This window comes from Cuculus canorus, chromosome 5 (genome assembly GCF_017976375.1).
Source record: "Cuculus canorus isolate bCucCan1 chromosome 5, bCucCan1.pri, whole genome shotgun sequence".
In the NCBI taxonomy this organism is placed as follows: Eukaryota; Metazoa; Chordata; class Aves; order Cuculiformes; family Cuculidae; genus Cuculus; species Cuculus canorus.
In genome coordinates, this window is record NC_071405.1 from 11,026,463 (window position 1) to 11,517,709 (window position 491,247).

Here is a 491,247-nt window from a genome sequence, read left to right on the forward strand (position 1 = left end):
AGACTCCAAACATCTCTGACTGCAGGAGGGGCCAAGGAAGCCGAGGGAAAGGATTGGGTAAATCTCTCCTGATATACTCTCTAATCCTTCCATAAAAGAAAGCATAAAGAGAGGAGAAAGTCAAAGTCTCTCTATTCAATTTCAAAGCCAGCCTATGCAATTGGATTGCACAGGGAGTGACTAACTGCCCACGCCTGAGTGAAGTGGATGCACGTGTGAAAGCCCGTGGCCAAAGCCCTTCCAACACCAGCTGGTTCTCTTGCACGCTGTACCACACACAACCTTCTGCAGATCACCATGGTCTGCAGAACCCTACTATGCCAGCAAACCAGATGGAGATAGGCATGGGGATGAGCTCTAGAACTCATAAACCTACCTTCTAGCATCCCTTCTTGTGTCTTCCCCAGATGTGCCAGGGCACATTTGGAGGGACAGCAAGAGCCAGAAGCTACTTCTGATTGGTGGTATGGTCGGGACTTCTGTTTTAGCATGCAGGAGCAAACTGCACTCTGCCATTTTGTCTTAGCATCCCCAAATGTCCTCTTTTCCCATTGAATGTAGGTGCTGTTTCAGTGACGGAGTGGGAAGGGCATCACTGCTGATTTCAAGAGTGAGCTTGTGATAAGAGCAAACATCTTCTCATGTTCAGTCTGTGCAGCTAGGGGGAAGGTATGCGTTTGTGGATCAACTGCAGGAAAATGTCAAATGGTTTGATTTTTCAATAAAATTTGTTTTATGAGCAAATTCCTTGCCATTTCTTTTCAGTGTTGTGTGCACTGATGCTAAATCTGCCATCAAAGCACACAGGTTTCTGTTGCTCCTGAACCAAGCAGTCATAGCACATGGATCAGACTTCTGAAATTGTATTTTTCTTATGTAATAGTCCACCAGACCTTACCTTTGTGACTGTCTCTGTACAAATTCACTGAAATTAAAATATCTTGGTTAGCTGCATAAATGATTTGGTACAAATCAGATGCTTTTTTTAGTGAGATGAGGTGGGCAGCACGTGCACAGTGGCCACTTACAGATACCTGTATCACAAAAGACTTAGAGAGTGATGTTTTAAACTGTGTTCATTCCAGAGAAGCTAACTCATAAGAAGAAGCATATGTGGATAAAAAAAAAGAAAAGAAAGGCATGAATATACCAAACATCATTCACCCCACACTTTACTTCTCAGAGGCAAAGCTCTTCGCAATCCTTTCGTGTTCAGATCTCACCTCAATACTTGTCTTAGATAAATTTCTCCTGCTAGTTGTCTATCTTACATTGTTTAAATGTACAAATATTTTTGACTCAGCTCAGAGCAACACCATGAAATCTGCCCAGCACGTCTTTATCTGGTTTTTAACCATGGCAGAGTTTCATTACTGGGAATGACATTTTCCCTGCTGAAGACTGCATCAAGCTGATTTGTTTGTGTGTGAAAGAAATGCAGGATAACCTGTGGAGTAAAGCTAGTGGGAAATACTTTGTTCTGTTGCTTTATTTTTGTTCTAAGAAAACTTGTTTCACATATAGCGTCTTCATGCTTGAGAACAAGAATTCAAATATTGGCTAAGTCTTATTTGGGTGAAGTAAGCAGGTCTGTTAGCCTGATGTTGGCGATGTGCTTTTAGCCACCCTTATGCAAATCTGCTGAAACTTGGCCAACTTGTAAATCCCAGGGGGAAGGAAAAATCTGTTTGCTGGCACTCAGCAACATGTGTGAACAGTGGCGAAGTTCTCCGCAGTGCCTGTCAGTGCTGGGCAGGAGGGGCCAGGGATGGGCTCTCCCCAGGTTGCCCCTTCTGGCTGATGGGCAATACCCCACTGAAACGCTCCATCTTCTGCGCTTCTGTTGTAGGTTCAGAATGAAAGAGTTGCGGCCACCTTTTATGTATTTTGTATTGCACTTCCCACAGCAGTTTCTGAACCTGGTGAAAGGCTGTGGGTTGCTATGCAACAATAATAATACCAATAATATTAATTATTTTTATTATTCTTATACAACTAATATATTAATTATAGCACACTATCATAATTATTATCTACGTATATTAACTATAATATGGTATAATTTCTGTGATTAATTGACAATTATTATTATGAATTATTAATTACTATTATTATTATTTTGACCTAGGCTTTGACAGTATGACAGTGAAACCATGGTCTGGAGACCATGGGTATCATAAGCCTGTGGTAAATGTGTAGTACAAGTTTCTGCCTAAGCCACTTCGACTTGCTACAGGCAGAAGGAGTTTTGGATTTTCAGCTTTCGTCCTCTAATTGTCCATAAGAAAATATCCTAAATTTTTGTTTCTTTCTGGCCGCTTACCGTGCAGGTGATTTTTGTAAGGTAGTTGACTATGTCAATGGATGTTTTTCACAGAAAAGAGCAGTTTAAGGTATATTGCCTTCACTATAATTTTTGACTGGGATTAATTTTTTTTAATAGACCTGAGCAATTAAAGTCCAAATTCATCACCAATAACTAAATATTGCACTAATATCTTCATCACCAATAACTAAATATTGCACTAATATCTTATTTATATGTACTGCCAATGTGAAAAATCAATACTGGGATGACTTCAAAGGAGCAAGCCTCACTATTAAAAAGTCTGAAAATCACTGAATAGAAGAGATATATACTATTCTTTTGTTTTCCGTCACTAATAGCTAATGCAATTTGCAGGAGTTCGCAGTTACAGGGATGTGCAGTTTGCAAGACAGGTGAATATTACAAGGCTTCTAATTGACTTGAAAAGCGTCACCACAAATGTTCTGTATATTTTACATATGAATAGTGTATATTACTGCACCACTTCAGGGAAGGAAAATTAGAAAGTGAGTACCAGAAACGGACTGGAATAATGGCACTCATTCTGTAATACGATGAAATAATACAGAGTATTTAATGTAAATATAATCATATATACAATATTAAATATAAATAAAGTCTGACTAGATTTTTCACCTGCATAGTAAGAGAGGGAGAGCCAAGAGCAAATTCTGGACCCAAGATCCAGCCTCCTGATTAAGCCTGAGATAAAGCACTGCCATCCCAGTTACCGGTAAATAGCGTTTTTCTTTCATGGACATAATAAAGTGCACTGAAGAGGCTCAGAGAGCATAACTCCAAGTTAAACGAGGCAGGCTGATATTTTGGGAGGGACATTGAGTTTTACAGTTCTAGCTATGATGTTGCTTACATGCAGAGGTGACCAGTCCAGCCTTCTGTCATGTCCCTTGCAGTAGCATTTCCACTGGGACCAACTGCAACTGGTGCTCAGTTGGGTGTAATCTCCCCGTGCTGCCATTATCCCTTCTACAACACGGATGAGAACAATCCTTGCCTGCTGTCACCTCCTTGTCTCTATCTGTACCAGCCCTCACCGTAGGATCCCAAGCCTGCTGAGCTTCGCAGCAATTCCGTAACACAAATAAACATAGATGCAGCCTTCATTTACTAAAGATGACAGGGGCACAGCTACCTCGCAGACATTTTAAATCCTCTTAATATTTGCATTTGTTTTTTTTTAATCCTCGGTGCCATAGAGTTCATGACATGGATGTGGAATGTAAAAGAAGGGGAGTTGCAGTTCTTTCAACTGAATTGGAGAAATCCAGAAAACCAATTTGATGCTTAATTTGTAAACACTTCTCCATTGCTGTAGAATTGCAAAGCATATATGTTCTCTCTTAAATCAAGGCTACTATTTGTTTGCTCAGCTGTTTGTCAACATGGAGAAATCTAGAGGTTTTCTGCTGCTTTAATGTATCCTCTTGCCATCCTCTCAATTTGAGAAATGGCAAAAAGGGAGCTGAGTGGGATAAAAGAATTTTGCGATCTGTCCTTTCCATATTGAATGGTCATTGCTGTCAGCATTGGGAGTTTTCTGTTTGTTTCAGCTGATCCTGGAAACTCTAGGGTTTTTCTGAGTGATTTACTTTCAGGCTTCTCTGCCGAAAAGCAACAGTTTCTTTTTATTTTCAGTTTCTCAATTATTTAGAGTGAGTCCTGTCAAAAGGAGGTATTGCCTTTTTTTCTATGTAAAATATAGAATATGAAACAAACCTAAACTGGTATCTTGGATGAATGGATAACTGCAAAGTACCTGGAAGTGTGAAGATTCCCAAACCCCAAGGAATTGTTGCTATTATGCTATTTCTTATCTGGGGCTACATCCTGCCTTCCTCATTAATTGAACACAACTGCTAAAACATCCTTTACAATAAGCACTTCTTCATACCAGACATATTTCCTGGATCTATAAAACAGCTTTTAGAAAGGGAGAACTGTATTTAAGGAAGACATTAATATAGTTCCACAAAATGATGCTTGCTGACATATGGAGCACTTTTTGAATAATTCACTTCGAAATTAACACTATAATACCATTTACCTTTTAAGTCTTATTTACTGGAGCTGCAAAGAATTGTTCTCTGGAGATGAGGATAACGGCAAACACCAGACTTTCAGACCTTCTTTAGTTTAACAAAAACAGTCAGATGATTTCATGCAAAGAAAACCACTAAGCAATGAAAATGATAAAAATTAGAGAGGATGAGTGACAGCCGCTCCGTCATCAGGCATGCCTGTCCCGGTTGCTGTTCTCAGTGGCAGAGGAGGCTTGCAGAGGTCCTGCCCTCAGATGCTCCCGTGCCAGAGTTTGTTTCCCCCCTTGGCTGCAGCGACAGGACTACGCAGGGGACTGAGCCATAAACCGGCTCACTGGAGTGATCTGGGTTAAGTTTAATCCTTAGGAAAACAGGGATTATTTCAAATGCAGACAAGTTGCATGCTGTGATGTGCAGAGCTGCCCCACAGCCAGCCAGCCAAGCCCTGCTGCAGCTTGGAGGTGGCCACCAGGTGCCCTGGACCTTGCGTGGCTCAGCAGGCATCTACTGTTCCTACCATGAATACCATGGTGAGGAACACCCTGGACTTTCAAACATACTTACTATAAAAGTTCAGTTTTCTCTTTTGTTTCTCTCTTTTCCTTCCACCTTTCTGCCATGACTGGAGTTGGCAACATGGATGGTTTAGGCAGAGGGAAAGAATGGACTGCTGGAACTTCTGCCCAGTAAAACTGATTGCAAATTTCTTAGTCAAAAGTACGCAGAAATATGTGCTCATAACTTCATAGCTACAAACTGATGTTTATGCCATTCATTAATTACTTGCTCTGGAGTCAATTTCAGGTGTAAATAATGAACGAAAAAATGGGATCTTGAAGTGCTTTTCTACCGATTAAAAAATTACCTTTAATATTAGTTTGTCTTCATGTTGAGAGAATTGTTTCTCTCATCAATTAGTGTGGATGTCGACTTTTGGAGGTAGAGTGTTAAATTTTTATTCATTCAACACCTGTTTAGCACTACTAGTAAAACTGGTTTCAGCACAGTCATTTGATGTTCTTTGGCTCAGATGACTCGGGCAGTGAGGATCGCCTAAGCTGCAGCTAATTTTTTTTGCTGAGATAACAGTACAGAGCAGAAACGTACGCCCGTTTGCCATTGCGCTTCATGCCGACATTTTTTATTTCCCATTTTGTTCAGCTTTAGTATTGCCAACCTCAAACATTCAAAATATTGTGAGTCAGCTTACAAAAAGATTGAGGTGGGTTTCACTTTATGTACCAGAGGGGTTTATTTTCTTTAGTAAGCCATAAGACACAACAGTATAAAGTGTAAAAGTTATTCAGAGATGTGTAAGCTAAGCCACTTATGTACTCAGAAGATTGCAGAAATTGGGCCCTTACCACTCCCTGCCACTGTCATCCGAGGCTGCTGACAGTCTGGGAAAGCTGGCATCTCTGCCATGCTCAGCCTGGAACAACCTGAACAGATAAACCCACTTATCTGTGCTCCTTTTCAGGTATACCAGTCACAGCATACCTTGGCAAGAGTGAAAACGTGTCTGGCTCAGACAACTAATGGGCTTTCTTTTAGAAAGTCTGATTTCAGTGGGAATCACAAATTCTGAATCCCTATCTGAGTGGAGAAATGGATAATAACATCTAGATTTGTCTGAATTCTACATATCCCAGAGGGATCAAGTTTGATTCCCTCCCTTATTTACACTGATACAAGGAAAGCATTTCAATTCTCCAAATGCTCCCTCATGTGGCTTCTTAGTACTAATACTGAAACATTTATGTGTTCTCGGAGATTACAACTCTATGCCAGGAAATAGGCTGAGACAACATAAGAGGTATTTCATGTGACCTTTGACATTAGAAAATGATGGTTCCGGATCCTACATGTAAAATGTTTTGCTTTTATGTTGTTAAATTAGCTGGAACACAGTTATATGTGCTTGTGCTCCTGTGTTGGGGGGAAGGGAAAAACCTGTTCTTTGACTGGGTTTGCCCACCAGATTATCTCATCGGATGTCATGGTGATAGTTAAGAGATAAAAATCTGAAAATAATTGTACTACCTTGGCATAAAAGTAGTAGAAGACTGGTGTACACATCATCCAAGGAGAAGTGTATTTGCTTAATGCACAGCTCAATTCCACAACATTTGCCAGAAAATAAATAAAGAATGTGAAGAGAGAAAAGGAAATGGAGAGAGGCAAATTTGCTGTTGCTCTGAAATTATAGTGGAAAGAAAGTTGTCTTTCTCCTTCACCATGGTTTGGGAGATGCTCCTTTGAGCTCTGACGCTTTCTGTTTTGTTAGAACTTGGGAAGTCACTGCCAAACCTTGGTAAGCAGGTGGCCTGGTCATCTAATGACCTGGGACAGCTTGGCTTCTTTTCATTTCTTTAATGGTAGCTCTCTGTCAGTGCTATTCCTGACTCTGCCGTTTCTGGTGCTACTGCTGATATTGAGTAACAAGCAGGGATTCCATCCGGGCATCATGGTGGAAATGGACACGGGCACCAGGTTGCAGATGCCATGTGGGATGGTGGCTTCTCCCCTGCACTGTTATTCCCATGCTGAACTATAACTTTAATAAGCAAGGAGTGGCTAAGGCTTGGCATTCTGAAAATCTCTGGGATAAGCAGCTAATTTTTCCCCTTATCCTTGAACGCTGGAGAGATATGACAATGTATCTTCTAAATTTAATCAGAGAATAGATCGTCCAAGGTTCGAGGTTCACCAAGACTGGGCCAAAGAGTAGATGAGCATAGAAAAAAACGTTTTGGTATCCATCTTCGGAGCTCTCACATGACCCCAAAGCATTTGCATGGTATGTAAAGGCACATATGCAGGTGTTCTGGTGTGTATTTTTGCCTGAGGTAAAGAAAAATAATTTTACTTCTAGGTCACTTTGACAATCTGGGAACACTTTCTTTACATCTTCTCTGCCTCATACATCCTCTTGGAAAAGACAAGTTCTACATTGAGGAGGTTGATTCTGGAGTTGCTGTCTCCCTAGAAAAAAAAAAAAAAAAGATTAAAAATCTAAGGACCGCAAAGTTAATGTGTTTCATACTGGACAAAGTATTTCTCTCAACAAGAAACTTTTCATTTTATTTCAAGCTTTTTAAAGCTTCTACAAATAAAATTCTCTGACCCAGGAATGGTTTCTTTTGAACTTGGAAGAAAAATCTGGCAAAAGTGAGAGTCAGCTGTGAGCGTTCCGGGAACACAGCTCTGCAGTTTTCACTGATAGAAGTTTTAACCAGAAATATCACCCAGCCTTTCTCAGGAGGGTGTGGTAGGTGGCCATGTAGCCCGTATCCAGATGCTGAAATTGAAAATGTTGCAGAAAGATATAGTGTTGAAACCTCCCCAGCAAAACTCATTGCAAGATGATGCTGTGCATGTAGGCACCCAGAAAAAAAAATGTGTTCAACGCGCACTCACACTGTTTGGTATCACTTCTAGCTCTTTGGGAAAGTAATGCCAAAAGAAATGCAACTGTTTGGGGATAGAAGAAAGTTTTATATCATGGAGTGGGGGTAATAATCAGTTACTAACTAAATCTCTATGTTGTTTAAAATACTGTTTATCAAAATTTGGGTTTGATCAAAACAAGAGAATATCACAGGATCATTTGTTCAGCAAATCTTAACATCTTCATTTCCATCCATTTTTCTGATCTGCTCCGCGGGTAACTAAAGTTTTGAACTTTTTGTTGAAGCAGATATCCAGCATACTTTGGGGACTCTATAAATAAACACAGAAGACTGTTTTCCTTCACAGGAGGACGTTAGACTTCAGGACTTATTCTTGAACATAGAGAATGGAACCTTTCAGAAAGGACTAAGTATGAAGTTGTTGCATCTTCGTTTGCAGATATGTTGTACTCATTGTGACAAAATTTTTGGAATATTTTGAAGCTCAGAGAAAGTGTTGAGGCTGCTCCACCTCATGGGAAATAGCAGGAAAAGACCATGCAGACTCCTAAAACAACAGAACAAAAGGTTTCAGGCCCCACCTCACCTCCTATGCTACTTCTCAGTTTTGGACTGTAAAATATAAAGACTTCAGTGATTCAAAACTGAGATTGGCCTTTACCAGAGGCAGTGTCAGATTGATTTATTATGGCAACTACTGGTCTTTTCTTGGTGAAAAGACAGTAATGTGGATGAGGGGTCCAGAAAAAAAGGCACAAGTCAGTCTGACAGACATTTCAGACAACTGCCAAACAAAATGTGTAGAGAATGGAAGTTGAACACTAAAAATCAGTAAACTCTTCTGCTTGTGCTAATTAACAGTGATCTCTAATTTGAATTCAGTGTTAAGTATACCTGCATATGCATGTACACAATGTTTTTGTTCCTCCTCCTTTCTTGCCTACTCAAATATCATACCTCCAGTAACATTATGAGGTTTTCTTGCTATATCACTTTGAAACCTGCAATTATTGTTAAATACAGCATAGTTACTTTCAAGCCACAAACACCAGGGATCTTAATTAGGACATCATTCAGTCACAGCAGAATTAGAAGCAAAGCCACACCACAGCCTTCTCTCAGGTGTATGGACAGTTTGGTGCGTTGACAGTTTAGCAAGGTAAGGGCGTGTAAGGACTATACACTAAATACATTGAGATTTACATTATTCACCTCTTCAGTCAGTCATTTCACTTATGACTTTATCTGCTTCAGAGGTTGCAATGGTCGCTGCTCGCAGGTACGGTGTTGCAGTGGAGCAGGAGACAGGTCAGCCTTGTTGCCATTTCTTTGGCAATACTGAATTTTGCCCTTTTTAAACAAATGGTCTCTTCCTTCTGCTTTTCAGAGCTGCAGCAATATGGCAGTGCTAAAATGCAAATGGCAGGGACTAGCTCGTGAGAACACGCATCTGACTGAAACTCGCTGGGAGCTCCTGGTAAACAAAATGCAAATGAAATATTCAAACTCAAAGTTCTTTTGCAAAACAGCTAAAGCTTTCTACTTTACTTTTTTGTTTAATTGGTCTTACAAGCCAGTATAGCACCCTCATAAATTCACTGCACTCCATGACCTGAATTCATACCACTTGCATGTGAAGTACCCAGAAATTATATGATTCACTGTTTTGTGTTTATTTGGGTATTATTCACATAAGATCCTTAAAGCAATGTGAAAAAAGAATTACGTTGCAAGAATATTAAAAATAGGCAACGGGGATTCTAACACTGGGAATTAAGAGGGCTCAGGGACTCCTAATAAAGACACCAAGTACAATAGAAATTTCAATTACTAAAAAGGCATATGTAATTCTCCATTTCTGTAATCTCACATCCAGAGATGCCAGCATGCATATACATGATTTAGACTACTTAGGCACCAATCCAAAGAAGAAAATACCACCAAATCTACCATTATTCACTGACCTACTCATGTTTTGTGTGCCACTTACACACAGAAGAAAACAATGTAATTTAAAAAAAAAAAAAAAAAAAAAAAACAGCAAAAGAAAACTACTTTTGAATTATATCTATTGTCAAAATTTCCAAAGACTGTGCCTTTTGGAAAGCTTTCACTTGAATGTTTATTCATAGTAACACTCATTTCGTGTCTTTTGCAAAGTAAAGGGGCTTCACAATAGCCATAATTTCTATTTACAGCTACCAGAAGACCTCTGGATATGGCTGGAGGTGTATAAAAGGATGTCAGTTTAAAAGACAACTAAGACTCAAAGAACCCTGACTGATACACAGGGATGACTTAATCAGTGAACAATAGCAACGTCTCAGGCAGAGGTCTATGCTGCCCTTCTTCCCACCCGTGCTAGGGTGGTGTCCCATCTCTCCATGTGGTTGGTACTGACAGTCTGGAGTTTACATTTAAGCAAACCAGCGCCACGTACAGGTTTCTTTACACTGAATTGCAAACTGGCAGCTATGTTTTGAATGGCTGAGGCATCTCTGCGGAGAGGTGCTTGAAGGACAACTGGAGGCAGCAGCCACAAAAGCCATCACAAGAAAAATACTTCCTTCCCTCTTGTCATTTAGACCCCTAAGCATATTTTAGGGAATATTTGTTGCGTAGACAAACAGGGCCAAAAATACATTACTGTGCTTTGAGTACTAACCCAAACATGTGAAAAGGGTTTTAGTTACATAAGGCCATTAACATGGGTAGAAATTACGTGGCTGAAATCCTGCGTATAGAAAAACTTTAAAAAGCAGCAACCACAGCCTGCTACCTTGTGCTTTTTTTTTCTTTTCTTTTTACCCTCATGCTGGATGGTCATCACCAAAAAGCCAGTGATATGTTGCACGATTTACTCTAATATCATCAGGACACGGTAAAACTATTTCAACATAAATATCTATGGAAAAAGCCGGACAAATGAAATTAGAGAGCATTCAAATATTATAATGGCCGTTTGGATTGATCTGAAGCCATCACTAGTCAGATAAAGAGTATTTATTTAAATCCTAGCTTTTGTAAAGTGTTGGGAGTGTGAAGCTAGTAGCAGTGTAACAGTCATGTTTCAATTCAATTTAGTTCATCAGTAATGGTTAGTTTTGAGTACCTGCATAGAGGTCTCAATCAAAAGAATTCTGTCACCGTGCTCAAGCTCCATAATAAAAGGAACTCCTACCCACAGTAACTTGTGGTCACATTCCCCCAGGAGGGTGATCAGCTGGCAGTTTTGCTGAAGTCAGCAAGTTTAAGCGAAGGAGCACAAGCAGAGATTCCTCTTCCTAAGAAAGTAAATAAAACAGGGTTTGTGGAGGTGGAGCCTTGGCCAGAACGCTAACTGGTCTCTGGGAGTCAGTGGAGTGCCTTGCCAGCAAGCTATCCGAACATTTGGTTTTCTTTTTTTTCTTTTGTGGAGGAATCTCAAATGGAACTGGAACCACAACCTAGGGATCTCAGCTCATCATTCCTTGCTGTAATCATTAGACGACTCCTTCTAAAGTTGAAGTGCTGTGGTGGGAGCAGTCCTGTACACGTTGTGCAGGCAGAACAATGAAGACTTATTTAATTTGAGACACATCAAGCTGGGTATTTTCCGCTCTGTTGGGTTTAATTTCAAAATAAACAAAAAACTGCGGATGTGCTTTGAGTTCCCTTTTGGAGTGTGATGCTCTGTGACTCCTGAACTGGCTGAGCTGCAGTGCCATCAGAAGGTTCTGCCTCTCACTTGGTCACTGATCTGCAAAACTGGGACAGTCAGAAACTGCTGGCTCTAAAGCTGCTGCTGTTCAGCTCACTTTTATATTTGCTATGGCCCTTATTTTCTCCTTGCATTTTATGGGTCTGTGGAAGGAAAAGCTAACCCTCAGGTTAGAGGCCATTGTGTAGGCCAGACACATGGTTTTTGTTAGGGGCACTATAGTACACGCAAATAACAGTATAATCAATGGCACAGACATCATTCTGGGACTTCGAGTCCAGATTTTCCTCTGTTACTGTGCTGTAAATCTGGAATAATTGAGAACTTCTTGGTACCTCTGAATATTTGATCTTCTGCTGAACTTTAGGACAGTACGTTAAACATGAGAGAAATCAGGTCCCCAGAACAGGTAAAGAAAAGAGGTGCTGAAATAGTAGTTTAAAGGTGAAATAGGAATAGGAAACCTAGATTCTTTATCTAACTTGGACAAAAAATACTGAGTGAGCTTGAAGAAAAAATGCTTATCTTTAACACTGCAGTTATTCTGCTGATTGGGTGGAGCAGAGATAGGGATAGAGAATAGATAAGTAGAGAGAAGAGGTAATTTCAAAGGTAACCTATCGCTGCAGACTGAGTTGGGTTTTTCAAAAGAACATGCTATAGGGGGAAAAAGAGTTGTTACATGGACGGTGCAAAGAGAAATTATGCTGTAACCCCACCACTGGCTACAAAAGCAGAGGGTGGGTGGCTGAGGTCAGTTTGTGAGAGAATTTGAATCAAGAAAGAAACTAATTTGCTCTTAAGGAAAGAACAGCAGATGAGTGATGGAAGAAAGTGCTGTGCTTGTTAAAAACATCTCTTTCTGGAAAGGGTGAACTTGTGCTGCAAAAATCCGTTCTGAGTATGGACCCTCAAGAAAGTGATGCTACCTGAAGTTCACTGGCAGCTTCTGATTGCTCCTACCTGGAGCTGCAGCTGACATGGTAACATGGAGATGAAAGAGTCTGCATTTTATGACCAGCCTTCTGAACTGCCTGCAATGTATATTTGTAGGAGTTAATTGAAATATAGCCAATCTGGAAGAGATTTTTTAGTTTGAGCCTCCTCTGAAGTTCATTCCTGAAACCCGTTAGTCACCAAGAGAGAAAGAAAGAGGGAGGGGGAGACAGTGACTGAGACAAGTCTGAGGAAGGAGAACTTACGACAGAGAAGAAAAAAAGGAGGACAATATTTTCAAGATGGAAAAGCTAACAGCTTTCAGTAAGAGAATTATTTTCTTTTATAAGATTCTATGTGATTTCCAGTTGCAAAAAAAGTGTAAGTCAGCGTGTGCATATGTGGGTGTGTACAGTGATGATAACAATGTGCTCTTAAAACTCCTGAATTATTTGTGGTTCCCGCTTGCTCCATTCATAAGCCTGGATTCCTATAGATCCCGGCCTCTGTCTTTAATCAGTGACTCACTTTCCAACCAGAAGACAGATATGTATAACTTTATGAGATTTATAGTCTATGCATTTCATATTAACTTAATAGGCAGGCACGTTTTTCTTGGATTTGCCTGGTAAGTGCCATACCTAACACAGCTTGTAGTCATATCAGCAACCAGCTTCCACTGAGCTCAACTATCAATTGTTCTCAATACTAACTACAGAGACTGATATTATTTTTCATCATCGTTCTCTTACAAAGTCATTTATAAGGAATGTTCTCATACACAGCAGTATTGTGGAAATCACCTTCCCAAGGCTTCCCACGATCTGAGTTAAGCATGCTCCAGTTTATACCACACTTCACATATCTGCACTGATTGGGGAAAGAGATTAAAGTGATCTTTTATGTGCCTGTCAGTCTCTTCTGTCTGGAGACGTTTGTTTTTAAGCAGGATAAATAGAAACACATTAAAACTTGAACATGGGTCTCTATATGCAAGGCTAGAAACTTTACCAGGTAAAAATTCATGGTGATAAAACTGCTGATGTTTGTTGCAGAACATAATTTGGAATAAGAGCATATAAATATATGAATACATAAATATATATCTAAACAAATCTGTCCTATTATGCAAAATACAAGCTACACAAAATAACTAGGAAAAAAGTATTACCAAAACATGAGAAGGGCTTTTTCTGGGTTTTAATATGTTGTATTAACCACTATATTAACATACCTTATCTTTTCCATAATGACACAAGGTTAGAGAGGCAAACAAACCAGTAGCCCAAACAAGAATACAAATGTGTAATTACTATGTCCGGCTGTATATGTTTTTTTAAACCAAAAAAAGTGGTTTCATTTATTATCTTGTTATTCTAGACCAAACGAGCCCAGCCACTACATTTTGTACCAGAGAAAGTGTGACAAGACCAGATTCTGAGAGGTACATGGGTGAGTAAAGGTACAATAAATTCCGTTACACTCTCTGTTAGATCATAAAAAGCCTGGAGTAATTCACCACTATAATGACTTTGGTTCAAATCCTTTCAGGTATAGAGATAACGTACATTTTTAAAGTTATGCTTAAAACTCTATTAGATATTATCATTTTCAAATATGATAATTATTTATTTTGTTAAATAGGTTATAAAATACGGCTTTTATTCTGAAGAACTATTTCATTGTGTTCGTATGATGTTTTATAGGTAACTTTGATATGTATGTTTGGTATCTCTTAAACAGCGTTCTATCAACTTTTATTTTAAAAATATTTGAATTTTTTAAGCGGTTTCTTCCATCAAAGCTAGTAAACCTTTGTTGTGTATTTTACTATCAGCATATCAAAATCATTACACTCTACCTTCAAAGAAACAAAGCTCCTTCTCCATATTAGGATTTTGACTTTTTTTTTTAGTACAGTTCATGGTATTTCATTTCTTCAGCAGCAAGTTTCCTTAAGTCACATAACCTGAAGCTTTGAGGCCCCCCCTATACATACCAAAACCACCAGGCAGAGGGGTCATTCATCAAACATCAGTAGTAGCCAGTGATAAACGGAAAAGCAGCAAACCCAAGATCTGCCTCTTCTTCCTCATATAAAATCAGATAAGGATCCTGGAGGCTGATGAGATGGCAATGTTGCTTGACCACAAATGCAAAAGCTTTTAAATAAAAGCAAATTACATCTATTTTACCTCTCAAAATACACGTGTGTTAGTTGCAGCCACAGCCTGACTGCTATCATCCATCAGCACCAGGATTAATTAGAAAATCCTTGGAAAAAAACATCAGACGAGGAGCAAAAATACTGTACCAAGAATGTTTCCCTAGCAAAGAAATGTGCTGCTGAACACCACAATCTGTTTCAGTTTTGACAGAGAGATGTTTCTTGAGAGTTTGCATCTGTAGAATGAAAAAAAAATGTTTTATAGCTATTTTTATAACAGTCTTTTTATGTATTTCCTTTACAGTTTAATAATATATTTGTAGGTCTCCATATTTTCCAACTGCTGTGTGAAGATTTCCGGTGATATGCAGCATGGGGATGTGTGGGAGGGGGAAATTCCTGGTTTGATTTTCGTTTTCCCTCGATTCTTAAAAGAGAAGGGAGGCCTGAAAACTTTTCAGAAAGGATATTTGTAAGGGTGTATTCAACATTTGGCATTCAGGTTGTCTAGCCACTTTTTTATTTTCCTGGAAGACTCAATGGATCACTAGAGAGCTATTGAGCTTATGACATCAAAGGTGCCATGGAAACAAAACCTGATTAAGAGTGATTTTGGTTAGACCGTTTTAAGCTATTTTTTTTTATGCTAACTCAAATGTTTGAGTGAACATCTGGAAGAAAAAAAAAACAACTTACAAGGGTTTCCTCCTCTTGATACGGATTCAGTTCCGTTTGTCTTCCTTGTCAAAGTCTGTAAGTTCCATCGCTCTACATCTTACGTGGATCGAGCTTTCCCAGTATTTCTCAAATGAAGGAGAACAAGCACACAAAACAGGGCCATTGCTCTGGCCCAAAACTGGCTCTTTTTTTCTGGTTCATCCATAGGGAAGGCCAGTTTTGTTCTCTCTGACTCCCTCGAATGGATGGGCTAAATTAGCTCTAGGAAGAGATTTCCTGTTCATCACTCCCTGACATGAAACCCAAGTCCTGCTTCTTATGTGGTGTCTCAATCTAAGATAAATAGCCTGCACACCGACTCCACTGAAATCAGAGAGTTATCTGCAACTACCTTGGGGAAAATACAGATTTAACTTGTAATGAAGTCTTCTTTTGCCTTCATATAGCTTTTGATTTCCTAAACAATTTTCTATTTTTCTGCATTATGCATATTCAATGAAAGGATTTCTTATTATTTTTGGTGTGAAAACCAGCATCAAGCTTAAGTGATATTTGATTGTGGCTTGGTACAGCTATTCTTCCTTCCTCACGCCATAATTTCAGCCACTTTCTGGCTTTGCCCAAGCCCTCCTTATGGAGTCATTACAACCACATCTCTCCTCAAATCAGAGATCTGTTTTCCACATACCTGAAACTAATTTCTCTCTAAGCTTCAGGTGGTTCATAGCTCCCTCCTTCCATTGTGATTATCCTTGTTTGTATTCTCTCTTGTCCTTTGGAATGTTCTATATTACTCTGACACCAGTTTCAGCTCTCTCTCATGCCCTTCCTCTTGAATAAAGCACCAAATTGGTTAAATTCCAGTTTGTAGCTCAAATATTTACTTTAGGCCTGCACTCACCAAATACAGTTCCTCATACTTGTGCTGTGCTAGTGTCCTACAGCCTCTCAATAATGATCCTCCAGGCCGTTTAAATGGGTGGTTGAGTATTTGCACTTTTGCATGCATTTCTGAATTGCATGACATGAGACAGGCACATTGGAAAGGCTCTGTTGCATGTTCCCATTCTGAAAGACTCAATGCTCTTCAAAGCCTTGCCCGAAGCACTTACCAAAGCGAGCGAGCAGTACTGAAGATGCAGTCCCAGTTCAGGTTTCACCATCACTAAGGGTGTAAGTCAGGAGTGGTCACACTGAGATGAGAAGAGTTATATCTGTACAAATGCCACATTAGTCAGTATTTCACTCCATTGTCCTGCTGGGGACAGAGGGACTCACTCCATACCCCAAGAGCAGCTCTGGAAATGCTCCACCCAATAAAGAGCCACCAAAAATCTGGCCAGAGAAATGTGCAATATAAAAACTGAAAACTTGGACAAATCTGTTCTCCTGTGAAAGTACCTTAAAACATTGCCTCATCCTACCATTACAGTAGCTACATTTGAGACTATTTGCTCTTAAACTCCTGAGAAAATTTTGCTTCATTAGTTTTGTCAGTTTATCCACGCTCCTCCACAAGCTTTTTGTTCATCTACCACTGCATCTCCTGTAGCATCTAGGAAAGAGCAGACAGGTTTATTTGTACTCATTTTTTCAATCAATTTTCCTCTCCCCCCTCTCAGCAAAAACCATTGTGTTTAATTATGTATTTATTTTTGCGATGAATAGAAGGGGTTCTGTGATTCCAACCCGGTTAGCAACTATCAGGCTGTAGCCTAGAGCGAGCAGCTGACCCTATAGAGGTGGAAACAAGAGTGAGATGATGGAGTTAATGTGCTACTCATTCTCTTCCTATGCTGCTAGATGGGCACGGGCTAGTTGGAGTGACATCTGAAGCATAACAGGTGATGTGCTGAGGACACAAGGACTACTAGGTATGGCTCATAGGGCCAGATGATCTCTAATGTACTTGACAACTGGAGAAGTGTGTGACTATGACCACCAGCTTTACAGGAAACAGGTGCAAGTGCTTACCAGGAAAAGGCTCGAGTGTGTGCTGTTGACAAGACTAAATGAGTGCTGGTGGTGGGAGCATTCATGGTATAAGCAGATGGAGCCAGAGCCTGTGAGGACTGCTCTTTTCCACGGGAGATGAACCTTCGGGCTCTAAACATTGCTATCAGCAGGTATGTTGAGTGTTTCCCTACCTCCTCATCTTTGTCAGTATCAGACTTCCTTTCTTGAGTATTGGTGTAAGCAACGAGCCAGAACCGCAGCCTTTCTTTCACTGCTGGGAGCCTTTTGCCTTGACTTCACTCTGGTTTATGTCTCTAGGATTATTTTGTTTCTTTTAATATCACTTCAGTTTCCTCTGCATTTCTGTGTTCAGCTGTTGCTTGCGTGTGCTTCCCTCAGTTTAGCACTGCAAACCAGTCCTGGCGTTTTTGAAAGCTGTCACTTCTGAAATGGCAGCAGCAGTGTGAGCTGAGTGGTTGGACTAGCCTGCATGGAGGAAGGATGAAAGGATATTTTTCTCTATAAATTTCATTCAAGCCAATCTTTCCTCTACCCATATTGATTACTCTAACAAAGTCGCACTGTCCTATCTTTTCTATTGCTTTTTTTTTTTTTGAGGTTTAAGCTCTTAAGTAGTGCTTTGACTAGAAGGGAAAAAACAAATAGGTCCACCCTTTTCTGTGTCTAGTGCCTCTTCGTTGAGTAAAATGAAAAATGAAGGTGTTACCTGTCTTCCACGTACTTTTCCTTTCACGGATCTGAAGTACATATTGGTTATGATCCTAGTCTGCAGGATCCCTACAGGATTGCAAAAGAAAGGAGGCAGAAAAGGGAAGATTCTGAGTCCTATTGCTTGGCTTTCATCACTCTGGTCCCTGAAGAAAATTAATGTAGGGGAAAGTGCAAAGTGGCTGAGGCAGTATGTGCTAAATTGGTGGCTTAACTCTGAGGAGTTTAAAGACATGGCATCTATAATGACAACTTCTGCTTGTGCGATTGGTTTTGTGAAATCCCTTTACCTTTTGCTATGCACTCCTTTGATGGCCTTTACAAAACGCAAGGTATCATGAAGCTGTACTGTTGCTTGTTCCTAAAAAATGTCTCCCTGGGACTAGGCTGTCAAAGGATACCAGCAGAAACGGGAAGGAGAAGTAACAGTTACAGAATTAAGTTCAGCTCTCAAACGCAGGTAGCTTAAGTCTAGCGCTGCTCGAGGCTCAAAGGCGTAGAGGCTGCTTTTCTTGACTCTGCTGTTTCAGCTTTAGTTAAGAAGGCTTCCTGTGACGTTAGAGATGTGGCCAGACTCCTTCTTGTATGAACTGCTTGCGTAATCCACGCGCAAAGCTTGTGTGAGGCTTTCTTGGGTAAAGCAGGAGTTGCTTTAAATGGCACTTAAACCCATCTGTTTCACTGGAAGGGCCTTTCTTTTATAGGGTACAAGATACATACGTACATCTGTTTCCACTACCTCTATCTATTTTTTTCCCCTCACTTCTTTAAGAAGCAGAGAAGACCTCTGCTCTCTGGTGCCCTTCTGCCCATGTCTTCCTCCCTGCACAGAGCTATCTAAGCTCCAACACTCCTGGAGGGTTTGGCTGATAGCGAGCAATCCTAATGCTTGGTGTGCCTGGGTTGCTCTTGTGATGCCAGACAGGTTATAGGTGGCAGAAAGGCTTTGCCTGCGTTTGCATCTCGAACATATGTACTGGGGTTTGCCTTAATTTTGACCACATGCACGCAAATGCTTGGGTGAGCTGCGTGCCAGCAGAGCCCTTCCCACACTAGCCAGCATTGGAGGAGGAGCTCTTGCAGACATGTAGCGCGGCTGAGATATTTGGCTTCGTGATTTGTGGTGGGAGAAAGAGCCTCAGCACAGTCGCCTACTCATTTGGAGGCTCTAAAAACTGCCAGTTCTGATGCCCAAAAAGCGTCTGCCCCCACACCCTCTGCTGCTGGTGTGACTCTCTATTTTCTGCTGGGGGGACAAACAGCCCACTCCAGGGAGTCGCATATCAAGGCAGGGGGCAAAAAAGAAAGCCATCTCGGTGACCATCACAAACACAGAAGTAATATAGCAAAAAAAAAAAATAGGGGGACTGGGTAGCTGTTGAGTCCAGGTCTTGGTCTGAGTTTCCAAGGCACCGGGCCTCTTCCAGCTGGAAGCTTTCAGCTTGAGCCCAAGCCTGGATATAGACCTGAGCCAGTAATTCAAGCCTGAATTAACCCTACTTAGCATATCTAAACCAGGAGAGCCTTTCCTCTAAGGAGCTGTAGAGGAGTTATACTGTCTCATCTACAGGGCATTCAGGCCGTCTTGGTTTGGTTCATCCCTGCAGGTTCCTACCTTTCTCTACTGGCCAAAAGAAGCTGGAGCCAATTAAATAAAATTAACCAGTATCTCGGTCTTTTTATGCAACGAGGATGCCAATATTTCTTTGCTGTGAGTCTGTGAGCTGTTTGGGCCATTGCCGTCCCTCACTATGTGCTTGTGGGGGTCTATCATGACTCAGCCACTAGCAAGCCAGAGAGCATCAGTGCCGTAGCAGCAGAACTATGGCCACTTGCCCTGAGCTTCCAGGAAAACTCCTGTAGGATCAAAATTAGTAAACATAATGGACTTTTTTGGCTTAGGGAAATGTAAAACAAAGTAAATAGAGAAAAAGAAAAACAGGTTAGTTTTTCTAGGCATAGGGAAAGGGACCCCTTCCAGGGTTCCCAGACCTGGGGGAGGTAAGAAGACTCAGCCTTGTCCCAGCTCTTCATCATGGGAGCAAAGAGATGCTGCTGACCACGCAGGCTCAGGGCTTGCTGCCATTCATGCATACCAGTTGATTTGGGTTCGTCTGATCACACTGTCATAAGGTGCTCTGTCTGCTCTTTGCTGTGTGTATACTTCAAACAAAAAAACCCCACCACCATCTTTTTTAATTTTTTTATTGGGATACAATAATTTTTCATGAAGCAAGCGACTCTTCTGTCTGCACTGATGGATTTTTTTATTTTTTTTATTTTTCCACAAGGCCAAAATCCTTCCTAGCAAAATTGTCTCATAGGTCCCTGGGACCCACCATCCAGTCATCCCTGAGAGTGCGCTGTGCTGCTCTCCAAGGCAGGCTGCAAAAGCACCAGAGCTGTGCAGGACCTTATCTGTCAGGGTTGCCACCCCTTTTAGACCTCCCAAAAGATGTGGCAATGTTTCACCTTTTTCCCACTCTCTGTAAGCTGGAGGTAATTGATTTTGCATGACTGTTCAAAACTTCTCCTGAAGCCTGCTTCCCAAAGCCCCGGAGAAAGGGGCAGGGGTAAGAGGAATTAAAAGGCATATATATTTCTTTGGGATTTCTTGACATCAATCATACAGTTTCTGAATGAAAACTGCTGTACGGTGACATTTATGGCATCAGCATTATGTGTCTGACATCCTACGGAGTAGCAATTCCCTTAGAAAAGGCTTGTGTGTCTGGAAAGCATTTCCTCCCCTTAAACTCTTTTAATAGGCAGTGTTTGTTTGACACTTGGGCACACACATTGAATCCTTTAAGTTGTCATTCACTAGGGAACTCTCAGAAGTACCAAATAACTGAGTGGTGCCTCCTAAGCTACTGGCACGCTGGGTCTCATGTGCCTTCCCACTAAAAAGAGATTAGTGAAGCCCAAGCAGGGCTGGTTCTTACTCCTCCTCCAAAAAAAAAAAAAAAAAGGGGGGGTTTTGGAGCAGGGAAACCAAATCTTTCTGAATCCATGAGTCTTGAGGGATTGAAGAGGGAACTGCGACTCCGAGCAGTCTCTCTTCCCTGCAGAAACACCTTCTCGCGCAGCACCCCTTCTTTCATCATGTAATGCTGGTAGACTAGTCTAGATGTGACTCCTCTCTGGCAGAATTTGTCTTAGCTCTAGTAATACAGGGTGAAAGGATAGCAGCAGACTCAGTTTTAATTAGTGAATCCTTAGCTTCATTCCCTCTAAAAAGACTCCAGGAGGAATCTGGCCCTTTTTTTTTTGGAGGGGGTGGAGAGAGAAATCAGAATTTCTAGAGGACTGTCAAGCATAATTAGAAATTGGCATATATTTGCAGACATCAAATGGATGTTGAGACAGCTTGCAAGCAGTGTCCTGAGCCTGATTGCAGTGAGGGTGAGGACTGGGAGGAGCAGAGCTTCTCACCAGGAGTCTGTGTTTACCAGCTCTTGGGAGTCTTGTCTGTGTTTAAATGATCCCTCTCAGGATATACGAGCTGTGAGGACTACAAACAGTGAAAATTTTAATGATAAGAGATTTCTTGCTGAAAAATGTTGGTGTCAAAAAAGCCAAAATATCTGATTTATAGGGATTTTGCTGCCTGGGTCAGTTTATGGGGTTGTGAACTACGGGGGAGGGGGGGGTGTGGAAAACCAAATATCTACATGTTTCATTCTGACAATACAAAATAACTGCCTGGTTTATTTTAAAATAAATACATCATTTTTTCTTTTGTACTTTTTTCCTGATACATTCACATCTTACCCAGCTGAAGTTTTTATTATGGAACTAAAATACGTAATGTATGTCCGTTTTAAAACTGATTACGTGAAACTAACCTGATCAGCATCCCATATCTTGGGTCAGTCCTAGATAAAGAAAGAATTTGAGTCTCATGCTGATTAAGCAAATGTGTGAAATTCGAAACAGGAGTGCTGACAGCTATTGTACCGATTGGGGAACAGTGAAACACATGGGCTCTGAAAATAACAATATAACGCCTTTCTGCACTTGTTTAGGTGGAGGCTGCCAATTGACAGCCTGTAGCCCAGACACAGCCTGTTCCTGAATGTTTTTCTGCTATTATATTGTAGTATAACATTTTTTTCTCCATTAAAGTAGTTGGTAAGCTGGGCATCCTGGCTTGGTTGGTTAAAATAAACCCAAAATTCTGTATACTGCTTAGTATGTAATACAGCTTCTGTAAGTATTGGAATACGTCAACATTTTCTGGCAAATAGTGTTTTCAAATCGCAGTTATTCTTGTAGCTGCAGTAAAATCTCTTAACACAAAAGAAAACTTTGACAACATAAAAGATTTTTATAATATTGTGCATTAAGTTTTTTTTTTCTTACAAAGGAAGACCCAAGAAACCTGGGAAAAAAACAGGAAAGTAAAGGAATTAAAGGAGTGCAAATAAGAGGTGTGCCACACCTCTGTGCATAGTAAGACCTTGCTTCAAGCAGGGTTGCTGATCACCTGCACCTCCGGGAGCAGAGGTCCTCATCACACATAATGCACTTGGTTACGTGCACTGACACCGCCTCTGTCCCCGTCTTGTGCTGCTGCCCACCTGACTGTTTCTGATCCTTTCTTAACTCTTGTTAAGAAAGATCCAACAGATAGAAAGGGCTAATGTGTAAAATCTGTCACTGCATCCTCTCTTCTCCCAGAGAAAATGTGGTCTCAGCCCGGGCCCCTCCCTGACATTGCCCTGGCACACCCGGGTGGCAGGAAGGGTAGTAGCAGCTGCCTTTTCCTTGGCTAATGTATTTTCTGGATGCTGATAGCTCCCAGTACTCCTAGAACAGATATTATCTGGTGTTTTGCACAGGGTAAAAGCCCAAGAAGGCAGCTGTATTTTACTGGCTGTATTTACTCCTGGTACAATGCACCTGGAGCTGTAAAATTGATTCCCAAGACCAGCCTCTCCAAATGCTTTTTTGGGTAAGATGCTTAAATTTTAGAGGTGTCCCAGCCCGAGTGCTCTGCTGGGCAGCTCACTTAGCCTTCGCAGCAGGTCACAGAGCACGCAGACTGTGTAAATGTCAATAAGCTGAGTAGATCCCCGTTGGGGTGAGTTTGCAATGCCATAGGGCTCAGGACACAATCTGTGCTGTCAGGGTCTGGATCCCGGATGGGTTGTGCCGGGACCCCAAAGGGTGTTTGCAGCACCCAGCCCCTGCAAGTCATCTCCCCGGCAGGCAACCCGCGGAGGGAGTGGCATGGCCGGGCAGGCACTGCTTCTCCTCCCTGGAAGGGTGCAGCCTCATGCTTCTGCCTGGGAACCCTTTCTTACCCCAAGATCAGGGACACAGCCTGATGCACTCCCTTGAGCCTGGGAAGAAATGCCAGGATGCTGCTCAGGAGTCAGTTGAGCTCACCCAGTGAGAGGCATAAAAACCTTAAATGTGGGACTTTTCAACCTTCAGTCTGCCTTAAGTGTGGGGAGGAAGATCAAACAAGGAATTGTTTGGGTGTTTTTGCAGTTTTTTAGTATAAAATATACCTATGTCTAGAATTGCACTTTTAAGACATTAAAAAGTGATACTGTCAAATCCCATCACTTTCCTTTGAGACAAATGAGCAGTACATCTTCCTACCTGAGAATTACTATTTTTTGCTTTTACTACTGACCTTTAAGCCACCTTGTTTGTAAATTGCACCCTGTGTTTTCTGGCATACTGTTTCCCTTCCTCACCAGCCAGCTAATCCCTCATCCCTTGCCTGTGTTCCAGCTTTGGCGGGTACCCTGTGTGAGGTGCCCAGCTCCTGCTCTCCCACCCTTCTGTCCTGCTCAAGAAGGACAAGACCCCACTTCAGCTCCAGAGAGGGGAACCTTTGGGAAATATGGTCTCACTGAATTAAAACACTTTGTGAGCAAAACTTCCTTTAACAAGGAGTTCAATTTGTGTAAATCTAAGATTCTTCTGATAAGTGAAAAATCCCATTAGAGTGTCTTACGTATTAAAACTGGTACAGAACTTGAAGGAATTAAGCGTTTTGGCTTCTCAGATAGTGCTGGACAGCTGAGCTGCACTGACACGGCTGAAGTTAAACTGCTTTCCACCAGCTGAAGGTTTGGACAGTTTCTGTGCAGGAGTGCAGTGGCCTCACCCAGAGCCCCATGCAGAGAGGCACTCCTCTTCAGTAGCAGTGGGAAGGGGAGCCACAGCCACAAACAGCCTTTCCCTCCTGAAAGGCTGCCTTGTACCCTTAATTACAAGAAATTGGAGCTCATACTACAAAGTTGTTAGAAGCAAACTTTGTAAATGTGCATTGTCATGGAGACAGTACAGATCAGCTGAAGGAGCATATGGTTCTTTACTCCTTCGAGCTATCACTGGAAGGAGTAGACTGAGGAATATATTTAGTGTTTTCTTTTCAACAGATGACTAAAGATAAGGAAATAAAATTAGTTTGAGAAAATCCTCCTCCTTTTCTACGGGAAGTTGGCTGCTTTTCATTCTGCATTAGAAAAATATTACTGAGATCTCTTGTTTTATAGCTGATCATTGACGGGCATTTTGGAAAGACTTTATCTGAGAGCCTCTCTTCAAAAGCATGCGAAGAAAAAACATGAGTACTTTTTTCTTTAAAATTATATTAATTTGCTTCTTTTAAAAGAAGAGTCTGTGTGTGAGTCTTCAGATAGAAGACGATTCTTACCTGAAGAGGAGACTCTCTTGATCATAACTACATGCTCACATCCACTTCAAGATCACTTCGTGGCCTCAAGACCAAAGAGAGTCTGGCTCAGAAGTCCTTCAGCTGCATCCTCAACCACAGAGAAGCTAACGCTGACATTGGTGGGACGCGTAGCTCCCTGCAGCCCTGTGGACTTGCCTCTTCCCTGGCCTGGTAAAGCCCTTGGCTGCCCCTATCGAGAATGATGGTTGCTTCGATAGTGAGGTTTGGAAAGCGATGTATTGGAGCCAGAGTGGAAATAAGACAACCCTTTGTCTCACAGGATTGGACAGAGATGCACTTAGCTAAAAAAAGGCAGTGAAATTGTTGGTGATCTCACTGTTTCTCAAGAAAAGCTTTGTTTTAAGGGAAAAAAAGACACTTTTGTTCAAGAAACAAACAAAAGCATCGTGCAAAAATATTTGACCAGCTTTATGGAGCCCATTCACTAGCAACTGGACCACTGTAGTTCATATGAGTGGGAAAACAACTGTGAATAACTAATTGCACTTCGTCAGCAGCCAGTCTTTAGACAGAACAGCATTAGTATAATTCCTTAATTAACAGACCAAGAGAACAGTAGATCGTTCTATGCCTTTATGATCTTTGTGCTCAGATATGGCGGCCTGACTGCAGTGTCCCAGCTGGAACTACTTGAGGGAAAATATTCCCCTTGCCAGGCTGTACCTCATATCTCCTCCCAAAGTGCAGGTGGAAGAGGAAGATAGGAAATTCTTTCCACCTGGTTGTGGTCTGCTCAAGAGCAGTTATAATCTTCTCCATAATGTATTAGTTAGCATGGTATCTTAGGAATTTTGAGGTTGATGCTATTGGGTGTCTCTGAGGCAAGAGCACAAGTGAAGATGAAAGGGACATCAGCTGGGTTAGCAGCACGGTGGGAACATGGGAGATATCACATTGCTGAAGCCCCTTGATCCCCTCCTGCCATGGCCAAAGATGCACTGTCTGAAAACGTTTGGTTCTTGGGTGACAGAATTTCCTTTTGACTCTTCCATATTACTTAGGTTCAGCAAGGTGTCTCCTGAAGGGAGCAGTGTCAGTCATGCGGCAGCAGCAGATCGCATGAATGTTTGAGAATTTAATCAGCAGCTGGGCCACACAGTGTAAACAGAAAGGGGGTCATGCAAGAAGGAATGAGGTTTGACTGCAGCTTTTCAGCCATTGAGAGGCTTTGTTTCTTGATGTTTCTGCTGTTTCAGTGGCAGGTACGTGACTAGGGATCCAGAACCAAAACACAGTTGCTCAGACCTGCTTTCTGCTCCCTTCCTCTGGGCCCGTGGTCCCAAATAAGCTCTTTTGTAAGTTGAAATCTTATTTTCCTGTCTGAGTGGGGAGGGCAAGAGGCAGGAGGAAAGACACACCAGAAAAAAAAAAAAGGCCAAGATTGAACACGTGCAAGTCTAACTTCACTGGTACTAAATGTCTGGGAGAATTGTGACCTTCCTGTACCTTCTGCCTCAAAACTCTACCAGTGTTGCACTCGGAAGGGATTGTTTTTAACACAAAACAATCTATTTTGGTTTCAATTGTGCTATGGAATGCTAAACCAGAATGCTAAATAGGACATTCATAAGCCTGCAAAGTTGAGCAACCAAAAGAGGGGAGGAGGTGCATGTATGTTGACAGCCAAACTGTTGAAGTTTGGCAAAATCTCCAGCGTCTGAAAACCAGTGTTTTTAATGGGATGTACTGACCCGCTTCATAACATGGGGATACTATACACCAACAAAAATGTACATATTATTTGACGTATAATGTAACTTTACAGTTTTAACCATGTGCATAATTAGTGATATTGACTCGGTAACACCGAGAACAACACTTTGCTGGTGCTTCATCCCATTAAATTGAATCTTTCCCAAGGAGGAAAATCTAGGAGGCACTAGTCAGTCACTGACTCACTATCAGCTGCCTCCTTGCTAAAGCCTGAATGTATTCCATAGTAAGTTATTTGTCACAGTGACTCAGCATTGTAGGCTCCTTTTTAATTTCTCTCTCTCACCACAGAGCCAAGAAAATCTCCCACCTCCCCATGCCGTATGCTACTGAGATAGCAGTTTGTATCATCGGCCAAAGGATAACACATTTAAATGTGTGCAAGGAGCCTTATAAGGGCATTAACACTTGCCTCCAGGTTGGACGTCACGACGGCGAGCCAAGGAGAGGTGCCAATAATAGATTCCTTGTGTTTGTACATGCCACGGTGACTATTTGTGCCGTTCGTGGGAAACTGAGTGATATGCCAGACGGCGAAGTGTTTCATTTATCCAGAGTCACGGGGGTTGATCCTGAGTGAGTCTTCACTCAGACATGCATCCCTGTTCCTGGAAAGGTCAGCAAGCAGATCCTGCCAGTCCGGGGGACGGCTGTGGGAGGGCAACAGAGGATCAACCTCATAGTCTCTCCCTTTGGTGGGTAGCTACCCTTCAGCCCAGAAAAATCAAGACTAAATGATAGTAACTCAAAGCTGTGGCAATATGCATGCCTTGACTTGCACATCTAAACCTTGGTTTCCCCTGTGTAGTTCAGGGATGATGAGATGTACAATCCTCTGTCAACTGCTGTGTATTCTCTACACCAAGATGCTGGTCCTGTTAACTGCAGGTGTTCCCTAGATGGTGGGGAGAAAGCTGTCCAGCCCAAATTCCTACTCCGATTACATCATTTCCTAAACCACTGCTTCACCCATAGGGAATGGGGGAGGACAGTTTGCATGATGAGAGAAATAGCTGGTGGTGCCCGCCTTGATGAAGAAACGGAGAAAAACAGAATAATGCTGCTGTTTCTCTCTGCCACCTGGTGAGCCAAATGCTTCCTCATGGCATCATCTTGTGTTTATTCAAATAATGACCTGCTTTCATATTGCTTTATCCCTCAGGCTCTATTGGCCACAGGTGTAACCTGTGGAGGATTTGTAATTCAGGCAAAGAAGCCACACACTTTTGTACTGACTAAGGAATGCTATTTTGCTACTAATTAGTCTATGTTTACCCAGTGTGAGCAGTGTGGGAACTACACCAAGTAAAGAGCTGTAGGGGGAAAAGGCAGGTCTTGTCTGTCAAGCTCCTCAAACAAACTGATGCAGAATGCATTGCATAGATCACTTTTATTTTAGTCTAAACTAATATATAGCACTTGAAGCTCAGTCAAAGGATATTTCAGTGAAATTTGAATCAAATCCATCTGGCTTCTTGGTGTAAAAGCGTGATTTTCAATTAAAAATTAACGCTGCTAAGATCCAAAGAAAGGCAGACAAAAAAAACATTTCCACTTTGCACCCTACGTGATGGGTGACAGTCGAAAGGAGAAAAAAATAAAAAAGATTAATTGGATTACAATAGTATTTGAATGCCTACAAATGGAAGCCTAAACAACACTGACCTCATTTCTAAGCTGTTCTATTAAATCAATCATTCTTGCAGGTAGGAATGCACTGTAGTCCCACAGCCAAATAATACAGCCCTAAGAAGCAGCATCTCCCCCTCTGACCGGTTTGCTGCCAGGTAGGAAAAGCCCTGTGCACCAGGAGTTTGGGAGCCCCTGTATACGGATGTACTTGTCAATACAAATAGGAGTGCCACACAGTAATCCAGGCACTGGCTGCTACTTCATGGCCAAGAGTTTTGCACAAACAAAATGATTGTGACTTATGCTCATCATTTGGGCTCCTGCGCTGGCCAAGTGGGTGGGTGGATGGCTGTGTTCCTCTCCCTGATGGATGGCAGGGCTTCAGCTGCTGGAATTTTAAGGACCTGTTTCTGTGCTGGCAACTACAGACAGAGCTCTTGCGAATGACATGCCATCCATCACAGAACCTCCCCAATCACCTTTGTATCAGGATGTAGTGACCAGACAGCTCAATTGAGTTTTACGTATGCTATTTTCCCCCTGAATCCTTCCCTCTCCTCCTTCCTCATTATTCAAGCATGCATTTACGAAGTTTTTTGCAGTGGGGCCAAAGGTCAAGCATAATACCCTAGGGGTTAAAAGCTGATGTTTACTTAACATCAGCAGGGAAGAGAGGTGAGCTGGAGGCTGCCTGAAGAGACTCCTGGTGGGTGAGTTCCCCAGACTGAGCCTCGTCAGAGCAGGGCAGGTTATGAGCTCCAGTGAAAACCTTCCAAGGCTGGGAGAAGAGTAAATAACGTGTCAGGCCTGGAAAATCCAGGCTGTGTGTGCTTACCTGAACATCAATATGTGTGTGTGTATATAGCTATAGACGTGTGTCACTACAGCATTTTTTCCATTGCATATGCAGCACTCTTTTGGTGCCTGTCCATGACACTGCATATTGCAAGTGTCTGGCTATGCTGTACTGTCTTTGAGGTTAAGAAGCGAAGAAAAACATCTGAGGCATGTTACTGAAATACTAACTAAAACAATGTCTGGCTCCTAGGTCATTAAAATGTTAGAAATGGTGTTAACGAAGGATCTTGGAATCTGTTGTTTTCGAAAGCTGCTTACTCGTCCCCTTCTGGAGAGCAGGGAAATAAGTGAAAATTCAGAGTTTCTACAGAATTAAAGTGGTAAGCTGATAGACTATTTGGAGCATCACAGCCCACAGCACTGTCCACTTCTTTGAGTCTTTGCAAAACTCTCCTCAAGCCATCAGGCACTACCTTGACACTATCAATTGTTTTCTCTTTCAAACTCTCTGTCACCTTTTCCTGGGAACCATTGCTGTCACTGAGAGTCTTCTGTAATCAAAAATCCTAACTGAGGTGACATTTTCTAACTTGTCCATGTTTTCTGATCTTTCAGCTGGAAACACATAGAGCTTAGAAACTAGCTGCGTAAACAGTCATCTTGCACACACAGAGGCAACACTGCAGGAAATCTTTTTCCAAAGAATATGATAGAATGATACTTCACATTACTGTAGGAACTTCAAAGATACTGTTGCCTTGTTATTTTTGCTTTCTACTAATTTCTAAGCATTTTTAATACTCTTCTATTTTACCTAAAATAGTTCTGATGGTTTTTCTCTGTTAACTGACTCTAGCCACAGTAATGATTTAGAAGATAGTTCTCTCTTTCATCAGTGACAGGAAAAAATCCCATCCTTGGGATAACATCCTCAGAAGTAACACCCAATCTTGCTTGCATGGTGAGTAAAGCGACCCATTGCAGAAGTGAAAGTAGAAGTAACATTCTGCCAACACCTTAAGCTCCGGTAATGCTCGTGTCTGGGACTCCTCTTTGTGAGGATGCTTCCACACAGAAACCTCGATGGTGGTTCTGGCTGCCTCTGATGCTGCCTCTCCAAAAGATTAAAGCTCAAGATAAAATAGCGATACTTCCTAGTGAAGTGGTAAAAGTACATCATCAGGACTAAACAAAATCTCAACTGCGTAAACAGTCCCTCAGAAGTCTCTCCTCCCCACCCCAAATGCTACATTTCTGATCGCCCTTGAAAGCAAATGGAGACTAGTAGGAAAGTGTTATTTACAAATGACCCTAAAGCTTTGAGCTGGTTGCCCTTTCTTGCAAGGAGGCACGCTTGTTGCTTGATCTCCTGCTGATTAACAATAGCCCTGTCAATTATCACTGAGAAGTGGCAGCCTCCATCAGCTCCAGGAGCAGTGACCCTCTTCTTCCCAAGCGTTCCTCAAAGACAGCAACGCAGATGCTGCAGTAGCATAATGGGCTTCACATAGGATTTCACATCCTCTCCTCTGAAGAAAAGCATCTTGGTGTCGCCTTTGCAGCACTAGGTGACCTTTATCCTGTATCGGAACTAAGCTCCACAGACAGCATCTCTAAATTAAATGTGTTTTTCATATGGTTTGCAATGACAAAATGGGCATTGGCTTGTGAACGCAACCTTGCTTTTAACTTTGCTTTCTATAAAGAACTGCAGGACATGCAGTTGGAAAGCAAGTATTTGATCTCTTCTTCCCCCCCTCCTTCCCCCTTTGATTATTTGTGCTGTTTTCACGGCTACTGAAAACGGAAATCAAGCAGACAAATCAACCAGCCCTAAACTACCCTGATGGGACACTGTAATGGCCACCCCAGCAGCTATGTGGCTCAGTCCTCGCAGCAGGTATGGGCTGACACATCTTGATTAATCAAATGCTTGTGGGCTGGAAAGGCTTGCTGCTTTGAGTGATTCAAATATGACTGGAAAAGGGGCACAATTCCCATAGAAATGTCTTTGAGGCTAGAAGGCAGGTATTGCCTTTGCTGGAGTGTTTGGGTATGGGAGTGGCTCTGCATAAGGGTCTCTTGCACCTTCTCATCAGGCAGCCGCAGGGCAGGTCCCTCCTCTAAAATAAAGTGCATTTCTTGGATTTTACAGAAGGTTGTGTGGTAGGTGATATAAAAACACATGGTTCTCTTTTAGTTCTTCCGCTTTATTTCTGGGTGTAAGCAGGCCACAGCTGCTGCCCATATTAGCACTCCACACTTCTAAGTCCCCACCCAGCTGAAAGCCTCAAATCCCCTTTTTGTCAATACTCCAGAGAGGCAGTTTTTCCATTTCGGGGATGGAGAAACCAAGTCACGCAGATAAGGAAACTGTTCACCTGCACTTGTGAGTGTTGTAAGGGATGATAGAGACCAAGTCTCTTCACTTCTAGTTATCTGCCCCAGCTGCAAATTCTGAAAGGAAATTTCATTTTTCTATGACCTGCAGGGATTGGTGCTTTCAGACAAGACCCGGCTGTCTGTGGTAGAGGAGAAGTGTGGCTATGGAAGGAGCGCTGGTCTGTTACGTAAAACATGAGGCGGACACTGAACTGTTCATCTAAAATAGCAGAGCGGGTGTAAAAAAGGTCTCTGTGAAGATTGAAAAGTGAAATGCAGCTGCTACACATGGATACCAGAGGGGCTGGGGGATGCTCCGTAGCTAATCAACGCTTACAAGGTATTGGCACTAAACTCTACACTTCTTCATGTCTGTGATAAAATGGGCAGCCCAAGACTCCAAAAGGCAAGATTACCTTAGCTAGAGATGAGCTTACAGATGTATCCCTCGGCCATCAAAAAGCTTTCATTTCTGATTGATTTTTCGGGGGGAGGGGAAGCAGGGTTGCTCTCTCACATGGCTGTTTTCTTCTGGGGGGTGGGTGGTTGCTCAACCCTTCACCATTAATGCTGTTACTTTCTAACAAAAGCGTTGATTTGTAGATTTGGGTTGGAATACCTGGGACAGCTGTCACTCTGCCCCAAAGTCATAAATCCTTATGGTCGTCCTCATCTGCCAGTCCTCCGTGATTAAAGCAAGAGCTCCTTGGAGCAATGAATCACCAAGACTCATAGGTATTCGCTTGGCGTGTTACTGCTGCAGCCCACTCTGTGTGTTGTCCAGGCACTGTTTGCCTGACATAAACAATAGATAAGATGTCAAACATGCAGAATTGCTCTGGAAGGAAACAGCAATGATCTCCAGAGCTCCAGGTTTCTTGTTTCCTTTTAAGCTTGGAAATTAAATGTGGAGGTTCTCTAAAGCTAACACAAATACTGGGGTGGTTGGCAGTCTCCTTTATTTGTGCATATAAAATATGTTTCATTGCAGCAGGGAGAGAGATGTCATTAATACCTAATACCAAGCACGCAAATTACTACTGGATTTTGTGTAAGTAATTTAGATCCCCTTGGTTTTTTTCCACAGTATTCTGTTCTATTTATCAATTTCTTCCCTGTATCTCCCGGTTTGCCTGCGTCTTCATTCATCATTCATTCAAAAAGCCATTCAGAGCATCAGAAACCAATTTCCTCTCTGAGCCTGGTCCTGTAACAAAACAAAGCTACCCTGCATGGAAGTGATGTTATGAAGATGTGCACTGTTTTGAACAGGGGAGTGTGTAGCAGGAGGTGGATTAAGACCAAAAAGAAGCCAAATCTGGGTTTCATGAACTACATCTTGTCTTCAACTCAGCATCCCTCCACAACATAAGAATAGATGCTTTCTGGTTTATTCTCTTGCATAGGTCTGTAAATTGTCATGAAATTACACATTAAGCTAACAGACACTGAAGTTTGACTTGCACTTTTGTTCTCACTCCAGAATCCTTGATTACTTTCTCCAATCAGACAGATTAATTAGCCGAAGCCCACCCAAGAAGTAGTTGGCTAGCGGCTAACCATCTCGCACGTGCTGCTCTGCCTCTGAATCACTGCCTTGACTGAGATCCAAGGGCTTCGCTTTACTCTGCCTCCGAGGTGTCCGTGTATGAGCATGCAAGCATGCCGCAGGCAACCCGTGTTTCATCCCTATCTGCAGATAGCAAATGTAAATCACCAGGACTGTTACACAACTGCTGCCTTACATCTGTACAAATTTGTTGGTCTCTTCATTCACTTAAGCATTTGCTCGGGTGCCTCTGCCCAGTGAATCCCCACAGTGGCAGGACCTGCATGCCCTGTGGACAGAGAATTGCATCCTCCTAACATCTCCGGGAGGTAAGGAGCTCGTGCGGCTCTTTGTGTCTTTGCACAGGTGGTGGGTGGGCTGGTCCAGGAGAGCATGGGGAACTGTGAAATAGGTTTGGTTTAGAGCAGAATTTTCAAGGGGTGTCCAGGCTTGCATTGTGCACTTCTGCCTATCTCACCGGCACCTGTGTCCTCCACAGACCATGAAAGTGTAGGAAGCAAAGGTGAAGGAGTCTGAGATTTGTACAGCTATGATGCCTTTTACACCCTGTACTGCTCTAAGTCTATTGGGAGAAGCATTGTAATTTCTTAGTACTTAGGCGTTGGACTGCATATTGTCCGTGACAGCGGTTAAGCAAGAATGTTTTTGCCAATCTAGCCATAAGTTATACACGGGAAATAACAAATACATATTAGAATTATTTCTGTCAGCTTCAGGAAAAATAGTGCCCATGCATTTCGGATCCTGCTCTCAAAATCACACTCACTCTTGTAAACCGAGGAGAGCCTTGCACGTGAAAGGGTCATATCTGTAGGAGAATATGGCACAGATATGAAGTCCTCCTTACTTTTTTGACCCTATCTCATACAAATAATCTTCCCAGCCATGTTCTCACTGTGGCACTCCTAATGGTACCTGTCCTCCAGTGTACCCCCAGGGAAAAGGCTTCAGATAGCTCATTCCAACTTACAGGTCCTCAGGAGCTGAGGAAAACCATTTCTTGTGCTGTTGCTTTTTGTCGTTCTCTAAGCTCTAGTTCTTTATCCTATAAACTGACATATTTCCATGCTTGTCACCAGTCACTCTTCGTGTGCATGTAAATGCAGACAGGTGCATGCAGATATATTACTTGTAAATGTGTACGTGTACGGAAAGGTTGGGACACAGTAGGCCAGTATGGTGCCCAGCCTTTCACTCTGCGACATGACACTCCCGATTTACATAGCCATAGTCCTTCAGATCAATAAAAGCCTCTTCACTTGCCAGAGCTTTGCCACTCTGCCCATCCTCTCCTCTGCTTGGCATCCCTGGCACCGATGGGGATGCGCAGTGGTGAAGGGTGGCTGTGCTCTGCCTTATCCCCTCCAAGGATAGGTGGAGGACTCACCAGAGCACAGTGTGCGACCACCAGCTGTGTCTCCATAAGATAAACTTGGAAAGGCTTGTCTGAACCCCAACCTTGACTGCTTTGGGAGGAGAAGCAGGTTGCAAGGGCTGAGAGCCAAATGAGAGGCTCCGATTTTAATCTCTTCCTAAGAATTTTGGTCTGCGCTGGAGGCAACATCTGAAGATGCCTCCTCTTGCCTGCAATCCAGATGCAGCTGAGATACCAGGGCTCCGGTGCCCTTGTAGCACCAATATCTCCCCAAGTGCTGCTGTACTGGACTGGCATGGCACTTCTTGCCGGGGTCTTCTTGCTGTCATCTCACCCCAGGCCCTGTTACTGCTCTCTCTACTGCTAAATGCCAGGAAACTTGTCCACACCTATTAGCAATCCCTTTCTTCTAGCTAGAAACCCATAGAGTGGGTGTCACCTGCATCTAAACCCTCCTGCCTTCATGTGCTCCTCCAACCCTGCCCCGTTTCCTCTGCAGAAGCTGCTAGAGAAAGCCCATGCACTCCCACTGGCTCCTCTGTCTGGCACAGGAAAAGCAAGTTTTCTACCTTCTTTCATTAATATAGCACCATCTCCCAGGGCTTAGTGTGCACCCTGACACCAGGGCACAATTATTTCAGATGCTTCTTGCTTTCGATGGTGCCTACGTAGCTGCAATGGGAAGAATCACTTTAGGTGTCAGGTGTATAAAATGGAGTGCGTAAGGATGGAGAAAGTCAGTAAGAGAGGTCAGAATATCACAGCTATTTACTGCACATGACTATTAAGCGTAAACACCTCTGTACTGCTGGATTTCAGAGCCAGTAGGTTATTCAGCAGCATTGTTTTGCTATTTATATTGGTAAACATAAATGATAGGGAATAAGTGCTACTAATGAGTTTGTACCAAAAAAAAAGCTTTTATCATAATAAAGAAATAAGGCGAGGGGGAAAAGTTTTTAAATTAGCTTCATACAGTTATCAATAGAGACAAGCAATTGTTAGAGTGATTTGAACAGTTTTTGTTTGATTTTCTTTACTGCTTCTGTAAGAGGCCTGAGGCATGGGAGACAGATCCTTGCCCGATGTAAGGTGCTTCAGCTCCACAAAACCATGGAACTATGGCAATTTAAGCAGCTAAGAATCCAGCCAGCACTTTTTAAATCACATTCAAGGAGTTTAGGTCTAAGCTTTATATTCTTAATTAACTATATAACACTTCTTTCGGTGGTGTCATCTTACCACTGCTTTTGCTTGTGTTGCTCTACTGTCTGGAACACTCTTTAGGCCAACATCCAAAATACATTTTTTATTTTATTATTTAGTCATATGGGAAGGTGTCATGTTAAGATATGGTAATTTATATGCTGCTGATTAAGTGTAAATAATTGGGAAGTACTGGTATTCTATGACTTTCTTCTTACCTAGTTACTTGCAATTAATCAGTTGGCTTTCTGTCTACGGTCTTCCTTCTAGATTTTACTCCCAGATTTTTTGCCTTCAGAATACTGCCACGCATTTTAGATTTAGTGGGGATTATTCCTGAGCAAGAAATGTTGAAAGATTTATGAGAAACCTGAGAATAAGATAAATGTGAGATTATGAGAGACAGCATCTTCATAGCGACTGCGTCTTTAAGCCAACAATCAAACGCAATGAAAGGCAAGGAAACCTTAGGCCAAGTTTCATTTCAGTCTCATGTAACTGCACAGACCTCAAAGACTGAAATTATTAATAATGATAGTTATCTTGAGTTTTCCTGACAAATAGTTTAGAATTATCTTTATTTTAGTTATCTGAATCTTCACACCTTCCTTCCCCGGCAGCATCTGGGTTGCCTTCTCCTCCTCATGGAAAACAGGCCGCACAAAAAATGAGTCACCAATAAAAGATCAGAAAACATTGGCAGGCCCGTGTTTTTGTCCCAAGTGCTGATTGATTAAAAGCCTGATTAAAGAGGGAAGGCTGGCGGCACCCCATGGGATGGCTGCTGCGGCACGGAGGGCCCCCGGCATCACGGGTGTGCAGGTGAGGATCACCGCCAGCACCTGCCCAGACACGCATGCTTCCAGCCACCCCGGCACGGCGCACCCTGGCACAGGGGGGACTTGGGGGACAAGCCGCACGCTCCTTCTGCTACTCTGTTCCTCTAGCTCTGAGGCAAGGTAGGGCTCAGAGGGCTACCCACCATGAATGGAGAGCAGGTACCGTGTGAGGAGTGCAACCACTGTAGGCTCACAAATAGTGACATCCCCTGCCTCCACGGCTGGGTGCTCTCAAAGCGTTTAACTAACCTGATCTCTTTCTATGACAAGATGACCCACTTAGTGGATGAGGGAAAGGCTGGAGATGTTGTTTACCTAGACTTTAGTAAAGTCTTTGACACTTTCCCACAGCTTTTTCCTGGAGAAACTGGCTGCTCATGGCTTGGATGGGTATATTCTTAACTAGGTAAAAAACTGGCTGGATGGCCAGGCCCAAGAGTTATGGTGAATGGAGTTAAAGCCACCTGGTAGGTGGTCATAAGTGGTGTTCCCCAGAGCTTAGTGTTGGGGCTGGTTCTGTTTAATTTCTTTATCAATGATCTGGATGAGGGGATTGAGTGTACTCTCAGTAAGTCTGCAGACATCGGTGAATTGGGCAGGAGGTTAGAAGAGCTCTACAGAGGGATCTGGACAGGCTGGATCAACAGGCCAAGGCCAACTGCATGGTGTTCAACAAGGCCAAGTGCTGGATCTTGCACTTGGGTCACAACAACGCTATGCGACGCTACAGGCTTGGGGACGAATGGCTGGAACGCTGCTTGGTGAAAAAGGATGTGGGGGTGTTAGTTGACAGCCAGCTGAATATGAGCCAGCAGCGTGCCCGTGTAGCCATGAAGGCCAAGAGCATCCTCGCTTGTATCAGAAGTAGTGTCCAGCAGGACTGGGGAAGTAATCATCCACCTCTACTCAGTACTGGTGAGGCTGCACCTCAAATACTGTGTTCAGTTTTGGGCCTCTCACTAAAAGAAAGACATTGAGGTGCTGGACCATGTCCAAAGAAGGGCAACAAAGCAGGTGAAAGGTTTGGAACACCAGTCTTATGAGGAGCAGCGGAGGGAACTCGGGTTGTTCACCCTGGAGAAGAGGAGGCTGAGGAGAGACCTTATCACTTTCTACAATTACCTAAAGGAAGTTGTAGTGAGGTGGATGTTGGTCTCTTCTCCCAATTAACAAGTGACAGGATGAGAGGGAATGGCCTCAGGTTGCACCAGGGGAGGTTTAGACTGGATATTAGGAAAAATTTCCTCACTGAAACTGTTGTGAAGCATTGGAACAGGCTGCTCAGGGAAGTGGTTGAGTCACCATCCCTGGAGGTATTTAGAAGATGTGTAGACATAGCACTTAGGGACATGGATTAGTGGTGGATTTGGCTGTGTTAGGTTTATGGTTGGACTCAATGATCTTTAGGATCTTTTCCAACCTAAATGATTCTGTAATTTCATAGCTCTTCCATAAAAATCTCTTCCAGATTCACCGCCCCAGGGTGCAGGCCACAGAGTAACTGCCCAAGAAACAAGTTGTGACCCACAGGTGAACATTAACCTTTAGGGGTAGCTGGTGCAAGTCAAGAAGCCTTACGAGCTGGAAAATCTAACTGCTGTTGTATCACCTTTTGCCCAAGTCTTCTACTTTTTCTTCTGATTTATATACAAGTTGAATAATTAAAGTTGTTTTACCCCCAAATTAATAATTCCTCCTTACCAGTGTTTTGCCATCAGGTGATATGAATGAGTGCATATCCTTGATATTATGATGCAAATATTTTTACATGGATCTTTTCCCAGTGTCAAAGTAATATACCCAGAGGGCACAGGAGAAGAGTCATTATACACTTCTTAGAAAAATGTGTTGGGACTGCCAAATCTTGACCGGCATTATTATTGTGGGCAAACAGCTTAGGGAACGAGCTGCAATATCAGAGTCATTTACTGGCAGTTTAAATGTTCTCTGCCTCAGTTTTTCTTTTTGTAAAATGGACACAAAAATGTCCCTCAAAGCTGTAAAGATTAATTCAGGTTTCTGAAAGATTTGAGATCTTTACCTGAAAGAAAATAATTGAATTTGATGTTTCTACCGATGTAGAGTATACAGACCTAGAGATAAATTATTTCCATGGTTTTGTGGAATTAGGTTTAGTGGTATTATCACCCACCAGTAATCAGACTGCTAAACTAAAATAGGACATGATCTAACCCATACCGAGACAGACTCATTAAATCAAGAAGATATGTTTCATGTCTTTCCCATATCTCTGAATTTATATAATTTTCATTGAAAAAATATCAATTTGCAGTTGTGCTTCAAAATATATATTCTCAACTACAGAATCTGTACTGTTCTGAATTTTGTCTCTCCAAGAAAGCTGGTATATGGTGGTTTGTGACATTTCCATTGTGAAAGATCCTTAACATTAAACAGTTATTTAGAACCAACAGCCCTTGCTCCAAGATACATATGTTTGCACTTAAGCTGAAGTCACCACTTTATGTTAGAAAATATTGGTTTCATCATAAAAGGTAAGTGTTCCCAGAAGTGTACTAAAACTCTCAGAGATACAAAAGAGAAATATTGGAATTCAATCTTGGGTACCAATGTAAAAATATTTAAATACGCCATAAATTGAGCAGATCCAACATTTTTCACTGAAGAATCTTTCAGGTTATTAAAATCCTTTCTGTTCAATGAGAGACACTAAAAGTAATCACACAGTTTGTGTGCTGTTCAGTGTTAGAAACACTTCTAGATATACTTATTCAATAAAGTTCCCTGAGTCACAAACAAAAGTTGCTTTAGCTCCTATGAGGAGCAATTAGAATAGAAGAGTGCATCAGAAGAGAAAGTGGAAGGGAAAATGCATAGATTAAATTTAGTTTAACTCCAGTAGAGGTGATGAAAGGCAGAAAGGACTTAAGTGGCTGAAGTGGATTAATTCACAATGACTTCTTCACACCTAAAGACTTTGTATATATGTTGCATGTGAGGAAGGTATTGACTCATACAGTCCATGCAGAAGAACATCTTTAAAGTAGGCAGGATTACAGGGGACACTAAATGCAAATAATGGCCTTTCTTTGCCACTCTTATTCCAAGGCTTGGGAAAACAAAAGCCAGTTTTGTCTTCTCTGCTGGAACAGAAGACTTGCTAATTGCTGCTCAGCGGAGGTTTTGCTAATGGCCCACCTTTTTGACAGGTTATCAGGTAGAGCAAAAGGAAGGAGGCTGCAGCAGTATGTGGGCTGCAAATGGAACAAACCCAACTTCAAATCTATGATGCAAATTGAAAGTAGGAGTAACAATAATATTTTTACCAAGAACCTCTTAACACTGCTGAGTTTGATGTGTTTACAATAAAATCCTAAATAAGCCTCCACAAAATCTTCCTACAGACTCTCCCCTGTCTTTGGGCAGTTTGATTTTGGAAAGGGAACTCAACTCTGCTGCTTCAGATAGTATAAAAACAGATCTAAAACACCTCAATAAACAGTGCATCTAAAGAGATCTATTTTGTTAAGTGTGTAACTGCTCTAATTAATAGCAATAATGACTTTATCAAAAAGTTAAGCAGGAGTAATAGCACCACCTGAAGCAGAAAACATCACGCAAATCATCATAAGACAATGCATGTAGTTAAAGCTGTATGTGTGCCAACATCCCTTAGATTAAACACAACTCCACAAAATTATGTATTTTTTTTCTATGGTAATTCATCTGTGCTACAACTGAAGGGTCTATCAGTGCAATCCAGGATCTTCCTATCTGGCATCAAAAGTCATGCCCCGAGTACCACTCTTTTCTTCAGCAGCATGCTTATAAAGCACTCAGACTCCCTTGCCAAATCAGAGTACTGAGACCATAGTGTCTAGCAGGTTGGTTTTCCCCCAGGGTTTCATATGCATTTCGCAGTAAATGTTTTCAAAGCACCTTTTGTTAAAGGATCCTTGCAGGAATTCTTACGCAGGAGAAACTTTATTTATTTAGGTCAACATTAGCACTGTTTCCTGGCTGTTGCGAATACCATCTCAGGGGAGAATTTGTTTGTCATTTTAGTCAGAAAATGACAGGATAAAAATATACTGGACGGTTGCAAACATAACTGGTCTGGGGTTTTTTTCAGTTAACTTGATACAAGAGACTGGATGGAGGCTGTTATTTTACTAAATACCCTTAGTTCGATGGTAGCCTCATAAAAGTTCCTCCATATTCCTACTTTCCTTCAATGTTTTTCTCTTACATTACTATTTCAATGTCCCCCTCTTCTTCTGTAGTCATCTCACCTTCTTCCTTTTTTACACAGAGGATAAAAGAGAACACAGTTACATTTGAAAGAGTTCATCATATAAATGCCAAAATTAAGTCAAGAGTCACTCCTAGTCAGAGCTCGCCAGCATCCCTTAATAATCCCTACATGATATGCACCCAGTTCCTCTTGCTCTCTGCTAACTTAATGTATAATTTCTCCAACAGATATTTTGTTCTTAACAATAACACGTTTCCATCATGCTCAATGAAGTTCAAATACTCAGCTGTTAGTGAGAACTCCGATGGAAGCTGATAGGGAGTGTCGAGAAGTAGATAAATGTGGTTTGGGAGATAGTTTCCTTTTAAACATTAACTTAGAAAGAAACTGAAGTATGTGTTTACTTTTCACTCATAAGTACAATTAAGGCTAATCCCCTTTAGTTTTATAAGGGTATTTCTGCACTAGAAGTGCTGGAGTTCTTCACTAACTCGGGACTAACTCAGCAATTAAAAATGTAGTGAGGTGGTGGTGTAGCTTATTTTGTTCACAGGCATGTTGTACGTTTGCTCCTTTTAAAGAGAAATTGAAGAAAGCATCCATTTTAAAAGTAGCCATATCTGCAAATACTTTCCCTGCGGTTAAATGAAGCAAGAGGTATTCTTCATTGCAAAAAGAAAGGGTCTCCTGCCATGTCAACGAATCCCGTAATCAGGTTGCAATAGTAACAGATTACAGCTGTCATGTTTCTTTTTTCTCCAGGTTCTGATTTCTCTCCCTATCTCTGGTTTTATTCTAGTAAGAGATACCCAGTGGCTCATTTTGCCCAGGTCATCCAGGAGAACTCACATGGGCCAATAGTTTCCATTACATTTATCTCATCTCCTGTCTTTTGCAGCTAACCTAAATGAGTGCCACACAAGTAGATAAGATACAATCTGAACTACATTTGTATCAGTGGCAGTTCGAGAAAAGGAAAACCTTAATTCTAGAAGTTTTCCTTAAACACACCTTTTCCATAAATAACCAAAAAATAGCTTAAGCAAAACTTTTAACAGTCTATGCTGAATAAATACTTACTGCAAAACTCTCAGACTGGTTCTTAAACCCTTCCTACAGCCCTGGTATGCTGTGAGAGCAATGCAGGGGGACCTAGAGCCAGCTGAAAACACAGAGCAAAGGATTTCCCCCGCATGAGCAAATCAGTGGCTCAGACAACGCTGGCAGGCAAACTCTTACCTCTGCCATGTTTCCTCCCACTCTAGCCAATACTATTGTCTCCACAGCACAGGAACACTGACCGAGGTGTCCATCTCAAGGTGTTTGCTCTAAACACTTTGGGTGATGGAAATCCTGCTGTTATTCTGACTTAGACTAGGTCAGGGTTTCCTTGGGGCGTACCAAGCTTGAGCTGCCATTAGGTCTCTCTCCTGGTTTTACCAGGTATGAACATCAGCTTGGCGCAACCTGTGGTCTTAAAAGGAGTCAGCGTGCAAAATGCTTCCTGTTGATGCCGACACTGAAGCCCATTTCCTGGGTTGCTGAGCTGAGGCAGGTAGGAGCCAGAACTCTGCACTGGCTATGGACCCACCATCCCACCTTCAGGGTCTTGCCCTCTCTTCTCTCTAAACGTGGGAGGCAAGTCCCTGCCAAACCATTCCCCGAGGTACAAACACAGCAAACACACTTGCTGCTGCCTGCCTACTCCAGAGGATTTCCTGGTGCTTTCAGGAGAATGAAAGCAAGCTGAAATGTTCTAGCACTTTAAAGGAGGACTAGGCATTGGTGGGAGGCTTGTTTAGTATCTGAGTGGGATCATGACTACGATGTTCATCTGCATGTTACCAGCATGGAATATACGCAGTTGGGAGCTGTTTTAAGATGAGTAGGCTCAGAAAGAAAGGAAAACTCTTCCAGAGAGGGAGGAGGCAGAGTGAAAGACTGCTAATGCTTGCAGCACAAAGATCGGGGGAAAAGATGGAAACGTCGGATGGGGATAATCTCCAGGAGTAGGAGATCAGGCACAGAAAAAATCAACATTTTATGGGAGGTTACCCTAAATATGTACCGGGAGGATGGTATTTACCCTTTGGGCAGTAGCAGGGCAGGTGCCAAGAAGAAGAAGCAGGAGGTTACCAGCCAAACTAGCACACCATGACCCCAGGGGACCTTTCTTTCAAACACACTATTAGATTGCTGGCATGGAGAGAAGTTGGCAGCCCCATTTCACACCAGCAATGACGTAATATAGCTCTTATTTCAGAAGCGTCTCTATAAAGTTGACAGCGACTGTTATCATCTGATTCTGCTCAGATTGCTAACATTGGTGTTGGAGGCAAGTTTTCCGTGATCTCTGAAGGGGCAGCCCGTGTATAAGGGATGCAAGGTGTCTTTTAGCATGTGCTTAGCAGTGATTTTGGTAGCCTTTCAAGTATGTGAAAAAGCCAACCAGTAATAGCTCGTTGTTTTCAAAGATGTTTTAAGGCAGGGACTGAATGTTTAGGGCTCACTTTGGATTTTGGAGTGTTTTGCAGGTTGGTTCAAGGCACCGTGGCTTTCTAGCAATGCTCCTGCAGTATTCTTCACATTCTTTTGTCTACGAGAGGAAAAAATGTATGACTGATTCCCATTTAATTAGGCCTCATCTGCTAAACAGTTTTGTCACTATTTACATACGAGTAGTCCCACTGAAGTCAGGTCCTACAGCTGTATACTTCATCTGGTAACAATGTAAATCCAAGATAAACAGACTTGGAACAAGAGATGTACATTGCCTTATATGTATGAACTACCTGAATATAGCAAATGCTGTGCTGTGTCGTTCTGGCAAAAGCTAACAGCTATCCTGTTTCAACACCCTGTAAATGGATCACCTGATTATTAGTTTTAAAGGGTAGATCAAACTCTACCCACTAGTCTGGACTTTACTAAAGTGTTTGAGTTGTCAAATTATTAACTTTGAATCAATTCTGCCCCTCTACCATAATAAGGAAAAATAATCCTCCACACCTACTTACATTGAGTGATTTTTCATGGCTGGGTCTCCCACAGCCAAGGGATCAACCCTTCCAGAGATAAAAACCATAGTCAGAAACAAAACATAGGGAAAGGAAATGCCTGGAAACCCAACAGACATCTGGGTTTAATTCTACTCCACCCCCTTTCTAATGCCTTTCTTACAGGAATCTCTCTCAGCTGTCAGTCCATCATTTTTGTGCATTGACTGATGTCCCATCTCCAACTTTGGTCCATCAGAACATGGGTTGTTCTCTCACCAGTGAACGGCACTACAAGGAAAGGACTGTGGCTGCTTTACACTACCTTCTCCTCTTCTGCCAGACAATTCCCATGTTCTGTAGCACCCTACCAATGACCACTTGTTCTTCCATGCATTTTGGTATCATCTTCTTGAATACTGTGCCTATTTTATTAATTAATTACTTCAGACTGATGTGATTGAAGCAATGTAAAGCAAACAATCCCCTCAGCAAACACATGCTTAATTTGGTCTAATGAGCATGGGATAGGTTTTCGGTTGTTGCCCATTCCCAGTGAAGTGGGTGGAGCTGTGTTATCTTAAGCAGAAGTTCTAGGTAGTTCTTCAGAGGAGTATGTTTGCCTGTGGCTCTGTCAGCACGACCTTCCCTTAGTACTACTGGCAAACCCCATCAATTTGCTCTGGAAAATGTGGCTGGACAGGACTGAAATGACAGCATGTCCACTTCCTGCTGTGGATCTCCTGGGAAGCTTTCATGGAAGTCTTTTTGTAAGTTTAATGATACTACATCCATACAAAACTGTGTCTCAGGGCAAAGGATTCTTCCAGACATCTCAAATGACTGAGACCCTCATCAGAAAATTAGAATATCTACAAGTTAATAAGATGAGAAGTAGGGGAGAAACAGTGCTGTAGATAAAATACTTTCTTACAAGTGACGCAGCTGGAATTAATTTCTCAATGAAACACTATGTTCCTTGAGCTTTGAAATAAGTATGTAAGAAATTTTTTTTTTGTTAACTGATACTGCATCTTTATAAAGTTCAGTCTATCTATAAACCACTGAGGACTCAACAGAGTCAGAAACTTTTAATACTTAGGGAGGTATTTTTGTAATCAAAGTATGAATTGTGTGATTTACCACCCAAAGCAGATACAAGCATATTTATTCCACTCCCCTGAGGGAGAGGCAGGAGCTATTTGCTTAGAAGACTTGGAGAAAGCAGAACTGACTGCAAGTCCACTTGTTGAAACACTTGTGCTTTTTTTCCTTCAATGTAGTTTAAAAAGTTATATTCCCCACTAACACTAACTAGGAAGAAAATGTGAGTTTCCTGACTGAAGACCAAGACTTAAGGATGGGGCTCAGGTGACAACTGACAGGGTGATCTGTTGGGCGCAGCCTTACACCAGCACCAGCCTTTCTAAAGGTCTCTGCCTGTTACATGTCACGCAGCAACTTCGCAATGTCGGTGAAGGGATTCAGCAGTTCTCTTCAGGGCAGCTTTGCCAGAGACCACTTGACTTATCTTCTAACACCTTGCCCCCAGGACAGCCGAGGCAGGAAAGTACCAGCTGTACCAGTCTTAGGGCAGCATCTGCTGGTTATTGCATGGATCAACATAAATGGTTGTCATGGAAGAGGCTGCTTTGCTTTGGCTCCCAGGCACGAGTACCTGGGACTCGAGGGGTGCGGGAGGCAGGGGCGCTCTGGAGAGGAACGACCTGTAAATGCAATTATAATAGACAAACGACAAAGAGTAGGAGCAGGCTTCTGGGTCTTGGTCTTGCTTTTTCCCGTTCTCAGAAGGAGCACCCAGAAAGTTTGGAGAGTTCAGGTGCAGTTGGCTGCACAGGCAAAGCATCCCGCACCACCATCACTCCCTCCTCGCCCCACGCACACTCCTAGCGCTGGCGATAAAGAAATTGGAGACATGAGGACAAAAGGGGAAGGCGAGGACTGTGCGAGACTGGGCAGGAATAATAACACCGGGGCTCCACCAAAACTCTCTCGGGGAAGGAGACCGCAGTTTGCGCCCAGCCAGGTGGTTTTACATCTCCAGCGGGGCGATGCAGGCGAAGGAGAGGGGTTGGCGGCGGGGTCGGGGCGAGAAGGGGGAGGCAGGTCCTTGGGATGCTCTCCCCGTCCCTCCTCCTCCTCCTCCCCGGCTCGGTGCGGGGCTGGCAGCGCTCCCGGCGAGGGCAGAGCGAGGAGGGGGAGGAAAAGCGTGCCGGGAAGTTGCGGCTCGGGAAAAAAGCAGGAGTTTCCGAGGGAGCTCGTCTTGGCAACTGTGCCCTATTCCTCTTGTGGCAGGCGCTAGTATGCAACAAGTCCCTGGAGCGCTTCCCGTGTGAGCGAGAGTGAACGTGACATTTAAAAAAGCCAAATGTTTACTTACCTGTCACCAATGCAAATCTCCAGAGCCAGCTCGTCTTGCACGGCCCCAGGTGCGAGCCGGGAGGTGGAAGGAAAGCGGCCGGGAGTCAGGGCTCAGTGAAGGACTTTCCTCCGGAACTTTCTGTCCCTCTCCGGTTTCCTGGGAGGCGGCTGCGATCACGTTTTATACCGTGTTAGCTTGTAACCCCTCTCATTCATTAAGATCACGTAAGAACTCAAAGGGAAACGTGACTCTGAGCTAAGGCGTTTGCGTAAATCTATAGGTTTTTAAAACTCCCTGCCAGTTGCTTTCTGTCTTCCGTAGGCACCAAGGTGGTGGAGAGTTTAAGCTTGCGGATATTGCAAAGGGTTATTAGATTCATAAGTCACACCAAGTGGTGGGCGATCCACTGAGCAAAGCAGAAGTTCTCACATGATGACTTCAAACAAGACACATTACCTTCCAGCATCTGTTGGAGAGACTGGATTTTAAGACACTTCTGTCTCCAGGACAGCAAAGAAACAATGGTGAGTACCAATAAAAATAGCTTGTTTTTATAACTGGAAAGAAAAAAAAAAACCAAAACAAAACAAAAGCCCGGAAAAAAAAAAAAAAAAAAAGCTTGGGATGTTGCTTAACGACAGTATCTAATATCATGGTCTCGGCTTTCTAGTATTTAATATACCAAAGCGTGTAACCCGCGGAGGCCGGAGGAATTGTGCTTTAGACAGTGTAACTTTAATTGCAACGCTCTTTGATTTAAGGCTGCGATGGAAACACCGCGTTTGAGAAACTTGGAGCTGCCGGTGACTTGGCTGCAGCCGGGCGCTCCCGGCTCTCCCTAAGCGGGCTCGGAAGGCGGGATATACACACACAGACAGACAGACACACACGCTCCCCTCCGCGCCCCGCCGCGGAGCGAGGGCCGGGCATCGTCCCGGCGGCGGCAGGGGGGTTGCGGAGCGGCGCGGCACGTGACAGCGCGGGGGGGAACGAAGCGGCCCGGGCGCGCAGCGGGGCGCGCAGCGGGGCGCAGCGGCGGCGGCAGCACCTTGGACAGAGGCGCGGGGGGGGCGGTGGGGGGTGGCCCCGCTCCGCACCCCGCTCCGCACCCCTGCGCGCTCGGGGAGCCGCTGGCGCTCCGTACCGACAACCCGACCCCCCTTTCCTCCACCAACCCCCCTCAGTCCTTCCCCTCCCCTCCCCGCCCGCCGCCCTCTCGCCCCGCTGGAGCGAACTTGAATTCCTAGCGGTGCGGGCTGGAATAGGAAAAAGGAGGAAAGAAAGAGGGAAAAAAAAAAAAAAGAGGGAGAGAGTGTTGCAAGCTCCGGGGGCTGGTTTGACGGTGTCAACTTTGGGAAATGCCAGTGTTTATCTCCGCGATCTAGCCACTGCTCGTGGTGTTAGCTGTGACTAAGGTAAGCGGAGGGGTGGACCCCCCGGCCCCTTTGGCTTCTGCCTCTCTCTCTGTGGCGCGGGGATGAGTGCCTGCTCTTTGCCCAGTTTTGTTACCTTGCTGGCTGCTCGGCGTGTGGAGGCTAGAAAAGGTAGGAGAAGCTCCATGAGATTACACTACGAGTTGAGTTAAGTTGTGCCTGATTTAATCTGGGAATCTCTATGTGCGTGTGCATGCTTTGGGCAGAGATGCAACCGATCTTTACCTAGATAAGCAGATGCGACGGATTTCTTTTTCTTTTTCTTTTTTTTTTTTTCCCCTAGCTAAGGATGCAAGTTGATTTTGCATAGCTAAGGAGATGCAGCTAAGCTCTAGCTGGCACTGTGCACAACTGATCTTGTATAGATAAAGAGACGCAGCCGATCTTTACCTACATGGAGATGAGCTGGTCCCCAGCTTGAGGGATCACTGATGGCCTCTCTGTGTATTCAACCTACGACTGAACGGGAGAGCGGTGCATGTATTGCTGATGATCCAATATCCGCATCTACTTTGCTATAATTAAAGGGGGGGGGGGGGGGGGGGGGGGGGGGGGAAGGGAGGGAGGTGTTTGACAAGCCTGAAACTCAAACGCAGCCCCCCCACCTGGAGATCATTCGGATAAGCTTTCTGCTCATCTCCCTCTCTCTAGTGCCTCCCCCCACCCCTCCCCTCCTTCCGATTCTTCCTACGTAGAAATGTAGCTAATAATATTTAGTCTCCGGGCTAAAAATAAGCTCTGGAAAGTCAGCAGTTTGGCGGAGCAGCGGCGGTAGCAGCAGTGCTCGCAGGTAGTGAAGCTCTGGGGGTCTCCGGCTCCGCACGGAAACCGAGCATCGAACCCCACCACCGCCACCCCCCGGGGAGGGACGCGCTCCCGCGGAGGAGGGTCTGCACCGCCGCCCCGCCCGGGGGGATCCCTTCCCGCCGGGATCCTCCCCTCCTCGGGAGAGCCGAGGGGCGCTCAGCCCAGCCTGGGGCGGCTCCGCGTCCCCCCACCCCGCTAACAGCGGCGGGCGCTCCCTGCGGCAGAGCCGGGCAGGGAGCGGGCGAGGGAGGGAGGGAGGGAGGAAAAAGAGGGAGGAAAGGAGGATCCCGCCGCCCCCGCCGGGCTCCGGCTCGCACGTAGCGCCGCCGAGGAGGGGAAACCCCCCGGCAGGCGGGGGGGACTGGCAGAGCCGCGGGGATGGGGGCGGCATCCCCAGTGCGGCTGGTACCCATCGCCCCATCCCCGCCGCGGTTGCTACGGCGACCGCCTCCCCCCCCCCCGGGGGGCACCGTCCTGCGGAGATGGAGGGGGAGGTGGGCAGGGATGCCGCTCCTCTCCCGCCCCTTCCATCCTCCCCTCTCCTCCATCCTCGCCTCCCCCGGCCTTACACCCCCCCCCCCCTCCTCCCCCCGACAGTGCCAAAATGGAGATGCTGCAGGACGGCACCGGGAGGGAGCCGCGGAGCTCCCACCAAAGTCGGTCACCTGGCGTCTCCTCCTGTTGGAGGTGGGGGGGAGGTTATCATTAAAGAAAAACAATCATCCTCCTCTCCTTGAGATGCGTGAAGCCTGGCCTGGGCTCTGTGCCGGCCCCCCCGCCCCCGGGTGGGAGCCCGGGGAAGGAGCTGGGCTGGATCCCTCCGTGTATTTTTCCATTTCCACTTGGAGAACTTGCGTTTGCTGGGGATGCTTGTCAGGGTGCGATGAGAGGCATTTCTTGGGAGCTCTAAGAAAAGGAGAAACTAGACGTAATGAGCGTCGGAAGCATCCGTCATCGGCAGGCTGGATAAAACTCAAACGCGCCTAGTTTGCAGTGTCGGTTTCATTACATTCATAATGAAGCATCCTCTGGCCTTTTTTTCATGTAGCTTTACCACCTGACTTCTTCCTAAAATTTGAATACATCTACTGCGATCGAGTGGTGATAAGTCCTAGTAAAACCCATCCACTTCCCAAAATAAATGTTTCTGTTATATAGGAGGTTGCCAAGGAGCTTCTATTTATATAAATTTTCCACTCCACGGATAATTTTGTATATTTTCATATATTTTAGTTTTACACCAATTACTTTCTCACTAGCTCTTAAAAACTCTTGGTTCTGATATTTCCCTTTCTGCTTCTGTTGCCGTGTTTCCGTTGAATTCTAATTGTTCTCTGCAGAGACGCATGGGACAGACGGCTGCTAACAAATGACACTGGGCCATATTTGGTCACATTTGCTCATGGTGACTCACACTTTAATCTGCAAGTAGCTTTATTGATTTTAGTACCTACTATTTCTCCAAGAGCTGTCACCGCTTTGGTGGTGGTTTGTCACCACCTTTCATCTCTTATGGTTATGATACTGTAAAATGTCCAATCTCCTTCAAATATCTCTTCATCCTGCAAAGTTTTGATGTGACGGTCTGTCTTGCTCCCTTTTTTTATGGTTTTCCTTGTCTTCCACTTCATACCACAAGTGTTGTCTTGAGTGGTTTGGTGGCTGTCAGGTGTCTGTGTCCAGCATGAGATGATTTTTTAATGTGGTATTTGACGTAGGCATGGTCTCTCTCCAAGTTTGTCAGTGTCAGCACCTGTCCATTTGGATAACTGCTTGATTTTCAGCATTGTTCAATAATTTCCTATTTCAAATGGTCTGATAGTTCTCACTGTTTATTTTAGTGGCCACCATTCACAGGAATGTATGCTAGAGGATTGTGTCTAGTATTTCATTAATCTGAGGTGGCTGAACGCACACATTTACCTTTGTAGAGCAAGTCCTTTATTTTGTTTCTTTGACGCACCAATATTGTCAAGCTCTCAGAAATGCCCAAAGAAAATGCGGACTGGCTGCCATATAGTAACCACACGTTGCTTCCTCAATACAGTGGCATACAATTGCCCTGCCATGAGAAATTCTGGAAAGGTAGATGAATCCCAAGGGACGAATTTTCCTCAGAGCTGTAAGTCTAACCATGAATCACTGTAGCAAATCACCACTGAGCACTCAACGATGTAGCTGCTAGAAATTTTTAATCAGACACACAAACAAAGAGAGCATCCGTAAGATTTTTGGGAGATCTAGTTCATTCCTCTAGCAAAAAATAGTCATGTCAAGTGCTGTAAACAGCATCTGCAAGAAATAGTACCTCTCAAAGTTGTTAAAAATCGGTAGGTTCCCTAGACCCAGGAAAGAGACAGGTAGAACAAGGTAAAATACATACGGATAGACACTTTCACAGCTCCCTCCCCTTTGAGCTAACATTAGATTGGGGCTAAGAAACTGGGGCTAGCAAAAGCAAGCTTGTCACAGTGGTCCTTAAAATGGAGATGATGGCTTTTGGGGCATGAAGAACTAGAAAGAGAGAACTGAGAAACACAGGACTGGTTTTGTAACCCTTGTCGCTATTCATGGTTGGTGAGCCCAGATAGTAATATGGACCACAGAATATGGGAAGCTGACATGTAAAAAATTGTAATACTTCTATGCCTGGACGTAAGAATTTGAAACAAGTGAGAGTATCCCATGTTTCCCTTGTGTTTGGGTTTCCAAACGTTTTTACACCTCCTTCCTGCATCTCTCCCACCACATTGTTAGGACTATGAAAATGCCCTGGCAGGGAAATGTCAGGGGATGTCCCACAGCACCAAGGGCACATGATGAGCAGTTTTGCGTACAAAGCGCTCGCCAGCTTCAGTGACTCCCTACACCCACATACCAGTAAGGTGCAGGGCAGGGCACCGATTTCACCCATTAACTGAAAATATCTCTGAGAGACACTTTTGCAAAATTATAGCCAGGAAAACATACCAACTGACATGGAGTTCATATAACAACTGCCCACCCATTTCATTATTTCACAAATGTGTGATTCGTGCTTGTGAGCTGTCACCGTTAACATTTCCATCTGTCTCAATATTGCTTCTATTCTTAGTTGCTATGTGATAGATGTAGGTGTATGAAAAGGATTTTTCCCCCCTCCCTGTGTCATGAAACAAAATAAATGAAAGCCACATATACGTATCCATGCATTTCATGCAAGAAATGCAGGCAACTTCGTGGCGTTCCCTTTACTGGAAGTAGAGGTGGAGTAAGAAGCGTGTGCCTGTGGCCTCTCGGTGCTGCTAGAACATGTACTCAATGGGGCAAACCATAAATAAGTCAAAATCTAACCACAAAAGAACAATATTGCTTTCATCTTCTTTTGAACATACAGTTTGAGAGACCTATTTTCCTAATCATGTAAGTATGGGAGTAATTTTATTTATCACGTAATCCTAATTGATCTTTTCCTGAGGCAGTCACAAAGGGTAAAATAGCTGTGACATGCTTTGGTGTTCAAAGGATCGAGTCCTCAGCTGTGTAGATATTTCCAAATCCGGAGCTTTCAAGGTACGCATCACTTGGATAAACAGAAAACTCTTTGCATAGCATAGGCAAAACCTGCATTTCTCAGTACCTGGATGCCAAAACTGGATTCGGTGGGATACCTGTAGAAGTGAACAGACATTTCACAACAGCCTCCAGCAAAAGTGAAATCTGGCTCCAGTGACTTCATTCCTGTTGTCATTTGAACTTCATGGCAGAGCACAAATTCATAGTTTCCCGATGAAAAATGTCTTTTGAAGTTGCTAATGGATGTGACTGATTTCCACCCCTGGCATCGCTCAATGCATCCCAGGGAGGCAGGGATTAGCCAGGTCTGGTCTGTGGCGTAAGCTGGGCTGCAGGGGGTTGGCCTCTGCTCCTCCTTGACTATCAGAAAGCCTCAGGGCTGGGACATTTGCCATAGAGCCAGTTCTGCTGTCGGTAAGTGGTTTCCCCATAGTCCCAGGCTGTTGTATGGTCTCCCGTGGGGAATATTAGCGGTGGGACTGTAATGGACCAAGGTCTTGCCATAAGTGGCCAAGTGTATATTTTCTCTTCCCCCTACCTTTTTGTGGTCCAGTCTGTCTGTCTTTTTTTTTTTTTTTTTTACCTTCCCAAAATAGCACACAAAACCCCAATTTAACAAGCGTAAACCGTACACTCTGCCCTCCAATTTATTTTGACATTTGGCAAGAATGATTATGCAACGTGTTCATTAAGTCATAACATTTTCACTGCTTTCCCATTTCAGATCCTTATTGACTGTAGCACATGCGAAAATAATGAACTTATTTAGCCTCCAAATGGGCAGTAGACCCCAAACTTCTCAAGAAAATGCATTGTTTATGGATGCAATATATGCAGAGACTTTTAAAGCCCTAGGTTTCACCTGACTGTAAGAAAAAAATAATGGCTTATTTCTGAAAGGGCTGAGGAGGGGGTTATCATCAACTAAAATGTTTATAGGGTTGTGCAGCTAAGAAGGTCACATCAGGAAAGTTGTTTCCTTGTTCTCAAACAGGCTCCCTTCCTCTCGATAAGCCTTTGTGCAACTTGGGAATAATACAGTAAACAGTCATGGTAATAGATAATTAGATGGACCAGCTAAAAGCAATATGAAAGGAGGCTGGTAGCACAAGGATTACAGAAGGTGTGTGGGCATTTTGACATCCAGAAAACATTATAGATCTGGTCTCAGCTACCTCAGTCTCATGATGATAATTAAGAAATGTGGGTGTAGAAAATCTCTTTGCATGGTTTTGTTGGATTATTGCTGCAGTTCAAAACGCAATTGGCGCAGACACCCACATTGGACATGATTGCCCTTTGATGAGGCAGATACTGACTTTTTAAAGCTGACATAGTTAAAATTATGTCTAAAGTTTATGGGGCCACAAGCTTCTGACTAGACTCCATTATTATAACAAATGGTAAAATACAAGCTGAAGCAGTTTAGAAAAAAGTTGAGGCTTGTTGAGGAGGAAGGAACCCTTGTAATGGGAAGGCTTCAGGATTAACCCTTCTCTCACGTGTTTAGCAAGAGCAGAGAACACGGGGTCTGCTTTGAACACATTGTCGTATATCCGCTTTAAAGTCAGAGTGGCGGAAAGACCAGTAATGCTGGTTTCTTGGCTACTTCCGTTAATAACCCACAGCATAAAGTCTAGTTCCTACACAGCTTGTATGGCAGATCTTCCCAGTTCTTCTGCCTCTGTCTGTTCTTCAGTAATACAGAGGTGTTACCAAAGTACCCCCGGGCACTAAATAAGATGAAAAATACCATTTTTTTTTCCAAGTTCAAGCTTCTTCGTAAATAGAATTTTTATAAGAAACTCTTGTCAGTGGTAAGAGAATGATGGAAGTTGTCTAGATGAGGATTGCTCATGACTAAGGTAAGGCATAACAGTAGAGCTTAACATACTCTTGCAATGTGTTATCCTAACAGTAGCACCACTAAACCTGTATAGCTATGAAAATGTCAAAATATTGACTTCAGGCCTGATCCTGTATTCAGGTTTATTTATTCTTCTACATGTTTCAGTCCTTAAAACAACAGCAGTGGAAGAAGGTTGTATGGTGGCCCAATGGTCATTCTATATTTATCACAGCTCCTGTTCAGGTTTTCCCTGAGGAAGCAGAAAAGGCCACATGTTGACAATGTAGACAGACTTGCAAAGTATTTGACATTTCAAAAATATCTTTTTTCCAATATTTTCAACACAAACTCAATTCTGTATTGTTTTACAGAGCATTCAAAGAGGCTTTCAGCGTTTCCCTCTAAAGCTGTCACCAAAAGTCTGACAATGACATTTGATAAAATATTCAGATTCAAAACAAAATATATCATCAAAAGACAATGAATTTCAGAGAAACAGGTGGTTACCAAGAGGGGGGAAAAAAAAAAAGCTAGCTGATTTCTGACAGCAAATACCTTTTGAAACCTGACCAACTCTACTGAGAATGGGATGCAGTGAGACTCATGAGCAGGGGTCAAGAGACTGGAGCTGCTTAGCGTTTAATTGGGTTTGTCAAATACGTGTTTCACATCTGCTGAAAGTTTCTAAAACCATCTGAGAGGATATTTGGCTGGACTTTGTAAACAGTTATCTGATAAAATAGTATTAGACAAAACCCAAAAAGTTCCTGGCAGTTTTTAAGCGAGGCTAAATTCTGGGTTTGGAATTTTGCACTGGACAATAATGCAGCTAAAATTTCTTTTCTTCTGTACGTGTCACTTGCTGTAGCCTAACGTGTGATACCCTTTATTCTATTGCTGAAAATTAATTGCATCAGAGAAAGAAAAAAAGAGTAATGTATCTATCAGTTATAGAAAAAAGTGATTTACACAAGGAGTGAATCTCACAGTACTTCCCATATGAATCTCTTTGTGTCCCAAATTTGGTTTATTGACTAAGTTATTCTTCATCCGTATACCACACTCATTATTCATCATGGTGTTTGAACACCTTTCTAAGTGACATGACTAATATCTGTCACGTGTTTTGCTCTCATCCTGTTCCAAGGATGCACTTGAAGTCTGAGTTTTTTTCCTTAGTATTTGTGTGTGTGTGTGTGTGTGTGTGTGTGTGTGAATAAGTCTTTCACAAAGGCCTTGGTGGCGCGAGAAGTAAAAGTTTAATCATAGATTCACCTGATTCTTCTCTTTCTCTGTGGTATTAGCTTCTACATCATCAGTCAGTCACTCTATCCACCACCTATTCCCCAGGCAGATCTGGTTCTCATGCTTTTTTCCGCCCACCACCTGTTGTTTTCCTCTTCCCAAATCCTTCACCTAGACTCAGTCATCAGCTGCCCAACCATGGTCATAGCCCAGGATATCCACTGTTTTTCTTACTTCTTTTTTTGAGCTCTTTCAAAGACCCAAACATATCTGACTTCAGAGGGGCTTTTAATCCACAGTCTACCACCTTTGGCATCAAATAGTTCTTTTTATCATCTACTTTCCCATGAAAGATTTCCCTAAAGCATTCCTCAAAGAAAACTCTGCTGGCTCCCAAATTTTAAGGTAACCAAAATACCTGACAAGAAGGCTAAGCCCTATTTAAGGCAAAGGTGGAAAGTTAATTTGAAATGGCCACATTTTCATATTCATTTTAACTCCAGCTGGAGGTCAGTTACAAGCGGGGTTCCCCAGGGTTCGGTACTGGGTCCAGCCCTGTTCAATGTCTTTATCAATGACCTGGATGAAGGCATTGAGTGCACCCTCAGCAAGTTTGCAGATGACACTAAGATGGGTGGAAGTGTGGATCTGCTGGAGGGTAGGGAGGCTCTGCAAAGGGATCTGAACAGGCTGGACTGCTGGGCCGAGACCAATGGGATGAGGTTTAACAAGGCCAAATGCCGGGTCCTGCACTTGGGGCATAACAACCCTGTACAGTGCTACAGACTGGGGGAAGAATGGCTGGAGAGCTGCCTAGAGGAGAAGGACCTGGGGGTGCTGGTTGACAGCCGACTGAACATGAGCCAGCAGTGTGCCCAGGTGGCCAAGAAGGCCAATGGCATCTTGGCTTGTATCAGAAACAGTGTGACCAGCAGGTCCAGGGAAGTTATTCTCCCTCTATACTCAGCACTGGTGAGACCGCACCTTGAGTACTGTGTTCAGTTCTGGGCCCCTCACCACAAGAAGGACATTGAGGCTCTGGAGTGAGTCCAGAGGAGAAAGAGCAACGAAGCTGGTGAGGGGCTGGAGAACAAGTCTTATGAGGAGCGGCTGAGAGAGCTGGGGTTGTTTAGCCTGGAGAAGAGGAGGCTGAGGGGAGACCTTCTTGCTCTCTACAACTCACTGAAAGGAGGTTGTGGAGAGGAGGGAGCTGGCCTCTTCTCCCAAGTGACAGGGGACAGGAGAAGCGGGGATGGCCTGAAGCTCCTCCAGGGGAGGTTCAGGCTTGACATGAGGAAAAAATTTTTCATGGAAAGGGTCATTGGGCACTGGAATAGGCTGCCCAGGGAGGTGGTTGAGTCAGCTTCCCTGGAGGTGTTTAAGGGACAGGTGGACGAGGTGCTGAGGGGCATAGATTAGGGAGTGTTAGGAATGGTTGGACTCGATGACCCAGTGGGTCCCTTTCAACCTACTGATTCTATGATTTATCTGTAGGTGTTTTCCAGACAAAGCAGAGAGGAAATTCAGATTGCATACAGAGGCAGACTACGTTCAGAGGCATACACTTTGAGGCTGAAGGAAAGCCAAAGATTATAGACCTTTCAAAATTGTTTTCTTTTGGGTCTGTACCATCCCCTGGCAAGTCAGCACATCCAAAAGCAGTGGGGCAAGGCCAAGGCAATGTACTGACTTACCTCCTTGACCACCAGAGGCCATTTCACCAGCTGCTGTTTATATGTGACAGCTGCCTGGGGCTCTGATTAGCAGCAGAACTTTGCATCTTGCCTCTGCCAGGGCTGTTAACATGACGATGATGTGCATTATGCCAGTTCCCTCTCAGAAATGGAGAGCTGGGCAGACTTCAGTGTGTGCTCCCCCAGGATGTACTGGGGACAATGCAGTCACAGAGACAAGTGTCATTTGGATCAGTTTGTCTTTTTATCTCTCAGTTTGGCTTTCTGATGTGACTTGCAAGCTGAGGTAACCCCCAAAACTGTCCCCACAAAGCCAAGAATTACTTTCAGCTTATGGAGCTAATTGCAGGTTGCCATTTATACTTCCCTGCATAGCAACATCCTCCCACTCGCCCTCACTGCCCTTCCTGCAGACCTGTCTGTGGTAATGAGCCACGCGCTGACCCCACTGCCAGAGAAATGGAAATAAGAGGGATGGGAGACTGTGCAAGAAGGTGGTTCAGAGGGTGCAGAGCCTCTGATACAAGCAACCACGGGAAAGTAGGGGGAGGACACGGAGAACTCCTGGAAGAGGAAGCAGGTTGTGTGATATGAAGGAGGGAGCCTTGTGGAGAGGCAGATGCCTGGTGTGCTCCGGGTACTCAGCCTGAACACTCACCATCACTGCGAGTTTTGTCAGCCTCTTCTCAAGACTTGGCCAACTTCGCCTTTGACTCCTCCTAGGAAGAGGTGATGTAGTCTTTCCAACACAGGCACTCAGAGACTTTGGGCCAGGATGCCACACCGCTGTTGTGGGATGAGGCTGTGGCCACGAGCCCTCCCTTTGCCGCCAAATACTGGTTCCACAGTGACAGCCCAGCTGTCATCTTTTGGAGGAGGCATCTGGGCTATGGCTGAGTTAATTCCCTTTGTCCATTCTCATAGGCATTGTCCCCGCTCAGCAAGGCAGAGAGTACGTGGAGTTGGAGTAACATAGATAGGCAAGTGATAGGGAAGGAAGAATAAAGGGTTGTATGATCAAGCACAGGTATGTTGTGCTCTAGGTACCTGAGAATACTCCCAAAGCCCTATTTATTAGACTAATACAAAAAAAAAAAAAAAAGTGTAATGAAAGGTTTGTTAGCATTTATCTGAAGACTATACCAGGTCATCTTTACAGATTAATTTTAACATACTTCTTTCTGGGAAATGGAGAGAGAAAGCACAGGCACTTCAAACCAGCATAAACAGCCATCCCTGTCCCTGCTGGGTAAGCCCTGGCCTGGAGCAGGTCCCTGGGCTGACCAGTTTTGTGGCCAGAGGTGGTCCCATTGGTCTCCCAGGGGCCACCATAGATCCTCTGCCAGCGAGAAGGTGTGGGCGAGCAGCAGTGATGGATGGGGCTGGAGCCCCAGGCTGCCCTACGCTGAGGGAGTAAACAAATAGCGATGCATCTCGCCCACCACAGGGAAACATGGGATGAAAGGTCCATCTTCCTGGCAAGCCAGTTTAGCAGTCCCTCAGCCGTCTGTGAGCATGTCCTGCCTTCCTGTACCTGAAACTTTGATGGGGGAAAGTGTCCTCCGCCTTTTGAGTCCGTGCTTTTTATCAGGTTAGTAAAGATGAATGACTAGCTAAAAATCAATCGACTAAATTCAGGCTGAGGTCTGTGACCAGTTTGTCAAGCGGACAGCGAGACTGTGCTTTTCCTATGCTTGTCTTTTGTTTGCGTTAGTACTCAGGCTCAGCTCTTTTTCCTGAGCTTCCTTAAGCCCATCAGGACATGGAATTAACACAGTGTTAATTTACTGTGAGGGCAAGGGCCTGAGAAAAGCACAGCAAACCCCAAACTGCAAAATAAACTATGTCATCAGTTATGCTTCCCCACCTCTGGTAACTGGTGCAATTTCCTAGCAGTTAGTAGGGTCTAAATTTAGAAATTTATCAGAAATAACCCTCTAAATTATACCAGTGCTTATTTGCTTTCTTTTATCTTGATACAACTTCTTAAAAGAATATTTTTAACAGATCTTTTAAATATTTCTAGTAAGAGGCAATAGACAAAATGTCATAATTTCCATATGAAGGAGTTTCTCTCCGCGCGATTCCTCTCTAAAAAGGCATTTACCCTGATATGGTCCCAGAGTCTAAGTAACATATTCTGTCGCAATGACTTTTGCATCAAAACAATTTCTCTGTTTCATATCCAAGAAAAAATGTTGAATATTTAAATTCCATATCCTTTTTGATCTTAATTCCCTTCACAGAAGAGCTCTTTAGGCCTCACCAGTGTGCTCTAGGTGCAATATCAGAGTATATTTTTCATATTATGGGATCTAACCCAAATTAAGAAACCAAAGGGGAAGAAGCTATACATGCCTAGAAGGAAAAGGGATTCTGCCTAGAGCATGTAGCAGGGTAAAGCATCAAACAAAAACGTAACAGAAGTCTAAAATAATGGTTTAAATGCCTTGCCACAGAGTTCTTGCTGAAAATCTAGCACTTGTCTCTCTTCTGACTTAAATACTTTGCATTCCTGTTGACTTCAGTTGTGTTTATATTCAAATAAGTATAGGTACTATAAGGTCGTACAGTACAACTGTGGGTTCTAATAAATTATACTAGAATAAAAAGGCTAGCTAATGAAATACAAAGAGGTGTTTAAAGCCACCACTGCTTTGTAAGCATTTATGTTTCAGCTGTATAAACTACATGAAAAATAATCAGTGTCCAGGAAATAAACGTAGATAACGTTGTTTACGAATATATACTCCAATGGCGCGAGTCCTGAACCACTAAGAAAAAGCCCCACCGAATGTCTCACCAAAGCCTGGAGTGGATTTTAGTTGAGTAGTATTTGAGTTGCATCCAGCCCTAAAAATAGAGGGGCTTTGGGCACATTGAGTAGAAGGAAAAGATAGGAGACCAGCCAGCACCAGGGCCCCACAGGTCAGCCTATTTGTGAGATGTTGGGTGGTGAGAGTGAGCTGCTGCACTCCGGAAACATGTATCGGATGTGTGCAATCGCTTTCCTCCTGCTTGCTGTTCTGGTTGCCTGAGTTTTGTCCCCACTGGTGGATGCTCATGCCCCACTGCCACCCTTCAGAGCCACCTTGTCCTTGTACAGGGTGGCTTCTTCGTGGGACAGAGAAATCAATACATTTTCCTATTTGAGAATCTTGAGAAAAGTTATTTTTAAAATATCTTAAAATTTGTATTGATTTTCTGAATCAATATTTCAGAATTTTTTCTTTCCAGAGTAGCCATACATCCACCCCATGTTTCATTCCCATCCCTCTGCATCTATAAATGATGGTCCAAGCATGTCACGTACTGGACTTGTGAGGAGGAAAATAATATTTCAGTAGGAGTACCACAAATACAACTGTACCGTACTAACTACTATTTAAAGCAATTCTGCAACGCAAGTCAATTAAATAATTTCATCAGGTCAATGCAGAGAAATAAAGGCTCCTGTGCACATGCTACTCCCCAGGGCTGGGCTAGGTGTTAGGGCAGAAGGAGAGGGGGAGCAGAGACAAACCTCTCTTTATTGGCATCTTTTGCTGTGCATTAAGGCACCCCAGGGACTGGGTGAGCACGCAAGCTGACGGTGGCCCAGATCTTGGCTCCTTTGCTGCTATTAGTGCTCGCACGCTGCCCAGGCGCTCCTCTGCCACGGATAAACAGACAATCTCTTTTATCCAGACAAGTGAAAACTGCTGGACTGACACACAGCTGCTTATTAATCTCCAAAGTGGAATGTAGTAACGTTTATATACAACGTGGTTCCAGTCATTAAATTAGTGGAAGATTAACAATCCCAAGTGTTCAATAAACAGAAAAGGCAGCAGACAAATGAAACGTGTTAGTCAAGGGAAATTTGGCTTTAATGCAACTAATCCAGTACTTGTTTCTTGAGCCACAACTAACAGTAACTGGAGTAGCAGAATATAACGTGGGTCTGGGTTTCATTTTGGCCACTCTCTTTAATTTTTATTGGCGCTCTGATAATTTTACTTCACAATTAACAGAAATATCTACTGTTCCTCAGATAATTCTCTCTTTAGCGCTTTAGGTGGTTAACACAGAAAATATTTTGAACTCTAGATTTGCTTCTTAGGTAAAATAGCTTGATACTCTATTTAAAAAATATATCTTTAATTAATCTTTAAACACATCAGCTTCTTAAAAGTATAGACACAGGTGTGCTTTAAAGCAGGACAGAACCAAAGCACCTTAACCTCTTTGGGAAGATGAAGACAGCTATCTAAGTGCAGTGTAAGACACCTTAATATGAAAGTAGAGCAGAGCAGGAGGGCTAGAAGAACTGTTTAATGTTTACACATGCTTTTCATTCCCAAGGATCTGCACGTACCCAGGGAGGATCCCTCCTGCCAGCTCTGGGCCAGAGTGGGGCCCCGCAGGTGGTGGGCACCCCAGCACAGCTACTGGCCCCTGGCGCTGAGCACTCATCCTCTATCTCCCCTCCCTGACTGTTTGCTTTAGATCTCTTATCGCCCATCATCCTACAGGCAGTATCACTGAGCAGCCCGCACCTGGCAAAACAAGTGCTTGAGCTTGATATCAGAGGAGATTTTAGTTGCTTAAATAGAAATAAAGTACAAAGGAGCATTCATGGAGCTGCAAACCTGTTGGTTTTTTGGGGGGAGGGGCGTTGCTTGTTTGTAGGACATACCGAAAATACGTTCTCCACAGTTATGCACTGAGAAGGATTTGTTAAGGCACATATCTACCTTCAGCTTGGACAAGATGTCTGGCTGCGTTTATTAAACCCCTGGAATCTGATCCCTTTAAATATTAAAAATAATCCGCTGTATTGCATCTAATTGAAACCCACTGAATACTTAGAGGAAAGGAGAGATGAGTCAATCCCGACACCTTTCACCTACAAGAGCACCAATAGCTTTCTGATCTTCTTTAATCATAAAGCTCCAATGGCCGGATTCGTCACAGGAGTGCATCTCCAGCCATCTAATCTCTCCACACTCGGCTCAGGTTTCCCCCGTCCCAAGGAATCACACACAACCTCTTTGGGGGAAGAGGGGATTTTCCTTTCCCTTCCCACATCTGCGACTCGCTCGGAGCCTGCTTTTTTTTGTTGTTATTTCATGCCCTCTTCTCTGTCCGACACAACGGAGCTGTAGCCAGGTTGTTAGCTGGGAGGTCAGGGGCAAGTGGGGAAGGGCTCAGGCACACGCCAGACATCTGGTATACTGGATACACTCAGGCAAAACCCAGATACTTCGTTCTTTGCTCAGGTTCCGGGGGGTTTAGTGCCTCCAAATCAACGACAGTAAGGCAGAGACGCTTGTGAGCTGGATTCTCAGGTTTAGTGCGTGTCGGAGCATCAGGGAACAATAAACCAAACTTTCAATTTTGTTGCTAGGTCAGACTCATTCTCTCCTTTCTTTCTTCTTGTTCTCACCTTTTCAGCCATGCTGTCATCCTTGATAACCGCCTTCCACCCCGCAGTGCAGGGCTGGCCTGGCACAGTTCTGCACTGGCTGCAGGACTTTGCATCAGGATAAAGGGCAAATTATCCTCCCAGTTACCCCCAGCCCTTCTGCACAGGGAAGACCGATTTTGTGCCTGGTTTAGGGGTCCCACTGTCTGAGCAGCATGTGAGGTTCTTGTAAAACCTCAAAAGGGAAGCCTAGGAATCTGGGGAGGCAGCCCGGAGAGGCTGTCAAACTCTGCCTTGCACCAGCCGGGGCCAAATCCCATAATTCTGTACTGCATCCAGCTCTGAAGTTCTCAACACAAGAAAGGCATGGACCTTTTGGAATGGGTCCAGAGGAGAACTGCAAAAATGATCAGAGACATGGAATACATCTCCTCTGAGGAAAGGCTGAGAGAGTTGGGTTTGTTCAACCTGGAGAAGTAAAGTCTCCGAGGAGACCTTATAGCAGCCTTTCAGTACTTAAAGGGCACCTACAAGAAAGACAGGGACATACATTTAGCTGGGCCCTTTGCGGTAGTTCAAGGAGCAATGGTTTTAATCTAAAAGAGAGTACATTCAGACTAATATAAGGAAGAAATTTTTTATGATGAGGATGGTGAAATACTGGAACAGGTAGCCCAGAAATGTGGTGGATGCCCCATCCCTGGTAACATTCAAGGTCAGGTTGGATGGGGCTTTGAGCAACCTGATCTGATTGAAGATGTCCCTGCTCACTGCAGGGGAGAGTGGACTACATAACTTTTAAAGGTCCCTTCCAAACCAAACCATTCTATGATTATGATTCCCTTCCTGCAGTTACCAAGAGGGTTTGGTCCCTTTGCAGCAGCCCTCGCAGGGCTCGCATGTGTGTCCCAGCACTGGTTGCAGCCACCTTGTGCCTGTACCTGACTCTGTGCTTATCAGTCACGTCCTCCACTGGTGTGTGCGTGGTGTTGGTTAGCTGTCACATAAGGTGGCATTGCCTTCGTAAGTGCACACATGCATTTGGATAGAGAGGAATATGTGTGTGTGTGTGTGTGTGTGTGTATCACTCAATATGTGTGGTAATTGTCACGTATGACTCATATTCCATTTCTATGACAGTTGATGCCAGTAGAGAAAACTACATGAGCAGTGGCAAGGAACAAACACAGAAGGGCTGTGCTCCCCAAACAAGTACATTCATGAGCAGCTTAATAAATTTATATATAATAGACACATGCATTTCCTCATTTGCAAAAGACTACTCTGCACCTACCACAGAGCTCTGTTATAGAAGCACATAAATTTCTTGCACATAAATTGTGCTGAAATCCCTCACTAGAAGGCATGGGATAAGATCCAGCGTACAGATCTCCTCATGTGACAGAAAGCTGGCGTACCTCTAGCAGAGATGAGAAGAGACCAATTATTTTAATTGTTTGTTGGAGTTCTAAATTAACTTTTGCCGTAGCTGCAGGGTGACAGTTCTGAGCTATTAGGTGATATTCTCTTCGGCAAAAATGTTGTGGTTTCGGTGCCTATGATTGTGAGAGTAGGTTTCATCACTGTATCCTCTACATATGCAGCCTGAAAACTATGTCTAATGATATATCTTTGGGGTTGTATTCCTGTCTTTGCTCTTCCACATAATACTTTCCCTGCTAAAATGAGGCCAAAAGGCCTCTCAGCAGACATTGTTCACTGAAGGCGAAATTATGCTCAACATTAAGAGCGAGTACCCTGTGCACAGGGTATAGTCTGGCCACCAAGCAAGCTGCTTGCAGGCCAGAACCACAGCAAGTCACAAGGTTGGACACAAGGTAAACCTTGAGGCTGCGAGATCCAGGTGGCACCAGCCCCAGGGTGTTAATATGTGATGCAGGGACCTAGAAGGGACCATGGACATAGTTTGGCCAACCACTGGGTGCAAGGGGTGGGCTGGGCAAGTGCTCGCCACCCTCCTCCTCTCTTCATCTTGCATAGTCACAGCCTAGCTACAAAGACTTTACATAGTTGAGCAGAATTTGGTTTCAGTCCTCACAGATGCTATGGGTTTTCTGGTCCCGCTGATGTTAGTGTGGAGCATCAGTGGTTCTGCTGTGTGTGTTGCGATCGCTGAATCATCGGAGAGTGGCGTCACAGCCCAGTCATCTTCTTAGAAATGCAACATGCCTCCAACCTCCATTTGTATTTAGAACCCATTGCAATTTTTAGCATTACTTGAGTTGGAAAAGTTTATTTCCATTAACTTTCCAGCCCTCTAATGTGAAAAAAATAGCAAAGATAGGTAACTAGGAAACATGAATAAACATAATTAAACATAAAATGCTTGTAGTGATATAAGAACTGACCTCAGCCAATTAAAATTATTAATAGAAAAAATACTCTAGTGTCAAAACCCGAGTACATCAACAGCATTCTCGTTTGTGTAATTGGGATTAGTTTACATTTCCTGACAACCAAGTGAGAGGCAGTCCAAAGTGTGGCTTCTTGACCTTTTTCTCATCTAAATCCAGGTCAAGATACTATGTGAAGAATTGGGCAGTGTAAAGACACATTCATGGGAGGAGACTGAATCGCCAGTTATGTATTGACTAGCTGTGGGCCTCTTAAGAATGTTATTCTTTTCAAATATTGACTTTTTTATTGCTTCTGTTGCAATTGTAATAGGGGAATTTAAGAGCCCCACAAACTACTTTATCATATAATTAGTTTATCAGTAAATTTGGACCTCGTATATCAATCACTGTAATGCCTAACCTCCACCGAGACAGAAACCAGATGTGTGTGCTTCTGCTTTCTTCTTTGTACTATCTACAGCATCAGTAGTGCCTATACTACAGTTTAAATTTAATTCAGCAAAAAGCAATGGTCTTACCCCCCTGTGAGCAATCTGATATTGCTGCAAGGATAAATCAACATTATGTTGATTGACAACTCATACTTTTTCTTATTCCTTCCCTATTGCTGTATGGAAAAGGATGAAGTGTAATTTGTGTATGCAAAAAAAAAATAATTTTAGCTAGCTAGGTATAGGAGAAAGATACTCCATTTCAAGGTAAAGGCTGTAAGGTGGGCATTCCGAGACAATTATACCTAGAGGATCAATGCGCTGAATTAACCAAACCAAAATCACCAGAAAAGGACATACCTGCCCGTTTCCTTCTGATGCAGCCTGCAGTGTAGCTTTCCTTTTGAGTGCCACTGAGTTCTAACACCAGTGCAACCCAAATGGGGACAGCTTATCTGCGCCTGAGGTTGGGAGCTGTCATTTTTCAGACACCACAAGAGAGAACTCTTTCTGGGGACACCTGGGAATTGGTGGGAAGCATCAGGATGTCTGATGCTGACATCCTATGTATCCCACAGATTTCAAAAGTGAGGGTTTAAGTATGCTTCTAAGCTTACAGTACGTCTTGCAGACAGCGGAGTGGAGCTTTGGCCAGGGCAGTATCTCCATAAAGTGATTATGGATTGCTTCACAAACTTATACTTTGTGGGCCCAGTCTTTTGGGGCCTCATTCATACAAAATTCTCCTTGAAGTCAGGCTCTGATTGAAAAATAAGGAGCCCAGCTTGTATATGCATTAAAAATCCAAACAGGTCATTACTTACACTACTTTTTCATTTTCCCAGTAATCAAGCACTGCTTGGTAATAATCCCCAAAGGGCTGATTATACCAGCAAGATACAGCAGCTCTCTGACCCCACCTCTTCCTCAGGAAAATATCTACACCGAGGCAAAAGGCAATGTGCCTCTGGCAGGGCAAAATGGGAATTTCAGTGCATGGTTGCCTGGAATTGATGGCTCTCACGTTCTTAGTGGAGCCGAGCTGAAATCGCGTACCAGAGCGAAGATTTGTCAAGCGGTCTGTAACATGATTCCTTTCCAAAATTTAAAAAAAAAAAAAAACCACAACTTATTCTGATTGCAAGGATACTTTTTTCAGAATATATGCCTTCTCCTTCACTCCTGAGAACAAGCCAGCAGATGGTCTGGTGTCTCCAAAGCATGATACTTGCTGCTGCTCATCTGCATGTTGAGTGTACCAGAAGAGTCGTCCTTCCTCCAGGAATAACGTGTGTAAAGTATTACATTACAGCTAATTAAAGTAGCCTCTGCTGCTGCTGTTAAACTTGGCTTGTAGATCATCCAAATATTTGCAGGCATCGTCTTATGAGTACAGAATATTCAAACCGTCCTGTCATCACTTATGCAAAAAGGCTGCTGAAAACATGCTGCCCTGGTGAAAACAGGCACCCACACCAACACGGTTGTACCTGGAAAGCTGAGCGGTATTGTGGAAAGAAGTCCAAAATGATAAAATAAAATGCAAGTTAACTTAGCAAGTTCCAGGTATAACCCCTGTGTTTGAAATGGCACACAAACATCTACCTGGCAGTATTGCTGTGAGATGTAAGGAGATACAAGTATATTAGGAAAAAGAAAATACATATATAAGGAAAAAATTCTTTACTATGAGAGTGCTGACAGGTTGCCCATGGAATTTGTGGAAGTGTTCTAGGCCACGTTGGATTGGGCTTTGAGCAATGAGGTCTAGTGGGAGGTGTCCTTGCCCACAGCTGGGGGATTCGAATTGGATGATCTTTAAGGTCTCTTCCGACTCAAACCATTCTGTGATGCTACAATTAGAGTGGGAAAAGAAACAGCTAATGTATTCCTAATGGCAGAATTTGAATGTTACTGGAATAGCCAAACAGACTTGGCCTGAAGAGCTGCCTTTATTAGTGACTATCTATCAGACAGGAAGAGTTGGGTGCAACTCCTCAGGCCTGGGCTGTTAGTGGGGACTTTGAAAAACTGTCTCCTTCCTTGTAAATTGATTAGATTTAGACTGGAAATCAGAGGGACAAAAGAGGTGAAACTGGCTTGTCAGCTCAGTGACACTCATTTTCAAACACCTGAAACCAAACCCCCAACTGCAAGATGGTAAAATGGTACTTGAACACGATTTTAAGAGAGATTCTTAAAGCTGCAAAGGATATTAACCACCAGGATTGTTTCCCTTAATATATATTAAAAACAGTTTTATATGGAAAGCCTTAGGTATACTCAAATTTCAAATGCCTGGGCTATTTTATTACTTTCCTGATCTAATAAACGCAGGTGTTTCATAGCAAAAGCACACAGGCAATCAGACTGTCTGAAGGCAGCAATGAGTTGCACACATTTCTCCTAGGATAAATGAATGGCCACGAGCGCACCGGAGCGGGTGGGTCTTTGGTGTTAATTGCAATTAGACAGCAGTCAGGTTTTAAAGTGGATAAAGATACTTGTTTTAAGAAATTCATAAAAGAGGTGGGATATCTGTCTATATATATGGGATATATCTACCTGGAGAGGGACTGTGCATAAAGGTTTTTGGTCGTAGGACAAGAGGGAATGGGTATAAACTGGAGAGGGGCAGATTTAGGCTTGATATAAGGAAGAATTTCTTTGCCATGAGAGTGGTTAGACACTGGAACAGGTTTACAAGGGCATGGAGTGATAGGACCGTGGGAAATGGCTTTAAATTGGAAGGGGGAAGATTTAGATTAGACATTAGGAAGAAATTGTTCATGATGAAGAGGCGAGGCACTGGCACGGGTTGCCCAGGGAAGTTGTGGCTGCCCCATCCCTGGAGGTGTTCAAGGCCAGGTAGGATGGGGCCTTGGGCAGCCTGAGCCAGTGGGAGTCATCCCTGCCCGTGGCAGGGGGGTTGGAAATGGATGATCTTTAAGGTCCCTTCCAACCCAAACTATTCTATGATTCTATGATCTTCTTCCAGCGAGAGGACAGGGGAGGGTGGAGGGAAGGCCACGTGGAGGCAAAGCGGGTGCCTCTCCCATGCTTGGCTGTCGTTGTGGGACATGGCACAAGGTGTATGCCATGCCGGCACATGCACGCGTTCCCACTGCCCGCATTCCCACTCCCCACAGCCAGCCTGACCGGGGCGCGTGCCATCTCCCTGTCTTTACCAAGATCGAATGGAGCTACTCAATCAGGGGATGCCATTATTGCCTGCGCCACGCAATTTCCACTATCAATAATTTACCGTATTAGCCGCGCAGGCGGAAGGGGGAAACGGCAAAGACAGATTCTTTTGGACAGGAGGGAAGCCGAAAGCACCCCGCGGGCAGCCAGGCAGAGCCGGGAGCAGCGATCCACCGGGATCCACCGGGATCCGCGGTGCCCGTCGGGCAGAGCCGCCTGGATCGAGCCCCAAGTCAAGGGTGTAACGTTACCCTGGGGCTCTCATTAATAAGCAATGCCTGTTATTATCTTGATTGCATTCTTAACAGGCAAACGACGGAGAGGTCAGCGCGGGAGCGATATTTAAATGAATCGCGCTCGCTCCATCCCCGCCGGAGTAAACCAATATCCCGCAGCGGGCGCTCCGACACCCCCGTCCCGGCCCCTCCCGCCCTGCCCGCGGCTCGGGGGGCGCCGGGGAGCGGGGGCCGGGCTGGGAGGGGCCGCGGGAGGCGGAGGCTTTAAGCGGGGCAGCGGGTCGGTGCGTGCGGGCTGCCCGGCCGGGGGCGAAGCCGCGCCGGGACCGAACCCCTCCCGCTGGGCGGCGGGGATCCGGCTCCGCTGCCCTCCCGCCTCTCATAAAGCTTTGATGAGACACTTGAGCCGCCGCCTGTGTTGCCGGGGCGGCGGGAGGCGGCCGGCGGTGGGACTGGGCGCCCGGGAGAGGATGTGACTTCCCGGAGGGGGGACCCAGACAGGCTTTGTGTGGACGACGAGGTACGCGGCGCCCCGCGGGGAAACTTGATGGGCTGGGACCGGCGAGGAGGGAGGCGGGACGGTGCGGGGCAGCACGGGGGGCAGCCCCGGTCCTCTTTGTTCCCGCACCTGTCGGGCTGTGCGGGCGGAGGCAGAGTCTTCCTTCTGCCCTTGGGTGTGAGCGAGCGCGGGGCTGGGATTCGACGGGGCGGCCCCGCATCCCCGTCCTCGGAGAAGCCCCTCATCCCCCTCCTCGGGGCGGCTCCGCATTTTCCCCCCTTCCCCCCCTTCCTCGGGGCGGCTCCGCGTTTTCCCCCTCCTCGGGGCGGCCCCGCATCTCCCCCTCCTCGGAGCGACTCCGCATCTCCCCCTCCTCGGGGCAGACCCGCATCCCCGACGGCGGTTGCGGGACCGGGACGCGCTGCCCGCGGGGTGCGGAGGCTGCGGGGATGCGGGGAGGGGCGCCCCCTGGTGGGCAGAGCCCGGCCGGGGCGGCGGCTCCGGTCCCCGGGGGAGGGCGAGGTGCCGTCAGGGAAGGGAGGGATGAGCTTGTTGAAAAGCAGCCGTCGGTGGAATGTGAAGCACGCCGGGCGATCTCCGCGGGATTGAGAGCCCAGAGGAGGGCTGTGAAGATGATCCGAGGGCTGGAGCAACGCTGCTGTGAGAACAGGTTGAGAGAGTTGGCGTTGTTCAGCCCGGAGAAGGCTCCGGGGAGACCTCAGAGCCTTCCAGTACCTGAAGGGGCTACAGGAAAGCTCGGGAGGGACTGTTTACAAGGGCATGGAGTGATAGGACTGGGGGGGATGGCCTTAAATTGGAAGGGGGAACATTTCGATTGGACATTAAGAAGAAATTCCTCATGATGAGGGGGTGAGGCACTGGCACGGGCTGCCCAGGGAAATTATGGCTGCCCCGTCCCTGGAGGTGTCCAAGGCCAGGTTGGATGGGGCCCTGAGCAGCCGGGTCTGGTGGGAGTCATCCCTGCCCGTGGCACGGGGGGGTTGGAAGTAGATGATCCTTTAAGGTCCCTTCCAACCCAAGCCATTCTATGATCCTGTGATTCCAGTACTGAAGGGGGCTACAAGAAAGCTGGGGAGGGACTTTTTACAAGGGCATGTAGTGATAGGATGAGGGGGAATGGTTTTAAATTGGAGGGGGGATTATTTAGAGGAGATTCTTCATGATGAGGCACTGGAATAGGTTGCCCAGGGAAGTTGCAGATACAACCTCCCGGGAAGTGCTCAAGACCAAGTTGGATGGGGCCATGAGCAGCCTGGTCTGGTGAGAAGTGTCTCTGCCCGTGGCAGGGGGGGTGTAATTGGATGATATTTAAGGTCCTTTCCAATCCAAACCATTCTGTGGTTCCAGTGCCATGGGAGCTTCGTCCTCTGCTTGTCCCACTGGGCATGGCCAGGAGGCCGCAGAGAGGGAACTGCGGGTCTGCACTCCTCGGTGCGTGGGCAGGAGGAGAGGGGAGCGGCTCGGTCCTTCCCGCTGGGTCTGGTGTCACATTGGCGTGGAAGACTCTGGCCTCCAGCCCAAGAGGCATAGATGTTAGACGGTAAATTCGGCTGGCACAAATTTAATTAATATGTTGGAAGCCGTGCACTGTCCCACTTAAGCGTTTTGTTCTTTCATACGATTAAAAGTCTAAGGTGTTACAGCCACGCTTGCTTTGCTTGTTTATTTTTAAGAGGTGCTGTTGGTGTCTTGGTTTGAACGTTAGGGTTAAAAGATGTACTTTTCCTTTCAGTTTATTGTAGTGCGCTGTTCTGAGGTTAGGACTATTGAGAGATCAATAGTCATTACTTATTTATGTTTCTAGTAACACAGTTCTAATGAATGCAAGGAATCTATCCTGGCGATACATTTTTCTTCAGCAAGTATTTCTGTAATCTTTAATTCATGGTGTGATAAGTACATAAAACGAATTTCCTTGGTTGTCTTTAGATACGAGCAAAGGGCTGGGCAATGAGCTGTCTGCTTGTGGGCAGGAACAGCTTTTGCGTCACTAATTTTGAGTGGCTGTTGAGTAGCAGAAGTGAAGGATTCACTCGGTTTGCGTGCGGTTGGCTGTCCAAAGTGAGAAGGTAGTCACATCATCATGATCGTTTGTGTCAGGTACTGCCTTGGCTCTGTGGCTTTGCTGGCAGAGCAGGAGTGCTGCCTCTGAGGGCTTGGGTAAAAACTTGACCTCAGTGATGAAGCAGAGTTAGTCGAGGTATGGAAGAACGTAAGTGGAAGGGGACACTCTTGGCTGTCTCTGGACTGTGAATCCCACTGTTTAGCGTGTGAGAGGAGGTGGCAGCTGTCGGGGAATGCTGCAGTTCCCTGCATGCAGAGCAGCAGGGCACTGGCTGTGTAAACAAACCCAGGGCAAGGAAAAGAAGACAAACTGTGACCTCCTTCCCACTCCAGGAGCAGTGGGATGGAGTGCCATCCCTCACCTGGTGTCGGAGCAAAACAACGGTACTATTTCAACTCCAAAATACCTTAAAGGAGTTGGTAGTCATTGCGGTTATTTGCTAGATACAGGAGCTTTTCTACAGGGCTCTGTAAGTCACAACTATTTTCTGCTGTAGTACTATCATTTAATGTTCAGCTTCACTGAACCTCAGCTGGGAAAACCCATTTGTAAGTAGCATGCCTTCTGTTCACGTTGCCAGTGCTTTGTGCTTTCCGGAGCTGAAGGATAGATCCTGTTGTTCTATGTCTGTGAAATCAGGGTAAACCAGGTCAGAAGGATCAAGAACACTTTATCTGAATAATCCAGATATAAAGTGGAGGAAAATGGGAAAGGGCTTTTATCTTGGAGGGAGTAAGGCTAAAATGAAAAAAAGTTTAATTTCAAGCAGCATGCTTTTAAACACGAAGGCATGATGTTGTAGTGTAGTGCTACGGGAATACTACAATATGCTGGAGTACTACAAAACATAGTGCACAGATGCAAAGGATTTTAAAGACTCATTAAAATGTGAAAGAATATAGTGGATCCGTGCCTTTGCTTAAAAGCTTGGCACCTAGTGACAGTGCTGTGCTAAAACTAGCTGCAGATAGAAGTCCTTGTAGTACCTGTAGCGCTTTCTGCAACTGTTACTCTGCTGTTAAAGTGAGGAAAACACAAGAAGCTGCATGTCTAGCTCAGCAGTGGTTCTCTGCAGGAGTGCAGGTATAAAAGCAGGTCACAAGAAACTGGTGAGTAGGAGACCCTCTCATCCCTTCCATTGGTAAGCCTGGATGAAGATGAGAAAGAATTCAGAACCTGAGAGTGAATTGTGTAATAAGTGTGCTCCAATTAAAAAAAAAAAAAAAAGTTTTTCCCATATCTGCCTTCCTGGTTTGTATAAGAGGCTGAGATGTTGTTCTAAGAATGTGTCCTGTGCCTACGCTAGAAATCTCACGTTAGGCATTGTGTGAAGTGGTGGAGGCTACACTAGAATAGGATATGTGCTTTTAATAGGTTAATTACTAACTTGTCTTGACCCGTTTTCAAGCATATGTTGTGAGCACTCGGTTCCTCCTAAATAGTTAAAACACTTCTTAATTAGGAAACTTTCAATCATTTTTTAGATCAGTTCATACACTGGCATTCTTGGTAATGCTTAACTATGAACAAACACCTTTTAAAAGGCAGCTTTTAAAAGCACTGAAGCCAAGCTATTTTTGTGTATTGCCTAAACGAAGTGGTAGCTCAATAGCCTACTGTCTTAAGTTCCAGCTAGGAAAGTGCTGTGCTTAACAACTCTTTTGTTCCCTGCAGTACACCATTGGGAAGCTGTACAGGTGTGTACTGAGGAAAGTGCCTGTTGTACAAGCTGGGCTGGGGATGGTAGGCTGTGCCCACAGGCTGTCAGCTCACAAATCTGTTTCCCTTCCATATCCATATCTATTGTTCACTCCTATCTTGGACTGTAAGTTCAGAGATCATATTGCCTGTCTTCTGTTCTTGGTACCTGACAAGGACTTCTCAGTGCTCTTGTAACACAAACAGATTTTGCTATGCAGTGTATACTGGCAACTCTGCTGTGGTGCCCTAAACTTAACATGTTATCGATGTATATCCTTGTGCTACTTGATTGGAAACAGTAGAATACACAGTTACAGAAAAATAAAATGCTTCAATTTTGGAGATACATGCGTGAGTTAATAGGGTAGCCTGTATACTACGGCCTCTGATATAATCTTATGTTGGCCATGTAGCTTACAATTCCAGGCTCTGAGCAATCCAATGGCATGCACTGTTTGCGGGAGTTGTCCATGCAGAACAGGACAAAGTCATATGCATGAAGTATAGCTGACCTGTAGGGTCAGGCTTATCTTTTTCTCCTTTTCAACATTCAGGATCTAATTATTGGGCGGCTATAGACTGGTGGAGTTCAACTGCTACACTCCAAAGTAACAATGAACGTGGAACAGTCTGAAATATTAAAGATGCTATGAACTTGACTGAATAGGCAACTGTCTTGCCAAAATAAAGCCAGCCTCATCTTGGGCACAATTTCTACCCTTTACAAATTGTGAACAGAGAGTTAGCTGGGATGATGTTGATTTAACGTGATTGTAATCCTTCAGCAACACTGATACTGGTGGTAGCAGAATGTCCCATTACGGCATAATTTAGGCATCGCAAATGGCTACAGCTGTTTGAAGATGAGTACCAGGGACAACCAGAGGAAGCAAAAGGAAACTTCATTTACTGAATTTTCATGCCCCAGTGACAGCTGCCATAAGGCTGTAGCAGTTGTATACTTTCCTCGGTAAGAATATTGTATCTTTCAGAGAAGACATTTCTTGAAACCAGTTAATTAGGACAGTTATTTCTGGCCATGGCATTTGTACAGAACAGAAGGCATGATTGTTCTTATGTTTGTTTCTCTGAGTCCTTTGATCGACTAGAAGCTCTCAATGCTTTACGCTAGAAATTACCTCAATAGTTTGGCAGTTCATTTCTTTTCTTGTGTACTTGGTTAGGAAAATGCAGAAATTCTTGTGACTCAGCTTCAGACTACTATAAATTATGAAGAAATGGGGGAGGGGGTCACATTTCAAATTAGGAAAGGCAATTCTAGGAGGATGGGAGGAATACTGTTTGCTAAAATTGAGATAAGCATCTCTTGATATCTCAAAATCTGAGCAGCTACCGCCACCTAGAGATGCACGAACCAAATTCGCTGGCTCTTGGAAGAGGCTGGACAACTGAAATGAGTGAGGCTGCTAATCCCAATCGTTCTCTGTAGCAGTAAGTTTAGTGTATACATGCAGGCTTTTTTTAACCCTGTAACTGAGGTGGAACCTGCAAATCCTCTTCTAGCGATGCAGGTAACTAATCTTTATACAGTCTTCCTTGTGTGGCTCAAATAGGTAAACAAGAAGGATCGCTTTCAGTAAATCATTCGACTGAACTTTAGACTACACCTGAAGAAGTATTTGCAAGTCAAATTTATACTGTCTTGTTACAGCTGTCAGCGAGACTTGATATCGTGTCCGAAGGTTGAACCAAAAAAACTACAATGTAGAACTAGTCCCTTAAGGATTTGAGTTGGGGGCGGCGTTTGTGTCTTCCCCCATCCCATCATTGAGGTCTACTTGGTAGGGGGCTGTTCTTTAGTAGGTATTGGATGGAATGGAAAAAAAAAATCTTAATGTATCAACTCAGCAGCATGTAGCTTGGTTTCACAACATCCAGGATTTTCCCAAATTCAAAATTAAGTATTGAAGTCAAACTAGGTAAGTGGGTATTTGTTGCCACATCAAATCTAACAACATGGAATTACTTTTTGTATCACATTTGGTTCTTAGGATATCATTTCCCATTTTATTTTGAGCTCAAAGAAGAAACTCCTGATTTGTATGGTTTGTTCATCAATCTTGGTCTGTAGCAGGTTCTTCCTCTGCATTTAGGAAAGGAGAGTGAGTGCTCTTCCCTATTTAATTTGTGAGGAACCCCTTATAAAGAGAAACAATGTTCCTGTTTTACCCACTGAACATGTAATTTTATGCGCAATTATTTCTGTTTGACTCTTAGAGACATAGTACATTTTGGGGGCTTTTATAATAACTGCTAGCTTATGGCTATCAAATGCCCAGTGGAATAAGAAACCAAACACAACTAAACCTCAGTGGGAGCTGAGATGTTCCATCTTGCAGAACCTTGAAAATGCGAGCCACTAGTTGATTGCATGTACTGCATATCTTTCTAGGTTATAGTTTTGATAGTTACTTAAAATACTTTAATTCAGTGTAAAGTCAGTGTAAAGTATATCAGGATAAGTGCTTAATGTATAATTTCTGAGGGAACAGAATTTTCCTATGGGAAACTGCAAAGCTGTTATACAAGGATATTTGCCACTCAAGTCAGAAGGCAACTGCAAAACATTTACACTATATGAGAGAGCTGTTCTACCAAACTAGTGTTTGAAAACCTACCCTTGGCTTACCTGGAGTCCCATATTCAACCTCTGCCTTTCCAGTAGGCACATTGGGCTACAGGTAGGCTTGGAGTCCTTTGCATGCAGGAAGCATAGCAGGACGGACATGGAAAAGGATTGAACTAGGCGAAGTCTTGAGCAAAATGCTGTTATATGCTCTTTATTAACTCAGCATGCAAAGGACTTGGAGCATGTTGCCACAGTTAAGGTGGTAACAATAAGAATGGGATTAAGTCCTTTTTTTAATTATTATTTCCTCCTTTTAGAATCCCGTAGTATGTATCTTATAAAAGAGTTTATCTCAATCTTGTGCCAGTTCTAGTGCACATTTGCCATATCTAACATGATCAAAACACTGCTTTCTTTAAACATAACAGCTCCTGGAGAAATGCAGTTTTTTTCTAGATCAAGGAATTAAAGTTCATGATCTCTGAATTCCTTAGTCCGTCATGGCATTTACTTTCTAAGCTTGGTGCAACGTTTAGTATCCATATGGTTTAGTTTACTGGTCTTTACACTGGCCATGGTGCTCTCGGTGAGTATTTAGTACCTGACATACTGAGTTGAAAAGAAATGAGATCTAAACTTTATTCAAGGGTTGGATTAGTAAGTAAACTAACCTCCTCTTTGTCGTAGCACCGTAGAAGTGTATGGGCATTGTTGGGATGAATGACAGGACTTGTTTTGCGGTATTTCTAGATAATTGTGCCTGCTGGCTGCCTGCATTAAGACTTGGATCTTCACTTGCTATTTACATTCCTTTTGAGTTGATAATCCAGTTTGACTGAGCCGTAAATGCCAAGAGAGAAATGCTATTTGATAGAATTTGTACTGAAAGCCAGTGTGAGTCCAAGGGGGAAGCAAAGCCACTAACAAGTTCAAGCTGGCAAGGGTAACTTAACCAGAACCCGTGCCAGGAAACTGTGGTGAAGTATGAATTTTCTGCTGAATATCATGACCGCCCTTTATCTTTATAATGAGTTGAACCAAAACTAGAAATAAACACATCTGAAGTTCTCCATTTTTGCTTTTCCAGATATAAACATTGCAGTTTATGTCAATGTCATGATTATTTTTTTGTTGGCAGCTAATGTCCTGCACACTGGTGGAGATGGATTTTTTTTCATTTTATGGGAGGCAAAGAACTATGTTTCACATCTCATTACAACAGCAGGGTACTTACTGGTATGGCGTCAGTAAGTTGCTGTCAATATGGACTCGACGATCCTTTTGGGTCCCTTCCAACTCAGGATATTGCATAATGCAATGAAACGGTACAGTGAGAGGATAAGCAGGTGCTTTGCCACATCTTCACAGAATCAAAGAATGGTTTGGGCTGGAAGGAACCTTAAAGATCATCTAGTTCCACCTCACCCCCCTGCCATGGGCAGGGATGCTTTCCACTAGATCAGGTTGCTCAGAGCCGAGTCCAGCCTGGCCTTGAACACTTCCCTTGTTGGGCCATCCACAGCTTCTCTGGGCAACTTGTTCTGTGCCTCACCACCCACAAGGTGAAGAATGTCTTAGAATCATAGAATAGTTAGGGTTGGAAGGGACCTTAAAGATCATACAGTTCCAACCCCCCTGCCATGGGCAGGGACGTCCCACTGGATCAGGCTGCCCCAAGACCCCATCCAACCTGGCCTTGAACACCTCCAGGGATGGGGCAGCCACAGCCTCCCTGGGCAACCTGTGCCAAGGCCTCACCACTCTCATGGTGATGAAATTCTTCCTAATGTCCAGTCTAAATCTGCCCCTCTCCAGTTTGTACCCATTCCCCCCGTTCCTGTTCCCACAAGCCTTTATGAATAGCCCCTCTCCAGCTTTCCTGTAGGCACCCTTCAGGTACTGGTCTTCCTTCTATCTCTTTCTACCTAATCTAAATCTACCTTCTTTCAACTTAAGGCCGCTATCCCTTTTCCTGTCACTACCTGCCCTTGCAAAAGTTCCTCTCCAGCTGTCTTTTAGGTTCACTTTAAGTACTGGAAGGCTGCAGTGAGGTCTGCCTGGAGCCTTTTCTGCTCTGCGTTGAGCAGCCCCAACTCTCTCAGCCTGTCTCCATAGGATAGGTGTTCCAGCCCTCTGATCATCTTCATGGTCCTCGTCTGGACTCGCTCCAACTGGTCTGTGAACTTCTCATGTAGAAACACGAATTTTGTGTAATGACTAGTAAAAGAATTTATAAAAATGAGGTTTTTTCCCTTAAATATGAGTGCCTAAATTTAAAACAAAGAACAAAGCTGCCTTCTTTGGAAGATTCACTTGTAAGTCCTTTTTTCTTTCTGTTTTGCACTGATGAAAAGTTAGGAGCTTTAATAATGAGCAAGGGTGTTGCAAAAGTATAAGTGACTCAGTAACAAATGCCTCCATTAAAACAAAAAAAAAGGGGCAGAAATAAGATTTAAGAAGAAACTACTTAGGGGTCTAAGCCTCCAAAGTAGTCTACCTCTAAGTCTGACAAACCTAGATGCAACATCTTGAATTCTACAATCCTCAAGCATGAAGTCATATCACCTGGTTCATAATCTGTTTCGTTCAGCCTATATATTTTATATTTTTCCCTGCTGATTCTTGCAACTGTTAAGAAAATTATAGAAGCTGATGCTTGGAAATACCAGAAATCATTTTCCCTGCCCCTAGCTAATGACAGGAGAAGTATGCAATGAGAGCTAGAAAACACAATAAATAACTTCCATGTCTAATCTAAGATAAACACTTTGGAGCAAGTCTTCAGTTGCAAAGCACCACCAGACCTGTAAGTATTCCAGTTGTACTCTCTAGAAAATAACTGCAAGGGAACTGCCAATAGTCTGCATATCTTGTAATTAGTCATGTTGAGGCATACTTCAAAATGTGTCCTGTAGTAATGCCGAGGACAGTCCTGAGCCACTCGTATTTTAAATAAAAAGATGTGTCTGTGATGATTTATTGGGGAAAGAAATACGAGCAAACTCGGTCATCTTTTTTCCTTTCATTGTTTTGATGGAGATGGTGCTGCTTATACTGGCTTCATCCCTGCAAGGGCTGAGCATCCATCCACTTTAAGAGTAGGCATAGCCTTGCTCTTCTCCGTTTTGTACAAATTAAGGCTGACCTTTGGTCCCTGGCAAGCTGCCTGGTTTGTGTTTATAAGGCTGGTAAATACCTACTTGTGCAGTAGTAGTTCTCCATGGGAATAGGTCTTTCCTGAATTTCATAGCAAATCTGCAGTGGGTAAAAGCAGCCTCTGGATGAGGCAGGAAGTTGTGTTGCATGTCAAATCAAACCTCTTGGAGGTTTTCATGGTGAAGAATATTTCTATTTTAACACTAGTTCTGCTTTTCTTGTTGTTCTTTGTTATATAATGGTTGAGCCCACAAATTAGAAGCATGAAGCTAAAAGCTGAAGAATGAAGGAAGAAACGAAAAGCCATATGGCAATAGCAGGAGGTCCTGCCACCCCACCTTAGGCTCGTGACAACATGCCCTACATTTAACCTACAGTCAGGAACTAATTAACAACACAGATGGAAGTGAGCTAGCGTATGTATTCAAAATAATACCCCTAAGGTTTTAATCAGCTGCCCTGCCTCTTTCTGGGTTAGACATCTAAGTTACCCTAGAGAGATTTGTAAAATATGTGAATGATACACATGGTTAAGGCAGCTTTGTGCAGTGGTTGAAGGGAGGGATTGGGAGCAGGGCCTTCTCTGTTCTCCTCTGGTTCAACAGCGACTGGCTGTGCAATCTGGGATCAGTTGTTTAAACCTCTTTATGGGCTTCAGCCTACCCAGAAGGAAAATAGGATTTCTGATGTGGTTCCTCCTCACCTAAGTATGCTGAGATCCAGTGTTTGCAAAGCACTTCGGCAGCTTTAATAGTGTATTCTGCAAGAAAGGGTTGTACAAGTAGGGAGTCACAGCAGCCTAAGTACCAGGTCTCTCTGCTCTTGCAACTTAGAAGTGTGTTTTCCCTCTCTAGAACTATTGATTATCTCTGATAAGACAGCTCTGATTTTGAATAGAGCGGTGACTTCTGGATAATACATCCTGTTGCGTAGAGATTTGGGAAAGGGAGAGCACTTAGCCATTTTCAACAGACTAATTGGGTAATTTAATGTTTCTTGCTTTAACTTTCTCTTTCTTCCCCCCACTCCCAGCCATCTGAATAGAGGCTCTCCCTCCCTGCAGGGCAGTAGAATCTGCTTATGTGAAGGCACAGGTATTGAAGTTTTTTCTTGAGAAGTGTTTAGTTAATGACTAAAATCCCATATACAAACCTACCCATTGGAGCTTAAGAGCTCTTACAGTAAGAACAGTACACTGCCAGCAAAGCCACTTTCTTCGGTGGGGGGTGTGTGTGCGCATGAAACAAGACACCCAAAGTTCAGTGGTGTTGGGCTGGATTTTGCATACTTCTGTTTATAGGCATGTCTGGGCTATTTATGTGCTTATATTGGTGGGGGAAGGGAGGAGGTAGTCTGCACACCTAGAAAACTTTTTTCCCTTCCCCTTTAAAGTGCAATTATTGCCAAATATGCGTTTGTTTACCTCTCGGGAGTCTGGAGTGTGAGGAAGCTGTTTTGCTGAAACCTGTCACATTTTGTCCTGATACAGCTGTCACCTATAGTTTAGTGTTGGCCCCATCTGATTTTATGACCACGTAAGTACTGGGCCATCTTCACAGCTGGTGTAAACATATAAACAGAGCGCTGTGGATTTATACCAGGCAGTGACTGCATCCATCAGAATTGGGTCTGCTGGAATGTACTGCTTCAATGAACCTCAACAGTTTTTGTGGAAATACTAGTGTAATTTCCCATGAAATCACAAACTACTGCTACATGGGGTGACAAGTATGAAAGGTCATGAGCCAGGTAAACTTAATTGGGGAGGGGTGGGACCCGATGTTCATGTGATTCATTAGAATCACAATGTAATACTCTTCCGTGAAAGAAATTCACTATTATACAGCTGGAGGAAGTCAGGAGCTTGATAAATTAGATTTTCTTGTAAGGCTTTGGGTTTTTCATTTCTTTATGTTCCTTTAAATATTTGTACCCTGAGCAGTACAACTAATGAAACTTGCTTGCAGACACTTGCATCTTTGCCAGTTGTACCTCCTCACCCCTTCTAGTAATTCCAAACCCTTTTAGTCCCTGGAGCTTGTGAAATTAAAGCAACAATAGTGTTGCAAGTCTGTAAGTGGGTAAGCCCATACCTTGCTTTTTGCCTGACTAAGGGTATGGAGGGAAGCTTATTTGGGTGGGTCTCAGCTACTCGCATGCCAGTTTCAACATGTGACCATGGAAATAGCCTTGTCTGTAATACTTGCATGCCGAAATTTAATCTGTTTGAAGTTGGCTCCCAAATTTTTAAGATAGAGTAGGGATAGAGAACCAGGCAGAGTGATTGCAAAAGCCTTGTTTCAACATGAAGCCACATAGAAGGTGGAAAGAAAGCTGGAAACTATAACGCTTTGAAATCTGTGGTGTGCTGCATTGTCATAGTAAAATATCAGTGGAGAAAAAGCACTTCTTGCCAAAAGTGTTTTTAATACAGTTATATTAACATATTAACATAATTTTGCCACAGCACTATCTCCAAAGATAAAGCCGTTATCACAGCAGGATACATGCAGGGCTAGCTGCCTGGTGGGGTGGGTTAGATTCCTAATGAGTGCATCCTTGTTAAATACAAATTCCTCATTAGTCCATTAATGTAAGTGGCTTTCCAAACTTACAAACTTCTGCTCCTGGTGTGCTTGTTCCCATGTAACTTTGGGCTTGAACAGTCCCAGAAGCTGCTCTGGTACCTCAGTGTAAGCTTTTATCCCATGCCCCACGCATGGAAAGGATTTCCATGGAGACACCATGCTAACAACTGGACTGAGCATGTGTTGAGAGAAATCTGCACACGAGGGCGGGCAGCCAAAAGATGACTGATAACACAACTGGCAAATGCAGGCAGATTGTTAATACCTGTCAGGGTTCTGACAACAGGCATTTCCAGTTTCTGGTTCATGCACATCACAACGTACTGATCTGCTCCATTTCAGGGACTGACTATGGCTAAAAGCAAGGTGTTCTCTTACTGCAATGCCACACACAGTCAGGGTCTCAGCAAAGGTAAGAGTCTTCCAACAAATGGGTATAGCCCTTGCTCTCTTCTCCCTTACTCTAGAGAAAGCACTGCCTGCCCAAACCATGGGTAACTGCTCCATCTGATTCTTATGCTTTTTAACCATTGATTTTCCTTGGCTAAGCTTCACTTAGGTTCCTGTTGAGTGCATAGTGTCCTATAGGTCCTAGGAAGCTTGCCACTTGCAGCAGAACCAATGGGTGCGTGGGATGCTTTATGTGCTGTTCAATAGTTTATAGGCACTCGCAAGATCCAAGCTCAACCAGTACAGCAGCTTCTGAGTTGTTCCAGGGCTGCTGGACACATGTCACAGTACAAGGGATCCAACTCATGCTAGTTTGCACGCAACGTGCTCCATTCTGTTCCTCCTCCCGGGTGCCAATTATCCTTGACTTCAGTGGGAGCTTCATGTGTGTACTTGGCAGAATAGCTTAGTCCTGTGACTGTTCAGCACAGTATTTCATACGAAAGAATCCTAGTGAAATGGAAGACAAACAGCAGTTGCTTCTGAAAGGTTTGAGGTTCTGCCCTAAAGTTCTCCCACGCACAGGTTGAATTAGCATTATTTAAAGCTCTAGTGGCTATCGAAGCCAATGATTTTGGAGAACTGTAATTATCTGCTCCCATGGAAGAACCAGATAGTGTCTTGGCATGGAGTAATCACTTCATCGAATGGGTTTGTGGTGGTTTTTCTTGTTCTGTGGTGGTTTTTAGGTAGCCTCCTTCTATAGGTGAACTTCCCTTTCACAGAGGTTGCATAATCCTACTTCTGAATGAACACAGTAATGGCATGAATGTATCTTAAATACAACAGAACAATGCATTTTTCTGAACATGAAGTAATTTTTTTAAATTGGAATCTGCCAGTGCTTAGGTCTTAGGCTTGAAAGTCATGTCCCTACTGTTCAGTGTATCTGGCAATACGAGTATGGCATGTTACCCCACCTGTGATAATCCTGATGAGCAAAAATAAGCCTGCTGGTAGCACTTTTATTTGAGGGCAACTTTCACTGTATACTTTGGTATTTCACAAGGAAATTTTGGAAAAAAATATTTCAGTAAAGCATATTGTAAAGCAAAGTGTTTGGTATGTATAGTGGCATGCACACAAGTACCCTTTCAAAGCCGAGTTTCTCTGTTTACAGTAGGGATTGCAAACCCCTGTGCAGTGTGAGTGCTCTGTGTATGGGATGCTGTGCAAACAGCTGGAAAGGCAGTGTGTGTGCCGCTGGCTCAACAATCAGTTCCCATTGTAAAAGCAGAAAAATAATGCACATCTGTTCACTTCTATGAGTGTTTTCTCTCTGAGTGCTCAGATACCATCTGTGAGTCTGGCCTGATATTCCTTCACTTACGCATACTGCCAAAACTCATCCTGCCTGTTTCCTGGTATGGGCAAAATGGGTCTGAGAGCCATCCGACAAATCCTGCTGGGAACTCCTTGTAGTTCTGCACTTGGCCAATTTAAGTAGAAGCATACTTGTAATGAGGAGACTGTCTGCTCTGTGCCCATTAGAGCAGCTAAATTCTTTCTCAGAGCTGAAGCAAGTCTGCCCTTTGAGTGTCCAGAAAGGCATCATGAAAGTTTGTAGGAAGCTCTGATACATAACTCTGTCAAAGATCAGAAGTGCAATGTCATGACATTATTATTTCGCTATTATTTTCTTTGAGTTCTTTCCCACCTCTGGTTGACATTAGAAGTTGTGTTTTTTCTATATGTTGGGGAGAGTCCGATAAAACCTTGGAATCCCAGAAAAAAAAAACAACTTGTAGTGCTTTAAACAGATGCGTACTTCTCCAGAGACGGTGTAGGCATTGCTAGAGTTTCTTTGCTCTCAGAAGCTGTACCATAGGCAATATTGAGCAACATAAGATGAAAGCAAATTTCCCGTGTTAAAAGTTGTCGTTTACAAACTACCTGTAAATTTCCCTGCTATTTATCTTAGTCTTCAAAATGTTTCTTAGTCTCTGCCATCTCTGGCATTATAGCTAAGTAGGTTTTATTACCCGAGGGAAAACCAACGTGAGAATAAAAATAAAATGGGTTTCTTCTTCCTGACGTGAAGAACCAACTTACATGAATACAAATTGGGTGTGGGTGTGCATGTGTATGTATTGGGGGGGAGAGCGCTTTATTTTGAGTAATAAAAAGTAATTATATAGTTTGCTGCATAAATAGCCGCAAGGATAACCAGAGTGCGTCAGACATCCAGTTATGCATGTGTTAAAGGTTAATACTATTTGTTCTCAGTACATTTAGTCTTCGCAAATCATGTGCTGACATGCATCCCATTTTGGTATCTGCTCACACACTCCGGTAATGATGCGTAGAGCAGGAACTCATGCCTGTGCCATTCAGTAGTATTTAGTAAATTGAACTTTCATATAAAGGTCTTAGAAAATGGCAAGGCAAAAAATGAATGTCGTCTTGCTGCTAATTTTATCTTCCACCGCACACTACTTTCTGGAGATTAAAGCATTATGAATCTATTCACTACTGAAAGTTATTTCAACTTTCATAGCACATATCAGGATGCAGAAAAGCAAGTACATGTTCACAGCTGTTCCTCAGGTCTCTCTGCTGGAAATACAACCCGTTAAGCTGCTAGATTTCTGCTTAAAAGAACTTAAAATAATGAAATAAAAAAATTAACTGGTGAATCCTCATTAAATACAAATACTGAAATAAATACTACAGCTAGGTAATTGACTCCGTATGTAAACTAGCTGTAGATAATTGACATGACCTTCATTTAACGAGCCTCCTTCCCATTAGTGGAGACAACTGCCACAATTATGTGCCCTTATTCTAGCTGTAATTGTATGGACTTTATTGAAGAACAAACTAGGTCACGTCTTCCTGAGATCTGGTCCATGGTGGGTGACCTGTTTTCATCGCTTCAGCTCTGCTATGCTGTGTGAGAGAAGGAAGGATGCTCTTGCAGCCATGAGAGTGGATGTTGTTCAGGAAACTGTCTCAGATGGAATTTCTGACAGACATCTTTTGTGACCTGAGAGAGTAGCATAAGGCTACGTTTCTAGAAGGCTTGCATACATATATTATAGCATCTATCTATTTTATACGAGTTAGTAGGCGTATACAGCAATCTAGGGGATGGCAGTTGAACCAAGAGAGCTGCAGCCTTTAGTCATTGTCCCTAGAACGTGGGGAGTAGAGACCTGGACCTCCTGCAGCTGTGAGAAGGGAGAGGATGGATGCATGATAGGACTACAGATTGAGGCTGTATCATTAATGATTTCATTTTGCATTTCATTCTAGCTGTATGTCTGTCTAAAAGTGGCCATGGCTACTCTGTTTTGTCTGGCATTTAGCTGTATGAGTGCCCTCAGAAGACACAGAGCCAAGTTGCTTCAGTTAAGAAATAGTCAGCACTGATGAGCCTGTGTTGGAAATTGTTGTTCGGTCTACCAGGATTGCATCAGGCATGGGAGTACACAGAAGGACTGGGGCACCTCTGTAGTGGTGGATGAGCCCAGCACGGACAGGGATACCTAGCTCAGTAGTAGCAGCATATTGGGAAAACAAGAAAATACATATTTCTCCCACATTCCCACCCTGCTTCCATTTCCACGCAGTATGTCTTGGTGACTGCTTTGTAATTAGACGGGTGTAAAAAAGTCTGTTAGTGTTTGGAGTTTGCAAGGCACTTATTGTAAAAGGACAGGCAGTATCTTCAACCTTTGCAATACAATGAAGGTTTCCTAGTTGGGGAGCAGAGGAGAAGAACTGGAAGCTGCCATTCAAAGTGTTTCCAATGACCTTTTTGGTGTTGCATTGAGATGTTAGTCCTGCCTCACTAAGCAAGAGATGAACCGTGCATCCATGAGTCAGTTCAACAGTAGCTGAATGGTTGTGTTTCTACCTATGGAGTGAGATTTAAATCTTATTCTGCTGTAGCATATTAAAGTAGTAGATTTCAAGCAGCTGCTACTAGAAATTGTTATGGCTTCTAAAATGGAGAGATTTCTAGGTATTAAAATATTCCTTCCTCATATTAAATCACTTGATATCATTTTGCTGCTAAAGACAAGGACTGCGTATATTGTTCAAGTCACTGTCAAGACAGAGAGAGGAATCTTTTCACATCATGCTTGCACAGTTCAACCTAGTCCAGGACTCGTGTACAAAGATGTTTGCTCTTATTTGCTCACTAGCAATATTCCATGTGTTTGTGCTGCTAAAGTTTGGTTCAACATACTCTCCTGCTGTTGTAAATGGGAGTAAGATCGGTGGCTTTTAGAGGGACACATTTTCTTGTGTATAATCACTATGTTATATGGATAATGACTGTCTTAAGGTTGTTGGTTTTCAGAGCCTGGTTGTACACTCTTTCTTGCTACCCCAGATAATAGCGGCAGTTGTATGTTATCGGATAGGATGTAAATTGATCAAGCTTGACAGCAGTTTCCTTCCTAAGTGGAAGACAAAATTGATTATGAAGGATTAATTTAACATGAGATATAAAGTACTGTTAGATCTGGTGACAAACCAGCCGTTGGCAGAGAATGCTGAGAGCTTACGGAAGTCAAGTGGTGAGGTTTCTCTGCACTTCTGTCTTCCTTGTGAGAAAAATGTCTGTGCAAATAAAGTTGTACAGACACTATTCAATTTATTTCACATCCCTCCATGTTTATTGCAGCTATGAGAGGTAAACGGCCCAGTGATGCTGGTGAGGAATGTGGGCTGGTCCAGGAGTCCTTCTCTTGTTTGTTCACCTACCTAACTTGAAAACAAATGTTCAGCCTCCCGCTGGTGCACTTCGCTGATGGGTGCAAGCTCCTCTCTCTGTGGTGCAAGTTGTGTTGCATCCTCTCTCTTTTACGTGGGAGGGCTTTTGGGGGGACTATGTGCTCAGACAGAGTCAATCCTCCAGAGCCGAGATGTTGGCTGGGACCTCTGGGCACTACTCTAATAAAAATAACAGGAACTTGATTAGGAGCCAGAAGATCTGTGTTCTGTTCACTGCTCTGGTGGTCACAAAGTATGATGTGGGTGTTTGGTGTTTTTTTTTTCTTTTAAGTTTTATATAAAACACTCCTTAGAAGAGGGAGTGTACGAATATTATTATTTCTGTTGCCTGTTCCACTAGCTCTGCGTTTGTATGCGAGCAGAAACACCTCTTCTCCCCCTTGTCTTGTCTCTCCTTGTTTGATAAAGGAAGACTGATAACCTTCCTTGTGTTGTACATCATATCTGTAGTGTCTCTCTTCTTCCCTTTTGAAGAAGAAATCTGATATTACTCTCTGTAGAATGTTTTAAAAATCTTAGAATGAAAAAAATCTGCAAAATATTAATGTTCTGCATGGTTAGAGGAAACACTATGTTCCTGTGAGTCACAGATGTCAGGTTTGTTTAATCCTAATAAATCTATGCCACATTAACACTTCTAAACAGGAAGAGAGATGGAGGGATGAAGGAAGAGTTATGCTGGAGCAGAGAGGATCCTTAGCCAAAATCTTGTTTAGTGGCGGGCTGGGGGTGAGGAGGGCATAGACACAAACCCAAACACTTCCCACTCTCCCCCCTCATTAAGTAAACTTTAAGACCTACATTTTGGGCACTGCCTTTCTAGTACATATTTCATTTTCTTTGTATGTTTTATGATAGATTGTCTTTCCATGTTTGAGTCTTAAGAGTACTAGTTTCCCACAGCATATTTGGAGGAGATGAAGTAAGGCTTTTTTACATAGCACCCTGTTGGCAAACAGAAATAGCATTTACTCCAATGAGCACTGCCAAGTATGAGGTACTTCCGAATGAACTTCAAAAGCTCTGAAACAAGCATTATCTGCTTCTTCAAAAATGTGAACAATGCCATTGCTTTCTAGCAAGCAGAACTAGTGAGAGCAGGGATCAGAAGGAGGAGAAATAACAACTGGATGTGATGGATGTTGTAGTAGCACTTGGGATCAGACAGAAAGTATAGTGCTCTGTCACTGCAGGATTTGGGGGGGTTATTGTTGTAATAGTACCTGAAATGTGTACTCTGCACTTGACGAGGAAATAATTTCTACCCTGAGGGACGTACAATCTACAGAGACTTGGCAAAACACTTGGGAAGGAGCATTCAAACAAGGCCAGGCTGTTGGGACTGCTGGTAGGAGTGAGTCATGCTGATTCCAAGGCTGGTGAAGAGTTTTCTTACCAGCACTCCTTTCTGGTGTGACCCCTCCACGTTCAACAAAGACAGAGCCAAGCATACATATAAGCCTCAAAAATTGTCCATAACATGTGCTGCCAGAACTTGAGGCAGAATGAGAGAAACAGGCAAACTGCTCTGTGTTTCAGTATGGTAGTAGGGCTGGTTGTGCTTCTGGTTTTCATGTTTGGAAACATGAAAAACAGAGTTTTTCAAACTCTGAGCTTTAACTGCATTTAAATAGATGCTTTTCCTGCTTGAGAACAGACAGTATAGGGCTCTGGGAAAGTACCCTATAGTGGTTCCCCTACTGTCACTTCAGTATAGCTCGTATCAGCTCTGTAATCCAGCAGGTCCTTCAATGACATTCACATGACATAAGTGATCTGTCCAGCTCAAATTTAGCATGGCAGCAAGCATTCTGTCCTGGACCATTTTCTTGTTCTATATTTATGCATACGTACCTTCTACTTTTAGAGGAGGAGTTGACCTGCTGAGACCTCAGAATTGTATGGCCTCTTCCTGTGTTTTGAAGGTTGTTTTCAAAATACAAATGCAATTTATCCTGGTGTTATGCTTTTTTTTGGTGGATAGAACAATGAAATACCTTTGGAGTAGGGAGACCTTAAAAATCAAATATTTGTATTTGCACTTGAAATGGAAGTCTTGCATTTCACACTTGCAGAGCTGCCTTTTATGGCTGAAATGTTACATTGCTAAATAGCAGTTCTGCTTTTGCTGTTACTTGAAATAGGTGTAGTCAGTCAATAAATAAGGAGTTCACGTAGTATCTAATCTAATGCTTACTACAGAAAGACTTTAACACATCTGAACTCTGAGCTGCTGGTATCAATGTTGCCTAAGCTTCAGCTTATGCTTTATCTGAAACTCTAAATCAAAGAACACCCTTGTACAAGAGTATGGTTTATCACTGGTAATGAGTTGCTGCTGCATGCAGCAGGTCTCTGCAGAAAATGCGTAATGTCTCATGACAACTCAGGTGAATCCTTATTACTCCATCCCTTTAAATTTAATCTTTTTCTTGTTCTTGTCCTTAACAGTTCCACCAAGTGAGAAGAGTGATGACCATCCTTTTCCTTACTATGGTTATCTCATACTTCAGTTGCATGAAAGCTGCCCCGATGAAAGAAGCTAGTGTAAGAGGACAAGGCAGCTTGGCTTACCCAGGTCTTCGGACCCACGGGACTCTGGAGAGCCTAAATGGGCCCAATGCTGGTTCAAGAGGACTGACATCGCTGGCGGACACTTTTGAACACGTCATAGAGGAGCTTCTAGATGAGGACCAGGACATCCAGCCCAGTGAGGAAAACAAGGATGCAGACTTGTATACATCCCGAGTCATGTTAAGCAGTCAAGTGCCTTTGGAGCCCCCACTGCTCTTTCTGCTGGAGGAGTACAAAAACTACTTGGATGCTGCAAACATGTCCATGAGGGTCCGGCGCCACTCTGACCCAGCTCGCCGCGGGGAACTGAGTGTATGTGACAGCACAAGCGAGTGGGTGACGGCGGCAGAGAAAAAGACTGCAGTGGACATGTCTGGAGCGACTGTCACAGTCCTGGAAAAAGTCCCAGTACCCAAAGGCCAACTGAAGCAATACTTCTATGAGACCAAATGCAACCCCAAGGGGTACACAAAGGAGGGCTGCAGGGGCATAGACAAGAGGCACTGGAACTCCCAGTGCCGAACTACCCAGTCTTACGTGAGAGCTCTCACCATGGATAATAAAAAGAGAGTTGGCTGGCGCTTCATAAGGATAGACACTTCCTGTGTATGTACATTAACCATTAAAAGGGGAAGATAGTGGATTTGTGTTGTATAGATTATATTGAGACAAAATTATCTATTTGTATATATACATAACAGGGTAAATTATTCAGTAAAAAAATAATTTTATGGACTGCATGTATAACAAGTTTATACAGTACCGTGGTTCCACAATCTATTTATTGAACATATCCATGACCTGAAGGGGAACAAAAGTCATTTGCGCACAAGTTTAAAAAAAAAAAAAAAAAGAAAACAACAAAAAAAAAAAGAAAAACAAGCAAACAAAAGAAGTCTGCATTACATTCCTCGATAACATTGTGGTTTGTCGCCGTTGCCAAGAATTGAAAATATAAAAAGTTTAAAAAAAAAAAAGAATAAAATTGCATGCTGCTTCAATTGTGAATTGATGATAAACTGTCCTCTTTCAGAAAAATAAATTGAACCAAAACATTCCGTTTACATTTTAGACGGTAGGTATCTTTATTCCTGTTAGTATTATATCTGTTTACTGCTTTTAACTTCTGATAGCGTTGGAATTAAAACAATGTCAAGGTGCTGTTGTCATAGTTTTACTGTTTCTCTTACTTTTGAACTCCCATCAGATTGAAAAAGAAAAAAAAATCATTACCTTATTCTGGATTAAGAACAAATTTGTTTTTTGTATGTTGTGAAGGTGTTTGCAATAGCAATCCAACTACTGACAAAAAAAATAATAAAAAAAAAAGAGGCAACTGAAAAAGAATGGTGATGTTCCACTTCACATTGTTGAACTTCAGGCTTAAAGACAGCACTTATTTAACTGTATGGCAACATGCTTTTTTGGGTTATTTTCTTTTTTTTATTATTATTTTTTTAACTTTTGTTTGCTGTCTTTTGAGACCTGCATTTGCTTATACCATGTTTGTTTGTGTTTGGGTTCCCCTCCTCCCCCTTTTCTCCCTTTGGAAGGATGTCGGTTGTGCTATTTAAAGTGTTTCGCTTACCATGCAAATGAGGTTTTAATATAGAAAATATTCTATAGAGTGAGAGCAATGATTTTCATGTAATAAAAGACTCTGTGCTTGGATCAAATGTCTTGGTGAAGCACAACGAGAATGTTACTAGAAAAGGCTCTAGAAAGATGATAGTGAATGTGAAATCAGGTTGGTCATGGGACTGAATAGCTCAGCCGGGTCAGGGACGAAGTGGTGGTTTGGGTTGACTGAGGCTATCCAAGTCACAATCAGTACTGAATGTGGTGGTCCTGTGCATCCTGTGAGGGTTGCCTTGTCCATCGATGCAGGTGGGACAACCTCATTCCCCCCTCGGAGCATGTCCAGCAGCCATGATGGGTGAGCTTCAGCGGCATCCCTGCCTGAAGGAGCCCTGGGAAATAGCTGGGGAAGGAGGCAGAAAGAGGCCCTGCCTCTATCTGAAAGCCATTAACATTTATGTTTGTGTGGCTCTACCTCTGCTGTCAGCCTTATTTACGAAACAAATGTCAGCATAAAAAATACTCTTGAAGTAGGTGAAGAGCAAGTGCTGGAGGATTTGGCTTAACGTTGTTCAGGTTCTGATAGATGGATTTAGCCCTGCACTACTCCTCTCTCTTGGCAGAAGTATTTCCAAAAAGGCAGGTTGTAAGCTGAAGAGCGGTGCATAGCACTCGCACTGACTACAGTGGGCAGAGAGGCAGAAATAGCTCATTAGTGAGCTCACTGAAGGCAGATGCTATATTTGTAATTCTTGTAGATGAAGAAATGTGGCTGACGAAGAGGAAGATACTGTACAACATAACTACTTCTGAATGCTACAGAATCTGCATTAGTCTGCCCTGCTGTTGAAATTAGTTAAAAGCCTGGACTGTGCAAAGCTTATTTGGAATAAGATTCCCCCACAAAAATTCTCTTTGAAGAGTATATTTCACACTGAGTTCGTCAGTGCTAGTAGAAACTCATAGTGGAAGCTAACAGAGATGCCTTCAAAGTCTTCTGCTCAGGGGAGAAGGGCTTCCACTTCCCTAGGATAACTGATGGTCAAAGGAGAACCATCCCAGCTGTAAAATGAAAACCTTTAGCGTTGGCCACATGCTCAGTGGACTGTGAATGGGAAGAGGGTTTTGTGACCCACCTGAACTTCAGACTTCAGCCTTCCTAATCAACTGTAGATATTCACTCTCCCACACAGAAATCAGAAATGAAAAAAACAACTTACTGAAATGTCTCAGATCTTCAGCTGAAGTATTCCTCCTGCAAATTAAAAAGTTAGTATAATGGAGAATTTTATTCCACTGTGGCCAGTACCTGTATGTCTATTATAATTCTTTGCATTCAAAAGCAGCTCAGCACCTATTTTCAGCAATATTTCTAAGCTTCGGCAGAGATGTTGTAATGGTGGCTCCCCTCAAAACCAGGGCTGGTTGCTTAGGAAGGGGAAAGGGTGATGCTAATGAGTGAATAACAAAAGAGATCATTCATCTAGACTGGAAAAAGAAATGATAGCTGGGACATGACAGTAATCTAATTCAGATACAGGAATAAAATAATTCCCAGTTCAAATAAATTGGATTTCTGAAAGAGAAGTGTTAACGCATAAATCATGCTAGAAATAAAGTTCCTCATTTCCCAGAGCTTATTACGGCAATATCCTTAAGCCAGAAGTCCTCATCTGGCATAGGCAAGGATGGTGCTGGTCTAGCAGAATTAAAGCGGTGGGATGGTAGGTTCAGAGGGGTGAGTGGCAGCCCATGCGGATGGGGGACAAGGGATGGAGCTGAGAACCTAAAGAACTGTATCCTGTAGCTACATCTAAAGTGATGTTCCCTATAGCATGCCAGCTGATACGATGTGAAATGGCAATTCAACTGCAGTCCCGTGGCTCTCACTTGCCTGACCTAATACATCCATGAGCACAGGCTTGGCAGTTTTAGTTAAAACAGAGACTGGGGGGGTGTGGGGGTGGTTTTCTTTCATGTCACTTAATTAAACTCTTGCTGTGGTCTGTTTGTGACAAAGGTATATCATGCATGTCAGCAGGCCTAGTGCTGTGTTAAAGTAAAGACTCTTGCAACTGTAAGTTAATGTCTGTGGCCTTGTTCTCTATTATTCACCTTGTGTAACATAAATATTTATTGTATATTTATATAATTTTATGGTTTTTGGGAAAAACTGAAATTGGCATTAAAATTTAAAAGCAACTGCGTCATATTGTAAATACAATTAAGCTATATTTAAGTGTACTGATTAACATAATATATGTTTAACTATAGAGTTTTTTATGTTTTTAAATATATTTTCAAAAAATATATATAAAAAACTTGGGGTTTTTTGGGGGACCATGTGACTCTTTTCTCTAATTGTAAAACAAACTTGAGTTTTACTATAAAGATGTGTGTTCTTTGTTTTAAAACAATTTTTACTTTATTTTAGCAATAAAATCTCAGTCGGAGGGCAGGTAGCCCCCTGTTTCATAGCTGGACAGTTAGCATTGGGAGGGGAAGGGTGGCAAGAATTTGCTTTCCATAAAAGTTGGCAATACTCACAGAATAATGTATTTTCATTTAACCGTAGCACATAAATCTCCATGAGACCAAAAACCCGTAAATGACACATATGCATGATTTTATTTAGCCATAAAATAATGAGCATAGTGGAAGTGAGGGGGAGGGGTTACTAACGGTAGAAACTGAGTGATAAGTGAGACATAAACTCAATAGCTATAGTCCAGTCATGTACCTGATTTTTAAATGGTGTCATGTATATTTATATCCCCTGTGCTGAACTTATTCATGACCCCACCGAGTAGCAGGAGTGGAATTCCTTGGATTTAACACATTGTTAGCATTTCTAAAAAAATATTCTCTACTACAACTGCCAAGCCTTTGTATATTTAATTATCCCATAGCCTTAGAACAATCAATAAATCTTCATGATAAATAGAAAACTTTCATCTAACGCAAGGAGGGGGCGAAAAGCAACTCAGGCTCTTAAAAAAATTCCATTGCTGTGGATTTCCCAAGAGCCTAGTGCCAGCAATGTCTCCACAAGAACCAAGGAAATGGTGCTTCTGCAGATTATCATTTATATTACATACACATGCATGCACATTGCTTGCTTTATTGTTGTCTTAAAACAAGCTAATGGAAGCAGTAACAGATACTCAGACTTGGTTTATGGAAGAATGAGGCTGCGTTATTGCTGTGCTATGTGCCTGCGCCTGCTCCTGGCTGCGGGAACTGGCTCCATTCGGACCCTGCCACCACCCTTACATACGACAGAGATGGATGCGGTCGGTGTAGCTTATTTTGCTGTTAAATAAATGACATAGGTATCTAGGGAATGAAATGGGCAATCTCAAAATACATATTTGAACTACAGAGGAAGCTATGGGACCTGACCATCCACCCATACGCTCCACTGAATCCTGGCTCTGTAGGGGAAAAAGATATTTCCATAGCTTTTATCACTTGGAGCAGAAATAAAAGCATATAGCTAGACTTTTAAATTACTCAGCCAGAAAACACAAGCTAGCAGTAAAAAAAAGATTCCCGAAGAGAATATCAAGGCTATATTGAAGGGCAATGAAAGGGGGAGGACATTTATTTCCATTTGTCCCAGGTGGATCCAATACACTGCTTCCACAGGCTACTTCTCCTAATTAAGATCTCATTGAGAAGACACCTTCTGGCAGGGCAATTAAAATGAAAAAGGAATGGATACACTTGTGTGGAGTAAATAGAAAGAACACCAAGGCCTCATCTTAGGAGGCAATTTTAAAGTCAGGAAGGTTCTGTAGGGAGGTGTTTTGGAAGAGGAGAATAATTTTCTGATTTTTTTTTTTTTTTTTTTTCCCCCTAAGCTGCTAATTTTTTTTTTTCTAACCTTTTTAACCACTTGCTACCATTCTGGGTAGACAAAGACTGTGGTGGTAATAGAAATCAATGGAGTTAAACTGTTGACTTTTTTTCATGCCTGTGGGAGAAGAAGACCTAGAGATGGTATGAGTGGGTCCAACCTTTCCAGGCGAGATTTGGATTCACCTGTGGAATTTGAGATTCTCCGGGAACTGAAGTCTTTTAAATTTCATCCTGTTAGATGGTGGCAGAAAGCACTGTAAGGTAAGCTGCTCTTTGCTACACCAACACTCTGCGGAGGGAAATAACACATAGCTGCTGCTTTTGCATTGCTGTGCAAGGCTGAGGCTCTAAAACCTGCCAGTAACCTGCTCAGTTCTCTTGGGATCCATTCTGAAGTCAGTAAGGAATGTGTATTAATCTAAGTGTCACATAGCTACTGGTAGTGCTGGCTCATCTGTGCTAATCAGGCTGGTGCTGTGTTGTTATCTCCATACAAGATTGCTGCCACTCCTCCTGCTGCTGCAGGTCCCTGCTCTGTGGGAATAACTTGCAGAGGGAACCAAAGGGTGGCAATTCCTGGTGATTCCCAGTGCTCAGGAGAGCCACTCGTGCAGCGAGGGCTTCCCTGCTGCCGGAAGCCCTCAGCCACCTCAGTTTGCAGCAGACACCGCTGATCTCATCAGTGCAAATGTTGCCGGTTTGCTCACGCAGGGATTTTAGGAGATGAGGAGGAGGATTTGGCACAGAGCTGCAAGACTTTTTATCTAAAACTCTCCTTTCTGCCTTTACCGGCTGCGCAAAGCAACCATGTGGCAGTGGGAAGAGGCAGCAAACTGCCTTTGATGCTCAGCGGGGCAAAGGATGCTGTAGTGGGCTGTCCTGTGGGCCACCCTGGGACTGCCACCACTGCCCAGCTGCAGGAAGCTGTGGCTGGGCTTGGAGGCTCTCTGAATAAGGGCAGGTGGGTAGCTAAAATGGGCTCAGAAAGCTAAAATCTTCGGAGAAGAACGCTGTGCGTATGTACTGACACCAGTGAGCAGAAACTCGAGTTCTCAGTGTAGGTGTTGCTTCTATCCATTGGCACAAGGTGAAATAATTCTCTTCCTTATCTTCCTCTGAACCTGAATAAACTCCCTTCATATCACAGTGAAGATTGCCAGAGCAAGAACTCTGAAAGCACTTGATTTGTTTAATAGGAGTAATCTCTCAGGTGATATGCAAACGGATGGATTACTAGGAGGGAAATATCCTGTGAGGAGTGCAGAGTTTTGCACTTTCAGAATGGCATCTCATCCATCTGGCCTCTAGAAACGTTTCCCCTTGCTAAAATAATCCTTTCCTTATACCATCCCCTCCTCCCTTTTATTAAAAAAAGACCCCGAGCAAACAATCTGGTGTAGCTTAAGTCTATAAAGTACAGGAATTTCCAAGTTAAAGCTGCAGTTCATGTACATAAACCAAGCTGTCTTCTCCTACTGCATTATGTTTGTTGTATCACCCTTTAAGCTACTCAGACTTTAAGAGTATAGGTACTTACTGCACTAAATATTCCTTCAACTGGCATCTACGCTGCGGATTTTGAATTATCCTAATAAGGTTTCCAATTATATTTTTTTATGACCTTTAACTAAAGATCACTCTGCTAGGAGACTCATTTTTGCTCTAACCCTAGCATGGTCCTTCGTTGAAGTTTCACTATATTTGGACTCCAATCTTGGGAATCTGTTATTTAAAGATAAAATAAAGTATGGCTGTGTTTTTGTAACAAAAATAGTTAGCGCTGCCAACTTCATCATTTACATCCAGGAAACAGCCCAGTGAGGCAATTTCACTCCCTGTTCTATATTCTGCTCTTACTTGGCTGCATGCAATACGTGCACGGATTGGTACAGCTGTAGAATTGAATGGAAGGGTGTACGCAAAAGGGCTTTGAGAAACATAAAAAGAACAAATCTAGTGAGCTTTGAAAGTCAGATACAGATACAGGACTGTTGCATCTTAGCTGTCGCTGCTGCTGCTCCTCATTTTTACAGCAGGATGGACATCCTCATCTTTGCCAGTTAACTCTCATGGAGCAGGAATAAGCAACAAGAAAGTAATGTTTAGACAAAAGAAGTAAATTCACTTGAACAAACAGCACACACACAACTTTTCTTGTTCAAACCATGCAGCATTTCTTTTTTTTTTTTTTTTTTGGTTTGGTTTTTGTCCCTCTGGCCTGCTTTATTCTTGGGACAAATAAAACCACCACCACTGACATCCCTGTGTGGTACAGCCCACCTGGAGAGAAACTCTTGTCTCAACAACAACAGGAGTATGTTTATTTAATAAATAAATAAATAAAATCACTACATCACCTTGTAAATTAATATCCTTTCTGCCTTGTCAGAGCTACCACTCCAGAGGATACGGTTAAACGCACACACTCCTGGTGTAGGTGCAGATCCCTCTGCCTACAGAAGGTGCCTGCCAGTGCTGGGATGCAGCAACAAGGTGACTTGTGCTCGCTCCATCTAATGTCAGATCACCTCCCATCTGGTTACATTTTTTTTTTTCTTGGCTGCTATTCCCTTGGATTTGATTGATGTAATAGTCTTAGAGATGCCGTAGTCCAGCTGTTTAATTCTGAAGGCTGCACAAGAAAGTCTCACTCGGCTTCAGCTGAACAATTAATAACGGTTAATATTATCTTACACTTTTCTTTAAACTCTCTCCTCCCTGCTGCCAGCTGTGCTGGTGTGGAGTACTCGCCTCCCCATTTCAAGGGATATAAGTTCAGACACGCTCATCCAGCCTGGCTTCTAGCTGCTGGTACGTACCTCTGAGCACTGCAGCTCTCTGCCAAAGAGCTGTCAAGTCAGGAGAGGGGCCATGGGGATGCGGCTTTGGAAACTGAAGGGGACCCTCTGCTTGGGAAAGCAGGGCTCTCCTTTCCTTGCTAGGTGATGTTTGAATCTGGATGTAGTTGGTATGTAATAAGAGTCCTTGTTAGCTCACAGCAAAGCATGACACTGGGTAAGTGACCATGTGCTTAAATGCTGGTAACCGCTCGTCTCCGCTTAGCGCTTCAGGAGGAATAGGCCACCCTTGTGTTCTCAGAAGTCTTTTTGTGAACGAGCTGTCTAGTGAAATGGAAATTCATCACCTGAAGTGCTAAACAGCAGCTTTGTTTTCCAAGGGGAAACTAGGACAAACACTCAGAAGGAGCTATTGGAGGGAAAGCTTAGGTGTGCATATTCCCTTAAATTATGCGTTACCTTCAGCTTCCCAAAAAGCTAAAAATCTTCATATAACTGTATGAATTGAGGCCTTGATAGTCAGATATTTTATTCTTGGAAGCCTAGTGAGCACAGGGACTGCAGGACCCTATTTGCTAGCTGTTAAAATCAGCTTGCGCAGCGTGGGACACTGAGGAAAGGCAGATGAGCGCATGAAACCCCTTCATAAATCTGTCAGGTAGGCATCCACGGTTAGCAGTAGCAGTGCTCTTCTTGTCTGTGCCTCCTCTAAATTAAACCAGAGATTCCAGGCATAACTCTGCATGTCCTTACGGCTTTATAATTGTTGCCTGCATGGCAAGTCAGAGAAATAATGAGGATAAAGTACTGCAAACAATAGCTACACAGCTAATTAGCCCTGCCTGTCACAGAAAATAATACAGTGGATGGGCTGACGATCTAAAGCCTTGCTTGAACTTTCAAGGCAGGAAGTTAGTATGAGGAGATCATGAAATAAAGCGTTACTGTAGCCTGAGATGGTTTTAGGAGTCTGCAATCCATTACGTACTCAATGGTCACATCATAAATTCCCCTTTAGAACCACAATACTCATTATGTGCCTCATAACACAATAGATATCTACGGTTTCTAAGAATTGGTGCAACATCTCTAATAAAGCATGTGTCAGGTATTACACACCGCTAACTACTGTATAATTTACAGTTTGGTGCCTGACTACTGAAATGACCACCTACACGTTGATGTGTTGGAGCGTTTCAGAACAATGCTGCAAGCCCAGAAACCTCTGCAAATCTTTCTTGGAGCTCTCATTTTTCTCTCCTTTAAATAGGACAATTTCTCCTTAATCACAGAACCTAATTCTGCCTTTGAAAAGGACAGTGTCTACTGAATTTAGTGGGAGGATTGAAGAGCAACTCCATAAATCAACAGAGAATAAACCTAACAGAAGTCATTCTGCACAGAATAAGTTTTAGCTCGGATGTCCTTGGGATGAAGACTGGTGGAAGGGTTTTCTGGGGGGGCAAGTGCTATGAAATTGCCCCATTTCTATTCCTATCCCTATCCCAGGCATTGGCTGTTGGCCGCCACTGGAGGTCGAGTATGAGGGCGTCCTGACCAGTGGTCTTATTTGGTGTGGGCTTTCTCAGAAATGCAGTGTAATGTGAAAAAAGCCATTGTGGCAGACAGTGCCGGCGGGAGGACCGGGACCCCACCACGGTGTGTGCCTGCCTGGCTTTCGGCCCTGGTGACCACTCTGGATGAGGAGTGAAAGGAGCCTTGCTTGGCCCGAGAGGCTGCTCTGAGGGCACGGCAGGCAGAGCCTTCTCCCGGGGGCCTGAAAACAACCACGTGTGTAACTTCTTCCTGCTACTCTGGTCTTTATGCTCCTAAATTGTGTGAGTTCAGCTTTCTGGTAAATTAAAGTCAGGCTAGTGGTCTGTTTCAGATTTACATACATGTATTTGAGATACAGATAGCCTAGGGAATCAAGCGAAGATCAGAAACCTGCTGTGTCTCAGCGGTGCCACAGACTTGACACATGGCCTCAGGCACACTCGAATTCTCCAGCTCTGCTTTCCCATTGAGTTTTGTCTTTTTTTTTTTGTTGTCGTTATTGCTCTGAATGTTGCTGATTATTTTTTTTAGCAGGTTGCTAGCCGCAGAGCCCCTGCGCCTGGCGTGGGCAGATGTCCCACAGCTGTGCGGCTAGCCAGAAATTCCCCTTTTTCCTTTGAAGCAAATGAGCTTGTTCCACCCAGGGCTTTTTATCCCCCACCAGACAGAGCACAGACCCTCTGCTCTGGTTCAGGGCTGTGGCTGCCACCTACTCCTTCCTATTCGTGTGCCATAGGTTATACCCAGACATTTCAGTCGTTACCCAGAAGGGGATTTTACTGTGTCTGCCCCTAAGCGTTGTTGGGGCTCAGTTAGGAGGCATTCAAGGGTTTGCCTTCAGGGCCCTTTTCCCCTCAGAGCCCACACTGCTCAATGGCCAGTGGAGATCTGCCTTTATGCAGAGAGATTTTTTTAATACTGACTTTTTTTAAATCTCATACCATCAAACCCAGAGGAGCCCTCCTGAGCCCAGAAAGCGTGCATGGGAAGTTCCTGTGAGCCATATGAGTGCAGAGCTCTGCTGGCATCACACAATAGGGTGATGAGGAGGCAGTGCCACTCGTCAGGCTGCTGTGGGTGTCCCACGGAACTTGCCAAGCCTCATCCTAGCTTATATGTCATGCCCGGAGATATCAATCCCACTGTGGGTTTTGAACTTTGTCTCTAATCCCACATCTGTGCACAGAGAGGCAGCTGCCCCAAACCACTGCATCCTCAGCAGAGCAGCAGACCCCGTGCTTCAGGATGGGGTAGCTGCTGCACATTTGACTTTGTAGGCGTATTTCTTTGAGTGCACTCATCCTTACGCTCAGCTTTTGGGACCGCAAGTGCACAGCGAGCAGACTAGTGTGGTGCCAGGGCCCTCAAGGAGGTAACGAGGCACACACCAGGCAGGAGGGTGGTGTGGAAGAGGGTGTTCTGGCACCTGCAAGACAAATGACTATGGGAAAGGTTTGGTATCCGATCCAAAATGCTAGGCACTAATTGCAGCTCAAAGGGTGAGGACTGAAAATTAGCATCTCAGAGGCACTGAGAGCAGCTGGGGGAAGTAAGATTTCCCACAAAGTACTGCATAAACTGGCGAATCTCTGTCATCAGGGAAATTTTAATTGTCCGTCCTTCTGAAGTCTCAGGGGAAAAAAATCAGAATGATACTTTGGAGAATGTTTTCTTTTCTAGTGCCTACCAAATTTTTCCACGCCACTTGCTGCTTGGCTCCCCTACAGGGAGAGACTTCTACAAGTTGAGGTAACTGGTGCTGCAGTGTCTGCCCGTGTAGATGGGACAGAACGCTGTCAAATATGTACATTATAAAACAAAAAAAGCCAAAAAACTCCAAAAAAAACCCAAAAAAAAGAGACAAGACTTTCTGCCAAGGCTGAGATCACTGTGAGTAGTAACTAGAGAGCTGCAAGGACTTGTATCCAAAATACATCGAGCTCCAGAGATAAAACTCTGCCTCGTCCCTCACACAGGGGGCACGTTCATCCCTCTTCATGGCCAGCTTTGTTTATGGGGGAGCAAATCTAGTGTTATTCCTTAATTCTAGGCATAATGAGTGTACCTGGGAGAAGAACTTGGGGCAGTAACACCATCTGGGTTAAGAAGTATAACAGGATTTGACTAAACATTAATGTGAATACGAAAAGCGGTTTTTTTCAGCTACTACCACTGTACTCCTGACCTACAGTTTTCTTTCTTTTGAGATGAGCAATACATGATGTCAAAAACCCTTCTTAGTTTCGAAAACCAGATTTACGAAGACTTGAGCGCAAAACTCTATCCTTTCTATAAATACATATTGCAAGATATCTGTTCATTGATGCTAAAATATCTACAAGATAAATATTTTGCAATATAATTATAACTCTACACTAAATAACTAAACAAAACTCATGACAGGCTGTGTGAGTCACTAGTGCAGATATATGTTGTATTGATTGCCAATGCAAAGGTCCACTTTGTAGGCTGATTTTATTTATCAGAATACACGCAATGCTCCAAAACTGGAAATACTCCTACCCACAGAGTATTTAAAGGACGTTCAAAATAAAATCCCCCTCTGCAACTGTAAAACTCTGTCAAAGACTTCAGACTCCTCAAGTATACTTCAGGCTCCAAATGGTGGAAAATATGGGCTCCAGACTTTTTTTTTTTTTTCCCTGGCCTGGCAAACAAATGTTGTGATATCTCCTCGTGACATCTGGCCCTCCCCTGCATGGAGCTGGACACGCACTGCAAAACTGTTCTTGCACTTGGCATCTGGATGGGTCCACCTCAGCTGGGATCCAGCACTTTCTGTGCTTCCTTCCTGCAGATACTTGGCTCTAATTTGAAGTCAGATGTATTGACAGCAGCCACTTGAGATGGGTGCGTGTGAGGGTCTGAGCGTTTGATTCTTGTGAGTCTAGGTAATCAGGGGCTTGGAAAATACCAGGACCTGCTATTACCCAGGATTACCGCTGTGGATAATTACCTAGCATTGCTTTATGGTCACGCTGCCATTGGTCTCATCCCCTTGGCCCTGCTTCCTTCCTGTTGTTTCCTCACCTGGAGGAGAGCTCGGGGAATGGACAGGCTTCCTCCATGGCCAGGGCCACTGTACAAGCCTGGCCCCAGGCGTGGTCTATCTCAGGGCAAAGCCATTCTTTTTCCATGAAAGACCACTGGAGACCTTTCACAACTTAATGGGGGACTACAGGGAAGCTGGGAAGGGGCTCCTTATTGGGGAGTGCAGGGATAAAACAAGAGATAACAGTTTTAAGCTGAAAGAGATGAGATTTAGATTAGACACTGGGAAAAATTTTTTTTTGTGAGAGTGGTGAGGCACTGGCACAGGTTGCCCAGAGAAGTTGTGGCTGCTCCATCCCTGGAGGTGTTCAAGGCCAGGTTGGATGAGGCTTTAAGCAACCTGATCCAGTGGGAGGTGTCCCTGCCCATGGCAGGGGGGTTGGAACTGGATGGTCTTTAATGTCTTCCCAACACAAACCATTCCATGAGTGACTGTGGGACAGCTCGCAGGGTATTTGGCAAGGGGCAGCTGTGTGCGTCTGCGTCTCACTAAGAGGGTTATACCCGTTAACAGCTTCCCAGAAACCAAAAAATGGGAAAAAGCCATTTCTGGCAGAGGAGATAGGATTTTCCCCAGGAAGGAGCAGCTTGGGAAGTGGATGGGGAACTGTTTTGTGGTTTCTTATGGCCTTGGAGAAAAGAGGCTGAGTTGTGTCATGTGGAGGTGACCAGATGGAGCAACTGGAAAGAAAAGTCAGAGAAACTAAACCCAGGGGAAAACATCAGTAGTTGCGTGAATGTTTGCAGGAAGGAGAAAAAGAAATGCAGGCAATGCATGTGGCTGGGGAAAAAAAACTTGAAGTACCACATGGAGCTTCAGGTCAGGGGATGCTGCTGAACACAGCAGGTTAGTGAGGAGCTCGAGGTGCCGGGGGGAGGCGGGGGGGGGGGGTGTGCCAGGGCAGCTGAACGCAGAGGCCATGAGCTCAATGTGGGGATTTCAGTATGAGCAGCCTCCATTCAGGGCTTGTTCGTGCTTGTGTACTTTCGGTATCTGAAACGGAGCAGCTTCAGTAATGAGCAGATGTTTTCTCTGTGTGGCTGTTACAACATCCTTTAGGGTTCCTGTGCTAGAGATGTGTAACCAGTCCCTCCCCACCCAGCTTCAGCTCTGAATGCAAGCTGTAATACACCCTTGTGTAACAGCATTCGCTTCACACTGCTCCTGACAGTCCAAAGTATGTACAGAAACTGGAGATTTAAAAACAAAAACTATCCTGTTACCGCTATAAATGACTCAAGAATTCTGATTTTTAGACAGTCTGCCTTACCCAGAAACCTGAATTTGGGGGTCCAAATGTGTCTGCTTTGCAGTTTCTTTCTGCTTATTTGGATCACCCTAGTCCATATCTGAATTGAGTACAGGACGCACAGGGTACGAGAGCTGTGGTCCCACCCATCTCCTCCAAACTGCCCGGCCACTCAGCATCACATATAATTGTAGTTTGGGTTGGAAGGGACCTTAAAGATCATCCAGTTCCAACCCCCCTGCCATGGGCAGGGACACCTCCCACTGGATCAGTCTGCCCAAGGCCCCATCCAACCTGGCCTTGAACACCTCCAGGGATGGGGCAGCCACAGCTTCCCTGGGCAACCTGTGCCAGTGCCTCACCACTCTCATGGTGAAGAAATTCCTCCTTATGTCAAGTCTAAATCCGCCCCTCTCCAGTTTATACCCACAGCAGTCACCAGCAGACCCGCACCCCCTCACAGCAGCCAGCTCAGCTGTGGGGATGCTAAGGGTATAAAAAACAGTTGGGGTAGTGTAGAGTAACAACTGAAATGTCACTCATGCAAGTAACAAGCGCTTGCTGCTTTCATGAGCACTATAATAGGGTATCAAAAACTTTTCAGAGAAAACCCTTGGCCATCTGCATGCACCTAATCAATGCAGCAATCAATGAAAACCACTGGCAGAGACAGTGTACAAAGGATGCTGTTTATGCCACATCCAGCTGTAAAGCAAAAAAACAACCCTGTGTATTTTAGGTAGGGCATACTGCAATCGATGGCTTAATTATAGCCTACCTGAGGCATAAGGCTGACCTCTTCCGTTTTTCTGGAAAAGTCTAATTCAATTTCTCATTTATCACCTGAGAATTAATGTCTCACACGGACACCACAGAAAGTGGAAGAGTAAGTATCACTTCCACGCTAAAAAACATTTTCATGAGAATGGAACAAATCATAATAAGTGCTTGTTTGTTTTTTCCTAATGGATTAGCTGGCCTTTTAAAAGAATTTACTTTTCTTTACTAATCTTATCTTATTTAAATATGCAGTTGTGTGCTTCTCATCTTTTGCTCTGAGTTTGAATTTCTGAACCTCCTTAATTGCTGCCGTTATTTGTGCCGGAGCAGGGTGAGGAGTAAAACTCTGCTTTGATTTAAGCAGATGTGTTTGCATATCACCTTGGTTACCATTTGCATGGAAGGGAAAAAAATTGTAGCCACGGTATCCTCTTTCTTTCCTGGCTGAACCATGGCCTGTGGAAAATGCTAAATGCTGAAGAAATCATCAATAAACCATAATGCTCTTCTCTGTTTGAGCAGTTTATTCTGGAGAATCTTAAATTGCAGTTATTTTCAGAATACCACCGTGAAGTGCACGGGTGTTTTATGGTCGCGCAGAGTGTTTAAGAAATTCGCTCAAGGTCTTGCAGCAAAATAATGGCAAATTCACCACATTCCCTTTCTTTTCCAAACTGGCCCATCATCTTTTATTTGAAAGAAAATGAGAAAACCCTCATGTTCTCCCTTCTCTGTGTTGCAATAAGGAAACATAATATTTTCAAGAGAAAGGCCGGTTTTGGATGCAGAGGCACTTGGTTTTATGATCAGGAGAAGGTGAAGACAGTGCTGGCAACTTGGCCAAGGTGGGCTGAGCCTGAGCCCTCTGTGGCCACCACCATACGATGCAGGGCAAGGATGACACTTCCTGGGGACTTGTTGGAACCCCAAGGATCACCACTAGCCATCCACCTTCCTTGCTTTTCCTCCCATTGTCTTCATCCCCTTTGAAGTTCCCATGGCCATTGATGGGGGAGCAAGCGGCCTTGGGGCGTAACAGGCAGCGGAAGAGACCAGCAGGTATCAGCAGAGCCGACACTGGGGTGGCTCTGCTCTATTGTCTAACTTCTACAAGATGCAGGACCATGTGTTTGTAACTCAGGCTGAGAGTATGATGTGCTCGCACGTTATGAGCACACTCTGCTGCCTGTGATACTTTTGTAGTCATCTTTCTACTGGTGCCAAATTAAGGTTCCCATGCAAAATGCTCAACAAAGATTATCTTTTATGCAAAGAAACGCTACCTTATTTGCAAAGCCGTGATTGCTGTTGACATTGTCTTTCAAGCAGCTACGTTCAAATGAGAAACAAACTGTCTTGGGAACGGAGTAGGGAAGGACCTGGGCTCCGTGAGGCAGTGATGAACAGCGATGAGGAGGGAAGCCAGCATCTTCTAGCAAGGTTAGAGCCTTGCCTGAAATGGGATTAAAAGGCTATCAGATACATAAATAAGACTGTTGCAGTTAAATTAAACCTAGCTCAATAAAGTTGACTCTCTTCCAGAATATTAAATGGTGTTAAAGCCTAGCTATGTAATGATACCTGGAGACTGGTGTCCCAAAGGGTGACTGCTCAGCTAAAGGAGAGATGACTAAACGCTTTTCCTCCACTGCATGCGTAGTAGTGTGCTTTCCACACAGTTACACCATCTGTAGCACTTGTGGCTATAGATATCCAAGTGTAGGGCTGAAGCTCTATTCTTATTTTTTTCTTTACAGTAGGTTCTTAGGTACCTCACATTTGTTTTAGGAGCCTCTGGAATTGAAGTTTTCTCTCTAGATATCAGGGCTGGGAATCTTTATTCCCCTAATAAAAGCTGAGATTTTTACATAATAACATGATTCTTGTAACTACAGCTTTAAGAAAAAGGTCAGATAATGGGACACTTGCAATAAAAGCTCAAGATTTGACAAAGCCGTATTTAGTGTAGTTCCCAGCTGCATGGGGAATTGCCATTATGGGTTCAGTTTAGAGTACACTCACATTTATTCCAGGAAAGCTCTAATGCAACCTTTTCCTATTAGCTAAATAAAAGATTAAGTTAATGCTGCCACTTCTTTTAAAATTTACTGAGAATATCAGGAGGGGAAGCAAAGGCTTTTGTAGATGAGTCGCTGTAGAACTAGATAATGTTGGTAAAACTTTGCTCAGTGTCATTTATTAATATTCAAAATAGATTTCACTAATTACAGTATGAAGCAATTGTTCCTTATTTTCTTTTTTTCTATTTTGGTAATTTAATAAAATTTCTGTTTTCTTTTCATTAGTCAGAGTGCATGAGTCTCTCTTCTTAAAAGCAGACACAGGAGAAATAGTTTTAGGACACGTACAGCTCAGAGGCAGCGAAGAGGGCGAGGGGTTTGAATAGTGATATTTGCAAGCAGGTGCTCTTCGGTCTTTGTCCTACTGGGGGTTTGATATCAAGAAAGGACTCTCATGGCAATTAAGTGTCCTCCCTCCTTTCACATAGAACAATTGTTCTATGTGAGACACCTGGCATCAGTTTATTCTCCTAGTACTTCCAGCATGAGTATGTTAAAAGCATGACTACAAATAACAGGAATACAAATTTGGGCAAGGAGCTTACCTTTTCTTTCCAACATGGTACAGCTCAAATTAGAACAAAAATTTTTCCACGTTTTCTAATGGCTGGCAGGCTTTTGTGTCCACAGCACAGACAGTTGAGGGGACACATGAGTTAAAATGGCTGAAAAAGAATCTTTTCTTTTTTAGCTAAACGATGTCCTTTGCCCCAAAAGACTTTGCAAGGATACCTGTGACTTTCTTTAGTGAAAAAGATTCCACCACACTTTTTTTTTTTTTTGAGAAAAGCAGAGAAATATGTCTAAAGTCATCAAAAAAAATCTGTGCAAAGAACATTCAATATTGTGAATGGGAATACAAAACTATGTGGTCAAATTTGTATGTTTATATTCATAAAGATCCTTCCAGAAAGGATGTTTTATTCCATTTTTCCTTATTTCATTACTGTGCAACAAGATTTTATTGCTTCTCATATACCCATGCTTGCTTTTTACCAGCACTGCTCATGTATAATGTGATTTCACGTATTTTTTTTTGTTCCGGTTTACCAAAACATCTTTAAATTATTAAATCCAGTCCTGTATTAGCCTTTCACCGTGAGCTTCATTGGGTAGGCATTGCACAGGATTTGTTTCGTAGCCCTGCTCCTTCCTTTTTGCTTCTTAATTAATCAGTTTCATACCATTGATCAAATTTTGATGGCTAAAGACTGTTTTCCTGTATTCTGGAAATACACAAAGGAGCATTGCTGTAAAGGTCTGGTGTTCAGGGAAGGAGTGTTTACTGGCTCTAGCGAGCATCTAGAGTAGAGTAGCATCTACTGGAAATTAAATGAAATGACAGCTCAGAAATGAAAAGTAGAATAAAACCTTGGCAATACAGTGGAGGTGGCTGCTGCTTCTCCTCGGATGAAAACTTTCCACAGCCCATGGGGCAGTGTTATTAACAGGATAAATCCACATAGCCAGGCTGATCGGCATATTTCTCAGTTAGATTTCATTGAGGCTCTTAAACAGAGGAGAAGCCCTCACGGAGGACAAGTCAGTGCCTGGTCCCTGCTGCATGCCTGTCCTTTCCTCTCTCTGTAGGTTTGCAGGGACCAGTGTCCCAAAAGCATCCATGGAAGGGGGGAAGGAAGCTGGGGCACAACCCCTCTGCTCCGCTACTTCTTCTGGCCAGTTCCTACATCGTACTCCACCTGGGCCTGGCATCCTCCTCTCCCAGAGCAAGGCTTTGACTGAAGATCCTCAGCAGGAAAAGAAGATTGCCAGAGTTGAAAGTGAAATCCTTCAGGATTTTTGCCCGAGATTTCTCTGTAGGGTTTACCACCACCCCAGGATGTAAGGCAAAGCTCGCTTCTCTGTTAGCATGGCTTCGCGTAGGTATCCTGAGCCATGCATCTGGAGCAAAAGAGGGAAGGTACTTTCACTAAGTGGGCTGCCATTGATTTTCATATGTTCATAGGTATTAGAGAGGAAAAAGACCTATTAAATCATCTAGTCAGTATAATCAGTGCAGAACTATTCCCTGCTGGACATTTACTGGTGGTTTGTCAACTCTAGTTCAGGAAATTGAGTTGTAGTGTTCAATATAATGGATTCTAAATTTGCATTTAATATCAGTTTTCTTTGGTTTCTGCTTTTACATTAATGCATTGATGTGCTTTATATTGATTGACTTTTCTTAGTGTAATGAGAACAAAATGCCACTTATCATTTAAGTCATTTAACTCAAACTAGCAAGCTATCAAACTAGCTCCTCCCAGGAGAAAATCATAATGGCTATAGCAGAGAGCCATGTCAATACAGAAGTGTTGGTAAGATAGATAATTCTACACATGTTTTAATTTATTTCAAAACAGTGGTAGAGAGTTATACAGCTGAACGTATCATCAAAAACTGCTCAAACAATGATTTAAATCCTCAGCACTAATCTTGCTAGTCCTACGTGTCTCCCAGCTTCCTAGTAGTTTCATACAACTTATGTGCTCATCTGCAAAACTAGAGGAAACTCTTTGTGTGAAACAAAGCAAACGTAGCATTTAACCTTCGATCCAAATCCTGAGTCTGTTGTGACTGCAATGCCAGGGAGAAGTTCTTGAGCAGGGCTGAAAGAATAAGAGTAGACCCATGGCTGTCCTTCCCCTCAACTAATAAAACACGATGCTGCTAATAGTGAATTATTCATAGATTTCAACGTAGCAGCAGACCTAGCGTGAGACTAGGTGACAGAAGGAGGTTTTGATCCTTATAAATAGGTTGATGAAAAGACACCATGATTACTGCCATATATATCATTACTCAATATGAAAAATAATATACCTCTCTAGTACCAGCCTCTTATAAACATGTGCTGAGTTCTAACACCCCAACTGCTTCGCAGATGCTGCCAAACTGTTAGCTGCTGAAAGAGAGCTCTGGGTTTAAACATCTGTAGAGCGCAGATGCAGTGCAGTGTGAAGTGCAATCTAAAACTGCTGGAAAGCAATTAAAATCTCACCATCCTTAGTAACACATCGCTGGAATTGTCTGTAGTGTTAATTTTGAATATTCAGTAACAGCCTAACCTGTAAGCTAGATAAGAAAGGAGCAAACTGAAGATGTTGGACTCCTGTGACAGGTTCCTTGCACCAGATTTTTATGAACTTTTTATAAATGTGGGGAAAAGACATAAGGCACATGACACAACATTTCCTCTTTGCAGAACGATGCGGTCGTTTTTAATTATGAATTCATGAGAAGGTATGAGGAGAAAAAAAAATCCCAAGCCTTTTTTTTCTTGTGTTGTCTACCACCATATTTACTTTATTTGTGGTGGGCTACATCTTGCCTAGAGCATCCAATTATTGGCAGGAGCTCAGTTCTTACCCAGTATTTCTCTGAGGTGTTCCCATCCAGCTTGAAAATATAAAAGCCTTATGACCACTTCTGAATGTCAACATATCTGTTCTCATTCCCTGCCAAAAAAAAAAAAAAAAAGTTAATTACAAATAAACTATTTCAAGAGAAACTGAAGTGCACTTAGACCAAGCAGACTGCTGTCAGTGATTTTCTGCAGAAGGTGAAGAATCGGAAAATTTCCCATGACTTCAGGCTGTTTCCCTGGAAAGGTGTCAAAGACTGAGCTGAGGAGAAGGTGGCTGGGAGCACAGCTAAGTCACACTCCTCATTTCCAGAACTAATTATGCTGTTTACGTATGGCTGCTCTCCAAGGAAAACAAATCTATCTATGCTTTCCCCATCCATCTTGCTTCATTCCAGAAGCTACTTTTGATTCATCCTCGACTCTCTCATAAACAAAGTCGGAAGGGAACATAAGGGCAGCCAGACTGAAGGTCCCTGCGTGCCCAGTAGCCATGGCATGAGCAGGCTACAGAGAAATAAGAACAGAGCAAGTAAACATCATCATTCCCCTAACAGTTTCCTTTTATGCAGATCCGTGGGGCCAACAGGAGGCTCAGCAGGTATCAGGTCAAGAAGTTCCCGCATCTGCACAGGTACAATATTTAAATACAGACGAAGTAACAGCATTTAGTAATCAACCTTTAAACGATACAAAATTTCAGACCCATACAAGAGCTTGAACTAAACTAATCAAGCCCCTTGGCTCCTTTGTGTCATGTGGGCCTAGAAGTCTTTCCCGAAGCATCTAGTTTCACTTGTTGCTATGGTGGTGAACCCTCCAGCTGTGGTTGTTGTGGTTGTGGTATGGATTTGATCAGAGTTACTCCACCTGTCCTATTTATTTCCATCAGTGGACCCTACCGTGTGACATTATTAGATGAGCAACGCACTAGCTCTGATACAGACAATCACTCATTTATCTATACTATCTTCTGGTGAGGTTGTCTTAGGGGAATGAGGATGCATGATGGAAAACTTAATTGAAAAAAAACATATTTCTGTTTTGTTCTAGCAACCAATCTTTTCCTCTTCAGATACAGATTCTCCTGTTTGACTTATCTTATATCATAACCACATATATAATGTCTCAGTAATGTTTCTTACTCTGCCAAAACTTCTTAATGTGTTGCTTTTAGTCAGGCTGGAATGTTGAATGCAGCTCTGGATTTTGTTCTGCTAGCTGGTCAAATCCTTAGAAAGTGTGTCTGCAGTCATGAAAGTGCTCATAATGTCTGTGCAGTTTGTATTTGGCTATCTAAATATATATATGTTTCTGAGGCTTCTTCCTTATAGATATGTGAAGTACTGGTTTTCTAATGGCAGTAACATTGCTTTCAGCTACGGTGATCTTATCAAAAGGTGATATTATACTTTTTACATCCATGACCAAAATCCAAAGTTTGCTCCTCTGAATATATTTACCCAAAATTTGCTTCGCTGTGGCTTAGGTGCTACTGCTGTTCTTCCAGTAGTCCATGGGGAAAGTAAATTCTACCTCTGACCAGAGATGGTCAGAGGGCATCAGGAGAAGGGCCTTGTCAGTTAATTTAATAGAAAATAATTAACTTATTATGGAGATTTGTGTCATGTAAGAAATAGTTAGCATTTCCTGTCATCTGTGGTTTGCTGCCTTAAGTTCACATTCACTACACCAAGGAAGCTTTGTGCTGCGTTCTTGTCCCTTGAGGTAAGCCCTTCACCACCACCATCTACTCCGCTACCTCAGTGCTTCCTCCAGGCCAGCTGATTTCCTACAAAGACAATGATTCCCACACGTGTGGGACCTGTGGGGCTGGAGCAAGCGTGCTGTGACCCGTGCCTGTGCTTGTGGAGGTACTTTGCTTGTGGAACCATTTTCATAGATGAGTCTTCCTTTTCTAGCCACTAGCATGGCATGTTCGGTACGGGAAGTAGTTTGTTGCTTCTGATGGCTGCTTGGTTAAACGGCATTTGTTATACTGCATTGATGCTCTCTGTGAAGCAGCTTCTGATGTGCAAATCCTACAGCTGTGACTTGCATAAAATACAGGTGAAGCCCTTGACTGGTGGAACATAACAGGAAAAATAAACGGAGTCAACTTCCAAGCTAAAAACCTTAACCACCTCAGAAAAATCCAATAAGTGTTTATGCTCTCTCCTTTTAAGCAATTCAATCCGCTTATTTTAAACCCAGAGTTAGTACGGACGTGTCCTGTAGGGCCATAAATCAGAGCAGTCTGTCTCTTTGCCAGTACAAGATGGATGCCTGCTTCGTGTTAACGACTATTCAAACCGTATTCAGGCTCAGAAAAGCAGTATTGAAGCGCAGGGCTGTCAAGGCACGGTACTGGAGGTGTATCATCTGGTTCTCTTCATCCCATGGAACAGGAATATACCAGCAGCTGCCTTGGCCGTCTGGCCCCGGAGAGGCTCCTGGGCTGCTCTGGCACAACTCCATAGCTTTTTTAGTGCCTCTCGTAGAGCATCTGCTAGTTAGTCTCCCACTAACTATTCCTTAGTGCTTTCCCTCCAATTATCTTGATTTCCTGAATCCTGTATGATTGCTCTCATAAATGTTACTTTCCTTACGTGCACAGCCTGGGCAATTTCTGCAGCTCCCCCCTGTATCTGGTACGCCCTTCTCCACAAGGAAACACTTTGGGTGGGATTTTATAGCTACGAAGCTGGTGCACGGCTGCTGGAGGACAGCGAGAGCCTGGGCAAACAGAGCGCAGGAGCGCAACCAAGTTTTCCCAAAACTGTGCCTTTACTGAAATGCCAGATATGAGACCTAAAGCTTTCCTGGGGCTGTGAGAGTTCCCCGATGAGCTCCAGCCTGAAGCCCTGGATAACAATGTGCGGCAGGCTCGTTCCTCACCTCACGAAAGGAAATTAGTGGAGGTTTCACAATATATAAAATAACAGAGAAAATATGCCAGTGGGTGGCAGGGAATGATGCTTAGTCACTGGATATTAAGCAATGCAATACAGAGAAACAAGGATTACAGACTCTTTGGGGATGCCACGTCAAGTAACCATTTGGAGGCAAGTGGTTCCCAGCACGGGAACCCTCGCCTGACACATGCAGGCACAGACAACTCTCATTGCAGTCGTGCTCTGGCCCAGGGCAGGGAGGCAAGAAAAGAGAGCTCCCCAAAGCCAAAATGGCCAAATGCACCTCAGCAGTTTCTTATTACTCACCTAAGGAAGGTAACAGGAAAAGACTAGAAGAGTTTATCTTACAGCAGAACTAGAAATGCTGTTGGCTGTTCCAACAAATCCTGATTTTTATTTTAATTTTTACTGTACTTTCTTAAATAAAGACGTTTTGTACTGGGTAAAACTTATTATTACTCTGTTTTTGATCAATGTGGAAATTATTTGGGTTTTTTTAAACCTGATAATGGATAATTTATTGCTAAATTTCAGCTCAGGTATTTAAACATGATCTTTAGGATACATTCAGCTGTGTATTTTAATTTTCATATTCCCTCTAAAATACTAATATATTCAAGTATGAAGAAAGGAAGTCCTCAGATGTCCTTATGAAAAAAATGTTAAACACTAAAGGTATGTAGAAATTAAGTTGTGCTTAGAGAAATTCCTATGAAACTGTTGCATAAATGCAAAATTACAGCAGCGAGAATTACTTCAGAGTTTATTCCGTTACATAAATATGCATCACTAGATCCTGACTTTGTACTCCTGTGGACAAAAATAGTCGGGGTTTTAGCTAATATTTCTTACCTGTGGCTTCAGAATAGCATAACACTATAGATGCTAGAAAGAAGCGTCCTTAGCTGCCACAGAAGCCATGTAGCAAAGAGGGCTTGGAGGGGAAGAAAGGCGTATTCTGAGAAAATGTAAGTGTCAGACTTGCTAACTGGCAGGCTTGTGTGGAGAAAAGCACTGAGAAGGCTTCTGAAAATAAGTTAGAGATAATTTTAGCACAGATTTCTTCAACTTCACACAGCCATGCTCCAGGCTGAGTAAGAAACTGCACCTGGCTGTGCTCTGTGCGAAATGGCATGTGCAGAAAAAACAGCCCTGACACGTCCTTCAGAATACACAAAGGTTTACTGAGGCATCCAAGGGACTTTAGCTGTTGCTCTACATTTAAATGCAATTGGATTGCGAAAACCTCTGAAAACAAAATATAGCTTATCGACATCAGGGTACAGCAGCATTTCCAGCCCTTTAAAATATTATGAGTCAAGTTAAAAGGTGCCCTTGCTTTGCAGCTCTAGATTTTTGGGCGCCCTGCTCCTGGGGAGCACCCATGTGTGAGATGGCATTGTGCCTCACCTGAACCAGTGAGCACCTCCACTCCACAGCTTTTAAAGACCTGGGAAAGCATGCCCTTAAAGAAACTTTGACAGAAAAACAGAATACAATTGTGCTGCTGCCCCACAAACACATTCCTTCGTAAAGAGCAACAAGGGTGATGCCAAAATAACCAGAAGGTCACCACCTAAGCACCTAGTGTGCGGCAGGAGGGAAAAGAGCTCTTTTTGCTGAGCTTTCTCAGCAAGCTCAGCACACTACTCCTTCCTTATCTGTAAAAAAAAATCACTTTTTTAAAGTCCACAGCAATGAACACCTGATGCTTTCTTAGAATGGCATTGCCACAATTTAACCTATCATCTTTTCATCAGTACCCCATACACAGCTCAATTTCTTTCTCTGCTTCTGCCTATCTGTTCTGGTCTTGTACCTTCACACACAGTTGGTCTATTTGAACTCACTGGCTTACTGAATTTAATTTTCCTTCAACAGAGAAACAGTTTGGAAGACACTTTGGTAGGCATGCCTCTCGGGTCTAGCCAGAAATGGCAGATCAAGCTTTTCATGTAAATAAGAAAAGAATAAGTGTGTTATTGACCAAATCTAGAGTAGGGTCCGCAGAAATATGTTTACCACTGAGTAAATTACTGAGCTCCAACAAGAATTCCTAGTCAAAATAAGAGGTAGGAGAAAGAGGGGAAATGATGGATCAGTTCCAGAACAGGCAATATGCTTGTGATTTCTTTATTAACACAGAAAGAGGCAGCTTAGGATCCTAATTTGGAACCAGAACTCGGTGGAGGGTATATTATTACTGTATACTTACCTCTTTCTTTGAATTGAGCTATTATATTTTGCAAACATATGTCAACATACATGGCACCAAAAACTGCAAATTACTCTGTTATTTTTACAAAAAAAAAAAAAAAAAAAAAAAGAAGAAAATCTGTGATTCTTGTAAGTTGTTTTGATCTGCACTGCAACAAAAGCAAGCATTTAAAGGGGTAGGGAGAAATTACCAAAAGGCAATGAGTGGTAGGAAAACCTTTGAAAATACACTAGCCTTGTGGCTAGTGTGTTGACCTCAGATGCGGTGCACATGACTTTGACTCCCTGATTTGTACTCATATCTGGGATTCTAGGGAGCTTCCTAGCCACAAAATTGCTGGATATTCTGCAGCCTGTCTCTCTCATCCTGGCTTATCATTAAGAAAATAAAACATCTTGGTTGCATCTTGAGGCAAATGAAACAAAGTGCCAAGCCTGTTTGTTTATTTGTTTGATTATATTTAAATTAAATACCATTTTTTCTGACCAAGCCTGCTCCTTTACATTCGCTTCTAAATGGATCAGGCTGCAGTGCCACAGACCAGGTCTGGTTTTTCTGGTTTTTCCTCTTCTAGAAATTCCCTTACACTTGAAGAACCACTATACTTTTAATCCTTCCCTTGATGTTTGACATGTCTTATGTAATCTTTAATAAAAGTATGGCTATAGAAATCTGCGTAAAACTGCCGGACTTGTAGGTGGTAGTTTGGACTAGGACTTCTCATGGTTGTTGGGTACCAGCACATTTTACAAGTAAGGAAAAGTAGCTCAGACTTCGGGCTCTGGTAGGGTGTTCTTCACAGTTTTCTGAGCAGAAGGGATTTGCCCCAGTTGCTTTGGGAACAAAAGGACACAAAACAAGATAAAGTCTATCACTGAGTATTTTGGAGCTCATTCAGGCTTCACACTGCCTTATCACATGCCAGAGGGCAGGTAAATCCAGCCACTGATGGACACTCATCGATCATCCATCCCATAATTAACCTGAGTGGTTGAAGCATATGAATATTCTTTCATGCCAAGGACATCACTGAATAATGTATGGTAACCTATTTAGGATGATGATTTTGAGGATCCTTATGCCTGAAGACCATTCTGAAAGTTTTAACGTGATGAGTTATAACAACAATAGTATGCACTCACTTTTAAAAGTGTAGATTATCACTATGAGAATGAATATAAAACAACAAATCTCACCGTTATCATCATGCTTAATATTAAATTGTCACTTTCTGACAAGCATAACATAAATAGGAAGCAAGCTTTTGTCTTTATGAGATTACTACCTGGAAAGCAGAGGAAAACACCATGGATAAATGTGTCTGAATTCAAACACTCTTGCCAATTTGGCAAGATGGCTCATTGGTCAGGTCGTGACTAGGCTGTATTATAAGACAAAAAAAACTGAATGACTCTAGATAGATATTGCCTCCAGCTGAATGCAGCCCTTTAGAAATCCCTTGTGCTCCAAAATCTATGCTGTCCTTTAATAGCATTCATTATCCTTAATGATGGACTTCTTTTAACTGTGGAGGAATACTAGTGGCAATTGGACGAGCTTAGCTGGCCTCTGTTTATTCTCTATTAGTATTCTCTGTTTTTCTTGTGTGGCTCAGTACAAAATCCTTTTTCATTTCCTGCTAAACAGAAATGGCAGGGTGTGGAGAAGAGGCGGTGTGTTTGCACTCTAGAGGACAGGAGCTGGCTGTACTCCTTTTGAACCAGCATAAATTACTAGGAGCACAGGAAAGGAATGAAAGCTACTGACAGTCCTCTCTGAATAGTTGAGAGATGGTTTTGTTGTATTTTTCTTTTTTTTTTAATTTTTATTTATTATTAGGGGCCCCAGATTTGTCATCACAAAACTCACAGCACCTGAGTACAGGGGATAAAGCCCAGATCTCATCAGGGTTTTTATGTGTAGTTGCTAACACAACTTTAGTGATGTCTTCATGTCCATGATGCAGCCAGAATTCCGGATCACTTAATCTGCTGACTTTTTTGCATTTTTGTTTTCCTTTGTGTTTTAAAGGCTTCCGACTTTGAAGTGCATTTACTCAGTATACAAAGACTTTTTAGAGATTTTCATAAGTTTACTTTCTAACTGTGCGAGCCAAAACCAGACAACATGACAAGTCTGAAAGATAAAACCACATAGATCATTCTGAAGAATAAAATATATTAATTTCAATGTGCTCTTATTGTTCAAGATCATCCCAAAAATAAGTGTGATGAAAGACTATTTTAAAAAGGGTACACATATCAGGGGGCCTATAAGAAAGCGGGGAGGGGCTCTTTATCAGGCAGTGCAGGGATAGGACAAGAGATAACGGTTTCAAGCTGAAAGAGGGGAAATTTAGATTAGATATTAGGAAGAATTTTTTTACTGTTAGGTTGGTGAGGCACAGCACAGGTTGCTCAGAGAAGTCATGGATGCCATGTCCCTGGGGGTGTTCAAGACAGAGTTGGATGAGTCTTTGAGCAACCTGATCCAGTGGAAGATGGCCTTGTCCATGGCAGGGGAGTTGGAACTGGATGATCTTTAACGTCCCTTCCAATCCAAGCCATTCTATGATTTGATATTGGCTTATATTGATGAGACTACATGGAGGAATAAGAATTGTCAGACCATTTAAATAGTCATATAATAGCATGTTACAGCTACAATTAGGTAAATGTACAACAAGCAGAATGTAAATTCTTTCCTATTGGATGAAAAGGAGAAGACTGCATGACCTTGCATCCATTGCAGACACCTCTGCCTTGATTGGTGTTGCCATTCCTGTTCTGCCTTATTTTTTAATGTAGTAAAGCTGAACTACTTGCAGATTAAGGTAGTCCTTCATTGTCAGGAAGCTGCTAGAATAGCTTCTAGAAGGAAGTGATGGGAACTTGCTTGAGGACACTGGAACTGCGTGTTGTAAAATCATAAAAAGTAGGGTTAAAATGCAGACACCAGTCTCAGAATCATTGAATGGTTTGGGTAGGAAGGGATATTAAAGATCATCCAGTTACAACCTCCCTGCCATAAGCTGGGACACCTCTCACTAGATCAGGTTGCTCAAAGCCTCATCCAGCCTTGCCTTGAACACTTCCAGGGACGGGGCATCCACGGATTCTCTGGGCAACCTGTTCCAGTGCCTCGCTGCCCTTACAAGTAAACCCTCACAGTCCTGAGGATCTTCCTGCTGGAGGTTTATGTAGCTTAAAAAGCAGATGTGCTCAATTGAAAACAAAACAGCACAAGGCAGAATGTGGACTTAGGTCTTCTGAAGAGAACAACTATTTTATCTACTGTCCTGCAATGAGAAAGGGAAACTATTACAATAAGTAAAGCTGGTGTTTATGACCCTTGGAAGTATTAGCTCCAAGGCTTCTTGTCAGGAAGGTAAGATCCCAAAGGGCTAGCTTGCAACAAGCATTCTTTCCAAAGTTTAATGGGGCTAAGGAAAGTGCTTACGCTAAGCTGCAAGCACGCCCCTGCTTTGCTGTGGGAGAGGTTTGTCTCTCAAGTCAAGTCTAACACCTGGAGGAGATGCGTACAAAATAACTAATCCTACAGAGAAATAGTGTGTTAAGCCAAATCTGGTTTGCCAGAACTGAGCTTAAGAAGAAGGCAGGACAGTATGTGATTTGCCGTTACTGATGCTTTCTGCTCTGCAGACAGACAGGGGAAGGTCTGTCACTTGCTAGGACAGTGGGATTGCTGCTTCCGAGAGCCCAGCTGTCCTACTGTGCTACGTGCAGGGGCTAAAGAGAGGCAAAAAAAAGGATGCAGAATTCAGCTGCTGTAAAAAGGTATGGCAGTCTTGCACCTGGGCTTGGAAATCCACTTTCTCGGTGTTTCAGAACCATGTCATAACCCCCTACAAAAATTAACTTATCTTTCTTCTAAAGGCACGTTCTGAGGTTTTTGCCTGTTTCAGTGCAAAGCTTCTTCAGAATCGGGTTTCATTAATGGCTGGCAGCTTGTTGATAATTCCTACCTTTACTACTGGCTAACCTATGTCTGTCTGTTGTCATCTGCCTCTGCTGTCCTCCCTCAATCCCCAGCACATATTCCCCAGCATACTCAAAGAGGTAACCCTCTCCTCTTCTCACCCTTCCTTGTACATTAGGCTCTCACCTCATCTAATCACCTGAGCAGCCTTTCTTCCCATCTGTTATAAATCAGTGATTTTAACATGTTTGACAGCAGGAAGAGATACTGAAGGTCTATTTTTTAAAAAGGCTGGAGGAATCTATTTTTCTTATTGTTACATGAACTCATGTCTCACATTCTGGTATTAGAATCTGATTTTGAAGATTTTTCATGCTGGGACTCTTCAAATGGGCGTTCCACTGCAGGCCAGGAACATCATCCAGAAATATTCTTGCATTACTGCAAGGCTAAAACCTATGAGGCGTGCATCACTGGAACTACAGAACAAACAAGACCTAGAGAACAGAGTCCCACTCTGTAAACACTAAAGCACTGCTCTGATTAAAATATTTATGTTAAGAAGTGCAGAAACTCATACTAAAATGTTTCAGAAGTGCCTAAGTTGCCAAATCTCACTGTCTTGCAGCTGGACCTAAGTTCTTCCATCACTTATTTGCTTTTGGTATTACCCAGAGTTCTAAATTTCATTAATTTACAAGCTGCTGTGGAAATTCACTTTGTCATAGGCTGAAAACAAGTAGCAGTTGCATGTACTCATAAACCGCTTTTATTGCCTTCCTACACAAATTTAATTTCAGTCCTTTGGCTGAAATGTAAAACACAAGGAAGCACGCTTTAAGAAAACTCAAACCCCATGTCTCTAAAATGTGAAAATGCAAACAAAGGAATGTGTTTCAAACTTCATTCTGTACTGATCACTAAAATATAGCTTGACAAATCATATTACCAATTGAATTGCTGCTTCTGTTTTTTAGAAAAACAAAAGTAAAATGTCAAACCAGTTGCAATTCTTCATTCTTTGAGCACAGAGAACACTTTTATCACGAAACTACCAAATATTTTCCCATGTGCATCACACTCCCCATATGTGTAACTACAAAACAGATCAGTAGGAAACAGGAAAAGATAAAATCAGACAAATAAGACCTATTTCTCCCTTCAAAATATAATCCTAAAAGCAGAATCAGGAATAACTAGCAGCCTTTTACACTCAGAAACAATTTTAATATAAATTATATTATAACCTGGGGCCCAAGCCTACAAACATTAAAGAATATGAGGTTACTTTATGCATGTGAGTAATTCCTCTTGAGAATATTTGCAAGATTAGAAACCAGAGTAATGTGATAAAATAGCATGGAAGGAGATTGTATTACATTTGTACAAGCTGTACCAGTTAGATGCCACTTACACAGCCTATTTAATATTAGTCAAACTCACTGGCTTCGTAAAGATGACAAGATTAGATATTTTACCAAAATGAAATTAATCTATCTCTAGCACTATCAGGTTGTCACCTTTGATGAGGAAAGTCGAGCTAAAGACTCCATTTTGGCAAACAATCATTATATAATCTCCAATTTATAGAAAGTAAGCTCTGAAAATCCTTATTGATGTGGAGAAAATACATTAATGGTATACATTGCACCATATACAGAAAGAGGTAGCATACCTACTTGTTCCTATTCAGAGTGGTCCAGCTCTACTGCTATTGCAATTAACAGAAAAACTTCTGAGACTGTAGGAACCAAACCCTGCCTATATTATCACTGCAGCTATGAGACACCCGTAAGCCAGCAGGATTGTGTGCCTCTGCATCAGCAAGCGATGTGGCCCTATGCACGTCTGCAGGTAGATAATGTTAAATCTTTATTATTCAAATATTTTAAAAGGAAATTTTACATATATACTTCAAATGCTTTTCCCTGCGTTTTAAATGTGCAGTGATGTGCAACAGAAGACTTCCGGAGCTCTTTAAACTTCAGTGATATCACTAAAAACACAGTCAATGTCTTTGAAACTTACATTGCTTTCTGTACGAGAGGACCTCATTATGTGGAGATGGAGAATCTGTTGGGGACCCTAAACAGCAGATGCATTTTCATAAGTATAAACAGTTCGACAGTAACTTCACTTTAATGTTACATTAGCAGTTTGTATCCATCTTGTTACAATCAGACCTTTGAGAAATGGTATTTACAAATCATTTTTGGCCAAAAACACTGGTGGAAAAAAGGTCTTTACAAAGCCAGAAATGTGTTACCCATCATACAGCCAAGCCCATCTGTTCTTCAGTCCTAAATCTGAACTACATATCTTAATTGCATTCAAATTTTCTCACTTACACCAGAAGGGAGCAAGAACCGCCTTACTGAACTTGAATGGTCTTCCGGGACTTAATCGAACTCCCACTTAGGTCAATGGCATTGACCTAATACATTTAATGACTTAAGCAGAGCTTAAACAGAACAATTTCAGATTTTAGGAGTCAAATCAGTGCTTTCTTGAGACTTTTCTGATCCCAGTGAGATTTCTTCTAGAATAGTTCATCTGAAGGTACACAGAGAAATGGTTTATTGCAGAAGGGCTAGCCAAGGAACACTGGAGTCAGTGAAAGACTCCGATGCAGTCTGAGACAGCAGAGAAATTACCACAGTGCAGGAAAAAAATCCAAAAGGTGAAATTAAATTCCAGTCCAAACACTCACAAGGTCCTGAATAGCACAGGTGCTTATTCTGTACCGTGACTCTTGCTGATCATTACAGTTCATCGGCTCAGGGTAGCAATTCTCAAAAGATGTGGAACAGCAAACTTTGTATTGCCTCATGAAGACACACAATGTTATATAACCCTGATGAATTCTGTTTCCTGCTCAGTTGTTCTCTTCTTTAAAGAGGAAAATGTCTCGTACGTACTACAGAAAGTCTGACTAACTTGATGTCTACTCTGTGTTATAAAACACTGAAATCATTACATAGAGCCACTGATTTTCTAATACGTAGTAAAATTATTTTCCTATGACTATTTTTGTAAGCATGACTTTTTGTATGTGGTAAGTGAGATCCAGAAAGTTACATCCCTTTCTGAAAGGCTTTGTGGATATTTGTATTATACTTTTGGGGGGGGAATTCTCTCCTTACGAACCACTCCCTTACACTGCAGTCTAAATTCAATAAAAGCTGTTCTTTGGAATTCACTGGTAACTCACGCCTGTATTTGTGCAGGACATGCACTGAATTTGCAGCTTCCACTGCTTTCCTACTCAGAAAACCCTGCCAAGTTAAAGTAAGAAGAGCAGCAGTTTCTTCTTTTGACCACCCCTCCCAGGGGCTGAGGCCACACATTGCTTCCAATGATGAAAGCGGTACATTTATATACTTCTATTAAAAAACTGTTTCACCAAATATATTTTGGGTAGCTTTAGTTCAACACCATTTTTTTTTTAAGTAAACTCAAATCTTTAATGGTTCAATTAATGTCTCTTAAAGTAAAATGAGATTTTTTTTTAATGTTGTCACTCTTTTGCCCACCACATTGTTTTGTAAGCTATTTTAACAGGACATTAAGAAAAGCACTTGAAAGACAGGCAAATGTTGCTAATACAATCTTAACTTATCTCTGTGACTGTACAGAAAATCAAAACTTAATAGCAGTCTTTTAAAAAACCTTCCTGTCCCATTCAAGGTAAAATTAAATATCCTGCATTTCTTCTGAAATTCACCAGTTAACACAAGTTCATTTCCTGAATGATTTCAATTGTGTACCAAGGAAAATGTGCTTATAGGTAAGAACTATTCCACCTTAATTACTGGATTATGACCACATGCATATACTGGAAGGGGCAAATTCTGTAAAATTAGTGTTGGAAAGGAGCTTTTGGTTCCATATAGGATACTATACCATATACTAATATTACTAATATAGAATAATATATTAATATAATACTACTATTGATATATAGTAATACTATTCTCTTTCGTAAACAGAAGTTTGCTGTCATTCAAAATTGAATGGTGAAGGGGCTCCCACAGAGCTGTACTATGGAGTGTGTGTTTACTACATCATACAGTAAGGTGAGTCCTTTTCATCTGTATAAGGCCTTTCATAGATATTGTACATTTTACAAAAAGGGAGCATTTGCACAATCAAGTACTTTCATCTGAAAAAAAAAAAAGCAGGTGCATTTAATTATTTTTTAGTACTAACTGTAATTAGCATTTAGATGGATGTTTCCAGTCTGATTTTGCTTCCTCTGTCAGCCTTGTCATCAGAAAAGAGCACTTTCATCTCTGAAAAAGGCTGAGGAAGGATGGTAATGATAAAACTTGCAAAAAAAATGCATGACAGGCAGAGCTTTCTATATGTCTGCCACGTGCTTGCACACATTCGCCAGGAGTGACTAAAATATTTCAGAGGCAACTCACCTAGTCAAATTTTATGTGGAAAAAATAATTGGCAAGGAGGTGACACACACTGAAACGCTGGACACTTTCCACATGTTAGTCAACCAGTGTGAGGGAGATTAATCAAATGCATATTCTGTACAATGCAATAATCTCTGTCATACAAAGGCATAAAAAATTGCTAGACCAAAAAAGTAGCAAGTTCTTCAATAGGTGTAAAAACTGGACTTTGACAAGGACAACAGCAACTAATCAGAGTGTGTGGCAGACCATGAAACTCACTGTGGACTAGGCCAATGAATCAAAGTACTGCTGAAATTGCAAATACTAATGCATCTGTCAAAGATTTAAAGTGATTAAATTCAGCTGTATTAAAGCAATAAAATTCTACCAGCATGGTAGGTAGTCCTGAGGCAAAGGGATGTCTTAATAACCTAAAAATTGAATTTGCACTCTCTTCTCTGCCCCGAATCATAAATAAAAGTCCTATCATGGTTAATTTGGCCTTTCAGGTTTCTGAGGCAGACATTGTTCTTTGAGGACAACAGAGATTCCTCTGCAATTTTTATGTTTATATTGTGTCCTGATACCCTTTTCTAGTCATTTTATTTTCTCCACATTGGTGCGTTGTGTTACGATTGCCATTTCCCCCTTAAAAGTAACTGGATTCCTACATACCTTCTACAGCAATCAGCTAGGTAATAATTTAAGTAAAATTCCTTTCATTTTGGACTTAACAATTGCTTAATAACGTTAAAAGCACTTTGAGATCATTCTTGACCATATACATGTGAAAACACATACATAAATGCAAGAGGAAATAGAGACTGATTTCCATTTTCTCTTGCAGTGGTAATGCAACTATTTTCCAATAAAGACACAGCAGACACAATAAAGACACATTGCTGCTCATCCTTCAACAATAAGTCTAGAGTGTCACCACACAAAGAAAAACCTGCAGGATGTCCTTGCTCCCAGAAGTCCTACTGACATATACTACAGCACACAGCAGCAATGCTTCATGTGGCATTAAAGTGCAGCTGGTAATATCTTGGCTAATTCATCAGTGAAGATATAAGTAAAGTAACTCTGATAAAAATGTCACAAGCTTGAGTGACAGATACAAATGAGTCTAAACTAATAATTTCATTATAGTTAACAAAAGACATCAATTGAAGTTTAATGCTTAGATTTTTCACGCTTCCCAGCCACTACCATGCAAATACATTTACCCAGTCACTTAGGAGAGGCATACCTCACTCTTTGGGAACGGCTTCTGGGATCTGTTTTTCCTCCAAACGCTTACTAGGACAGGGGTTTCCTGACTAGGATAGCACAACCAGTTTGTCACTTAATACTGACAAACTGTCAGTATCAACCTATGCTTTGAATTTTTGTTGAGAAAAATAAATCATGCTATAGACTCAGCAGTTCATTCCTTTCTTTCGGGACACGGTTAGACTTCTGAATTATACACAGTGGCTATTCCTTTAATTCAAATGAATTTTCTTATTTTTGAAGACAAAAAGTGCACTAAGATGCCTCTTCCATAGCAACGCCTAACTTTGTAACTTAAGACAGTACTGCAAAAGTCTGGCAGTCCAGCAATAATACCACAATGTACTTAAATGCAGTACCTCAGAAAGGAAAAAGCAGGTAGATATTCATACTTTTTCTATATAATCTGTAGCCTCATCTTCCTTCCTTCTGTTGTGGTCCTGCACTAACATACCAGTTCTTCCATTGGAATATCAAACCTGTCATTCAATGGTTCTCCTGGAAGACACAGGAAAGGTGTACATGCCAGCTTCTAGCTTTTTTTATTTAAACGGACAGTAATGTCAAATTTTATACTAAAGGTTTCTTTTTCTCAGGTATTTTTCAGTTGGTTGAGTTCCAGAAGTGTTACAAAAAAAAAAGTAAACACCAAACAGAATAAGCACTTCAACTGTTCCCTTTCCATTCTTTAGTAAGATTATAACTCCACTAGTTTTCCTGCTATCCACAGAACTTGTGGTGTAAAAAGACCTAGCTTTATCAAGTAAAAGATAAAAATCAGACAAAGCAAGTTCTCCTTTGGAAACAAACAAAACCAAGTAACTATTATATTATCAATATTCTTCACAGATTGCAATTTAGAACCAGAACTTTATTGTGGGTTTTTTTTTCCGCTGATATAAATCAGCACAAATTCCTGCAGCCCTATGGTTTAAGCTGGACAGTGCTATGAAGTAGATAGTGTGGAAGCACTGTATAAAATATGCTTTTCATATTTTCTTGTTCTCATAATTTTATTGTTCCTGGGTCTACAGGAAAATGAAAGCAGCTGCTTTAACTTCTGAACCTGTAGTCTTTACTGAAGTCAGAATAACGCTACTTTAAAGGTATGTTTAAACATGTATTGTTATCACGCATCTTTTAGATTTTAGATTTATGAAATATTGTTGAACAGTCATTTTTCTCCGTAAGCTCATCTGTCCAAAGTCAGAGCAGCCCATTGAAAATTTCAGTCATTTGTAACAGAATGGTGGTTCCTGCACCACTGTAACAGAAACATCTGGATTTTATTCCACAAACATTTTATGTCTCCAGCTGCTAAAAGTCTTTTTTCTCGCTGGAAACTAGTCTGTGAGCATTTAATTTTGTTCACCTGCAAAATTCCATTCATATGACCTTTTCATTTAAATGCACAGGCAGCATCCTTCAAACTGCAAGGAACTGGCACTGAAATTAATCACAGAACGGAGAAAGTACATCACTGTCACATTAGCTGACACTTGGGACCTGTTGAGAACTCTTCACTGTTGAAGCCAAAAGTGCAAAATGCAGACAAAATCAAAGGTGAACATGAAGAGTTCATAGAATCATAGAATGCTTTGGATTGCAAGGGACCTCAAAACTCATCCAGCTCCAACCCCATGATATAGGCAGGGACACCTCCCACTGGCTCAGGCTGCCCAAGGCCCCGTCCAACCTGGCCTTAAACACCTCCAGGGATGGGGCATCCACAACTTCCCTGGGAAACCTGTGCCAGTACTTCACCACCTTCATCGTGAACAATTTCTTCCTAATGTCTAATCTAAATCTTCCCCCTTCCACTTTACAGCCATTCCCCTCACCCTGTCACTCCATGCTCTTGTAAAAAGTCCCTCCCTCCCTTTCTTGTAGCCCCGTCAGGTACAAGGGCAGTTAAAGAGGCTACAAGAAAGCTGGTGAGGGACTTTTTATAAAGGCATGGAGTGATAGGGCAAGGGGAAATGGCTTTAAAGTGGAAGGGGGAACAATACAATATGTGGAATATTTCAAAGTGGAATATTTTGATTTAAGCTAAAGTACAGTTATGTTTCGTCTAAACAGTTGTGGTTTTCTGAAAGTTAGACAGAATGTCCCTCTGCTAGCATGTTTGCCACACAACAGTGTTTTCTAGACATTGTTTGTTCCTTGAAAATGATAACATATTGTGTGAAGAACGCTATGTACTAAAGAGATGTCTCTTCTTCTGTAATCACCTCTGTTTAGAGTCCTTACTAATCTGAAAGGCAAGGTGGAGTAGAGAGCTGGAGCCAGCTCCAGATTAGCAAGAGCTTTGACTGTTGCAAAGTTTCAGCACATTAAAATTAGACCTTGGAAAGTAATAGAATATGCATAAGATTTCACAGAATCACAGAATCACAAGGTTGGAAAGGACCCATTGGATCATCGAGTCCAACCGTTCCTAACACTCCCTAAACCATGTCCCTAAGTACTTCATCCACCTGTTCCTTAAACACCTCCAGGGAAGGCGACTCGACCACCTCCCTGGGCAGCCTGTTCCAGTACCCAATGACTCTTACTGTGAAGAATTTTTTTCTGATATCCAACCTGAACCTCCCCTGACGGAGCTTCAGGCCATTCCCTCTAGTCCTGTCCCCTGTCACTTGGGAGAAGAGGCCAGCTCCCTCCTCTCCACAACCTCCTTTCAGGTAGTTGTAGAGAGTAATAAGGTCTCCCCTCAGCCTCCTCTTCTCCAGGCTAAACAACCCCAGCTCTCTCAGCCGCTCCTCATAAGACTTGTTCTCCAGCCCCCTCACCAGCTTCGTTGCTCTTCTCTGGACACGCTCCAGAGCCTCAACATCCTTCTTGTGGTGAGGGGCCCAGAACTGAACACAGTATTCGAGGTGCGGTCTCACCAGTGCCGAGTACAGAGGGAGAATAACCTCCCTGGACCTGCTGGTGACCCCATTTCTGATACAAGCCAAGATGCCATTGGCCTTCTTGGCCACCTGGGCACACTGCTGGCTCATGTTCAGTCGGCTGTCAACCAGCACCCCCAGGTCCTTCTCTTCCGTGCAGCTCTCCAGCCATTCTTCCCCGAGTCTGTAGCGCTGCATAGGGTTGTTGTGCCCCAAGTGCAGGACCCGGCATTTGGTCTTGTTAAACCTCATCCCATTGGTCTCGGCCCAGCAGTCCAGCCTGTTCAGATCCCTTTGCAGAGCCTCCCTACCCTCCAGCAGGTCGACACTTCCTCCCAGCTTAGTGTCATCTGCAAACTTGCTGAGGGTGCACTCAATGCCTTCATCCAGGTCATTGATAAAGACATTGAACAGAGCTGGACCCAGTACTGAGCCCTGAGGAACTCCACTTGTGACTGGCCTCCAGCTGGAGTTAACTCCATTGACCACCACTCTCTGGGCCCGGCCATCCAACCAGTTTTCAACCCAGGAGAGTGTGCGCCTGTCCAGGCCAGAGGCTGACAGTTTCTGCAGCAGAATGCTGTGAGAAACTGTGTCAAAGGCTTTACTGAAGTCCAAGAAGACTACATCCACAGCCTTTCCCCCATCCAGTAGTTGAGTGATTTTGTCATAGAAGGTGATCAGGTTAGTTTGGCAAGATCTGCCTTTTGTAAACCCATGTTGACTGGGCCTGATCACCCGGTTCTCTTGCGTGTGCTTTATGATAGCACTCAAGATTACCTGTTCCATGACTTTCCCTGGCACTGAGGTGAGACTGACAGGCCTGTAGTTCCCCGGATCCTCTCTGCAACCCTTCTTGTATATGGGCACAACATCAGCCAGCCTCCAGTCTAGTGGAACTTCCCCAGTCAGCCAGGACCTCTGGAAGATGATGGATAGGGGTTTGGAAAGGACATCCGCCAGTTCCTTCAATACTCTTGGGTGGATCCCATCCGGCCCCATAGACTTGTGGACGTCTAGCTGGGCAAGCAAGTCTCTAACCGCCTCCTCTTGGATCACGGGAGCCTCAATCTGCCCCTCTAACTCTTGGATTTGTAAACAGAAGGAACAACTTTCTTTGCTATTAAAGACTGAGGCGAAGAAGGCATTAAGTACCTCAGCCTTGTCCTTATCCCCTGTCACTGTTATTCCTTCTGCATCCACTAGAGACTGGATATTCTCCCTCGTCCTCCTTTTCCTGTTAATGTACTTGTAGAAAGACTTTTTGTTGTCTTTCACAGACTTAGCGAGTTTCTGGCAAGATTTATACATATGCATGTAAGTGGGAAATATATTCTGTAACCATTTTTTGTCTCATTTCATATGATTGATGGAGATCATTCCTGCATGTTGCCCAGGCCTGATAAGGGCTACTTGCATTCTACAACTCCAAAACAAGTCTTAGAGAGTTTTATTTGCCAACATTTTTGGTATCAAGAAGATTTAAATTAAACATTAGGAAGGTGAGGGTGGTGAGGCAGTGGCACAGGTTGCTCAGAGAAGCTGTGGATGCCCCCTCTTTGCATGGTTTTTTGTCAGTGTTTTTCCAGATACTCTTTGGGGATGGTAACGTCTTGTGTTCAGTACTCAAGGGATGCGGTTTAGTGGCAGATAGGAATGGTTGGACTTGATTACCTGAGAGGTCTTTTCCAACTTAGTGATTCTGCTCTACAAAGATGATCGAAGGGCTGGAGCACTACCATGCGAGGACAGGCTGAGAGAGCTGGGCTTGTTCAGCCTGGAGAAGGCTCAAGAAAGATGTTGTAGGCACCTTCCAGTACCTGAAGGGGCTACAGGAAAGCTGGAGAGGGGCTATTCCTAAAGGCTTGTGGGGATAGGACGAGGGGGAACGGGTATAAACTGGACAGGGGCAGATTTAGGCTTGATATAAGGAAAAATTTCTTCATGAGAGTGGTGAGACACTGGCACAGGTTGCCCAGGGACGCTGTGGCTGCCCCACCCCTGGAGGTGTTCAAGGGCAGGCTGGATGGGGCCTTGGGCAGCCTGAGCCAGTGGGGCGGAACCGGATGTGCTTTCACCCCCCCCCTTCCAACCCAAACCACGCTATACCCTCAAGCAGCCCTATCATGTGCCCTTCCTACTTCCGGCAGCTCTGCGTCACTTCCGGCGCGGGGCGCAGCGAGGAGAAGATGGCGGCGCTGGGTGAGCCGGTGCGGCTGGAGCGAGGTGAGCGCTGCTGCGGCCCCTTCCCCATCCCCGGAGGCCTCGGGAAGCGGCGCTGAGCGGGTAGCGATGGCGCCGGCAGCGAGCGGCTCCTCTCCCCATAGGCACCAATTGCTTTGCCCGCCTGTGCCCCCTCCGTTTCTGCCCCCCTCCCCGGTTCTGCTGGTGGGACCCGCCCTCACGGCTTTTCTTCACGCAGCCCCCACGATGTTAAAATAAGTAATTGCCATTACAAAATGTGGAGTATTTTCATTTAAGCTAAACTAGTGTTAAGTTTCATCTAGGTAGTTGTATTTTTTTTTTCAAATGCTTTTTTTCCCAGACACTGTTAGTTTTCTTGAGGTGGTGACTGTTGGGACGGGTCCAGAGGAGGGCTGCGAAGATGATCCAAAGATTGGAGCGCCTCCGGTATGAGGACAGGCTGAGAGAGTTTGGGTTGTTTAGCCTGGAGAATAGAACGCTTTGGGGACACCTTAGAGCAGCCTTCTAGTGCCTGTAGGGGTCCTACAGGAAAGCTGGGGAGGGACTTTTTACAAGGGCGTGTAGTGATAGGACAAGGGAAGAATGAATGGCTTTACATTGGAAAGGGAATGATTTAGATTAGACATTAGGAAAAAGATTTTCCCATGAGGTTGGTGAGACACTGGCACAGGTTGCCTAGGGAAGTTGTGGATGCCCCATCCCTGAAGGTGTTCAAGGCCAGGTTGAATGGGGTTTTGAGCAGCCTGATCTCGTCGGAGGTGTCCCTGCTCATGGCAGGAGAGTGGGCGGAACAGGATGATCATTAAGGTCCCTTTCAACCCAAACCATTCTATGATTCTATAAAATCTTGTGTGAAGTATGATCTCTGCTGATCAGATGCGTCTTCTACAATCACTTGTTTGTCAGCTTTCCCTATCTCAAATGCAAGGTCAGACAGAGCTGACTCCAAAGCTCCAAATCAGCAAGAGGTTTGACTGTTGTGAAGTTTATAATAACATTTAAATTAGTCCTTGGAAACTAATAGAATATGCCTAAGATTTGTGGCAAAATTTTAACATATAAGTGGGAAATATATTCTGTCTCCAGCTCTTGTCTCGCAGTTTATGGAGATCACTCTCTTGTGTTGCCCAGGCCTGATAAAGGGTGCTTACTTTCTAAAACTTCAAAACAAGTCTTAGTTTATTTGCTAGTGTTTTCGGTATCAATGTTTGTGGCTCTTTAGTTTGTGGCTGGGTTTCCATGGGTATGCGGGTCCCAGAGCTTCTGTAGAGGTGGCTGCTGCACCTTCCCTTCCGCCAAAGCTTCTGCCAAGGCTTCTGCCAGCTCTTCATTCAGCGTGCTAACTCCTCATTCCTGTTTCCATCCTGGGAAAATTTTTCTTGAGCATAGCTGAATTCTTAACTTGAAGTTCAATCCATTAGGCTGTACCTTGGCAATAATAATTTGTTTTTATAGCAGGCAACTTACACATGCAGATGGCCTTTGTTCATGGTTCTGCTCAACTCTATTATCACCACACATTTATGTTTTCATCCCAGTTTTCCACTCTGTAGCCTTAATTTGTGTTGTTAATACTGTGCAGTGTGTAACTAGAATTAGTAGGGAAACCGATAAAATACAGCACCTAGTTGGGTACTTTTTCTTTAGTATTTTTGTGTCTTTTCCAGGAATTGTAAGAAATCAAATTCCTTCAGGGTGGTTCTTCAGAACTGTGCAAGGTCCACAGTAGCTCAGTGAACACGTGCTTGTATAACAGTATATACAATTGGTTTATTAGTGCGTATTTAGGAACAATGTGATGGAAAATAGAATTTAAGTGGGAAAAAGTACTCAAAATGAGAAATCCCATTCTTGGAAACAGAAAACAATTAAGTGGCGTGTAGGGGACTGGATGAACTGACTGTTTTCCACTGCCTTTCTCACAGTGCTAGATGCCTTTCTGCTTATGAATAGTACACTGGATGTGCCCGTTTTATTGTGTTTGGTACTGTCATGTGTGGTCTACCTCAGAGTTCAGTTTTCTGTTTACCTAACTCTCCTTCCCATTCTACAAGTGAAGCACTTGTAATGTGTGAGAGAAGGGCTGTAAATAGTGACTTATGTAAGGACTTTGCTTCCCACTCTGCAGTTCATCTACCCTCTGTACTCCAAAGCTTGTTAATTAGGGCAGCTGCTTTGGCAGTGGATTAGTTTCTCTGGGTAGGTCTGCGGAGTTAAACCTCAGGCAGCATCCTCCTCCGCCTCATTACCCTGCCACTATGCTCTAGCCATGAAAACAAACAAATCTGCAGAGTTACTTAGGCATCAGTGGAACAAAGGAGCTATTTAGTCTTCTGGCATATTGGTCTTTTTCAGAAAAGAAGAAAAAGGGAGCACAGTATAATGGGCCTACAAGAGCAAGAGCTTTTTTTACAGAGATAAATAACCTCTGTTAATTGTATGGGCTTGACTGCAGATAACCTGATAATGAATCAGCTGCAGCTCAAAAGTGAATATCACTGATGATGTTGGCATATAGCATAAGAAAAGAGAGATTAGTGTAGAAAATGAGGTGATTCATGTTTACCGTATGCTTACCACCAGGGCAACTGGAAATTCTCCCCTCCGAGCTGCATGCAAACACCACCACCCGGATTCACTGAACGGCAGAGTGGAAACAACCTTTAACATTTCAAAGTTACTCTGATATTTTGGTGGTGATCTGTGATAGCTCTGCCTAAACTTTAGGAATCCAGACTATTTAAACATAAGTAGGGAGGTAGTTAATCAGGAGTATTTATGAGTATGTTGCGTTTTTCCTCTTTCTGTGTTTTGTTCCCACTTATTCTTGGAATGGTGGCATCTTGATGGCATTTTTTTTCACATTCTTTTAGTTTAAATGTTTGTTTTTTCAGAACTTGAATCTAGTATCCTGAGATCACAAAAATTATTTGTGACAAACCAGCAACTGATAAAAAAAAAGATGGAAAGGTTGAAAGAAAATCCATTTTTAGCCATGCGTGGATTCCGTTTTACAGTGAGTTTTATGGGGTTTTTTTTAATCATCTATCTCTGCAGTTATTTCTGCGTCAATCCTTGTTCAAATCTGTCACTGAAACAGTTCTGTGCTGTTCGTTTCAGTCTCTGGTGCTGAACAGCTGGCTAAACTGTAGCGTTAATATTGTGAAGAAGGCAGCTTTCTGCTGATCATGTCCCAAGCAGTAGTTCAGGAGGAAGCAGGCTACATCAGCAGGGCAGTCAATAGCCTTTTCTTGAAAATTAGAGAAGGTGTGTTTTGCCACTTGTTCCTCACCAAAGTAGTTCCTTTCTGGAGCAGTATTGCTGGGAGAGATTGAGTCTTGGCCTTTTAACTAATAGCTGCATGGTGCTGTTCAGTAGGAGAAAGTTATACTCCTTTCACTTTCAGACTGTTGTTATCACTTCCTGTAAACAGCGTAAAACAAAACAACTATTGGGGGAAGAAGTGTCCTGCTAATAGGATCCATTGCCTGCATTTAACTGAGCAAGAGTTGCAGCCAATAGGAAGATCTGTAGAGTGCTAAGGACTCAAGTTTCATGCTGTGCTTGTTGGCTTTGAGTTTTTACTTCACAGCACCATCTTCGTCCTTTGACCTGAAAAACCTTTTTTATTAAACTGTATCTTCTGCTTTAGCTTAATCTAAAAGGAATTCTGTTCAGCATATCCCAGTCACTTTTTGACAAGCTGATTCCATGCTCTTAGTCTATACTTTATGAAAGACAGCTGGTACCCAAACGAGCCAATTTTACCTTAGGATATAAAATGGTATGTAGCTAAACTTTTCATCTGATAGGAGATCATGGTAGGAAATATAATTTATTGATGAAACATGGAGGTCAGAGAAACAGGATAGCTTAACAAATGGAGTTCTGGAGTCTTGATTCCTGCAGCTACTCTTTGGATCAGTAAATTGCTGTCACCTTTTAAAATTCCTTGCAGCATCCTAATCAGACTGTTAGATAACAAGTGCATGCACCTTACAGCTTAAGGTGGTTTCTTGACCACAGGCTTGGAAGCAGCTGCCCAGAATTTTACTCTTCATGTGCATGAAATACTCATTTGTCTGCAAACATCTGCAATTATTTAAATGATAGCTGTATTGTAATTTACATACTTACTAGACTTTTCATGAATATATGGAGTGTTACAGGATTGGAAGTGCTGCTGTTGCCGTTTGTTGATCATACTACTTCAAGTGGTTCAGTGCAAGGCTTCATGAAATGAAGATAATTTGGAGACTGAAGTTCTGAAAAAGATGCATTTCAACTAAAAGAATGTGGGGGGAAAATGCCATCAAAATGCTGTAACACTCCAAGCACATGTGTGAACAAAACACAGAAAGAGGGGAAAATGTAGCATCCTCATAGATGCTCCTGATTAACTACCTCCACTGCTTATGTTCAAATAGCCTGGATTCCTAGAGCTATACAGGATACAGAGCTATTGCATGTCACCACACAGGGGTTACTAAGGTTGTTGGTGATTTTGCATCGTAAAAGGATTGAAATATCAATAAGCAGTCACATTTATAATCTCTTTGATTTCACTGTTCTGTAAGTTAAATAAAATAGAAAATGTGTGTTAGGAAATTAAAAGCTTTAGAAGCTTTTTTTTTCGTTTTGTAATTGTACAAATCAGAAATATGCGTGCTTGTATGAAAGAGTCCTCTGTAACCTTGGGATTAGTAGTAGCTAAAATTTTGATATTTCTTTGCCTTAGATAACCAATGTTTATAAAGCTTGGAAATGTCTGCTAAAAAGTGCCAGGTTCTCACAGCAGATAGAAACCTTAACTCTCATCTGAAATAATTTGTATCTCGTAGCTACAGCGGTAATACTTGCGTGTTCTTCCATGAAAGATTTGTTTCCAGTCTGTGGATAACCAGTCTGTGAGGTTGTTGCGGCTGCACTACCTGATCTCAGTGTATAGTTGGTAGGATGTGTCTGATGATTCACAGAAGCAGACAGAGCATCGCTGTTGGCTGTCTCTTGCCGGTGTGCTTCACTTTAATTTCTGAACATAGGCCCTGCTGTCTTGTCGTCCTGTTATGTATATTCTATCTTCTTACAGTTGGCCTTTAGCAGGAGTTTGTGGCTATTGTATGTCCTCTATGCTGACGCGATGCCATTGAGTAGAGACACATTCACAAGAAAATGATTGCCTAAAGGTTAATTACAGAAAAAAAGGAAGTAATGCATTTGGGAAATAGCAGTGTCTCAGACTTCATCCTTTTCTAAAATAATCTGTGCAGCGTTTTTATGTAGTAGATTAATCACTGCTGCTTTGTCTTTGTGATAATGAAAGTAATCCTTTCTGTCTGCTCTTCTGAGAGACTGTTCCACTTCTGTGAAGAACTTGCGTGATTGAGAATCATCACTAATGTAACACTTTGGAAGTACAAGTGAGGGATGTGAATGTGTTCTGCTCCTGTAGAGCTGCCAGGAGCGTGTCACATAGTGTTATGTGCCCATCTTGAGTCATACTGGACTGGAATCAAATCTTTCACAGCGAGTTCAGTTTCACAAAGCAGCCTGTGCGTTTATGAGAATATGGACAACAAATTCTTAGGAACAAATTTCTATGAACTCAACAAAGAGGTTTGGGGTTGAGGATTCCAGGTGACAGAGAGACTCTCTCTAAACTGAGAGTTTGGTTGGATTTCCAAGCACTTTGAGGGGGGCGGGAAATAGGACATAGTTTTCAGCCCTGTTGTATGGAAAGTATTGAGCGTACTCTTGTCAAACTCATTTTTTTAATACAAAAGCAATCTTAGGCAGCATATTTGACAATATTCTGACTGGTTTTAACAAAATCTTCTCCATGCAGTAGATAAATTATGAACTATGCCTATGAAATGTTGATATGGTATGTATCAATGAAATAGTTCAGTCTCATATAAGGAAGAGTCAGATTGTCTTTGCAATAGGGATACCTCCAGGTATTTTTACAGGGTTGGATTGCTGTGATTGGCCTAAATATTCTGAAAGTACAGTGTTTTATTGTAACATGTTGTTGATACGTGGTTTTATGGGAGAAATTAAACTGGTATATTTAAGGTGCATGCAAGTGTACCTGCATGCACGCACACACACATACTACTACTCCATTCATTTTAAAAAAAACACACCCTCAAACCTTGAATGTCCTCAGGTATTCCTCATTAATAGTGCTTTATTTTTCTGTAGACATCTGCAGAGCAATTGAGTTGCTGGAAAAATTGCAGAGAAGTGGAGAAGTGCCACCACAGAAGCTGCAGGCATTGCAAAGGGTCCTTCAAAGTGAATTCTGTAATGCTGTAAGGGAGGTAAGTCAACCTCACGTGAGCAGTTGCCTTGAGTTAAAAAACAGTATGTTTTAGCTTTTCCGTTTTGCGTTCAGTGCAATAATCCGATATTATTCTTTCTAAAAGCTGAATTTGATTTACAGAGCTTAATGCAACAAGACTTATTTTGATTTTTAAAGGTTTGAAACAAAATAATTTGGGATAGCATGGGTGTATTAAATAAAAGCTCAGGAGCAAATAACTTTTAAAGGTTGTTTTGAGAGTCTGTCCTTACTGGCAGCTCGCAGGCTGTTATCCTCGGAACATAAGAATGGACAAAGCACTGATTGCCTGTTTCTTTTAAGCCAAATCCACATCACCCTGCACGCCACTTTGAGGTGTAGCCTTCATTCCAGATACTTCTGGAGATTTTTAAGTGATTGAATATGCCTTGCTATTGGTGTTGGTGCTACTACCGATGATAACACCTGGAATAATTTCAAAGATCTCTTTGCAGACATGGATCTTATGTTAAGGTTTCCATCCTATGGAGAACAAAGTGCTTCTTGCTTAGCAAGTCCAATTGACTGGCAGGTAGATGTGAGGATGGTGGATTAGTCCTCAGTGTGAACACCTCCCATATCATTAGTATTCTTATTGCCTCTGTGTTTTCAGTACTGTCTTTTTTTTAAGATATTCAATTAGCTGCAACAGTTCAAGGAAAATTTAGAGTTTTGTAGGGAGGGGATGGATTGTCAGGAAAGCTTTTGAGAGTTATCTGTAAGTGATTTTGTAGCATCCTTATTGGAGAGTTTCGTCCTGTTCCCTATGAGGACAGGCTGAGAGAGTTTGGCCTGTTCAGCCTGGAGACGAGAAGGTTCAGAGGAGATCTTATAGCGACCTTCCAGTACCTGAAGGGGGCCTACAGGAAAGCTGGAGAGGGGCTGTTCATAAAGGCTTGTGGGGGTAGGACCGGGGGGAACAGATATAAACTGAGAGGGGCAGATTTATGTTAGACGTTAGGAAGAATTTCTTCACCATGAGAGTGGTGAGACATTGGCACAGGTTGCCCAGGGAAGTGGTGGCTGCCCCATCCCTGGAGGTGTTCAAGGCTGGATTGGATGGGGTCTTGGGGCAGCCTGATCTAGTAGGATGTCCCTGCCCATGGCAGGGAGGTTGGAACTGGATGATCTTTAAGGTCCCTTCCAACCCTGACTATACTATGATACTATGGTCTTGAATCGAACAGGGGAAGATAGTCATCCATGTCTCCAGTCAGGTGTGTTAGATAAGCCATAAGCATTTCTAAATTCATGGTGATGTTTGAATGCTGTGGAAAGAGGAAAGATTTGGATTGAGACCTAGCTTGCATGGATTGACTGAACAATAAAGATGCCAAGAGAGTTGTTGAGCAATAAAAATGCCAAGATAGTATGGTAGATTGTCACTTGACATCACCTTCTGTTGAATCAGAGATTAAGTTCTTGTTAGAGGTGTGTGGTTTTTAATTTACACATTTTTGCGTTGTATCTGGTACTTTTTATATTATCCAAGCAGAAAAATACCTGTTTTCGCTATACTTAAACTGTTTTGTCTTTAAAGGTGTATGAACACGTATATGAAACTGTGGATATCAGCAGTAGCCCAGAAGTTAGAGCTAATGCAACAGCAAAGGTAAAAGCTGGACTGTAACTTGTGTAAAATACAGTATTTTGTTACTTTAGAAGCAGGAGAAGATTATTTAAAATTCAGAAGGGTATTATCTAGATGTCTGATAAAATTGATAAGCTTAATGGGTGTAACAAAAGACTTGTTATTTTTAAGTTTCTTCCGTTTTAATTTTATTCTTCGAGCTCTAAATATTTCATGCTAGTGGTGGTATCTAAGGAATTTATCTCATTTGTCTTAATATTTAAGTACTTTGAGATAAAATTACTTTTTCAGACTGCTCGCTGTGTCTAGCTAAGGGGTCTATATTTAATTTCTTATAAATAGGAAAATCTTGGTTCTTACAGGCCACTGTAGCTGCGTTCGCTGCTAGTGAAGGTCATTCCCATCCCAGAGTGGTTGAACTACCCAAAACCGAAGAAGGCCTTGGATTCAACATCATGGGAGGCAAAGAACAAAATTCTCCAATCTATATCTCTCGAATTATCCCTGGTGGTATTGCTGATAGACATGGAGGCCTGAAACGTGGAGACCAGCTACTTTCTGTAAACGGAGTGGTAGGAATTACTTTTCCTTTTCTTGTGCAGCAGTAACTACTTGTTTCCACTTGGGGGCGTACAGAGAATATTCATGACACAAGCTCGATGTCATCTTTCAATCTTGTCAAAATTTGTCCTTGCAAGAACAACTTGCTTAAGTTTCTGTAGAGTTGTGTGCACTGAGAGTTCTAGGATTATGCTTTGCTTATCTATCTCAACTGGGAACTGTTATTTATGTCAGTATTTCAGATTCTGAGGAGTTGTGTCAATTTAGTCCAAGTATTGTTTTGTGAAATAGTAACTGCCATTACGGCTTCCTCTTTCATCCAAGTTCCATGATGCAGATTTTAATTACTTTGGTTTTCTGCACCTTCTGAGGTAAGTAGTAAATTATGCTGTGTTGTGTTTCACTGACCAGATTCTCATTATCCCAATAAAAATGCTTCTGCGTAAAGAAAGCTGCAATAAGATGGAACTACGAGGTGATGTTATCTTCAGTTGTGTGATATTTTTTTTCCTTACATTTAAGTGTACTAAGCTTCAAAACCAGAGGCTTTCTAGCATATTTTTTAAATATGCTAGAGTATATGTCTAAAGTGCTGTTGTGGATATTTATTTTTAATAATCCTCTTCTGAAGAGTTACAATACAAAAAGCAAAACACAGGGTGACTGGAAAGAAGAGACTATAGACAGGCTTTGACTTAAGGCAGTTGCTAGTCAATGCATGTAAATAGCTCTCAAACCCTTGCTTTTATTTACAGAAAAGCTGTATGCTAGCCTAAAAATAATGGTGTCATTACATCTGCAAACCAGATTTTATTTTAAGACTAAGGATCAAAGTAAATCGTGTGCTTTTTATCCCAAGTGGGATTTTTTGACACATGAAAAGAATAGGGACTTACTGGGTACCTGTACTCTGACTCACTTGGCCCTTGACTATTACTTGGGAGTCCAGCTGCCCTTTTCAGGAGAAATACGAGAAATCATGGCTGTAGTGATGCATCTATCCTTGGCCTAGCCTTCCTGTTATGTTTAAGCATTGAGGGACAGGTGTAGAACCCTCTTCAGGTGAGATGTTCCTCACGCACAGACCCTCTTAAAGAAAAAAAACCCACCACTCAGCCCCAAACTGAACTGGATCATCAGACAGGTGGTGCAGCTAAAAATGACTGCATGTGTGTGCGCATATAAATGTATATAGCCATTGTACGAACACAGTGAGTGCATCAAATACTGTTGAGAATGCTAATGTGCTCTGCAGAAGAATCTTCTAATGTTTACAGGTGGAATCCAGTAATCTCCATACATATGACAGGCATTTTCTTATAATTGTATTTTCTAACTTAAAACTTTAAAAAAAAAATCCCACTGGCAAGACTGCAGTGAATGTGCCTTAAAAGAAGTTTGGTTTTTTTTTCCAGCTGGGAGATTTTGATTATACTGCAGAATTTTAGGTGCTTTAATATAATTAAACATAGAACTTAACAAATCTTTTGTTACCAGTTTTAAACAGAACAGCCTACACATCCACTTGAATAACAAAAATGAAAACATTCAAATGTGTGTCTTGTCTAAGTCTGACAGAAGAGAAATAACTTGGGTTTTTTTAACTGTTGTCTTTCTTTCTGTAAGTAACTTTATAGTAACGGGGAAACCCTCCAATCAACAGGTACATCACCTGCCTTCTAGCTTCTAATAGCACCAGTGGGAGGTAGGCTTGGGGTAGTCCCATCATTGTGTTTAATAAGTTTCGGAGAAATAAGTTTTGCTGATAAAATGTGTGCTGTCCAGGAATGTTTATTTGGATGCAGTTGTTCAGAATTGTTGATTAGTATTTTTAATTAGATGAATCTACTATAACCTGAATAAATTCTGAGAGTTGTTGTAGGAAAGTATTTTTAGCCTGTTCTTGCTGAGCTGAGTTAGGCTGTTCTCGATCACCTCAGAGGCAATTAACTTGAATACCTTGCTTTTACTGAGAGACATGTGGAGCACTAAGATAAGCAACACGCGGCATGTTAGCTGCTCTATTGCAGGTGCCCAGTATTACACTGTTTTGCCTTGTCATAAGGCAGGATATTCTCAAGGAAGGCAACTATCTTACAATTGTCTGGCAAATTATTAGACAAATTGAGGGTGATTACTAATTTTAAAATGCATGCCAAAAGAAGAGAAACAGTCTTGAATTTTAAATAAGTGTCCTCCTGAAATTGTTGAATTTTGTGTAATTTATAATTGCCTAACTTTATCATTATTTCACTTAACTGTATGTAAATACAGAATTTAATCGTTCAAAGTAAAGCTAGCCAAAAGTATTATGCTACTCTTTTGTAATACTAATTAGTATATTTATCATCACCTCTTATTGATTTGCAGAAGAATAAATCCTGAACTTGGGTGATGTTGTACTTGCGCAGTCTTCAAACTAGAATACTTCGATATTTGATTATAAAGAAAGTGTACAAAAAAATGAAAAATTTTTTTTTTCATTTTATGTCTTTACTAATATTGCATTTATCGGTTTATGCTTTGCAGAGTGTTGAAGGTGAACACCATGAAAAAGCGGTAGAACTGCTGAAGGCAGCTCAAGGAAAGGTTAAATTAGTTGTGCGATACACGCCAAAGGTCCTGGAAGAAATGGAGTCAAGATTTGAAAAAATGAGATCAGCAAAACGCAGGCAGCAAAATTAACATTGTATGCAATAACTTAAAGAGAAAATACATCCCATTTACGTTATGTAGTTTGCTTTCTGACTCAGTTGATCCAGCGTCTGGGCGACAAAAGACACTGTCGTTTTCGTGGAATCACAGAATAATTGTGGTTGGAGGGACTCCTGGAGATCACTTTGTCTAACCTCCCTGGTTCAGAAGAGGGTTGGCTAGAGCAGGTTGCTCAGGACTGTGACAGGCTGGGTTTTTGAGCATCTCCAAAGACGGAGACTCCAGAAGATCTCTGGGCAATCTGTTCTAGTGTTTTGATCTCCCTCACACTACAGAAGTCTATTCTTATATTTTAAATGGAGTTTCCTGTATTTCCATTTGTGCCCGTTGCTTCTTGTTCAGTCACTGGATGCTACTGAGAGGAGTCTGGTTCTCCTTTTTACTCCTCCCTATCAGGCATTTACACACACTGGTAAAACATCCCTGACCCTTCTCCAGGCTAGACAATCCCAGTTCTCTTAGCTTCTCCTTGTCTGCCAGACGCTCTATCGCTTAATCACCTTGTGGCCCTTTATTGGACTCGCATTTGCATGCCCATGTCTGTATAGAACTAGGAAGCCTGAAACTCAGCCAAGCACCGGAGTTGTGTCTCACCGGGGCTGAGCAGAGAGGAAGAATCACCTCCCTCACCTTGCCAGCCACGCTTTTCCTGATGTAGACCAACAGACTGCAAAGTTGCTTTGCAGCTGCTCAGCCCCCGCAGCCTGTGCTGGTGCATGGGCTTATTCCTCCCCAAGTGTTAGGACTTTGCACTTTCCTTTAATTAACTTCCGGAGATCCTTGTTTGCCCACTTCTCCAGCCTGCCAAGGTCCCTTTGAATGGCTCGCTGAGAGCGCGCTCTGTCCTGTCACCCGTGTTGTTAATGAAAATTTCAAACAGTGTGGACCCCAGTACAGACCCCTCGGGTGCATCAGTAGTGACTGACATCCAGCGGGACTTTGTGCCACTGATTGCAACAACGCTTGGCAGTTCAGCCATTTTTAGAATGTTTTCAGTCTCCATGCGTTTCCCAGTTTGAGGAATGTGTACTTTTAAAATGTTCTGAAAAAAGCATATATACTGATGTTTCTATTGATTTATTTTTTTTAGCGAGTCTCTTTTATGTTGGACCTTTAAATATGAAAGTGAATTTACAGATTTTTCAAAGGCATTTAAGAAGACTTATTTCTGTAATTGGTATCCTTTTTTTCCTGTTTTCTTTTGGCATTACTTAACATAGAATCTGCAGGGGTTATTTTGCTGAATGATTTTGGGGAAAAAACAATTCTTATGTAGCAGTATTTTGGCACTTTTCTTAAGAATATGTTGTACATCAACTACAAAACCTAATCATGATCTGCTGTAGCTGATAACGATACCAGATTTTGTAATGTTTTGGTGACTACGTTATTTTTACACTTCTGCTAAATCGTAATTGGTTATTCTGGAAATTGTATTACCTCACCTGTAAATAATTTACAGTTGGTGTTCTCATATAATGATTTTGTAATAGCTGACTTTTACAAATTTGCAACAATCATTCCTGTGACTTATATTATTTTGTACTAATTCTAAAACAGTAAGGGGAAAACTGTAACTGTGTGTGCGGTTCTGGATTGACACTCTAGATGTATTTTTTATATCCAGAAACGGAAGATGCATTAATGCAGTGCAAAAGAATTCCAGATGTTTCCCTGATTTTCTGCTGTTTGCAAGAGGTATTCATCTTAATTGTCATACCTCTCTCGTGGTTTTTAGTATGTGCTATTGTAGTCTTATCTACAGACTGGCTGTATTGGTCTTGGAATAGTTAGTACCTGTATTACTGATTATTACATTTACAAGACTAAAACGTTCTGAGTCTTATATGCCAGATTACCCTGACGTGTGAGCTTGTCCAGGGTTTTATTACTGACTGCTTCTGACTTGGAGATTCTTGTTTGTACTACAGAAGTTATTAACATCACCACTGCTATAAAACTTGATGTGGAATGGTGCTGTGCCGGTTATAAGGAAATCTCCAACTCTAAGTGATTGTCTTGTTTCAAGCGTGGTTGATGGTGGCACAGTTTTTGTGTGCCATTCTGAAGAAGATTTCTGGGCAGAGGTCCACTTCTTGGAATCTACCAGGTTTGAGGCTGTACTTGTGTAGTTTAGGGTTTGGGTTTGGGTTTAAAACTTCACCTTTTGGTATATGTCTAGAATTAACTTGATTGCCTACTGGGGCCTGTTGACTTGTATGGCAGCTAGGAGTGCATCCTCATTGATTAGTAATTGGATTCTTAGCAGCTTAGACTGAAAAGTGCAGTTCTTATGATGTGACTAATCCCTAGTCTTTTCACATGGAGCAGTATAGTCCATTGTGAAATAATTCACTATGGGAAAGGAACGAAAAGGTTAGCATTCTAAAAATGACAGCATGAAATTCGTGCTTTGTCAGTTGATCTACTGGAAGAGAAAAAAAATGTGATTGCTATGGGCAAGTGAGAAATGTGGTTGCTTTCTGCATGTTTGTAAGCATGATAAGCCTGCAAAGAGAAATTTGGATTTTAAAGATACTGATAGTTTGAAAAGGCAGTATAAATATTTATCAGTTAGATGACATTGAGCACTGATTTGCATGGTTGATATCTGCCATAGGCCTCTTTCAAAAGGTCTCACGGTACCAATACAACCATGTTGTTGAATTGTATATTTTTATGGAAAAGCTAATGTTTAAAGTATTGAGACCAAAATCACTAGTTAGACCAATTGTGGATGTGTTTTAATTTAATTGTAAAATAGTAGAGATTTGTTTTAGATATATATATAAATATATATATATGAAAGAACAGTATGGATACAGGACAGAAATGTGTTTTAAATCCTATATCCCTTGTCTTACTGAACAAAGAGGTGTGTTTTGTTACTGGAGGAAAATAGTTACTCTAGTGCAGCTGAAGCTGCTAAATGAGTAGCATTTTCATTCTGAATTGTAGCATTTGGATACAGTTTGTCAACTACAGCGATGTGGGGAGGTGGATCTGGACATATAAATTGTGCACGTGGAGGTCAATGAAAAGTTTTAAAATAGCAACAATAAAAACAATCCAATAAACGAACAACTTGTTAACAGTCATCTTTAATACTCTGAAAACCCTGCAATATTAAGGAAAGGATGGATTGAAATATGCCAAGAAACTTGATCTGTTTCTACTGAGCAGTGCCTGTACTGTTAAAATGCAGTCCCTACACGCTTGGCATACTTGGGTATGCAAACAGATCAAGAAGAGGTATGATTTCTGCAGATAACTTCTGCATCTATTGCTGCTGTGAGGGATCTTTGGGGCTTATCAACAGAAAAATAAAAGCTAAATTCCATGTGCATTGTGTTTGTGCATTTTTCTTCTGACTTTCCATTTTGAGTACTGTTTTCAGACTGCTGTGATTGTGTGTTTATAATCACTAGGGTATAACATAAACACCCTGCCTGTGTGGGGGCATCTGAAGAGAAAAACTTTAAATCTCTTATTAGTTTGTTCTCCTGATTGCTTATGGATCTTCCCTTTGTGACTCCAATGTCTTGTGATTTGTTGGAGAAGATAATTAGAGTGCTATAAATCATCTAAAATACCTTGGAGCTCCTGCATTTTTGAGACCTCCTTAGTCTCGTCTGCATAAACTTACATCATGCATAATGTTCTGAGTCAGTTATTATCTCTTAATTGTTTGACGCAAGTGTCTCAAATAATGAGTTGTTGAATTTCTGTAATTCCCTGTTTAAAGACCTCATAAGGTTGTCAGCTTCTCAGGAAAATGTGCCTGGAGTTATGAACTGGGATAAAGGTAGGAGAAAGTGATTCAATGGTGATGGTAAAAAGACGTTTTAAGAATGTATGTAGGCTGCAGTACAAATACAAAATGTATGCCAAAAGGACTAATAACACATGAACCAGAAATAAAAACACATTTTCAATTTTATTTTAAAATCCAATCATTTCCATGATCTGGCTTGCGCAGTGGCCATCTCTGTTCTTCTAAATATGTGGTTCACACTCTGAAACTGAATTTCAATGTAAGGGTTATAACAGTGAAACAAAGACTGATGGAAGTTAATTTAATTTCATAATGTAAAAACCCAGTAGTTTATTTACCTTATTGCAATTACAGGCTTAACTGATTTTAAAACAATTTAAAAAGTTGGTGGAACATACTTCATTCCTGATTTCAACTGTGATCTAGTTGAATATCCAACTAGATATCCAAATAAGCTGGAAAAGTATTTTGTCCAAGCTAGTATCCTACCTTAGACATGCATGGATTGAGAGAATCAAACCTACTCTTAAATAAAATATACTGACTCAGTGTTTCTCCGCCAAATTGTTTTCCTTTCTTCTAATCATTTCTTCTGGAGGCTGAGGGTGGATGCAAAAAAAATTTGTCATCTTCATTTAAACCCAGAAATGCCAATTTGGAAAACAGATCGCCTAGAAAGGTGGAAGACACCGCATCCCTGGAAACGTTCAAGGTAAGGTTGGATGAGGCTCTGAGCAAACCGATCCAGTTGAAGATGTCCTTGTTTACTGCGGGAGGGGGACTGGATGACCTTCATGCAATTCAAACTATTCTCTGAAAAGCAAAACTTGTGTGTATCGGAGGCTGCCTACATATTGGCATAAACAGATGAAACATGGCACTCTTGTCCCATTCCTGTCCTCAGTTAGGAGTCCTTGCTGTGTTCTGGCATTCACTGGGTTTTGACCTTGTACGGAGCCATTTCGGTTCAGTAAGCTCGCAGAAACCAAAGAATTGTGTGTCACTTTGTTTCAGTTTCCATTGCCTTAAGTGAACTCTAAAGCAAAGTGTGTGGTCAAAGGAATTGTGTTGATGCATGGAAAGGGTGAGACAAGGGTTATGTCGACAAACTGACTGGGATTGTGTGGTAGCCCGAGATATGGAGCAGTCTGGGTTTCTGTGATTCTTTGTCTCATAAAATCCTGATGAGAAGCTGGGTTTTGAGAAAAGCCTGAGTTGCAGTGCTTGCTTTTATAGGGAAATTGCCCTTGGCCTGGAGGGTCTGAGTTGAAGGCAACACATTCAACAAGACATCTGAAATTCAGCATGTGCCTCAGGGTCAAATTGGCAGCTAGTTCTAATTGCAAAAAAAAACACTATAAACCAAGGAAACTGCAATAAAAGTTCCAGAGAAACCTTTTAAAATTGACATTGAATATGAAGTTTTGATGTGCTGTGATTTCTTGTGGTTTTGGAGACCCATCTTGGGTCTAGAGTGGCAAAATCATGAGAAGGAAAACTCTGCATCCCTCACCTTTGTTTGCTGGGATTTTGTTGGAGTTTCTGTTTGGGTTTGTTGTCTTTTTTTTTTTTTTTTTTTTTTTAAGTAACTTGAGTATTTCATTGGTAACAAAGGCTTAAAAGGTTTCAAATAAAATCTTCTGCTCAGATTTTATTTTTATCTTCTGCTCAGTGTGCTAATTATTTCTTCCATATTCCTCATGAAGGAGCCTCGTCACACATTGCCAGGCTCAGGAGACTGGATCTATTAATTCCAAACTGAACAGTGCTCAGACCTCTGTATGTTTAATTGTATAGATTTGCGTGGATAGATTTTGCCTATATAGAAAGGCTTCTATTAGTATAAAAGCTGGAGTAAGACAGATGCATTCCAACATCGCTGGACATTCGTGTTTAGTCTTATAAAACCCTTATATTGAAATAATGTGTCCTGTTGAGAAATGGTGATATTTAAACAGTCATTTTCCCTATCTAAAATAATTCCGCCCCTCCCCTTTTCACCATTTTTTTTTAAATAGTGTGTTTTCCTGGCTGGCTGATCTGATTTGATAGTATAGAAGGCAGACATGGCTATCTAAGAGCTACCCAGGGTATTGTATGAAGTTACTGGGGTTTTTTTTCCATTGTATCATCTGGTTTAGGTACTCGGACGTAAGTGGTTCCATGTTTGTTTCTGATTTCTCCTTGGCTATCGGGAAAACAGATCTGTAGAAGGGAAAAAAATAACCCAAACACCCCACCACCAAGAAGTCATCTTCCCCGAACAGTGCAAGGCTTGAGTTGTATACCTCCAAAGGTAAATAAAACCACCCGCACCTGGTTCTTATCTAATCGCAGCTCAGCTTCTCTGCCTGAGCAGTACAGGAGCATTGTCTGAATAAAATCTAATCTGTGTTGGAGACTGGATGGCTGACAGCAGGGAAATAAGTCACCAGGCCTTTCACTTACCTCAAATGGCTGTAAGCAGAAGGCATACGTTGGTGATTTATGATGTTAGTGGCATTGCAGTAGCGCCTAGATGTCCCGGGTTTGAATTAGGATCCTATTGTATTTTGCCGTGTACAAACACAGAACAAATAGTTTGGCTCCAGAAAGCCTCCGTCTGTTGCTCAGAAATTGTAGGGTTTGTGGCTGCTCTTGTAAGTTAGGTGTTTCTGAGAACTGGGAAAAAAAATACTATAGAAAAATAAGATATTTTGCAGTTTCTTTTGCGATTTCATTTGGAGCAAGTATGTTGTTTGTTTTCCTTTCAAGGAGTACGAAAGAGAGCCGCCCCGCAGTGTGAGCTTGAGGTGCAACCACACACTCTGTTCTGTGTATTTAAACTTTATTTTTTATTTTGGCAGGCTCCTGGCTGTAATTTTACTGAAGTCGAGAGCCTGCAGTAGCCATTCGCAGTCATCTCCACGGTAAATGTGGAGTCCCCAAGAAATTGTATTCGTGTCACTGTTTTGTGAAAGTTTAAATGTGCGAAAGGTGTCTGCCTGAGCTGCTGCCGGCGTTGGGTGTGGGTCACACTGCGATTTAACCATGTACAGCAACAGCTTTAGGTGAATGTGAGGGCATATTCACATGAAATAGCGAGAGTAAATCTAATAAGACAAGTGGAATGCAGCTAGTTAAGTAAGAAATGGATCATGATGATAAAGGGTTGCAGTTACGCAGGAAAAATGATGATTGTGTCTTTGAAGTCTTGGTCACCTATTAAGCATTGCCAAAGCTGTTTGTCACCTGGTCCTGGGGAAGGGGCTGGAGAACAAGTCTTATGAGGAGTGGCTGAGGGAACTGGGGGTGTTTAGCCTGGAGAAGAGGAGGCTGAGGGGAGACCTTATTGCTCTCTACAACTACCTGAAAGGAGGTTGTAGAGAGGAGGGAGCTGGCCTCTTCTCCCAAGTGACAGGGGACAGGACAAGGGGCAATGGCCTCAAGCTCCGTCAGAGGAGGATATCGGGAAAAAATCCATCACAGAAAGGGTCATCGGGCACCAGCAGAGGCTGCCCAGGGAGGTGGTTGAGTCCCCATCCCTGGAGATATTTAAAAGATGGGTAGACAAGGTGCTCAGGGCCATGGTTTAATGGCAGATGGGAATGGTTGGACTTGATGACCTAAAACGTCTTTTCCAACCTGGTGATTCTGTGATTCTATGATTCTAAGTGTATCCCTAAATGTTCTCATTAATTTCTGTGTCCTGCCTGGCATGCTAGGCATTAATATAGCAGAGTTACGTCATTCTTGGAGTGGGCATGGATTAAGAGTAGCCCTGAAGAAAAGGACTTGGGGGTGTTGGTGATTTTCCCCCTCTACTCCATTCTCATGAGACCTCACCTGAGTACTATGCTCAGTTCTGGAGCCCTCAGCATAGGAAGGACGTGGACCTGTTAGGGCAGGTCCAGAGGAGGGCAACAAAGATGATTCAAGTGCTGGAGCACCTCCCATACAAGGTCAGGCTGAGAGAGTTGGGCTTGTTCGGTTGGGAGAAGAGAAAGCTCCAGGGAGACCTCATAACAGCTTCCCAGTACCTAAAGGGGGCTACATGAAAGCTGGGAAGGGCTTCTTTATCAGCGAGTGCAGGACGAGGGGTAACAGGTTTAAGCTGAAAAAATTTAACTTGGGTATTAGGAAGAGTTTTTCACTGTGAGGGTGGTGAGGCACTGGCACAGGTTGCCCAGGGAAGTCATGGCTGCCCCATCCCTGGAGGTGTTCAAGGCTGGCTTGGATGGGGCTTTGACCAACCTCATCCAGTGGAAGGTGTCCCTGCCCATGGTAGGGGGGTTGGAACTGGATGATCTTTAAGGTCCCTTCCAGCCCAAACCATTCTATGATTCTATATACGTCCCAAGCAGTGATTAATCAGCTGCTGGAATGTTTGCTCTGCTCCACAAAAACTCTCTGTCTCCAGGCTCCTTGGAGAGCATCTTGGAGATAACTTGTGTCAGTTTTTCAGCTGGCACCAGACCCTCTGCAGTGGAAATACATACGGTCACCTTTAGTCCTGGCTGTGATTCCAAAATCTGAACAATTTGTTTCAGGCTTTATATACACATTTCAATATCTAATGACAGAGAAGACATCATGAAAATATTTCCAAACAAATAAGTTAGCTGCCTCCATACGAGCTGATCCCCGAGATGGAGAAATGCTCACAGTTTCTAAAAGATTTATTTATCTGGATTTTGTTTTGTGGCACAAACCCCATCTCTGGTGAGTTAAGAGCAGGACTGGTTTCTGGGCAAACAATAGCACTTTTTTTGCAGGTGCAGTTATTTTTTTACATTAGCCGTGTGCTACAGAACAAAACTTAAACCTCTGCGTTGTGAGCCAGGCAGAAAATGCGGGAAATTACTTAGGAGGAAGCAAAAAGGACAAGGATGAAAGATCGGCAGAGAGGATAAAATAAAATTAAATTGATCCAAAATATCTAATGCATGTTTATGCCCCAAATTCTGAAGATAGCTTAGTATGCGATAGCTCAGTTTTGTGATAAATCTTAATTTCTTAGCAGTTTGCTTCCCTTCCTCCCCACAATAAACAAACCACTTAAAATCAGGCTGGGATTCCCCAGTTACTCTGGTAAGAAGGACTGCTGGAGCCTGTTGAGTCAGTTGTCTTGTAACTGTAAGAGCTTTTCAAAAGGACAATCTGCATTTAATCCTACAGAAACTAAGGCACCCACAGATTAATAATGTTTTTACTGCTTCAAAACATGAATAAAAACAATCTTTATGTTTCACTGCAGCCTCTGAACGAGAAATAAAAGGAAAACACAGATTCTGGAGGAGGGTTAGATAGCAATGAGAAACTGTATAGTGTAATGAAACTAAAATAATGATTTTGTTGATCTTCAAGGCTGCAGGTAAAAGAAGAAATCAGTCTCACACAGTGATCTAGTCATTCCAGGGAATGCACCAAAAAGGTATCTGGCATGGGTGATTCTATGATTTAAATCATAGAATAATAGAATCCTAGAATCCAATCCATACATTGTGTCCAGTAATGTTACTGGGTTAATTTATATTAACAGGAAATTCAACTAAAAACCTGTGGGGAGTGTATCCTGTCACTCTTCATCAGGGATATTCTGATACCTAGAAAAATAAATCACTTGTTAGCACTGCACAGAAAATCATTCATTACCAAAAGGTCACTTGTTCCCTTTTGCAATCCTATATATTTCTTTATATGCATTTTCTTCCAGAACATTACAGTTATTCCATGGTGATGACAGGTAATGTATTAAATTGAGTTTTCTTTGATAAACAACTTCAACAAAAGAATCTGAGTCCCCACCCTTGGAGGTATTTAAAAGACAGGTAGACAAGGTGCTCAAGGACATGGTTTAGTGGCAGATAGGAATGGTTGGACTCGATGATCCAAGAGGTCTTTTCCAATTCTATGATTCTATGAACACAAGTTTTAATAATATTTTGCTAAATTTATCATTGAAATTAAGTTTACATTACTTAGACTACACTATAATTCTTCCCAGCAGGGTTTAAGTAGGATTTAAAGCTACATCATCCTTAAGCTGCACCTCTGCAAAGTCAGATTTCAACCTTCTAGCGTTTTTTTTATTATTATTGGGGGTTTTTTATTATTATTATTTCTAGTATAATGTCTTGCTGTAAGTTGTATTCTGGTCAGCGCTGCAGTGCCTTAGACACTAGAATCCTCGTTGTTTTCTAGGGATGCTCTGGGGAAAGGCTCGCCCCCGCTAGGTGCTGCCGGAGAGCCACTGCTGGGGACCCTGCCTCCTCCTGGCCCCTCCACCTGCCTTCCTTCTCACCTGAACTGCTCTCCCCTTTACTTCTCAGCTGGCCCCATATCGCGAAATATGCCAAAATCTTTCAAATACCTATGGACGTTGCCTTTTTAGGAATTGAATGAGCAAATATGCCTTGCTTTGTCCTGTTAGGCTTTGTTCTCGCAGGTTCTTTCGCTATTCAGCTCTTAATATCGGTATTTCTGTCTTCACTGAACTACGCGTGCGCTCGCAGCTCACTGTGCCCTGGGCTGCATCCAAAGCGGCGTGGGCAGCAGGGCAAGGGAGGGGATTCTGCCCCTCTATTCCTCTCTTGTGAGACCTCATCTGGAGTACTGTGTTCAGTGCTGGAATCCCCAACATAAGAAGCATATGGAGCTGTTGGGATGAGTCCAGAGGAGGGCTACAAAGATGATTGGAGGGCTGGAGCATCTTCCATACAAGGAGAGGCTGAGAGAGTTGGGCTTGTTCAGCCTGGAGAAGAGAAGGCTCTGAGGAGATCTTATAGCTACATTCCAGTACCCGAAAGGGGCTACAAGAAAGCTGGAGAAGAACTATTCATAAAGGTTTGTGGTGATTGTGGAAATGGGTATAAACTGGAGAGGGGCAGATTTAGGCTTGATGTAAGGAAGAATTCCTTCACCATGAGAGTGGTGAGGCACTGGCACAGGTTGCCCAGGGAAGTTGTGGCCGCCCCATCCCTGGGGGCGTTCAAGGCCAGGTTGGATGGACCTTGGGCAGCCTGAGCCAGTGGGAGGTGTCCCTGCCTATGTCAGGGGCGTTAGAACTAGATGATCCTCAAGGTTCCTTCCAACCCAAACTGTTCTATGACTCTACACATGCTCACAATCATAGAACAATTTGGGTTGGAAGATCTCCAACATCATCCAGTTCCAACTCCTTGCCGGTGGCCAGGGATACCCTCCACTGAACCAAGTTGCTCAAAGTCCCATCCAGCTTGGTGCTGAACACCTCCACGGGTGGGGCATCCATGACTTTTCTGGGCAACCTGTTCCAGTGCCTCACCACCCTTTGTAACCCCCTCCCTGTGAAGTATTTTTTTGTCATATATAATGATCTGGCCATGAGCTGATTTCACTTTGTTTATCATTTGATTTCTTTTAACATTAAAAGTATTTCATGCTAGAATGTCTGTAGAAAATCTTGATCACCTTGTGCTTACAATGACCATTTTATAGAAAATAAAACTAGGACCACGTGCATTTTAGCCCAAATCATTCCCGTTTCATTAAAATGAGTAAGGGTCCATTAGCTCAGTGTAACTAAGAAACCTCTTGAATTACCACCAAGTGCACTCAAATCTAAGTGATGTTCAAATCTCAACCAGCGTATCCAGAAGGAGGCAAGTGGTCAGACAAAGAGAATATTCAATGTTTAAGTTGTGTATTTCTTTCCTTTATTCTCCCTGTGCTGTTTTAAAACGATGGATCTCACTGTGCTTGTTTTTCTCCATTAGTTTTTCTTGTGTTACAGAACTGTATGGTAGGTATTGACAAAGTCATTTTCTGGGCAGATTTTTAGCCCTACCAAATTAATTTTCGATTTCTTTTCAGTCCAATCATTTTTCTGCAGTCTTAAATTGTTTCTGTGTTTCTGCTATACCAGGGTTTGGATCCTTACCTTCATTTTCTTGACAAAACTCTCAACTCAGTTTAGCCTCTCTCTTTCAGCTGGCATGTATTCCTGAAGCAATTTTCAGTTCTACTTCAATTGAATAAAAGTTTCATCCTCCTTTCTGGGAAGGAGTATGCTTTAATTTTTAAGAGAACTTGCTTTGTCAGTGCAGATATTACATATTTTGTTCTTTTTCTACTCAGAGCAGCTCTATGTGATGTTCCTTGGCTTACTAGTAATTTCCTTTAAACTGCAATCCAGGTGTTGATTGAATTCCATAGTAGTATAGGACTCAAAGAGCAGCAGCAGCTTTTGCTGATGATGCTTTGCTACTGTAGGCTTTGGAGAAATCCTTCAGATCCATCTCTAGCCTACTAGAGTGCAAACCTTATTATTATCACTACTTAGAGATGATATTTAAAGCTATTATAAATGGCATACATCGGTGTGTTTACATACACACGCTATACTGGGTCTGAGGAACCCTCTGGTAGGGGGAGAGCATTTGGCCTCTGTGAAACCAGTGGTGATCCTGAGGATGGAGCAACTCACAATGCAGGACCAACATATTTGACAGCAGTTGACCTCAATGTACAAATAGAAACCTCCATGGAAATATCAATGGTTGGGTCTTCAAGTTAGATTTGACAGTCACTATCGATGTGGAGGGTGAGAAAGCTGGTGCTGATTTTGCCTATCTCAAATCATGGATAGGATCATTTATCCCAAGGGCCAGTGTTGGTCCTCACCTCCTGCTGCAGGACCTCTCACCCCCTTCAGAGCAATATTAGCATTAATGATTTGCACAATTCCATCTTAAATTAGTGCTGCTTTAATGGGATAAATTGGGAAAAACATTATTGGGTAAGAAAAATTTGGGGACGTTGCTGGTACAGTATTGGTGGGCTGCCTGTTTTATAAAGTCTAATCATGTCTGAAAGCAAAACAGAGTTTTTATAGTGACTATGAGTTTTATGTTCTTGATCACCTGCCATTCTCTCATGGCACAGCCATGAGGAGTTCTGCTGCTTCAGTCAAACTTCAATTTGTACTTATTTTTGTGTCTGTGCTTTGGGTCTTAATCTCCACGCTCTTTCACATCGAACTCCCACCAAATCTGAATGAATTCGTGTCTTTGAAATGTTGCTAGATAGTTTTGTGGCAACAGCAGAAAAAATCCTCTGCCCAGATTTTTGCAGATTACACTTTTTAACAATGATGATTTCAAAGTCTAAGGGTACCATTTGTAGTTAAATAAGTCATTTAATAAAATGTACCCGTTATTTTTTCAGCTTAAAAAATACCTTAACGTGTAGATCTTTATAACCTAAATAAGCCAGATTTGCAATAAACATTAAGAGTTTCCTTATAAAGGAAAATAAAATCAGTATGTGGCTGCATAAGAAAGAGAGAGAATTCTGGGATGCTGATGGAGAGAAGAGAGCAGTGTTCCAACAGAGATAGTAAAGGAGAGGCAGTGGTTGCAAAAATAAGGAAATGATTGAAGTTAGTGTGCCAGAATGAGTTATGGATTAACTGGAAGAAGCAAACCAATATTGTCTGAATGGAAAGGACAAGTGAATTGCTCCTAGGAGAGGAGTTTGGAAGATGAAGACTTGAGATAGCTCCATTAATGAAAAAACACCTGAAGCAATGCTTGAAAAAGAAAACAAAAGAACTGAAACCAGGCAAGGATAGAGAGGAAAAGCTATTCCAGTGTTTCAAGGGATGAAAAAAAAAAAAAAAAAAAAAAAAAAAGTGGTTTGTTTTTCTGCTTTTGCTAGAAATCCAGAAGATTTCTTTTTCCCAATCCTCTTTTTTCCAGAAGAGAAGTTCTGTGGGCATTGCAAGGCACCAGGACTGCAGTACAAAGTATGCTCCACGTTACTATTCATCTTCCAAGCACCATGCAGTCACTGAAGGCTGCTTCCACTCCCATTATTTTTGGTTAGTGAAGTGAGAATATTTGCCAGGTAAGTATAACCACTTCGCTGTTTTGCTTTGCCAGCTGAGGGGAAAAAAGGTCACTCTTTCTTATCTGGACTGGTTCAGGTTTGTTTTGTAAAAGCAGGTCCAGAAAACAATTCCTTTTAATTTTTTTTTTTTTTCCCTGGCTATTCTGGTTTTCCTACTCCTCCATTGTTGTCCCTGAGTGCAGGTGCAGAAAGAGGGACACAAATGTGCAGTCTCTTTGGCCCTGGCAGTTGTTAGAATGACATGGTTTTAACTTGATGTGGTCACCCTGTGAAGATCAACCAGGGAGAAGGACAGGAGTCAACCATGTGTGTCTACATACCTATGGCAAAGCTTTATAATACATTGGTAAATTTGAATTTAGTGAGACCTCTGTACTGCTCACAAAGTGTAGGACAAGCGCACGGCGAATTACTAAAATGACTTTATTTTTCCAGTGATGAATCACGATGTTCATAAAAAAATCAGTGCATCAGGAACAGGATTCCCAGTGCGGAAAAGAATAATAGTTTTGGCAACTAGGTAAAATAGTCAGCATTTTTTGAAAGGAATTAACAGTTGAAAAAACGAAGAGAAATGCAGGAGGTGGAGGCAGAGGCTGGCAGATCTATATTTCTAGGGATTTCTGTGTGTACTCTACCTCCTCAAGCATAGATGATTTTAAGTCCTCAGGTCTCCACTATTTACATGCGTGATTCTTAATTGTCACCAAATGATGGCTTTTAGGCTGACAGTTTTCCCTCACCTCCGTCAGCACAAGGAAGGAGTGACTAGCCCAGACTTCCACTCAGTGTGAAGAGTGTCATCTGCCACTTCTGTGTCGGTAAAGGCGGCTCTTGGTTGGGTAAAGTGGAAGGTATGGACCCCTCGACTCCTGACACCCCTTGCACATGCATCAGGCACCTGCTGACCCCCCTGCACGTGCATCAGAGCTCCCGTGCCAAGCCAGGGCTGCTGCAAATGCTGCCTCTTCGCTGTGTTTGCTGGGAGCAAGCGTGCGTATGTGGGTACTTAGGATTTTTTGGACACAACTGCAGCGCTTGAAGGAAGTGCTGCCACGTCGTGTGAAATCCTTTGCACGGCTGCTCTGCTTTGGACTCGGGGTTCCATCACCACTGCAAATCTGCTCCTGGCTTTGGGAAAATGAGCAGATGTGGTCCATCCCACCTCCCTGCTACAGCAGAAGCAGGTTGGCGGTCACTTACTTGTTTCTGTGTTCCTCCATCATCCATCTACAAAATGACCAGAACAAAACGTACCTATGTAGCGCAGAAGGACTTAGGAAAGCTCTCATCTCTGGTGGGTTCTCTGGGTATCTGTGCTGTTTACGTTGGACCCCACAGCCGCTCGCCTGGGTGTGATCCACGCCGCACCTTGGGGCTGTGCCGGTGGCAGAGCCGGGCAGGCAACTCCCCAAGTAGGTTCAGAGCATCCAAACAAGCCATGTAAAGTAGATAGTGTGAGTGTTTGCCACCAGGCAGGCTCGGGCGCCTTCGCAGCGCTCGCTTTAGCCAAGTCCACCTGCTCAGAGCCCGTTACTGGGTTTGGGCCAGAGGGAGTCAAGAGGGAGAGGTCCCGACTGGTGTTACCAGAGTGGTGCTGCGACATCCCCAGTAAGAGATGGTGACAGCAGGGTTTGTGGGTGAGCTGAAGGTGTTGCAGATTTGTTCGTGGTGGTGGCTGCAGGTCAGAAGCATTCAAAAAAAGCAGTTTAAAAAAAAGCAACACCCAAAAAAAGGGATTAAAGTAAAAAGCGGTGCACATATGGTGATGGAGGGTCCTAACCACAAGGACAGATGGGTTTTCAATTTCGTTTATTGGGTTGGTTTTTTAAGTAACTAAGGAGAAGAGGACACAGACTGGCTGCCAGCACAAGTTTGGGAACAATGTTTGGGTTTTCCAAGATCCAGATGCAATCCATGGTGTTTTGTGTGTCAGGGAACCTGCTCTGAAAGCAAAACGGTTTTGAGAGGTGTTTGTGGTGCAGTTGCTCCTGCTTTAGCAACAGGAGTGTGGAATGCTGAAGGTCTGTGAGGAAGAATCATAAAATCCTAGAACAGTTTGGGTTGGAAGAGACCTTAAAGATCATCCAGTTCCAATCCCCTGCCATGGGCAGGGACACCTCCCACTGGATCAGGTTGTTTAAAGCCCCATCCAACCTGGCCTTGAACGCCTCCAGGGATGGGGCAGCCACAGCTTCCCTGGGCAACCTGTGCCAGTGTCTCACCACTCTCATAGTGAAGAAATTCCTCCTTGTGTCCAGTCTAAATCTGCCCCTCTGCAGTCTGTACCCATTGCCCCTCGTCCTATCACTACAAGCTTTTGTAAACAGCCCCTCCACAGCTTTCCTGCAGCCCCTTCAGCTGCTGGAAGGACCCCCTTCAGGCACTGATCATCCCTCCAAGACGATGGATGTGCAATGCCAGTTGGAATTGGGAGAAGGAGCCGGATCCTGCCTTTGTCACTTCTCACTGTGGGTTCATGCCGGGTGGGATGCAGGTCTGGGACCGTTAGCGGGTCCCCCCTTGGCAAAGGGGCTGGAAAAGATGCCCAGGGATGCCAGGGCGCTGCCCTCCCCCGCAGTCCCCTCACCCCACGCCTCCTTTGGCCACCCCACCACGTTCCCGGAGAGCACCAGGACCGCGGACTCCCCGGCGGGGGGCGCTGCGGGGAGGTGCCGGCAGGGGGCGCCGCGGCGCCGCTCCGCCCGCCGCACCCATTGGCCGCCGTCGAGCTCTGCTTTGCATATGGCCCCTCTCCGCGCCAATGGGAGCGCGGGGGCGGGGCCTCATTAGCATGTGGCCCGCGGCGCCGGGCGCAGGGCAGCGAGCGAGGGCCGGGCGCGCAGGGCAGCGCAGCCGCCGCCGCTTCGGGTCGCAGCCCCCGCCGAGCCGGCCATGGCCGCCCCCGCGCTCCCCGCGGGGCTGAGATGAGCGGCTGCGGGCGTTGGATGGGGCGGGCGGGCGGGCGGCGGAGGGCTGGTTTCCCGGCTGCGCCGCTGAGGCACCCCCGGCTGCAGGCGCCTTGATTTTATTTTTGTTGCTCTTACTGCTTTTTTGCATCTATTTTTTTTTTCCTCCCCACCAACCGGTGGCAGCGGGGGTCGGTGCACGGAGAGCAGCAGGCCGAGCCGTGCGGAGCCGAGCCGAGCCGTGCGGAGCGGAGCCGAGCCGTGCGGAGCCGAGCCCAGCCGAGCTGAGCCGGGGGCCGGCGATGCGGTGCCTCGCTCTGCTCGGCCTCGTCGCCTGGGCCCTGGGGAGCTGGGCCGGGCGCAGCAGCGGGGCTTCCCCCCCGCCCTGCCCGGCCTCCTGCAGCTGCGACGGCGACCGCGGCGTGGATTGCGCCGGGCGGGGGCTGGCGGCCGTGCCCGCGGGACTCAGCGCCTTCACGCACGCCCTGTGAGTGGGGACGGGGCTGGGGCTGGGGCTGGCAGGTACCGCGGGGCGGCCGCTTTGTCCGCTGACACTTGAGAACCGACCTTTCCGTTTTTCCCCTCCAATAATCGCGTGTAAATGCATTTGTTGTCCTTTGCTGGGACAGCGCAGGTACCCACAGGGGTGGCTGCTTCGTCCCGTAGCATTTAAAAACCAACTCCCCTTCCAATAATTGCGTGTTTATGCGTTTGTTGTCCTTGTTAGGACAGCGCAGGTGCCCACGGGGGTGGCTGCTTTGTCCCCTGACACTTAAGAACCAACCTATCCATTCCTCCCCTCCAGTAACTGCGTGTCGATGCAGTTATTGTCGCTGCTGCGGGGCGGGCAGGTTCGCACGGGGGGGGGGGGGGGGGGGGTTTGGGGTTGTCCCCTAGCACTTAAGACCCCCCCCGCCAATAATTGCGTGTTTATGCGTTTGTTGTCGCTGCTGCGGGGCCCGCAGGTGCCCGTGGGGGGGTGGGGGCTTTGTCCCTTTGCGTTTAAGAAAGAAAGAAAAGAGCAGTAGCTGAGTGTGTGTGCGTTTGCGGCCGCTGCGCTCCTCGCATTCGGGGGGAGCGGAGCCTTCCGAGACCCCGCAGGGTTTGACCTCGGGGATTTAAAAGGTGGGGAGGAGCTGCTGGGGTCCTGTGGGGGCGAGGGGGGTGGTGGAATGGGTTGTGAGTCAATCCCGGTGCCGTCCCGAGGTGAGGAATCGCTGCCTGCCCCTCCGTGTCTGTACGCGATGTCCTTCATCTGGAGCGCCTTTCTCCAGAAATCACTTCCCGGGATACACATCTTCTCCCAAAAGTCAGGGCATTCTCAGCCCGCAGCATTCATATATCCAGTGAAACAGGAATGCCTTCACTCTTCCCCAATCTCCCAGTATGGGATTGCACAGCTGAACCTTGAAGAACCAGCATAAAAACCGCTTGGGAGCTTTGTCAAGCTCTGCTCGTGAATGGAGAAAAATATACACTTATAAACCAGTTTCTCCGGTGTCCTGTGGTACTGAACTGGGCACAAACTGGTGGACCTTGCGTTGAGTTTTGTTAACTTTAATAATAAAACTTTAATTGAGGCATGAACGCCGTCTTTCATAGAGAACGTGTCCGAAGAGGAATATGCAGCTTTCAGTGTGGCTGTTTTGCTAATCCACAAACCTGTTAAGTTTCACAGTAAAACCTGTCAGTCTTGCCTCGCTTCTCAGCAAAGATTTCATGGGCTGGAGCAAGGTCTTGCATGGGCCAGTGGTCAGGTCTGCTCTTACTAAAGCTTCGCTGCATTTACAACATGCAGCACAGAGCGTGTTACAGCAAATTGCGGAGTATGGTTTCGGGTCGGTACCGAACTGTTGCGACGTCCAAATGCAATAGTACCTTCTGCCTTTGAAAATGTCATTTGTTTTTCTTCTTTGTTTGACTACACCTACTTAATATGCAGAGGGAGCCTGATTCTTAGTTACTGAAGGTTTTGTTTACTGAGCAGGTTTCCGATTTCTCCTACCTGTTTGGACTTTATTTTTCCTTTTAATTCTTCAAGCTGGGTGGAGAAAGATTACGAGGCCTTTCGCTTGTGTAGTGCTTGATGAATGGCGAAAGTTACAGGTCTTGGTTGTTACGTGTGCTTAAACATTTTGTTCCTTTTTGTGCTCGGTGGGAGCTGCCTTGGGTGTTTTTTCTGTGGCAGAAATGGTGTTCTGTGAGTGTTTGAAGTAGGGAGTCGGGAGCTGCTCTTGTGAAGTGTTGGATTTGCTGGTAAACTCTGTTCTTTTTCCTCCACAGATTAAAAAATCAGGATGCTACCCTATTTCATAAAGTTCTTGAAGCCTGTCTGGTAAAAGCTGTGTTTAAGTGCGAGGTTTTATGGCTCCTGTGTTGTCTGGCTGCCTTGTAAAATGGGCTCGGTACGTCCCTGTATGTCTGCAACGCAGCTTTCGTTGTCTAATTGAGTACAAGTTGTCATAGCCAACACCCATTAGAGATAAGGTTGCCAAAGAGTTTCAGTTTATAAGTCCTCCTCACTCTGCAGGTAAATTTCCAGAAGCCGAATTAACGCTTACAGCAAAAGTGAGAGGAGACCTGCCTGCACTTCAGTGTGTTTTGGGATGAGTTTGTGTCGCTCCTGGTTTTGGGTTCTTGAAAATCTAGCAGAAACTTTTAGTTATCTCGTTCTGTGGCAGTGTAGGATACTCCTGATCTGCATTTATGTTTAGCTCCTGTTTCCTTATTTACAGAAGGAAAAAAATCGGTGACTTCTGGCACATCTGTGCGTGAATAGTCTGCGTTGCAGTGAAGCCACTGGAAGTTTATGGTATATAGAAAGCAGTTTTGTAGGCAGCAGGAAACTCATTTCTGACCTGCTTGGGCTGGATAGTGTGTAGTTCTGCCAGAGGAGTTGGATCGCGTGGAGGGAAAAAGAAGAAAATAAAATCACACTCCCAAGCTGACATGGCAAAGAGTCCCTTTGGCAAAGAGTCCACATGTCCCAAAAAGAAAGTTGTGCCTGCTTTTTTTCTTTAGCCAGGAGAGGTCAACTGAAGAGAAGTTGCTCACAATTAACCCAAGTTGGCAAGGAATGAGTTTCAAAGCAGTTGAGAACCGTAGAAGGGGTTCAGTATTTAATTTTTACTACTGTTTTCCTGAAGTCTTAATTTGTGTTAATTTTAATAATTTAGTGTAACTTCCAAGGTGCATTTTTACAGTACAGCCCTGTTTCCTTGATTGCCACAAATGCTCAGGCAGTGCTTTTCTGTAGAGTCTCAAAAGCATGTCCTTTTGGATTCCCCTTCTCTTCCTTATTTCTCTTTCTTCAGCTCTTGACTGATCTGCTGCATATTCCTTGCTTACAGTGATGGTTGGAAAGCTTCAAACACAACGGATGGTTTCTTTGTGCATTGAACAGCCACTCCACTGCATTTGTACCTGGCTAAACACATTATAACCCTAATGCTGGGGTGCAGCGGGAGAAGAACTGGAGTCGCAGCAGAAGGGCTGTATGGTTATGGGGTTTCCGAAGCACAGTGTGGTCACGTGAAGGTGGTTGCGTTAGACTGAGCAGGTTGGAAGGACAGAACGTCTGCTTATTACTTTTGAATCATCAATGTACTTTAAGAGATGAAATTTGAATAAGGAGAGTTGAGTACGTCATCCCAACCACAGTGATCTAGATAAAGGGATTTTTGGGAGATGGACAAGTGCTGGAAAAAGAAGGAGGTGGCAGTGCTAGATACAAAGCTGCTGAAGGGCTAGAGGGGAGAGGGTGGGATGGATGGGAAGGAAGGCAGAGGGAGTCAGGAGGACACGACCAGGGATAATTACTTAATACTTGTACTGTAGGCAGCCATTTGTTCTGTGTAATTTAGGTGGGTGTTTATGTAACTCTTAATTACCAGCTGCCTGTTTTTCTGTTTATGAGGGTTGTGATTTTGCTTTGTTGCAAAGTAACTGTTGTCTAGCAAGTTGAGATACCTATGCAAGAATGTGAAGACGTTGGTTGTTTGGGTTTTTAAATCAATGCAGTACTCACCTGATCTTCACTGTTTTTTCATCTGCCGTGTGCTAGAAAACATCTATGTTGGTAGAAGGAAGTTATAGTAGGGCAAACTTATACTTGTGTCTCTCATGGGTGGCAATCTGAGAAGTGGAATTCCAGTTTTGGGGATTTAATACTTGTGTGAGTCTTGTGCAGGAGATGAAAAGTGGATAGTTCTAGGTAATGACTTCGGAGGCATCTTACATGGGCCTGGCTTTTTCAGGGGCTTGCCTGACAGCCTTGAAGAGTGTTATCTCTTCTCAGTGCCTGCTGTTGTATTTTGGACACTTGAAATATAAAAACAGTACAGAAAATTTTCCTTCCGGTGCTTATTGCTTGTATTTTCAGGGAGGGTCCTATGCTTTTAATTTTACTTGCTTTGAGTTGCGAAGGGAGGGCTTCCAAGCTCCAGCTGCCTTAGAGGATAGACCTTCAGGATGAAATGGTCCTCTTGGCCTGCTGGGTTTTATTACTCTGTTAATCTAATACTGTCTGTCTTTGTGGGCTGTGTTATGCGCTAGCTTTAGAAGATCAAGATGTGGCAGTTGAGAAGGGTCCTTTTTTTCACTTGTTTCATACCACAGGTTGCTTCCGCAATTGCAGAGAGTTGATTATCTTCTCCTTGCTATGCAGACTTTCTGGAAGTACCTACAGTGTGTCATGTTTAAGTTAATTTCCTACTCCACTTATGTATTACTGGCAAAATGATATGGTTTTGTTTGGATTCAGCAGAGCTTGCAGGTTTGGGTTTTTTGTCTTTTCATCTGGTATTTTTGGGTTTTATTGTAGAATGGTGATGAAATGCAGTAGGTAGATGTGAGATGTCTTCTTCTAATACGTCTGGTACTGACACCCAGATATTTACCATCCTGCTATGGTCAGATAAGCACAGTAAGGACGTGGCTGAGGTTTTGTGAATGCTGCCTAGCAGAGTTATTATGTTGAAAAGTAAAGATGTCCAGATGTGACCTTGAGTCTGGAAAATGTATCATAATTGTGGTCCTCCTGCAATAGAAAAGCCTTATCCAATTAGGGGTTTGAAGGTTTTACAGTTACACTGTTTAGTTTTTCACTTGCCTGTGCCATTTGCCGGTGATGTGATGGCAAGTAATGGAAGACTGATTCTCTTTTTAAAACATGCTCGCCATACTTATTTTGGAAAGACGTGATCATGTCATTTTGATGTGAATATTCCCATTAGTTGGCAGAAATGTTACATTTGTACAGGCCTTGTGAAATCCCATGGACAGGAGGGGGACTTGGGTTTGCTGGTGCAGCATCCAGCACTTGGCAACTGGACGAGAGCCCGATGGCTCCAGTGGCAGTCTCTCCAGTGGATTTCACCCAGCGGTTGGAGTCTTCATGATTCATTTTAAACTGGCTGATTTGTCGGTTGGTATTGTAAAAGAAGCAGACACTCCTAGTTAGTGCACAGAAAACGGAAGTTGTTGTTGTTTCAAAGTTTGTTAAATGTTTTTTTTTTACTCTTTTTATATTTTCTATTGGCAACAAATTCTGTGTCCTCCTCTTTTCTTTTTATTCCTCCCCCCCTCAGACCTCAGTGCCCTGCCATGGCACGTCTTTTCTCCAGTATTTGGCATTTGTTTTGTAGGTTGAGCTCATTTGTATCAGTAATATGTAATTCCTTGTTTGATGCTAACTGGCAGAGGCTTGTAAGTGTGACTTTGGGGAACAAATACTAAGATAAGTCTACAGTGTGGAAAAAAATTAGACTTTAGTGTAAGCAAGTTTATGCTAGTAAATAATTACCTTTTCAGTTCTTGAGAGGAGTTTACTAGTAACTATCTACTTGAGATGGAAAATATGGAAACTGTAATATAAGGACTGAAAAACAAAACAAAACCCAAAGAAACCTCCTCCGCAAGGATCTTTATTTGTTTTGTATTCTACATCTAAGCCAGCAATTTTTGCAGAACACAAGCTCTTATTTACCAGGGAAAATTACTGGCCTAGATTTCAGAAAGGCTGAGCACCCATATCTCATTTTAGAGAACATGGGAGCTGCTGGGCTCCAGGAGCATCTCGGAATGCCAGAAAGCCTCTTCTCCTTTCCCTCTTCTCAGCCACTATTGAGTTTTTCCTAAAAGCTTGTTCATAAAGGTGGCCTTCTTTTTGGGAATGGGCAGGAGCTGATGTTGTGTTCATGTTCTGAAGGATTTGCCAATAACTCAGGTTTGCCTGCTTCTTGTTTTGCAAATAAGTCAGGGAGTGAAGTGGATGCGTCTGGTTGGCTTCAGCACGGCCGCGTGGGACTCCACGGCCAGCAGTTGTTCTGTTAAGGGATGGATGTGTTCCAGGCGGCAACTCTGTGCTGCCAAGTTGTGGTTTTGGGGTTCTTTACGGAAGAAGCAGAAAGTAAAAAATAGCTTGAGGAAGAATAAGAGAATTCTGTATGATCCTAGGAATGGGAGGCGGAGGTGGGAGGGGGTACGTAAGAGAGGGTAAGAAGAGAAGAAGCTGTCTGTATTTATGAAGAAGTCTGTAAACTGAGGCAAGAGCAGTTTAAGTGTTACAAGACCTTTGTTAACAGAGGTATCAAGAGCATTTCATGGCTTTGAGGTCCCTAACTATGCTTTCCACCTGGCAAACTTGCAACAGTGACCTAGGGTTTTGCTGCAGGGAAATACTCTTCCGCTGTTTTTTCTACCTGGCTTTCAGGTACTGCTTTTTGATAAGACGTTCTCAAACTTCGGTCTGAAAAGAGATTTCTGGTCATGTGATGTTGGTTCTTAATGCTTTCCCACCACCGGGTTGCCCTGCACAACCCTTCTGGAAACGTGAAGGTAGCTGTTGCTATTTCCTTTGCTGATAGACAGACAGTGACTCGGTTGCTGTAGAATTGCACGTGGGGATGATGTCACGGTAGCTTACACGGAGGAGAGGAAGATCTTGACGTTGCTGTATAAATACTGTCCTCACTACAAATATCTTTGAAAGCCTTTGTTTCAAAATCGGGCTCAGATTTATTCAGTTTGTGATCCAAACAGAAAACGTTGAGCTTAGATGTATGGGTGCCTAGAAAGCGTAATTAAATCGTGCAGGAATGGCATGTGATCTACCTGGCAAAACAGTTGACCTTTTAGCTTTTTTTTTTTCCTAAGTGCTGAGTTACTGCAGCTGTCAGTGAGTTTCTCTGAAGTTGAATGTTTCCAATATTTTCAAATTCTTTTAAAATACATAGCTGAAATAGCAGAATGCATTTTATTTTACTGTTGAATGATTTAGCTGTTACAGGATTGTGGCGAGGTCGGAACTTTCCACTTCCCAGAAACATACTACTGTCACTGAAAAATTAGAGGCCAAAGAAATCTGTATTTCAGCTTTACCTTGAACTTGACAGTACATTCTGCATACAGCAAATCAACCTACATTATTGATGATGTTTGTCTTTGACAAGGCAATAGAAAGGACTACAGTGATCTCAGAAATAACCCTTTAAAGTAGGTTGAAAAACTACTTTAAAACTTTCTAAAACAGAAAACTGTTGTTGAATTTTAATGTACAACAGCCAATGGATGGCATTGTACGTAATGCCAGTCAATATGACAACATGTTTTAAAAAGGGCAGGTAACTATTTTTGAACAGGCTATATTGATATATATTCCCAGTGGACTGGGCCAGGTCATCTGTGAGGGATGTGTTTTGGCTTTGAGAATTAAGAATATAAATCACTTTATGAATTTGTCAGCCTCATTTTTTTTATTTTCGGTATTTCTATTTTCTGTTTGTACTTACTGAGTTATAGGGAAGTCATATTTTTCTTAGGTGGCCTCTTTCAGTCATACGGTGAGTTTTGGAGTTAGGAAAACTTTGTTGGCTAAGCATTGGACATGTTTTTTTTTAAACTTATTAAAAAGCATATTATTCAATGTATCTAGTTTAATATCTTCTCATAGGAAGAATGCTCTTCATAGTATGGCAGAAATAAAAATTAATTCCTTAGGCTTCTCTTATGTGCTTTTTGTATTTTTATTTGGTGAATACAATTCAGTAAGGAAACGTGTAAAGTGATGAGGGAGAGATAAGAGCAATACACTTCTCACTACTGAAAGAAGTTTCTCCTATTTCCTGAGTGATAGTAGTTTTAAATGTAGCCAAGTGTTTGCTGGTATAACAGACTCTGAAACATGTAAGGTATATTGCTGAAATTTGTTGCTCAGTATGCATCAGGGCTGAGTTTTTCATGATGTTCTTCACATCTAATATTGATAAATACATGTGTCATTAAAACACTTGTTTTAGAATTTTTTCCCCGTTGGTTATTCAGACAATGGTTGGTGATTTTTGACAACCCACCCCCAGGATTATGGCACAGTGAAGATACAATTGAAGTAATAGTCGAGTCTGGATTTTTTTTTTGTATTTTTTGATCTGAAGTTAAGAAAATGCTAAAGGTAATTCTTTTCTTCAGGGGAAGGAAAACTGTTGCAAATCTTAGGATCTCTTAACTTTTTTTAAAAAATATAGTAACTAATTCCTATAAGCTTTGCCTTAGAAATGCAGGAGAACTCTCAGACCATCAATATGGTCTGGAAGAAGGAACAGAAGTTACAGAGAAGGTGCTGTCTTCGAGGAAGAAAAAAAAAAATATTTTTTCTCTGCAAGACAGCAAGTGCAGATTCTTCTTCTTCTTGAGAAACAGATCAGAAAAATGCAAACACAGGTGAAGTTGTTGAGCGTGCTCTGAAGAGCACCCTGAGAAGCCAGGCCCTCAGAGAGTAAACAGCTGTCTTTGCAGCTCTCAGTTGAGCATTTTCTTAGTAAAATATAAAGACTTTTTTTTTCAAGCGGTGTACCGCCTCTTTTTCTCCCTCCAGCCAATCCCAGAGGAATGCTAGTTCTTGCAAGGACTTTTTTCACCCTAAAATTTTTGAGCAAATGTGTTTATACTTCTAAATGGTGCACAATTAGAAATGAATTATAAATTGATGTGCAGTTTCAGCGATGTGCAGGGGAAGCCTGCACCTGCTAATTTAACCTAATAATGCAGCGAATGCAGTTGTGTATTTTATAACCTTGTTCTGTGAAAATGTGTTTTTGTTTGGGAGTTTTCCCATTACCTTCTTGACATCTGCATGGTTACAGATGAATAGCCTGACCCAGTGCCCCAGCGGGGCTTTCAATAGGCATGTCACTGACAAAGGAAACATATGGAATATTTCATTCCCGTCTTTGCAAGCGGTGTTTGAGGCTGTAAGGCCAGAGGGCTGGGGGCTTCGAACTTCGTAGTACATCAGTAAGCTAGCCACAAGGTTTGCCGTGAGCCGGCAGGATGCTCTTGCTGAAGGTGTCACCGCATAGCTCTGTGTTTAGCCATGAGGCCAGACCCCATAATGTAGAGCAAAACCATTTTGGCATTGCAACATTAATAACGTGACCATGCAGTAGAGTTCACTGTGGTTGCTGATATGCATGGTGCTAACAATTTTTTTCCTCAACCATTTGGGCGCTGTGTGTCTTTCTGTGTGGAGACCTGCCAGGTGTTCCTTTTTGAGAAGAAGAGGTAGATTTGGCCTTTGCTCAATTCTTGCTTGTAAAAGCTGTGAAGGAGCCATCGTTTTTTGGTGCTGTGGTTGAAAGCCTTGGAAATGTGTTGGGTTTTTAACTAGGAGACACCTTGCCCACACTGTGAAACATGCCTGTAGCTCTCACAGCAGTTCTGTGAGCTGCCTCTGCAAATTAGGGGCCCTTGAACCTACTGAAGAGACTTCCGTGCTGTTTGGAAGATTGATGCTTTTAGGCCAAAACTTACAGGTTCTTTTTACACGAAATTTTGCAAAGCTGCCTCCAGCAGCAGTCTACAAAGTCCTCGTTCATCTCTGCTAGCTGCAGTTTTACTCAAGTGGCTGCCTTCCTGAGGCACCAAATGCCCACCCTGCTGTGTTTCCTCTGGATGTCTCCTGGGGGTCTTGGTGGTCTTCATGGAATTGGGGGAGGAGAGCTGAGCTGGGAAGGGAACAGGGGATGATGCTGTGTAAGGGCTCCTACACTGCAAATGATTGCTAGTGGTTTGGACGTGAACAGACGTTTGCCTTTTTGCTACTTTTTTTACTGCTATACTGCTATTGGTTTTAACAGTTGGGCTTAAAACAAAAAAAAAAAGGGGGACCGGAATGTATGTGCTAATATTGACCAAACTGTTAATATTTTACAGAACTAGTGTGAGTCTTGCTAGGTGTAGAAAATCCATGTCTTTTCCAAGGGCAAATCTGCTGGCTCTGTGCTAAGTGTTTAGTGGAGGTATTAAACCTCTTCAATATCCAGGTCAATTAATAATTTATTTAGAATTGATTTCCTGTCTCTTGACATCTCATTTTCAAAAATTTCAGCTAGTTTGTTTACATGGTGTTTTTTTTAACGTGTTTCCTGCAGAGGCAGGTCTCTAGTTTCCAAACCAAAAATGTGCAGTACCTTTCTGTTCCGGAGTTTTAAGCAGGTTCTTGATTTGTTTTGAGGATAATAAATGGCAGTCCTTTATTACTCGGCAGAAGCCTCTGCGATTGTGCATCAAAGCCAGTTTTTCCTCTTTAAAAAAAAAATCTTTTTCAACTCTCCTAAGTAATTGTGCCGGTAAAATAAATCTACAATGTGTTCAAAAGAGAAGGCTATTGTGTAAACAATAATATATCAGAAAGTCTGCATAAGAGTAGGATGCTTGCACTGTCCTTGTCTATTCTCTCACATTTTTCTGTAACATAGCATCAGATTGATGCACATTCCAGCTACCCTGGATGTTTGTCTTGCCAAATGAATTCCCCGTTTCCTTCAGGCAAATTGTATCACCACCTGGTCTCAAGTGATTCGGTGCCACCAGCAACAGAGACTAGTAAGGTAAAAATTAAAATAATATTCATTCTTAATGCCATTTTTCAGTGACTTGAGCTCAGCAAGTTTACTATAAATCTCAGGTTGGTATGGTAGGCTAGTTTGCTGTGCAAATTGCTCCGCCCATCAGTTTGTCCTTTGGCATCTTCAGAGGGATTAAACAGCTTCTGTTTCAGCTCTGTCCTGCGAGCGCCTGGCAGGAAACTCAGCTCAGGTCTTGCTCCTCGCCCACAGTTTTTTATGGACTGCTGAGACCTGTTGAGCTTTTGTTAAAAGGGTGTTTGGGAGGGCTGGGGGAGCTTTGTACAGTGTGATCCCTGACTACTTGCTGTCTTAATGCCTGTGCCAGACCAGTAATGTTTTTGCCCCTATAAGCTTTGTTACCATAATAAATAGAATAGAAACCATTGCTTCAAACTGTAAGGAATGTACTGTGAAAGTCATCACCAAGTTGAGAAATTCTGCCATACCATGGCAATATGAAATCTTCCTCTGTGAGCTTCAGTTGTGCCAGCAGAGAATATGTCCCACTGATGTCCCACAGAATGGAAGGTCAGTGTTTATTTCACATGCTTTGTTTCCTGGTGACTGTGAGACATATACTTGACCACTTTGGACTTGGACATCACGCCTGTACTGTCCAACAGTCTGCTTGATCTGAATACACATAGTAGAATAGCTTCCCAGTGCCCTTCTGATTTGGGACTCTTATAGAATACCATGCAATTTGGCAAACATTTGTGGGTGTTTCTGTCTTGCCATTGCTGATAAAACCATGTTACCCTCATTAGAGTGTTGTTCCTTGTTGAGAGTACAGCTGGACTTAGTTTTTTCTACCATCTTGAAGTAGTAAATATCAATCATGGCAGAAACTGGTATGGAGTCACCTATGTAGAACTGGATCTGTAGGATGGCCAAACGAGCAACAGGTGCTATTCTGCATGTTAGGTGGCTTTTTGGAATAAGAGCTTCTGCCTTTTTCTTCCTGCCCTGTTTGTATATTGCAGCATTCAGGACTGAGAGCATCACTGGGGAGTTATCCTACTTCTCTTCAATAGGCATTGGTTGAATGTGGGAGTTTCACCGATAGCTCCCGTGTGAGCAGTGTCTACTTGTTTTTTCCCACTTTAGAGGTACTGGGAAAACTGAGGATTCTGTGTGGTGTTTATAATCCTAGGATGGTTTGGTTTGGAAGGGTCTTTGTAGATCATCCAGTTCCAAGCTTCCTGTCATGGGCAGGGACACCTCCCACTGGATCAGGCTGCTCAAAGCCTCATCCAGCCTGGCCTTGAACACCTCCAGGGATGGGGCAGCCACCACTTCTCTGGGAAACCTGTGCCAGTGCCTCACCACTATCAGAGTAAAAAATTTCTTCCTAATATATAAATCTCCCCTCTTTCAGCTTAAAACTGTTACCCCTTGTCCTATCACTGCACTCCTTGATAAAGAGCTCCTCCCCAGCTTTCCTGTAGGCCCCGTTCAGGTACTTGAAGGCTGCTGTAAGGTCTCCCTGGAGCCTTCTCTCTAGGCTGAACAAACCCAACTCTCTCTGCCTGCCCTCATATGGGAGGTGCTCCAGCCCTCTGATCATTGTGACCCTCCTCTGGACTCACTCCAACAAATCCATGTCCTTTAGGTGCCGAGGACTCCAGAACGGAAGATAATATATGTATATTTTTTTAAAAAACCCCACTTCTTTCAATAGATGATGCATTAGGTGAATTGTGCTGTAACACACAAAAAGGACAAGTATGCAGTGCCTACAATCACTCATCCCATGTGCTAAGTAAGTTTTAATTGTTGCTGCCATTCTTAAACCACGTCAAATTGAGAAGTAACTTCTGATTTTAAGAGAACACGTGAATCACAGTGTGAATCAACAGTGAAAATGCAGACATATTTTTATGTATGACAATTTTCAGGATTCTAAAAGTCCCTCTGATTTAAAGGAAGACGTGGAATGGGAGCACCTGGCTTCAGGGTTTGAGCCCTGCCTATATGTTTGCATTGCAGTGCAAGCTGTCTGTATGACAGTGGTGACGGTCCTTGCCTAGATGCAGGTCTGTTTAGCTCTGTACATTGTTGGAAATTCGTTGGGATTTAGAGAGGCTCAGCTTTGAAAGTTAATCAATGGGCTTTGCTAACAGAATTAAGAAACAAGCTATACAGTTTTAAAGTTTAGTAAAGGAGGCAGAAGGGTTCTCACAGCAGAACAGTGCTGGCAGACGCTGCTTTTGAGGCTGGTTACAGATCTGTTAACAATGCCTATCTGAAAAATTATTAGGAAAGCCTTAAGGTCTGGCTTTGTTACACATTTTGCTTCTCTCCTTTTGGAGCTCATACGCACAAGCATGACCTTAAATGGGATTGCTTCTTAACCTGACATTCTGAAATAGTGTCTTTTTGGTTTACATCTCCCTGAAGCACATAGGATGTTAGAAATTGCTTTGTATCTTAAAAGCAGTTAGAGTGTAGTTTATTTTTAGAGAATATACGCAGATCGTCCAAGAAGCTTTAGCAAATAACAACCAACAGTGTGTCCTATTAAAAATGCTAACAACCCAGATTCCACTGCTATCTTGTCAGCAGTGACAGTGCTTTGCTGATGTCTTGGAAAGGCTCTTTGCCCCAGCTGCGCAACTTGAAGGAGGAAATTCTCTTGCAGCTTTTCTTCACCAGTTTTTCAAGGTTGTGCAAATGACTTTCATTAAGTTTTCACACAATAGCCCAAGGCTTGTGAGGAAGGACTAGACTAGAAACTCACCACACTCATTCCTCTATGTTGCGTTCATTCAGATAGGGCAGTTGCCAAAACACCGTGGCGGCCGAAGCACAAGAGGCATCTTAAACTTTGAAAATCTTGGTCATATTTTAAGAATTAACTGTTAAAAAGATATTATCTGTGGAGAGATTAACGAGCAATAGGTAAACTGTGTTGGATCCAGGCTTGCAGAATGCAGTTTAACTGCTTTAGGCTTCAGCACACTCATTTAATTACTGGGTTACTGAACGTTTTCTCTGTTGTGGGGGTGTATGTAGGGGAAACCTGTACGTTTATACAAAGAACCGTGAATGAAGGTTGGGAATACTGCCTTCATGTTGCCTAAACAATCCCACTTTAGATTACCCTGTCTTAATTTCCTTTCAGGATTGTAGGTAGGTCTTGCTATCTCCTGCACTTGATTACCTCAGTGTTCACTTCCCCTATGTGATTTAACATGCACAATCTTAATTCTTCTTTTCTGTCCTAGGGAGAGATTTCCTTCCAATAATTAGCTTCACTGCCCTTTACCCTCCTGCACATTAGTTTGTTTGGAGAAATGTAGTTGCTCAGTAAGCAGCTCCAAACAAGGCAGTGCCTGGAGCTGACTTGGAAGAGTAATTTATACCTTTTGCATACCATGTTAAGCTTCAGTTTGCTGAAATCCAACTACTAGATGTACTGAATTAGCAAGCTTGGAACATTTCTTCCTTAAGAAAGGACAGTATGAGTTCAGCAGAAAAGCATCATTTTACACTGCACTTCGATACTCTAGTGGGGCGATACAGGTAAAAAGGAAAGGACATGAAAGTTAGAAAATATCATCCATTAATTCAGCCATTTCTTTTTACTAGCAGCTGTTGTTTAGTCATACACTATTTAAATGTCAAAAGAAAATGACTTCTTATGAGATGAATGTGATGCAATGCTCCCAGACTGATTGCTCCTGTGATAGCACAGAAATACATATTTCATCTTGAGGAAATTTCTCAGGATTATATCCTTCTCATTGCTCCTCTTGCTCTCCTTCCTAATGCATAGTGTGGAGGGGGGGGAAAAAAAACCAAAACGGATAGTAAAGACCAGCTGGAATAAAGCACACAAATTCTTTGTTGAAACATTTTTCATTCGAGTTGGTGATAGTTTGAGGAGGTATGACGTATAACTTCTTGAAATGGGTGGCACAGAATTGTTTCTGAAAGCTTTGTCTTCTGCAACTTATATTAATCTGTGTTATACAAAATACAGTCCGATACGTCAAAGGGACGGGGATCCTTCTTCTCTACCATGTTTACTGTAAACAGTCCTTACATTATTATAACTATTTTGTGGTAAATATAATGAAAAGTAGAAAAAGGTGCCATTTGTCTCAGACCTCTGAACGTGCTCTTATTAAGATGAAATAATTACTTTACCATGAATTACACAGTAGGAAAATATATTTGTAAAATGGACTGTTTTCAGCTATGTGGAAAATTTGAGCTGTTTTGAGCATGACAAAACTATGTGTGCTTTTACACTACACTGCCGTCTTCATTATATTCTGATATTTATTTCAAAATTGACAAAGAGATATCGTGTTCTGAATATTTCCTCAACTTCTGTTCCAAGATGCTCTCTTAAAGCTCTAATCTCTGATCCAATGCATGATTACTTGTCCCTCAACTAAAAGTTATATTATTACACCTGCTTTATACTGTTCAGATTTGGTAGCCAGTATAAGATGTAGTGGTATTTATTATGGGATCTGACACTGTAGTTGCAGAGCACTACTTCATTTCTGGTGGCTTAAGTATTGATGTCAATAGATGAATTGTTATTAAAGTGAAAAGAGGATACGATTTTCCAATTTCAATAAAAACCTTTCCACCCTCTCAGCTTTCAGGTGAATTTTTTGAGTAGTATCTTCATGATTTTGCTGGTGACGCATTGGAAAAAGTGGTGTGCTGATGGTGGTGGTGAATGGTGAGAACAGAACTGTCAGTAGCAGTAAGGTGTCCATATCAGGGGCAGGTTTTGAGCTGCATGGCAAGTTTTACTGGCCCCAGTTTACTGATTCAGTAAACCCCATAGCCTTTCAAGGCAGAAGAAACTGGACTTCTTTGAAACAAGTGAGAACAAGAAAAACCAGATCTTTTTCTTTATGGAGCTTAGGATGGTTATTCTTTGTCCACCATGCATCTATTATAGTTGTCTTCACTGCAACGTGGATTTATGCATCAAAAAGGAATGACTGGTTGACTGGTGGCCTTTACATGAAGGGTGAAGTGTATTTCCTCACCTGTAGGATAACTATGATGAAATGAAAGTATATTCATGTTTGTTGTGTGGAGGTAGATGGCCAAGGGGACAGGGGTTCACAAGCATAGTTTTCTTCTTGGACTTCATACGTAAAACATTGGTGAAAAGCTGCGTGTGCTCTGGCTGTCTACAAGCAGGCTAGAAATGCAGGGTGGATTACTTGATTGCCTTTTGTGGGTCTCTTGCTTTTCCATCACACATGCTTTGGATATGTTTGTATAAAAAATTGATCCCTATGTACATGATTAAACTTGACAAGCCTTAATCTCTGTTCTAAGAGTGTGGGCTGGGTAGTTAATGTGGTAGGTCTTTGTTTTTCATGTAAATACTTGTAATGTTTGCATTAGGTATACCCCTTTTTTCTCAACAGTTTAGTGATTAAAATCTACTCAGTTTTAAATAGGTGTAGTCATGCAAATACTGAGAACAGAGTTAAACTGAAGAGAGAACTTAACCTTTTCAAGAAAATTACTAGTAATAAATGCTTCTTTGACCTCTTTTATTTATAACGACAAGCAATGGCTATCGGAGTTTTTTTGGCGGAGGGTTTCTGTGAAAGATTTCATGTTCTTGTATATGTTTTCCTTGAAAATTAGAAAATATGCCGTTTTTTATTGGTTTATGTTTTTGGGTTGGCAGTGGTAATTATTATTATTTGTATTCATGTTAGGGCAGAATCCAGAAGTCCAGAGCTCTGCTACTTGATTTGGTTAGCACAACTATCCAGTTTGGGATGCAGTTCCTAACCAACAAAGTCATGTTTGCGACCACCTCTGTGAACAGTTTTTTGATGGGCTGGGTGGTTGTTTTGTGTGTGGTTTTTTTTGAAGGCCATAGCAGTTTAAGTACTGAGGTCCCTCTCTCCTGGATGCTAAGCCACACAACTAGTGAGAGGCAAGCCTTACCCTTTGTGTGTTCTCCTTGGGACTTTCGGGGGCATGGGAGGGGTTTTATCTTGTTTTGCTTTTTTACTTCGTATCCCTGGGGCGTATTTTCACATTATATTGCAGTTTTATCAGATACTCTTGTGAGATTTTTATCAGCACAGTATGAATTTGGGTTGTAGCTGATGTATTGGTTGCACTTAGGATGACATTTCATGCTCATTTTTAGAATTTAAATTACTTTCCTTGCTCTCTGCTGCTGGAGAGGAGTCCATCTTGAACTACTGTGGTAAATAATCACAGAAATTGTCACTAATATCTAACAGAACTTGAAAGCAAACTCCTGGTTGATCAATGCTGAAGCTCTGCCAAGGTTAGCGATACGACGTGTTCTGATAAAGGCTTGTGAACAGGCTTTCCAAAGGTGTGTGACCGGAGTCAGACCCTTAAAACAGAATCCTACAGATGTTGTCTTTTTTCTTTTTCTTACCTTTTAGTACAGTTACATTGTGTTTTCTTGTAATAGGAACAAGCCATAACACCATGTAGGACAGGTAACAGTCATGTATTGTTTGTTGAGGCCATCATTCAGCGGTCTGAGGTACGACTAGGAAAGATTTTGGTGTATAATACTTAAATAGGCAGCCTGATTTTGGAAAAGCAAAATCACTGAGCATTTCTGCTAGATTATCATTACTGAAAGGCAGGTTACTTCCTCGACTGTGTGAGTACAGGTACAAGCAGCTCTTTGGTATATATAGAAATAAATAAATAAATAAATAAATGCCTAAGCTGATTAATACCCAGTTGCGTTTTGCCTGGATGTATGCAGTCTTTATAACAAGTGGTGCTTGTTAAAGAGTGCCTGTTGAACACATAGGTAGAAGGGAGTATTTTGAACCATTGCTTTTTATGTTAGCTCAGATTGGTGTCTTAATAAAAATGTCTTCGTTTCATTCCTTCCTCATGTGTGGCGTTGCTGTCCATCATCAAAAGGCTATTCCCCTTCTCTTATAGGGGAGGGAGCATTTTGGAGATTGCCACAGCCTCAGCCTGTGGTTCTTTGATGTGAAAAAATACCCTCTACTAATGATTTTTGGTAGTTTTTAGCAGCACCTTCTATGGCTGGGCTGGTCTCCTGCAAGGAAGCCACCCATGTGCCACTTCTCACAAGACAAGGACATTGCCAGCCAGCCGGGAGATGGCAGCGGGTCGATGGCTTTGCTGGAGGAGCTCCACCTGATGCTCCCTGCTTCACCCCACACACGGGTGCCTACAAAAACCTCCAGCCACAGTTGTGCTCGGCTGGGTTGAAGGGAGAGCGGGAGGGATGTGTAGGTATCCCCAAGCTAGCCTGCACCTATGGAGATGGTATTTCAGTGGTGTTTTCTTAAAAAACTGTTTAGTTTCCTATTTGTGGCCGGGGGAGAAATCCTTCAAGAAAAGAGCTGCTGTAGTTCTCTCTAATATTGCAGCTTTCTATAGCGTTTCTGCTAAGCAGAGACTGCCTACACTGCTGAAAAGCAGAGGTAGACCTCAGATGTCCTGTTTAAGACACAAACATTTGTATTACGTCACTTCGGTCGTAAATAATGGAGTACAGATTACCTTCACATGTATTAAATGCAAGCAGATATTTGATTGTCTGCGAGGCCACTAAACCCAGCAGGGTATGTCCCTTCGCCTTCACAACCTCTGATTTCCAGACAATACCAGTGCGTCATGTGCAGTCTCAACAAATTAGTTCCCTGTGCTACCCGGCCCTTTCTCAGCTGTCTGCTTCTGGATGCCCAGGGATGTTTCATCAACACGCCTTATTCCACTTGCCTTGCTTTTGGGAGCTGCTGGCTTGCCATGGATTCGGGCAACCTATTGCGGTTGAGGCAGATTTCTGACCACCTGTGCTTCTGTTTTTCTTGTAGCAAGGGATGCACAGCAAAGGGTGGGCACAGAAAGCTTCTACTGCTTTTTATTGATGATAATATTTAAAAGCAAAAATGTAACAGTATTTCAGTTGTGAATACATGGAAATTGTGTGTACTTCTTAATGTGTTTCAGAAATCCCTGTTACTTTTCTTCCTTAAATACAAGAAAACAGCCGTGTAATGCCTCATTGAAAGAAGCCTGTAGGGGTGCTTTGTGAGGGTCTTAATTAAGGGCTTTGAAAGACTAAACAAAAGGAAAAAGAAAATGCTACAGGGTTATTGTTATTCCAGCCCATTGGCTCAGCGAGCTGACCATCCATTGGTGCCTTCTGTCCATTTGGGAGCTGAATGACACTTTTGTTCGTGGTTAACAGAGGTGAAAGAAGCCAATTATTGGCTGTCTTTTCCACAGGGCAGCTGCAGACGGATTTCACTGCGGGCAAATATGGACTTTTCTGCCACAAGGATGGTTGTGATGACAGTTATTTTTGTGGAATTGTATGAAAGAAAACAGATTCCCCTCCCTCCCCCCCTCCAGTGACTTGTGTAGATGTTTATTGAAAACTGCTGTGAATATGCTGGTGTGGAATGGGAATGTGTAAAGGGCTGGATTCCCCACGCTAACAGTGTACTTGGCTTTTTCTCTGGGTGTGTGAGAGAGTGAGGTTTTTTGGGTTTCTTTTTCTCCTCTTGCTTTTTTTTTTTTTTTGGTTTTTTTTTTCTTTTCTTCCTTTGGAATTGCAGTTAATTTTAACTATAGGGTTTTTCTAATTGGTGTGCAGTGTCCATTAACCCTCTTACAGCTGCCAGCTCAGGCTGTGCTGGCTGCTTTGTGTGCTGTAGTGACAACCTCTGCAGGTTAGTGGGAAGTCCTAGAACAGCAAAATACATACCTGAATGTATGTCCTAGAACAGCAAAATACATCCCCCCCTTCTTCGATATCTCTATCGGTTGGCACAGTACATTATAAGATCTTTTCCCACAACTCCTGCTTTTATAACTTAAAATTTATTCCTTCCTTCCTTCCTTCCTTCCCCGCCCCCCTGTATTTTCTTGTTATAGTTTAAATGTGTGAAAAGACTTGGTTGATGAAAAACCAGGTCACCAGCTGTTTTGATTCTGGAGAAATCTGCAGTTTGGAGCAAATTTTGGGCAAGGACACATGTTCCAGTTGGAGTTGATCCATCTTAGTTTGTTGGGCTCAGAGACTTCCCAGCATGTTGGCTGCTCAGGAGGGCTGCCAGTGGTTGTGGCAGGTTGCTTGTGGTGCCCTCTTTGCAAAGCTATCTAAAATCGACATTCAGGAGTAGTTCATAATAGTAGTACATAAAAGAAGGGGAAAAAGGTGATATTCCTCATCTTGCGGCTTTCTGATGCAGGTGAAAGGAGAATCTCCTTTTGTCTTCTGACTTTTGGAGATAGAAGTGCTATGAGGATGTTCCTTCTTCATCTCTTGGTGCATACAGAGGAGTTCCTGTGCTTTCAGTTATTTTTTCTTCATCCAGATTGATTGTTTTCCTCTACTGATTTTGTTTTTTACTGGCTGGCTTGTTACCTCCAGATGTGACTGGTCCTGCCAGTTCCCACTATATTGCCAGTCCACATTGTTTGGAGTTAATTTTGCCTCACCTTGGGCTTAGCGTGGTATGGGCAGCCTTGCTTTTGAGGCTCTTGAACCATCTGAGGATGTGGCTGTGCGGGCACAGTCATCTGTTGGCCAGTGTCAGTGGTAGGGCTCTACTTCTGCCAGCTTCTGGAGAACATACAATGGGCATACGTGCTAGGTGATGTGGAGTTGCCTGCACAATGCTGATGGTGATGGCTATATATGTGAAGGTATTAGCAACAACAAGGGCAACTGTCTCCTGGGCATGGAGGCCTGTCTCACCTGTCAGAGGGAGCGAGCAGCCAGGTCTTGGGAAAGCAATGTCTTGCAATCTGATAGTCCAGCAAAGACCCTGCTTTGTCTAATGGGAGGCTGGGAGAGAAGGCTTTATCTGAGGGTTGCTTGTAAAAGTAGAACTAGGCTGTCTTCTCAGGGAGAGGACCAGTTGGTGGCCAGATTGGGAAAGCAGTAGAGTAATGACTTGTCGCTTTTATTTGTTCTTCCCCAAATGCCCGTAACAGTAGCTAGTTATTGCTGCAGACTTTGGGGGAGAAAACCTGCTGTTCTATACAGGCACACTATAGGTGCTGCTGTCTCCGAACATTGATGCTTATCATGTAGCTTTATGATGGCAGGAAATGCAGGTTGGGGGTGTGTGGAAATAAAGGCTACACAACTTTGACCACTGAGCAAAGAGTTGTGTTTTTTTCACAAGGCAAAGCATAGATGAAGCTTTCCTTCTTGAAATAATTAGCTCTGTGGTAAGTCATATAAGAATGAAATAATTCCTGACACTCTTGTTATACAAGAAAAAATGAAATTGAATTAATATACTTACTTAACATCATAGAATCATAGAATAGTTAGGGTTGGAAGGGACCTTAAAGATCATCTAGTTGCAATGCCCAAGAATGTCCCTTACGTCCTGTACTGTTATGTATGTGCATGAACACTGCCACACAGGAAACTATAGAAGACTTCAAGCAGACGTCAACCTTCAAATACTGTAAAGTGGAAATCAGTCTTCTGTTGAGGTACTGTGCTGTAACGGATGATCAAGAGTTTCTAAAACCTAAGTTTTACACCTTATCAAAACTGCTTGTGCTTCGTCAGCTACTTTAAGATGCCTTGAAAGTTGCTATGTAAAAGCTTGTTCAGTTCTATAAAGGCCATTCCAGGTGCTGCCCTGAAATCTATTTTGACGCTAGAAAGTTGTACTGTGTGCTTTTAGTTTTCCCGCAGTGTACAGGTAATTATAGTGCTGTATTGCAGAAAAAGATTCTTTTTTCCAGTAGTAATTTTTAGTTATATCCGAGTTACTGTTGTAAATAACTGAAAAATTCTTAAATGCTCAAACTCTGTTGTATGTAGGTTTGGATTAATTGAAATGTTTTCATTTTGTCTTCTGGCTTCATCGTATCGGTGGGTGTGTTCATACACCAGTTTTGTTTTGCTTTTTTTTTGCTTTTAACCTCCAAAAAAATGTAGGGCTTACCCAGGCTTTTGAGGCTCCGGTTGCTTTCTAAACATTGGGTGGAGCAGACTGGGAGACCAAAATAAACCAGAAGAAAATGAATAAAATTCAAAGTACTTACAGTTACTAAAGTTGACATTTGTATGAAGTTAGATTTGTAGCTGTTTGTGTTCTCTTTTTGCAAGTGTAAAACCACAGTGAAAATTTAACAGAAGATTTCTTATATGAATACGCGCGTATAATGATAGCACTGCTATTCTATCAATGCAAACAGGTATGTGTGGGGCAGCTCAGGCACATCAGCAGCTTTATCTTCCTCCTTCCTCTCAGATGCAGAAAAGATTATTCTCCTTTGAACCTGGGGTTTGGGAAGGGGAAGCACCCCTGTCCAAACCCACAGAATGAGTCCATGCTAGGGCAAGGAGCTGAACCTCATGGGTCTGCATCTGGAGTTGTAGTGGGGAGCTTTTGGTGTGAAATGTTTGTTGTAGTAAATACTGTGTTGCTAGGTGGAGTGGGATGTGGTGTCCTTGGAGTCCAAAGGGTGAGTGTGGCTCCCTACGCTCCTGTTGAGGCAGTTTAAGTTTTATGGAATTGCCCTTGAAGCTGTTAAATGGAACAAAACATGCCTAGTAGGTGTGCAGCAAGGACCTGAGACCGGGGTGGAGGGGAACCCAGATGTCATTAAACTGGTTTGATTACATAGCATGGTGATGTTCCTGGTGTTACAGTAATGGTTGTTCACAGAAGTTTTTGATAAGGAAAAAATGCTTGAGAACTTCCTCAATAGTAATGAACAACACCTTGGCTTCATCATGCGTGAGGCATTTGTGTCGGGTTTAGCAATATTTGCTTTAAGTTAAAACTCGGATATGTCTCTAACCTGGGGCTGACTTAACTCATTAAAGAAAATTCAAAGCTCCCATAATCAAGTTAAAATAGGGAGTTATGGAACGGGTCCAGAGAAGGGCTACAAAGGTGTTTGGAGGGCTGGAGCACCTTCTCGAGGAGGACAGGCTGAGAGAGTAGGGGTTGTTCAGCCTGGAGAAGAGAAGGCTCTGAGGAGATCTTATAGCAACCTTCCAGTACTTGAAAAGGCTACAGGAAAGCTGGAGAGGAGCTATTCATAAAGGCTTTTGGGGATAGGACCAGGGGGAATGGGAGAGGGGCAGATTTAAACTGGACATTAGGAAGAATTTCTTCACCATGAGAGTGGTGAGACACTGGCACAGGTTGCCCAGGGAGGTTGTGGCTGTCCCATCCCTGGAGGTGTTCAAGGCCAGGTTGGATGGGGCCTTGGGCAGCCTGAGCCAGTGGGAGGTGTCCCTGCCCATGGCAGAGGGGGTGGAACTGGATGATCTTTACGGTTCCTTCTAACCCTTACTATACTACTATGATACTACTACTATGAAAAACATAGTAATAAACTTTATTTACTTAAAGCAGGAGAAATAGCTTTCTGTAAAACCCCGTGAGGGATTCTGGTGTTGATTTCATTTTAGGCATAGCTGCATGCTTTATTTTCTTGTGGTGTGAGATACCCATTGTCCCCTTCAGTACCTTTTCTCCTTCCTGCTACACTGCAGTTTGCTGCCCCATAGTCATGCTGATACAGCTTACTACGAGGGTGTGTTACATAAACGACAGCTAATCCCATTTGATTTTTCGTTTTTAAAGTAAAACAATTTGTTTAAATTCAGATTATTATAGTGATCCGATTACAGCAGGCTGCCCATAACCAGTTAAATTGTGGAGGTGGAAAGCAATGAGAGTAGAAGCCAATTCCTTTTGTCAGAAAGAGATAACACATGGTGCAAGGTACATTGTGGTGGGTGTAGTAGGTTGAAGCCTCAAGTGTGTAATCAATTGCTGTGTTCTCTTTTTCCCTTTCTGTGTGGAGACCTATGGATTAAAAAAAATATCCTTCTGTTTTCCTTTACTGGCCTTTACCAATAATCTCAAGTCTTGCTCACAATGATGACTGTAACGAATGGTTTAGACACATGTTTGGGCTAAGGTGATCCCAGGTTCAATCCTCTTACCTCGAGAATTGTTATTCCAGCCAGTTCACTGGGACTGCTGTTAAAGGAGAGGAAGGTATTAAAGTATTCCTCAAAGCTTCCCATTTCTGGAAGATGTCAGTGAAATACAGAAGTATCGCTGATAGGAGGACAGCATTTTTAATGCTTTGCACCCAAAGGTTCCAGTGCCAGGTTTATAACTTGCCTTAGTTTCGCATGTAGCCCCAAGCCGTGCTGTCTGGAGACGGGAAATCAGCTGGATAAAGTGCAGAAGACATGCAATTGGCATAAAATAATTACATTGCTTAGATTTGATCCCCCTCAACCAGACATTTGCAGAGCCTGCCTGGCAAAGATGCTTTGCAGTGGTCCTTTGAAAACTGTTGGTCCTTACACATTTTAGCTGCTCTGCTGTTCTCCTGAAGCCCTCCTGTAGTCTGTGTTACCTCAAGCAGCTGTGGATCTGAGGGAGTTTATCACCAAATATTTGTAATGAGATTTTGATGTTTTGGTCTGGAGTTACTCTTGGAGACTGGGAAAACCATGTTACTTGTCAGAGAGTAGCTGTGGTGTAATCACTGAGAGCTTCCCTACCAGGGGTTTGGGTGCTAGCAGGACTTGTGAGTTTGGTTACAGGTCAGGGATGTGGATGATCTTAGTTCCCACTCAGTTTGTCCATGGACTTCCTCATGGTTTTGCAGGTTAGTTTCTTTGCCTTTTGTGTTCGATACCCACAGGCGTAGGAGTTTCTTGCACAGGTTTGTCCTCACTCTGCTTGACTAACACTCATGGCTTGATTTTTTTTGTACTCAGTTCCCCTGCCTTACTGTATTCCGGAGAGGGAATAATTATAAAACCATGAATAATGCATAATTTTGCTCTCTGTAAATAATCTCTGACTGTGTAAGGGAAATGTTCTTACACTGAAAGACATTTTGTTTCCTCCTTCAATTTACAATAAGCCCTTCCTTCAGCCTGTAACCCGCACCAAATGTGTGGCTCTTAAAAATTAACCGAAGAGCATGTTAACTTGCGCTATATTCCCATTCCAGGATACACTCTCTTTCATAATAATGCAGTGGAATTTTTTTCTGGGTTAATTCCCCACCATGTGTCAACATAGGCCATTAACCGTATGTGTGATTGCTTAATGGCTGGCCTGCAGTGACTCAAATACCAGTTCAAAATAAGTCTTTGCATACAAGTATTGTTCTCTCCAAGATCTTGATGATGGCTTGATTGGCACATGAATAGGGTACATTAGAGCTAGTTACTGTGTCTGAAAGAAAGCTAAGACATCGTGTTGGAAGAAAAAAAAACCCAGCCCATAGGTTGATGTGACATGGGAAGGAGGAGGCAGGAGAAATAATTTACAAATATGGTGGGGGAAGAGGGGGATGTTGCATCTCTTGCAGGAACAGACCTGTCTGAAATTTTTTAGCCTTTCTGTGCCTGTCAGTGAAAATGTTGTAGATCCTGCTTCAGCAAAATGCTAAAGGATTACTGGAATCAACAAGATTTATGTTTTTCTTAAAGTGTTTCTACTGGAAAGGGGCTTCCTGTACCTCATTTCTAATGGCTTCTCAGTATCTCGGTCCCCTCCAAGGGTCAGGGCTGGTGGATAGTCTGAATTTTGGTTGCTTGTGTGGAAAACCAGGTTAAGCGGTCGCACAAATGTTCCAGTTAGTCTGAGGCACAGAGAAGTGGGTGGAAACATTGCATATAAACTCCCTGCATAGCTATTAGAGCCTAATTTCTTTCTGTCACTGCCAAATGGTGCGAACCTACACAAAGGAGTAACCGTTGGAGCAATCCCGTGTCCTGTTTCCTTGCAAAAAAAAAAAAAAGGAAAAATAGAGGTAATTAATTTATTTGGTAAAGATGTGGTGGGTAGTAGGTGGGCATAGCACATGAGAACAGGAGTGTGCAAACAGAGGCGGCTGCAGGCTCTGCTGGTGACTTTGGGCAGGTTACTGCATCTTTGCTTGCCTGCTCTCCCTCCCATGCTGTTAGTCTTGTCCAGTTAAGCCTCAGACTCTTCTAGGTGAGGAGTGTCTCCAACTGTGTGTTTGTACAGCACCAATCACGTTGACACGTTGAACTAAGGCCCTTAGCTTCTTGTTGCAGTGCAAACAGCAGATGATAAGATGTTGTGCTCATTGGAGAGATAGCATAAGTACTTAGGAAATGGCAAGTGTATTTGCTGGGTGGGAATGCAACCTGTGTCTTGTTTAGCCAGTCACAGCAGATGTTGACTAAGGCTTTAAGTATTTGGTTATTTCCTTTCTTACAAGAGTGTTTCCTTGAAGAAGTGGAAAAGAAAACATGCTCATAAATGAAAAAATGGCATGGCTGATAGGCTTTTTTGTGTCTGCAGAATGGACTGTGAATACAGAACAGGTTTCTGTGCTTTTTAGATGTTGGAGGTCAACGTGATCATGTCAGAGGCAGTAGGACTGTCTTTAAGGTTGTTGGGGAGAGACAGAATCACAAGCAGAAAAATCTACAATAATGTACAAATTGGTTTCAATTCTTCTATTTCATTTTATCTTTAACAGTTTTGTCAGTGTTAAACTTCAAAGGAGCAATAGATGAAGATTGGAAGGAGGAACATGTGTTGGGTCTTGGCAGTAAGGATGGGAGGTTATGGAATAGTTGATGCTGCAGAATCTGGCTGTCGGCATACCCAGAGGTACCTTTGAGCAGGGTCCTTCCCACTGGGCGATGGGCACAGGTGGTTGTGCAGACCATGTCAGAAATTGGGAGAACATACATTTTAAATGCAATACCAGTCTTAACGTATTATTACCACATACGTATTAGCTACTGGAGTTGGCTAAGGTGGCCAAGTCTTTCAGTGATAAATGAAGGTAGTATGTAAGTAAGAAGTAAAAAAAGTAATTGCTCAGCATATTACTTAAATGTTTTTTAGAACTCCGAACACTTTATAAGTGTAGGCTCCTCTATAAACATCATCTTTCCTTTGCCTGATACTTGTTTTCCTTCTGTTCATGATTTGTAGCTGTTGTGATTGGCATGTCCGCATGTAACATATATCCTTGAATTCTAGCTGCATTCATTGCATTCAGAGTGCAGGCAGTTATGGTTTCAAAGCAGTAGTTGTGAAGTGGTGCTTCTGGAATAGAATTGTTCACATCTTGTTATCAGGAAGATACAGTAAAACAAAAAAACCCAAACTTTTTTCTATTTAATTGAATTAATTTAATTAGAGCTTCCTTGCTGACCCTCTGGGCTTTCTATGCTTTCATTATGTACTGAATACGATTAGGACACGGGACAGTATGAATGCAAATTCATTGACCCCGTCCCTTCAGTGGTTTTATGTTCATCCTGGAGGAACAAGCTATAAAGTAGGGATGTGATTCAGCCTCTGGTCTCCACTGGGACTGCCTGCCGAGGTGTGTGATTTAGTTGCAAATTACATTGGTTTTCATCATGTGAGAGTTTTCCTACAAGTTCAGCACCAAATTTGTTTCAAGACCGTAACACCACAGTACAACTTGAATTGGTCTAACCTGAGTTTCTCTGATTTCTCAGCTCCCCCCTGCCCACCCTCTGCTCCAACTCCTCTGCCTCTCCCTGCTGCCGCACACCAGGCAATTCTCCTGGTTAATGCAGATGTGACATGCACCGAACTCTTAAGTGCTGACCATCATCATGCAGCTGCATATACATCTGTCCCTTTTTTCTTGATGATAGGCAAAGAGTTGTTGATAATAAGAAAAATATCTGTTGCTTTGTCTTCTTGATCTTCACTGATGTTAATGTAATTGGGATGTTATCCACATATCAGTGGTCCCAGTGGGAATGGATGGCTCATTGTGGCTGTATGTTTTCTAGCCTCATTTTGACTTGCACTTGCAAGTCTGGCTTTTTAAATGCAGTTTCTAAAAAATATTAACAGCTCCAGCTTTTCCTAGTACTACTGAAGCTAGATGAGAGTTACTACCTGGGAAATTTTACATAGGATTGAGACCTTTTACCTAATAGTTTTGTAGAAGTAGGTAGGAGGGCTTTATTCAAATATAGATAGCTCAGCCTAAATCATTTTGTAAGTGTTATAATTAAATAACTCTGTGGCAGAGGGCCCAGACCTTGGAAAAGACTGAATGGAGCCTACAGTATTACATGCTATTATCTATCAGCAAACAGGTTAAGCTTGCTCAGAGGGAGTATTTTATAGGATTTTAAAGGTGCCTTGTTGAAACATGATCTTCTTTCCTTCAACAAACACTCCTCTCTCTCTCTCTCCCCTCCCCCTTTCCCTTCTAAACTTCACAAAAGATAGAGATTAGGTGGACAGCCAAGAAGTTACCTATTAATGAAGTGATGAGGAACACAAGAGAGTAATTTGATTTTATTTTTTAAGCAGCCAATCTCAATTGGATTTGACCAAGATGTAATTTTCCTTTTCTGTAGCTAGATATTTCATGTCTTTCTGGCTTAAGGACTGTTTTACAAAGCAGAGTATTTCAGGTTGCTAGCATATGCGGAACATAAATATGGTGGGAAGGTGCATATGCCCCCAGTTCAGTGCAGATCCAAGTGTTCATAGCAGAGATTGCTATGCAGGATAGAAAGCCTAGCAGCAGCATCTCCTGTGAGTTTTGGAAGACATGCCAGCACACCAGAGCTGGGTAGTGAGGAAGGTTTCTTTGCCTAAAATGTGCACACCTTTTGACTGGGGTGCATGGTAGGTATTGTCCAAAAAAAAAAACCAACAAGGCTGTTGCATCTAAATGCCCTCATGCCAGAGAAAGACCAACTTCATTTTCCTTCTCAATGCCCTTCAGATATTGTGGGTCTGTTGGCTTTCGTTCTCTGCCTGTATCTTGGGTTACTTTATGCATCATTTTTGCCTGTCCTTTCCATATCCCTCTACAGGAAGTCTGCGTTTCCCGTTTTGTGGTCCCTCTTTGTTGTTGCAGCTTTTCTTCTCGTGCAGGAATTATTGTCCTCTTCCTCTGTTTCCATAGTCTCTAGTCAGCTTCTCTGTCTAATCAGAATCCCGCTCTGGCAATTGGTAAGAAGGATGTTGAGAATAAATCTAACAAGAGTCAGGCTACTTCTATGGTAGAGCCAGAACTTGAAAACAAGAGAGAAAGCCATCTGAGTCCTGCAGGAGATGCTGTGAGGTGCGCTGTGTTTTATTGAATTCTCTTGTGTGTGATACCACTGATGTAAGGTGTGACTGAAGCTGTCTTCTAAAGATAAGTAAGAGTTTCTTTTTTGAAATACTGAGACAATTAGTAAATTGCCGTTCAAGATATGAACTATTTCTGGTCATCCTGAAGCCTGGAGAAGCTTGACTTTGGTTGGTGCTTTGGTTAGTCCTTAAAATAACTCTCAACAAACAAACAACTGAAACTTTCCATCAGGAACTGGAATTCTTGCACAGGAGGAGTATAATAAAAAAGTCTGAAGTGCATTGTATTGCCTAGTTCAGATTTCTGAAATCTCTACTGCTGGTTGCTTTGTTGCTCTCAGGGTAGTTTAAATCTCTTGCTTTATGCAGAAAGGAGATGAGGTGCTGTGTGTTTTTACTCTATCCAGCAAAAGTGCTTTCTTCTCCCAAGTTATTTTATCTCATTTGATGCCTCTTTTCAACAGAGGGAGGTTTTCATAGTTCTTGGTGTCCTTGCTAGTTAGTATATGTATAATATATGTATAATTTTTTTTTGGACTTGTGCTTCTGTGTTAATGAAGCTAAAATGGGCTCTTGCTAAACTAAGCTGGCAATGAAGAGTAAAGTTGTGGTCAGAATAACCTGAAAGGATCTACTGAAGCAGACTGAAGACAGCAAATAACTGTTGGAGTACTGTGGCTTGATTTTTCATCTTTGGCCTGTAAGAAGTAGTCCCTGAAGTACCTGGGATGGTGGAGTAACACTTTCAGTAGGTTTCTTCAAGCTGCTTGTTTCAGTTGTTTTGGTTTTTTTTTTCTTTTTCTGTGGTACCTTCCTGGGAGAAGGACAAAACTTCAGACCGAGCGTGTGAGCCTTATCTGTTGTTCAAAACTGCAGGCACGGCAGCAACAGCACTGTAGGAGGGAGCATGGTTGTGTTTATATTCTGGCGTTGCATCTCTCCTACCTGAAATGGCGAAACTAATTGTGACTAAAAGGCTGTGATTCATGTTATCCCTGAGATGCAGCCTCTTCTTGCTAAAGAGGTTACCACCTTCGGCTGCTCATCATTTTAGTTTCGATGCCAGCACCTTGCCTGATCACGCCCTGACCTGCCTTGGTTTAAGTTGGTTAGCAAGTGAAGATTCAGCCTGGCTGCTTAACAGAGATAAGCCGGGTTAATGGCTCACTGCTGGAAAGTTTAGGTCTACTTGGCTTCTCCTTCGTTTTCCTGATGAATCTACAGTGTAAAAAAAAAAGCCAAAAAAAAAAAAAAGCCCCAAACAACCAGGGCATTCCTGTCCTCACCATTTCCCTCTTAAAGCTGTTATGTCCAGCTTGCACTTCCCAGGGATAACATCCCAGATGTAAACATGGGGCTGAGTTTAACGTCCAGATAGAATTGTAGGTTGCCGGGGCTAACAGATCATACTGCAAAGTGGTGAAAGAACAAGAAATTTAAGATAAGCCTTTCAGATGGAGTCTGAACTTCAGTGTATCAGTAATTTTTAGGCCGTGTGTTTGGGTTCTTTAGGGTTTTGTTTTGATTGTTGTGTTCTGAGGGTCTTTTTGGTAGTGATCGAAAGGTTTGGCAATATTGTGCTGTTTTTAGGGGACTTATGTCATAAGATATGATATCACTGTCCAGAATGGGTCCTTCAGCGTAGTCCTGCTGAAATTAGACAACTGCTGATGTGATCCTTCTGTCGTGTGATAGCATCGTTCCCATGGACGCTACTAGAAGTTGGGGAAATACTCTTGGGTATTTGTTTTGTTCATTCTTAGAACTTTCTTTTCTATGTTAGGACCTTAGATGAGCTCTCCACTCACAGGCCTGAGGTCTTTCTGGCAGAGGCGGAGGAACACATGGAGTACGGCTCCTTCTTGGTGGAGATTTCTTTGACGTATCCAAGTGTACTAATATTTTGTCTTTATTGCATGAACAGCCTTCTTGATTGTTCATAGAATGATTTGGTTTTTGAAATACTGTGAATAATAAAATAAATATTATCTGGAATAAAAGCAGTAGAAACTTGGCAAGGGCTGTTTTTTGGGGGGCAGTGCTTTTTGGGGGGGAAATCTTTGCTGTTATTTTGTCATAATATATGGTGCTGGTCCATTTTTTGTTGTAGTTCTTCTATACAGCATGGGTTACTAAAGGAATCTTCCAAATTAACTAGGCAAACATTTTAGAGAGTGGCTAGAGCATCTAACATTAGTGGTATGGGTGTTTGCTAATAGTTTTTATAAATTCTCACATTGACGCTTGTGAACTACGTAATATTTTGTTACCAGCAAATAATATCCTCCTTGACTGAGGATATTCTGAAGAAGGTATTGCAATACATCTTTGTGCCTTTTTTTGCTATAAATGCAGTTTCGCTGAAAATTAATCTGGAGTAGAATTTGTGGATATTGATAATACTTCTCAAATCTTCATTATTAAGGTGTTCTGATTTGTGCTTACCTCCAAGAAGTCGACTCCCTTTACTAAAATTGTAGATGCTGAGTCTTGGAGCTACAGGCAAAAAACATTCTTTGCTAATTTCAGATCCCAGAGAAAGCAGAAATCACGCAGAATTTGAATGTGAGCCATGCTATATGTCTACGTGGTTTCCACTGAGTTTGTTTATGGTTTGCATGAGACACTTCTGAAAATCAGGCGTTTATAGTTCTGGAAACTTCAAGACTATGGCTTTGTGTCCTAAAGAGCTGTCACAGAGTGTGAGAAAGGTGGTTGAAGTCAAAAGCAATGTCATAAAGTATCTTTTGATTATATGTACTATTGACTTATTTTTACTACCACCATTTAATATGGTATACATAACAATAGGGCTTTGTATCATCTGGACAGCCTTTTGAGAGAGTGGTGCTTTTTCTTGCTTAGCTTACTACTTCTTAGGATTTGTGTAGGGTCTCCACCCGCTTCTGCCTGGTTCATAATTGCTTCCAAGTCAATATTAGAAGGGGACCTTTAGTCCTCTGATAAGGAAGGGAGTAGCATGGATGTGTGAAGCGTGTGTATTCATGACAATTTGAAAAATGTATATAGGGGAGTAGAGAGAATAGAAGTTGCAGTCTCCTGCTGACGATTCGTGTATTTGAGACTTTATTTGCTTTCCTGCAGAAGAAGGAAAATCCCTCCTGCAGCAACTGCAGCATCTCACGGTACCCAAGCTGCACACAAAGCCTCTCTTAAAGTGCGTGGGCTGTAGAGTTCAGCAATAAATCATCTCCAGTTCAGCTCCTTCTGGAGCTTAGTGAAGGAGGCTGTTGTGCCCATAGTGGATTTTATTGGTCTTCTCTTGGTCTCTGAAAATTTGGTTTGTTTTTCATGCACTGAACCTTATTTTGGTCCCCATTGCTCTTAAGTTACATTAGTATACTCCCAACAGGTGCTGAGGAGTAACTCTTTTTGGTTTACACTGAGGTATGAGAACTGGAATTCTGGCCTGCTATTTAAGAAACTTTTAATTTAAAAGAAACATTTAATTTAAAGAAACAGTTGCATCTAGATTTAATGCAAGAGTGCAGTGTTCACATTGGTGGTGGTTGGTTACTCGTGCTGCTCAGTCGGGAGCAGCAGACCAGTTGCCAGGTGCTTGTCAATCTCAACATAAATTCACTGACATCAGTTGACAATGTCAACTGCAGTAACTGTGGGGTTTTATATATAGTGCATCCTGTTGTCACTGTAAATAAGGAAACTTTTTTTAATGAGCTGTTTTAGGCGTTATGGTCTGGCAACTGGAGGAATAATGTGGACGCTCTTTGCAGGAAGTGGTTTAATTAGGTGCTACAACTTTATTGGTTGGTTGTACGGTACTGATGTGGCATTTGGTTTGTCACAGCATGGAAGAAGGCACAAATGTCCTGAGACACCGTTTCCTCAGAAGCAGCACCAACCCCTCTGTGTGCTCCTTGCCACCCTTCGGGGCCTGACTCTGACCCTCCTAGGGTCAGCACGCCGTCATGTCATGGGTGGGAGCTGTAGCAGATAACATGCATGTAGAACTCTAGTTTCTCAAGAGGACTGGTTTTGCTACTACAATATAGTTCTGTGGGGATTTGTGCCATTCTGATACAGCGGAGAGAGTCTACGTTAACCTTTCTCTGCCTCAGCAGAAGTAGTGATAATTCCGGTTGAGGCAAATGTTTGAATGGCAGTGGTTGCTGTGGATGGGCTAAGAATGTCTGTTCCAGGAGTAGATTAATCTTCTTAGGTGGCAAAAAAAGTCTGCTGTCCTGCTTGCAGCCATCAGCCCTTCAGATCTTCAGGCAGCAGTGGTGCTCGTTGACTATCAATGAAATGGAAAGAATGGTTTGGTTTTGATTGTTTGCTTTTTACCCAAAATACATGGGAAGGAGGCACATACATGGTTAGACAACAACGTGTGGAAGACAGCGAGCAGAAGGAAGCTGGGAGGGCTGTGCTAACAAGTCTCACTGATTTGCTCCTTAAATTACATATATATATATGTGTGTGTTTGTGTATGTGTATACATATATATATATATATATATGAAAAGAAAGCAGTAACCAAGTGGAAAGTAAGAACTTGGGTTATAATCATGAATTGTTAGGCAGTTATTAGTTTAATTATCAAACTGAATTGGTTTTATGCTACTTTTACTCACATTGAGTAATAACTTGCTTTAGAACTGGATTATATGTGATGGTTATGTAGGTGTGAACTGAGGTGATGGCACCAAGTTTGCCACTTACTGCTCCTTCAGAAAGAAAAAAGCCGAACAGGTCTGCATACCTATCATGTACGCACTTGCTGCCGGCCTGTCTCTGCTCATGGATTGAGAATGAAATCTGTTTAAAACTATTACCTCGAGGACTTCTATAGGTTTTGTAGAAAAAAAATTACTGTGGTGGAGCTGGGACATGTTTCTGCTATTCTTGTCAGTTATTCCAGAAGCCACGTTTGCCAGAAGCTCTTTATTAAGTCCCAATGCATGTATTCTTCTTTTTTTAAAGACATTGTGGGATGAAAATTTGCGTAGTGGGTGGTCACAAGTCTTTTTTTTATTATTATTTTTTGATATGCTGTGGTTTTAGAGCTGCCTTAATGATCTCTGTTAAAGTTGTGTGCATGTGTAAGTTGGTAAAAATTACTACTGGGTATAACAGGACTGTAGAGCATCTTCCATACATGCATACCCTGTATTTTCACAGCATTTTTTTTTTGTTTACAGTCATCAGAAAACCTTTTTATATCAGCTTTCTGTTGTGTAGGTCTTTGCTGTGACTGGATTATCAAATTACTGTGCTTTGAAAGTTTAGCGTGCAAATTTCTTTCTAGAAAGAGATATTTCTGTGTGAGGCTAAAATATTTTTTCCTGTTATCATACCATCTGATTAGGCTTTCTTTTTTTACCTCCTTTTCCTAGAGTGCAAAAATCGCTTGCTGTTTATTGATAAATCTGTGTTTTTTCTTCTGCAGAGATATCAGCATGAATAACATCACAAGGCTACCAGAGGATGCATTCAGGAACTTTCCCTACTTGGAAGAGCTGTAAGTATTCCACACGTTAAAGTTTTGCTACAGCATCAGATGCCTGCGTGAAGATGAAGGTGTGTGGGGAAATAGTGTTGAGTTGATCTGCAAACAGAGAAAGCAATTACACTTTTTTAGAAAGAATCCTGTGTTTGGAAACCGGAACACTAAATGCTACTTACAAGGTACTTTTTATGGTAATTATTTTAATCATGACTAGAGTGATGACACATACTAATTACAGTGTTATCCACAGATAACCTAAGAGGTGTGTAATTACCATTGTTTCTGAAGGAGCTATGGTATAGCTGTTGCATAAATTCCGTAAAGTATATATTGTTTCATTCACTGAGCAGCTTGCTCCTATTTCCCTTCACAAACCCATCCTGATCTGCCTCTGAAATTCAAGTTCTGTGGTACAGGGTTTCTTGTCCTTAGTTTCTCTGGCAGAAATTCTTTCTTCAGTTGCCATCTCCCTCTCGCCCCACTCTCTTTTTAGCTTTTCTTTAGGTATTACGTAGGTGGACTTGGACTTATGAATCCTCAAGCTGCACTAAGGGTCATGTGTCCCATGTTTTGCTGAACCTGAAGTCTCAGCTTTGCAACGTTGAAGCACCCTTTTATAGCATAGCCCCGGATTACATTGAGTTTCAGAGTCAATAAACGGGGAGTAGGATTTGCCTTCCAGTTACTGCTTTAGTAAGTACTGTTATGTGACAAGCGATTTCGCTGTGCCTTAGTTTCCTTTTCTGTGAAGAGAGGGTAATGGTTCAACCTTTACCAGAGAGCATTGAGAACTTCCAGTAAGCAGCAGATAGGACAAAACCACTGCAGTTTGCTTTGCTTCTCTTGCATTTTCAGTGGCAAAGTAGTATTTCTCATATCAAAGAGCATTTAGAATGCAAAATAAGGCTGTCTGTATTTGTGACAATGGCTACACTGGAACTATGAATCCTGTGCTGAGAGATTTTTCAATGAATGCACCTTAGGGAAAGAAAAAGTTTATTTCCCCAGAGAGAAAACCTCATAAAGTAGGGAAGCATTCTTCTGACATCACAGATGAGGAAACTGAAGCAAAGAATTAAAGCCATTTGTAGAGGGCAACAGGATAAATTAACCCCATAGCAAGACTGCAGATAAAGCCCAGAACCTTTGACTCTGGTTATCTGCTACAACCAGTGCAACCACTGCACCTTACTGGAACAAAGATACTGAGAAATTGATAAGAGGTGGATCACTTGCTCCTGAAGGCTTGTGTTCCCGAAAGCTTCCCGGTTTTCCTTCTTTGCACCTCAGCCATGCTGGTTAGTCTAATAAGGTTTTCTCCTCTCCTTACAGTTTTGATCTCTCTCATATCCTAGTAATGTAGCAGCTACCATTACTAATACAGTCAAATAACTCCATTTTCTCTGGTTCTTAAGCAGTTTTGACTCTGGTCAGTACAGTTGTAAAGTGCAGTTGGGCTTATTTATGTTAGATGAATTATATGTCATATCTTATTTCATGCTTAACAGGTTCTGGTTTGTTCCCTCTGATTTTAGGTAGTGCTTAAATTTGCAACATAGTTGAGAATACCTCAAGAAGGTAAAGAGATTTGCCAGAATTTCAGATGGTGCATGTGTGTAATTGGTGCAATTTACTGAAATCTCTATGGCACAAGTAGTGAATTTAAAAAGAAATAAAATTAGAAGCCTGGGAAGGCATGCTTGTTTCAGAACATACAGTAGTCAACAGTCCCCTGTGTCCTTTATAGTATGCACTGCTATATGTCTATATGTTTTGTAAGATATTTGTAGTCCATTTTTTTTTCCAAATTCTTTTCATATTTCACATCTTTTCATTTTTCATATGGAATTTCAGTCGTATTTCACACACGAAGTTGAAAACCCCAAACAATTCTGTTTTTTCCAACTTTAAAATTACTGTGGGAGACTTCATTTTTTCCTTATAAATAATTAAGCAATAAAACCTAACTGGTGGGTGTGCATATTGTGTAACTTCCATAAACCTCAGGGTGTGTCAGGAGGTAAAGAGAAAAGGCAGAGCCTTCAGCCATCATCTATTGTGCTTTGGTTGCCTAAGAGCCATTTGCTACGTGTACCTCATTGTCCCTCTAAATTCCATCATTTCAATTTGCAAAAATATAGGCTAGCATTAAGCTCAGAATTATATGTGAACACCCAGAAGCTTTAAATCATTCCTAGCGTGCTTGCTTGATATATTGAAGCAACTTCTGGGAAAAAAAAACCAGCAACCCCAAAACCAAAAAAATCCAAACAAAAGCACAGCCAAAACCCAACAACTTTTCATTAAAAATGCTACTTGCCAAATGTTTGGATATATTTGAATCAATCAATTAGTACAATAGAAAAAAATACACTTCTCATTTCATGTTTGTTACCTCTTCCAACTGCATGTGTATAGGTAGGAGAATCTCCAGAAAGATGAAAAAGAAACTCCCAACAGCTATCAGGGGGGCAGAAAGACAGGAAGAGTTGAGAGTAGACCCGTAAGTAGACAGTACTTCTCAGTTGAAGACCATTAACTGAGACTTGTGAGTTATTAGTAATGTTTTGCAGCAGTAGCCTGCTTTGAAGTTGAAAGCCTGCTTGCTGAGGCTCTGGCCGTGTCCCGTCAGCACTGAAATGAGGAAATTTCTTCCTTTTCTTTGAAGACCTGGTTATAGTCATCCATGCATAAGTCAACTCCAAGTTCCCTTGCTTCAGTTCACATTCTTCATAGAGGGGATATAATAGATTCAAATAAAAGCAGCTTCCCTCCTTAATAGAAATGACCAGCACCAGACATGACCCGTTCTTTCGTCATTCTGCCCATTCCTTTTTCTCTATGGGACAGGGTACAGAAATCTTTGAGTCTTTATTTTTGCTGTTTCTGGACAGAAAAAACCCAAACTGTTGTACTTCCCACTGTACAACCACAATTTTCGCTCTCCACTCTGCGGTGATTTTCAGACTTTCTTCCTGCTTTTATTTATAGTTGAACAGATCCAAATTCTGACTGCCAGGCACTAGCAAAGTTGCTTTTTCTGCACAGAAACCTGGGTGTGGGTCTCCAAGCCAAAGAAAGAGACAAAGTTAAAGGAAAGGGATGTTGAAGTCTAAGTTAGAAGTGACTTTTCCATCTAAAACTTTTCCCAAGAGTTACACGCCTAAAGCAAATGCAGTTCCCACAAACTTAATGGGAATGTGGTGAGTACCCACACCACCGCGGAATCAAGTAGCTCTTCATTCAAGAGACAGCCCCAGACACTTCTCTCTTCATACTATGCTTTACCTCTGCCATTTGTCAAATGCTCCAGGCCATTAGCCCCTGACAGACTTAGTTAATTAATATTGCAAAATAGTATCATGGAATTTAATTGAGTGTAAATGGGAGGCAATTAGATGTATTATGTAGACAACTGCGTCTTACACAGTGCATTTATGGAGAGGATGCAGAAAGAGTCATTTAAAATGGAGGTTGTAATTTCCTTAATGCAGTGAATTATTTGGTAGTCTGGAGAGACATCAGAGGACCATTTTCTGGATCCTAAAATGAACGCTAGTGAATAAAATTGGAAGAATCAGCGTACCAGACTTCAAAAAAGCTATCTGCTTGATTAAAAGTGCCTTCTACGTCACTGGATGGGGAGCAGCTTCGGTTCTTCGACGTGTGCATCCCGTGCTGTTTTTAGATGTGCTGGGTTATCCGAGACACCCGCATAAGACTGACAGGTCTGATGCAGATGGGAGATGGATGGCAGTTGGGGCCAAGTGGAAGAGAGCATCTGCAATGACACTAAATGGCTGCGTTCAGGGAACTGACTCCCTTGCAAGTACCAAATCTGCAGGTACTATCTTTGAGATAGTGTCCTACCTGAGTAGTATTTGCAGGTAAAATCAAGGGGAGTCCAGCTTGTCTGTGGGCGGAATCTGCCCATTGTGTTCTGTCCTCCACGTGCTCCTCTTCAGCCTTGTCATGCGTGTCACTGCATAGCATGCTTATCATATGTCTGTAGGATTCTTGCACTATTTATAAATGTTATAAAAATTCTCCATCTCTGTGTAACCGATACCCATCTGGAAGTAATTTGCAAATGATTGAAACAGCAATGGTCAGAGTCAGCAAGGAGCAGACCACCAAGGGTGTTGCCGCAGCAGTTAATGAAGTGTATTCTCCAGAAAATGTTAATGTAAATATGCTGCAACCCTGAACTTGATATGGAAACTAAAAATCCTTGAAGAACTTGGCCACAGTTTTCTAACCACACCTTGAAGTATTTATAGAAAGCTAGAAGAGGAAAATGCAGTTAGATAATGGAGTGTTTTTAGAAAGCAGAAGCCATTTTCCAGTGTGAATTTTTAACTAGAAGAGCCAGGTTGTGTTATGTTTTGGTACTTTTTTAAATGGTTGCAGTTTGTTTTAGTATTTTAAGTTAGCTGAAATAGTCTGAAGGATTTTAGCTGTGTGATTTCTATTCACTACATTTGTGAATGATTTGCTGGATTAATCAAAAAGATACTGTCTCATCAAGAAAGGCAAATGAAAATTATTTTTATTCTTGACTGATTTTCCAGTCTGCCTTCGGGAACTCAAACCACTCAAATAAAGCAAAAATCTCCTCAATTTCATGACCTTTTAACTGTGCTTTTGACTTCTACTCTTAACCCTTTAAAATGTTGTCTGTTTACCCTGCCTTGATGGGTAAGGTTTTGATGGTAATATTTTAGCTATCTGGCTTCTGGTCCACATTCGAGCTGGTGGGGAAGGCAGAGGGCAGCAAGCTGTGACACGAGCACGTGTTGTCTCAAACGAAGCGCTGGTCCTGTCTCAGCCAATCAACTGCAGACCAGGACTCTGACCTTCTCCAACAAGGCTTAGGAAGGGTGCTCACTGACTGTTGGGGTTTTATAGACCATATCAGTAATACTGCAAGGAAAAGAACCACTCTTGAAGGAAACAAGAGACCGCAGTGCTCAATTATCTTCCCGTTGTATGCTGATGCCAGTCTGTTATGTTTCTGGGTTATGTTCAGTCTCTCTTCACTTGACACTGCCCTCAGATATATATATTTTTTTTCATGAGTCAAGGCCGAACTTTTTATTAAGGTTTTTGTTTGCTAGCTGATGAAAATGGCTAGGGAAATGAAGTGATAAAAGGAAGGTTTAGATTACTGAAAGTTTTTTCTGAAAGACAATGCTAATCTGCTTTTTGAGAGATGAATAAACAGCAAACAAGAGACAGCACGTGTGCAGCTGCAGTTTTTCAGGAAAAGAAATAGTACAACTGAGAATTTGCTTGACTAATTATATTCAAGCTGATTACAGCATTAAGAGATCTACTTAAACATCTTAAACCCCTCTCCCCCTGTCAGCCAGAGTCTCTGATCATGGCTTTTAATTGACAAAGTATGCTTTAAGAACATAAGGATTAATTAAAATGCATACTGGCCGTGTAAATGAGGTGGTTTTGCCATAAGGTTGTAATCAGGAAGTATCTGCAAGGGAAATGTCTAGAGTTATTTTTCCTCTTGACTGCAGCTGAAGATGACCACCTGGCTGAAATGTCACAGCTGCTTGCTTTTGTAGTATCTATTTCAGTGTGTAATTTAGATGGTCCCCTTCCTTCTAATTTCTGCATCAGCACCGAGTTGTATTATCCTTGGGGAGGGAGGGGGAGTGTCTGTCTTTTTTTATTACTTTGGTTTTATGAATAAAGCATGTCTTGGAGTTCTGCCAAGGCCACCAAGGCTGAGTTGTTAGTTTGGGATGCAGGGTTTTTCCTCACCTGGCTTCGAAGCATTCGGTGGAAGGAGGGTTTATGTCCTTCACTGCTAGGGCTTTTAAAAGAGTATTTTCAAGGTAGAATACGAACATTGATGAGATGGTACAATTCCTCTCCCTTTCATAAGCATGAGTAGTCCTAGGATTTGTAGAAGGAAGATGGAGATCAAAGGGCTTGTTTTAAGTAGAAAAGGTAAGGATGAATCTTTTTGAGAAGTGGTCCTTATGCCCTGTGTTAGCTGACATGGTAACTGAGGCTGTGGTTAAATATCCTCTTGTGAAACTAGCTAGTAAGATTGGAAACATTACTGCCCTCTATCTGTCCATTCAGCCCCACCAGCAGAGCCTGAGAAACAAGCCAAAAGCTCTCTTCAGCTGCTCTGTTAATAAGGCAGCCTCTGTAGACGTCTTCTGTTGGTATTTCAAAAATAGCCAGCTGACGTTGGGTTGGAAGCCGATGAGCACTCTTCCTCCATCTGCCAGTTTTGAATATTTGAACAGCTGGAGGAGGTAATTTCCTCAGTCGCTCCAGCCTGAATTCCAAGAGGTAAAGTTCCAGTGAAGAAAATGCAAGGTGTAGGTTTCACGTGTGGTAGCAAGTTAAGAGCCTAAGCTTCAACTTGACCAGCTAGCATACATTAGAAACATTTGCTGCCTTGTGTGCGCTGAAGCTTTAGAAAGTGCATCAACATGTTGTAACTTGCACCTTCAAATTCTAGTCAAGACAAACCTTTAGGCAAAGACTCCCAAGTAGAATTAACCACAGTCAGCTAAGATATTTTTAAACATCACCTACTGCACTAGATGCTAAATGATGTTTAAAAACATGTTGGCCAACTTGTGTTTAATTAATGTTTTCTTATCTATGTGACTCCTAAAACAGTTTGATTCTGGATGGGTTGCAATCTTGCTGATACAAGAATATTTCTGTAGCTTAGAAGGTTCTCGCTGTGCTTCACCATTGCATATTTTTCCTGTTTGTGGGGACAGATGCTGGTAGGTTGAGTAAATTCCATTATTTTTGGAAGATGAGGAAGTTTCTTTCCAGTTTCTGTTTCTACATGTTCATTTCAAAATTTGATATGGTTGTGTATAAGGATCCCAAGACTGATTATTCTGCTGCAAGTACTTTTAGATGGAAACAAAACTTTTTCCTTAGCTGTTGTCTTTGAGTTTCAGCGTTCAGCCTTATTTTCGCATGTGTATGCACCCATAAGCTGGTTTAGGTAAATGCCCTGGAGGCTGAACTTTGTGGTATTACGCTTCAAGACCTGTCTTACGAGCCTGAATTTGTTATGCTGCCTGAGCTGCCAGGTTGAGGCTGTCTGAACATATAAACCAGATAAGAAACTTCTGGAGGCTGAGCAGTAGCCTCAGAAACTCTCAGGCTCGATCTCTCCAGGTAGGGTAACCCAAACAGTGCTTGTACCCTGCAGTCAACCTCCTCTTTTTTATTTCAGGAATTGGAATACTATCCTGGCACAGCAGTAGTAACCAGTACTCATGTAAAGTTCTTTTCCTGCCCTTCCTATAGAAAACAAAATTCTAGATATTTTTGATAATATATCTGCTTGCTTTTTCCAGCTGGCAGAAAGTTAACAGTTGACCGAATGTGAAACAAAGATCAAAGTTCTGGGCCCCTCGCTACAAGAAGGATGTTGAGGCTCTGGAGCGTGTCCAGAGAAGAGCAACGAAGCTGGTGAAGGGGCTGGAGAACAAGTCTTACGAGGAGCGGCTGAGGGAACTGGGGTTGTTTAGCCTGGAGAAGAGGAGGCTGAGGGGAGACCTTATTGCTCTCTACAACTACCTGAAAGGAGGTTGTGGAGAGGAGGGAGCTGGGCTCTTCTCCCAAGTGACAGTGGACAAGGCAAGGGGGAATGGCCTGAAGCTCCACCAGGGGAGGTCCAGAAAAAAACTTTTCACAGAAAGGGTCATTGTGCACTGGAACAGGCTGCTCAGGGAGGTGGTTGAGTCACCGTCCCTGGAGGGGGGTGGATGAGATGCTCAGGGGCATGGTTTTGTGGTTGATAAGAATGGTTGGAATTGATGATCCTGGAGGTCTTTTCCAACCTTGTGATTCTGTGATTCTGTGATGTTGAAAATTACTCTCATTTCTCTGAGGTGATTCATTTTGAAGGTCTGCAAAACCTGGGTCTTATACTAACACAGTACGTATCTGAAGTGGTTAGAAAACTGGTAACCGAGATTTAATTGTCAAGTATATGTAGATTTATTCCTCTTCCATGTATTGCAGTGTCACTTGTTATATGCATGGTCATTCATAAGATCCTGTGCCTGGAAAGCCAATAAATACCAGAGCAAGAGACAGCCTGTACGAACAGATTGAAGCATATTTGAGGATTTACTATCTCAACAGTCAGTTTTTCACCCTTTCATGTCTAAACATCAACATATTTCATGGACTTGGAAGCCTTCTGAGCATCCAAGTAGCATTATCTGCTAAAAGCATAAATCTGTAGTCAATTCAGTTGTTGCATCCCAGTTGATCTAAATGGAGGTTGGTTACTTTCATCTTTGTGTCTCTGCATTACAGACTTGGTAAGTGAAATGCATTTAGCGCTGGGAAGGACAGTGGTGATGCTGACAGAGCTGTCAGTTCAGTGTAGTGTACCATCTGCTGATCTGCAGGGGCAGCAGAGATCCTGTCTGTCTCGCATGTTGCTCTGTTTCTGGGCTGTGATGAAGATCATATCAAATCCACAGAGCCCTCTTGGGGTGTTGGAAACCTCTGAACTGGAGCTGTCAACCACAAATCCCCTCCCCTGCTTTTTCAGCAGCTGGCCCATCACTTCAGAAGTTGTTCCCAGAGCACAGCTAAGTGTTCCTGATCTCCCAGCATCCACAGTGAGAAGGAGAAGTTTTAATATTAGACGTGGCTTTCTCAGGGGTTAGGAAGAAGAAATAAAGTCCCGAAAACCACCCAGCTCCCTGCTACTCTGCCACAGAAGTATTTAAGTTTGGGCATTACGATGAGGAAGATGGAATATTTGTCTTAGGTAGCTCCTTCTTGAGTAAACACGGTGGGGTGTGCAGTGCTTGCTATTTTGTGCAGTGAGAAGTTGGAGGGAAATAGAAATCCAGAGCAGCAGAACCTGGATCAACATATGCAGGCTCGCCTGGATGCCTTGAGATAGCTGTTAAGGGAAAGGTCCACCTCGCCTATGGCAGAGCTGAGGAAAGTTATCGTGACACAGTGCAAGGTGTTGCAAAGGCAGTTGGGGAGATGAAGGTGTGTTTTATAAAATGTATTCTGCTTTTCGCTTGGGAGGTAGGAGGGATCAAAGCTGCTTACTGCAGCAACTTGTCATTACTGCTGTAGAATAGTTGTTCCCAATTTTCAAGACAATCAGTTTAGTTTACCTGGACATTTTAGAAATTAGACTAGGAGTGCAATTTGAGAACAAGCTATTACCTTGAAGTTCAGTTTAACTTTGAGAAAGCTGTAAATGCTAGAAAGGGGAGTCTGGGGATGAGAATTTTCTACTCAGCCGTATGGAGTTAGTGCAATTTCAGTGCTGGTTGTAGTTACAGACTTGCTTTTTCAGTCCTGATGTGTTTGGCTTGCTCTCGATTTTATACATAGTGGTTGAGATTGTATAATACTGAAAGTCCTGCAAGAAGAGGAGGAGGGCACAAATGCGATTTCCATTAGCAGCAGCAGAATAAAGTATCCATTTAGTTATGCTAAATTGGCGTGGAAGAATTGCGAGTAAGTAATCTGTAGGTTATTGATTGGCTTCACAGCCGGGCAGCAGGCTGCAGCTGACAGAAGTCCCAGAGGGGCTGTTCGCTAATCACAGATAAGCAAAGCTAAGTTTAGTCTGGTGATACAGCTTCTATTTACCAGCCCGTCCTCTTCTGCAGCTGCCCAGCTTGGTTAGGAGCTGGCTGTACATATAACAAATAAATGGTAGCACGTAATTATGCGTCATTGGTTAAGAAAACTGAATTCTGTTCTGCAGTGGCTACTTTTTTTGAATAGGTGGAACCTGAAGCTCTTCTCTTAAATTTTTTCAAATCTAATCCATGATGCCCAGCAAATGTGTCTATAAGGCGTTTTCAAAGGTTATTGTCCCTGCCCATGGCAGGGTGGTGGTTGGAAATAGTTGATCTTTAAGGTCCTGTCCAACTCAAAGCATTCTATGATTCTGTTGGGGGATACCATGAAACAAAATTTCAAGTTGGTGTGCAAAGCACAAAGAACCCTGAAAAAGTTGATATTAAGGCATGTAAGGGTGACAGAATAGTTTGATGAACGGCAACAAAAAGTAAAGAAATTGCAAAAGTGCATATGGGGAAGCAATGGAGTATTTTCCAGAAGAATGAAAATGGATAAAAGATGGAGATTTACAAGGAGGTGTTGGGTGGACACAGAGGGACTGTGGAAGGTTTAGCCGTGACTAGATCTTAAATTGGGAGTCTTCAGTCTTACTAGAAAGCAGCTAATGTAGAAATAAAAATAATAAATCAGCTGATTTATTATGATGCATCAGGATTGCAGTCTGCTAGTATTTGAATTTTCAGTGAGGAAGTAGTATTAAGGTTGATCCATGGAGAAAGTAGCCAATGTATTATTAGCACAGATGAGAGGGATAGCTGGGGTTAGGAGGATCCCACAATACCACCAAGGGAAAAAGAAAACCACAGGAAAAGCACCCTCTGCCCATGTCTGTGTATGCACGCACACGATCTTCAGAATCACAGGAGACCTAATTCCTTGCTCAAGTAACCTGAGGTTCACCAGCATCTGGGATGCAAGACAAGCAGAGGCGTTTCCAAGAGGTTTGTATTCCATCCTGTCAAAATGAGAGGGATGGTTTTAATTGTTACAGACAAAAATGTATCCCTGGGACATCCTCCCTGATTCTGGAGCGACACCAGTGATTAACTTGGCTTGGTTAGCATGCAGCTAGGTTGCCAGACTCGTAATTGCAGAAGTTTTAATTTCCCAAAAGGGAGAAAACAGTCTTTGCTGCTTTCAGAAGAGTTTCAGTGCAAGAAGCTATGCTTGCTGTGTACTCTAGGAATGAGATACCATGGAAGATTTATTCCCCAGCCAGATTGTATCCCGATTTCTGTAATGCCAACAATGTGTCCTCTACATCTGGAGATCATTTACTGTGTCATTTGAAATAATGATTAGAAGGTATTGCTCACCTACCATATATGGATGAATAGCAGAGGTATTTTGTCCTCTGTTTGTCCTGCTGTATTGTTTTGCTCTGCTGAAATTTCTGTAGTTTCTTTGAATTTGTCCAGATTTGCAGAAATGTCCAATTGAAACACTCAATTTTAAATTTTTATTTTTTTAAGTAAAAATAGACAACTACAATTTTCAATACTAAGCAGTTACTGGAGGATTGCGATCCTAGAAGAAGGGACCTAATGTGGTCACACATTACTACTGGGATTCTAGTGCAGAAACCTCCAAGTTGTAACTTGGGTGCACCGATTCAGGATACCTGCAGTCCTGGGCAGAGTTTCCAAACAAGGGAAGTAAGAAAGAGACAGCAAATTAGGTTTCTGGGGCCTATTAGATAGCAGGGCACTTTACAATAGTCTATTAAATTGAGTCTTCACTGTCTTCGTGGAAGAATGCCTTTTGGAGGAAGAGCTCTTTCCTAATGGTGATACACCTTGACTCGGTAGCAGTAGATGGAATTCCAGGTGAGGTCTCTGAGGCTGTATCCTCTCAAGAAGGAGGGAAGAATGTAGTGTTAGCTTTCAATAGGGTAAATGTACAGCCACCTTCAGGTGCCACTTAGTAGCAGTGTGGAGTTGTTCCTCCGTGGGCTGGTCCCAAGCGGGTTACTGGGTCTTGTACAAGGAGGTAAAGGTTGCATCCTTTCTGTTGTGCTAGAGTTAGAAGCCTGGTAAAGCTGTGATTTTTCTTTAGCCCATTTACTTTGTGTGTGTGTATATGAGAGAGAGAAACAGAGGTGCTTTTTAAATGTTTCGTTGTTTTAAATATTATATTTGAAAATCTGAATGTGACTATTCAGATAGGAGATAATGTGGAAAACCTAACTACGCGATTTCAGTGGCATATTATTTTATATGCTGTACGTGCGCTACTTTATATGTTATGAACATTTCATTTCTCTCTTTAAAACAAACTTGGTTATGTAAAGAGAAATCTTAACCATCTTTCCAGCTGCTGCATGCTGTAACAGAGGGAAGTGTATTAAAAGCAGCGTGTGATACAGTGGTCTTTGCCTGCTGGAGAGCTGTAGCTGAAACTTCCTAATGAGCAACCGTGCTCCCCAAGGCTAGGACGTGAATGATAAATGTATATTTGGCAAACTGATTAGTAAAGCCTTTGCACACTTGGCTAGTTGTATCCTGTTTCCTGGAAGGGTGCCAGATGGAGGAGGAACGGAAATGTAATGGATTGCAGGTTGTTCTTTTTCTGTTGGTTGGTTGGTTGCAAAAAGGCTGAATAAACAGGAGTTGCCTTAAGGTAGGCGAAGTCTTGCTGTTTGAAGTCACGCAAGCCTTGCTGTGGCTCAGCTGTATTTTGTTTCCAGTGCTCTGTAGGTTGCATTAGTGACATTCAGTGGTGAGGCTATTCCATTGGATTTGGCTTCTTAAAACCAAGTCATAATCCTCAGCCGCTTCAGGGGAAAGGATAAGTACAGCAGATAGGAACCTCGTGAAGTTCAGCTGGCCAAGTGCAAGGTCCTGCACCTCGGGCAGGGCAATCCCGAGCACAAATACAGGCTGGATGGAGAATGGGTTGAGAGAAGCCCTGAGGAGGAGAAGGACTTGTGAGTGCTGGTGGATCAGAAGCTCCACAGGGGCTGGCAATGTGCCCTCGCAGCCCAGAGGGCCAACCGTATCCTGGGCTGCATCAAAAGAAGCGTGGCCAGCAGGGCGAGGGAGGGGATTCTGCCCCTCTACTCAGCTCTGCTGAGAGCCTCACCTGGAGAACTGCCTTCAGCTCTGGGCTCCCAACATAAGAAGGACATGGATCTGATGCATTGAGTCCAGAGGAGGATCATGAAGATAATCAGAGGAATGGAGCACCTCTGCTATAAAGACAGGCTGAGAGAGTTGGGGTTATTCAGCCTGGGGAAAAGAAGGTTCTGAGGTGTCCTTATGGCCACTTTCCAGTATCTAAAGGGGGGGCCTACAGCAAAGCTGGAGGGGGACTTTTTACAGGGGCATGTAGTGATAGCACAAGGGATGTAATGGCTTTGAACTGAAAGAGGGGAGATTTAGATTAGATTCTTTACTATATTGGTTGCAAGGCACTGGAAGGGGTGCCCAGAGAAGCTGTGCCTTGGGCACAGAGAAGCCTCAGTGCCCGAGGCCAGGCTGAATGGGGCTTTGAGCAACTTGGTCTGGTGGAAGGTGTCCCTGCCCATGATAGGGGGTTTGGGACCCGAACCGTTCTGTGATTTTATGCCTGACGAACTGCACAGCAGCCCATTTAGTGGGGAACCTTAGCAGTGCTTTCAGCCAGAGCTCCCTGATAAGTGGTTTAACGGGGCTGCCGCTTTTTGATGCGTGTGGTAGGGATCAACATCAACTAGCGTTTGAGTGTCAAAATAGTTCAGAGCTATAGCCTCAGTTAAATTTATCTTGATTTAAGGATTTCTATTTTGATGCTTTGAACACTTTTTAAGATAAATGTGTTTTGCAGATCCCTGGCTCTCTGGTGTAGAGACTGAGCACGTTTCATCAATATTTCTTTCCATTTACGGTGAACTTTTTAGGAAACTATTAAAAAGAAAGCCATGAAATATTGCAAACCTCCTTCCATGTCCAGCTAGATAAAGTTAATAGCATTGATTTGGGCAGCTACTGACATCAAAATGAATCTTAGGGGAGTGTTTAGCTGCCATCTGAAATTTTTTCGTTCGTGTTAAAAATTCAAAGTATTTGAGAACTCACGGCAGCTCCAAAATCCTGAGGTTGTTTGCAAACAGGAGATTTCAAGAATTAAGTATACATTGCTTCTCTAATTTTCTTCTGGTTTTAGAGTTGTTTGGTTATACACAAGCTGTGCAGACAAATGTTTCTCAGCAGTAAGAAGTTGTGTTATTGTTTAAAAAAACAAAACAATAAAACAAACCAGAAGATGATGAGATTTAAACACACTTGAGATGATAGCTATAGAAATTGGAGTGTGCCTGCGAATTAAAGGGCCAAATACCAAGGTCTATTTTAGCAAATGATAGTGGCATAGTTCCCTAAAATTGAGTAGTATCTGCTGCTGTCACCTTCCTGTTCATGAGAAACAGCCCTTTTCTGCCTTTTTGTTTTTTAAATAAAACCATTACCTTTGAAAAATGGATTTGATAAACATAACTAGTGTGCTCGCTGTCAGACAGAATTTTATCAAGTCATTAATTCTGCTGCAAGCAGATTATGTAGGCATCAAATGTTTTGGGTAATCTCTCTTTTGTAGTTAGAGACTAAGATAAAAATGTCATAATGTTGCTATGTGTTGGCAAGATGATAGTTCGGATGATGCTCTTATTTCCTTCATTTGCCTCTTTGAAATAATATTTTCCCCTTGGTGTATCTGGCTTGCTTCACAGTGCCCTGTAACAGCAGAGGGGAGTTTTGAAAGTCTGTAAGCTTTGTTAAAGCACATGGAGTGTTTTTTTTTTTCTAATTATTAACACTGTGTTGTTGTACATAGTATTTCCGCCAGATGATTTCATTGTGTGTACAACTTTCTCCAACATTGCTTTGACTTAGCTTGGGTATGAAACCAAGAGTGAAAGCAAATACTTTGTCTGAAACGATGACATCCTTTGGCAGCTATGGGTTACCAAGTGTTATGCATTATTGTCACGACTTAATAAAATACCTCATGTCACAACGATTAGCAGCTCAGCAAAGGTTGGACCACACAGGGTCTGCTGGTCATGACAGAGGTAAAAAGATTGAAGGAAAAAAAGGAATAGGGGAAGAGGGAATGAATTATTTGAAAGCAGCTGTTTGGGCTGCTGTTTCTGCTTTCCTGCCTTGTCTTCTGTAGCATCTCCTGTATTTATTGCTTTTAATATCATGGTGATTTCCACAATTTGCTTTGTGTTAGTGTATAGCAGTCCAAGTCTGAAACTGGCCACTACTTGAGAGTGAGAGTACAGCTGAGGATCCTGCTTCCTATCTTCCTCCCGCAAAACAGTTTTCTTTCCTGGAAAGTTTGTCCAAATAGCTGACCAAAAAGATGAAAGATGACCAAGATTGGATCTTGGTAATGTCAGCAGGCATCCTGTCAATTGTCAGCACTGTGAACATACCGCCTGCTTCTGAAAATCATCTTCACATTTGGGATTCTTATAGAAACTTTTCCCTGCCTAGTGCTAGCATCCAGCTATTTTTACTTAACTGTGTACTTTCAATCTGTGTAGATTAAAAACACACGGGAAACAGAGTATGGTTTTCAGGAGAGCAATGCTGAAAGCCAGGGGATCACATTAATAGTTGATAAATGTGCTTTGCAAACTTAGTACCATAATAACATTCTTCATTATTCTGGAGTGTGTTTTTTTTTTTAGCTTGTTTGCAGAAGTATATCCAAGAGGCTGAGTACCGTGTTCTCATCGTTAAAAATGTGCAGTGATTGAAGTAACTGATGCAAACTTGGAAGATCATGAATAAGGCATAATCGGATGCAAAATGCATAATTGCCTGCGAGATTTGAGATATTGCGGATTTTCTTTGTTAGATGATTGTACAAGTACTGTATTTTGTGACTGAAATTATTATTGCAATTTTTTTCCAGGCGACTGGCTGGCAATGACCTTTCTTTTATCCATCCGAAGGCCTTGTCTGGGTTGAAAGAACTCAAAGTTCTGTAAGTAATAGGGTTTTAGAGCTTCATAGCTAGCTGTATGCTTTCTTAGTGCACTGCCAGCCTGTTCACCGGTAGGCTGGATGAAAATTTTTCCCCTTTCTCTGCTGCTCACTGCCCCCCAAATGATAGCTCTCCTTTTTTTTTTTTTTTTTTTTGTAAAGCATACTGTAAGTGGTGATGATAAACAGTAGTGAACTTGACTAAATGGTAATTGTGTTTAATTAGAACGCTTATTTGCTTCTGAAGTATATTGTGTAGCAGCAGAAGAAAAGAAACCTATAAAGCTTTTTTCATTTTCTCCACCCACTCAGCTTACTCAGTCAGGTGCCCTGACACTATCAGGTATTATTAGTATTTAAAGAGATGTAAAAAGCTCTTTGACCTTTGAATCATCTCCTACTGGTGATAGAAATAATTTCTGTAGTTTGCTTCTTTAAGTGAAAATGGCTTGCTATTAGAAAAACAACTTTAATTTTAAAAAGTTAGAATTGTGTGCCTTGTTTCCCATGTCCCATTTTCATTTCTGAGATAAGAATATTAATTGCAACTGTTTTTCTGTAGCTAAGGATAAAAAGAGCTTTCTGTTTGGGGATTTGAAAACCTGTATCCAGAAATTGTAGCATTTATGCTAATGTAAATATTTCTGATTGCTCGTAGGGTAATAGGTAGTTAATTGAACAAATATTTCTAAAATGTGGTGGAAAAGGCCCCCGTGATTGTGAAGAAAGAAGCATAAACAGATAGTGTATGCAGGGTACAGATTAGGAAGCAGCCCATCGGCAATACTGTACGTGATCAGATTTTGTAGATTGAGTGGAAACTGTCACCGCTCTCAAAGGTGCCTGAAATTCTAGCAGTTCTTCAAAAATTTGGGGCTTGTATACTAATTAACAATTAACTTACTTCTCCAACTGTATTTTACCCTCATATGAACTAAAATCTAGTAATATTTTGTAATGTTTGAGTTCTCAGTTATTTATATTCTCTTTATAAGAGAACTCGTCATGCGATAACATGTTGTCCTGTAAGAGAAATTCTTAAAAAAGCCCAAACCCCAGTATAACTTAATTCAGCTTGGCTCTAGTTTCATTCTTTGTCTTTTTAATGTTGTGCCCAGAGGTGCTTTGTTGTGAACACACTTTGTAAATTAAATTGTTAATGCATTGTGTATTGATGCGGCTTTAAGAAAAAATTAGAGGCTTGTGTATTTTGTAGCATGGATAGGTTGATTTCACAAGAAAACAATAAAATATTATTCATTATAGCAAATTTGTGCTAGTGTGAAGTTGTTCAGCCTCTTCAGTGAGTTCCCAGGGGAATTTCAGCACGTTGTGTCAGAGGCTTGTTCTCTGCAAATTAATGCAGCTAATTATTGAGTTGTAAAGAAAGCTGAAACAGACCATTTTCTTGTTTAATCACTGCCTTTGGGTATCTGGTCTTGATAATTGTACATACTTATATGTACACTAGAAATAAGTGAAGCTATAGCAGGGCCGTGAGCTCTTCTGTCACCTCTTTTGTTGATAAAGATTATTGTCAAATTCCACTTTGCTAACACAGTGGATTTTTCCAGAACCTTACAGAACAATCAGCTGAAGACTGTACCTAATGAGGCCATCAGAGGATTAAGCGGTTTACAGTCCCTGTAAGTTTTCTTATTTTGCTTTTATTCTTTTACTCTCCAAGTTCCACTTTTGGTCACTTGGGACACTTTTGCTTCATTCTGTAGAGTTCTGAAAAATAATCATATATGTATAATAGCATACCTGGGCTTTCTGATCTTGCAATTCCAACTGGAGCAAAGTTTCCCAAGTTCATAAGGAATTCTATTTGTCATCTTTGGTGGGGTGACCCAAATGCAAACTCTTTCAAAACGTAAATGCATGTACAAGATCGCTGTATAAATGCAGCGGTGGTGGAGTTAAAACATTTATCATCCTTCTTGCATGTCCTAAGGTGTTTAAGCAATTTTAAAATGTTGTGCAAAAATGAATCATGCCCAAGTCTTTTGTATCCGCAGGAGGAAAAGGGATTTCTGGGAAGGAGTATTGCTTGAGACATGCAGAGTATTGGTTTTACTGGAAGGTGTTGAAATCACAGACAGTTATGAACACCTCAGCCATTATTGCTGGTTGCTCATAAGATATTTCATATGTGTTTATACTATTTCATGGTTTATTATGTTCTATAAAGCATCTTAATCAGACCTTAATAGTTAGTTGCAGCTCTCTAGGTGGTAGATGCTTATCACTGTGCTGAGGAGGTGGAGGGGAGAAGGGCTTCCAAATTTTCCATCTCCTCTGCTTATTTGCAGGGAGAGAGGGTGCAGATTATTTATTCCCTCTGTGCTAAAATTCAGGTTTCTGGCCTCAGATCCAGTTTCTTTCATTGTTGCATCTGATTATGGAATAGTTTTGCAAATATAGAAAATTAGTTTTGCAAAAGAGCTTTGCAAACTCTTACGCAACTTTGCAGAAGTGCTTTCTGCATTCCCTGAACTTGGATCTTGGCCACTACCTTCTCATAGTTGCTTGAATATTCCTGCCTTTTCCATCTGAAGAAAGCACAACAAGCAGCATGGGGGCAGAATGAGGTTGGCTGTCGATGGTCCCGCTGGGGAGGGGGTGTCTGCGCAGCGCAGGGATGTGCCACCTTCCAGGGCAGCCACGAATCTGCTGCTGCTGGGCTGCTTCCCAGCAAGGCTCTCCCACACGATGGTGGGAGCTGTGGGAAGCACACAGCTCCTAGCAGGGAAGAGCAGTGAGTTTTGATGCTGCAAGCCGGCATGAATTTATCCAAGTTTTTGGATCCAAGAGTAGGGCAGATGCAGGTTTCCATTTGCAAATCCAATGTCCACGTTTCCTGCTTGGTGTAGTGTACATGTAAGAAGAGGGAATACTTTGGTCTGAGGGCCACGTTCTGCTTTGTTCGAATACTATGCTTTGTAATAAAAATCTTTCAAATTACATGATGTGAATAACCCTTTAGCAATTATTTAAAAAAACAAACCAAAATTCCTTCCTGGCTTAGAGCAGTTCTGTGATGCCAAAAAAGAAACTAGTGAATACTTTTATTGTCTACAAATGATCCGTTTCATTTTCAATGAACGTGGTTTTTTTTTTCCTCTACTTATTTACAGTAGTGTTTGTTAATTAAAGTTTAAAATATTAAATCCCCAGTTGCTGGTTTGAGAATTTTATGTGCAAAAAGAAAGGGACAAAAATAAGTGAAAAATAATGAATGTATAAATTAAGCCAGCATCTCTCTCTTTTTAAATATGTATATTTTTGTTATGATTGGAAGGATGATGATGATGTTAGAACCATTTAAAAAACCCAGATATTTTAGTTGTTGAAAAATCATGTAATCATTTTGTAATATTGTGTAACGTAACGCGGATAATTGCTAGACATAACATTGCAATTAAAATATACTAGTCAAAATTTAAAGTATGGTGAGGTTTCCTTGTTATGGAGCTTCACTGTTTATAGGCAAATGATAAAAATGTATCAATTTTAGGAAGGTAAAAAGGAGGAAATTGGGTTAATAAGTAGCAAACTACTTGCTACTTCCTTTTTTTTTGTGGAACAGGAGATTTGAGTTATCAAAATATCTGATAGAAATACAATTGGCAAATCCACTCTGGAAGCCATCAGTGCCAGAAGCTCAGAAGGATTTTTCTTTCTGTTGGTGTGGATCATGCTTTAGGTTGTCCTGCTCTCTGCTCCTGAAAGAGGTATCTGTCTGTGTTGCAAGATTGCCATAATTGGTCAGAATTGGCAGCAATTTGAAAGTAAATTGGATTTTGAGGCAAGTGTAGTGAGAAATGTAAAGCATTTCTCCTGTGCAATTTGTTTGCTTCACCTGAATGCGTTTCTGTCATTTTGACAAATTTCAGGAACGCTTTCAATTTATTGCATCACTCGTAAAATTACAGTGTAATTATGCGTAGCCCCTGATAATGTGGGGAGCACCTTCTGTCTGGCAAAGGAATGCAGGACTGATTCTCTGAATTTTGTGCGTGAAGTGAAAGTGCCAGCGTGCTGCTTTATTAATTTAAAACGGCGGGGAGGAGATGAGGAAAAAAGTGATTCCTCCTCCCCCCAAAGGAATTTATGTCAAAAATGGATTTAAAGCTCCTGAGCTTCTGTGACCTTCTAAACCAAATACCTCTTTGCAGAATATATGCTAGAAAACCTGCTTCTACCTTTATAATATATAGTCTCCATCCAAAACCTGCAAGTTTAAACATAGCTTATTTGACTCTTTTGGCAGTTTCCCAGTTTGTTCTGAAATAGGCTTTAGGGGCATTTTTTCTCGTTGAAGACACAAATTACTTGCTCATAAAACTTTTTAGTATATTGATTTGCAGCTCCTGTAGAATGATCCAGTTTCTCTCTTAATGTGTCCCAGTTTCTAGCTGCGTAGGATGACGGTTGCCACGCTGTATGTATTAATGAGCCCAGTAAACATACCTAGGTGGAAATAAAGAAGATGGTTACAGGAGCCTCCTGATCTCTAATGTTTATATTCTAGTTGGCCAGTAGCCAGCCTGGTTCAGAATACTAAATAACAGCTCTTTATTTTCTGTTTACATTGGATATTCTCCCAGCTCTGGCCTCTGAAAGAGAGTTAGAATACAGCCCTTATTTGTGGAGGTGAAATTTAGCAAAATGAAAGTTTTAGTGAGTGGAAACTCGCACTGTCTGGCACCCCAGAAAAGATTATCTGTCAGGATGTGTCCTCCCATTGCAGGATGCCGTGCTGTCTGGGACTGTGGGACAGCACTGTGGGACAGAAGGCACTAGGATGGCCACCTTGTGCCTGTAGCTTTTGGTAGCAGAAAAACCTGACAAATAAGGAGCTTCACATACCTAAACAACACTCTTGGTGCATTTTAATTACTGCGAAGTATCAACAGTGTGTTTTTGTTTATTACAAGGTAATGAAGTGGTATACTTGAGAGCTGGAAATGGTGTTGGTGAAGTTTATTGATGATCCAAGGGTCATGGAGAGAGCCAGAGGTGTGCTGCTTCAGCAGTGTATGTGGAGCTGGAGAGGACCATGGAGCTGTTTCAGAGGGTCACTTCTTTAGGTGCCTCGGCATGAAAAGCGTATTTGACTGCCTGACTTTTTGTTTGTAACACTGCTTATTCTGAGCTTTGACTCGGAACCCAAGGGTTTGTTCAATGGTTCTACAAAGTCCAGCAACTTCTAGCATTGCTCTAATTCACCCCAGAAACCCAGCTACATGTGAATTTTAAGTCATAACACAGAATGTTCTAGTACAATTTTGACTGTGTGACAAATACTGGAGCTATGTTATTTAGACAAAGACTTTCACATGCTGTGCAGAGGAGAACTGTGTTCCATTTAAACTCAGAAAACCTAATTGCTTCTAATTTTAGTAGGCATTTGCCATCAAATCCACAAGTCAGTTGTGAAACCTTGTCAATAGCTACTGAGGTATTGGAGACAATTTATTGTAAGTGTAATTCAGGCATTGCGGAGGTACTGTCCCTGCACATGTGCAAACATGCGCGCACACAGGGAATATTAGACCGTTCAGCAGCTACACTATCATGCCAGATTCCCAAATTGTGGGCATTGGGACTGTGCCAGCGTGGTACTCAACTGTGATACTCCCTCCTTTCTCTTTGTGTGGGCGTTCACCTGAGCTGCAGGGTAAATGTCTCCATGCCTGTGGTCAGCAGTAATGTTCTGCGGTACCCGGTTGCAGTTCTGGCTCCCAAACCTGGTCTGCTTGCAGCCTCCGCGGCAGGATTGTAACCAGTTTTGCAGTCTGCCTTCCTATCTTGGAAGGCTGGAGCAGGCTTGAGGCAGGATGAGGCAGGAGGTGTGAATGTGCTGAACTGGAATGTGATTATATTTTCTGGGAGGAGGAATTGACTTGGCCCAGGCAAGAAAGACTGGGGTCCTAGCGTGGGATTTAGAGAAAGAGAGTAGGATCCTGCTTTGTAGAGGGAAAATACCTGGAAGATAGGGTGGGAACACATGATGGAGGTGTATTTCAGTCAGTCAGGACACAGTTTAAATGTGCAATAGCTCATATCTGCTGTAGCCTTGCATTTCTAGGTTTTTTTTTCTTATTTTAAGAAGGATTATTTATGCAGATCAAGTTACACTGTATTTATTAAAAAAACCCAAACCCCAAATACAATTAGAAATATTCTGCTGGTGCCATAACGAAACCGCACAGTTTTAAGTGGTAGTTCATGTTGGTGACAACAGTTTTCATAACATAAACCATAAGCATATTGAAAGGTAGGGAAAATCCCTGAATTTGGAGAAGATCATGCAAGCGTGCTCTTATATCAAACCCTCCGTAGTTCTGTTTTGATTCTGCTATTTTATTCATGATGTGTGTTTTTTGGCTTCTGTTGATCATATTATGATTTCTAGATTATAAAGTTTTTAAGGAAGGGGTTATCTCTATGGATAATCTTGTCTGGGAGACTGTGGGAAGATGTTCATTAACAGCAATGACAGATGAAGTTAAGAAGCATTATCTAGTCTTATGTATAGTATGCACCTTCAACAGCTGGCAGATGGTTTCTCTGCTAAAGAACTGCTAATGGGTCATCTCCAGAGATTTTTTTTTAGTTCCCTACTTCAGTGTTATTGGAGGGTTAAAGGAGACCAGCCCTCAAGTGAGCCTGCCTTAAGCTGTATGATTAAACTATGAGAAAGGGAGAAATTCACACACATTTTCTTTGTAACCTCCAGAAATAATACAAACTTAAATAAGCTGAATGTGATTTTCTCCTTGTAATTTTTTAGAGTAAAGAATATACAAGAGCATGTTTGATTTGTGCTGAAGAATCTTTAAATATGAGCTGTTTAAATACACTGCTTAATGAAGTTTACATGCTTGCTGAATGACAAGAATCTCATTTTTCTATGGCCTGTTCACCTTTGGAAGCTGTTCTGGTTTTCTTGAAAGTGAGATTTGGGTATTTCTTGTGCGTTTCAGGAATCTCTAGGGTTTTTTGAACCATATTTTTTTAACTGTCGCGGCTTGCTTAAGGAATTGCTAATGTTTAAGTAGAAATGAGGAGATTACTTAGAACCTGAATGATCAGCAGCTGAAGGGGAATGGTGGAAGTTAACACGTAGGTAAGGATCAGTTCAATCCTTTGTAGGTAACTTGCAGCAAATATTGTGTGATCCCATCTTAAATTTTTAAATGGAAGCAATGCGTGTGGTGGCACATCCATGTTGGTGGTTGAAATAGCTTCGGGACGTATCATTAGTTTCTGAGAGCTGCTATAAACTTGTCTTTGAATAAAGCAAATCCTTGTATTGATGTTCTTGACACATAAGGTACAGGGAGCTGCCGCTTGGTGCAGTGAGCAAACGTGCTGAGTATTTTAAAGTACCTCTGTTAACATGGTGGGTTTATTGCCTTGCCTTGTTGCAGACTTTCTAGGGTACCAGGCTTATCAGTACTCAACTTCAAAACCTAAAAATCTACTCCAGTGTTATTTGAGTGATTTCTTTGTGGTTTTTGAAGGAGCACTTTAAAGAGCAAAGGTCTTTAACAATTGCCATTGAGCAGAAGTGGTTTAACACAAGAGTCAGGAGCGATTTTATTAACATCAGTGTTAAACTCCTGTTAGTACAGGGCTGTTAAAATGTCTCAGTCACTGAAGCTTGGAAGGCTGGGTGTGGTCACAGAGGAGATCTGGTGAGGCTGGGATAGTAGCTGCAAACAAGGCTGCAACAGCCTCCTCTTCCCAGGCAAACGATGTTAACTAAATGTACGATAGTGTGTTCATAATAAATATTATTACTAAGATAGTGTTTATGAGATCTATCGTGCATCCACAACACCCAGGTTACCTTTGCAGCACGGAGCGTGGCTGGCTCCGCAGGGAACATGTACAGTGACGGCCGCTGGCACGCTATCAGTGGTTTGTCCCAGGAGGGCAAGAGTAATCTGTCAAATACCGATAGAAGAGCTGCTGAATATATAGTTTTTTGTCATCCTCCTGCACTTTTCTTCTTGTGGAGTTGGAGTTTGTGTGAGGAGGGAGCCTGACAGGCAATAAAAGTGAAGATGACAGCTCTGCAAGTGAACTCTGAATTTATAGACCGTAGGTCTCTCACAAGCCAATGCCTATGGGGAAGCTGGAATTGGAGTAGCTTCTGAAAGATTAAGGAATTTAAGTACATGCTGCAAGCTCTGATTTTAAAGAACATAATCTTATCTTTAACGCTTTAATGTAAAAGGACAGTCTTAGTAAATGTTCAGTCCAGGGAAAGAATATTACTTGTACTTTGGGTACGTAACAGAGATAGTGAATATTGCCGTATCCCATCTTAAAGAAAAGGTGTGGTCCTTAGTTGCAATATTTTGTGGATGTTGTCTAATATTTCAGGCTTGCTTTTCAGTTGTTTCACAAAGTACTCCGTTATGTGCACTTCACATTAAGTAAAAGCATTTCAGCTGTGTTTTGTGTTTTAAACATAATATGGATAAGTTTGACTGGAAAAGAAAGATAAGAAAAAATAAACTGACACATCAGGCTTACACTAAAAGACATGAAGGAACACAAAAAACATGGATGAGACAGAAATGGCCAAATTAGTTAAAAATAAAGTCTTGTGGCATGACAACTAGTAACAGTAATCCAACACCAATAAATATTTTTTGTGTAATCATAATACCTACTTGCATTCTTCTGATGCTGTGCTTGTTCCTATAACATTTGTAAATCATGAGTTTTCCCTTTACAACTGTAAATGCAGTTTTAGTGAAAACGCTGGGCAAACCGTCCTTTTTCAGCTATTTTATTTATATATCCTTTTGCCTCTGGGAAAGCCTTGGGTTAGCACAGGGCTCTTCAGAACTGGAGGTTGTGAAGTTGCTATGTAAATGGGAAGTGAGGAGACAATCACAGCAAGTTGTCCTATCTTTCTGCTTGACTTTGGCTTTATGATTTGATGTCACTAATTTCAGTTCTATTCATACATTACAGTTGTGAAGATGATTCCAAATGTTAGCTGGGTAATGTTTGTGCTGGAGGCTGGAGGTCTTGGCAAAGAAAGCTAGGATTGAGGTGTCCATCGTCTCCATGAACCTCTGCTCTCCCTGGCTGAGAGTTCAGCTCGCTCGTGCATGCGTACATCCTTTCTCTGGTCATCTTCTGCTTTTACTGTGGGAGAGGAGGAGCAGGGCTTGTGACTTCCGTGTGTGTTTTTGTTTTCCAAAGTCTGCTGGAGTAAATGGAATTTAGCAAAGAGCACAGTGAAAGTACAAACACAGGTATAGACAAGTAGTCCCAAGGACTGAAGGCCGCCTCTCGAGTATGCTGCTTCTCTTGGAGGGGAAAAAAGAAAAGGCAGGGAAAAATCAGTTGAAGAGGAGACTCAGGTATGTTTATTCCACTGGAAAATAATTCTTTTGATCTTCAGGGAGATGTGTGAATTTAGGAGAGAGAAGAAAGGTAATTTCTGGTTTTGTTTTTTTTTTTCTCTGAAGCAGAGCCGCAGGCTTTTTTCCTCCCGTTCTCCCTCTCCCCTTATTTTTTTTCACTTTATTATCATCAGATATTTTGTTTCTCTGAAATGTTCCAGTCTGAGTGCAGCCTGAAAGCATTCAAACAAAACAGCCTACACACCTGTCAGACCATGGGGCAAATGATAAGGGGATGCCAGTATATGAACCATAGGAATTAGCTCTTTGATGTATAGCATTAGAGCTAATGGCACCTGCCTTTTCTTAGGAGAGAGCCTTTGATTGCAGGCAGTTTTGTAAGTTCCCACTTGAACTGTGTATTTGTCACTTAATTTGATGTATTTTTTGACTTTTTATTACAGGCAAGTTCAGCTGCTGACTCTTTCCTAATAATTTGAAGTATTTAAACCACGTACATCACAACAGCAAAACTGTCTTTCACAGACATGGATTAAGTGCATTAATTTTTGATCAAGCTTTTCATCTTCTTTAGAATTCAGCATGTCCTTTCAATGCTGGGCTCCAGATCTCTTTTACTACTATTTAAGCTGTCGTGACTGTGCTTGGGGACAAATGTAGTGCTGTCACTTGGTTCACTCTGCTGGCATAGAGAGGGACAGGATGAATGGCTGGAGGCAATGACTTCTTGAACTAACCCAGCCAGACTTTCAAGACTGGATCTGATTATGGCTTTAGAAAAATGGTGAATATTTAATATAAGTCAAAACCTCGTCTATCATAATGAACACTGATGCTAATGGAGATGCTTATAGGTGTTTTGTCGCCCCAGACAGCAGCAGCATACCTACCACGGCTGTTCACCAGTCGTCTCAAAGCAGTTATGCAAGGTGTTTTCTTCCATGTTTGCAGCAAAATCACCATGGTTCAACTGTATGTTGACCTAGGGAAGACAGCCTCTAGGTCAGAGGACAGTCAAACATTGCTTTTTGCTCTCAGTCCTAGGCTGGCTTGGATCTGTTCCAAGTCCATTTTTAACTTCTATGGGGCTATCACTGCTGACCTTTCCTCTCATCGCCTTATGAAGAATAGCACTTCATTAATACTTTTACTGCTTCTTGGATAATCCCTTGCCGCTGTCTGTTCCTGAGGCTTCCATCTGTGTAAATCCAAGCTTAAGCTTTTAGTATGGGTGGGTTTCCACTTCTGGCCCCAATGCGTCTGTTCCATGGTACAGCGTAGACAAACTTGAACTGGTCCCTGTCTGTGTCTCTTGCCTGCCCTCATTGCTGGTGTAACTATCCAAATAACCACACTGCAAGTGTTAAAAGATGGGAGAAACAAGTTGGTTCAGAGAATATTGTATGAGGAAGAAATACATGTCATTTTTTACAAGCTTTTCTGCTGTTGCTGCCTAAGAAACAGGACAAGGAGTTGCAGTATCGGATTTGTCAGTTGTCATTGATAAGGATTCTGGGCGAGACTCTGACAGTACCACCTGTGCCTCTCATTGTCAGGGCTTCACGTCTGGAGTTGAGGCTGAGGATGTGTGTTGCAGCCTCCTAGGTTTCCAAGTGCAGAGTTCTTTTTTTCTGGTGTTTTGCAATGTGAAGAAGTGATGAAACCCTATAGCATAGGTTACTTGGTAACTGTAGTAGAACTAATTGTCACGAGTGGTTCGCCGTTCTTTGTGAAGGATACCTATATCGCTGTCCACGCTCACTACTGCTGCTAATATTAGTAATTGGAGTTCATCGGGGGAGGAACTGTGATGTAAATATTCTATTTTGCATTTATTTTGTGGAGCGTGTTAGAAAGGATCTAGTGTAAGTGTGAAGGGTGTTTCTCAGTTTTAATTGATGACAATGTTTTACTTGCCAGGATAATTCCTAACTCTGACTGTTGGAGAATGGTTTTTAATCACCCTGTTCTCTAAAGTTGTCTCTCAAGGTGTGTAGTAGTACCACAAACCAAAACAAAACAGTATACAATGCTATCAGTGATGTAGCTATAAGGGTAAGCAGTTCAAATGAGGAAATGCCTGTGGTGCAATATCAAGATACCATTTTAAGGACTTATTCCAGTTTTAGTAGCTGAAGGATTTGTAGGGGAGAGGTGTCTATCTAGTTACCAATTCGCTCTAAGCTGATTATAAGCATATGAATTTATTGATGCTTTATTTAAAAAGGTCTGAGAAGAAATTTTTTTGTGAAGCTTTCTTTTATGGGCTCTTAATTTGCCTTGAAAAGGTGTTCATGCATCATTAAGTAAACGTTCAAACTTTCTGATATCAAATTATTTGAGTAAATCATATTTAAGCTTAAAAAATATTCAGAAATAATAGGACTGTAATTGATAATTTTACTTATCTGTGAATTCTTTCTGTTTTACTGTAGGCGTTTAGATGCTAATCATATTACTGCCATCCCAGAAGACAGTTTTGAAGGTCTGGTGCAGTTGCGTCACCTTTGGTTGGATGACAACAGTTTGACAGAGGTTCCCATCCTCCCGCTCAGCAATCTCCCCTCACTGCAAGCGTTAACGCTGGCTCTCAACAAAATAACGCACATTCCTGACTATGCATTTACAAATCTTTCAAGTCTTGTTGTTCTGTGAGTAGTTGTAACTATATTTCATGAGTCACTTTGATTCTTTACTCAGTTATAGTTTGATTAATCTAGGATGGAGCTGAAGGTGATTTTTTGCTATGTTTTAGCTCAGTTATATAGGAACAGCCAAGGCTGCCAATACGAGGTGATACCATGTATGTTATACAACCTGCTGAAGGTTTGCTACAGACTTTCTCCTAAACAGAAAGTCAAGTGACTACAGGTAGTGAGACTGCTATGTATTCTCCCGACATCTCATTTTAGTAATGAATATTTCAGACCAGTGGTTGTCAGAGAAAGCTTTCAGAGATACTTAAAGAAGAAAATACCTCCTAGACCTGCTTCTGTGTAGTTTTAAATATCTCTGAGGATTAATATGAAAAAAAAATCTTGATTTATAAGTTTAAATTGTATTTTTATGACACTTCTGGATAGAGAGTAAAGGTTTAAAATAAGTTGTCTTGACTGTGGGCGATCTGTTCTGTTCCCATGTGAGGATGAAATGTTTCTGTCTGGAAGTGAAAGACCACTTTTTGCATCATCCACCCCATGCAATGTTTTTTCTAAACCATTTAACTGACCTAATTTCATAGAAATATCTACTGATTTGTTAACTTATATGAGATCATTCACATATTTTCATACTTGTTTTGTCTTCTAGACATCTCCATAATAATAAAATAAGAACTATAGGAAAACACTGTTTTGACGGATTAGACAACCTTGAAACTTTGTAAGTATGCTTCTTAAAGTAATTTTTGTTCAGTATTTGTCTCATTCCTGCTTAATCAAGGTTACTTTACTGATACAGTGAATATTTTGCATATAAGGCATGTGAGAACTGCTCAACATGTAGCACTGACTGTTAGGTCACGTTTTGGAACTGAAAGCTCCACCAAAAGTAATTAACTGTGTTGAGAAGCAGGTAAATATTAGCTTGGGTGAAGTGTCATACTGGATGATGTGACTATAATGTTCCTAGCCCTGATTTAGCTGGTGTGTCTTTGCATTGCACTCTGCTGAGTCAGGTGGATATATCAGAAGTGTTTGAGTGGCCCTGTTGATGTGGAAAAGGGACAAATATTTGTTTCTCAGATTTACTGTAGGATTAAGCGTATTTAGAATACACTGCTAAAACTGTTGTGTGACAACAGGAGGTTTGTCGGAAGGACACAGTGAGCTGATTGTTCACCACTCCTACATCAGTGGCTTGGCACCACAGCCTGCCAAGGAGGCTGTTGTTCATGCGTCCCCGCAACTCCTAAACCGCTCCTCTGTAGGCTGGTAGAAAACAGCCCAGTTTGTGGTTCCCAGCCTCTCGTTTCACCTGAGTTCACTTCAAATAATGGCAAATATTAAAATGATGGAGTGGTTTAGCTGAAACAGTAAGCTTTATGTTCGTTTGGACAGAAATGGGATAGGGGCAGGAATCATCACCTTCCCTTCGCCCCATGTCTGTTGTTCCCGCTTACAACTCATACTCTGCTGAGAACCGGGTGCACGTGGTGGGCAAATTGTAGCTCCACGGTGTTCCTCAGCCTATAGAGTTGCCTTCTTGGCAATGACTGGCCTTCAGCCACTTGGGTGACGTTCCTCATCTCCCTTCAGCGAATGTGTAATAAGCGTTCTTTCCTTTAGCGGTACATTTTGTTACGCTTAGGAGAATGCTAAATAAATAACACAAATTAAGGAGGGCGAGGGCAAACCAGTGACAACCTCTGTTAACGTGAGGAGTTTGGATGAATCCAGGAATGCTGCTTACTACAGCTGTCTTGTCATGCTCTTAGAACCTCAATTAAGTCTTAATCAGATGCTATGTAAATACGCACAGCAGATGTAAGACTCTCAAAATGTTTTACCCTCTCATAAGGGATTGGTTTTGCTGAAGAAGGCTGTAGCAGGTCCTGATACTACTGGTAGCAGGGTGACGCGTTCACTGAGTGATTTCAACAGATCCCTGTCACCAAAGTGCGATCACTCAGTGTGTTGAGATTTCCCCGTTTCTGTTCAGTATTCATAATTGTGTTTGCCACAAGGTCTCCTATTACCTAATGGCTTACTTACTGCTTACTTTATAAAACCTGAAAGAAAAGTTTTTTGAGTAAGTTAGTGAAGACTAGTCATTTATACGTAATTTTTAAAAGAAAAAAAACCAAACCTGTGAAATCTTAGTTTATTTCCATGTAAATGCTGCAGAAGAAAAATCTGTGAGGTGTTGAAAAATACTAAGCTTCGCTGTAAGGAAATGTCGTTAGAGTTAATATGAATAATCCTCTGGATAATAATTTCTTACCTAAGTTATTAGCTGGTTATGAGGCATGTAAAACATCAGAAGAGTAAATCTAACTTAAAAATCAAGATATTCTATGGTCTAGTTAAAGTTGCTCTGAGAACTTTTTACTTTCATTGAATTGTGTTAAACAAAAAATCATTTTAACGATTCATGATCTGTATTAAGAATTTTATAATTCTCCTTTGTTTCTTCTAGGGATTTAAATTATAATAACATGGTAGAGTTCCCTGAAGCTATAAAAGCACTCCCAAATCTAAAGGAGTTGTGAGTATTATTGACTGTATTACTTATTATACTTTTTCACCAGTTGTCTTTCTCTTTTCCATAAATAGAGAAAAGACATTCCCAGATTTTAGAATGCTTGTCTCATTATGCAGCAGATTAAGCTATGCTAAGTAATGCTGTAATTAAAGGAAAATATAGTCATCAGCTAGAGAGGGAATCTATCGAAAATAATTTTGGGGTTATATAAGCAAGCAATTTATTCAGGAGAACCATTAGCATAGATCTTAATCACGAGCTGGTTTTGGCCTCCAGTAGCAGAATTAACTATTTGCCGATCGCACATTTTCCTTTTCCCCTCCTTAAAAGGAGAGGAAGAAGAGAGAAAGCACAGGACCGTGTTTTGGACAGAAGAGTCCCTTTCTAATGAAATATTTCCACTTTAGCTGATGTGCAGTAGACAGAAATACCTTCAAAGTTATTCCTACAGTTTGACTTACTCATTACTTAGTTACAATCCCATTTTTGGCGGGGTTGGAAATGGAGTAGGTGTGAATAAAACGACTGTTGGTTGAATCTACTGGCAGTATATCTTTTAAATGTTGCTTTTCTTCTTGGCCAATATCTTTAGGGGATTTCACAGTAACTACATTTCCATAATTCCTGATGGTGCATTTGCAGGAAACCCCCTTTTAAGAACGATGTAAGTAATTTTTGTGCATCTGTTTTGAGTCTTTAGCAGACAGGGACTATAAGAACAGCGATTGAAACATGTTTTTCATTTCCCAGACATTTGTATGATAATCCTTTGTCTTTTGTGGGGAACTCAGCATTTCAGAATCTTTCGGATCTGCATTCCCTGTAAGTATCCTCTCAACTATGTAGTACAGTAAATGGATATGAAATGCTGGGGCTAAGAACTCAAAATAACTCAGTTTTTTGTCTGCCTCTCGCCTTGTAATTTTTTTGCAGTAAGCTTTAATAAACCTTGTTATTGTTGGGAATATCCAGTTTCTTTCCAGCTCTAGTAAATATGCTCTACAACCTTTTCTTTAGAATCTTCATTACCTTGCATAAGAAACATAACCTCAGGCCAAATGCTCAGGTTCTTACTTAAACAAACTACAGTATGTCCGTGGTGGTTCTTGAACAGGGACACGCATTGTGAGAATGTTTGGCAGGTTGGTGCATGCATGCTCTCAAAAGAGATCAGTTCTGGGGGTAACGAGGAAGCAAAATGCAGTGAGACTTCAAACTGAACTACAAACTACCTAAGAGTTTGTACTCTTTTCATATGTGTATTGATACATCTCCTTCCAGCTTGAAGAATTCTTGTTGTTTGCTAATAGAGGAGTAATTTATTATGCAAATTACTGGTATTGAAAGCAGTGAAAAGACTGTCTTCCGTGTAAAAAAATCTAAACAAAAGCAGTAAGGGTGTTTAGAGCATCTTCTTAGTGAAAATATCTAAAAAGGATTGAATGTCACAATTCTTTGCATAATAGAGCTAATTTTTATGGGTTTTTTTTTTTTAGGGTCATTCGGGGTGCTAGCATGGTGCAGTGGTTCCCTAATTTGACAGGAACTGTTAATCTGGAGAGTTTGTAAGTATCTTCTACAGAACTGATTTCCAATTAGTTCTTGGTTTTGCCTCATGTGAAGTGATTAAAATATTAGTAGATTTGGAGAACAACCGGATGTATGTTCTCTTCCTGTCAATAAATGTAATTCTATAGTTCTCCTTATGTGATACGTGGGTGCCCCTTAATGTTTTTTTAAAAGGGGGAGCTGACAACAACCTGTGAAAAAGCCATTGATACTAACTTCACACTCGCAGACCTGTAAAACAGCAAAGCTGTCCTTTTCCAAAAAGTTGAACAACAGAAAAATGTTGGGTGAATCTGACACTCCGATAGCTGAGACACCATCCTCCTCCTGCTCTTACATATCCTTGTTATGCCATGTATCATCAAAAATGAGAACATTTACGTATTTTATTTTTTTTCCACAGAACTCTAACAGGGACCAAGATAAGCAGTATTCCTGTTAATTTATGCCAAGAGCAAAAGGTTCTACGGACTTTGTAAGTACACACATTGGACTTCTACTTTCACCTGCATCAAAATGTTTCAAAAGAAACTTAAAGCTGATTTAAAGAAAAAATATTGCTTAGACTTGCTTATCCTAGTGGCTTTATCGAAGCTGGAGAACTCATTCTGGCTTCTTCCTTCTTCAAATCAAGACTCATGGCAGAGTTCATGTAATGCCTTATTCCTGAAACAAGAAAGGGTCCTCTTTATGCACTGTTTCTTTTGTACGTTATAAGAGATATGTAAGGTGGTACTGCTGAACAGTCTTTCATCTTCAAATTCACTCTGCTGCCATTCATTAACACAACAGTAAACGTCTACATTCAGACATTAAGGGAAGAGTTTAGTTATAGAGCTTTTGACTTCCTGTGTTTGGGAACACAGGAGAGAGATCATTAGGAACTGAGAGAAATGGAGATGAAGATTAGGAAGAGGACAGTAATACGAAAAAGCAGAATGGAAAAATCAGCAAGGATGTATTAAAATAAATGCAAAAAAAAAAAAGCAAACTGGAAAATTAAACCATTAGGAGGAGAGGCAAAGCCATGCGTACAAAAGATACACACAGGAAAATTTGGAACAAAAGCAAGTGCTGAAAAATGAAGAAGAAAAGTATCTTCTGTTTTATAGAAGAAAAACTAGGAGAAGAAAATGACATGGTAGGATTTATTTTCAAATGTCAGTTTATCTTTTGAACAGAAATTTGAAGATTGTTTGCAAGCTTCTGATCTGCTTATCTCCTAAATAAAATTGTTCACCAAATTTGGAGACAAAAACGGGGAGAGATACAGAAATGCGGTTTTTAAAAGGGTTACGTGAATCGAGTGAAAATTGCCATTTTGCAGAGTTGTGTAGACAGCCTTGTGTCTGCTATTTGCTGACAGTTGCAAGCTTGATACTACAGTTTTGTCTTTCTATGTCATTAGGTGTGTATGTTTGTATAATCAAATGCATAGTGGGGCCAGTTAGGATGGCTGTGGAGAGATCACGCTTGCCTTGTGATTTTCTCTAACCCACCCTTAGTTTTTCCACAGAATGTTACTAACAGGAAGATTTTTTTCTGCCAATCCATTTAATAGTTAACAAGTGATGAAATGTTTTAAGCAGAAGAGAGTTGAACTAAGCACTTGTCTCTCATTTTCTATTTGAAGGGACTTGTCTTACAACAATATAAAGGACCTCCCAAGTCTTAAGGGCTGCCAGTCCTTGGAAGAAGTGTAAGTAGAAATACATGTTGTTTATTACCTCCTTAGTATGCTGAGTCCAAGTTTCTAGAAACTTCTTTGCTTCACGTTTGGTCCTAAGTACAGTTGGTAAGAGTAAGGCTAGAGAGAGGTAATATGACCAACTCACATGGAGTGTACTGAACAGAGGATTAACTCCCTTTGTTTTCCTCAGTTAGCTAAAGTTTAATTGTTCCTGTGACACAAAAAAATAACAAAGGACACCTTAATCCTGCATTTCATAGTGGCATTGCTATACGCAGAAATGGAATGAGCATTTATGCATTCTTCCTGTCTCTTACCTCTTCCGTTCTTCTTCAGTTCGCCTCAAGCTATGCTTGTGTTAAATGTTTTTTTCTCTAGTACATGTAAGACACATTCAAAACCCATCTTTGCTTTTCCTTACCTCATTGCTTTAGAGCTTCTTAAGCTGAATTTCCAGACCCTACACAACTTTTCTGCCTGCATGCGTTTCTCCTCCTCCTTCTATCTCTGCTGCACTCAGTCTTCTTTCCCTTTAACCAGAGTGGGGCAACTAATAGACTTCTCACTCCTTTGCTACTATACCCTTGACATCTTTAGGCTTGTTGTAAAGGGAGCTTATGAATTGAAAGGATAGTTTGCCCATTAGCTCTGAAAGCGTTTCTCAACTCTCGCCTTTCATAAATTCGTTTTTCAAGAAATGAAAGTGCACCCAGGGTTAGAATGTGCCTAAAGATTCTCTGCAGTATTCAGTAGATTTGTTTCAAATCTCAGTATGACTCTTCAGAGTTCACAAAGTGTTACTTTAAACATGGACAGCATTCTACCTTCACTTAACAGTCTCTTCTAAACTAAAATCAGTTGTGATTTGGGATTGGGCAGAGGTGCCACGAAAGCTCCATGGTTGTATTAACATGGCTAATGTGAAGTGCAGAGCAGATACCTAAACTGTTAGCCTAGAAGGAGAAACAAGAAAAATCTGGCCGTTGATAAGGCTAAATCTATGTATTAGCAGGCACTGAGCCATCCCTTCATGTGAAGTCAGCCCAGTTTGCCAATAAAGTTCTGTTTCTGTCTCTTCACTTTGCAGTTCCTTACAGCATAATCAAATCCATGAAATCACAGAGGATACCTTTCAAGGACTGTCCTCCCTTCGTATCCTGTAAGTGTACATTATTGCTTTTTATGTAAGAGTTAAACAAGATAATTTGTCTAATTCCCATGTAAACTGATGTCAGAGTGTGGTGTAACAAATCTGATTGACAGCAAAAGGCCAGGCATGCTGGATCCTAAGGTGAAGCAAACCATACACAAGACATACTAGCAGCAACCAGTTTCAGTCTCATTCTTTCTGTTTGCCATTTTGGGTTTTTATTTGGTAGTCTACTATTTTGCATTATATTATTACTACATTATTCCATTATATAGTATTTATTGGAGAGATCCTGTCTGTTTTCTGCAAGAGGAGCAGACCAGTAAACAAAATTATCCCCTTCCCTTCCCTTTCCAGCTGTATAAAGATTATATAGGACCGCTGGATTTTTTTCTGATAATTTCACAAATTAACAGGTGTTTTAAAAGGAATCTCATAACATAAGTCATTGTCTTCCCCCTACCCCTGCTGCTGTGCCCTGCCGCAGGTGTGGTTGTCCCTGAAGGAATCGTCCTGGCATTGTCAGCCTGGGAATAAGTGGTGCCAGAACCTCCTCTGCCTTTGGAGTGTGAGCTGAGCTGCTAGTACAAGGAAGGGGAAAGGGGACAGGAGGTGGATGCTGCTTTGGGGATGAGGGGAAGCAGGATACAGCTATTGCACCTCGATGACTGCATAGAGAGGGGAAATTGGAAGGTTGTTTGGTTTTTCTGTCAAAGGCATCGTGTATTTATCACCTTAGCTTTTTTTCTCAGTACAGTGGCAGTTACAAAGTTTTGACAAAACTGCTAAAATAACCTTATTTGGCATTCATTGCAGCGACCTCAGTAGAAATCATATCCGTCAGATCCACAAGGAAGCTTTCACTACTGTTGGAGCTATAGTTAACCTGTAAGTAGGCTATTTGGTGCAGCCACCTGCTCTCTCTGTCATTAAACTGCTGAGACAGTAATTTTTTTTAGCTTATAACTGGTGTTTGCCTATTGAATATTTTATCTCTGTGGATCACAGTGAGCTGAATGCATGCAGGGCAGACTTCTTGAAACTGCATGCATTTGCCAGACCTCAGTGTGAGCCTTCAAAAAGCCTTCCTACTCCAATGACGGGTACGCTGTAGGAGCGTCAAACTTACCTAGTTGTAATGCTGTCTTAATATTCACATTTCAGAGACCTAAGTTTCAATGAACTCACTTCTGTTCCAACTGAAGGACTGAGTGGACTGAGCCAGCTTAAACTTGCAGGCAATTCTGAGTTGAAAGAAGCTTTGGCAGCAAAGAACTTTGCAAAGCTCCGGTATGTTGGTAAATAATGTTGCAGAGCATTTTGCTTACTTTGACAGTAACAAGGAACATGTCAGTACATGAAGCCAGCTTAGATAATACTCATGACCAATAGTCAGTCCTGTAGGGCCTTAATGGTGGCATGTCTGAAAGGGCATCTAACTATTCTGGTATAGAAGCCATTTGCAGACAATTTTCTTGGAACCTTTTATGTTTTTCCTCCACTACTTCTTGGGCAGAGATCATCTGACTTTGGAGTAGTGGTTTGGGTGGATTACATTTGTTATTGAACTGAGCACATCTGTCATTCGAGGTGGGGAAGACAGGAACAGGTGTCTGATTCCATAATCACCAGGCTTTACACATGTGCTCTTTCTTCTTGGAGGCAAATTATAAGAGCAACAGTAAGCATTTAAATAGAAACCTGGTACTGATTTCAATGGGAAGTGGATCAGACGGCAATTAACTGCTTTGCATTTTCAAAGATCTTTCTGCATATGACTGTTTGAGTCCTCAAGAAGAAGTTTGAAATTGCTTCCTATATTGTCTGATGGAAAAAATGAAAAGGAAGATAGTATTAATTTGTCTAAGGCGAGCAAAGGAATCTGTGTCAAACAGACCTCAGCAGTCCTGTGGAAACAGCAGATCATAGAATCACTAGGTTGGAAAAGGCCACTAGGATCATTGAGTCCAACCATTTCTATCAACCACTAAACCATATCTCTGAGCGCCTCATCTCAAGACGGGCAGACGAGGTGCTCAGGGACATGGTTTAGTGGCAGATAGGAATGGTTGGACTTGATGATCCTAGAGGTCTTTTCCAACCTAGTGATTCTGTGATCTACCTGTCTTTTAAATACCTCCAGGGATGGTGACTCAACCACCTCCCTGGGCAGCCTCTGCCAGTGCACAATCACCCTTTCTGTGAAAAATTTTCTGATATCCAGCCCGAACCTCCCCTGGCGGAGCTTGAGGCCATTCCCCTTGTCCTGTCCCCTGACACTTGGGAGAAGAGCCCAGCTCCCTCCTCTCCACAACCTCCTTTCAGGTAGTTGTAGAGAGCAATAAGGTCTCCCCTCAGCCTCCTCTTCTCCAGGCTAAACACCCCCAGTTCCCTCATAAGACTTGTTCTCCAGCCCCTTCCCCAGCTTCGTGCTCCAGAGCCTCAACATCCTTCTTGTGGTGAGGGGTCCAGAACTGAACACAGGATTCGAGGTGCGGTCTCACCAGTGCCGAGTACAGAGGGAGAATAACCTCCCTGGACCTGCTGGTCACACCATATCTGATACAAGCCAAGATGCCATTGGCCTTCTTGGCCACCTGGGCACACTACTGGCTCATGTTCAGTTGGCTGTCAATCAACACCCCCAGGTCCTTCTCTTCCGTGCAGCTCTCCAGCCATTCTTCCCCCAGTCTGTAGCACTGTATAGGGTTGTTGTGCCCCAAGTGCAGGACCCGGCATTTGGCCTTGTTAAACCTCATGCCACTGGTCTCAGCCCAGCGATCCAGCCTGTTCAGGTCCCTTCGCAGAGCCTCCCGACCCTCCTGCAGATCGACACTCCCAGAGGTCAACCGGCAGATTGGGGTTTGGATTTTGATCTGTGTTTGAGAACTAATACATTGTGGAATCTGTTCCTCCTGAATACTTCGAAGAACAGAAATCAAGAACAACACTGCACATAGATGATGTTGTAGCCTTGAGTCAGAAAAATTAGCTTCTGTTCTGCTCTTATCTCATTGTTTACATCGATTTTTAGAACTCTGTATGCATCTGTACTACTTCTGTACCAGGATTAATAGTATGTACTATTGCTGTCAAACACACACAAAAAATATTAAAAACGAAATCGTATTTGGGGGCCACAAAATGAAGTAAGAGAACAAAAGATGTATCTTTTACATTGTGTTCACCTGGGAATTAATTTTCTTACAAAACATTTACTCTTTAATTAACTTAATTAGTTTTCAGTTTCATTTGTACAGCAATGCCCCAAACACTGATCAGAATTAGTTTTGTATCTGGAGTAGAGAGTAGTAAAGAAAGCTAAACGTCACAGAAGTGTCTTTGTCCAGCAGACAAGACTTGGATGCATCCCTTGTCCTTTATCTCAGTGCAAAAGTTCATCAGAAATCGTTGCAACTGATCCAATTTGAAACAGATTTTTATTAGTGACTGTGGAAAAAAGAGGCTTCAGTTTCAGTACTGAAGTGTGCCACTTAAGATTACTATCTACTAAAAATATTTAACTCAGGTTACAAAGGGTAACACTCTCTTTGTTGTTCCACCTGTATTTCAGGTCACTCTCTGTACCATATGCTTACCAGTGCTGTGCATTTTGGGGTTGTGATTCTTATTTAAACTCTAATGCTGAGGATTCCAGTCACCAAGATCAAAGTGCCTTGATGGATCGTGAGAAAGGTAAGTGTTTCATTGTACTAACCCAGCAGTATTAGTTTGAGCCAGACTAGACCGAATAATAGTGTATGGTTGTCTTTGAGTAAGGAAGTTTAGAAAATGTAAATCTTTATAGGGATATAAAAGCTGTCTCTGAAAGTGCTTAGCAGCTGCCTACAGACAAGCAGTGCCGTGTTCTTTCTAAATGTATACGATTTGCCTGTTTAAGAAAAAAAAAAATCAGTTTTTAAATAATTGTAAACTATCGGTGTTGGTTCTGTTGTTTTCTGCCAGAATGAGAATGTTTTATGGCTCTCAGTATTTTGACCTTCCTGTGAAGAAAGAGTTTGTCCTTCCAATGTCTACTTCAAGGCCCATAGATCTTTCTCTGGTGATGAAAGATATTGTTGCTTTGTTATAAAGCATTGTGAGTGGCTGGGCTGGGCAGTAGTAACTCAAATTTTTCTGCACTGAGTGTTTGACCTTACATGGCAAACCAGAATAGCTTTACTTATTAAAGACTTGAATGTTGGTGGAGAGTTAGGTCTTTGATCTTTCAAATCCTAGGCAGCTTCACTGAATTTTGCTTTATCTCTTCCTACAACTAACCTGTTTTTAATTTTCACTTGGACACAGCTGATGCAGATGTTCTAAAAAATGAGGAAAATGAGGAACTGGGACAGACTATTATTCACTGTACACCAGCAACAGGTAAATCTTATAATGTGCTTTAGCCACATTGTGAACTTCAGGCATAGTGTTATGCAAACAGCTGTCTGCAGAATGACACGTTTCATTCCTCGTAGTCATTCTGTACAGAAGATTAAATTCTACAATGCTTGGGTGAAACTTCATTTGATGTCAGTGTTGTTTTGGATGAGCAATCACAAAGATTTGGCTCAGCTTTAGACACATAGCACTATATTGGAGAACCATGCTAGGAAAAAACCCTGAAGTTTGTTGCCATAAGCAGAATACTAATTAGAAGACTAATACGTTTATTTGGCACTTATTGCGTTTAATGCACTGTCCCCTAATTCTGTGTACTTTTGCCAAAGAGATGTCTGTGGAGCAGACTGTATGGATGCTTATCTGTGTCAGTGAGGACTTAGCCTGTGCTTTGAAAGCGTAACTCGAACTGCTGTCATTGATTGTTTTAATGAAGCCTGATGTCTTTGTGGGGGAGAGGATGAGGAATGCTCACGTGATCTCTTCCCCAGACCTGCTATAGCAGCATTACTTGACAGCAGAGGGCTGTTACAGGTAGCTGGAGCAGGCAATAACACCTTAAACTACTACAGATACACGTGCAGTGAGTAGTCTTATTGGTATACCAGAGCTACTCCAATTCAGGCTCGAACAGTCCAGGAGTGTTGAAAGTCTTTGATCTTCCAAACAAATATTTTCATTATAGGCAGCTTCCTTGCTGTCCTTCTGCTTATCTTCCTCGAACTGCAAATTTCCACACATGATTCCGCTTAGCTCCTAAAACACTTTCTGTGATGCCTCCTACTACTTTGCCTTTGCCGTGGGCTCTCCAGAGGAGTCCTTCTATACATCTTGTACCCTCTTGTTTCATGAACAGGGCTACATAGATGCGGGGAACAGTGTGCTGCCACTGAAGTTATGTATGGATGAGCAGAGGTTTTCCAATTCTTGTTTCATTCTCTTCTCCTAAATTGGTATTTTACATCCATTAGGGAAATCTGTTTGCTCTCCCATCTTTTGGGTTAGCTCCAGCTTTAGTATACAGACTATCACAAAGATTTCTTGATCACAGCCAAAAATAGTTGTGGCCAGAAAGTCAAATATATTATTAATGGAGCTGTATGTGATCTGAGAATTAATTTGACCAATGCTACTTTGGGTTTGATCTCCTGTTCACAGAATGAAAATTCAGATGGTGTTACATGGGTTAAATCGTTAAAGCATTTAGCTCTCTCTTTTTGCCCATGCCAGGGAAGCTGTAGGTCTAAAAGGAATGAAGAGCTTGTTTTACAAGTTCACAATTTGCCTTACTTTTCACCAGTCCCTCCCATACTAACAACTTGTTTTCTATGCCATGCTGTCGTCTGGTCATAAGTAGGACACTCCACCCGCTGTGTAAGTTGTGAATCATCTCTCATCCTGTAGATCCACTTTTTGCTTTCCCTGATGGCAAGAATAGATTGCTGAACAGTGGCACTCAAGTAGTATAGCACTGAAAGTCGTGAAACTCATCCTTCTGACCATGGCTTAACCTCCAGAGGGCTGGAATATTAGCGGGAGAGGAGGGTAGCTTTTAACTCTAAGGATATTTAGACCTTGGGAGAAAGACGGCAAAGTGTGGTGGGTTTTGCTTCTCTAAAGATACCTCACTGTGCAGCTACTAGAAAACAGACTTCAAATTGATTTTTGGAAGCACAGCATCAACATTTTAAAACTTCTAAAGTAGGAAGATGTTTTTATTTTTAAGCAGATTCAGCTTAACAGGTATTGTTGTGTGATGTCAGTGTACCGTAAAAATAATTATTCTGGTGAGGATGTATTACCCAGGAATACCTGCAAAAAAAGCAGTTTTACTGCTGATTTAAGTGGTCTGATAACCCAGTTAGCACCACTGTTTGTTGCCCAGAATTGGAGCTTGCTCATTTAAACTAACAAAGTGATGATTCTTTGACTTGTCAGTTCAGTAACTTCTGGAAGTTGCTTTAGGCCTTGGGAGATTTTTGCCCCTGCATTTAATCATTCTCTGCAGTTGCTCCAGCCCGCATTAGGGATGGGCCGTACTTACCTTTCACCCACCTAAAGCGAGGGCAGGAGCTGCGCACAGCCAGAAGTCACGAGCTGAATCCGGCTCAGAAGCTCCAGCCCGAGGAAGCAACACACTCTGGCATTTTACTGCTGTGCCTTCAGCTCCCCAAGTGCCCGACTGCAGGGAGAGATCTCCAGCTATTGTGCTTCGGACAATTAGCAGTGCTAAATGGGGATGTAGGAGAGGTTAAACTCTTCTAATTGTTACTTAAAATCAGTAGCATTTCCCCATGGAATAAATAGCAATTAGAAGGATTAGAAGGGTAAGCAGAAGTAGTGACCTTTTTTCCTTGTCTTGCCTCATAATTAGTTTGCTTGTTGGACTATTTTTATTTAAGTTGTTTTAAGTGGCAAAAGAAGAAATATAATCTTTTTCCCTATATGACTTTCCAAGCTCACAGTGCCTTTCAGTGATGAGAGTGGGGGATAGAACTTGCTGTGAATTCCTGTCCCTATTAAAACTGATAAACTGAATTTGTTGGCTCTTCTACAAATGTTCCCTTGTGACCAAAAGTTACTCCGGAAGGCATGTTTGTGAATCAGTTTTTGAGAGAACACATTACTTGTAAAAAAATCCTTTCCCCTTGTAAGTTGGTTGTGAACATTTGCTTTTATTTTTTTTACCAACTTTTAAAATGAAGTATAAAATATAAAGAAAATGAAGAAGTATTTAGGTGGCACTAATAAAAGCTATTTTGAGTCGCTAAAAAGTAATTAAGTTTGTTTAGCTACCTTGTTTATGCAATGTATTCTCAAGTGACAATTCATCGCAGTAATTATTATTTCAGGCATAATTAATTAGTAAATAGCTTCAGCAGAATAGTTTACTTTCAACTGACCTATTTAGCAGTCCAGCTGTGTACTCTATTCATGGATTAATGAGGAGTGCTTTTGTAATACCTTTTGAAAATCTTGCTTGTTAAGAGCCAATGTTTTCCCTAAACTGGTTGTCCTTCTGTTTTTTTTTTTTCCTTCTAGGTGCTTTTAAGCCTTGTGAATATTTATTGGGCAGCTGGATGATTCGACTTACTGTCTGGTTTATTTTTTTGGTTGCTTTGTTCTTCAACCTGCTGGTCATATTAACAATATTTGCATCCTGTACTCCGTTGCCATCACCCAAACTATTTATAGGCCTGATTTCTGTCTCTAACTTATTTATGGGAGTCTATACTGGTATTTTAACTTTCTTGGATGCTGTCTCTTGGGGAAGATTTGCTGAATTTGGCATATGGTGGGAGACTGGCAGTGGTTGCAGAGTTGCTGGGTTTCTTGCAGTCTTTTCGTCAGAAAGTGCCATTTTTTTCCTGATGTTGGCAGCTGTTGAACGGAGCTTCTCTGCGAAGGAGATCATTAAAAAAGGGAAAAGCAATCACCAAAAACAGTTCCAGATTGCAGCAGTTTTTGCTTTCCTGTGTGCTGTGGTAGCAGGATGCCTACCACTTTTTTATAAAGCGGAGTACTCAGCATCGCCCCTTTGCTTGCCCTTCCCCACTGGAGAAACACCTTCATTAGGCTTCACAGTAACTTTAGTGCTCCTGAATTCATTAGCATTTTTGCTAATGGCTGTTATCTACACTAAACTGTATTGCAACTTGGAGAAAGAGGACCTCTCTGAAAACTCACAGTCCAGCATGATTAAGCATGTCGCTTGGCTGATCTTCACAAACTGCATCTTCTTCTGCCCCGTTGCGTTTTTCTCATTTGCGCCCTTGATCACTGCGATTTCTATCAGCCCTGAAATCATGAAGTCCGTTACTTTGATATTTTTCCCGTTACCGGCTTGCCTGAATCCAGTTCTGTATGTGTTCTTCAACCCAAAGTTCAAGGAAGACTGGAAGCTGCTCAGGCGCCATTTGACCAGGAAGAACGGAGCGGTAGCAATTGCCGTCAACACTCAAGGGGGCTGTGTGACGCAGGACTTTTATTACGACTGTGGCATCTACACACATTTGCAGGGTAACATCGCTGTGTGTGAATGTTGCGAATCGCTCCTTTTGTCCAAGCCCGTGCCCTGTAAACATTTAATAAAATCACACAGCTGCCCGGCGCTGGCAGTGGTGCCTTGCCAAAGGCCGGATGGCTACTGGTCGGACTGTGGCACCCAGTCAGCCCATTCTGACTATGCGGATGAGGATGACTCTTTTGTGTCGGACAGCTCAGACCAAGTGCAGGCCTGCGGGCGTGCATGTTTCTACCAAAGCCGAGGATTCCCTTTGGTTCGTTATGCCTACAATATACCAAGAATTAAAGACTGAAAGGCTTTTAGCCATCAGCTGTTCTAATAGAGGTATAATGCTTCATAGACTGTTGCCTGTTTTGACCTTTCAAGCAGGAAGCACTTTTGTAGTTGTCGTTTAATGTCATTTGTAAAGAAGGGAAGTGGGCAGTAACTTCTTGAGCCATACATGTGAAAATAACTAAAGAAATAAATCAATCGCCCTGACTGTAAATAATTGGTAAATCAGTTTTGTTACCCAGTATTTTTATTCTTTCCACGCAGTAGTGGTTTCTTTTATACAGTTTTTTACATGCTAATGGTGTGTTTCCACGTTGTACTCCAGTTGTACTTTGCTTCTGCTGTTGGCGAGGTAAGTTGATTCTGCCAAAGCAAAATATAAAGGACAACTGTTAAATAGTAAAGAAATTATTTTTAAATGTGACTTTTCTATAATTAAGCAAAAGAACTCTCATGCTAGCTTTGTATAGTGTATTCAACATTGAATCTCAGGATGAATTTTACTGCAGGGCCAAAAAAGGGATTAATTCTCCCATACGTAACTGTGACAGCAATATAGGAATACCATGTTTGGTTTGTATTTTAAGCCAGCGTTCAGTTTTAAAAAAGACTTTGTAACAATAAAACTCTTGTAATCCACAGTATCTGTAGACTATGAAATAAGTGTATTAACAGCTGTCAGGAATAATAGGGTTGAAGACATTTTCCCAGAGAGATGACACATTACTTCAGGTGAACCACAGCAGCTTTCTTCATTGTTATGCAGTTGGGTCACACTGTGAGAAGGAATATTCATGCATCAGGGGGTGTTAGCAGTGCTGTCGATGTAAACAGCTCATGTCTTAGTAGAAAGACTGGCTAATACTGTGCAGCCTGCTGAATGTTACAGCAACTCAGTAATATCTATGAATACACCGAGATTTAGCAAGTAGAAGGAAAACAGAAAGTGATTTTGCAATAAAACAAAAGGATTTTTACAAATTATTTTACTGAGAGTGAAGTACACTGTGCAAAGGCACTGATTTTCATGTAAATCAGTGTAAATATTTTTAAAGTATTCAAGTCCTGAGACTGAAATGATTTAACTACAATCAGTGATCCATTTTATCGATTTAGTTTGAAAATATGATTGATATAAAGTTATGAATGCATGATTAAGTAATTATGTATGCTTCTTGAACAATACGCTAAATCAAGAGCAAATCCACTGCCATCCCAGTTACTCCAGAGACATTCTTGTTAAGATTTAAATCTAGATTGCTGTTTTAAGAATTAAACTGTATATACTGTTCATACAATGAATTTTTATCTTTGTATTGTAAATTATTTGATAGAACACATGATGGGAAATGTGGCTTCAGTTCAATTTGTTAATTAAAGCTACCTCCTAAACAATAGTGGCTGCCAGTAGCAGAATGTTTAAAAAGTGGTTTATATACTTTTTGCATTGTAAATAGACCTGGTTGTATATTGTCACTGTAATAAAAACAGAATCCTTGTATATCAAAATCATGTAGTTTGTACAAAGTATGGGAGGATTATTTACTGTATGCTGTTAATTTTGTAAGCCAAAATATTCACATGTAAAAACAAAGGAGAAGAACACCAACCCAGAGTTGTTAATTCTTATACTTACACTCATGAATATTACATCTGCAATTAGCATGGAATGTTACACTGAAAGCAAATAAAGGGTACATGAATATTGATTGTTATTTATCTCGATTTGTCAAAGTGGAGGCTGAAGAAAATGGTGCTCATGTAAAATTATTGAGCATAAATAATGTCATCTGCTCTCCATTACACATGGTGAGAGTTTGGGAAACAACTGCCAGAAAAATAAGAAAGTTGCCAATTTACAAATGAATTTATGAGCTCCTGACTAATGCCGACTCTTGGCGTGCAAAAGGTTAAAACCTTCAGAGAAGTGTTTGCCCTTTTAAAAAGCAATCTTTTTATTAAAGATATTATTACGTACTGCGTTTGAGTTGAAATGTTTTTACTATGACTTGGGGAGTCGTAGAGATGATTATTTTGGTTTTGATACTATTTCTGTGCTGAGAGTTGCAGGGCGGAGTTTCAGGCCCTGGTTTTGTTTGAGTCCCAGTCTGTTCCACACTCCCTCGATGGCCACCCCATCACAGGTAATGGAAATACTTTAACAAGAATACTTCTCAAAAAGGACAATAAATGTCATACATGGTAGAGAAGGAAATCCAGCCATCGAGCTTCCAGAAAGCCCATTGTATTTTCAAACAATGTTGAATATGGATTTATTTCTTCTTCTGTTTTACAAATGAGTCTTCATTGAAATGCTGTTAAAACAGTCAGATGTGATTGGATTGCAGTTCTAATATTTCATTGTATATTAATATGTTTTTTGGAGTTAAGAGTTATGCTTATGGTTAACTTTTAATGTCGTCAGCCCAGTTCTTTTCCAACAAACGTAGGTGTTATGTGCTGGTAGAGGTGAAAGAGGACAGGCACTAACTACTAAAATCAACTCGTCAAGAAGTAGTGCTGCAAAACTTGCCTGTCTCAACATCACCACGTCTGACACCGCTGGATGATCACATAAGGAGAACCCAGAGAAATCCAGCCACCAGGTATTTAGTGCCTCCTTTGTTGTGTCTTTGCTGTACAAGTTGGTCACAGTAACAGGGCATAATGTAATGTTTGAATGTTCACAGCCACAATAGGAAAAGAATTGCTGAGAACTTGTTCCCACTTCGGAAGTGGTGTCGAGTACATGGAGGCAACTTGCCTCGAAGTTGTGCTGTGAGAGGAAAGTGGAGGGGTTTTCCAGTTACCTTTGTACAAGTGGCTTTCAGAGCTGTCACCCAGGCAGGCAAAGCTTCCTAATTTCAGGTTTGAGACTCAAACATCTGAAACCTCACACGTTACACCTTTGTAAGGGTCCCTGACAAATAAGTCCTTGATTCTCTAGAGTCTAAAGCTAGCTGAAACTGTTTTTACAGTGACAATGCCACAAGCCTTGCTTCTAAACCCTTCTAAACAACTATTGTACTTACTTCCAACACTGAATTTAGCCAACAAAGATATTTGCTGTTGACTTTAAATAAAGGAAAGCTTACAACAAGGAGAGCATTCTTTTGTTGTTGCTTTGTTTCCTTGTCCTCTGCTGTTGTGAGGAAGCAGCTTTCTGCAGGAGGGCAGGGTTACAAACAAAATTGCCAAAGTTGTTGCTACGGTATTCCCTACTTTTCCCCTGTTAAGAGTAATTTCTTACAGACAGCCGTTTCCCTGCTCTATGGCAGCGTGCTGGTGAGATCTCTTAATTTGAAATGGAGCCTTTTTATCCTCTTACAAAAATAATGCATCTACTTAGCAACTTTTTGGCCTGGATCCCTTTTGCCTTTTTTTCATTTCTTTCCAGTAGGCCTTCCTGTATTTAATCATAAATTTACTCAGAAATTTCAAAGTTATACAAAGATACTTTTCTCCGATAATTCTTTTCACCTTGATTACTATTTTTAAGCCTTCAGTTTTAATTTACAGGGTAATATATTTAATTAAAAGCACGATGCAGAGTTTATTTCATATGTACTTTCAATTTAATAATTTTTAATTATATAGATGCTTTTGATCTTATACTGGTAGAGTAATAAGTTTATTTTTAGCAAGAGATGTTTTTAATATTACTTTTCACGCATCATACAGTAGAATCTGACTGATTTAGCACTAGAGTTCAGTTGAAGATGATTCAGTAAATAAGGAAGTAAAATCTGATATGGAGTAATGCCTCACAAATCGCTGTTTTCTTCACTGTTGTAAACTCAATGTGGAGGGTGAATGCACACATTTCATATGTTGCATTCATGGCACTATACCACTGTAAAATATCCTCATTTAGGTTTTACCTAAGAAATACTATTTAATAGTCACTATGGCATTTACTATAGGGAAATTATTTAGAATTTAGGTTAACAAAATATGAAGTGTCTCGATGGTTTCCTGTGACAAAAGCATAACCTGTAAGTCTGTTGATAATTTCAGCCCCCAAAATAAGCAAGTAAATCAATTACCTGACAATTTAAAAGATAGACACTTTGTGCAGAAGCATGAACTGGCTAAAGAAGTGAAGACTGCTCGAAAGCAGGAGGGCTGTGATCTCCAACCGACATAAAACAGCTGAGTTGAGTCAGAATCCTGCTATTGATTCAAACAGATGAGATTTTAATATAAATGCGTTTCAGAGTTCTTGCATATTGCTCTAAACAAGAGAGAAATTCTCATCTCAAGGCCGCACTTCTTGAAAGCAGATGGCCCCACATCTGGAATCTGGACTGGGATTAGCAGTGGGTGCAGTGTGTTGCACTGTGCTGTGAAGGGAAACCGAAGCAATCCAAGACCTCTCAGATTTCACAGCCTCTCTAATCAAGCAGAAATACTCATGCAGGCACAAAAATAGCCAGTAGACAAGTACAGGCAGTGCTCTGACACAGACCGTGGAGACAAGTAGTTTTCTGCCGTGCTCTCGTGCCTGCCACACCGTTTTTCCCCGCACTGGAAAATCTGAAGACTCAGGAAAAACTTCAACTATATTTGGTTCAAATTTTCAAATTTTTTTCCAGGTTGCTAGTAAAATTAAGATATTCTTTATTTTCTTCAAGCTTAAGGCTTGCTGTCTAAGCCACAGTAAGTTTTTATTTTTCTGTAGGATTATTCTTAGGCTTTTTCTGTGTTCCTGAATGTGAGTGGGGAGCTTGACATTTCATCCAAAAGCAATTTTACGTGATTTTTTTCATTAAATCTGGCTAGTATTAAGTTGATCTAAGAGGTTTCTTTCTGATGGCTTTTACATTTTTGGAGTCTGAGCTGATGCAGATTACAGTTGAAATGCTAAAATTCAAGTCCTTTGTAAAGAAGAGTTGGCAAATTCAAATGTTTCATAGAGTTGTCAAATCAGGGTAGTTTGTGGTTCAGGGTAGTTGATGTATGCCTAGAATTTAATTCCTTTCTACGTTTGTTACCTGTAAAATTGCTGTCTTGACATAATTTTCTATGTGCAATGTTTTTTCAAATACTGTCAATGGCAATTAGGGACTACTCGTGAGCAATTTGCCAGGAGCATTTGGATGTTCAGTCATGCTGATTGGCGTGACTAAACAGACAGAGCACAGGGCTGTGACTATATTGCTCTGTGTTTACTCTGAATTTAACTCCCTGTTGCTAGATGGTTACTTATTCCGTAGTCTGTGATGGTGTTAGCACTTCAGTTAGCGCTGAAAGACTGAATATAGCTTTCGTCATTTCTTTGCTGAGAAATTGGGCTGATTTTTCACAATGGTAACAACAACAGGTGAAGGGGTATATGTGTGTGTATATATATATTTATTCACTGCACTCAGTTGTTTGCAGCAACTTGGTGCTTCATCATGTCAGTTTGATTTTGCCCATAGGCTTAAGCAGTGTTAGTGCTTAATTCCTGCCAAGGCAGATGCTTTTTAGACACAGTTTTTCCTACTAGGGCACAACGTTCACAGAATTAAGGCTTTGCTATGAATCATGTCCTTGTAACATGCCATTTGTCTGCTTGTCAGTCCTCTGTGGCCATGGGAATTGTGTACCTGAAACTGCAGGATTGTTGTTTCAATCCTAAGTGTTTTACACAATGACATTGTTTGGGCTCTTACCCTGCCTGTATTAACTAGGGCACAGTGGCTGTGGAGCTGGCTTGACAAGTTGGGCAGAACATTAAGAAGATGAATAACAACAATGCTATTTCATACTTCCACTTCTCTCCAAAGTTGGATGCTTCTGCCATTCCAGTAACAATGCTTTCATTTCCCGAAAGGTGAACTGGCTTTTGCCACCCTCTGTATAGGCCATATCAATGCATAAATGCTGGTGCATTTGCCCAATTCCTGTTCTTGAATCTCCAAGGAATTACCGTATTCTGTATAACAACCTAGGGAGAGAAGAGAAAGACTGAAATGTTTGCATCGTTGGCAAGGTTGCAGCTGGCTGCTGCCTTGCTTTGAAATACTCATTTCATAGTTTCTGGCCATCCCAGATGAGCAGCTGTGGGGCTTCACTGGATGCAAGAGATGCCCAAGGGCAGTGAGCTCCAGAATTTCTCAGTTCAATGAGATAGGACTTTTTTTTTTTCTTTTTTAGTATTGATTTAAGACTGTTGCCAGTCTTCCTGATAAGATGGACTTTGAGGTTTTCAAGCCTTCCTAAGGTGTTTTAAAATTATGTTGGTCTGCAGCTTATTTAAATACTTGACCTTTTGATGCCCACCATGATGTGGAACTGCTCACTATGCTTGTTTAGTCACAAACAACTTTTATACTTATTTTATTTCCTAGCTGCATGCAGCACGTACACAGAAGTTAATGTAAAACCAGAGGTGGTTTGGATTTACCAAAGCTGAGGCATTGCATTGTGCAACTTGTTTCCTCAGAATGCAGTCTGATTTGAAATTTTCTTGTAACTTTTCTTGCCAGGAAACTCAGGTTCTAGTGAAATTCTATTGCCTGCAATACTTGAATCATCAGGTTAAATTATTTTAATGGGTGTAATTTGTTCTGTTATACACTGTAGCTGATAATACTTGACTTTTTATTTGATGATGATCAGCTCAACAATCTACCACAAATAGCTAGAGTTATTTTAATGTCACCAATATCAATTTGCTGCGTAGTAGTATAGTCAATATTATAGGAATGTTTAGATCAGAGGTGCATTCGGACTTTTTTTGTATTTTTCAGTGGAAAACTGTTCCAGATGATCGGTTGGTTATGAGCACATACTACCAGCAACAGGATAACAGTTGTTTTTCCTTACAGGAACTATAATAGTATTTCTCCAAGCTGCCAAGACTGCATTTTCTCATGAGATGGGAAGACAAATTAAGATGATCCACCACTGAAAGGGGAAAATCATTTAAACCTCACTTCTGCCCCTCCACTCCTTACGTTTTGTGTCTGGGCACTCCTGGTATTTGTTGTGTTGTGGCCTCAGTGCTTGTCAGATATCTCCATAAGCTTTAACTTGCTCAGACCACAAGTTACTTGGCCAAAGAGCTGGATAGTTTTCTACTTTGTTAGTAAGGTAATGTGGCCCGGTGATGGATCCAGTGAGCAAGGAGAGAGAAATGCATGCTCCTGAGAGACATGAGAGATGCAACCCTCTCAGCAAAGAAATTACAGTCTCAGGTGTCTATGAATCTACAGCCCAGGTGCCAAAAAGCCCATCGCAAAATTCCTAAGTATTGTCACATGGGCAATCTTTATGACTGAGTTAACGTTAAGAGTTGAAATATCTCCCACCTAACGTCCAATCTTAACTTCCCCCAGCACAGTTTGATGCCATTCCCTCTCATCCTATCACCTATCACTTGGGTAAAGAGACCAACATCCACCTCTCTGCAACCTCCTTTCAGGTAGTTCTAGACATGAATAAGGTCTCCCCTCAGCCTCCTCTTCTCTAGGCTAAACAACTGCGGTTGTCTGGGCTGCCTCCCATAATGCTTGTTCTCCAGGCCCTTCACAAGCTTCATTGCCCTTCTCTGGACACGCCCTACTGCCTCAATGTCCTTGTAGTGAGGGGCCCAAAACTGAACACGATATTTGAGGTGCAGCCGCACCAGTGCTGAGTACACGGAAAGGATGACTTCCCTGGTCCCACTGACTACACCATTTCTGATACAGGCCAGGAAGCCATTGGCCACCTGGGCACACTGCTGGCTCCTATTCAGTTGTCTGTCAGCTAACATGCCCAGGTCCTTCTCTGCCAGGCAGCTTTCCAGCCACTGTTCCCCAAGACTGTAACAACACAGAGTTGTTGAGCCCCAAGTGCAAGACTCTGCACTTGGCCTTATTGAACCTCATCCTATTGGCATCAGTGCATCGATCCAGCCTGTTCAGATCCCTCTGCAGAGCCTCCCTTACCCTCAAGCAGATGGACACTGACACTTCCTCCCAGCTCAGTGTCATCCATGAATTTACTAAGGGTACACTCTATCTTTTCATCCAGGTCATTGATAAAGACACTGAACAGGGCTGGACTCAGCACTGAGCCCTGGGGAACCCCACTTGTAACTGGCCTCCAGCTGGAGTTAACTCCATTTACCACCACTCTCTGGGCCCGGCCATCCAACCAGTTTTTAACCCAGCAGAGCGTGCGCCTGTCCAGGCCGGTGTGGTACTCAGTTTCTCAAGCAGAATGCTATGAAAACGGTGTCAAAGGCTTTACTGAAGTCCAAGAACAGGACATCCACAGCCTTCATCCACCAAGCCGGTCACCTTGTCAGAGAAGGCGATCAGGTGAGTTCCTTTCATAAACCCACGCTGCCTGGTCCTCCATCACCTGGCTGTCCTGTGGCAGCGCCTGCTCGGAGGACTTTACGGGCAACACAATACCTTTCACGGCCGATTCTCACCCCGCGCGCTCGCGCTCCTCCTCCCCAGGGGCGCGCGCTCCGCCCTCAGACGGGGCGGGGGCGGCGGGAGGCGGGGCGCACTGCGGGCTGCCGATGCGATTGGCTGAGGGGGCGGGGCGCCGCGGGGGCTGCCGGGAGCGCGCGGCGGCCCCGGAAGTGGCCGTTAACCTCCGCCTGAGGTGCCGCTCGCCGCCATGAGCAGTGGCGCTGGGGGGAGCAGGAGGAGGAGGGTTGCCCGCCTTAGCCCTCTGTCTTCTGACAGCTCTGAGGGCGAGGAGCCCCTCAGTTCCTCCGTCTGCTCCCCGCTCTCTCCCGCGTTCCGCCTCAGCTCCCCCAGCGGCGAGGAGGAGGAGGAGGAGGAGGAGCGGGCGGCGGCCTGCCTGAGCCGGTGAGGCCATAGGTAACCCCTGCGGCTGGGCCCAGGGCCGAGCAGGGAGCCCCGTGCCGCCCCCACCTCTCGTACCCACCGCCCTCCCCTCCAGCCCTTGGGGATTAGAGATTATTTCACGTAACTAGGGATTTGTTTGCAGAGATAAGCGCTTTAGGTGCCTTGTTTCCTTTTTACCTTGTGGTTTTCTCTTTTTACTGCTTCTTGGGAAGCTGCAGGTCGCTGCAGTCTTTCTGTGGGTAGTTGAGTATTTGGGAGGGTTTGTAACATTGGCCTGAGCCTCAGAGCCTTTGCAAGTTAAAAAGGCACAGCTACTCCTGTCATCCTTTTAAATATCCTTCCAGACTATTTTGCCTAGCGTATATAACTATAACCAGAGTCAGTTTTGTGTGTATACGTTGCAGGTCTTGTTCCTGAGGCTTATTTTCATTCCCTTTTAATTATACACCAACTTACTAGGTCTTCTTTCCCTCGGGATCTCCTCTGCATGACAGGATAATAAATAATCCTTATTCCTCCCTGTAAAACAGAAAGGGGAAGAGCAGGGTGTGCCTGTCTCGTTCTGAAATATGACCTTTGCAGTGGAAGCTATGCAGATCTGACCAGTAACTGGTGGTGGATGTAACCAGCCAGACTGAACTGAGCTAAAAGTGCCACTGGGGTAAGGGAAGGACAGCTAAGCTTCATGAGAGTGCAAGATTCTAGAGTACACTTCAAACTCCCATGGAGAGCGACGCATGGCTCCCACGTGGAGTGAAGGAATGTGGGCCACGCTGAATTTTTCTTACAAGGATTTCTTGTAAAGGTGTTAAACATCCAGGAAAAGTGTTTAAGTATAGTCAGAACCTTCAGGGTGAGAAGGGTATTAGCCTGTTTACGGTCCCTTCTGTTTCGGGTTTTTCTATTGACTCTCCTTTTACTCCTTCCCAGTAAGCAATTTTGTTCACGTGCCTTGAAGATCTGTAGCACTTGGTTCAAACTACTGTATCACTTTGCAGTTTGAGATGCTGCTTGAAGCAGTTCTCTCTTTGGGCTTGTTGCTGTAGTATTCCCTGGCAGCGGCAAGATGCAACTGAAGACAACCTCTGTTAGGGCCTGAGCTGGAACAGTCTCATAAAACTCTGTGGGCACAATATACACTTCACTCATGCAGATGTTGCATCTGAATAATACTGGTGCTGTGTTGTAATAAGTGTCTACCGAGTGTTCATGTAGCAGCTTCCGTGTATAACTGCCAAGATCTCAAAGGTGTAATAATAAAAAACACTTCTTACACAGCCACTACCCCCCCACGCGTATGCACACAGTCTCTCAAAGAGTCTTTTTGTTGTTCTCTTAAAAACTATGCAAAAATTAGCCGGAGGCAGACGTTTAACGTGGGAAATAGAGTATTTGCAGAAGAGAAAAGCTGAAAACAAGGCCTTGTGAAATGGTGTTAGGCGTTTTCATGCTTTCATTATGGATCAGCGTTGTATTTGATGGCATGGCTTAAGTGAGTCTATGGTAAATGATAATCACAGTATTTTCTATTAATCAGACTTCAGTTCTAATGCCAAATGTACCTAATTCAATTTAAGATGCTTATTTAAATATAAATGAATGTTTGAGAATGCAGTACTGTTAGGAAGTCTGTTATTTTAATTATTCTGAGGAACATGCTAACATTTCAGAAAATGGTCGCATGAAATTCAAGGTCTGTGTAGCTCAAAATACGTCAGGGAGAGCATGACCAGTGTCTGGTATGCACACTGAGAAGGCCTGGGTTCCAGTCAGGGCTCTGGTGCAATCAGAGGGATTTAGGCATAGTACCACTGAAGAGGATAAATGCTTCTCGTAACAATTCTTCATGTCAAACTTGTGTTTTCTTCTGATTAGACTTCTTTTTCTGTTATTTCTTACTTGTATACGATAAGTTTTTAGTTTATTACTGTGAATTTTTGTTTTGAGAAATTAGCAGCTTGAACTTTATAAGTACTGCTACAGGAGAACTCATAGTAAATATTCTTTTTTTTTAATTCATTCCTTCTGCTAGTCCTTTTTCTCCTAGTACAAGGTGCCATAATGCAAATCGTGCACAGCAAAAGAATGTATTGAGGAAGTATCCCTGCCCAAAATGTCAAGTCTGGACAAAGTTATGTTGATTTCCTGAATTTGAATGCATAATACTTTTATCCTTATCTTTAATAAAGTTTTCAGAGAGTTGTTTTCTAACAAAATGTGTTATTATGCATTCTTAAGTCACATCCCTTATTTTAGGTACCTGTTTGAAAACAGACTCTTAAATTTTTGGTCTTTTTACGCTGTAGCGTAAAAACCCTTGAGTGCAGCAGAACGTGTTGAACAAGGACAGGCTTGGGAGTGCTTGGCCTCTGCTTTTCTATCTGAGAGTTGGCTGTGTCAGCGTGTCCTATCAGTTTCGTTGTGCTGCCACGTCTTTGTGGAGGCACAGTATAAAGAGGGTTGGGGGTGATTCTGTGTGGGGAAAACAACCCTTTTGCACATTAGTTTCAGTGTCAAGCAGTTCCCCTGGATGTGTCACAGCGTGGCTGGTGAGCAGTCATGTTAGCACACGCACATGTGTGTAATAGTGAAAAAATGCTTAGTACTGTCATTGTCCCCAAATGCTTTGTATCGCAGGAATGTATTCTAAAGATTACTAGGACATTTCCCATGAATATGTCATACTGTTTATTAAAAAAAAAAAAAAAAAGCAGATATCTTATGCTTTGGTATCTAAGAGCTCTAGCTTCTAGCACTTATGCGTGTACTAAAAGTACATGGCAGGAAGTAATTTGAGGGCTGCTGACTTTACTGTGCAGTAAAAGCACCCAATACATGGTAAAAAAACCTTCGCCAAACACGGTTATATACTCCATTTTGACTCTGAGGAATTGACTGCTCTGAGCATCTCTCTATGTCCCATGCACACAAACGTGCACACCTCCCCCCCATTACTGCCCTGTTACTTTGCGATTTCTATCTGTTCATGTAATTGCTCTCTAACTCGCTTCTTTCAAAACTATATAGGCTTGAAGAGACCTCTGCAAGCTAAAGGATGTAAACTAAGCTGGGCAGTTTCAGATTATTTGGGCTGGTTTGGTTGCCTCTTCTGCAGCTTGAATTGAGCAAACAATTACTCATTGTAGTGAAGTAGGTAGATAGGTATTTCCAGAGCCCATATATGTGTTTGACATCCTAAAGTGAAGTCTAGTTTCACTGTTTTGTTGTTATGAAAAAAAATTCTGTACTAGACAGAGGAAGTTCTGTAAAGGAATCTATTGGCATGTTTTCATTTTTTGTTGGCTCAGAGCCTTATATACTATCTTAGTTATGATATAGTACAGGTATAGAATATTATAAAAGATATTTCTGGCCTGGGGCTAGGATTGCTGCATTATTCATGAGTAAAGAAGCTATGAGTGAGTTATGCAAGATATCCTATTAAAAGTCTAATAGAACCTTGTATAATATCATCAAGTACTGTATGCAAGCCATATTTCTTAAGTATGTTTTCTGTGAAATCTTCTTAGGATGTAAAATTTTACCTATTAGAGTGAATGGATTTTTAATCCTGAGGTCGCTTGGTGCCATGAATCCAGTTCTATAGGATTTGAAAGAAGAAACAATATTCTTGATCATAATTTCCTCATACTAAAGGCCCCTTGATACATGGAGCCTCTGTGACCAAGGTCAGGATATTAATGTTAAATGTATAATTTTCCTTGTTTTCTATATATGAGAATGAAGGTGACATTTTGATGTTTCTGGTTTTCATTTTTGTTTAGTTCACAAAAGGTAATGCTTGAATCTGTTCCACGCTTTGGAACACTAACAAGCTGGAATTTAGTAAGTAGAATGTAAGGGAGCTGCTCAGAGGTACATTAGAAATGCCATTTATCCATTCCAGCTATTACTAAGCAAGTAGAAATGTCATTGTCGCAATATACCATAAATGCCATTTTTCAAGGTAATAGTATTGCTTAACTTTTTAATTAAATATATTGCAGATAATATTCTTCCACATTTATTGTTTTTAATTCAGGAAGGTTGAAGACTCTGAGGTAGTAGGGGAAAAAGAAGAGTCGCCTTTGAAAGATAATCTTTCACCATGGGAAAAATGGTTCATTGGCAAAGAAAAGGAGCTACGTGCCCGCTTACAAGCTAGAGCTGTAGAGGTGAATACTTCCAGTTGTCTTACTGTTAAGTCTAGTAGAAATTAGCAAGTACCAAATACAGGATTTTTTTTTTCTTTTGCAGAAACACAATTAGTTTTGTCCACTATTTTTTAGTATCTTGGGCCTTCGTAGTTTTTGTATGTGACAGTGCTAACACAATTCATGCTACGTGCATTCTCTTCTGCTAAACGTTATGCTTCACTGAAGTGGTTCTGTATAATATTTTTCTTTTCCAACTGTCAAGTAATGGTTCAAGTTTAATATGTATTTATATAATTGGTACCGTGATTTTCATCATGGGTACATACGCCTGCATGTAGGTAACAGAACATGGCAGGGCGTATGCTGGGTGTAAGCATGCCAAGCTACTTGGTTAGATATGAGGTATGGTGTTGTTACCCATTTAGTGTGTAATTATACAGCCGATTGGTGTCCTTTCCCAGGACCTGTCTGAGCATTTTTTTCCCCCTCCTTCCACCTTTTACCCCCTTGCAGATAAACGGTTCTTGAATAATGAAGCTGGGGCAGAATTGATTGAGAGTGCTGTGTCTTTTCTTGAGTAATATGTTTGTAGTTGCAGTTATTTAAAGCCAAACTGGAAATACAGTCGTTAGAACAGTCATGTAAAAGTTGACCTTGAGCAATGTCCTAACCTTTCTGTGATTCACTTTCTGTAAAGTGAATATAACATAACTGTTTTATGTGGCCTGCTTCATGCTGTTTATAAATAAACACTCACAGCTGGAAGGTTCTGGATCAGTCTTTTAGAGGTCAGTATAACATCAAAATTGTTTGTTAAACTTGAGGAATATGTTCTGATCCATTAGTGTTCACCTCACTTTTCATGACTTTCCTTTTGGGTTACAGTTTGGTAATTGTATCTTCCTGGTTTGATTTTTAAGTATAAAAAATGAGCTAAAGTAATTTCTGGTGTCATAGTTTGCATATGGACTTCTCATGTGGTCTTGATGAGGAACCAAAGCAATTTATTCTTATGTATCACACAACAGCATTTATACAGTACTAAATGTAATCTGGAAGAAGTCTCTCAAATATAAATTAGGAGCAGTCCTAGGACAAGCACTACTGAAAGCCATGTAGAAATTGTTGGAATAGGTAAAAGTTTTAATTTGTAACATTTTGAAACCATTAGAAGTTAAACTGCAATATAGGCCACTCAAATAGCTTATATTGGGGGAAAATATATAATCAACATTTTTGCAAGATGCCAGAGTAGAATCATAGAATCGTAGAATGGTTTGGGTTGGAAGGGACCTTAAAGATCATCCAGATCCATCCCCCCTGCCATGGGCAGGGACACTTTCCACTGGATCAGGCTGCCCAATGCCCCATCCAACCTGGCCTTGAACACTTCCAGGGAGGGGTCATCTACAACTTCCCTGAGCAGCCTGTTCCAGTGTCTCACCACACTCATTGTGAAGAATTTCTTCCTAATATCTACACTAAATCTTACCCCCTTCCAATTTATATCCATTCCCCATCATCCTATCACTCCATGCTCTTGTAAAAATCCCCTCTGCAGCTTTCTTGTATTCCCCAAGAAATGAAGAATGAAGTATGTGGTTGTGATACAAAAATATATTACTTTATTTGCATATAAAAAATATTCCAAACTGGTAGTCTGAGAAACAACTGTGAAGTTCCAGATCTTTGGCTGACAGCAGCGCCAACTCTGCCCTGAAGGTCAGAAATATGAGTAAATGCTTGAAGTGGATAGTGGATGGGGTCTTCTAAGATACTTACAGTGTTGTCACCTTTTGTGGAAACCAGGATCCCTGCAATACAGATGTCTCAGAACTCAAATGAGGCGTTGGTTGCTGTAACTTTGCCTCAATACAGCAAGAGTTCTGTTTTCAAACTCTGTCTGTGTTGTGTTTGCTTTGAGCTCTCTGTAGGCTCCTATTTTTTCTTGATGTCTTACGAAATTAAAATTCAGTGTCATAAGAGAGTTCTTTCTGAACCTGACTGCAGTGTAGGGACCATAAAATCAGTTTCATGGAAGTAATTGTATCTATGTTTGAAGGCATGAAGCCTCATTGAAAAATAGCACTTCTGTGCTAATGCTGCAAGTAGAGGAGCTAGACACCTCAAATGGTCGTTTTAGTCATGTTTTTATTTTATTGATTCATTTTCTTGGAGAAAGAAACTCCTGTTTCTTTCTGTATGTCCTGTAAAGATAAAATACTTGAGAATTTCTTCTCTGATTCTCCAAATAAAGCTCTTGTTTCAAACTTTGTAAAATCTGCAATAATTTTGGCTTTAATAAGCTTTGGGTTTAACCCTAAGGTTCCTCTAGTTCTGGACATCACAAGTGATTAATATTAAACTTAGCTTTTGATGCCTTTTTGATGGCCAGTAAACCATGTAAATTTTAAATATTGTAGAAAAGTACTGCTGCAAATTAAATTTCTACTGACTGAAAGGGCATTTAAATATGCTAAGTGATTTGTTATGTTGAATCGTTTCCAAAGCCTAATTAAAATGTGTATTTTCAATGCATGTTCTAAAAATTGTACATTTTCATTGATTATATTTATGTTCTGTGTTGACTGTCATCCATCTTTTCCAAAATCTTCATGAAGGAAAAATTTAAAAATCTAATGCTTACGTTGTTTTAACTGCAGCACTATTTCCAGTATTGAGTATACTGGTGCACATGGTCACCACAGATTTAAGCTGTGTACTTTTTCTTTAATTAGGAAATGAATATACAGCTTGAAAAGATGAAGCAAAAGCAAGAATGTGAAAAGAGGAAAAGAATAGCTGAAGAGAAGCACAAGGAATGGGTCCAAAAAAAAAGAGAAGAGGTAAATGTTGCGTTAAATGCAAATGTTCTAGCACATACCACGTTAAGTAAACTTGTGTGGAATTTACTTAGGCTGTTTGGACAACCCTGGTTTTGGTTTGCTGTTTTAATTGAAAATTATAAAACCACACCAACACAGTTAAACATTTTTCCAAGACTGAATTATTTTCTTTTTTTACAAAAGGTATAATGATATTTGTTTTCTGATTAGTCAGATAACTGACAGTTCAGCTACGTCTTGTGCCGTTTTGCTAATTATAGTTGGGGTTTTGGTCTTCAGTGTACCCTACTCTTTCTGACTTCCTAGCGTCCAATGCCCAAGCGTTTTGGGTAAAGTGTACATCTTAACTGTCTGCAAGGCCTTGTACACCAAGTAAAGCCAGAAGAAGGATTTAGTTAAGTACCCTTGTGGACAGGCAAATAGCGTGGTAGAGTTTAGAGGGATAATTGAGGTGTGAGGCCTGATTCAGGAAATTCTCAGTAGACCACAGTTAGCAATTTTTTCATCCAAAAAGTCATTTCTGAGTGGGATCAAAAATTTTTTTGAGCTCTCTTGAGAGGGATGCCTAAGTCTGGGGTCAAAAGCAGACGGAATCCTGACCTCAGTGAGGCACTGTTGTGTGTGTACTGGGTGACAAAAATGGGAAAGTTTAGGAGGTCTGGGATTGTTCAGCCCTCAGTAGTTTGTGGACATATACATTCATTGTCTTATAGTCTGTAGGAATACCAGTTGCTTACAGTTCTGTAATTCTGGTTCTGAATAAAATCAAATAACAGTTGATTAAAAATACCATAATGGCACCTCTCCCCTATCTCCCCATCTTCAGCTTCTGCAAACTTCTACCGTCTGGGTCTTCCAAAGTCCTTTGTCTTTGTGGATTTACTGATTAACTACTTCTATTGTCAGTAGTAGCAGGAAGTCTTTTTTATGGTAATCACATCAGTCTAGAAGACAGGGTAAAAAAACATATCTGTTTCTGCACTTTGTAATGTTATGTTTTGGAAGGATAAGGTCATCCTTAGGCCATGTCCCAAGCTTTTACCAAAAGTAATCTGATTTTCATTTAAATCAGATGATTCATTGGCTAGTCTTTTCTGTAAACCAGGCTCAAATCAAGAACAAACTGAACTTAAAAGCTTAGCTGTCTTTAAGATATTAACATTTGTGCTGCATAGATCTTACCACTTCAAGTTTCCACAAGATTATATGTGGATTTGGACACAGACTGAAGGATAAATATGTTAATTCAGTGATTAAGATGGTGTTTAAAATTGTGTGAAGATTTCACATGAAGTTTAAGGTTAGATTCATAGGTGCTGACAGTTGCTATAGTTGTCTTGGGGAGAGTATATACCTCTTTCAGTTGGGAGAGCTCACTTAATTTCCTCATAGAAATATCGAATGGTACTCCTTGAGGCAAAATTCACAGTATTCCTCACTGAAATATGTGTTAACCGCTCACATTTTTCATATCCAGTTACTGATTCTGAGCCCCTTTGTGTAGACTGCAGAAGCTGCTTTACTTGACAGGAGGCAGTACTTTCGTGATCTCCTTCCCCATTGCCGAATACTGTACTGACATGGGAAGTAATGGATGGTTGAGTACATGATGCTTTTTCCTTCATCTTGAGCATCCAGCACCAGGAGACACTGCTGGAAAAATCTTTATACTGTGAATGTGAGATACGTTTGTGGCAGAAGGAGGATGTTTGTATGTCCGTGAAAAAAAATACTGCTGGTTTTCTGTGTGCTAAACCGGTGTTCTTGCGTTTTGTTGCATGGCAATGTCAATTGTGCTGCTCTGACTCTTAGTTCTTTAGGGTGGGGCTAGAAAGCAAAGCTTGAGCACTATTTTTGTTCACTGGCAGTTTCATTTTTTATTGTTAATATATATTTAAAACTATATGCTGTGAAAAATAAAAGAATCATAACCATTTATTAATATTCTATGTAAATAGCTTTTGTCATTTTAAAGGCTATAAATGAAGTAATATATTGAAATATGAGCTATCAAAGAACATTCTGAGCTCTGAATGTATTTATGCAAATATGGGGAAATTTTGCAGCTCATTAGGCATTAAAAGCTTAATAAAATCAACTGTCAGGTGCTGTACTGGTTCTATTAATGCCTTTATAATTTTCAGTAACGTACTAGATCTCTGCCGGACAAAAATAGTCCTACTTCTCTCTCTCTCCTAAGGTTGAGTTGTTTGTAAGCAAACAGTAAATTTTCTGTTGTTTTGTTGTAGGTGTAAGAGCTCCGTTTTTTACAAGTTACAGGAATATTAATCAAACTATTTTAGCTCTAAAAATGTCTCCAAGCATGTTTTTGATAGCAGGATAAAATTTACTTGAACCCAATGTGATTTTGTATATAGCTAAAACTTACATTTCTGTGCTGTTAGATTTATTTGTAAAAATGAGGACAGCATGATTGTGAATGCTGAGAAGGCAAAATTGTCAGTGTTCAGTGTCATGTTTTCGTTATTAAAGCAGTCTTGATTTGAGTGTCATGCAGAACTGAACATAGATCAGCGAAGCCATTAGAATCTGCCTTAATCCTTCTGGTGTGTTAAAATGTTTGCTTGATTGCCAATTGCTCTGTTTAGACTCCAGTTTGGTAAGGAGCTCTGTGTAGGCAGCTCACGGCTGAACTGTGAAGCTTAAAAAGAAGGGAATTGATGTCCTCGATCCCCATCTCATCATAGAACTAAAATTTAAGTAGGTATTGAAAAACTATTTTTTTTAATTTTTATTTTTATTTTGAAAAATACCTAAGCTGCTGTCTGAAGCCAGTTTGGTTTTTTTTCCCTCATTTATTCTTAAGTTAATTAATTGAAGATGTACATAGCCTTCTTTCTGGAAGAAGATTTTAGCCTAACAGCCTCATCTCCCAGGAATGAGGTGCAATATGAAGAACTCCTTGTTAAAGTTTGGTTAATAAAACCTTAGTCTTTCCAGACTCCCTCTCTTCTGTGACCTCTTATTGGTATTTCTCTAAAGAACTGAGGATGGGTTTGGCTGTGGACCTTCATGTAGTCTCATATGAAATGTTTTCTTCATGTAAGCCCCTTCCTTTATAGTGTGTAAGCATAATTTGGGTTCAAGACTTGCCCACCTATCAAGAGTGCTATCTTTACAAGACTGTATCTGAAAAACCCCAGCTACATGTGACTGACTTCCTAATGTTTTGCCCTGCAATAGAAAGCTCGTTGACAGTAGCAAGTTTCTTTTTCTTCTCTCGTTTTACATGACCTTTTGATCCTGGGATATGGAGTCTCTTTTATTCCTATCAGTAACTATGGGATTGAACACTTAAGTAAGATATGTGTAATTGCTGTATTCCTGATTAATTGCCTTCAAATCAAAGTACCAAAGGCTTTGAGAAATGCATTGTGGATGCATAAGCTGGGAATTGTCTGTAAACTGATGTGACTTTAATTCTTCAGAACATTGTTGTAACAGTCAGAACCTTTTATGAACTCATACTGAATAAAATATTAGGATTAAAGATCAGGCCTAATGACAATAGCTTTTTGATTAAATATATAAAAAAAAATAACAGTGATGCAGTGCCCTCCACCCTCTATGTTCTATTTACTATTATATCTTCCAGTCATATTTAATCCATCTTTATTGGCACTTCAAAACTACTTTGTTCTTAGAATGCCAATAGAATATGAACTTACAAATACCTAGAGTATTCAATTCATGTATATGCATATGTGTACATGTAAATATATTATATATTGTTGTGGATTAGCCCTGGTAGGCAGCTAAGCCTCACACAGTGGCTCATTCACAACCCCGCAGTGGGGTGGGGAAGAGAATCAAAATGGTAGAAGTGAGAAAACTCCTGAGCTGGGATAAGGACAGTTTAATAGGTAAAGCAAAAGCTGTGCACACAAGTGAAGCAAGTAAACAATTAATTCACTACTTCCCTATGGGCAGGCAAGTGTTTAGCCTTTGCCAGGAAAGCAGGGCTTCATGTTCCATGACAGTTACATGGGAAGACAAACACAAACAGTAAGTCCTGTACGTCCTGACATCCTCTCTCTTTCTTCAGCTTTTATTGCTGAGCAGTGTGTTATATGGCATAGGATATCCCTTTGGTCAGTTGGGATCTGCTGTCCCCAGCTTCTTATGCACCCCCAGCCTGCTTGCTGTTGGGGCAGAGTGAGAAACAGAAAAGGCCTTGAAGCTGTGTAACTGCGGCTCAGCAATAACTAAACCACTGCTGTGTTTTGGACTCTGTTCTGATCACAAATCCAGTACACAGCACCACAGGAGCTACTATGAAGAAAATTAACTCCCTCCCAGAACAGTGTATATATCTGAAATATCAAAAGCAGAATGCTTGCATCCTTCAACTTGCGTGTAGTACTTTATGCTATATTAATGTGGTATCTGACAAAGTTGCAAGTGATGTTACACACTTGACATTGAAAAAAAACTAATTATTCTAATACCAATGTGGATTTGATTAGTGTTTCAACTGCTTTCTGCATTATTGCATAGAGAATAATGCACCACTTTTTATGCTTTCTTAAAAGTAAATACGAGCAAGGCAGGCATTAATCATAGAACTTTGATGTTCAACTTTTTTTGTTGTTAATTTTTTTCTTCCATGAATCCACATTACTTACTTAATGGAAAACAGGTATAGGATGGGGACATTCTATTCTGATATTTTCGCACTGGAAATTTGTTCTTATAGTTTACTTTGCTGATGGCTGATAGTCTTTGTAAGAAGCAAAAAGCAGTAAGAAGTACAAAAGCCTAGACTAAAACAATGTCTAAATAATGAATAACGATGTTCTTGGAGCAGACTTTCTTTCTTGGTGTGCTGCATAATTCCTCACAGGAGAGAGACGTAGATTCTAACTCTTACTCCAAAGGCATCTTGTTTAACATGTATTTTATCTCATCTTTGTTAGTATAGAGCACAGATTGTTCAGCAGCTTGAGCATGACTTTCAAGTTAGAGTCATGTGCTCACTCATGCTAAATTGTTAATTATTTGATGAGCATCAGTACTGCTTCAACATAAGTGGTGGAGAATCCTGTCATCCCAGCTTGCATCCTGGTAGATTAAGTCTTTTCCCCACAGTGGGACATGTTAGTTTGTATCCCCTCAGGCAGAGAGGTAATGAAATCTGGATCTTTCCTGATCCTAGATTAATATACTAACAGCTGAACTCTTGCTCTGAGTTAAAGCAGTGGTTGCTGCTACATTTTATGTAGAGCCTGATGTGCTGTGATTTTTACCAACAGTTTAGACTTGAAAGAGATGCTGAGATCTTCACCTTTTTCAAGACTGAAGCCTTTGAAGAAATGTATTTGTGAAGAAAGCTTAAATATCTAGCATAAATTCTTTCCAATCTTGAGAACCAACTGCATTTCAGAATTAAAATTTTCTTTTTATATGCCCAAGTCTCTCTTTACATATCTAACCTTTTTTTTGTGACTCTGTGCTTAATTTCTTAAGGGTTATTTTTCTGCATATTGTGTTTTTTCCAGCATCCAGATCTGGAGTACTTTACAAAACAGACTTTTTTTTTTCTTTTTTTTTCTTTCTTTTTTTTAGCAAAGTGTTGATGTGTCTTTATGCATAAACTTTTCTGTGAGGTAATGCATAAACTTTTCTGTGAGGTAATGCATGGCCAATGCCATGGTTATAATTTTTGGGTTGCACCTGAATCATAATTGTATTCAGACTTTTAGAATGAAGTAACTTCTGGTGCTTAGTATTAGAATGAGTTTTAGATTGACTTACGGAGGAGGGATTCAGGGTGGCAGATGATAAAAATATGAGTGCTCATGTATTTCAGCAGCAATCTTCTGAAAATCCCAAGAGTGTTCAGGGACCAAGTACACTAAGACTTTCTGCTTGTTGCACACATTGAGTACCCACTTAAAAGGAACGTAGTTTGTTAGAAAGATCCATGTATATATCTACTTCTCCAGTTACTAGACTACAGTGGGGTCTGCATTGAATTTGTGTGAGCGTGAGCAGTAAATCATTGTAAACCTGCCTGTCAGTAGACAACTGCAGCTCAGTGTTCTTTCACTGACCTCCTTTCTATCCTCTTGTTCTTTTCACATGCCAGTTCTAGAGAGATTAAAGAAGTATTTCTGTGGGCTAGGCTTGGTGACTGAGCTGTGTAATAGGGCGGAATCGAAAAGATAATAACAGTTGGCTGAACAACCCAGATTTCTGAGGCTGCTAAATATGATTGACATTCAGGATTAGTATGAGAATAAATAAGGAAATTGAGATGTATGTTCTGATGTTGGCAGTGTGGATTTTTCCAATATTTTGCCATCAGTCAGCATAAAGTGATGCTAGAATTTGGTAGCTAAGATCTCAAACAGCTGTGAAATAGAACCATCGGTCTAGGGGAGAAAAAATGTCTGCAGCGTTCTGCAGACCAGAAAATGGGAGAAGATTGCTGTGAGAAGTATCTTAAAAATATAAACCACAATATTAATTTCTGGAAATATTTCTGTTCGGTGACATTCTACATAGAAAATGCAGAACAGAAAACAGCTCTGCACTTTACCATTTCCAGCCTCTTATTTAATCAGTGCTATGAAAATACAGAAATACATATTTTATTGGTTTGCTTCCAGTTAGATGTAGTGTCTCAGTTTTGATGGGTGGTTTTTGTTTTTTTTGATGGAAAATTATTTAGTATGTCAACCTTCTGTAAGGAAGAAAGTGGGATACTTCTTCAGATTTTAAATTCCTTTGACAATTCTCCATGTCTGATTTTTCTGGAAAAGTTAGTAGTTCTACTGATGAGCCATTGGTTTAGTACTGACTCAGTGAGACACATGCTGCTTACTGAGTCACCATCACTCGTCCATGGGACAGCTGGATTTGTTTTGAGTGGGGGATTTCCAAGTACTGACCTAGCCCAGGTTTTATTACGTTCTGATGCTTGATAGGATCATAGCCCAGAGCGGTGAACCCGCAGGGCAGATTTGTATCCTTTTGCCGTAATAATGTGCTTGGGTGGGATGGTGGGAGAACGAGCCTTTCTTGCAATGAATAATTGAATGTTTTACAATCAATACCTTAATTTACGTAATACCTGTAATCATATTTTAAAGTACACGTAGATTTGCTAGTGGTTTAGTGAATAGATCACGTCTGTTTTGAACACAAGATCAAAGAGAATTTTTAAAACCCAATCTGACAACACCAAGTATTGGGTATAAACAAATTATATAATTTCTCTCCCCCTGTATATATGTGGAAGGAGAGTGAAAAGACGATTGAAGGACATGTACATTAATATGTGCATTCTTAGCATTTTTAATAGGCTTGTATACGGGAAAGTAACGGAGATTGGGGAAGCTGAGAAGGCCAGGGTGACAGGAGCTTGATATGAAACAGGTTATTAAAGCAGCTGGGAATGTGGTGTGCACTAACTTTATGAACGAAAAATTGTTCTGTGCGTGAGAGAAAGAGGAAGCATTTCTGATTTGTCTGCGGAATAATTTGTAGGCAGCTGCAAAGTCTGCAGTTCTGCAGGAAGTCTCCCCATCTTAAGGATGTCTCACTGAAAGTAAAATTTAGCAACAGTTGTGGTTTTCATGGTAGCGTGCATATCATTGTTTGTGTAGGACCTAATGAAATTTAGGTTGACCTAGGTAGCTAAACTCATCTGAAGTATTGTGATCAAAGATACGTAACTCAAGGAGCTTCTCTGCCTTTTAATTACAGTCTATAGAAAGGTTTTTAGTATATTTTCTGCTTAGACTTGTCCATTATTGAACAATTACCCTAGATATGGAAGGGGCCCATTTTTTCTGTTTTCTCCTTTATTTATTTTCATACTTTTTATATGACAAGACCCTTAGATAAAGACTGTAGCTTTGCAAGAGCCTTAGTTTTGTAACTTACTTTAATGTACAATAGAGATAAGCCATCAAACAACAAGGTTTGAAATGTTTGTAAGCCTTCTTCACCAATGGTTTTAACCCATTGATTTAGTATGTATCTCTTATATACATTAATGCTTTTTATGTGTTCCAGACTACCATTGTGCTGAAAGAGGAGTTGTTGAGACATGCATGCAGGGAATGTTTGGTAATGAAGGGACAGAGGAACAGCACTGAATAAATGAGAGTAAGATGAATTTTAGATGAAGAAGGAGGAAAAGCTTAGACAGCTGCTTATTTGTTTTTCAGGCAGCTGATACTTATGATGTGCACAATTTGCCAAACGTAGATTATTTTTCCTTTTTAACTTATTTAAACGTGGAACGGTTTGTTTCATAACAAGAAAGATCATTTCCATTCTTCACTGGTACAAAAATGTTTCAGAATCTCACCTTTTTTGTTCTAGAATGAATTTTTTTTTCCTTTGTCTTAGTTGTAAATAATAATTTTATCATGTGTACAGGCCTTGCAAACAGTCATGTTAGTAAGATTTCCATTATTTTGTGGTCATATGGAGTTTTACATTCCAGAATGTGCATTGAAATTGGAGTATACTCATATCTGACCATTTTCTCTACACTGCAGAACAGATTCAGCTGACGTTAGCTATTATGTATTAGAAGTGAAATGAAAAAAAAAAAAAGGAGAAAATGTAGTTAATAACTAATTGTTTTGTGAAACTGTGTGCACTGTGTACACAAATAACTCTGTTTTGACAAAAGTATACCAAAACAGTGGTACTGAAAGTATCATCATGGTTCAGGAGAAGCAGCATCCACCTTGGAGATTATGGTAAATACAGTTAATAAGGCATAGCTTGTAAAAGGTGGAGAAAAAAACACAGTTAATACGTCATTTAGCTGCCAGTCTTAAAATAGTAATTCTTCTGGTGTTGGCAAACGCAGGATGGGCACACTACCTCAAGCAGTTCTGTAAATGGACTTCTTCTGGTAAGAAGTTTGCACTTTAGCTTTATAACATGCTCAGAAAAAAATGAGTGCCAAGAGTAAGCTAAGATTATGCTTAGAATTATTTCTTTAGTCTGCCAGTTTCGTGTAGTGTGGATAAGGATTCAAACATAAATGCATTTATTATCCAGTACTGTGTCTTACAAAAACTGGCAAATGTTTTAACCTGAAAGCAATGCAATTTCTCTTTATTGGCTCTGTTTTTGCATCATCATCTCATCCAATAAATGGCAGAAATGAGTTAGTATTTTGCAGGGCAATATAGACTAAAGTTTTTATTCTATGTGGTGCAACTTTATGAGATTACTTGTAAGTTTTGGTGCAGAGCACGAGGACTGAATCAGCATATATCCATTGAGACCAGACTGAGAGAATAGTGCTGGCCCCTAGTTCCAGTATTATGGTTCCTGCTTCATAATGCCTAATTGGATTTTCCAGAAGTGCAATAAATCTGGAAAAAAGAAGTGGGAGGGGACCATGGGGTGAGCAGGGCAGAGCTCTAGCTTTCTGCCTTTTTGTAAATCTAAGAGGTAAAATGGGAAAGTAAGTCTATTCCTACTCTTCTTGTGAATGTGTTTTTCATCTTTTCCATTTATTTATTGTAGTTTGCAGTTGTAGTTCTAGACATTTGACATCAATGCTGCCAACAACAATAATTCTAAGTCAGTGTAAGTTCCTGCTAGACTACACGTCCCTTTTCTTCAAGAGGAGTATACAGGGGAGCATACGAGAAAAAGACTTCTTATGAGAAACCAATGATTTTATTCGACAGCTCTTTTCTATAAAGTAGAAACTTCGATCTCAAGCCTTCTGCCTCTCCTCCGAGTCATGTGCACAGCTTGTCTAGTAAAGATTTTTGCCTCTGTGTATATGCAGGTTCTTCAGAGCTGAGCAAGCTAAGCAGAAGTAGTACTGATTCAGTAGAATCCCAGACATTTTGTAAAGGTTACAGGGAAGGGAAATGAGAGCTCTTGTTAGTCTTCAAATGAAAATACCTCCTTCTCCATATCAAGAAAAGAACATTGATGTGTGCTTGTTTGCTTAGAAAATGTTCCCCAAAATGTTGTGTACCATTAGATACAGACACACGGAAAAGATGTAGAAGTGAATGACAATGTCTGTATATTATACCTTCCAAATTATACAGGTAGCATTTTCACCTCTCTGTCAGTTACACTAGAATGTGTTTTCTCTTTTTCCCTTTCATTTTTTGAAGAGGAGAAATGTGTAGATTGATTCATAGAGGCCTGTATGCTTATTCACTTATTAAAAATGTAGAGAATACTGCCCAACGTGAACTGGATTTTCATGTGAATCTTTTATTTACATACCAGTTTGTGCTTAAATATGCTGAACAATCTGCATATCTCATTGACTCTGAGCAGGGGCAGTTTGTCTGACTTCCATTTGGAACTGTACTGGCTCTGGATTCACTGAAAAGTGCAACTAACATACCACTGTTAAGAGTTGCAGCATATAGTTTCCAGAAATACTGAAAGTGTTAAAGTGTTTTAAAAAACGTCTGAATAAATAAAAGAGTAGTAAATATAATAACACAAGGAGTCCTGAAAGTAAATTATTTTATTGTTTTGTGGCAAATTTGTGTTTAAAACTATTATATCTGGAACCTAGTGATAAATAGGTTCTGTCTTCAGAGAGCTTACAATATGACTTATTTTCAGGGTTATGATAATTTCATTTGTAAATACGTAATACAATTAACTGTGTTCTTCAAAAGTATTGCCCACTCAAATATACTGAAAAGTTTCTATTCTCTTACTTTGATCTGTGTCATGTAGGAAAGAAGGGAAAAGGAACGAAAGTTGAGCAAAGAAATGGCAGAAAAGGCCACAAGGGAACTAGAAAAAATGCAGTTACAGGAAAAGGCTGAAGTAAAGTATAAAGAATGGTTAAAGAAGAAGAGAGTTGAAGAGGCAGAAAAGAAGAAGAAAGAGAAGGTATTAATCAACTAATCATTTATTTGGATGAGGATACCTAATGTTTAACTTTTATTAAATATATTATTTGATTAAATTGATTACAACGTATCAAGTGGCAGTGTTCTACTTGAGAAGAACTTTGAGAAGTTGTTGTGTTGGTACATGGAAGATGTTGAGGTATGATCAGCACAGCAAAATGCATATTAATGTATTTTTGTTAATAGTCTTTGCATACCCACTGCAGTTGTGATGTGATAAGGGAAAGAGAAATACGAACTGCACAGTGTACCTTTATTACTCAGTCCATTACAGGTGACACAGGCAAAAAATAGGTGGCATTGTGGTTTTTTTTGTCCTGGCACCACTGTTACATTATTATTATGCTTCCACATATTTCTAATTAGAAGCATTTTATATCTGTCTGTACCAATCTGATGCTATGAATTCTAATTTTAACGTTATTTCTTTATGTTATTGGTTAATCATGTATTAATCTGTATATTATTATAGTGAGTTTCAGAAGATCTCTTATTGTAAAACTCCTAAAGTACACGCTTTGAGATCTTCTAGTTGTCTCTAATGAGGATGTGCTGGTGGGAATCGCCTAGAATTCCTCTGAAATACCACATATTGGTAATGATTATGCCTCAAAAACTATGAAATGTGTGACCAAATATTCTGTCTGTGAAGATTGTATTTTAATTTAATGAACATTTCAGTATAATTTTTTTCTATAATATATATATTATAGGAGTACTACACTACTGTTGTAGCCAAGTGTGGGGTAAGATTATGCTGACAAGAATTTACCTATATTCCTCCTGTAATTACAGCAGTTGTTCTTGAAGTGCAGAACACATTTCTAAGTAATTCACAATGACGTATAAAAATTTCTTTGGATTAACTTTAAACTACCGTAAACTGTTTCAGTTTTCAGGCCTTAATAACGACCTTAATTTTGCAGTCTTTCAAAATTTCCCATATAATTAAAACATCTATAAATACTCTATACTGGTAGTGTTTATTTCCATCTTACTGATCTGCTGTCTCTGCTGAGCCACTAAATGCACAGCACAGGAGCCTTGAGACCCAAAAAATGAAAATGGACTTAACCCACGTACATTCTTTTAGTCACGTCTTCATTATGTAGGTCCTTATCAATTAAACTTCTGATTCATGGCTCCCCAAGCCTGCGCCAGGCTTGTAGGTGACCCAGTCATGGCTGATAGAGGGCTGTAAGAATATGGGTGAATGAGAAGAGCGGATGGCTGTCCCTGATGCAGTAGCCTCTTTAGGTTAACTGCAGCACAGCAGGCCCTGGTCATTTGCCCGTTATGTTCAGTATAGCTTCTACACGGAGTCTTCAAAAAGGTTTCTGAGAGGTTTCTTTCAGAGAAACACTGGATTAATTTGGAGGTTGGGTCTTTTTAATTCAGATTTAAAGGAAAAAAAATGCAACTTTTACATTGTTGAGAAAATATATTGGTATTGAAAAACATATTTGAAATATATTCAGCAGTCTGGGAATCTGCAAAAGATTCAGTTACCATTTTGTGTAAGTTGTATAGTGGTTTGTGTATGAGTAACTTAGATTTTTTTATTCTTAGGAAAAAGAAAAAGAAAGGGAAGCTGAACTGCAGGAGAAGAAAGAGAGATCAGAGAAGATCTTTAAGGAATGGCTACAGAATGCTAGAAATAAGCCATGTCCTGTTTTAAATGGTTATGGCTTCCCACGTGGGAAGTCTACAGGTTTGTACTCCTACTACACATATGTAGTGACGTAGGTTTATGGTTCCTTCCCTCTAATCTTGTAATGTAAAATGAAGCCTGATGAAGATTTTTATTCAGTATTTAATTTGATACATGGAAATGAATAAGGTATAAGTTGGAGTAGCTTTTACTCTGAGACTCTTTGTGAATTTTTCAGAGCCCATCATGGTTTCTAGGAGGAAAAGGATACTATTTGAGAGAATAGTCTAGCATACCAAATTATAATGGATTTTTATGTCATCTTCCTTGTCAGACATAGGAACCACTAGAGCAAATCACTAGTATCTGTGAAGTGCATCAGTTATCTGGGCATTCTTGTAAGTTAGTGTTTATGTTACAGTAGCTGTGGGTCAGCTTATCGCACCTGAATCTCCCTTAGAAAAGAGGTATTTTTGTGTGATGCAAAGGTTAATAAGCTGAGAGAAGTCCTATCTGAAAAAGAAGATATGGAAATCAACCTGTATTCTGAGCTCTGGTTTCCTTTCAATTTAGCTTTGTTAAAAGCAATGCTGTTGATAGTGTGGTGTTGGTAAGTCTTACGTTATTTTTGTATTTCTTGTCATCCTACATGGTACAAATTCAGAAAAGCAGTAAGAAATAGTACTGCATTTTACACTTGAGTGCTTACTTAAATTTTCTTTAAAGATATATCTATACTTTTGTTTGGGTTTTTTTCATAGAATTAAAATCATTGTTACTTGAATTCATAACAGAAAATATTTTAGCACCTAAATTCCAGGCTCTTTATATTTAAGAAAATGTATAAAGCAGGTGAACAACCTTTGCTCTTTTGCTTACATGTGTTTATAGAAGGTGATACACTTTGCCTTTGTGTTTTGTTTTGGACCTTCATTACTTCCTGACAACTGCAATCACTTCTTCAAGTGATTTTTTTTTTAAATTTCTATATTCAGACGTGTTTATGCAATAAAATTTATTATAGACTTTGTTTTACCCTACCACATGATATATGCACTGAAATTTCACTACAGACTAATGACTGATAGGGCAACATATTCTTTCTGTTGCATTCTAGGTTTTCTGATATTGCTTTATGGGCCTGAAGTTATTAGCTGCAGATTGTTAATGTATATGTGGATAATTAGTGTATTTTTCTCTTCAATAAAATGAAGAATAACAGTTAAGCAAAGATGGAAAAATACGTGAGCTTAGCATATATGGTGACAGGAAGTTATGTTTATACATGCTTTGGAATAATGCAAAGTAGCGAATTTGTAGAAATTTACAGCTTTCAAGTATACAAAGGGCTGAGCATTCTGACTGTTACACAATATTTGACCACTTATTTTTTTAAATGGAGATGAAGAATATGCCAGTTATTGGTAAAAAAAGAAAAAGATGGTAGATCTATTGCTTTGAATCACTTAAATTGTGATGGGCCTATGCTGTCTTCCTCTGAGCATGCTGTTGTGTCTGTCTTAGTGTAGATGATTGTTATAACTGCTTGCATTGTAAAGCTTGTAGTATAAATATTCCTTTTTAGTTATGTGTATTTTCTAAACATTTTAGGCTGTGCTGATGGAAATTGGTACCCAGTTCCAGCATATTGTAACCCCATTCCTTGGAAACCTGTACATACGCCTCCTCCAAAAGAAGACAATATTCGTACTAGGAAGAAGAGTAAGAGACCTGCATCTTGTCAGTCACGTGTGTCTTTGCCTATTGTAATTAATAAACCCAAGAACAACCTTTGTGTTGGATCCTTGTGCAGAAAGCAATTATAGTGCAGAAAGTAGAACTGTTTTTATTATCTTGAGTGAACTGGGCCATAAATATGAAGTTGCGTGTAGTTATATGTCCAAAACAGGCTGCTTTTTTTAAAAAAAAAACAATTTTGTGAACAGGTTTTGTATTTATGGCAAACTGACCAATCAGTTTTTCTTTTAATGCTTTTTTAATATGTTGCATTTTAGTAAAAAAAAAGAAAAAAGTCATATTTAGCCAATTGTAATGGAACTGTACTTCAATACCAATAAAACGCACAGGATCGTTTCTTCCTTTCCTCCTCTTGTTGTTGAAGGAGTCCTTTTGTGTATGTGATTATTCTTTTGGGTGACATTATTACTGGGTTATTTTAAAGGTGCTAATTATAACAGACTTCAAAACAATTCTTGGCTTAATGTGGAAGGAATTCAAGGCATGCATGCAATTGCAGGGCTATGATGTCATTGGGATCTCAGCGATGCGGTGGGATAGTTTACATCGCTGGAGTGCAGTGGATGAATATAAGCTCTTTAGGAAGCACAGCCGGGGATGGTGACGAGGGAAGAGAGCTGGAGGAACACATGAAGTTTTGCCTGAGGACGGATGATAAGCTATCCGAGACCTCATGAGTTAAGATTAAAGAAGGGAGGTCAAGGTGGCCAGTGTTGCAGACCACCTGATCATGAAGAAGTGTGTGATGTTCTTCAGGCAGCTGGAAGAAGCTTTATGCTTGCACACCCTGTCTCACAGGGAGACTTGAACCATCCTGAAGTCTGCTGGAAGGGCAACACAGCCGGGTGCAAGCAGTCAAGGGAATTTCTGGAAAACTTTGGTAACTTCTGGAACTTCCTAACACAGCTGGTAAAGGAGCTGACAAAGGGGAGGGTCTTTGCTTGACTGGGTATGTGCAAACAAGGTAGAGGTGGTCAAGGATGGAAAGATTGTGGGCAGCTTTGCCTGCAAGGACTGTGGGATGGTAGAGTTCAGGATTCTGACAGAAGGGAACAAATAGCAGGATCACAACCCCGACCTTTGGAAGAGCAGATTTTGTCCTGTTCAGGAACTTGCTTGGAAAAATCCCATAGAATATGGTGTCATCAGGTAGAAAGAGGAGTCTAGGAGTGCCGGTGATTTTCAGGAACTGCTTCCTCCAAGCTCAAGGATTGTCCATCCCAATGACAGAAAACCCAGCAGGCGTGGCAGAAAGCCTGCATAGAAGAACAAGGAATCTCTGACTAAAAGTAAATATAAAAATGAAGCATATAAAAAGGAGAAGCGGGAACAGGTGACTCTGGTGAAATATAAAAATACCGTCCACGTGCCTGGATGGAGTTAGGAAAGCCAAAGCCTTCTGGAGTGGAAGCTAGCAAGGGATAGGATGGGCAACAAGAACAACTTCTTCTGTAGATCTATCTTCAGCAAAAGTAAAATTGGGATAAATGTGGGCCCACTGCCACATGGGGCAGGGGCTTGGTAACAATAGATATAGAATAGGCCACAGTGCTTAATGCCACTTATTCAGTATTCACAGGTCCCAGTGCCTAGGGGGAAAATCTGGAGGAAGGAGGACAGTGCTGCTGGAGGAGTATCAGCTTAGAGAATATCTAAACAAATTGGATATATGCGAGCCTATGGGATCTGGTAGTGTGTACCTGTGGAGGTGGCAGACATCATTGTAAGGGCACTCTCAATTATCTTTGAGAGGTTGTGGTGATCAGGAGAGGTTCCAGAAGACTAGAAGAAAGCAGATGCCAGTCTTGCCTTCAAGAAGAGCAAGAAGGAGGATCTGAAGAACTACAGGACAGTCAGCCTCACCTCAGTCACTGAGGAAGGTGATGGATGCGGTAAAGGTGTCCAGCAGCTTCTTGGGCTGCATTAGACAAAGAGTTGGCCAGCGAGCTGAGGGAAGCGATCCTTCCCTTGTACTCAGCACTGGTGAAAATTAATGAACTATCTTGTATGAAGTTTGTACTTAAGACATGACTTGTACCCTTACTTTGAGTGGATCAGTTTATACATCAAGTCTATGACTGCTCTTTCTAGGTAAAGCCAAATGCTAACAAGACTGCAACAGCTTACAGTAGTTCATGTTAACAGATTATTTGGTTTGGTTTTGTCAGTAACTTATGAAGTGGTGTCAAATCTCATATTTAGACTTTCACAAAGGACCTCACGTTCACCTGTTGTTAAAACAGTGCAGAACACATTATGCAATTGAGTTTAATTTTTCATTTTACAGAGTCAAGTTCTAAACGTGAAACTATTCTTCATCAAAAGGAAAAGAAAGGAAAAAATGCTTTAAAGAGCAGCATATGAATATTCCTTTATTTTAGTAATGAGTAAAAATAACTCAAATTGGGATTCCTGTCCACTACAGATGTAAATAGAAGTGGAAACCCATTTTACTACTTGACGGTGCATCATTTAAGCTGACAAACTAGGCGAAAACTAGTATGAGTATACAAGTATGTTCATCAGTTTATGACATAAGGTAAGTGCGCAGGCTGATAGGATGCATTTCACTTCTACCGTCACTAAGATATCTAGGCTCCACAGTATCTGTCGTGAATCTGTTCTTGTTACTATGGTAACAGTGTGTAAATGAAGTGCCAAACATTTATGAATATGATATATACAGCAAGGCTTATTGCTATATTAATTAATTGGTGTCTGCTAAGAATACCTGACTTTCTGCAGCCTAGTATCTGTCAGGGCATACAGAGTAAAAATTGTTATTTTTTATTTAACAGGTTTTTTTCCTATTTATTCTAATAGGTAAATAAAGCAAAGACATCTAGCACAGCTCTTCTATGAAAGATTATAAAAACTGCTAGCAAGACCTCTGCCGTGACTTACTAGAATGTTCTTCTAATGTTTTTAGGTTATTTCCATATTCTAAAGTATGTAATTCTTTTGGTTAACTGCAGGTTGGTATTATTTAAAGGCAGAAAATAATTTCAGTGCTTTATGCACTATACTGCGTATTTGTTTGATATTAATTTGACTGTATACTCTTAGGAGAAGTCTGGACTCCATAAAATCTGTGGAGTGTCAAACTGTGTTCTTCACAGAAGAAGTCTGCACTTTATGTTCAGGATGCAGAATTCTGTGCCCAGCTTCTTCTGAAAGGACCTCTGCGATGGATTGGTATGAAACTAGTAGATTAATGGATTAGTTATTAATCTCTCCAGTTGACCTTGTCATGTGGAGATGTTTTATGAAAGTCAGATGTTGGACAATCGTGTAAGCTACCAGAAGGTTGTTAGTGTGTAGATGAAGGGACAGCATTTTACTGTGATATAAATGGTTAATTTTGTATTATCTTACAGCGTTTTCTTGGGACACTGATATAGTTGAAGAGCCATATCCTGTTGGTGTTTTCTCTAATATTTTCTCAGAAATAGCATGTGTCCACCAGTAAGGTGTATTGATGTAATTACCTGAGTGTATATTTACTTTAGTGTCTATTTGCTTGTAGTGATGTAAAGTGGCCTATCGTATGAATCATAGAATCATAGAATGGTTTGGGTTGGAAGAGACCTGAAAGACCATCTAGTTCCAACCATCCTGCCATGGGCAGAGGCTCCTACTAGACCAGAAGACAGACTTTGATACCATTTATATTAACAGAGTATGAAAGAATCTATGGTTTGTGCTGAAACGCATCCTTGGCAAGTTTGCTGTTGGCTTGAACAGTGACAAATGGCATTTTAACAGGAGTTCCTATGCTAACTCAAATAGAGTTGTCCTTCAGGTTTGCATGTCTGCACCCAGGGTAAAGGGCTCAATAAATCTTCAATGTGTGTTTGGTTCAGGAATCAGAATATATCAGTCAGTGTTGAGGTCTAGAGGTTTTCTTTCAGATTTCTTAATCAGAATAATTGGGCTGAGTACTTATCGGAATTCTGGTCTAGGGATTTTAGGAAATATTAATAAATATCTAAAGCCATTACTCTTTTTTTCTCTCAACCTAAGATAGTCTTGTTTTTCCTTCACCAAATTTTCTTGGGAAAGCTTTATCCTGTCTTCAGAATAAGAACAACTTTTCATTTGGGACACCCAGCTTTAAGTGGACTTACAGCCCTAAAATAGCAGCTTTAAGAGGCGCTGTCTGTAGCATTGTAAATGCAGTTCTGTCGTAACTAAATTACAAGTAAGGTTAAGGTGAAAGAGCTCATGAGTGTTTGTATTGGCTTCGATTCAACCGACATAATGGTTTTGCTGAGCAAAGAGGAGAAATCGTTTGGATTTTTTCTACCAGGATATCAATGACACAATAAAATGCTCTGACCTTGTAGCATAGTTTAAGGTTGTATGCTACAGAAAGCTATAATTTCATGCTATACCGACAATTAATTTAAACCAATCTTTATCAGATGTTAGAAAGATAAAATCTTAACAGTTTGTTGTAGCTTAAACAGCATTCTGTACTCTCTCCTGGATTTTTCTACTCATAAAATTTCACAGTAGATCAAGTTGCAGAATCTAGAATTACTCACTCGAAACAAACCGAGACCTTGCATCTTGATGTCTGTGCTGCTAAATAATCATGGAATCAACCTTAGCTTATTTTCATCCCCTTGTTTTTGCAGAACTTCTGGTTGTAAGAATTCACAGACCGCTTCAAAATCCTGGCTGCTGCATCCTTCTAGGATCCACAGCCTTTCCTCCTCTCCATCTGTCAGTCATGGAGCGCCACATTCAGCTTCACTGTGAAGGATCACATCTCCTGTGAGCTTTTACTGGTTTTGAAAATTACTGTGTAGGTGCTTCCTAAAGTAGTGTGACTTCCCAGCAATTGACAGCAGTTCTCCGCACAGATGTTTCAGGCTTGAAAGTCTACAAGCAGTAAAGTGCATCAAAAGAAGTCGCAGAGGATCATGTGGTGAGTAATTGTTCAGCATTATTGTAAGCAGCCTTGCATTCTGAGGAAGAAGTCCTCTTAGTGTAATAGATGAGGTCCAACACAAAAAAACCCCAGGACTACGCCTGTAATTTTTTTTATGTAATAAATTAAGAAAACCAACTGTGATTGCCTTCGAGATAGTTCCCTTCTGAGTTGACACACAGCTGCACATAATGCTGCCAACGTTCAAAGTAATTCCACATACCTTTTTCTGAAAGGCTGTTGAGTATCTCTGTCAGTTTTGCTTTCACTTCTACGGACAAAAGAAGGGTTCCTCTGAGCACTGACTTGATCTTTGGGTAGAGGAGGGAATCACAGGGAGCCAGGTCTGGCAAATGTGGGGGGTACTAAAGCACAGTGATGTTGATATTAGCTAAAAACTGCTTCACAGACGAACTGTTGTGGACTGCACACACTGACATTTTCCGACTGAGGGCAAGAAAATGTGTATGTTTGAATGTATGCCCAATTGTACTGAGCAAAGTGATTGAGTTGAGCCTTGTCTCACTGTGACAGGTTAGGACACGTTCTATAACCATCTCTTTGTCTCTCCCCTCCCACTCTTGGTTCCTGAGCTGTAGGGTTAGTCTTGGTTTTTTTTGTGTCAGACCTTGTAGTGCAACTTCACCATTGAAAGTTTTGTTACTGGTTCTGATGTGGAGCAAAAGTTTCACCTGAACGCAATAATCGCGTTAGATTCTAATAATGTCCTTGCAGTATAATGTTTAATTGCAAAATTAATTACTTGATTTGTCATTTTGAAAAGCAAATAGAAAAGTGTTCTGATATAATTTTCACTGGGCGTTTTTTGTGATTTGTGAGTAAACATGGAAGATTTCACACTCTGTTGCTGTGGTCAGAAGGTGAGTGTTCCAGCCTGCTGTCCCCCTGGGCAACATTATGAGCTGTGTTTAAACTCAGTAATGAAAAGGAAATCTGAGCACCCTGATCTAGTAAAGCGTATAAACACTTGATTAACTTTAAATGTGTTACAGAGATCATTGATAAAGCAGGGCTAAAGCGGTCATGCTTTCCTGGATTTTAGGTCTAGGGCCTAAAGCCCGTTCAGTTAGCATAGCCTCCAGTTCATACATAATGTTATGTCCATGTTTTCACACGTGTAACTCGGTTCATAATGACAAATTAGACAGTTCTCTAAAAGAGTACTTAGCTAAGAGTGAATTTTTGCAAAAAGTGAAGACTTTTTTCTTAATATCTGAACTTAAATGCTTGTTTGGTCTGACTTAGTAACTCAAAGAAGCATTTAAGATACTTAATTCACAGGCAAGTTTGAATTACAGAAAACTGGCAGGGAGGGTTATTTGAAAAATGAGGTACTTGAAACTTTCAGGGACAAAATCTGTTGAACTGTGCTGTGGCCAGGTGTAAGGGTGGATTCAGTTATGTTAATAGAAATGATATTGTTAGAAAGGATTTAGACTTTGGTTTCTTTTACTGAACTCACAACTGAAACGATTTAGGAATTATTGGCACCAAGCAGTAAAAAGTTGTTAACCAGGCTAGAAAATATCGTAAGAGATGCTTTTATGTATAGCTCCGTGGAAGATGGGTCTTTGACTTTCACAAGTAATTCATTTAAACAGTGCAAGATTGTGTGTTTTGGGATTAAGGCAACGAGTTGTTAATAAGTAACTCAGCAATGCCAAAATGGTGATAGATGGTAGAATGTTTTCGCCATGACTTGAGGCTGGCTCCCTTTTCCACTGTGTTGTTGCTGCTAACTGAGGCAGAGTGTTCTCTGTACGTTGTTGTAACAATTCCAACCCTCACTACTCCTATAAGAGATGACAAGAAGGACAACTTAATGTGGCATCCTTTCTGTAAGTTTGGGGAGCCGTCACGTTCAAATGAATGGGCTAGTAGGGAAGGTAATTAACCTTGGCCTTGTTGGAGAGACTTGGACATACATATATGACCTGTGGGTTCCATGTGCAGATTGGAAAGAGGACATTTTGCTTGAGTGGGGTTGCCTGTATTTTTATAGATGTTCCTGGTTTGTTTGACTCTATTGACCGATGCACTCAGTGTTAAGATTAGTATGGCACAATAATATTATCCTAACACTAAAAAACCCCTACAACTTTTATTATTCCATGCCACTATATTTGATAGTACAGGTATGAAAGCCATAATGTATAGATCCTGTTTGTTTAGATGATGATCAGAGTAAGGAGAAAGCTCTTTGATTTCCCCCTTTACATTGACACGTGTGCATCCACCTTTAAATAACGGTTAGTGAAAGCTATGTAGAATATTAATTGGTACCTGGGAAGACAGTGAGATGACTTTGGTGTGCCTGAGTTCAAAGAGCTCTTCAAAGATGCCGATATAAATCCACACTTCAGCCTTTGCTAACGAAACTGTGATCCCAGTTACTGAGGATGGGTCCCAGGAATTCCTGTGTTGTTCTTGCTGGTGAGTGCACTAGTTTATAGTACTAACACCGAGGTCTTTTATTTCCACTGTTCAGAAGTAATTTCTCTCTCTGTTAGAATGTCTACTCCAGTTTGGCATAGCTCACAGAGGTTTGAATTAGGCAGTGACAAATGTGTAAAAGGACACGTGAAGTTTGCAAAAACAATTTTCATAATAGATGGAACTGCCAGGGATGCAGGAAACAGAGATGAAAGGCAGATGGCGACTGAGGCTGCAGCTGTGAATGGGCAGGATATGGTACCTATGTTGCATTATTTATTTCACATGGCATAGAAATGTACACAGTGTTGAACTGGAACAAGCAGATTGTTGGGCTTATCCAGCACCTGTTTTTTTTTGTCAGAGATGTATCAAAATTATCCCAAGCCAAGTGTGCATAGCAACAGCTTGTAGTATCCTCATCAGTATAATCTAGACAGTCTGATATTTGTTAAGCTAAGTGCTAAAGCTGCTGCATTAGTTGAACATTAAAGCTTTTGGCTGGCACTTGTTTATAATGTTCAGCTGTTGCAGCTGACTGGAATTGTATGAAAATTCCTTGTTTCCTTATGTGTACTTCAAATGCCTTTCCAGAACTTGGTACTGTTTCATATCCAAATTCTTGTTCTCCTCAGGAAGGAAAATGAGAGGGTAAGTCTGTGTAACTGTACTAGGATTCTTGGTGTAGGAGAAGTGGGTAATATGACCCCAATGAATTTAGCAAGGAAAGTATTCTCAAAGTGGTTTAATCTACTAGTAGTACAAAAAGTTATAGGAACTATAATTTGAAGAAACTCTAGGATCCAGGTGCTGCTGATGTTTTTTCTCATCACTTTTTCCTTTTTTTTTTTTTTTCCTTGTTTTCCAGACCAAAGTCTTGAAAATACTGAGTTATTTGTAAAGTCCATGCTTAAATGCTGACCACGGAACTATTTTCACTTCCATATTGATTAAGCTGGACAGCTTTGAAAATCGTTAAGATTTTATGTAATCTCCTGATTACAGTGGATGTGCTGGTCGTGTTTCACGAGATTTCAATACAAATAAATCTTTGAAAAAAAAAAAAAACGCCCTACTTTTCTGTTATTTCAGGTGGTCTTGGGTGTGTTGCTCATACATAAAATTGTTAGGATTCTTCTAAGACTGCTTCGGAGGTATAATATTTCAGGATTAAAATGCTTAAACGGGAGTAAGGCAACTAAGCTTCAACATTGTGCCTTTTAAAACTAGTGAAAAGTGGCATTGCAACTTCCAATTTACCCCTAAGCCTTTGATACTTTTAAAGCATAATCTTCTTGTAAAGCAGTTCAAGTTTGGTAAAGTCACTTAAAATATTCATTCATGTACTTCATGCATAGTTCAGTGTTTTGAATGGTCACTTATTGTTAATTTACTGTCCTTGCCAATAAATTTACAGAATTTCACCTCTCTCAGACATTGTTGTTTAAACTGTTGTGTTTTGTATAGAATAATTTACAAGTAATAAGAGTTCCAGAGCTACTGGCCTAGAAAATAAAGTATATGAGTTTCAGTGTAATTCATGAACTTTGTGAAATATAATACTTCCAAAAGAAGGGATGAAACATCCAGGTAATATGTTCTTGTTTGGCCATTGAATCACTCACCTGAATACCCATGGGAGAAATGAATGGAAATCACTGGTAAGTGTTGACTACTGGGAAATGAAGTGTTCTGATTTTTTCCATAAGGTTTGTGAAAAATTTCGTAATAATCTTATATTTTATTTACTGTGAAGAATAAAAATTGTTGTATGTCAAAGTTTGATGTTGAATGAACAATATTTTAGGCTTTTGATCTTGATAAGGGCAGTTTTAGCTTAGGTTGAGATGCATTTTGAATGATATTTTGGGGAAAGGATTGAGGTGGGAAAACATAGCTCCTCTACTGATGCTAAAACCCTTATTATTTTTACAGTTCTGTCTCCTAGCATCTAAGTTACAGTTAAGGTTTTGCTGCACACACCTAATTGGCAATATTTGAGTGCATGGATAGTGACTCCCATTTGTACACTGCAACTTGAGTTTTCCTGTGTAGTCAGCAGATAGGCTTACTAGGAAGAGAAACAAGATTAATTAGCATTATGAATTTATTTGTAATACATTTATTTGCTATACTGTGCTACTCTTTCCTTTTAATTTTGCACATATTCAGTTTTAAATTACATTTAAGTGCTATATAAAAAGCTTTTACAATCTAGACTTTCTAGACCAAATCACTGGTAAACAAAAGACACACCTCAGAAGTTAATGATATGATCTACAAAGCGTATCCAGGGGTCTGTTTGTTTTCTTCTTCCTCCTAATACTATGAAGCATTTTCATTCTGTTTTATCTTGGGGCTTGACTTCAAGAGTAGAAACATGTATGAAATTATGTTTTTATTTGCATAAAGATTTCAAATGTACTTCTCTTGGAGTCTTAATATATATGTGTATTTTTATATATATGAAAAACATCTGGCTAAGTGTTAGTGCTGCTTCTGTTTCTTAACACAAAAGGGAAGTAAAATGAATAATCATAAGCTTTTGAATCACGATCTTAAAAAATAATTCTTGTCTAGCTGTGTGTAGTTTGTAGAATTACACTGTACACTCTTTAATTAACATTGAGACAATATATAGTGGGTAAAGAATGCTGTCTTGTGATGAAATCAAAGACCTTGATTTAAAACTCCCAAGTTATAGATCTGACTCTGCCTCTCTCTTAGATCTAGGACAAGGTAAATAACTTCTCTCTGACGAAGTTAGAGCATGTCTGAAAGCTACTGTCTTTCATAAATTAGCACTTTTGATTGCCAAGTGAAAACACAAATATGAAACAGGGTGTGGGAGGCTCGGTTACACTGAATAGCTGGGTGATAAGGGATGCTTTCAATTATCCGGCTTTTTTGTAATGGCTAGCACATACAGTATTACTTTAACTACAATGCTGATCCATTGCTGTAAGAGGCACTGTCTCAAACAAATGCAATTAAGTATTATCTAGGAACCAGATCACTACATGTTTTCCAATACTTGTTTTAATTTTGTTTTTATCTTTGCTGCCACGTTGTTGTTCTTGAATATCAGTTAAAGGCATGCTCTGCTAGGCAACTAAACACACTTTGGCACCATGAACTTTTTAAAGAGCTAAAAAATAGAATAAAAGCATACTGGTAGAGCATAAACCGAGCTCAAAGAATGTCTGGAATTAACGTTATAAGCCAAAAGTGCTTTCTCTCTAAAAAAAACCCAAAACTTTGGCAATAGAAAAAAATTATAGCCAACAGTAATGTCCAATACTGCACAAATATGTTCTATGTACAGAGCAGTTATTACATAGCAAAAGTTTTCCTCTCTTTTACCAGTAAATGGTTACCATGGTGACTTTTCTACACTTTAAATCCACTCCAAATCCCTTTGGTAGTTTTTTAAGGGAAGAAAAACCAAAAACCACATGGCAAAAAAGAAACAACCGCTCAACCAGTCCCATATGAAACCTTGACTCACTGCACCCTGAAGCATAGTTTAGAATCCAGCTTTTTGGAAAGACGAGTTCTTCCTGTTGCTAGAGAAGGGAGGGTCGGGATGAAAGTCTGTGTCATGAATTTCAAATGCAACCTGATTTGCAAAATCAAGAATTGGTTGCAGTGCTGTGTACTTTCAAGAGTGGTTTTAAGTGCTATTTTTTCCTTAGGTGATCAACTTTTGAGATACCTCAAAATGGGTGAATTTTGAGAAATTGCTCATCAGTTTAAATCAGATAAACCTTTCATAAAATTTATCTTTAGACACCTACCTTATAAACTGTTCCCACTATGTTCTTTTATATCACTAAATACATATTAGCATGCTCAGGGTGCAGCAATGATCCTTGAGAAAGGCAAATTGAACTCTACAAGTCTGTGTTTCTTTCCTTTTTATGTAACAACTATCTTAGAGGGTATCTACGGTTCAGGCCTCTGCTGCTTGGTCAGGTTTATCCTGTCTGTGCCAGTGCAGTTCACAGCATTTGTAGTATTAGCTGTGTCTTGAGATAATCTGTGTCTATTACTGTTGTCACTGTCACAATTTTATTCTCAGTCTTGTGTTTGTTATTTTTTCATTAGAAACCTGGATTGAATAATAATCTCAGTTTCATTTATATAAAAAAAAACAACCCGAAACACCATCTCAAAATGCTGTGAGAACAGAGAAAGCTTCGTGTTGTGATTTATACTAATCACTTACTGAGAATCAACTCGTGCTTTTTGCACGTTTGGTGAGCAACACTACTGGTCAATCCAAAATAAATATCTGTTTGTTTGGATTCCAGTTCCGTCCAGACATAAGTTGCACCTGCCTATCAGATTTTGTCTGTTTCTGTGTCTCATAGCTAGTTTCATTTGCGCTCTCAGATGGAGAAAACGATGAAGGAGGTCTTAGTAGTATAAATGCATTAATTTTCCTGTGTCCTTGTGTAGGTTTCTGATAGGACAGAAGAGTTGGTAGCAGCCTGTACATCCTCAGTCCTCACGGAGTTTACAGCACTGCTTTGGGCAGGACACAAACATATCACAAATAAATGAAAAGTATGAATTGTGCTTCTGGTGCTTAGCGGCATTATATGTCGCAAGATAAGCGACATAGCAAAGAAAAGCGAAAAATAATGCTTCTACTTACTCAATGAAGTTGGACATCCTGCAAATTATCTGGAAGATTGTATCTGGGAAGAAACACACGTGAGATTTCTGAAGCTTGTGTGGTTTTTGCAACGACAGGCTAATTAGGTGAGGATAAGCATAAATTCTCAGCATAGAGTTTAGTAATGATATTGAAGTATTGAAAATTGTGATATGTGAAAAACATCAGGGGTTTTATGAGACCTGATTAATCTACTTGATAAAAAATTCTTTGGCGGCAGCAGTAAAATATCCAGAACATAACCCTTAATTTTGTGTTCACTGCTTCTCGGACTGTTACCAGTCCTTCTAGATTACCTAACTATGCATTTCCTAGTGCTTTCCAGCAGCTCAGAGAATGGCTGTAAAAATCCAGACACACTGCAACTAGTGAAATGCTTGGAAATTTCTGAGAAGCTCTGTTTTAGGAACCTCTGGATGAATTATGATACAAGAGATTTGTCAAAAGTAATTTGATATGTAACCGTAACTAATCATTGAATCTCAACCAATGTGAAGGAGAAACTCTCACAGATAAGTGAAGTCAGTGTGAACTCAAGATTTATGAGATCTCCTTCTCTTTTAATCCAAAAATTTCTCACAACATCACAAAAAGCAAAGTTCACATACCAAAAAAAATCTGAAAATACCAGGTCAAACATAAGCAATTAAACCTAAGCAATTAAAACCTAGGCAGTTTAGTAGGTCAAGGATGTCTGACCCAGCAAAAAGATCTGCCGGTGGGTAATACAAGAACTATCTCCAGCTCAGCACTGCACTGCATAAAATGCAGGAGCAGAAACCAAGAGGTCTGTTTTCAAGTGGGTTTGACACACAGAAATTCCCCCTAAGCCTTTTCTGACCTACTAACATCATCAGTCTCAAATGTAACAGGGTTTATAATAGTGTGGTTGAAAAATATATTTTTTTTTCCACAGGTTCTTGGGGGAAAAAATTAAAAAAGCCCTGTCCTACTGCTCCTTTTTAAGCAATAATTTTCTTTAAGGAAGATACACAGGGATACAAATATAGATGCAATATGTATCCAATATATGCTGTTTATTGAGTAGAAAGGTGAATATGAATTTTCTTAGGTTAAATTAAAAAAAAGAGAGAGATTGATAAAGAAAGTTATGTAAATAAGGAAATCTGACCTAATTTTCTGTTTCAAGGAATCTGAACATTTCTCATCATCAACAAACCTTGCAAATTATAGCAAATCTGTTAAATACACTGATATTTTGTTTGTTTGGTTTTGAAATCTCCACTTTTGGCTATGATTATTTGATAATTTCAACCTCAATTTGAAAGAGCGCCTTTTGTTTCTCAAATGTGATTCGTTTGTTGGCGTTACATCTTTCCTATGTATTCTTCCATAACAGGATTCCTGGCAGAACGTCGGGCTTCTGCTCTCTGAACTAATTTGCTTGCTCTTTACTTTATGAGCCCCAAGAAGCAGTTCTGATGTATTTGAAGTTGATGATGGTAGATTGCTTGAACTGTGTTTGCGAGGGCCATGGGGAAAATAATTAGCTTGATCTTTTTATTGATTCAGGAATTAAGTAATTCCAGGTTTTTGTCGTAGTACTTTATGTCAACACAGTGGGAAAAACTTGCGTTTCCTTTAAAAAGGAAGAAAGGTTCAGGTGTCCTGCACTATATGCTTCATCTCAATTTCTGAATTTTAATTTAAATAAATGTGACCTATAGTGATAAATATGCCAGGTGTCTGTTTAATGGGTAGACTTAGTGAAAGGTGTGCACTATGAACAAAACCAGTAAACACTACTTCTTTGAATTCTTGTGGTACCAGCTCTTCTCTAAAGCAAGAACTTGATAAAAAACCAGAGCACTGCAATGCTGAAAGCCCCCAAGATAAAAAAAATAATTACTGAACAAAACCTTAAACAACACCTACAGACACAGATGAGAGGATTTGCCTCAACCATTTTAGGAACGGGGTAAATGGCAGTTGCAAATGCCCCTTTCTTAGCAGAACCTGAGTTTTCCCTTTGGTTACTGAGAGTGGAATGCAGTATGTGAATACAGCTGGGTGTCAGATCCCACACAGCTGAGTTTTGATAGGAGCATCTTTTCACTCATTTCTTTTCCTGGGAAATTTAAGAATTGTAAATGTGCGGTGCAAAATTCATACAGTAATGGTATTCCTCTAGCAATAATCCCATAGACTTCTTATACTGAACAACTAAACCCAGCACTCTTTAGTTTACATATGTAAAGTAGTTTTACGTGCAATATGTTTTTCACTCACTAGATGTCTTGGTGCTCTGTCATCTTCTGGACATGGTATAACTTTTGGTAAACTGAGTCTTGAAAAAGAACCTGAGACATAACTGGATTTTTTTTTTTTTAATTTATACTTGTTAGCACAAATCCCACTCATTTGAGAACCTTTTCTGATTTTTAGTATCTAAAAATGTATGTTGCCTTGTTGAGTGCTATATGATGATGACATGATCATACACTGGAGAAGTGGGCCTGTGTGAACCTCATCAGGTTCAACAGGGCCAAGTGCAAGGTTCTACACCTGGTTGGGGCAATCCACGGTTTCAAAATGGGGTGGGGGATGATGTGATTGAGAGCAGCCCTGCAGAGAAGGACTTGGGGGTGTTGGTTGATGATAAGCTTGACATGAGTAGGCAATGCGTGCTCGCAGCCCCGAAGTCCAACCGTATCCTGGGCTGCATCAAAAGCAGCGTGGCCAGCAGGGCGAGGGAGGGGATTCTGCCCCTCTCTTCCTCTCTTGTGAGACCTCATCTGGAGTACTGTGTCCAGTTCTGGAATCCTCAACATAAGAAGGATATGGAGCTGTTGGAACAGGAGCAGAGGAGGGCTATGAAGATATTCAGAGGGCTGGAGCACCTTCCATACAAGGACAGACTGAGAGAGTTTGGGTTGTTCAGCCTGGAGAAGAGAAGGCTCTGAGGAAACCTTATAGTGACCTTCCAGTACCTGAAAGATGCTACAAGAAAGCCGGGGAGGGACTGTTTACAAAGGCTTGTTGTGATAGGATGAGCGGCAGTGGCTATAAACTGGAGAGTTGAATTTAGACTGGACATAAGGAGGAATTTCTTCACCATGAGAGTGGCGAGGCCTTGGCACAGGCTGCCCAGGGAACTTGTGGCTGCCCCATCCCTGGAGGTGTTCAAGGCCAGGTTGGATGGGGCCTTGGGCAGCCTGAGCCACTGGGAGTTGTCCCTGCCCATGGCAGGGGAGTTGGAACTGGATGAGCTTTAAGGTCCTTCCAACTCAAACTATTCTATGATTCCACAATTATATCATATAGCACTACTTTTGCTTTTTAAGAAGGAATGGGTACTTTTTGAATCTAAAAACAGTTCTCTCAAACCAAACAATAATTTTCTCAGTGAAAGGTTTGAAATGTTTGTCCACTTTTTAAACCAGTGGAAAATGAATATTACTGTTCCCATTAGCGTTAGTTCTTTATAATATGTAATTATGCAACTCCATTTAAATAATAAAAAGATTGTAAAGCAAATAATTCAAAGAAAATATCAATCAGTGCAGTAGGCAAATGGGAAGGAGTTTGACTTTAAAGACATTTTCAATCTATTCTGTTTAGATGGAAATGCTGATAGAAATGAGTGGGATTTTTCTTTATTGTGGTTGAACTGTAGGTCCTAACGGATCTCTAGGTTCTCTTGTCACTGTTGGGACTGCTTTGAAAAGCAAATGTTTTAGTTAGGACTCAGCACACTGCATGCCTTCCAGGCCTTCTCTCGTGGAGTTGACTTCTTAATGCCCTAATCATGTTTTCTTTATCACTTATTTCTTCTCCTCCAAGTAAGTCTTGATAGCACAGGCAGCTTACGGGAAGGGAATATGAGGAATTACCTTTTTTCCTTTTATCACCAGACCAGTGTAAAGAAGGGGTGGAACAATTAAAGTGCAGTCAGTCATGGGATATGAACTTGTTTGGTATGGTCTTAACTACGTATATAACTAAAACAGCTGTGGGTTTCCTTTTCCTTTATTCAAGAAGGTAGTATGCTTCTTGGAAACAATACATAAAAGTGTTGGTATGTGTGCTTTCAACAAAGCATTTCTTCAGACTGAGGAGGCAACTCTTCAACGTTGCATGAGGTTCCTTTCAGCACTTGCATACATCTCAGTCTGTGTATTTTAATCTAACAAAAGCAGACAAAGAGTTGATATTTAATTAGATTGTCAGACACTTGACTTTCACAAAATATTTCATAAAATGTTGTGGAAAGAGTAAACAGTTATGGAAAGCAAGAATTTGACCTTACTGTTCTTCATAATGCCGAATATTTCTGACTGGCTAAAGTATTTATATAAGAGCTAATCTGGACATTTTAAAGAGATTCTAAAAATTAAAAGCTACTCTCTGAGGAGAGTAGTTCAATATCTAGCAAAGAATCTGTCTATATTTTCCAAAGTGTATCTCACATACGATATTCATGAGAAATACCACAACTTATATTCTATTCATTAGATCGATGTGATGAAGATAAAATGTCAAACTCAGCATCTAAATTTTTATATTTGTAATTAGTTTACAAATATTCAGGCTCCAACTTGTAAAAAATTGAACACTTTAAGGTATGCGTTAACTGTTCATCCTCTTTTTAAAATGTAAATCCTCGTCTTGCCTTGACATCACTTGGAAGGACGCTCACTATCCATGAAACAATGCTGTGGATTTAGTTATCCAACCTCTGACATGGACATTCGGGTACCAGAGGGCAGGAGTCTCCTACGCCACTCAGCATTTTAGGGTTAACCAGTGCTCTGCAGCATCCTCTGCCAGTGCAGATACACGTTGTAGCTCCCCACAAGAACATAATGTTTGCAAAGCTCAGAAAACTCAGGTGAATAGAAACTTCTAAAATTGTTCTTTGAGTACTTGTTTACTTGATAGAACAAGCAAGGGGATGCTGTAAGTATGAAGCCTTTATTGTGCTCCCCACATTATTGGGACACTGTCAGCCCTCAGCATTTCCTGTGGTTTGTTTTGTGCATTTCTCACTCTATTTTCCAGCTGTTGTCATGAACCAAGTACAAAAACCACAAAAGAACATGCTGTTACTGAAAAGATTGGTTGTCTGAGTGAATTTAGGTTTTGACATCTATGCTGTCAGCACATCTTTATATTTGATATCGGTAGGAAGAAATAACATGCATGATTTCTGAGATCTGAGTACCTCAGCGAAAAAGAGATTCTTATAAGAGGCTGCCAAAGTCTCTTCTGACATTTTGCATGTTTAGAAGCCACCTGCTCTGCAATGGGCTCCTCCATTGCAGTTTTCAATTGCAGGTTCCCACTTGGACCGTTTTTTGACAAGCTAATTAAAACATAAGAGGGGGAAAACGCCTGATTCTGGGTGATTTGGGTCTGAACAGCCAGACAACTCTACCAATCCACATAAAAAAGGCACACTGGTAGGACAAGAGAAAGCCAGCTGTGAAAGGAGAGGACTGAGATACTGCCGTACGTATGAGCCAATATTATTCCAGGATAGTTTCTGTAGTAACAAAACTGTCTTCAAATGCAGTTAACAAAGCCAAATATCGACACCGTATCACATATTTTCACTCTGAGTGGTGCTGTATCTATTAGGAAAAAGCATAACTGTGCTGATTTCTAAAAGAGTTTCTTGACCTGGCTAAACTGGATTTGTCTTTCCTTCCCTGACTGATCTTGTTTAGTGGCAGCCCATCCTGGACGTGTATAAAGGTAGCGTGTTTTGTTTGCTGATAGGGTGCAGTGTACAACTCTAATCTGCATTATTCAAATTAATCTCTGTTAATTTTTAGTTCACAGAATGCTGATATGGTCAAATTGTTTTGAAAAGTGGCACTTTTATTTGTTGCCCTTTAGCACTTATGAAAGGATCAGATGAATGGAGGAAAAACTTTCCAAATCATCCTCTTTCTGTGACTGAAGACAGATATATTTTAAGATCTTATAGTGACCTTCCAATGCCTGGAGGAGGCCTACAAGAAAGCTGAGGAGGGACTGTTTACAAAGAAAAACAGATAGGACTAGGAACAATGGCTACAAACTGGAGATTTAGATTAGATATAAGGAAGAATTTCTTCATTATGAGAATGGTGAGGCCCTGGCACAGGTTGCCCAGGGAAGCTGTGGCTGCCCCATCCCTGGAGGTGTTCAAAGCCAGGTTGGATGGGGCCTTGGGCAGCCTGAGATAGTGGGAGGTGTCCCTGCCCATGGCAGGGGGGTTAGAACTGGATGAGCTTTAAGGTCCCTTCCAACCCAAACTATTCTATGATTCTAAGACAGGAAACTAAGATTATATTTAGAAAGAAGGCACAAAAGAACTGAAATGTTTTGTTGAAATCAGAAATTACAGCTTTTAAAATCTTGGGTAGATAGCAATTCAAATTTCTGGAGTAAAACCCCTTTGGTCAAGCTATGAATTAAACCTGCATGTGTTCTTAACAGGTTACACAGAGCTTTTGTGTGTTATTATGTTTTGTACTTCATCAGTTCTCCAAAGGGAGCAAATGATACAGCACAAGGGAGCTACCTCGGTTTTGAAGACAAGGATGTTAGCATCAGTTCAGTTTCCTCTTCCTGTTTGTACAAGTGTTCGAGAATAGCTTGGTGGTTTGATGGCATGGGAGAGCAGGCAGATGAAGAGATGTTTTTGGAACGATCAGGATCATCCTTCATGTCACGAGACTGGGGAGGTGTCAGAGCTGAAGGATTTCTGTCTTGATCATATTAAATAGTTGGGCTTTCCATTATGATTACTTTAAAAGTATGACTTTAGATGAAAGACATTGCAGCAACTGTTCTTTTTTTTTTTTTCCCCCCTCTAGAGTCACTGCAAAATAACATTCTCAAGTGTTATACTGAAAGGATTATGAATGCTGCCAGCAAGATGGTGCGAGATAGTAGAACAGTGTATTGGTGCTGTCACCATCTAGAGTCAGGCTGCTGTGAGTACGGCTGCTTCTTGTGTGATCCACTGTTAGCTCTGCCTATTCATCTTCTCTCTTGAGGTTGTAACCAACAGAGAGGAATGAAATCAATGTTCTGCACAAACGATACCAAAACCCCAAAACAAAAACCAGAAATAACCCTGTTAACAGAAGCATCCAGTTTACTGACTTCCATGGATTTTAAATAAGGTCCTATAAAGAAGGTAGGTCTTTATGGTGATCCTGTTTTCTGAGGCCTGTAGAAAGTGGTGGTTTATATCTTTAACTCCTTCTCTGCAGTTCAGAGTGAATGTCTCTGCTTCTGCTCAGTGATTCCAGTCAGATGAAAGTTTGGATTCTGCCCAGCAATATTTCTGGCAGGAGTACACCTGAAGGAAGTTGCACAGCAAAGTATGATCCAGTGCCAAAATCAACTGTTGTAACAGTTTGTCCTCTGGCCCCTCTACCCTATTTGTGTACAAGTGCTTCCATTTTTGTTCTTGTATTCGTCATGCATTAAGAGACATTTTACCCATTGATTTGCCTCCCTCTGCCAGTATCTGTGAGAGCTTCTGCTGCAAGAGTCTTGTAAGCATGGATACCAAGTATGTATGTACTGAAAATCTAGAAGGAGGGAAAGAGAAAGCTATCTTATAAAGTTCTTTTAATGCTTTTCTCTTTTTTAATATGAAACTTTTTACTAGAGTAAAGATATACTGAAAAAGACAATCTTGTCTGTGTTGCTGCCAGTAGCAGCAGGACTTTCAACTAGAACGGGATCAAGAGTTTGTCGTACGTGTGTAATATAAAGGCCATAGGCAGTACGGGTGTTAGTCGGCAGCAAAGTTCAGTCTTCTGACTGTGTGCCTGTCTGGAAGGCCAAGTGTGTTATATGTTTTTCCTGCAGGGAAGGAAGCATGGCTGTGGATTGAGGAGTCTCTAAAGTGGTGCTGTTCATTGACAAATAAGCCAGGACACTCGGTGATCCTGAGAACAGGATAGGAATAATAAGAATAGGTTTCCTTGCTTTCAGCTGTTACCCTCATTTACCTGGTACCAGACCCGGCAGGTTTCTTGAAGTTTTCCCCTTTTATTCACACTACCAAGACTTCAGAAACTGTCTAGGTGTTGTCTTCTTTGATACTCTTGTCCTTTTCCCTTATACTTTTTCCTCTCCTGGTATCACAGTTGCACATCCTGTTAAAAATTCCCCAGGAAACACCTCTACTAATTCCTCAGCAAACCTGAATATGCTTTCTTTGGGGTGGAGGTGACACGTCAGCAATTTGGTTTGTGTTTCTGACTATCTTGAACATTTAGGTTGGGTAGAGGGTGGTGTTTACCCTCATAGTTTGTACAGAGATTTAACTCAGCTCATAACAACAACAGCTGCTGAACATCCTGACTGACTGTACGTACAACTTGGATAGCTGTGGTCATAATCCCCACGCTGCCATAGCCTGAAGTCACTGTTTATTGACATATCATGGTTTCTTTTTTTGTTCTCACAAAGGTTACTATTTCTTGTCAATAAGGATCTTGGTGGCTTTATGGTCTGCACATGGATATATATGAAAGGCTCTGGTCATCTTTGTCAGCAGCAACATAATCTACATTTTAGGTTACAGGGATTATACACACTCAGTTTCTACAGGAGGGATCTCAGTGTATTGATAGACATTATCACTTGAGTTAAGGACTGGGTGCAGATATGAACAGGCTGATAACATCTCTATAAGAAACTTCTGTATGCTTCAAATAAAAAATCTGAACTGCTAGTTTCAGGCTGTCTGGAATAACTCCATATTTCAAAGATGTTTAGAACAGAAAATCTGCTAAAGCACCTTCCTTTTTGAGGTGGAAACACGATAGGGGAAAGAGGGAGTGTTTGCAGCCATTGAAACTGCCTGTTGAACTGATTTTGACCATATAAGCTAATAAAGTTCAACTGTGACCTTGTTTAAGCCTATTCCAAAAGTGAAGTCATTTCTGGCATCTAAAGCAAGTCCTTGAAGCTTTAAAATCATGGCTCTGTAAACTGGGTTCTTCTGCATTACAAATAAACTATTAGTATGCACCATTTAAGACGTGAATATGGGCTGTTTTGCTTCAACCCATATGCACAGTTCAGAAGGTCAGGCATTACCACAATATTTCTCCTGTTATTTTAGGGCTCTCGCGTGTTATGGTTGGCTCTGATCACATGGCATTTGGTTTCAGTTATTTTTTCCATGGGTTTGGCTTTTAAGAATAGGCACATTTCAAGAAAAAAATCCAACAAGCTGTAAAGTTCACAAGGGCTGAGAACTGTGGTCGCTTTTCGGCTCTAGTAGTTGAAAGAAGATAAGCATCTCGTTCTAAGGACTGTGGCTGCTTAATCTAAAGAGAGTGTATCTAAGTTACTGGTAACGGAGAGAGCAAAGCTCCGAATAGGTTGTGGGGTAGGGGAGAGACAAAAAGAAAGTAGAGGCAGTTAGTGTTGTAGTAGCCCTTAGCAGCTTTCTTACTTAGACCAAATGTAGCTAAATTACTTGAAACTTGGAAAAAAACAGAGCCAAAACCGAGGAAACAGTGCTCATTGTTGAAGTAAAGTCCATTAATTAGTTTGATAAATAATACAAGGAGTGGAAGAGGGATTCCCTTCTGGTCAAAATGCTGACCCTTTGATCCCCAGCTGTGGCTCATCATCTAAACTGGTGTTTTTCTTGTTTCTGTGGTTATTACTGTAAGACGTTTTTCCTAACCTCTGCGTAAAGACCTGTACAGCAAATGTAGGCACCCTTTGTTTTAAGAGTGCCTGGGGGGGTAAAGTAAAAATTCCAAGAACTACATTTCAAAATGTATGTGGCTGTTTAAATGATCAAATACTGGTAGTATTAAAAGGAGTGTGTGTCGCCCGTTGTCTCAGTACTGAAAATTTGCCTTGGGGCTTAGAGACTGGCCATCTAAATGATGTGGTAAGATTTTCAAAACGAGGATCTGCTTAATACTTTAGAAACTTTGTTTGCCTCAGGCTCATTCCTAAAAATGCTTCTGAAAATGGAATGAAATGCATTAGTGCCAGCATGAAAGAAGTGCAGTTTGTGTAGCTGTGAACCTGTAGAGACTCTAGCTGCTAATGTAGAAGTATTAGAAGGCAAGAGAGACCTGGAGGAATGTGTACTAAGGTCTTTTAGTCATATCGAATAATGTTATATACATATAAATCCAGAGAACATGCAGTTTTATAAGGAAATGGGGTCTGGTGAATGTGGCAGGATTTGTTTAATCTTTTCAGACTCTGAAAATAAACCATGGACAACAGAAGTTTGAGGCTACAGCCCTAACACTCGTGGTTGGTTGTATCTCACAGGAACGTGCCCAAGGTCAATGAAAGACTGCTACGCTTCAAAAGAAGATGCAGAATAAGATCATAGAAAGGATTTGTCTCTCCCACCATCTCCTACACCTCCTAGAGTACTTGTTGCTCATGCTACAGGAAAGAGTTATACTTACCTTAAACGGTTTGGTATAACTAGTTTTGTTTAAATACACATGACAATATCAAGAGCTAAGATTTGGGTTTATTACAAAATTCACTTCTTTTGTCACTGTTCCTGTAATCCAAATTAAAACTTCATTCAAGAATGCACTGTTTTGGTAACTTAGGTTTATCATACTTGCATTGGTTTTGATGGGTGAAGATTGAGGTTTACAGTACAATTAACATAAACTTTTGGGGACATCTGATGTCTTCGGTATTTTTTTCTATGCCCCTGTCTTAAAATTGCAGGAATATCCATGCAATTAAGCATAACATAAGTTATGCTCCAGAGAAGAGGACAACAGAAATAAAATAATGCATGTACTGTACTATCTCTGGCTTCTCTCTTTGCAGCATCAGACTGAAATGAGAGATTAAAAGGTTGATGTTCTGGTGGAATACAGAGGCATATTCTTCCTTTCTTTTTATGTTAAAATAGCCCTTTATCTTCTTTAACAATTCTTAGTTCTAACTTTTTCTCACTGAACTTGTGTCACTATCAGAGGGAATTGCTGAGTGAAAATCAAAAGCATGTGTTAAATAGTTCAGTGAAGTTACAGAACCTCATGTGCTACAGTTCTGGAGGAGTACTGCCATAAAACCAAACGCACCACTATTTAATGAACAGTAGCTGCACTATTTGAATAATATATGGCTAACTCTACAGTCAGTGAGGATTAAAACGGGGAACATAACCATCTCCTTGCTATCTTAGGAAAGGAAAGAATGAAGCAAGATTAAAAAAAAAACCCTAAGAATGTCTTTTTCTAATTATTTATTATTATTATTATTTCTGTGTAGTGTTGCCTCATTCAACAAGGACTCAGTTGACTGATTTAACTGAGGCCCCATTAAAATGGATTTTACTTTGGGTCACCTAGAGTTTAAGAAGTTCAGGAAGAGAGTAGAAGAAATATTTTTCTGTGTGCTTTCAGCATGCCTCTGCAGGAGCTCTGCAGCAAGAGAACTATTGTGTGTGAAGGGCCAGATCTCTTGGACAGACCCAGTTAACCTGGGAGGGGTGAGGGAAACTTAGCTGTTAGTGGCAGGAAACCTATTATTTATTATCAGTCAAAACTAAAATGTATGTGCAAGGCTCCAGAGAGAACAGGGATGTAAAAGTAGCATCACGTTCATTAAAAAGTATCTATCTACTTCTTTCCTGCTTAACTATATGAAAATATTAAGACCCTTTCTCTTGTTTCCTCCAGTGTATTTTGCTAATCCACACAGCTTCCAAATGATTTTTTTCCTCTCTCCTCATGATTCTTCTTCACTTTAAGAAAACTCTTCCAAAAATCGAACACAGAGAGGCAGAAAGAGAGAATTACCATCCTAGCATCTCACAGCCTTCTTAAATTTCTGGAAGAATATGTACCTGTGTAACCAGTTTCCTTAAATAACAGGGACCTTCGATTTGTTTAGTGTATATTTGCAGCAGATGAGTATTCTCTGGCTATGGGTCTCCAGAATGAAATATGAGGAGTAAAAGCAACCTGAATTCATAGAAGTCATTGAGTTTTACATTTGGTTCTTGATCAGGAGCCACTTAGACTCTGAGTTTGTCCCTTTTCTAATAGAGCTGAGTTTGCTGGAGGTTTTACTTAAGCCTCAGTAAGGTAGTGAGCTTATCCAGACTGAAATAAGCATTAGTCACAAGTACATAGTACCAGCTCTCACAACGTGGTTCAGCTTGGAAAATCTGGGATTTAAATAACCAATAGATCTCTCCTCTGATTTTCTTCAAGATGGTGGTTGTAGATATTGCTATAGAGACGCAATGTTTTAAATACTTGAATATTGGGGATTTTAAAGGTCATTTTTTCCATAGGTATTGAACATCTATCTAAAGATTCAGGTTTTTAAGTATTTGAGATTGAATCTATTTTAAGTTTTAGTACCAGGTGTTCTATGTCCACAATCATATTTTGATATGTGTTCCGAAAAGGAGAAGAGAATTTTCAGTTTTCTCTGTACAGGAGAGAAAACATTAGGCTAAATATAATTGGCGAGATGATGAAATAGGTCTGAATTTCTGGTGTCTTGGGATTCTTGGCTTAACAGGGGACAAGCATTCACCAGCACATTTCAGAGCAGTCTTCAGTTGTCTCTGAAATATGCTGAGGAAGTACAAATTCGTTGTCAATTGTCAGGTTGGGTAACATTAAGGGTTTGTCTAATATTAGAATTGGCTCTCAGAGTGATTGCCTTCCACACCTCAGGCTTTGTTTAGGTCTGGTACAGCGAGGGAGGCAAAAATGCTACCACTGAGTATGGTGCCTGCCATGCCAGGCCCGAACAGAATCCCCTGTGCTATAAACAGAGCCATGGGAATGGCTCTGTCAGTTTATTCTTTTGTCTTGTATGAACCATGGGCTGTTGCTGGTCAGAAATTTTCTGACAAAATAGGTCAATTCACTGAACTGGAATTGTTGCCAAGAAAGACTCAACTTGCTGAGTCTCCTGCTTAGAGGATTTTGGGTTTAAATAAAAAAGGCCCTTTGACTTTCCCATTCTGACATTTTCTTTTTTTTTTCCCCCCAGTTCCAGTGTTGAAATGCTGCTTTTGCTCGGATAAAGGAGGTCAATATCTGAAGGAAACCTTTCAAAAATGTGGAAAGCAAAGCTGCTCTCTCAAGCTGCTCTTTTCTTCTGCATGCACTTAGTCTGTGGACATTTTTCCCTCCAAATTTTCAACTCCTTTTGTGGTAAGGAAAAATATTTGAGTTCTTAAACGCTGACAGGTTAGGAAAACTGTTTCCCTTGCTGTTCCCCCTGTAACTGTGCAGCCCTTGTTCGAAGGCTGATAGGGCTGGGATGGCAGCCAGGACCGGGGCGATTCGGTGGGGCTCGGGCTGGCAGCAGCCCTGACAAAGGAGCTGCTCTGAGATGCCTTTGTTTTGCTGTCATCAATGTCTCATTGTTTGCCAGGATAATTGCCCAGTTAATCCTAACTGGTGGGATAATTATATAAAGCTCATGTCCAGTGTAAACAGGAAACAATATACTTTCCTTATCTTTGCCAGGCATTAAGTTCCTTGGACTCCTACCAACCTTCCAGGATTTGCCCTTAATTGTTTACTGCTAGGCAATATAGGGTAACAAACTAACATCAGGGACATGGGATCAAATCTAAATCTCCCTTATTATTTAGGTGAAGTCCCTGGTTTTAGGGCTTAATTTTAGTGGATCTAGGGATTATCCCTGGTTAGATTGTGTCCTATATCTAATAACCATCCAGCTGGTTTTTCTAGCTTTGAAACAAATAGTTCCAAGAGTTCATGCTTTAACAAGCCTTTTTGCACTTCTAATAGCACTTCTGCTACTGTCAAAAGGTAAAGTGTAATTTTTTATACCCACAATAAAGAGGACTATTACTGGGTAGTGATACAGCTTGCTCTATAAAAATCTTACTATTACTATAGCAAATTTGTGAACACTTGGTTTAATAAAGATTTTAACCCAGTCAGTCAACTGATTACAGTTATGAGAAGCAGTTCTAAAAGCAAAGTGTCTCATAGTAGCAGCAAGTGTAGTGATAGAACAAGGGGGAACTGTTTTAAGCGGAAAGAGGTGGGATTTAGATTAAACATTGGGAAGAAATTTTTTGCTGGGAGTGTGGTGAGGCATTGGAGCAGGTCACCCAGAGAAGTTGTGGATGCCCCATCCCTGAAGGTGTTCAAGACCAGGTTGGTCTGTGATGAGACTGTGAGCAACCTGATCTAGTAGAAGGTTTCCCCTGCCCATAGCAAAGGGATTGGAACTAGATGATCCTTGAAGCCTCTTCCACCCCAAATCATTCTATGATTCTATGTTAGTAACTGAAAAAACGTGTTTATTTTTTTTCCTATTTCAACCCTTGAGATTTAGGAACCGGTTTTGCATTGAATTCTTACATTGAATATTGGTGCCTTACAGCATGACAGTAAACTGGAAGGAAGTGTCGATCTCCTTGAGGGTAGGAAGGCTTTGCAAAGGGATCCAAACTGGCTGGATTGATGCACTGAGGCCAATGGGTTGAGGTTTAACAAGGTCAAGTGCAGAGTTCTACACTTGGGACACAACAACCCTGTACAGCGTTACAGGCTTGGGGAAGAGTAGCTGGAAAGCTGCCTGGCAGAGAAAGACCCTGGGGGGTGCTGGTTGACAGCCGACTGAAGAGGAGCCAGCAGTGTGCCCAGGTGGCCAAGAAGGCCAACGGCATCTTGGCCTGTATCAGAAATGCTGTGGCCATCAGGACCAGGGAAGTGATTCTGCTGCTGTACTCGGCACTGGTGAGACCGCACCTTGAATACCATGTTCAGTTTTGGGCCTCTCGCTACAAGAAAGACATTGAGGCTCTGGAGCGTGTCCAGAGAAGAGCAATGAAGCTGGTGAAGGGGCTGGAGAGAAAAGCTTATGAGGAGCGGCTGAGAGAGCTGGGGTTGTTTAGCCTGGAGAAGAGGGGTCTGAGAGGAGACCTTATCGTTGTCTACAACTGCCTGAAAGGAGGTTGTAGTGTGGAGGATGTTGGTCTCTTTACCCAAGTGATAGGTGATAGGACGAGAGGGAATGACCTCAAACTGCACCAGGGGAGGATCTCTTCATGGAAAGCGTTATCTGGCGCAGGCTGCCCAGGGAGGTGATTCAGTCCCCATCCTTCGAGATATTTAAAAGACGGGTAGATGAAGTGCTTAGGGATATGATTTAGTAGTGGACAGTTACAGTTGGACTTGATGGTCTCAAAGGTCTTTTCCAGCCTCGGGATTCTATGATTCTATGAGTGGGGCTGTTTGCTTCAGTAGCAGTGTTTGTACTGGTGAACGTATCAACATGTATCTCATAATAATAACTGTTTCAACAGTCACTGTGTGCAAATTGTTAAAATACTGGTGAAAAGTTGGACTAGGAAGACAAAAAAGCCTCACTTTTGATTTCAAAGTCACGAGCAGCACAGAGCTTCATGAGTACATACTGTACAGTCAGATATTGGCCTAAATCTTATGAGCTAAGGGGATGCAGACAATGCTGCCTGTGTACCTTTTCTGCTGCCAGTTGCTTTGCTTCATAAATTCTCTTGTATTTCCTTGGCTTGCTAACCCCCAGCTAACCGTGCTGGAAGTACTCGTGGTAAATCAGGCCTTGAATAATAACATTTCACCACTGGGCTCTCTAGCCATGAGCAGGAGGCCCTTGCAGACTGATTAAGGTGCTTGTAGAGTGCACAAAATAACCGATACTTTCTTTACTGCAGTTCTCCCGCTACAGGTTTTATGGGGGGTGGAGTTGAGCCAATGGTGGAAGTGGTAGGAACATTTGGTAGGAACATTCCCTACGATAGCCTGAGGGGACTATTTTAATTTGCTTGCATTTCCCACTTAAGTTAATGGAAAAGGCATGTCCAAAATAGCTGAAGAGAAGGCATTTGAAAGGTTTATGTAAAACTTCTTAAATGACACGGTAAGCTAGGAAAGTCTTTGGCAAGTAGTATAGAAATGCATCCTTTTGTCCTCAACACCCTCTCCTTTCTGTTCCAGGTAACATCTTGTGGCTCTACAGAGGGTACAATATCTTAGCATTTATTAGCTTTGATTTTTGTTCAACATGTTAAACCCCTATTCCATCTGAACTTCTGCCTGGAAGCTCTGCGTGGTGCTTCATAGAGTGCAGCTTGTTTGTTCCTGTAAACGTTTCTGTCACCTTTTAATCATCAAAATTTTGATTTCTTGAGTCACCTTACAAAATTCCAAAAATACATCTAGGAGAATCGATGAATCCACATTCCTCTCGTTGATTTTTTGAGGATTTTGCTTTACATGACAAGGAACTTTTGAAATCTGTAGTACTGGGCCAGCCAACAAACCAGATCAACACCTTTTGTCATTTGGCTCATTCCTAATCACTGTTGAGAAAACAAGAGCGTGGACTGCTACCTGTTCTGAAAATTTCTGGAATAAGTGGTGTTTTGGAAGAAATTAAAGTTTTTATGTTAACCAGCAGCAAAGCTCTAGTGAAACATTGCTCATCAGACAGGTTTCTAGTGGACTCTGGCCTTGTTGTCTTGATCTGGCTGGCTTCTCCATCACCGGCTCACTCTGAACAGTGACCTTCCCCAAGCTGTTGAAGCTACATGTCCAGGAATATCCAAGAGACAGCAGCTTAGAAGCCCATAGCCTAGTCTGGAGCCAGGGTCTTGGCCAAAGCAGTAAGGGAATTGGGGGGTCTGGAAGCCTCTAACAGCCACTGAGCAGGTCTGAAATACCATTTTGTTAAAGCATCTGGGTTCTTAGGCCAGCAGCCAACAAAGCTTCATGTGCAGGAACAATTTTGTTTCAGAAAACAAACAATATTTCACCATGTGTATGTACTTTGTCAGACTTCTGGAAAATTTTTAAAAAAGTGGTGTCAGTTGAAAGTCGTGAATTTCAGAGACATGTGGCAGTACCTCAGTGGGAATAACAGAGCAAGGTACACGTTAGCTTAAATTTGTGAAGTAGAGTTTGCTATGCTGGTTTATAGTTAATACTATAAACCTATTATTTGTCCTATTAGTCAGGCCATATGATTTTTTTCCCATTCAAATCTGTGAATAAATGGAATTAAATATTCCTTTACCACAACTTCTGAGTAGGATACACAGTAAATTAAGTCTATCAATTTCACAATATCTGCTGCTATCAGCTTTTCCCTTTCTGCTCTTTGTCTTTTCTGTTACTGTGCTCATTCAGTGATCTGTAAACCTGCTCTGTACAAGCTCAACATCAATTGAAAGACATTAGTTCTGACAATGCTATATCTGCAAACCTTCCCCAAAATGAATGTTCCGGGAGAGAAAAGTAATTTCTGAAGACCTTATTTAGGGCTTCTTGATGAAAACAAAGATATTAGCAGCAAACATTGAACCAGTAGAGCTTTTGAATGATACCCTGAGATATGTCTGGCTCTTCCTGCCCGTAGCAGTAGGTCTGAATTTGCATCCCGTTGCACTGTGTTCACACCTCCACTGTACAGATACAGGAGGAACAAAAAGCTTTGGATGGCTTTCAAACTTGGCTTGGAAAGATGTCTCTTAGAACTCGTGATGCAGAGCCTTATAGACAGAGCTGGGTTGTGTCTGACTGCAGTTGCCAAAGGAACAGCTGCTCTGTCTAGATCCGCAGGTGCAGTTGAGGCTTTATGCTGTTGATTGCTGATGGAGCTGCTTTCTCCATGGGATTGTTTAAGGCTTGTTTTCCATGCTGATGTTCTTGAGTTCAAGCCCTTAGCTAGAAGTCAGACAACAAATGTTTGAGAGGAAGGAAAGACCTGTTGTGCTAATGTTGTCATTTGATGCAGAACATGTAGGTTCAAATTCTGGATTTGCTGCAGATTTCCTCTGTGACCCTGCACAAATATCCTGATGCATCCATTGCCATGGAAAAAGAGATATTGTTTCCTTCCTTCCACTGCCTGTCTCCCGTACAAGCCCATGAGGACAAACATTTTTACTCAATATTTAACAGAACAGCACTTGATGCTGCATGGTCCTGACATTTGGCTAGGGCCACTACCAATAATATATAAAAACAAAGCAGATGACCTTGTTCTGCAAAAATGACAGCCCTGGCCTGCTGTCCAGGCGAGTCTGATCGGAAGTATATGCACTGTCTAAAAAGTATTTTACCTCTGATTGCCAATTCCCTGGTTTAACTATCCTTCCGGTTATTCTTGTGTAAAGAAACAGCCAGTGCCGAAAGCCAACGAGTGAAGCTGTAGGTTCCTCCCTTCACTTTTTGAATGGGACATGGAGAAGCAGTAGTTGCTCCTCGTGTTCTGGCATCATGTTGATGCCTAATGCCCCAGTGACTGTGGTCCCTAAGGGGTAGAAGTGGCACCAGCAGCCACCCAGGCAGTGTCTCTTCCTTCAGTGCTAACAGCCGTGACAGGAGGTTATCCTCACCTCCGTCTCTGATGGTTGATACACAGGATCAGCCATGTGCTGGAGGTCATCAGTGAGGCAAGGGATAGGAATGGGATCATCTCTTATGATGCTGCCCTGAACACTGCTTTGGGCGTCAGCCGTGAGTGCATTACCCACGAAGTAGGTGTCTGTGTCTGTAATGTTTTCAACTGTTACAGAAAAACAGCCTTAAAAACATGATCCCATATTTAAAAGAGCTTTAAAAACAGGGTGTTACTGGCAAATCTTTCCAGCCACCAGCCTTTGAGGGTGGAAAATGGCAACTGACCCATTAGTCTGCATAAGTAGCTCTGGCCTGGAAGCAGGTGAAAATGCCCTGAACTCTGAGGAAACCCTGCAGGAAGAACTTAGCTAAGAAACGTGTTAGCAATGTCTGTATTGGGTAGGGGTGCTCTTGTTAGACTGCTTACTTCAGTGGAAGATTGCAGGGGTCTCTGGGACTTCTGTGGTGTGGAATGCAAAGCTTTGAGAGATTTATAGTAGTTGGGGAGTAGAAAGGGAATAGTTATGTTGGAGTGGTGATGCCTTAGCAAATACACTTCATTGTAAACAATGCTTAAGATGGCTACCGCCAGTATTTGAGTGGTGTCTCGTAATGACATGGTGGGTTCCTAACAGAACAGTAATTCACAGGGAGGAGTGCCTTCTACAAAATTATAATGTCTCCCTTTTAAGCTCCTTCTGTATTTCTGGAGGTTTTCATCAGCCAAACATTGGCACACCATAGTTTATCTTAACTGAGGAGACAGCAGCTTGAAGTGATTGTAGGCCATTAGAGTTATAGCAAAGGGGCATATTTTAGGTGCATCTGGGTACTTCAAGAAATATATTGACTAGGGAGGCAACACTTTGATTTGGTTTCAGGAAGAGCATATAAATAAACCTTTTTGATAGAAACAAATTTTGATTCTGCAGTAAGGTGAGAAAGGGAGGGGAAAAATGTTTGCTAAAGTAATTCCTGTCAGATACCTCTGCTTCCTTTCTGACCTGCCCATTTCCTTGTGTTTTCCAGTGGGTAAAAGATCTCTTGCCCTTGCTGCCTGCCTGTGAGCTCATCCCATCACTGACATTCCATCTCAGCTTTCATCCATTTTCAGTCCTGGTCCTCCTTTTTCCTTCTGGTTGCTTTGTTTCTTGTCCCTTCCTGCCTCACACTCCATTTCCATCATCACATTGGTTATTTTTCATCCTCCCTCCCCAAATGCAAGGGAATTCTTTCCACTTCCTTAACTTTGAATCTACCTATGAATGTGTACTGCTCTGAAGCATTTGGTGTATTGTCATTGTTCCTGTTAATTAGGGTTTCTGTAAAGGCTTTTGAAGGTCAGTTCAGTGCCTGAACGTTTGTGACTTACCTACAAAAGTTTCTTAATTGGTCAAGCTCATATGACTCAACATCATATGGTTAAAGGTCTTTGTCGGATTTGTGTGGACTCCATGCCAAATGTATACTTCCCACAGCTAGATCCTCCGGCTCTTGAGCTGTGGTTGTCAAAACTGCCGAAGAGCAAGCGCTGAAGGACAGATTTCTGAAGGTCTATTTCGCCATTTAACCATCACTGAAGTGGGAGTTGTTGCAGTGCAGCTGGGTTTGGTTGCCTGGTTTTCCCAAATTCTATTGAGAATCTCTGCTTCTGTGTTTGTTGCAGAATCCAAGCTTCACAATGTGACAGCCGGAAACTGTAGGAAAAGGAAATAAGAATGTAGTCTCACATGGTCGCAAAGAAGGAAGGCAGTATATGCAGCTTGGTTCTTAGATGATCTTGACAATCAGCCAACAGTACATGTTGACTGAAACAATTCCTTTATCTTTCACAAGTAAAAACTAAATTCGTGTTTAAATGTTGGATAAATATTTGCAGGAGGATATTTACATTTGTCTGTCTTGACAAATACTAACCGGCTCGTTGAAGAAAAGTTCTTACTCCCAAACAAGCAAAAAGGACAACTTTCCTTATTCCCAAAGAGAGACATTTAACAATAAAATAATATTTACAAGATTGGAATCACACTGAAGTGAAAAGAGTTAAATTTGTTGCCCATCCATGGGAGGTGTTTAGGCTACCAGCTTTGAATATATTTGGCTGTAAGATGAAATACATGACTTTTTTTATAAGGAAAGCTGTCAGTTAACGCTGGCTCAATGGTAATTTTATTCGCCTCAGAACCATTCAGTGTTATTTGGAAGAATCTGCTTCATTTTCTATCTGCACATCTGCGTAGCAGCTGCAGGCACACACTTCCCAGGGGCTCAGTCTAATTTGTAGAATTACAGGGGTTGTGCCTGGCTATAGAAAAAGTCTATTCGTGTTGCTCATGTTGAAAATTTAGGCTTGATGCCTTCCACATGTTTTCTTGTTTTGTTTTGTTAGTTTTTTTCTGAGTCCGTAATTAACCCTTTGGAAAAAAATTTCTCTTAAAGGAAGGTAACTGTTGTGTTGTCTAACTCCTGATTAATCATTTTCAGGAGGCCACAGATTCATCCTGTGTCCTCTCTGAGTTTCTAACAACACTGTCCTATGAACCATGAACTCAGCTGGATTTTTTCTGCCTCCCTCTTTTGGCTTTCTCTTTTAATTGCGTACAGAAATCAATTTCTCTGTTCCTGGAAAGCAGCCACTCTCACAGAAGTAGCAGTTGACAGAAGAAGTGCGTCTGAAGCACTCAGAGAAGAATATATCAGCCAAATTAAACCCTGAAGATGCTGCTGGATGGCAGAGTGACGTTGGTCAGATTTCAGTTTGGTCTAAACTCCAAACACAAGGCTCCACTGCAATATCACCAGCCCCTGGCGCTCGCCTGCAGCTCCTGCTGCAGCGAGGCACAGGGCGGTATTATTTAACCACAGTAAATCAGCAGTGGCAGGGTCAGTCCTGCAGGAAGTTCTGTGGAGATGGACTCCTCTCTATTTTAGTCCAGCTGAAATAAACCATATGTTTATCTTCTGCAAGTGAAAAGCATCAGAAAAAAAAAAACCCAATAAACCAACATTATTCCATTTCTGAATCTTTGGACAATATATCTGTTGTCTGGGGTCTGACTGACCCGGGCTTCTTGCCAGACTGGAACCTCAGAGAGAAAAGTGCCACCTACTGAATAACCACTACCACATCCTGCCCTCTTCTTTTTCTGCCTCCTGTTTAAACACTGCGATAGCTCTGCTCATCCACTCCAGCAACAGCCGAAGCCTTCATGTCAGACTTGTCCTGCATTTGGAGGAGCCCTTAAGCTGAATTTTCAAGTGGGAAAAACATTGCCCTACTGTGTGAGCTCTGGGCAGTATTGCTCTGTCGTTTTGTGGAAAGTGAAATAAGATGTTTTTAGAAGTATTTTGCTGAAGTTTTGGATTTGCTATTGGAAAAGAAATTGCAGCTGAGAAGAAAGCACTTACTTTTGTCAGGCTAGCTCTAAAAACATCAGTTTGTAAAACTAAGCCAATTCTTTTCCTGTTAGATCTGCTTCTTATTAATCTGTGCTGATCTCAGCTGTTATGATACCTTCACACCGCCTTATTTCACCCCTGCTGTGCTGCCTGGGTTCACTGGAAGAGCCACATCTTTCATTCTAGATTATGGCCACACAACACACGGTTTGCATCACAGAAATCCTATCATGATGGAAAGCGTAGTCCATGGAGAAGTTTGGCACAAAACACAGGAATGGGATGCGGGCAGACTTCACAAGATGCTGAGAAACCTCAATGGAAAATAGTCTGAATAGAAGATTTTAATATTTCCCAGTATTTTGGGTGGTAAATATCTTTGCAGGGAAAAATCTCAGTATTTTAATTGTTCCTTCTTAATTTGAAAAGTTAAAAGACTTTATTTTCTTTATCCATGAGATCAGATTTCTAGCTTCTGAAGACAGTCTTTGCAGATAGAGCATTGTGAGGAGGCCTTTTAAAGAGAAAGTACATTGCCTATAGGAGTTATGCAGCTGAAGGGAAAGGTGTTAAGACATTATCTACATGACCAGCAGCTATGCTTCATTGAACTTATTATATCTAGCCCTTCTGTGGCCATTCACCATGAAAAATCACTTCCTGTAAGGAATATAGAGAACACAGAGAATTTTTGTATTTTGTAGTTAAAAGAGCCTTTGTAATCTTTATCTAAACTGACTCATGCTCCATATTTTCATAGCCTCTGTATTACTTTCTCTTCCATTTTTGAACCAAACAGACATAAGTGTAGAAGAAATAACAGTTTTATTTTAACTTCGTTGATCTTGTGGTAACTATTTGGTAACTGCTCAGTCACAGCAACTTGTTTCTGGAATAGTCATCTCAACTTTCAGTGAAGGAAGGAGCAAATTATTTTGTTTTGATCGCAAAGTTCATTCTTTGCAGTCAGCTTTCTACTCAGGGGGCTATAGATAGTGAATTGTTCAAGAGATTGTTAAGAAGGTGTTTTATCTACCTTTTATGGGAACAGAGTTTATAATTTGATAATCTAAGCAATTTGATAATGAATTCTGAGTACAAAAGCAATTTCAAGAAAATGCTGTTCCTTAATTGCGTGTGGACTAATGATACCTGACATTCATCTGAAATTTGCTGCACAAGATCCAAGTGCACTTAGCTGCCACTACCATTGATTAAACTCCAATTATCTTAAATGGAGCCAAGAATTCATCCTCACTTGAGGTCTTTAAGCCCTCTTGCTCTTTCTTTCCTTAACATCTGCTCTCTCCCTTTCTCTCTCTCACCCTAAATTCCCCCATCTCGGTTTATGGGCTTACTACATCCATCATTAAAATGCAGCTATTCCTGTTTAGCAGCTTGCAGCAGTGTAACATAAACAAATGAAGACAAACATAGGAATGGCGTGTCAAATATCATAGGTGGCCTTAAAACTTTGGTTTTAATATTTAAAATATTATTAAGCTGTATTTTGACATTTAAAATTACGCCACCTTCTCTTTGCATGTGTTCTTTCTTCAAACTCGTAGTTTTATTTCTGACAAACTGAGCTAATTCTGTAATTGCTCAAGTGCTTGAAAGCACGTTGTTGGCAGGTGCAGCTAGAAACCTGCCACAACATAAGCAGACACATACAATGCATTCAAGACTCTTTTACCTACCTAAGGGTAGTTTTATCATTGATTTAGGTAACAAAAATACCATGTGCAGTGAAATGAACTGAAGATGACTAATGACATTTTCCTTTTCTTTGTTTACCTTTCATTCATCATCACCTCTAACTATGAGCTCATTATTTTATATTCCTTCAGCTGAATTTGTGCAAAAGAAATATATTCTCACATGCTGCGTAACCATCTGTTTGCTCTGGCAGGCTATATAGTTTTGCCTTTCAGGAGGCTGCTATGATATTATGCAAACATATCTGTTCATTTGCTGCACCATCTTGGTTACCACTTGAGCCATTTCTTCTGTTCCAGCTTTCACATCTGCATCTAACTGTCCAACGTCCAGACTTAAGCCAAATCCATCACTATGTGGGGAACTTCAAAATGAAAGGAAAAGATTATTGGTCATGTAATAACCTGTGAGCGCAACTCTTTGCTTTGGTTGTCTTCATTGTTTAACATTAGTTGACATATGTGCAAAAGAAAAAAGTGAAGTAATGGGAACAAACTCAACCAAGTCAGGGGATATTTGGAAGTCAGATGCATCTTTGGTTTAGTGAGAGCCTGAAAAAGCAGCAGATCTGTGGGAAACATGAAAATATGTGCATTAAGGCAGAAGGTGTCTCCACTGGTCAGCTTTACTAAAATACGCTGGTAGATTGTGCAGTACTACTTTTGTGGTCTGAAAACCAAATAAACATTGGGTCACATTCTTAGTACAGGCCTGTAGACATGGGTCCTTGAAGTCAATGAGGCTACACCAGTATATTTGAGCTAAAATCTGTCCGCATACAAATAAAAATGGTGATGATAAGCTCTTTTTTATGACTGCGTAGGTTAAGCTCAGGTTTCTGAAAAGCTGTGCTATCACTACTAAGTACCTACTGCCAGAATACAGGGAATAAAGGAATACAGGTTGTGTACATTGTTATGCGATAGATACCTTTTTCTGCTGTCGTATGGTTAATAACGTTGCTTGGATTTTGCTTTCCTTTTTTTTTTCTTTTTCCATATCTTTATTTTTCTCCCTGCTATCTGCAAACTACAATAATGGATGACATCTGCTAAGCTTGCTCTCCTACAAAACTCAGCCCCTGGAATGGACTGCCCTGAGCTCTGCACCGGCTGAGCGTGAGTACTGTTTCTAGAGAGCTGTTCAGTGATGGGCACGCGTAAAATTGTTGGTTACGAAAAGTTATATCCCCCTTAGGCATACAAAAGAAACAGAAGTAAAGGTTGTTGTCTGCCTTTGTGCTAAACCAGTGCAAAGTGCGACAGTGCTTCAGGACAATTTTAAGGAAATACCTTTTTCTAGCTGATTTTGAAAACAGAAAATTCGAAGGATGTTAGGGCTTGTTTGGGCAAATTTTGATATGGGTCACACAGTGCAGTGTAAATCGGGAATAATTCAGCTGAAGAAAACAGGACTATAGTAGGAGGTACTTTGTGTTACGTTTTCACAGTTTTGTATTTGCTAGTATAAAACACATTCTTAAAGAATTATAGTAGTTTTATTTCCATTAAGAAATACAGGAGCATGAAGGGCTGAGAGAGATGAGCTTGTTTAGCCTAGAGAAGAGAAGGCTCCAGGGAGACCTTAGAGCAGCCTTCCAGTAACGGGGCCTGTGGGAAAGCTGGGGAGAGGCTCTTTATCCGGGACTGCAGGAATAGGACAAGGGGTAATAGTTTCAAGCTGAAAAAGGGTAGATTCAGATTAAATATTAGGAAGAAGGCTTTTACTGTGAGGTTGTCGAGGCAGTGGAACAGGTTTCCCAGAGAAGTCATGGATGCCCCATCCCAGGAGGTGTTCGAGGCCAGTCTGGATGAAGATTTGAGCAACCTGATCCAGTAGAAGGTGTCCCAACCCATGGCAGGGGGGATGGATCTAGATGGCCTTTAAAGTCCATTCCAACCCAAACCAGTCTCTGATTCTATGAATTTTCTGGGGTTTATTTTTGAGTATTTCACTGTGCCATAAAATTTCTTGAAGTGAAAAAGTGCTCAGGGAATTCTAACAAGCCCTACTGGATAGCTACATCAGTGTGCCAGGGAAGGGGCAAGGAACATTTGCTTTCAAAGTAAATGTTTATGACATCAGGAAATATTAGTTGAAAATTTAGTCAAATCATTTAAACTACATGGCCTCACAAACTAAAAGTAGTTGTATAAATGAGAATTTTAGAACTAAATAGAGGAATATAGCATTCTGGAGAAAATACTGACATATATTTTGTTGCTTTAATATTGGATTGAAAAATTCTCTTTTTTTCTTGTCGCTGCTGAGTCTTGATCTGGAATGCTGTTATCATATCAGTGGGCTTCAGAAAAATGCTAGTAATTTGAAGGAAATACAGGCAGAAGCCATACATTTTACTTTGAAGCAGAGAAGAATCCTCCTTTTTAATTACAATACAAAGTATAAACTAATAGTTTGGCTAAACCACGGTTAATACTTCCCAGGTATTTGTGAACATGAGTTTATATCAGGGAAAGTGACTCCGTTATTATTTTATTCATAATTATTTCCCTTTACAGTCTCCCATACAGAGGATATTTTTTGTTATCTAGCAAGAAACAGATATTAAATTTTCTTTCATATGATGGTCTTTTCTTCCAAGGAGTTAGCTGTGGTCAGTCTTGTGCTCCTTGTTGTTGTACCAAGACAGTTGCTAGGCCAGTGTTGCCCTCCACTGGGAGAGGGATAGATGACTTCAGCACAAGGTCCTCCCGTTCTCTGCTCTACGTGTCCTAGAGCTGTTCCTCTCTTACAAAGAATTTTGAGAAGCCGAGGGCTCTTGACACCCCTCAAAGGGCATCTCCAAGTTGTTCCTGTGATGTTAAAAGGTATAAAAGGGGCCTAAATCTGCTCCTAAAAAGATCGCAGGCTCCCAAGTGCTGTGTGCAACATGTTGGCAAATTGCTATGCCACCAGGACAAATGTGCTGGAATTGGTGTGCAAATGTCCATGGCAAATCTCCAGACTTGCTGAAACTTTCCTTCTCATGTAATTCACAGCAATTCTTGAATGCTTCCCAACTTTTTCCTATGTTGCTATTTTTATTTTGAGTGGGAAAGGAGGAAAGAGCAAATGAACAGTACCAGATGTAGACACCTTTTATGTAAAATTATACTCTGCTCTTCTAATAGCACACAGAGATGAATTCATGATACGTGTTGGCATCGATGTATGGTCTGCATTCACAAAGCACATTGTGAAATTGATTCCAAACCAACCACTAGTATTTCATCTGAGAGAAAATGCCTTGGTTAGCTGCTTATGTACAGGCTGCATATTTAGAATAATGATGGCAATGCTTCGGCTGACATGTTCACTTCCAAAAACCAAGATTTGTTCCAATTTTTCCTAAGCCTATTTTGGGAAACAGCAGTTCTTGGCTCTTGAAGAAGTTGTACTAGCAAGAAATTTAATTGGCTCATTAGAAAGACTAATTTGGCAAATCAAATCATAATGTTTTATCCAAGCTTTACAGTTTAATTTAATTTTGAGTAATTTTCAAGGCACTTGGGAAGCCAGCTGCAATCAAGGCTGTTGTGGATGTCAGCTCCAGATAAGCTGGGAGCTGGCTGCGCCACAAGCACGGGCTTGGGGATGGTTCTTTCCTAGCATGTGTGGATCATCAAGAAGGGTCCAGAGCATGATCCCCAGCCCTCTCCAGTGGTTGGTGGGTAAGTCCTTCTCTGGAGACAGACAACGCAGTGCTAAAAAAATGCATGTCAGCTCCTTTGTGATACCTGGATACAAGGGCTCTCCAAACAGTACAGTAATATCTGAAAAACAGGAAAGCCAATAGCTTGGTTGTTTGTCTGTTGACACCAATGCTCTCTTCCCTCTAGAGCTCATCCTGACTTGAGACTGGGTGTTTTGTAACACAAATTGCAGGTATTTACGGACCATAACCACACTATGTTTTAACAACTGCACGGTGAACCCAGTTGTTTCAGACATTTACAACTATCAGTTTCTAAACCACTTAAAATCACTGGATCGATTCTCGTCTAGTATTTCTAATGGACAGTGGAATTACGTTTAATGGATATGCCCAGTTTGAGTGGTTTCCAAATATGCCGCTTAGCTTATATATCATTGTATTCATCACTTCTCACCACTTCCTTCAATTCTAACCGCCTTTGTATACCTGCTACATTTAGGGACATACGCGCTCCGTGAGCAATTTGCTGGAGGGGATACTGTTGTGTGAGGCAAGAGCTTGCATGTTTCTATCTGTTCGCATAAATATATATGCACTTTGCAGTTAAAAGATCTATAGAAATTCTTGGGTCCCAGTAAATACATCTTTTTCTCTCTCCCTCCATTTTCCAGGGGCCATAGTTCTACATTACCTGTCATGTCGGCCCGTGAGTACTCTCAAGTGATAGGAATGGGGAATATGGCCTCAAGTCACACCAGGGGAGGTTTAGATTGGATATCAAGGAAAAATTCTTTACTGAAAGAGTGGTGAAGCCTTGGAGCAGGTTGCCAAGGGAAGTGGTGGAGTCTCCTTCCCTGGAGATGTTAAAAAAACTTGTAGAAGTGGCACTTTGGGACATGGTTTGGTAGGCACAGTGGTGTTGGGCTGACAGTTGGACTGCTTGATTTTAGAGATCTTCTCCAACCTTAACGATTCTATGATTCTGTGATTCTACTTCAGTGATATAAATGATCTGGAAAACCTGTTTCAGGATAAATCTACCATAGTTTAGTTAATAATTGAGTTTCCTTTGCAGACAAGGTAATGAATGTTAGTCACACAAAGAAAAAGTAGTTATGATTATTTTATTTTTTCTTGAGGGAGGAGTTCCTAAACCAGAGCTAGCACTTTAAAAGCAGGAGTTGCAAAGCTGTAGCTTGCAAAACAGGTGGTATCCTTTATGGGTACACATGCCAGCTCCTGAAGATTATGCCATGAATACTTGTTTCCCTCTTGTTATGGAGACTGGAGGAGGAAGACACACTCCGCCTCAACTTCCAAGACGTAGGCACACATGTCAGGGTGTGTCCTTTTTCTGCTCCTGGTTTCTCTCTTGATAGTGACAATGATATGGTACTATGGGCTCAAGGCTTGCTGCATTTGCAAAATACGAGAAATGATTCCCAAGAATAGACTGATGTCCTAATTAGAAGATGTATGCCCACGTGCACACGGCTTTCTGACTAATTCCTGGTCAGTCATGTGGTTCTCAAAAGCTTTTCTTTATTTACTTCTCATGTGAGCAAGCTTAGTTACCATGGTACAATATCGTATCACAATGACCTTGTTATACTGTCAAAACCAAACACAGGCATTGGCAATTATTATTGCCACAGATTGAACAAAGGAGCTAGACATACAAAAACACATCATTCAGCTTTATGAGGGGCAGAATCAGACAAGGGGAACATAGCAGACTCTGTTTAGTGCCTGGCCATTGTAATGCATCTAGCTCCTGACTGCACAGACTGTACAACATGATATATTTGCTCTAATCAGCGTAGGATTTTGTGGGAGTACAGGTCTACATGCACTCAAAGCATTTGGCATTCTTCTATGAGCCAGATAACATCTCTGACAGGGAGGGCATTGAGCTGCAGAAGAAAAAGAGGCTATTTGAGCTGCAGGGTCAGTCAGAGGGAGGGAGATGGACTGCAAGTACTTCAGAGCTCTGGGCAGGTTTCATCAATCAGAAGAGTTTACACCAACACACAGAAGGAGACGTTCACTCTTGAAGTTCTTCAGTCCATGTGTTAGAAAGAACAACACAGTAAGATCTGAGGTAAACACTAGGTGTTTTCCCTGAACACGCAAAGTTCATGGCTTGATAGTTGTTCCTACCTAAGGTCAATATTTAATCAGAATAATGGAGCATTTGTATAAACACAGCTTCTTAAGTGTCCCAAAAGCTACATCTATTTATAAAGTACTAGCAAGGGATATTTAAAGTACTTAAAATTATTCAGTTGATACAAGCCCCTGCAATAACAAGCTGTTTGCATCTACATTTACCACATGGAGTTGAACTGAAGATTAAGCAAGGCTTCCCACGCCTGTAAAGGTCTACGATTGTACTTCTTTCTTATTTTAACAGAATTTGTACAGTAGGTGATGTGAGCACTGTGTATTTTGGGAAATGAAAACAATTACTTCTTTGATAAACATTCAGCAGATTGTGATTACTTCAGCCTACCTGCAGGTGATTTTTTTACTCCATAACACAAGTGGTTACAAAGATACTCTAATCACCTGCAGGAAAACCAAACCAAACAAAAACACAGCACAAAAAGCCTATTTCTGATTAAGCCTGTGGAACTGAGACTGGCAGGGAGCTGGGTGACATAACAAGAATGGAAAGGCCTAATGCTACATTAGCCTCAGGAAAGTTACTGGAGTTTGCAAGTTAATTTGGATCTAGTATGCTCTTTGTTAACAACCCATTCCAGGGTTCTCAGAGGTAAGAAAAGTAACCTTCTAATTACAGACGTGATTAGATGCTGTGCTATCTGTTGTATTAACCCTAACTTGAATGGAGTCAGGATTTAATCCTTTTAACAATATTCAGCTCTCAGAGTTTAGCCATTTCAGTCTCACCAGGTCTTCCTTTCCTTTTTTCTTTCCATAGTATCGCAGCTTTGAAACCCCTTGTGGAAATCTGTAAAAGAAAGGCTTGTGCAGTGCTTTCTGAAACAGGAAACTGTGGCCTCATACGAATTGAGAAACTCTGCAATTTACCTGTGCTGTAAAATTTCCTGGGTTAGAGAAGGAATACCACAAATATTCTGTCTGGGAAGGTGGTTCTGTGTTGATTTTGCCAATCTACATGTTTCTTCAGAATTTACATTTGCATGTCGCTATTTAGAGATCGGGGGTACCCACAGTACTGCTAAGGATGGCATTGACATTGTGGAATATGTGATTAACTTGTGTCATTAAATAGTATTGCCAGGGCAGTCAGAGCCATAATCATAGCTAACAAAAGCCTTATATTACTCTTCCTCTGTGATTTTCTTTCTCGTTTAAAGCATGTTACAATTTTCACATCTTTTCACTGTGATGTTGTCAAAGTTTAGAATGTCTATTTATGCTCTGATTTAGTCTGCTCTCAGAAAAGATCTGCAATTAATTTTGATTCAGCATTTGTTAAATTTTAGGCAGGCGATTGTCTAAACATTCCTAAAAGCTACCCTAAAGTTTAAATAATTTGAAATTAAAAAAAAAATATTTTTACATAACATGCCAAGTTTGTACAAAAGAGGAGCTGGATATGACCCACCTTTTCTTATTAAAAAGATCTAGTTTGGATATGATTTTAAATCATAAAGCAAAGTTTATTCATCACGTTAGGAATGGTAGTTGCCTACTCAAACAGGCTCTGTGCTTGCATGTAGTCAGTAGTCTCTCACCTGGAAACACCGTTTCTTTTCTTGCTCCTGAAGATTACAGAGAACCATCTCCTCAATCTTCATGGCCTAACTAGCAGTGTTGCCACAGTTTTCCTTAGTTTGTCTGCAGTTTTGTTCTTCTGTTAAACATGTGGGAAACTGTCATGTTTTTTCCTTTTCAGACTGCCCAGACATGCTGCAGTGCAACCTTGCTCACAGTAACAGCGGCTCAGAGGTTCAGAAGTCCTATATGTTTCAATATTTATATATATGCCCCATCCCTGGAGGTGTTCAAGGCCAGGTTGGATGAGGCTTTGAGTAGCCTGATCTAGTGGAAGGTATTCCTGCCCATGTCAGGGCAGTTAGAACGGGATGGTCTTTAAGGTCTCTGCCAACCCAACCCATTCTAAAATTCTATGGTTTCTACACTGTTATTATCATTTTGTCATATATTAGGAACTATACTGTTTCTACGTGGTGTTCAATGACTTTATGAGAGAAGAGGGAAGTCCTTTTTTTCTGTAGTGTAAGGTGGGTTAATTCAAGCTGCCTTTACTTTTAGTATCTCTTGGAGACTGTAGTTCAGCTGGAAGCCTTCTTTGTGTATCTACACGCAGGGAGAAGGACGCTTCCCTTCCTTTGAGCAAGCCAAGCAGCCGGTGTTGGAGAGCAGTGCTGCTCAGGCATTAAGCCAGGAACAGATCCAAACTATCCTGAGTCAGAGGAGGCCCAACAACAGGCTCAGCCTGCCACCCCAGAGCTTTTGGGTTTTCTGTGTTTTCTCCCATGTAACTTGCAAAAGCCACTGCGCCATTGTGTCTCACTGAAAAACCAATGTACTGAGCCATTGCTCTCTACATGGCAATATCCCTTAGCACCTCTCTTCTAGCCACAGGCATAACACTGAGACCCCTGGCAGATCCCAGTACCTGTTCACCTGAATCCGAGACTATCAATGCATAACTTCTGTGTAATCTAATATGTAAGATGACTTTTCCCCTCCTTTTCTTTTTTCTCCCTTTTTTTTTTTTTTATTTAGGTTTGTGTGTTTGAGTGTGTGGAAAAATACTGTCAGACAAAAGAAAAATATATTCTCTCCCTTGGAACAATGAAATGCTAATTTCTCACTGCTTAAATATTAGAAACGCAAAGATGGAAGGGATTATCTGAACAGCAGTTCCAAAATACCATGATTAAGGGCAGTGACAAAGTGGAATTTTAGTTGCAGAGGCTCCATCAAACTTTTCTTCTTGTCTTCCAGAGTCCCACACACCACAGATAATTTGCTGATCACTTTATCACTAAAGCAAGGGTCACAGGAATCCATAACCGCAAACTGTCAGAAGAAGAGTGCAGGAGAGATTGAAAAATGTGGATTTTTTCAGAGACAGAGAGCTTCTTAGGTCCATGGATATTTGTTAGGTAGATCTGACAGTGGGAGTTGGAGCTTGCCTCATGCTCATTCTGATATGGAGGAAAAAATTCAAATTAGCCCAGATTTGGTGCTCAGTAAAGCTTTGTAATGTTAGTAAAACACACCAACCATTTAAGTGCTTCAGGATGATACTGGTTGTGTGTGTTTTAAGCAAAGCAAAGATACTGAGCTTAGTTAAGAAGCAAGAAGGGGTTAAAACTTAGTAGCACACATTCTTGGGGAAAAAAAATGTAGGGAGGAGGGTTGTGGTACCTGATTTGTTTATTTTTGCAGCTGAGGTTTTTTCCTCTTAGGACGCCAGCTTGCCGGAGCAGTGCTCCGTCTACAGAAGGTTCATTTACAGTGGCAGGCAGCAGCTGTGCTCTGGGCTCTATTTAGTTTATGTTGTGATGGATGACTTGAGTGGGAGACGTGAAGAGTGAATTAACAGCTTTAGTAAAAACACGTTGTTTTTCTTCCCGTTGCCTTTCTACTTTGTGTTACCTTGCTGCCTTGCCTCCCTCAGGTCACCATTCTCGTCTGTCTAGCCCTCCTTGTGCCTCCTGTCTTTCAGGACTGCTTTCCTGCCTTGTTTTTGTTGCTGGGTTTCTTTCTTTTCTTCTTCCCCTCTTTTCCCCAAGCTAGTTTGCTGAAGAAATTGGCAATCATTGCTTCTGCTGCCTGTGGTCTGGGTGGAGTCCTACTTCCTGGCCAGGACACTGTGCTCAGTGTGAAGACCTCAGGAATCCAGTAATGCCCTTGTCGGTAAATAATTCGTATCTGGAGAGCAAGATGCCTTCAAATGCTTTTTCCAGCTGTGTTTGACCTAAAAGGTGACTGAAGGTGATTACCAACACCATCCTCTTGTTTCCCGGTGATAACTGGTTCAGGTGACCTCTCACAGAAATGGTTTAGGTTGCTCCTTAGCAAGCCCTCTTCTGGCTTACAGTCAGACACCGAAACACGTGGATGGAGTTGCAGCAAGCCATACCTCTCTCTGCAGAAGATGATTCTGGAGGAGAATTGTGGTAGGGCATATTCAAGGGGTAATCAAGCTGCTAGGATAGTGGCCAGGAACCTGGGAGGCTGATGTGCAGGATTTTATTCTTCTGTAAACTTTTCATGGTGCCTTAATACTGCAACAGAAAAATGTCACTGTTCCACAGAAAAATGTCCTATTGGTTTTTGTTTTTTGCTTTTTCTTCCTTGTAGTACCTAGACATGAACTATACAAGAGGACTAACTCAGAGTGTAAAAAAAAAAAGTGAATTATACTCCTACCTTGAGTGATAACTTATAGAACTGGAATTTTTGAGTTCTTGTCTCTATTTTTTTTCGGGGTTTTTTTGCTTGAATGTTGAATGCTACAGAAACATAGGGCTAAATGGGGCCTCAACAGATCCCATCATGTAAGGCCAGACAGCCCAGATTTGTGAGGGTCCTCACAGATGTTTTCCCACTTATTCTTAGATAACTGCAATGATGAACGCAGTGTAGTCTCTCCAGACAACACATTCTTGAGTTCTGCTATCCCAAAGATGAGATTTTTTTCTTAGTTTTCTTAATTCTTGAGTTTGCTGTGATGAAATGTAATCTCCATTACTTTCCTTCATCACACATCTTGAGAATAGATTTCCTTTCCTTTCTGCAACATCCTTTTATTTAGTGTTCTACCTGCCTCCTACACTCTCATCTACAGGCTAAGCAGTCCCAGTGACATCCAGATTTTCATCTGACTTTCATCCAGCTCCTTTAGGTCCTCTTCTTTCCTGAAATGCAGCACCTCACAATTAGGCATTGTGTTCCATCTGAGTAGGCTGGAAATGTCACTTCCTGCATGAGCCCAACGGAGTGTGCTTTGGATGCACATCCCAATGTGACACTCACCTCTTCAGGGAATGACCTTCTGACTCAGGCTGACAACAGTACTGCAACCCTTTATCCAAAACCGCCGTCTGGCCCATAGTTCCCTTGCTGGTATTTATAAGTCTCTTTATTCCTGTTCTTGTAACCCTTTGCACTTGTCCTTATGGAATAGCATGTTCTTTATGGATCATTTCTAACATTTGTTTGGAATCGAGCCCTCCAGCTTCTTGTTTGCAAACCCCCTCCCCCTTATTTTTGTGTCATTTGTCAATTAATAACTTCATTCTTCCTCTCTCCTGACTACTGACTATCTACTCCTGGTTGTAAAGTCGTAGTAAAAATCCCATGGCAATCCCTGGGAGAATCCTAGCTTCCATTTACATTAAACACTGATAAGTAAATCTCTTTTCCTATCACTTTTGTACCTGACCTATTATATCTTAATCTAGGACGTGGCTGGTGTGGTGAAAAGAAAATATGAAAAGCTTTACTAAAGCAAAACTATGGGATAAATTCTCCTCTGCGTACCTGCAAGACCTAATATCATTTCATAGATGGAAACTAGAGTAGTTTGACATTGTTTGCCCTTAGCATAGGTTCACACCGACTGCCACTCATGGAGCTCCTTTCTTTTCAGTTCTTACAAATAGGTTGTTTAATTATATGTGGCAGTATGTTTTGATAAATGAAGTATGCTGTTGGGCCTACAAATTCCCAGCTGCTGTGGGTTTTGCTCCTTTGTAAGAATAATCACCGTTTTCACTCTTCTGCAGTTTTCTGGTATGTTCTTAATCCTCCATAGATTTCTACCGATAAGAGGTTGCCAGGGGGCTCTGAGATTTCTCCAGTCTTCCTCAGGTTTTTGTATATCTTAGCCTCAGTTGAGATATTTAACTTATTGAAATACTCTCTAACCTGTTCTTTCCACGTTCTTGCTTCTTTATATTAACTAAAATTGCCATTTAACTTTATTTACCTTCTGTATTTTAGTGTATAAAAAAAACCTTTAAGTACTTCTCAATGCTACCTGTGAATGGATTCTTATTGGCCTAAGCCAATAATGGATACTAACGGACAAGCCTTTTCCCTGTAATTTCTTAGGCTATACTGTATTTAACGTGCCATGAGATGCTGCTTTATAGAGACTCCTTTGCATTCTTTAGGGAGAAATAATATATTTTCTTTGTGAAAGCTGAAGTTATAATGTATTTAGCAGCCAAGCCTTAACACATCAAATATATCAACATCAATGAAAAAAAAGAGGTAATTTGGAACATTTTCTACGTGATGTACAAATGTAGCTAAATACATGTAGACCAACTTAATATCCAGGAAACAATTTTGTTGCTGGCACACTATTTGCTAATTAGTCTTCATCCAGTGACGAAAGATGATTGCGTCAAATTGCATTACCTGGAAAATCAGTGTGGTGAGTCAATTCTGAAATCTGATGGGACTCAATTCCCCTAAGAGATTTACAATGAAGCAGAGGTGGGCTCTGTGTGGTTTTAATTCATTGGGTAGACATTGATGTGCAGTACAGAATCCTAAAAGACAAGAGTTGAAGTGAATCACATCCTTTGCTTCCAGGCATAAGGGTGTATCTGAGACTACAACAAATGAAACATCAGTTAAATTTCATTATTGCCTGGTGGGGCTTTGGTTTCAATTTAATAATGAAGTGCTGAACTAAATAGAAGCTACGAGTAATATCTGTGAGAGGAAAGTAGCGTGGCCGTTGAATCTTCTCACTGGCGTCATGACTTCTGTATTATTGAATCATTTTTGTACCAATTAGGGAGTATACTTCTACATGCACTTCATGTTAGGCTGGAAAGAGCAAATACGGCACTAACAGACCTGAACAGAGAAGATAACTTTTGGCAGTATCTCATGAAGTGATCAATTCTGCTGTCACCTGCATATATTAGAGGAGTCTAAACAGTAATTGAAATATATATATAAGTAATGAACTGTTTTACTTTTCCTTTTTTATAATGATAAATCTTACGTGAAAAAACAATCATTCATTGAGACTTACAGTCCTGCCATCTTCAGATTAATTGAGGTTAAGGCAAAAAGATATTAAAAGATAAAGTTTTGGGTTTGCTTTTTTTTTAATTTTGAAGGAGGAGAATAGATGTTATGGGTTTTTTGGTTGTTTTTCCTTTTTAATGCCCAGGAGACCATGTGAAAATGAAGAAGTCTTTTTCAGCAAAGCAGTAGTGACCTCTCTTTCCACTACAAGTGAAAGCTGTGTGAATTGGTTTTGTAAATATGGCATTCCAAAAAACCCCATTTTCCCTAGCAGATAGTGTAGTTCAGTAGACAAATTGGTGAATGTGTCTTTTTTTTTAAAATCAAACTTATATTCTGGATAATATGCATGTGGCGTAAAGCTGTGTGTTTTGAAATGGAATGTTTATAAAACTAGTTATAGTCACTAATTATTGTTTGTCTTTCAGGAAGAAGGAAAAAGGCTCTGGTGGACAAGGTGCTGTACAAAACCACACACAATCTGTATGGATATTATTGCAGAACCACTGGGTGGATGGATTTTGAGAGATCAGAGTTTGTCATGCTGCTCCAAGGCAAGATTAACTATCCTTCTGTTATTCATGAAGAATCTTTGTTAAATTTGTTCTTGGAGGCGTCCAAGGATGGACACTCCACAGCTTCCCAGGGCAATTTATTCTAGTGCTTTACTACCCTCCCTGTTAGAGAACTTTTAACCATTATGTTTAACATAAATTTCTCTGCAGTTTAAGCTGTTTATCTCTATTCCTAGGCACCAGAGATATCGGAAAAGAGATTATTTGCTACATCTTGCAGCAGGCTTGAGCACTGTTATTTTAGTCCTCCCTTCCTCAGTCTCATTTTTCTTTTGATAGCAATTAATTCAGGCTCTTCTTGTGGGTCGGCCACTCTGGTCTCCCTCTCTCACTTTCCTCAGAAGTCTTGCTAGCGGTTTGTCTTCCCCAAAATCCATCCAAAGCAGGATGCCATGCTTCAGCTGAGGCACTACCAGTCAGTGAAGGACTTCTACGTGACCCGTAGGTTCTGCTCCTCTTTGCGTCGCAGTGCTATTTGCTTTTTTCATAACAGATTACACGGCTGATTCACGCTCAGCTGGTGATCCATTACAACCTCCAAGATCTGTTATGAAAAATAACAGGTCTAATCCTGGCTAATCACTCCCTATTTTGAATTTGTGCAGCTGATTAATCCTGCCTAAATGCACTACTTCTGTTTTGCCAAGAGAGACTTAAGGTGCGTTTTCCAGCTAGACGGTTGGTAGAAGTAGGGAAGGATAAACTCACTTAGACAAGATCGCACAGTGGGTTTGGGGAAGAGGCAGGAATAATTTCTGACTGACTTCCAGGGGTCTCATCTGCAGAGTCTCCTTCCTGGCTTTAGGGGAACATCATTGAATTGAATACTGAAAATATGACAGGCTGTAATACATTTTCAACCTGATTAATTTTCACTCTTTGTTGGTTTTGTGGCCCTCACTAATGAGACCCAACAAGATGATTATTTGCCAGCCGACTATCAGAATTTCCTGCATGTTTACTCTACATGTGATATTATTTACAACTGCATACTAAAAGCAAAAATTGTTAATATTGCAATACATAAATATTATATGAATTAGTACCTCTCACAGGCAGACAGACCACCAGCCTATTGGACAGCAGGACCTTTGTATTTCATCTTTTCCTGAGATTAACAACACACTCTAATCTTTTTTTCCTTAATGAGAAGAACAGACAGGCATGGTAGAGCCAGTCAGTGGTATTTATCATGATCCTCTCCAGTTATATATTGAAGAAAAGAGAAGAGCGGGAATGCCATGAAATTTCAAAACAGTCTCTCGTTTAAGAAAATTCATTAGGTACAGAGTTTTCAAGTTGAGTTTCCCCAAATAATATTTCAGAGGGAGTTGTTTGGTATTAAGCGCTTCAGAATAACTGTCTGTTTCACTCAGTTCTCTAAAGGGAACAAAATCTTCTAGGAAATCTGAGCAGTTATCTAAATGTGAGTTGCTGAGTGGTTTTAAAAAACACAATCCTTAAAATAAAAGTTGCAAACAACCAAAAGGAGCTGGTGACAAGTAAGTGAGTTGGCATCACAATGGATGAGGTGGGCATAAGGCAATAATACAGTCTGCTAGATAGGACACGTCAGCGTGTACTGTTTTATTTTCTTCGGTGTTGTGGTTTGAGATGTTTAGCTTGACTAATGCTGGTGATTAGAAACATGCTGTTTGTTATGAGAAGAGCCAAATGTGCTCTATTGTATTTTTTTTCTGTTTTTTTAAACTGTACCCATCATTGTAGTCACCAGCTTCTTTAAAGATTTATATATGTTTTTTCAGCACAATGGTTTTCTAAGCATTTTCTGGCTTTATCTGTGCAGTTATGAGTGGTTCAAGTTAAGCCTTCTGTCAAATTGCTGCTGTCTTCTCCCAGAATACATAGATACAGGTTTTGCAAGGTTTTATTTGGTTTCTGCTCTGGAAAAGAGCTTCACTTGTAGGTAAATGATTATTTTAAATGCTGCCAGGGTTGCATATGTCCTTTGGAGTAAGTGTACTTGCTCAGCTCAGCTCAGCTACAGACAAAGGTCTATCCTAGGATTAGAGTGCAAGTGAAAATGGCCAGGTAGGCATTTACAGTTTCATTTCTCCTACATTAAGATGACCTTGGCTTTTGTTATGAGTTCATGTTTTATATGCTAAAAAAATCCCCAGTGTGTTACATGGCTTTGGGTAAATGCAGAAATCTGTCCCAGAATTAGAAGGCTGGATCTTGATATTGTTTCATTCTTCCAGCAAAAATTAATACACATTTGTGTTGAATTTATCCTCGCTGACTACCAAAATTCTTGCTGGGCATGATTCTCTCTGTACTTTCTCAGGCAGACTGGCCAGGTGTAAAATTATCACTGATGTTTTAGCTGTAGCACTTCCGTTCCTACAGCTGCTTTAGCTACGGGTCAGCCAGTGGTGTGTGTCACCCGGTCACCTTCCTGTATCGCTTCTGTACCCTTTGACTAAGGAGCTTCTACCAATGCTCTTCAAACAAGCAAAAGGAAGGAGAAAAGGGACATCCATTTGAACGATTTGTGTGCCACTTAATGCTGCTTGCAGCGTTCCTGTGTTCTGCAACTCATGTATAGTAATTAAATACTCCAATGTGCTTATGTGATTTGCCCTTGGAGTCATAAGAAAAATCCCCTTGACTTTAGCAATCTCAGAATATAGCTCACTGAGTAACAAATGCAGTCCTTGATGTTCCTGATTCACATTATGGCTGTAAAACTTGGATAAAAAAGAACCAGAACTGCTAACCACAACATGCATTTCTAATTAACTATTTTTCAGATCCTGCTTAATTCCTTCCCAGCTGAGCACTAGACAATAATCTCAGCACTAGAAAATAATTTAAGCACTACAAAAAAAAAAAAATAAAATCTCTTTTTTCAATTAGAGAGCACATTCAGAAAACAGAAAAATACCCTGCAATTTTGTATTTGTGATCTTCTGTTGGGTGCAATTACATGAATTTAGATTTCTTTATGCTTGATGATGCAGTCATACTCTCCTTTTGATAACTCAATATTTACTGCTAAAATAACTGTGAAGATAATGAGAGGCATCCTTTGGTGCCAGTGCTTTTGCCTGTTAATGAAGAGAGAATTAAGCTTTTTGTCGGTCTGCAATTTTCTCGTTTGTCCTCGGCCTTGACAGCTGGCACATGTGAGGCAGGTCAACCCTCAGCATTCCCTGCGCTGCTGTGCCTCTGGGCTGTACACACCACATACTCTTGAAGCTCCTCAATCCCTCTTTTCTCCTTGCTCATTCTCTCCACATTTTTCATATCTCTCACAATCCAAAGGACCTGGGTGATGTTTGGCTTATTTTCTTCTCTCTTATTCTCTCTCTCTTCATTCTTCTTTGTCCTCCTGAATACCAAACTTACAAACCTTCATTTTCCACTTCCCCTTGACTTCACCTCCCTCTTCACCTCTGTCAGGACCTGTGGATGTTCTTCTTTGTCTGCATTAGGGCCCGCTGTAGCCTTCTGTAAAAGGCAGCTGTCTGAACCTACTCTTGTCTTTCTTTGCCACCTCGGTAGGTCTTGCTGTCTGCAAAACAAGTCACTCAGAGTGTCCGCTCGGTACTCTTGTGTTAGAAGGAGGAGACGAGCACACATGGTAAACAAGACTAAGATGGAAGTCATCAGCGGCTGCTCGTTTTTAGATCTATTGGGTGGTTAATATAGTTGAAAGTATTGGAGGTGTACTTGTTTAGACACACTAAGATCATTTTCTCCTTAGTGTTTTCTGGATTTCCTCTGAATCTGTACCTCCTTGCCAACCATGGGAGCAGCCTGAAGTATTGACATCGATCATATGCCATGTTAAAAAATGAAGACCAAATTGCTGACTACAAGGCTGCATCTGTTGTAGAGACTGGGCTGGTAGGTGTATAGCCATTAGCAGACTGCTTATTGGCTGTGGAAATCTAGCTGTAAGAGTGTAATTTCAACCCAAGTCAAGTCTACTGCACATTTAGACCTAGAACTAAATCTAGAGACTTACCTGGATTTTTTAGTTTGGTATTTTTGAGAGAGACAAAGAAAGAGAGAAATTTTAAATGTTTCTAACCTGTAGAGAAAACATGCACCCAACTTCCAGGAAGAAAAATTTAAGAACAATAAAAAGTAAAAAAAAAGAGACTATTTTCAATGCAAACTCATCTTGGCTGTATTCTCCATGAAATACATATGACCTCTCTAAAACATTTTTCTCTCCACCACACACTCATTGTTTGTCAAATTTCCAAATATGATTGAAACATATGAAAGCTTCACAGAAGTTTTATTGCAAAAATACTCACTCTTGGCTCTAGAAGAATCAAAAGCTTAAATAAATGTTGAAGGCTGATCCACTTGAAATCTATGAAACTCCTACATATATTTGCACTCTAGGTTGAAGGCATTAGCGTGTTTCTTAGTTGACGGGTGTATCTATCATCATGCTGATGACAAAAGAAGGTATCACAATATAAGCAAGATGTCATTGCACAAACAAGCTCTTGAAAATAGCTTAGCATGGCTGTGGGTCTTGCAGTTGGAAAGTGTGATGTCTCTCTGCTCTTGCTGACAGAGCACGGTGCAGCTTATCTGGTCTCATGAGGAAGCCAGGATCTGATCCCAGAGGCTGCAGCATGCGCTTTGCAAGGATCTGAGACCTTGGACCTCCTCTTTTTACCCTCTCTTTCTTAGGGCACACAAACACAGCAGCTCTGGTGCTCTCTGGGTCACAGAGAGAAGTATGGTCTATTTCTGGTGCTCTGCTACTTTACTCCTAAAGCAGAGAGGCTATCCAGGTAACTCTGCCCACTTTCGTGGGGTGAAAGAGCAGAGGATGTTAGAGGTGAGGTTGCTCAGACGGAGTGAGGCACAGGTTGGTGCCATGGGTGCTGTGTTTCCTATTGGTACTGGAAGTGGCTGTTTCAGTAGCGCTAAGTGTCTTGTAGGCTTGGCATTACAGTCATACTGTAGCATCATCGTGGCTGCCCATTGACCGTGTATTTGTGTGTGTAAAGTGTAGAGAGAAAATTGTTTGGAAACATGTTAGTCTTAGGGAGATTCTCAGATACAGATCTGAGCTGCTGCTACCAGATTCTGCAGTCAAAAGTAGGGAAACCAGCTAAATCTGCTAAAAATTCTGCTATCTTCACTAGAAGTCCAGTGAGACCACCTAATCTTGAGAGCCTGCCATCACCCTCTGATTATATCTTACATACTTGGCTGCACCCATATGGAAGAAATCCCCTCTGTTAGATTTGGTTTCAGTTCAGATGCCAGTTCTCACGAGGGCTAAATTTATATTTGGATTTGAACACGCATGCAGAGGGACAGAATCCCCACCCATCCGTAGTGCTTTCACCTCTGCACAGGATGAGAAAGACGGGGTATATTTTCCCCTTTTTCCCGCTTTTAATCGTGGGATTGCCACCAGCCCAGGCTGCTCACTTCTTTAGGAAGTGGATCGCAGGCATTTGGTGGGACCTTTGCTTTCTTGGTGTGGTGTGCAGTCAGCTCTCAGCCAGACTTGACCAAGCTGTTTAAAGGGTGATCACAAAGCACCGGCAGAAGTCAGCTGTAGTAACGCCATGGCATTGTACATCCAGTTCTCCAATGTGTAAGCACTACCGGCTATTTCTGCCGGCAGCGAGAGCAACGCAGAGAAAGCTGTTTCAAAGGCAGACTGAAAGTCACATTTGGGTAAGGGCTTTGAAAAACCTTATGGCTACCAAGTAGAAAGAGTGAAGGGACAGCAATAAATAAAACAAATACTAGGAAAAGAATAAACAAAGCTATTTCCACCTCAGAATGTAGCTGGTAAATACAATGACTAAAACAGTGCTGTTGAGAAGATCATTTGCACCTCCTGGTGGTAAATAATAATAATAAAAAATCTTAAAAAGTGTCCGGATCAGATGTTTAAACAATTATTACACTGTAATGAGTCTGGTAAGAATAACTTGTAATAAGGCAGCAGCAAATCCCTGAAATTTGTGTCTTAGAGGAAAGAGAATTAGATACAACAAAAGCAACATGTTCACAACTCAGAGTTCTGCACATCACTTCTGAATCAAAAGTAGAGCCAGAAGTGGGATATTCCTTATAAAGCCACATTTTCGGTTAAACCACCTGAATACTCATATTTTCAATGTATTGCAAGGGAACACAGTGATGCAAAGAAAAACCAGGAAAATTCTTGCATAAATCTGAAACCAAATGGGCAGTAGATGTTGTCCACTGTTTCACAAACACTGAGGCATTACCTGCAAGAATAAGACAGCAGGAAAATGATGGTTACATTAGAAAAGGATATTCCTTTGACACCCAAACTCCAGAGATGCTGTTTAACTCCCTGATTAGCCTTAGGCTCCTGATGTGTCTCTGTTTGTTAACGTAAATGAGACAAATGATTGCGCAGGTGACTCTCTGTGTTTCACATCTTGGGATCACCACTGACCTGATAAGCACTTAAATATTTGCTGAATTATGCTTGTAACAAGGGTACGATTCTTGGGATTTTGTAGCTGTGCTTGTAAATACAGTTGAATTAGTAACAAGAAATGTTTCCCTATTATAGCGTTACTTTTGGCACTGGTCTGAGCTCTGTTCCATGTACAGTATTGTTTCATAGGTATATATTTCAAATATAGGCAAGGTCTTAAAGACACTATCAAAGAAACAGGGTGAAGTGGTTGACTCACGTGGGCTAAATCTTGCATCTTATCCATTCCTGCCTTGAAAGTGTTGCTAAGGTCTCCAGCAGTGCTGCACATATGACTCTAGGCAGGGGCCTGGGAGTGTCCCTGAGTGCTCAGTAAAAGCCTGCCTTACTTTTGAGCATTGGAGGGACAACTGAGATGGAATTCCAGTTTAGTGTGAGGTCAGTTGGGCTTTATGGAAAAGTAGTTTGAGACAAATGTGCCTGATAGCTCAGAATTGACCGGAGCTTTGTTTGAAGCTTGATAATGAGCCTTGGTTTATGGAAGTTGAGTACAGCTTCTGCAGCTGGAACTCAGATACTCAGAACATGTTCTAGCATGCAGGGAACGTGCATCCTTTACAAAAAAATGATCCATGAGTCTCCATTCTGTTGCTGAAGTCTCTCACAACAACTAGGATGGCGAGGTCTCTTGCTAGAATGACTTTCACCAAGGCAATATTTGGCACTAAAAGTTCTCACTTGTCTACATAGTTATTGAACCTTTCCCAGGGTACCAAGTGGCATAAGTGGTACAAGTCTTATGAAGGGCGACTGAGGGAGTTGAGGTGGTTTAGTCAGGGGAAAAGGAGGCTGAGGGTAGACCTTATTGTTGTACCTGAAAGGAGGCTGTAACGAGATAGGTGTTGGTGTCTTCTGCCAAGTAGTAAGTGATAGGATGAGATGAATGCCTCAAATTGCACAAGGGGACATCTGAACTAGGTATTAGGAAATATTGCTTCACTGAAAGGGTTGTCAAGCGTTGGAACAGGCCATCCAGGGGAACTGGTTAAGTCACCATCCCTGGAGATATTTAAAAGACTTGGATGTGGTGCCTAGGAACATTGTTTAGTGCTGGGCTTGACGGTGTTAGGTTTACAGTTGGACTTAAAGATCTTAAAGGTCTTTTCCAACCTAACATGTTCTATAACTCTGTGGCACCATCCTCACGAGGGTGTATAGTAGTTAGTGTGCAAAGAAGGGAGATGTCTCTAGCAAGCCGTGTTCAAAGCCTTTGTGCTTGCTTCTCCCTGGCCCCAGCGCTGCTGCCCTGATCACTAGCTGCAGTGCCACTGTCCCTGGGGTCATATGGACATAAGCTTTGTACCAGCAGGCAGAGCTCAGCTTCCCTCAGTGCAATGCAGTGAGGCTATTGTAGCCCAACTGTACCCTGGTTAGCACTGTTCATGGCTTTTGTAATAGCAAGCTCTAAATGCGAAATAGGAAGACCTGCAGTGAGGATTTGGTCTCCCTGGTCCTTTGCTTGATGCTTTATGTACTCAATGCAACCCCTGCCCAGTGCGGCAGCAGCAGCAGGCAGTTGCTATCTGTGGCATCTGGCATATTTGGGCTCTGCTGGTATCTCATGGGCAGTAGCACTGTGTGCCCGAGGTTTCAGGGATGCTTAAGTCCAGATCCTCTTGGTTTTCTGGTGACCCAAGTGTACGAATGCCTTCAGAATGTCAGTCTGTGATCTTGTGATGAATGCATGCTGCAAATATCCATAAGGATATTGATAGTTTTCATGCATGATCTGTATTTTGTGCTCTGTAAAAATGGAAGGAAAAAGATTTTGTTTTCAACAGCTCCAGAAAAGTCCACTATGAAATGGACAGAGTTTCTGCAGAAAACCACAGTGTTTGCTTTTATTATATATGAGCACAAGCACACCTCCATTCTTCCCAGACAAATTTCTCACAGTTTATACTTTCTGAGTGCTTGATTTTATAATATTTATATTCTTTTGGAGTAGGTTTTGGGAATGTACTCCATTTAGAAAGCAGAAAATATACACATGCCTATATAGCTGTGTACACTAGGAAATATATACAGAAACTCAGATGCTATGTTCTGGTAACTGAAACTGTTGAATATGTAATAGCACCTGCTGCAGTCGTACCAAGTTAGGCTGTGTTGATTCAGCCAAGATATTGATGCTAAGACACAGCCCGCATATCCCAGGTTCACAGCCTTAGGAAGGGCTGCTCTCTCTGCACTCGGTTATTCACAGGGTGCTGTAAATCCAGGACTTGCCCACCTTGTACCACCCACTTTAAGCAAAACTACTGGTAATGCAAACAGCTGTCTTAAGCATAGCATATGCTGAAAACATATCTCTTTGCAGACTTTTTAGCATCAGAATTTCATTGCAATGTTTTTTCAGCTGAAAATCAGTTTCTGTACTTGCTGCTGTGACCAGGTTTGCAGATTAAGATTAATAACTACGTGCGTCCAGCATTGTGCTAACTTCCCAAATAGTTGACATGATCTTCTCTGAAACCTTACAAGCCAATCATGCTTATGATGGATGAGAGAGACTGGATGATGTTTTATGTAGTCTTTTTAAAGCTATTGTTATGCCTTAAGTAATTTTTTTTTGTTTTATTCTGTATTTTAAAATAAATTGCACAGGCTGGAAAAAAACCACAGGGTTTAATTTCTGTAATTGCTAACTATTCTGTTCAAGAGCATTACACTGGCAGATGATGAAGCTCTATGGGAGATAAATCTGCTTTAAATAATCAGTCAACTGGAAATTGTTAATTAGGATCTGAAGTAAGAGATTCTGTACAAAAAAAATTGCTTTTTGAGGTGGTCGACTGGGCTAAGTGGGACATAAAAAGAAGGGAGGGAACTCAGTAAATAGGGAAAGGTTTTCTTCTGTGAGTTGAATGAGTCAACAAAGTCATACTTTTGTGAAAAACAGGGAGTGTAATGCTGAATACCAGAATGTATGAGAAAGAATGTAGCCTTTGTGATATATACAGTAATCTTCCTGCTATTATCAGCAGTGGAAAAACCTCAGCTGGACTTCTCTGGCATTGCAGTTCAAGAGGATGTGGACGGGTTGGAAAGAGCCCAAAGAGGAGCATTGATCATAATTAGTGGTCTTCAATATGACCAAGGAGGTAAGAGCCAGACAAGTTACATGGTTCAGCTTTTAGAAGAGAGGACTTTGGGCAATGCAAGGATAATCCTCAAGTATGCAGAAGGTATAATCGAGCTGTAAGAAGGACAGAAATAGTCTTTACTAAAAGTCCGTGTTTTATTTGATGAGAAGTCTTGACTTTACCCTACAGAAAGAAAGATGGGGATTAAACAATGGCTAAAAGCTTTCTGAAAGTGAGGATAATGAAATATTGAAGTTTCTAACATTGGAGATCTTTAAAAATATGATTGACAAGCATCTGTCATGAATGATACAAGTATAGATGATCCTGCCTGGGGCAGGTGGATGAACCAGATCGCTTAACGAGATGTTTTCTTTCGCTGTTTTTCTATGATTCCACATTGAAGCTACAGTCACTTATACACATTTGGATCTTTAGTCTAGTCTGAGAGTCTATTCCAGGATGGAATTTTGAAAAAGCTTGGAAAAAACTCATTGGGTTTTGGGTGCCTACCTCCCTTTAACTTCTGTTGAGAATACTAGCCCATAAAAGTATTCTTCATCCAGACAAAGCCAGATAATAGTCTGTATCCTGATATGTAAATCCTCTGGCTAAATCTGTTTCCCTGAAATGCTTCTGCCTGCTCCTGCATGCCCTTGTACATAACGTTGCTATTTTTCTGGATGAATCATGCTGAGAACATTCAACATATCAAATTCGGTATAAAAATGCACAGTCAGAATGTGAACTAATCATCAGCTGCTTTCGTATTTCTTCTTTAAATGCACAAAGGACCATTTCCAGATCTTTCCACTGGCCCTGGGTAACCCAAATATCTGAGTGAGCAATAAACTGACCCAATAATATAACAGCCCCACGGGGAGGAAAGGTTTGGCAAAGACTGACTGATCTAGCATGAAAATGGAACAGAAAGCAATATTGTGAAATTCTCTTGATTCTTTCTTATAAGCTGTGCATAGTGTTTGTCCTGTTTCTTTTTTTCATCAATGCTCTCTGTTGTCTACACAACAAGAGTTTTTCCTCTATCCTTCTTCTCAAACTGGGTTGCACTTTGGAGAGGGCATGCCTAGAGTAGAAAAAGGAACAGGTACAAGCATGAATCTGTTGCTCTGTGAGGAAAGGATCATAAGGGAGGAGAGTGCCTGCTTGCAACACAGTCATTGGAAGTACTTGCCGGGGAATAGGATTGAACCACAGGCCTGTAACTTTGGGTTTCCACAAGATAAAGGAGTATGTGTACAATCAGAGCATCATATGAACCGTGTTTTAAAAGAAAAAAGAAATGAATCAAGATCATAGGATCTTCAGTGCAGAAAGCTATCAGGAGCTCAATATAATCTGGGTCTCACACCTAGCTGGCTTATGATTCTCAGTCTGGGAAAGATGATTTCAGAGACATTTCTTCTACATTTCCTACTTGCCAGCTTAGTGCCCTCCACATGCCTCACCTTGCCCTGTTTCAATGGAATTTAATTGCTGGTATCTCTCTGGGTTGACTGGATAAGGAACATTTGGGCAATGCCTTAAGACCATGTAGCCTTGGGGGTAGATGTACTTTGCAAAGATCCATCCTGTAGAATTATGGCTGCAAATTTGTGCCCAAACTGTCAATTTTAGGGCTCTGCAATTCTCTAAGGCTGGTCTGCTTTCTTTTATCGTGTGCTTTGCAGGCCTCGCTCTGTTATAAATGCTTCGCTCTCCTCTTTTATCATGCTATACTCTTTGCTTGCTACAGCTTCTCATTTCCTTATCTTTTTATTATTCCAGTTTGCTAAACCCCCTTTTTCCTGTTGCTGGTTGCCTATGTATTCCTCTGTGGGGTGTTCTGGCAACACACAGTTGTTGCTCAGAGATGCAATTATCAGCACCCATGCACTATTCAGGCACCCTGCAATTCCCTCAGTCTTTGTATCCAGGGAGCACATGGCAGGGTCTCTCTTGCTCTTTCTGAGCTTAGGATAAGGCATTCCTCCACTCCTCGCCGACCGCTTCCTTCAGACCACCCAGCCTTGCCACATGGGTGCTTGCTCTTTGCTCACTTGCTTTTCCTTTAAGCCTCTGTGCTCTCGAGACGGTGTGGCGGCTTATTGGTATCCTTGAGTAGGTATTGGGCCCCATTTGGTCACAGTGAGGCAAGCAGATATAACTAATTTCCTGAGCACAGCCCGTTTGCCTAAGGACAAGGGCTGGCCTGTGAGCCCGGCTGACTGCCTGTCCATGACTGACCAGAACCCCACCAGCTGCTGGAGGCCACTGAGAGGTGCTTTGAACCCTGACTGTGGAGGACTGCCTGGGTCCTGATTCCTTGCTCCAGCTTGTCCTGTGTCTGTAGCACAGGATCACAAACCTCAGGCAGCTTTCCTGTCCTTCCACCAGCCCCAGCCTTGTCTAATCTTAACATAGTCAAGTTCTGTACATGGACAGCTCTCAACTACCTGTGGTTCAGCTCTTCCTTCAGCAGGAAGATATCAGTTTGAAGACTGAATTTCCCTGGCAAGGTTACATGCCAGAAAACACTTCAGTGTGTGCCCCTCCTCTGCCAGCAATGTAGAGACAGAGCCTCTCAGGAGCTGTGGCTGTCTTCATCCTTGTAGTGCTCAGTGTGGACATCAGTGGAATGATCTACGCTAAAGTCGGCATGAAAAATATTTGTCTGTCTTTTCAAATTAAGTGGCTTTGGCCTGTTTTTCAATTACAGCAACAGAGTGTGGCATTGGTGCTGCCAGTCCTGCCACTCCCCTGTGGGAGGGGAGCCTCTGCTGGCACCCCAAAAGCAGCCACCACACTGCCAGCGCTCCCACCCGTGTGACCTACATAGCCCAGTTGAGAGACTGCCAGGACCCAGGAAAGGTCATCAGCGCTCCCCAGGACAGTCTCCCAGTGCCAAGATTTCCACCCTGGAAAATTGTCTGTGACATCTCCACAAGACAATTTCCACCCAAAATTGTCTGTGACATCTCCACAAGACAATGTCTCCAAACCTTGAAGCCAAGGTGACTATTTGGTCCTGGGACACTATTGGACAACCCTTAGCCCTTATTGGACAACCCTTGGTCTTATCCGTTAGCCTCAGTTCTCATGGGTAAGATGTCTGTTTAACCTGCTACTCGGTATTTCATTAACTTATCAGTATTATTTCTCTTCTCTAACTGTTTCTCCATTTTTGAATTTTAATTCATTCAGAACACCATTCTTAAAAAGAAGCCTCCTTGCTTTTCAGGACAAAAAGTTCTGATTTCTGTGGTGAAATAATGTCACAAAAATGGTATATCTCTGAAGGATTTTCCTCACGCAAAACTTGCTGTTAAATATCCTTCTTTCTGAACCCTTCTCCCTCTAAGCTGCTGATCACACAGAGTAGACAAGGTCAGGCTTTATGTCTATGTGGATTCTGGTGTCTTGATTTTTGTGAATGTTTGGCTAAATCAAGCTGTAAGCAATTCAGGTGAGGTATCTGTCTTTGTGAAGCACAGTGTGTCTGCATCTGCATTTTGACCCACAGTCTTTCAGAATGTAGCTCCTTTCTCATTTTTCTTTGGGTGTCTTTTAGTTCTACTGTATTTTCCATTTCATCTCCTTCAGCAGTGTGACTAAGCACCTCTTGAGGGTTAGTCTATGACACGGTCAGTTCATTTGAGCTGATAATTTCTGGAAGATATACAGCTGGACTCATATTTTTGAGTTTCCTTTTACCCCATAATTTTTTTTCCCTTGGAATGGCTCACGGAAATGCACACAAACTAAAATCTGGATGTGGTTTTGCTTGGAAAGCGTAACAAGAGACATTGATCTATGTGTTTCTACTCTGTTTCTACAACAAGAAAGTTATTTTCAATTCTGTATAGAACTTCCCTTACATATGCAAAAGTGAATATATCAAGCAGTTATATTTCAGCTAGAAAGCAATATGTTCTGAGCAGTTCTGGAACATCATATTCACAAACTTTCCTCTTTCTGACATCTAGGTCCTGTTTTAATCAAGGAATGACCTTGATGGTCAGCCTTTGTGTTCCTAAGGTGCCTTTGCTCCCAGAAGCAAACCCCATATTCTGTTCTAGGCTTTCAAGACACGTTAAAAAAACCCATCCATTTCTGCATAGACTGATGCAGCCTTTATGATTTTCTCTGTGATTAAACTTGGTAAGATTGACATATTGGATTTAAGGGAAAATGTTTGGGTTAAAATGCAGGCCAGACTGTTAAGAAGAATTAAAAAACCAAGCAGAATGAAGGCAGGGTGACTGCTGGAGGTGTACTCCTCTGCTGCCTCAGCTTGGGCTGCAGAGTTTAGGCAAGCCTAACTTTGATCTTAAACTCTCACGGTTGCTTAACGGCACTCACTGATGTCAATAGTATTATGTGAGGTTAAATTAGATGAATAAGTGTTTGCTAAACTGACCTATACACCCTACAGGAGAGCATATGAACAACATTGTTGTGGGTAGCTGGAGTCACAACTCTTGAGTCACACAGCTCTATGAAATAGATGGAGCATCTGTTAATAAAAGTTTCTCCAACTGGGAATAAAATAAAATTAAGCACAAAAGTCTGGTTTCTCCTGTCATCAGTGTATCCAAGCCCATTTGCTTCTAATTAAACCTATTTTTCTTCACACAGCTGCAATTTTCACTCGCTGTTCCCTGGGGCACCTGGGTGCAAACACCCCTCATGTGTGCTGGCTTCTCCCTGACGGAGCTCAGAGGAGGGCTGGGCTGTTTGCTAGCTGTCAGCTCCGCAGCCAAGGAAGTCACGGCCTTCCTTTCATCAGGAAGTAAGTGCACTTTCTTTATCTGCATTGATAAATTTAAGACTTTTAAGTAGTTGCGCCCTGTGTTTCTTGTTTGGTCAAGTTTGTCCTGTACTGTGAATCTCAGTGAGGATTTGCTGATGCAGAAAGCTTGGCCTTTCCTTTTATAGTTAATGGAGGCAGATGCTGCCTATTTAAAGTAAACATGAAAGGCTTATTGGCTTCGATGTATTAGGAAAATTTACATATTAAAGGATTTTCCAGGTTGGTTAGCGTCTCCGGAAGTGTTTTTAGTAGTATGTAACAGAGTTGGCTTTTCAGGTATGCTGCTGTAAGATGAAGGAGGAGATGGAGCAATGTGTGAAATGTGGTTTATTTGTTCTTCCAGAAGAGACTCAAAATAGAAATTTGTGGTTTGGATGTGAAGTGTGAAGAGGTTATCTGGCTGACCTGAGATCAGACGGGGTATTTGTAGCAGGGCTAGAAAACAGTTCTCTATCTTCCAGTGCGATACTGCATTTAGTCATGTATAGAGCAGCAACGAACTCTTAAGTGACCGTCACTACAAACCCAAATACTTATGTACCTTTCTCCTTTTTATGAAGTTCCTGCTGTTACTGTATTCAAAGTGCATTCACTGCCTCTTAAACCGTGATTTAAGGTGGTGGTAACTAATCCAAGGGCTACAGAGAACTTCTGTTCAAACTAGCAAATGCTTTTCTTTCTCTCTTTCTCTCTTTCTTTCTCTCTCTCTTTCTCTCTCTCTTCTCTCTCTTCTCTCTCTTTCTTTCTTTCTCTCTCTTCTTCCTCTTCTCTCTCTCTTTCTCTCTCTCTTTCTCTCTCTCTCTCTCTCTTTCTCTCTCTCTTTCTCTCTCCCTTCCTCCCTCCCTTCCTCCCTTCCTCCCTCCCTTCCTCCCTTCCTCCCTTCCTCCCTTCCTCCCTCCCTTCCTCCCTTCCTCCCTTCCTCCCTTCCTCCCTTCCTCCCTTCCTCCCTCCCTCCCTCCCTTCCTCCCTCCCTTCCTTCCTCCCTTCCTCCCTTCCTCCCTTCCTCCCTCCCTTCCTCCCTTCCTCCCTTCCTCCCTCCCTTCCTCCCTTCCTCCCTTCCTCCCTTCCTCCCTTCCTCCCTTCCTTCCTTCCTTTTCAAGTTAATGGAAGTCATGAGAGACTATGGTAAAATCTGAGGGAGTATGGCTTAACCACTTATTTACCTTCACTATCTCTTTCTCCGTTTGGTATTCCTTATTGCTTGAAGGATTGCTAGGAAGCCGATTTTCCAAAAGGAATTGAAATGGCAGGATTGGATTGTTGTTATGCACAGATCTGATGTAACCTCTAGGCAGTGTAATTTTCTAACTGCTGAGAACGTAGACAGCAGTGCTGGTGGAAAGGAGATTGTAAGACAGTGAGAGAAAGTGGATATTCTTCAGCTGAGCTGATGAATTGCGTGTCTGTGATAATTTCGAGTGAACTTCTGGTGTAATGTGGCCTGAGAAGCTTGGCTAAAGGCCCTGTAATGCACCATATTGATTGCCTTGCCTTTCTACTGCTTTTTATTTTAACTGGAAGGTTGAAAACGAGATTTGGAAGACCAGATTAAACCCCAGAAGCTGCAGTTAAAACTAACTCAAGTTAAGAGGAGGGTTTCTATTGACCCGTTAACCTCTGTGTCTGCTCCAGTGTATATTGGACATTTGGAGTTTGCAGGATGGTGCGTGCCCTAAGTCAGGAATGAATAGCATGTGGTCTTTACAATGTATTTAGTCTCCTCTGTCAGCAGGAACGAGAGCCAAGTACTTCGTCCCTTATCTTATGTGTTTGTCCCTTACTTGGCACTGTGTCAATTGTCAGCACTGCTAGTCTGCCTCGTGTTTTAGATGGTCTCTTGACCTTTGACTCTTCGGTTGATATGTCTGTAAATATAATGCTTTTGGTGGAGTGTTTCACCTACTTGGGATCCGAAACAGCATTAAAACTTAGGGACTGAAGGCAAGGCATTTGCGAGTCATTTGATTTTTTTTCTTAATAAAAAGATCTTTTTATACTATATGAAAATGAATAAAAATATATATTAAACCTTCAGCTCTTGGACAGTCCTGCCCAAGTAACCCAGGATAAAGATTTCATGTGAATTTATTGGTGGACTATTGTACTCTTGATCTTTGTTTAGTACTGATTTCTGGACTTCTATTTGTTTGAGTGGAGTTTCATAATTCCCTTGATTTAGGAGTGAGTGTGTAACACTGCCTTTCAAGCATAATCAATCTGCACCTTTGAGGTACCACTTTCTCCTCTAACTCAGAAGGAATGATTTGTTTAGCAGCTGCTGGTTCTTTGTTCACTAATAGGTACATCTTAGATTTGCAATATTTTCTTCTGGATTGCTTGGCCAAATTCTTGTATTTGGTCACATTCCTGTATTTAAGTGAACTGTGTTCCATTCAGCATGCTAGTTTCTAGGGCAGTGTTTGAAAAGAAATACTTTAAAGATATTTCCAGCTGTCTTGACGAATAAGCCATTCAGGACTGTTCAGGGTACCGGAGCATCAACAGCTGTAATTCCAGGGCTATGAAACATTTAAGGCATGTAGTGGTAGAATGAGGGACAATGGCTATAAACTGGAGAGGAGCAGATTTAGACTAGACATAAGGAGGGAATTCTTCACGATGGGAGTGGTGAGGCCCTGGAACAGGCTGCCCAGGGACATTGTGGATGCCCCATTCCTGGAAGTGTACCTAGTCAGGTTGGATGGGGCTTTGGGCAGCCTGATGTAGTGGGAGGTGTCCCTGCCCATGGCAGAGGGGTTGGAATTAGATGATCTTTAAGGTCCCTTCCAACTCAAACCATTCTATGATTCTATTAACACGGTACTCTGTACAGTAAATAATGGACATTTGAAAGGAAGGCTCCCTTTTAATCAAGATCAACAGTTATTATATTTGGATGTCTCCAAGTCTTCCCATTGTCACATCTGACCCTTTTAAAATGAAGAAGCATTAATGCTATTGCAAGGTGAGATGGAAAACAGCCATGTTTTGGAATAATACAGGCTGGATGAGAGGCCAACAAGATATATTTGATTTTTAAAGGATGATTTAAAAAACAATTTCTCAGTGATGCCTGTAGGTGATATCTTCCTCCTGGGCACGGCATGATCAAATGTTCCAAAGTTTTTCTATTACTTTTCTTGTTTGAAACTGGACATTAAAAAGCATAATCTGGGCCGAACTTCTCTTTGTACTGAGTCGTGAAACATGGCACGGATATTGAGAAACTAAATTCAACTGCCTGGAAATGCATTTCACATTTTTTTTGAAAAGTTAATATTCTAACATCGAGTGCAAGAAAGTAGCACAAGCCACTTCAGACACAAACCTGTAGGCTAACTGCATCTGAACGCTTCTGAGGAGCTTTGCACTGTTCCTCATCCCTCCATATACTAAGACATAATAGCGTGTACTATCAATGTGCCAAGCATGTGGAAAAGTAACATATCTGTCAAAATGCTTCGATATATATGATCCTCTTTTGAAAGCAAAACCTCAATTCAGGGTGATTGTTTCATTTTTATTATTCCATGGTTCTTGCCTGTTAAAATTAGCCATTTAGGAAAAAAACCCATAATCTCAGAAAATATAACTTAAAATGAATCTTTATGAGCCAATTTCAGTGTTGAGAAAGAGACTTTTGAAATATGTAACCATCTTGAAAATCAAGAACACCCCCCATCCTTGAATCTAGAAACTGATTTTTCTTTTTTGCTATCTAAAGCACTCCTTTGCAAAGGGGCCTGAACAGGCTGGACTGCTGGGCCGAGACCAATGGGATGAGGTTTAACAAGGCCAAATGCCGGGTCCTGCACTTGGGGCACAACAACCCTATGCAGCGCTATAGACTGGGGGAAGAGTGGCTGGAGAGCTGCACGGAAGAGAAGGACCTGGGGGTGTTGATTGACAGTGGACTGAACATGAGCCAGCAGTGTGCCCAGGTGGCCAAGAAGGCCAATGGCATCTTGGCTTGTATCAGAAATGGGGTCACCAGCAGGTCCAGGGAGGGGATTCTCCCTCTGTACTCGGCACTGGTGAGACCGCACCTCGAATACTGTGTTCAGTTCTGGACCCCTCACCACAAGAAGGATGTTGAGGCTCTGGAGCGTGTCCAGAGAAGAGCAACGAAGCTGGTGAAGGGGCTGGAGAACAAGTCTGACGAGGAGCAGCTGAGAGAGCTGGGGTTGTTTAGCCTGGAGAAGAGGAGGCTGAGAGGAGACCTTATTACTCTCTACAACTACCTGAAAGGAGGTTGTGGAGAGGAGGGAGCTGGGCTCTTCTCCCAAGTGACAGGGGACAGGACAAGAGGGAATGGCCTGAAGCTCCGTCAGGGGAGGTTCAGGTTGGATATCAGAAAAAAATTCTTCACAGTAAGAGTCATTGGGCACTGGCAGAGGCTGCCCAGGGAGGTGGTGGAGTCACCTTCCCTGGAGGTGTTTAAGGAACGGGTGGATGAAGTGCTGAGGGACATGGTTTAGGGAGTGTTAGGAATGGTTGGACTCGATGATCCAATGGGTCCTTTCCAACCTTGTGATTCTGTGTGATTCTGTGTGTGATTCTGTCCCCCAAATAGTCACCCTGAGAATACTTAGAGTCAGTGGAATTGTTACTGCTTCAGGGAACTTCAAGTAAAATCACCAAGGCTGTTTTAATGATCTTATTGCTGAAAATATATGGTTCTGTTGTCTATATTTTTGCATATTAGGTCTCAAGAAAGTTTTGATGATTGTGGAGAATGAAGTTATCACAACTAACTTCATCGGAATTCTGCTTTATTGCAACAGATGTTTTGAAATGATGTTTAGCCAACCAGGAACCATCATAAATTTTAATCAAATTTAATTAAACTCAATGATATTTGTTGCTTCTTGGTATTTAATTTTCCAACAGGTAAGATATATAGATAAGTATGAAGAAAGTGTATATGTGCTGTAGCTTTATATAGATATGCAGATATATCTGCAAATGTAATTTAAATTTATGGAAGGGTTTTAATAAGTAATTATCACATTAAATTTTCTGTATATAGTTATCGCCACCCATAGAAAAACACAATAAATGTTACTGAAAAGTACTAGACAGGTCATTCTATGTTGTATTAACCCCCAGGTGCAGTTTTGTGCTCTGATGATAATTAGGGATCATAAAGGTAATATTTATATGTGCAATATGTATATTGTGCCAATGCTGCTGACTGCAACCTCCTTTACTGATGATAAAGTTACCTAAAGGCAGAAGAGGTTGCAGAGATCCAAGTGGCACCTCAGGTTTAGGTTCCCAGTCATATTTCTGTACGGACAACTAATCTGCAAGTCTGTGATGGGAATCAAGCAGCTGTATATCTGCATCTTCCTCCTCATGTTTTCTGCTTATAAACAAGATTACAAGAGCCAAAGAAAATCTTTCTAGGAAATAAGTAGCTTGATTAACTCACAAAAAACTCATGGTCAGTTTACAGAGTCGTCAAAGATTGGGAATAGGAGATAAAGTATGAGAAAGTGTAGCCACACTCTCTCTGCTGAATGTTGTGCTTCTTGCCTTGCAGGCCAGCCCAGTGTTTTTCAAGCTGTAGCCCTCAGGCTTTTTGGAAACTAGAACTGAACTAACATAACATCTGGAATTTTACATTCCCAAGCCTTCTCACCTACGTGCAAAATCTGAGCATAACACAAATGATTTGTTCTCTCAGCTGTCTGCTCCTTAAGGGTTGTATTCTACGCTTCTGTATTACCCTACAATGCAGGGAAAAAGGTTTTGCACTTGAGTCCAGGTATAATTTTTTAAATTTATTCATCCGTCAAAAGAATGAATGATTACAGTTTGTGAAGTTACTTAAGCCTCAGCTAATTTTTTTTTTTTTGTTTGTTAAGAAAACACATTATGCAATGTGTCAAGCAGAAAAGTCTATTTAAAGAAAACACAACTATAAAAATCCCTCTCAGGGGGATGAAGACTGATAATAGAGGGTTCTTATTTGATGCCAATATGATTTTCCAGTAATCTTGAATACAATGAGTGAGGAAACATTGAGAAGTAGACTGTCCCAACAAGTGCTCATGAAATATGTTTTTCATCCCTGCCCAGTCAAAAGCTCATACTATTCACATGCCCTTAGGGCAACTACTTGAAAACATAACATATTTAGTTCCCTGCATAATCCTCATCAGTGCATATTTCTCTGTCTGAGGCGTTTGTGGATAGAATGCACTGAGGCTGAGAGAAAGCAAGTTGCTGTAAACTTTCCAGGGTGAGTGATGGCAAAATGATTGTAGAATGATAGAATGGTTTCGGTTGGAAGGGACGATAAAAGATCATCCAATTCCAACCCACTGCCATGGGCAGGGACACCTCCACTAAATCAGGCTGTTCAAAGCCCCATCCAACCTGGCCTTGAACACCTCCAGGGATGGGGCAGCCACAGCTTCCCTGGGCAACCTGTGCCAGTGCCTCACCACCCTCATCGTGAAGAAGTTATTTGTAATATCTAACCTAAATCTAACCCCTCCAGTTTAAAGCCACTCCCCCTTGTCCTATCACTACAAGCCTGTTCCAACAGTTCCATATCCTTCTTCATGATGTACCGCAACTGTACACTATGGTCAATGTAGTGAGAGGGATGGACTGCTAATAAATACATGAACCCCAGTACAGTGATGTGACGCTCTACTGATTGTTTCATGTCATCACTCTCGCACGTAGCTGCAGAAAATCCAGGCCCTCCCGAGGTGCCAACACACCAGTTTTATATCTTTAACTGATACGCAAGTGTCTTCCTTCTGTATATACGCTGGGTAGAAATAGCTAGGTTTATTTATAGTTGGTTTCCGTCTTCCCCTCAGTTATTTTTATCCTTACCAAACTTTAATCCTGGAAACTATTATAAAAGCCATTCATGAGCTGTGGGTGCAAATGAAAAAAATCATATGAGGAAAGCAAAAGCTTTGCCCTGAAACTTAATTCAGACTTGGTGAGGTCCTTGAAGCAGGTATCAGTTTTTGGCAATGCTGGAGCCCAGTGTTTTTGTCATGCTAAATGCAGTCCTGGTGTATTTAAGGGCCAGGTAGTCTGCTTTGAGCCTGAGGAAATTTTCTTATAATAAATAACTTCTCAGAGACGTGGCGCTGGCCTGAGTAACTCTGAGAGAATTCCAGTTTCTACTGTTCGCTGAAATGTGGGAGCACTGGCTCTCAGCCCCTATGGTGATGTGAGCTATACAGAGGCTTATATGAACTTTCCCCAGTGGAAAAAATACACTTCTTTGCCCCTGCTTGATAAGACGTATGATGTAAGATGTTCAATAATGCTATCAACTTGGTTTGCATCTAAGGGAATAATGACACATCCACGTGGTAGGACTGTGCCAAAACCTACTGGGCCAAAGCTTCAGAAACACAAATGCCAAAGCACTGACCCAATCGCCTCTCAGGACGGGGGCCAAATGCTGCTCCTCAGCCACGCTCAGCACTGCAGCTTTTGAGCCAATGTCTAGTTTTAAGCTGTTGAACAAGCCTCCTGTCTTCAGCAAGGTTGTTCTGAGCATGTAAATAAAATGCTTGCTCAAATACCTTCATGCTGAAGAGTCCTGTTTTCCTGGGGAGCTCCAATGGGGGAAATGCTTTAGAGCATCTGCCAGTGTGCGTTAGCATTGTGGGGGATAAGACAGAACAACACAGACCCACCCTGTGCCCTTCTGGAGCAACTCTGCTGCTTGCAAACTGCAATAGGGAAGTTTTGTAAGGGTAGTGAATGCCCTCCAGTGGCAGGAAAGAGGGAAATACTCTTTCGGGGTTCTTTTCCGTAATTGAATGCATCTGAATGCATCAATATCTTGCACAGTAGAGTTTTATGCAAGTAGTCGGGTTTTTTCCATGTTGATTTCGTTTATGCTTTTGGGTTTTAAACAATACTCTCATGATATGTCCAGGCATGTTTGTGGATGAGAGCAATTAAACTGCTTTGTTGCTGGTCTATAACATGAAAACTCCCTTCAGAGGGCATCAGCTATGCTGCAGCATATTTCCATGTATGTCATGGAGCAAACCTCTTGTAACAGAGAGGTGGTGTTGAGTACCCTACTTTCCAAATCCAGCAGATGCTCATAAACAAATAAGAAGCTTTTATAACCCTGAGCCAGAACCCCAAGACGGGTTTGAATACCCCCAAAGTGCTGACCCCAACACGTCTGTTTGCTGAAGTGTCTTCCCCAGTCTGTAGATACCTCCTGGTGTCCCGGCAGCGGGGAACTGCAGGGCACGTGCAGCAGGGCCAAACAGTCTTGTTTATGTCAAAAAGTCCACAATACTTCGGTGCTCTCTTAGGACAATTATCTTTAGGTTCTTTGGAGGAAGCGGATCCTAAGATGTTAACTCCATTCTTTCTGCTTCCCAGGTTCATATATGGGAACGGATCATTCTGATCATGCTGTTTACTGCTGGGGCCTTTTTCTTCTTCCAGGTTTCAGCTTGTTTTGATAGCCGGGCATCTATTGCCCAGCCTACTGCCAGTATACACCAACAGCCTGGAAGCTGAAAGGTGGTGTCATGGACACAATCCTGCCCAACGTAATTTCACTCTGGGTTGCCTCAGGGTTTAAACAGCTGGAAATCACATCTTTAGAAAGAGAATTAGGCAGTGCATATTATTTTTGCCATGCGAAGCACGGTCTTAACAAATATTCTAAAAATATTCATCTCAAAAAGGGCTGATGATAATGTGGGGGTTTGTGTCTCGTTGCCCTCTGCCATGCCCAGTCTGGTCCCGTGCTTGATTGCTCTTTGATGGGAAGAAAGCGGTCTTGATCAAGGCCTTTTCAGTTGTCTTTGATAAAATTACCTTTTTATTCACAAAAGATTTACTTAAAGTCTTCCTTAGGAACAAAAGATGATACCATGAGCTCCAAAGTAATATTTTTGGGTGATGCAGAGTCTGCACTTTTGGAAAAGAGATTAAGCTGTGCTGTGTGTACCCTGTGAATATCAGCACAGGTAAAAGAAGTAATTTGCACTTTAAATGACCCTGGATGTTGTCTCTGGAAATATTGCTTTTCCAGAAAGAATTTTCTGGGTTCATCGTCATTTGGTGACAGCCCAGGAAAAAGTGAGATCAGAAACAGATGCAAGTGTTACTGCAAGACGCATGAGTCTCTGTTGTAAACTCTGGCTGGTTTGCTGTATGGGCTTAGAACAAGTAATTCATCATTTCCCACATCTCCTTGTGTGCCTCTGTGTGACGAGCTACGAGAGGTTGACTATTTAACCATGCACCACTGATGAGGATTACGCTTACAAAATCTATAGGAAAAAGACTAATATTGTTCATATTGTTTATATGGGTTCTTAAGTGCACTGAAGTCTACTTTCCTTCCTGGTTTTAGCAGATCATTGATTTTACACATCTTCAAATATTTTACCCAGTTCAGCATGAAAATATGAAAAGATGGTTTTTATTTTGTTCTTGGAAATTCTTTTAAAAGAAAGAATTACCAGAGATATTAATTTAAAAGCACTGGTTATCATTCTTTTGATTTAAATGACTTAGTGAAATTGATAAAGATGCTGAGAGTTGTGTAGACCTACTCAGAGAAAAAAATTGTGTTTTTTTAAAATATAATTTATTATTTCTTTTATGTATTTTTTCTTTGACATTAATATTATGAATGCTTATAATACACACATAAACGTATATTATTACTAGTAATTCAAGAACAAAAGAGATCATCAGTTAAAGAAAAACATGATTTTCTGCTTTCTTCATACTGTTTTCCAAAGGCGATTCCCACCTTGATCCAAATTATGGTTTTCTGCTGTTGAAGGCTCTCAGGTTAGAAGTAAAAAAAAGTGTTTTCCACAGGATGCTCTGACAGAGCTGATTTCATGCCTATAGGTTGCAGCTGGATGTTAAGTTTTCTGTTTGCAAACATGAGTTATAACAGCATGTTCATTCTGCACAACTCAAATAATACAAGTGTCCAAAAAGTAATTCCTGTTGACTTTATGTTTGAAAACTCATGTTCTCAAACTTCGTCAGTCAATATTGCCTTGTGTGCGTTTGTGTCTATTGACAGGGTGCTGGGCTAAGAGGAAAATGGGAACTCGTGTTGACACAGTGTTACTTGGAGTATAAAGTACTTATCTGCTGGGAGAGTCATGTTTAACTAAAGGAGTGGCATTCGACATCATTACTCATTTGAAATCAAGCACTGCAGTTAATTTGTTCAAATAGCGGATCCGCAGCTTCATGTGAAGTCTTGCTGCACCATCAGCCTGATCTGGCTGGGCTGGGTGTGGTACTAAAAGTAGTAAAACAGGAATCTTTGCCTTGTTTGGTCCTTGTAACTCTGTCTGGCTCTGGCAGAGGCATCGTGCAAAGCTTTCAGGCAGCAGCATCCCTGGAGGTCATTTTGTTTTTCCTAGGGAATGTTAGCTCTGCTGCCTCTGCTCCGTGCAGCCCAAGAGGGAGGATGTGAGCTTTGAATCATAGAATCATCACGTTGGAAAGGACCCACTGGATCATCGAGTCCAACCGTTCCTAACACTCCTTTAAACCATGTCCCTAAGCACTTCATCAACCCGTTCCTCAAACACCTCCAGGGAAGGTGACTCAACCACTTGAGCATCAGTAGGACCAAGAGCTGCCCACCCTTGGGCTTTAACCTTGCTGAGCCACAGCTCCCGGAGCTATGAGCTCCTCTCACAGATTCACCTATAGCTCAGACAAGCAACAAAACACTGCTGCAGCTGCCCCTGTCCTCAACACAGCACATGCTGGTGTTCTCTGCAGTGGTGGTCGCTGGAGTTAGTAAAGTCTAACAAAGTTTTAGTGAGCATTTATCTGCATATGTAGCCAGCTTTGAGGATCATGTCGGTACCTTGATTCTGAAGGTACCGTGTTAACGCAGAAAAGGAACTGGAGTACATTCAAACTCCTTCACACTCAGTTCACTGATGTTTTCAAGTTAATAGAGCAGCTGCAGTGATACTGAGTTTTGGACACAGCGTTTTTCACTCCCAGTTTAATGTCTGTTCTTAACACGGTGATAACCATCTCCTGTGCAGTTTTGGGGTTTATGACCTTCCCTTTGCCTTTTTCTGAACATTGTTGTGACCCTTGCATGAGTCCTTGAGTCAGCATCTGTGTGCAAGAGGATGCAGGGGGTCTCGAGTGGCGAGAGGAGGACTTGCAGTGTCAGATCTTTCATGTCCTTGATTTTTTTTTTTTAAATATATATTCTGAAACATACCCCATGAAGGAAAGGAATCTGTGAGCTCATGCCATTTCTATGTTCAACAACCCTTTCTGAGAGAACGCTTTTCCCCTTCCAGAAGGAGAGGTGAGGGATGTGTTTATGAGTGAGGGTGGTGGTGCATGGCAGAAGAGTACCTGAACTCATCCCATCCTTCCTGTCCTAAACAAGAACCTAAAAATGCTGCCAAAATCACTCACTGCAAAACATAGAATAGACCTCCTTGGCCACATAAAAGCTGACTGGAGCTATGCCTCTGTTCAAAATGCTTTCAGATTTATAGGCTGTGTGATCTAACTGGAAATAATTGGAAGGAAACAGAAGGCTGTCAAGGAGTATTAATTCTTCTCCTTATTCTGGACAAATAACCCTACAGGTAAAAAGAGCATAGGAATGTGTTTATTCTGATGAGGCATTTGATCTGGTAGGGAAAGGCAATTACAGAGCCAAATTCACCCTCTGTGCTGCCCAAACTCCAGGAGATCTGGGCTGCAGGTCATACCTGTTAGTAAGTCCATAACCACTACAAAGCCTCCTATAGAAGGTAAAAAAGTTGGGGAAAGTGACTGTAGCAACACTTACTAATCCTTAGCCCTTCCTACAGTGATTATTTTAAGTTGGGTCCATGACTTGGAAAGCCCATTTCTAACCTCCATAAGCCAATACTGCTACACTCCCGGTCACGGGTGTCTCCAGTGGCTCTGGGCATTTGTGTGCTCTGCAGAAGGGACCTCAGCTCTGCACAGCCAGAAGGCAAGGAGAGTGGAGCAGTGCGGAATGCATGCCAGAGCACCCTCCACCCCTACTGAGAGACAGATAGTGCCTAACATGCATCCCCTCTCCCTGCTGTGGAGGCAGAAGCGGGTCTGAAGGGTACTGTGAACATCTGCTGAGAAAAAATGCCTATGTGGATGTTCAGTGCGGCACCTGAGTGTGTAGGTGTGCTCCAAGCTGCTGGGGAGGTATCCACTGCTTGTGGTCCCTGGAATGATGCTGATGTCACCCTACACAACTCTGGGACACTGGCAGGTTATGTGGGATGTGGTGGCACAGGCAAAAGCAGTCTGAACTGCAGACACCTCAGGACCTTTGAGGTCAAACAGTGGGATGGATGCATCACGAGTCTGGACACCCTTCATTTTAGGCAGAGGTGAGGAGGTTGCTAACCAAAGATCTGGACTGAGACGCTGAAAGTCTCTGGAGGATCTAGCTCTGGTTGATGCCCTGCAGTCTGTTCCCTGGTGCGTTTTTCTGATGCCTCCATATGCACAGGGCCATGCCTCTCTGGGTACTGGGCTGCAGCCCTTTAGGCACTGCCTCCAGCCAGAATGAGGAAAGCCCTCAGCAGTGCTCCTGAGCCCAGACGTGGCTATGGACCAAGTCCAAGGCTGCTGCTCATATGTTTCTAATCACTGAACCAGGATGGCTGTGTTACGTCCTGGCTGCTTGGTTTTAAACATTATTTTCCCAGGGTGAGTAATGTTAAAAGTGGAGAGCTTGTTGAGGGGAATGTGTGTCTATAATGTAGAATATTATTCCTAAATACCTAGTAAATTTTTCAGTGCAGGGAAAGATAAGTTGTTGTGCTTGCTTGTGAGAATGAATTGCACACATAGAAAGGGAAGGTTGATTTCTTTGCTGCTCTTGTTACTGTTCACTTTGGAGCTTGAGTGTGGGCTTCCTCAAACAGCTGATGCCCAGGTGAGGTTTGACTGTGCAGCAGAGCACCATGTGCAGATGTTGTGTGTTGGCTGCTAGAGCCTCTCAGCACAAGGCTCTCCCACAAGCAGTTGGGTGAGCCCAAAAGGTGTGCAGGTAAATGTACTGAAACCACCCTCACTGAAACAGAGATGAGTCTAGCTAAGTATCTATCCTTCACCTAGCTCACAAAAATCCAGTTGCGAATGAACCATTTGCTATACGGTCAGCAGAATAAGCAGAAATGGAATACACTTTCTGAGCTCCAATGCTGTGACCTGTGCCACGTGTGGAAAAAGAAATACTCTGAGTAGGTATTTGCAGTGATGTTGGAGCAAAGTACACAGCCAGGATAAAGAGCTCCATGGGAACACAGTATTCCCGGATACATGCTTAAGTTGGAAACAAGTCTCATCCTCACTGAACTGCTCTTTCAGAATGCCTTTCTGCATCGAATGTGAAGGAAGGCCATGCTTTCTGCCGTCACCAGCGCTGTGTCTGGTGCCCAGCCGTTACCTTCCTCTCCAGGGCAAAGAGAAAATTGTAGAGGAAGTTCCAAGTGTAGGAGCTCCAGGAAATCAAGGACTGCAAAATAAAACATCAGGGTGGGCGCATGCTGCCACCACCCGCAGCCCCAACCTTCATATAATTCATGCTCAGAGTTTCTCAAGGGGAAATCCATATTCCTTACTCGTGTTTAGGCTGAGGGGGGCGTTAGGCAAGTTTGGTGCACACCCCATATCACAACCAGACTTGGAGGGTAACTTTGCTGCTAATACAGTAGGTATGACTAAAACCAACATGGAAGAGCTTGGCTTTCCAACAGAAACTGCATCCTTCATTATACTGTGATTTGATTGGCTCCTTCCAACTACAGGTTTCTTAAAATATTAACAGCTGAGGCTGCCTGCAGTACGGTAATGGAGCTTCTGTACTCAAACCTATCTGGGCTGATGAAGCTGTGGAGCCACTAGATGGAGGTCCCGTCTCATCAGCTGCAGCTAAAACCGAGGAAGCCAACTTATACATGGGAAATGAAACAAAACAGGTCCTGGGACCTTGGCTCATGCTCCAAGTGGTACATAATATGAATGGGAGTCTTGTCCGCTGGCACTGGGGGTCTGGTCCCACACAGGGGAAGTCCAAGGCCACGTTGCTCCTTTTTTTATTCTTGGTCTAAGATGCTGGTCCCAGGTCTTTAACCCCCTGCTCTAGTGAAAAAAATAAAAATACTTCCAGTGCTGTGGGTATTCTTTCCTAGCCAAAATAGTTCACTCCATTGCATTTTTCTGGGGGGGAAAAAAAAAAAGTCAAACTACTGAAAACATGTACATTTCTAAGTGGCTGCAGCCTTATCATTTTTCTTCAGCTGTTAAGTATTTTCACACAAGGTCACCAATAGCACTTCTTATTAATGATTTAGAGTAGGTACTAGAGACTTGTTCTGGGGTGGGCAGCCCTGGTTTCTCTGTGGGGTAAGGGGATGCTCCTGCTGCACAAGAAGCTTCTAAGAGCTGCAGCCTCTTGCCGGGCATCCCTGACAGCAAGTGATCCTGTGAAGAGCTGTTGGCACTTATTTGCTTATAAATGAGGAAGATATGATTAAACTAATCTGCATTTCTTCCTAATTCAGGCCTCTGCTGTTAGTTTCTGGCCTCCCTCCACTGTTGCACTATGCAACAATGATAATGCGAGGGAGACCAGCCTAGACCAGAAACCCAGCTGACTGCAAAAAGAGAGGTGCAGGACAGCCTGCCCCTAAAGTGTAGCTCACTGGGGATGCTCCAGTCAAAATTCATTATCCCCAAGTCATTTTGCAACTTCTCTGCCTTAAGCCTGGCAGCTGATGCCAGGAGACTCGCTTGTAGAAGACGGGATTCCGTGAGCTCCTAGGGAGCTGCATTGCTCCCCACACACCTGGGCAGCTGCCTGGACAACCCCTCACGCACATGGTGTTCGGCTTTAAGGCTCTGTGGAGGGTACGTACACTGGCAGATAGGATAAAACATCCCTTCCTCAGTGTTATGGCCATAAATACCAAAACCTGATGGGAACATAACAAATCTGTCCTAAATTTTGTTCAGTGTTCTGGCTTCCTGGGACACCCAAGTCTGTCTATGAGGATACTGCTGGAAAACCAGGGGGTGGTGAGAGTTCACCCCCCTCTGTGAATGCTTTGAACACAGAAAATGTCAGGGAGGATCACTGAGCTGGGAACATTAGTATTAAGTGGAAAACTTTCAGGGGGCTTATCAGCTCCTTGGCACAGTAATGTGATAAATCATCCATAAAGTGCTTTTCCAGCAGATGTGGCTGTACAATGTGTGATGTATCTGACAGCAAACATCTGTCTGGGCTGCAGCAACAATGTGGTCTGTTTTTCCTATCGTATTGGTTTATCTTACTCATCTGATGGAGATAAAGTTCCCCTGAACCTTGGCTTCCCCCTGGTTGCTGTGCTTTCCAGCTGAGCACCCTCCACCCTGTACACCACAGCAGGGGTGGGGAGCAGACTACAAGGTCACTGTGGCTGCAGGTCAGGGGGAGGCTGGGCTGCCACATGGCTTGATTTGAAGATCAAACTTCAGTTATGAGAATAACTGAACTGGACCCCTCACCACAAGAAGGAAGTTGAGGCTCTGGAGCGTGTCCAGAGAAGAGCAACAAAGCTGGTGAGGGGGCTGGAGAACAAGTCTGACGAGGAGCGGCTGAGAGAGCTGGGGTTGTTTAGCCCGGAGAAGAGGAGGCTGAGGGGAGACCTTATTACTCTCTACAACTACCTGAAAGGAGGTTGTGGAGAGGAGGGAGCTGGCCTCTTCTCCCAAGTGACAGGGGACAGGACAAGAGGGAATGGCCTCAAGCTCTGCCAGGGGAGGTTCAGGTTGGATATCAGAAAAAAATTCTTCACGGAAAGAGTCATTGGGCACTGGCAGAGGCTGCCCAGGGAGGTGGTCGAGTCGCCTTCCCTGGAGGTGTTTAAGGAACGGGTGGATGAAGTGCTGAGGGACATGGTTTAGGGAGTGTTAGGAATGGTTGGACTCGATGATCCAGTGGGTCCTTTCCAACCTGGTGATTCTGTGTGAATTTAACACGGCTCCATTTGAATTAGGTTGCAGATTGCATCAAAAAAAGGAAAAGGACTTACTGTCTTCTTCCAGCTAGGCTGTAGTCTCACCAACCATACTTATTCTTGCTCGACCTCAGTGGACCTCTCAGGAGATGTTAATCTCTAAGTTTCCACAAATTTAATATGAATTCCCATAAAAGCAACTGAATGCCTGATACCTAAGGCCCCTGTTTAACTGCAGGCAAAGTCCTGGGCATTAGCTTTTGGCCTTCACTTAGTTCCTGTACAAAGAAGACGGCTTTGTGCTTCAGCTTATGTCTGTATGGCTGCGGCTATGAGGTTGCAAATGCAAAGTTCAGGGAAAAAAATTCAAACAGTCAAATGGAAATCTGTGAGGCTGGTTAAATCCCACAGACTGGGAAAAGGAACTCATCCTGCAGCAGGTGCAGCCAGAAGCGGACTCTGAAATATGTGTCTGCTTCATCTTCTGACTCAGAAATAATTAATATGACTGGAAAAAAAGAGTAAGTCAGAAGTAAATCCTTAGTTATAGTGATGAGTGAAGTACCCTAGAAGAGACAATATTTTGCCCTCTAACATTGATGGTTCTTTTAGCTTTGATAGCCACTCATTATGAAAAAAAAATAATTATGCTTTTATATAATGATGGAAATAACGGCAATGGGTAAAAGTAAGTACTACATAAAGCACGTTATTGATAAATAAAAAGATATTGAGAGTTAAAGAATCTAGTGGATTGCCTGCCCCTAGGCAAGGGGATGGTGTTGCGAGGGCAGAGGAGTGATGAAGTCAAGGAGAAGCTGCAAATACAATGCACAAAACTGCCTCCATTTCCTTGCAGGGCGTGCCTGTATGAGAACTACCACCACGTGGCATTGGAGAAAGGTGAAAGGATGAGGAAAGGCTCTGTCTAAATCTTTGCCGTTGCCAAAAAACCCTATCATGCAATCTGGCTGTGTAGCATTTGTTTTTCTTGGCAATCTTGTAGAGGAGCCAAGCAAATGAATGGGTAGGGTTTGCCTACCCTGGTCTAGTGGGTTTACTTGTCAAAGTGAAAACAAAGGGAAGCAGCACCCAAAAACTTCATCATCAACAGGATATTGAAAACAGCAAAGGACTGGAGGAAAATCTATGGGCTTTGGTAGTTAGAACTGAGAGTTGTATACCGCTGTAGAGTGTTAATCAGCTCCTCTGTCATGAGCAGCATTTCAAAGGTATGCTATCCCAGAGCTCGCTGCAGCAGCTGCCTCCTCGCCTGCTTCCTTTCAAGTGCAGTGTATGTCCCCCTAGCACATTTTCGTAACAACATTCCTGTTTGATTAAAGAAAAAAAGCTGGCCAAGATTTCAGAAATTGAGCATGACATACTCTGGAAATTGCTGTACCTTCTCCATGTCCATTGCTCTGTGATCTTTGCTGCTTTGAATGCTTCCAAAAATAACATGAAAGAGATTCACGGCTTGATTATTGCCAAAATGAGTAGTTATTGATCTAAATGACTGCTTGGAAAGGAAGATGATAGAGAAACCATGCTCTGTTATCCACATGTTTTGACCTCCTGTCTCGTTTTGCTTGAGCTAATGGGGAAAGACGTTTATCGTGGCTTGGCAACAAAGAAAATTCCCTGCTTGCTTTAAAGTTACTGGGCGCTTTTACATATTAAAGAAAAGTCATAAAAACACATAAAACACTTGACTTTAAAAACATTTTGAGAATGAAACCAGCTTATATCCTACAAAACAGCCCGGAGCGGCTCTTAACCCTTTGGTTGACCAGATGATACCTTTGACATATAGTGAAGCAGCCCTGGGGCCATTCTGAATTGCTGTGGCTCTGCTGAAGATCCTTTTAAGAGCAGAGAAAACCAGCAGCTAATTGGTTGCTCTGGCCATTCTTCCTCTTCCCCAATGCTGCCTTGCAGGAGAAGTTACAGGAGACTGGGAGATGTACCTCTCCCTGTCCTCGTGCTCTGGAAGGAGCAGTGCTGTCCGCCTGCCCACACCTTGGTCACCACAGCCCCAGCCCCAGGGCAGACAGCGTGGCTGCAAAATCCTTTTCCTTCCTTATCTCCCCATGGCTCATCCCATGTCTGATACTCAGGTTGATTTCAGCCAGAAACATCACATTAGTAACCACATCCATGCTTTAGTTAAAGTTTGATACTATGGCATTTTCTAGAGGTGATGTAGTTCCCTGACTTTGACAATTTCCCTTTCTGGACTTTAATCAGCTGTCGTGTAGACAAATAGGTTTCTTGTGAGTGGCTGTGATTTATTTTCCTTTTTGCTTTGGTGTGGGGTGGATTTTTTGTTTCTTTGGGTTTTTTAAAAGGGATTTTTGTGCTCTTTCTGTGTGTCAATCTTTACTATCTTTTTTTGTGCTATGGGACTGGAATAACAGGGTGGGAGGATCTTTTGCTGTAATCTTAAAATATCTGTATAAAATATATTTATTATGTTAGCTTTTACCAAAAGTTATTTCAAATATCCAGCAGGGAACATTCAAATATGACTTGCCCTAAACTGACAGCTTTATGAATGTGTAGATTAGAATAAAAACTCGTCTTAGGGAGAATTTGAGACAAGATTTTTAAGGATTTCTTCTGATTTGTGTTAGAGGAAAAACACAGCACAGAATAAATACACATTTTCCAAGACTAATATATTTCATGTGTCATGAAAGGCTGCATTTAATTTGCTGGACATATATAAAGCAATGTACTTCAACTTTCAAAGCTGGGCAGTTAATCCAGCTTTCTTCCTACAATAAGCATTTGGAAATCTCTCTGGACTTGGTGTTACTGTCCACGCAGCCAAAAGGAGTTGGCACGCGCTGCAGGTAGCTCAGCAGTGGCTAAAGTGGAACTGTAATGAAGTGATCTACAGAGATTTGGGTGTACCACAATGCCCAAGATGCTGCTTGCTTTCAGAAAGCTTTAAAAACTAGCTGGAAATTTGATATATATATATAAAAAAAATATTTTTAAAATCATACATGAAAACAATTCCATGGGATTGGATCCAACATCCATTGCTACAAAATGCAATGGGAAGAACTGAAAGGTAGGACAAAAGAGAAAAGGCATTTGCAAACAATAAAATGGATATGTATTTTTCCTGTTTCCTCTACCTGTGCTGTGAGCTCACTGGATGCAGCCGGTTGCTCACCACCGGTTGGACAGCTGCTGCATCATTGACAGCATAAAAGCAACGTGACATTATATCTTCTGGAGTACAATTCACTAAGCACAATTATGTCCATCAGAACTCTTGGGATACAGCCCAATGCTTCTTCAGAGCTGTCTTTCCAAGGTATATTACCAGTCAATTTTTCTCGCTGCTATAAGACGGTAAAGACAGCTGGGTCTGGTACCTGTGATGCCTTGGGCACCCATGCTGGGTGACCTGTGCGCTCACATAAGTTTTGCAGGCAGACCTATCTGAAAGCTTTGCTCTGCCATTCTTTGGTGGAGATATGGAGATATTAACCCATCTTGGGCTTCATCCTTTATTTAGCCTGATCAGGTACCAGGATGGTCATCAGGAGATCTACTTTGCAGATCATTACAGAGATACTATATTTTCCCAGTGTTTAGAATCAAAATTTCTGACATAGTTAGTAGCTGGATGCTAGAAGCTGAGCAGAGGATTTGCAGCCAGAAACAAGCTTTGATTGCGCATCAGATTTTGGTGGGTAGCCTAACCTTTTCCCAGTTAAATCAGACATCATGCCATAGTACACAGAGGCCACGTAGGGATTAGATTTTATACATACAGGACTTCACATTTCCCCTGGTAAACAGTTTTTATCACTCTTTGTACTCTGAAATACTTTGTTGAATATATAGTAGCTTGAATGATGTTATAGTTAACACTAAAGGATTTGTGTGCTGCAAACGGCACACAAGCAGAGTGATTGCGCTGATAGGAAACTGGAGCCACAGCACCCCTCCACCTGCCCTTCTTACCTGCGCACGTGCTTGTAAACTGAAAAGCTGTGCTTTTAAAGTAGTTATTATGATTTTATTTATTTAACATTGATTGCTACTGCGTACTGTGATTGTACTGTGGGCAATGTGGACAGTTCAAGGAGGTGTGGGTGTATAAAGTTCAACGTATCTCAGGCGAAAAGTATGAGCTTTGAGGATCTCCAGTGTGAGTTTTTAAGAGGTGATACTTCGCTGACAAAAAATCCCAGCAGTGCAAAATTAGATCCATTGAGAGCCTTGATTAATTTTGAGGATGTCTTCTGTTTTCCACGCAGCTATTCAAAGCTATGGGTTTAGTTGTGTTTTTACTGTATGTTAAGGATACAGGATAAACATGAATGAATCCAGACCTGGTCATATTTACACATATCTGTAAATTACAATTTCATATCTGTGTGCAAGACTTTATGTGCAAGATTAGATATGAGCCCCATACAGTCCAATCAGTTCCATAATAGCTTTCAATAAACAGAAATTTGAATACATTTTTTAGAAAAGTACAGCATAAAAGCAGAATACATATCTCACTATTAACCATCAGTATTAATCCCAAGATACCTTGTTTTAAAGTTATAAATTGCAATCTTTACTGAATTGTTATATGGAAAAAAAATCACAGTTAAATCCCAGTACTGCTGGTATCTTACAGAATATTGGTATTAACCTTTCCTCATCTTTTCCCCCTTTTATAGCAAAGGCAAAAAATACTTTCCTCATGTTTCCAAAATGAATCGTTAAAAGAGGCACTAAGAAATCAGCTTACCACTAAAAGCCAGTTTTGTTATGCTATATCTTACTGTCAGAACTTTGACAAAAATAGTTTGCTACTTACTAAGGAGGAGAGGATTCAAACTGTACTACGCTAGGTCATGAGCAAATCCTAATTTATTTTTATTTGATTATTCAGCTGGGGTATCTGTTGACTGTATCTGATGAACAGAAGCTATGGAAGTATTTGCGAGCTGATGTTAGGGTCTCACTTAGGTATTTTGTGTCAACAAAGTTCATTCTAGAGTTATTTAATGTTGTAATTACAGTTTTATTGTTTTAACCTATCATGAAGAGACTAGGATTTATTTGATTTTCAAGCAATAGTTTGAAAATAAACAGTGGAACAGTGCAGATCGGTGGGTGGAGGTGGGGCTGTTTTGTTGGGCTTGCCGCACGGGTGAGAGGGCATCCTGTTAACTCCGCAGCTATAAGGATAGTGAAAAATAAACTCAGTAGACATCGTTTGGTATAAAAAGTATTTTTAAAATAATTTCTCTTTCAATTTGGCATCTGAATATGGGGAAAAACCCTGCTACTTATGCGCATGAATTTTTACATATGTGATATCTATTCAGAATGCAACCTAGAGGAAAACATCCTGCAGACAGAGTCTGTCGGAGGCGTGCTCTTGTATTTAGATTAAGAAAAGAAGAATCTGAGTTCAGCTGCCACTTCTCCGTTGGGTATGGAGTCAAAAACTGTCTCTTGTTCTTTGTGATTTCTTGCTGCCAAGCAGCATCCGCATGCCTCTTCCTGGCTTTACTCAAAAGTCTGTCTGCCCTGCAGATTTTAATTACATCTGTGCACAGCGTATGATGGCATTTCGGACCCCATCTCCTACCTCTTCACCGAGATTTATTTCTGTTCCTAATGTAGAGGAAAATCAATGTGGTGCATCTTCTGGTTGCTCTATGGTTTCTGAGCTGATGGATGTAGAAATGTAGTAAAGGTTATTTGTGGCTGTGCTGATTGTCACTCATACGAGAGGATATATAGAATACAGCATGTGTCGAATGAGATCTTGTGTTAAAATTGAATCCTACCTACCAAGATTTTTTAAGTAAAAATGACTCCACAGCAGTGGTTGTTTATTTTGATAATGAATTTCAGTTATGGTTTATGAAATAAAGAATGCCTCTCTGAAAATATGCCTCTCTGTTTGTTCACAACAAATATTTAGTAAGTACTGCTTAGAAGCTTTTTTTTTGGTGCTTCCTTCCAAGCTTTCTAGTGAGGGCAGGTGGATTTGTAGTGGCAAACAAAGGCACTGAGGTACCCAGTCAGCCCAGTAAAGTGATAATCTTTCAAGCTAATTTGCTCGCTGATTTTAAAAAGTAAATAAACCGTCAGAGGTAGCAATGCATTTTATATATTCAAAGACCAGGGCACAGATAAATCTTAAATTGTTATGGACAAAAGGTTTCTTAGCTTACAGAACTAAAAAATATATTCATGATGTTAGTTTCTGAAAAGAAAACACCATTTTATTGTTTTTTTTTTTTTTGAGGTTAGACAATCTAGGTTTTGCTCATTCTAGTCAGAAAAAAACTCAGTTCCTATTTAAGACCCTCTCCTTGAGAAGCCGGAGCCTTGACATGACCACATCCCAGTCTGCATAGGCACCTTCCAGGTGACGAGTCACTGCTGGTCCTGATGGGTAGCTTTGGCGCCCGTGAAGCACGCGCCAGTTATCAAATGTCAGTATGTCTCCTATAAAGAGAGTGCACAAAGTTTAATATTTGGTATGTTATGGTTGATTCCTTCAAATGGATAACATGGAGGTAGATTTATATCAGCAGTTAGAGAACAATAATTTCACAGAATCACAGAATCACCAGGCTGGAAAGGACCCATTGGATCATCGAGTCCAACCATTCCTAACACCCCCTAAACCATGTCCCTCAGCACTTCATCCACCCGTTCCTTAAACACCTCCAGGGAAGGCGACTCGACCACCTCCCTGGGCAGCCTGTTCCAGTGCCCAATGACTCTTACTGTGAAGAATTTTTTTCTGATATCCAACCTGAACCTCCCCTGGCGGAGCTTCAGGCCATTCCCTCTTGTCCTGTCCCCTGTCACTTGGGAGAAGAGGCCAGCTCCCTCCTCTCCACAACCTCCTTTCAGGTAGTTGTAGAGAGCAATAAGGTCTCCCCTCAGCCTCCTCTTCTCCAGGCTAAACAACCCCAGCTCTCTCAGCCGTTCCTCATCAGACTTGTTCTCCAGCCCCTCACCAGCTTCGTTGCTCTTCTCTGGACACGCTCCAGAGCCTCAACATCCTTCTTGTGGTGAGGGGTCCAGAACTGAACACAGTACTCAAGGTGCGGTCTCACCAGTGCTGAGTACAGAGGGAGAATAACCTCCCTGGACCTGCTGGTGACCCCATTTCTGACACAAGCCAAGATGCCGTTGGCCTTCTTGGCCACCTGGGCACACTGCTGGCTCATGGTCAGTCGGCTGTCAACCAGCACCCCCAGGTCCTTCTCCTCCAGGCAGCTCTCCAGCCACTCCTCCCCCAGTCTGTAGCGCTGCATAGGGTTGTTGGGCCCCAAGTGCAGGACCCGGCATTTGGCTCTGAGGGAGATACACAGCAACACCACAGTAATTTTAATTTAGCTGCTCATTCTCAACCAGAGAGGGCAAGTCCCTTTTGACCTCTGTCTCTTTTCTTGTATAACCAGGTATTAAAAAGCAAAGTGGTAGGGGAATCCACAATGAGAAAAGCAGGCCTTGTTCAGAAAGGCAACTACAGCAAATCCACAGAAGGATGAAAGGGGTAAAAGCCACTGGGATGATTTTTATTTGATTAGCCTGGCACTATTTGTACTATACACACTCTGCATTACTTTCCCAGTTAAGAGGATTCTATGAGAACAAAGTCAAGCCATTGAAATTTAGGAAATTATATAATTAAGGCTAGCATGCCATTTTATTTTTTTCTCCCTTGCGTACCACCGTTATGAGAAATCTTTAATTAAATAATCTTACATTCTTTCCTTCTCCCTTTCCCCCCCCCCCCCACTGCTCTGGTGCATTAATTGATGGGATGGATCATACTAATGTAATGTGGCATACTTTGTTTTACCATTTCTTATGTGACCCTATAAATTATTTTATTGAATAGTCCCAATAGAGAGATTTATGGGCGTTTTAAAGACACTAGAATCGTAGTACACAAGGCAGTCAGATACACTAATGAATTTACTTTTGTAACATCTCTTGGGAGATGAAGGACTATTAATATCTTTATTTTCTAGCCAGGGAATGAAAGAACAGCGATTAAGGCCAAAGTAGTTAAATGTATGCACAGACTGACTTTTAAGAGTAAAAGGATTTTTTTTTCAGCATGTTTTATGTTCAAAACACAGCCCTGTATGGCTCGGCTGAAGTTCAGCACATTTAGTGCTTCTGCAAGTCTGCCTCCAGACGTCTTGCACAGGCCACCCAGAAACAGCAGGATAGCAGCCTTTTGTCATTTTTCCAGCATTATGTTGGGTGGGAGTGTCCCACGCAGGGACAGGAGCTGGACTTGATGATCCTTGCAGGTCCCTTCCAACTCAGGACATTCTAGGATTCTATGTTGATCTCCTTGAGGGATCTCGGCTTGGTTGATGTGCTGAGGGCAACCGTGTGACATTGAACACAAATCCTGCACTTGGATAACAACAACCCCATGCAACACTACCGGCTTGGGAACAGTGGCTGGAAAAGTGTCAGATGGAAAAGAACCTGGGAGTGTTGGTTGACAGACAGCTGAATATGAGCCAGCAGTGTGCCGAGATGGCCAAGAAGGCCAATGGCATCCTTGCTTGTATTAGGAATAGCATGGCCAGCAGGACTATGGAAGTGATTGTCACCCTGTACTCAGCACTGGTGAGGTTGCACCTCAAATACCACATTCAGTTTGAGGCCCCTCACTACAAGACAGACATTGAGGTGCTGGAAAGTGTCCAAAGAAGGGCAACGAGGCTGGTGAAGGGTCTGGAGCACCAGTCTTATGAGGAGCAGCTGAGGGAACTGGGATTTAGTCTGGAAGAAAGGAGATCTGAGGAGACAACTATCTGAACGGAGGTTGTATTGAGGTGGATGCTGGTCTCTTCTCCCATGTAAAAGTGATAGGACAAGAGGAAATGGCCTCAGGTTGTGCCAAGGGAGGTTTAGATTGGATATTGGGAAATATTTTTTTACCAAAAGTGTTGTCGAGCATTGGAACAGGCTGCCCAGCAAAGAGTTTGAGTCACCCTCCCTGGAGGTACTTAAAAGATGTGTAGATGTGGTTCTTAGGGACATAGTTTAGTGGTGGCAGTTGCTATGTTAAGGATTAGACTTGATGATCTTAAGGGACTTTTCCAACCTAAACGATTCTATGATAATGCTGTCATTCAGTGTCTAAGCAAAGATGGTAACTGAATTCCTCATGCTGTTGCTCAGCTTCCTTCATGGTTCTGCATGTTATGCCCCTGCACCATCTTCTAGATATTCTGCAAATCTGCAGCCACTGAGAAGGTGCCCCACTAAGATTGGTCTGAAACACAGTAAAAAAAAATGTGATGATGTATTGTTTAATGAACAGACATTGTATTATGATGGCACAGCTATCTTGTATGTCTCACTTGTGGTGCTACTGACATAACAACTTAAAATTTCCTATGTGGTTCATGGTTTTGGTGTAATATAAAGATATATTGGGCTAATTGATAGACGCTCTTCTTCTCTCGCCTTTCTTTTCTTCTTTCTTGTATCAAAATGGCAAAAGAAATCTTGGAGATGACTGTAAGGATGCAGTACCAAATAAAATAAGTGATGGAAGGACTGAAATTTCCCCACCATGCCAATGTTAACAATGCTCAAGTGTTTTGACTGTTAGGAAAAACCATGAAAAATCATCGTCAGGAGAAGCAACTTACTGACCTGGTTTCAGCTTGTAAGTAAACTTGTGTTCTGTGCTGTTTAATAAATCATCAAATTCCTTTAGAGCTGCATAAAATGGCCTCACTTTTTCAGCTGCTATGTCAAACACTGTGTCTCTTGTTGCATTATTATAATTGATGCGAATTGCTTGGCCTCTGGAATCCACACTGTGAAACAGAGAAGGAATGGATAAGGAAAGGCATATGTTGTTACTGAAACATTTCAACATGGTTAAACAACAACTGAATTGTTCTGCTGAATTTTGGTATGTTTCTACCATGGAATTAAGGTTTTTATTTGGTTGGGTTTTGATAATTAAGCCTAACTAGGAAAAGGGATAATCAGGAGAAAGTGTAGAGAGTTAATTTTCTCAAAAATCTGTATTCTATGAACTTTAATTGTAGAATCATAAACTTTTTAAATTCAGAAGAGATTATGAATATTTGCATTTGATCTTTTTACAGTATACAGTTCTTAATGTAAATGCTTCAAATCATGATCTCTCTTTGGCATGATACAGATGTACCTTAGCTGGAATTTAGTAACAGACCCACCGCTGTTAACCTGTACCCGGGAGTTGCTCCCAGTGCTGCTGTGTGGCAAAACCAAACAAGAAAAGCTATGTTATGGCGGTACAAAGCACAGAACAAGTCATACACTGGCAAATCCCCTCATGCAAAACCTACCATCAAAACCAACTCCCTCAAAAATAATCACAGACCAAGTCAAAGCAGTGTTTTCCCACAAGGTGGCAGGAGCAGACCTTCTTCTACCAACGTGTAATTCACAACAGGGATTTTATTTTCCCATCTTGTTGAAGCTACTCACTCTATAATCCTTTGTTTACACTGCACAGCAAAATCGCAGAAGTCCACCCCAACATCTGTATAGTCTACAGCAGTAGAGGACAGAATCTGATATGCCTGAGGATTTTGTTTCTTCAGCTTGTTGCATACATGAAATCCATCTACAACTTCACTTTCACCTCCTGAATCTGTTTGCTTTATACAATGCAGAAACTGAACCTGGAATTAATTAACATTTCATTACAAGAAGAATTAGTTTGCATATTTAACAGCCATTAGTTCCAGTTCCCTCGTGTCTGTGGTTCTGGATTTTCTTCTTTTATTTTTTGTTTTCTTTTTTCTTTTCCAGCGAAAGACTTGAGTTCCCACTACTGTGGCTTCACAGTACTCTGTCACCACTGTCACACAGGCAGAAAATTCAAGTAGCATGTTCATAAATCCATTTTTTGGGGGGTATCTTCTAGTGCTTGCAATTGGTGAGTCAACTGCAAAGCTCTGGTATCTGTTAAAGATAATTTAGCTTTACATTTTAGACAGCGAATGCTTCTGCTAGACCACACCAACAGTTGGGGTTTTTTTGGTTTTGTTTTATTTTTTTTTAATTGGGATATGCCGGAAATATAGTTGCCAGATTAAAACCTAGGAAGTCCTGAAACTAATTTTATGGGATGGCTCATCCACTTAAAAGCATTTCTTCAAATACAGTAGTAAACAAATCTTAAGAATGCAAATATTTTGTAATAACTAGATAAATAAAGAAAACTGCATGTTCAGAACAATGTTGAAAAATAATTCCATGTGTTTTAATACTTTTATTTCTTATAAGGACATTGAATGAAAAAGGTTACGCTCTTTTTGTAATGTTTCACAGCTTTGGCACTGACGAGACAGTGAGCTAATTCACATCTGCTCTCTATTAATGAAGTCCTATCCCATTCTTACTCCAGATTAATGAACAGCATCTAAATGATTTTAATAAGTGATGTTAGTGTGAAGTATTTGGCACTTACTTGTGGATAAACCAAACTGGCTTTTTGAAGAACTGATACAAAGTACTCCACCATGTGAGGAGGAGAAGTTGTAGGCATGAAGCTTACAAATGCAAACTTCTCCAGGATTGTCTTTGTACCTATTCCTACTACTTTTTAGTTCTCTCGTGAATTAGGCTTTGATATGATAGGAACTAGGTGGAAACGTATTTTCTGTGGTTATTCTCCAGCTTCGCAGAATGCCTCTGTTTCGTCTGTTATGAAAGGGTGAAGAAGGGTCTAATTTCAATCAATTCACAGAAAATAGAATATAACATTTTAATCACATTTCTTCTAGTAAGTTCCCCTCCTGAGGCGAACAGATGCTTCCTAAGATGTCATAACTGGACCGCAGCATGTAGACACCCACGTTCTTCAATATAATGCAAGAAGCATCAAAAGCACATACAAGTTTCTAATGCTTTCTCATGTGATAATATTCTCAATACTTTGTGAGTTTCTATTTAAAAATATCACGACATACATAATGACCTCATTATGCAGAACTTGTATGTATTGCATACCCATGTATATATCGATTGCTTTACACAGATTAATATATTGGGTGTTTTACGTCTTTTAAGACAGAATTCAAAGTCACTGAATGCTAACCATATTTCATGTTAAGGAACATTTCCCTTTCCCCTTTTGTGTTGTTAAAACGTCAGTGTATTCACCTTACCCCAGGTGGATGCTGCAGAACAGGGTAATCAGTGTGAAAACATAGCTTCCCGGTTGTATAAGCCACATTGTTTGCATCTGCTTTGTCTTGCACTTGCCAAGTTGGCCTTTATAATGAAAGGGGAAAGAGAAAACGTGTTAAAACAGCCAGGCAGCATGCTAGACAGTACACCATGAAACTGAAATTGTAGTACGAAAGACTAATTCCATCTTTGAACATGAAAATATTGTAAAATTATACGGAAATAATGCTGCAGCGCCTACACCCACCCCAGCAATGAAGGCTTACTCAAGCAGTCCTGGATTCAAGCTCGAAACTGAAGTGTGCCGGGGGACACGGGGTCCCGGTGTAGTATCTAGAAGAGTGCTGGCTTTTCAGTGTTGATACTTTGCTGAGTGCAAAGACCAGCTGAAGACACTAACCGAGGGGTATGTGCTAGGATAAACCATGATTTTAATACTGCACCTTCAGAACTAAAAGGGTGGAAGCTGGCCCATTTCTTTCTATCAACCTTCCCATTCTCCCTGACAGGTGGAGCACATTATCAATGAAATATGAAATCTTTAAAGGCGATGTAATTTTCCCATTATTTGTAAAGATTTATGATCTTGGAAAATGTAGATCCTTTGCAGGGGGATCTTTCTCGTAGCTTGAAGGAAAATGTCTTCGTAAAAGTCTTTGTAACTTCATCCCTTTCGCTGATGCTTTTTCCGAGGACTATCCCCATTTATTTTGTCACATATTTTTCCATCTTGAAATTTGACAATATTCAGCAGGAAAATTTACTGATAATGGCAAAAATGGCCCGTAGTTATATTAAAAAGATATGAATACATGACTTTGCAGCACATTCAAAATCAGTTTCAAGTGACACACCATGAGAATTTAAGACCAAGAGCTGCATGTTTTGTTCGTAGGGCATTCACATGATTAAAGACAGTCCTCGGCAAATGCATGTCGTAGATCCAGACATTTGTCTGGAAAAGTGTAAGTCACCATATGCAGTGCATGTAATCACAGGAGCATAAGTGATTTAAAAGAAAATATGAACCTCATTTTCCCTTGTGAAATACAATACACCAAATATATTACGTTGCAGATGCTGTGAGTCTAGCGTTACTTCTTAATAACAGTTTAAAAAGAAAATAGGCTAAAGAATGTGCAGACCAAAATTCTTCATATATAATATACAACCTCTTTTGTTCTAGAGGTAGTATTTAGTATAGGAACTATCAAAATGCTAAAACTTAACTTCTGAAATTGCTCAGGGGGGAAACCCCCTTGAATATTTGCGAATATGCTTAACTGCCTGGGAAAAATAATTTTTATTATTTGGTACAGCACATATGCATCAGTGTATGACTTCAGCACTGAAGTACGATAACTTTAACCACACTTCCGTAGTTCCCAATTTTATATTAAAAATAAAAAAAAAAGTGTTACATCCCCCTTGTCATTAGTGTTGACGTTATCTAGGTTCACCATATCTTTAATTTAAAAGGCTCTGGTGTCACTTGATTTAAATCTAAAACAATTTAATGCATTTTCATTGTCTCGTTTAGAAGGGATATGTATAATTGCTGGAATGGTAGTACCTTATAAAATTGTTGTGAGGTTTTGCAAAAGTAGTCAGTGCTTTCGCACTGTTACACTTGGTGAAGGGAGTTGGTGTCTGGAAGCTTTCCTTCCACCCAAGGAGCTTCGATCAAAGCTCAAGTTACTGACTTGAAGTCAGTGATGATTAAACAGATAATGCCATGCTAATAGGGAGCTCTGTACTGAATGCGAAAGAAATCAGACTTATGTTGTCAAAGATTCAACTGGGCTGAAGTATTAACTTGGTTGTGGGGAGAGCACGCGAGAAGCAAAGGGAAAAAACGTGGGTAATGTCAGAGGACTGTTGGCCCTTAGGGAGAGGAAAGCAGGCTGGAATGGTTTATGGATTATGGTTTAACAATTAGGGTCAGATATCAATTGCTCAGGCTGTTTGACAGAGGAGGAAATTTGGCACCAGGCAGGTGTAGCAATTTCTGCATTAAGTGCCAACGTGCACTCAGTCTCCCTGAGAACAGAAACCAGTGGAAAACTAATCTATCTGTTACATCCATAGCCTTGCAAAATCGTCACGCTAGGACCTGACGCTCACTTGTATCATCTGGTTGTGTACTTCATTAAAAATCTAAGTTTCATTTTTAAGACATAGGGGACCTATATCCTTCTTTTGCAGCTGAAGCCCTTTGGGATGTGCAGATGATTTGGCTGTTCCAGCGGGAGTGCTGGGGCCCCTAAGGAAGCCCTTCACACCACCCCAAGCCCTGCACAAGGTTTCAGGAGCACGAGGTCAAGGGCATGAGAAGTTGGAACAATGTATTGTGATTTAACTGGAGACCTTGGTAATGGAGTTGTCCCTCTAGAACTTAAAGAAAAAGGTTAATTCAAAAATGTGGAAGCCCTTGTTGTTTGGATAGGGCTGACACAGAGAATGTTTCCACTTTTTACAGTAATGAGAGTTTAGGTAGCACGAACTAAACAGACGTTTAGAAACAAGGGGTTTGCTTTTCCCTTTGTCAGGGTTATATTCCTTACAGTTACAATCCAGTTTAAAATTCATGGCTCTGTTGAGGTAATGTTTTATTTGGCAAGCTCACCGGTTCCAAATTTATCCTTTTATTTATAATATTGGGTAGGTCTTGCATTGGCTGCTAGTGAAATAGCAAGGGAACTACCCAAAGTTATTATTTTATTATGGTTGTAAAAGCCACCTCACAACTGGATGCCAGCAAGAAATAGAGTTCTGTTTTAGAGGTGAAGTGATGGACTGTAAAATGCTGCTCTAAGCCTGTTGTTAAGACTGAAAACTGCATGGGGTTTCTGCTACTGAAAGAAATATGTTAAGTGCAACAAGACCAGGCACTGCAATAACTACATCTGAAAATGAAACAGGCTAAATTAGGAGAAAAGATACTATAGGGAAAGAAGTCTTTTATTCTCCATAATATTTTTAGGCTGGGTTCCAGCTATACATGCTAAGCAATGAGAAATTTGTTCCTTATTAAGCACCCCCTATCTCAAAAAATAAGCCCAAACCATTAAAATCTTTTTCAAGACTTCATGTGACACATTTAACAAACACTGGGTTATTGAGCTGTTCGGATACAGTCCACTAGCTATTTTCGGGTCTGTTTAGCATGTCACCCCTTCATACACATCGATATTAAAACATTAGAAACTAGTTTAGTGACTTAACTTTTTAAAAATACTTTATGGATAATTTCTTAAACTTCCACAAGCAATAACACAAAGATTATGCACTATCTTGGTTCTGTTTTCAGTACATGGGAATTCCTCTCTCCTCTTTTTTTTTTAAAAAAAAAAAAAAAACAAAACCCGAATAACACCAACAAACAACAAAACAAAACAGGGCTCTAGGGGGGAAAAATAGTCTAAAGTGTATTAAAACAAAATATCTAAACCCATTAAGGATTAATATCACCAGTATGGCAATGAGAACAGTTAAATGTTGCCGAAGATGTTAGACTGCAACAAATGTACCTCTCTGTGTGTGCATGTGCCAAGGGAGAAGGAGACTTGGTTGGCAGTTGCGCAGAACTGAGAGTAACTCCTTGGAAATGCAATAATTTGCGACCCAACTTTCTGCTTACATTCTTTGCAATTAAAGAAATTCCTCTTAAACAGACATAAACATAAACCAGCAGCTCCTTACGATGCACTGAGAAGTCCAAGCTCAGATTTTGCCTGCAATCCACACACACGAACAATACTTGTTTTTGTTAAATGTTCCCCATAGAATTCATCCAATGCTGGGGGCAGGCAGTATCCTTCCAGTCATTCAAGTAAGCTTACAGTTAAGGTTCACCTATTTATAAACTCATCTTGTCCACCTCCTTGGCAGGGCAATTGTGCTGAACAGTTCTGGAAAGGTACTTTTGTATTCCTGTGGCCGTTATGTTTGAGTAGGTATGCCTTTACCTTAACAAAAGAATCCTTACGCTGCATCTTGGAAAAAGCTAAACAGCGTCTGATCTCTGAACTGGAGAAATGAAAGCCAAGATGTAAGAAACACTTGCCCCAGAGCAGCAAATTGAGTCTGGCTCTGAACTCCATCGTGAGCTGCCTGTGTGTGTAGTTTCTCTCCTAGCCAGCTGGCAATGCATTCTGAAAACAAAGCATATTTAACAGGTTTGGTTCCCTCTGCACCTAAAGTCTCAGCTCTGCTAATAATACACACATTGTGCCATGCACATCCTACTGCTTTTGTAACTGTGCCTTTTCTTTAGAGCTGGAGCGAATAGTCTTTTTTTTTCCCCAGAGCTGGATAGTTTGTCTGTAGCTTGTTGACTTCACCCTGTGGCAGAGCTGGGTTTTGTTACTTGAAATCCAGACGAGTGTGCAAACCCGGTCTTTGGATGTCAAGCTCTCTTATGCTCTTCAGATTTTAATTTAATATTGCAAATTCAACCTAATCATACACAGAAACCTAATTAGTAACTGTCAAATGACCTAGACTAAATCTAACAATGGTGGCTCAGCCGAGCTGATGTAAACCAAACTTCAAAACTTCCAAATACTACAGCTATGGTCACAAAGCAGAAAAAAAGAAAAAAAACCAATGAAACTCAACTAAACTATATATTCTATCTAAGTATGTTTTTCTTTTAAATACAGCATTCTTAGTCAATTGGAAAATTTCCATAAGACTGAAACCCTTTTTTTGCAGCCCAATAAATACATGAATTAGCAAATAGGTTTTGGAAAAACAAGGAGATTTACAGCCTTTTATTGTTCCCTTACTGTGAACCCTAATACTTAAGGCAACATAGATATAAAGTTTAGTCAAAACCAATAGTGAATCTGATTTATAACAAAGAACAGAGCTGTAACCTCTACTTGCTCCAACAGTGTGGACCAAAGTCAAGTTTCCACCTTGATCTTCTATAGAACAGTAATGGAGAGGAGGTTCTTTGTAACATGGATTAAAACTATTTATAAACATACACATATACCTCAAAGACTCAGAACTCATCCTGACAAATTACTTTTATTGAAACTATCTTTAAAGGGTAAACATTAATTCAAACTGATTTTGAATGAGTGAAGCATTTAATAATCATTACTGTTTATGATCATATTAGAGGAGAGTCAGTGAGGGGCAAGACTAAGGTTTTTTTTTAGTTGGAAAAAAAACCCCATTCTGATCACACAACTGATAAACCGGCAATTCTCCCTATGGCAGACTGAACCTCTTGTTAGCCGGGATAAGACAAGTAAAGTATATCCTGACAGCTAAGAAACATTTATACAGTGAGGGACTCTTGAGTTTCTCTTAAACATAGCAGAGTTGTCCCAAGCTGGATGGTGCAGACAGTTCAAATAGATAGTTGGCAGCAGTTTCGAACAGCAAGGACGATTAATAGCTGAGGCAGAGTATGAGGCAGAAGGGTAGATCTTTTAATCTTACAATGCTGCTGAATTAAATATCAAAAACTTTTGACTACCTTAGTGAAAAACATGTTAGAGGGCTCAGCAGGTGGAGAATGGGTGCAACATTGTGGGCACACTGCTGGCTCATGTTCAGTCGGCTGTCAACCAGCACCCCCAGGTCCTTCTCGTCCAGGCAGCTTTCTATCAGACTGCTCCCAGTCGTTAGCACTGCATAGGGTTGTTGTGCCCCAAGTGCAGGACCCGGCATTTGGCCTTGTTAAACCTCATGCCATTGGTCTCGGCCCAGCAGTCCAGCCTGTTCAGATCCCTTTGCAGACCCTCCCTACCCTCCAGCAGATCCACACTTCCACCCAGCTGAGTGCCATCTGCAAACTTGCTGAGGGTGCACTCAATGCCTTCATCCAGGTCATTGATAAAGACATTGAACAGAGCTGGACCCAGTACTGAAATCAGGCTGAGAAAAAGGACTGATAACTTCCTCTGTTCAGAAGGGGATTGGATTAGGGAGTTTTGATTTTTTTTTTCCATGGTATAGGTAATTATGGCTATCCTGTGGTCATCTTTTATTTGACATCACCTCCTTTCAGGCATTTTTCCTTCTCTCAGCAGTTAACCTGCTGTTTTTACATACCCTGCCTGTGATAGCAGAGCAATCCTCTCATACAGAATATGAATTGACACCACATTTTCTGATGCGCAGAGAAGAAAAAAATTCCACCTTGTTTTAATAAATTAATCCGCAAAATACATCCAGAAAGCTGAAGAGAATTACATTAGAGGGGATTACGTAGCTGGAAAAGCAAAGATATTAAAACCCAAACTCACCCATAAAAAGTGAGACGCAGGAACCCAATCCTGTGGCCAAGTTTAATCAACTCTCCCTGCCTGGCGGCAGCTCCTGTGAGTAGCACGATTCCTACTTTCTTTAGGGTGCACAGCCACTTGTACGCACTTTCATCGTTGTACATGATTTCTTGAAAAGGTATTTTGGGAAGTTGCAGGTTGAAGTCCCAGTAGTGGCGTTCTGAAAGGGAAGAAAGAGAGAAACAAGCACTTAGCTCTTTTAGCAATAACGCTCAGGACGTAGTCGAAGTATGGAGCTAATAGGATTTCCATGCATTTGTGAATATACCCTCAGTCCTGCAGTAAACCACCTGAAACGTGGTTCTTGAATTGGCACGGGTAACAAGCAACCTTTATGATGAAATTCAACAAAACATTGCAGTTAAAAACTTTGAAATCAGAAGCTGAATAAAAGGCCATTTGAAAAGGATATTTTTTGTTAACAGTACACCAGAAATGTGCACATTCCTTTTTTTTTTTGTCTGTAATGGTGAACCACATGAGTGAAAATCTGAAATAAAGGCTACTTTTAAAGTTTTTTTGTCAAAATATAGCATGGAGCATACTGTGCTCTCCCGAAGAGGTATTGTTGTATGGATATATAAAAAAGAAAAGCTTATATTCAAGATGAAGAAACAGGGGAAGACACACGGCAATATAACAGTGTAGAAGCTGAGGAACATCAATTGCACCAGTGACCAATCAATTTTTCTTTTGTAGATTTGTCTTCATGAAATCATATCCAGTTACTTTCAATTCTGCAGAATGGTGTCGTTCTTTGTCTTTTCCTCTGCAATTTTTTTTTATGAGCATTTATCGTATTTCAGGAATATGCACAGGAGAACCCAAGATGATAACAAATCCAAGCACTGCAAGAAGGTAAAGAAAATGATGGAAAAACTGAGTCGGGAGCAAGAAGGTGTGTCATTCCCATTCTCAAACAAAATTGATTATAAGACCATATAACAACAGCAGAGTGTTAGAACTGCTATAGCATAATCAGACATTTGCTTGCTGAACAGTGATAGAAAAGGATGAAACCCACAGCCATTCATTAGAGGCAGGTATAGATTTGCGGGCAGAATAGAAAGGGCTTTTGAGTCTGATTTTCCTTCAGACCTTTTGCTGCTCCTCTCTTTTTGTCCACATCAAACCAGCGACAGCCGCATGGCATGTCACCCAAAGTTATAAAAGTAGTGAAAATCTATGCAGCTTTAAAATTAAGTGCTGTTTGCCTCATCATTTTATGTATTTACAGCTGCCCAAATATTGCTAAATCCGTACCTTTCTCTACAAGATATCTATACTTGTATCTATAGATGTAGATTTTTCCAACAGATATGGATGTGACCAATTCTTATTACTATTTTCTAGCATCACAGCTCTATAGTTGTTATTGCTTTTAATTTAATAATGCTTTTTAAAAGGCTCATAATATATCCTAAAGCAATCACATTCTGTTTGAAAGTTCCCAAATAGATAAGTCACCTAAAAGAGAGAAAGGTAAAAAACTAAACACTAGGTCATAACCAGACAAAGCCCCATTGATTTTCTCTTAGCTGTATTATTTTCTGAGGAAGAATGTACTTTGGTGTCAGACAATGTGACCTTATATACATGGTCTGACAACAAAAAACCCCCAAGACTGTACCTATGTTTATTTTTTTGTACTGAATTAAGAAAGTCAACTACAATCACCTTCAGAATAGTTTCCTTCTGAGTTGACACACAACTGCATATGTTCATAGCAAATCTGCAGATCACTTTCTGAAAGGCTATGAGAATCTGTTGGTTTTACTTTCACGTTTTCTACAGAACAAAAACGGGTTCCTTTGAGCTCTGACTTGATCGCTGGTATCTCTTCACCATAAGCCTCAGGCAATAGTTTAAAAGTTTCCATCATGGATTTCTTCAGTTTCGCAAGATGTTAACTCACTGTTCACTCTTGTAGACCAACATTTTCCCGCTGAGGGTAAGTAAACGTCTCTATTTGAACACATGTCCACTTGTACTGAGTGAAGCGATTGAGTTGAGCCTTGTCTCACTGTGACAGGTTAGAACATGGTCTATAACCATTTCTTTGTCCTCTCTCACTCTCGACTCCGGAGCTACCAGGCTAGTCTCTTATTTTTTTTTGTGTATGTCAAACTGTGTACATTTGTGAAGATACTCAGCAGAAAATGCAAGCACAAATATTCAGTGTGGAAAAATAAAGTAATAATTAGATATGAGAATGAAATCTTGGCATTTTTTTTCATGTTATGAAGGGCTACACAATCCAAATCTCATCTTCCACCATGAATAAGTTTAAAAAATTATGCCTACAGTACTCTCTGTCCAACAAAACTGTACACACTTAAAGTTCTGATCTGGATTACAGTGCTGAAGGCTACACCTGGAAAAGGAAAAGCAGATGGACATGAAGCTCCCAGGTATGCGTTGGGAAGGCACAGTTACTCCTTGCAGCATAAGTCTCAATCTGCCTACTTCACACACAGGGTATGTCCCTCACCTGATTAGGCTTCCCCAGGGGAGAATACTCAACTCCTCCAGCATTGAACATGGCATCTGGTCACTACTGAAGACAAGGTGAAGCTTTAGCCATCATTTAAACTACTATAGCCCAACGTCTTGGGGCAAAATCCTTGGTTGTTCCCTTGTGGTCTCCAGGAGCACATGTTGCCTGTAACTGCAGGTCTCTTTGAGTGCGTGCCGGTAACCAAACCCAGCATCCTTTGGACTGCTGCACGAGATGTGAAGAGGACAGGTCCCATGCGGCAGAAGGAGAACTTGGCTGAAGCAAGCTAGCTCTGCCTTCACAGGAACCAGTATTATTGCTATGCTTTACTAAAAACCCTAGATCTGGGCAATAAGGCAAGAGCACACCTGGATTCTGGCTGTCCCTACTCAGATTCTGGGCTGTGCAGTTATTTATTATTTCTTGGCTTTGGTTTTTTTCTCGTTTTATTTTGTGTCCTCTTTGCTGTACATTTTCTTCCTTCTCTGTAAGACAACCTTGGATTTTGAGACCTTGTCTTGAATAGAGATGTCAAACCTGAGATTTTCTCTCTTTCATAAGATGTTGAATAGAAAGGTAAGAAGGAACTCCTATCTGATGAAGAATCTTCATCTTGCATGGAGTGGGCTGCCTTAGCCTGTGTTGGACACACTCTCAATTCCAGTGTAAGCCACAGGAATGGCCCGATTTGTTTTAGAGTTTGGCAGTCCCTTCACATACATGTGAAACCAGCTTTTCCCTTCCTTCCTCTTTTCTCTCCAAGGACAGAAGTCACATTCTTTCCATTTCATTCCTCCCACTTTCAGGCAACATTCAGCTTTCTCCAGGTGAGATACAGACACAGGGAGGTGAAGAATGAAGCATTTCATACTTGTCTCTCACTGCTCTTCGTTTGCAGGACTTCGGATGGCTCATGGCAAATGATGAGGAAAGGTGCCCACACTCACCCAAGGATAAGCCGAGTCTCAAGACTTCTCTTAGGAGTAGAGAACTGCAGCCAGGAGAGAAGAGCAGGCAACCTGTTCTCCCAGTCCAGGCCTCACCAACTCCTGAGACACATGCAGAGGTGTTTGGACTCTGGCCCGGAGAAAAGCGTTTCACAGGAGAGCAGCCCTTCAGGTCCACAGTGATGCTGGAGCCCTACTTTCAGAGAGGGCTCAGGAAAAGACAACAGCCGCTCTCCTTTTCTCGTGGTCCACAACAGCAGATGGTAGCTGATGCAGGAAAGCCTGTCCAGTTATTCATACCTGAGGACATACATATCCAGAACAAGTCATAGCAACCTCCCCAGCAGGGTTTGTTTCTTGATATTTTCCCTCAAGTAAACACGTAGTCCTTCAAGAGAACTCCAACAGGGACATTCACTGCTGTGGTTGAGTGGCCACCACCACCAAGCAAGGTAGCTGAAGTGGTGGTCTGTGGCACACAAAAAATAGAGGTAAGTTAACAGAGATAAGGCTTGCCTTAAACACAGACATAAGCACAATAAGATAATGGATCTGGGGTCTGTGTGTAAGCAGTTGATAGCGCGGTATCAATTCTGATAGCAAAATCAGCAACTGGCATTGTAAGAAAGAGCTGAGAATAATCAGACACAGAAACAGGAAGCACCAAGAGGAAAACAACTGCATATGTGAAGGGTAGAAAACAAGTACAGGTGGTAAAGGTGAAAGCCAACCCTCCCCCCTCCATGTACAGCAGGTGGAGAAGATAACCGGAGGAGCCAAAGTGACCCCATAGGACCGTGGGAAACAAAGCAAGTCCTGCTTGCAAAAATAGATCAACTCAGTCAAGAGGAGGTGTGTTGTCCTCCATCCGTTCCAAGGAAGAAAAAGAAGAATACCCCTGACCTTCTACTCTGCTCTTGCAAGACCCCACCTGGAGTACTGTATCCTATTCTAAAATCCCCAACATAAGAAAGGTATGGAACTGTTGGAGTGGGTCCAGAGGAGGGCCACAAAGATAGGGCAGGAGCAGCTGTGCTCTGAGGGCAGGCTGAAAGAGTTGGAGGTGTTCAGCTTGGAGAAGAGAAGGCACCGAGGACACATTAGAGCAGCCTTCAGTACCTGAAAGGGGCTACAAGGAAGCTGGGGAGGGACTTTTTACAAGGCATGAAGTGATAGAATGAGGGGGAATGGCTTTAAATTGGATGGGGGAAGATTTAGATTAGACATTAGGAAGAAATTCTTCACTATGAGGATGGTCAGGCACTAGAACAGGTTGCCAAGGGATGTTGTGGATGCCTCATCCCTGGAGGTGTTCAATGCCAGGTTGGATGGGGCTTTGAGCAACTTGATCCAGTGCAAGGATCCACGGCAGGGCGGTTGGAATTAGATGACCTTTAAGATTCCTTCCAATGCAAACCATTCTGTGGTTCTAAGAACTGATAGGCAATGAGAACAAACAAGGAAAAAATGTATCCTACTGCACATCTGGCTTCCTACACCAAAAAGGACTCTTCCCCCCACCTTGAAATCTGTACAAACCACAGCGCCAATGCTGAGGCACAGCTGCTGACCCTGGCGTGCCACCTCTCTGCTGGTCCAGCCCTGGGGCTAATTTAGGACAAGCTTGTTAAGGACAAACGGGTTACCTATGTGTGATGGTGATGAAGAACTACCCTTTGGTGATGCATAGCACTGAGGAACATCAATCCAGCAGAGCATTGTCTACAAGTTCCAAACTGTCCTGATGTCTTTTAAAAGTGTGACCACACCTGTAAGTGTTCTACGTGAAAATAAAGATATGCACGGACAGACACACACTGAGATTCATTTGGACCAGAGAGAAGTGAAAGAACTTGAGATGTTTTATCTTTCTTCTCCAAATGCAGCACCAGTCTCATAGCACCCAAATAAATCTGAATGCAGGACGTGCTGTGTGGTGGGCAGGAGAGCAGAGCTCCTGTGCCGGTGTCTCTTGGATTGTCTATTGGAGTGTCTCTTGGATTGTCTACGCAAGTGGGACATGGGTATAACTGAGTCTGACGGGGCAGGGCGTGGAGCTGGCCTGTCAGCAGGGTGGGCTGCAGCGAGCCCTTCACTAACGACGAGGGGAGGAGACAGGAAACCCAAATCACGAGGGGTGCGGAGAGGAGGGTGGGAGGTACACTACAGCCACCGTGGAGACAGAGCACCCAGACTGTGAAAAGTGTCACCAACCCAACTGAAAACTGGGCTCCTTGGCAAGGTCAGAAAAGGAAAAAACTCACTGCAGTTAAACACTCGCAAAAGACAACTCTGGAGACAACCTAAAGGTCACTGGAGGTCAACCAATTAGGCCCTGGGGTTACTTGAGGTCAAAGCACCTCTCTAAGGACCCCCAGGGCTTACTTGAGGTCAACCTATTAGACCCTGGGGTTACTGGAGGTCAGAGCACCTCTCTGGGGACACACTAGGGGTTACTTGAGGTCATCCAATTAGGCCCTGGAGTCACTTGAGGACAAAGCACCTCCCTGGGGACCCCCTAGTTGTCACGTGAGATCATTCAATTAAGCCCTGGGGTCACATGAAGTCAAAGAACCTCTCTGGGGAACGTCCTAGGGGTTACTTGAGGACATCCAATTAGGCCCTGGGGTTCCTCGAGGTCAAAGCACCTCTCTGGGTCCCCCCTAGGGGTAACTTCAGGTCATGCAATAAGGCCCAGGGGTTACTAGAGGTCAAAGAACTTCTCTGGGAACCAGGCAACAGGTAACTTGAGGTCAATCAGTAATGCCCTGGGGTCCCTTGAGGTCAAAGCAACTCTCTGGGGACAGCCTAGGGGTCAACTGAGGTCAAACTAGGGGGCCCTGGGGTCACTTGAGGTTACCTAGGAGGCCCTGGGGTCACTTGAGGTCAACCTAGGAGGCTCTGGGGTCACCTGAGGTCAACCTAGGGGGCCCTGGGGTCACCTGAGGTCAAAGCACCTCTCTGGAGACAGCCTAGGGGTCACTTGAGGTCAAACTAGGGTGCCCTGGGGTCACCTGAGGTCAAAGAACCTCTCTGGAGACAGCCTAGGGTCACTTGAGGTCAACCTAGGGGGCCCTGGGGTCACCTGAGGTCAAAGCACCTCTCTGGAGGCAGCCTAGGGGTCAACTGAGGTCAGCCTAGGAAGCCCTGGGGTCACCTGAGGTCAACCGAGGGGGCCCTGGGGTCACTTGAGGTCAAACTAGGTAGACCTGGGGTCAACTGAGGTCAACCTAGGAGGCCCTGGGGTCACCTGAGGTCAAACTAGGTAGCCCTGGGGTCACCTGAGGTCAACCTAGGGGGCCCTGGGGTCACTTGAGGTCAAACTAGGTAGCCCTGGGGTCACCTGAGGTCAACCTAGGGGGCCCTGGGGTCACTTGAGGTCAAACTAGGTAGCCCTGGGGTCACCTGAGGTCAACCTAGGGGGCCCTGGGGTCACTTGAGGTCAAACTAGGTAGCCCTGGGGTCAACTGAGGTCAACCTAGGAGGCCCTGGGGTCACTTGAGGTCAACCTAGAGGGCCCTGGGGTCACCTGAGGTCAAAGCACCTCTCTGGAGGCAGCCTAGGGGTCACTTGAGGTCAACCTAGGGGGCCCTGGGGTCACCTGAGGTCAACCTAGGGGGCCCTGGGGTCACTTGAGGTCAAACTAGGTAGCCCTGGGGTCAACTGAGGTCAACCTAGGAGGCCCTGGGGTCACTTGAGGTCAAACTAGGTAGCCCTGGGGTCACCTGAGGTCAACCTAGGGGGGCCCTGGGGTCACTTGAGGTCAAACTAGGTAGCCCTGGGGTCAACTGAGGTCAACCTAGGGGGCCCTGGGGTCACCTGAGGTCAACCTAGGGGGCCCTGGGGTCACTTGAGGTCAAACTAGGTAGCCCTGGGGTCAACTGAGGTCAACCTAGGGGGCCCTGGGGTCAATTGAGGTCAAAGCACCTCTCTGGAGACAGCCTAGGGGTCACTTGAGGTCAACCTAGGGGGCCCTGGGGTCACCTGAGGTCAACCTAGGGGGCCCTGGGGTCAATTGAGGTCAAACTAGGTAGCCCTGGGGTCAACTGAGGTCAACCTAGGGGGCCCTGGGGTCACCTGAGGTCAACCTAGAGGGCCCTGGGGTCAATTGAGGTCAAAGCACCTCTCTCGAGACAGCCTAGGGGTCACTTGAGGTCAACCTAGGGGGCCCTGGGGTCAATTGAGGTCAAAGCACCTCTCTGGAGACAGCCTTGGGGTCACTTGAGGTCAACCTAGGGGGCCCTGGGGTCACCTGAGGTCAACCTAGGGGGCCCTGGGGTCACCTGAGGTCAACCTAGGGGGCCCTGGGGTCAATTGAGGTCAAACTAGGTAGCCCTGGGGTCAACTGAGGTCAACCGAGGGGGCCCTGGGGTCACCTGAGGTCAACCTAGGGGGCCCTGGGGTCAATTGAGGTCAAAGCACCTCTCTGGAGACAGCCTAGGGGTCACTTGAGGTCAACCTAGGGGGCCCTGGGGTCACCTGAGGTCAACCTAGGGGGCCCTGGGGTCACTTGAGGTCAAACTAGGTAGCCCTGGGGTCAACTGAGGTCAACCTAGGAGGCCCTGGGGTCACTTGAGGTCAACCTAGGGGGCCCTGGGGTCACCTGAGGTCAACCTAGGGGGCCCTGGGGTCACTTGAGGTCAAACTAGGTAGCCCTGGGGTCACTTGAGGTCAAACTAGGTAGCCCTGGGGTCAACTGAGGTCAACCGAGGGGGCCCTGGGGTCACTTGAGGTCAAACTAGGTAGCCCTGGGGTCACCTGAGGTCAACCTAGGGGGCCCTGGGGTCACTTGAGGTCAAACTAGGTAGCCCTGGGGTCAACTGAGGTCAACCTAGGGGGCCCTGGGGTCACCTGAGGTCAACCTAGGGGGCCCTGGGGTCAATTGAGGTCAAACTAGGTAGCCCTGGGGTCACCTGAGGTCAACCTAGGGGGCCCTGGGGTCACTTGAGGTCAAACTAGGTAGCCCTGGGGTCAACTGAGGTCAACCTAGGTGGCCCTGGGGTCACCTGAGGTCAACCTAGGGGGCCCTGGGGTCACTTGAGGTCAAACTAGGTAGCCCTGGGGTCAACTGAGGTCAACCTAGGGGGCCCTGGGGTCAACTGAGGTCAAAGCACCTCTTTGGAGACAGCCTAGGGGTCACTTGAGGTCAACCTAGGTAGCCCTGGGGTCACCTGAGGTCAACCTAGGGGGCCCTGGGGTCAACTGAGGTCAACCTAGGGGGCCCTGGGGTCACTTGAGGTCAAACTAGGTAGCCCTGGGGTCAACTGAGGTCAACCTAGGGGGCCCTGGGGTCACTTGAGGTCACCATAAGAGGCCCTGGGGTCACTTGAGGTCAACATAGAGGGCCCTGGGGTCACCTGAGGTCAAAGCACCTCTCTGGAGACAGCCTAGGGGTCACTTGAGGTCAACCTAGGGGGCCCTGGGGTCACCTGAGGTCAAAGCACCTCTGTGGAGACAGCCTAGGGGTCACTTGAGGTCAAACTAGGTAGCCCTGGGGTCAACTGAGGTCAACCTAGGGGGCCCTGGGGTCACCTGAGGTCAACCTAGGGGGCCCTGGGGTCAATTGAGGTCAAACTAGGTAGCCCTGGGGTCACTTGAGGTCAACCTAGGGGGCCCTGGGGTCAATTGAGGTCAAAGCACCTCTCTGGAGACAGCCTAGGGGTCACTTGAGGTCAACCTAGGGGGCCCTGGGGTCACTTGAGGTCAACCTAGGGGGCCCTGGGGTCACTTGAGGTCAAACTAGGTAGCCCTGGGGTCAACTGAGGTCAACCTAGGGGGCCCTGGGGTCACTTGAGGTCAAACTAGGTAGCCCTGGGGTCACCTGAGGTCAACCTAGGGGGCCCTGGGGTCACTTGAGGTCAAACTAGGTAGCCCTGGGGTCAACTGAGGTCAACCTAGGGGGCCCTGGGGTCACCTGAGGTCAACCTAGGGGGCCCTGGGGTCACTTGAGGTCAAACTAGGTAGCCCTGGGGTCAACTGAGGTCAACCTAGGGGTCCCTGGGGTCACCTGAGGTCAACCTAGGGGGCCCTGGGGTCACTTGAGGTCAAACTAGGTAGCCCTGGGGTCAACTGAGGTCAACCTAGGGGGCCCTGGGGTCAACTGAGGTCAAAGCACCTCTCTGGAGACAGCCTAGGGGTCACTTGAGGTCAACCTAGGGGGCCCTGGGGTCACCTGAGGTCAACCTAGGGGGCCCTGGGGTCACCTGAGGTCAACCTAGGGGGCCCTGGGGTCACTTGAGGTCAAACTAGGTAGCCCTGGGGTCAACTGAGGTCAACCTAGGGGGCCCTGGGGTCACTTGAGGTCAAACTAGGTAGCCCTGGGGTCACCTGAGGTCAACCTAGGGGGCCCTGGGGTCACCTGAGGTCAACCTAGGGGGCCCTGGGGTCACTTGAGGTCAAACTAGGAGGCCCTGGGGTCACCTGAGGTCAACCTAGGAGGCCCTGGGGTCACTTGAGGTCACCATAAGAGGCCCTGGGGTCACCTGAGGTCAAAGCACCTCTCTGGAGACAGACTAGGGGTCACTTGAGGTCAACCTAGGGGGCCCTGGGGTTACCTGAGGTCAAAGCACCTCTCTGGAGGCAGCCTAGGGGTCACTTGAGGTCAACCTAGGTCGCCCTGGGGTCAACTGAGGTCAACCTAGGGGGCCCTGGGGTCACCTGAGGTCAACCTAGGGGGCCCTGGGGTCAATTGAGGTCAAACTAGGTAGCCCTGGGGTCAACTGAGGTCAACCTAGGAGGCCCTGGGGTCACTTGAGGTCAAACTAGGTAGCCCTGGGGTCAACTGAGGTCAACCTAGGAGGCCCTGGGGTCACTTGAGGTCAAACTAGGTAGCCCTGGGGTCACCTGAGGTCAACCTAGGAGGCCCTGGGGTCACTTGAGGTCAAACTAGGTAGCCCTGGGGTCAACTGAGGTCAACCTAGGGGGCCCTGGGGTCACCTGAGGTCAACCTAGGGGGCCCTGGGGTCACTTGAGGTCAAACTAGGTAGCCCTGGGGTCAACTGAGGTCAACCTAGGGGGCCCTGGGGTCAATTGAGGTCAAAGCACCTCTCTGGAGACAGCCTAGGGGTCACTTGAGGTCAACCCAGGGGGCCCTGGGGTCACCTGAGGTCAACCTAGGGGGCCCTGGGGTCATTTGAGGTCAAACTAGGTAGCCCTGGGGTCAACTGAGGTCAACCTAGGAGGCCCTGGGGTCACTTGAGGTCAACCTAGGGGGCCCTGGGGTCACCTGACGTCAAAGCACCTCTCTGGAGGCAGCCTAGGGGTCACTTGAGGTCAACCTAGGGGTCCCTGGGGTCAATTGAGGTCAAAGCACCTCTCTGGAGACAGCCTAGGGTTCACTTGAGGTCAACCTAGGGGGCCCTGGGTCAACTGAGGTCAACCTAGGGGGCCCTGGGGTCAATTGAGGTCAAACTAGGTAGCCCTGGGGTCAACTGAGGTCAACCGAGGAGGCCCTGGGGTCACCTGAGGTCAACCTAGAGGGCCCTGGGGTCACTTGAGGTCAAAGCACCTCTCTGGAGGCAGCCTAGGGGTCACTTGAGGTCAACCTAGGGGGCCCAGGGGTCACCTGAGGTCAACCTAGGGGGCCCTGGGGTCACTTGAGGTCAAACTAGGTAGCCCTGGGGTCAACTGAGGTCAACCTAGGAGGCCCTGGGGTCACTTGAGGTCAACCTAGGGGGCCCTGGGGTCACTTGAGGTCAAACTAGGTAGCCCTGGGGTCACTTGAGGTCAAACTAGGTAGCCCTGGGGTCAACTGAGGTCAACCTAGGAGGCCCTGGGGTCACTTGAGGTCAAACTAGGTAGCCCTGGGGTCACCTGAGGTCAACCTAGGGGGCCCTGGGGTCAATTGAGGTCAAACTAGGTAGCCCTGGGGTCAACTGAGGTCAACCTAGGGGGCCCTGGGGTCACCTGAGGTCAACCTAGGGGGCCCTGGGGTCAATTGAGGTCAAACTAGGTAGCCCTGGGGTCACCTGAGGTCAACCTAGCGGGCCCTGGGGTCACTTGAGGTCAAACTAGGTAGCCCTGGGGTCAACTGAGGTCAACCTAGGGGGCCCTGGCGTCACCTGAGGTCAACCTAGGGGGCCCTGGGGTCACTTGAGGTCAAACTAGGTAGCCCTGGGGTCAACTGAGGTCAACCTAGGGGGCCCTGGGGTCAACTGAGGTCAAAGCACCTCTCTGGAGACAGCCTAGGGGTCACTTGAGGTCAACCTAGGAGGCCCTGGGGTCACCTGAGGTCAACCTAGGGGGCCCTGGGGTCACTTGAGGTCAAACTAGGTAGCCCTGGGGTCAACTGAGGTCAACCTAGGGGGCCCTGGGGTCACTTGAGGTCACCATAAGAGGCCCTGGGGTCACTTGAGGTCAACATAGAGGGCCCTGGGGTCACCTGAGGTCAAAGCACCTCTCTGGAGACAGACTAGGGGTCACTTGAGGTCAACCTAGGGGGCCCTGGGGTCACCTGAGGTCAAAGCACCTCTCTGGAGGCAGCCTAGGGGTCACTTGAGGTCAAACTAGGTAGCCCTGGGGTCAACTGAGGTCAACCTAGGGGGCCCTGGGGTCACTTGAGGTCAACCTAGGGGGCCCTGGGGTCACTTGAGGTCAACTAGGTAGCCCTGGGGTCACATGAGGTCACCTAGGGGGCCCTGGGGTCAATTGAGGTCAAAGCCCCTCTCTGGAGACAGCCTAGGGGTCACTTGAGGTCAACCTAGGGGGCCCTGGGGTCACTTGAGTCAACCTAGGGGGCCCTGGGGTCACTTGAGGTCAAACTAGGTAGCCCTGGGGTCAACTGAGGTCAACCGAGGAGGCCGTGGGGTCACTTGAGGTCAAACTAGGTAGCCCTGGGTCACTGAGGTCAACCTAGGGGGCCCTGGGGTCACTTGAGGTCAAACTAGGTAGCCCTGGGGTCAACTGAGGTCAACCTAGGGGGCCCTGGGGTCACCTGAGGTCAACCTAGGGGGCCCTGGGGTCACTTGAGGTCAAACTAGGTAGCCCTGGGGTCAACTGAGGTCAACCTAGGGGGCCCTGGGGTCAATTGAGGTCAAAGAACCTCTCTCGAGACAGCCTAGGGGTCACTTGAGGTCAACCTAGGAGGCCCTGGGGTCACCTGAGGTCAACCTAGGGGGCCCTGGGGTCACCTGAGGTCAACCTAGGGGGCCCTGGGGTCACTTGAGGTCAAACTAGGTAGCCCTGGGGTCAACTGAGGTCAACCTAGGGGGCCCTGGGGTCACTTGAGGTCAAACTAGGTAGCCCTGGGGTCACCTGAGGTCAACCTAGGGGGCCCTGGGGTCACCTGAGGTCAACCTAGGGGGCCCTGGGGTCACTTGAGGTCAAACTAGGGGGCCCTGGGGTCACCTGAGGTCAACCTAGGAGGCCCTGGGGTCACTTGAGGTCACCATAAGAGGCCCTGGGGTCACCTGAGGTCAAAGCACCTCTCTGGAGACAGACTAGGGGTCACTTGAGGTCAACCTAGGGGGCCCTGGGGTCACCTGAGGTCAAAGCACCTCTCTGGAGGCCCTGGGGTCACTTGAGGTCAAACTAGGTAGCCCTGGGGTCAACTGAGGTCAACCTAGGAGGCCCTGGGGTCACTTGAGGTCAAACTAGGTAGCCCTGGGGTCACCTGAGGTCAACCTAGGGGGCCCTGGGGTCACTTGAGGTCAAACTAGGTAGCCCTGGGGTCAACTGAGGTCAACCTAGGGGGCCCTGGGGTCACCTGAGGTCAACCTAGGGGGCCCTGGGGTCACTTCAGGTCAAACTAGGTAGCCCTGGGGTCACCTGAGGTCAACCTAGGGGGCCCTGGGGTCAATTGAGGTCAAAGCACCTCTCTGGAGACAGCCTAGGGGTCACTTGAGGTCAACCCAGGGGGCCCTGGGGTCACCTGAGGTCAACCTAGGGGGCCCTGGGGTCATTTGAGGTCAAACTAGGTAGCCCTGGGGTCAACTGAGGTCAACCTAGGAGGCCCTGGGGTCACCTGAGGTCAACCTAGGGGGCCCTGGGGTCACTTGAGGTCAACCTAGGGGGCCCTGCGGTCACCTGAGGTCAACCTAGGGGGCCCTGGGGTCACTTGAGTTCAACCTAGGGGGCCCTGGGGTCACTTGAGGTCAAACTAGGTAGCCCTGGGGTCACCTGAGGTCAACCTAGGGGGCCCTGGGGTCACCTGAGGTCAACCTAGGGGGCCCTGGGGTCAATTGAGGTCAAACTAGGTAGCCCTGGGGTCAACTGAGGTCAACCTAGGAGGCCCTGGGGTCACTTGAGGTCAAACTAGGTAGCCCTGGGGTCAACTGAGGTCAAACTAGGTAGCCCTGGGGTCAACTGAGGTCAACCTAGGGGGCCCTGGGGTCAATTGAGGTCAAAGCACCTCTCTGGAGACAGCCTAGGGGTCACTTGAGGTCAACCTAGGGGGCCCTGGGGTCACCTGAGGTCAACCTAGGGGGCCCTGGGGTCACTTGAGGTCAAACTAGGTAGCCCTGGGGTCACCTGAGGTCAACCTAGGGGGCCCTGGGGTCACTTGAGGTCAAACTAGGTAGCCCTGGGGTCAACTGAGGTCAACCTAGGGGGCCCTGGGGTCACTTGAGGTCAAACTAGGTAGCCCTGGGGTCAACTGAGGTCAACCTAGGGGGCCCTGGGGTCACCTGAGGTCAACCTAGGGGGCCCTGGGGTCACCTGAGGTCAACCTATGGGGCCCTGGGGTCAACTGAGGTCAAACTAGGTAGCCCTGGGGTCACCTGAGGTCAACCTAGGGGGCCCTGGGGTCACTTGAGGTCAAAGCACCTCTCTGGAGACAGCCTAGGGGTCACTTGAGGGCAACCTAGGAGGCCGTGGGTTCACCTGAGGTCAAGCTAGGGGGCCCTGGGGTCACCTGAGTTCAAAGCACCTCTCTGGAGACAGACTAGGGGTCACTTGAGGTCAACCTAGGAGGTTCTGGGGTCACCTGGGGTCAACCTAGGAGGCCCTGGTGTCACCTGAGGTCAAAGCACCTCTCTGGAGACAGCCTGGAGGTCACTTGAGGTCAACCTAGGCTGCCCTGGGGTCACTTGAGTTCAACCTAAGAGATCCTGGGGTCACTTGAGGTCAACCTAGGAGGCCCTGGGGTCACTTGGGGTCAACCTAGGGGGCCCTGGGGTCACATGAGGTCAACCTAGGAGGCCCTGGGGTCACCTGAGGTCAACCTAGGGGGCCCTGGGGTCACTTGAGGTCAACCTAAGAGGCTCTGGGGTCACCTGAGGTCAACCTAGGGGGCCCTGGGGTCAATTGAGGTCAACCTAGGAGGCCCTGGGGTCACCTGAGGTCAAAGCACCTCTCTGGAGACAGCCTAGGGGTCAGTTGAAGTCATGTAATTAGGTCCTGGGGTTGCTTGAGGTCAAAGCACTTCTTTTGGGACCCCCTAGGTGTCACAGACATTCATCCAATTAAGACCGGGGGTTACCTGAGGTTAAAGCACTCTCTGGGGACCCCCTAGGCAGGTTCTCATGCTTTTAGACCCTTGTAGTATTCTGTTGTGGTGAACCAATGAGAGCTCGTAGTTTCTTGTGATCAAACTCTGCATTTGGGACTCTTGTAGAGGTCAGTTGATGTCCACCAATGAGGCCCTGTGCTTACCTGATGTCCAACTCATGCGTTGGCATCATCCTTACATCATCTGAGCTCAGCCAATGAGCCCCTTGGTGTGATTTGAAGTCAGAGTAATACTTTTGGATCTTCTGGGGTCATCTGAGGTCTATCAATAAGCCGTCTGGATTGCTTGAGACCCAACTCAGGGGTTGGTATTACATTTGGGGTCTTATGAGGTGTTCCTAATCCTTAAAACATTTCTGAGCTCTTTTCCCAGGGTTTGCAGCATGGATTTGCTTTTGCCCAAGTGAATTTATTGGGCACAGTCTTTCCAAACATAACCAGGACCAACGTGTACCCTTTCAGATGTCTTCACCGCAACGATGCAGGGCTCCCACTGTTGTTTGTTTTCCAGTTCCTTCTCCCTAGCAATGCTGTTTCTATTTCTACTGAAATTTTCATGATTTACTATTTCCATTCTTTTTACGTCAAGTAAATAAGGGTTCTTCTCTGCATGGAACTTTCCTCCAAATATTCAAAACTGTCAACATTTCTGCTACTGCAGAACTTGTGACTTGTACTCACACTTGGACGTTTACTCTCAGCTGCCAGACTACGTTGTTGAACACAATCATCATCCTCATCTCATGAAAACCCATCCATTTTAGTAAAAAAGCCACCAAAACTACCAATGATCATAAATTCTCTTAATGAAATAAATTTAACGAGAGCTGTGAATTATGAGAAACGTGTTCCCTGCTGAAACTGAATTTATGCTCTCACCAAAAGGCTTTTCCTACTGAAACCAAGCCCGTTTTATTTTAATGGCCAAAGAATCATAGAATCACGCGGTTGGAAAAGACCTTTGAGATCATCAAGCCCAACCACAACTGTCCACTATTAAATTATATCCCTAAGCACTCCATCCACCTATCTCTTAAGTACCTCCAGGGATGGTGACTCCACCGCCTCTCTGGGCAGCCTCTGCCAGTGCTTGATACCCCTTTTGGTGAAGCAATTTTTCCTAGTGTCCAATCTGAACCTCACCTGGCACAACTTGATGCCATTCCCCCTCATCCTATCACTTGGGAGAAGAGACCAACACCCACCTCGTTACAACCTCCTTTCAGGTAGTTGTAGGCAGTGATAAGGTCTCCCCTCAGCCTCCTCTTCTCCAGGCTAAACAGCCCCAGTTCCCTCAGCAGCTCCTCATAAGACTTATTCTCCAGCCCCCTCAGAAGCTTCGTTGCTCTTCTCTGGATACGTTCCAGGATCTCAATGTCTGTCCTTGTAATGAGGTGCATGGCTGAGCGCTAAATGGTTCTCTTGGAGACTGCAGTCAGAGATATCCAGAACATCCACAGTGCACAACTACAGATTTTCCCCTCCTTCATCTTTCCATGGCAAGATCCTGAATCTTACTCATAGGGCTCAAAACCAAATGTGAGACACATGGAATATGTTAGACAAAAATGTTGTACCATGAAAACTTCTGGCAGACCTCTATGAAGAAGCTTCCTTAATAACTTGAGGCCAGTGGTTTCAGTTTCCCTTGCCTATGTCCATGAAACATTTTTCATCAGAGACCTCAGCTGGTGGAACTCTACCACTGTAGTTGCACAAGTCCTACAAGAAGCAGCTGAGGGAACTGGGGTTGTTTAGCCTGGAGAAGAGGAGGCTGAGGGGACACCTTATGGCTCTCCACAACTACCTCAAACAAGGCTGTAGAGAGGTGGGTGTTGGTCTCCTCTCCCAGGTGATAGGACGAGAGGGAATGGCCTCAAGCTGCACCAGGGGACATTTAAGATTGGACATTAGGAAAAATTTCTTCCGTGAAATGGTTATCAAGCACTGGCAGAGTCTGTCCAAAGAGGTGGTGGAGTCACCATCCCTGGAAGCACTTAAAAGATGGGTATAGATAAGGTGCTTGGGGACATGATTTAGTGGTGGACAAGTATGGTTAGAGCTGATGATCTCAAAGGTCTTTTCCAATCTAATGATTCCATGATTGTATTGCGTTTTTCTGTAGGAGTGTCTTGCTTGCTTGTAACTTGGATAAATGTTAATGATTTGGGCTACGGTTTTCCACGGCAGGATCTGCTGAAAATAATTCTGGGAGAACTTCAACAACAAAAATGGGGAAAAAAAGCCTAGAACAATGCAGAATGAACACAGCCAAGTGAAAACGTCTGCATTGGCTTAGTGGCGAAGTTGTAGTGCTTCCATTCTTTCAAGTGTCAAGTTAGGCAAAGAAGTTGTTCACATGTTAGGAATGTACAGTTGCCATTCCTGTGAAACTCAGCAAATACGGCCAAAGCTTACAGCTCTGGGAAATATTACCTTGCTGATGCTCCGCAGGGTTTGGTTTTTTTCACTTTGGCAGCTAAGATATCCAACGTTCCTGTCACACCGAGTCCTGGGCTCCAGAGCTTGGGTGAAGGACATAGTGGGACCATTGCAAAACACAGGCAACGAAAGTAATTTCCATGTAAAATTAGCAGCGTCACTGAAAACAAGGACAAATATAGCACCGTGTCCTTCAAATATTGTGCAATTCTAAGCTGAAACATCCATTCTCCCCAAAGTTCTCTCACCTCTTGACTTCAGTATATTCCAAAATTTGAAAAAGAGATATAATTACAAAAATATGTTCTTCCCCAAGCAATGGGACACCTCACCGGCTTCTTCAGGCTGATATACAACTGAGCATCAGCTCAAGACTCATACTTTCCATCATTCCTCATATATTTTTGCACAAACTCAAATCATGTTCATGACATATCAATAGCATACAAGAGCTTTAGAAAAAAATACTGAGAGCACCGTTTCTCCATATGGGGAATCACAGAATCACAGGATCACAGAATCACAAGGTTGGAAAGGACCCATTGGATCATCGAGTCCAACCATTCCTAACACTCCCTAAACCATGCCCCTCAGCACTTCATCCACCCGTTCCTTAAACACCTCCAGGGAAGGCGACTCGACCCCCTCCCTGGGCAGCCTCTGCCAGTGCCCAATGACTCTTACTGTGAAGAATTTTTTTCTGATATCCAACCTGAACCTCCCCTGACGGAGCTTCAGGCCATTCCCTCTTGTCCTGTCCTCTGTCACTTGGGAGAAGAGCCCAGCTCCCTCCTCTCCACAACCTCCTTTCAGGTAGTTGTAGAGAGTAATAAGGTCTCCCCTCAGCCTCCTCTTCTCCAGGCTAAACAACCCCAGGTCTCTCAGCTGCTCCTCGTCAGACTTGTTCTCCAGCCCCCTCACCAGCTTCGTTGCTCTTCTCTGGACACTCTCCAGAGCCTCAACATCCTTCTTGTGGTGAGGGGTCCAGAACTGAACACACTACTCGAGGTGCGGTCTCACCAGTGCCGAGTACAGAGGGAGAATAACCTCCCTGGACCTGCTGGTGACCCCATTTCTGATACAAGCCAAGATGCCGTTGGCCTTCTTGGCCACCTGGGCACACTGCTGGCTCATGTTCAGTCGGCTGTCAACCAGCACCCCCAGGTCCTTCTCTTCCGTGCAGCTCTCCAGCCACTCTTCCCCCAGTCTGTAGCGCTGCAAGCTAGGGGAAAACAGGTGGCTGCAGGAAGAATTTCTTTGTTAATAATTTGCTTGCTTAAAACTACTCCAGTCAGGTATATTTTAAGATTTTCAGAGTAATTTGCAAAATCAGTTTCATTTCCTTCAATAAAAGGCGATGCTGTAGCTGTTCAATGGTGCAGGCAAAACAACAAAATAACAACTAAACCCCATGATTCCTTATTTTGGCCTCAATGTTCCCAGGCCAAGATCACTTTGTTAAAACAATCAAGATTATTCCTCCTCCCTCCCCTTGACTAATCCTACTATGAACAATTTTGCTAGGCAACACTGCAACAGAAATCACCTAAGTTTTAATGGCTCCAGTACATCCAGCCAAGAACTCCTGGGATCATTAATGTAGACAGAAAGTGAAAAGGCAGGAAATTAATCACAGAGCCCAAAGCCCAACTTCTCAGCAGGACCCTTTCGGGACCCTGCCAGTTGTTAGTGCCGTTAACATCAATTTAATTTGTCTGTGCTACTGGCAGAGGACAGTGGAAGCCACAGCTGTGGCTCACATTTGGTACTTGACAACTCCTGGTGACTTCCTTCTGCAGCTCGAAGAATTCCAGAGGCAAACGTCCTAAAATACTGCCCAACGTCTCCCAACCACTATACTCACCCTGGCCTTTTGTTTATTTGTTCCTTTGTGGGGATTTTCAAAGAGTACGAGGAGTTTAAAACGGTACAGGATCTAAAGTCAAGTGGAATGGTTGTCCATACACCTGAAAGAAAGCTGCTACAGGGACTTGGCACCGATTTTATTGTTAGAAATTAAGTTTGCAAGCACTGTTAGCACATTACAACTGAAATGGTTTACTAGTGTAAATGAATCTTAGGTCTAGGTATAACTTGAATTAAGCCACCTTGCTAAAAAGCATAACTGGTAACTGTTCTCTTCCTTGTGTTCGCACTACCACTGATAGGTCTTTATTTATGGGAGCACATACGCACCCCCCACATAATTGTAGCTATAATACTGAAAGAGTTGTTAACAATGAGTGGTACCAACATTTCATCAGAAATAACTTTTTCTATTATAGAACTCATGGGTTTAATTGTGGGGTTTTAGTGCTTTTTTTTTTTTAATTGCTTATAACTTCAGCAAAATATATTTTTTTGGGATGATTTTGGGTTTTATGCTGAAGGTTCCCTTATAACAATCAGTCAAAAGGCTCAGATATTTCTTAGCGCAAAATGGAGCGGGGGTGTACCCTTTTCGCCTATATTTGAACAAAATTCCAGCAGAGGCTCCAATTCCTCTAATTTTGGCAACCGAGGTGATGTCAGTAACACCTTTTGGTGGCTGCTCTGTACCATCACCCATAGCTTTCTGAGGCACAAGTCTACAAGTAGACTTGGTAACACACTGTCCTACGTCTTCACAGCTGACAGTGTCCCCACCATTGTGCTGCCCAGGAAGTCACCTGCAGATGCAGCAAGCTTTGGAGAGAAATGAGAAGGAAAAAAGGCTGAGAAAGTTGCGGTTTTTCAACTTGGAGAAGAGAAGGCTCCAAGGAGACCTTATTGTGGCTTTTCAATACTTAAAGGAGGCTTATAAGAACGACAGGAACAGGTGTTTTAATAGTGCCTGTAGTGACAGGACAAGAGGTAATAGCTTTAAACTAAAAGAGGGTGGATTTAGACTAGTTATATGGAAGCAATTTTTTATGATGAGAGTAGTGGAACACAGGAACGTGTTGCCCAGAGAGGTGGTAGATGTCCCACCCCTGGAAACATTCCAGGTCAGGTTGGATGGGGCTCTGAGCAACCTGATGTGGTTGAAGATGCTAACCGCAGGAGGGTTGGGCTGGATGACCTGTAGAGGCCCCTTCCAAACCAAACCATTCTATGGTTCTATGAGCCGAGTCATTCTCTTGCGCTCTGTCAAAGGCTCTCTCCTGGGCCCCAAAGCAGGAAAGAAGACAACTGAAGGGTGGAAGCAGCTGCCAGAGAGGAAAAATAGATCCATTACTTGTAAAATTACTAAGAAGTTGTAAAGTTACTCAACAAAACTGAAGTGGGAACTGAGTGGTGGAAAAACAGTGGGTCTGGAGACTGAATAAAAATTGCTTTTGGTTGCAGAGGAAGCTGAGGCCAAGTAAGGGGAGATGAGGTACCTCAGCGCAGCAGCTTGGGAGCTGGAAGCAAAGTGACAGAGGTCCAAATCACACCAAGACTCTCATAACTGAAGAGCCACACCATAAACCCTTTCCCCTCTTTTGTAGAAATGGCCAGAGACTGCCAACACAACCAGAGGCCCCTCCCATTGCTGTGTAATCTCCAGGGTGACAACACTCCGCCTGGAGAACAGGGCAGTTTATTTTCTGAGGGGTGACTAGAGCAGAAGGTGCTGAGGGGAGAGACAGCTCAGGTCTAGAAACCCTCCAGATGCTGAGGTTCCTGGACAGCCTCATCCCCAGAGCCAGCTGCCTGAAGGACATCTGCTCCCACTTCCTCACCTTGACACTGAAATGTTCAACACAGTCTATTCAATTCCAATTCACAGGAAAAAAAAATCATTTTATCATGGAAGCGAGAGCATGCAAGCCTTTATAATCTCCCACCATGGCCGCACTCTGTCTCCTTCACTGATATCAGCCGGGCTGGCCAAGGCACCACAAAGTGGCAGTGTGTGACTACCCATTTTGTGATTCTTCTGCTGTTAACTCTCAGCTCTGCTGATTTCAGGAGCAAAATAACCCTGGTGATTGCAATTTAGCAACTTTGAGTCTTAATATTTTAGACTTTTTTAGGGAGTATTAATAATGGTACGTGAGAACGAGAAAATGAGGTGTGATATGCTTACTAAATCTGAAATTATGAATGGCATGTTCAAAAGGCTATTTGGACATATACATCTTGCAATATATCATAGAGGTGCTGTCTTATTTGCCACTTCACAGAATCACAGAATCACAAGGTTGGAAAGGACCCATTGGATCATCGAGTCCAACCATTCCTAACACTCCCTAAACCACGTCCCTCAGCACTTCATCCACCCGTTCCTTAAACACCTCCAGGGAAGGCGACTCGACCACCTCCCTGGGCAGCCTCTGCCAGTGCCCGATGACTCTTACTGTGAAGAATTTTTTTCTGATATCCAACCTGAACCTCCCCTGACGGAGCTTCAGGCCATTCCCCCTTGTCCTGTCCCCTGTCACCTGGCAGAAGAGGCCAGCTCCCTCCTCTCCACAACCTCCTTTCAGGTAGTTGGAGAGAGTAATAAGGTCTCCCCTCAGCCTCCTCTTCTCCAGGCTAAACAACCCCAGCTCTCTCAGCTCTCTCTCCTCGCAAGACTTGTTCTCCAGCCCCTTCACCAGCTTCGTTGCTCTTCTCTGGACACGCTCCAGAGCCTCAATATCCTTCTTGTGGTGAGGGGTCCAGAACTGAACACAGTATTCGAGGTGCGGTCTCACCAGTGCTGAGTACAGAGGGAGAATAACCTCCCTGGACCTGCTGGTGACCCCATTTCTGATCCAAGCCAAGATGCCGTTGGCCTTCTTGGCCACCTGGGCACACTGCTGGCTCATGTTCAGTCGGCTGTCAACCAGCACCCCCAGGTCCTTCTCTTCTGTGCAGCTCTCCAGCCATTCTTCTCCCAGTCTGTAGCGCTGCATGGGGATTGTTGTGCCCCAAGTGCAGGACCCGGCATTTGGCCTTGTTAAACCTCATCCCATTGGTCTCGGCCCAGCAGTCCAGCCTGTTCAGATCCCTTTCCAGAGCCTCCCTACCCTCCAGCAGGTCGACACTTCCTCCCAGCTTAGTGTCATCTGCAAACTTGCTAAGGGTGCACTCGATGCCTTCATCCAGGTCATTGATAAAGACATTGAACAGAGCTGGACCCAGCACTGAGCCCTGAGGAACCCCACTTGTGACTGGCCTCCAGCTGGAGTTAACTCCATTGACCACCACTCTCTGGGCCCGGCCATCCAACCAACTTCACTAGTTCGTGCTCACAAACACACACACACATGCAAACCAAAGAGATTGCACACTAATGGGTAAACAGGACAAAGATGCTACTTCTTATATTTTGTTTTGCAAAACATTAGCATTGGTTCTAGTCCTTTTCAAAAATCTAAACAATACTTTTAAGTCAAGTGTTCTCTTAAGTGTTGAATCGGAACTCTCATTCTTGCAGTAAAGTCATAACTAATTTCCCTTGCTCTGATGTACTCTGTCTGAAGCTGCTTATTCTTTAGAGATGGCAAAATAAAGCATAAAATGATTTTATCTATTCCATAGAATAGTGGTTTTGTTTAAATCATGTCTGGCTTACTTGGTATTTTAGCTAATATTCAGTTGTCCAATCAACCAAAGGGTTAAATACTAGAAATGAGACCACAAACATTTGAAAAAAATATAGATCGCATCTTTTATAAAACACCTATACCTCTCTTTATTCCAACATCCCTTCGACAAACAGGACCAATAAAAACTATTCTCTATTTCAAGCAGTTTTCATAATGGGAGCTCTGAGGGATTTCACCTGAGGGCCATGCTGCACTGCAGAGAGCTGTAAAGAGCCAGGTTTGGTTCCCTCCGCAGATACAGGCAGCAAGTACAAAATGCAAAGTGCTCATGAAAAAGTGAACCCAGACACTAGATAGCTAGAACATTTCTCAACAGCTGCAAAGTGCGAATTTCCAACCACGAGTGTTCCTCTCCCCTTTGGCTAAGGCTAGAGACCGTCCAAGAAATACAGCACAGATACTCAAATATAAGCTATTCACATAGACTATCTTTTATACGCTACTCTGTATTTCAAAGAAATTGTAGAATGATTGACAAGTTGTTGAATTTCACATGGTCAAAAAATGAGAAAAGTGTAGTCCTTGAGGAGGGGTATAATCTCACCTCATTAAGTTCCTTTTTGAGACCACTCCGTGGCCTGCTGCTCACTGTTCCAGTGTGTTTAACTCAACATACATCCTTTCACACACTCAAAAGACAGGGGAAAAACAAAATATGAATGTTTTCCTTTTTCTCCATTAAAAGTTATGACATTAAAACAGCTTTAGGTATACTGTGTAAACTGCTAGGAATATCCTTTGAAAGACAAATTTCAGCTTTAGTGTTGGTGAAAGTAAATAACTATGCGAAAACTAATGGAATATTTAAGTTTCAACTTTTCCTTCCTAGTCTTTCCTGCTGTCTAATTAATAAACATTTTCCTCATCATCCCCAAATGAAACAAGGTATGGAAGAATATTAATATTTCAAGGAACATAACAACAGTTTTTTCCCCTTTTTGGGTAATAAATATTTGTACCTGGAATTCAACTACAACTCCAGGAGTCCAAGGCTTCTCCAAGTATATGGACCATAAAGTTCTCTTTGTTCAAATTCCCAGTTCCCACTGTGCTTGCTAGAAGTTCCATCTAATGTGGGATGCCTCTTCAGCAGCCAATGGGCATGGGCTGTGGTGTTGGGTTTTGGGGTGGTTTTGGCTTTCAATGCAAACATCTGGTTTGCCACAACACTGCAAAACAGTACATGCTCAGCATACCTGCCTGAGACTCTCCTTGATTTTGGAATACAAAACTCCCAACCCTTACAGTTAATCTGCAGAGAGCATTCAAGGAACAACAACTCATTTGGTCCCTCTCCCAGCCAGGCCCCCTGCAGTGGAGGCAGACCTCTGGTCTCATATCTCCAACTCTAGGAGCCTTGCAAGGGAGACAAGCTAAATTCAAAATGCTTCCGATTGCAAGATCAATCATTTTTCTGTGCAAAACCTGTCAATCATCTGAATCTCACGAAGGTACTGGGAATTTATCCTTTCCCAGTCTCTGCAGCGTATTCAGGGGTCAACACTGCTTGCTGACTGAAGATATTTAACCATTATAGCACTGCTACAATGTGGAAATTGCAAAATTTCAAAGAAATGGTGCAATTAAAGCATTTTTTTTTTTCAATGCTAAGCTACTTTGTATTAATACCCCCACCCTCCAAGACAGAAAGCAGTGAATATATAGTTAAATCCTGCCTGGAAAGGCTATAAACTCTGTCTTCAAAGTTCCAGTTCTCTCACATGAATTCACTTTCAGTGACAAGTGCAGCGAGCATCCTTAGTGATTAGAGGTTGTTTTTCTTTTTTTCATTTTTTGTTTTCTTTTTTCTTCATATTACACAAATGCTTATAAATCCTACCTCATATTTCAGTGAGGAAAGGCTCCAAGTTCCCAGCCCTTCAATGACATCTTGATGCAGCCAAGAGTTTAGTGTTTGGGCAGGAGTAATCTTTCCCCCCGACATTTGCCAATGTACTCTGTAATGACTCTGTGGTAAATATGCCAAAAGCTGAAAATGCATTGTACACTGCTCCAAGTATTACTAATCTCGGGAAATGGAAGGAATACAGCAGCAGTTGGTATCTAGGAGGAAAAAAAAATCCAGTGTGGCTTGTAAAGTTATTGCTATTAAAAACATGCCCTTGCTTTATGTCTTAAAATATTCCTCTGAGTCTGAAAGTTTTTACAGTATGTCTGAGCTCAAATTTTTACCTGTTCTGAACAGCATTAAGAAAATCTATTCACATATATACATTTGTACAGTGATGAATCTACCACGAACATGGAAAACAAATGGTTCATTCTCTTTCTCCCCTCTGCCCCAGCACTTATTTCTTAGATGCTTCTGGGCCATTACTCAGGAGCACTTTCCAAGGAGCACGTTGAGTCTTTCTTGACGTGTGGTGCTCAGGACTGATACAAACTACAGAAGCCTTACTCCATCAAAAGGAGCAGGACTACTTCATCTCTTGTGCAGGTTAGACTTTGGACTCAGTTGAAAGCCATGTTTGCCTTGGCCAGCACAGACTCGCATTCAGCCCGTGACCAGTACCAACTCCATCCAACCTAGGTGGTTATTTCCCTATGTTACCCTCAAACGGCAGCCAAACTGTGGTATCCTGCAGGAAACTCTGATGAATGTTGAAGAAACATGAAGGAAATGGACTGCAGAGAGTGGCTTCCCAGAGACTATTAGGGTAAATGACCTAGTCACTCAACCCGTTAGGCATTTTTTATTGTTTCTTTCCATTCCTTCTATTTGTAAAGGCCATTTAGAGCTGTAACCCTGGCCCTTCGACATACATTCAGTCAACCCCTAATTGGTGTAATTGCAAAATTAACGTGGCTACTCCTCCCCATCATAGTCACCAAGGAAAATAAGGAACAGTATTGCATAAAGCATAGACCTCTGCAAAGCTTATCTTGATACATCATTCTATCTTTCTGGTAAACCCTTACAGCTACTCTGATTATTTTTTAAAGATGATACCTTTGCTTAGCACGTTCATGAAAATTTCACGTGTAGAGTCTAGTGCTTTATGCTAAGAATATTAATATGACCACTTTGTTTAATACTAAATATGCCATAGAAGATGATGAAAAGCAGTCAAATAATAAATTTGCATATTTAGAAAACAAGTCAAACCACTCTCTTTACTGCACTGCACAAACCATTGAAAGTATTAGAAAGGCATACTCTCCATGGACAGAAAGAAGCAGGAAAAAATTTTAAAGCCGTGAAGAAAAGAAAGTGATTCACGGCAATAAAGCTGCACAAAACGGGGAGAAACATGCAGCAGTTAAGTATTAGCTCAAGTCTGTACACATAATAAAGATTTTTACTATTAGCAGGAGGAAACTGGATGACAATCATACTGCTTTTGTGCAGTTGACTATCGGATGTTTACTTACAGCAGGTGCATACAGTAAGTTGCACAGAATATATTTTATTGTGACTTCCTGTTCATTTTAGCATAGGCTTTCCTACAGTCTTTTGAATCTTTAGGCTTTACATACCAGTAATTGTGGGGTTTTTCAGAGAGATCTTGGAAATGGTGTCAGTTTTAATCCCAGTTGCTGCAATGAATCTGAGGTCTAATTTCTAACACTTCAGTCTGAAATACACAAACTACTTTTAAACAATTCAAATTTCAATGAAAAACAGTGCAGGACTTCCCCTCCTGACCATCACAGAGACCATCACAGCCAGGTAAGTTCAGTAGTAGTAGCAGAGAGACAACTAATAGATCTACACTAAAATAAGTAGTAAAGACTTCCTTCTTCTCAGCCCTAGATGAAAATGTTGTATGCTGTCCAATATTTACAGTTTGACAAATTAGCAGGTCCATAATTTTTTGGAAAAGGGACAGGAAAGCATACATCATAAAATCATAAAAGATCCTTTGAAGGGAAGATATTTAAGCTCTTCCACTTAATATTTTTTCAAAAGTCTGCACGAAAATCTTAGAAACTTCTGTGTCCCACATAGCATATTATTCTCCCGCATACCAAACAATAAGAACTTTATTCCTATTTTTATCCAGAGAAGCCCTCCAGCCTGAAAAATCTATCAAGAAGTTGCACTCAACAGAGACTGTACTCTCCTCCAGTATTTCCTGGTGGTAATTGATCCCACTCGCGTCCTTCATTATTTTAACATGTCAGCATAGCACGTTTTTCCCACCATGTAACCACAGCCAATACAGTTTCCATTGTACTGTAGTTGAAATCTAAGAACATAAGATCTAAAAGCTGAAGGGGTAAGAAAGAGAAGAATGAGCCATTGGTGCCTGGGTAGCCTTAGGTCTCACTTGCACAGCACAGTTGCAGCTGCCAAATTAAAAATCTTTATGTTTACAAATGTAGCTGAAAAATTCATAAGAGATAAAAACAAAGGTCTTGTAGAATAATTTTGTATCTTCACTGACCATTTACACTATGGCTAATAAACTGCTTTTGAGAGAATGAATGATTTGCCGCCTCTTTCAATATGATAACAACAACCTGGGGCAGGGGAAAGAGAAAAAGAAACGTCTTTTCTTGATCATACCAGGTTAGTCATAAAAAGTCACTTACATTCAAGTTCGTAGAAAATGAGAAGATGGCCTTTGCCCAGCTCCTGCAGACAGTGTGCATGCACCAACAAACATCTGGAATTATTCAGGGTTTACTGTGCAGTTCAGGACAGTGCTGGTCAAAGCCTTCTATATTAGAGTTAGGTGGTAAAGAAAGTCTAGACATACTAGATTAATTTATTTAATCTAAAATTGGTTTGTCTACAATGTGTATTTTCATGTTTGTTGAAGTCCACGTATACTTGTGGTGTATTGGGAATTATGTTTGTTTATGGCAGCCTAAGTCTTGGGGGCAGCTTTTATTCAAATGACCAAACTCTTTTAGCAAAAAGCAAATTTTAACTTTTTCCTCTTAAAATTATCATCTCTCAGGACCTAACAGAGAAACTGAAAGCACCCTTGATGCTGTCAACACGCTAATTCAAACTTTGGTGGAGCTGGATATATATCCACTATCATATATCATTTTAAAGGACTATCATCCTCTGAAAACTTTATCCTTAGCTGAAGACCTTAACCTCACCTAAGATGAAAAGTATTATGCAAGTAGGATCAGGTGCTACCTCTGATAATCTTCTCCTCCACCCAATATGAAAGTATAATTATGATATAATTTAATTTCTTTTTTTGCCCCACACCCGGTTGTTGGGATGCCACTATCTTGGAAAATGAGCCTCAGCAAATGCAATACAATGCAATGAGAGGCTTCATACTGGAAAGCACCTAGTGTGCTCAAGTGTCTTCCACGGGATTCCTCTACCATACATCAACCCTAAGTTATAGAGAGAATTCACAAGGTGCTAAATCCTTCCTGTTGAATTTGTTGGGGAGAACATAAGTAAACAGCAGGGAAAACAAAGAGTATCCTTGAGAAATCAGAACTGGAGAAGATGGCCCTTTTCCTGCTCTTTTGGAAGCATCTTGTAAGCTGGGCTGAAAAGAGCCTCCACGTACGCAAACTTTGTATACTCACATGGATAAGACCTGGCACTGTTCTTAAAACGGGAAACCTGACACCTTGGAGTAGAACTATTTATAGTCTCTTCCATCATGCAATGAAACCTGACCTAGTCTTCTTTCCGGGTTTGACACATGCCTGACATCTAATTTTTTTTCAATCAGAAATTATGATGAAAAGCTATAATAAAAGTAACATGAAAAGAAAATAACCCCTTTCAAAAAAAAAAAAAAAAGAGTAAAAAGAAAGCCACAGCTGTGATAATGTCAGCAGTCAAGGTTAACCTCTAACTACAGCAGTCTGGTGAGATTGCTCTTATATTTGTTGAACCAGCATGCAGGGCTGGCATTCCATGTCACTGCCTGTAATACTATACTGCTGGGATCTACTCAAGGGCATGCAATTTGCAGTGTGTAACTCCACTGACCAGAAGGAAGCCAATTCTAAACTTATCCCCGTACACAATGAGAAACGGGTCTTAAACCAGCCAGCAAGCAAACTCGCACGCTTTATAACTGCAGCCTTTTTTGCAGCTGAAACCTGAGAAAAGCTGGGAGAAGCTATCTGTCACAATGAGCCGGATCTTCTCTGGGAATACCAGAAAGAGCAGAATGACACTACTAAATACAGCCAAAATTCATGCAGGACCCTAATTTAGTTTAGTTTTCATAAACAACTTCCTTCGGATCCGCTATGGAAAACAGAATTTGCAAAAGCATTGCCCAAAGAATAAAATGTATCTTTGGTGTATATTTTAACTGGATGGCTCCATTGGATAAGAGTGGTAGCAGAACCGGTTCCTAAATAAGCACTGTATGTAGATGCTGAGGGTAAGCACTGCGTAAATGTGTGTGTATGAATGTAAATCACAGCCAGTCAGGCTTCATAATGGGGGAAAAAAAAGAGTGTTACATTTGAAATACCAAAATCTCAGTTATTGATACCTTTGCCTACAAACATAAACAGAGATCTGCACTAATTAATCTAGCAATTAATTAGAATAACCTTCACTTCCCATAAATTTACATCCCGTAAAGGCTACAACACATCTTGCTACCTTCCAAAGCATCTTCATTTTTCCAAATAAAAATTCCAACTACCTGAAAAATCAAATCTAGTTTCCCCGAGTGAGGTTTGCATCTTCACCATGTTCATTCCGGGAACATGTGCAACCCTCCAAAATAGTAAACAGTGTAGTTTATTCTTGCCAAAGCTAAAGCAGCCATGAACTTTTATATCACTGGAGTAAAATGTTCATTCTGAACTACGAAGAGCCTGTTATATGATCCGCTGAAATGAATGGAAATATTACTCATTGCTTCAGTATTAAGCCAGATATAAATGGCTGAATCTTAAGAACTGACTTTTGTTTAGGAGAACAGATGCTAAGAGCTAAGGGATAACTGACCTGCAGAAACTGGGAAAGATAACTGGCCCCTTCAGTTGTCCCTACATTGCCAAACAACACTCAGATGCCGAAGATATTTAGGGCCACGTATTTTTCTATTTCTCATCTTTCATGGGTAAACAAACAAACAAATGTCCTCTTTTTTTTTTTTTTTTAAAGAATGGAAAACACTCAGAAAAAAAAAAAAAGGAGCGTAAGCCAATCACAGATTTCCCTTTGGCTGAGCTCTGAGGAAACTAATATCTGCATCTGAGTTTCACATCATCATCCTGCCTCTTATTTCTTTTTTGTAAAGTAATACTCTATTTTAACAGATGCAATCTTAACTCTGAACATATATCCTCAATCTTCTGCAAGAGCACATCTCACAGGAATACTGTCAACAGCCACAGCAGAAATCTTTTCTGAATAAGTTTTCACACTTATCGTACTTACAATTGTAGAGGCTGCCAAAGAGACAATGATGTGCCTGACAAACCTAGTGGGTTTAGAACTCAAAAGGACGAATGATTTGTACTGGGTAAATGTTACCCTCTTGGGTGCACAAAATGCTTCTTGACCAGAAGACGTGCAGTAAGCAGGGGACGCAGAGCAAACACAATGTGAACTTCAGCACTAGACTATGCTACATGGTTACTTTTTAACAGAGGGCCCCAGAATGTGAATTTTTAAAATTTCAGCTATAATTCCCTTGTAATTCCCAATAATCTTTCTAAAAATAAAAATTTAAACAAGTTTAATAGCCCACACACACACACTTGCTTTGTTACATAAACCACTGCTGGTCCACAAGGCTCATTTTTCAAGACTTACTGACCCTTTCTGGAAGCAAAAGGCTTTTAGGAAAGCAAATGCAGCCCAGCAAGCTGAACTCCTCTCGGGTCCAGAGGTTAGAGGAGGGAAAGGGTAACCATGGGCCCCTGTTATGTATGCACAGCCTGGCACTGAGCATCAAGAGTGGCTGCCACTGCTCCAGCTGGGTAGACTTGGTCCCCATGCGGGGACCTCTAGCCTGGACAGTCAGGGTCAGACTCCTTGAATTTGAAACAAGCACGATAGATGTGGTTTTAATTCCTACCTGATAAAAATAAATCTTCTCGCATTTCTGCTCTGGCTTCTTCAGAGAAACATCGTTTTTTCAACCACTCAGCTTCATATTCGCTTGCGTGTTCATCAGGCCATGTAATAGAGATCTCCCAATATAAAATAAAACATAATTTTAGAACAAAAGTTTCAAAAACAATCACACAGAACTACCCAAAAACCCTGAGAAAGTACAGAAATTGCAATATTTAGATCAATATCACAGTTAAGCCTTCCTTGTAGCATAATGACCAACAAGTAATGAAAACCCAACCTGAATATAATCCAAATTCTGATACCTTTTGTAAACGCTCATTTTCACATGAACCCATGCCCTAATTTGCTGGTTTGTGTGGGCTGCTTTCACTGTGGGAGCTGTGCTTAGCAGAAAGAGCAGAATAACAGAAGCTGGCATGTATCACTGGGGAGAGTGCTACACCATAACCCTGAAGAGAGTAAAAATATCTTCCAAAACACTGACAGCTTGTTAAAATAGAAAAAGAACAAGAAAGACAGGCAAAAAAAAGAGAAATGCTAGAAGAGAAATTCGTCTCCTAGTTTTGAAAAGCTTTCTTTCTTTCAAATACATTCTGAGAATGTGTTTTTTTGTTTGGTCGTTTTTTTTTTTTTTTAATTCCTGAATAAAAGCTGGAAAGAAAGCATATGGCTTTGCTTGTCATGAACTAAAAGAGCTCAGTGCAGTGCTCACCCTCAGCTGAATTCTCAAGGCTGTTTAGTAGGTATCGATTCCCATTTCACATAACTCTGCTCATTCACATCAAGGTAACATACCAGTATCAGTTTAGGATTAGCACAGTGCTTCCCTCAGTTCCTGAGAATAAACAGGAAGCAGACAATCCCTCTGTTATCACAATACATTTACCTATTCAAAGAATTAATTTACATGACATTGATTCTGGTGACAACCAACTTCGGAGCCCAGAATTCCTCAAAACAGACTCTTACGCTGTGGCCGAGTCATACTGTGGCACTGGTCAGCCTCTGCAAACTTACCCTGCAGCGTGGCTGCCGCAGCTGCTAAAGGGTTGTCTGCTACATCTTTAACATGTATAAAACATATTTAACTGTAAAAATCAAAGGAAGCGAGTTTGCGTATCAAAGGAGACATTACTACTGTTAATAAAACCTATAAAATGTAAACTATACATTAGGCTTTTACATCACAGGAAAGATTAAAATTGATAGGGAAGGCAGTTCCCATCCTCTCTCAGCGAATCACAGAATCACAGAATCACAAGGTTGGAAAGGACCCATTGGATCATCGAGTCCAACCGTTCCTAACACTCCCTAAACCACGTCCCTAAGTACTTCATCCACCCGTTCCTTAAACACCTCCAGGGAAGGCGACTCGACCACCTCCCTGGGCAGCCTGTTCCAGTACCCAATGACTCTTACTGTGAAGAATTTTTTTCTGATATCCAACCTGAACCTCCCCTGGTGGAGCTTCAGGCCATTCCCTCTTGTCCTGTCCCCTGTCACTTGGGAGAAGAGGCCAGCTCCCTCCTCTCCACAACCTCCTTTCAGGTAGTTGTAGAGAGTAATAAGGTCTCCCCTCAGCCTCCTCTTCTCAAGGCTAAACAACCCCAGCTCTCTCAGCCGCTCCTCATAAGACTTGTTCTCCAGCCCCCTCACCAGCTTTGTTGCTCTTCTCTGGACACGCTCCAGAGCCTCAACATCCTTCTTGTGGTGAGGAATAACCTCCTCTATTTAATAAAAAAAAATAATGTAGAATAGGTAGACTCAAACATAGATACAGACACTAGGCCAGGTCTCAATATTCACTTCAGCTTTGGTTTTTTGCTCTGAGATGAAGTTTTTTGCATATTAGAAATTAGCTAATAAACTGATATTTTTGTTACGGATTAAGGTTGTCATCACTTGCAATTTGTTTTTCTGATTTTCAAGACATTTACTTGGAGAATAAAGAGGGGAAAAAAAGACATCTGAAAGTGTAATTAAAAGTGTGGGAAATGCCTATGTTTTCTTTTGTGCATCTGCTGATGGAGAAATATACAGCAGAACTTTAAAAAGCACAATTATATTCTATAATCTGAAGCCTGGTTTTCTGTGCTCTCTCCATAACATCTATAAAGTGAAGTTTCATTTATAGACAGGATTATCCAAATTCCCCAAATTGTGATTATTCCTAGAAGCTTCGCAAATTCATGGTAGGGCTTGCAGATAAACAAATTCTGGTTAAAGTATAACATGGGAACGTCTCTAATTTACAGATCAACAAGGGTTAGATGAATTTCATGAGGGGGTGAACGAAGGTTTGCTTTAAATACCTTCTTTCTGTCTGGCACAGTGACTTCCTTCACCACGATGTTCACGTCCAGGTCCTCGAAGAGCAGCCTGCGTGCCTTGGCTGAGCGCAGGAAGCAGTGTGGACACTGGCAGTTGTCCCTCAGCCAGACACAGGGGTAGCGGCTTTCGCTCCCATCCTCCCACTCTATACGGATGAAATGACCGGCATCCAGAGCTTCCACCTTCTGTATCCCCAGGTCCATGCTAAAGGGCCGGCTGGTGCAGGACTCCACAGCAGCTCTCTGCCAGCGATGCCGAGTGGTCCTGGTGAGCAGGCTCCTGCCCTTCTGCGCTGGCGGCAGGCAGCACGCTCCGCTGTTGGGGACTTTGGCCCTCAGCAGGGCACTAGCCACCGCCCTCCACATCTGGGGTTCTTTAATGAAATCGTCAGAGGGAGAAGGCCTTCCTGCAGTTCCTAAAACACAGTGAAAAGCAGTTTATTACTGAAGGAGTCAGCACAGCAAAAAGACCATTTTAAGATGATTCTCACTTCCTCCTGCTTAAGCCTTTAGGAACATTCATTATTTGTTGCTTACATTTTTTGAGGATGTATTCAGACCGACCTATTAAAAAGCCCTTAATTTGGCAGAGCTTCAGTTTTATTTATGATCTTGGACACCTTTGGTTTCTGCATACAGTTCAATACGTATCACACAAACAGACTTTTAAAAAGACACCTCAAGATAAAGTTCCACAAATAAAAAGCAGGAGGTGCCACCAAAAAGCTTCAAAATCTAAAGCTTCAAAGTACATATACCTTAATCTCTGCTGTGGCTGCTATGGAAAAGAATGGATTTATCTCTAGTAAACGTGACTAGCTACAACAACAGAGTTCTACAAGGTGTCCTTTCTCCTTCCACAAACAGACTGCTTTCTATTCTTTCTTTCCTTCTTTTATTTAAAGCTAGCTGCATACTTACTGCAGAATGATGACATATCCAAATCTTAAACTAGAAAAGAAATCCTGGTCTAATGTTTTTCTTATTCAGAAAAATACTAGGCCTCCCGCTGAATCAATAAATCATTACATATATTTTTAACAGACTGTTTAGTCATTTCAAAGTCTGCATATTTTTTCACTGTCTTTTCCTGTTTTTTTGTTCTTAAACTCACAAGGCAAAATAATGATGTCCCACCAGGGCCAAAGTCTTCCCAGTCATCTTTGTATAGGGAAAACCTGACTGACTTCAGTATTTTGACTCATAAAGACATACTGGAGTTGTCAGAAGGGTCTTTTAATTTTTTTCCTTTGCTATGGGTTAGAACTAGGTTACACAGGACCCTTGGGTCTTCTTTTGGTTTTATTTCATTTCACTGAGTCTAGCAAAGCAGACTACTGATCTTTGCTTTCTGTTGTTTGCACTCAGCAGTCCCATTGGAACCCAGTAATTTTGCAAAGCAGTTCAAGCCACAGCTATGGTTTTGTTTGTACAGATGTAAACCTCTTTTAACCAAACATGAGTTCATATCCAGATTGAATATCTTTCCTTTTATATCACCATGTACACAAACATATATATGTAAATATACACACCTTAATTCTAAATCGTTATTAGAGTACTGCAATCTCCCTCCTAACTGTAAAAATTTACACTGCAAGACTGGCTGCAGTGTCCTCCTGAGTTTTATCATGTATGACTGCAAAGGTGTGGTATGGTTTAGGGATTTTAATACATGATATTTGGATATTTATTATAATCTCCTTGAAACAAGGCAAGTGCTGCAGCAGAATGAAGGTTTCCAATATACTGAAACTTTGGAATAACTGGTTTCAAAAAAAACCCTAAAACCAAAAAAACCCACAACTATATTAACATATTGTAAACTTTTACTACCTCTGTACTGGTTTCAGGGTAAGTCTCCGTTGAAGGTAGTGGATTACCTGATGGCAATGGGTCAGATCCACAAATATATCTAAGAAATAAGAACACAGTTTAGATGCAATTAGGACAATAAAAGCACAGGATCACAAATAACAAAACCTTTGTCTCATTGCCTAGGCAACTCAGAGACTGTTGATGCTTGCACTTCTGCACACAAAGTTATCCAAATCCCTAAAATGCTAATACAACCTATTTCCAATATCAGCATGATGCAGACAGAATTGAGAATCCTCATGCAAACCCTGTATCCAGTTTACTTAAGACTGGCAAACAGGTTGCTGCGCATCAGAAAAGCTTGCAAGGCATGATAGGGTAAGCAAGATCAGAAAATTCCTGACATCTGGACAATACTGAATTGTCCCACACAAAGCACAACACTTGCATCCACTTGAATTTAAGAAAACTGCTAGAAAGCATACGAGCAACATAGTCAGATCAATTTATTTTGCCTGTCTTTCAGTGTATAAGGAATTCAAGCACAGAGCCCTCTTCCCAGAACCAACTACCCAGCTCCTTTAGGGGTACGGATGTTTTTCCCTATATACTAAAAACCAGTAGGCACTCCTGTAAGTATTTGCTCAAGACAAGACCATGAGAACCAGAATTTGCTTTTGAAGTTTAAGGCCACCAGGAAGCTCCTCTGGCTTAGGGGAATAGGGAAAATTCTGAGAACTAAATATACATAACGCATCCACCTCCATAGTTTATTACATAGTTCATTACATAGTTTGTCTATCATGTATTTCAAACATTCATGGCACCCATCTGTCCAGTGGTTCATGTACTGGTTTTGTACACAATTTTCTCGTTTTATTTAAGTGGCTAACCAAATGATTTAAGTATTGCTCATACGTTTAGTGTTTAACCTAAGCAAAGGCTCCTCTCCTTTCCACTTTAGCGTGGAGGTTATAACTACCTAGATGTTGTATATGAACTTACAAAATAAGTTTCTTCAAAATGGCAAAACAAGGGACAGGAAAAATATTTAAGCCTTTACTTTCTCAATGTTTTTCAGGGAAGATTCATTACTAAGTTTCAAGTCCTATTTGAAGCTTTCCAGATTCAAAGGGCTTCTGGGCATCTCTTGTTTTACCATTCAATTAAGAAAACTGAACTTGCTTCAAAGATACTCCCTACAGAATTAGTGGCAACAGAAACCACATCAGCATTTTTTTTTCTTTTTTATTGCAAGAAACTGAGATAAGCTTACTGTCTTTCTATCACAGATGTCACTTAACTGGTATCAGTTCACCTGGTAATGGATAACACAGTCATACAAGATGCATTTCAAGCAGAATCTCTTCTAAATCCATCACACTAAGTTTTGTAAATGCTTTAGAACAAAAGGTCAGCCTAAAAAAACACATACACAGATGCTGACAGATGCAATTTCTAGATAAAAAGGAAGAATAAAACTTTTGCCTATAAGGAATTTTCGCCTGTGAGAAACTTGTACAGCAAGGTTCACCTCACCTAAATTCAGACATGCACCAGGGTGACCTTTACCTGAACACCACACACGTCATCCCCAACACTGCTAGCAGGCACATCTGGATCATAATTTATCTCATCTTTTCAGAAACCTGCCTTGGGACGAGGTGGACTGAACTCTTATTTCAGCCCACTGACTACAGAAAGAACCTCAGCAACCAGCTCCAGCATGGATGTTACACCATCAACACTTACATTCAGCAAGGCTACTTTCCATGGCATTAATTTTATGATTAACTGATGCTTCTGTATACAGACAAACATTACTACATTCAATTCACTAAACATGATACCGCGGGGAGAATTGTGGATGGTGGTAGCCCTAAACTTTACTGCCACACAGAGGAAGCCTACCTTGCTCTCGGTGGTACTCCAGTTCTGGTTTTGGTGTCATCAGTCAAACCTATTGCTCATCACAAAGTACTGTCTCGAATTAATTCCACTCCTCACAGCCAGAATATGAAATGACAACTGCATCCTGCAGAGAGAGTGGAGCAAGGGAAGATCTCCTTCACAGTGTACGGCAGGAGCCCTTGATACATTTAGGATAGGAAACAACTCCACTGGACACTTTGCAATACTAATAAAAATAATTCTATGTGGCTTTTAAAATATGCAGATCTACTTTGTCTACTGTTACTCTCCTCCAAGACTCCAGACCTATTTAGATCCTTCCTTTGTGTCTATTTATTGAAGTCAATGAACTGGTACCTGCATAACACCACTGCTAATTAGGACAGAACTGGGGCCTCCAGCTCCAGTTTGCTGGTTATGCTAAAGGAAGCCATGAAAATTATTATAGCAAAAAGATCTCCCTTGTGATGACATTAAGCACTTACTCTTTAAATACGGCTCAGTGTTTGCATTAAACTTCTGTCTCTCTTCACTATAAAGCAGTTTTTCGGGTTAGCCACCTACTGAGAGAACTCTTATAACAATAAAAATTCTGTTCATTGTTTTTCTTGAGTTAGTCACATCATGGTGTCATCATTAAAATGAAAACCCAGCTGAAAATGATAAAAAATATCTGCTACAGCATGCCCCTAGATATTTTTTCTTTTTAGATACACAAATTAAATAGACCTGCAAGCCTACTTTTCGTCCCATGCACACAGCATCACAGCAGAAACCTCTCCCTTTGGTAGGATGGTTTCCAGTTTACATCAGTGGGTTGCTAGACTGTTCTGGGTGACGTTCTTCACAGAGGCCACCTAGCATGTCCATCTATGCTATCCAGCCGCAGACTGTAAATGCAGCACCCAGGCACTCTGACCCTCCCAGGAACCTCTAGCCTCCAGCACTCCAAACCAGCGAGGGGGAAAAGGGTAACCACATCATGCTGGAATGACAAAGGCAACCTGGTGCTGGCATTCCTCCTTCCTGGAACAATGGATGAGAGAATGCATAGAGCTGGGATGAAATATTCCTCAAGTAGCACTAGCAAGCTCCTAGCTTGCACATGAACAAGAAACACCTTCCTGATGGCTTTTCCTGTTTCCAGAATGCTGTAAAGAAAGATGTCCATAGATTAGACGCCTTTGTCTAGAAATTGTGTTATTCTTGATTTCTAAGTAAGAGATTTTTCTTTACATTGTGCACCTACAGGTCATTAAGATGAGCCTCCAAATGGCAGTGAAGAACTTGGAATCTTTCATACCAATATCTTCAGAAAATCCTGCAACTGCTCAGTTAAAAGTACTACACATAAGCTAATGACTATTTCACACTCTACGACAAAGAAAGCATTTTTCCCCCTTTACTGTTGAGTGTATCTATAATTGGTGGAACCTGGCAAAATGACCATTTCCATTCCTGATCATTTGCACAGCTAAAACTACTGGATTATACTGGTGTTTTCTCAAAACTTTTATGTTAAGACACAATGCTAAATGCTAGGGGAGTGCAACTTTATGTCTCCAAAACTGCAGTCCAACTCAGTTGAGCTGCTGGTAAACAAAAACAAACCCAAACGCCCAGTGCTGATGATGCCAGACCACTGCAGAGAACACAACTCTTATTCTAGGAGGCTGTTGAAAGTGCTCAATGGAATCAATCACACAACATGGGTACTCTTATTGTTTTCAGCGTATTTTTAAAATGCTTAACAGTCAGTTAGAGGTTTGCCTTGTTATTTCTTACTTTTGTACCCCATTTTTTTTATGATAAAAGTCGGTGATAATCTCCAACTAATGGAAGCTAAGTTATCAGCCAGAGTTCAATGTTTTTTTTTTCCCCCTTGCCCCATCAAATTTTTCATGCAGACGCTTATCCATGTGCTGCTATTTGACACTTGCAATTGCAAGCTGTACTGAACTAGAAACAGAACTCACAGGTTCACCTGAAGTCAGCATGCTCGTAACCATTGTCAAATTGAATCACAACTGATAATGCAAAACAAATTCTCTGCCTTACAGGTCTCCACATTTCTTGTCTCTGAGCTACTGCCATCTGCATGAACCTGGAAGACACCATATGTAACTCTGCTTGAGTTGCCAGACCTCAGATTCGTGTAGTTTAAACAAATACTGCCAGTGGCTCCTACAAATCACACAGTCCCACCTGAACATCATCCCAGACTCATGGATTTTCTGTCCATGCTGTCATTATTCATCCGTAATCCTCAGCAGCGTGACGAGGGCCAGCTGGGATGCTGACAGGCAATCACAGTTTAAGGCGATCCCCATCACATAGAGGCTATGCTTTCAGTCTTCCCCAGCTCTCCAATTAAAAAGTAATGCTCATTATTCTCTTCAGTCTCCTCAAATCTCACCTCTCTAAACATTGTTCCCTCTCTCCCCTCTTTGCTGACATGGATGTTTATTAACTCTACCTGCAGAGCTACTTAAAAATTAATTCCTCTAAACAGCACTTTAAGACCGCTGAACTACTGAAAACAGAGTCCACTGGCACAGGTTGCCAGGGAAGGTGTGGCTGCCCCATCCCTGGAGGTGTTCAAGGCCAGGTTGGATGGGGCCTTGAGCAGCCTGAGCCAGTGGGAGGTGTCCCTGCCCATGGCAGGGGATTGGAATTGGATGATCTTTTAGCTCCCTTCCAACCCAAACCATCCTACGATTCTATGATTCTATGTTCTTGTCACATGAAGAAGTTGCAGAGAAACTAAAGATATAATTAGTGTATCATAACCAAGTTTTAGCCCTGCTTTAAATCCAGTTTGCTGCATCCGAAGCTGGTCCCCGTGGGACGTAACAGAGGTTAAAACCACTGCCAGCTGCACTGGCACCACAGACGGAAAAACAAACGCATCCATAGGAAAAGTCTCCACCGGCCTCACTTGGAGCTGAGGTTTTATATCCTGTCAGTATTGCCTGTGTCAAAAATCAATGCAACCTACCGAAAAAGAATAACCCTAGAGTAAATGCAGCACCTTTAATTACAAGGCTGAATTATCCCATCTTGTATATAAGCACACCAAAAAGCCTCTGCAGGACAACATTCTCCTGATGCTGCTGCCTCAGATTACAACAGAAACCAAGAGCCAACTACATACCATAAGGGGGGAAAAAGGCCGCACATTGACACGACTTCATGACCGCACAGTTCTGCGAACGAAAGCCCAGGAAGACATCATCCTGACTGAGGGATTCCGCCCCACTTTAGCTTTCAGGTTTCTAAGTTCGCCCGGTTACACTACACGCCAAGGAAGAAGCTCCTCTGCACACGCAGCTCCTGCATGGGAGACGGATGCAGACGCCGCTCCTCCCTCGGACGAGAGGCTGTGCCCGAGCTCCCCGCGGGCCGGGAAGGATGTTGGGGCCCTGCGCCCCCCTGCCCGGCTCCCCTTACCTCCGCCCCAGCGCAGCCCCGCCGTGCCCGCTGCCTCCTGGCAGGCACTCTGCCGGGTTTCCCAGGGAATTCCCTTCAGGGAATCTCTTTCAGGCTCACGGGGAGCTTTACAAATCCTTTTAGCAGCCTGCCAGTACTTAAAAGGGGCTGCAGGAAAGCTGGGGAGGGGCTCTTGATTGAGGAGTGCAGCGATAGGAGGAGGGGGAATGGTTTTAAGCTGAAAGAGGGGAGATTTAGATTAGATGTTAGGAACAAATTTTTTCCTGTGAGGGTGGTGAGGCACTGGCACAGGCTGCTCAGAGAAGTCATGGATGCCCCGTCCCTGGAGGTGGTCAAGGCCAAGTTGGACGAGGTTTAAGCAACCTGATCCAGTGGGAGGTGTCCCTGCCCATGGCAGGGGATTGGAACTGGATGACCTTTAAGGTCCCTTCCAACCCAAACCATACTGTGATTCATAAATTATTTAGTCCCCTGCAAAACACACTGGAGGGATGAGGACTCGGTGTGTTCCTTATTATTGCCATGCTGACCTTGCACTTGACTGAGGGGTGGGCTTTTAAAAGGCATTTGGTCTCAATTTGAGAGCAATGGTTGGAAGAAGCGATCATTTCCCATGGCTGCTTCTTTCCTGCAGGTTCTTAACCCAAGCTGAGTTCTTCACTAGATATAGTCCACACTAAAACACCTTTACAGACAAGATTTAGTCAAACACGCCCCACCCCGGAGGTGTTCAAGGCCAGGTTGGATGGGGCCTTGGGCAGCCTGAGCCAGTGGGAGGTGTCCCTGCCCATGGCAGGGGGGTTGGAACTGGATGAGCTTTAAGGTCCCTTCCAACCCAAACTGTTCTATGACTCTATGAAACATCACTGATGTTGTGGCATAAATCATCCCTGCCATTTCAGATGGGGCAGCCCTTGTCTGTATCCCCTTCGCTAATGGTGCAGATGATTTCACTGTCAAACAACTCTTGTGAGCAGTAAACTGCAGCCGGATGAGCTTTCTGGGAATAAACTTTAAAATTACATTAACATATCATAATTATTTAGTGCCCAATACCTTCTGTCTGGCAAATACATTAATGCTGCATTTATTTGAACACTGTGTTTCTTGTGGTTGGAAGGAGGGAGGTTCTAACAGGCAGAAATATGGTTTGTGTAGTTGAAGGCAATGATGGGGCAAAGCACCTACCGGTTTTAGGCTGGAGCTGCGTGTGTTCATCACATTTTCAGTTTGTACTGCACTTGTGTCCCCACCTTCTTCAGTACACATACGCTGGAGGCATGACTGACATGAAAAAGAAGAGTGAACTAAAAGATAAAACCTTTACTTTCCTCCAGATGGGAAGCTTTTTCTCAGCTGTGCATGAGCTCCCTGCTCCATTGGACAATCAGTGTCCATACTGTGGTCTTCAAGGCACCCAGAAAAGTCCTGGTGCCTCAATAGAGCAAATAAAGGTAAAACCTTCAACATAAATGCTGCCTAAGCAGAACTTTTCACAGACAGTAAAGCATTCACGAAGATGAGAAGTTGGCTCGTTGGATGGAAACAAGTACATGCAGAAGTGAAAATATTCAATGACTGTTTAGAGACTGTCTAAGCATTTTGGCAGTAAAAAAGGGCTAAGACTGGGTCGGCGATTTATAGGAAATTAAATATTTTTGTTGGTAGTTATCATTCAACATCTTCAACAAAAAACAATCTTCAAGTGCCAAAGTCAGTGCTGTAATGTGTGGAGTCAGATGCATAACTTTCTCTTAAGGAAAGAGTGTTAGAGATTCGTTGCTTTCAAATTAGGTCCCAAATCCATTTTCCACTTTTCCTTCACATTCTTGCCTTGCTTTTTTCCCATTTTCTCTAAGGAACACACATATTCTAAGTTGTCATGGCTATCTTTCCATTGTTTTTTATTTTTTTAATGTTTCTAACGTATGCCTCCCCTGACCTTTGCCATTTAAATATGTTATTTGAAATTTCTAAATTATTTTCAAGGTTTGTTAGACTGAATGTCTGGCAGATAATTGGGTTCACTTCATATATACTGTTACAAAGTATATACTGTTTACAAATTACATTATGTATTTATTCCACAGTTTTACTTACTCTTCATTTAAAAAAAAAAATTAAACAAAGAAACAGAAGAGAATTCTGTACCTGCAGATAATTTAAAAGGAGCATGTATATTATTCCTGGTGTCAATTGCTAACCCGCAAATAGTAGCTCTTAGGAAAGGGCACTGAATGCAGGTGATTGCTTGAGAAACCACAGTTTTTTATTTCCAGACTTTTCTGTTGTCGGCCTTGCAGCCTATTATATTAACACTCTGTTTCCCAAGTATTTTTGCCTCTTTGTTTTCTTTTACAAGCAGTGCACCCCCTATTAAACGCATACTGACTGAAAGAGAAGAACATTTCATATCGTGCATGTTTATAATTCATTTCTTACTTTTACTAATTAAAGGAAAATTAAGTGAATCAATTCGTTTCAAGTATGGAGAAACAAATCATGTTTTGTCTAAATAATATATGCAGAGGTTTTTAATTGGTGGAATCTGTTATTAACATCAACTTAGTGCACAAACATACATAAAATTCCCCATCAGGCAGAAAAAAAAAGAACCAGAAGAAATTTTGTTTAGGCCTTAGGAAGAAAAACTATACAGAGACCAAGAATGGAGGTTTGTTTTGGTTTTTTTTTTTTTTTCAAGCTGAAAGGGGAATGTTTTGAGGTATTATAAACATAATAATGAGGGTGTGAGAACTAAATGGTCATAAGTCGCATTTGGTAACAGGAGCACTCCGAGGAGATTGCAAGACTGGGTCTCTATTTTTATAGGGAGTGTTACATAATAAGCAAGTGGAAAAGTATCCTGTCCAAGTGGAAATAAAAACAAACTACCTTCAAGATGACATCATAACTCAGCAAAATATGACTCATTACTGTTGTGCTTGTATTTGCTGAGTATCTATAAAAGGAAGAATTTAGCGAGGGGCATGCCAGAAATACTATATAATGAAAATCTGGACCTTATTTATTTTACAGTACATTTACGTGCCTTTTTACTGTCACAACATTGTTTTGCTGAAACCTGTACTGCACAATTAGTTCACTGATTCCCTTTGGGGAGTTGCTATCCCTCATTTAGGGGGAGCACGATACCCTGGGAGTTATGCCGTAGGTTTGCATGTGACTGCTAGGCTACGCAGCGAGTTACTGCCAAATGCATGAAGGTTGGCAGCAATTCATAGGCAAAGGCCACTGCAAAATTTAAAGTCACAGACTAAGGCAAACAGCACAAGAAGCAGAACATCCTGAGGAAGCAAACTGATGTTTGTCCAGTTAGTTGGTTATCCTGACACGTTGATAAAAGGGTATGAACTAGACTGGTATTCCCGGTTGGATCAGACATACCAGGAATAATGATCTTTTCCTGGTCCCGTGAGCTTCAGCTCTGCTCATGTGTTGAGGAAATACACACGCAGCACCTTCGAGCGAGCCTGAGATGTCTGTGCAGCAAGACAGGCTGAAACACGGCTTAGAAGTGTCGAGGAATTAGTACTAAATTTGATAAGAGTGTGTAAGTAAATAAATATCACGTAGCCTGCATAGGGTTATGAAACCAGGCACAACGGAAAGGTGATTGGGATAGAAGCTATAAATCAATCATAGGTACCACAGGCTGATGCTTGAAAACCCCAGGTGACACAGAAATATAAACGTCAGAAACAAAAACTGGGCCTGATTGTAGATTAGCTTCTAGGGTAAACGAGCACAGGGTGAACTTCGGTTCATTCTTGACGTACACAGTCAGTTATTCCTCTGTACTCATATCAAGCAAATTAACTGAGTGTCGTTTACCTCTTGTTCATTCACTCTTTTTCTAGGGTTCCTCATCTGAGAATATGTAAGATATTATAGAACATTACAAACATCATAGCATCCTGACTTGTATGCAAGTTATAAACTAGCTAGTGTTTTGGTGTGCCTCTCTTAGAACCCAAAGTTGATAAATATATTAATTTGCAAGAAAACATCAAAATATCAAAACAATTTGCAAGGGATTTAACATATGCACTCATATTACTCTGCATAATCTCAGCTAAATCACATTAAATAAGAAGCAAATTCATATTCATGAAAAAGGACAAAGCCTGTTAAGAAAAGTTGACTACTCTTGATTTATCAAGGAACTGTCAAAAATGGAAAGTGTATGGGAAAGAATTCTTTATCATTACCCAGGTAAAGGCGTAACAAGCTCTCAGATAAATTTAAGTAAAAAAGCTGAGAACCTAAGGCCGAAGGCCCATTGCAGTATCTCTCTTGGACCAAGAACTAAACCGAAAACCTTAGTCTCATTATTTTTGAGAAGAGATGATAAACAGACAGGAATAGCCATCTTGCAGTTTGGCCACTATGTCTATGGTAAAGCCTCTTTTATTTACATTAAATTTAATTTACGTTGGTAACTCCTGCCATGGGGAAAGGTTTGCAGTGTGGAAAAAGTTAGGAAAATATGATGCAAGTATGTAGCTTTTTTGGTCATCCTGCACTTGCCAATATCTAGCACTGGATTACGAATCTCTCCCTAAGCCAACTTTCTCCAAGGACTAATTTTTGCCCCCCAAAGAAAGTTCAGACGTGAACAATTACTGTTACATAGGCAGTTCCTATGCACTTAAAAGAAGCACACATACAGCCTGAGGAAGGTTGTCATCGGAGAAAATATGATACACTTGGCGTTGTCTTTTCTTATGAGAGAACGTTAATGGCATGTTGGAGACCATCAGCAATGCCTCCCCAAGGTAAGGCAGCTTTCAAGGAGAATGACTCTACAAGCCATGAGTGACTCTGTCCAAGCCACATCATTAAAAATGTAATGATTATGGAGACCATATGTTTTTCTTGTTACAGAACTAGTCATTAAATTCTGCCTTTTTCAGGCGGTTGTAAACCGATCTTGTAGGCAGGATGACAACTTTATGAAGAAAATAAAATAAGCACAGAGTTATAGTGTTTCTATATGTATATATTCTAATAAAAGAATTCTTTTTTTTTTTTTAGAGCACGTAATGGGGTCAGTATTTTTGCCAATTTCACATACTTCAGGAGTAAAATACGGACCCAGAAATTGTTCAATTTTTGCTGATGGCTTGCCAAAAATCAAAGTAATAGAAAATAAATTCCCCAATGGGCTGTAAGTAAAAATACATTTTAAAAGAAAAATGCTAGATTTTGAACATACAGGATTACTTCAGGAACAGTGGCTGTCAAACACATCGCTCTCAACAATACTTCAGTGTTAGCTGAAAACTACCAATCACAAAAGCGATATCTAAGAAGCATGAGCAAAAAGCTGGTAAAGTAACACGAATCTCATCCAAATAAGCAGCTACACCAACATCTGCAGATGCAGCCTACAGAATTCCTTGACAAAACAAAAGTTTTCAAGGTAAGATTGTAACCAGAGCTGATGCTTTCTCTGTAGCTCACCAGGCTGTTTCTATTGACTAAGGCAAACATATTTTTTGCTTCCAAGGTACACATCCTAGCAATCTGCACCTAAGCACGTAACAACCTAATAGGAGCAACAACTGAGCTTCAGTTCCTACCCCCAGCTTGGCACATACAGGCTCTTTGAGAGACTTACCATGGTTTTGAAAGCTTCCTTTGACTTCTCCATTACTCAGGACGGTCCTGGGTAGGTGAACCTGTGAAACTTCGGAAGTTGCAATTTAGAAAGCTTCAATTCATAGAATCACAGAGGTTGGAAAAGACCTCTAAGATCATCGAGTCCAACCGTCAGCTCAGTACCACCATGACTACTAGTCCTGAATTGATGTCCTGAATTTCTACCACCTAGCCATTCACTGGGACCAGATGTGGTTGTGTGCACATTTGCAGCAGACTTTTTCTTTTCCAAACTTTTATTAGTTTTGATTTGAGACAGCACAATTTGCTCCATTTTCACACTCTCAGCTTCTTCCTCTCCATGTGTGTATCAGTAGATATGAGAACATCTGCAGCGGAGCACTGCCTTCAAAAGCCACTCACCTAGAGAGGAGCGGAGGGTTGTCTCTTAATGCCTTCCTTAATGAGTTAAACCACAGGCTGAGTGACAAAGAAAACTCAAGTACTAAGCTCTCTATGACTCTTCCAGTTGAATTATTCTTTTTTTATTCCCCCAGAAAACATTGTCATCTGCTCTTCAGTACCATCAACTCTTTAATAAATTCAGAAAAACAATAAGTATTTTGAAAAATCTCCAGAATGTCACAACCATGACCAAGTGAGCCTAATCTTAGTTTGAACCTCTGCATCTGAAAAAAAAATAAAAGCGCCTAATATTGATGCCATATTTTAACACAACAGGAGGAGCTATTGCATCAAAATAATTGCTACAATCATCCTTTTAAAGCTCTCTGCTCAGAAATCCTTACTGAATTTTCAGTCATAGAAAGGCCTTTACTACCTGAAATAGGTTGTATAGAACACGGAGACATTTATGTCTTCTGTTGAAATAAGTTTTATCTGATAAGAAAACAAAGGCAGCAAAAATAAGATTGTAAAGAAGATTGCAATATAGTTTTCAAAGTTTTTAAAGAATTACTTTGAATTTAAAACTTTAGACTGCTGGGTATCACTCAACACCTAAGTCTTACGGGCAATTCTTAGCTGACTGCAGATTTATAAAGGCCATTTAGTATATCAGCTCTGACTCAAAATTGATATATTTTTAATGGATGCTTTTATATATAGATTTGCTTAGACCAGCCAAAAATATGTAACTCAAGTTGTAGTAGATTTAAATGCCCTAAAATAATTCTGTAATGGCTTCATAAAATCCACACACAATTGACCCTTTTTACTAAATATGAACTTATGCATAGACTGGATTCAGATGTGTGCATTTTGTTTTTAAAAGAGAACATTTAAAACTTTCATAATCAACATTAGAGAGCAGAATTCTGATTTTGCTTTGATTTGCTTCATTTTTTTTAAGCAAAAAATGTTTCTATACTGCTGAAACATTAATCAATGAAGATATTTATCAAAATATTCATATTTACCAAAAATATTAGTATGGATTTTAAAGAACCATAGATTTGTTTCATTACATGACAACTTACAGATAGGGATATTGAGTGGAACAAGTTATGCCGTAAATCTCCACAAGCCATGTAATCTCCTGCTTTGAAAAGTAAGCACTCCGTGAACATTTACTCTCTTGGTATGCTGCTTACATTGGGATAGTTTCAGCTTGACTAAAAGTTTGCTTCTGCAAATAGAACAGCCGAGGTGCTCAAAGCATACTCAAGAAACTGTATTTTATACTGCTACTACAGATTTGCCATTGTAGTTTCTTTACTGATGTTGACAATTCATCAAAGTCGTCAACCGGTGACTCAGAAAGTGAGTAAGCAGAGATTAAAATGCCTTTTAAGCATCCGGGCACAAGTGGAACTGCATGACATCTTTGGCACCTAGTTCTAAAGGGATGAGATTCAGGGAGAAAGGAAAGACGGAACGTGAATGAAACTCTCGGGCACTTCCAGAGCTTGCCCCATCCCAGAAACGCTACATAGTTTGCCGTGATAGTGGGTGGACAAGACTCAGTGACTCAGATGGCCCTTTTTGCTTCTATGATGTTACATCTAACCCTAGTGGCAAGGAAAGCACCACAAATAAATTAATTTTTTAAAGCCACCACCAGTTGTACCTTCTCATTTGACAACATGCTTGAAAATAACACTAAGTTCCACTGAAATTAATTGATAAAATGCTTCCTTTTTCTCAGGCAGATTTTCAAAGATACCGGGATCTGAAGATACAAAGCAACATCTAAAGTATCCTGCTAGGAGGTACATCTCATTGCTTTTAGCAAAAGAGAGCTGCCTGGATGGTCCAGAGGTTCTGTAAGCACATATCTTCATTAGACATCTCCCAGTGCCTTCAGCGCTCTGGTCCCGGGTGACTTACGTCAACTCACTGCATTTCTGACTAACTTACCCGCTGGATGGTTTGCAGCATAACTGAGCACGAGTAACAAAATCAGACCTCAAGAGTGCATCAAACAGCTTCTCTTCCAGTTCTACAAGATTTCTAGTTTCTTGAAAACGTTCACAAACTCAAAAAAAAACACCCCACGCCCTTCTGTATCATTGCCTTAAATGAAAACTGCTTACCTCTCAAATCTGTAAGTATTTATTTGTTTTTACTGAAAAGTGAGTTATTTCATTTGGCAGGATCTGCATACTCACAAATTTTAGCTGAAAAGACATATTGCATCAGCATCTTTTAAGTCAAGAGCGTCTCAAGCAGAAGAATAAAAGAAAAAAAGTGCTTTAACATTGTTTTCAAATATTTATTAAAATAACATATGAACTTTTGTTCATCCAAACAGTAAATTCTGCCTGCAGTATCTGTAACTTAGTAGCCACATTACCCCAAACTGACAATTAAATAGCAATGAGTCTAAAAACCCAAACAATCCTCCCCCTCCTTCCCAGTAGGCACTTTTGCTATTGTCTAGGAGCACAAATAGTTTTATTAATAGCTTAGCTAGCAAAAGTACAAAGACACCAACAAGAAATGTCACTGTGCTGGCACAGACTAAACCTTTTTATCTGCTTTAGAAACATGGTCTGAGAAACCCAGCTCTCAAATTTGGGATCTAAACTACAAATCACCGCCAGGGCTCCTTCTTCTTACTATAAAAATCTACATCAGCATTCTCAGAATCTGACATAAGCCTTTTTGGACGGCTCTTGGGGTTACGATCGCTTAGAGTCACAGATAAGCAAGCCTAGAAGAATACAAATCCTGCCAGAATAGTTCCCGTCTTTCAAAACACAAATAGAAATCACAGTTTTAAGTTGTGTAGTAGAACAATGTTTTACTTGTATAGAATACATACTGTTACAAAAGTTTAAGAAAGTTAATAGAGGGTCAAAGGTCTCACCCTGAAGGAGGATAACACAAAAGCAATTTAAGCATCTGCTACACGTGAGTCCGAAGGTGGCTGGTGAGCACCACCTTTATCAAAGAATGGTTTGCGTTGGAAGGGGCCTTAAAATGATCCAGTTCCACCTCCCCTGCCATGGGCAGGAACTTTAGCCATGCTTGGAGCAGGTGAGCTGCAGCGAAACAGACAGTACATAAACCAGCAACAGGCAATTGGACACGAGAAAGAACTCTTTGCTTTGTAACCAAAGATGAACGATATGACATGGAGTAACTTTTAAATACGGGATATTAACTTAAACATACCTCTAACCTCCCGGCTTATAGAAACGCGCTATTTGTTTAGGAAATCAAGTATAATAAATAAGTTTTTTTCCAGGATGAAGGGTGCATTTGAGTGAGGAGGTGCACGGAGGATGTATTTGAGGGGGTGCATGAAGGATGCATTTGAGTGAGGAGGCGCTCCTCCCAGGCAGACCCCGCGTTCCCGGGGTGGTGCTGCAGAGGGACGGGATGAAGCGGGGACGAAGCTCAGGCACGGAGATAGTCGTTCTTGAGGCGGCTGAGACGGGCGCCGTGGCTGCGAACGGTGAGGGCGAGGAGGTCGTGCTTGTCCCGCAGCCCGACGGAGATGTGCCGGGTCTCCCGCAGCAGGGCTCGGGCGTGCAGCAGCAACCCCAAGAAGCTGTCTCCCAGGCGGGCTTCCTCCCGGCTCCCCTGCTCCTGCCCTTGACGGAATTTGCCTTCTAGCTCGCTCAGCGACCGGTCCGAGCTGGAGTAAGCGTCGCTGATCTGGGCGGACTCGCGGCGCAGGTAGGTGCTGTAGCTCTCCTCGCCGTCCAGGTCGTAGGAGATGCTCTTCCCGATGCCTTCCAGCACCCTGCCCGCGTCCTCCACCTGCCGGCCCAGCACCGTCAGCTCCTCCCGCAGGCTGAGCCCTCCGCCTGCCTCCGCCGCCCCGCACCGCCGCTGCTCGCTCACCCGAAAGAGCAGCTGGCAGCGCTCGGGGTCGTCGTTCTCCTCGTAGTCGCCGTCGGGGACGAAGTAGTGGTGCAGGGTCCCGTTGGACATCTCGGGGTAGAGGGGACCCTCGAAATACCCGCGGCAGAGGCTGCAGAGGCAGCCCAGCCACAGCAGCCGCAGCGCCGCCGGCATCCTGCGGGCAGCCTAGGGGCGGGCGGCGCCGCGCTGCCCCCGCCCCATCGGGCTCCCCCGGCCCCGCGCTGCGCCCCGACGGCTCCGAGTCCCGGCGGCGGAGCGCCGCCTTTAAACCCCAGGCAGACAGCGCCGAGGGGGAAGCGGCCGCCCCCCGCCCCGGGCATCGCCCCCGGGTACCGCCCTCGAGCATCGCCCCCGGGCATCACCCTCAGGGTAGCGCCCTCGAGCATCGCGCACCCTGGTATCACCCTCCGATACCGCCCTCGAGCATCGCACCCTGGTATCATCCCCGGGTACTGCCCTTGTGCATCGCACCCGGGCATCACACTCGGGGTAGTGCCCTCAAGCATCGCATCCTGGTATCAACCCTGGGTATTGCCCTCCAGCATCACATCCTGGCATCACCCTCAGGGCACCTCCCTTGAACATTGCATCCTGATGTCACCCCCGGGTACCTCCCTCGAGCATCGCACCTGGGCTTCACCCCTGGGTATCACCCCCGGGTACTGCCCTCCAGCATTGCACCCAGGCTTTGCCCTCGGGTTCCCCCATCGAGCATTGGACCCGGGCATCACCCGCCGGCTACCACCCTCGAGCATCACATCCTGGCATCGCCCCCGGGTACCACCCTTGAGCATTGCATCCCGGTGTCACCCACAGGGTACTGCCCTCAAGCATTGCATCCCAGCATCACCCGCAGCGTACCACCCTCGAGCATTATAATCGCCCTCAGATATCGCCTGCTGGGTACCACCCTCAAGCATTGCATCCTGGCATCACCTCCAGGCTCAAACCTGGGCATCACCTGCCAGGTACCACCCTCGAGCATGGCATCCTGGCATTGCATGCTGGGTACTGCCCTTGAGCCTCACATCCTGGCATCAATCGCCAGGTACTGCCCTCAAGCATCACGACCCAGCATCACCTGCTGGATACTGCCCTCAAGCATCACGACCCAGCATCACCTGCTGGATACTGCCCTCAAGTATCACATCCCGGCATCTCCTGCTGGGTACTATCCTCGAGCCTCACACCCTGGCATCACCTCTGGGGCTTCTCACCCGGGCATCACTTGCTGGGTACTGCCCTCAAGCACTGTATGCTGGCACCACACCCCTGCATCACATGCCAGGTACCACCCTCGAGCATTGCGGTCCCGCATCACTCCTGAGCATCGCAACCCAAGTACTACCCCCAGGCATTGCACCCCAGGCACTGCCCCCTGGGTACCACCCTCGAGCATCACACCCCCAGGCACTGCTCTCAGGCATCGCCCACTGGGTACAACCCTCGAGCATCGCACCCTGGCATCATCCCCCTCGGGGGTTGTCTGGGGCAGGGAGACACACACACACCTTCCTCCCTTTAATAAACCAAACCCCTAAATGCAAGATGGCTCTGCTTTTTCTCATTTTCCCGTTAGAAATAAGTATTTTGCTAACAGTCTGTTTTCACAGTGGCTCTGCATGCCCCTCAGCGAGCATGGAATATGGGGGCAGAAGGATATAGGAAAGCTGCACGCACGTTTAGTCCCTCTGGCCACGTGTTTTGCCACTGATTAAAAGCTTGAAAGGGAAAATGATGCAGGTTCAAGTATAATGCTTAATGCAGTAAACTTGACAGGGTAAAGATGGGGAAATGAAACGCAAAATCCGTTCATAAATAAAATGTCAGATGCATTTGAGGAAAATCCAAATGCAGTTCATCCTATGGGTCTAACTATGTAAAATGTTAAGTGTTTCTCTATCATGAAATGATATTCTGCAGGAAACCAGCAGCTGGATTGCAGCAGGGTTGAACCTTGCATATAGCTAGTATAAATCTTTACTATTTTTGAGTTGCTAAATCAAGGAGAGATCACAAAAAGAAAGGGTCTGTAAAGTTTACCAGTTCCTTTCACATCATCTTTCCTCTTTTATGGAAAAAAATCACCATCTAGGAGAGATTATACCAAATCCTCCAGTCATTCAGGGTTAAAACTCCCACTGCTGTTTGTGAGGGCTTTGCAGGCAAAAATATTTATATCGCCTCTTTAACGTAAAGATTTCAACTATCATCCCGATACTTTTTGCATGTTGCAAATAACTATGCTAACAGTTAACTTTATTGGGAAATAGGCCAGATGCTTATGTTGCACCTCTGCTTTTTTCACTGTTATGCTGAGCTACGTAGAGCAGAGCCTTATGGGGTCTCGGGGAATTTGGCTCTACCATTTCTTATGCTGCTATGGCTTTAGACACCTATGTTTCAAACACAAGAGTCTCAAGCCCCTTCCCTCATGGCATATTCATTCTGTAATCAGAAGCTATCCTGTTTCTGGGCACACATGAAGCAAACAGCTGCTGTAGAGACCAGATGCTGTTCTTGATCTCAAGTGTGCTGAGCTACTGGGACTGCTGCTTTCTTCACTTGCAGTTCCTTAAGAGACTCCAGTGAGGCCCCTATCTCCACATATCTGGCTTTGGTGTCTGGCTGCTGATTCTGTTCCCAGGTACCATCTCTACCAATGGCAGCTCAGTGATGGGTTTGAATACGTACCCAAGCCCTTTAAGGTACAACGCAGCTGTACTGAATGCAAGTTCTCGTTGTCAGTATGGCCTTCACTATTTCCTGATCACCTCTGCTATCAGTGTTCCCAGGTATTGACTTAAGAGCCTATTGAAGTGCTTTACATAAGCACAGAATGTCATAAGACTAGAAAACACCAAGAAACGAGCAAAAAATAAACCATGCAGTCAGCCAATGAAGAAACACCTAACCCAGAGACAGCAGGGGTGATAGCCCAACCTTTTACTTACTGAATTGCTTTAAGTAGACTTTCCAAGTCCTGCAGTCAGTGAAGACCACGTGCACATACACCTCAAGGTGAGCAATATTTGCAGAGTCCAGGCAACCTCTTTTGCACTGCTGAGAACCCAGGCCAGACAGTCTAGCCAAACAGAAACACTCCACACATTTGGAAACATTTTAAATTTGTAATTAAGTTCAGAAAACACTCATATAAATAGGCTGGATTAGGCTAAGCTTTTGTGCTTCAGCTTTCTATAAAAGGTTTAAAGCTTATTCAACTGAGCCTGCTTGGCATTTGTCCTTGGTCTGTGTTTGCCAACAGGGGCTCTTTCAAACAATTTTATTCCCAGGATGCTCTTCTTTCACCTAATATTTTATTTGGTTCCCAATTCTTTGCCAACCATAGTACTTTATCTACACAAGTTTCCACCCCGGCTGCTGTTACTGCCAGTTGACTGGTTTGGCTGATACTTGGTTTGTGGTGGACTCCACTTCTGAGGTCTCTTCACGGAGGCACCAGGCTGTAAATCACTCAACTATAGCTTTGTCAGCATGGTTATGCTTTCATCAGTGCCACAGTGGGTAAAAAAATTCAGCCTTAGTAAATACTTTTTCACCATCTCTTCGTACATTAAGAGACTGAGATGTGTCTGTTGCTCCCTGCTGCTGCTGCCGACTCCCGGCCACTGCTGTTTTCAATCCAACATGCATTATCCAAGTTTTATTTAAATTTTACATCAAAATAATCTCTCCCCAAGTAACCCACTTGGAATGTCTGCTTCTGAAGGAAGTCTGCAATATGGGATCTGCAGCCTTGGTGACTCAGTGGGCAAAGCTTTGGTAAAAGATGGCGCTTGCTGAAAGATATGTAACAGCCTGATTAAAGGCACTGAATTGTTCCGGATTATAACACAAGAGAGTTTTAACTTGAAAGTATCCAACAATGGAGAAGATGTAGGCTCATGCTGACAGAACAGTACTATGCATGAGTAACCATTATTCATTACAAAATCACATCTAAAGGATGAGAGTCTTAGGACTGCACTGAGATAAGCTACTATGAATACTTTCAAACTGCCTGTGAAACCATGTGCATACAAATGGAAATCAGATTATTTTCTTTTTGAAAGACACACACTGAAAGTAGCAATTACCTTTATATATCAAATCCTGGGTTGAAAGGCCAGACGTTTTCATTACAGTTAATGGCAGCAGGAACACCACAGCAATGCCTGAAACAACAGCATAAAAATCAGTGTCAACGTAGAGTTTTCAAAAGTAATTTCTGGCATTCTCTGGGAGGCACAGAGGGCAATAAAATTGAAGGAGGATAGAGGGAAATTCTTGGGGAATTCCAGAAACACAGGGTGGAGAGAACCACAGAGGAGCGAGAGCTCTTTTCTGATGAGTGTTGCATTTTCTGCTGGGAACCCATAGGGGTAGTTGCATGAGATCAGAGATCTGGGGAGCTTTTGAGATGCATCCAAGAAACAGCTGCTCCTTGTGGTGTGCTCCCGTGAAGGCCCCCGTTGAAATCCTGGCATTGTCAAAAGGCACATTGATTTCACCATGACAGTATTTTATGCTCTGTGCCTGCTCAAGCATTTAAAAATTCCTTTTGCACAAAACGAGGAAAAAGTACTGGAAACAAAAATAAAGCAGCGTAGAGATCTTGTCTTTTTACAAATACTTGGCGTGATATACTCTGCTGTGGCAAAGACATTGTTTTTCCACTGAACACATTAGGTTTATAGTACTATAAAGAATGGCAGAATTTACTCTGTATAGCTTCTTATGTAACAGCACCAAAATCTGTCTCCAGTCCAGAAATTATCTATTTACTGATGGCAAACACACAGCTCAGCACTAGATTCCAGGTGACGCTTGCATAAACTTCCTCTGCAAGCAGTGCTTCGTCTTTGATTCTTGGCCCATACATGCTTGCTATTTCTACCACAGGTCATGGTAAACTCTTAAGCATCAGAACATTTCAGCAGTAAATGGCCATTAATTTGGAGAACAGATATATGTTATATGGTCCTAAAGGCCCCACAGGCTTTAGGGTATAAATGTTTCCTAACTACTGGCTTCTGTTTTCCTGCTGTGAACTGTTTTATAGCTTTACATAAAGATATCTTGTTTAAACGTGAGACCAACAGGTATGTCTGTGTAATTTCTAGGATGCAGTACTGAATGCTCAAATGGCATCAAATGAGGTAGGCATGAAATAGCCCATGAAAAGAATAATGCCAGGTCTTTGCAGGAAAATTGCCACAATAATATACCAAAAATTCTACAGAACAACCTCCCTCAATTCTTAGAATGAAACTTTTATAATGCGCTCACTATTCATTCAGTGTAACTTCGGAATACAACTGCATTGAAGCACAAACTGTACTGGTTGTTCCAGGACCAGCGTGCTTATCTATGATTACATTGAAATTTTGAATTTCTCAGAAAGACACGATTAATCCAGAACTGGAACAGCTGAACAAGAGACTGCTCAAATACAACTTTGCAGAGAAAACAACTTCGTTTTCAGCTTGTGTTTAAGGCTGATACATTCTGATGACCCATTTCTTCTTCATGGATTTCAGGCAGAAACCACAACTCTGTCTGAACATAGAGTCCTCAGAGTCCTTTAGCATAGGCTTTACTTGGATAAGCAAGACAAAAAAACAAATTAAAAGAACCACGAGTAGTTATAGGAAGTATTGGGTATGAGGCTGAACGCGGATACAACTAATAGAAAGGGTTTGTCAGGCTGGTTGAGTCAGAAGAATATGCAGTTAGTGTTGAATGTACTTCAGCTTTATCCAACACCAAAATGAGCTCTACCTTGGTAGAAAAAATAGAGATTTAACACAGCCTGTCTCTGTAGTGTATGCTGGTTTACTTTATGTAAATATTATTTGCTTAAAGCAAAAAATTGAGGGTGTGCTCAGGTTATTTTTGAAAAGAGAAGTTATGCATCTGGATGTTCCCTAAGAAGGGAAGAGGTTAAAAGAGAGACAGAGGGATGAATATTTGCTGTTTCTGTCTGTTGATGAAAAACCTCAAAGCCAAAACGGGATATTACTAGTATTTCTTCAGAAAGATTCCTGAAGTGGAAATAATAACACTTCCTCAGTGGAAATGAAAATACTTAAAAAAGCATCATCATTGGCTAGCACATGGAGAAGTTTTCCCATTACTGTAAATGTGGTTTGTTGCAGAGTCAGTGTATTGTGCTGTTAAAATATTGATTTGATTTTCAGTCCTTTCTATGTTACATTTAATGATCTACGTGAACATAAAAGGGCTGTATGTGAAAACACACATTTTGCAGATGTTACAGAAACCCAGTTCACTAATTATTCATCACAACATGTTCTCCTTCCCTCTAACCCACTAGGCGTAAAATAAGATTTATTTTAGGATTTTTTTTAAATAACAACACAACTTTTTTTTCCTCTTTCCTCCTCTTGCTCTCTTACAAAACAGAAAAAGCTTTAAAGCTGATACGTTCTGCTTGGGCAGAGTTGAAGAAGAATTTGAGTAAAAGCCATGGAAGAAGTCTGTGAGTCTGATGGGGAAATGTTGATGTCATTTCCAGTGGGATTAATCCACTGATACAGTTGCTCAGGATCTGCAGTGCTGTGATTTAACGTATTCATTTGAGGCAGGGTCTTGAAAACATCTAAATTTTCTGAAAGCAGAATTTTACCATGCCTATGCTCTAGTTTGGTTCCCCAACAATTGAAGCAGATTTTACACTACAATATTCCCAGTTTTGCTGCCTTTATATGGATGACATTTTGTGGTTTACACACATCACCTTATATGTTAAGATGAGGGATGAATTCCTGAATAAAAGCTAGATCCTGATATATTTTATAGTGATTAGTCCATCAAATTTCCTGTTTTTACTGACCCTTCGAAGTCCCTTCTCAAGAAATTAGAATGCAAACCTACATGTTCAGGCTAATCAACCGCACGTAATTTTATTAAATATGTCTCTGCAATGGTTTAGTCTTTCTATTTTCTGCTTCAGATAAAACTGAAACATATGTAATAGTATCTCTCATGCAGATAAAAGTGAGAGAAGATGAAAAATGACAAACAATTTCCTAGGATTTAACTGGTTTAATTGCCTCGAATCCATACTTTTGCCAATGTAGCAAATAAAGAATAAAACAAAACATATTTCTACAGTAAAATTCATTTGTATTCCCAGATCCGTTTTTTAGGAGTTGGAAAATGTTCTTTTTGTATCTAACACATTCACTCAGATTTTTATTTAGGTGTTTTTAACACTGTTTTAAATTTAAAACTAGACTGACTTTGTGTTCGAGCAGCAGAAGACCAAGCATATGGTTTCAATTGAAATATATCAAAATCTCCCTGTAAAAAAAAAAAAGAAAGTCATTCCCTTTAACAAACATTCTTATAAAATTCTACTTGAAGAAGCAGGTGAAGGGATACTATTTACAGTCAGCTCTATATTTATTTTTGTGCAGTCATGGTTGACTGTTCCACAGGTTTTTAATGACTCGGTGCACACAGAGCACTCATTCAGCAGCCCTAACACTGTGTTATTCTCCTATGCCTGAAGTTTGCACAGAATATTGATAGGGAATTTATACCTCCTCCTACAATTTATGACTTTTATTCAGAATGGCATGGCTTAGGAACCGGCATTCAAGATGACTTGGTTATGGCTCTGTGGGCCCTTTTACTCAGGGTGCAATGGGCACTGGTAAGTCTTGCCTCTGCAGCTCGACTTGGAGCCCCAGCACGGTGGTTTACTATCACTGACCTTGAACCAGAGTGCTTAGGATGCTCTGCAGAGCTGCAGGATCATCACTCCCCTGTTTCCAGGTTTACGGTCAGCAAGCAAAGGTGTACAATTGTATTTAATGGAAAGAAGCCGGATTGAATAATGTTTGCAGGCTAGTTTAGGCTTAGGAAATATCATGCCTCTTCCAGCTTGGTTGTCTTGGATAAGAAAGCCCTGGCCCTGCTGGTGGCATTCAGAGCCTCTGAACACCAGGTCTGGTCCTGCAAATTAGTCTGTTCTGATGCTTTACTGCCACTGGGATTTGTTGTCCCAGACCCTATGTTAGCTGATCAACCTGCTTTTCCCTAGGGCTTGTCTAGCCAGGGCGCTGGAAAGCCGGAGACAGCAGCACTGTGGTGCCGCAGCAGACGTGAAAGAGTTTCCTCCAGCGTTACGTAGGTGATACCCAAGTGTAAATTTGCTGAAGGGTCTTAGTGCCCAAACCCACAAAAGCACAAACAAGAGCAACTTGGTAACTGAATAAATGCTTCTGTTTCACAGTAGGAGTCTTCAGAGACATTCACATATCTTTCTATTTGGAGCCCTAAGAAGGTTCAACCATACCAAAACAATCCTGTGACAACTGTTTGAAATTAAGAGGGTACATTCAAAACTGAGAAGTATCTGGAAGGCAGGACAACCCATCCTCTCTACAAGAGCAACCCACAGCAAGAACACCTCTGTGAGCTAAATGGCAGCAATATACACCATTTATCCGGTACCATAGAATCATAGAATCACTAGGTTGGAAAGGACCCACTCGATCATCGAGTCCAACCAGCAGCCTTCAGAGCAGGAGCCTCCCTACAACTACGGGGTTGCCTCTCCTTCCCCTTCTCCCAAGGAAGATCCTGTGTAGTTAAGTTTCCAGCATTAAATCTGCAGGTGGCAGTAAAATGACTGAACAGAAAGGAATGACGGGAGCGTGTGGCTTCTTTCACTCCATTTTCCAAATAACTTAGGACAGACACATTCAGAGGCACAATTATTGCTTTGAAAAAATAGTGCAATGAATATTCCCTTCTCTGGCTCTCCCATTCTACATTGAGATATCCTAACTATTACCTCCGGGTAAAAGCTGGCCCCTGGCACTGTTCCATACCTTTTGTGGGAGGTGGGATTTCACCCATGCTTTCAAACCTCCTAAATCACTACTTACTCTGTTGCTTTATATTTTGCAGGTCATGTTCCAGGCGTGGTATGGCATTGAACTCTAAAATTACTCTCTCTTTGTAGAAAGTCTATACATAGGGTGATGGCAAAGGGTGACATATACAGTGTTTTCTTAACCTTTTGTTGCACTGGAGTAATTTGCATGTAAATTTGAAGAAAAAGTAGTTTAGCCAAACAAAAACACTGGGAATAGCAGCAAAGATTTATTTGGGTAATGAAACCATACAGGTTCTCCCATTTTTTTACTTACCTTCACACTTACCTCCCAAAGTGCAGAGTAGGGTTTTGAGATGTGCTTGACCTTTGCTGCCCCAGGAAACTGCACTTGAGAGGGGCTGCGGGGTTGGGTTGATGTCTGGGCAAAGTTCTGAGGATTTTCCACTCACACTGCAAATAAGAGGTGTTGCCATTAAATGTGCTTATGTGCTTTTATGCATCTATCTTCAAAGAAGTACATTTTGCTCATTTTATCTTATTTCATCTTTTGGTTACTTGTAAAACTGAATACTTTGGACTAACAAGGAATTGCTAAGATGCATGTACTAATCAAAATGCACTCATCCATCTGGTAAAACTAACCTACCTTTCTTTTAAAGCAGTCACGCCAAAGTCGCATATAACCATGGGCTGTAAACTCAGGTTGGTTTTGTGGTGGTTTCATGCATTCCTGAAAATGCATGCACAGAACTTTAAAAAGTGTTAAAATGAAAAGCAAGCATTATCCTACAGTTTCTGTGAAGACTTGAAAGTTGTGAATCATAGCTAGGACCACTAATTTAGTGGCAATAATTTAAATCATATTATTTGCACATTATGAAATCTTTTGTTTGTCTTATTCTGTTTGTCAGTATTTTTTTCCCCTCTCTTTTTCTGAAGGAGATCAGTTTAGTCTTAATTCGCTGCCAAGAATGTAAGCACACCCCTGAGAAGGGTTTCTGGACATTTGCTGGTGTTCCTTCTGCTGTAGTGATGAAAAGGGAGCCCAAAGCTGCTTCAGCATAAATGGAGAAAATAACTACCTTAGTAACTAAGATACTCAGAAGGAGGCATTGAGGGCTGTATTTTTTTAAACAAGTTTTCTCTAACTTTTGCTGAAAGTGACAGGGACTTTACCCAGGCCTTTAGCAGGCAGAGTCAAAGACGAATCTTGGAAATATTTTGCTCTATATTGTAACTGTCTTACTTGCAAATTACGTGCAGACAGTAGTCTTTTCTCTTTTTTTTTTTTTTTTGGAGGGTGGGGAGAGGGTTTCAAGTCATCTGAGAATCAGCACAATGAAGAATACTGGAACCATTAGCTGCTTTTGGAAAGATAATTTTCCAGAAATGCCAGGCATTTTCAGACATGAGAAGTAGTTCCTAGATTATTCATTGTGTTAATTCCAGATGATTTGCAAAATCAAATTATGGCCTACATAATGCTTTCTAATAGTTCTCTCTGACCACCAGCTACTTGGTACTAATTATTGATACATGTTGTCTAGCCTTAGGACAAAACTGTTGTATGAGAAAAACCATCATGGCAAAGAATACTTCTGGTACACATTTTCAGCAGAGGTTTGTTTCTACAGAGGTGTACAAAAGTGTTGGCATTTACAAATTATTTTGGTTATCAAACATTTGCAGACAATTAGCTGTATGATTTGATTAGGAACAGCTGAGCAATTAAAACATTTTCTTAAATAATGCAAACAAAACACTTCATTGCCTCATGTGATTAAAAAAATAAATTAAATCTAACTTAAACAACAAGATATCTGCTCTGAAGACTTTCTATCTGCTGTTTTCTTACTAAAAAGTCCATTTTCATTTCTTCCTCAAATATATAAACCGGGAACTGCAGCTAACTGGATATACAGTCACATCACCTGTGACTAAAACATAATAATTCAAAGAGCAATCCCCTCCAGACATCATAACTGTATCAAGTTACTTCATTAATTACCAAACATCCTTTTTATCCAGATGTTACAGCAGCAAATTTGTTGGAAGTGGAATGCATTAGCAAATGAAAATGTGTCTAATCTTCTCTGGACTTGCACAGAATAGTCTCTTTCATTGTATTCCTTGTGTCTATTTAAAGTAGGAGGGTTTGTAGGTGAAGTAAGACTGTATGAAGAAAACCATATCCCACTTGTTGAAGCTAATACATAACAGTTAATAAAGAGAACATACTAACGTGTTGAATGGGGGTACCAGTTCTGACATAAGCAGTCAGGACTTTAAGACCAATAATGCCTCTAGAAGCATCAGAATTTCAGCAGTCCTCAGTATTTTCCCCAAATTCACACTTCTGTGCACTACCACCAGCAGCTGTAGGATCTGCGAGATATGGTACCGGCACAAGAAATATACAGTTGCAGTCCTACCTCCCCTCCTCTCTTGGACCACATGTTGAGAGGAGGCTCCACTGCCAAGTCCAAGGCTCTGAATCTTGAAGGCAACTCTTTAGAGAGACCTGATCCTCCATGCCAGGGTTCATGGGGATTTGAAAGCAGGCAGCCTTATCCAGCAGATATTTCAAGAGCAGCTAGTGTGTTTCTGTGATGCTGTAACAAACCCGAACCAAGAGTTTCTCAGTACTCATTACCTGTAAATCAACCATGGCAGTGAAAACCAGCAAAAGACATCTGGGTGTCTAAAAAGAAGAAGGTGGCAGAGAGAAGCCCAACAGGCAACATGAGAGCAAAGCAGTGTCTTTCCTAGCCAGGCAAATGTGTCTTTCTGCTTAGGAAGGACCATTTTGGACAGCATGTCATTTTGAGAGGAGCATAATGGTGAGAACAATGGTAATACTCTTTCTGAAGGAACCTATGGGGATTCTGATTTAGTTTCTTTTTGCAAAAGAACGAGCTGCATGTATTCAAACTATTAAAAATATTTAAGGTTAAATCTTGATCATGTCAACACCAAAGAGAAAGCTTGAATTGACTTTAGAAAGGCCAGTATTGCACCTGTGCAGACTGCCATGGGAGAATAACCTTTCAGTTACCTCTCAGCAGCTCCCAAACTCACAAGGTCAGGACTCGAGACACATTCCCAGACCCGAGGGGCCCTTCTCAATCTGCCCTTGCTACGTTCTATTCGTTCGTTGTATATTTTATGTGCCTGGTTAAAACCACAATGATCTCCACTTACAGTGAGGTGATAGATAACACTGTGATGTGATAATTCCTGTAGATTCATAAGGAGAAAAAAATGGACCTCTTTTTCCTTTTATACTTTTGGACAAATGAAGGCTGAAGGCCATATGTTTGTTCTTCCCTGAGTTCATGTTCCTACCAAACCTGGCAGAACTGGTTATACTCACAACGCGCAGCATACGCTGAGTCCTCATGACACAAGGGTCCAAGGAGACAGATGTTTTCTGCACAGCCATCCCCACCAATGGGTCACCCAGGTGAGCCAGCAAGTTTCAGAAACCATGTATGATCCCCTGACAGGAGGTCTGGAAAATGGCTTGACTGGATGTCCCTTCCAGGCATCTCAGCCCTTTCTCCTTTTCCCACTAATTGCCTTATCCTTTTGAAGCTGTACCCATCAATTTAAGAGTAACCCACAAAATAATTATAGAAATTTTGTTTTACCACCATGTCTTTTCTATTTAAACCACATGGAGTACTAGAAGCTGACCCTATGAGAACAAAATATAAACAAGTACAAGCCAGAAAAAAATGTGAAAATAGGATTTTCTCACAATGACTATGAAAACGATAAAGACAAGTATGGACAGAGATTCTTGCAAATTAGCAAAGATCAAAGAGAATATGTGTTAGGAAAGTGGGTTTTTTTCCCCCTTGATTTAATGGTGAGTGTTAATTAAATATATTCCTTCAGGAAAAAATCAATGCAAAAGATCAACAGTTCAAACTGTTGAACAACTTTTGAGGCTGACAGCTATTTAATATAATCAAAACATTGCCTGTTGGTAACGTAATCTACTAACAAACCAATATCCAGCGTTGCTGCTACTTGCACCACTCAGACATGAAAAAGAAAGTGTCAAATCTTTGCTGAAAGCTTTGCTGGATCCCAAGGCCCACTTGGATGCAAGCTTAGATACTCCCATGCTGGCAAAGGTCAGAAATATCAAGGCTTTGTCCAGCTGCTTGCTTGATTTGTTCTCGCTGTACTTGGGCCAACTATAAAAAGCTTAAAGGTTTGTACAAACATGCAGAGTCCAAAGTATGTGTAAGCAGAGTAGCAATACTTGTTTTTTCTCCCTCCCCGCTCATCATTTCTGCTGTGACAGATCCCAGGCTGTGCTTGCCCTCAGCACACAAAGCCTCTGTTCGGCACACTGAGAGGTGAGGGAGAGGGACAGCCTTGGTAGCCTGTCTCCCTGAATGGCGTTTGAGCACTTGCTCTAGGTTTAAATCCAGTTTTAAAACAGCTTCTTTGATCAGATCTAATGCAATTCCTGCAATATATTATACTCTGGAATCATCTTTCATTTTGCCATCAATACCTACCCTGCTCTGGTATATAGTTTGAATATTTAGCATAGAAATTCGGTTTGCCCTTAATGTGAGTGAGGCTGGTTACCTCCCTGAGAAAATACCATCATATCCAGGGAAGTACTGAAAGTAGCAATTCATAGATTTGGGGACTTTAAGACTATTTTATAAGTAGTCACTGACACATTCGCTCTTTTTTTTCTTAGCTCATGCACTGAGGAACACAGATAACGGTACATATGTTTTACCTTAATGGATTTTGCAAGGATAAGTTAGTGGGTTTTTTTATGTGTACACTTTGACTTTTGTGGACCATATTTGGCAAGGAGATTATGGCAGTGTAATCCTCATAACCTCGGGGGAATCGTGGCTTTTGCACCAAGGGTGCATGGGGATGTGTGCTTTGTAGTACAGCACGTGCAAAGGCCCAGCTGCTCTGTGCAGCACATCACTTAGAGGCATAGCAGTAGCTGTACAGCTGAAATATTTTCTTATCCTTTCCATTAGACTTAAACCAGAAAAAAAAAATAGGACTTTACTTCCTGCCATGACATCACTACGGAATATTTAAACCATACACGTCTCCTAATTTTAAACTCAGCTTTTGCCTGCTGTTTAAATCCCTTTTATTTAGCTAAAACATCTGAGGACAAGCAAATGTTCAGACCATGCTTGTTGCTAATCCATTTTTTGCACTAATTCTCAGCCATGCATGAGAATACTCTATAGCAGAATCTCTTCTGTATATATATATATATATATACACATAAAATGTTACGTATAAATATAGTTGTAAGACAATTTGAGAGCCCTGTAGCTCAGTAGGTAGGTGCCCAAGGCCTCCCTTTCACCAAAGTTTCATATTCTAACCACAGTTTTTTTCCTCCACCAGCAGACTTTCGTGCCTCTGCTGCAACCTACGTGCTGCCCAGGTGCTCCCATGCCAGTCCAAAGCCATCACTCCTACTGTCCATCCTCCAGGCTGGTGCAGAAGGAAGCCTTCATCAGCCCCATTTGCATCTGCAGCTCAAGCAGCTGCTCCTTGTCTCCCCCAGAAGAAGGGCAGTGGGCCAGATCTGCCTGTGGTCAATGCAGCTGGCTGGACCATGCTGACCTAAGCCTCAAATGCCTCCATAGACCAGCCAAATGCTTAGCAGCCACATCCTGCTCTTAAACAGGACAAGGAGCATGAAGAACGGTTGCAAACCATTCTGAGTTACTCTGTGGGTGATGTGTTTTAGCATGGTGGGAACTCAGAGGGCCTTTAAAGGTACACAGCACCAAGACAAGCTATTTTGTTCCTGTTGATGTAAATTATAACATTAGTTCACTGCTTTGCTGAAAACATTGCAGCTCATATGAATAATCTTAGCCAGTTCGTTCCAGAGCCACCAAGGGAAGAGCCACCATTTTGGAAAATATTGCAAACAAAACTAAATCTCAGTGGTAGCAGGAATACTTTCAAAGCAGCATTCTGTGGCAAAGTCTGTGACATTTAAAGTACAACGTGAAATTCAGGTTTGTCCCATAGCTACTACCAAGGTCTAGGTGGGTATCAGGTCAGTGCCTGTATGTACACCCAATGCACTTCAGGCATCAGCTGCTGGGATGGTCCAGGATCTCCCCCCACTGTCTGGGTTTTGCTGGGGCAGGGGGTCACAGCACAGTACTCCACTTATTGCTGTGCAACCTCTCCATTGGGAAGACTAGGAAGGCCCAAGTGTTCCTCCCAAGCAGCACATTCTGTGCAAAGCTCAGCTGATAGGCATTAGTTGCATATTCAGCATGCAGAGTAACATCCCAGGAGGAGAGCCTGTCAGTCCCAGCAGCTGCCAAGAGCCCCTCTCCCTGCAGAACTGACCAAACCATGCACAGGGAATTACAAACGTTCAGTTGAAACTGCTCCAACAGATGCTGATATAGGACAGTCTTTTGAACATAACTAATGCAGTCAGGAGATGTTTAGTTCACAGTTTAAGATAATCAATAGAAACAGCTCATGAATTTGCCAGAGCAGTCCCATAAGATGACATCCCAGATGGATATAATTGTGCAATGGAACAGCAGCCTGGAGAGTCTCACCTGATCCAGCTGAAGACTACCCTGAGGTGGAGGTTCCTAGCATCATCCAGACAGTGACCAGCCATCCCATTCGAGAGAGCTGTTTCCCCTGTGCCGATGTCACCTGTGCAAGAGATCCCAATAAGGTAAGGGGTGTGGGTTTTTTTGTTCCCAACAAATACTCTTTCCATATGTGTCTACAATAGGGGTGCTGAAAGTCTGCAGTTTCAGAACTGAACATTAAGCATCAAAACACCACCTAGAAAGCCCATTCCTTCCTATTGGTTCCATGGCAGGTGGGGTTCAAAGCTGTGATCCTTTTCAGCACTGAGTCAGCCCTAAGGAAGATAAGGTTTACTTATGCTAAAGGCCACGGAGAAATCAGCTGAACAGTTCTTTCCCCTTTCCATTTATCCGAGAAAAAAATTACAGTAGTTTCCAACAAAGAGCAGGATGAGATTCACTATTGTTACCATTTTATATTTTTTTCTGAATTGCTAGGTCTATTTCTCTCTCCACTACATTTATCACATGATGCACAGATGTTGCCTCCCCAAGTGATTATCTTCCTTAAGCGATTACTTTGTAATTCACCTTAATAACTACATGTGTTCCAGGACAGTTGGCATACGACTCTAGAAGAAGCAAGGATCCAAGTTCGATGGATCTCATCATTACGTGCGAATGCATACTGCACATAAACGACGTGACTCGCCTAAGATAACAAAGATCAAGCTGTACTATGTTTGCTGTATTTTTCTTGGACACTTGCTCTTCCTAGGTGGCAGTGGGAAGCTTCTTGTAAGTGCTTATATATTCTGTAAATAGGGCAAATTTCTCTGTGATACTGAGCAGTGCCTGAAATGAAACATATAACTGAATTTTGAAATTATGGACGTAGTGGCATGAATCCAGTAATATCTGAGAACTGGAAAACATCAGGGAAGAAACACATTGGTTTAAAGATAAAACATACTGCCACCAAGAGTTCAGTTATCCATGTCTTTCTACCTAATTGCTTGCTGAAGGTATAAATCCTAGTCCTCAGGAGGGTTATCGGCATGATAACCTTGGAGACAGAAAGCCATTAGCTGATAAATCTGAGATTTGGTCTCCTTGCTGGGGAATTCCTTGGGATTACTCTGTCTTTGCCAGGAGCCAAAATGTATTTTGGGTTGCCTTATACAGGCACAGCTTCTAGACTTGAGTTATCTTGGGAGTACTGATAACAGTTATTTGTGGCCAGATCTCAGCTCGAGATAAATGATTGGGTATTTACCCATCTTCACTCCTGACACTGCAGACTAGAATGAGTTCTGGATCACAAGTGCCACACTGCTAGCAAACAGCTGACTGTTTCCACAGCTAACTATGCAGCTGCACCAGCTACCACAGCCATCTTTATATTAATATGACCAGAAGTGCCTTTTCAAACTTAAAACAAAGTTCTGTCCCCATATGGGGCAAAAAAAGTATAATAGTAGCTTGGAACTGGTGAAAGCATCCTCCCTGGAAATTCCCTGTGGGGGTGATATCAACGGCAAGTTTAAGCATTTCTTCTTCCATCTGTTTGTTTTTTACAATGACAGACACCATGGAAGAAAAGGGATCTGAATAGTTTGTATCACTGCAGCACTGAGGGAAAAGGAGGACTTTCAGCCTACTTGGGGATTTCCTTTATTGCCAGTTGTTATCAGTGAATCAGGAGCAATGATGAGGTGATAAAAGCCAAAGGCAACCTTTATGGAGAGAGAGCACACACCGAGGAAATAGGCAGACGGAAGAAATCAGCCTGGTAAATTTAAACCATTTATAGAAGGTTTCCAAGGAACCCAGAGGAAAATTAAATCCCCACATAACTCACTCAGCCAGACTCACACTACTGAAAACCTGCAACTCCCCCCCCAAAAACTTTTCAGTCAAAATCCCAGCGCTTTGGGGTTTTAAGCTCTTTAAAACGAAATACCTGAGAGGAACAAGGCAGTTGTTAGCAGCAGCTCTAGCAGGTCACACCTGAAAAAACAGCCCTCTGCTTCAAACTGCCCGGGACTATTTCTAAAAAACGGCACATGTGCTTTTTCTAATACACCACAGAGGAGGCCGAACAGGGTTATTTCTCTGGTACTTTCCACTTGTGTGGAAAGAAATGAGAAGAGAGTCATTAAGCATAGCAAATCGTAGAATCATAGAATGGTTTGCGTTGGAAGGGGCCATAAAGACCATCCAGTTCCACCCCTCTGCCACGGGCAGGGATACCTCCCACTGGATCAGGTTGCTCAAAGCCTCATCCAGCCTGGCCTTCAACACCTCCAGGGATGGGGCAGCCAAGGCTTCTCTGGGCAACCTGTGCCAGTGCCTCACCACCCTCACAGTAAAGAATTTCTTCCTAATATCTAATCTAAATCTGCCTAAAACCATTCCCCGTCATCCCGTCAGTGCTTTCCCTGATAAAAAGCCCCTCCCCAGCTTTACTGTAGCCCCCTTTAAGTACTGGAAGGCTGCTAGAATTCCGCGGAGCCTTCTCCAGGCTTAACAAGCCAAACTCTTTCGGCCTGTCCTTGTATGGGAGCTGCTCCAGGCCTCTGATCATCTTTGTGGCCTTCCTCTAGACTCACTCTGTCAGATCCATGACAATCCTGTGCTGAAGTCTTTGGGTTAGAGTAATCCTGTACACTGGAATAAAGTGACTCATACCCAGTGGATTTGCTGGATTTGGAAAGAACAGTGTCTGGGAAACCTGTAAATATAACTCACTAGGATTTATTCCTGTTCGGAGCCAGCCATTTCTACTTTACCTATGCTGCTTGTCTTTTTGTGCAGGCATAAAAACAGCCTTACTGTTATCCAGCCCCAAACCCCAGCATGAAGTCCAAATCAGTTTAAGTGCTGGGAATGTGAAATGGAATAAAACAGACCAGTGTACCATTGTGCTGTACCATTCTCACAGTCACCTGGTGCTGTTTCTTATTTTTCGCTCTTTTCACCAACGAGCTCTGCTTATGGATAATACCCTGCAGCAATAAGTTCTGGATAAAGTACAGAAAATGCCAATCTCGACCTAGAAGAACACATAAATTAAATGATAATCTCTAAAAGAGCTCTTTTTACGTAGACTTCAGACATGTCTACTACTTTTTCTCAAGCCTAAAAAACAAAAGCTTCTTGTTTTTTCTGGTGTGTTTGGGGTAATTTTTTTTTTATTCCTGTTTTTTTTCTTTTTAGGAAACTACTGCTTTCTTTATCTTTCCCAAGTGACAGGGGACAGGACTAGAGGGAATGGCCTGAAGCTCCGTCAGGGGAGGTTCAGGTTGGATATCAGAAAAAAATTCTTCACAGTAAGAGTCATTGGGTACTGGAACAGCTGCCCAGGGAGGTGGTCGAGTCGCCTTCCCTGGAGGTGTTTAAGGAACGGGTGGATGAAGTACTTAGGGACGTGGTTTAGGGAGTGTTAGGAACGGTTGGACTCGATGATCCAATGGGTCCTTTCCAACCTTGTGATTCTGTGATTCTGTGATTCTGTGATTCTGTGATCTTGTTTAACACTTTAGTCTAAAATATTTTATTTCCTCAAATGATTCTTTCTTATGTTTCTTTCCTCTGACCAATGTTTTCAATTACCAATCTGTGGCATCAAGCTCATAGGGCTATGAAATAAAGCTGCAGGGCTCTGGTTACATAATATAAATCACTACATACTCACAAGCTTACTGTAACAGTAGCGTTTTCCTTTAACAGTTTAATCTCCTTTCTCATTTGCAATTACTGCTGTACCTATATTTGTCTGACTGTAGGTAGCTGCCAGCAGTTTCACATTTACAGCATTCCTAGGATAGGAAGCAGAGATAAACTGAAGGAATAAAGACTGGACTATTTGTTATATTCTTCATACCAGTGAAAACTTTAGGCAACGCACTCCTGTGTTTAAAGCATCAGATAGGAAGGACAGAGATTTGATTAACATCCATCACATACAAAAAAAAAGAACGAAAAAACACCAGGTTGAGATTATACCAGCCTCCTCATAGCAATGAGAAACACTTATGTTTGGTTTTCCCAGCATGTCTCTGACTTGGTTGTGGCAGCTTTGACTAGTCAGGGATTGCAAAGCATTTTCGCTTTAAAGGTCAGCTGTTTCAGGGACTTGAACTCCATTTGCCCTGAAATTTGGTATGCATTGTTCGCTATGCTGGGGGTAGGGCGAGTCTGCCCAATATCAGACATTTGGCAAAAAAAAAAGTTTTCAAAGATACATCCCCAAAATATTGGGTTTTTTTTTTCCTTAAGCTTGAAAAATTACAGATATTTCAGTGCATGCCGGCTCAGTTATCTTGTTCAGGCCCCCAAAGAGCATCCCCATCTCCTGCAGAGCTCTGCTCTCTGGGCAGGGCAAGGCAGCACCACTGCAACTGATCCTCACAAAAGGCTTTGCAGCTGCCAGTCTCAGAGCAAAAATATAGCGTTATACGGCACAGCTGGGGAAACGGGAGTCAAAAAGCTTTCTACTTCATCAGTTCACACCTGAATACCTGTCAGCCTTATACAGGACAACACTAAATTGGCTGCAGGCAAACACCTTTACACAGAAACTTCTCATTTCAGTGCAGTTTTTATATTTTGATGTGTGCAGACATAAACCAAAATGTGTCTTGTCATCAACAAGATAACCCTGCTACTGTTGCTTGGTATTCCCTGCCCTATTTTGCAGGATATGTGTGGTCTGTTTATGGAAAGGGAACAAGCATTTCAAGAGGAAGAGAAAAAAGAACAGCAAACTGGGAAAATGCTTTCTCTGTTAGCACTACAATATTAATAGTGCTTGCTGTTTCACTCAGCAATAAATAACAAGCCATTCCTTTTATTAAAAAAAAAAAGGAGCAAGAACACACCCTTAGCCAAAACCATCCTGAGCAGAAAGGCCAAGTTTCCATAAGTGCAAGACTATATTAATTACGTGTCTAAACAGTCCACAGCGTTTGCAGAAAGCAATCGATCTCTTTCAGAGCTGTTACTTTTAAAATGTATTTTCAGTGCTTGGCAGAGTTGATCAGCAAAACAACCGCTGTTCTTGAGCAGGTCTCTGTTTGGGGGGGCTGGGAATGTTGAAACACAGGGGATAGGGCAGGTCCCCCGTGCCTGGCCACGAGGCAACGGAGGCATCCAGCTCCATTTCACTTTCCTCGCCTATAAATCAATTTTGCCTTGAATCTCTGGTAGCACTAACTCGTAGGAAGAAGCTCAAATAGTTCTTGCTAATTCATAGCAGCAAAATGTTACTATTCAAGCCTCCAGTGGCTTAAGTTTCTTTTTAAATCCATATATAGTTACAGAACTGTCTAGCAAACTAGCTGATCTAGCCTAGCTCCTTCCTCTGGAAAGTCTGACATGTGAAGCAGCTCTGTGAAAAGTTAAAGAGGCAGTATCGAACGTACCTACAAAAATATTTTTTTATATATTTGTGTTTACCGTCTGTTGGTAATGGAATAGAATTTCAGGAGCCTGTAAATGATCCCTTTCTTTATGGATCTGTCCCTTCAGCAAGTTGGCTACCTGAGGGCTGAACTCCAAGAAAGCACTCTTAAGTCAAGCACAAACTTGGTATTAGTTTTTCCTTATTTTTTTTTCTGTATACCGAACAAACGTCTATTAATTTCTTTTGCAAAATAAGAAGAAAATATTTTTAATTACTGAATTTTCTACAGAAGTACATTAAAAATTACCATGTGAGATTAATACATGCTCGTGCAATCACATCTGAGGTATGATGGAGCTTGATGGAGTTCGTAACCTTTTTTTTTTGTTCTTCCTCAGGCAGAACATGAACCAGAAGGTATTGGTTCCCTTTTCAAATTGGAGCAATTAACCAGTGTAATCCGCTTCTTCTGAAGTGAATTAAGCTTAATCCCAGAGTCTAAACTAAAATGCACTCACTGCATTGCTAACACGCTGTGGCTAAGCTTTTTGCTTGCTGAGAAATCAGACAGAAAAAACCCATTATTTTGAAGATGGCAATGATTTTTAATATAGACGAATGATTTTGTGGTAGCTCTTCAGGTTGGGAAAACACTGCAGGTGTCATATTAGCCTTAGGCAGAATTGATTTGGAACAACACCCACAACATCAAAAAAGCAGCTGGCAGGATTTTATCAAGTTATTATACTAATTGCTGTATATCATTAATAACTGAATTTGCAGTGGCATTTTCATCTTTGCCTTCACTTCTGCAGTGAACTAATAGTAAGGAAGAAATAAAGCAGAGGTGGTGTGATAGAATCAAGATATCTCAGTGCTGAGCAAAATATGCAGCCTAGCTCCTGACCTTTATGTGTGTGCCCAGCTTGGATGTAGATCTGTCCAGATACCTATTGCTCAGGAAGATGTTTACGATCCTATGAGTTAAAAAGAATTGGAAATTTATGGCATTATCTTTTCTACCCATACTTCCTTCCCTGCTGGGTTCACTGAGCATCACCTGCCTAATGGCTGCACTGCTGAGCCTCCTTCTCCAAAACAAGAACGTGATTAATCACCCCCGTGTCTTCATACTGACTGCCTTGGCCAAGAGCCCAGGGCAGAAGGGATACTGTCTGCTCTGCTCCTCTGTGGTGTGGCAGGAGGCTGTGCCCATCTCGGCAGTGCTGGGATGAGGGGGCAGTAGCTCTGCAACACCCAGGGGGGCGAAGATGACGTGGGGCCAACACCTCTGTTACAACCCTGAGCAGTTAAATCACATACCGTAGCAACAGACTTGCACACAGCTGCCAGATCATATTAAAAAAAAAAATAAACAGAAGAATATAAAAACGGTGCTAAGAGGCATTTTTCTTGTTGTTTTGTTGTTGTTTTAAAATTAGATCTCTGTTAGATTGCACTAAAATATCTCCCCAGATTTCAGCCATGTGCATCTGTTTTTCACCCTACTCGCGAATAGATGGTTGTCTTCCTTATTTCAAGAATGAGAATCGTACATTCCCAGAAGTCTCCGCATCTGTGTGCTGCCACCAATACATACAGTTTTAGATATGTAAGATCAGGTTTTACCATTATTGTTGGCTGAAGTAATCCAGTTTTGTCTTCTGAAAGACTGGTTTTCCCCCCTTCCGACTACCAAAATTAACTGTATAGGACAAACAGTTTATCTTCCTGAATACTTACAGTAACTCACAATTTACTGAGTGGCTATCTCCCTCACTTGATCTCACAAGGATTTGCAGGTGGAAAAGTAGGAAAGGCTGTTCTGCCTTCACAGGCTGGTGGAGATAGCATAAGTTAGGAATCCCTCACTTTCCCCTAACTTGACATTTTCCTGGCTCTGCCATTCATTTCCTCTACACCCCTGTGCAAGGCACTTAATTTTGTGCACTATTTTTGTATTAAGAGCTCTTCTTAACACCTTATATGACAAGTCTTTGTAGGAACGCAGATTATCTCATACTCTTGGAACTCATGCCCTATCTAAATATTTAGATTATAAGTAGCAAAGGATAAGGAGACCATAAAGGATGAAATGTATCTTGATCAGATACTACAGTAGTCTCACCTTCTGGAATCCAGTTTCTGGAACACAAACCATCTCTACTGCTCTCTTAGCTCATGGACATAGTCGATTTTTCTGGATGTAACTGGAATTCAAATAAAGAACAACAGTTAAAACAACATATATATGCTATACTAGCCATAGAGGAATTCAGATGGGAATTCAAACACCAATGTGAACAAAGAGAATCAGATAAAACTGTCTAATAAAAGTCTGGGCCTGAAACGCTGTGTGGGAATGTCTCAGTTTCAGCATGTTTTCACTGAAACCAGGACAGGGGTTCATGGCTCCCCAGAAAAGTGGTTCCCCAGTGTTATGGCAATTAATTCCTAGCTGAGATGCAGACGTTACAAAAAACATTACTCATTAGCAACAAAACAGTATTAGAATGAGTACTCCAGTGAGCAGCTGGAATGGCTGCTCTGCTGAAAAAAAGGATCGGATTTGTTTTGGTTTAACTCAAGCTAAACCCTGAGGAAAATATAATTTCCTGCAGACCTGAAATGTGGCTTTTCAGGGGGCTCCAGAAGGGAATTTCAGACCCCTGAGGTTGGCTCTTGGCTGCTGGAGGGACCGAGGTGTGTAATCCTTTCCATAATCTGACTGCACGCCTTCTTTTGCAGGATACATCTATCAAAGACTGACACCTCAAAATGTCTTATGAACAATTTTATGGGAGATCAAGTTTTATTAAATAATCACTCATGGTAAGAAACCATTTAGAACTGTTAAGACAACCTGTTTCTTTGGTCAGTTCCCAGAGTTGCTGCTCAAAGCACATCCACACGCTGGCTCTGTTCCTGCTGCCCAAACTTCTTCCTGGTACTCGAGGACTGGGCACCAATTAAATTTCCATTTCAAAGCCCAAAATGGCACTTAAGTCTTGCCTAATGCTTATGCTGGTCTTCATCATAGGGCAAACTTCAACCTAAGAATCCAACACTCATAAGAAAGAATTATTTCTTGAGTGTCGGGTAATACTGGTATGTAATGGTAAAAGCCTTTGGGTAGGAAACGATATCAATAATTAACACAGTGTTATGATTACAGTGGTACTAAATCCAAATGCATCTCAGTTGCATCCATTTTCCGTTTCCAATACTTCTAATCTGAGAAGTAGGCCTTGTTTAGGGCTTTTGTGATATTCCATAGAGTACATGGAAAATTCTGCTTATGAACTTCTTATGACATTTTGTTAGTTTTCTTCATACAGTGCAAGTAAAAAGAAAAAAAAGAAAAAGCAAAGCCATTATCTTACAATGTAGTAAAATTAAACTCAGTGTTACCTTAAACTGATGAATACAGCAGTCAGATCAATTTACTCAATTATCAAGTATTTTTGCATCTCTAAGATAAAACTGCTACACTATAATTCAGTCTTTGATTACAGCTATCCTAATAGCCATCTAGAATATTAAAAATGAGTTAGAGAAAAACTTGTGGTTTACAAATGCATCTTTTGATGCCAGTAATGACTGTTCCGTGATACTGAATGTATTATTATATGTTAGATAAATGGTTGCCAGTTACCACTGAAGCAATGTACATAATCATAAAACACTAGCTTGTATCTACATCTTTGAACTTACACAACAAAGTTCATGTAAATTTTTATCTATCTTGCCAGAAAACCAAATCTTAACCCAAAATTTAAATAGTGAATTTTAATGGAAATCGTTGCTAAGGAGAGCTCCTCCTTTGGAAATAGAATACATAGCTCACACATTACCTCATTCTTTCAAGACAGACGTATATTTGACTTGGGTCTCCATGTACTACTAACCCATTTAGCTAGACTGACAATTATCATTGATGTTCCAACATACATTAAAGTTTTTCTGATAAAAACTAAAGCATGTCTTATTTTTTTCATTATTTATTCATTGCCTATGTAAAGATTAACAATAGATAACTGGCACGCTTCATCCACTAGAAAAGGCAGCCTCCCTCCTTTCTCTTTCATAGGATGATGCAGTTTTTGCAATGTTTATTGCTGTGACTCCTTCATTTCGGCAGGAGGTAGCATGACCTCTTAACTTACTTGAGTTGTGAAGAAAGACTTACGGCAAAACTCTTTCTTTTACTGTGCATTTTGCTTCACAATAAAAAGGAGGAGGAGAATCAACACCCTTTGACTGCAAGGCAACCAGACAAACTTCTCATGAAATCATTCTCCTTAAATTTTAAGCTGTTAGAAGCTTCAATTGATGAGAAAAATGTAAATTGAAACCCAAGCGAAATTATCAAAAGACTAATTTTTCGTAAACCCTGACACGCTTCTTTCATGCACTAACCAGAGCTGGAAAACTGGGAAAGTGTTGAGATTCAGGATGAAAAGATTAATTATTGCAGAATCGAAACAAACTTTTGAGGATGACAGATATCAACAACAAATAACGTTTTTATTGATGACTGATGTTCTTGGTTTGCTTATGTCTCCAGCATAATCACCTTGCCTCAACTAATACAAAAACCTCTATTGTGTAGTTATGATTTTATTTTTTGTTGTTTTAAGGAAATGTTTATTTATGATTTTAGGGGTAAAATCTTACATTGGAGTCATCAACAAACCTTATATAAGTCAAGCTAAATCTCTCCAGAAACACTTCAGTGTTATTAAGGGGTAGTAGCAGGTCCACCAGTGCCTGTATTGTAATGAAATAAGAATATTCAATTTGAACAAAGTAATTTATTGATTTCTTCCAGAGCCAGACTTGGAACTAATATTTGATATTCTCATTACTGATTTTGGCACAAAGACCTGGAGGATATTAACAAAAAATGATGGCGCAAAAAAAAACTAGGAGGCATAATCAATACAAGGAGGATAAGGAAGAATTTCTAACTGCACGCTGAAATAGAAACATGATGAACTTTGGCAAAAAAAAATACTTTGGAACTGAGAGCAAGAATTTCTGCCTAGAGCTTGGAAGTCAGCAAATTAAGTGGCAGAAGAGGAGGAAAAGGTTTGGATGTTAGGGTAAATAAACCACTCTAATGCAGCTGTTGAAGAAACTGAGTAGAGCCTAGTGGATTTCAATGGAGATATTTTGGACAGAAATAAATAAATATTGGTGTGTTTGTTAAAGTATATTAGTTGGATTGTATCTTGCAGTGAGTTAATGGAAATTTCCTGTTAAATCAAGATTATTTCAACTTAAAAAAGCATAAGAACAGAAAAATCTGTCTTATGACAGAGACTGGAAGACACTAGCTGCATTAAGCCTACTAAAATAAAGCCTGAAATACAATATAGCTACTTTCCACAAGCATATTTTGAGCTAAATATCAGGAACATATGAAAACCATTTAAGCTAAGCCACTATATGTGTACACACACACACATATCTAGCAAAGAGACATAAACTGGATGGAAATGAACCATCAAGGAAGAAGTTCTTGAACACCCTCCCAGTAAAATACCACTAGCCAAGGACTGAAACAATTCAGAACTGAATGCTGAGCAACTCGTGAAAAGAATCGTATGGCATGGTTATCCCTCGTTATATGGAGCTGGTTTCTGTGAGCCAAAGGGCTGATGGAGAGTGTGGTCCAAGTTCGTGCTGAGCTCATCCAACTATTTTGGTGAGCAGAGGAAAAGCCTGGGAACCAATCAGCTCAACCCAATGACTCTGGATGCCTCATGGTGGGTGGTTATTAGAGGAGCAGCTGCCATCAGGGCACGTGAAGAAACCAGTGCAGCACGAGGGATGAATGATAATGGTTAATACTGCTGAGTACCCTAATTCTGCTGGGGGAGAACAGTGCCACCCTGACTGGCACCTGCAGGAGTGACAAGAGGAGCCTGGAATGCGAGGTAAGTTACGGCTAGCCAGAAAATCAACTGGAAAATGACATTTGTAACTTGCGCTTTTCTTACTGTCCAATCATTTGACTTGAAAACCTGGACTTCATCTTGAAAATACATGCACTTGAAAAATCGGATCTGAGCTTTCTCACATTGAACATTTCAATATATTCTGTAAGTTGGCTTCTCATACTTCAGTTGAATTAAAATCAAACTGTAAACACCCAACTTCTTTGAAAAATGCTATTGCAGATGATTCATTTCCCAGTGAACAAACAATTTCAGGATTCATTAGCAATCCAAACATGAAAGCTTCACAACATTTAAAGTATTTTCCCAGTAAAACAATCCCTGTATTCCTAAGTGTATTTTTTCCTAGGCTGACTTTGCAGGAAAGCATACTAGGTGTCAGCGTACGTTATCACAGCAGAAGTATCTCTACTACAAATATTCGATGTCTGATTTAACTAACAGCATTAATGGCCTGTTTTACTTACTTAAATGACCAGTAAAGGCAGATAGGTCACTTCTTTTCAGGGAAATATTTATTTATTCATCAATATGGAAAAATACTGATGGAACCTGTTTCTCTCCTGCCTTCTGAAAGACTATGCAATCCGTTGTATACATGTACCTCCTTCCCTCTTCTACTTTTTATCTCTTATGTTCAGATGCCATGCAAGACAGGCACTGCTGCTGTTCCCTTCTAGATGTTTGATTAAAATTTGGAGCATCCGTCATGACTGCTACCAAAACCTCTCAATTAAAAATGTAGTTTTCATCTAGACATGTAATCTTTTTCAGATGTGTACTTGTGGAGGCCAGATTGGCCAAAAACTGGTCAAACACCTTTCCCCCATAGTTTACCATGAGAAAAATCATTTTTCAGGTAGCGTGCTGTTTTTCAAAAGCTGAATGCATACCTCAGAGAGAGATTGGAAGGAAGGAAGGAAAGCCCAGAAGGAAGCAAACAGATGGTACCTTGAAAAGTTGTCATAATCTTCCTGAAGAGCTACCTTGTAGTACAGCTAATGCTGGCACAGCTCCCATCTACAGTACTGTCACGGTGGATGCTGACCAAGCCACTTCAGCCTTGCTGTCCACACGTGGTTCTTTGATGATGTCCAAATGCAAGCCTTTTACTGGCTGTCCAGGTAAGTCTTTTCCTGGGCAGACACAGAACACAGACAGACCAACCTGTGGGAGTTTTGAGCAGATAGGGGAGTTCTCACTTTTCCCCTGTGTTCTGCCATGTTGTTGAACATCTTTTTTCCTTTGGCAACTTCATTAAACACTTTGAAATCTCTGCTTGGGACTGAGCATATAGGTCCAAGAGGGCAATCATGACCCGACTCTGCAATGGGCATTGACATGGCAAACTCTGTATCCACAACTATCAAAAGGGTGACAGCTGAGAAAATGTAAATCCAAAGCTTTTAGAAACATACAAATAGCAGAGCAGGGATTTATATCTAACATATAAAAATATTTCTCATCATCATATCTCAGCTTTTTCTCACCTTTTATAAATGACTGTAACTCCATGCACAGTTCCCTATCTTTCCCAAGAGTGACAGAACACTCCTGCATTACTCCTTTCCCACCCTGGCTTTGTCTCTCCAGCAGAAAAGCCTATGTCCTTGGGAAAATTATTTAAAAGTTTGGATTAATATGATTTAGTCCTGTATGCCAATGATTAGTAATTTGGATTCTTGTTTGATTGAGTTTGTTTGCAACTATGAAAATCTAGGACTCACAATTTAGACTTAATTGCAGGCTACCTTCTATAATAAAATACAGACTGGTTTTGACTGTTGGCTTAATTCACTGATTGCTTAAAACGATGTAAGTATAAAATTATATGTGACCTTTACCAATAGAGCCAACTGGCTAAAATTCTTTGGTTGTTCCCTGTTTAAACATGTCGTAAATGTAACTGGTTACAAAATTCTTTATGTGTACTTGTGCAGATGAGGTTTTAGGCAATTTCTAGATTGCATGATTTCAGATGAAGTAAGTTAATCTATGATGTCTAGACTTTCTTTCCCACATGACTCCAGCATAGGAGGTTTTGACTAGCACTGTCCCAACCTGCATAATTTATACATCTGTAGTGTATTTTCACTGTACACGGGCCAAGTTCCTGTGTAGACTGATCTCTGCCAAAGAGCTTTTCCAGTCATTCTTTTTTGATCAGTCAAGCCATGATTCTAACACCAATTCCTTTATTACTACAAAGCAACAGGAACCAAGGACAAATTTGCTAGACGATGTTTTGCTCATTGAAAGTATAACAAAATCAACTGCTATTTATTTTTACTGTTGTTGTTCTTTCTGGAGAGAAAATGGCTTTGTTTGTTTGATTCTAAATTTTGCAATTAGATGTTATTTGTCAAGCTATTTCTTGATGCCAGAAGTACATATGTGTTTCATTTCTCTGTAGATCTCTACTTCCTTTGGATTTCTTGCAAAGATTCCTGGCTGTTACAATAACACAATACACCTAAATGTATGGGACATACAGATAACACAATTACACCTAAATGTAGGAGACATAAGCCAAATTTTTGGTTCAGATATTTCTGCATAGGCGGTCTTAAACATACTGCCAAAAATAACCAGGCTTATAAGATACTTACAAAAGCTATTTTAAAATAGAACATTAAAGATAATGCAAGTCTAATCTTTAATTTCATCTCACTTGCAGATTTTGCCTTCATGTGGGGAAAAAAAATTAAGACATGACAATGTTTTGTTGAGTAATAAAATGATTTGCTTTGTGGAAAGTAACAGAACTAACACCCTGGTTTTGCTCTAGCCTGCAACTTTGTGTACTTTCATGTCATCTTGGTTAGTTCTGTGTCCTGGGCTCCCTTAAACAGCACAGGAACAATACCTCATGACCAAAAACCACAAAGGATTTTATCAAAAATACGACTAAAAAGACATCAAATTTCTTTAATCTTAGGGCTTGGACTTAACATGTTGTCAGTTTGTTCGGATGGACATATTTCTTTTAATTGGCTGGGTTGCAAACCATGGAAACAGGATATAAGTACTGCTTTTGTCTATAATTATTTAGGATCCTCCTGTAGCTCATATAGCTAGGAATCTTTGGGAAACAATGGTTTACATTGAAGTTAATCACTGTGGGTTGTAACAATTCTTGTTACTACGGTAATCTGAACAACCAAACTTCTTGTGGATACATGTTTCACCAGAAAGAAAAAAAGGCAAATAATCCTGAAGATATTGGCAATTTCCAGCATAATGAATAACCACTGAGGCATCATGCAAAGAGAGAGAGAGAGAGGGAAAGAGGTGGAGTATATCTGAAGAAATGATGTATCTGCTTTCTGACCCCTTCCCTCATCTCCAGGGCCAAGAACTGCATTCCAGTCCTAACGTGTCTGGATGCATCTTATCTACCTCTTCTGCCAAGTCTGGGTTTTTTTTGCTAGCAACTCGAGATGATGAGATACAGCAGATATCTTTACTCTGAGATTTCTGGTGTCTTTTCATAAACTCAGGAGATCTGGGTCCCACAAGCCCATTTTCGTTAATCTGAGAAAGGACCGCGTCTTTTCTAACCCCTGAACAGCCCTCCTACAGCATGCAAGACCAAATTATGCTTAGAAATAAATATTTCCTGCTTTGTGACCCTTCAGACACCCATGTCAGTGGTGCTGAGTGCTCCTGGAACAGGCTTTTCCAGGAAAACAGGATAAGTTTCACTAGCAGCCTTCTGCTCGTTTGAGTTTCAGAGTGACAACTGGAAAATTGATGAAATCGTACCTGTCACAAAGAAAGCTACAGACCTGTTGCTGTGGTTTAAACAACTTGTTTCTTATGAGCACTTTTTTTAACTAACTGCCTATTCTGTCGGTGCAGTTTTCTGGCCTTACAAAGCCTATGTAGCGATCATCTCCTCCTCAAATCTGCTTGCCTTCAGGATATACATCCAGCTTTTGGGACTCAGAAAGACCCACCTGCATCCTGCTGTCTGAGAATGCTACATACGTACGTACAAATATATATAAACATACGCATACACGTTTATATCTATATACATAAAACATGACCTTGTTGCTGTCGGTAATTAGAGGGTACCCTAATAGCTCCCACTTACTTCATTTTGTAAAAAGAAAAAAAACCTGATACAAATACATGTTTATAATGACAAACATCTTGCTTCACAGGACAGTTAGTAGCCACATTTTTCATGATGTAACTTGTGGGGAATGAGCCATATGCCTGTAAAATGAAGCACGTAAGTTTTTATGTGGAAGAAGTATCTTAAATTTTAAACATAATTCACAAGAACTCTTTGGTACTTTATCATTCCTACGCCTTTCCTACTTGGAAACAAACCATATTGGGGTCAGACTCAGTCACAGCTGAAGATAATATAGCTCAAATTATTTCAGTGTGATTACATTGGTGCGAATGCTTTTCAAAACATCAAGACAAAAGCTTATACTATGGATTGTTTTAAATCATAAATCCCATGCTACCAATGCTTAGCACACAGAAACACGTGCTCTTTCTGCAACACAGCCGGCCGGCCTCCTGCATCTTCTCCTTCACTAGGAAGATTGATGGCAATTTGCCTGTTAGGGTGAAAGCTTATCCCTCCAGGCTAACCATACAACCTTCCTCCTCTGGGGCAGTAAAGGTAGTTCAGAACAAGAGAGTTCTTTATTTTCCTTGGTTTCAAAGATAACATATTCCTTTAGCAAGGTGGAGGCGGTTTCCCTGCGGTGTTTCTAACACTCAACTCATCCCACTGCCTGCACACAGGCAGAGGGAGGTTTCTCCTCTCCTGCTGGAGATCCAGCTGAACACAAGGAATATTAGCACTATTAGCAAATTTCTCTTTTCCATAGTTCCTCTCCTATTTTTAAGTACTTCCTGGGGTCTTATCTAGAACCAGTCTGAAGTTACCTGCTTTTTGGCAGAAATGACAGAACCTACATATATAGAGTTAAAAGTTATGCATATAAACAGACTTATAGATATCTTTGGCTGTCACAGAAACTGGAGTTCCTTCCTTTCTTGGCCTGCCTCCAAACTTGAAGACAGTATCCAGGAATAAGTGAGTTTCTGCTTATTCTACTAACTTGTAAGATATGGCCACCTAAGTAAAACAAACAAAAACTCTCCAACAGAAAATGCAAGCTAATATTTTTTAAATGTTGCTGTCTTCTGTAACTGTTATGAATGATAACTAGATGTTGCTTCTGAAAACCCTCCTTTGTTCTATAGCTTTTGGTATCATGTTGGTGAATATTTGCTTTCTGTTACAGCCAAGAACACGTACAAATTTAAAGCCAGCTCTAGTGCTCCTCTCTGTTTTGAACATTAGAAGAAATATGTCAGCAAAGCCCCGAATTTGATGTTGGCCTTCAGAGATATCTTATTCCTCATAATGATGGAATAACCTCAAAGCCTGGATGCATAGAAAATGCAACACCTGTGGCAAGCTTACCTGCCAATAAAAGCAGTTTCATTTGAGACTTCTTGTCCTGAAACAAGTTAATTACACACTAACTGTGAAAACTTGCAGCTCAAGGCAAAATGGAAATAGTGAGTACCGAAATGCTTGTTCACCTGTTTAAATTGCACTCAAAGTGCCAGCAATCTGGTTTAGCAATCAGCCAGAAGAAATGAGGCTTTATTCATGGTCTCAGCCCAGTGTCCTTCAGTGGACAGATTAGTGCCAAGAAAGAAGCATCTGGCAGAAAAAACTGCCAGTGAGCTGGTACTGAAGTGATGTCAGCTGTGGACTCTGGGACAGGGCTGCTCCATCCTCAGCCGTTTCCAGGGGAAGGGGAGAACCATTACTCCTCAAAGCTCACCTCCTCAAATCTGTCCCTTCCTTCTCTTGATAAAGAAGGATACTACAAGAAAGAACCACTGGCATTTTTCTATTGCAAGTCTGCAATATGCAATAAGGTAGGAGAGATGCTCCTTGGGATACATTACAAAAACCAAGCAGGGTTACAGAAGCATGCTTTGCAAAATTCTAGGAGCGCTTAGAATGAAAATATGTATCCAGATCCATATCCTAGCTCATAGTGTGGAGAACAATACCTGCTACCTTAACAGGTGACAAGGCTAACAAATGAAGCCATATATAAATGATGGGAATAAGAAAAAAAGCAATTATCATATTAATTTCTCAGCTGCAAACTGCTACCCATCCATTGGGATGGTAAAGCTGTGTAGCAGATCAAAGCATATTAGCGGCTTTGTGGTTTAAGCCTCAAGGTAAGTGTATCCTTACCACAGGCTGAAATCACAGGATTGTGAAATGTACCTTCTGTAAAGAGAAAATAAGTATTATTCTAGTGGGACATGTCCCTGCCCATGGCAGGGGGGATGGAACTAGGTGATCTTTAAGGTCCCTTCCAACCCAAACTATTTCATGATTCTATGATTATGCAGTTGGTTTTGTGTGGTTCTTTCAAACAAGACGGAGCTTCAAAACTAAAAGATATGATTAGGTATCTGATTCCAAAACACTTTCTTTAAAAGGGAGGGAGATTGTTTTTATTTTCCCTTTCCTTCTTCTTCTGCAAAATGATCCTAACAAGTCACTGTGAGAACTCTAGTGAGCCCCAAAATTACATATATATGTGTACACGTATACACACGTATGTATGATATTGTATCAACACTCATGAGAATAACATCATTCCCAATATTACACAGAACATACTGTGGCTTCAGTACCCTTGCAGATAAGACATCAATTAATTTAGGGTTAAGTGCACGGGAGCACTGAAAGCACTGCAGGTGCTGCATGTACAGTGTTGCAAATCTGCAAAGAAGCCAGGTCGAGTGGATGCTCAGGCACTGCCCACTTGTCCTGGGTTAGCAGCTACACTTGCTATATTCAATTTCCCATTAATGACTTCTTTGACTGGGTCCCAGTCACAGCTCTTGGCCAAGCACAGGCAGAAGTGGAAGACGTCAGAAAGCCTGAGCTCTGTTTGGAGGGGCTTATCCATCTGGCAAACAGCCTCATTCCAGTGGTAAACTGTCTTACACTTGGCCAGCAACCTTGGGTGCCAGATGCCAAAGCATAGAGGATATTTCCCCAGCAGCAGCTAAGCTGCTGACTGCACATAAACCTTACGTTGCCAGCTCTTCACTCAGTTTCATGTCTGGTGAGAAGAGCTCCCACAGCTACCTTGTCCTCCTAGATGCTTTCGACAGATACTCTATAACATTGCAGGAGGATTTATTAGTTTCCTGGTGTTCTTTGTCACTTTAAAGTGAAACATATGCTTATGTGCCATCCTCTGTTTTTCTTTTATCTTTCAATTTAAAGACAAACTTGCACTGCCTGCCCAGCCCCACAGATCCCTTTCTTTTGACACTACCCTTTTACAAACTCCTCTTGCACAAACAGCACTTCTAGCAACATCCATTAAGTTCCGTAAGATGCGGCACAGGAAAGTTACTTACTTAACTGCTAGTTCCTCAGTAACATACAAAACATTACTGTAACATCCAAGTCAATTAGTTCTTAGGCTGTCATTTATTCTCCTGCTTACATATAAATCTCACATTTCAGTGAGGAATTGAAAAGGCTGAAACTAATATCAAACCATAGTTTCCCCTTGACATTGCAATTATGTTTTATCCGTAATACCTTGAACAAGTAATGACATGAAATTTAATATCACTACAGGGCTGCTATACATTATTCATTAAAGGCTAAAAGTCCTAACAATATAAGCATGCACACTGCTATGATCTTTCCTAATGAAACGATCCCCCCCAAAGCCAGCAGGGCAACTTCACAGGGTAGATTTTCACATATATTTGCAGTTTCAGGTCCTAATTAATTGCACAGACTTCTAAGTTCATTGAAAACAGAGGATGGGAACTCCCAATTACTTTTAAAATACCAGTAAGCAGGCTCAAGATCTGCTGGTGTTACTTGGTGTGCTTACATCCCGGCTCTGCTGTGGTGACGGTGCTCCGAGTAGAGCAGCTCGGCATAACCATACCCAACAAAGGTTTTATTGACCCTTTACAGGGCAGGGGGCACATAGCTGCTGCCAGAGTTTGCATCGTACCACCAGCCTGCAACAACAGAGCTTCTATAGGGCAAATCAAACCTTTCATTTGATACCAGCACCTTCCTGTGACCTCCTATATAACTTGCCCTGAACACTTGTGTTAAGGTAAACATCTGCTAAACCACACCTTTACTATTTAGATGATTTGGGTGAGATTATTATACAAGAACACAAACTAAACAGTAAAGATAGCGATAATAATTCATTTTTGTTGTCTAATCCTCTTGAAGGATCACAGCATAATAATGATAATTTCAAAAAATCCAGACCCTTGAAAATATTAGTATAGACTTTCTACAAAAGCCTTCTGTCTGTCAGTCTCGGTTGGTAACAGCTGTTGTGACTTCCTGCATTGTTTCATAAAAGGTTATGCCTCAAACCATTTCTCGCTTGGCAGTGAATATCTATTAATTAAAAATATTGAGCCGTGGAAGTTTGACAGAAAATAACTGTGCTGATACTCATGTAACATTATTTCAGCATCAGATTTTCAGTTGCAAATAACTGATAAATTGTGCACTCATCACTAAAACAGCTCAACGGCACTAATCAAATTAAACTCCTGCATTAGCATGATTTGTTGATTGATGTAATTTCTGGAATAGATTCTGCAAACAGTCAGGCATTTACAAATAGTCCTATTCGACAGCAAAGATGAGTGTTTGACTTTGTTTCCAGCTTCCAGAGCAACAAGACAATCAAAAATTGCTTGTTTCAGCTAAAATATGGTTACCTCCTTACACTGCACTATCTCAGTACATTGATATTTCTTCTACAGATGAGAGACAGTATTCTCAGCATAACACAAGTTTCCATTTTCCACACAAATTTGCATTCAAAATTTTAGAGACATTTATGACAACATGATGACCCTCAACAGCAGTTCCCATTGCTGCCCCAGTTTCAAACATTGCTTATTAATCTTTCTGTGATTGCTTTTGAAGTGGTCAATCTGACCCAAAGAATATGAATGCCAGCCAACAGCAAGTTCTGTCAAATATGTCGCCTGACCCAGAAAGTCATGCTCCAAGCACTGAGGTCTGATCTAAACAGAACAAGAAAGACAGGTGCTCAGCTGTGGTTCTGCTAAAGATAAAAGCAACTTGCTCAAAGCTCAGAGCAGACCCCAGATCTTCTCCCTCTGTCTTGGACTTGAGCTTCAGGATTATGTTTTCTGTGATGACAGAATGAACTCTGACAGCTCTAAATCAGAATAATCCTGGTTCCATGAATCACTGTTGTAATTGAAAACTATTGAGAGTGCAGCATGGGGTTTTTTTTCTTTTTTTTTTTCCTTTTTTTTTTTTTTCTGAATGAGTTATTTTGTGGTTAAGCAAAACGTTGGCCCTGCTCCAGCAGAAGGGAGCACATGGATAAGTTGCTGCCATTACATCTTGTCTAGGCAGCCGAGATGCTTTGGGAAAACACCTGTGATGCAAGTACACGTCATGCTTGTGAACTTAGCCAAAGTAAATGTCTAATCCATGTGAACACTGCACTGCTCAGTCCTTTCTTCTTTCCCTTCTTTTATTACCATATCCCTTCTCCACTAATTACAGAATAAAAAGTAAAGATGTACTTAACCTCAATGCAGCCCCACAGGCAGAACTTACTCACTCAGGAGAAAAAAAGACTGGAATAAACATCCTCATATTCTTTTGACATTCAGCACAAATGAAAACAGCCCGAGCATGGGCTGATGGCCAAGTGCCAGCATTGCAATATTCTGCAAATGGAAACACTCACTTCTGAGTTTCTGAACTTGAGGTCTTGTTATTGCTGTGCGGTGGCAACCAGTTGGGCAACTGCTTGGCTTTACAGAGCGCATTCTTCTGGTTTGTCTGAGGGCAAAAAATGCTTTAAAGTGAAGGCTTCAAAAGAAGACAAAGGGGGATCCTTACTCTCCTGTAAAAGATGTTAAGGATTCTAACCTAAAAGTACTAAGACTAGAACATGTTCTCTGTCCAAAGACTGCAGTAATGCCCTGCATGAGACGTGGTACAAGGAGCTGACAATGTCGGATCTTGCTCTGTCTCTTTGGCACTGATTTGCCATAAAACAGCAACTGAAGCTCTTCCGAGTGCCAAACAAACATCTACATCCAAAGCTAACTGCCGCGGTCCCAAAGACAGGGATCACAAGAGGTGAGTAGAGCTGTTTGTGTCATGCTTACTGTGATGGCACAGTTGAGAACCCTACCAAAGATCTTGAGGGTGAGAAACCAGTCTTGAGCTGACAGAAAAATAAGTTTAAATTTGCACATTTGTAAAGGGGCAGTTTGCAGAGGGGTGGGGGATGGTCTATGTAGCGGTGTGGGTGATGTAAAAGGTGGTAATTTTTAACAGATTGAAACAAAGGAAGAAAAAATAATAATCAAGAAGGCTAATGCAGTTCTCGAAAGTGTTAATATATGAGATTTTAAGAAGTATGATTGTGAGAGCACACGTGAAGAAATAGAGAGTAGCAGAGATTTTTAATCATTTTAGAAAACACCTGGTTTTGTTTTTTTTCTATTACCTCTGTTTCAGCTAAATGACATCTGGGAGCAGAACTGTGCATGCATGCTCTGGGGACATTGCTTCCATCATAATCAATATTTTTTTGTTATGATCAGTATATTTTTTATTTCCTGTTAGATCCACAAAGTAGTAGGCATTTCCACCCTAAAAGAAATTCATTATTCCAGCCTCAAGATGCTCAGTTGCTTTGTAAATCGTATAAAACCCATTCTGATTGAATCTTTGCATTATAAAAACAGGAGAGAGAAGTATTTTTGAAACAAGAACCTTGAAATTGTTTTCTAAAGTAAGTCCAATTAAAATTCTGTCATGGTTGTACCTGTATTGGCTCATTATGGTTAGGAGCAGCAGTACAAGCCTTGACCCACACGTTGCCGGCAGTATAGATCTAGAAGCTTTTGCACTGACCACTTCAGTCTGCTCATCTATTCCACCATACTACTTGTGGACGTAGACGTAGCTTATTTTATATAAACTCTGGAGTCACACGCACTCAAGTATAGTTTTTGAACAAATGAAATAAATATCTAAAAAAATTTAAATTATCCAAACTGGATTACAGACTGGTTTGGAGTCTGGGGTTTTGATCACAAAGTGAACTTTCGTTACCGAACAGTGAGCACAGCAAAAGACTGGCTGCTATTTGCATTGTGACTGTCACAGGACCTAATTCAGAGCTCATAAAACCCACTAAAAGAGGACTGCAGCATCTGTCCTCTTAGCTCATATTACTTTAAATATTTGAGTAGGAGGGAAGGCGGGAGAAGTTTATTCAACACAATTTTTTCAGTTCAGAAGGACAAAAATCAGATTTTGGATGTATATGAATCAAAGAATATCACCTCCCCTCTCGGATGCCAGCTAGATTTCTTTTATATGACACATGGAGGAACAAAAAAAGGTAGGTTTTGGTTCCACATAGGCCTGTTGCTGTAAAGGTCCAATACCCTCAACATCCCTGATGCAAGTAGGAAGACAATATTCTCATGAAAAGGTAGTACAGAATAACTTGTCAAAGGAAAGCAGAATGGATTTTTGTATATTTTTAATTATTATTCAAACACTTTGCTTCAAAACAGCAAACCCCTCAGCTTGCAAGGCCATTTGAGTATGAAATGCATCTGAAGCTTTGTGCCTGATGAGCGGTTAAAACAATAAACCCAAAACAATATTCACCTATATATGCAAATTTATACATGCCACTATCCTCCTCCAGTTACACAGTTGTATTTTTTCCTAATGACACCAACAGCCTCACAGTGTTGGCAAAATGTGATCCTTAGCTTTGCACGAGTAGTTTAAGACAACACCTTTGATTTGATTACTGTTAGACCTGCAAAGTTTTCCACCTCTGAAATTTTTCCCTATTTATTACAACAAAAATAACTAAACAAAACCACAGATCTGCAATAACATCAGTGTTTCAGCCTACGTCCATTTCTCTCTGCCGTGGAAGGCCTTGCAAAGTCACGTTATAGCCACAGTTGCAGACGTCCCTCTAATGGTGCCAGCATTAAAAGCCACCCATTGTGCCAGATCTGACTACGAGCCCTTGTATTTCTGCTGTATTGTTTAAAGCAATGTAACTGAAGGGTAAAAGAGAGTTCTTGTAGAGTTTTTAAGCCAGAGTCACAACTCTGCAGTTATTGCCAAATTGCTTTCAGCCAACCACTGCCTCGAGCGCGCAGGACATTTGTCATCCCACTCACTAAAAAAGGCCTGAGCACAGAAAATGCCAACAAAAACCTAAACAAACGATGAATGAAAAATGAGCATTAAGTGCTGAACTTTTAAGTTATGGAAATGTATATGATTTGATTTGCTTATGATGATGATAAGTGATGTTTAAGAGGCTACTTTTGCAAACAGTAACAACAAAGAATGCATCACGTACTAAACTTAAGCGTCGAAGAAAGAAAACTTTAATATTCAACACAGTCTCTAGCAGGAAAGGCAGTTGCTTGAAAGAAATGTGCAATGTAATGGCTGTTTATTCAAATGCATTCTGCTAAGTCTTTCTGCCTAACTTTGCAGATATTACCCCTCTGCAAAAAGCTTCCACTTAAACTGCATTTTAAACACATCACAAAGACAGATGTATGTTTAATTTTACGTAGGAGAGCACTCTCTGTGACACTGAAGTGGAAAGTTAGGCCCCCATGCTGCTAGGAATGCTTTTTTTCCCCTCTCCTTCTTCATGCTTTAATAATAACTAGTATTTAGTTCAGTGTTGTGAAGCACTCCTTTTCAGAGAGGGATAGTTAGGGCAAAACGGATGAAAGAATGTGTGTGACTCTGTGGTGCTGGAGTGTGCTAATTACACAAGGAACATATGGGGTCCAAGTGAAACAGTGGTTAAAATGGTGCTGGAAATAGGCATGGACATGTGCTAAAATACTTTACTGAATTAGAGACTATACATAGCATTTGAAGGAAGTTTAGCCCAAAATCAACACTCCTGTTTTTACTTATAAAACAAAATAATCCTAATAATTCAGTTAAGTTCCAGAAAAAGCCTAAAGCACTTAAAAAGAAAAAAAATCTCCTGCTGATATCCTCTTCAAAAGATTTCCAGATTATGTTTTCCCATAGAAATGGTTAAAAGCACCTACAGAAATATTGCATTGTCTCTCAAAAATCAAAGTTTTTGGAATAACTATATATATAAATCCACACACTATACTTACTATATATATAATAGTATATACACTATAATAGCTTTTATACTAGGTATACTATATTACTTTGTCTTATATGTATATATACACACATATATATAAAAATCCGTGTTTCCTCCTGTTAAACATGTTAATGTTTTACTGGATCAGTGAGAGGAGAGAAAGTAAAATTTGAGAAGTATGTTTTTAATTGTAGCATTTAATGGAAAAGATATCAAGAAATTACGTACTGTGAGTTCCAGTAGCATATAATAATCAATGAGGATTAAAGAACTTTCAAAATAACTTCTAAATTTAGCAAAGAATGACATCCCTATGAAGTTCTATTATCTACAGGTTTGATCTTAAATAATACACTCCCATTTATCTCTCCAAGACTGTAATCATGGATTAATTTTCTGTTTTATTGCAACATTAAGCATACATTTGACCTATTTGAAGAAAAAAGGTAACTAGAACATATAAGTCTATCATGACGTCTTTAATTTTTAGGCAGTGCAGCAGTTAGCGTTACATAGAGCTGCTGCTAAAATTTATTAAAGACAGCACCCAAAAACCTCAACAGAAGGTGCATATCATGTGCTGTACCCATTGCCAAAGTGCATACGTGTTGTGGTGAACAGATGAGTGTTTGTGAACATAAAGCCTTCAAAGTCTGTTGGCAAATTACAGCAAAAATCTCCCAAGCCTGTAAAAAAACTTATGTACTCCTTTCCTTAATTTTTGGGTCTCTGTGCTTTATTAAGTGATAGAACTGGAACATGTCTCCTCTCCCCCTTTTTTTTTTTGGTCTGGCTGCTTTTTTTACCTTGTGTTGCCCTCTTTTTTTATTTCTATTATGCACATGAATGAAGGAGATTGTCCTTGGCTGGGCAAGCACGCTAATGCATTTCATTTTTAGTAGTAAAATATACAGCTGGCAGCTTCTGTTCAACAGCATTAGAGCAACTTGCTCATGGAAAGGCATCAAACTATTTTTACAGAGTTACACCTTTGGTTTGCAGTCAGCGATTTAACATCATCTCTTGGAGGTGAGATCGCAACGGAGGTGATCACAGCTGTGCTGTATAGTGGCTTGTATCCACTGCTCAAGCACTGCGAGGTGAGCAGTTTGCTATGATACGATGAATTTATAGACCCGTATTAATGACTGCTAAGCACTAGAAAAATGTAAATCCAAGACTTAATCCACAGATAAGTACTTGATCCATTTTACCCCTCTTTAGGACGAAGAAAGGTATTTCCCAGATATTGGCTTGCACAAATGAGTGATGTAAAACAGAGCTTTTGCTCCTTGGATCAAATTCAAATGATCGTGCACATCATTGCTGTACAGACAGGAAAGTACAGATACTTCAGTACATTGAAAAAAAAAAAAAAGCCTCTGAAAAGTAATTCAGTATACATAGGGAAAATAACTTCAAAGTTTAGATCAACAAGACGGTAGAGCAACAGCAGTAAAACAGGCAACCCCCTTGCATACCCTCGCTGAGGAAGCATTTGGGGCTACAAAGGCTTAGATTTCTTGCGAGCAGCTTAAGTCTGTGTGCAGAGGAAGGACACCTCTATTTCAGGACTGTATTTCCAGGGAAACAGAGGATGACGAAGCTCAAACTGGTAAACTCACACTTCATATGGACAACATTTTGCTATAAAGCATGGCAATAGCTTCCCCGCAGCTCCCTTCCCCAGAGTACCGATAAGCAAGGGGGGCGTGAGATCCTTCCTGATGTCATTTACCCCTAGATTTCAGCTGCTACTGCTGAGCTTTCACTGCAGGCATAGTTCAAAACTGTTAACTTCATTTTCATTCAAAAGGCACTGCTGTCATTGCGATTTGCACCATCTCAGTCCAGAGCAAACATAAATTTGGAAGGCATCAGAAAAAAACCCAAACAACAACAACAAAACCCCAAATTTTGCATTCTTGCAAGTGGGGTTTTTTTTGTTTCCTTTTTCCCATATTGGAATTATTTTTCAATCCTGTTTTCTCAGTGTTGACTATACCTTGCCTAAAGCAGGCAGACATCCCCACCACTCCCCTCCCTTCATGCCTACAAATTAAAGTTGCTTCCTCTTTAGTTACACAGGTCACTAAATTGTTCCTATGTTCTTTATGCTGCAAAAGGTACAGCTTGCACAAGGAACTGTTATATCTGGATTACATCAAGTAATATTCACTCCAGTTCACAGACGGCAATTTCCTTGCCAAGTTTTAGGTTATTAATCCCTTGGTAAGCTGAAAGGAAAAATATCTGGTTCTAAATTTCATAAAACAAAGAAGGGAAATCCATGTGTAGAGGGGGAGGGAACAAAATCTAATCTGTGGAATTTTAACTGTATTTATGAACACTGCTGTTTAAAGTAAAAGAGCAGGAAAAGCTGGAGTAAGTTTCAGCCACTTATAAATATGATTAATTACAGTATTTACTATAAGATGGATGTTTAGGACATGAAGATAACTTCAGATTCACATCAGTGTGTCTTAAAAAAATAATTTACTCCAGATATTTTAGGTATTACCTTTCACCTACATACTGTAAAATTCATTACCTAAACTTCTCTGGCTGAATGAATGCAAAACTGACATAGATGTATGTGGAAACAATTTGCCTTAGGTGAAGACATTCTAATACAGGCATGGAAAAACTGCTGAATGTGCACACTTACATTTTATGACAGGAGGGAACATTTAGCACATCATTTAATTTGTATCTTTAAGGTAAAATATATTCATTTTTTCCTTCTGGAAAACAAAATGTAAACTTTAATTAGTACAATTCATCAGGATAAATTGACTACTATCAAAAGGTAACTGCTCCTAAGCAACAGTGGCTGTAAGACCTCTTGGCTGGTGGGAATCTCAAGTAAAAATTTTATTTAGGTATACAAGTGGGTTTGTGTGTAGTGCAGCTGGAGGCAAGGAGAGCAGCATCATACAGGGCAAGAACAGTGTGGGTTATTCATTATCAAGACAGCACTGAGAAGATGAAACTAATTAGTTTTTGCACATTAGAAAATAATAACTAGAAGGGGGAAAATAACAGCTACAGTTTTTCAGGAGGCCACGCAGCTGCCTCCCACCCAGCAGTTGTGCTCAACCCAAGCAGCCACATGTCTGTTTTTGTTAGCACAGGTACAGCCAGAATAATTCCAGCTGCGGGTAGCTGTGTGGGGTGGTGCATGCCCAGAAACTCTGCAACAAATTGAAGTATCACCAAAAGCCCCAAATCTACGAGCAGTTAGTGGTTCAGCTTCACTCCACCTGCCCAGGGTGAGTGGGCACTCCTCTCTGCCCTGGTGTCGAGGGATGGGGCATCCCCTCCTCTCCCTGTGCCCCAGCCCCACCAGGTAATTTTAGTCTGTGGTGGCACTAATGCCTCGTTAGTCTCATCCAGATGAGAAAATTAATAGCATGGCAAACTCCATGGAGAACTCAGAAACAGACCAGAGTAAATCCCAGGCTGAGTGCACAGCGTTTTTGACATCGTGTGCTCAGAACCCACTGCCTCACTCTGCAGATCTGCTCCTCTTCTATCTCAGTAGCAATGTAAACACTTTTAATTCACACCATTTCTAAACTTTAGGTTCCCAATTAGATTTGACATTTCCAAATAACAGGCTAGGAAAAAGCATTCACAAAGCTTCCCTATGGGCCAGTCGTTTTTATAGCTCGTAAAATTTCAGAGGTATTTATGAAACTCAGACACCAATATGCAAGCACATAAACAGAATGGATTATTAATACCTAACAACTGATCAAATGACTGTTATAGAAGTCTCTGAACAGTTTTCATGTCATGAATACATGTAACACATTCAACTATAAGGTAAAACTGAAGCTGCGGAAGAAAGTCTATATATTCTGAATAATGACGTAAGGAGTTGTGAGAACAGTACTTCAATACTAAACTTAGATTACTAGGGAAAAAGAATTGATGGAAGGACATGGATCTGTTAGAGTGCATCCAGAGAAGAGCCGTGAAGATGATCAGAGGGCTGGAGCACCTCCTGTATGAGGACAGGCTGAGAAAGTTGGGCTTGTTTAGCTTGGAGAAGAGAAGGCTCTGAGGAGACATTATAGCAGCCTTCAGTACTTAGAGGGGGCCTACAGGAAAGCTGGGGAGGGGCTCTTTGTCAGGGAGTGTAGTGATAGGATGAGGAGTAATGGTTTTAAACTGAAAGAGGGGAGATTTATATTAGATATTCAGAAGAAATTTTTTCCTCTGAGTGTGGTGAGGCATTGGAACAATCACACACACAGAATCACCAGCTTGGAAAGGACCCACTGGATCATCGAGTCCAACCATTCCTAACACTCCCTAAGCCATGTCCCACAGCACTTCATCCACCCGTTCCTTAAACACCTCCAGGAAAGGCGACTCGACCACCTCCCTGGGCAGCCTCTGCCAGTGCCCAATGACTCTTTCCGTGAAGAATTTTTTTCTGATATCCAACCTGAACCTCCCCTGGCAGAGCTTCAGGCCATTCCCTCTAGTCCTGTCCCCTGTCACTTGGGAGAAGAGCCCAGCTCCCTCCTCTCCACAACTTTTAGGTAGTTGTAGAGAGTAATAAGGTCTCCCCTCAGCCTCCTCTTCTCCAGGCTAAACAACCCCAGCTCTCTTAGCTGGTCCTCGTAAGACTTGTTCTCCAGCCCCTTCACCAGCTTCGTTGCTCTTCTCTGGACACGCTCCAGAGCCTCAACATCCTTCTTGTGGTGAGGGGCCCAGAACTGAACACAGTATTCAAGGTGTGGTCTCACCAGTGCTGAGTACAGAGGGAGAATCACCTCCCTGGACCTGCTGGTCACACCATTTCTGATACAAGCCAAGATGCCATTGGCCTTCTTGGCCACCTGGGCACACTGCTGGCTTATGTTCAATCGGCTGTCAACCAGCACCGCCAGGTCCTTCTCTTCCGTGCAGCTCTCCAGCCACTCTTCCCCCAGTCTGTAGCACTGCATAGGGTTGTTGTGCCCCAAGTGCAGGACCCGGCATTTTGTCTTGTTAAACCTTCTGCCATTGGTCTCAGCCCAGCGGTCCAGCCTGTTCAGATCCCTTTGCAGAACACTTCCTCCCAGCGTAGTGTCATCTGCAAACTTGCTGAGGGTGAACTCAATGCCTGGAACAATGTGGAATGTGGTTTCTCAGTGAAGTCGTGGCTGCCCCATTCCTGGAGGTGTTCAAGGCCAGGCTGGACGAGGCTTTGAGCAGCCTGATAAAGTGGAAGGTGTCACTGCCCACGGCAGGTTGCTTGAAATTGGATGACATTTAAGGTCCCTTCCAATCCAAACCATTCTATGATTCTGTGGTTCTATGTAGATCTTCTATAGATCTTCTCTGCATTATTTCAAGTCATATCCTTGATGTGAGCTACACGCACACACACACACAAACAGAATATGTAGTGAAGGGCTTCAGTACATTTTTGAAAAAGTGCAAAAAGTAGGAGGGTTCAACTGAGAATCAAAGACTGCACTGCATGGCTGTGCCTTAGACAGAAAGGAACTGGTTTCTTAGCACAGAAAATTAATAAGAAATTAATTTGGTTCTAAAGAACAACTGACTCATAGCCATAGCAGAGCCTTACAAAGATAATGTCTGGCAGTAGAAGGCTTCCTGATATCATAGCTACCAGCTGCACATGGTGGAATAAAACAGTGATGCTGCTCTATAAACTATAAAGGAAAGAAAATTTTTAATAGAGAGGGGAAAATGGTTCAAGATGGCTCAGATAAGCCACAAAATGAATGCAGAGTGTGTATTGCACTGAATGAGATATTGAAAGAGACCCAAAGAGGCTCTCCAGCAAATATATTGGGAACTAGTAAACTAATTCATAAACTATTATATGATTTTTTTTTTCCTCTCAACACCAACTAGTTCACCTACCGAGAAAGAAAACTACTGTTGGCTATGGTCAGTTGATGCAAATGCTTTATAAAATGACTTGGAACCCTTGTGGAAAAGTGTATGTGGAGCTTATTTTGCTTTGATAAGGAACACTGGTGATTGATACTTGTATTACGGACTTCTTTAAAGCTATGTGGGCATATGATGGTACATACTTTGACAGAGATGTGAATCTCTGACACTCATAGACAGGCTCATGAAACCATAACAAAGCTTCCAGAATTGATATTATAATGACAGTCAAAGAAAGAATTCCATTTGGAACAGCAAAAAGATGACCAGAAATGTGAATTCTTAATTGCTGTGTTGCCAGTTAAAGGAAAGCAGTCTGAGAAAGGGCTTACATCTATAATTCCCCAATTTCTTCACAATTTCTTTAATTTTGCCATCAATATTTGAATCTATAGAAAATATTTACATATCTGTATACTTTGAAAGAAAGTTCTCCCGTGCTTGCTGTGCACTGATGGTTGCATTTGTGTTTTTCAATGCCAAGGTGAATGAACAGCCTGCCATCCCCTTGCTGCTGCTGTCTGGGTACTGTTTTCTTACAGGGTGGCACAAAAGGTACATACATTACCCTCCCTGCATTAACACAGCGTGATTATCTTATGTAGGCTTTATATATCTATATTTGACATTCATTGTGTATTGCTTAAAACCTTCTAAAGACATTTGTAAAAGTAGTTAGAGTCCACGTTCTTGATACTGACTTCAAGAGTGGTTTTAGGTACAAACTAGCAAATAAGTAAAACAAGTAAAATCATGTCCCATTATTGCTTAATTAATCAGAATCTGACCTAATCCAAGCCCTCAGAGGACATTACTACAGTAGCAAATTGTGCACTGCTGTCCCAGTAAGCTGGAGGGTGCAAATAGTTCTTGGTACATTCGAAAACAAATGTTTCACTTGGCATTAGCTGGCGATCCAGCCTGGACTCCCAAGCTGCATGTAAGCCAAAGACAAACAACGTATTCAGTTGCCTGGTTAGTTAGCTCCAGCACGCTAAGTGAAAATTCGTGTTTAAACACAGGAATACAATGCTATAATGGAAAGGATTTAAAGAAAAGATAATTTTTCCTGGCATTCAGTTTTCTTCTATATTATCCCACAGCCTTCAGAAATCTCTCAAATACCCTTTGGTGTGAACTAGATAATTACCAAGAAAACATCTTTGCATAAATGATATACCAGAACATTTAGGATCATTCCTGCGGGATTTTCTTAGATGATTCTCAAAAACAACTCTTCGACCAACAATATTGAATAAATGCCCCGGTACAGAGGGTTGCATTTCATCTGCATTTCCATTGCTATGATTCTCCTAGCCCTTTGTATAAAGATAATAACTTCTCTTTTTGACGTTTTTAACATGCTAAGTTCCTCGTACCACATACTATTTTTTTTTTATTTGATGGGACCCATCTCTTTACAGAAAAACAAAAGTAATCTTGGTCACCACTCAGTCTGCAAAATCTCTAAGATGAAACCACATTCTGAAACCTATCGCCGCATCTCCCTGCACACACACAATATCTTATTTTCATTGTCACACCAGAGTGCTAAAGCACGCAGTTAAGTGGAAGATGAATTTTCCAGATTTCAAAACTCTGTGTGAACCACTACAGAGACACATACACATGGTAGCATCCCTATGGGGCAGGTGATTAAACCTTCATGCCAAGATGAATGCTATGCAAACTCAAGATAGCAGAGGGGTGTGGTGTAGCTTGAGGAGGTCCCCAAGTGCTCTGAATTCCACATTATATCTCCTAGTCATGAACAAAATACAATACGGTACTGTGTGGATATTATCTGTGTGACAGATTCCTCTCCAGGCAGGCTTTCCACTAAGCACGCATCTTTTCTTTCATTTAAATGGTCTTAACAGAACATGTCCTTCATGGTTACTAGAGCAATATTTTTAGGGCTTTATCAGATCCCAGTCATGGAAAAGCTATTTCAGAAGCCTGAAGCAAGTAGTATATAACAGTTATAAAAATAAGGTGCAACAATTAGAAAAGAAAGAATAAAGGGGAAAAGAAAAAAGACATCTGTTATACAGTCTGCTTGAGCTGAACATAAATCCTTGTTAAAGTAACTTTATTAAGACATGAGTTAAGCCTTTTTTTTCCTGGATATGGGTAACAAAGTTTGCATAGCCGAAGTAATACATTGTGCTTGGGGTACTCCTGTATTTTCTACATTTAATCCTTTTTACATACTGGATTGGGATGAATTACTCCATAGGACATGCCTATTTTTCTCCACTGAGTAGATCTAAAGTATTTAAGTTTCTGTGTAGATTTTATTGGCATAATCTTTACTTATGAACTGAAATGCAATATTTTAATGTAGCTTATTTGCATTTCTAGAGCAGGCTGTTACAGAAAAGAGGGTAATAACAACCACAAATGTTTTGCTGCATGGCAAGGGTAAGAGGTTATCTTGCGGTCCAAAATCTGAAATGTAAAATTTACCTTTCTTAGCTCCTGATTCATTGCAGTTTTAAGACTGAGTATAGACAGTTTTGCGTTTAAAATAATCATTACTGGCCATTAAAAAAAAATCTATTAAAATAATGAAGAATACATGCACAGGACTGTGCTGACAGAGGACAGATGCATCCTACACTTAATATGTACATACATAAATATATAAGATTGCAGAATGGGTCTAAAAAAGCCACTTGGCAGAGTCCTACTGTTGAATGATGTGGAAACGTCTCTGTTGACGATCATTGCAAGCAAGAGTATTTATCCAAGGCGTTTATTCAAAAAATGTCATTAAATTGCTACCTGCTTTACCTCGCTAGAGCTATGGAAAGGTGACAAAATAAACGGCATATTTCCCTGACTTCCTTTCAGCCAGGATTACCAAATTCCTTGTGTTTGCATAGGTAATGCCTGAGCTTTAGGTTCGAGCAGAGACAAGCTGTCTAGCTGCTTGGCTAACTGCTCCTATTCAGGTAAAAGCTCTCTGACCGTCGTTTCAGTGTGGAGGTCAGATTAGATTCTGGTAGTCATCATTTTCAGTTGAAATAAAATACTACAGGAGACTAACACGGTGAAGGGGCAATAAGTAGTTTTGTGTCATTTCAAGTGTGAGGCATGTTTTGTTCAGAAAGCATCAATGTGCTTGCATTGTTTCTGTTCCAAAATCAACTCTGAATCTAGCAACTGTATTAAGATGTTTAATATATAATGCATATAAAAATATATATAATATAATATAATATAATATAATATATAATATATTATATATAATATAATATAATATATAATATATATAATAATATAATATATAATATATAATATATAATATATAATGCATAATAAAATGCATAAAACTTATTGCTCTAATAGATCACTGCTTGTTTTTTTTTTTTATCTTCGAACAATTTAACTATACTTGTTTATGTTTAATGCTGCTTTCTTTTATTATTAGATGTCCAGACAAACAGAAAACACTCCAGGAATATTTTCCGTTTTGTTTACACCACAGGAAAAGTCTAAAGCATCCAAAAGAAAGAAAGAAAGAATAAACGACTGTTGTCGGTAATCTCCTACTGTGTTTGTGACGTCTTTGAAAGGCAGGATTTTATTACTTCTAGTCCTCTTCCATTTTCTTTGCTCTTCTCTTTTGCTTTATTTTTGGAAGTGTATATGCTAAAACTAGCTATTAGGACCTTGACTCATACAAAGTGCTTATCTTAAATTCCCTTTTTTCTACTTGCAAATGTTTTTCCATAGGTAGGAAAACCATATGTTGGTCAACACTGAAATCCTTTCTCTTCAGAGATCCCTTGAAAAGAGGCACTAGTTAGGTGGAGGGGGAATATGCATCTCTGAAATGAAACTCGAGGTTGGCTGAGAGTATCACAAGAATATTCTGCTTTTTAGATGAATCCACATATATGGTAAGGTTGCCAAAAACCCCAGAGATACATTATCAGAATCATAAACTGTGTATCTCTAAATTACATAAAACTTCAGTGTTTTCTCATATCACCTTTTGAACGAAAAGCAGCTACTTCCAAAAACTGTGTTATCAGAAGTAGATATTTTATCAGCACTGTAAACTATTTAAACTTAAAGAAAAAAGTCTAACAACTGGAAAACATTGTACCAAAAATATCACTGCTTTTTAACTCTTATTTTCACTCTAAATTTGGTGGTTTCTCTTGGAGATGTATACTTGCAAATACACAAACTGTATGCAATAAGCTAATGCTTTAGTTATGTGAATTGTGAAATTAATAGATGAAAATACTTGATGATTCACCTTTATATACCTATTTTTTGTCATAAAATAAAAATATTTTCAGAAATTTATAAGCACATTCATCATCAAAGCTAAAAAAATGAGTTTTCCATCCAAGTATTTTAAAACCAGAAATTAGAATCACTTCTCGCATCACTGTTAAGATTAAAAGATGCTTTGAAAAGACTAAACAAAAATTAAATGTATAAAAAGCTTATTCTAACTTTATAAATGTAAATCACAGAATCACGGAATCACAAGGTTGGAAAGGACCCATTGGATCATGGAGTCCAACCATTCCTAACACTCCCTAAACCATGCGCCTCAGCACTTCATTGACCCTTTCCTTAAACACTCCAGGGAAGGCGACTCGACCACCTCCCTGGGCAGCCTGTTCCAGTGCCCAGTGACTCTTACTGTGAAGAATTTTTTTCTGATATCCAACCTGAACCTCCCCTGACGGAGCTTCAGGCCATTCCCTCTTGTCCTGTCCCCTGTCACTTGGGAGAAGAGGCCAGCTCCCTCCTCTCCACAACCTCCTTTCAGGTAGTTGTAGAGAGTAATAAGGTCTCAATATAGGCACATAAATTTGTATGGATTAAGTTAATCATGGTTTTAAATTTGGGAAATATATTATTAAAATAAAGAAAATGCTAAAGATGTTAAAAATAAAACATTAATGACAAAATACTGTAGTTTTCTTGACAACAAAAGAGAGTGCAAATATGCTGACTATACATTTAACCAACCCTTGAGCTATTTCTCAGACCAGCCTGTTTCGAAACTGCACCAATGAATAGTTAACCAGAACAAAGTCAGAGGCCAGTCAGAGCTGAAAAAATGTTTCCCTTCTGTGGGGATGTAGAAATCCACAACCCATGTGATCCTCATACTCCTGTTCCCACTGTTTCTCAGGGAACATCAGTCCACTTCAGCCCCCAGCCGAGAAAACCAAGAGAGAACAGAAGACGTGACAGCATGCAAGGCCCCCCATCCTCAGGCGGGCCATTGCCTCCCCAAACCACCCTTCCACACACATCGGTGAGATGAGTTTGTGAATTGTGGTCAGTGAAATGACACTCGAGTTGTCCTAGCAGTGAGTTTTAGTGAAGAGAAATTCCACTGCGTAGAGAAATATTAGCAGTTCCTCCAGTGAAATGCTGAAACATATAGAGGTTATTGCAGGAGGTAAAGTTTGAGTTAATATTCAGTAAGCAGAGAGGTGCAGGTAATCGAGGACAGGCTGAGAGAGTTGCGGTTGTTCAGTCTGGAGAAGAGAAGGCTCTGAGTACATCTTATAGGGACCTTCCAGTACCTGGAGGTGTTCAAGGCCAGGTTGGATGGGCCTTGGGCAGCCTGATCCAGTGGGAGGTGTCCCTGCCCATGGCAGGGGGGTTGGAACTGGCTGATCTTTAAGGTCCCTTCCAATCTAAACTATTCTATGATTCTATGATCGTTGTGTCCCCTCAGTGTGGTCTTCCTAACTAGTTGACTAATATCGGTTTTGCTCACATATAAGAAATTATCATTTCTTCCTATTTCTCTCATTTTTATTCTCACAAAGGCTGCTCTTATTACAAAACACTGTTAGAAGGAAACAATTTCCTTTGCTCAACTTCATCATGGCTCTATACTCAAAACAGGACCTGCAGGTCACTTAGAGAATAGACACGTTAACATACTGCAGGCATATCTGAGGCATTCCCAAAGAGTATGTATTTGAAATAATCATTGTCTATTGATTTTGTCCTTTCATGCTTTTAATTTTCCTGTTCTTTAGTATTTAAAATAGTCAAAATTAATTCTTGGGATATTCTGGCTTGTCTTTGATCTTCCCATTGCCTGAGGGATGGCAGAAAGAACTTACATAACTAAATTAGCCAGAATCACATACTTGGAAAAGCTTCAAAAAGAAACTTTTCCAAGATCCTTATTTTCTTTTCTGAGGATGCAATGTGATGCAATCAAGCAGTTACTTAACAGAAATAAAAATGTTCAGTCATTGAGTACAATGCAGCCCCAAAGAAGCAGGAAAGGGTGGGGAAAGTTTTCATTTGTGGTTTGTTTGTTTTTTGGTTTTGTGGTTTTGGTTTTGTTGGGTTTCTTTTTGGTTTAAGGGTGTGAGTTTTCTTTTTTATAAGGTCAAGAATTTCTCCTTTTAGGCTTGCTCCAACTTCACAAAAGAGACTATTGCTATAATTTGAAGGAGAGTATGCTGAATTTTAGACTGAAATTATTGAACAGAAAAGAGTTGAAATAGTTAATGATTTGAGAAAGGAAAGAAATTTTGAATTCTTGTGACACCATAAAAGCTGCCCTAGAACAAAAGGCTTCAAGATAAGAGTTTTAGCCCCATAAGAAACTTCAGCAGGAGAAAAATTACGCAACAACATACTGTTTTCAGAGGAATTTGTCTGTCTCCTGCCGTTATGAAGTCTGCGTAATATGCTGTGCATTACTTTAACTGGACAGAAATTCAGAGGGGAAAACCAGTTTTATACCAGTGATGTGAAACCACTGTCAGAATTGGGTGGTGAACATGCTGTGCAGAAAGTTCACCAAATAGAAGTTGCTTAACCTCCTTGAAGAATGATTTAGGGGTGAAAAAGGAATATTTAGTTTAGTCTTGGGGTTTTCTGTAGTGCATTCATATTAAGTCTCCCCATTTTATTTTTTTTTTCACCATAGATTTAAGGTGATGCATAGATCTATCTGCCCTTTGTAATCTGTTTATTCTAAAAATGAATTTGGTAGTAGAATAGTTGACATTGGAAATTTGTGCCCCTGGATGATAGGTACCTACATGTCCTACACAAACATCACGCTGAAAGCAGGTAACTAAGCTGAATTTAGAGTAAAATTGTATATTTCATATGACTCAACTGAAAAGAAGGAGATGGGAACAGCCTAGAAGAAGAATAGCCGGTGTGCACTTAGGCCATCTACAAAACAATTTATTTTGATCGCCTGGATTTGAGGGCATACGTTACTTCCAATTTATCTGGATATTTCATAGCTTACCTGATCAGATAAGTCTGGGCACTTAAAAGTTTTAGCTCTTGCAAATTATTTGGCTTCCTACAAAAAGTATATATTTGACAAAAAAATACAGATTCCAATTTCAGATTCCATTTAAAATAACAACAACAACTAGAATACTTTCATCCCAATTTGGCAAGGCTGTACTCTCCATTAATCTTGTCCACAGCTCACTGGTAATTCCAGAAAACAGGCATTGAACTGAATTTAACCCTGGTGCTTATAGGCTTATTCCCTACTTATTTCAAAAGATCTTTCAATGTGTTTCCAGGGACCATGGCTTATCTCAGTTCATCTGGTTTTCAGCACTCCCTACTAGCACATCCAGAGAATTTTCACCTTCTGAATGTGGATGCTGTTTCACATCAGGCAGCACAAACTTTCAGAGTGAGTGAAAAAGATTGTGGGCTTCTGCTTTTATTTTGAAACAATAATGTAGGCAAGTAACTGAGAATATTATGTGACTTTCAGAGAAAAATCCATATATAAGTAACTGTAGGTACTACTAAAAAAGAAAAATCACTTATTTACTTAATCAAAACCCACACCTGTGAATTTTAACACACAGTCTGCTATGTGTAGCACATTGGTACCTGTGTTATTTGTAGCAGTCTGTACAGATGGCAGAGAAAAATAGTCATTTTCCCATTTGTTCACTTGTTTTTTCTCAAATGGTGATTTCTGTAGGAATATTCGTTTGCCAACTAATTTTCATGAAAGTATTTTCTCCATAAAGAAAATATTTGCCATAGGTGCTCTTCTCTTACAAGGTCAATGACAAATGTAGTTTGCTCAGAAAGTCTTGAAAATCAGTACCGAGGTGGACAGGTAATTACAGCTCTGAGAAAATGCAGGGAAGTTCAGTCAGACTTTAGTAAAAACAAAATTATCAGCTTTTCCTTTACAAAACCCATGAATGTTCAACTCTTCTTCCTGACTAGAGACAACACCAACACACTTCAAGAAAAGAAATCTTGCATTTTGAATATGATTAATCTACAATCACGAGACTAAAAAGTTAAAGAGATACTGATCATTCTTTCCAACCTAATGAACGTCCTTTGGAGCTGCAGTACAGTAGCAAATGCCAAGTAGATGTGCTTTTCAAAATACGTACCTAAGTATTTTGTATGGGCTGATGGCCATTTATTTTGTTTATTAGTCTGTGTGGAGCAATTTAGCTTTAATTTATTTCTTTTCAGCTAATCTATGCTTGAGTGATTTCTGATTCCATGTTGTGAAGAAGGCTGAAGATAAATTTCAGTTTCCTGGCAGTTATAAATTTATTGTTTTGTTTTCGCCTCTCCTTAGAAAAATAGGGAGTGCAAAACACATTGTACTCTTGAAAAAGGCATTGTCCAGCAGATAAGCTTCCAAAACAAGTACGAGGAAACTTCTTAGCACAAATGTTTTTACGTTTAGAGCTACGGAAGTATCATGTAACTAAAGACGCTTGGAGGGTTGTTTGTATTTTTTTCTTTTTTAAATGGAACATTCTACATGATATTTAATGGGGTAAAGGTCTTTTCCAGAGATGCTTCAACATGCAGTCAAAAATGGTTCTAAGCTGAAAGAGAGGAGATTTAGGTTAGATAGTAGGAATAATTTTTTTTTACTGTGAGGGTGGTGAGGCGCTGGCACAGGTTGCCCAGAGAGGTTGTGGCTGCCCCATCCCTGGAGGTGTTCAAGGCCAGCTTGGATGAGGCTTTGAGCAGTCTGAGCCAGTGGGAGGTGTCCCTGCCCATGGAAAGGGGGTTGGAACTGGATGACCTTTAAGGTGCCTTCCAACTCAAGCCATTCTATGATTCTATGCCCCACACTGTCCTTTCCCCACTAATCAAATCTATACTGCAGTTACTTCCCTATACTACTGCGCTGCAGAGGACGTCACACCAGGGGCCGATTCCCTCCCCGCACCCAACTCCACGGGGAGCTGCTCAGGAGCGGGTTCCCCTTTGACGGTCTAATGAAGCACCAGCCTCAGTTTCTAAATCCACACTTAGGTAGTTATACGATTTTTAACAAAAAGCAGGGCTTGCTTGTGCTACTGCTTGCCCAGTTTTCCCCAAAGTTTTTCCTCATCTCCCTCTAACTTCTGCCACGCTTCAGTACTTGTTCAATTAAACCACTTTTCAGATTCATTCTATAAACCAGGTTTCTCTGGTCTACCAGCCTTCATTCACATGTTATAGTATGCATGCTATCGTGCGCTCTTGAGCCTTCACTTTTTTCTTAAAAAGAGAGGAAAACACTGGAGACAGGATAAATAAGACACAAAGAAAACATACCAGATCCCTATCCAGTTCACAGAGGAAATCAAACAATATTTTTCAAATGATGAGCTCATTTCACTTTCCAAACCCTTCAAGACTCTTGACTTTTCCAAATGTGGGAAAGCAATCACATAAAAATTGATCACCAGTGAAACAGAAGTAAAACAAAGTTTTCTTTTGCTTTTTTTTCCCCTCCTGATAACAGCTGAAATGAATTTATATTATTTTCATCTCTATTCCTGTTAAGAAATCTGTCTTCTTTCTAGCTTATCAGGCTCCTGTGTAAATAATGGTCTTGTTGGCTTTTTTGTAGCATCCCCCCCTTTTGCCTGTTGGAAGCAATCTGGGAACAGCAGGAAAAGCTGTGAGCTGAGGAAAAAGTCTCAATTACAGGACATATTTTGGCAAGTGTCAATGCAATGAACATCTGGTAAACATTGACTTGGCCTGCTTAACCACTGATGTTGTTGTCAAATAATACTACGGGTAGGAATCACTTGTTTAGGGGGCCCTTTCAAGAGTCAGTAATTTGAAGTGTATTTGAAGCTGAATAGAAAAATAAAGGTGTTATGCAAACTGGAGCAGTTTTTAACAGGAACCTGTAATTTTTTCAAATTCATATTTTCAGTGGATAATATCTCCTTCTGAAGGAAAAAAGATTGACCATTTCCATTTCGGTTTGTAACATGCTCTTTTTTTAAAGGTTTATAATGTGCTTTTTAAAGTGTAATTACATATGTCAAATGTTCATCCTTCAGAGTTTATATAAAACTCCCAGCAGGATTCAACAGGACTGTTGGCATCAAACAGTAAGTGGACAATCATTTGGGCTCTGAACAACTATAGGAAATACAGGAAGAAAGCGAACATCAATTGCTAATTTTTACTTTCTTCTGGAGACAACAGATTCTTTCTTGAACTCTTTGGAAGAATTAGAAAACTCAGTACAACAAATTATTACCACATGGAGAAACCCAAGCTAGCTGAACAAGTCTATGACTACAGCATCATGCGGTGGGGCAGACCTGAATATCAGTAACAGCGCAGTTTCAAGGCTAGGTTATCCCAGAAGAAAGGTTCAAAAAGTATTAACTCAGTGGTTTGAGGTATCTAAAAAACAATAGATGATTTCTGAAAAGCTTGACAAGGTTCCTTTCATCAAGGAGACACCAGGAGCTTTGCACAAGCCAACAAGAAAATGACTGAAGATGCGAGATGCAATCATTATTTTCTGCCTGTTTTAAATGAATCAGCCTGACAGAAACCTCCACCTGAACACGAAAAGTTTTTGAAGTTTGCTCTTGTACTTAGTAGAGCAGCAATCCAGAAATTATGACATCATGTGTTCATGAAGCATTATCTTTAAGTGAGCTTTGATTCAGACATTATAATGTTTAGTGCCATGGGATGAGCAACCAACTTACTAGCATTTCATGAAAGTGGTGAAAAATGAACTGAGCATCTCTCTACTACAATGAAGACAGAATGTACTGAAGATAACTTGGGAGATGGTGGAAAGATTTAATTTTTATCAAGCTGGTTTTATTTATTGTGGTATTTGTGATTTAATTTCAGCCTAATATGCTAATAGCATTCCATACTATAATTTATCGTATATGGAAGAAGTTCTAGGTAGCACTCTGGTAACGTATCTCTGTTCAGAGCTATATTAAATATAAGCCTTGAAAAAATGAGTATTATAAACATGAAATATAATTCATTCCGGACTTTGAGTTAAACATTCCCCACTGCTCCTTGGAATACTATCCCCAGGGCCTCATAGCAGCCAGGTGCCACTGGTCCCCAAGTGACCCCTTAGGCAGGAGACACCCTTTCCACCAGACTGGAACCTGCCCCCAGGCAAGAACACCGATACACGGAGCTATGCCCTGATTTCCTTGCGGCACCACTGTAATAGGTAACAGAAAAGACCTACCCCTCTCTCCATTCTTCTGAGACATTTAGTAATTGATTAAACTAGATGTTTTAAACTTAAAACCAAAACAGTGTGGGCACCAACACATTTTTACTACAAGCATTGCGATACTCGATTTGTATTCTTGAACACTGGAAAAAGGAGCCATTCGTGTATTCCCTACCATTTTCACTGTGGTGATACCAACTCAAAAATGATTTTCTCCTTTAACATTTAAATATTTTTTTAAAACACCTCAAATATTTATTTTTAAAAAGAAAATATTGTGATTTATTTAGGAGGCCAAACTTATGTATTTAAAATACTTGTAAATTAAATCATAGAATGAGAAACAGTAGAAATCATTGTTCATCAAAATGTCTCCAGATGAACTTTTTCAGATTGATTTATTCAACAACTGAGATTTTATTGCTAGCCCATATATTCACCATCCTATCATGTAAAAACATATGGATGTAATTATTACTAACCTGAAGCTGCTTTTAAATTATAGTAAATGAAATATTTTTGGACTGTTTCAATTATAAGTCTTTAAGAAATGTCGAATGGAGATATTGTTTGAGTGTATTTTAATAGCATGAACTACTTACGATTTTCAAGCTAGCTTGTAAGCTAAAAATCCTCAGGAGTCAATCTGTTACAATAACAGGCAGTTCAAAAGTGAAAAAAGTAAATTAAATGTGAGGATTTAGAAACTGCTCCTTCCTTACTCTTTCTTCACGTGGTCCTTTCTCAGAGACTTATTGTACAGTTATCAGTGTGCATTTGTTTGAACAAAAACCTCTAATGCTATTTAGTGAGAAAATTATAATCAAAGTGAAAACTAAAAAAAGAAATCATGAATACTTAACCAAGAAAAAGAAGTTACTGCAGCTTGCACAGAGCAATCGGCTAGACCGAACCAATTTGACATAGGCAGCAGTAGCAAATGGTGTGAAGCCCTGTCCTACTGCCAGCCAGAAAATCCCTAAAATTCATGCAATCCAAACTGCCGTGCTGCAGGAGGCACTGAAAGCTCTGGTAAGGCTGAGCCAGATTACATTCCTCTCTCCAAACCCTACGTCATATCCTTAGTCCTAAACTATATTCGATCGCATCAGCTGGGTAATCAGTTCGTACCAGGCACTGTCCCAGTGGGTTGGTGGCTGCGGGACCCGTTCTGAATCCCGTGTTCTGGGGTAATTACAGTATTAACTCAACAGCAGAGGACCAGTGAGCATTTCAACACATCTGAAAACTCCGTAGCATAACTGGCAGCAGTCAGGCTGCCAACATCGTTCACTGTACCAAAAAGGGGACTTGTGCCCCTAGAAGGACCCCTCTGCTACCCCTTTCCAGGTGCAAATGCATTTGTCTGTGGTAAACACCTAACACACAGATACTGGCATGTTCAGGAGCTTCAAAATCTCATGCAGCCGCTTTCCACTAGCTAAGGAATAACGAGCCTCGAAGACACGCTCTGCCATTACAAAAATGGGTGGCTGTCATTAATTAGAGAGCTATGGCAAAGGGCTGAAATGTAAAGCGGAGGGATGTTTGCTCTTTTTATTCTACAAGCAAGTCTGGATCTGAGCTGATGAGCCACAGCTGACACACACAAACCAGGGCAGCTCAGCCATGTTTTCCCTCTAGATACCATTCAGAAATTCAGAGTTCAGAAAAACCCTCTGCCACCTCCTTGGAGGAGCCAGTAGCATCTGTGGCTGCACTGAATCGTTCCGTACTCCTCAACTTTATCCATGTGAAAGAGAGAGGTGTTAAGGGTGAAGAGGGCATTTGGTATCAGCTGTCAGGGCAGCACTTGGTCAAAACCACTTCCCAGCTGACATGATGACAGAAGAAATTTTTACCATAGGATACTGAAGGCTATATCTGCATTCTGAACACTTTCTTATGGCTCATTCTCGCTGACTGATCATGAATGAAAACCAAAATACAACATGGGCAGTGGTGGAGGGAGGGGGAAACATGTGAACGCCTAATTTTTTGATAAAGATTTTTTTGTGGGCTTATTTTTTGAAAGGTTTTCTAGTAAGATGGGAGTAACAGATTGAAAGTGTAAGAGTTTAGAAGTGAAGAAACTGCTTATCAGTTTTATGCAAGTGATGTTTTACTTTCAAAGACTTGGTAGGTAGTATGATGTGTAGAAATTCCCTTTCTGTTAATGGTCTTCTGTTCAACCCATACAAGTCTCGCAGCTATGTAAATTTATGGTTAGCCAAAAATATTTATTTCTGCATTCATTCTCTATTTTAACCTACATGACTTATTTCCTCTCTTTGGTATTAATGAACAGTCAAGTCTGGAAAAGCTCAGACTACTGTAAAATGCCAAGATAAACATGAAAAAATCACATGCTTCCACTTGCCCCCTCCAGCTGTTTCTTAGCTGCTCCAAACTGGTGTCCAAGCAGCTCTGCTGGTGAAAGGATATGTATGTGCATCATGTGAACTGAGAAAAGAGCAGTTTAACAGAACCTCTTGGAAGGATCAGTAGAAAATAAGCTTACTAAAGAAAAGTTAGAAATAAAACCAACGACATAGATCAAAGCATTTCTAATGTTGCCAGAGAACTGCAAAGAGTGCATGTTTTTTACATAGTAGACGTTTTAGAGTTTATATATATACAGTTACAATTCGGAAATTTGACAATTACAGGAGAAAAATTTGCCACTCTTCACTGGAAGCTGCCTAACGAACCTCTCAAAATGGTTCTACAGGGTCTTTCAGAGATGTGGAAGTTAAACGTACACTTGTGTTTCTGTGACTGCAGAATAGATGTCACCAACAGTTGATTTTAAATGACTTAGCTGTTAAGGACTCTGGTCATTTGCAGTGAACTAAGTTAGTATGTCACCCAATCAATCTGAAAATGAAAAGTCACCTCATAATTTAAACAGATACATTGGAAAAATTTTTACTTCCACTCCATGGAAGTTGTACATGTGTGCACAACACAACCTGGCGCTGACTCAAGATCAGCTCTGCACTTCTGCAAGAACAGTGTCACCCATCGAGTTCAGTGGTTTAATACCACCTGGACAAAAATTTAAGATGAACTTTACCTTCATTATCAATATCATAACATTGCCTACTTGCAGATATATACTTCGAGATATTTTATATTCTCGCAGGCTGAGTGCAAGTGCCTGAAATTAAGGCTGTAGCTTAGGGTGATATAATGTTTAGCACAGTCAGGGCAGAAGCAATGATTAGCGACCACCATATCTAGTGAGACTGATGACAGAAGTGTGTTGAAGCCTGCCTTTAGAAACCAACACGTACAATGTCGGTGAGGTTTACTGTGCATTTGTTTAAACTTTCATTTATTTGGGTTTTTTTCAGGACTGTCCTAATATTATGTCATATTTACTAATAAAGCCATTTGTTTGTTGCTAGAAAAATGTTTAAATGCTCCCTGAGTGCAGGCACGACTCAATCAACTTAGGTTTCTCCCTAAAGGCCAGAAACAAACAAAATCTATTGGCAGACAGAAGGTATTGCAAGAGTGAAAACATATCAAAGCAAAGGTGGCCACAAAAACACCCTAAGGTACAATCAGCCTTAAAAATATTTTGATTTTTTTATTTTATAGGGGTTTTTTTAATATTTTTACTTCAGTACGAAGAGATTCTGCTTTAGGTTCATCAAGTGAACTGTGGAAAATACTGTTCCCTCCTTCAGAGGACTGCAGCCAGAAGACTAAGTCTTGAAGTCAAGCATCAACTCATTGTTTGCCATTATGGTGTTATAGACAGAAGCTTAAATTAAAACAAATATTCTATTAAAAAAAAAAAAACCAACTGTACAGCAGAAGTGGAGTAAAAGAACACAGAACATGTTGTCTTTACTTTCCAATGTAGCACTGCAATCAATTTTTGAACCCTAAGAAGCATTTGACTGACCTCTAATAATGTGCTGAATCCATTGAGCTTCTTACAATCTTGGGAAAAATCTGTGGTTTGAAAAGTAGAAATGAAAACTATTTCTGCAGATCACATTGTTTATTCCTTTTCAGAGATGAAAAATAGCAGAGCTGGCTGCTGGTTTGCTAGGCTTCAAGAAGAGTATGAGAAGAGGGTGCTATGAGCCAGGAACATGAGACTGAGAGGTTATGAGATTAAAAAGAACAAAAACTCCCACAACCCATGTAAATAAGCATCTAAAGTATCTACTGCGAGCTGAGTAATGAGGGAGGGGACACTGTGAGCATTCGCCCAGCAGCTCTGGCTCTTCTGGTTCAATATTCACATTACCTGTTGCTTCTGAAGTGAATAACCATACATCCAAAACATGCCAGACCTTGGAGCTGCTGTTCCCTGGGCTGAGTGCTATTATATAGTTTATTGAAGAAGGTGGGGTTTTTTTGGTTGGCTAGGGTTTGTTTTTTTAAAAATGTATTTTGTTTTTAATTTTTTTTCCAAGAAAGTAGAACATCTTAAAACACAAGAGAAAGCCTATGACTGTTTATCATACACATACATACCAACTTGACAGAACAGGTGATTAGAAGTCTAATCCAAAGACCAGCACAGCAAATAAAGAAATAGATGAGAAATATGTGTTCTCTCATTTTTTTATGGGTGAGCTTGGATCCTCATTTAAATGAAACAACTCCAGGGATGAGAAAGGCACAGAGGTCTCTGGATAGGAGGGCACAGAAGTGATTTCTGAAGCAAGAAGCTGGGGCTCAGGGTCAGAGGTAGGAAAGGGAGATGCTGCTGCCTTCTCCTCTGTGTTCAGCCACTACCCTTCTGTACTCTCTTCTGCCTTCTCTCTCCCACACATGCAGTGCCTTTTACACCCCTAAGGGAATAGGAAGGTTCCAGGTCCAGGGCAGCAGCAGCCACTGCGAGTTGCCCTGGTTGGAGGTGGACATCTCCCTCTGACAGCACAAGCTGCTCGAAGAGCCCGTCTGAATCCCTGCTGCCGCAGGCAGATGCACAATGCTCTGGCATGGTATATGCCATACACATGGCTGTTGCCACAGACAGCTCTTTATTACTCTAATTAATTTGACCTGAGCAAGAAATTCACATCACCACCAGCACAGGAATTTTCGAATCATCTTTCATATAGATTATCAGCATAAAACTGCTACTAAGGGGACATTTCTCCATGAATGAGACTCCTCCAGACAAAGTCTTTCACTACCTTGTGCTTAGTGTGTTTTTGTTTCCAAAAAACGCTTTAAGAGTGTTCTCAAGACTAATTGCAGAACACCAGCAACAAGCCAGAAACCTGTCCAACTGAAGCAAATTCTTTACCATTAGGCAATTTAGGATAGTTTCTTCAGCATTTTGAATATATTCCCCACTATGTTCCTTATTATAAACACTGCACACTTCCAGATTGCTTTAGTCATCGACAATTCATTTGCCTGGAAACAAGATCCGAAGATTTTTCATTGCCAAAGCAGTTGTTGCTGCAGTGAGAAACAGAAGGTCACAGGGGAGACCCTCCCAGCCCCCAGCACTTAACTTCCAAATACCACCAACCTAAAATGTTTCAGATCCAAAAACTGGGTTCCTTTTGTTTACCTCAGGGAAATCACTGCTCACATATGCTGGAAAGAGTTCCATCTGACAATATTTGAGGGAAATGTTTTCCCATTAGCTCTGTCAAAGGCTCCAGGAGTTTGCATCGGAAAAGACTAACTGTAATTTCTGCAATAAAAGCTTGGCTGGAATAAATTGTGCCTCCTCCTTGCTGCTGGCTAATGCTTGCTGCTGTTTGGAGGAATCTGCCAGCTGCATTCAGTTTTAGTTACTCACTGAAATTAATTTGTTTCTCATGCTGTTACCCTGGCAACTGGTTAAGATGCTCAGGGTATAACCTTCAATGTGTAGGGTATAATATTACATGTATGTGTTACTGTAGACGGACATATTGAATATTTAACTCCGGTTACCTTTTTTGACAAAATTGCAAATGAGGATACAGTTAGATTAAAAATACTTTTCCTTGTTAATTTTCCATTTAAAAGCCAAGTGTTTAATTTCAGTGAGCAAATACTTGTATTTGCAGTATCAAACTTCAACATTTTTATCAAATTATTTCTTGCCTACAAGGTCATTTTAGATTCCTTTATGGTTTTTCTTCTGACATTAAATATTCTTTAATATATTTAAATATATATATATAATTTGCATAGTTCTTCCCAATTGTTTATGAGTAGTGGCTATAGAACTCAACTCTTCACTCTTCATTGTGTGTCTGTATAGATCTTGTGTTCTCTTACCTTCATTTCAGCCAATGCACATCACCGTTATTATATTCTAACAGTCCTACAGGCTGCAGCATTCTGATACTGCACACTGAGCCCATAAATGAGCAATAGTGTCCTGACTCACATTTCTTACTGTCTAGGAACAAGGTAAAAGGTTGATGCAAGCAATAGATGGGAGAACACAAGGTAACAGTCAGAAAATTCAGATCATCCTAAAAGGCAGTCAAGGATTACAACACACCACTTGCCTCTACCTGTCCATGGCCAGCCCCGCTCCCTTCCTTTTTCTTACTGTCACTACAGAAGTGGCTGCTGGATGTGGACAAAGGTGGCCTTCGAAGTTTCAACGGGACATTTCAGCGCTGTATAGGAAATAATATCTCTCTATCATCCTGGCAAAACAGACCTAGAAGTCGGTCTGAGACAACCTGAGATTTCAGCCTGAACAGAAGTCAGCTCCTTAATAGAGAGCTGCTCTGGTACTGATCCATAAGGAAACACTAGGTGAAGAGCTATTTTTGAACAGCTTTGGTCAGCAAGAAACAGGCAGTGAACAACAGCATCTGAAGGACGGAACCAAATCTAAAAAATAATAAAAAAAACTTTGAAATTAAAAATGAATCCTCATGAAAAGTTAACTGGAAATATCTTTCCTTTTCGAACAAGTCCATCTCATAGCCAGTGTTTTCTGGGTTTTAGCCAGTTTTCAATAAAAATACACTTTTTCCGTGATTCTACAGTTTAGATAATTCATGTGACTGCCAGAATAAAATCTCCGAGCTGTGAGATATTCCAACTAAACATTTAAATAGAGCTTAATTTATTGTCGAATTAGAACCAAGCCCTAACAGTATTTCCCTGCTCCAGATCCAAGACACTAGATGCGGAATCAAAATCTGGACAGGTTGCAAACACGCTTGTAGAAGAACTACACATATGTTTTGAGTATTGCGCCACGGAGGCTCTATCATCCAAGTCTGCAAGACAAGAAAAGTGATTGATTAAAATTGTGTTTGGCAATAACTCTGAAAGACCTCAGAGGACATAAAGGCCCTCTTTAGTTGAGGCCCCACGGAAGGAGGGTGAAACCACATACCACCAAAATTGCTAGGAGAGAGAAAAGGTGAACTGGGAAGTGAAACCACCTCTCCAGCTTCCTTCAGCAAGCCAACAATAGTCAAAGCTAGTGACACACTTTCAGCCAATCCTCGCTCCTCTAACAGACATCAATAGTGCTGGCCCAGCTTTCCTTGCAATATATTATAACCCTTATGACAGATAAAGGAAAACAATACTTCACAATCAGTCTCAGAAAAGTTTGACAGATTTTTTGCAGAAGTTATTCATGAACCTTCAAGCTGTCATTATTTTCTAAGCCATACAATATTTGTAATTCTGCTAAAGTGGTTTGGAAAAGGATTTGGATAAAGCTGGTGGTGTGAGAATACTCACTGCACCTTGCATTTTCTTGATGTATGGTGGAGGCTGTGGGATGATGAAGAAGACGTTTTTCTCATTTAATTCATCTAATTGCTTATAGCAACACAAACCATGAGTCTTACAAAGCTTAACTAGCTACAAGCGAAAGTTTGTGCCTACAGTCATTCTCTTATTTAAAAACAAGCTAGTAGAGTACATGGGTAGAACTTGTTAATCCTTAAAATTAAGAGTACAGAAAGATCACAGCATATTCTCATTACGGGGTGCTTTCTAATCTGAACTAATATTCACAGCAATTTTGCTAATAATGATTAAAGCGTGAATTTCCAAGAAAATGGTGATGTCACCACCTAGGCTGGAACAAGAGAGCTGTGGTTTAGTTCTGTGTCACTCTGTCCCCAATCTGCAGTTCACACTACAGAAAGTCTCTCATGCTGAAATTGTTTTAAAATGGAGTACTAATTACAATACTTCAATATGACAGTACATGTATGAATGCAAACAAAACAGCTAAACTTTTCTTTCACAAGGAACATTTGTCTTCTTCTACATTATTACTACAATATATGTACTATTTTGATTTGCCCTAAGTATTATTTTCGTGCTTTTTATAAGATGCAGATGTTAAAATGATGGTTTAAGGTGTTTCATGCTCCCCTGGAATTATTAAAATATTGGTACCACATTTATAGCCATCTAAATGTCCTGAAACCTCATATGAACTGGAGAAGCTGGTTGGTTTTCATTACCTTCAAACTCTTCCTTCTCCATTTCCTTTCAAAATTCATGATGGGTAAGCTTGTAAACTTGTTGATCATCCAAGACTCGTCCCTCCTCTAATTCTTTTCTAAGGTTATCCTGTCCTCCAGACACATACAGGAGCAGCTGCCAAACAGCAGCACTTCTTCAGCAGCCTAAGAAATTTTTGCAGTGAACGCAATAGCCCAAGTTTTAATTAAACCATCACTGCACAACTTTATTTACTTATTTAAAATGCTACGAATTTAGCCCATTACTCTCTGGAGAATACAAATCAGCTTAACTAGTGAAAATTATTAATTTGAAATGCTGCTGTCCTCAGTGAGCAGGGGCAGCGCTTTGTGCCTCCCGGAAGCTGATTGCAAAGGGTGCCCTGGAGTTCCTCAGGGGAAGGCCAGGAAATTCTCTCCTGAGATATAGATCAGGATCTTGGAAGCCATTAAAATCTTATTACATCTCACAAGCTCAGTTATTAATTTTGAGGAGGCGGAGCAGAAGATTTCAGTTCCTTTTTTTTGGATTTAGTAAAATTGGACCAGAAAGATGTACAAGTAGAATGATGTGGCTATGAGAAGCATCTACAGCATAAAATTATTGCCTAGGTGATCTCTTTTGACAGCAACAGTTTTATACATATGTTATGAACCTTCTTTATAAACATTATATTGCTTTTAACCCAGGGTTATTTGGCTTCTAATCTGCTATAATAACTTAGATTAAATAAATGTGTTGCAAAGCATCTGCTAACGTTTCCCTCTTAAGAAAACACAGCACTTTGCTCCATCTTCTCCTTTAAAAGAAAACAAAGGCTTTACTCAGACTGCCTTAATGTGACAGCAGTCAAGAAGGGCTGTTCAACAGCCTGTGAGCAAACAAAAATTTGGAAGACTAAAATGAATTTACCTTTTGTAACCAAGGAAATTAAAATAACCCCGCTAGTCCTCTCTGCATGTGAAGTCCATACTTCAGCCCTTCTTTAAGACCTATGTAGTAAATAGGAATCCAAATTTCCCCCTAACAAGACATCAATAAATCTCCATCAACCTTAATAGGATTTAGTTGTCTACTGTACCAGGAAAAATCAAAGCCCTGTTGTGCAGGAAAAAACTATATTTCCAGCTCACGTCCACTGGACTTTGACAGACTGAGATTAGTAACACAAATGGCTAGAGGTACTGAAAATGTTATTTGCTCCTAAATCATGGACACTTATGCATATCTGCATCAGCATGCTTACACAAGGGTTTCATATAATTGGAAAAACAGTTTACATGTTCCTTATACTAAGATCTCCCAGCTCTGTAGTAATATTTTTTCCCATTTCTTTTCATTTTCTGTTTTCCTGATGAGAAGAGGTGAGATGGGACTTGAAAAAAGTAATTTAACAGACCTCAGAAAAAAATTAATGGAGAGTCTCCTCTCCTAACTAAATTAACATTACTGTCACTTTTAAGCCCCCACTGTTTCTGATTTACTATTTTTCTTTCTACCTGATTTATTTTCCAGACAGAAGACCATAAGATGCAGACAATTTTTCAGCATGGTGTCTTATTTCCTGCTGGGTTATTTTGTCTGCTCGAAGACTTGTGAGAGCACAGGTCAGAAAAATGAAATTATATTGCTGTACCTGAAGACACATGCAGCCAGGACCGTCTGGAGCGTGAGGAATAACTTCTGCATGTTATGGCACAATGCTGCAAGGGGCAGAGCATTTTTTCCCACAGCATGAAGGAAAGCTTTGCATTTCTGTGGCACAGTTTCTGGGTGTGTGTCAAGAGAGGGCTTCAGTCTGCTGCCAGGTTCCCTAAGATCTCCTATGTATTTGTGGGACTCCTAGTTTCTGGGGCAGAAACTGGGAGAATTAAGGAATAGCCTTATGAACAGCTTGCTAAGATTCACCAATTCCTTGCTAAAGCCATAACAGAAACGGTTTAAATAGCACAATGAAGAAGATGAATATGTAAATAACAAGACCACCATGAACAGCTTACGACCACCCAGTCAGATGTGAATGCGTCTTGTTTGAGTTGGATTGGATCTTAAGATGACAACCATTCTTGATAGAAAATTTTATTCAATAGATGTTCATGAGCACTTTGGATGTTGCAGAGCAATGCATTCTTTCTTATAGTTTTGGAGCTGACATTTGAACTATGTTACATTGCACGTTAAATTATTTAAAAAAACCCTAAACACAAAGATTAAGTTTGGACTTCTTTCAGTCAAGCCGCTCGTGTACAAGAAGTGTTATAGCTAGGATTGCATTTGCAAAAAACAAGAATTATGTACTGTTTAGACCAGCACAGGAAAACTCCTTGTAAATTATGTACATCTACACAATACTACTAAAACCAGTCAGCTTCTATTTCTTTTAGACCCACGCTCATACTAATAATTAAAATCATGAAACCATTTCAGTAAATGGGATGCAAGTGAGAAACCCAGTTCTGACATCTAAATGACCGACCTCTAGCAGCAGGTTCTAGGTATCTCAGCCAAAGGAACGGAAAAAAAGCAGATTTTGGCGTTCATATCTATCCGAATTAGGCATCTTGCAGCATTTAAAGAGTATGAATCTTAGAACCTCAAACATCCTATAGTCTGCAGAACAGAGGGTGCTCTGCTGAGAAGATGCTATTTTGAAAGTTTACACATCTGCCTCTCCTTGGCACACCAACAGCTGTCTGGTTACTCTGACATGCCTATAATGAAATGCTCCGTATTTTCCATGTCCCCGCTAGTCGCTAGCGACAGACAGACCTGTCACATGGATGCACTCCCTTTGCTTGAAAATTGACTGATGCAATCAGTTCATGCAGTTTGCTTTCCCTGGGCAATGCCTTTGTAGCTGGAGCTGCTTCGAAGATATGTGTATTAAAATAGATCCATGAACGTTTTTCAGAATATTTCTCTGAAGGTATCTCAGGAAATGTTACACATTACAACTATATTAATATCAGGTATTGCCTGCAGCAGTGTATAACCATATTTCTAGTTCATCCTTCCACCACCATCCCCTACCACTCCTCCTCCTTTATTTTACTTATTGCAAATGACCAAATTCTCACCAAGCAACATATTGCAACCCGCCTGGCAGGGCATCTTACACAATCACATACTTTCCAGCTCCAGTTATTTATGATGACCTTGACAACACCATCTGTAATACTCAGAGTTTTATAGAAATAGCAGAGATTTAAGATAATTCCAGCCAAAGGTATAGAAAGTTTTATAAAACAGGTCACTGTTGTTCCATTTTATAGTGACATTGCCCTAAAACTTATTAATGTCCCAAAAGAAAACATATCTAGAACAAGTTCAAGTAAATTTTATAGGCACCCAAGCAGCCTTTCTTTCCATGCTCTACCCTGCATGGAATTTTAATAAGAGTCCCTCAGGAATCTGCTCTTGCCTTGAGTCGCTTTCTGTTTTGCCTTATAAATGGCTTCACACAAGTGTTGCACTTTTACAAAACCGACATACACACATTCATCATCACAAGGGATGGAAATAGTTTTGCAGGATCACGTGTGGAAATACTTTTGCAGAATCAAGGACACCACTGAGTTTCCCAAGAAGGAATTTCAAGGGGTTTTCTGAGAAATCTTGTGAGCAAGGGACTCTGGAGACTCCAGTTTCCTTCTCTACTTTCGATAATGGCCAATGACACAATAATTTCACCACTGATATGAAAGAGATGGAGTGTGGAGCATTGTCTTCCCTGTTGCAGGAAACTTCACACAAAACAGAAATAATCAGATAAAATTTTTGACTGAGCGTCAAAAGCATGTTTTGACATAAAATTATCCTATGAATTACTTTAATATTAGGATGGCTTCTCACATTCCATTCTTGGACAGAAGTCCAATTATTGCTTACCAATATCAAAATTCATTTTGGCTTTTCTGTGTTCCATGTTTAAATTCAAATAACACCAAAGTTTTGACAAGTATTTGACAGCCCTTTTTTGCACAGAACTGTTCCCTACTGAAGTAGTTGTTATATCTGTAAAAACAAAGTTAGGAAGTTGAGAGGCTGGACAGCAAAAATTGTCTTGGGTTTCTGGCATGCCAGACATTCAATAGATTTATACTGTCTAGAACTTTAAAAAATAAGAAAGGTGTGTTTCCTTAATACAGACTGATTCCGCTTAATACTGTGAGAACCTGCTGAATCTGCTATGTGACATACTCCTACCTTGAATTATTCCAAACAACAGAGGAACCAATATCAAAACTTTATATGCTTTTGAATTTAGTATTTTCTATTTAATTGTTATTTGGAGACCATCTGAACAAAACGTGGCCACAATTGCCTCCTGAGCTATCACTGAACTAATGTAATGCTCACAAAGGACAAGAGACCAGACTGACACGTGTCTGTGTAGCTCCACTAACCTATGGCCTTTTTATGTTATCCGAAGTTTGGTACTTTATCAACTGTTTATGTTTGTGAGCTGTGAATTTCTCCAATGTATCGATGTTCAAGATGTAATATTACTAATATCATAAGTACTGATAAACACTCTCAATGTCATTTATAGCCTCATAACTGTTAGATTTACCTCATAGGTATACAGTTTATGTTATTACTGTTGTATTAAATATATTCTGCTTTTGGTGCTCAAATGTTGATTCCCAGGCATCTATCTGTTTGATTTAAAAATGGAACACAAACCCACCCATCCTTTTAGTTACGAATTAGTTGTTATAATCTCTATGTCAAATGTGTGGCATTTAATACTGTGGTAAAACTGAACTTGTTTATTTATTTGTTAAATTGCATAAGAAGAATTTAGTAACCCACTGATTAAATTTCAATAATAAAAAATTACCACTTGAATTTGAACATTCCAAGACATTAATTGAACAATCTACCATGCATGTCTCCCACATTTTGCACAACTTTAAAAAACTGAATAAAATGCCAGACTTTGATGAATAGAGCACCTGAGAATTACAAATCCAGACATGGCGTGTTCACATGCTGAGGACTGGCATTGATTTAAGGCTTTGTGGGGATGGGACCCTCTGTCCATCTGAGTCCGCCTTGGCAGCGCAGAGCTAAATTCAATTAACATAAGTGCAACTATCTCCTTCTCTATGGTCATTTTTCTGCTTTTCCACTTACATGGGATTTAGATAAGAAATTAAGACGTTTTGGGGTTGAGTCCCTGCCAAGGCATCACTTACAAAATATTATACCTTTGAAGTAATTTTACTGAAAATAAAGACAGATTGACTGTACGAAGCAACTATAGGTATGACTTTTGAGTTTCATCAACGGAAACAGGAATGAAGCCCCATTATTTTAAGGTAATTATTTTACTCCTCCACCTCACGTTCATCTTGTCACGTTCACCAAAGGTTTGTATTGCACTCGGATAGAATGACCCTTCATCTCCATTTCCTTATGGAGGAATTCACCCTTCAAGACTGAATTTTTAGAAAGTCCTAACATAACCTTGATAACTGGTTACACAGTTACCAAGGCTGATAGGTAATTTTGAGAGCACCCAGGGCTGTATACACCGAGTTCAAAGAAGCAGTGTCAGTGCTCCACCCCAATCCTCCTGATGCCACTGAGTATTGACTCTTAGAAATATCCCTTCCTCCCTCCTCACACCTCCAAAAACAACCCAAACCCAAAAATCATAGGATAATCAGCCATACTTCAATTAATATTATAAAAAATACTCGGGTTGTCCAAAAAAAAAGAGGAGCCACTTTATATCTATGAAACTAAAAAGTATATTTTTCCTTACTTAAATTTTGATATTTAAGTAACATCTTCAGAGTAGGAAGGGGAAGTTTTGTCTGCATTCAGACAGAGCGTGGGCTATGATTGAGGAAGAAGTGAGCCTGAATGTATTGGAAGAGAAATTTAAAGATAAGTAGATACTAGACAGTAAAATATGAGCTGGAGTTGCTCTTTATATGGAGTTGTTCTTAAATGGAGTTGCCCATAAATATTAAAGATGACAGATACATGTATTTTCCCCTAAAGTTTAACTGAGTTTAACAAAGTTAAAGTTTAAAGTTTAACTTCCCTAAAGTTTAGCTGAGATGCAATGCAAGTCTTTGGGTAAAGCAAAATGAAAATCAGTTTTCAGTAGAAATGTGATGGAGGGAAAAAGCCCAAGAGCACAAGCTGTACAAGGTTAAGTATTTGGAATACACTTTCCGTACATTACACATCAAAATACTGTTATCAACCGTGTAAATTAAGCATCAATGAAGAGCAAAACATACACATGTATTTGTGTACAAATTCATTCATTGCATCAAGACCATTAAAACAGTCTTCTCACGTCTATGCTAGTGGAAATTACTTGCCTTATTTTGCAAAATACAGTAAATGAAAATGTCTGCTTCATGGCACCAGGTAATTCCTAACATAGGACATTCACCTTCAGAATCAAATGATACTCTTACACCAAAAGTAAGGTTCAATACATGAACCGTGTCTTGCCCTTCAAAGATAGTGCTCAGCAGCACAGTCTCTTTTCATACTCCGTGTTGCTTTTGAACTGTACCCACACAAAGCCCAGAAACAAGTCACTGGAACATAAACAAAACGACTTTGAAATACTTGGTTTAACCTATCATAAAAGTCTTTACTCCATAAATTACTTTTAGTCCTTATGTCCTTTGTTCTAAATTAGCCAACACCTAAGAACAGGATGTCAATATAAAGCAAAGTTCAAGAGTAGTAGTTTTACTACTATCTAACTGTAAGAGAGGTGCTTAATCACACTAAGCCTCTGTCAGTTCAATACAGAAGAGCAGACCCCGTTTTACAAATTTCACTCGTATTCCCAAAGGCAAAAACTGACTCATCCTCAGCAACTCATTTTAAACCAGGATTAGTCCAAGCCATCAATACAGCGATGTTCCAATTCCTATATCATCATTTCCAGAGCATTCCTGCCCCAGTTCTCTTCCAGACATGTCAGTTGCCGGCTGTTTCTGTATTAGGGGGTTGTGCCAAGTCGCAAAGCCCTCTGAACAAAAATGATAAGAAACTATGGACAGTGCAAAATGACTTCAAAAACATTCAGCACACGCTGCGGTAGTCAAGAGGAACATCACTTCTGTGAGTGCTCATTTGTGTTAGCATAATTAAATTACTAGATTAGATAACATTTTGAGAACAAGTGTCCGAGAGCTTGTCCTACAACTATAAATCAAATATTTAGAGCCTGTAAGGAGTATTTGAGTCTTAATTCCTAATGCCTGTCAAAATCTATTTTTGGAACTAAGAAAAGGAGTAGGGATACAGCAACAGATATTTTGCGTAGCAAGCTGGATCTGGACCCATCTGAAAGTGTTTCCCTATGTGGCTCCACTAGATGCTGTAACCTTTGGTTATCTGTTAGAAGGATGATTATTCATACCTTTTCCTACATCTCAAGTTAAACATCATATCTTTTTTGTTTTCCTATGGAAAAAGAAGATAAAAAGACTGAATTACTATTGCAGACTCTCACAGTCATTCAGCAGGAGCGAGGCATCAGATTGGAAGTCCTGTCTCCAAGCCGCAGACAAAACCTACTCAAAAAATTAAACCAAAAAAGACAGCTGCCTCTTTTGTTTTTCCCTTCTCTCTTCCAAATGGAAAGCAGTGGCTAGTTACTGTTCCACAGATGTTACAGGGCAAAACAACACCAAAAATAGAACAACAAAAACGTTAATAAAAAGAACAAAGAAAAAAAATCCCCAAAACAAAACAAGCAGGCCTAGAAGCAAGCAGGGAAAAAAACCCAAGTGTCAGTAGTAAACAGATTATCCAGCAATTCTGCATACTGTTACTCCATAAAGGGCACAGCACACACAAGAGGGAAAAGTGCAAGATAAGCCACAAAAACCAGAAGGCTGAAAAACAATTCCTACCACCCCCACATCAAAATTCTTCGTCAGTGAAGTTATCAGAATCCTGACAGCAAGTGACTTACTCTGATGTTTTCAGTTACTCTGTCACAGATTCAACAGGAACACAAAATAGAAGCAAAATAATTGATCTATTCTCAAGCCTGCAGTAGACAGACAAGATTTATTTCACTTCTAATTTTTCAGCTACTTGTCCATCGGGGCACAATAGAGCAAAGATTCAACAAAGAGATGTCCTGTTTTAATTTACACAAAGTAAGAAAAAGAACAAGTTTTTCTTCTCAATGGATGCCTCACATGAAGAGGAAAATTCATTTTTCTAAACAACATATTTTGCGTCTAAAACTCCAGGTTTTCCAGTACAGGTCTACATATAGAACAAATGTCTAGATCTAGAATTTATGGCTGAACCTAAGTTCAGTTCCAATGTCCTTAATTTCAATGTCTAATTTACTACGATTCATAGACCACATTCTACTACGATAATATTGTTCTTCGATGCTTAACTTCAGTGGTTATCTTTCCAAAATTGTTCAACATGTTTACTCAGTCAAGTTTTCTAATGAATAAATGACTTGGACTGAATAGAAATAACATTCAACTCCCTGGAGCTTACACTAAGGACCACTCCAAAGTATTTTGATATATCAGAAAAAAAAAATCCATAACACTCCCAACATGATGAATGGAAGAACCACTACCAATCAACTGTTTATGGCATGTTTAGTTCACAAATATTCATATACACTTTTTATAGGTGTGGACCCATATGTGCATACACAAAGGCACAAAATGGAAGGAAAGGAGCCAGGTGACCATGAGACAACTACATTTTACATAATTAGATACAAACCCAGTCACACACAAAACAATACTTGGGACATTTGCCAGCTTACAAGAAACTTACTGCCAATTAATGATGAATCAAAACCTCTGTGATTTGAGCTGCCACCGAGGCACCAACACAATGTCCCTCCTTTTCCCATTAACCATGAGAGAAAAGCTTCAGAAGACAGCAAGCAGAGAAGTTAGCAGCAGGTCAGCAAATGCAGAATGGAGCCCTAATTTTGAATTTAATTTAAATTAGGATTTTTGAAGCCCAAACTCCACTGGTGAAGTTTGGAGATCCCAAGCCAAACTCCTGCTGACACCATATGCTGCATCAGTGCGCTGCGAGCACAGCCCCAGTGCCCTGCAAGCACTTCTGTGCATCAGGAATATGCTCATTTCTGAGCGGGGAACTGTTATTTATATGTTTTTAAAGGAAATAATAAGGGCTGTTGATGTGTGCATCCAGCTGAGGTTTCATTTCCTTCACTACAGTTCACAATAGTTGGGGTGACCCTGAGATATTTCTCTGGCTTGTCCTGCCAAGACCGCTTTGTCCTGCAGCGAGCTGGAGTCCTTGTGATGCCTATCCAGAGACTCTCTGTTTCTCAAGTCCATGTCCAAAACGCAGTACGCTTCCTCCGTACTGCTCCCAGATAAGGAGGGCACACATTTCTTTAACTTATCACCGAGTTACATCTCTGATTTCCCAAAACAAGTAAGACAAAAGTGTCCCTGCTATGCTGAAGTCAACAGGACACAAAACTTTCAGCAAATTATCAAAGAGAATGAAGCGATGTAGGAGTAATCATTCATGTAAGCAAATTCCAGAGGCTTTTAAAAAGCTATTCATGCCTTTATGGCGTCCCTTTGCCTGATTTCAAAGCAGTTACTGTGGCAGAACATCACACGTCCAGCTTCACATGAGATGAGGAGCACACGATCAGCTCTTACAAAAACAGGTTAATGTAGCACCGCATATGAACTCCCCTGGTGTCTGCTGTCTAAAGGCAAAGTCTCTTTTCATTACCCCAAATACATTTTCTCTAATTCCTAGTGCTCACTTTATGACATTTTTTTTTGTTACCCTCCAGAAATGTTCCCCCTCTCTCTGCTGTTTTTGCCCTTTGGTGAAACATAAGATGAGAAACTCTCTACAGCCTTAAAGGCAGCTCAAGTAGAGGTCCCTACAAAGGCTCAAATACCTAAATTCAAATTAATCACAAGATTTTAGCAAAATAGGAGAAGCTTTATACCCTCGGGTATAAGACAGGAGAGAAATTCCATCAAGGTAAAGACTACAGAAAAGCCATAGTCCAGCACCTTTTCTCCTTACCTCACGTCCCATCAGACACATGTCAGAGGCAAGACTAGAGCAGGCGAGCTCTTCCACCCAATTCTTTCAAGAGGAATGCATTATATAGTCACAGGCAAACATTTATTTATTTTACTAGAGTATTTTAACTATGAGTAGCTCTTTATCAATGATTATGCTAATTTCTTTTAAGCAATGGAAAAAACATAAAGAATGGCTCAATTTAGGGAGTACAATGATGGTAAGCAATATCCCAGTAGTTCTACAGTTTCTCTTTGCGGAGAAACAAACAAAATATTTTCTCAATGTGGTAACATTGTCTTGATATAGATTACAGCACAAAGTGTGAATGCACAGAGACCAAAATTATATAGGCAAAACAGGATGGAGAGATCCCTTTGAAGTATATTAAAGAAAAATGAAAATGATACAACAAATAAATCCATAAATAAAAAAGATTTATTAAAGGTTATTTATCTCCAAGTCCTACTAAAAAAGTCCTCCTTTGATTTGGGTTTTCTGTGATGTGGGAAAAGTTACTTGTTATTACACAGGTTCATTGGAGTGCATGGAATCTCTAATCTAGGGAAAGATGCCAGACCAGTTTAGTGTTAAACAGCTTCATTCTTCAGGGACCAATTGAATTTCCCCTTTCCCTTTTGTAAGGTAATATGAGGGCAAGTAAAGGGTTGTGATCATCAGCTCTATTCTTTGTAAAGATGCTATGAACAGCACTGGCCTCCTGTATGGACCATTAATGGCACTCCTGTTAAGAGCACATCATCTTTCTACCCCTAAGCTCACTGTGAAACAGTTCCCAAACGCTTCTTGCAGGGTTGAGGCAGTATTTCTGCTACTTATTAACAATTGAAGACCAACACAGATGACTTTGGTTTCTGGAGCTTTTAACAACACAGAAATAGTGAAGCACACATTAGTTTTTCAGTCTTTTAAAGTGCAGTATGCGCTTCTTTATCCTTATATCTCCTACAGTGAGACCTCAGCTCCCTCTTTCCTCTGCAGATACTACATACTCCATACTCCCTGAAGTGCTTTTTGATCACTATGTGATGTGCCTTACTTTTGATGTACCTTATTCTCATTTTAAAATAAACTAGAAAAATAACACTGCTACTTTGTTCAGTCCTTGACTGCTGCCTTTTGATGAGATACGCTAGGAACAAGATAGCTCATCCTTCTGTCAGTCCACAAGTTTTTCTGCCTGTTAACTTCTTCGGCTGATGAAATGAAAACCCCAACCCAACAGCCTCGGTTTGCAAACCTAGTTTCACCTATAAGGTAAACAGAAAGAAATTATGTTTTCTCATATCATTAATACTTTGCTTTTCCCTGCAAGAATGTGAAATAGCTGATGCAGCATGAATTTCCCAACTGTAGCCTTGCCCTGCCTTCCTTCAGTCCATTTTCTTCCCCTCTGTCTACTGTGCTCACCCTCATGTGTGCTTCCTCTCCCTCACACAGGCACTTCTATTAGCAAAACTGGGGGGAAAAAAAAGGAAATCTTATTCTGGAAACTTCCTCTGAAACCCAGGGACTTACAGCAGTGGCTGGACATCAGAACAGAACGAGTACAAGACATCAGATGGAAATACCTGAATACGATAAGCAGGGAGCTCTCAAAAACCAGGATGGGACATTCCCCAGTCCCACCTTTTTAGGCGCGTTTAACACAATGTCTTTTTCCACTAAGTGGAAAACAGAGATAATTCAAAGGACAGTGCTATCTCTTTGGTGTCCACAACAAGAGTATGGGAGCTTTTTCTGACTCGTGTTTAGTAACCATGTCAGCACCAGCCATCTCAGCACCTCTCCTGAGAACTCGGTTCCTTTCTGTTACAGGAACTATTCCATGGGCTGTGCAGCTTGTGGTCTCGACTGCAATATCTGATCATTTATCTTGACTGACGTTTGGATGAAAACATCTTTCTACATCATATCTGTGCCATTCCTGGAAAATGAATCATTACGCTGGATAGATAAGTAGCAAACTACTCTCCTACATATTTTTTTTCTCCTTTTCAAAGCACAAGGGAAGTGAAGGAGTGAAGTCGGGCTGCTGCCCCTGGCTGGCTGCATGACCACGTAGAGGAACCGTAGAGGAACCCATAAGAAAGGCAGCCAGGGAGCTGCAAGGATGGCTCGGGTCCTTGGGAAACTGCAGCCACACAGCAGAAAAGGATCCACTGCACTACAGATAAATGATAACTGGCTCATGATTAAGCTTTTTTTTTGGTTTTTGAGGATACGTTTGTTCAAAATCCAGATTAGCCCTTTTTTCTCATACAGTAACCAGTGCCCTGCATTTTTCTCCTTAAGCAGATGTGTAATAAAAACCCACTTCTGCAGAGCCCAAATGGTCACACTCAGTGTACATGCAACTGTATTTGCAAATAACCCTACAAACTTTGCATCCTGAGACGTAAAGTAGACGGAAGCAGCCAGATTTGGTAATGCCTCACCAGTGGGCGCAGTGCTTTCTGGGTGCCCCGATACGACCTTGTACTACTGGAGAGGAGCGATCTCGTGGGGAGGACTCTGTGTCCCCGGGGGAGTAAACTATTTTGAAACGATAAGCAATCCCCGTGTTATAATAATCTCTGTGTAGATAACTGAGCATGTCTTTCTGAGGAAAGAGTAATCATTAAAGAGTAGTCCCATAAGAAAAGACAAAGTCCACTGTCAAGGAAAGATAATAACGCATAAGTTTAACAGGGATTTCTGAATGATACACCTTTGATTTTCAGTGCGTTTTGTGCTCCAGAAGTATACTTTTCCTCAATGCAGTAGTTACCATATCTTTTTTCAG

General features: G+C 41.6%; 7 protein-coding genes across 22 annotated transcripts; 5 read left to right on the forward strand and 2 right to left on the reverse strand.

The window, feature by feature from the left end:
• The first annotated feature begins 45,883 nt into the window (after positions 1 to 45,883).
• On the forward strand, positions 45,884 to 92,387 carry BDNF (brain derived neurotrophic factor). Of its 7 annotated transcripts, none has more exons than XM_009555765.2 (2): positions 45,884 to 46,344; positions 88,327 to 92,387. In XM_009555765.2, exons 1-2 carry the CDS (start codon positions 46,342 to 46,344, stop codon positions 89,086 to 89,088), a joined length of 765 nt encoding a protein of 254 aa, XP_009554060.1. In that variant the 5' UTR covers positions 45,884 to 46,341; the 3' UTR covers positions 89,089 to 92,387. The 7 variants fall into 7 exon arrangements, with proteins under 7 accessions (XP_009554060.1, XP_009554061.1, XP_053924952.1 ...); XM_009555766.2 differs by lacking the exon at positions 45,884 to 46,344 and adding an exon at positions 47,128 to 47,235; XM_054068977.1 differs by lacking the exon at positions 45,884 to 46,344 and adding an exon at positions 47,225 to 47,364.
• A 36,169-nt stretch (positions 92,388 to 128,556) lies between these two features.
• LIN7C (lin-7 homolog C, crumbs cell polarity complex component) lies at positions 128,557 to 144,156 on the forward strand. Of its 2 annotated transcripts, XM_054068593.1 has the most exons (6): positions 128,557 to 128,666; positions 134,850 to 134,968; positions 136,529 to 136,600; positions 136,942 to 137,151; positions 138,804 to 138,845; positions 139,670 to 139,796. In XM_054068593.1, exons 1-5 carry the CDS (start codon positions 128,567 to 128,569, stop codon positions 138,828 to 138,830), a joined length of 528 nt encoding a protein of 175 aa, XP_053924568.1. In that variant the 5' UTR covers positions 128,557 to 128,566; the 3' UTR covers positions 138,831 to 138,845; positions 139,670 to 139,796. The 2 variants fall into 2 exon arrangements, with proteins under 2 accessions (XP_053924568.1, XP_009554058.2); XM_009555763.2 differs by lacking the exon at positions 138,804 to 138,845 and having other exon boundaries at positions 139,670 to 144,156.
• A 12,324-nt stretch (positions 144,157 to 156,480) lies between these two features.
• On the forward strand, positions 156,481 to 237,239 carry LGR4 (leucine rich repeat containing G protein-coupled receptor 4). Its single transcript, XM_054068420.1, has 18 exons — positions 156,481 to 156,896; positions 190,860 to 190,931; positions 206,460 to 206,531; positions 208,105 to 208,176; positions 218,367 to 218,582; positions 219,241 to 219,312; positions 221,068 to 221,136; positions 221,726 to 221,797; positions 221,884 to 221,955; positions 222,630 to 222,698; positions 223,106 to 223,177; positions 224,336 to 224,401; positions 225,480 to 225,551; positions 226,359 to 226,430; positions 226,707 to 226,832; positions 229,117 to 229,238; positions 229,851 to 229,925; positions 232,986 to 237,239. Exons 1-18 carry the CDS (start codon positions 156,712 to 156,714, stop codon positions 234,260 to 234,262), a joined length of 2,853 nt encoding a protein of 950 aa, XP_053924395.1. The 5' UTR covers positions 156,481 to 156,711; the 3' UTR covers positions 234,263 to 237,239.
• Positions 237,240 to 238,690: 1,451 nt separating this feature from the next.
• On the forward strand, positions 238,691 to 264,672 carry CCDC34 (coiled-coil domain containing 34). 5 transcript variants are annotated; one of them, XM_054069192.1, is made up of 7 exons: positions 238,691 to 238,902; positions 242,248 to 242,537; positions 247,084 to 247,216; positions 249,937 to 250,044; positions 260,761 to 260,919; positions 262,509 to 262,650; positions 264,202 to 264,666. In XM_054069192.1, the coding sequence occupies exons 4-7, from the start codon at positions 249,940 to 249,942 to the stop codon at positions 264,414 to 264,416; spliced, it is 621 nt and encodes a 206-aa protein (XP_053925167.1). In that variant the 5' UTR covers positions 238,691 to 238,902; positions 242,248 to 242,537; positions 247,084 to 247,216; positions 249,937 to 249,939; the 3' UTR covers positions 264,417 to 264,666. The 5 variants fall into 5 exon arrangements, with proteins under 5 accessions (XP_053925167.1, XP_053925166.1, XP_053925165.1 ...); XM_054069190.1 differs by lacking the exons at positions 238,691 to 238,902; positions 242,248 to 242,537 and adding an exon at positions 242,796 to 243,041 and having other exon boundaries at positions 264,202 to 264,672; XM_054069193.1 differs by lacking the exons at positions 238,691 to 238,902; positions 242,248 to 242,537 and adding an exon at positions 242,934 to 243,053.
• A 257-nt stretch (positions 264,673 to 264,929) lies between these two features.
• On the forward strand, positions 264,930 to 367,485 carry LOC128852429 (uncharacterized). Of its 4 annotated transcripts, XR_008450268.1 has the most exons (7): positions 264,930 to 265,228; positions 268,989 to 269,127; positions 269,217 to 269,281; positions 327,377 to 327,530; positions 362,895 to 362,986; positions 363,883 to 364,039; positions 365,484 to 367,485. XR_008450268.1 is itself a non-coding variant. In XM_054069197.1 (6 exons), the coding sequence occupies exons 1-6, from the start codon at positions 265,000 to 265,002 to the stop codon at positions 363,936 to 363,938; spliced, it is 735 nt and encodes a 244-aa protein (XP_053925172.1). In that variant the 5' UTR covers positions 264,930 to 264,999; the 3' UTR covers positions 363,939 to 367,485. The 4 variants fall into 4 exon arrangements, 2 of the variants coding, with proteins under 2 accessions (XP_053925172.1, XP_053925170.1); XR_008450269.1 differs by lacking the exons at positions 362,895 to 362,986; positions 363,883 to 364,039; positions 365,484 to 367,485 and adding exons at positions 332,257 to 332,441; positions 333,097 to 333,230; XM_054069197.1 differs by having other exon boundaries at positions 363,883 to 367,485.
• BBOX1 (gamma-butyrobetaine hydroxylase 1) lies at positions 349,504 to 402,531 on the reverse strand. Of its 2 annotated transcripts, none has more exons than XM_054069189.1 (9): positions 402,489 to 402,531; positions 397,146 to 397,224; positions 395,292 to 395,725; positions 392,978 to 393,092; positions 362,050 to 362,248; positions 355,762 to 355,867; positions 354,074 to 354,270; positions 353,246 to 353,412; positions 349,504 to 350,047 (listed from the first exon to the last, which is right to left on the reverse strand). In XM_054069189.1, the coding sequence occupies exons 3-9, from the start codon at positions 395,673 to 395,675 to the stop codon at positions 349,887 to 349,889; spliced, it is 1,329 nt and encodes a 442-aa protein (XP_053925164.1). In that variant the 5' UTR covers positions 395,676 to 395,725; positions 397,146 to 397,224; positions 402,489 to 402,531; the 3' UTR covers positions 349,504 to 349,886. The 2 variants fall into 2 exon arrangements, with proteins under 2 accessions (XP_053925164.1, XP_053925163.1); XM_054069188.1 differs by lacking the exon at positions 402,489 to 402,531 and adding an exon at positions 402,193 to 402,411.
• Positions 402,532 to 410,710: 8,179 nt separating this feature from the next.
• Positions 410,711 to 412,724, reverse strand: FIBIN (fin bud initiation factor homolog). The gene has a single exon (XM_054069198.1). The coding sequence runs from the start codon at positions 412,599 to 412,601 to the stop codon at positions 411,978 to 411,980; it is 624 nt and encodes a 207-aa protein (XP_053925173.1). The 5' UTR covers positions 412,602 to 412,724; the 3' UTR covers positions 410,711 to 411,977.
• Between the last annotated feature and the right edge of the window lie 78,523 nt (positions 412,725 to 491,247).

Bases quoted from the DNA above. Each gene is read 5' to 3' on its own strand.
- BDNF (XM_054068974.1), top strand. From the start codon at position 77,149: ATGACTAGTAAAAGAATTTATAAAAATGAGGTTTTTTCCCTTAAATAT. The intron at 77,251-88,326 runs GTAAGTCCTTTT...TGTCCTTAACAG, and splicing joins CTTCTTTGGAAGATTCACTT to TTCCACCAAGTGAGAAGAGT.
- LIN7C (XM_009555763.2), top strand. From the start codon at position 128,567: ATGTGCCCTTCCTACTTCCGGCAGCTCTGCGTCACTTCCGGCGCGGGG. The intron at 136,601-136,941 runs GTAAAAGCTGGA...TGGTTCTTACAG, and splicing joins GAGCTAATGCAACAGCAAAG to GCCACTGTAGCTGCGTTCGC. The intron at 137,152-139,669 runs GTAGGAATTACT...TATGCTTTGCAG, and splicing joins TACTTTCTGTAAACGGAGTG to AGTGTTGAAGGTGAACACCA.
- LGR4 (XM_054068420.1), top strand. From the start codon at position 156,712: ATGCGGTGCCTCGCTCTGCTCGGCCTCGTCGCCTGGGCCCTGGGGAGC. The intron at 156,897-190,859 runs GTGAGTGGGGAC...TTTCTTCTGCAG, and splicing joins AGCGCCTTCACGCACGCCCT to AGATATCAGCATGAATAACA. The intron at 218,583-219,240 runs GTGAGTAGTTGT...TTTGTCTTCTAG, and splicing joins CTTTCAAGTCTTGTTGTTCT to ACATCTCCATAATAATAAAA.
- CCDC34 (XM_054069190.1), top strand. From the start codon at position 242,848: ATGAGCAGTGGCGCTGGGGGGAGCAGGAGGAGGAGGGTTGCCCGCCTT. The intron at 247,217-249,936 runs GTGAATACTTCC...TTCTTTAATTAG, and splicing joins TACAAGCTAGAGCTGTAGAG to GAAATGAATATACAGCTTGA. The intron at 250,045-260,760 runs GTAAATGTTGCG...TGTGTCATGTAG, and splicing joins TCCAAAAAAAAAGAGAAGAG to GAAAGAAGGGAAAAGGAACG.
- LOC128852429 (XM_054069195.1), top strand. From the start codon at position 265,000: ATGATAAGCTATCCGAGACCTCATGAGTTAAGATTAAAGAAGGGAGGT. The intron at 269,282-327,376 runs GTGAGTAATTGT...TTCTTCACACAG, and splicing joins AAGTCGCAGAGGATCATGTG to CTGCAATTTTCACTCGCTGT. The intron at 327,531-365,483 runs GTAAGTGCACTT...CTTCGTTTGCAG, and splicing joins GGCCTTCCTTTCATCAGGAA to GACTTCGGATGGCTCATGGC.
- BBOX1 (XM_054069189.1), bottom strand. From the start codon at position 395,675: ATGTGGAGGGCGGTGGCTAGTGCCCTGCTGAGGGCCAAAGTCCCCAAC. The intron at 393,093-395,291 runs GTATTTAAAGCA...TTATATTGGGAG, and splicing joins CTGTGCCAGACAGAAAGAAG to ATCTCTATTACATGGCCTGA. The intron at 355,868-362,049 runs GTGAGTTTGGGT...TTCATTATAAAG, and splicing joins CTGCGTCTCACTTTTTATGG to GCCAACTTGGCAAGTGCAAG.
- FIBIN (XM_054069198.1), bottom strand. From the start codon at position 412,601: ATGCCGGCGGCGCTGCGGCTGCTGTGGCTGGGCTGCCTCTGCAGCCTC.